Genomic DNA, 528,288 nt, shown 5'->3' with positions numbered 1-528,288 from the left:
GCTGCTAACAAGACATAGAAATCAAATGTAAAGAGCCCATGGCTAAGAAAAAGTTTTAGCTTCCTCTGTCCACATTCTCCCAAACTGCTTTCCTGCTAATTTTTAAAAATCATAAGTGGTTGCCACTCCAAATGGACATTTAATAATTAATACTGTTATTTCCACTTCCTAATTATTTATTCAAACAATTTATCTTCTCTCCTTCAGCCCAAAGGTTTTCAAAGTGGCTAACATTTAAAACACAATAAAATAACAGCAAAAGAAATAAACAAAACATATCAACCCTCTCTTGATTAGGAGGAATTACAGAGATAAAAATGAATATATTATCAAGACTAAATGTTTCATTTCGAATTACTTCAATCTTTATTGAGTAAAAAGACATGAAATGACTGGCATTGAAAAATAATGGGTTATATATGGACTAACAGAAGCCAAGGATTACATTCAAGAACTCATAGGATTCCATAGAATGAGATGATCTGGCAGCTATTACTATCATACAACTCTGACAGGGATATTATAATGGGTTATTTATTATTTTATTTATTAATTAAATGTATATGCCACTCATCTCGATACCCAAATTTATATTTCCTATGCTTCCATCACCTCACTATAAGAGGCAGAAATTTCAAAAGGCTGCATAGTTGTGTTTCGGTTGATACACACAGAAATAAACAATTTTCAAGGCACTTCATAACATTAAGTAACTTATGAAATGTTTGAGTGAAAAGAGGAAGAGAGCAATCCAAATTATTTTATTATTTATTTATTTATTTATTAAATTTATATCCCGCCCTTCTCCCCGAAGGGACTCAGGGCATGAACAGCCGAGAATTAAAATAACATGCAATATAAAAGTTAAAATAATTAAGAATAAATTAAATTAAACGGCCACCCCAATTTAAAACCCCTAGCAATACAATTAAAAACCCCTAAAACCTATTCAGGCCAGGCCGGCTTGCTGAAATAAAAACGTCTTCCGGGCCTTACGGAAAGTGCGGAGATCCGAAATCAGCCGTATTCCGGGAGGTAGCTCGTTCCAGAGGGCAGGTGCTCCCACAGAGAAGGCCCTCCCCCTGGGGACCACCAGCCGACATTGCTTGACCGACGGCACCCTGAGGAGGCCCACTCTGTGAGAGCGTATTGGCCAATGGGAGGTTATCGGTAGCAGCAGGCAGTCTCGTAAGTACCCTGGCCCTAAGCCATGGAGCGCTTTAAAGGTGAGAACCAACACCTTGAAGCGCACCCGGAAGACCACCGGGAGCCAGTGCAGCTGGCGCAGGAGAGGTGTTATATGGGAGCGCCATGTCGCTTCAGTGATCACCCGCGCGGCCGCATTCTGGACCAGTTGGAGCCTCCGGGTGCTCCTCAAGGGGAGCCCCATGTAGAGAGTGTTAGCGTAGTCCAGGCGAGAAGAGACGAGAGCATGAGTGACTGTGCATAAGGAATCCCGACTCAGAAAGGGGCGCAACTGGCGTATCAGGCGAACCTGATAAAAAGCCCCCCTGGCCACGGCAGTCATATGCTCTTCTAAAGACAGCTGTGGGTCCAGGAGGACGCCCAAGTTGCGAGCCCCCTCTGTGGGGGTCAATGACTCGCCCCCAATAGCCAGTGATGGCGCCAACTGGCTATATCTGGATGCAGGCATCCACAGCCACTCGGTCTTGGAAGGGTTGAGTCGAAGCCTGTTCCTCCTCATCCAGACCCGCACGGCCTCCAGACACTGGGACATCACTTCAAGGGCATCATTGGGGTGGTTTGGGGTGGAGATGTACAGCTGAGTATCATCAGCGTACAGATGGCATCACACCCCAAATCCACGGATGATCTCACCCAGCGGCTTCACATAAATGTTGAACAGGAGTGGCGAGAGGACCGACCCCTGTGGCACCCCACAAACAAGGTGCCTTGAGGTCAACCTCTGCCCCCCTGCCAACACAGACTGCGACTGGTCAGAGAGATAGGAGGAGAACCACTGCAACACAGTGCCTCCCACCCCCAGTCCCTCCAGCCGGTGCAGCATGATACCATGGTCGATGGTATCAAAAGCCACTGAGAGATCTAATAGGACCAGAACAGAGGAGCAACCCCTGTCCCGAGCCCTCCAGAGATCATCAACTAACGCGACCAATGCTGTTTCCGTGCTGTACCCAGGCCTGAAGCCGGACTGGCACGGGTCTAGATAGACGGTTTCATCCAGGTACTGCGGGAGCTGTTGCGCAACCACACTCTCAACAACCTTCGCAATAAAACGAAGGTTGGAGACAGGACGGTAGTTAGCCATAACAGCCAGATCCAGAGAAGGCTTCTTAAGGAGGGGTCTCACCACCGCCTCTTTCAAAGCAGGCGGCAGGAAAATTGTCTTCTCTTTCTTCATTATTTAATTTATGATGAGGCAGTAGGCAGTAGGAGTACATGTCTATGTTAAAGGTTCTGGATGCTAAACTATGTGAGGAACAATTGAGGGAACTGAGAATGTTTAGTCTTATGAAGAGAAAGATTAGGAAATATATGATAGCAGTCTTCTAGTTTTGGAGAGGCAGAAGAATGGGTTGACCTATTCTCCAAAGCACCTGAGTGTTGAATATGCAAGTAGGAGTGAGTCTTACATCAGCCTTCACTCATTGGGAGGGGTGTTGAATATGCAAGTAGGAGTGAATCTTACATCAGCTTCACTCATTGGTTCATTTTCCCTGGCAGGAAAATGAACAAGCATCAGTGGCTGACGGGCTGGACAGCTCCCTGTAAAAGGATCTGCAGCCTTGGGCAGTTCTGAGTTCATAGTTATTTTTTTGTTGTTGTTCCTATTGCCTGAAATGGTTGTTTTACTTCACTACGATCGTCTCTGCCTCTCTTTTTGTGTCCGGACTTAATACTGAGGGCAAGACAAGAAGTTATGAGTGGAAGCTTGTTAAAGAGAGATTCAACCTAGAACTGAGGAGAAACTGAGGAGAATTGTTTGCACTTTCCTGACAGTGCGAACAATTAATCAGTAGAACAGCTTACCTATAGAAGTTGTGGGTGTTTCATCACTGGAGGTTTTTAAGAAGTGGCTGGATAGCCGTTTGTGTGGAACGGTGTAAGATCTCCTACTATGGGCAGGAGGTTGGACTAGAAGACCTCCAAAGTTCCTTCCAACTCTGTTATGCTATGTTCTATGTCTGTCCAGCAGGCATTGCCTTAAAATGAAATATTGCTTTTTTGAATGTCCTGTTGGAGTTGGGGACTGAGGGTTTGGGTTGTTTTCCCAACAGCAGTCATTCAGACTTTTCATGTATTGTGTGACCTTGAAAATTGTCTTTCTTTCCCTTGTCTGTTGACAGACTTTACGGACTAGATTTGCATTATTCATTTCCCGATTCCAGCAATTGGCTTCAATCCAGCCCTTCAAATCTATGATCACTGTAGTCTGTAGATCACATGACTTGTCACATGTCTCTATGAAGTTTGAAAAATGTATTGCCATTAAATATATATTATCACTAGCATGTGTTTGTGATAATAAAGATTTGTTGGAAAAATACTGCCGTTGAAAAAAGAAAACAGTCTTTCTGATGCTGTATATATAACTTGTAGCCCTAAGTACATTTTTTTTTGCTGTTTTTGCTGTAACTTTTGTTATGGATATCAAAAGTTAAAAAATTTGTCCTCCTTATCCAATTGTCTGTGCTCTCCTTTGCCTGTTCAGAGATCTAGAACCTCTATGAGGAAGGAATTAAGTTGCTTAGACAAGAGACAACAATTTGCTGAGATTACAAGATTTTATTAACAGGATACAATTACGATCTTTCACGCCTTAACCTGTGCAGTTCCACACTTAAAAGAGTTTCAATATTTTCACAGCTGCAAAGGGATTATGGAAATATATCTTCTTTTTTGCAAAATGCCAGAAATCCAATGAATAGATTGGATCCTTCTTCCGTATGCAGTGGCAGAGTTGCAAAATGCAACAGTATTGGAAAATGATTCATTGTAGAATGGAACAGGTTTTGAAAGCCATAATTCCATTCCATCCTGAGATATGTTTATTAAACTTCAGCAACCCATATATTTCTGTAAAGTATACCAAGCTGGCATTGTGCATTTGTAACAGTGGCAAGGATTCTGTAGGTTTGTTTTTATCTGAAAAGAATCTTTGATCCCCTCTATGGAAGATGGCTAACTAAACTGTGGGAATAGGTTTCAAAGACCTAAAATAACTGCATGTTTAAAAAGTAAATCTGATATGCAATTCAATTTTATTTGGAAACCATTTGAAACAACCGTTCTACACATGAAATGATGCCACATCCAAAATGTGGTTTATATTTTAACATGACATATAATCTACATATTTTTCAGTATTCTCTTCATGTATTAATCACTATCCGTAGTTTTTATTATATATACACATTTTTTTCATTATCTGATATTTGTTGACTGTTTTATCACTTAAAGGAAAGGGATTTTATACCAACAATTGTTAAAATATAATTTTGAGCCTGTGCTTGTTTTTTCTTTTCCTTGTGGATAATGATAATACCTAGCTTGTAAAATTAAATGCATTAAATGGGAAAACAAACACATTAACAGTATACCTGAACAAATTCTATGCACTCAAATCAACAGCAAATATAAAGGTCTTTTAAAAAGTCGTTTTTAAAAAATACAATGGAATTCTTCCATCTGAACGTGGACATCTGAGAAAAGGGGAATGGATTTTGCATGCAAGATTTAGCCTATTCACATTTCCCATTGATAGTCTTAGTTTACTCACCAGGGTATGAAACGTCAGCTCCCAAAAATCTGCCACCAGCATAGTCAATGCTGAGAATTCTGGGGACTGAAGTCCACATGGACGGTGATAACTAGATGTATTGCTCTGTCCCAAACCCAGCCAAGCTGGGTCACAGGTACTTTGGGGTTCAGAAACAATGATCACACAATAGGAGCATTTAAGACTTTATTTCAAGGCAATATGAGAAAATAATATTAAACACCAATTAAAGAATATTCAAGAATACAATTAGAAAAAGGAGGGTGTATGCAGTGGAGTACCCCAGGGCTCTGTTTTAGGCCCAATACTCTTCAACATATTCATCAATGATTTGGACGAGATGGGAAACTCATCAAATTTACAGATGACACCAAGCTACAGTAGCAGGAATAGCCAACACTCCAGAAGATAGGCTTAATATACAGAAGACTCTTGACAGACTTGAACATTGGGCACTATCTAACAAAATGAAATTCAATGGTGAAAAAAGTAAGGTTCTACATTTAGGCAAGAAAAGCAAAATGTACAGGCACAGTATATGTGGTACCTTGCTCAATAGTAGTAACTGTGAGAGGGATCTTGGAGGCCTAGTGGACAATCACTTAAATATGAGCCAGCAGTGTGCTGCAGCTGCCAAAAAAGTCAACATAGTTCTAGGCTACATAAATAGAGGGATAGAAGCAAGATCACATGAAATGTTAATACCACTTTATAATGCCCTTGGTAAGGCCACACTTGGAATACTGCATCCAATTTTGGTCACCACGATGTAAAAAAGATGTTGAGACTTTAGAAAGAGTGCAGAGAAGAGCAACAAAGATGATTAGGGGACTCGAGGATAAAATATATGAAGAACAGCTGCTAGAACTGGATATGTCTAGTTTAATGAAAAGAAGGACTAGGGGTGACATGATACCATTGTTCTGATATCTCAGGGGTTGCCACAAAGAAGAGGGAATCAAGCTATTCTCCAAAGCACCTGAGGGCAGGACAAGAAGCAATGGGTGGAAACTAATCAAGGAGAGAAGCAACTTAGAACTAAGGAGACATTTCCTGACAGTTAGAACAATTAATCAGTGGAACAACTTGCCTCCAGAAGTTGTGAATGCTCCAACACTGGAAGTTTTTAAGAAGAGATTAGGTAACCATTTGTCTGAAGTGGTGTAGGGTTTCCTGCCTAAACAGGGGGTTGGACTAGAAGACCTCCAAGGTCCCTACCAACTCTGTTATTCTATTCTATTCTATTTGAAAAAGAAATTTCTTGTATCCATTCTGCCAGTCAGGGACTCCAGAGATGATGCTAAGCAGAGGCCTTCATAGACAGCTGCAGTACACACCCTCCCAATTATGTCTGTATTATCAGCGCATGTATTATATGTGTTGAAATTCTAGATTAGAATAGAATAGAATTTTATTGGCCAAGTGTGATTGGACACACAAGGAATTTGTCTTGGTGCATTCTACTGCATGGAGTTGTTCCAACTAGCTCACATAGGCTCTAAAACCAGGGATGGATTCTAAATTTTTTTATTATCGGTTCTGTGGGCGTGGCTTATTTTGTGGGTGTGGCTTGGGGGTAATGTGACTGGGTGGGCATGGCCAACTTTTTTATTTATTTTTTTACTTTTAAAAGCATTATTTCTACAACCTTAAGAGGTTGCAGAAAAAAATGCTTTTAGAAGTCTCTGATGATCAGGCAAGTCAGCTGGCATTGCCAGAAGCTGTTAAAGGGATTTTTTTTCCTACAACCTCTTTGGCTGAAGAGGTTGCAGGAAAACATGCTTTTAGAAGCTTCTGACAATCAGGCAAAACTGGTGGGATCGCCAGAAGCTTTTAAAGGGATTTTTTTTTTCCTATAACCTCTTCGGCTGAAGAGGTTGCAGAAAAAATGTTTTCAGAAGCCTCTGAAGATCCCAGCTGATCCGCGCGATCATCAGAGGCTTTTTTTTTAACTTTTAAAAGCGTTTTTTCAGCTGAAGAGGTTGTAAAAAAAATGCTTTTAAAAGTTTAAAAAAAAAAGCCTCTGATGAGGTGGGCGGGGTAAGCGAGCAGGCGACCGGGCCGGGGACCGGTTCCGGGGCGTGGCCAGCCAATGTTATTACCAGTTCTCCGAACTACTAATTTTTTTTACTACTGGTTTTTGCGAACCCACCACTATCTAAAACATAATAAATTACATCTGATTTCAATGAATCTGGGTTTTACTTGATTTTGACAAGGACAAAAAAAGTAAATCTGGGTTATCTTATTCTGGGAATGCTTTACCTATTCCTGCCAAGGGTGAAATCATGAAGATTAAGGAGTATTTGTTTACAACAAGCAGCAACAAAACCATCTCTAGACTTTGCTGTCAAGATGGGGAAAAAAATCCTACTCTACACAGGTGTCCCACATCAAAGACTGGTCAAAACAGAATATAATCATTTACTGACTACAAATAAATGTTTTTTAAAAAATTCTACTTAATCATTTTATAAGTCAATTTTATAGTGGTTATGGCACCAGGCCAGAAATTGGGAGACTGGGAGTTCGAGTTCCATTTTAGGCATGAAGCCTGTTGGGTGATCCATGGCCATTTGTTTTCTCTCAGGCTTAGGAAGGAGGCAATGTCAAATCCCTGCCTAAAATCTTGCCAAGATAACTGCAGAAACGTGTCCAGACATTCACCAGAAATCAAGACTGATTTGAAGGCCAACCCCTCCAAAAGTTATATGGGAATATAATGTTTTGTGTATTCTGCAGTTTAGGAAAAGATAATACCACTATCCAATTCTTCCTTGCCAGGCGTCTGGTGAAACCACTGCCACTAAACTTGATTGGATTGGAACAGGTTAATTGAAATCATCTTACTCAGTTCTCCTGATTAGGACAACCTGCCCTACCTTCTGCTCCAGTAGTGGGATTCAAATCCCGTCGCTACTGGTTTGCTTATGGGCACGCATCAGTGGTGGGTTGCCCCCGGTTTGGACCAGCTCTATAGAACCGGTAGTAAAACTGGTGTGAGGCTCTGCCCACTGACCCTGACGTCATCAGAAGCAAGGCGCGTGCGTGAGCAAAGCTCTCGCGCAGGATCCCGTTGCAAACCAGTAGTAAAGGTAAGTAGAACCCACCCCTGGCACGTGCACTTGCTTCTGTGCATGCGCAGAGACATTCAGGTGGGTGGGCGAAGCCTCCTGCCACCGCCACTACTAGTTTGCCTGATCTGGGGCAAACCGGTAGCAACCCACCACTATTCTGCTCATGGAACAATGTGAAAACATAACTTGGAAAGTTTCACACCTGCGTATAGTGGCCCAGTCAGCTGATACAGATGCCCAATGTCTATTTGATTGCAGTTCTGTGTGCTGCTTTTTTCTCCCCCCTTTTGCAATACCCTTCTGAACCTTTTCACTTGAACCTACAGTTTGAATAGGAAACCATAGCATAGCAGCCTTGCTTGAATCCGTAATCATTCCTTCTCTTGCCTCCAGCTGCCTAGCTTAGTGTGGAAATCCCCACTGCAGTTATAATCAGAATGGCCTTTAATTATGACTGTCAGAGCCAGCATGTTTCTTTTTCTTCTCCTCTATAATCTAAAGTGTGCCTGTTAATCAGGTCCAGAATCATTGGATTGAGTTTATGATAATGAACCCTGACAAACAGCCCTAATGGAATATCAGCTCTGGGCACAAGCCTTCAGTCCTGAGCATCATCCAACCACCTACAGTATATAGATGCCTATATATATAAGTCAGCAACCATACACAGGGTTGCACCCATGAAACCATTGTCTGCTTTATGGGTGCAATAATAAGAGATGGAATCTGCTGATTGAGAAAGTAAAGGTTTAGTATCTTAGGTTTGGCTAACCAAAGTATTAAGTCTGATAGGTTAGGATGTTATATATACAGAATACAGGACAACGGATGAGTCTTTGGTGCTCTCTGAATTTGTTTACTTTCTTGCAGACATTTCCTGACCCAAACTAGGTAACATTAACTGTGCTAATAACTCATTTCAACCCTGAGTTACAGATGTTTTCTTTTATTGATACAGAATTGGAAGGAACTCTACAGATCTCCTAATCCAACCCCTTGCTCAGGCAGGAAACTATACCATTTTAGACAAAAGGTTATCCAATCTCTTCTTAAAAACCTCCAGTGATGGAGCACCCAAAACTTCTGAAGGCAAGTTGATTAATTCTTCTAACTGTCAGGAAGTTTCTCCTTAGTTCTAGGTTGCTTCTCTCCTTGATTAGTTTCCACCCATTGCTTCTTGTCCTGCCCTCAGGTGCTTTGATGAACAGATTGACCTTTCTCTTCCCTGTGGCAGCCCCTCAAACATTGGAAATCTGCTATCTTATCACCCCTAGTCCTTCTCTTCAATATGTAAATAATATGTCAAATTTTGGACATTAATTGTCACAAAGTTAATACCCAAATAAATAACAGTATTGTTAAAAAGAGCTTTTGATTTGTTTACTAAAAAGTTATTCATTTTTGGGCATTTCTATTTATTTTAAGTGTCTATATGAAGCCTACTAATTTATCATTTATATATATATATAGTTCCCAATTCCTGTAGTGACTCTGGGCAGTGTACACAATAAAACAATCCAAATAGATTGAAAATGCAAGCAAAATAAATTAAAACATTTTTAATGGCAAGAAAAAAAATACAGAAAGTGCATTTAATAAGCCATCATGTAATGATTTAGTAGGCTCCTCTCTATCATGGGATCACACAAGCCATTTGACAAAACTATGCTTTGTAGGCCTCCCAGAAGCCTCCCAGTATTGAAGCCAGCCTCACTTTGGGAGAAACATTGCTTTAAAACAGGTCCAGGAATTCTAAAACAATATGAGTTCCCTCCAAAATGTGGATGTGCATCATCAAGAAATGGCAGCCAAATTGTAACTTTTAATGTAGTAGAAGAAATAAAGGGAACATTAAATAGATTAATTTTTTATGAATTTAATTTCATTTTCATTCTTCTGACAAATGCATATACCATCAATTCTTTGTCCTAAACTCTAAGATTGTTTGCTTCCCCTCCCAATTTAAATAGCCAAGTATGGTCCACATCAGAGGTGGGTTTCAGAAGGTTTTGACCAGTTCTGGGGAACAGGTAGTGGAAATTTTGAGCAGTTCAGAGAACCGGTAGTAAAAATTCTGATTGGCCCCGCCTAGTGGTGGGTTCCTCCTGGTTCGGCTCGGTTCCACTGAGCCGGTAGCGGTGACGATATGACGAAGAGGTTGTAGAAAAAATGGTTTTAAAAGTAAAAAAAAAAAAATGGCCATGCCCACCCAGTCACATTACCCCACCACCACCAAGCCACACCCACAGAACCGGTAGTAACAAATTTTAGATTTCCCCACTGATTCACTTTGCTGAAAGCAAAGCTGTAGGTCCGGCATGGTCATGTCATGTTTTGCTTAACAACAGAGTTGCCAGTCCCAATTGTGGTCATTAAGTGAGGACTATTAATAGTACATTTTCTTGTTGTGATTTATTGAGAACTGGTTTAGCATGGAGAAACAAAGCAGTAGATCATTTTACAAAATAAAGTTATAAGATGTCCCTTATTTCCTTCTGTCAGAAAGTGCTGGCACCCTTCAGCAACGGAGTGCTTTGTGCCAGAGAACACAGTCAGAAGGAATATAATAATTGACGGAATTATTACAGGCATCATATTACTTCGTAAAGTAGAAGAAGAAAATCCCGCATGTGCAGCCATTCTCATCCCTATCACGATAAACTTGTCTGAGGACAGAACTGGAAAGGTTAGCACTTGATCTGATTGTCAGCTAATCTATTTAACCTATTCCATGGAAAGACAAACAATTTAAGCTGTGCCCATCCAAGGATGACACAACTGCCTTTGTGCTAGTATGTGACCCTTTCTGCTTTGTAACCTGCAGCATTTGGAGCTTAACTTTGATTTGTTTTGTGTTTAAAGAACGAATGGCTGTGATTAAAGTGGTTGGAATCTCAAGTTAGGCTGAACAGCCAGAACAGTTTGGTATTAGTAGCAAGGAATGTAATACATACACTCACATATACATCACCCTGGCATAAGTTACATTTCCTTATGACAATTATTGGAGTATAATTCTTCATTCCTCACGACAATTGAATTGAATTGAATGCTTTATTTGTCCAAGTGTGATTAGACACGCAAGAAATTTATCTCCATTGAAGAAGCTCTCAATGTACATGCAAAGCAAATGTACATGAAAAGCAGGGGTGAAATCCAGCTGGTTCTGACAGGTTCTGGAGAACCGGTAGCGGAAATTTTGAGTAGTTCGGAGAACCGGCAAATGCCACCTCTGGCTGGCCTCAGAGTGGGGTGGGAATGGATATTTTGCAATATCCTTTCCCCAGGAGTGCAGAGGGAATGGGGATTTTGCAGTATCCTTCCCCTGCCACGCCCACCAAGCCACGCCATATCAAGCCACGCCCACAGAACCGGTAGTAAAAAAAAATTGGATTTCACCACTGATGAAAAGCAACAAGTAACGAAAAAGGGCCACACTGGATAAAATAGTTTTGTGGGAAGCCATGTGACTGGAGGCTAAAACATATGAAGAATGATTGCAGGAATTGGATATGTCTGGTATGTGTATAAAAAGGACTAAGGGTGTTATGAGAATAGTCTTTCAATACTAACCAAGGAGAGAACCAACCCAGAAATAAGGAGAAACTTCATGACATTTAGAGCAATTAATCAGTGGAATGGCTTGCCTCCAGAAGTTGTGGATGCTCGATCACTGGAGGTTTTTAAGAAGACAATCATTGGTCTGAAATGTATAGGATAGGGTCTCCTGCTTGAGCAGAGTTGGACTACAAGATCTCCAGGGGTCCCTTCCAACTGTTATTCTGTTACGATTTGCAGAACCTAGAGGCATGGAAACAGGGGAATTCCATCGTGAGCCCATCTGCTATAGGAATACTATAAGAAACGATGCTAACTGACCACGGATCAACTCTGCAGCTAGGAAAGACTAAAGTAATTGTATTAAAGCTACTGCCATGCCAGTCTTAGTGCTGGTTTTAAGTCCAGAGTCATTCTGCAGTACTAAACTTCTATGAAAGGTTGAGTTGTCATGTGAAGATTTAATCACGTGCTACATGGGATTCACCCAGTGGTGTATGGGTGGTGGTTGGGGTTTTTTTAATCAGGTAAAAGCATCTTTCTTAAATGCCCTTCACAACCAATTGCTCTTTTTAAAGCACCAAGAGACAATATATTGTCTTTATATGCACCTCTGCTTTGGAGGTGCCTCACAAATGTCTCCCAACACAGAACACCCAACACAGATACTTCACCTAATGTTTTCAGTTGGCCATATCTTCTTCTGCCGCCATTTTGGGCAGTATTTCATGACAGAGATTATTAGAGGTATTTAAAATCCCAAATCCACAGTTAGTTTTTAAGAGGCCACCTATTCATTGTATAGATTTTTACTAGGCTATTCATAACTGAAAAGATAAAAGTTTCTTTTTGGATAGTGTTTTTAAAACTGAGAGTTATTATAACACATAAAACTAATGATCGACAAAAATACGTGGAATTGTCCCCATTCATATTTTCATATGAAATTATGAACTCTGTCCTTCTACATTGGGTGTACAGGCTCCAGGAAAAGCGTCTCCAATGGTCACACCAATTTTAACAGTGCTATGTAAAATCAGAATAACAGAGTTGGAAAAGACCTTGGAGATCTTCTAGTCCAATCCCCTGCAAAAGCAGGAGACCCTATACAATTTCAGACATGTGGCTGTCCAGTCTCTTCTTAAAAACCTCCAGTGAAACACCCACAAGCCATTCCACTGTTAATTGTTTTGTTAGAAAATTTCTTACTTCTAGGTTGCTTCTCTCCCTGATTAGCTTCCATCCACTGTTTCCTGTCCTGCCTTCTGGTGCTTTGAAAAATAGGTTGACCGCCTCTTCTTTGTGGCAGTCCCTCAAATACTGGAATACTGCTATCATGTCACCCTTAGTCCTTTTTTTTAATTTTATACAAATTGATTTTATACATATCTGTGCCCATGAATAGTTGATCAATACAACCATGTGTCAAATGCAAAGACAAAATATTTTCAGCATGCCTCAGCAGTGTAATAAGATTGGCCCATGCTTTGTCATTAGTGGGAGGGCACTGGTTTTATTTATTTATTTTATTTTTTATTTTTATTTTAATTTGATTTATATGCCGCCCTTCTCCGGAGACTCAGGGTGGCTTACAATGCGTTAAGCAATAGCCTTCATACTTTTGTATATTTATACAGTCATCTTATTGCCCCCACAAACTGGGTCCTCAATTTACCTACCTTAGAAAGGATGGAAGGCTGAGTCAACCTTGAGCCTGGCGAGATTTGAACCTGCAGTAATTGCAGGCAGCTGGTCTTAATAACAGGGTGCTTTAGACCACTGTACTACCAAGGCTCTTCTTTTATCAAATTTTAGCATGCTCATTAATCTAATTATGCCTTCTTTGTCCAGTATTATGTTATCCAGTCCCTTCCACCAGTTTCTGATTTAGGTGCATGAATTCTGAGATTAAATCTCTGACATTCACACAGCCAATTCTCTCTCTCTCCCTTCCTTCCTTCCTTCCTCAAGATCAACCCTCATTCCTTCCTCCCTCCCTTCCTTATTAAGATCTTCCTTCCTTCCTTCCTTCCTTCCCTGTGGTTATCAGCACACTGGGTGCCATAATCAAAAATCTTGGGCAGCACTTGGGCAGATACTGAGGTAGTTATGCATGGGGATGGCTGGGAAATATCTGTGATGAAGTCACATAGAACATTCCTGTTCGCAACACAATCTGGAGAAAACCTTTTTTTTTTTCTTTTTAAATGTGGACAGTGGAGCATATAGACTTTGGAAAGGAAGAATTAAGAAGGAATGGTAAGGAGGCAAATCTAAATTCCTTTGCCTTTCAAAACATGTTAGAGGTTAGCTTGTACTGGGCTACAGCTGAAGACTTCTCTGAAAGTCCTTTTATATTGCATTTGCTTTAATTCCAAGTTCTGGAAATTAGTGGCATTTTGTTTCATTGCTTACAGGCTATATTTCTTCTTATCATTTGTTGACTTTCATTTGACTTTTTCAGTGGAAATATTCCCTTTGTGCTAGGAGGGTTTCATCCTGCACAGAAAAACTGCATTATAAATGAACTGTGATTGAGGAGTGGGTATCTATTCAAAACAATTTCATTGCTAATGATTTTCTACTTTCCTATTCACCCATTAGTAAAACAGAAGGCAAATTTATTCAAACTGCCCTCTTCAAAACATTCTGCTTTGTAAATGGATTCCATTAGCATTGCAAATTCTGATCCTTTAGGTCCTGGGGTTACTAACTAGCTTAGGATACAGAAGGTTAAAGTATTTAATACAGATACATGCACTGTTTATCAATACACTAGAATCTGCATTTTATGTGCATGATGTATAAACATCTTTCTGTCTACAAGATATATGAATTGGCACATTTTTATCCTTGTGCACAGGGATATATGAGAAACTCGGTAATATGTGTTAAAATTATAACTAATTTAATCTTTCGGATGGATCCAAAACATAGACAAGTATAAGGATCTCATATTCACATTATGAATATGCTTTGGCCAGCATGCTAAGCCATGTTAAGATTTCCAAAAGTAAACAAGCAAATCTGCCATATAGACTCTTAAATATTTTTGTGTCTGTGGAAAAGAAATTTTATGTTTTGAGGTTGACTGCTTGCTTACAGGCATTTCAATACCCATCTAGGAAATATCATCAGCGTGAGTATGGGTTTGCTGCCTGTCTATATGCAGAAGCTTGCCTTGTCAGTTTTTCTGGGGATTGGCCTGTTTGTTCATTTATATCATACCTTTATTATTTTTGCATAACTCAAGGTGGCGAACATATTCAACACATACCTGCCTTCTATTTTCCCCACAACAGAAACCCTGTGAGGTAGGTTGGGCTGAGAGAGAGTGACAGGATTAGAGATTTTGGACTCCTGCTTTCTAGCCTGAGGCCTTAATGACTAGATCAGAGTGGCTTTCTTTTTCCTATACTTACCTTGGACGTAGGATAAGATCAGCAACATAGATTGTATGACATATTTAACCATGTCAAGTACCAAACTAGCAGCAGCAATAATGTGCTAAATTTGAAGGGGGAGAGGGAGTGGGTGTCCTGTGGCTTAATTATATAAACCAGGATAATCTGGTTAATTGTTTTGCATATTACATGAGCAGAAAATCTATTAATTTGGTAACTGGATTAAAAATGTTCAACAAACAACTAGCAAGTTGGCACTCGAACAGCAGCATACACAATATCCATAATGATGTATACTAATTGAGTAAGGATTTAATTTGAGGAATCTGCAGACATTAGGGGATAGGGGAAATTTTGGGTATCGGTGTTTCTAAGGAACCAGACTCTTTGTTATCATCAAGCTTAATTTGAAAAACTGAGCCTAATTTATTTAATTAGGAGGATCCTCATTAATGTTTTAATTGTGCTTCGGTCATTTCATACAAGAGAGAGGTACATCACATTATCTCAAATTCTATTTATATCTACTAGCTATATACTATTGAGGGATGTCTTGATCAGATGAAATTAGATTTTTTTTAGCCCAAATTTCTTCCCTACATCTTCTCCTGCTTTTAATGGAGAATTCTATGTATGTGTGGCAGAATTGAAGAGCTTCACAATCACTGCTTTAATGTCACATGGCTATCACAAATATGGGAAAGGATACCTCAGAAATGAAGAATTAATGACAGAGTTATAGCATAACAGTATGGTTTTGGGAGACATCACTAAAGTCAAATATAGTTGTCACTGATATGTCACAGACGACTAGACTTTTTACCCATCGGAACGCCTCAGAAGTCAGCTTTCCTCAAGACTTAGAAAAAGCTTTAATCTGACAGCTCAATCTATATGTGGAAAAGCAAAACCCACCATTTTCTATAGTTTATGAAGATCCAGATGCACTTATCACAGAAAAGACACATCTGAAATGCTGAGTCTCTTTAGTCAAGGTTAACATTTGCCCAGAAGGCAAATATGTATTGTTTGGAAAAAAAAGCCTGCTCACTGCATCAAGATGTGCAGAGGTTAAATGTAACAAACTATCATCACCGAACATCTGCTCACGGGGACGGTTCCAATTAAAACAAACATTTTAATCTGCAGCTAAATACATTAAATTGTTTTTGTTAGCTTGTTTGTACGTTTTATTGTTGACATTTTTATAGTGCTATGGAATTATGTTTGTACGCCACCTGGAGGACCTAGTTGATAAAAAGAGGGGATTATAAAACTTTCGCACGTTGGATCTACCCTTTCGAGTAGATCCATGGAAATAAATGGAAATCAATTTGTCGTGATTAACTTAAGCTCCGTTGATTTCATTGAATTTAATCTAGATATAATTAAGCCTAGACCCAACCCATAATAATTAAATGACTCTGTTAGTGTGCTCACATCTAATTATAGGTGAATATTGGAGTTTCTAAACTATGCTTGTAGATCCTAAATTTCATTCTCCCAAGCATCTGAATTATCATTCTTAACCTGACAGTATTTTGGCACCATCTAGTGGCTATTAAATATTGAAAAAAATGGTAAAGGAGCCTGAACAGATTACACGCCATAAAATATATATAAAATAACTGCAGAATGCACACACTCAATTGCATGAAACACACGGGAGTGCAAATTGTATACCTCCTTAACAATTTTTTTAAAGCAGCTTTCCCTAATGGATGGATGGGCATGTAGCGAAAGCAAAATCTCACACTGAAACCTTATTGTTTTTTTCAAAGAAATCGCTTTATCAAAAAATAAAAAATGCTCAAAGACCAAAAACTAAGGTTTTATTTAAAAAGTCACTAGGAAAAGGCTCCGGGAATAAAACAAAAACCAATTCAGAAACTGGTGGCATAGGACAAAGCTTTTCAAATGAATAAGAAATAGCTTACTCGCTTTGAAAATTAAACACAGTTCTTCTCAATCTGTATTCAAAGATAAAATGAGCTGTTCCAGTCCTCAAAATCTTTGTTCTTTTCAAGTGAATGGCTTCATACATTTTGAAATACCTGCACATAAGTAACTGGAGTGCATGGAGCAACATTTCATAATAGAGTGATAATATAAAGAACAATGTGTAGGTCACTGTTCTCTATGTATTGATTATAGCCTCCCAAAATATTTTCAGGCAGTACTTTACACAGTGCATCACATTATTATCAACATGCATTCATCACCTGCTATTACACTGTAGAAATGTAGTTTTGGAAATATAACCAACAGAGGGATATGCAATTACTAGACAATTTATGACACAGCCCTATAAGCTTTTGTGGGAAGTATTTCCAACGAATCTAAACGCAAGTCCTAAGCCTTGCATTATATAGCCATGTCACTGCACCCACTCCTTGTTTAGCAACCAGCCTGGTTAGTGACCATTCGCAAATAAGATGGCAATAATTCATTTTCCAATCAGTGTCCATATTTATGACTAAATTTTGTGCACCTGACAACGATGCACACTGGAAGGAGTAACACTAGTGTACTTTAGCTGTACAAGAGAACTTAATGTAATCTTCATAGTATGCCTCTATCTTTCTCTGTCAGGTGTTCATTCAGCAATCATTTCACTTAACAACCTGATTGTTGAAATGAAAGTCAGTCGCTAAATAAAGAGTAGATGGACAAAGCCTTCAGCTTGCCCAAATATCTACTGTAAATTATTCTTCCGGTGCCTATCCAGTTCCCATTTTAGTACAGGTGTCATTCAGACCCATATATATACATATATATATATATATATCACCAAATGCTACATCCAGATTCTGATGTATCTCGTGAAACTACACATCGACAAAATACTAAATTCCCACTTGATGTTCATTAAAGAAGCTAGTTTATGGCCTTTCCCCTCTCTATATTTTGTAACATCATTTAATATTTAAAACATTTAAAACTCCACTCAGTATCAAGGATGCAGCTGTAGAGGTGATCAACAGTATTAAGTATCTGGAAGTGCTGGATAATTAACAATCTGGTCTCTCCACAAGTCATCCTTAGTGAAACATGCAAACCAGCATCTGCATTTCTTGCATCGGATGAGGAGAGTACATCTTTCTCCTGTCCTGGCCATTTTTTATAGAGCATTTTAACAAACTGCATCACTGTTTGGTTTAGTGGCAGCAGTGCCTCAGATAGAAAGTCCATTCAGAGAGTGGTAAGGATAGCGGAGAAGATTATAGGAACCTCACTTCCTGTCATTCAGGATACTGCTTATAAGAGCTATGTGCTTAAAGCGCAAAGCATCGAGACTCCACACAACCACTTTACGGTCTGTTTCTGTTTCTCCCCTCTGGGAGGAGGTTTCGAAGTATTTTTAGCAGGACTACCAGATTCTGTAACAGCTTTGTTCTCTATGCCATCCGTCTGGAAAACTCGCAAGGTTCGTTTTTCTCGCCATGTACATGTTTACATCTGAATGAGACTGTTGTTTTTTTTTTTAATTTGATTTATATGCCGCCCTTGACATGTTTCTCCATGTCATATAATATTTATGGATATATGCATAATTTTGTATGTATGTATGTATTTTGTCATGTTTATGTAGTGTATATTGGAGGTGGTGACCCTTTGAGAGCTGTATGTAAAGAAATTTCATTTTAACGTATGCCGATTAGTGTACATTCAAAGTGACAATAAAGTTATTCTAGGTCTAACCAAAGTTATTCTAATTACTATAATGTGAATATTAGTTTTCGCCAAGCCTTTCCTCACACTAGGAATGTTGAACTAATCTCCAACTTCATCAGCACAGTCTTCCATTTCTCTTTAATATTTTGGGACAGTAATAGGTTCCAATTCACTTTGCTTTCTTTGATTCTATTCCTTAGCAGATAATTAACCTTCAGTGCTGGACAGCAAACGGGGCTCTAGACTGTGTGCTGCCCACTTACTTATTACGATGACCATTCAAAGTCAGTGTATCTTTCCAAGACAGACTCCAAAGCTTTAATCTGATGATGGATGAGAATGCATTAAGGATCCTAATGTTTTTCCAATAATTAAGGAATAAATGTTTGCTCCAGAGTCAAAATGGTCGTAGAGCATACATTTTTAAACTCTGGCACATCTGATAATAAATATTTACAGTGATCTGACATGATATATAAATTTCCATTCACAAATAAATGCCTATATTTTACAAAGTAAATTTCCCTTTGATTTTTTTTAAAAGAAAAAACTTTGATACTGGTTGACATGCGGTTCCCCCCCCCCTTTCTTAACGATCTTTTTAAGAAGTGGGGTGTGTATGTGTGTGTACAATTTTCAAGTTTTATAGACAAATGTTTTTTTTCTTCAACCAATTGCCTCAGTCTAAGAAGGAAAAGCAAATCGTCATAATCCAGCCCATTTCAAAAGTCTTCAGTTCCTTTTTGCAGTGAGTCTCCTTGCAAGCGTCAATAGGCTGCTCTTTTTCATCCGCTCCTATAAACACAACAGCCATTAGGGCCACTCTCTAAACAATCGCTTTGGATTATTTAAAAAGGGGTCAATAAGATCAATCATTATGTATCATCCAAGTATTTATGCTTGTCTGCTTTTGCATACAAATAAGGAGGAGTCCTTTTTGTCAAGGGCGGAACACCCTAAATCAAAATTTGCAAGCATTCCAGCTACAAACAGTGCAAATTAGAATCAATATCATTCTTATGCTTTTTTCCCCCCTATACTCTCAATGGCAAGGGATACAGATAAGGGATAAGGGATACCTGTGTGGTGTAAAGAAAATAATCTCACACTTAACACCAAAAAAACTAAAGAACTTATAATTGACTTCAGGAGGAAGAGAGATGTACATTTATCATTGTACATAAATGGTGAGGAGGTGGAGAGGGTGGGTAGTTTTAAATTTCTGGGCATTTATATCTCAGAGGACCTCTCATGGACTATGAATGTTAACATGCTTGTGAAGAAGGCACAGAAGAAGCTGTACTTCCTGAGAATGCTCAGGAAGGTAAATCTATCTCAACATCTACTTCTGTCCTACTATTGCAGCACCATTGAGAGTGTCCTGACATACGGCATTCTTGCATGGTATGGGAGCAGCTCTGTAGCGGACAAAAAAGCTCTACAGAGAATCGTTAAAACTGCCCAGAATATCATTGGGCTCCAGCTCCCAGCCCTGGATGACATCTTTGAATCTCACTGTTTGAGGAAGTTGCATAACATTCTCAGAGACTCTTCCCAACCTGCTTACAATCTTTTTGGACTGTTGCCTTCTGGCAGAAGATACAGAACAATTAAAACTCGGACCACACATTTTCTGAATAGTTTTTATCCCAGAGCCATAATTGCACTCAACAATCAACTAAAGGGCCACCATGAGTGAGCTGTTGGACAGCATTACTTGGTCTGTTGTGTGGATGTTTGGATGGTTTAGGGGTGGGGAATTGTGATGGGTGGGAATGTGTTTGGGGATTGTTATGTGTGTTGGACCTGGTCTTTGGGTGTTAAGTGAATTTCGCTGTATGGGTATATTGTGTATACACGTATAATGTTATTATTATTTAATATTGTGGTTATTTCCATAAGAAACGACAAGAAATTTAGTAACAGGGACCTATCTATTCTAGGCCCATTTGGACTTTCGGAAGGTGCATCACAATTAAATGAAACATAGCCAATGATGTACATTCAGGAGTGTCAAACTCGCGGCCTCACGGCAGCGTCATATAACATATCGGGATTTTTCCCCCCTTTTGCTACACCAGGCGTGGGCGTGGCCAGCGCGTGATGCATCTGGCCTGCGAGTTTGACAGCCCTGCCTGATGTACATTCATGGAAAATTATTTAGGAAATACTATTCAATTCTATACAATTGAATTGTATACAATTGTATACTGTACATTCTCCCTCCACACACACCCCAAAAAACTTTACAGCCCTCTCTAAGCGGTTTACAGAGTCAGCCTATTGCCCCCAACAATCTGGGTCCTCATTTTACCCACCTCGGAAGGATGGAAGGCTGAATCAACCTTGAGCCTGGTGAGATTCAATCTGCCAAACTGCTGGCAGCTGGTGATCAGCAGAAGTAGCCTGCAGTACTGCACTCTAACCACTGCGCCACCGCGTTTTATAATCCCATGGAGAAAACTGCTACGGTAACAAATTAAAATATTTCATCCATACACCTGCCATCTCATGTGTAATGAAACATGTACACCCACAAGGAAGCAAACAGAGGAATGATTAATGAGTAAAACTAAATGTGCAGGTAGTCCTCAGTTAACAATGACAATGGGTACCAATAACTTTGTCAAGAAGTGACAATGACTACACTGATTTATGACAACAGTTCCAGCAGCTCTATTGCCATTAAAAGAACCTTGTCATGTGATCGCTATTTGCGACCTCCTGCTGGCTTCCCCATTGCCTTTGCTTGTTGGAATCTAGCAGCGGGAGTTGCAAATAGTAGCCATATGACCACAGGATGCTGCAATCATTGTAATTGCAAGCCAGTTGCCAAGTGCCTGAATCAGGATCACAAGACCAAGGGGAAGCTGCGATGGCCACAACTTTGAGGACCAGGCACAAGTCTCCTCATTCAGCCCTGTCATAACTTTGAATGGTTGCTGAATAAATGGTCATTAACCGAGGATTACCTGTATAATGACAGTATAATGTGAAATGCATATAGCAATAGAAACAAAAACATGGATAAGTGTATTTCAGAAAGACACTTCCCTTTTAATTAAAAATGAAGTCAGAGTGCCAGATCGGGATTGCACTGCTAAGGACTTGGCCCCTCTGTGAATTTCATGCCAAAATCCCCTTCCCTCAGCTGTGATTTGCTACTTTAAAAAAAGTGTAACATTTAAGCAAGTCATACCTAAGCTGCATTATCAACCTGATTTCTTAGCTTTTCCATTACATAAAAAAAAATACTGACTAGATGCAGCTCAGCTGGATTTTCATTTCCAGATCACTGTCAGTGCTGAGGAAGGAAGGAAGGAAGGAAGGAAGGAAGGAAGGAAGGGAGGGAGGGAGGGAGGAAGGGAGGGAGGGAGGGAGGGAGATACGAGGCTGCAAAGGTCTTGCTACATGTCACAAAAAGAAGCAGGGGGGGGGAAAGGTCCAGTGTGCTTATCTTTCACTTCACTGCTCTGAAGCAATGAAGCTGACAATCCTAAAATAAATAGGAAGATTATAGTGCAAACATGGTCACCTTAAATAGATCATGCATAATGCAAATTCCTCAAGTAAATTAGGACAGGGATTGTCAGTAAGAAAGTAATAATACAGAAATAACATGCTTGGAGGGAGACATTATATATGACTCCTGCCCATTTAACCTTTTTCACTTCTCCCTCTTCAAACAAGTTCATAATTCATGATTCTACTTCAAAAGAGCCGACATTCTGAACACTTTAGTATTTAAAAACTCTGCAAAGGAGGCCAATTATCTGACCTAGAATTCATCATGTTTTCTCCTAAATGGCCATTTGGAGTGTTGTGACACATGATCAGCTGCCAACAGAACCAGACGGACAAATTCTTCCACATCGAAGGTGTAATTTGTAAACTTTGGATGTTTTCCTAATGTCGGGTGATGCCCCTGAAGAAATAGGAGTTAAAATTATTTTAAGGAAGCACAGAGGTAAAACTAGCATATTGAGTAATTATAATAATTCATAATAGCTGATTTATTGATCCACCCCAAAACTACCATATCAGTTAGAAACCCCTCACAGCAACGCTATTGACAGCCTAAACTAATGGGCAATTAATTTCATTACTCTTCCTCCCCCAGCTATTAATATAAAATGACTCCTTAATCAGAGCAGAGAATTTAATTTGGGCTGTAGAACAGAATCATATTTCATGTAGAAGAACTGAGAAGGGTAATACAAAAACAATTAAGACCCAAGGAAATAAAGTCCTTTCCATCCATCCCACCACACCTTCTAGTACCTCATCCTGAGGGAACACTTTATCCTTCTTCTGCCAGGTGATGTAATGGATGCCTCTCAGCCTTGCAAGATCTAAGTAGCAACGTTCATCTTTACAATTGTACCTACGGAGATGCAGAAATGATGGGGATTTTATCAGAGACAGTTTTACCAGAAAACTAACCAGCTGTGTTTTTCTTTTTCCAGCTCTGTCCCTATAGAAAGGAGAAGCAAGTTATGGAAAGCCAAAGATCAAATATTTCATGTTTATCTTTGCCGGTGTGTAGTTGCATCTCCTATGAAACCAGAGAATAGAGAGAACAGGAAACTGCAGCAGCCACACAGTTTTAAAATATAGTATCTTCACGGACAGCAAGAGTAATCCAATTGACAAACTTGGCCATGTTCTCATGAGAGAAAAGATAAAGAAAGAAGCAGCCACAAAGAGCAAGCATATCGCCTTTGTGGTTGATAGTCACATGACTTGCCTCAGAGTGAAAGATTAGATGTGATTTTTAAGGTCTGTTTAAAAATGATCCAGGCAACAACTAGTTTTTCTGACAAACCACCCAGAAAAGGAGACTGGGTTTAGCCTGGAGGCTGCCTGCTGTCAACCTCAATCCAATAAAAGTCAGCAAACAGGGTTACCACATCGATTCGAAGAAGCATTTCTTGATTTTTACCAATTACCACCCAGGTAATTTTGACAGCTCCTGTGACACAGGAAGTCGCGCCATCCTTCACTGTCACGCATATATTAAAAAACACAAATTTGGAGCTTTCTCCGCAGCAGGAAATCCATCTTCGTGTACTGCATGCCCACACCCTCATACAAAGATATTAAACATACAAGCATAACTGCCAAGGAAAGACTTACAGTTCAAAGATGACAGCCCAATCTGGCAAAAAGAGAAGATGAGTAAGGCCTGCTCCATGCATTCCAATGAAGATATCAGAATTGTGGGTTATCTTCAGCTGCTCCTTAAATTCGAGCTCCCTATATAAACCAGCATAAGTAAGACTATATATACGTATGTACACACACACACAAAATCCCAACATATACTTACACACAGACACACACAGATGCACACACACACACATTCAAGTACAAATCTATATATACACAAGTATGTGCATGTCAGAAAAAGCACAAGAGATCACTATTTGAACACAGCTCAAGGCTATGAAAAAAGTCATCTTGGAATGTAATGCATAAGAAACACATTAAAATAAAAATGTCCTTGAGCTACATCATCTTGTGTATTTCTAAACTGCCTCACAACTACACTTCCCTAGGTAGTTTGCAAATCTATTTAAATGTACAATATAAATCAAAGAGACGCAAAATGACCAAACGACAGCATGATAGTGATTAAAACCACTAGCAATAATAGCAAATGAAAATGCAGCTGACAAAAATCAAAGTAGAGCCAACGGCAAAACAGAAACAGGATTTCCTAAAGTGCCTGAAATAATAACATCTTTCAAAATGTTCATCCTGCACATTATTTCTGGGGAAATAATTTCACCGATGGGTACCAGCAATAAGAAGTCTCCTTCTCTAACAAAATGAAATTCAATGGTGAAAAAAGTAAGGTTCTACATTTAGGCAAGAAAAGCAAAATGCACAGGTGCAATATATGTGGTATTTGGCTCAATAGTAGCAATTGTGAGAGGGATCTTGGAGTCCAAGTGGACAAATGTTTAAATATAAGCCAAGCAGTGTGCTGCACCTGCCAAAAAAGCCAACACAGTTCTAGGCTGCATAAACAGAGGGATAGAATCAAGATCAAGTGAAGTGTTAATACCACTTTATAATGCCTTGGTAAGGCCACACTTGGAATACTGCATCCAGTTTTGGTCACCATGATGTAAAAAGGATGTTGAAACTCTAGGAAGAGCGCAGAGAAGAGCAACAAAGATGATTAGAGGACTGAAGGCTAAAACATATGAAGAACAGTTGCAGGAACTGTGTATGTCTAGTTTAATGAAAAGAAGGATTAGGGGTGACATGATAGCAGTGTTCCAATATCTCAGGGGTTACCACAAGGAAGAGAGAGTCAAGCTATTCTCCAAAGCACCTGAGGGTAGAACAAGAAGCAATGGGTGGAAACTAATCAAGGAAAGAAGCAACCTAGAACTAAGAAGAAATTTCCAGACAGAACAATTAATCAGTGGAACAACTTGCCTCCAGAAGTTGTGAATGCTTCAGCACTGGAAGTTTTTAAGAGATTGGACAATCATTTGTCAGAAATGGTATAGGGTTTCCTGCCTAAGCAGGGGGTTGGACTTGAACACCTCCAAGGTCCCTTTCCAACTCTATTATTCTATTCTAAGGTACCTGGAGAAGGGTCTATGATTAAGACTGGTCAGACAATGGATCTATTCACTGCAGTATCTGACTGCCTAGAAGCACCTGACAAGACTGCCATGCAAATATACATTTTTTAAAAATGTGTATTTCATTGTCTAGGACCAAATCTGCTGCCACCTCCTCTGGCCGCTGGTGGGCCACAACAATGACCTTCAAAGCCCTACACGGCATGGGGCCAAGCTATCTAAAAAACCATCCTCAACCCATCACATTAACCTGTACCACCTGGATAGGAAGGGAAAATATCTTCTTTTAACCCTCTCAGTTAAAAGAATTTTGACTGGCAGTCTGGGAAGAGAGCCTTTTCTCACACTGTCCCTGCTCTTTGGAACATTCTCTCCCTCCTCAGTTAAGCAAGGTGAGCCCCCACTCTCCTGGCCTTTCATAAATATTTAAAGATTGCTCTGCCTTATTGCTTGGGACTCACCAGTGAGCACGCAGCAATGGGGCTGGTTAGCGCCTTGAAATTCTTCTCCCCTCCCTCTTTTTAATTAACTCTTAATGTAAAAACTTTAACTCACCTTGCCTATTTTAGGTTTTATTTTAGTTTTTATGTTTTTCACATTTTACTTCTATGCTGCCCGGAATCCTCCTATGAGGGAGATGGGCAGTTCCTAAGATGGATGGATGATAGATAGATAGATAGATAGATAGATAGATAGATAGATAGATCAGGGGTGAAATCAGGGGTGAAATTTTTTACTACCAGTTCTGTGGGCGTGGCTTGGTGGGCATGGTGTGGCTTGGTGGGTGTGGCTTGATGGGCATGGCAGGGGAAGGATACTTCAAAATCTCCATTCCCACCCCACTCCAGGGAAAGGATACTGCAAAATCCCCATTCCCTTCCCACTCCTGGGGCCAGCCAGAGATGGTATTTGCCGTTTCTCCGAACTGCTCAAAATTTCCACTACCAGTTCTCCAGAACCTGTCAGAACCGGCTGGATTTCACACCTGAGATAGATAGATAGATAGATAGATAGATAGATAGATAGATAGATAGATAGGCAGGCAGGCAGGCAGGCAGGCAGGCAGGCAGGCAGGCAGGCAGGCAGGCAGGACAGGACAGGACAGGACAGGACAGGACAGACCCCCATCCCTGTAGATACTGATATGTCATATACTGATTTGGTATGAAGAACTGCAGGCTAGCTCTACTTCTCCTTTCAGATATACTTACTTGTATTTGTAATTCACTATTTGGACATCAAATAATGGCAGTGTTTTTAAAGCATTGGCAAGCTGAAGAGGGAGAGGAAAAAACAAAAATGTTCAAGGCAATATTAAAGTTACCTTTTTCTATGTGGCAACCATAAAGCAAAGAGATTTAACCGAAGGAAAAAAATGAGCAAACCTCATTCTGGTTTAATATCTTTCTATACTCTGTAGTCCGGGCAAGTATTGTAACTCTGATTTTCCCATCCTATTGAAAAACAAAAACAAACAAATTCAGCAAAAACAGTTCATTAATCAATTCATTGCACCAAAACAAAGAAAAGACCAGTAGAGTGACAACAGAAAAAATTACTGGCCTTAACAGCAACAATTAGTAGGGCGATTAAACTGTCTTTTTCTTTTAATCACCTCATTTATACAATATGCAAACACCTCAGCTGAAGCTTTAGTAGGAGTATTTGTCACAAACAACAAAGCCATTTAAGAGATTTTCAGCTACCTCTATGCCAACTCCCAGAATGTCCCTGAAGAGGCATGGGCTTTTAAATACTTTATATTTATTGAATATAAAATTGACAACATTACTGAATACTATTACTGAATCTGAACAGGGCCACTTAATATGCAGGTGAGTAATGGAGGAAAAAAGTAAGATTAGCCTTCCAAATAAAGTTATTTTCCTTCCCAATTTAAAAAAAATCATTCAATCCTCAAGGGTAGAGTGTAAAAAAAGGAATACAAAGGTTTAACGGCATGAAATCTATTAAGATCAGCAGGAAACGTGTAGCAAATGGATGTGGAAAGCTGGAAAATGTTAGTCCCTTGTGATGAATATGCTTTATATTCTATAGTTAATACTTAAAAGAACTGAATTAATTTTTCTTCCGCAGCCTGTAAAAACTGACAAAAGTAACAGTCAAGTTAACTGAAAAATCAGCAAAATTACTGAATAGGAAACGAACAGTGATCAAGGATTTATCAGGTGGCTTTTAGAGAATAGACTTCCTAGTAGAAGAAAAGGAAACTCTTGAGTAGTGAAAATTATTCTGGGGCGACTGGATATATCAGAGCTACTGGACTTTGCTGTCCAAGGCCCTATCCTAGTTGTCATGTATGTATTGTTATTTGTTCGTTGCTTTTTATGTTCCCTTTCCTCTATATCTCCATTGAGAATGCATATAGCCAGCATCCACTTGAACCCTGCAGGAATAACTGTAGAAGATGATCAGGCTGAGCCTGAGGGGTCAAGCGCGCCATCAGTCTTGAGTCTCTTCATGCCCACAAGATATCTAAGTCCAGCCCACTTTGAATTCCATTGATTCTTATCTACTGCCAATTCATTTGGATCGTTAGACGTTCAAATTCTTGTAGAGAATGTCAGCATGCAATAAACCTGTATTCATTTGAACTGCTTCGGTTCCTGATTTCCTGCACTTGGCAAAATCCTCACAATCTTGTGGGTATCTTGAACCGAGAGGAAATGATTGGCTCAACATAGCTAGGAGGTGGGGGGTGCGGTTAACTTGTGATATCTTCTGCCCTAATCCAATTTTCTGGCAATAGCCGTCTTTTCAAATACAGAATTCTCTATAGTGTCTTCCCAAGTAAAAAATAGGAATACTTAAACTACAAATACACCGATACAGGATATCAGAACTGTGAGGACACCGTTTCTTAAAAAAAATTCTGTCAGGATTCCTTCCTACTTTTAAAAAATTATGGAGGACCCCAAAAGAGATTTCGCTTATGTGGGTTATATTTACTGATATTTACTGTATTGAAAATTAAAATGGACACATTCATAGAATAGTTACTTACGGACTCATGTAAAAATACCAATATTAAATCCATTAGATGTTAACCTATTTTCCATTAAAAATCCTATTATTTTTTAAAATAAAAGTAACAATGAGAAGAGTGACATTGTTTTTGCAAATATTGTCAAAATCTTGTAAATAATTTTGATTTCATAGACCCTTGAATGGACTCTCAGGGGTATCCAGACCACACTTTAAGAAACACTGTCAGGATATGAGAAAAATCTTGGAAGTGGAAATTGGGGGTGGGGGGAGAACATTCAATTTCAGTTTCATTTCAGCACAGCTAGTCTTCAAGTTACGATTGGTCATTTAACTGGTCCCCCCACTGCACTTTGCATGCTTAGCAACTGCCTGCATTCACAGCTGTTTGCAATATCCTGCAGTCACATGACTGCAAATTAACCAGCATAAGGGCCCAGATTGTTGGAGGTATTTGTGCTGACTCTGTAAACTGCTTAGAGAGAACTGTAAAGCACTGTTAAGCGGTAAATAAGTCTAAGTGCTATTGCTATTTACTTCTAGTTTCTGGCAAAAAACACCAATGAAGACAATGGATTAACTTAATGAATGCAGTATTTGCTTAATGACAATGTTCACATTACTACCATCATGTTCATTTAATGACCACTACAGAAAAGTTTGTAAAATTGATCAGTCACATCATGAGTGTCAAACTCGCGGCATCATGTGGCCATCACGTGATGTCACGTGACGTTTTTCCCCTTCTCGGAGCTGGGGTGGGCGTGGCCTGCGGGTGATGCATCTAGACTGCGGGTCGCTAGTTTGACACTCCTGAGTCACATGGTTAACCAGCATGACTGTAATCCCAGCCTAAGTTATGGTCATATGTCAAGGACTACTATTGCAACCGAACTAGTACCTTAGGCCCATCTTGGGTGATATTTAATCTGTGCAACACGTGTTGGGAAAAGGCTCTGAATAATCCTGTCCCATGACAGCCGGAGATCTGCAATTAGACCAGACACAGGAATAAAATTTAAACATGTTTATACTTTAATTTTTTTTACCATATATAGAATGAGAGAGAGAGAGGGATAAAAACCATCATGTTTATTCAGACCCAAGTATTCTGCTTGTGTTTTTTTTTTTAAAGAGTGTGGTAATCTCACCAGTTTTACTCACCAATGGTGTATTATAAAACAGGCCAAACCTCATTCGAGGCAATAGTGTAAAAACTGCTTCTTTGAAGCAGACCTGGAAAAGAAGATTAACCATTTACAAGGATTTTCCTTAATATATAAGGAGAGAGGCAAATAAAGAGCACAGAGAAGAACAACAAAGATAATTAGGGGACTGGAGACTAAAACATATGAAGAACGGTTGAAGGAATTGGGTATGTCTAATATAATGAAAAGAAGGACTAGGAGTGACATGGTAGTACTGTCTCAATATCTGAGAAGCTGCCACAAAGAAGACAGAGAACCTACTCTCCAAAGCACCTGAAGGCAGAACAAGAAGCAATGGATGGAACCTTATCAAGGAGATAAGCAACCTAGAACTAAGGAGAAATTTCCTGACAGAGTTAATGGAATGACTTGTCTCCAGAAGTTGTGGGTGCTCCAACACTGGAGTTTTTCAAAAACAGACTGGACAATCATTTGTCTGGAATGGTATAGGGTTTCCTGCTTGAGCCGGGAGTTCTTTATCTTTATCTTTTATTAGATTTATATACCGCCCTACTCCCGAAGGACTCAGGGTGGTGAACAGCATAAATAAAACAAATATAATATAAAATTTAAAAACAGTTAAAAAAACATATTAAATAGATTTGGCCCACTAATTAAAACACCCCTATTTTTAAGAACAGATTCGAATTAAAATTAAACAATTAAAAAGGGTTAGGCCAGCCCCGCTTACTGGAATAAAAAGGTCTTGAGGGCACGGCAGAAAGTGCGCAAATCCGGTATCCTCAGTATCTCTGGGGGGAGCTCGTTCCAAAGGGCAGGTGCCCCCACAGAGAAGGCTCTCCCCCTGGGGGCTGCCATCAACATTGTTTGGCCGATGGCACATTGAGGAGCCGCTCTCTGTGGGAGCGTACTGGCCGGTGAGAGGCTACCAGTGGCAGAAGGCGGTCTCGTAAATAACCAGGTACTGAGCCATGAAGCGCTCTAAAGGTGGTAACCAATACCTTGAAGCACACCCGGAAGACCACAGGGAGCCAGTTCAGCTCGTGCAGGAGGTGTTACGTGGGAGCGCCATGTCGCTCCCATAACCACCCGCACGGCCGCTTTCTGGACCAGCTGGAGCCTCCGGGTACTCCTCAAGGGGAGCCCCATGTAGAGAGCATTACAGTAGTCCAGGCAGGAAGTGACAAGGGTTTGAGTGACCGTGCATAAGGAGTCCCGATCCAGAAAGGGACGCAACTGGCGAATCAGGCGAACCTGATAAAAAGTCCCCCTGGCCACAGCCGTCAGATGTTCTTCTAAGGACAGCCGTGTATCCAGGAGGACGCCCAAGTTGTGAGCCCTCTCCGTGAGGGCCAACGACTCACCCCCAATAGCCAGCGATGGCGTCAACTGGCTATATCGGGACGCCGGAAACCACAGCCACTCGGTCTTGGACGGGTTGAGCCTGAGTCTGTTTCTCCCCATCCAGATCCGCACGGCCTCCAGGGACCGGGACATCACTTCAAGGGCATCGTTGGGGTGGCCCGGAGTGGAGATGTACACCTGAGTATCATCAGCGCACTGATGGTACTTCACCCCGAAACCACAGATGATCTCACCCAGCGGCTCCATATAAATGTTGGACTAGAAGAGCTCCAAGGTCCCTTCCAACTCTATTATTCTGTTATGAAGCAGGATCTACCATATTAACACTGTGATGGAAAATAGTTCAGAATACTTTTGCTAACTTTGTTGTACACTGCCCAGAGTCACTTGTTTTGGGAGATGGGTGATTTCTCTTGTGACATATGATAATTATAAACTCTCATAACATAAAATACTTTCAAGAAGTATTGTAATGGTAATTTAATGATGAAAGTTATGGAACGATTTTGAAAGGTAACTGGCATCATGTTGTCATTCCAGAGATGCACTTCCATTTACTAATTTCTACTATCATGGACAACAAAAGTTTGAATTATTTGTTATTTATTTATTATTAGACTTCCATGCTGTCCATCTCGCCAAGGTGACTCTAGGCAATTCTAGATAGCGTTTGACATTGGCTTTTGATATTTCTTGCAAATCCTAGCAAATATATTATGGTTTATGTTTATATGCCCAGAGTGGCCTCTCATAGAATTTAATATATATATATATATTTAGAATGTCAGATGATGATCATGGTAATTCATTAATCTTTTCAAGTTTCATAAGTTATGTTTTGTGAAACTGGGAGGGACTATTATAGTTTCCTTTCCTTCCCTTCCCTTTCCTTCCCTTCCCTTCCCTTTCCTTTCCCTTCCCCTTCCCCTTCCCTACCCTACCCTTTCCCTTTCCCTTTCTGTCTTTTGGGATTCATTCCTAATTTACATTAAACTATAATGTAGTTCTTTGATTCATTCAAATTCAATTAAGATGACTTCCTGGTTTATGCAGCTGGGTCAACTGCAAACAGGCAAATTCTTATCTTTAACTATTACAGCTCCAGCAATCAAAGGACCAGAAGAAATTAATCACTACAAAACATTAAACACAAATAACAAATTACAAATTATTCATTACGTTTAAAATAAAACAGTAACATTTTAAAATGATACAATATTCCATACCCTTTTTGAATCATACGATTTCAAATGTATTATTTCATAGTCTGTAAATGCTTTCCATGTTTCACTGAATAAATCTCCATATCCATATGTACTCTGAAAAAAAAAAAAAACTAATGCCAATAAGATTTCCCTTAATATAGTCCAAATTTGTATGTGTCCATTTCAAACAATAAGATTGGAAAGAATTTCTAAAAGAATTCAGCATAAGAGATAAAATATTAATAGAGAAATATGGTAAAAATAAATATAAATTTTAGTAGTCTCCAAAGATTAAAAAAGGAAAATACAACTAAGATATGTGAAGAAAAATATGACAAAGGTGCAGACTGTAGAAATATGATCTGATAACTGAACATGTTCTGTTCTGCATTTTCAATGCTCTTTTTCTGATTTTAATAGCCAAAATAATAGTGTATAATAAATATATTCTTTAAAAAGTTCTTCTTCAGCTTTATACAGTGAGTTAAAACAGTACACTGGCACCATCAACTGGCAATACTAGGAATTAAATATACTATAACAAATTTTGAAAATAGAATAGCTTAGGACAAATTCGCATTACAGCAGGTTCTGACAGGTTCTGGAGAACCGGTAGCAGAAATTTTGAGCAGTTCGGAGAACCGGGAAATACCACCTCTGGCTGGCCCCAGAATGGGGCGGGAATGGGGATTTTGCAATATCCTTCTCCTGCCATGCCCATCAAGCCACACCCACCAAGCCACACTACGCCCACCAAGCCACGCCCACAGAACCGGTAGTAAAAAAATTTGGATTTCACCACTGCATTACAGTATTATCTAGATCAGGGGTATCGAACTTGTGGCATCACGTTGTCGTCACGGGACATATTGCGATTTTCCCCCCTTCGCTAAACCGGGGATGGGCGCAGCCAGAGCATGACGCATCTAGCCGCAAGTTTGACACCACTGATCTAGATGTATCAAAAATGCAGAAAGAATGCTTTTTTTTCCAAATAGGAGACAGTCAAATGAGAAATCCAGCAGAAAAACCGCATGTTAGACAAGCAGGTAGTCCTCAATTTACAACAGCCACTTAGTGACCATGCAAAGTTATTATGGATGCCCCAAAAGCAACTTCTTACAACTCATTGTCAAAGTTATGGCAGCCGCACACATAACCCCACGGTCACGTGATTGCATTTTGGGTGCTTGGCAACCAGTTCAACTTTATGGCTGTTTGCAGCATCCTGCAATCGCATGACTGCAATTTGCAATGGTTTTTTTTTTTGCTGCTTTGTGGAATTTATTTCTGGTTTCTGGCAAAAAAAAAAAACACCAGTTGGGGAAAATTGATTCATTTAACCATAGCATTTGCTTAACAACCACCACAAAAAAGGTCAAAAAATCAGATCCGGTTAAATGATGCCTCAATTTACAATCACGAGCGCTTTTAACCATAATTCTGGATGTGGAGTGATTTGTTGAAATACAGCCTCATAGACCGGGAACAAAAGAAGAAGATAAGCATTAAGAATAAAATTATAAATACTTAATAAAAAAGCCAAATCTTATTCCTTGAGCAGAGCCTTAACTGAAAGGTAAATGAAGTAAATAGTTACCTCATTTAACCATACTAATTGTTTGCGGTAGTTTATACCAATCCTCCCACGATAGCATAATTAAAATTCATCCTAAACCTGGAACTGTCTACATCAGATAAAAAATAATATCTCAATAATATCTTACGCCCTAACCTAACCCTAACTATTCTTATGGTGCTACTTACAGTATCCCACATAACAATGTTGATATCAGTGCTGAAGGTGTTGGTAACATGCTGAGTGATGTAAAGATTCACAAAGTCACAAAAATGATGGTACATGTTGACACCTAAAAGAAGGAAGAAAAATTAAGCTTGTTGTAGTAGACACAACCAGAACTACATAGACAGTCATTTACAACTAAGGCGTAGGACTATGCAAAAACTATGTTCCATAGGTGCACCCATGCCACAATGCTAAAATACAGGTACAAAATTGTGAGTTACTTAATTAATTCATGAAGTTGCCATTAAAAACACATTTAAGAAGCTGAACAAGGATGAGCTTTGAGACTAGCTCATTATTATTGCCAGCATATGGGTTTTAAATGAAATCCAGTTGTAAGAAGCTACTAATTTGATCAGGGCAGTAATCTTGAAGGATTTTATAACCTTGATAAAAAGGTTTTTAAGAAAACCTTAATGAGTTCAGTAAAAAAAAATCAAGTTATGATAGTTTGCTCAGCTCAGCTTATTTCACTGAACTCCAAGCTATACAGATAGCCCTCAATTTATAGCCATTCGTTTAGTGATTGTTTGAATAGCACTGGTATAGTGTGGAATAGCACTGAAAAAGGTGACTTATGACCGTTTTTCCCACGTACGTGAAATGATCATTTCCTAATTCACACGAACAAATTATTTTTGGTCATGCAATCAAAATTAGGGCATCTGGCAACTGGTATATATTTATGACTGTTCCATTGTCCCGGGATCATGTAATCATAATTTTTAACCTTCCCAGCTGCTTCCAACAAGTAAAGTCAAGGGGAAAATCAGACTCACTAACTCAAGTGCATGATACACTTAACAACTAGAGTGATTTGCTTAACTGTGGCAAAAAAAGATTTGTAAAATGGGGCAGAATTCACTTAACAACTGCAATGGAAATGTAATAGGCTTTGTTAATTTGGGCTCAGTATGATATACAAGCCTCTCTATTACTAATTCACTTTATGTGTGAATCAGGTCATTAAGGCATGTTCATATCAATATGAGAATAACTACAATAAGAGTTGGCAGTTATATAGAAACAATACTTTAAAGCAGGGGTCTCCAACCTTGGCAACTTTAAGCCTGGCGGACTTCAACTCCCAGAATTCCCCAGCCAGCTTTGCTGGGAGTTGAAGTCCACCAGGCTTAAAGTTGCCAAGGTTGGAGACCCCTGCTTTAAACAACTGCATAGGTTTACGCACAGGGAGTCTTTAGACCAGAGTTTCTCAACTTTAGCAACATTAAGATATGTGGACTTCAACTTCCAGAGTTCCACAGCCAGCATGTTAGCTGGGAAACTCTGGGAGTTGATATCCACACACCAAAGTTAAGAAACACTAACTTTAGAGATTAATCAAAGTATAGGTAGTCCTAGGTTTACGGCCACAACTGAACCTGAAACTTTAGTCATTGTGGTTGTAATTTGAGTCACCACATGACCAGACTTCAATTTTAAATTCTTAAATCTTAAATTTGAATTTGTATTCCCACGTTTAACCTTATTTATTGGATATGCTGTTTTAATTTGTTTTTTAACTTTTGTATTTTCTGTTTCTTATTGTTGTGAGCCGCCCTGAGTCCTTCGGGAAAAGGGCGGCATATAAATCCAATAAATAAATAAATAAATAAATAAATAAATAAATAAATAAATAAATAAATAAATAAATTTTACAACTGTTTTCATGACGGCTGTTACGTGAGTCACTGTGGTTGTTATCCAAATCACATGGTCGTAAGTCTGAATGCAACTTATCCAAAAGGCATTTCTTGCCAATAAACAGCAAAAAAAGGTCACGAAATGTGAACTTGTGACCATGGAATGCTGCAATTGGTCATAAATACAAGCAAGTTGACAAGCACATGAAAACAATCACATGACATGGAGTAGTACAGTAGTCATAACTTCAAGGATAGGTCAAAAGTAACTTTTTTCCAAGTCCATTGTAAATTTGAATGGTCATTATGCAACCAGTCTTAAGTCAAGGACTACCTGAAGCTTATCATTTGTACCTCCTAATGTTTACAGAAATAGATCTTCTCTTATCAGTATAGAGAAATGAGGTTACATTTTGGAATTTGAAAACACTGAAATACCTTGTACCTGCATCAAGCTTCATGAAATATGTTGGCTTCTCAACAATGACATCACAGCTGCCATCTTCCAATGGTCTGGAGCTCATCTCTGCGTACGTCTGGAGTTCAGCAAACCTGTAAAGTGAAGCGTAGAGTAGAGCACATCTCTCTCCTTCTGCCCTGGCCATTTTTTATAGAGGCAAGATTGAGAGCATTTTAACAAACTGCATCACTGTTTGGTTTGGTGGCTGAAGTGCCTCAGAGAGAAAGTCCCTACAGAGAGTGGTAAGGACAGCTGAGAAGATTATAGGAAGCTCGCTTCCTGTCATTCAGGATACTGCTTATAAGCGCTATGTGCTTAGAGCTCAAGGCATTGTTAGAGACCCCACGCAACAACTTTAGGGCTTGTTTCTGTTGCTCCCCTCTGGAAGGAGGTTTCAGAGTATTTCTAGCAGGACTTCCAGATTCTGTAACAGCTTTGTTCCCTATGCCATCCATGTGGTAAATTCGAAAGTTTCATTTTTCGCTATGTACATGTATACATCCAAACTAGACTGTGTTGTTTCTCTGTGTCATATAATATATGTGGGTATATGCTTATTTATTTATTTATTTATTTATTTATTTATTTATTTATTTATTTATTTATTTATTCATTCATTCATTCATTCATTCATTCATTCATTCAAGTTTATGTAGTGTATATTGAAGCTGGTGACCCTTTGAGAGCTGTATGCAAAGAAATTTCATTTTAATGTATACCAATTAATGTACATTCAAAGTGACAATCAAATTATTTTTGTCCAGGGGTAGCAAACTCGATTTCATTGAGGGCAGCATCAGGGTTATGTTTGGCCTTGTGGGGCATGGCCAGCTTGATGTCACTCGTGTCAGTGTGGCCTGTGGTGGACTGAACACTCGGTCAGCCGCGATGGTCTCCTGCAGCCCTCTGCCAGCGAAAACGGAGCTCAGGGGTGCCGCATGCAGCCCTCTTGGGCCCCATTATCGACCATGATGGCCTCCCGCAGCCCTCTGCCAGGCTCCATTTTCGCTGGCAGAAGCACTGCAGGCCAGTCCTTCTCTGTTTCAGGGCGGCCCCGCAGGCCAGATCTAAGCATTCCATGGATCAGATCTGGCCCGCGGGCCTTGAATTTGACACACCTGTTCTAGTCTATTCTCTATTCTATTCTAATTACCACCATTTAAATTAGGCTTTGAAAATGTATTCCAGGCTGATTTTTAAGCAATACACCACATACACTTTCTCCTACTGTTGGTGAAGTTTTATCAAATTTGACAATTAAAATTATTTTTAATTGTAACTGAAGCCTCTTCTATAAGGCTTCAAAAGGTTAAACTCTGCTTTGAATTCAGTCTTGTGTAACGTCTTTGATCTATAAATTAAGGGTTGGGAAAAGTAGAGACAGTATTCCCTCTGTCCAACTTTCATAGATCCAGCTAATTGGAAGATTCACGTCAAATGTGTTTACCATGAATTTCAAGCTATATCAGCAAAGACATAGTTATTAGTGACTGCAGCTACATAACAGATAGAATTTGAGACCAATTAGCAAGATCCACAGAACAGTCTAGCATGAGCAAGTTGCCAGGAGGAATTATCAGCTTTCAAAAAATGCTGTAACAGAGACTTACAACAGGGTAGCACTAGGTCCCTTCATTAAACATGATCAGGGGATTAAACATTTCTTGCAGGAAACTAAGGAAACTTGCTACTTTGTACAATGCCTGCCCTCTGGAATAGTCTCCCTTCTGAGATTCTTAGCCTTAGAAGACCAACCTTCTTAGCCTTTCGAAAGGCGATTAAGACCTGGCTAATTTCCCCGAGGGACGTGGTGGCTCAGTGGCTAAAATGCTGAGCTTGTCGATCAAAAGGTTGGCAGTTCAGCGGTTTGAATCCCTAGTGCCGCATAATGGGGTGAGCTCCTGTTACCTGTCCCAGCTTCTGCCAACCAAGCAGTTCGAAAGCACGTAAAAAATGCAACTGGAAAAATAGGGACCACCTTTGGTGGGAAGGTAACAGTCTTTCGTGCGCCTTTGGCATTTAGTCATGCTGGCCACATGACCACAGAGATGACTTCGGACAGCGCTGGCTCTTCAGCTTTGAAACAGAGATGAGCACCGGCCCCTAGAGTCGGGAACAACTAGCACATATGTGCAAGGGGAACCTTTACCTTTATTTTCCCCTGGGATTAAGCAACAGAATAAAAGAATAACAGAGTTGGAAGAGAGGTTGGAGATCTTCTAGTCCCACCCGCTGCTCGGACAAGAAACCAATTTTCAGATAAACGATTGCCCAATCTCTTCTTAAAAGCCTCTAGTGATGGAGCACCCACAACTTTGGAAGGCAAGCTACTGATTAATTGTTCTAACTGTCAGGAAATTTCTCCTTAGTTCTAGGTTGGTTGTCTTCTTAATTAGTTTCTTGATTAGTCTGGATATCAGAGGATCTTATAATACGTAAATTGACATTGTAAAATGTAAAATGTAAATGTAAAAATACATTGAAAAAGTTTGTAATCAAACAAAAATATAATAAAAATAATCCAATACAAAAGGAAATTGAGCCACCATGTAGTAACTAGGACAAATAGTAACATGGTGGCTCAGTTTCCTTTTGTATTTGATTATTTCTATTATATTTTTGCTTGGTTATGAGCTTTTAAAATATATTTTTTAATAAACTGTCTAGATTTATGTATTTAAGATGGGCAGCCATACACATTTTCTAAATAAATAAATAAACAACTTACTGCTCCCATATTGTCTCTATGGAAGTGCTTTGAAAATAAAAATTGTAGGTAATTGCAGTTTGGTGCTGTGTTTACAAGCATATTTACCTATTCCTCTCAAAAAAGAGTGTGTGCTAAAAGCTAGGATAAGTGGCTAGGATATTTTCTGAGCATAGCTTGAGCATGCTCTCAATATTCCAAAAGTAAACACCAACTGAAAAGAGTTGGGGAAAACTATCTTACAACAATAGAATAGAATAGAATAGAATAGAATAGAATAGAATAGAATAGAATAGAATAGAATAGAATAGAATAGAATAGAATAGAATAGAATAGAATAGAATAAGCTGGAAGGGACCTTGGATGTCTTCTAGTCCAGCCCCCTACTCAAGCAGGAGAATCTATAGCAATTTAGATAAGTGACTGTCTAGACTCTTCTTAAAAACATCCAGTGATGGAGCGCCCACAATTTCTGGAGGCAAGCTGTTCCACTGGTTAAGTGTCCTCACTGTTAGGAAGTTTCTCCTTAATTCCAGGTTGCTTTTCTCTTTGATTAGTTTCCATCCATTGTTTCTTGTCCTGCCCTCAGGTGCTTTGGAGAATAATTTGACCCCCTCTTCTTTGTGGCAGTCCATCAAGTACTGAAATACTGCTATCATGTTCCCCTAATTCTTCTTTTCTCTAGACTAGCCAAACCCAAATCCTGCAGCCATTCTTCATATGTTTGGTCTCCAGGCCTTTGATCATATTAGTTGCTCTTCTCTGAACTTTTTAGCATAGTGGTTAGAATGCGGTATTGCAGGCTGACTCTGCCCACAGCCAGGAATTCGATCCTGACTGGCTCAAGTTTGACTCAGCCTTCCATCCTTCTGAGATAGGTGAAATGAGGAGCCAGACTGTTGGGGAAAATATGCCGATTCTATAAACCACTTTGAGTGTGCTGAAAAGCACTATGAAGCAGTATATAAGTCTAAGGGCTATTGCTATAGCTCAATCATGATTACTGGAACAGAAAAGGAGCATCCAAGATGTCCATTCTGCCAAGATGTTGTGAAGAAATAAAACAACATACTTACAAGACTTACCAAGATTGCAAAGGACTCTTTTGTTGACCTTCAGCAAGGAAAGCTTCAGTATTCATATTGCAGTGGCCACCTATTTGACCTTTCTTGAAGAAATCTTCATTAAATCTAACCAGGGAAAGAAAGAAAGATTAAAACAGGATTTTAAAAAATTAACCCCCCCCCCCCCCAAAAAAGGCTCATTTTTGAAATTTAGGATTTAGAAAATGCTTTATCTTAGGCTGAGCCATGAAAGCTTTGTTTTTTTAAATGTGCTAGAATTATAAAACAGACCATAAGGGAAGAAATCTGGTTCATTTCTAACGGTTTTTCCTCCACTAGAAGCAATCAAGTAATATATGAAAACATTTTTCTTTTTTTATAACACACAAGAATTCTAAGGGATTGTTAGCTGGTTCAGGTACTATATTTCCATGTACAATCCAACACATAAGGAGTCATGAGCGATTCCTTTCTCTCCAAATGTATCACTGAAGATGTGGCCTCCACAGGCTTTGGTTTATTATGATACCTCAAGAAGAATTACTGTATTTTTTGGACTATAAGACACACCTAAATTTAGAGGATTTATTGCGTTATTGCTTAACGCATTGTAAGCCGCCCTGAGTCTCTAGAGAAGGGCGGCATATAAATCTAATTTAAAATAAATTTTAAAAAAAATAAAAAATAAATAAAAAAAAATAAAAAAAGAGGAGGAAAACAAACAAAAAAAGTTTTTGGCCTCCATGCACCCCATTTCTGGACCCTTTTGGGGGCTCTTTTCTAGCCCATTTTCAGGACTTTGGCCTGTTTTTGAGGTATTTTAGGCCTGTTTCTGAGGTTTTTTTCAGGCCTTTTTGGCTGTTTTGAGGGTTTTTTGGCCCATTTTTGAGGCTTTATTCAGCTCATTTTTGAGGCTTTCTTGGCCTGTTTTCAAGGCTTTTTTCAGCCTGTTTTCAAGGCTTTTTTCAGCCCGTTTTTTTTTAAAAAAACAGATCTAAAAAACCCTCAAAAACAGGCTGAAAAAAGGCCCGAAAACGGGGTGTGCGGAGGCCAAAAAAAAAACCCGGTGGATGGGTGGGGGGCTTTGGCAATATTCGGTCTATAAGACACAGAGACATTTTCATCCCCTTTTGGGAGACAAAAAAGTGTGCTTTATAATCTGAAAAATAAGGTATACATGTTCTGAAGTTTCACAGGTTCAAAGAAATTCCAATAGATGATAAAGAGGAATTACTTTGTTGCAAATGGAAAGCTTAATAGTGGAATGAAAATCTCTCCTTGGTTGCCGTGACTGTAAACCTCCAGTTTATGATTTATTCCTATACTTCCAACCTGAAAGTCTCTCTCTTAAAGCTGACAATAGTTCCCTACAGCAGAAGCCTTCCCAAATTAGCAAGTTAGAAAGTTTGTTTGAAGAAAGCAGAGTTATAAGAACCACTACATGAAATTTGGCCCCTTTCAAAATTTACAATGCTCAAAGTGTGTTTTGAACAGTGAAGTATTAGTACCGTTTTATAAAGCTTTAATAAGGCCACACTTGGAATACTGCAAGCAGGTTTGGTCACCACATTAAAAAGATGTTGAGATTTGGGAAAAATACAAAGAAGAGCAACTAAGATGATTAAAGGCCTGGAGACTAAGACATATGAAGAACAGTTGCAGGATTTGAGTTTGGCTAATCTAGAGAAAATAAGGACTAGGGGGACATGACAGGAGTATTCTAGTATTTGAGAGGCTGCCACAAAGAGGAGGGGGTCAATTTATTTTCCAAAACACCAGAGGGCAGGACAAGAAACAATGGATGGAAACTAATCAAGGAAGAAGCAACCTGGAATTAAGGAGAAACCTCCAATAGTAAAGACAATTAACCAGTGGAACAGATTGCCATCAGAAATTATGGGTGCTTCATCCCTGGAGGTTTTTAAGAAGAGACTGGACAATCACTTGTCTGAAATGATATAGGATCTCCTACTTGAGCAGAGGGCTGGACTAGAAGACCTCTAAGGTCCCTTCTAGCTCTATTCTGATTTTGACAATTCTATTTTGCTTATTAGAAACTGATATACGATAGAACATGGTTACAATTTAATGGGAGAGCGTGAGCTTTAGTTCTTTAGCAAATTTGTATCTCACAAAAAGAGATTCTGGGCAGCTTACGCAGTTTGACATGAAGAGGTTGAATCGCTGAAAACTTCCAAGATTCTTAGGGTCTGAACTTCTTGAAAATATTACCAGTCAGCGTTGACATTAGTGAAGTAGATAGCCCATAAATCTAATCTGATCTAAGGCAATTTCTTATAAGAAGCAGTGGTTGAGGGTGGCTGATAAGATACTGGACTGATAAAGGTGACTAAGCACAATCTGTTCCCTCATGGAAACGCAGTAGATTATTTCTGATCCTTTAAGCTTCTTAAAGTAATTCATTCTTCAAGCTTTTCTCTACAGCTATGAAAATCAGTCACACCCTCTGTTAAAAATGCTGTAGATTTCTGTATCCCAATATTGATCTATTAATAAGTGGAAATAAAAGAAGAAAAACAGCAAAATTTTGCTGCAGGACCAAGTGCCTTAAACTCAGAATGCAATTCCTTAAACAGGATTATTGAATAATTATGAAATACGAAGATGGCACAAACCTATCATGGTTTCTTTTCGGATGCCTTAAATCAATATATAAATTTGTTGCTTTGCAATACTGAAGGTAACGGGAACATTCAAGTGAAGCATCTCCCTGAAAGGAAATGACATAGAGATCTGTAGGTTACTATGATGCAGGCTGGCTGGCAAGTGAAAATGAATTATTTGAACTAAATCAAAAATCTACAGCTCTATGGGTTTGAATATTAAAAAGGTCACTCATTGGGGCTGAGGTGGTAGTGACTGCAAATGTTCCCTGCTCCCATATTCAACAAGACATTTTTGTCTTTGAATCCAAAGTGTTGCATAGCCTTTGCACAGTTCCATCTTGGACACAAATCACAACTTTTATCATTCAACAAACTGGTTGTAACCTAAAAAAATGCTTCAGGGTTTAAGATCTGGATGCAGGAAGCCCTCAATTTACCAACACAATTGCGACCAGAATTCCCATCGTAAGTCATTGCAGCTGTAAATCAAGTCGGACCTGATTCTATGAAAATGTTTATGGCGTTAAGCAAATCACTGTGGTGGTGAATCCATCTTCCCCAAGGGATATATTTTGTCAAAGTTGACAAAAAGGTTCGCAAATAATAATCACAGGACTGCAGGATACCGCAACCAGTGATAAATGTAAGCCAGTTTCCGAAGGTCCAAATTGTGATCACAGAACCATGGAGGGCAGGGGTGGGTTCTAAATATTTTTACTACCAGTTCTGTGGGCGTGGCTTATTTTGTGGGTGTGGCTTGATGGTCATGTGACAATTATTTAGGATTTAGCAGAGGTACTGGTCTACCAGGCTTTTAACTGCTTGCAGAGCTGTACCGATCTACCCATTTATTTTTTGCAGGCACTGGTCTACCCATTTATTTTTGCAGGCACTGGTCTACTCATGTATTTTTGCAGGCACTGGTCTACTCATTTGTTTTCTTTTAACACTGATCAGCTGTAGGGCGGCCCTTTGAAGCCCCGCGGCAAGAGTTTAAACAGGTTTTTTCCCTCTAGCCATCAGCTGGGACTCAGGAGGCAGCAATAGATTGGGGGTGGGGCCAAATAAAAGGTAAGAATAACGTGGAGGGTGGGGGGACGCCGGGGGGCAGAACCGGTTTGGTGACATCATATCGTCACCGCTACCGGCTCGGGAGAACCGGGCCAAACCGGGAGGAACCCACCACTGGTGGAGGGGATGTGGCAGTTTAAGTGACAGCGTCAGTCATAAGTCACTTTTTCCAAGACTGCCATAATCCTGAACCATCTTTACACAAATGGCTGTAAATGGAAAACTACCTAACACCGTGATGGCAAACCTATGGCACGGGTGCCAGAGGTGGCACGTAGCACCCTCTCTGCGGGCACGCGAGCCGTCGCACCAGTTCAGCTCCGCCACGCATGCATATGCGCCTCCCGCCGGCCAGCTGGTCACCAGGTCTCTGCTGCGCATGTGCAGGGACAGGGTGTGTGGGGGGGATGTGCATATGTGCAGGGGCAGGGCGCATGTGCTGGAGGCACGCATGTATGGGGGTGGGGCACATGTGGGGATGTGCGCATGCGTGGGGGCAGGGTGCATGTGCTGGAGGCACGCATGCGTGGGGGTATGCATGGAGGCGTGCAGGGCAGGGTGCATGTGGGGGGCCGCATGCACATGTGCATGCGAGAGCTGCGCACATATTGCATTTTGGGAGTTTAGAGGTACGCACACGCATTCGCACACGTGTGCACTTTGGGCATTCGGTCCGGAAAAGGTTAGCCATCACTGATCTAACAGCACGACTATTCCTTCCTGATTCATTCCAATCTGGATCTGTATTTCTCAACCTGGGCAACTTGAAAATGTGAGGACTTTAGAGTGGTGGGTGGGAAATTCTGGGAGTTGAAGTCCACACATCTCCAGATTTCCAAGGTTGAGAAACACTGCTCTAGATGAAAGGATTTCATAATCCCTCGATTAGACATTGTCCCCATTTGGGCTATGGATACATGACTTCTCAGTAGCTGAGATAAGCATCCCCCCAGATATTTGAAACACACATACACACGGTTTTTAGAAAGTTAGTGAAGATTTGGTTATTCCACCAAAACTCAAGAGGCAAGACCCTTATACTATTCCACTAGAGGATGAATTCATTTTATTATATTTTGAGTATTAACTCCCAGATTTCATATAGCTTTTTTTTTTAACGAATGCTTTTAGTTTTAAAATCTGATTAGCTCTTTTTAATCCCAAATTAGAAATCTGGGGAATTTTATACCACTCAGTTGATTAGAGTGGCCTACACTCTTTGTAAATAAAAATAAATATGCCTACCGCATTCTTAGGCTTGCAATGAGTCTTCACATCTTTCATCTTTTCTTTAACGTAACCAAAATCAGCTTGCTTCCAGAAAATATCCTGGGCTTTCTCAATGGTATTAGCCCTGACATACGAAACAAACAAAAGGAATCTCTTTGAGAAAAGTGAACTACAGCAGACTACTGCATAATCTTATAAACCAGGGGTGTCAAACTCAAGGCCCGGAATCCGGATCCGGCCAGCGGGGTGCTCAGATGCATGTTCGTGGGCATATGGCTGCCCCGATCACAACCTGAATTCTGCCACTGATTTACATGGGCTGGTCCCACTTCCTGGATTTGTTTGGACTGGCCTCACTTCCCTCCATGGGAACTTTTAAAAACAATTGGTTCATGTGAATTAGGAAATGATCTATTCATAAAATGAAGCTTCCTCTGTCTTTTTATATCCAAGAGTTTTTCTCATTTCTGCTGAAGGATGAAGGTGAAGAACAAAAATGATGCAATAAACAAACCAAGGAAGGGACTGAGACAGTGGTGGGTTGCTACCGGTTCGCCCCGGTTCACCCCGGCTCCGCCCACCCACTCAGACGTCATCAAATATGCTCCGCGCTTGCGCAAAAGCTTCTGTGCATGCGCAGAAGTGGCACGCAAGCAAACCGGTAGCAAAGGTAAGTGAAACCCACCCCTGGACTGAGATAAAATGGCCCAGTTCTACCCTCCTTGCCATTATTCTATCTGTCCTTTTTATCAATACCATTTTAATGCTTTCTAGTCTTCTCCGGCCATACTCATTTCTTCATTACCCACTTCCTTCCAGCAAACTGATAAGTTTTCCTTCCCAGCTACAGGTAGTTCTTGACTTATAACCGTTCAAAGTTACAGCAGCACAGAAAAAAGTGACTTATGACCATTTTTCCACACTTATGATTGTCACAGCATCCCCCGGTTACAAAATTTGGATGCTTGGCAACCGGCCTGTATTCATGATGGTTGCAGTGTCCTGGGATCACGTGGTCGCCTTTTGCAATCTTCTGAGAAGCAAAGCCAATGGGGAAGCCAATTCACTTAACAACTGTGTTACTAGCAATAGCAATAGCACTTAAGACTTATATACTGCTTCATAGTGCTTTTACAGCCCTCTCTAAGCAGTTTACAGAGTCAGCATATTGCCCCCAACAATCTGGGTTTTCATTTTACTGATCTCGGAAGGATGGAAGGCTGAGTCAACCTTGAGCCTGGTGAGATTTAAACTGCCAAATTGCAGGCAGCCAGCAGTCAGCAGAAGTAGCCTGCAGTACTGCACTCTAACCACTGTGCCATCACGGCTCATTAGTTAACAACTGCAGTGATTTGATTAACACCTGTGTCAAGTAAGGTCATAAAATGGGGCAAAACTCTCTGAATAACTGTCTTACTGAGCAGCTGAAATTTTGGTTTCACCTGTGGTCGTAAGTTGAGGACCACCTGTAATTCGGATTTTCTGGCCTGAATATGTTCAATACACTGGTGGGAAGGAGAGAGTGTTTTCCTGCAGTTTTTCCCCAACTACTTTTGTTCTTCCATGAACATTCTGCTATCTTCATTTTTCTGTATAAAAGTTTTGCAAATACACAGGAATAGTCATTCAACAATCCCTTTCAAATCCAACTAATTTATGTTGCTAAACATCTGCAGTATTCTTAAAGACAGAGATCTCCATATTACAAAACTTAGCCAAAGTGAAACTTCCTAATCCAAATGTTTATTTTTTTCAATAATCAAGAATCTCATTTTTTTTTTAAAAAAAGACAAATTTCTAAAGTATCCATATCAACATAGGGCAGGGGTCAGCAACCTGCGGCTCTGGAGCCGCATGTGGCTCTTTCACCCCTCTGCTGCGGCTCCCTGTCACTCAAAATATGCGTCACAATCTCCAATGTGCAACACCCACCAGCACGTGATTCATTGAGCTTTTCAATCCAAATTTTTTTACTACCGGTTCTGTGGGCGTGGCTTGGTGGGTGTGGCAGGGGAAGGATATTGCAAAATCTCCATTCCCACCCCACTCTGGGACCAGCCAGAGGTGGTATTTGCCAGTTCTCTGAACTACTCAAAATTTCCGCTACCGGTTCTCCAGAACCTGTCAGAACCTGCTGGATTTCACCCCTGTTTTCAACCCCCGGTAAGCCAACCATGGATAAATCCAAGAAAAGAAAAGTTTCAGAAGAAAATAGAACGTTTAATTCAACTACATATGCTAGTTTTGTGGCCGCTCAAGAAATAGGCATGGGAAGGGTTTTGTGGCTCCCGGTGTTTTCTTTTCTGTGGGAAACGGGTCCAAATGGCTCTTTGTGTGTTAACGTTGCAAACCCCTGACACAAGCACCCAATAGTAGCCATTTTGCAATACTCATGATACTGTATGTGTTCAGGTGTTCAGTAGGTACATAATATATAAACACTGAATTTCATATGAAATTTTACTTCACCCATTTTTCTTCACACTTACCATCCAATTTCAGCATAATCGCATGTTGGATATCCAAACCTGTTTTCTGGCTTGCAGAATTTCTCATAACCCCAACAAGCTTTCAATTTCTTCAAATGTTTCTGTCAATACAGAATTACCATTAAAATGATGCAATCAAAGTTAACTTACTCAAACATCAATTAAGATGGTCAATTTCTGCTTTTGAAAAATGTGATTAAACATTTTTAAAAATCTTGGGGGGGGGTGTTGCAAAACAAAAATAAAAAAATCAGAACTGCATATATTTTATATTCATTGCTTGCAAAAAAACTACGAACGTATCATATTCTAAATTCATACCCACCAGACTACAAAAGAAAGAAGCATCACTCTAATACAGTCTTTCAAACTGTCTTATAAATCCATTCTAGCTGGACATTCTGGATGTTGCAATCTGAAGGTCAGGGAAGTGAGTTCTAACACATAAGTAAATAAATACATATAACAGAGTAAACATATTACTCAGTGCCACCAGCCATGCATTATACCGCTGTTATGTTATATCAACACGTAAGATCGCCACTTAACTTAAAAAATAAAATTCTGGCAGGTTCGGAAAAACAATAAAACAAAACATAGAAAAAAGCAAAAATTTGGTGCCTCCAAGCTCTTCCTCCAATGTGTTATTTCCCAAGTTCCAACTTCACTTCACAGAGAAAGAACCAGCTTTTTACATGTTTCTGGAAGGCCAAGAGAGTGGGGCATTGGCAAATCCTAAGGGGAAAGGTATTATAGCTCACTGAGCATTTGCCATTGTGAACAATATTCATGTATTCCTATTGTTTTCCTATTCGACTATCATCAGGGAATAAGGATCCACTGTCTAGTACAGGAGTGTCAAACTCAAAGCCCGGAGGCTGGAGGCCGGTGGGGTGGTTATATTTGGCTCGCGGGGCCACCCTGGAAACAGTGAAGGACTGGCCCACAGTGCCTCTGTCAGCAAAAATGGAGCTTGGGAGGGCCGCACACAGATCCTCCCGAGTTCCGTGTCAACCCTGGAAGCCATCTTTTATTTTGGGGCTTCAGGGCTGCCAAATTTAGTGCTGTGGGAAACTGGGAGGGGGGGATTGTATGGAGCTGGAAGATATCTAGTCATAACATTCTTTCCTCTGAAAGTCAAGGACAGCCTGCCCTGCACCTGGAGTGGTGTGACTGGGAGGCATCTCCAGTTGGGACGGTATATTGATTGTTGTTGTTGTTGTTGTTGTTGTTGTTGTTATTATTATTATTATTATTATTATTATTATTATTATTCATATTTCTATGCCGTCCACTCTCCAAGGACTCTGGGCGGCTTACACCAAAGACAGTATGCTAAATAACATATTGCCCCCAACAATCTGGGTCCTCATTTTACCCACCTCGGAAGGATGGAAGGCTGAGTCAACCTTGAGCCGGTGAGATTTTATCCGCTGATCTGATGAACTAGCAGTCAGCTGAAGTAGCTGTAGTACTGCACCCTAACCACTGAGCCACCTCAGCTTTTTACTCTGTTTTTGCTGGCAGGGGCCGTCGCAGCCGAAAATGGAGCTCAGGAGCCCGCCTTCTCTGGCAGAGCGCTCGGGCCACCATAGGCGCCCCCGACATAAGTGATGTCAAGCTGGTCACACCTACCCTGGCCAAGCCCACTCTGCCCCCCCGAGGTCAAACACAACCCTGATGCGGCCCTCAATAAAATCGAGTTTGGCATCCATGGTCTAGTATCTTCAGTGGCAATGATTCTACCACCGAAGCTAAAAACTGATTAGAATTCATCTAATGTTTGCATCACTGTTAACCGATACAATTCTAAGACTGAAACAAGTCTCCATTAGGTTAGGAAAAGGAATACTTACTTTATATGGGCAAAAAGGATCTTGCCTGCAAACAGTGGCAATGCCTGGATTATTGTATAAAAAATATGGGATGTGTTCTTCTGGCAACATGATGTTTTCATAAGGATACCTTGGCTCTTGAAAAACGTTGCTGCCATTGTGAAGATATTCATCTGGTCCCGTGGCCACTATATTTGGAAATAGAGCTCCCAACGTAAGCAGTATTAACATGGCAGTGGGAAAAACCTAAAGAAAACACACCAAAGATTTATGGGCTGTAGAACAGCAATTCACCAGCCCTTAAAAGTTTATTTTTAAACTCAAGCAGTTATATTCCCTGACACCAAAAAATTCTTGCCACTGGCATACTGTTAATATTATAGATACTAAACCAATGAGTAAGAGAAATCTGTCATCCCCAAGAGATTCTTGGGAATCAGACAGGAGAAACTATGTAGGTTTCCCAAGAGATCTATTTTCTCTGCTTCTAAAAAAGAATGGAAAGCCAAATAAACATAGTGCAGAAACATCTGATAAGACAGTGTATTCAATTTTATAAAATGTCTATCTTGTTTCTCTGAAAATACGGTTGTACATGTGCATTAAAAAAAACTTTTACATTTAGCCTTATAGTTAAGGAAGGGTTAAGGTCAAGGTTAAGTCAAACTCTATTGCAAGAAGTTTCTTTAAGACACGAGGAGGGATCAGATCTGATACAAACTCCACACAAAACAGTATCTGGAATTATTTTCATGAATACACATGGGTATGTTTGCATCTTTTAAGTGGTGTTACTAACTTTGTATTTTTTTTTAAAAAAAAAGATCTTGTTTATTTGAATTTATATGTCACCCAACTCCGATAGACTGGTATTAGTAATATAGAGAAAAAAACTTGTGTAATAAAATTGGCTCCTGCATTTTTGTTTTTGCTCACCGCTAGTGTGAATGTACAAAAGGTGTTTGCCTACAGCAGACATAATTAATTAATATAATATCTAGGCTGTGATTACAGTATGACTACATAAACTTTCAGAGGTAACTGTCAATAACCTTAATACTAACCCACTGGATGAGAAAAAAAGTATATGACAGCCAAAATAAGCAGATAAACTAAAACCAGCTGGATTAAAAAAGGAACAAAAGCAATAAAAATCATTTAATTGATTTATGCACTAATGTATAAAGTGTGCAGCACACAGGTAGTCCTCAACTTATGACCACCATTGAGCCCAAGATTTTCATTGCTAAGCAAGGCAGTTGTTAAGTGAGTTTGTACCATTTTATGCCATAGTTGTTAAGTAAATCATTCCAGTTGTTTAGTGAAATATGTGGTCATTAAGTAAATCTGGCTTCCCCTATTGACATTGTCGGAAGCCAGCTGGGAAGGTTGCAAATGGTGATCACATGACCCCAGGACAGTGCAACTATGATAAATACCCGCCAGTTGCCAGGCGCCAGAATTTTGATCATGTGACCATGGGGATGCTACAATGAATGTAAGTGTGAAAATGGATCATAAGTCATTTTTTTCAGTACCATTTAACTTCGAATGGTTACTAAACAAATGGTTGTAACTCAAGGACTACCTGTATTTATGCACTTAGTACTGGATGTTTATTAACCTTTCAAAGTTCCAATGGACCCCCACCCCAATGGACCCCCACCCCAACCTGGATTTGAAGGTCCCTTGACCAGCCCCCCCCCAACCATATTTTAGGCACTCAGCAACCAGCCTGTATTTATGTCCATTTGCAAAGTCCCACATTCACATGACTGGTGTTTGTTTGTTTTTTGCCAGAAACCAGTGTTTACTTCCAGTTTCTGCAAAAAAACTGCAGCAATGGAATTGCTTAACAACCATGGTGTTTGTTTAATCACCTGTGATCTACTTAGCAACTATCTCAAAGAAGGTCATATAATCAGTCCCGCACAACTTACCACTATAATTCTGGATGCAATTACAGCGGTAAATCAAAAACTATCTGTATTTCTAAATATTCAAAATACTTCATATGTGTTAAGCAATATTAATATAGTAAATTTTCATTTATATAAATTTTAGTTACAAAAACTAATATGGTTTTGCTCCTGCACAAGATCTCATCTAGTATTTTAAATATTTACAAAATACATACATTGAAATATTTGTAACAAAATATTTGATTTGATTGCATAACTAAACAATTAACAGTCTGCCCTTATAAACAAGTCTTATCTTAGTCTATTAAGCTCAGGGTTTACTGTAATTATACAATTAGAATTATTAAATAAATACTATAGTCCAATATACTGTATAGAGGTCACATCATACTATATAATGAAGTGATTTATTTGGCTTGGGCTTGACATGTTGTGTAAACTCAACTAACAAAAACTTAAATAGATTTAGCCTAACTTAATTTGCCTTGTAAATCCTAGAAATTTAACAACTGATTTCTATTCCATAGTATAATATAAAATATGCAGGACTATTTTTCACTTTTTTTTAAAGCGTGAAATTTAACCAGCCTGCAGGTATTCAAATGTTGACACCATATTTCAAATTGACCATTTTAACTTCTAATTCTATCTTTTGGTTTTTCTCTTCTTAGAGATGAGTTTGCAGGGAGAAAAATGGAATGGGAAAGGAAGCCAAGCCAACCATCAGCATTCCTGTTTTCTTCATTTAGACAAAGAAACAGCCATCTATCCATCCCCATTATCTCTATGCCCTTTCAGGTTAAGAAGTGTTATGCAAAATGTGGAAAGGAGTTAGAAATAGTAAGTAAAAATTATTCAAGATGTGAAATACGAAAAAAAGAAAGCAGACTTGAATCTAATGAGCACTACCATACCTTTCTATCTCTTTTAGGTCCATACACTGCTTCTCACACTGCCTAGAAAAAGGCCGGATACTTTTCTCCAGTGTCGGATCCAAAACTGGGGAGCCAAAATTGTCGTTTACTTTAATCAGCCATTCAGTGAATTAGAGGGATTCGTCCCCAAATCCTGTGTCATAAACCAAAAAAGCTGAGTTCACAAATTGTACAAAACCAAGCCAACCGTATTCTGAACCTTCCCGCAGACTGCTTTTCTCTCATTGCAACATTTATTTCATCTCCAAGATGGTATTTATTCGGTAAACAGAACCTGTCTCCTTTCTTCCTCAATGTTCCTCATGTCTACAGCTATCTCCAAGTTTACATGGACATGATGACTAAGACGCTGAGCTTGTTGATTGAAAGGTTGGCAGTTCAGCAGTTCGAATCCCTAGTGCCGCCTAATGGGGTGAGCTCCCGTTACTTGTCCCAGCTTCTGCCAACCTAGCAGTTCGAAAGCACGTAAAAAATGCAAGTAGAAAAATAGGGATCTCCTTTGGTGGGAAGGTAACAGCGTTCCGTGCGCCTTTGACATTTAGTCATGCCGGCCACATGATCACGGAGACATCTTTGGACAGCGCTGGCTCTTCGGCTTTGAAACGGAGATGAACACCGCCCCGCCCATCTTGATCAACACCACATATGTGCGAAGGGAACCTTTACCTTTAGCCGAAACCATCTTATATTGTTCTATTCATCTGAAAAGTATCTCACTTTATCCCCCCCCCCCCACGTGTCAAATTCTAAAATGTAAATTCAGATTATGGCACAGGGAACAATGCACAAAAACTACAGGAGTAAGTCAGCCATAAACCATTCAAAAGTTAGCACTGCAGAATTGGAGAGAGGAAGGGGAAAGGTTTCCGTAAACTAGAGCCAAGTTTCCAAAGACAACAGAGGAAGGGGACAATGGAAGCCTGAGTATACAAAAGCCCACATCTTTAGTAATTAAATTTCTATACCGCCCTTCTCCAATAGGACTCAGGGCGGTGCACAGCCTAAGTAAAAACAGAGCATACAAAATTTAAAAACAGTATTAAAATAATTAAATATTTTGGCCGTAATTAAAACAACCCAATTTAAAATCAATTTAAAATTTAGCTCAAGCCAGCCCAGCTAGTTGAAATAAATAAGTTTTCAGTTATCCTTCCTAGGACTGATCCTGATGGGTGAAAAGGGAAGTCTGTAATCTAAAATATTTGGACCACCAGCTTGGGAAAATTATAATGAAAACAGTGGTAATAAGAGTTTTTACAGGGCAGGTGAGCTTTCTGAGGATATTTAAAAGAGAGCAAGAAAAGATACCAGAAAAATTGTTCAGGAAGGCATTTTCTGGTAAAACAAATCTCATCCCCTGAAATCAGCAATGCTCTTTACGGAGGCAATTGACCTGGGAGAGAGATCTCTTATTTGGACCTTGCAAATACTCTGGCTTGAGATGAATGGGATTTCCTGCCAGCCGCATTTTACTAAAGCAGAAGAGCCCAATAAGCGATTTCTTATTCTCTTCCACGAGGCTGGCATGGAGCGAAAGCCCCATCCCCCGCTGCAAATGCCCGACGGGACGAGCGAGATCCCCAGAAGAAGAGCCCCCGCAGCTGAAAGGCGGGAAGATCCCAATCGCCCGTCCAGGGAGAGTCACACTTACACCGGGACGCGCCAAAACTCTCCAACCCCGATCGCGATGGGAAAAGCGCGCAAGGCGAGCGAAGGGGACCAGAAACACCTCGCCTAGTTCTCAGCGGCCGCCTCTACGGAGCTTCTCCGGCCGCGGCCCGGACCTTCCTTCCTTCCTTTCCTCCCCCGCGAGGAAAGAAGGCAGGCAGGCCGGCAGACAGGCTGGGAGCCCCGATGGCAGCTGCGGAAGGAGGAGCCAGCGCGGGATGGCTCGGCCCTCCGGAAGCCAAGCCGCGCTGCTAGGGAAGCGCAATTGGGGAAGCCGGGAGAGGCCTTGCGTCCCCGGGGATTGCGAGGGCAAGAGACCCGCGCCGGATAGTCCGAGGCTGTTTTAGCCGGGAGGATCGGCATCCAAGCAGGCTGTGGGTGTCTCACGGGGGCCTCTCCTTGGCAACGGCCACAGCTCTCTGGGATGTGAACAGGGGCTCTTTCCCACGTTCACGTCATCTCGGAAGATGCCCAAGCCCTTGAGAGTCTTAAAACAGCATGTCTCGAACTTCAATAAACTCTGGAAGACCAAACGACATTTTAAAAAAAAGTAAAATCAGAGACACTGAAGGTTACTTCTTTCTAAAAGGGGAGGAATGAATATTGAAATGGGACATATTTTTCATTAAGCAGCAGGTGGGGAATAAGAGAAGGTAACTAGATGCAGCTTAAATGTCTGTGGAGATTCCCAGTCATCCCAGTCATGGTTGTGATAGATGCAGCCTAGTTTGGACAGGGAATGAAGATTTAACAGGGAATCAGATTTGATGGGGAAGTTGGGGGATATCCTATCCTACAAGCAGTTCATGGAAAAAGAATTTATTCTTGACAAGGATGCCCTGGATGAGTCTTCGGAGAAAGGCGACATACAAGTTGAACAAATAAATAAATAAATAAATCCACTAGTCACCAGCAGGGCATCTTCCCTTTTTAAATATTGTTATCCCACCTTTTCTTCCGCAGCTCAATGTGGCTTGTATTGGGATTTTCCTTTATTCACAGTAGCAAACAATTTTGCAAGGTAGGAAGGTCTGGAATGATTTGCCCAAATTACCCTGGGTTTTCCCAATCTTGGACCAATGTGTTAAAATACACTTATTATAAATCTTAATGAGACTTAAATACATGTGACAATATCATATCCATGTCTAGAATAATATTAAGACAGTGATTGAAACAACTATTTCAGTATTTGTTATTAATTGTAGTGAATATTTATTTTATTTATTAATTTAATTTATGATTTAATTATTAATACAATTAATCTTTCACAAAATGTATGTTGAAGCAAAGACCTCAGTGTCTTCTTTGGATATTGTTTGTGTGCTTTCATTCAAAACTCTTCTAGTGATGTCTTCTTCATTCTTGGATTCATTATTTGTTTCTTTAGTGAAATGTATCCAGAAAATCTTCTGTCCCATCTGGTTGAAATTGTTTCTGATTCAGGAACTTGTAGAATCTAGGTTGCAAATTCTGAGACATCTTTAGCTGTTTCGATGAATCAATGAAATTGGATTGTTATCAAATGCAAAATTGAAAATGTTCCTCCAGAATCTCACTAGTGATACATGGAGTTTCTGTAACATTATACAACTACAGTACAATATTGTTAAGGGGATATATCACTAATGGAGACCATCTATTGCTACAGTAGTTATGGCAGCATAATTGCCTAGTGAAGAAATTTTCTAGCGATGTACTAAAACATCTGACAAAGAACTTTTAAATCCTAATTTAAGTGGATTGAAAGAAACAATACAGCCTATATTCAATTAAAACCCTTAATTGTTTAATTTTTGAGAGGGCAAGGAGTCATTGCCCATTTGCAGTTTTCAATTTGCACCAATATGCTCCAGCAATCTCTATATTCTTTTTACATAACATAAGTTACTGTATCTAGTTCCCAGTCCAGAATTAATTGGTCCAGTATGATTACGTTAAGTTCATTAAAAATAGTTAATTTCTTTCTTTAACCAACAGAATTTATGCCACTAAGACAATGTATGCCAAATATGTGCCACACAGCATCCTCTTTTGGAGACAACTAGATCAGAAGTGGGTATATCCAGAACTGTAATCATACTTTCTTCTCACTTGGCACAGCTTGGCATCCAATTCTACCATTTGAATGGCTTTTTCTCAGTGAAGAGTCCTTGCTCCCCTCTTTCAGAAATTAAAATAATTAAGGATATTAGCTGAATATAGGCTCTGTTGTTTCTTTCAATGCACTTTTTCCTTTGGGAGTAACAAGTACCAACATTCCACAAGATAGCCAACTTGAGTACCTTTGTCGGCAAAAGTTTTGCCCAATGATGCACCAGTTAAACATTAAAGGGGAAAGACTTTTAATAATATATAGATATATAAATGCCAAAAATACAGCAAATAAGTTACTGTATTTTTCGAGTATAAGATGCACTTTTCCCCCCCTAAAAGAGGGTGAAAATTGGGGTGTGTCTTATACACCAAATGTAGCCCCGCCCATGAGAAACGGAGGCAGCAATGGTCTGTGGCAATCCTTCAGCCTGGAACAGCTGATTCGGTGTATTCCCGCTAATCAGCTGCTCATGCTGAATCAGGCTGCAATAATGTGCTGAAGCTGACCTGGCTGTTTGCTATTTGCTGCAAGGACATGTCAGAGTTTGCAGCAGCAATTACATCCAGAAAGCACACACAAGTAACTGATTCAGCAGGATTTAATAACTTCTCTTTATATATAATATAACACATGAAGTAAATATATAATACCAAAAACAGGTTTTCCAATGTGGTAGTAAATACAAGCAAAACACAAGCAGAGGAGAGGAGTTTCAATTTCAGTTTCAGAGCTCAGCACAGCATGCAGCACAGCATGCAGTTGAGCTAAGCCACGCCTAGGCTCCTTGCTGTCTCCTTGTTGCTCTCACACAGCAAATACTGTTTCAGTTTCCAAACAGCCTTCAGCTCTCTCACACACTGACAGGACACTAGCCAGATGAATACCGACAGATGCTGGTAGGCAGAGGCAGATTTTTTATTTTCCTCCCCAAAACTAAGGTGCATCTTATACTCCAGAGCGTCTTATACTAGAGAAGTATGGTAAAATATGGTACAGTAGAACCTCTGGTCATGAACACTTCTGACCACAACCAAATCGGGTTCCGACCAAAAAATTCACCAATTTTTTTTTCCGCAGCCGATTTCCCCTTCCACACCATTTTTTTTGTAAGCGCCAAATTTCCAAAATTAGGTTCACAACCCAAATTGGGTTGTGACCAAAGTTATGGAAAGAATTATGGTTGTAACCAGAGGTTCTACTGTACCTTGGAAGAAAGCTTATTTAGGAGAGGAAAATGGAGAAATGTCAAAATGTGCAACAAGTGATAGAAAGGTAGTAGGTAGTCTTGTGAATAAGTTGTTGAAACAAGGTACTATGACTATCATAAAATTGTGTCTCTATCCTTTTTTTAATATGAAAGTGATACTTGAAAATGTGGGGAAAACCCTCCCTCCTGAGAATTATGAAATATTTTGGGGGGTATTAAAGAGGCAGAATATATTTCCCCAAAGGAGGAATGAAGAAACATGCTCTTAAAGCAGAAAGAATACCCAGTCTTTCTTAATAGCCTCCGGTAGATGCCTGAAGTTTTTAGAGATGGATATTTTGTACCCATTAAGACAGACTGAGGCAGCCTATTCACAAACAAAACACTTTCACCTCCAGCGATGGATTAAAATTTGCATTCCCCCACCCAAATTCTAAGGCCAGGACATGACCTTTTAGGACATAATAGGTGTCAACCCTGAAGTTGGCTGAACTGTGGCCATGTTCTTTTTGGTAGCTTTTCTCTAGGGAGGTTTCTCTTCTCACTGCTTCAAGGCTGACACAACCTGGAGTGAAGGGGCCAGGGAGGAGGGTGTAGAGATAGCTGGGGTGCTGTAGCCTAATTAAAATTCTTTCCCCTGGGAATCAAGGACGTTGGTGCTGGTGTTCGAAAGGTGGAGACTGAGGTCACCTAGCAACTGGACTACATGCTGATTGGACCATATCACTGAAGACTCTCGGGGGGGGGGGGGAGAAGTGACAAAAGTTTTACTGTTAATTGGGTGTAAAACCGGTGGGAACTTGCCAGTTTTCCACCAGGAATGTGCCAATTTGATATGTCCCAATAAAATGTTGAGGAATTTGCCTGCTTCTGAGTTCTTATTGAATGGGATGTATTACTTGAAACCTTGATTAACCCACCACCATTGAAATAGCAAGAGACACAAAAGCCCCTTCATTGCACAATCCCAAGAACAGTTCAAACTTCAAAGTCACAGAAACCTATAAAGATCCATCCACTTTCTCAGATTTTGCCCTCCATTTTATTTCCAGAGCCTTTCTCCCGGCTTGAAACTGAGCCGGATGGAATTTTTTTCTTATAGGTAGGGCATGACTAACAAAAAAGTTGAGTCCAGTGGGAATGTGGTACCTAAGAAGGTTGTGCAATGACAGATGAGCATCAATAACTAATAGGTACCGATTAAACTATTATGAACACTGTACACTGAGTTAGTTCGACCATATAGGAAGAATTGCAAAATAAATATATCGAGGAGGAATGAATGAGTCAGCAGAACGAAGATCAAGAATTTTGTGGTTGGATGGAGTTGAAGAGATCTTCAGAATAAAATATGAGAAGTTTAAAGAACAAAAGACAATATAGAAAGCACCGTATGAACACTGGGAAGTATAATAAATAATGTTACAAACTAGGTTTAACTATATTTCATTTTGTTATGTTCTGTCTTTAATTTCTTTGGCTTATTATTAATACTTTTTGCTTACCTTAAAAGGGAATTGTGATAATTTTGTATCACCATATGTACCCATAAAAATCCAACCCATGCATTGAGAACCTATTTAATCACTGATTATTTGCTTGCAAACTATTATTAACAGCCACTAGAATGCATTTTTTTAATTTAAGAAAACATAAAGCATTATTTCAAATATTTTACTCAGACCAACCAAAATTTAAACATACTATTTACACAATGTTAACAGTGTTTTATAGTACTGTACCATATTAATGTATACACATTATTTAAAACTAATTTACTTTATAAAATGTTAGATTTTCTTAGACAGCTAAAACATAAATCATGTTACTACAGATACAATGAAGATTTAAACAACTAAAATATACTGCTTTAATTCATTATATTTTTTATTAAAAGCCAAACTAATATTCCCACTGGATATTAAGAAGGGCCTGGCCTGATTATTTGTCCCACTCAAATGTACTGAGATGCCTAAAGTGCCTATTGGTAGAAGTATTTTACTATATATTCTAAGCTATATATTTCTTAGTAATTTGTTTCTCAAATCTTATTCTCTGTCCTTCGCAATCAAATGTGTAACTTTATTTCTATAGTTGAAAAATAACAAAAGTAACAGTATTTGCAATCTGTTATGAACTCTTGCTTTTTGCAATCACTTTTTATGTCAACATTATGAAGATAACAATTTTTCAGAATATAAAATGAATATATTCATGTCCTTGTACATATCAAAACAGTCATGTGTCTAGAGACATGCAAAAACTGTGGAACAGATTTATACGGGAAAAACACATTAAAAGTGATCAAACTATTTTCAGAATAAAAGATAAACAGTCTGAAACATATATTTTTAAATTTTTAATTATTTTAAAATGTAAAGGTAGGTTAAATTTCATAGACATGACATTTGACTGAAATTAGTAAATTGAAGAAATGTAAAGGAAATAGGATGTCAAACTGCCAAAATTACATTGCAGATTGCCTGTATTTTAGGTCTAAGTTTAACCAATGGTTATGAATAGGCCACATGTGGTAATAATTATCTAAAAGGACAATTTATTCAAGGGTTGGATTAAAAACCTTTTAAGGATTTTGTCCTTAAGGCAAACAGAGATGTCCTAATAACAGATTGTATTCCTCTTCTCAAAACTGAAGAATATTTATTCTAAATTAATGTAATTGAAATAAAATATAGAAGTAATTTAAAATTAAATAATATGTATATCTTTTTATAAAACATCATAGATTGAATTTTAGATCCAATAATGTTATTTTGTATTTATTAATGTATTATTTTGGTGATTAGTCACATATTATAAAGGAAAATTACATTGTCAGCAACCATTGCTCATTTTTATTTCAGAATTACTGAATTGCTAACATAAGTTATTTTTGAGTCAATAGATTTTATCATTAGAGTGTACTGCAGTTCAATATAGTCAGGAAAATGTATGCATACTATAAAATATAAACATTTCACGTTTTCTTGAATAATTTAATTTACTTCCTGAAAATGAAACATTTCAAAATATAGATGGGCGATTCCTTAACTAAATAATTCCTAAATTTAAAAACCCTAAATATAGCAACTAACAAATGGAGAATCCTCAATATCTGTGCTACAGCTTTTTGCATATAGTGTAAAAAATTATTTTCCTTAGTATAGCAGGAGCCCATAATACGTAATACTTTCTTCAACTATTCAGAAACAATTCAGTTGCAGGAGGTTATTATTATATGTTTCTTCCAAGTATGATTCATATAAGTTAGTTACCAAGTTTCTACTTTAAGCTAAGTGAAATCTTTGTGAAGAGTTACCCTAGGGTAGGGGTGGGCAAATGTGGCTCTTTTACAACCTGTGGAGTTGAAGTCAACAGGTTGTAAAAGAGCCACATTTGCCCACCCCTGCCCTAGGGAAAGCAAATCTTACTAACATAAGATAATTCTCTGTTAACAAGCTAAGAAGTAACTTACCTCTCCATATTTTCAGAGAGTGATCTTTATCTGTTTGCCAGCAGGTAAAATTTTGGTAAACATATTAAATAATTTTTCACTTTTTAGGAATATATTTTTAAAACCTTAAAAGATTTATCAAGTCAAATATCTCAATAGAATAAAATTAATTTTCTAAAAAAGTTCCTTATAATCACGTAAAAACAATTAACCACAATAAGATGACAACAGTAATATTCTGAAAGCCATATGAATATAAAGAGTCTGATATTGGTGATTCTTCTGCTTCACTTAAAGAGCTAGAAAGACAATTTCAAGTACAATACTCATTTATATTTTAACAAATATTTTCTTAAAGATTAGTTTTCAAGCCATTGCATCTCATTTGAAACATTTGGAACAGGTTTACTCGCTTTTGAAATATTAGTGCACTGACACACACTGAATTAGGCCATGATGCATAAAGAACTATTTGAGTGTGAACTTTCTTACAAACATATCCCTGCATTGACTTTCACAATTCTTTAAACTAATAAATGTTAGGCTATCTGTTTCTCTATATTATGCTGAAACACAGCAAAACATTTAAAAATATACCAAATTGTATCAAGTAGAGGGTATCTGGTTGCTTTTAAAATGTAAGTTGCTCTGTGTTGTTTGCTTTAAAGAGGCAGTATAGTAAATCACATGAGCAGGATACCAAGGGTACAAAGACATCCCACCTTTTTTATTGCCTATAGCAAATCAAGTCATTGCTATTAATATAGTTCAAATACCCACAGTATTTTCCTTTAAATATCCATTTCGTTAGGAATAGATAAGTATGAAGAAGTAAATTCATATCAGTGAAAATTTGCAGATATATTTTTTGAAAATCAATGCCATATTAATATATTTTGCACAATAGAACATTTTCTTGCTTTCTTCTTTTCCAATTTTTGTATTTTTCCAGAGATTCCCAACCTCTCAGGAGCAGTGCAAGCATTGCAGAGGTAAGAGAATCCCAATTGCCAGCAGTATCCCTTTTACTGGCATAAGGACATAGTACAACACCATCAATGTGAGAGTTTCAATCATATGTTTTCACAATTAAAGTTATTACTGTACAAGTAAATATGTATACTATGAAAGACAAGAGAGTAAGCTGGAGATAAAATTTTTTAAATATTAACAAATAATTTAATGGCTGACAGCCGGTCATCATAAAAGCACAATGATTCCTGCCATCACATCAACTCAACGTTATAATCACTTTATAGTACATTTTTTTACAAATTAACTACATTTACAGAAACAGCTCTACAGTTTAATGCAACATTGTTTTCAGATCAAAACCTGAACAATAATTAACTATGCCTTTGCTTCAGAAGTTCATCAATCTGAGTCTTGTACATATTTTTTACATCCTCAAGGTCCAATCTCAATTCTTCCGCTTCTTCTGCTTTCTCTCCATACATCTGCAGAATGGTATTGTATCTCTGATCCAAATCCTGGAACAATATTGTCCAGTAATTATAAAATTGTTCCCACAAAAATTCTTACTTTTTTCTGTCATTCATTTTTTGTTTAATATAAGATATAATCCTTTTTATGCAGTCAAAACAACACTTGTTACTATCCACTTATTATTTTATTGTAAAAATAATAGTAGTTGCCTAAAAGTCTGTTGCTGTTGTTCACTGCATGGTTTTACATCAGTAATAGTCTCCTTTAATTTTATTCTGAAATAAATTGATAGAAACCTACCCTTAATTGTGCACGTAACTTGGGGATCTCCTTAATTTTTTCTTCTAAGTCATCATTTTGATTTGTTAATTTCACCAGCTCTTCAGCCATTACTGATCGAGTTCTTTCAAGGTTTCCAATTTCCAACTAAAATAATATTTGACAATAAGATTTCAAAACCCATTCACTAAATTTTTAATTTAATTTGCTTTTTATTAATTTAAGTGTTTCTAGTGCAAACCTATGTTTATTATTAATAGTACTGTATGCAAAGTAAGAGCCTAATACAAATAAAGAACACATCTTAAAACCAATTCATTCATTTATAATGTAAGTCTGAATAGTCATTGTGAATTTGGGAAAGACTGCACACTTCTATATTTTCTAACTTGATGTACACAGGATAAAGTAAAACGAATAAATGAAAATACTTTACTAGCACACAAAAAAACCTCAGATTTGACTTAAGGAGATGCAAGCTCATGAAATCAACATTTAGAAAAGTCTTCTATCTATGGAATCATTCTTCCTCCCTAAAGATCTCTCTCAGCTATGATACTTCGCAAAATAATTATTAGGAGTAATTGTTATTTCAATTACTTTTTTCTTATTTTTGGCTTGCAACAACAGAAACAATCTACTCTTGTTTCCCCAAAAATAAGACATCCCCTGATAATAAGCCCAATTGGGCTTTTGAGCGCATGCATTAAAATAAGCCCCCCCCGAAAATAAGCCCTCCCCAAAAATATTTAAACGCATGCACAGCCGGCCCTCGCCATTTCCTCTGGTTTCCTCCATGCACCCCAAAATAATAAGACTTCCCAAAAAATAAGGCCAAGCACTTATTTCAGGGTTCAAAAAAATATAAGACAGGGTCTTATTTTCGGGAAAACATGGTAAAACATATGATCGTCCTACTATATTAATCCAACTACAGTTGGATCTACATTAGTTAATTACTCTGACTGGCATGTTATTAATCTTGATCACACGCTATCTAAAGAATTGATACATGATTCTCTGTTTACCTGGAGATGAGAAACCTCTCCATCCCGTAATTTTAATTGTGACTGAAGGTTTTCTATAATACTTGAACCTGCTCCCATTCTCATTACGTCATACAGATTGGTCCCACTTGCAGACACTGAACCAAAGGAATGGTCATACTGGTCATCCTGCAATGCGATATAACCATGAAATTAAATACTGAGCAAATACAAGTTAGACTGGAGCCAAATTATTTATGATTTTGTACCATAATAATGTTGATTTTTTAAAAAAAAATTCTGAAAAGAATGCTAATAAAATGTCACGGTATGGCAACGTGGATAGACCAAGCAGACAGAAATCCCTGCATAGCCATGACAGGCATTAAATGACCTCTAGCTAGTCACTATTTTTACAGCCTAATGTATTTTTCATTTCTTGTAAAGATGTAATTGTTTGGAAAGAGATTACATATGACAGATGAAAGTAACTTTTAAGAGATTAAAAGATGCCTTGGAAATAATAGTAGCAAAATGATTACTGTTATTAATTAATGTCCGAGAAAGTTTACTGCAAAATAATTTTATCATCTGATCTTACACATGATATATAAACTTTAATCTGAATTCACCAAAAGTGGATTAAGACAAAAATCTAATTTTATTTATCCCCCATATTTTGCTCTGTAGCCTTTATCCTTTCTATTTCTATTGAAAATATGCCCTCATCTGAGCAAAGAAACTTTTAGTGGATTCAACAAAAATGCTAATAAAATGCTTTAAACATAATGCTCCAGAAACATGCACAAACATCAAAAAAGGGTTGAAATGTATAAAGAGCAATACCTGACATATGAAGGATGTTTGGAGTCCTGCCATATCAACTCCACTTATGGAACTTGAGCGTGAGAGTGTTGGGGTGCTGGACACAGTTTCCATTGTTGATGAAACGTATAATTTACGCTCCTGGGAGGAAAAAGAAACAAGAAAACCATGCAAAATAGCATTTTGGAGAGATAATAAATTCCCATAGCACAGACATAGAAAAAGCAATTTCTTCTGTTACAAGTAGAATTACCCTATTTTCAAACAGTTTAATAGTAATAGCATTTAGACTTGTATACTGCTTCATAATGCTTTAGATCATTCTTTGGGCAGTTTATAGTGTCAGCATATTGCCCATAAGAATCTGGGTCCTTATTTTACTGATGTTGGAAGGATGGAAAGATGAGTCAATTTTGAGCCTCATCAGGATCGAACTTCAGGCTATAGACAGAGTTTAGCCTGCAATAATACATTCTAATCACTTTGCAACCAGGGCTTTAGATTTATCCCTTTCATTTTAAATTATATGTAGAAGCCGCTATTCATTCTGCTCAGGCATTAGTACCTGATGCTTCACTAAATCATTACTGTTTTGTGTCAGCTGTAATTTATTTAATACAATGAAATAAACAACTCAAATTATGTCCAGTTAATATTCCAACAGAATAAGAGAGGATTTCTTAATACAACCAAGAGAAAAACAAAATCAGTAGAGGAAACACAATGAAACAGGAAATAGTAGGCCATGCATTAGAAAGATCCTGGGTTACCCAAAGCATGTAATATATAATGCAAAACCTATATTGATGCTGACTAGAAAAGATGATACTTTCAAGACATAAACCAAAACTAAAGTACTAAAAATCAAAATTATCTCCCATCTTCCAACATTTGTTTAAGTTTCTCACATCCAGAATTATTGGACAGACAAGATCAAGTACCTTTTCTCTTGCAGATTCTTGGACAAATATTGTTTTCTTTTTTTCTTGTTCAACTTTCATTTTTTCCATTTCTAACTGAGTAGATAACAACATCTGAGGAAAGCAAAATAATATTTATTAACTGATTCTTTTTCCTGGTGAAGCAACATTATACAAAGAATTGTTAGTTAAACAAACCTTTTCTTTCTTTGCCCCTTCAACAACTTTTACATATTCTTCTTTAAGATTTTCTAGCTCAACTTCATACCTTTGTGAAAAGGAAATTATAGAAAAAAGGTATTACACATTTCCTGAACTGGTATTAAATGTGCAACTGTTTACTAAATTATTACACTTATAATTTACATGAATATAAAATGACTATAAAATCTACACTCGATCAGTTTGGCTATGTGATATGATCACCATCTGTGTTTATCAACACTACAGTTGGATTTGGTTGCCACGGAGTGGTGCATGTTGTGATAATAGCACCTATTCATAAACGTATCAGTGGTTAAGATCCTAATTCATCATATGCATTAGCATTACAGCAATTGCTTTCAAAATATTTTTTTAAATTACACCTCCATCACATCCCAACTTCATTCATTGTACCATGTGCATGCAGGAATTACAGGAATTTTACAGGAATTGAGAGATTATAAAATTTTACCTATTGTTTTCATTTTCTACTTTCTTTAGCCTGGATTTTTCTGCTTCAAGTTGAGCTTGAAGGCGACTGTTTTCTTGTCTCAGGAGACTATTTTGTGATTCAGTGGAAGAAAGTTGGATCTTGTTGGAAAGAAGTTCTTCTGTAGCAGCACGTTCTCTTTCAGTCTGTGCTGCTAAGGCAGCTTGAGATTCACCTTGAGTGGCAAGAATGAAAATATGGTGCACTATGAATTCTTAAGAGTTTACAGTCTGGTATTTTAAAAAGCACAACTTTTCATGAAAAATATTGTCAGGGAAGCCTAAGTAGTCATCAGTCAAACTAGTCAATCTAATACATTAAATCTGATATATTTGAAAATTGTTGCCAGGCATAGGCTTACCCTGCACTGTGAGGAGAGCTTAATTCTTCTCTATGTGTCAATTCTAATGACCCCTTCTCCCCAACCCCCAAAGCTCTACTTTCATGGGAGAAAATCTGTCACTAGGATAATAGCAGGTACGCAGAGAAATTTCTTCAAAATATAAGCATAAGATGACAATGAACTTTTCCTTTATTTGCCTTCTATACTCAATAACTACCTCACCATACATTTATTATTTTTAAGAGGAAAAACAAGATACATTAAATTTCCAAGCTCATCTAGTTTGGCCTTCGGATGTGCTACACAAGCAAGAAATCGGAAATGACATTTTGAGGGTGATCTCCATATTTGTATAGGCTGCTTTCCCACTGTAAAGAGTGGGAATGGGGAATGAAACAACCTTGTGAACAAAAGATAAGAAAGTTTACCTGCCATAACCCAATATCCATTCTCTCTCACAACAACTGTTTCCTAATTTTACTAACTAGTTTTTAAACAAATGACAAATAAGAGCTTTTCTGCTACTAAGAACTATTGTGGATTGAAAAGAATTACAAAAAATTCTCTGAAGAGATGAAAAACGGAATAAAAGACTATAGCTGCCTGCAGGGCAGCATACCAGGTATGGTGGGGGATGAAAGAAATGTTTCCACACTAGACTAACAACAGATACAAATTCAGCACTGGCCTGCAAAGAAAGCCAAACTGTTTTTAATCTTGGAAAAACAGATTGATATGGCCAAGTGAGATTTAAGGCCAAAATGAAACATGAGGTTCATTAATTCTACTAATATGACTACAGCCAAAGAGCCAATTTTAGGAGATCTATATACCATTCATTTTCTGGACATGAATCATATCACAGCCAGTCTAATGCTGCTAACAGAAATTCCAGAGTCAGATACATATTTAATTCTTCCAGGAATATGTGCATATCCACAATCAACTAAAGTGCTCTGCATAGAAGGTTTCTGACACATTCAGCCTAAGAGAGTGACAATTTTTTTTCCTTACCAAGTCTCTCAGAAAGATTTTTCTCTAGTTTTTCCCATGACAAGGTCTGTGCTCCCAGAGTAGCTTGCAAGTTTTCTATCTGCCGGAGCATAGGCCTAGTTGCAGATGTAACACTTTGACTGAGCTCTTGGTTGCGAGTCTCAGCTTCTTGAAGTCTCTGAAATTTTAAGCGGGATAAGTATCACTTGTGTTCAAGAAAACCATGAGTAACATGAAATTTTGCCAGAGCCATTATATATGGTCAAAATCCTTACAGGAAACACAACCCAAAGAATGTTAATTAGCGTTTACATGCAGTGCACTGTTCTTTCTAACACAATTAACATTGCTAAGGAGGATAAATTCTGTTACCGAACAATTATGTTAATATTTCATACATGAATGCTAAGCTGAATTCAAGTACCTGACAGAAGTGTGCCTAGCATTTTGAATTGAAACCATCTGCTCTGAGCTTGGAGTAACTGTTTTAATTGGGAAACTGGTCATGCTGATCTTGTCTGGATTGTTCTGATCTTATTAAAAGTGGTTTGAGCTCCAAATAAATGCACTCCAGATTAAAAACACATTTAATAAAGTTGAGACAGTTATTTCATGTTTGAAATATTTTTTTTTAAAAAAGCTTTAAAATGTTTGGAATACACGGTGTCATCATCATCATTTTAGCCATTGTCTTTCCCTCAGGATGGAGGCCTCTTCCACATGTTTCCGACTGATACGGTCCTGAATTTTCTTTTGCCAATTAGGCCTGCAATATTTGCTGATGTCATCGATCCATCTTGTTTTAGGTCTCTTTTGTGGATGCTTTTGATCCAGTGGGATCCATTCTATGACTGTCTTGGTCCACCTGCCATCAGTTCTTTTTGCTATGTGACCAGCCCATTTCCATTTCAATTCTTTTTCTCTCTTAATGATATCATATACTTTTGTTTGTTCTCCAATCCATGTGCAGGTCTTTCTATCTTGTAATGCCGAGCATATATCTTTTCATGGCTCTTTGCGCCATTCCTAGCTTTTGTATCGATTGTGAGGTTAGTGTCCATGTTTCACTGGCATATATATGTTAGAAGAGATAGCACACACTGATCAAAAACTTCCCTTCAGACATAGGAGGAGGTTGTTCTTGAAAATTATGCTTAGCTTGCCAAATGCTTCCCAAACCACATTTAACACACCTTTCAATTTCCTTTATTGTATCATCTTCCACTGAAATCCATTGGACAAGGTATGTGTAGTGGTCTACGACGTCTAGTTCTTCTCCAGATATTAAAAAATGTTAATTCTTTGGTTAATTTATTAAACATAACCTGGCTCTTTTTCAGGTTTATTTTTAAGCCAAATGGTTCGCCTGCTTTGTGAAGTTCTTGTATGTGTCTTTGTACCTCTTCTGGGTCTTATGAGAAGAGAATATCATCTGCAAATCTTAAGTGATTTAAATAGGCATCATTGATTTTTATCCCATCTTTTGCCCAGGCTAGTTGTTGTATGCAGAACGAAATAACAAATATATCGTTCTAGTACTACCAAAGAATCTATTATTTTTTCCCTTTCTGTCTTCTATTTCTACTTCTGCTCACTGAAAGAAAATCAGAACTGTCAATGTAGCTTTATAACATTACAGAAGAAGTAAAGACACTATATCAATTCAAAAGAAACTGCTATCGTACCTGCTGAAGGTCACTAATTTCCTGGCGTAAATAATCCTCCTTTCTAGCTGCTTGTTGTTCTGCCCTCTGCAATGCAATTCTCAAGTCTGCTACCTATACAACAGAAATAAGGATACAATGGACCACACGCTAAAGATGCAAACCTAACACATTTTAGTCTACTAGTATCATACAATATATTCAGGTTGCTAGATTTAGGAAATAATTGTTTGGAACAATTATTCTGCTTAACAAATTAACATTTTTTTAGGCATAGTATGGATCACCAGCAAACAATTTGAGGTACAAGAACAATGCTTTAATTGAATGGCACAACAGACAAATGTTGCTGCAGAACTGATGCAACAGTGAGATGGGCAGCATAGAAATTTAATAAACAAACAAACAAACAAACAAACAAATCCTTCAACATTCAAAGATAGTAATCTACTAGAAATATATAAACTTTCCCGCATATTTTACTTAAAATGTTTCATCAGTTTAGTGGTTTCTGACATAATAGTCTTAATAATTCATCTATTCATAATTATAAATGTTTAGAAAAACAAGACCATTAAGGATAACGCCAATTTAAGAACAATGAATATCAGAGTAGTAAAAGCAATGATACTGTAATATAATTGCAAAAGCCAGATTCAGAGAAAGAACAAGTAAAATCTTCAAAGTATTAATTTGGAAATAGCAATCAAAATACCATGGATGATAAGATGGACCATCCAATCACTTCTGGATCAAAACAAAGACCACTGCTTCCATTTCCTTGAGGAAATGATCAGAAAGCAGAAATTTACAAACTTTGGACATATAATGAGTAGAAACAATATTATGTCTGGCAAAGTTGAGAGAAGTAATGCTAAAGAAAACAACGGATAAAGAAATGTATTAAATTCAATACTGTTTTGGGAAAAAATGCAGGTTATTGATGGTCAGCATTTGTATGTGTATACTGAAGACTTAAACATGGCCTGATGACATCTAACTAGCTATCTGACACAAGATATTTCAAGATGCATTCTTCGATGTTAAATCTAAGCCCTGCAAATACATTGCAAAATACAGTATTGTAATATCACCTGCAAGACTTATTCAACGTTTAATTGAACACTTACCTGAATTGCTAAAGCTTCTTGTTGTTGATGAGCCTCCTCCTGGGCCTTTTCCAGAATTAAACCCAGCTCCTCCTTAACTTTAATTTCGTGACTTAATGCTGCTTCTTGCACTTCACAGTCTTTTGCAGCATTAGTTTTATGAAGATCTGCAAGTTCTCTGTAAAAAAAATGTTCCCATGGATTATTTTCTGAATATTTGTATCTTGGTATCTTCCAAATGTGGTCTAGGATTAGAAGTAATATCTGAGACAGGTTCATTTTAGTTTAGACAGATTTATAAAGTTACCCAACTCAGTGGCTTAGTGGCTTTGGGCAACATAATATACAAAAACAAACAATAAAGCAGAAAAATAAATCCAAAAGAATATAAAACAAAGAGATTATATTTTGTGTATTATCTACACAAAATATAAAACAGCAACCAAAAGCAATAATCAAACAATCAAAATTGGGGGCTATAGGAAGAAGAAACAAGGAAAGAAGTGCCGAGCATGTAGAAGCTCATAATTTAACAATTGATAAAATATTGTATTCCATTAATGTATTATTTATTATTTCAATTTATATGGCTATCCCCATGCCATTATAATTAATAGAATAATAAAATATTGAAATATCACAAAATTCGAGTATATTGGCTGCAGAGTGTTAAAAACTACAGCTTAAAATGGGCACATATGTTATCCTGGCCCAGTGACAGGGGAGAGATACAGTAGGGGGAGGAGACAGCTTTTCAAGGTCCTTTTTGGAGGCTGGCAGGTCAGAATCAATGCATCATGTTGAATATATCCTCTATGAGAGCAGCTTTCTCTAACTCCTACCATATTGTTTGATATTTTAAAATGACATAGCACACATATTGCACAACACAATATTTAAGTGCTATAAAGGGAAAGCATTCCTGGCCCTGATTCTAATAACAGACTTACTTGTATGCATTATCAAGAGCTGCCTGTGAGCTTCTGTTTTTTTCTTCAAGATCTTCAAGATCTACTTGAAGTCGTGTAAGATCCTTCACTTGGCATTCAACAACGCTATTTAGCTGCTTGATGTTCTCTCTATGTTGTTTTTCAATTTCTTCTTTGCCATCCAACACCTGCAATAAAAAAAAGCTATAACCATCTAATTTATAGTTTTTAATCTATGAAACAATTGAAATTACTTTAGGCATGACTTTCAGAATACCATTTTTGTTTGAATGCAAAAACATAGTTAGAAAAGTAAGCAGTGGAAACAAAACAGCCAGATATTTAATTGTTGTATAAAATACTGTAAGTATGACAAAAGCAGAAGACAATTTTGCTGCAACTGATGTGCTTCCATCACTTTTAAAAGCAAATTAAAAAGTGCATGTATTTCCAAAAAATTATTTATTTTGTATGTCAGAAAAAAGTAAAAACAAACCAGATTGTTTTTAATCAGTTAAGCATGTATTGATTTATCCATTTATTTAGCCCCATTTAAATTTAGACATTTTCATGAAAAAGAAAAATGTTTTGTTTTGATTTTTGAAAATAAACTTTCATTGTGACTTCCTGAGTACCATGCATTCAGATAGAGCAAAAGCATTCAAATTATTTCAAATGTTCTGCAAAAGAGAACAATGGAAGCCTGAAATAAACCACTATTGGAATTGTTTTGCTCTAGAGTCATAAAAGTAAGAGACACCATACCTCATGTTGAATGTGTCTGCACCCAACATATAGAAATATTGCCTTCAAAATTATTTAAAATAAAACGTTGAAAAGGTAAAATAAAAAATCTGCCATTGAAAAATATGGAAGGCAGAAAAAAATACTTTTTGCAGGCAACTGTCACACCAAACCCAACAAGAAGCAAACAATGTTAGCTGGATTTATGTCAACAGCCCAAGAACAGCAGCAATAAAATATATAGTTCTTTTTCCCTGTACATTTAAGAGAAGCGCCTTTATAATGCATATAAATGCTCAGATTTAGTATTATGAACCTGGCTTTTTTTTTTTTGCAACAGCTATAAAAATACAACAGTTTGCCAATGCCCCCAAAATAAATCTCTGAATAGCAGTATCATTTTTGCATTTCCAATGCTATTCCACCAAAGCTCAGTAAATATAAGTGTTACTACATGCAATCTCAGTCAACAGTATTTACAGCTCTTGTTAAGAGTATACTGTACACTTCTGCATTTGTGCCTCCAAAAAAAGAAATTACCCTGATAGAGAACAAATGGGACAAATATATTACATTTTCCTCATCGCCAGAACAGTTTTATAATCGCCAGTTGTTTTATAATTCTGTGTCTCTCACTTCCCTACTTCCTGTTTTATGTAGTCAATAGTATCAGGGAAGGGAGGTGCCTGCTGTATTATTGGCTACAGCTGAAAGAAAATTTAAATAATAAGCTAATCATAATTTGGGAAGCCACAAGTTGGTGATATAAGTCTAAAGACTAAATGTTTCCCATTGCAAAATCTAGAGATCTGGAACAATATGGATTTGAGTATATCCTCATTCTCTGCTCAATCTGAAGGCCTTTTCAAATGTATGAAAGTATATGTGAAAGCATTACTTCAATGTCTAATTCAAAATACCTCATATAGTTAGCTCTTCTCATGACTAGGATCCATATGCCTCAAAATCTACTTTCTCCTGATGAACAAACTGGGTACTTTCAAACTAGGAGGATTGGGAGCAATTTTATTGGAGATTGTAAAACAATAAAATATTAAGGTTGGTTTTTTTTAAAGATCAGGATTGTACAGACAAAGGGAGGGATGCTTGGAAGTTTGTGAAGTGTGACTATGTCCTTACCAAGCAATCTGCCAATCACAGTAACATTGTTACAAGAAAATAGCTCCCTCATATTGGTGACTTCCACTTGGCATACAGTAGTACTCATAATCTTTAAAATTATATGTATGGACAAAGGTCAATATTTTTACCTATTCTAATAGAGTGGGAGAGTAGAGTAGAGTAGAGTAGAGTAGAGTAGAGTAGAGTAGAGTAGAGTAGAGGAGAGGAGAGGAGGGGAGGGAATGGAATGCAATGGAATGGACCGGACCAGAATAGAATAGAATAGAATAGAATAGAATAGAATAGAATAGAATAGAATAGAATAGAATAGAATAGAATAGAATAGAATAGAATAGAATAGAATAGAATAGAATAGAATAGAATAGGTGTCAGGGTTTTGATTGATCCCATCCTGGCTATGAGATAATCACCCTGATTAGAGGAGACGGATCGTGGCTTTCTCCAAGTTGCAATATTCTGAAATAAAACCCGAAGAAGTATTCTCTAATAAAACTCATTTATTTGTTATAAAGAAAATAAAACACTTCACTAAGAAAAGTAATTGTTACATTTTGAAAATAGTTCGTGCCAGCTGCTTTTCTCAGCAGCCGACACCTCTGGCAAGAGAACAAAGGAAAGAGTGTGAAGGAATGTGGGTGGATGGACATGCGTGGTAGCTTTTGATAACAATTCTTGGCAAGCTGCGGAAAGTCTGATAGTCCAGAAATAATGAGCTCAGCTGGTAAATAAAAGAATGCAGTGACAATCCCCTTCTTTGCCAGTTGAGCGAACATCAGGTACATCATCAAATAAGGAACATCTTCTTGCGCAGATACTCGTGTTGAGCTGCTGGGAGTGGTTTGTTGAGCATGTCAGCAATTTGATCATGTGTAGGTACATATTGACAAAACCTTTTTTCACTAAATGTTTTATGTTTTGATAACGGATGTCAATGTGTCTGGACCTAGAACCTGTAAAATGAGATTCAGAAATATAAACCACCGATTCATTGTCTTCCATCACGGTGATCGGTCGGATCGGGTGTGTCCAGATATCTGTGACTAAAGCATCAAACCAAGTTAGAGAATTACATGCATCTGAAACACAAGCATATTCAGCTTCAGTAGATGAACAAGAAACAAAATTCTGTTTACGCACTTGCCAATAAACAGGACATCCATTTAAGAACATCATATAACCTGAAGTACTTTTACGTGATTTCTTATCACTTGCCCAATCAGAATCTGCATAACAACACAATTCTGCATAATCAGTATGTGTTGGTTCTAACAATAATTTCAAATGTTTGGTGTGTTTTAGGTATCTCAATTTCTTAATGCATGTCCAATGTAACTGTTTTGCCCTACCTACGTGTCGAGATAAGAGATTAACACTAAGTGCAATGTCGGGTCTGGTCCAACTACTAATGTACAATAGTGACCCAATAACTGAACGATAAAGTGTTTGATCCTCGAACTCAGGACTTGCTTCTTGTGTCAAGTTGTGAAAATCTGTTTGCATGGGTGTCTTTGTTATGTTAGCATCTTTCATGTTGCAATGATGCAAAATTTGTTCAATTTTATCTTCTTGTGAAAGACTAAACCCCTTCTGTGTTTTTTCAATCTGAACACCTAAATAAGTGCTAATATGACCTAATGATTTCAGTGTGAAGTATCTCTGCAAAGCTTTGGCAAAAATTTCACTCATTTGCTTATTTGGACCAATATAAACAATATCATCAACATAAACAAGAACTATCTCATATGCATTGTTAGATCTTTTTGTGAACACGCACTCATCAGTTTCGGACTTAATAAAGCCCATTGAATTTAGTTTGTCAGTAAGACATAATTACCACATTAAACCAGATTGTTTCAGACCATAAAGACTTTTGTTTAGAAACCAGGTATCCCCTTCTTGCTGTCAGAATCCTGGAGGACTTCTCACGTAGATCTCTTCATCTAGGTCTGCATGTAGATAAGCCGTGTCAACATCAAACTGGAAAACTTCTAAACCAAGGACAGTTGCAGTTGCTAAAGCAATTTTTACACTCTCAGTTCGAACTGTCGGTGAGTAGGTATTTGTGTAGTCCTCAGGATAACGTTGAGCGAAACCCTGAGCTACAAGTCTGGCCTTGTACAATGACTCACCATTTGGTTTCTTTTTGATTCTGTAGACCCATCGAGTGCCAATGACCTTTTTGTTTGCTGGAGTTTTTGCAGGTGTAAACACTTTAAGTTTCTTTAGACTGTCCATTTCAAACTGCATTGCTTCATACCATTTGTCTTGCTCTGAATCAGGAAGCTGCTTAATTTGTGTGAAATTATCAGGCGGAAGTGTAACATTGCAAATCAAAGGCAAGGGTGCTTTTGTCAGTTGCCAAAAATATTGTTGTGGAGGGATTCCTTTTGTGGCCCTCTTGGAACATCTCGGAACAACTGTCCAGTCTTCTTCTGCTTCGTCCTCGTCCTCACATTCGTCGCTAGCGTCAGCATCCGCAGCTTGCGAAGACGGAACATCGGGTTGAGAAGAATTGGTGGAATCTTGATCATCAATCTGCGTGGCATCAGCAGTATCATCTCTAGGAAAATAAACTCCAGGATCATTGGAATGAATCCTGGACCAGTCAATATCTTCCTCAAAATTAGCAGATTGGAAATCACAATTACATGTTTAGAGTCAATAAATTTGCTCCATTTTGAGTTATCATCAATACCCATAAATCTCAGTCTCTTTGCTGCTGGACTTTTCTTCTTTGAGCTAAGGGAATGTTCACCATAGCATATGAACCAAAAATATGGATGTTTTTAAGATCGGGCTTGTAGCCATACAACATGAAGAAAGGAGTCTGATTTGTTACACTGCTCCAAGTACGGTTGACAATGTAATTTGCATATTTTATAGCTTCACTCCAGTATATCATATCAAGGTTGGCGTCTTCTAGGAGACAACGCATCATGGTTTGCAGTACCTCTCCGTTGTGAGCCGATGTGTCAGGCGCCGACGTCTGATGAAGAATTCCATTCTTACGCATCCAGTCCTGGAAACGCTGAGACATGAATTCGGCACCATGATCACTCTGGATTCTGGCGATGCGAACTTGGTGTTGGGTAGAAACAAGGGCTGCAAAGTCTTTAAAGATCTGAAAGGTCTCAGATTTTTCTTTCATAGGATATACATATCCATATCTAGAGTAATTATCAACAATTGTTAGAAAATATTTTCTACCACCAAATGATGGCGGAAAAGGACCAACTATGTCAATGTGAACCAAATCAAAAATGCGTGTTGACAGGCGTGTAGCGTGTTTGGGAATGGCTGCTGCTTTGGATTTGGCCTTTTTACAGACAGCACAATCCAAAAACACCTTACACCCCTTTAGATCCAAACCTTTTGCGAACTCCGGCATCTTCCTAAGAACACGGAAACTGGCATGCCCCAATCTTCTATGCCATTTGTGGATACACCTAGAATGCAAAGGTTTACCAGTTAGTGAATTCTCAACATTAACATTTTTATGCGGAACCTCAGGCTTGCTCTGAGCGACCTGTTTACCAGTTCTATTTTTGTTGGCTTTAGGAACCTTTGGAATAGCAACAGGATCTCTCACTGGAGCATCTCTCTCTGGGCCTGTGCTTTCTCTTTTTGGAGTTTGTATACTTGCCTGTGTTTGCGGTTTAGGCTTTGGCTTTAAGTAATAAACATCACCAATTAACATGGTTCCAGCAACAATATCTCCATCTTTAACTATGTAACTTGCATTTTCAAGGTGGTGAACCTGGAATTTTAACATTCTAGACAAATGACTCTGACTAAGCAAATTACTGGTTGCTGTTGGTATGTAATAAACATCAGGAATGAATGCATCGAGCTCTTCAACATAAACAGTTCCTTTTCCTTTGACCTGACAAGGATGATTTGAAAAAGAATAAAGTTCCCGTAGTTCAGGTTCAGGCTCGTGCATCTCTGTAAAAAGTTCCTTTCTGTAGGTAACATGCAATGCTGCACCACTGTCCAAAGTCCACAGGAGTCGTCTGTCGTAGTCTGGTTGAAGTTGTGGATCATTGGTTAAAGCCAATGTGGCGAGTGGAGTTTGTGGATCACGCCGGGGACCACGACGACCTTGTCTTCTGCCTCTGCCTCTGCCTCTGGAATCTGTTCCTCTGGGCTGGTATGTGACGGGAGCTGGAACTCATTGGGGACAATCCCGGGTGGCATGTCCCACACGATTGCAGGTGTTGCATCTTGGCATCCCTGGAGTGTAGGTCCTTCCTCGGAAGGGGCGCCTAGCTGGAGCTCTTGATGCAGGTGGTCCTCTCAAATGTGGCGTGGCCAACATGAATGCCTCTTCTTCAATTAAAAGTCTACAGACATTGTCCACTGTGCGTTGAGCAATTGGGACTTGGTTAATTTTTGTAACAGCATCTTTCCATTCATAATTCAAAGAGTTAATAATGATGCTGATCATTTGAATATCTTCAATGTTATGGCCTCTTTCTCTCAATTCTGTTCTCAGTCCTTTCAGTTTGGTCAAATGCCCTCCAATTTGTTCACCAGGTTTCAATCTCGAACCGTGAAGTTCAGACATGAGTAAACATGAAGAGTCAATTGAGACAGGCCTGTAGCAATTTTCCAATTCAGCCCAAATTTGCCGGGCTGTTGTATTTGATGGAAAAGTGACCTGCAGTTCAGTATCCATGGACATCAATAATGTTGTGCGAGCTCTTATCTCTAAATCTCTTATTGCAAAAGTCCAAGGCTGAGCAGGAGGGTTAAAAATCATGCAGTGAGTGCCTTCTCTAAGAAGCAATAGTGTAATCTCACTGACCCAGGCTTTATAATTATGTCCTGACATTTTTAGTTTTGACTCACCAGTTAGTGGAGAGACAGAAAATGCCTGGTAAAGAGCATGCATTTGGTATGCTGGCTGTGCTGGCAGAAATGCCTGTGGTATTTGCTGTGCCTGTTGTGGACCTAAAAATGGTCTTGGTTGTGCCATTGGAGGTGGACCAGGAGCTGGCCCTGTTTGCACTTGTGGCTGTGGCACATATGCAGGCATTTGTGGCTGGGGCACATATGGAATGTGCTGTATTCCAGCTGCCATTTGTGCTTGAGCTTGCCTTTGCTGCATTGAGCGTGATTGTGTTCCATCTAAAAAGACACCAGCACCACCAGAGAGTGTTGGGAGATGGGGTCTGTGGAGACACTTGTGGCATTTCAGCTTGAACATTTGAACGAGCGAAGGACACGTTTGCTAGCATTTGCTGCAATAATTCATAGTGCTCATCTAAGCTCCGTTCTCTTTCAGCTTCCTGTAGTAAATTACTTTCGCCAGCAGATGGTGCTGCACCTTTAGCTTCGGGCAGCCCAGTTACAAGAAATGACTGCGTGGCAGGTTTACATGTAACTTGATCAGGGAGACTTTCATGTGATGTGTGCACTGCTCTCTGTTTTAATTGGCCTGACACAGAATCCACCAGGGGGTGTGTCTTTGGCTCTGAGGAAGAAGACAAGATGGCACTTTTATAGAGTCTTAAGTCACGAGGCTCTGTGTTATCTTGCTCAAGCATAAACAAATCCCTCTTAAACTGAGACAGTTCATTTTCATAATATTTTACATGCTCACGATAGGATTTCATAGCCAGCTCATCCAGGGTGAGCTCAAGAGTGCGAGGAGAATAATAAATTGTTTCTCTCTGTGTGTGGGAGGAATTATGCTCGGCAGTTTGTGAAAACTTTGCACCAAGTGTTACAAATTCAGAAGGTTCTGGGAGGACTTTTTCAGAGCTTGGAAAATCAGAAGAAAATGTTACTGACCTCAGTCGTAATTCATTATCTTCAAAAACAGCTTCTGTCTTATCTCCCTCCATTCCTTCTCCCACGGCTTCTTGTTCCAGTTGCGTGGCTGTAGCAAGAGGCTGGAATCTTGAGAGTGTTTCTATCTCCTGCTCTTCATCCGAAGAGGATAAAGCTCTGGGCTTCATTTTACTCTTTTTCTTCTGTTTCGGCATCTTAGCAAAAATAATTAGCGTACCTCAGTAGCTAAAAACTAATTGCCTATGCGCTTATCATCAAAAGTAACAAACAAGGAAAAAGCCATAAATCAACCATTCTCTGCTACCAGTTGTCAGGGTTTTGATTGATCCCATCCTGGCTATGAGATAATCACCCTGATTAGAGGAGATGGATCGTGGCTTTCTCCAAGTTGCAATATTCTGAAATAAAACCCGAAGAAGTATTCTCTAATAAAACTCATTTATTTGTTATAAAGAAAATAAAACACCTCACTAACTAAGAAAAGTAATTGTTACATTTTGAAAATAGTTCGTGCCAGCTGCTTTTCTCAGCAGCCAACACCTCTGGCAAGAGAACAAAGGAAAGAGTGTGAAGGAATGTGGGTGGATGGACATGCGTGGTAACTTTTGATAACAATTCTTGGCAAGCTGCGGAAAGTCTGATAGTCCAGAAATAATGAGCTCAGCTGGTAAATAAAAGAACGCAGTGACAAATAGAATAGAATAGAATAGAATAGAATAGAATAGAATAGAATAGAATAGAATAGAATAGAATAGAATAGAATAGAATAAATAATTCTTTATTGGCTGTGATTTGTCTCTGGTGCAGAAGCTCTCAGTGTTGTAGAAAAGATAAGGATAATTAATAGTAATACAACCATACTACATGTGTAAATATCCTTAGACATAAGGCAGTCCTATGTTAATTAGGTGTCAGCAGAGTGATGGGAAATGGAAATATACCTATTTCTTTGAAAATGGAAAAGGTTTCATTGGATAGTAATAAAAACTATCCACTGGCAACAATGCTACTAAAAATAATTAAATCAAGAAAGTAAGTTGAAACTTAGTCTTTTATTAATTTTGCCTATAAATTTCCTGGCCAAACTTAACCTCAATAAAATCACTAGTATTATTCAAGAGGAGAGTTGCACAAATTCAATTATCATTTTACAGAACCACAGTGTCAGGAAGTCTGGAAACTGCTGTAGAAAACTATTGTCTTCTATAGAAAAATCCCTGATTTGTCTGTCATACTGCTTGAGATATAAACTGGAGCTGTACCATAATAGCTCTGAAATTAACAACATTGCATTTCAGTACATTTCCTTTTGGAAGCTGCATTAGGAGATAAGATTTACAAAAAATAAAATAATCAGCCCAGGAAGAATGGGTGGTGTCTAAAAGTCTAAAAATTAATCCAACCTGTTTCAGATGTTGCAACTCTTCTTCTAATTCCTTAATTTTCTTATTCTGCTTTGTATTGGTATTTTCTCTTTCTTTCTCCTTGGCTCTTAATTTCTTAATAATGTTAGAATTTTGTAACTGCTGTTTTGAAAGTTTTTCTCCTGAAAAGAAATATTGGATCTCATTAATTAAACCTTATGCATATCTAATAGAGGAATATAACTTTTTACATTCCGGGGCACCACTCAAATTATCCAAGCAGTTGAAACATTTATTACAAGTAATAATATTACAATTTGCTTTAACTAAGTTCCATTTTAAAATAATACTTCATACTCACCTTCTTCTAATAATTCTTTAATTTGTTCATCTTTCTCCTTTAGTAATTCTGCTGTTTCATTGCTGTTCAATCTAGTTGCTAGATCTTCTTTGAGAACCTTTATTTCCTAAGATAAAGACAGTTCATCCATATTATTTGTATACATTAAACATGACTTGAAAAAAGAAAGTGTCATCTGAGGGCTCATGAAGTAGGGCCTCCCCAGTAAATGTCTCTCTTACTGGAACAGTCATTCCTGAGCTTTCAAAAAGCTATTAAGAGCTGGGTTTTCTGGTGTGCCTTTGGAATCTCAGTTGTCGTCTTTGATCCCATCTGCACCTGCTGTGAACTCCGTGTGGCATCAAGAATGGTATCCGGCCAATAAACACTCAGCTCCCTCCATTATCCCGCATTAATGGATTACAGGGTCATAAAAAATGAATTTTATTGTATTGGGTGTATAAGCTCAGAACAAAGTTACAATTGGAGCAGTATATAACCCAAGTAAAAATATAAAGTAAGTCAAAAATAAAAATTCAGACAAACTAGAAGAAATTCATAGAAGAGGACCAGAAATGAAATCCTAGGAAAAGAGACAGAAGGAACTAAATATACTGAGCCTTGAGAAGAAAGGAGAATAGAAATAATACTACTCTTTAAGTATCTGAAAGAACAAAGAAATTTAAGCCCTATTCTGCATCACCATAGAAGGCAGGACATGAAGTAATTATAGAAAGAAATTATGACTATGTTTAGGAAAATACCGTATTTTTCGGAGTATAAGATGCATTGGACTATAAGATACACCTATTTTTTTTGGTGAGGAAAAGAAGAAAAAGAAATCTCCCTCTGCCTCTGAGCAATTTTGCCTCGTTGCAGCAAACAGCCTGCTTTACTTTCATTTTCGTTTTCAACATAGCTTGATTAATACAAGGGGGAAAAAATCTGCTCCAGCAATTTTCTTCCTTGCAGCAAGCAGCAAAGGCCTGCGCAAGACAGCTGACAGCAAAACAGCTGAGAGTCGGGAGGCCGATCCAATCAACTTGTGCTAATTAGGCTGTGCTGAAGCTGAAAGGAGGTTTTTTTCTTGTTGCTTGCTGCAAGAAGGTAACTGCTGGGAGGCAGAGGCCAAAGGGTGTGGGCCAGTGGCTGGGCGGGGCTACATTCGGTGTATAAGACACACCTAAATTGTCACCCCCTTTTAGGGGTGAAAAAGGTGCGTCTTATACTCCAAAAAATACGGTATTCCAAAAAAAGAACACAGTTCAGTAATGGAGCCAACGAACATGTTTATCTCTATTTCTGAACTTAGCAAATTGTTAGATTTGATGACTTAAATGACCTCTACCAGGTCTATGATTTTCTCTTGAGGTGTATGAAATATTTTAAATTGTACTGAAACTTGAAGTATTTCCATAATTATATCAGAATTCTTCCAGTGAGGTCTGGTCAACCAATACTACACACATCTTTTTTCTACCAAACATCACATTTCTCCAGCTTTATAGTTATTTCACATCATTTATGGCGGCTTCCAAAATAACTTTTATAATATGGGTCAGAGATTAACACATCTCACTCATAAACAAAGGGCAATTACCTTTTTAGCTGTATCTCTTTCTTTGCATGCTAGCTGAACTTTTTTTTCTGCATCTGCTATTCGTTGAGCAAATTCTTCCTTAAGAGATGAAATACTACTATTCTCTTCTTTCATTTTGAAGATTTCACTAAACATAAAATAATTAAATAATTATGCGTGTTCTGACATACATTTGAAATCTTTCTAAAAATACATATATAAAACAATAGCTCACAAAATGTAGACCGAGTGGCTGTGGTTTCCGGCATCCCGATATAGTCAGTTGGTGCCATTGCTGACTATTGGGGGCGAGTTGTTGGCCCCCACAGAGAGGGCTCGCAACTTGGGCGTCCTCCTGGATACATGGCTGTCTTTAGAAGAGCATATGACGGCTGTGGCCAGGGGGGCTTTTTATTAGGTTCGCCTGATTTGCCAGTTGCGTCCCTTTCTGGATCGGGATGCCTTACGCACGGTCACTCATGCTCTCGTCACGTCCCGCCTGGACTACTGTAATGCTCTCTACATGGGGTTCCCCTTGAAGACCACCCAGAGGCTCCAACTGGTCCAGAATGTGGCCGCACGGGTGGTTATGGGGACGACTCGGCGATCCCATGTAACACCTCTCCTGCACGAGTTGCACTGGCTCCCAGTGGTCTTCCGGGTGCGCTTCAAGGTATTGGTTACCACCTTAGAGCGCTCCATAGCTTAGGACCCGGGTATTTATGAGACCGCCTTCTGCCACCGATAGCCTCCCACCGACCAGTACGCTCCCACAGAGAGGGGCTCCTCGGGGTACCATTGGTCAAACAATGCCGACTGACGGCCCCCAGGGGGAGAGCCTTCTCTGTGGGGGCACCTACCCTCTGGAACAAGCTGCCCCCGGAGATACGGCGGATCCCGGATCTACGCACCTTTCGCCGTGCCCTAAAGATGTTTTTATTCCAACAAGCCAGGCTGGCCTAACTCTTTTAAATTGTTTTAATTTTTAAACTGTTTAATTATGGGTTTTAATACAGGGGTGCTTTTAATTGTGGGCCAAATTAATTTAATCGGATTTTAATACTGTTTTTAAATTTTGTGTTTCTTGTGTTTTATCTGTTGGCTGTTCACCGCCCCAAGTCCTTCGGGAGAAGGGCGGTATATAAATATAAACAATAAATAAATAAATAAATTTTAGTTCTCAAGCTGAAGGTACTAAAACAAGTGACAAAGTCAACTGAGTATCATCCATTGAAGGGAAAAAACTCAGTGGCTCACACAGTCATATTTTCCAGTCGTATTTCTTCTTTAATGATTGAGCAAAGCTCTTATTAAATTCCTTGACACAGTTCATATAGGTAGTATCAGAGACCAACTGTGGCTATGTTGGCCTTATGTATCTATTTATCCTTATTAAGACAGATTCCAATCAATTCTGTATTATTCAGTTATATTAATTATGTTAATTCATTTAAACTGTGTTAAAGATTTTAAATGAGCAGTTATAATAAATTAAATTTCAGTCACAAGATCATTTACGCAAAATGCATCAAAATCCATTTACCAAAGGGATCAGAATGTTTTAACATGCTTTCAATAGGAAACTTACTCTTTAAGGTTATCACAGGTTTCTTCTAAGTGTGCCTTTTCTTTACTAACGCTTAGTAGACGTGCTTCCCTCACCTCTAGTTTTTCTGTCAGTGAATCAATAATCTGTAGATTATAAAAATGGTATAGTTATTAAAAATGAAGTCTTTTGGGGCTTTAATGTAAAAACAAAACATAGAGGTCTTCTCAAAAGCTTCCTTTAATGCCACAAAGAAATTTAACAGTTAACCTATGACACTTTGGAAACTTTCCAAAGGATTTTTTTTATTCAGAACAAACAACTGATCACTATACATAGAACTATGCAATGATCTACTTTTGCTAAAGTCTAGAGACTCAAATTCAAGCCTCACTCAGCTCTAAAGCCCTCTGGAAACTTGAAACCTACCACTTTTTTTGACACAAAAACTTATTCCGTAGAGTTATTCACAGGTTCTTGAATAAAATATGTGGCATAAAATATTTTATTGAAGAAGATATTCTCTCCACTCTAAGGGAACAATTTTCTAGGATATAAAATCTGTCTTAGATTTTATCAAATATATTTCAATAAATCCAAAGCAAATATACATTTTACATCTATGATTTCGTGCAGAGAATTGAATGCACATATGAATAGGAGACACAGAAGTTATTTTATAATATTAATTCTGCAGATAGTCCTTAACAACCATTCACTCAGCAACCGTTTGTACTTAAATGGTGCTGAACAAGTGACCAGCCTCCTACTTACAACAATCACAGTGTCACGTGATTGTAATCAGGGCACTTGGTGATTGACTTCCAAATAAAATGTTGCAGAGTTCTGGGGTGACGCAATCGCCATTTGCAACCTTCACTCCTGGCTTCCAACAAGCAAAGTTAATGGGAAGAGTAACAGGATATCAGGAATGGTTAACATCATGCTTAACAATGATACAACCTTCACTGCTGGCTTCCGACAAGCAAAGTCAAGAGGGAAGCTGGTAGGAAGCTGCAAATCACATGACATCACTTAATAAGGATAGAGGATCCAATTAACAATGGCAACCAGTTGTGATAAAAATAAAAAGCAGATAAAACAGAAACCACATCAAAACAGGTCTGAGCAGAAGAATGCCACACCGCTTTCCATTAGAGAGACATGATATAACCCATCTTAAGAGGACAAAAATAAAAATAAGTATTACCTTGCAAAGCTCTTGTTTTTCACATTGTACAGTAGACATTTTTTCATTTGAGAGCTGAAGTACCACTTTCCCTTCCTTCTGACTTTGTTCTTCATCAGTCTGCGCTGAAATAGCCAAGACATCGGGCTGTTCAGAATTAACAGGGGTTGCACTTCGTCCACTCTCTTCCATTTCCATTTCTTCCATGGGAACAACAAGACTTTCAGTTACGATTTCATCAGACATACTTTTTAAAGGTTCAGTCTCATCACACTTTGGAGTTGGAGAGTTGACAGCGATGGAATTTGAAACACCCCCCCGACCTGATAATTCATCATCCGAGTTTATTTCACTTATGCTACGACTGTCTAAAGACTGTACACTAAAGGAGTCTATTCTTTCAAAAGCATCAGAGGAACAGCAACTCTCTGTCAATTTATTAAAGTCTTCTAGGCGATTGTATTCCGTACAAGCAGATGCCGTCAGAAGCTGAAAGGAGGTTTGCATCAGATGGAGACTGGCTTTTGAATCAGCTCCTTCTTGCCTTGAACTAGCTGAGCTCTCACTTATAACACTTTCATGGTCCAAAACTTCAATATCACTAGTTGTAGATGTCCCTGAGGAGAAAGTGCTAATTGGAGGTGAAGGGGTATTGCTTTGCCTGTCTTCGCTTTTTCGCTCTTTAGTGTCCAAACTTGAATTTTTTGTGTCTGCTGGCAGAGCTTGTGGAGAGATATCATTCTCATGCCCAGAACTATCACTCCTTGAATCTGACTTCACAACAGAGGTGGATTCTGCTACTGTGACATTCTGAGATGCTTCTTGACAAGGGCTTGTACTATTGTTTCCATCATAGCTGTTGGTGAGATTGAATTGTTCTGAATTGGTTTCCTCTAAGCTTTCCTGATCATCGTTAAAGCTCTTCAATTCTACAGAAAAGTCTTTTGTTTCTGTTTCTGGCAGGTCAATATGCAGGGGTTCCTGCAGTGTGCTTTTTATTTCTTCTTTGGGATGCTGCGATTTGGCAGGTGGTTTAGAAACCACTGGGCTTTGCTGTATGCTCTGGACACCGGTTGGTGGGAGAAAGGCACTAAAGAAAGATTCTGATTCATCTACCACAGTTCTCTGAACTGGTTTGGTAATGGCTGCAGGAGATGATATTGGCTGACTTTGGGTTTCTACATTTGTATTGGTCCCCCAAGTAGAAGTATCCCATCTTCCACTTGTTAGAGAACCTTTTCCTATTACAAATGAGAAAAAAGAGAAATCAAAGGTAAACAATTAAACATATAGTATATTAAGAATTACATAACAATCCAGATCAGTTATATTTCATACATGGTATATACAACTACAGCAATAATTGTATGCCCACAAGGTTTCTACCTTTCTGTACTTCTAAAGGGTACTAGTCATGATTCCTCAAAAACACCGTTATTTATTACAGACCAATACAAAGGTGGGGGGAAAGTTGGTTGCAGGTATTAGCAAGTAGGTAGGTCCAGGCATAATAATAAATTATGTTTTCTTTTCTAAAGTTCTCTTCATTTAAAAATTAGAATCTTCTGCTTCTATTTTTAACTGACTGCATTTCAAGGATTATGTTAAAATCTAAATAATTTGGAATTAGTTAAATACAGTTCACTGAAATTAAATCTCTAGATGAAGAATAGTCTTTTAAATCAAAACAAATTAAAATCAGCCAGTTTGTATCTTAAACATAGCAGTAAATGTGATCAAATAAAATCTGAAGTTGAAATTGGTAACCTCCTTCCCTTAATCACAGTAGAAACGGGATCCAAAGTTTGTTTCCTTAATAGTAAACCTAAATTCTTAGGACCATATAATATAAAATGTAATTAACATATATTTACTGCTATTCTCAGACTTTTGAACTCCCTGACAAATCAGACAGTGCTCATGCTCTCTCTTCCTCATATTTCTGCTTAATCATTTATATAAGCATCGCTTTAGTGCACGAGTTTTCAATACCGAGAGTTATGCTATTTCTATTTTATGTAAATATTTATATCGTTCCAATATGACTCTGCATTATCTGTAGTGCTTTTAATATTTATTAATACTTATTTATTTATTTATTGGTTCGATTTATATGCTGCCCTTTTCCGGAGACTCAGGGCAGCTTACAATGCATTAAGCAATAGCCTTCATACTTTTGTATATACCTGCTTAGTAGGGCTTTCGGCCCCCCCAAGCGGTGTTCTTTTTTATACAAAGTCAGCTTATTGCCCCCACAAACCGGGTCCTCATTTTACCTACCTCGAAAGGATGGAAGGCTGAGTCAACCTTGAGCCTGGTGAGATTTGAATTTGCAGTAATTGCAGGCAGCTGGTGTTACTTAACAGTGCTTTAGTCTGCTGTGCCACCAAGGCTCTTATATCTTTAATTAATTAACATAAAAACAAATTAAACACTTCTGAATATTATTATTTCTTGGAATGTTGTAATATAAATGCTGTACAAAAAAGTTATCTCAGTAAGTCTATTGTCCACCGAACCATTGCTACAGAAACAGCTGTCTTTTCTATCATAATGCTATTCTATTAGTGTTTAGGAAGTTTTGCATTGATCATACAAAGACTTCAAAAAAACTATATCTCAGGAAGCATAGCCACAGAATAGAAGTCTCACACATACATTCAACAGTTATTGGTAATTTTAAGAATTACAAGAACAATGTATCTATAAGACTGGCACAGTCTATTTATAAAGAAAATTGCAGAAAATTTATATTGGACAAAGTTATATTTTGAGAGGCTCAAAATGTTCATTTAACCAACAGAATCAGATGCAACATATGTATGCAAGAAACAATATCTATGCTAGATAAGGAATTTTTAATGATGTATCAGTTGAAGAAATACGTTATTTGGGATATTGTTTAATAAATTCTTGCAGCTTCTTACACTGTTTATAAATTATATTTGTATACTTTGCATTGTTAACATTTTCAAACTTTTTCACAAATACACTCAAGTACTAAAAGATCATTGCACAACTACATTATAGATTGTTTACCTTCTTCCTATTTTTAATTAAGTTTTAGGTAAAATATATATCTGGTAATTCAAAGCTCCAAAAATCATTATGTCACACAAAATTTGGATCAAAGGTTTCTCCTCAGGAGGATGTTACATTATATTCCTTACATAGTCTAGAAATGGGAATGGCAATATTATAAGCCTACATAATTATTTCTTATGCAATTAAATCAAGCAGAATATAGCAATTTGGGAGAAATCAAAGTATTTATATGTAAAACTACTAAGGCAGCATAATTCAATGAACTTATGTTTTTAGAAAAGAGTTATCAAAAATAATTCATGTTTTGGTTTTCTTTTGTGAAAAACTGTTCTTTCACCTATTTAATGCATCTACTCATCAACTTCAATCTAATTGAACAAATAAAGGAGGAAAAATAAACTATTTTTTTTTCTGAGTAGTTCATTGTGCTACAAATGCAGTAAGAATAATTGCTACATTAGTTGACTTTTTCCTCCCACCATTTCAATATGACAATATTCTGTAACTTATTAACTTTGCCATGGCAAACTACAGTTGAGAAAAACAAATTCAACACTCCTCTAGGATAGTGTAATTATACTATTAGATTGTGTAGTTACAAGACCATAATGTAATTTTTATACTGAAGTTTACTCAGTACATCAATGTGACCTTCTGTAGACCAAAAAAGCCATAAATAGAACTGAATAACAATGCTCATATTATATAACTAGAGGAAATAGAGAAAATATGGAATCACCTAAAGTTGAGAATAAGAAATATGAAACACATAATTGTTATCAGTTAACAAGCACAAAATGTAATATTTTTAAAGTGTCTGAACTATTATCCCCTCTATCCCTCTAATTCCAGCATGGCAGGATTTCATGTATGGTAAATTAAGATTGTCTAAAAGGAATAGAAGTGGGCGACTTAGAAATATCAGGACACATTTAAGGAAAATTTGAAATGTAACTTTATTCCCAACTTCCTGAAAATGAAAGCCATTCATTTTAATAGGTACATTTAATGGATACACTGATGTAATATAATATTATGTTATGTTATGCACATATATGTATATAGGATTGTGTGTCTGTTAGTATGATCTATTGGGTTAGGGTTTTTCTTCTTTCTTTCACTTATGAGTCATTGAGATGTATTTTGTGTTTGGGGGGGCTGCACTAAGGGAGGCTCATCCAATCTCATTGTACACATGTTGTGCATTGACAATAAAGGTTTGAATTGGAATTGAATTTGGTACATATTTACAGAATAGCGGTATCAATGAGGATAGCGGCAGGTATGTGTGTGTGTGTGTATGTGTATTTTTCCCAATCCCCATCTAACATCTATCCTAGTCCAAGAAAACACATAGAAATGTGCAGTTGTATGTTCAACGTGCAGAATCCGATCACAGAACCGATGTTATTGTAACCAGTTACTTTCTGCACAAACTTCTTTACCTTTAATCCAGAGCTTTATTAATTATTATTATTATATACTTTATTCATTAAACATGAAACTCAGTCAACTGAACATTCAAAAATGCATCACAAATACCATTGACTGGTGCTAATGGTTGATACGGGTTGCTGCCAGCGTCCTAGGTATCAACCAAGTACCTTCTTAAGATGTACGATGTTCCAAGTAGCACAGTTTTTTGCAGTTCCGCTGGTGTTATTGCAGGAAGCTGCAATTATTATTATTTCTGCACAAACTTCTTTACCTTTAATCCAGAGCTTTATTAATTATTATTATTATATACTTTATTCATTAAACATGAAACTCAGTCAACTGAACATTCAAAAATGCATCACAAATACCATTGACTGGTGCTAATGGTTGATACGGGTTGCTGCCAGCGTCCTAGGTATCAATCAAGTATCTTCTTAAGATGTACGATGTTCCAAGTAGCGCAGTTTTTTGCAGTTCCGCTGGTTATTGCAGGAAGCTGCAATTATTATTATTATTATTATTATTATTATTTTCATTAAACGTGAAACTCGGTCAACTGAACATTTAAAAATGTGTCACGAATATCATTTGATTGGTGCTACTGGTTGATACGGGTTGCTGCCAGCGTCCTAGGTATCATCATCATCATCATCATCATCATCATTCAAAGACCTTTTCCAAGAAGCAAGCTTGAGCGAGAGGGCTGACCTCATCATGTTGACACCACTGAAGAAACAAACAAAATACAGGGTTGCCACCAAAGGAGAGGCGTGCAAGAAGGTATATGGGAGGCACGTCAAGCGAAGGGTTTGCCGATGTTTACGTGGTGTGTGCTCCCTCGAGGTAGGGACGGGAGGGGTAAAAGCTCTCCCCTTCTTCCTCCCCCTTTCCCCCCCCCCCCGCGGCCACCTTACCTGCCTCTCCTACACGGGACGGGGCAGCTCCGGCAGGACCCCCCTCGCCCTCCTCTTCCTCCTCGCCTTGGATATCCAGCACTCGGTCGATGGACTTCTGCGCCTGAGACAGAGCCTGCTTGGCGAAGGTCGAGAGCTGCGATGCGTTGAACCAACTCATTTTCCTCTGCTCGAGCCCGACCGGGGCCCTCCGCCTCGACCTTCCTCCGCTTCTCTCTCTCTCTCTCTCAGCGGTCTCCAGAGCTGTAATGCTCGACCCGCCGCCCGTCGTCGGCCATGACGGAACTACCAACCCGGATATGGCACGCGCCCGAGGGGTGAGGTAGGGGGAATAGTCGCGTTAACTGCGCAGGCGCGATCGTCCAGTTTCCACGTAGGAAAACAAGCCGGCGCGTCCTCGCGTAGCAAACACCGCCCGCGTGACGCCAATTCTCGTTGCCATGGTCACGCAAAGCGCCGGTCACCCCGGCGTAGGGATTTCATCGTGGGAAGTTTTCCCGCCTACTCCCCACCTCGCTTTCATGACGTCACTGGGGAAATATTTTTTTTTTCATTTCCGCTCAGGTATACTTTTCGACTTTTTGTGGTTATACCGGGGTTCTCCTCTTTCTATTTAAATCGATATAATTTATTTTTAAATAAACGGTATTTTATTAACTGCCAACAAGCCCAGCTAGGTTCGGAGGAGCCCCGTTTGGAACACGCAAAGGCTTCTTTTTGCAAAGAACTTCAGTTGAGCTCTTTTGTAGAAGACAGGAAGAAAAGAAAACTACAATATCATACATTGTCTGTGGGATTTAGTGGGTATTAGATCTAGCTCAGTGTAATTATCCACTACTAGTTGCTTCTTGACTGGTATCTGTTTAGAGATGACTTTTGCTTTAAAACATTTATTAAAATTTACATTCATTCTGCAGTTCTCAACCTCGTCGTACCCACATAAATTAACAAAATAGGTTAATTTTAGATAGTATTTATTAATAAATAGTCTAATAGTGAAACACCAATCCTGAATATCAGTGGGCAACACCATGCATAATAGTCATTCATATTTGCCAATATACAAATTTAATTATCCATCAATGGTACTTGTGTACAATCTTTCAGTTTGTGGGGGGAATCTAAATTTGGCAGTACAGATAGCTGACAACGCAATAAAGGCATTAACTAAAGTGAGAAATAGGCTGTTTTATTAAACTGGTTCTCTGAACTAAATTACGTATACATATTAAAATGCAACTTAAAATCTGTGTCCACTGTACTCTTGTGTGCATCCAGAGTTCATAGGTGCTTTAAGAATGAATCCATTGGCCTTCAGGAGTTCCATGTAGCAGTGTTGGCATTATGAGATTACAAATTGAATAAAATTACTATACAACAGCTTTCTGTACATTATGAGCTTTTACACAAGTAACATCAACCAAATATTGGTTTGCAAGAACAGTTCTAAAATAAGAGCAATTTATTTAAACTTTCATCAATGCTTATATAAATAGAGATTATGTCAGGATAACTCAAGCTTTTTTCCCCTGTACAGAAGTAGTTCGGAGATGTTCTTCAGTGTCTGTTTATATCACCTGCATTCATTTCAAGTAGTAAAATGAAGTCTGAAAAGTACAGTTTGTGGTGTTGTGACATCCGCAACTGCAAGCTCCTGACCATCGACGAGGCCCAGCTCTGCAATGTTAAAAGCATAATATTAAAAGTCATTTCTATATATAGAGATATTTCCAGAATTGAAACAAAAGAAATAAATCTGAAACTTTTATGGAAAAACACATTTGGAGAAAACTGAAATAGAGCAGATATAAAGCTTCTGTTACTCTGTAATATATATATAATTAGGTTCATTCAAAATTATTATTGGTCTACACATAACCCTCCAATTACAACCACAACTGAACCCAAAATTTCCATTGCCAAGTAAGGTAACTATCAAGTGAGTTTTGCCCCATTTTATGACCCTTTTGCCACAGGTGTTAAGTGAATCGCTGCAGCTGTTAAATGAATCATGCAGTCATTTAACAATTTGGCTACCACCATTGTCTTTGCTTGTCGGAAGCCAGCTGGGAAGATTACAAATGGTGATCAAATGACCCTGGGACGGTCATAACATGCCATTTCCCAAGCACTCAATTTCAATCACATTACCATGGGGATGATGCAACCAGTGTGAAAACTGGTCCTAAGTCACTTTTTTACAGTGCTGTAGTAACACTGAAAAGTCACTAAACGAATGGTGGTAAGTCAAGGACTACCTGTATAACATATACCAAAATATCATTATAAAATTATCAGTTTTATTTTAAAATTCTTTTATTTTTGTTACAATTGGCACAAACTGTTGATTCGAAATAGACCAATTTATTCGATTTACTTTGATTTACTCAAATATTGTCAATATAGTTCCTTCAATCTATTCATTGCTGCAATGACACAGCAAAAATGGTGCTGAGCTGATAATGTTCATATCTTTACTCCATGACTTCACTTTTCTTTCCACTATACAGTTATATAATGGGAATCTCACTAAGGTGAATGTGGCCCACAGAACTTCTACATGTCTAGAAAAAAGACTGAAAACTAAATCAAACCCTCTTGAGTGTTTTTAATTGCTTTGTGTATATACATTCTAAGTGTGATATAACCTGCCTTATATTGTTGTTTCAACACCTACAAGCTTTGAAGAAAATTATTTTAATGTGTAAGAGGATGCCACTGTATTTTATTATATACCAATGCCATATTCCATATTTGCCTAAAGCAAATTTTAATAGGATTTTTTGACACCTACTGCATACCAGATAAATATCCTGTTTCCCCAAAAATAAGACATCCCCTGATAATAAGCCCAATTGGGCTTTTGAGTGCATGTGCTAAAATAAGCCTCCCCCCGAAAATAAGCCCTCCCCGAAAATATTTAAACGCAGAGCTGGAAATCAGGTAAGATGGCAAGAGGAGCCCCATCTTGCTCCACGCGCCCCAAAATAATAAGACCTCATCGAAAATCAGGCCAAGTGCTTAATTTGGGTTAAAAAAAATATAAGACTGTCTTATTTTCGGGGAAACATGGTACAAACAGGCATCAAGAGTGCACACACTTTTTTTTTTAATTTGGTGGCATGCCCCAACATGCTTTAATTAAATTAACTATTAAATAATTAACTATTAAATATTACCTTTTAAAGTCTTTGAAAGGTTTGGCCTTGTTCGTTCTTCAATTGAAGCTACTGACTACAGAAGGAGAGAAAATATACAACATGCATTCTATTATTCTCCCTAGATCCAAACATGCATTTTGTGATTTTATATATATATATATATATATATATATATATATATATATATTAGTTACCTGTAAATAAAGTGTTTTATTTCTTCCATATATTGTAGCAGTTATTGCAGGAGATTTCATTTGTCTGTGCAAAGAAAAAAAAATCAAGACAACTAGTTAAAATTTTAAAACAAGTATCTCCATGATCTACCAAACCTACATTTTTAGACTCTAATATTATTTACAAATCTATAAATAACTGTATCCAATACTTACAGTGAAGCACTATTTGTTAAATAATCCAAGACTTCCTGTAGTTTAGCCGATGGAGAAAATTCTATATTTTGAGGAAGTTGACTACAAGCCAGACAATTCTCCTAGAAAGCAACAAATGAAATATCTGATATCATTTCAAAAAGTAAAAAATTGAAATCAAAAAGGCTACAATTCTATGGTGAGGACTCTTTCCTGAGGTGAGGGAAATAAAGTTTCCAAAGGAAAGGAATGGATCAGGAGCATTTTTAAATCTGAATGATCTAGTACTAACTCCTCACTCCCCAAACAATTGAAGTCTCTGATCAATTAGTTCTTCTATTGAAGCAAAGCCTTGTATCTGTCAGAACTCCTTGATTTTGATATAGGATTGCTCTGTCAAATTGACCCAAATCCTGTCCAAACATACAAGGAATTCTCCAAGTGAAAAAAAAATCAAGTCTAGTTTTTTCTGGACCCAATACACAGTGCTGTCTTTGTTGTTATTCTTTCTTTCTAAATTCATATATAAAGTCTAACATTGTGTTCAGGTTCACATGACAGCTTAACTAATCCTAAATTCTCTGTCACCAGTGATGTTTGATATATGTGAATATGAAATTCTTATACTAGCATTTCAGGAAGTAAGTGGAATTTCACTTGTGGAACTCCCACAAGTAAATACCCAGAATTACAAAAGCTGCGTACTTGCAAACCTATTTTTAGTCATAGTTTAGCCTCCTCCTGTACTATTGTGCTTATGCTTGCATAGAGCTGTATCAGGTTTTTCTAACAGAAAAGGGGAATCACAATCAATGCTATACACTTCAATGTATAAGAGTACATAAGAACTGCTAATTTCTGTAATAGGTATTATTGGGTATTTTTGCTCCTTATAAAGGTTTGTTATTGCTCCGTAGCCTATAACTGAAATATTGCTATTGAATTGATATATGTTAACTTTAGCATCCTTAACTGTGAATCAAAAAGGAATTTGGCAGAGGTCTTTTTCTTTTTTATTCTAAATACACGTACAAAGAATAGGCATTCAAATCTAAAGAGGATTATCCTGTTCTAAAAGAAATCTATGTTTGCCCGGTCACATGCCCAACCTATGGCTGGACAACAGACAATGAAGAACTAGACTATTTGGTCAAGAGTCCAGAAAAATTACAAGGATATCAATCAGAAAAGATTTGAAGGACATGTAGACAGTTGCAAGAGGAAGGAAATTATCCCCTTTCTTTCTACTAATGGAAACTACTTCTACTCACTGAAACTCATCAAAGGATACTATTTATAGCCTTTTATTATTCCAATCTTAATTGCTTTGCTTAATAATGGGGGAGCATAAAATAAGTTATATAACCAACTTTTGTATAGATGTAAAATGAAGATTTGACAAAGTATACTGATTTTGTGATTTTAATGGCTTAGAGTTCTTGCAGCTTTTGAAAGAAATTCAATTGAAGCATCTATTAAAATATGCTAATTTTCTCCAGTGTTGGAATCAGTGTGATATATGCATTACCATACCAACGACAACTCTAGGTCAGGAACACATCATATTTTCTTTAGTAACCTTATCAGATAAGTTCTTACCACCATCTAATATGTTCCTTCCAACAGCCAACAAGACAGATGAATACAGAATTTTGAATTAGGATAGTTAAATAAACTTTTTGGGTATAGCACTTAAGAATAAAGTAAGTGAAGATCAAAACCAAACAAAGGTAAGAAAACTGTATGCAGCAATACTAACCTTCTTTTCAGCTTCAAACATGTATGTATAAAGACCATCAACATCATTGAACACCAAATAGTTGTTCAGAGGCATGTATGCACTGCAAAGAAATGACTATTAGTATATAAGCAGGAAGCCTGCTAAGGGTTTATAAGCAGCTAGTTCACAAAAATATTAATTAAGTTACCTTGTGGCTATTTTAAAGACTTCAGTGGCACATATAGCTAGAAATAGAAAAATAACCAAATTATTTAAATATTTAAAAGGGAAAAGTATAGGTAAAATATACTATTTATAACCACCTAGAAATATAAGAATTTTAGTTGTGTTTAAACATTCCTGAAAGTTTTGATATGTTTATACTTAAGAAAGTCAGATTTTATTTAAATAAAGTTACATACTAAGCATGGGCAGGGAAAGTTTCTGGAACTTGACTCACAAGGAAGCCAAGTAAAAAAGCAAATCTTATAGCCCTTCCCCACCTCTTTGGAATGCTCACCCCAGCACTGGCATAATTAGCAAGAAGGAAACTAATGCTTCTATTTACGCACTTTGGTGAGGAAGAGATTACTAGTGAGTAAGCCATTACACGATGGAGAATATAGAGCAAGAGCAAGAACAATGAGTTTATGCTGTTTGTTTACCGTGTTTCCCCAAAAATAAGACCCTGTCTTATATTTTTTGAACCCTGAAATCAGGGCAGGATTTAGATGAAAAGAGGCCCTAGGCTATTCCACTTATGGAATTATTTTAATTATTTTAATTTTGCTAACAATTTGAATGTAGGCCCCTCTTGATCTTGAGGCCCTAGGCTGAAGCCTAGTTAGCCTATAGAAAAATCCGGCCCTGCCTGAAATAAGCGCTTGGCCTTATTGCCATATCCTCAAAAGCCCGATTGAGCTTATTATCAGGGGATGTCTTATTTGGGGGGAAACAGTTACAGCAAGCCCCCAGCCACTCAGGAGGCAAACAAAATCCTTTAGTGTGAAACTGATTATAGAGTCTTGTCAGTATCAGGCAGCAGGAGCAACAAGTGGGAGGGTTCTAATTCACCAATTAAATTCCCAGAGCTGTGCTTGTTAACTTGCATTTAGCACTTTTTAGGGAAGGATTGTGCTGCAGAGAAAGCAGCTCAGGAAGAGATGTTGAAGCAAGCTTTCCATCCTGCAAAGGCGGTGAGGAGAGAAAGAGCCAGGCATAGGACAACAAATACTGACTGCAATGGTGAACACGTGAAACAGAAAGATGCTGCCAAGGTTGTAAAAGTGCACATCAGTCACAAAGTTACGTTTTCATCATTGTCATAACTGTGAACCATCACTGTTCACAGCAGTTGCTAAACTACATGCCAATAATTGTTAACGTTCAATGGGTCAATTTTAACTACTTCAAAGATTTCAGGAAGAGCCCCGTTTTCACAAATATCTAGAAAGTTAGTAAGGACAGAGAAAGCCAAACCTACTGTGTAAGGTTTTTCTATAAAACAAGCCTCCCCAAAAGCAACCCCTCCTAGCTTCCCTTCTCCCATTTTTTTTAGTAGTGATGGATTAGCAGTTTTTCCCATACAGTTCATGATTCTAGTTGAAAAAGCAATTTTAGCATTAAGTTATATATTAAACTAAATATAGCCAGAACTTTTAACCTAATGTTTCCCAAATCTAGTTTGTCTATAGAATTGCTAAAATATAACATTCTAAAGACTTAACCTTCTACTCAACTGTTTTCAGCCAACTCTAGACAAATTTATTTATTTAGAAATAAACCCCATTAATTTCACTATAGTTTATTGGCAATAAGCCCCTTTCAACTCAGGAAGAAGTTCCTTTTCTGGATACATTTAAGTTATTCTGTTAAGTGTGTACCATAAAATTCTTTTTTCTGATCTATTTAGGCTAGTCTTGTATAGAAAGAAAACCATCAGAAACTACCCTGTTTTTATCTGGAATCCCCAGCATTATTGTTAAACACAAACAAGTAGTTGATTTCTGATAGTACTATACCTGCAATTACAGCATTTGTTGATGCTACTGCTGGAATTATCCGCTTTACAACTCCTGCATTTGGGGAAGCACCATACAGCATGTTATTTTTTTTATAGAAAACAGCAATAAAACATGTTGTATACCTGTGGACTGACTTAGCAACCAACAAAAATTCCAAGCAGAGTATCTTTAGAATGAACAGCAGCAGTTAACATTTAACTTGGAATGGGAAACCATTCTTCCTTGGTACCAGACATTCTGACTCTGCCCTATGTGGGATCACAAGAGGCATGAGTGGTGATGTTCACAACAAGGGCAGCAAACTAAACTAAACTAAACTAAACTAACCAACCAACCTGACCAGAGTTAACACTTTCAGTCTTTTTTCAACTTTGGAAAAGGGCATACTTTATTGTGAAAACATGGGTTCTAAAATGTCAGCCCTGTCCATTCTGTGGATCACAACAAAGTACTCACGCAACATGTGAATAAAACACAGCGCAACCCATTCTAAGTCACCACTGAGTATAAAAAGCTAATCATCAGAACAAAAGTACAAAGTTGACCAAGAGTTCTTGCTGAATCTTACCCTGTGTAAGCCTATAAGTTAGACCTTTAATATTAAATTGTGATGCCCTCTCTATAGATTTTTCAAAAATCCATTGTATGTGTTCTGGGTCATCTCCATCTAGGGAAACACCTTCTGCAACAGAATAGATAAAGCACTTTATTTAAACATACCATCGTGATGACTTGTAATTTATTTTATATCAAAACTATATACTTTGAACAATGTACAATCTTTCAAAGTTATAACAGACCGGCCCCAAATGCCCTCCCTGAAATGACATGACATTTCAGGCGCTCAGCAACCAATCTGCGTTTAGAAGTGTTTGTAGTATCCTGCATTCATACAATTACAACATTTACATTTCTGCCGACCCCCCTCCCTCGTCATTTATTTCTGGTTTTCAGCAAAAAAATCTCTAAAGCGAACAATAGATTTGCTTAATGATCTTGGCATTCACTTAACAACCATTGCAAAAAATAAAAGGTCATATAATCAGGTCAGTCATGTGGATGACCCGTTTTACAACTATAAAGACTTACAACCTTAACGGGCAGGCTCCATTACAGCCTACCAATAACTAGAGTAAATTTTACAAGTATTGATTTTTTTCCCAAAAGAATCAGAAAAATCACAATAGAATGAAACAGGCTTTCCATGATCTTAACTGTATCATACAAGGAGAGAGACATTCTGTACATTATTCTTTCATTTCTTACACTGATTCAGCTTTAAAAAGAGTTTACTGATTTACCTCCAAAAGGTTGTTCCTTGGGCCATTGCAATATTCTAACATACTCAATACAGTGTTCTGGTAGACGAGGCATTGAAGCAATTGTACACATAGGAAAATTTACCTGGAAAAAAAAATAAATGAATAACGTGAATTTTGCAAGAGGTTTAAAAGGATGACTATTTTTAAAAGATCATTATTTTTCAGCTACCTGTGGTGGATAAAGTTCAAGTGTACATTCAATACAAGCTGTCATGCCTGGAATAATCACACGTGCATTTCCTTTAAATCCTTCTGTTCCTCCATCAATTAAAGGTATAATAGAACTTGGATCTATCACCCCATCTTCATAGTTTAAAAGGGAAATCTAGGGAACAAAATAGAATATATTGTATTAGGTTCTTTCCTTCTTTCTCTCAGCAACAAAATCTATAATTCAGCAAGATAAGCAGAAGTGGTAGTATCTGAAATAATTATAAGACTAACAGCAGTGGCCATTTCTGGTCCAGAGTGCGACAGAATTATAACAATCCATCTTTCAAAACTAAGAGGAAATTATTATGTCTCATTTCTGTAAGTACATTGACTGAATACTGTCCTCTTCAAGTAATTTCAACCCTATAGTGGCTCAAATTATTGGTGCAAATTAAGTATATATTGACACAGCTTATATGTGCAATATAATCCTTGACTGCAAGAGAATGCTATTCTAATTTTCATATTGCAAATGAAAAGCATGAGTTGTTAGCAGCTTAAACCCTCTAAAAACAGCCAGCTCATTAGAACCTATCAACTGTCATAATAAATTGCTGCTGGTGAAAAATACAACTCAGGCAATTATGTGTTAAAGCCATTCTTCAAATTTTGATACATCTGTTTTCTTAATTAGAAAAAAATATTCTTGAAAGTATACAGCAATTATATTAAATATATAAAATATATAAAAGTGTATTAATGGGAAAAACATTCAGAATAATGGAAAGCAAAGTAATTTATTGAAGTTCTATCAAAATCAATGTGAAAATCATTGTGGTAATTCTAAAAGTCATAATCTTGTGAATCACCTATGTGGAGTTTGAACATTAATCCAAGATTAAAAGCAGAGAAATTTATGAAAACAATGTGCATGACCATGTACCTAAAAAGAACGTTGTCATATATTTTATATCAAAACTAAAAATGAAACTTTCTTGAATTACTGAATTCTAGTGTATTTTGTTTAAACCCCCCACAAATTTTAGTAAAAATACTTACCAACATGCCATTTATCCATCTTCTTGCAATAATTGAATCCAAACCACATACAATTATATGAAATTCTAAAAGAAAACAAATATAATCATTCCTTTGTTCCAAATAATTAGCTATTCTAATTATAGTGTATGATTATCATCTTACTTGGCAAAACAGGAATTGCTATTTTCACAATAGGGCATGACAACTTACGTCTATAGAAACTTTCATCCAGATCCTGAATCTTTTTATAATGTCTAAAAGCACACAGTAAAGGAAATATTTTAAGCAATTATCGGGTCACTGTAGAATGGCTATTAATAACACAGTCTACAAAGAGAACAAATATTTAACACTAACATCAAAGGCTTTAAAAGGCTCCCCAGTTGATTAACGTTTGAAGTATTTGAAACATTGTTTAAAATTAAATTGATGAAGTTCAACAGCTTTTATGGAATAAACTAACCATTTTCAACAACTGGAGAAAAACAGATAGCCGTGGATGTTTCGTCTATGGGTTTCTGAAAGTATGTAATCCAATACCGTAGCAAACAGTTTCTGGAATATTCTCTGTTTTGCCTTCAAGTCAGAACTGATTCCTGGCAACTACAATGGACAAGTACATGCAAGTTTTGAGGCAACATTTTTGGAAGGGTTTTGCCATTTTTGTCTTCTGATTGAGAAAGAGTTTCTGGCCTAAAGTTGGCTTCTATACATAAGGTAGAGTTAGAACTTGGGTTTACTCCAGTCCTACTCCAGTGCCTTGCCCAATAGACTATTCAAGCTCTCATACAGCAGTAGTCCAAACACTACTGTTCTGGAGAACATTGCAATGTTCTATTTTTCTTCTAGACTACATCAATCTGGCCATTTCCAAAGAATTCTGGTATCATACAGGTAGTCCTTGCTTAATGACTGTTTCAAGTTATGATGGACTTTTTAAAAAATTACTTACAGCCTGTCGTCAGTTATGATTGATACAAACACACTCCATGACATAATTGCATTTCGGGCTCTTAGCAACTGGTTTGCATTTATGACCTGTTATAGTGTCCCATGGTCATGTGATCACAATTTGCAACATTTTTACCATTTTCCAGCAGAAAATGGCAAAAATACCCATTGTATAGTCTAGATTTGCTGAACGACTGTTAACTCAACAACCATTAAAAAAAAAGTTGTAAAATTGAGTCAGGTCATATGTGGACCCACTTATTGATCGCACAACGACCAAAATTCTGAATGGTGATTATAAGTCAAAAGCTACCTGTAGTTTTCTAGAAGAGCAACTTGAATATCCCTGTTGGAATAGATATGTCTGGGTTTATACAGTGTGGTTTTTTTCTTATAGTTTTCAGCCCCTGAAAGCCTCTGAACTACTTAAAAAATGTTAATGAGAGTACACAAGCCTGGTCAGGCAAAAATTAACATCAGATGTTGTATATTTCATCAGCAATATATAATGCTGCCTTGGAAAAATCAATCCATTTTCATGTTGCATTATTCTAATAAATGTAATGTTTCAGAGTTAAAATACATCTCTCAGAATAAGTGCTTAGTTAAGAAGATTCCAAGGTGCAATTACCTACAGGTAGTCCTCGAATTACAACAGTTCATTTAGTGACCGGTCAAAGCTACAACAGGATTGAAAAAAGTGACTTGTGGCCGTTTTTTCACACTTATGACCACTGCAGCATCCCTGTGGTCATGTGATCAAAATTCGGATGCTTGGCAACTGGTTCATATTTATGACGGTTGCAGTGTCCTCAGGCCATCACATGATCATCTTCTGTGATCTTTTGATAAGCAAAGTCAATGGGAAAGCCAAAGCCAGGGGAAGCCACTTAACAACCGTGTTACTAATTTAACAATTTCAGTGATTCACTTAACAACCATTGCAAGGAAAGTCATAAAATGGAGCAAAATTCACTTAACAGAATGTCTCACTTTATTATTATTATGATTATTATGATTATTATTATTTTAGTTTTAAAAGTAAAACAATGGACATTGCTCAACGTCTCTGGTTTCTAACGTTTACGTCAAAATCAAGTTAATAAGTAATCTAGAATGTCTCACTTAACAACAGAAATGTTGGAGGTCAATTGTGTTTTAAGTGGAGGATTACCTGTATTATACTATTACAAATAAATAGAACGAGTATTCCTCGTAGGTTTAAAAAACCACTGCCTTTGAATGTCACAGAATGACTCTAACAATAAAAAAAAAAGATGGGGCTGCAGCTATCCATCTCTGGAAGTATTCTGTGCTTTTTAATATATATATTAAAGAAACCAAGCCATCATGCAGTATTTCTTCAAGGAAGGATACGGTACAACGGCACAATTGGGAATGCGGCTATTGAGAAACTCAGCAGCGACTTCTGCCTTAGGACGCCCAACATCTTTAGGTCTGCAAAGCACCAGTACATGTTAGAGCATTAAATTTCTCACACTCATACAATGTATTCTGTATCAACAATGATGATATCCGCTCTTCGAAGTAGGCAAATTAAAGGAAGGAAGCTGTCTGGAGGGTTGATGCTGCCCCTGAAAAGCAGAGCCATCTTCCTTCAGCAGCATTTATTTGCTAATGGTGGAGACACTAGGCATACTTTTCCCCTAGATGATCTAAAAAGTCCAACAGATTCAGGTTGGAATGGTAATGATCTTTGTACAAAACGGTGTAATTCACTGAATTCTGCATTTCGTACAAAAATTAACAGATTGTCTGAGTATATAGTTCATGTCCAAAGAGAAGCGTTAAGTTTAAAGCTTACCGAAACAAGAACTGCCTGTTTAAGTTAGATACATCAATAGTGTCCATATCAATTACATGAATCTGTCTAAAACCAGATAGTGCCTGTGAAGAGAGAAAAGAAGGTTATAAAAATAATACATATTGTTTTCATCGTTATGAACTTGCTGCTTTTGAAAACTATCAATATTTGGCAGTATTGTAGTTAATAATAAAGGTACTGAACAAGTCATAGTCCCCAGCTCTTATTTGAGGCCAGACAGCCTACGAAGTTTGCCCAGCTAAAATTTGATAAAAATCTATGCAACATATTTCTGCTTGTGAGATGGGAATACAACTTCAAGGAGAGAGAGTGCGGCAGAAAACCATGGTCCCGTGTCATGTGGGCTTCAAAGGTGATAACCCAGCACCTTAAATGAAACTGGGAGCTACAGCAGCTCATGCAACAGCAGTGTAATATAGGTGAACCTAGGCTGCTCAACATTATATGCTGCTGTGTTCTGGACCTGCATAGGTAGTCCTTGGTTAATGACCACTCATTCAGCAACAATTTGAAGTTACGGCTCAACGTTACAGCCATCTCAGCAATCCTGCAGACATGTGATAGCGATTTGGATACTTGGCAACCAGCTCACACCCCTCAGCCTGCACTCTATAGCACAGCATCATAGCGGCCTCCAGCTCATCTACCCACAATTGAGAGAAGTCACCTCCTGTCCACTGAGCCATGCTTGCACCACAACAGCCACTTCTCTACTTATCAGCCTCTTTGTGAGACACCCAGGACTTGCAACTTCCTGCTAGCTTCCCCACTGACCCTGCTTGTGATGGGAATGGGAATGGTTGGGATTGCCATTGCTAAGCAATACGGTTATGTGATGTTGCCCATTATGTCCACATCACTTGGGGATGGAAATTCTGATTCCAATTACCATCATTAAGTGACAACTAGTAACCTCTTGGTGGTTTTCAAGGACTCCCCCACAGAGAGTACTCTGTAGTAATTCAGACATGAGTGACTGAGCAAGGACTCCCGATCAAGGAAAGGGAGCAATTAGCATAGACGATGAATCTGTGCAAAGGCCCCCTAACCATTCTTGTCACTTGGGTCATCAAGCAGAAGCTGTTAATCTAGAGGGGGTGCCATCCCATTCAAAATCAAAGATGACAAATCACCAGGCCTTTTGGGGGTGGGGGGCAGCAAAGACCCAAAGCCAATCCATCTTGCCAGGGTTGAGTCAAACTAAGTTCCTTCCCATTCAGATACTGACACCTTCCAATACTTGTCAGCACGACAACAGCATCACCTGTCCAGCCAGGATGGAGATGTATGACTGGGAAACTTTCATGACAACCTATTTTTCAGTTGTTTCCTCTTACTTGAATTCACTAAAATGAACCCTGTCAGTTAAAAATCACAACCAAATGCCCTTCTTTTGTCCATGCAAAATTGCACTTCACTTTATGACCAACTAAACCTATTAGTCTACAGGTAGATTTTAAAATTTTCATCTAGCCGTCATCGCAGCTAAGGCAACCTAGTGCTTCCTTATAAATTAATGTTTGTTACTATTTTGTAAAAGTTGCCAATATTTTAAAAATACTGGGAGAATCTCTGAAAAAACATGTTTATATTTTTCTTTTATAGGGTTACATAGATATGAACAATCTGACAGATGGATGTGTTTTATGTATTCATTCTGTATATTTTTTTTTAATTTCTGCATGCTATTTGTAGTAACCTTATTGCCTGAAAACTCTTATATTTTATATATATGCATATCAAGTCACATGACGTGATCCACTCAGCGTAAATCAAGAGAAAACCAGGCAAAATGAACTATGATAGTAAATAAAGTGAGTAGGGTAAAATGTAAAAAGATTAAAAAAAAATTACCAGATTTTTCAGGAGTTCACATCCTAATCCTCCAGCTCCAATTACTAGAACTTTACATGTATTTAAAAGAAAATCAAGGGGCTGTAAAGAACCAAAACAAGCAATTTATTTAAAGTAAAACATAATACTTCCACCAAAATGATTGCATTAAACAATACCTTAAAAAGCCAAAACTTGTACAATACACTGTAAATCAGAATTTGCCTTCTGGCAGTAATAGAATTACTACAGAAAATCCTGCACTGATGCTTCTACATGCAATGAATATTTAAGCAGAACGCAAAGAGTCTAATGGCAATACAACTAATCTCAATGGATTTAACATCAGACTGCATATCTCTACATTAATTAATGTAATGTACACAATGACACTCTCATTATAATTGTCTTTATATGCTTCCCTCTGTGGGCAAAGCAACGTCTTTTAATGTATGTGCACGTACAAATATGCGTGTCAAATGTTTCAACTTTCAACTTCCAAACATTGGGGTGTTCAAAAGTTGTGACATGCCTTGGGGATTGTAAAAAATATTTTGGTTACTTTAATATAATTTAGATGTGCTTGGTAAGTAACTACATAAATATCATAACTTTTTAAGATTTTGTTTGTTTCACAGGCACACACATGCTTTTATATATTCAGCAGTGAATCCCACTGACATAAGCATAAATTCTTCTCAGACTATGTTCTTTAAATTGAATGTGCATTCGTTAATCAGGGTTTGGAACAGCATTAACGAGTACTCTCAGGTTTATTTTAATCAATATCAAAATGATCAGATGCAGAGAAAAATCTCTATGATCGGAAACATTCAGCAAGTGTGCACACATGCCATGAGGTTGTTCGGAGAACGAAACACACAATCCCATAGCAATCTATTTTTCCTTAAACCAGAAGGTCAAATGTTAAATCCATTCAACTTATCCATCTTCCTATAGTTAAATGTGTGCTTAAATATCTTGTGTGTATAAACAATTCAAGATTTTTAAGAACTGCACTTATAAACTGGTAATATATATGACAAAGCTGAAATAAGCAATTCAATATTATATTACTCTTTTCAATACAGCTTCTGTAATTTCATAGTTTCTTCTTCTCTACCCAGTGTCCCAAGATTTTATTCTTATTTTCGATACTAAACATGATTTTTTTACATATTACATTTTGCAAAACTATTAGAAAAGTAGTTGGTTCATTTTTAGAAGTTTGCAGACTTGTTCATCTTTCATTACTGAGTAACAAACAGAAGCATTCACAATAGTTTGCAACACAATACTTGTATTTAAAAGAACCGTTTCTCACTTGAGTGCCTGGCTCGAAATCAGGGTGTGTGAATGGTCCAGATCGCTCGAGGAACTTCTTGACATGGTTCCAGCGACCTTCCCAGTCTCCATTGTCCCCACACCCACCATCAACAGCCATTCTGCACAGAACATAGAAACTCAGCTGCAAAAAAAGGTATGAAAACACGCACAAATAGACAAAAAACACGATCCCCCCAAGCTTAGTCTTTCCCTTTGACCCGCTGAAATATGTTTATCGCTGTACAAGTCATAATGAGCTAGGTATTATCAGTTTCATTGGATAATATTAAGGAAATAAAGTATAATATTAAGTAAAATAAAGTAGTTACGTAGCTATAGAAAAATTGACTGTGTTGATTATGGCCAATTAACATATACCTGTTTATTGTAGATTTACTAAAAAAAATCCTGTTAAAATTAAATTAAGTATTAAGTTATGTACTCTTAAAAACTAAATGTTCTGGTTAGCTTTCTAGAATAAAGATGAAAATACTACTTGAACTGAAAAAGAACAAAAAAGCAAAAATCTACTTACTCAGATTCTGTTTACAAAAAAAATCAATTAAGCTTGGGGCATTTGACATAGATGCATATAGGCCATCCAATCCAAAAGAAGATTGATTGTTTGAATAATTCATTTTCAAATCTGATAAATAATCCAAATACTTTTAAAATACCTAATTTAAATAAATCAAAATTTAGACATGTACTCTAAAAAATTTTCAATTACATTGCTATTATATGTTTACTTTTTAATTATGCTTCACTGCAAGGTAATTTGTGAAAGTTTTCATCTTGATCTATTAAAAGGTGAGGTATAACTCAAACAAATAAATAGTAGTCTTTGATAATGTTAAAAATTAACATGAAAGTGTAGTTGCTGAGAACTAATGTTCTTAATGTAGGATGGCAGAAGGTATGGAAACATTCCAAATTTAACATGTTTTCAGTTCATAAAAATCTATTTCCAACTTACTATCAATCATAAAACTATAGATTCTATTATGAGTTATTCTGATTATTCTGGAACATTCCAAGCTCAAAATGGTTCCATCCAAGCCTTACAAAATTAAGTTTGCTTTAAGTCTCAAATCAGAGATATGGGTTGGAAATTTTTCTCTTTCACTTAAGTTTGATAGCTTTGAAATCATGTTTTGCTGTTGTGAATAGTGAATTAATTGTCCAATAGTGTTTCCAATATTCCAGTGAAAATAATTTTCTCCCATGTATGAAAGCTTTTAATTTAAATGTGCTGTTCAAACCTATCAGTTTTTTCACATCTAATAAATAATACAGTCAACTATGAATGTGCAGACTATGAATATTAAAAATATGTTGAATTGTATTTGCACAGAAAAAAGTATTTTCTGTAATGTCTTCATTGCTATGCACAATACTTCTGACATAGCCAGAACAACCTGCATGAAGCTCAAAATGTTTGAAATGCAAAACACTGGGCATATTTTATAAAATTAAGAAATACTATATTTTACAGCCAATAAATATTTTAAATTATTTTTCAAATGTTATTTTGTATTTTATTTTAAATGATTTTTTTATGATTTTGTGTTTGAAAAATCATCCATTCCCAAGAAATGTAACCCAAATATACCTTTCCCACAAAAATGTATCTTTTAGTTTTAAAAGCCAAAATAGTATGTTTATTTTTTGTGTGACAGACTTTATTTCAAGGCTGCTGTTATGCCATATGCACTGCCCACAGCCATAAGACTGGGATAGTATGAAAATTACGCTAATAAAAAAAAATCACTTCACAAGTTTAGGGAGTAACCATACCAAGAGTTATCTTTGTCCAGTTTTTCTTCATCTGTAATTAGTTAACTGCTCATAATGCTAATTATTTTCTTTCTACATTATGTGCTGGCAAACATGAAACATCATGAAGAGACACCCTTCCCTTTTTAATCTCTGCAGGAGTATCACTTATTTTAGCATTTACTTAAAAGCAGATAACTTTTTTGGCAAAATTTAAGATCCTGATTTTGGATTTTTTTTATGCTTGTAAAATGTTGATATACAAGTATCCTTTACAAAAACATGGTTAAAGTGTGTGAACTGAATTCTCATTCAATCATAGTTCTTAATGAAGTAGGAAGGACGATACCCAGTTTAGACTGGAGTTGAATTCACATATTCCCGAATCTCCCCTGCATATAGAAAGCTATCAGAGAAGAAAGGCTTCCATCCCAATAGGCTTCTTCCCAATCTGAACTTGGATAATCAAGAGATAAGAGTTCTGTGAAAAACTATTTTTCCTGCTTTTGGATTTTCCACATTTTTGACATTTAATGTTAACAGAGTTTCATATTTCTTAATAAACAAATCAAAGTAAAATTAGATGCTTGCTTCGTTTATTTCTTAATATTATCCAATATGGATATGTGCTGGTATAAAAAAGTAACAGCCCCTTAGATTCAATAATCTGCTGTACAACTTAAGAATGGAAACCAAATGGTTCCTATAATTGGTTACCAGTAACCAATGCAAGAACATTGTCAACTTAGGAATTTTATGAGGATTATCATTTCAGGTCCTGCTACAGTACATAACATTAGAACAAATAGCCCTCATTTAGCAGTCACAATTGGGACAGGCAGCGTTGTCATTACGCAAAATGGTCACTAAATGGGAAATCACCTGATCATAACTGTGGTTTCCTTTTACCCACATAAAAGGAAAATCTTTATTTTCAAATAAAGATTTGAATTGAATTGAATGCCCATTCCCCCCACCCTTTGAAATCATCATCCTGATTATCCTGCAGTGATAATCAGTAAAAAAGGGAATTAACCTTAGTATTTACATGGGGGAGGGGGGAAGAGATTACAACACAGTAAGCAGGTACATAGTGGGGTATGCACATCAAAAGGAATGTGCTAGTTCCAGCTGTTTACCTAGTAGAGGTGCAGCTGCCAGCCCCCCCCCCTCCAGCCACCTGGGAGGCAAATAAAGACCTTTAGTATGAAACTGATTAGGATCTTGTCAGTGTCAGTTAGCAGAGAGGAGGGTTCTAATCAATTAAGATCAGAGCTGAGCTTGTTAGCTTGCAGTTAGCACTTTTTAGAGAAGTGCTGCAAGAAAAGCTTTCTAGGGGAGAGCAAAGAATAGGACAGGCACAGGACAACATATACTGCCTAATGGTGAAAAGTCATCGAAAGACACTACAAAGGTCATAAATGCAGGCATTGATAGCAAAGTTACTATTTCATCACTCTTGAATTGCAAACAGGGTAGTCACTAAATAAGGTACACCTGTAGATGACATTTTTGGTAACAGTCACTGACTAAGAAATAAAACATTTCAGAAAATCCAAAAGGGGGTAAACACTTTCTCACAGAACTGCAATCTCCTGAGGAAGGACCAAGGGAATCCACATCTGTGATTAACAGATACTTGTGACCAGTTCTTTTCATGTTAAATATAGTTTACCCTAATTCAGCCCTTGCCACAATCTTATTACAATGTTTAATCTCTTCAATTTGACAGTAATGTGTCTTGGACATGACATTAGTCCTGCATTGAAACAAATGCATTTGTTGCCAGTTGCTCAATATACTATACAAAGCCTAATGCAGCAATAACCCAAATTTTCTACTCCTTATGAGAATAGGCAGAAATACATCAGGTATCGTTTCTAAGTTCTCTGTGTGTGTGTGTGTGTGTGTATTTACATACACACACACACACACACACACATACATACATACATACATACGTGTGTGTGTGTGTGTGTGTGTATTTATTTTGTCAAGCACAAGTATTAGATAACATATATAAGTATAAACATGATTTGAATACATAAAATGGATACTAATAAAAGGGAACATTAGGACAGGGACGGTAGGCGCGCTGGTGCGCTTATGCACGCCCCTTATATACACACACATATATTCCAAAAGATCTCCTGTATGGAGAATTAGTGCAGGGAAAGCGCCTCAGAGGGAGGCCACAGCTGTGGTATAAGGATATCTGCAAGAGGGATCTAAAGGTCCTGGGAATGGACATTAACAACTGGGAAACCTTGACCTCCGATCATTCAGCTTGGAGGCTAAAGACGCAGCATGGCCTTCTCCAATTCGAAGAGACACTTGTTCGACAGGCTGAGGCAAAGAGGCAGTCCCGGAACCAGTGAAATCTGGGGGCTGGGCAGGGGACAGAATGTATCTGCCCTCAGAGTGGAAGGGATTGCCACTCTCGAATTGGCCTTTTTAGTCACACTAGATGCTGTTTTAGGACCTCTTTCCAGAGCACCATAGTCTCTTGAGACTGAAGGATGCCAATGAATTTCAAATCCTGCATTCTACCTTTTGCGTTTCAAGGCAAGCAGAGTAGAAAGGGAGAAGGGAGAGAATTGTGGGGTGCTCTTAGAATATATATATATTCTATATATAGAGAGAATATTATATATATTTAACATATTTAAAATATATATTTTATATATATTATATATAATATATATAATATATATTATATATTATTTTACACACACACACACACATATATATATATATAAAGTTAAAATCTCGGGGGTTTTCCCGGGTCATTAAAAATCTGTTAGTTGAAATGCTTAAAATCCTGGGATTTTAGCCAGGATTTTAAGCATTTAATTAAGGATTTTAAGCATTTCAACTAACAGATTTTTAATGACCCGGGAAAACACCCGAGATTTTATTTATTATTTTATTTATTTTATTTTATCCGATTTCTATACCGCCCTTCTCCTTTCGGACTCATTTTAACTTTTTACATACACACACCCGCGAAAACTTGAGAAGGTTAAGTATTACTACAGGTTTAGGACCCTCCACCACCAAACCTCCCCACCCCCACCCCCGGCTGGCCCCCAATCCTCCTGCTATGAACAGCATTGCTTTTGCTGCTGCCCGGGGCCTTTTCAGTGCAGTAGGCGCTAGTCCCACGTGCTCTGCGAAAGAAGCCCGGGCGGTGGTGGTGGTGGTGGTGGTGGTGGTGATGGTAAGGCAAGCCGGGCTCCTGCATCCCTTCCGAGCAATCCCCGCCTCCCGCGACCCCGGCTCCCCCACCCCCACCCACCACCCTCCTCGCCTCTTCCTTGCTCTTCAAGCGCTCCCCTCTTGCCCTCCCCCGCACTGACCCCATCTCTCTCTGCCTCTCTCCCGCTAGCCGCCGCCGCCGCTCCTCTAGCCTCCTTCTTTTCTTCTCCCTATAACGAGAGAGAATAAAAGAAGGGTCAGTCACCGACCGGGTCAGGCTCATAGACTCGCTCCCCCGCCACCACCAGGAAGGCGGGCGGGGATGTATGGAGGGGGGGGGCAGAGGCGAAAAAAGGGGGGGGCTCCCCGCCACCATCCCGGAGCCTGTTCCAGGCAGCGACGGCGGGGAGGGATTAAGGAAGGGAAACGAGCAGGCGCGTTGGTACTTACGGCTCTTCGCCATCCGCCATAGCAAACCTCCCACCTTTTTTTTTTTTTCCCTCTCTCTTCCCACAATGCACCATGACAGGAAGTGCCTTGCCGGCCACGTGCTGAAGCCATAGAGTTCTGTTTTGCCGGCGGGGTCTTGAGTAAAGAGCTGTTATTGCTGTTATTGTTGTTGCTCTCTCCCGAGTTCGATGTAGAGTTAAGAAGAGGAAAGGTTACTGCCGCCACCTCCGGTTGTCAGGTGCGGCGGGTCTCGCAAAGCAAGCGATTACATCCATCGTGCTGCACTGCGGGGCTTGCTTCTGAGTATATCGAAAAAGTAATATATCAAGAAATGTTAGTGGTTGTCTTTCTGTGCGATTAAGGCTGGGTTCTTCTCGCTTGCAAATCGGAACCGGACGTGTTGAATTGGTCTCTTTCTTAAAGACCGGAATGACAATCGTTAAGTTTGTTAAATTCCTAAAGGGACGAGATACCAATTCAAGGCGACGGTAGAGCGCCACCTAAGGGATATCTCTGGGAGTGGCAGCCAGAAAAATCTATGGGGTCTCCAGAAAAAAAATGACGTAATACTGCAACAAAACCAGTAGGGATGGAATGAATAATAAGTGCTCGTCCCGCCAAAAGCAAAGTTTGAAATGATTAAAATCTAGGATTAAATAGTAGGCAGCCTAAAGTTTTTCTATTCACCGTAATAAGGGTAGATCTGATGTGGATTTCTTCAATATTTATTGAATCTGCAATCTTGCTAAACTAATCACTTTCCTTCTAGATGAAATTAAAATTCTCAAGTAAGGCATTATGCATCAAAAGACTGTCTTCTTGGAACTATTTTATCAATGGATAGATAATAAAGCATGAAGATGAAATATTATATATGAAATGAAATTTGGATAAAATGTTTAAGCACTTGTTTTTTTCTGATAGAGGTAAGAATATCTGTCATATAATGAGAGTTTGAAAATTTTGAGAGCACGAAATGATTTTCACCGATTGAAATACTGTCTGTAAGCCTTTGGAAAGTTGATGTTTTTATGTTGTTTTTGTTTAAAAAATAAAAAACCTTTTGGGGAAAAAAAAGACTCTGTCTTCTTTTTAAAGACAAGAAGTGCAAGATGAGCATCTTTGAATAGGGCTTCTAGATCAAAGTTTCGTCTGAGACTAAAACACATGAAGAATGGTTACAGGAACTGGGCATGGCTAGTCTAGTTAAGAGAAGGACCAGGGGAGACATGACAGCAGTGTTCCAACATTTAACGGCTGCCACAAAGAGGAAGGAGTCAAGCTATATTCCAAAGCACCTAAAGGCCAGACAAGGAATAATGGATGGAAACTGAACAAGGAGAGATTCAACCTGGAAATAAGGAGAAATTTTCTGACAGTGAGAACAATCAACCAATGGAACAGCTTGCCTTCGGAAGTTGTGGGAGCTTCATCACTTGAGACTTTCAAGAAGAGATTGGACTGCCATTTGTCAGAAATGGTGTAGGGTCTCCTACCTGGGGTGGGGGTTTGGATTAGATGACCTACAAGATCCCTTCCAACTCTTAATCTGTAAAAAAAAAGAAGAAGTGATTCCTACCCTTTAACCTTACTAGGAGTGATCTATAATGGGCTGGCTGACAATCAGCCAACAGATTAAATCCAGTCTAGGCAGAGATGCTTATTACTGAATAAAAAGTTTTACTCCTAGTTCAGTCTGTTTTAGAAGGGTTATTTTCTGCGGATTCAAAACACGGGACCCAAAACAAATAAGGCTCACTGCAGTATTTATTGTTAATGGTGCACATTGGAGGAATTCCCTCCAGAGAGTGGTGGAAGGCCTGCAGACGAAAGAATGCACTCGTATTTGTACATTTCAGAAAGGAGCAGAAAGTGATAGTCATACATCCATATAATGAAAGGTAATGAAAGCATAAATATTCAAACCTCAAGTTACTTCCCCACCCTTCTACTGTCATTATCTTCAAGAAAGAACCATCCAAGTGAGAAAGAAACAAATTATGTTGCTACAGAAATTTTGATAAGATTTACTGAGAACCCAGGCACTTCAAGGTTGCCTTTTTAGAGGCCAATTAGTGCACATTCCTTGTATTTTCTAGTTTACTAATGTGTTCCCAGCTCCTCTAAGAATTTGTTTCCTGACAATTCACCCTGAAAGATTAGTTCCATGGATTGGTCCTTGGATTTTCACAGATTATTAGTAAGGAGGTGTTTTTATATGTTTACATTCAGTGCATTAGTTGGAATTGCTGCTGAGTCATTCTTTACTTGCAACTACATTAGCCATTGTGTCCTGAGATAAGCTACCTTGAAAGAGGGTTTGTTGGAGCAAAATGTTGCAATATTAATTGGTGTATGCTACTGGAGTGAAACTAATCAGTGTTTGTTATTGAAGAGATCCTGTTGAAGAATCAACAAGGCCCCCTCCCATACTGAAAAGTCTTCATAGGTGGTCAATTAATTTTTAGACCCGATTCAGAAAATTTAAAACTTAGGATCTAGCTACTTGAGGTAATTACTCACCCTTCTCCTATAAACCAACCCAATTGTTAAGATCTGCAGGAGAAACTGTATTCCATTTTCCTCACTGATTTTTCTTATAGATTATAGATTCTGCCCCTTTGGAACAGTTGGTTGATATGTAGTTTCTGTAATTGCATCTTTAAAACTGACATAACCATTTCAAAGGAATAGTTGTTTCTCCAACTTTGCATTTTTCCAAAACTTCTAGTGAAACATTTATTAGATTGTTAAAGGCTTGTGAAATCAGTATTCAGAGCAAGAAAATTATGCTATATGCCTCTGCACTCTTACTTGAGAGAAAGATCTGTTGAATAACACAGTCTACAGGGAGTCTTTGACTTATGACCACAATTGAGCACCAAATTTCCACTGCTAAGCAAGATAGTTGTTAAATGAGTTTTGCTCCGTTTTCCTTTCTTACCACACTTGTTAAGTAAATCACTGCAATTGTTACTAACTTTAGTAGTATGGTTAAGTGAATCTGGCTTCCTCATTGACTATTGTCAGAAGGGTGCAAAAAGGCCTGATACTGCAGCCATCATAAATACATGCCAGTTGCCAAGTGCGCAAATTTTGATCACGTAACAGTGCTGCTAAATGAAGTAACTAAATGAATGGTTGTAAGTCAAGGACTACCTGTACCTGTAAGCTAGTCAAGATACAACATGAACAAACTGGATCAAAGAAGATATTATATACTGTTAAGATCAGTCAAGAACAATGTCTAAATAGTTTCCAGGTGGATTTCAGCCTAACTTTTTTAAAAAAAAGTTATAAGGCTAACATTGACCTTATCTACTCCACCATTATCATCCAGCTGGTGGGTGGTTATGTCATTAATAGGGCCAACTTTTCATTGGCTCAGAGGTGGACAAATGACACATTATTCCAGTTGAGCTGGGGGCCAAGGGAAAAAATTGTACAACAGCTCCAAGCATTCTTTACATATGAATAAACTTACACCTGCTGAGTATAAATCTTTGCCTTGAAAAGGAAGGAAGGACAATGTGCAAGGATGAAAGAGTAAAGGAGAGCTCTAGGGCACATTGTTGGTATAAACAAATAAAGGCTTCGCCGTGCCTTTATTATTTATAAATAACTCAAGGGAGGAAAGGTACCTAATACTCCTCCCTCCTATTTTCCCTCAACAGGTGCATTGGGCTGAGAAACAATGTTCCAAGTCACCAGGCTGGTTTTTTTATGCCTAAAGTAGAATTAGAACTCATCTCCTCATTCTGAGGCCAGGACCTTAACCACTAGTTTAGATTTTCTTTTTCCTAAATCTCACTTCAATCACTTTTGCTAATTATGTATCACTTTTTTTTTTGACACATTATCACTTTTGTTTACCCTAACAGAAAATAACATGGTGGATACATATGAAATACACTTCCTGTATATTATAATTATGTTTATCCCACAAGCATAAATACACCTTGGCCTTTAAAAAAAAAAAAGTATGTTTAAGTTCATTTCAGCTCTTCAATAAATTTCATCTGTCTGCTCCTCCATGCTTCCAACAAGGTCATCATCATTCAATCTAATGGAACTGAAGTCTGACCTTACTCTTCACTCAAATTCTTAGATGGGGTCGCATCCTGAAACACTAAAGCCAACTCAATTATTCTGTTTTAACAGTAAAATCTCCAATCAGAGGTATTTCACAGAATGTTTTGAAGGAGAGAGAAATATATATATATATATATATATATATATATATATATATATATATATATATGTGTGTGTGTGTGTGTGTGTGTGTGTGTGTGTATGAAGTTGCTTTAGGAAAAGAAACAGAATGTTCTTAGGTATCTTCAAAAAGCACATCAGGAAGGAAGGAGTGGAGGTTTTTTTTTTAACTAACTAACTATAGTATCGCTAAGTATTGCTGCAATGTCCACAAGAAAAAAACTGGTTACAGAATTATAGATGTCAACTGGTGCCAATTTTTTGGGGCTATCAATAACAATTATTGGAAAAATACATTTACTCACATACTTATCGGCTCTCCACTCATGTAAATTAGGGAATGACCCTAACGATTTGAGATTATGTATTTACATAACAGGGATGTTACTATTCATGATTAATGTCAGTATTATTTTTAATTTATTCTATGTCTATTGCTGGTCGAGGACCGTAATAAAGTTTTATTCAAAGTTTTTAACTAAGTCACTCTCTCTCTCTCTCTCTCTGTATCTCTCTCTCTCTGTGCTAATTTTGCAGGCAAAGCAACCATAAATGCAAGGCTGATGAACTTGGCCAGCCCCGTCGCTCTTAACCAGGTTTTGCTGACGTCTCGCTGCCGCCTCTTGTAGCGCTGTTGCTGCCGCTCCTGCCGCAGAAAGCCGGATGGGAGAGTCACTATGGACGTGCAAGTCGCGCCGCTGAGATCGTGGGACGATTTCATCCCGGGCCACGACCGCTTCGCCGTGCCGGATTTCAAAGACATCTCCAAATGGAACAACCGGGTGGTCAGCAACCTGCTCTATTACCAGACCAATTACCTCGTGGTGGCTGCCGTGGTGTTTTCCATCGTGGGGTAAGCGCGCGCCTCGGAGGATGAGTGGCGTGGAACCCCGGGAATAGCTTTGTCCCCTAAAGCTAAGCAGGGCAACGCGAAGATATATATAAATATATATATATATATATATTGCCCCCTGCCCCCCATTGCAGAAGGATCGCCGTGGGGAGAGGGAAAAAAAGGACGGCATCGCTTGCAATGGGATTGCGCTTAGGCTGCCATTCTGATGTGGGAAGCAGCCCTATGGAGTAATAAGGCTTCCGGTTAAGGAGAGCTGCTCCCAAAATGCCTCGAACCATCTTCCCCCACCTGGAGCACCGCGGCCCCGTTGCAGTGACAACTCCCAGAATTAGGCCTACCTTCCCCGTTTTTAAGATGGAGGGAATATAACGTATGCGCAGTTGTTTGCCCTCGTCGTGCGTTTCCTAAAGTTTAACGAGGCTTGGTGATAAAGCAGCGAATGGGATGGTTTCAACAAGAGAGAGTTGGGCATGTTTGAGAATCTTGGATGTAATCTCAGGATAAATATTTAGATACAGTAAAGGCAGTCCGGTTTTCATTTTCAAGCTTCATTTTATAATTTTTTTAAAAAAGAAGCTATTTGTGCTTTATGTAATAAACTGCAAGAGATGCAGCTCCAGCAAAAAAAAAAAAAAAAGATTTAAAATTCCATTTTAAGAGTTGCCACATAAGGTTTTTGGTTTGCAGGCTTTCTAAGGTGTGGTTTGAGGTGGAGCAAGTAAACATTAAGTTTCTCTTTGGAGGCCATTGATGATGTAGGATGTGACTAATAGTATATATTTTGGCCGTCAAGTGGCCTTTAAAGGGATTATCAAAAAAAAAAAAATTCTTTAGTTTAAAATGGGTGTCTCTCTTTTTAAATGCAGCTGTATCTTTAAAATAGTGTTTTGTTTCTGCAGTGCTCATGGGAGCAGTAAAGATGAAATCATCACAGTGCTACTTTGTGTCTAGGGCATGTTTAGTATTTCAGTAGCCTTATTGATTAGTGCTACGTGAAAAAGTAAATGATGTGTCACTGTTTAAATAATTCAGCATTTCAAAAGCATTTCTCAGTTAATAACTATGGAGACATGACCTTTTGAGAGGATATAACTCTCCTTAAACATGAACACAATTTCCTCTGGGCTTGAAAAAATTATGAAATATGAAAATGCATTTGGTGCTACCATTGTATAAATAAAATGCAGCCAGATCACAGGTGGGTTCTACTTACCTTTACTACCGGTTCGCAACGGGATCGCGAACCGGTCCGAACCGGGGGTAACCCACCACTGAGCCAGATAATACATATTCAATATAACCAATGACGTTTGTTGGGTAATATTTTTGTCTTCGTGGAACATGCATTTATAGGTAGTCCTTGACTTACGACCAATTGAGTGCAAAAGCAAGACAGTTAAGTGAATTTTGCCCTTTATGGTTTTTCTTGTTACAGTTAAGTGAATTGCTGCAATTTGTTAAGTGAATCTGGCTTCCCCATTGATTTTGTCAGGTGGTTGCAAAAGATGATCACATGACCCCGGACACGGCAACCATCATAAATTCAGGCCACTTGCCAAGAATCCAAATTTTGATCATTTGACCATGGGGATGCTGCAACGGTTGTGTGAAAAATATTTTTATTTATTTATAAAATCTATTGGCTGCCCATCTTACCTTAGGGTAACTCTGAGAGGCTTACAGTTACATATAAGCTAAAACATAAAAAGTTAAAAACAAACATTAAAAATGGTCAGAAGTCACTTTTTTCCGTGCTGGTGTAATTTTGAACTGTTGCTAAACAAATAGTCATAAGTCAAGGACTATCTGTACTTCAAATGAAGGACCTGGTGGCTCAGCAGACTAAAAGCATTGTGATTAACACCAGCTGTCTGCAATTACTGTAAGTTCGAATCTCACCAGGCTCAAGGTTGACTCAGCCTTCCATCCTTTCTAAGGTAGGTGAAATGAGGACCCAGTTTGTGGGGGCAATAAGCTGACTTTGTATAAAACATACAAAAGAATGAAGGCTATTGCTTAAAGCATTGTAAGCCGCCCTGAGTCTCCGGAGAAGGGCGGCATATAAATCAAATTTAAAAAAAAAAATTACTGCTTAAATATTGTATGTTAATATATAAAATATATTCTATGTGACATAATATTGTATATCAACATACAATAGTCTATAACTAAAAGACATGTTATATAATGGAATGTGCACCTGCAGGAATGGGGGGAAGGGGTTAGCAACACAGGGCTTTCCCAGAGATCTGCCCAAATTCAGAGACTCCACAGTCCCAAGATGGATTAGGGAGGGGAAAGAGCTTAAGGTAGCAGCACCCTAGAATCTCTTGGTATATCTAGTAGATTAGAAGATTATAGCTTTAGTTTGGCAAGATTCTGTCCATTAGGTGTAATTAAAGGATTGGATTCAATTGGATTTTGCTGTCTTGTCTCAGGCTTGGGCCTGGCAAGTTAACAGTAAAATATTATACCCTGTTTTCCCCAAAATAAGACATCCCCTGATAATAAGCCCAATCGGGCTATTGAGCGCATGGCAATAAGGCCAAGTGCTTATTTCAGGGTTCAAAAAAAATATAAGACAGGGTCTTATTTTCGGGGAAACACAGTATAGATATTGTGGTAGACTGTGATTTTGATTTCAAACTTGTTTTTCAACCTTAAATAATAGTATAAAAGCAGCATATTCATAAAATCTCCCAATATTTTCTTCATGCTCTATGCTGTTTTTTGGCCAATTGTTTTTTGGCTAATCAGATATGTTCTAAGTTCCTTCATTTGGATAGAGGACAATGGGTGTATACCAGAAAATGAGACTTTTAGTAATGGTTATATACTAATGGTTTTATTTAGTAGTGGGTATCAATTTACCCTGTTTCCCCTAAAATAAGACATCCCCTAATAATAAGCCCAATCGGGCTTTTGAGTGCATGCACTAAAATAAGCCCTCTTTGAAAATATTTAAATGCATGGGCAGCCGGTCCCCACCATTTCCTCTAGTTTCCTCCACGTGCCCCAAAATAATAACACCTCTCCGAAAATAAGGCCAAGCGCTTATTTTGGGGTTCAAAAAAATATAGGACAGGGTCTTATCTTCGGGGAAACACGGGTAGTTTGCTACTGGTTCGTTCATGCGCAGAAACTTCTGCACAGAAGCGTCCAGGCGGGTGGGCAGAGCTTCCCGCCACTGCCGCTACCGGTTCGCCCAATCTGGGGCAAACTGGTAGCAACCAACCACTGGTTATATTGGTGTTTGTTTAAAGTGACTGGAGTCTAGTGTTGCGACTTATATCTTCTTCTCTAAAATTGAATTGGTATTCTCTACAGCATATGTGATCCACAGTGCTGCTTTATAATGCCCCCACCTCAGATAATGTTGGTTTGTTTCTTTGAAATGATTATATCACAACTATCTGTCCTCAACATTTATGACCGCTCACAGAAACAAAGCGGGCCTTTGAATATTTCCGTTGATGGGCAAGAGGCTATATGAGAAGTCAATTTTTTATGCATGATGTTTCTAAACCACCGATAATTTTACAGGTCACCGCTTGAAACTTGGCACCTTGCTACCTTCAGGATGGTCTTCTCCAAATAGAATTTGACCTGAAGAGGATGCTATGAGTTCTTACCCGTAGAGAAATCAAAGGGGTTGGAAACCCAGAAAATGACATTGACATTGGCAGCCCCCTCTGGGGTTAGTCTGCCCCCCATTCATTTATCCTTTCATTTGAAGACTTTCCTCTTCTGCAGGGCTTCCTCAGAGTGGTTTTGGATTCTTAAAATCATGCAGATATCCATATTCATAGGAACCCTTCCAGCAGTTATTGATACTTATAGTATTATGGGGGTTTGTACAGCCAAAATACTGGGCTGGGTTTATCATTTTTATTTTCTAAATATAAATATGGAGTCTATCAGGAAGCTAGAGGCATTCTGAGCCACAAAAACGATACTAAATTTAAATTTGTAGCTTGAAACTTCCGCTGTGGGTGAGCAGGAAGCTAGTGGAGGTGCCTGCATTGCTTTCTTGTGGTTCATATAACCAGCATTCTGCTTGCTGCTATATGTAGGTTGGAGTGTCAAAATAAAATGTATTGGAGAATGTTTTCTATTTCCTGTACAACAGATGTTAGAAGATAATCCAGTATCAGCTCGTTCGTTTGCTTGTTTATTCAGAGGAACCTTTAGCACAGGGGTGAAATGCTCCCAGTTCGGACCGGATTGCCCGATCCGGTAGCGATGGCGGCGGGTGGTTTGGAGAACCAGGGATTTGCAAAAATCCCTGCACGCCCCCCCCCCCCCGTTCCCAGCTGAGCCGCGCTCAGGGGTTTTTTTTTTTTTTACTTTTAAAAGCATTTGTTCTACAACCTCTTCGGCCGAAAAAATGCTTTTAAAAGTAAAAAGAAAAAGCCTCTGATAATCACACGGCTCAGCTGGGATCGTCAGAGGCTTCTAAAAGCATTTTTTTTCTGCAGCCTCTTAAGGTTGTAGAAAAAATGCTTTTAAAAGTAAAAAAAAAAAAGGCCACGCGCACCCAGTCACATTACCCACCACCACCACCACCACGAAGCCGCGCCCACAGAACCGGTAGTAACAAATTTTACATTTCACCACTGCTTTAGCATATTTGTTGCTGGTTTTGTGGTGCCACCAGCTGACTTTTGATGCAACATTTTCCACCCAGGGACACCTTTTATTTCTGAGCAGGAGCACAGAGCATCCATCAGTTGATTATTGATACTGGATACTTTCCTCTCCTGGCTCTTCCTGCCGTCACTATATATAACAAATAAATAAACAAACCTGTTCCTCAGTAAGGAGATCTAACGTTCTTCTCAAGTCTCCGGTTTGAACATTGTCTGCATAACATCAACCTCAGATTACCAGAGTACTACTAAGGTACTCTATATCTACAAAGAAATTTGTGCTGGCTGATAATACTCAGTAAATCTCTCTTGACAAGAACTATATTTATGGGGGGATCATATGAGTAACCTTGCTTCTGATATCATCTATGGTATATAATGACTATAGCTTGGAGAACTTCAGATGATATCAGGCCTGATGGATTACTTACCTTCAATAAGATGGTATCAATACTGAATGTCTGCCGTTGGAGAAGAAGCTATTTTGCAATGGCTTAACATTCTTTAAAAGTAACAATGCATACAGACTCCCTGATTCAACTGTTGCTCTTGCAAGACCAGATAATTGTAGGAAGCATACAGGGATAGGTTTGATAGGTGCTACACTGCTTCTTTTCTCAGTTTCGGAATGTGCTAGCAATTTAAATTCGGGGAAGAAAGTTTCCTGCCAGTCCAGGGCTTGCAATATTTATTCATTTATTTGGTGATTTATTTAATGAGATTTATCATTGTTGTTGTCGTCGTCAGCCATTCGGTCGTGTCCAACCCTCAGCCACTCCATGGACCAGCACTCTCCATGCTCTTCTGTCTTCTTTCAGATCTGCCACGGTCATCTCAATGTCATCTTTTATAGCAGGGGTGTCAAACTCGATTTCATTGAGGGCCACATCAGGGTTGTGTTTGACCTCAGGGACCTGGGATGGGCATGGTCAGCTCGATGTCCTGCAGCCCACGCATGGCCCTCCCGATCTCCATTTTCGCTGGCAGAGGGCTGCAGGAGGACATCACAGCCAAAAACGGAGCTCGGGAGAGCCTCCTGCAACCCTCTCCCGAGCTCCATTTTCGCTGGCAGAGGCACTGCGGACTGGTCCTTCACTGTTTCCAGGGTGGCCCCATGGGCCAGATCTAAACACCCATCTGGCTCGTGGGCCTTGAGTTTGACATTCCTGTTTTATAGTGTCCAGCCAGCAGGTACTAGGATGGCCCCTTTCTCTTTTTTCTGCTGATCATTCCCAGCAAGATTGACTCTTCAAATGAGTCAGCTTTCATGACATGACCAAAGTATGACAGTCTCTGTTTGGTGACCTTGGCTTCAAGTGATATTTTTGGTGAGGTTCGGTCTAGAACTTTTTTCTTTTTGTGGTTTTTGCAGTCCATGGGATGCATAATAGTCACCTCCAGAGCACCACAGTTCAAAGGCATCTACCCTTCTCCTATCTACATTTTTCAGGCCCAGGTTTCACAGCACAAGTAGCAATTGGAAAAATTATTATGTTAACTAATCTGAGTTTGGTTGTGAGGCTGATGTCTTTACTCTTCCAGACATTATTCATGACAGACATTGCAGTTCTTCCAAGTGTCTTCTGATCTTGGGATGCAGTCACCACTTTGGTTGATTTTAGAGCCCAGGAAAATGATTCTAATTTACTTTTTTTCCCCTAGTTAGTTGTTCAGTAAATTTTAAAAGTAATATGCCATTCAAATATTCATCCATTTTTTGCTATGTGTAATGTAAGTTAGTTTATGACTTGTTTCTAATTGTTTCACATCATTTGGTAAGGTACTTTCTGTTTTTAAACTGCTTTTCATTTGATGCAAGAAAGATAAACAACCTTCTCATAAATGCTTTATTAGCCTCCCATTTTGTGATTTAGAAGTTTCAGAAATTAAATTCCTGTTGACATTTCAATTTCTGTTGACACATATCTTTAATGTTGTCTCAAAAACTTATTAAATGGTTTTTATTACATTCGTTCAATCTGGAGATTTCCATGTTCAGTTTTACAATATTGGATTTGATCTGCATATATAGATGGTGCCACTTCTACATCAATGTTAATCAACCATGAATCTGAACTCCAACTCATATATTTTGGATTCAGGAATAAAATTTGTGACTGAAGAGTAGTAAATATACTCTGTTTATTGTCTCTGATTTGGATATGTGGAGATACAATGTCATATAGTTTGGGACAATGTGAATAAATTTTTAAATAATACTATTTAGTAAAGCTGATTTATCCAGAAGACAGTGGGGGAAGAAATATCCATCTGGTTCAATTCCAAGCTGGGAGAAAGGCACTGGAGACAAAATGGAGGCTGGCGGCTGATTGGAAAGAGGGTCCATTTATGGTACAACTGACAAAATGGAGTTATGAGTGAGAGGTTTTTATACCTTCTTTGGGCTGTCCACTTGAACTTTCTGTTCCTATTCAAGAACATGTATTCTATTGGCTGTTGTCAGACTCCCATGGGGCCATGTAGGGGTTTTTTGGGGTCATAACTGGCTCTATAGGCAAAGTACAAATCCTAGATGTTTGTCTCAGGCAGGGCCGGATTTTCCTATAGGCTAACTAGGCTTCAGCCTAGGGCCTCAAGATCAAGAGGGGCCTACATTCAAATTGTTAGCAAAATTAAAATTACACTTTCACTATAGGTGAAAGGGCCTCATAAGTGGAATAGCCTAGGGCCTCTTTTCATCTAAATCCGGCCCTGGTCTCAGGTAAGATTGGTTGAAGTCTCTGAGGGTGATGCAATGAAGGGATGTGGGCCGATTCCTATTGTGGCTGAGGGCTAATCCTATCTTTGTTCAGACCTTGCTGCAGGGAATTTCAAAATATCCTGTCTTGAATGGATTTCTGCCTGCAGAATTTGCTTTGCCTATGAATAGAGCTACCTAGATACTTGGCTTCTTTCAATAAGCTCTTTATCCCTTAAGTGCTGACATCTGCTGAGGCTATTAAGAAAGATGGGGGCTGCTTTCTGTCTCCAAGAGCATATGTCTCCATTTTTCCCTTTAGTGAAATATAATATTCTGCCTTTTTAATATTCCTCAAAATATTTCATTCTTCTGGGGTGGGGGTTAGCTTCCCGCAACAGAATAAAACACATTTGTATCCCAATTTTTAAAATATCATTTATATTTAAGAGTTAGAAATGGTTCATAACCCTTATTGGCCTTCTTAATAACTTCTTAATAAAAATTAATTTCTAAATTACAAAGATTCAAATCTTTGATTACAATGAAATGTACATCCAAATTGTAATATATGCTGCCAACTCAGCTATTCATTTTCTGCATTCCTTGAGCACCAGAAGCAGACCACTCAAAGGAAAAGTCTAGTCTGTTAGTAAAATGATTAATAGCAATTTTGAATCATTGAGTCACATTGGGATGATTGGGAATTACAGGAATTAAACCTACATATCTCACCTCTGTGGTTGTGCTGGTTTGGGATAATGAGAATTGGGAGTTATTGTCTGGCACATCTAGAAGGATCTGATTGGGGAAAAACTGATTTAAACACTATTTTTAAAGATTTTAAACTAGCTCTATAGGATCCTTGAAAATCTGAGTTGTTTCTATGACCTTGGTACACATCCTTAATTGGCTCCAGGAGGCTCAAAGAGTACCAAAAATTATGAGAACCAAACAAATTTTCCTCATAATAATGTAGTGTAGTCCTCATAATAATGTAGTGAGTTACAAGACAGCTGATACTGACAAATTGTAGCTTGTGCGTTGAGTACCAAACGAACAATGAGTACCAGGACAATGCGTCAAAATGTGTTGAGTACCAAATTCGATGAGCTTCAAAGCAGTTGAGTACCAAGGTACCACTGTATACCATATAAATTACATTTATTAAGGTAGAACATTTTAGATTGTGCATAGAAAGGTCCATGCCTTTTCTATGAATTGGAGAAGAGAGGGCAGTCATGCAGTCTTGAAACAAGTTGCAGCTGTTTTAAAAACAATTTCACACTCATACATGCTCCAAACCACCTTCTCAGAATAGAACTCAAAAGACCGCATAGCCGTAATAGATAGGGAAAATAAAATGATGAAATAAATTTCAGTGTGGATAGTTCTGAGAACAAGTCCTGGAATTGTTTACTTCGAACTATTTTAAAAATAAGATTCCATATGGTCACACACTAGATCAACCTACAAACATTTATGCAGTTAAATATTCTGAATGGCTAATCTTGGGACATGTTAATCGCTTACCATTAAGAGGGTATTTGTTGTTACAAAGTTTTTAAAAACCTAATCTTGGTTATGTTGTTTTATTCAGATGACATCACTAACTGTAATGTTGGAATCAATAACACATTCAATTCAAGAGACGTAAATATCAGTTTGAATTGCCCATGTATACAATTCCATCTTATTGTGGTTTCTATTTCCATTCACTGTCTGGAAAAACTAGGACGTTGAATGTTGACTCACTGCAGGGAAACATATGGCAACCTAGTAAACCTTTCCTGATCTCTTTCTGCCAAATCTAGTAAGGTTGCCAGCTGTCGTTATGATTACTGCTTTAAAATGTGCTGAATCTTTCTAGGCAGGAAATCATCCTTGCCTAAGAAGAATACATTATTTTAAATAAAGCAGCCAGAGAGAAGAAATCGTGGTGCTTTTATTTTATTTATTTGATTTACATGCCAATCACACTGTCGAGCAACTCTAGGCAGTTTACAATGTCACGAAATAATGAGAATATTAAAAAAAAAAGCATTAAAAGTGAAAGCTTTCCCTGCCTTATACTTATTTACTTGAGTTCATATCAGGGATCAGTCAGATCCACACCTGGTCTTTCTCTTCTGGTGCCCCAGGCATTGTTTCTGATGCTTTACTTCCGAGGATTTGCAGGAAAGTAATGTACACCCTGAGACTGTCACGTTGAAAGACAATCAGCAACCTGTCAAAATATTGAAAAACATCCTAAGCAACATCTGAAGGTGCTTCGGATCCATCAGGTGCCTCATGGGTGCTGCCCCATTTGGGGGGGGGGGTGTTCCTAAGTAGCAGTTAATTTTGCTTAGACCAGAAGTGACCTGACCATGCGTGACAGGGGATTCAGTACGATGTTCCTTGTGACAAATGTGAGTGTTAATGTACAACCACCTTCATGTGTCAGACCAGAGTTTCTAGCAGCTATAAAATGATTGGTCAGGGCTCGGTTAATGCTTCCATTAAACAATCCTCTGAAGTTGATTAATCTGAGAGAGTGTGACTCCTCTTTGCCTCTCTGGCGTGTAGCCAAGTCAAAAATTACTGTCTCCAAAATGTGGTAGCTCAGGTGTAATCTGGAAGCCAAAAACCAATGTAATTTCGTATCAGTTGAGTTAAATTCCTTGCTCTGCATCCTGCTAGAAATGTGATATTTGTACTGCATTAGTTTGTGACTCGCCAAACTAATAGCAGCTCATCAATCAATGCTTCTAGGTGTAGGTATTTATTTAGCATATGGCATACAATGTCAGGGAAATCTACACATGCTGGACATAATTCAGTCTTGACAACCTAAATTGCTAGTTCATTCGGCACTTCCGTGCCTATCCTTGGTGTACCACAGGGGGCGAACTAGCTTACACCAGCAAACTAGTGGCATTCAGGTTGCTGACTCTTCCAGGTTCCCCCACTGGTCTCTTCTCGCTTCTTCATCGTGACTTGTGTCATGATGGCTCATGTCCAGCCAGGTCAAGTGCTGGTTTCTGCACTCTGCGCACACAAACACAGCTAGGTTTTTCCCACTGAAGTGGTACCCATTTATCTACTTGCAGTATCACATGCTTTTGAATTGCTGGGTGGGCAGGAGCCAGGGAGCATGCAGTGGGAGCTTGGCTCATCTCAAAGAGCCGGTCTTGAACGGCTGGAGTGCAGACCATTAAGCTGCTGTGCCACCGCATCCCCTAGGTCAGGGTGTCAAACTCGATTTAATGGAGGGCCGCATCAGGGTTGTGTTTGACCTGGGGGGCCAGGGTGGGCCTGGCCAGGGTGGGCCTGGCCAGCTCAATGTCACTCGTGTCAGGGGCGCCTGTGGTGGCCCGAACACTCTGCCAGTGAAAACAGGCTCCCGAGCTCCATTTTCAGCTGCAACAGCCTCCTGCAACCCTCTGCCAGTCAAAATGGAGCTCAGGAGAGCTGTGTGCAGCCCTCGCAAGCTCTGTTTTTGCTAGCAGAGGCACCACGGGCCAGTACTTCACTGTTTCCAGGGCGACCCTGTGGGCCAGATTGAAGCACCCGCAGGCCAGATCTGGCCCCCGGGCCTTGATTTTGACACTCCTGCCCTAGGTGTAGATTAAACATGTACACGTAGATTAGGCTCTGGACAACATTAGAAAGATAGCTTTGCATGCTGCTCAACTAATCCCCTACTGAGTCTTGGCCTAATATTTCTGAGCTAACTTTTAAACTAAGTTGTTGCAATAATTTTTTTTTTTTTTTTGGTACTAAATGCAGTATACAAAGCTTACTTTTTTAGAGCGACATTCCCTATGAAATAAATATACAGCAGTGATTTCTGCCTGGTTAACTGTTCAGTTTTTCCAGGCAGAATTTCCAGAAAGGTATTTTTTCCCGTTCTCTAAATATAGCTGACCAGAAGTGACTCAGACATTGAACAGAGACCGCTTGTAGTACGACGCTCTGGATTTCAAATGAGTGACAACAACAGGTGGTCAACAACTGATGTGAAGGAAAAGTGACTGACACTTGCTAATTCCAGCTGTATCTGTGGCATCCAATATTTTGACAATCTTAAACGAACTGAACCCTATTGGTTGTTTATGAGAGTGGACACTAGTGGACGTGTCATAGCAGGCAGTGTTCCAGAATTAGCTTTGGATAGGACATCAAGAATGGTTCATTCACAAACTGGGCAGTTTAGAACAGGACGTATTTCTTTGCCCAGAACATAGCTGGCAACCCAAATATACTTCATAGTACAACATTATTACGGATGTTTCACCATGACCATAGTCAAAAATCCAGTGGTCTGTTCTTCCGTGTTGTCTCGTAAGAGTTGCCTTTGGTTTATTATCCTTCTTTGACTAAACAAAGATAGATCATGATATTATTTTCCAAAACTTTTCCAATAATTTACCTATGATCAGTGGTCAAACTATAGTTTCCTTTGATGCAGATAAGGAAGATGACATTTGTGGATCTAATGCAGCCATCCCCAATTAAATGTCTGCCATACTGTCTAGGGATGATGTGACTGGTCATTTGGCATTTCTGAAGGATGTTTTAGAGAAAATTGAATAAATACTTGAATTAGATACACACCCACACACACACACAGAGAGAGCATTGTATAAATGAAGACAACAGTTCAAGAGTCTTGGTGTATATATTTTTCATTGTTAATCATTCACTAACTATATTTCTCTGCCATTTGGAGTTTACTTCCTGAGCTATGTTAGGTTTTTAGGATGCAAATAACTTTGAAACCATCTTATTTATTTGAAGTGTAATGCGGTGTGTTTGTATTCTGCTGTTCGATTTAATTATAAATATTTTTCAAACGTGTATTCCATCTGATTCCCAGTGACTTTGGGCAGCTTTCAACAATCTGCATTAACAGAAGGATTAGGTTGCATTAACAGAGGGATAGAATCAAGATCACATGAAGTGTTAATACCACTTTATAAAGCCATGGGAAGACCACACTTGGAATACTGCATCCAGTTTTGGTCGCCACGATGTAAAAAAGATGTTGAGACTCTAGAAAGAGTGCAGAGAAGAGCAACAAAGATGATTAGGGGACTAGAGACTAAAACTTATAAAGAACGGTTGCTGAAATTGGGTATATCTGTTTAATGAAAAGAAGGACTTGGGGTGACTTGAGAGCAGTGTTCCAATATGTCCGGGGCTGCCACAAAGAAGAGGGAGTTAAGCTATTCTCCAAAGCACCTGAGGGCAGGACAAGAAGCAATGGGTGGAAACTAAACCCCCAGGAGGCCATACAGCTCAGAGACAGAGAGTCTGAAGCCAAGAGGCTCAATGGTTCTACTTGGGTATGAAGAAGCTGGCTTGTCCTGTTGTGCCATTCTCACTTGTTCTGCCCTGTTCACCATTGTCCATATCTTTGCAGGTTTCTGAATCCCCTGAATATGCTGCTTGGCATCCTTGTGGTGATCCTGGTCTTCACAGCATTCGTGTTTGCATCCCACAAAAAAGACTTCATTTGCAAGTTTAAGAAGCACTACCCTGCTGCCTTTGTCATAGCAATTATGTTACTGAGCTACATCCTGATATCCTTTTTCGGAGGCGTCATGGTGTTTCTGTTTGGAATCACGTTTCCTTTGTTCTGTGAGTTTTTCTTATATTGTCCATAGCCAAGCATAAAACTGAATGTCAGTTCCTTCTGCAGCTGCTTTCATTTCTCTCCATAAAACGTTAGGTGTCAAGAAACATTTCTCATTAACTGCAAATAGACAGAGACATCAGTAGATGCTTTTACTGGTGATATTCAGGTGCAGGGATTTTTATTTACAGTCTAGATGGCAGGGTAACAGTTTTAACTGTGAAGCCTCCAGCCACGTTTAGCAGTATTTTCTTTTGTTTGCCCCCAAGAGTTTTGGGGCTAGATTGGTGGCTGTATGAATTGGATTAATAAATACATAAATACCTGGCTGGCTGTTCATTTAGATCAGAGGTCTTCAAACTTGGCAGCTTTAAGACTTGTGGACTTCAACTCCCAGAATTCTCCAGTCAGCTATGCTGGCTGGAGAATTCTGGGAGTTGAAGTCCACAAGTCTTAAAGCTGCCAAGTTTGGGGACCCCTGATTTAGATGAACTAATATTACATTAATTGGACTGGGCTAGATTGCAGAACTCCATCACCAGCGGAACAAAAAATCAATAATCTCTTCATTCAGAATCAAGGATCTGAAAAATATAAATGTTACGTTTTGCGTACGCATGATAAGATTTTGTTTCCAAGTGGATTTTGTTTTTCTCAGTGGCTAGGTTAGCCAAAACTGTTGCTAATAGGAGTCTTAGAAAGGATTTACTTACAATTCATAATTTCAACTTGAACAAGAAGCTATTCTGTTACTGTTAACCCAGGATAAAAAGTCTCTCACAAGCATATAATTTATTCCTTATTTGAGTACATTGAATGATGTGGTTGACATATCATGTTAAGCTATGATATTGAATAAATGCAATGTTAATATGCAATAAACCACAGTTGGTTTGGTTCACTCAATGCACTGAGCCAGTGTTTTTCAACCGTGGCGGTTTGAAGATATGTGGACTTCAACTCCAAGTTCAGGAGTTTTGAAGTCCAATGTCTTCAAGTCATCAAGGCTGAAAACACCGCACTAAACCATAAACTTTAGTTCACAAGTTTCAGTGGCTGGGTTCATACACTCCGTTAAGAATGCCAAACCAAACCAAACATTTTAGGATTTAGCATGCTATATGACAATTCTGTCATATAGCATGCTAAGAACACGGTGGCTCAGTGGCTAACCGTGAGATTGTTGATCGAAAAGTCGGCAGTTCAGTGGTTCAAATCCCTAGTGCCGTGTAACAGGGTGAGGTCCCGTTACTTGTCCCAGCTTCTGCAGTTCGAAAGCACGTAAAAAATGCAAGGAGAAAAATAGGGACCACCTTTGGTGGGAAGGTAACAGCGTTCTGTGCGCCTTTGGCATTTAGTCATGCTGGCCACATGACCACGGAGACGTCTTCTGACAGCGCTGGCTCTTCGGCTTTGAAACGGAGATGAGCACTGCCCTTAGAGTCGGGAACGACTAGCACATATGTGCGAGGGAAACCTTTACCTTTATGACAATTCTGAAATTCAATAAAAAAAATTGACTGGGTTCACAGATCATACACAAAGTGCGGCTCATGGTATTTGTTTTTTTTTTAACTTGATATATGAATGCATCTTATAGCTTATCAATCAAGATTTATAGCTTAGACTATTGTGGTTTAGTTGACCAATTATGATTTTTTTTTAAAAAAACCTGACTATTGCTTTAACACAGTTATGTCAATTGAGCAGTTATGTTGGTTGCCACTGTAACAGTGTCAAGTCTTTTTCGCCAGTTATCTAAGTGAAGAATACCTGTGGTTTACTCTTGCTTTCCTTTCCCTAGTGATGTTTCTTCATGCATCCTTGAGGCTTCGAAATATAAAGAACAAGATGGAGAACAAGATAGAAAGCATTGGTTTAAAGAAGACTCCCATGGGAATTATCCTGGATCTTCTTGAACAACAGGAGGAGACCATTTCCAAACTAGCCGATTACCTGGCTAAAGCAAAGGATTAATTAAACAGGCAGTTTATATTGGGGAATTTGTTCATTTTGTCCAACATCATTTCTCAGTCTGTGAGCGGGAAGTCAATGCAGACTGTAAGAGTTGAAGTATGGCAAAATAAAACACCCCAAGTGGTCCAAGTTTCCTCTGCACAGGGTGGTAGTGTCCCGTTTATAACCTGTCAAAAGTATCTGAGGTACAAATGCATTGGGTAATTTACAGCAGGGGTCTCCAACCTTGGCAACTTTAAGCCTGGTGGACTTCAACTCCCAGAATTCCCCAGTCAGCTTTGGGAATTCTGGGAGTTGAAGTCCGCCAGACTTAAAGTTGCCAAGGTTGGAGACCCCTGATTTATGGCACTCACTAATGTAGAAAGGTAGACTTAACTTCTTTCAGACTCTTTTATCTCTATGTTAAGTATTTTCCAAACTGCCTATTTTGTGGCCATTCTAAATGCACAGTATTCTTTTGACCTTCAAGCAACATGACTGTGCTACTGCACATATCCAAACGACTGTTTTTGAGTGCAAAAATAAATCTTAATTTATGTACATCCTTTTGAGTGGGACGTGGTTTCCCTATGGAGAAATAGAGACCTGCAATTAGAAGTATGATATGCCCATTTTGTTGTGGGATATTTGAATCCGTCTCCCATCTAGCAGCTGAATCCTTCCCCACTCCCCCTGCATGAGTTGCAAGCTTGCACAGATAACACCTAGCCAATAACATTCCTTCTTTGTTCTTTCTGTATGCATATGAAGAATTGTACTGTTGGGGGCAGATTTTGTAACAGGAGGAACATGACTTTCTGTGCATGCCCACGCACAGGTATTATACATGCTTTAGTAATAATATTTAGTAATTGTCAGGCTTGAGATCTGCCATTACATAGAATTATGAATCTCCTTGAGTGTATGACTGGAAAACCAAATCTTATTGTTTGTTAATATCTCATACTGACACTTGATTTAAATTTTGTGCAAGAAAAATAAATAATATTTAAAGTACCACAAACTTCTTCCTTTCCTTTTTCTGTTCCACTTACATGCAACATTATTTATGCTGCAAACAGCAAGTTAGAAAAGAAACTCATCCAATTCTTTCTTTGTGAGACTGATATTACTGTATTTTTCAGAGTATAAGACGCACCGGAGTATAAGACGTACCTTTTAGGGGGGGAAAAGGTGCATCTTATACTCTGAAAAATACGGTAACTAATGTTAGCTCTGTAACTCCCTATCCCTAGCTCTTCCTTCTGGAACTGGAACTAAAATAGTAACATTTTTTGGGACTGAAAGTTACTTGTAAAATGCAACAAATTATTTGTTGGAGAATATGTGTGTGTTTTCCAGCATAAAAAAATGTAGGTCCAGTGACCTACATTTGATTTGCTTGTTGTATTAGAATGCATTGGTTCTTCCAATGCATTGGTTTAGTTTAGTTTTCAGCTTTGTCATTTTAATTAAATTACGAAATAGTAAAGTTGTATTTAGTATGTAGAAATGCCACTATAATTTTGAACAATGTTCCCTTCATGTCCTTATTTAAATAGATTTGTCTCTGAAATACAACATTCCAATAAATAGGCACCCCATTTGGTTGACGTTTGCTATTGGTACAATTACTTGTATCAGTTTAAGGTAGAGGAGCTCCTTTCAGGCTTTTGTATTACTATTCTATATAAAGTTATAAAGCTACAAAGCTATTCTTATGGAATTGTTATCATAGCAAAATTCCAAAGAAGAGAACCTCCATATTTGGTCTTGGAATAAATTGTACATGTGCTAAAACCAAGTGAAAAGGAAAAGAATAGCAAATAGGTAGCTATTTTAGAGGGGACGTGATGGCTCAGTGGCTAAGACGCTGAACTTGTTGATCAGAAAGGTCGGCAGTTCGACAGTTCGAATCCCTAGTGCCACATAACAGAGTGAGCTCCCATTACTTGCCCCAGCTTCTGTCAACCTAGCAGTTCGAAAGCACATAAAAATGCAAGTAGAAAAATAGGGACCACCTTTGGTGGGAAGGTAACAGCGTTCCATGCGCCTTCCGTGTTTAGTCATGCTGGCCACATGACCACGGAGTTGTCTTCAGACAGCGTTGGCTCTTTGGCTTAGAAACAGAGATGAGCACCGCCTCCTAGAGTTGGGAAAGACTAGCACGTATGTGCGATGGGAGACTTGTGGGAAAAGTTGTTACTGTAGCTTCACTTTCGGATTTTTTGCTAGCATTTCTTAGTGACTCAATAAAGTAACCTCAGATTGTTTCGGTTTTAGTTTTTGTAGCAAATTAAATGGTTGTTTCACCACTGCTTCATCTGCCTTCAGGGAGAAGCTAATATGTTGGGCTACGAGAACTAGACAACGAAAATTTGGATAACCAGTTGATGGCATCGAGAATCTCAGAAAACTCTGCCATCTAGTGATTATATGTATTTTTGCAGCACAGATCTGGTAGCCCAAATATTGTACCTAATGTAGATAAAAGGCATATTTAAAAACATGTAATAATAAAGTAGTGCATGGAAAGGATTATTGCCTTATGACAAGGAGGACTATAACAATACATGGTAACTGTGATTGCTTGATAGTGCCGACTTTATTCTTGAAGTTTCTTATCGTGCCTATCTGTTCTGTTAGGAGATGTGATTAACCACAGATGTATCATGCAATGATAGGCATTCAGAAACAGAAGGTGATGGCTGACATCTTTTGATGGGGCAATTTTGAATCATGCAAACCAGACAGGGGTGAAATCCAGCAGGTTCTGACAGGTAGAACCGGTAGCAGAAATTTTGAGCAGTTCGGAGAACCGGTAGCGGAAAGTTTGAGTAATTTGAAGAACCAGCAAATACCACCTCTGGCTGGCCCCAGAGTGGGGTGGGAATGGAGATTTTGCAATATCCTTCCCCCAAGAGTGGGGAGGGAATGGGGATTGTGCAGTATCCTTCCCCTGCCACGCCCACCAAGCCACACCACGCCCACCAAGCCACGCCCAAAGAACCGGTAGTAAAAAAAACTGGATTTCACCACTGAAACCAGAGTATTCCCTCTGACACACTATGGAAGTGAAAGTTGAACAGGATAGGAAAAGTATTGATGCTTTTTGAACTTTGATGTTTTAAAGAACTCCTGAGGATATCACAGACAGCTAAGAAAACAAACCGATGGATTGTTGAACAAATTGATCCAGAGTTGTCAATTGAGGCACAAATGACCAGGCTTCAATTATCCTACTTCTCGTATACCATGAGAGAGCTCTCTAGAAAAAGGTCTAATCCTGGCAAAGGTGAAAGGAAGGAGAAGAAGAGGACAACCTGCAGCAGGGTGGAGAGGCTCTTTTACAATAGCAGAATGCAGTGTTGGAAGAGTTGAAGGAACTGGTGAGGGGCAGACTCTCAAGGAGAAAACTATGTGGTCACTAAGAGTTGACAACAACTTGATGACATGTAAACCACCTAATCAAGAAGCATGAAAGCACTAAACTCTATTTGAAATAATAAAAAAAAAATACTTGTAGCTCAGGTTTTAGATTTTAGAATAGAATAGAATAACAGAGTTGGAAGGGACCTTAGATCAGTGGTGGGTTGCTCCCGGTTCGGTCCAGTTCTTGCAAACCGGTAGTAAAAACAGTGGGAGGCTCCGCCCACTCACCCGGATATCATCATGGATGATCTGCGCATGCACAGAACCCACCCCTGCCTTAGAGGTCATCTAGTCCAACCCCCTGCTTAGGCAGGAAACCCTATACCATTTCAGACATGGTTATCCAATCTCGTTTTAAAAACTTCCAGTGTTGGAACTTCTGGAGGCAAGTTGTTCCACTGATTAATTGTTCTAACTGTCAGGAAATTTCTCCTTAGTTCTAGGTTGCTTTCTCCTTGATTAGTTTCCATCCATTGCTTCCTGTCCTACCCTCAGGTGCTTTGGAGAATAGCTTGACTCCCTCTTCTTTGTGGCAGCCCCTGAGATATTGGAACACTGCTATCATGTTAACCCAAGTCCTTCTTTTCATCAGACTAGACATATCCAAATTTTGGCAGTGGTTTGCCCTCCAAGCTTGTTTCAATTTAGTTTTTGAACATTTCTGAACAACCAATCAAACGACCAACTGACCACACTGGCACATAAAATATAAATTAAGGAGAATAATGTCGACCCTGAAGATGACGCATGTTACTTGGAGGCTTGACAAATAGGACAAAAGAATCCTGATGATGTTACCTAGTCTGGTAACGAAATGTTTATGTTCAGAATCCAGGCACTTGGCAACTGACTCATGACAGTTGCATTGTCCCTGGGACATTATCCCTTTTGTGACCTTCTGACAAGCAAAGTCAATGAGGAAGTCAGATTCACCTAACACCAGTGTTACTAACTTAACAACTGCAACGATCCACTTAAAAACTGGCAAGAAAGCTCACAAAATGGGACAAAATTCACTTAATAACTGCCTCGCTTGGCAACAGAAATTTTGGGCTCGATTGTGATTGTAAGTCGATTGTAAGTTACCTGTAATTTAGCGGTTATCCAGATTTTTGCTCTACCTCCTATTTGTAACTTTTATTGCAACTCTTCACAGGTGATTATACCTGCTTGATGTGCTTGTTTGCCTCTAGCCTGTGGGCAGGGTCACAAACAAAAGCAAGCTCCTTACATTATTGTTGTGGTGGTGCCTGAAATGGAACTGAGGTGAGATTGGGAATCAAATCCAGGAGCCATATGCTGAAGGGGTGTTGTCAAAAATCTCCCTGAGTGTTGGAAAAGACTGCCCAGTTCTATCACCCACAAAAAACTGTAGGACTCCAAAGATCACCTAGACCTAAGACAGGAGACTTTATTCCATCCCAGACAAATGGCTGTCCAATCTTTTCTTTAAAATCTCCAAGAATGGAACACTCACAATTCTGGGATGCAAGCTGTTCCATTGGTTAATTGTTCTCACTTCAGGAAATTTTTCCTTATATATCCAGGTTGGGTATCTCTTTAATGAGTTTCTTCTCATTGCTGCTTGTCCTGCCCTCAGGTGCTTTGAAGAATAGGTTGATCTCATTTTTGTGACCGCCCTCAAGTACTGGAAGACAGCTATCATATCACCCATAATCCTTCTCTTTGTTAGGCGAGATATATCTTATTCCCTTAACTATTTATCATATGGTTTAGCTTTCAGACTTCTTACCATCTTGCTCTTTTCTGCACTCTTTCTAGGGTCTCAGCATCTTTTTTTTGTATCATGGTGACCATAAATGGATGCAGTACAGAGGTGGGTTTCAGCCGGTTCTGACAATTTCTGGAGAACCGGTAGCGGAAATTTTGAGTAGTTCAGAGAACCCGTAGTAAAAATTCTGACTGGCCCCGCCCCCATCTATTCTCTGCCTCCCACATCCCAGCTGATTGGGAGGAAATGGGGATTTTGCAGTAACCTTCCCCTGGAGTGGGTGGGAATGGAGATTTTACAGTATCCTTCCCCTGCCATGCCCACCAAGCCACACCCACAGAACCGGTAGTAAAAAAATTTGAAACCTACCATTGATGCAGTATTCCAAGTGCAGCCTCATTAGTGCAATACAGAGTGATAGTATCACTTCTTGTGATCTTCATGCTGTCCCTTTGTTGATGCAGTCTAGGACTGCATTGGCTTTTTTCGGCAATTGGAGCATACTACTGGCTCATATTTAAGTGGTGGTCCACTAAGACCCACAGATCTTTTTCACAATTACTACTGTAGACCTGGGTTATTATCATAGGTACTACTGTTGACCCAAAGACGTGATATGCAGAAATCTTAAAAAGGAACACTTATTTTGAGAAGAGAAACCCCTATTCTATATAGTATGCACTATTTATACAATCTCCATAGCAGTTACCTCAAGCTAAAGACAGATATATTCATCTGAAAGTTGGTGTTTATTTCTCTTGTAACATCCTTCATTTAACAAAAATAAAATTAGTTGTGATTAACAAAAAGATAAGGTTTTAAAACTGGCAGGTATGCCCAGTGGTGGGATTCAGCCAGTTCACACCTATTTGGGAGAACCGGTTGTTAACTTTTTAAGCAGTTCGGACAATTCGGAGATTTCTTCTTGTTGGAAGAAATCTTATTTTGTTTTTTTCCACTTTACAGGGCTAATCTTGTAAGGAAGGCAGGAAGGAAACATTCTGGTGTTGTTTCTAGCCTAATCTTTATTGCCCTGCTTACAGAAACTGCCTCTCTGGTTAACCCCGTATTACATTGTAATAGCTAAGGCGAAGCGCCCATCGACGTGAGTGACATTGAGTTGGCCACGCTCACACAGTCACATGACCACCGAGCCACGCCAACCCAGCTGGTCATTAGGGCAGAGAACCGATTGTTAAATTATTTGAATCCCACCACTGAGTATGCCCCACAACTACAAGTGAGTGGAAGAATGAAACAATAATACCACAACAGGATGCGCAATGTGCTTCTGTAAAACGTAGGAGAGAAGATCATATGGAGACAGTACATTTTCCTGAAGAACTGATGACAGGGATGGCACAATGATTAAACGAGACAGGTGAAGTAGCCCTTTCCATTTCTGCCTCTCCCCAAAATAAAAATACATCTGGTTGCTTGAGATCGTAAGTCAGCAATCATCACTTCAACAGACCACATGCTTTAAACATTGTTCCCATGTCTTCATGACACCCAGCTGAAGGAATCAATTCCTGAAACCTTCTGAAGCAACACTTGAATAGTCTGGTGCTTTTTCTAGATTTTTCCTTCAGCAGAACAGGGTGCTTTATTCCAGCTCTTTGGGAACAGGTACCTGTGTGGGAATTGTAATAAAATGTATGAATTGGAGAAGGAAATGGCCAGAGAGAAAGAGAGAAAGCTTTTAAATTATATAAACAGCATAAATGTTGTAAAAGACACAGTAAAATTGAAAACAATTTCTTGACATACTTTCTGGCAAAACATCAAAGCAGCTCTTATGCAACAAAACATACTGTGAAGCTAAAGTATTTTTCTTGGAAAGTAACTCGGTTGCAGAGAAATGCTATTCAACAACCCAAGATTTTGCTGTTCCAAAAGTAAAACATTTCTGCGGTATCCCACACCAAATTGTGTTTCCACCGTACAACAAAGTGTTGTATTTATTAAGTTATTATGTATTTGTATTTATTATGTTAAAATGCTTTAACATAATAAATCAGGGACACAAGAGTTTGGGAACAGTTTTATCACATTTTATGTATCTGGTAAAAATCCTTAATCTCATAATAGTTGTCATCATTTTTTTTGTGTCAGATTTAGTTCAATGCAATTTAAAATAATAATTAAGGTTTTTAAAAAATCTGACAAACAAGAAAATGTTAATACTGCCTTAGGTTTTTCCCACTTGCAAGTAGAAATGTATTGTTTCTATGCATATTTAGAATAAGTTGTAAATTTAAAGATAAATTTTAAAAATTCCTCCCAGATAATATACTAATCCCCCCATTAAACACAAAATTCAGAACTTAAACTCAGTTATACCAAAATCTGTGTAGAGTGTTTGTCTCAATGCAATTTTTATCTTATAATCATTACTAATAATTTTTATTTTCTAGGGTTGATTTGCAATTCCTGTTCATACTAGTTCTGCTTTAGGCATGAAAGCTGACTGGGTGACTTTGGGCCAGTCATTCTCAGCCGAACCCCACCACACACAGGATTGTTGATATGGGGAAAGTAGAAGAGGGAAAGAATGTTAGGTATGTTCACTGCCTTAAGTTATTTATGCAAATAATAAAGACAGAAGATAAATCAATTGATCGATCAATCACATTTGAAACTGACTAGGATTTTCCTACATTTTCTCTTTTGGAAAGACAATTTACCCATAATGCCATAGTGCAAAGAATTACCACTGGCTGTACTAGTATATACTGCTTGACTTTGACCTTGGAAACTTATATCTGCACCTCTGAGGGTGGCATAATTTACTACTGGGGAATGACTTCACTCATTAACAGGTGCAACATACTGGCCTTGCCCCATGTGAGAGCTTCTGAGGCATCCCAATCAATCTAAAGAGAGACATTGAATCCAGAGCTGGTTCAATATGAAACCCAGCCTGCTGTGTAAATGAGAAGGGGGGTGTCAGGTGTGCTTCCTTCAAAGTCCAGGAAAGAATAAGCCAAACTCCATTATTTATAGAGAAATGTACTTTTACTAGAAAATGAAGTGAACGCAACCCAGGGAAAGCTGAAACTAAGCAAGAGGCACGAAAATTGCATCTAGAAAGCATCCCCCTCCCACTGTCCATCGTCAATCATCCAATCCAAAGGTCTCCCAGAGTCAGGTGGAAGGACGTCTGGCATTGTCATCCATCAGGAACGCAATGACGGTTGGTCTGATAGCCCCTTCAGAGATTCGGTTTCGTTTCTTTGAAAACTCCTCCCGCACGCTTCCCTCCCATGCCCCCTAGTTCTCCCCCTCCCGTTTCTTATGGCAGCCAAAGCAGTAAAGGCGGAGGCTGACATTCGGCCCCTCTGCAGAAAAGACGTTAGTCCTAAATAGGAAAAAGAAAAGGGAAAAGGGAAGACAAAATACAATACAGAAATTAAGGTTTATCAGGATATTTGGTATGAAACAGCTGTACTTTCTTTGGGGCCCGGACATCACATTTATTCACCCACTCAGCTTGAGACAAAGGAAAATGTTTCCAGGCTACCAGATATTGCACTTTACCGTGGTGCTTCCTAGAGTCTAAAATTTCTTTAACTTCAAAATGTTGCTCCCCTTCTATCAGTATGGGGACTGGAGGGGAGTCTTGACCCGGCCATAAAGGGGACGAGTGTTCTGGTTTCAACAAGCTAACATGAAACACAGGGTGGATTCATCTCAAAGTTTTTGGCAACTCCAATTCAACTGTTATTGGATTAATAAGTCTAGTGACTCGGAAAGGACCCACATACTTGGGTCCAAGCTTTTTTTATTTCTGGGAGATCTGTAAGTACTTGGTGGAAAGATAAACCCTGTCCCCCACTTTATACACATGTGCCAAGGATCTTCTTTTATCAGCTTGGGTCTTATGTGCTTGGTGTGCATCATCTAAAGCTTTTCGAGTTACTGCCCAAGTGCTCCTTAGCTGTTCAATCCACTCAATCAAAGATGGGTTCTGTGGGTCATCTTGTGGTAGCTCGGGGATCGGCACAAATTCCTGACCCGATGCTACCTTAAACGGAGTGAACCCGGTGCTGCTGTTATGGAGTTATTATATGCCACCTCCGCAAATGGCAACAGGTCCACCCAATTGTCTTGCTGGTAATTTACATAACATCTCAGATACTGTTCTAATACTCCATTGGTTCTCTTACAAGCCCCATTAGTCTGGGGGTGGTGGGTGGAGCTTAGCCCCTGGGCGGAGCCTATCAACCGTAAAAATTCCTTCCAAACGTTGGAAGTAAATTGTACACCCCTGTCCGAAATTATATGTTTTGGAGCTCCATGTAGTCGGTAAATCTGACGAATAAACAATTTTGCAAGGGTTTTAGCTGAAGGAATTTTTGAACAGGGGATGAAGTGTACTTGTTTGGAAAACAACTCTGTTACTGCCCAAATGACGGTGCACCCCTCACTCTCTGATAGGTCCACAATAAAATCCATGGATATCTCTTTCCAAGGAGCATTCGGCCTTGCCACACTTTGAAGTAACCCAGGTGGCTTCCCCGGAGGTCTTTTAGCTGAGGCACACACTGGACAGCTAGCCACATATGCCTCTATGTCTTTTTTGAGTGCAGGCCACCAAAATTGTCTTTTAACGAGATGTAGAGTTTTAACAAATCCAAAGTGTCCCGCCGCCTTGGCGTCATGAGCGTATTGCAACACTGTTACTCTTAAACTGGCAGGGACATACAATTTTGCCCCAATCCAAGATAGACTATCACGGAGTGTACATTCATTCGAGTGGGTTTTAAACCATTCGTCAGTTTCCAGGGCTTCTCGTAGTTTCTGAAGCAAATCGCCCGAGAGCCCTGGCTCGGCCTTTGTCTGCGCTCTGGTAGTCACTGGTGCTGCTAATTGTGTCAAAGGGATGATAGGTCGAACCACTTCCTTCTTGCTGCTGTTATATTGAAGCAATCTAGAGAGTGCATCCGCCATGAAGTTCTTTCCACCAGGAAGGTAGTGTAGAGTGAAATTGAAGCAATTGAAGTGCTGGGCCCAACGAACTTGTTTTGGTGACTGTTTACGCGGTGTTTTCAACGCTTCCAGATTTTTATGATCGAAAGGATGCTTTGCTCCTTCTAGAAATTGTCTCCACGTTAACAATGCAACTGCAAAAGCCCCCTTTTCCCATATGGCCCATCTCCTTTCAGTTTCTGATAATTTTCGGGACGTGTAAGCACAGGGTTGTAGTTCCCCTTCTGCATTCTTTTGCAAAAGTACTGCTCCCACAGCTACGTCACTCGCATCAGCCTGTACTACAAAAGGCTGTTCCATGTCTGGATGTTTGAGTACTGGTTCAGCAGCAAACAGCCGTTTCAACTTTTCAAATGCGGCTTGACAGTCCATGGTCCATTCAAGTGGTCGTGAGAGCCTTGGTTTTACTTCACCTTTAGTTTTCAGAAGATTTGTTATTGGTAATGTAATTTTGGCAAACGAGGGGATAAATTGTCTATAAAAATTTGCAAATCCCAGGAAACTCTGTAGTTGTTTGCGGGTGCGTGGCGCGGCCCATTCCAGTACCGCCCAAACTTTCCCAGGGTCCATCTCTATCCCCTCATGCGATATGCGATACCCAAGATAATCAATTTTGCTTTGGTGAAACTCACACTTAGAAAGTTTGGCATATAGTTCAGCAGCTCTGAGTTTTTTCAGGACAGTTCGCACCAATTTCACATGGTCGTCCATGTTCTCAGAGTAGATAAGAATGTCATCCAAGTAGACCAACACCCCCTTATACAGGTGCTCGTGTAACACTTCATTTATCAATTGCATGAACACAGCAGGGGCTCCTTGTAACCCAAACGGGAGCACTCTAAACTGGAAACATCCCAGTGGGCAATTAAATGCTGTCTTCCATTCATCCCTTTCTTTAATTCTCACTCAGTAGTATGCCTATCGTAAATCAAGTTTAGTGAAGACTTTTCCCTTTCCTAAGTGCGCTAACATGTCTTTCATGAGTGGCAGGGGGTAAACGTTTTCCACGCAAATAGCGTTCAAATTTCGGTAATCAACTACCAGGCGAAAGGAGCCATCTTTCTTTTCCTGGAACAATACCGGCGCCGCCACTCTGGGTCTGGCTGGTTGGATGAACCCCCGTTCTAGGTTTTTATCAATGAAGTTCTGCAATTCCCCTAATTCTCGAGGGGTCATGGGGTAGATTTTTGGCTTAGGGATCTTCACCCCAGGGAGTATTTCAATGGTACAGTCTGTAGCCCTGTGGGGAGGCAGCACATCCAAGGCCCTTTCACTAAAAACTTCACAGAGATCCCAATACTCCTTTGGAATCTTCTCCTCCCCCTCGATGTGGCCCATTGCCACTTTTGCCCTTTCGGGTTTTATACTGTCCTCCAGGGGGGGTTTTTCCCTCTCTAGTCTCGGTTTTCCAGCGCGGATGCGCAAGACCCTCGTCTTCCAGTTAACCCGTGGGTTCCATCTACGGAGCCAGGGCAGTCCAAGTATAAAGGGTTGTTCCATGCCCAGGGTCACAATAAATCTGAGATTCTCTACATGGTCTCCCAACTGCATTTCAATGGGTTTGGTCACAAAGCTGGCTGGGCCCCCTCCTGCAATTGATCCGTCCAACTGACAAAACGCAATGGGCCTTTTTAACGTTTTAAGTCTCAGGCCCATTTTCTCCACCACCTTTGGGCTGATTATGCACCTGGTGCACCCAGAGTCTAATAGAGCTAACATCTGCACCTGTGTCCCTGCAGATGGTACCCTTATTTCTATGGGGATGAGCATGGGGTCCTCTGTATGACTCACCCGATCATCGGAGTCGGAATCGGAATCCGTCCCGCTGTCGTCGTCGGTGGTCGGAGTTCCCAGCTCACCCTGGTTTCGGGGAGGGAACTCAATGACTTCTCTTTTCAGAGCAATGCCACGGGTTTTTGCAGGTATTTTGTTGGCCTTCTTGGGTCCCAATCCAGCAGCCTTTGGCACTGGTTTGGAGAAACATTTGGCAGCCCGATCTCCTTCCTTTCCACATTTGAAGCAGGTGAAGGGCTTCGATTTGGGTTTGAATTCTGCTCTCCCCTCAGCCATCTTTGGTGCTCCTGTACGGTAAAAGGAGGATGACTGGTCTCCTGCATGCCCTCCTTGGAGTCGGCTTCGGGCCAACTCGATCTCCACATCCTCAGCTACTACATACCAACTCTGCAAGTCTTCAGGGACCCCCCAGCCTCTATAGTCCTGGTATATCTCTTCATTCAGCCCATCTTTGAAGCTCTCCAGTAGAGCCACTTCTGACCACCCTGTCATGTAGGGTGCCAGCTCGCGAAATTCTTGGGTATACTCTGCCACAGATCTCCAGCCCTGCTGGATGCCCTTCATTCTGAGTCTCGCCTTCCGTTCAGCTAGGTGGTCTTCAAACCGCCTCCTAAGAGCCCCCATGAACTGGTTGTAATTCCTCAGCAAAGGGGAGTTATTATTGTGGAGGACCATCATCCAGTCAGCTGCTACTCCCTCTAAGGCGTTCGTGACGCATCTCACTCAAGCGGCATCTGATAAGTAGTCCTCCCCACAGTCCTGCATGTGGTTCCACACTTGGGTCAAAAAATACCCCAAGGTCTTCAGATTCCCATCATATTTCCCGGATAGGGGGGGAATTTTTGGTTTTTTACACCTGCGGGGGGGGGGGGCTGCAAGGCTGGGGGTCCCTGGCCTGCTGCATCCCTCACTTGAGCTGCAGAAGCCTGAGATGTTCTTTCCTCAGCTTCTTCTTCCTCTCCCCCACAGGCTGTCTCTTCTGGCTCCCTCCTGGGGCCATCTCCTCCCTTCTCCACAGGGAAGCCATAAGACTCACGGCTTTTCTGGCTTTCCTCGACATCACGGAGAAGTTGCAATGTTTGTGCCAACATGAGGCTTTCCTTTTGCTCTTGCAGCCACACTGCCTCTTTCTTACGGGGTCTGGAGCTGGTTACTCCCTGGGGGGTCCCCCCCCCAGTCCAGCAGTCTTCCTACTCCTTTCGACCATCTGGCTTCCTCAGGCTCCTCTCTCAGCCGGAGCTTTTCCAACCATTCAGCAGCCTCTTTTTCTGCTTGAAGAGAAGTTATCGTAGAACCCGATGCCCCATCTGGTCTTCTTCACTCTCTTGGTCTGACATAATTTGGATTTCAGTCCCCTCGGTTTTTATCCGGGATGACTGGAGTGAGTTTCAGCTTAATGTCAGGTGTGCTTCCTTCAAAGTCCAGGAAAGAATAAGCCAAACTCCATTATTTATAGAGAAATGTACTTTTACTAGAAAATGAAGTGAACGCAACCCAGGGAAAGCTGAAACTAAGCAAGAGGCGTGGAAATTGCATCTAGAAAGCATCCCCCTCCCACTGTCCATCGTCAATCATCCAATCCAAAGGTCTCCCAGAGGTCAGGTGGAAGGATGTCTGGCATTGTCATCCATCAGGAACGCAATGACGGTTGGTCTGATAGCCCCTTCAGAGATTCGGTTTCGTTTCTTTGAAAACTCCTCCCACACGCTTCCCTCCCATGCCTCCTAGCTCTCCCCCTCCCATTTCTTATGGCAGCCAAAGCAGTAAAGGCGGAGGCTGATAGGGGGATTGTGGCAGAAAATGCAGTTCATCTCCTACAGTGCTTTCAGTAGATATGTTATTGGAGAAGCCTCGTCCCAACTTCGAAGGATTTGTAAACATTCTCAAATGCAGCAGCTAGAGAAGCAAAGATCAACCCAGTGAAGCAGCAAATTGTTAGTTTTCTTTTATCTACTTCCTTGAGGGTATGCAGGTGCATGCATGAAACAGAGAGACGTGTATGGATACAGTACTTCAAATGCTTTAAGTTGAAGCCCATATAACACTATTAGAGATCCTTACAAAGTGTTGCAGTTTCATTTTTGGTTATCATTACATAGCAAAAGGATACCTTATGTTAGTAGTCACCATTGATGGGCATGTTCCAAGCATCTGCAACTTAGAAATGTACTAATTTGCCTCCTTGTTTCTATTGATCATTCACCCCTTTACAAGAATGCTCCTAAATTCACAGGCCAACATACAGAAAACCATTTAAGCATTATAGAATGCTTGTCTGCATGGAAATTCTTTGATTTTAGTCAAAGAAAGTCTTATTCTAGGAAAAAATATTATGAGCAGGTGGATATGAAAAGATCAATTTTGTTTTCTATAGATATTATTGTAAAATGGCTTGTATGGAGGTGTTGGCTGCTGTGGGTTCGCAGGGATTCGGGAGAACCTCTAGCTAAGATTCTGTGCAGTTCAGAGAACTCCCAAATCCACTGCTGGCTGGCCCCTCCCACCCCTCCCGTCCCCTCCCAGGAGTCCCCGTGCAGTCTGTTTTGGATGCAGGTAAGTTCAGGGTGTGCAAGGAGGCTCGGGGAGAGCGAAAAACGGGCCTACCGGAAGTTTGGGAAGGCTGGAAATGAGCCTGTTTCTGGCTTCCAGCGGGCCTCTGGAGCCTGGGGAGGTTGTTTTCACCCTCCCAGAGGCTCGAGGAAAGCCTCCGGAGCCCGGGGAGGGCAAAAATGCCCCCTTCCACTGTGGTGTAAGAGGCCAACTAGGCCATGCCCACCATGGCCACGTCCACCCAGCAACCGGGCAGAGAACCCCTTGCTAAACTTTTTGAAGCCCTCTGGTGTCTCCCAGATTTTTTGAACTATGGTTTCCATAATTTGTTGCCTGTAACCATGTGGGTGGGAGCCGAAGTCCAAAATATCTGAAGAGCATGAAGCTGCCTATCTCCCTGCTGAAGCAAAGAGATCATATGATAACTAAAATTGAATTGTTGTGTGAAAGCTTTTAGAGGTAGTCCTTGACTTATGACTGGTCATGTAACGTCTATTCAAAGTTACCACAGACCCCTACTCCAAAAGGTACTTACAACCCAGTTCTGAAGTTCTGGTGGCCAGCCCCACTCCTGTGGTCCCGTGGTCTTGGCAAATTGGCATTTATGAACATTTACACATGATCACGTGACTGATATACGACGTTTGCCAAAACCAGACTTTTACTTCCAGGTTTTGGTGGAAAAAAAAACACAACGGGTTTGTTTAATGACCACAATATTCACTTAACAATCATTGCAAAAAAGGTAGTAAAATTGATGACCTGCTTTACGCCTATTATGACTTATGACCATAATGGGCGGGCTCCATTACAATCATAAGCTGAGGACTACCTATAATACTAATCATATTTTATCAGCTGTTATTTCTGCCTTTTCTAAGAGCAGCAATCAAATCAACAGTTAAGAGGGACTTACTCATATTGCAACACATTGGTTCTTCCTTGAGTCACCCAATACTTACCGGCTTCAAATAAGCTACATTACTCTGGCGAATATCATTAAGTAGCTTGTCTCTTGGAGTGGTCTCAACCAAAGGAGGGGGCCGCCTTCTCGGAATAGGTTTTAGGGTCTTAATCACATCTTTGAGGTTGGTTTTTTCAGCTGGCTCTACATATTCCTGGATAGAAGGTTTGCGCTTTGTCCTCTTGAGCTTCACTGTCTTGAAAGCGGGAAGGTCACTACTGCTTTCCTTCTCAGGTTCTTCTCTTATAGCAGGTTCATTTCTTCGGCCAACAGGTGGGGTTTTGGGAACTGCTGTCATTGGAGGTTGCATTGAAAGAGGCATCATCGAAGTCGGTATCGGTCCTCCTAGCAATTCCCACATCCCAGGAGGCAACCCAAGTCCGTTCTCCAACATGGCAATGAATTCTTTCTGCTGCTTTAACTGTTGCAGTTTTTGCTCCTCCATCCTTTTCTGTCTCTGCTTATCAAGGTTTCTGCTGAGGAGATTAGTGACCACCATTCTGGGTCCTGGAAGTTCAAAGTGGTAGCCTATCTTAAGAAGCGTAGGGTTGGCTTTCAGGAGTCTGGCAATCTCCATTTCTGATTGATGACCCAACATACTTCTCTGATTGTGGAAACGTAGCTCCGTAAGCTTCTCGTTGTACTGCAGGCATCTCATGATGGCAACAATCCCTTTACCTGAGATGAAATTGGAATCGATATTCAGAGTGATAATACTCCTATTTTCACGCAGCATGTTGGCCAAAGCAAAAGCTACATTGTCATCTGCCCCAACATTGGCTAAACTGAATGTTTTGATGTGCTTGTTCTTCTTCATGGCATTGACAAAATCCACTAGCATCTCCTTGGGGATGTTCTCAATGTTGTTTAAGTTGAGTTCTGTTGTTTCTGGGTCATTTCTCCGGACTCTTTCTAGACTCCCTTCTAAATTAGTTTGATTTCCTGAAGGCCGTGCACTTAATTTAATAAAACTAGTGTCTAGAGCTAATTTTTTGGGAATATTTAATTTTGAAACTTTCTTTTCATTTTCTCCTTTTTCACCCGATTCTGTGTATGATGATCCTGTAGTTTCCTGTGTGCTCTTGCCATTCTCATTAAGTTTTTTTGTTTCCAGATCTCTCTTCTCTAATTCTTCTATTTTCTCTTCTTCTTCCTCCTCCTCTTCCTCCTCCTCTTCCTCCTCTTCCTCTTCTTCCTCCTCTTCTTCCTCTTCCTCCTCTTCCTCTTCCTGATCCATTTGTTTGTTCTTTTTGTAATCATTTATGTCTTCATTTGCAGCATTGTTGGCCATTGGCTTTTCACTGCTACTATTGGCAACATTTTCTTCAGAATATTCTCTGAAGGGTCTCTATAAAACAAAATGCTAAGAGCTGAAATAATTTTAAATCATTTTGCCACATCATTTGAACGAGACTAAGAAGGTTGATGAATTTGTTTTTCTGTTATGAAGATTTACAAGAAAGGCATCATAATATACTTACATAATCAGCATTAAGATATTTATTTATTTTTCAGATTTTTGGACTGCCCATCTCAGAATAACTGAGTTGTAATGGACCAGACTTGCCCACCCTGGAAACAGGAAAGGACTGGTCCACGGTGCCTCTGCCAGTGAAAACGGAGCTCTGGGAGGCCGCGCACGTCCCCCTGGGCTCTGTTTTCACCGGCAGAGGGCTGCAGGAGGCCATCACGGCCAAAAATGGAGCTTCAAGTGATGTTGAGCTGGCCATGCCCACCCTGGCCATACCCCCCCAGCCCCCTCCCCCAAGATCAAACACAACTGATGTGATCCTCAATGAAACTGAGTTTGACACCCCTGTCTCAGCCCAACCCACCCACCCCCAAGCAGGAAACCCTATACCATTTTAGACAAAATCTCCCTCTGAGAGGAAATCTGGGCAGCATACAATAAAATGTTATAAAAGAACAATATCTAAAATTTAAAAATTTAGAAGGAGGCAAGGATGATTAAACACTGTTAAAATTAGTTAAAAGATGAAGGGAAAGCTGCCACGGCATCAGCCTGCCCCACAGCTGTGTGATCCCCTAGGGCAGTGTTTTTCAACCTTGGTAACTTGAAGATGAGTGGACTTCAACTCCCAGAATCCCCCAGCCAGCACCCACATTACACCAATTCTCCGTGAGCACTGGCTCCCTATTGGTCTCCGGGCACAATTCAAGGTGTTGGTTATTACCTTTAAAGCCCTACATGGCTCAGGGCCAGGTTATCTTCGAGACCGCCTTCTACCACATAGCTCCCAGCGACCAGTAAGATCCCACAGAGTTGGTCTCCTCCGGGTCCCATCAGCTAAACAATGCCGGCTGGCAGGCCTGCGGGGGAGGGCCTTCTCTGTGGCTGCCCCAGCTCTCTGGAACCAGTTACCTCCTGAGGTCTGGACCATCCCCCCCTATTGGCCTTCCGAAAAGCGGTGAAGACCTGGCTCTTCCGGCAGGCCTGGGGCCGTTGATCTCACTGTTGCGATCGTGTGAGATCTAGCCATGAAAGGTGTGAATGGGTTTTAATGTTTTAATGTTTAAATATTTTTATAATGGTTTTTTAAAAAATGCATTGTAAGCCGCCCTGAGTCTTCGGAGAAAGGCGGCATATAAATTGAATTAATTAAATTAAATTAATTAAATTCAGTGCCTTTATGTGTAACCTGCAGCCCTAAATTATGTCATTTCCTTAGCCAACTTTTTTCCTTTCTGGCAATAGTACATTAACAAAACCAGATTTCAGAGGCCTATGTGCTAACTTTCTTGACAACAAAATGCAGGTTTGCTATTATTGCGGGCTGCACAATTGTCCTTCCTGTATTAAAAAATGAGTAGTAACAGAGGTGGGGGGGTTTTGTACACATTAGTTTCAACCTAGTTTTTGTAAACGAGGACTGACTTAAAACTAGTAATAATCAGGCATCTAAAGAAGATTTAAAAAAAAAAAAAATGAGCTAGAGTAGTAGTTGCACCAAATAATCATTCTGGTAATTTCTGGACCAGTCTACAATACTGAATGTTCTTTAGAGCATACTTTATGGTAAACCATCGGGCCAAATAACACTTAGCAATAGTACTTAGACTTATATACCCCTTCATAGTGCTTTACAACCCTCTCTAAGTGGTTTACAATATTAGCATATTGCCCCCAACAATCTGGGTCCTCACTTTACCGACCTTGGAAAGATGGAAGACTGAGTCAACCTTGAGCCGCTCAGAATCGAACTCTTGGAATGAGCAGTGAGTTGGCCTGCAGTACTGCATTCTAACCACTGTGCAAATATGTATAGTTGGAAGTGATAGATGTTTATACTATGCGGAATAAAAACCTGAGCCTGGTTATAATCCTGCTTATATGCCTTTTCGTGCTTGCCCCCTTTTGAAATATGCATACCATTTGGAAACATCCCTGATATAATTTTTCAGTCTTGTTCTCTGCTCTTCCACCAATCTCTTTTCCTTTGCCATCTGCTCAATGGAGGGATCATCACTCAGAACCAGGGCTGGATTTTCCTATAAGCTAACTAGGCTTCAGCCTAGGGCCTCAAGATCAAGAGGGGCCTACATTCAAATTGTTAGCAAAATTAAAATTACACTTTCACTATAGGTGAAAGGGCCTCATAAGTGGAATAGCCTAGGGCCTCTTTTCATCTAAATCCGGCCCTGCTCAGAACCTCTGCACCCCCAAGCATCATTTGCTAAGACTAGTTTAGAAGAGAGAAATAATACAAAACATGACTCTCTTATTATAGAATTCGTACATTTGATTATGCTTTAATTTGAGAATTACCTCATAAGAAAAGGGAGCATCAAGTGAACTTATTCCCATCACAAAGTCAAGTCTGTTCAAATATGAGAGAATGTATCTCATGTACAATTTATTCTTAATTCAAGTGCTTTTCTCAGTGGTTACATAAACTCATTTTTTTAAGCACTGTGCATAGACAGTAAGTATAGTCAAGGCTATGGTTTTCCCAGTTGCAATGTATGGCTGTGAAAGTTGGACCATAAGAAAGGCTGAGCGCCAAAGAATTGAAGCCTTTGAACTATAGTACTGGAGAAGAGTCCTGCAAGTCCCTTGGACTGCAAGGCGATCAAACAGGTCAGTCCCAGAGGAGATCAACCCTGACTGCTCTTTAGAAGGCCAGATCCTGAAGATGAAACTCAAATACTTTGGCCACCTAATGAGAAGGAAGGACTCACTGGAGAAGAGCCTAATGCTGGGAAAGATTGAGGGCAAAAGAAGAACGGGACAACAGAGAATGAGGTGGCTGGATGGAGTCACTGAAGCAGTCGGCGTGAGTTTAAATGGACTTCAGAGGATGATAGAGAACAGGAAGGCCTGGAGGAACGTTGTCCATGGGGTCACAACTTCACAACTAACAACAGCAAAATAGACAGTAAATTTACTGATAAACTGATATATGCAATGCCCTTTTAGAGGCTAAATACTATTGCAGAACACACTTACTGAATACCTCTGGAATATCAGTTAATGTCTTCCAGAGAATGGCATGAGATTGGCCTCTTGGCAGTCTAGTTATTGAGTACCTCAAGAGCCTCACCGAGATGATCTTGTCTCTGATGCTATTCAAGATATGCAGGAAATTGCTTGGTATGGATTCTAGGAGTTATAAAGTGGGGTATAAAATAACAGCAGTGGGTGACAACTCCCAGCTTCATTCTTCTCTAACATCAGCATCATGGGAGGCCGCAAGCTGCCCAATCTGCTTCTGGATTGTATGAGGATCAAAAACTCACGTTGCATTATGAGAATTTGGATTCAGTGCATTCAGAAACTGAGTGAGTTCAGGAACTTCAAAAACTTCCTGCTTTATATTAACATGAGGATATTTTTCCTACGAAGAAGAGAATTTTCAGTTTGGGGTGTTGGCTTATTGTTGTTGTTGTGCTAACAGCACCTACAACCACTCTTATCAGCCAGACTCCTTCTCAGTCTGGAATTATTTGTAAATCAAGATTGGATGATGGTATTGAATTCTATGTGGGATTATCCTGAAGTACAAAAATTATTAACTATGGCAGAATTTGTTATGTGCATATTACATCTTGTTAACAACTGTGTTAAAAGTTGCCAATCTGAAGGAAAAAACATAGTCCAATTGCCTTTTGAAAAAACACCTTTGAGACAATACTTATCAAAGTAGATTTCATCAGGACCAGGTGAAAGATTCTAATTCTATGTATCTGTTTGGTAATTCTAGTATCAGCCTTTTACTGGGAATCTGTGAAATCTTTCTATATTGTACATACTATGGGTATTCATCCTTTTTCTGGCTGAGAATCACTCACTAACCTTTGATATCTGCACTGATTGCCTGCCTCCCAAAATTGATCAAGTCAAAATCAAGTTAAGTTAAAATAATTACATAATCTTAATAAAATTTCTGTTAAATCTGCTAAACAAATTATGATGAAAGTATGGTGATCCTATTAACAGGATTATCCACTTTTAATATGATTAAATATACATGAATTATCAGACTTCACTTTAGCACCCAACTGCTTCTGTACTGATATCTGGTGTTTCATTGACACTAAATCATAAGACAATAGTTAAAACATATCTAACAATTAGAAACAACCTAGGAAGTGCAACAGCTTGTATATCATTTTCTCTAAGGATCTTAGTCGATGTTTCCAAACCATGGCAACTTATAGATACATGGTCTTCAATTCCTAGAATTCCCTATTCAGTTTGATCATTGCTAAGAATTCTGGGAGTTGTAGCACTTAGAAAATTCACGGGAGATGAAGTCAGACATATCAGAAGACACCAGAAGAAGGTCCAGATAGTATGACTTAGGCAGGTTCACTTGGCTCTTTGTGGAGGATGGGCTTTATTAGGTGAAGATGATCCTTATGGACTTTTTTCCAGATCTTTGTGATTTTGTCTGATAAAAATCTTGTGAAATATTCTTCTCCATATAGGAAACAGTTTAGTTTGCATAATTTAATTAATCTAATAACTGTTCATTATGGTGGTTCAATGGTTAGAATGCAGTATTGCAGGCAAACTCTGCCCACACCCTGGAGTTCGATCCTGAGCGGCTCAAGGTTGACTCAGTCTTCCATCCTTCCGAGGTCGGTAAAATGAGGATTCAGATGGGGGCAATATGCTGACTTGTAAACTGCCCAGAGAATGCTGAAAAGCACTATGGAGCGGTATATAAATCTAAGTAATATTGCTATTGTTATTCCTATTTTTATTGAACAAATTTATTCAGCTGCCCAGAAGGAACTCAGACAGGTAAATAGGAATATAAATGTAATAAAATTAGTTTTTAAAAAAGAACATTTCGGAATGTTCATTATTAATATGATATGTTAGTTGGATTGAGATTTCAAGATTATTTGATAGTAATAGCTATATATATTTTAATATCAGGTAACAGTAAATGGTGGAATATCATGTATTTTAGACTATTTTTTATTTAACCAGATTGGAGATGTAAATTTTATCCTAGGGATCCATAAAATTATCTAATCCATAAAATCACAGAGCATGGAAAGGCTTGTAGGTTCAACCTGCTGTGTAGTGCAGGAATAATAAAATATATTATTAGCATGCTTTACTTTACTACATGCAAAAAAATATTCTAAAGCCTATTTTAAAGTACGTACATCTGCTTAAATTCAAGACCTATTTATTGGAAGTGTGGATAAGAGCAGCATGTTAGCAGATGCTCATCAAACCCTGTGATAAAATATGGAATAGCACCTGTACGCAGAATATTTATATTTCCTGTTCCTTACCTCCGAAGGTAATAGCGTGACTGGTATCCTTTCATCCTCATGCATTCGTCTGGAGGCCTTCTCCCAATACAGGTAATCAACAAGAGATCTGTGATCAAAGTTTCCTGTCGGAGGTTTCTCCGTCTGATCCTTCTGTATCATTCCAACAGGCACTTTGGGGTCTGGAGCCATGACTTCCATTTCACACTGTAGTTCTCTCAGTTCCTCAGGAGATAAGTTTGCTAAGATTTCATCCTCATCTATCTCTCCCGAACAGAAGTCCTCTTGGTCAGAGTTTTGGCTGAGCTCAGACATGTTCTTTATTGATTAAAAAAATAACCACGGGGCAGATACTTGGAGGGAAAAAACAAACAAATGTCCGAAGTAGAAAAAAGGATGGTAATTCTTTCTTTGAAAAATCTTCAGTGTTCCTTGGTGTTTGTGGGGTGTATATTTTTCCCCCCCTCCGTCAGAGAGAATAACACAGCTCTGTCTTAGATGATGCTTCAGGAAGAGTGAGGGAGGATTGAAACATATGGTACATCTAAATTAAGCATGGCTTAGGCAGAGCAAGAAAATTTATGGAGGTGCTGCCATATTCTGTTTTGAGTAGCTTATGTCAGCTGTGTAAGCCCTTTTGACATTTTGGTACAGCTGCTTGGGGCATTGCCACAATCATATTCTAGAGGATTCCTGCAGTTATACCATTTTCAATGGCTCATGATATATACTAAAGTTTTAGAATATGAGAAAATGAAGGGTTGTGCATGAATTGTATTTAAATCTGTTGGGAACTCTTAAGATTTGTCTGGGTGACCTTATGAACTAATAGTTTTCACCCTTGATCCAGAGCTTTACAACTGTTTCAAAACGATTGATTTATGAAGATCAGATTAAATGACATTAGCAAATATCTTGTTGTTATTGACACCAGAACTAAGGGATGTCCTTGGAAATATGCAGTCACTAACAACTCAAATGGCCAAGGCAGCAGCAGCCACAGCACTGTTAATTGCAAAAGAAAATGAAAATAGTATTAGAATGTTATAGTGTACATTGTTTGATGTTTTTGAAGAATTGCTTGGATCCCATAACAAATTATAAAGGTATTAGATCTGGTATGAAAGGATCTGTACAATCATTAGTTGGCAGCAAAGAAATACAGACAATTCTTTCTGCTGTCATCTGGTGGTGACCTGGATTGCCATATCCAGTGACTTTACAAATGATCTATGTAGAGAAACCAATGGGCAACTATTTACTGTATTTTGTTCAAAAACCTGAACATTGTTAATTATTTAATTGGAATTGGATTGAATTCCAATCAAATAAATAAGGATTGAAAGGAACATGGTGGCTCAATGGTAAGACGCTGTCGATCGAAAGGTTGGCAGTTCAGCGGTTCAAATCCCTAGTTTCGCGTGTAATGGGGTGAGCTCCCGTTACTTGTCCCAGCTTCTGCAGTTCGAAAGCACATAAAAAATGCAAGTAGAAAAATAGGGACCACCTTTGATGGGAAGGTAACAGCATTCTGTGCGCCTTTGGCATTTAGTCATGCCAGTCACATGACCACGGAGACGTCTTCGGACAGCGCTGGCTCTTCGGCTTAGAAACAGAGATGAGTAGCGTCCCCTAGAATTGGGAACAACTAGCACATATGAACAAAGGGAAACTTTACCTTTACCTTTAAGGATTGAAAATTTACTTATGCATTAAAATGCCAGTATTGCATAACAGGGATTAAAATCCAGGAGCATAAAAACAAATAGAGTTGTAAATTGAAATATTTTCTCCATGAAAATTCTGATTTGTTCAACCCCCACTCCACCCCCAAATATGACATTACTTATATGAATGCACATGTACTTATTAAAAAATGCACATGCACTGTTGGAAGGCTGCTTTTAAAGAACAGATGGACCTTCCAGTACAAGTCATGGAGATGTGTGTTATATTTGTCACTTGTACTGTATAGTAGAAACAAGAACTTGTGAATCTCTGTGTCATCATTGCTCTGGTGACTCAGTCACAGCTTATTTCATCTCATAACTTATTTTTTCTGGGAGGCCTTTGACTTCATCCCTTTGTGTTCCTCCCAAGTGAATTACACATCATATAAATGTATTTGATGTACTGTATTAACCCATCTCTACTTCACCCTTAGCGTGTAGAAATTAAGAACTGAAGATGAAATCTCATTTCCTCTTTCACTTTTGATTCTACACACAATCTGAGGAAGAGTCATTCACCACTTGGTGGTGGGGAACAGGGGTGGGTTCTACTTACCTTGACTACCAGTTCGCAACGGGATCGCGTGCACGCGCTCGCAAGCTTCTGCGCATGCGCAGATCGCTTGTGATGACGTCAGGGTCAGCGGCAGAGCCTCCCGCCAGTTTTACTACCGGTTCTATAGAAGGAGGTAGATATCAACTCTCAACTCTCAACAACCCCAGCCTGCATAATAGTAATAATAAAGAATATTAGGACTTCCACAGGGCAAAATGTGGAGGGCAACAGGCTTCCTTGATGTCAACCTTGTGAGGTAATCCAGAGAAGGATAAAATGAACATCCAGATGAACTGATCCTACTTTAATGCAAGATTACATTAAGAGAATCTTCCAAGACTCTGTATTTCTCCCTTACCCTCCTTAGAAGGGATTCCCCCCACTCTAGTTTTCCAGTAATCTCTATGGATGCTCCAACACTGGAGGTCTTTAAGAAGAGATTGGACAACCATTTGCCTGAGATGGTATAGTGTTTCCTGCCTGAGCAGAGGGTTGGACTAGAAGACCTCCAAGGTTCCTTCCAACTCTCTGTTATTCTGTATTTCTTCTGAAATGCTTCTCATGCTTTCCCCCTATCTGCAGACTGAGTCAGACCATTACCAGACCATTGCCCTGGCCATAGGGCTCCCTCCTGTCATACCATCCCACCTGCCAAGATGATCGATAAGTAAAACCTTCAGGAACCCCCAGAAGCTATTGATGGAGCCAACTCCACTGTAATCTCTACGACATTAGCAAAATGCAATGGTTATTCAGTAAAAATCAAACCACAGTAATTGTTAATAAACTCAGTGAGCAACTTGGTCCCCATCCTAACTTATCTGCACATCTAACAGGCATTGACAGAGTTCCTACCGGTAGATGTGTTACATCTGATCTCATGGCCACATACCAGTTGAACATATTTCTCTCCACAACAAATAAGAACTACCTTAGCAACCAACCTTGGACTTGCTTGGTCTCTTAATTCTCCCAGAAAGAAAACTGAGCCATTTGTTTGGTACTTGGTATCTATTTCACTGAAACAGTTCTTGATTCAACTGAAAGATTAAGTTGAAAGAAAGCAAATATGCAATTTATATCGATTGCACAGTACCCACAGTTATACATTATGCTCACATATTTTATTTTCTTCAACGGAAAAAAAATAGTCTAGGGATGAGAACTTGCAGAACCAGATTTTGATACGTAAGAGGGACAATCTTCAGCATAGGTACAGTGCTCGGTTATGTAGCAACTATTATTTTTCTCTTAAAATCGTACTGTGCAGAGCAGTTGCTTTTCAGCCCTGAATGCAAAGACACACACACATAAATACACATGAATATGATTAGGGTTCAGTTATATGAATGTCCATATGAGATAAGGGGTGGGTTTTAAAAATTTTTACTACCGGTTTTGTGGGTGTGGCTTATTTTGTGGGTGTAGTTTGATGGTCATGTGACAATTCTTTAGGATTTAGCAGAGATACTGGTCTACCAGGCTTTTAACTGCTTGCATAGCTGTACCGGTCTACCCATTTGTTTTTGGAGGCATCGGTCTACCCATTTGTTTTTCCAGCGCACTGGTCTACCACTACACTACCTTTTAACACTGATCAGCTGTAGGGCGGCCCTTTGAAGCCCCGTGGCAAGAGTTTAAACAGTTTTTTTCCTTCTAACCAATCAGCTAGGACTCATGGCAGCAAATAGATTGGGGCCAAATAAAAGGTTAGAATAACGCCGGGGGAAGGCGGGGGGAGGGTGGGAGTGTGGGAAGGCTCCCAAACAAAGAAGACCGGTTCGGTGATGTCATATTGTCACCACTACCTCCGAACCGGCCGAACCGGGAGGAACCCACCACTGTATGAGATGTAATTTGGTTGTTTTATAATGCTTTCCAAACAGAAATGAAGAACTGGACATACGAGACCATCTTCAATTACACTGGAATTGTTTAAAGACCAACAGAGTATATTGTGATGGGGAGAGAATGTAGGTAGTCCTTGACTTACAACAGCTCATTTAGTGACCGTTCAAAGTTACAACCACATTGAAAAAAGCGACTTCTGATCATTTTTCAGACTTGTGACCGTTGCAGTATCCCTATCGTCACGTGAACAAAATTTGGATGCTTGGAAACTGGTTCGTACTTATGACTGTTGCAGTGTCCCAAAGTCATGTGATCCCTTTTTGTAACCTTCTGACAAGCAAAGTCAATGGGGAAGCCAGATTCACTTAACAACCGTGTGACTACCATAACTGCAGTGATTCACTTAATAACTGGCAAGAAATGTCATAAAATGGAGGCAAAAGTCATTTGACAACTGTCTGGCTTAGAAGCAGAAAGTTTTGGGCTCAATTTGTCTGAAATGGTATAGGGCAGTAATGGTTAACCTTTTTGGTGCCGAGTGCCCAAAGCGCACATGTGTGTGTACAAATGCACACTTGTGTGCCAGAGCCCCCAAAATGCAATGCAAGCGACCCCCAAGCATGTGCCCCACCTTCCCGTGCCCCGTTTTGGCTTCCAGGTTGGTGCTGGAGGCTTTCCAGGCCCAAAACAGGGTGCGGGGAGCCTCTTGCCCCAATTTGGGCCTGGAAAACTTCCCACACCAACCTGGAAGCCAAAACGGAGCACATAGGTGCCGCGCGAGGTTCCCCTGTGCTCCGATAAGGGCCTGGAAAGCCTCCTGCACCAACTTACATCCCCCCACGCATGTCCCCCCATGCACCCCACCCAGTGATGGGATTCAGCCAGTTCGCACCACTTCGGGAGAACCGGTTGTTAACTTTCTGAGCAGTTTGGCAAACTGGTTGTTGGAAGAAATCATTAGGGCAGAGAACCAGTTGTTAAATTATTTGAATCCCACCACTGACCCAACCCCCCGTGCATGCACGGCAGAGACCCAAAGACCAGCTGGCCGGTGGGAGGCGCACACGCATGCGCGGTGCAGCTGGGCTGGGGCAACAGCTGGTGTGCCCACCTGTGGCACACGTCTGCATGCCACCTGTGGCACACGTCCCATAGGTTCGCCATCACAGGTATAGGGCTTCCTGCTTGAGGAGGGGGTTGGACTAGAAGACCTCCAAGGTCCCTTCCAACTCTGCTATTCTATTCTATTCTATTCTATTCTATTCTATTCTATTCTATTCTATTCTATTCTATTCTATTCTATTCTATTCTATTCTAAATTATAGTTATAAGTTGTGGACTACCTCTAATGAAAACTTGCCTCTGATGTCAAATTGGGCTTAGTTACTGTTTAAACAGGGATCTTTCCTGCCAGTTCTGGGAAAGCTAACAGTGGCATGTAGGAATCTTTTTTTTTTGCCTTAATTTATATGCCGCCCTTCTCCGGAGACTCAGGGCAGCTTACAATGCATTAAGCAATAGCCTTCATACTTTTGTATATTTATAAATTGCTCCCACAATCTGGGTCCTCATTTCACCTACCTTTGAAAGGATGGAAGGCTGAGTCAACCTTGAGCCTGGTGAGATTTGAACTTGCAGTAATTTGAACTATGGATTTTTTTTTTTCTGATTTGCAGAGTTTGGTTCTTATCAGAAAATTCAGGAGTTTAACCGCAGGCAAAACTTGATATTATGGCATATTTTGCCATTGTTAAAAGTGTTTCTTTTTAAAGTGTAATCATAATGCAAGCTCTGCTGCTTTCCGATATGATTTAATAAAAATAGCTACTTTCATCTTTGCTTTTCCTTGCCTGTAGATGCTTCTCTTGCTTAAATAGCCAGGTTCTAATAGCCACTAAGCTTTTAAAGCAATGTTTTTCAATCGTGGCAACTTTAAGACATTATCACTTCAACTCTCAGAATTCCCTAGCCAGCATGCTTTGAGAAACCCTGCTTTAAAAATTAACAAGCTGGGCAGTGGTGAAATCCAATTTTTTTTACTACTGATTCTGTGGGCGTGGCTTGGTGGGGGTGATGTGGCTTGGTGGGCGTGGCAGGGGAAGGATACTGCAAAATCCCCATTCCCTCCCCACTCATGGACGGATATTGCAAAATCTCCACTCCCACCCCACTCAGGAGCCAGCCAGAGGTGGTATTTGCCGGTTCTCTGAACTACTCAAAATTTCCGCTATCGGTTCTCCAGAACCTGTCAGAACACGTTGGATTTCACCCCTGCTGCAGGGTGGTCCTTCATGCTCTCTGACCTTGGTTGTTTTTCTTGCAGATATTTCATTACCCAAACTAGCTAACATCATCAGTGCTAGTCACTGCAATTTAACATGCATATCTTAAATTAAGCCAAGAATGTAGCTGTAAGCAGTGTAGATCTTTTCCTATAATGCTGCCCTTTTTTTTTTTTAACCTATTTTGTACTACACATCACACAAGCTTCTAAACTCTCTTTATGGGCAGCCCTACCTAAAAATTGCAACAATTTAAATGAAATACTGTATAAGGAGGGAACAGATATTAGATGCCAAATTGAAAAGCTGATACACTGTGCACAACTGTTCAAGCACATTTCCTGCCCATTAGCTTTACTTGAAAATTCAAGGCCCCAAGTAAGATCAAGGAATACTTTTTGAAGTTGGAAACCTGATCTTTTGGAAAAAATGAGCTCTCTTTCAAAACAAGCTGAATCTGAGTAGTCAAGTTAGAGTTTCAACTAATCAGTTTTTAATTTTCATTTAATCCAGAGTGTTATCTAATTTAGACACCATCCAGTGGTGTGGACTTCTTCCTTAGCATTAAATGAATGATGAGACTCCATTCCTGATGAGTTTATTCATTTATTTTTTATTCCCCTTATTTTATTTTATGTATGTTATGGTTTTTATAGTGTTTACTACTATTTCATATCTGTATTTTCTCTTTTTGTAGTTTTCGTTCGATTTATTCTTAAGCACTGCCCAGAGTCGCCTCTGGTAAGATGGACAGCTGTGTTAACTCAATAAATAAATAAAATAAATACAGAAAAGAGCAACAATGCTGGGTATTATCTGCACACCGGTGCCTCTTAAACTCCAAAACTCTGCACAATCTCTTCGAGCAGTTTCATATTGGTTTCAAATCATAAAGGTAAAGGTAAAGGTTCCCCTTGTGCATATGTGCTAATCGTTCCCTGTCACAAGTAAATGCCTTATTCTCTAATGTGTAAATAGTATATGAACGGGATGTCAGGGGTTAATTTATTCTTCACTTCTTAATATATTCATACTTCACCACTCCCATATCTAGCTCCACCCATTGTATATATAAAGAGCTACACACACACTCTTCTTTGCTTCTATCTGTGAATATTCAGTGAATATAGAATGCCTTATGTAAATAAAAGAAAATATATTTGAACTCTTAACTCTCTCATAACTTATTGAGTCTGATCCTGAAAATATTGCAACAAGCTGGTAGCAGAGGATGGTTAAATTGACTCAATAAAAACTTAAATATGTCTAAGAGAGATAGGCCCAACACCAGGGCATACAGCAAAGAAATGGAAACGGATCAAGAAATAATAGATGAGTCCACAAATGCAATTTCGAGAGAATCCGAAGAATACACAACTGAAGACGAAGAAATAATAGATGAAGATGGTGACCGAGAGGAAATTAAAATAGAAAACAACGAACTCAGGTCAGAAATATTAAAACTGTTAAAGAGCCATAAAAACGATGAAAGCCTCATCGCGAACCTCCAAGACATGCTGAAAAACAGCGGAGCAGCGAGAGAGAAGCACATCGCCACCGAAAAGTCAAAAGACTCCAAAATAGTAAGTGATACGACTAAAGAAAAGAACGCTATAAAGAAGAAAAACGGTGATCCCGCGCAAAATTTTGAATGGCAGCCATCTTGGTTCCAACAGACCTCCAGAATGAGCGAAGCAGAGCCAATCAGAAAACTTGATTCAAAATTTCTGGCGCGAAAGGCACTACTGGATAACGAAAACGAAAAAGAAAAATCAAACACCTCAGAAGAATCAGAATCAGAAAGTGAAGGTGATTCAACAGATACTCAAATAAAGTCAGCAATGAAAACGCTTTTTGCTGCATTTGGGCCAAAACTAAAAATTACCAAAAAGTCAACCAGAAAACGAACGAGCAAGCCAACGTCTCAAAATCTACCCGCTCCCATCCTGACGACGAGAGCACCGACGCCTGAACCAAGAGAGCCCTGCAAATACCGTCCCACACCGCAGACCGATGAAAGCACCAACGCACTCAAGAGAAGAAAAAGAACAAGCGCCATCGTCAGAACCCCTAAGATCAAGCCGGAGACCGATTCATCTGAGGAGGAGCTGAACGAGCGAGCCGCAACGACGAGAACCTCTCACGACCACTCCAGGATCGAAATGAGCAACGCGCATGCGCGAGACTACGCAGATGACCCGGGAAGACATGAGTTGCCGAAAGGACCCTGCAGACTCGTCGCGAGCATTCCCACGCCGTTTTGTAATTTTCACCATCTACGAGACCACGGACTACCTCCGGTTGTAAGTAATGGACCTAATAATGTCGGAAACTTGCCCAGTGACTTCCCAAAGCTGAGAATAGATGGCATTAATTTACAAGAATGGTATCAGCAGCTCCAGGTGGTCTTTATGAAAGAAAATGTGATGTTTTTCATCACTAATCCCCCAAAAAGACCTTGGACTTTAAAGTTAGACTGCTTACACCATAGAGCATTTTTCTTATTAATTTCTAGTGTGTCTCCTGCCATGTATCACAGTATTAAGCAAAATCTGACTGTCTCAGAAATTATTCAATGCATGTTCAATTTGTTTCACAGTGATAGTGTAGCTACCACCACAAGAATGTCTAAAGATTTCTTTTCTTCTAGGATAAAACCAGGGGTTTCCATAAGTGAACATTTAATATCTTTAAACAAAATAAGAGCTGAGCTACATTTAAGGGGGGAGGTGATTTCAGACCAAACAATGAAAAGTGTTATCATAAACTCACTTGACCCATCATGGGACAATTATATGTCACATTTAGACACAATCAATCTTGGATATTTATCCATAGAGAGTCTATCCAATAAGTTAATAGCTGAAGACAATTCAAGGAAGAGCCGCTCTAACAATCACATTGAACATAAACCATATAGAAAAGTGGTTTTCCAAGAAAGATATAATGAAACATTCAGATGCCACAATTGTGGATCCAGGGAACACAATAGAAGAGATTGTCCCAAAATTACAAAAGAAAGACATAGGTCAGAACACAGAAACAAATACATCCATAGACAGTCTTCCATTGATAGATATAGATATAGAAGCCCACCAAATTACAAAGAATATAGAGGGGGTAGAGATAATTCAAAGGACAGAAAATCTGGTTCACTAAATGGACTAAACAAGCAAGACAACACTAACACACAGCAAACTGAGGATAATAATTGGCTTCTTGATTCTGGAGCAACCAATCATACTACTAATAATAAAAACATACTATCTTCATTTATAGAAGATAAATTTGTAATAAAGGTAGCCAACCAAGAAAAGGTCCAAGTATTAGGAAGAGGAAATGTAACCTTGACTGGTATAGGAAAAATAGAGGGGGTATTACTGATACCTGAGATACCTCATAACATATTAAGTGCCATAAAATTAAGCAGAGATTCTGATATTAATATTGTGTTCTCAAAAGGAAAAGCAACTTTGGAGAAAAATAAAACAGATATAGGTACAGTAATGATTAAAGGAGGCCTACCTTATTTAATAACTAAAGAGAAATGGTTACACAACATTGATTCAAATATGGAAGATTGTATTGAACTAGATAATGAAAACATTAGCAACAGTGACAATGATGAATGTAAAATAGCTCATGATAACAAGGATGCACATAATGAGAAAAAACCAAAAATAGGTAAGCCAATTCATGATGAGTGTGCTCATGTCTTACATAGGAAGTTAGGACATGCCAGTTTTCCTGTAGTACAGAAAATGACTGAACACGCAGAAGGTGTCAAAATAAAAAATTGTGAAAACTATTTGGAATGCTCAGTATGTAAATCTACAAAACTAAAAACTAGTCCCAGGCCTAGAAAATCTACAAGGTCAACTAACAAGATTTTTGATTTAATACACATGGACCTGGTTGGTCCACTGACTCCATCAATCATTTATAAAAAACGTTACTTCTTAACTATTGTGGATGACTATAGTCGCTATGGATTTGTTTACACATTAAAACACAAAGATGAAACCTTTCAAAAATTTAAGGAGTTTTACAAACGCGTAGAAACACAACACAATATCAAAATAAAACAAATAATGACAGATAGGGGATGTGAATTCATGTCTAAGGAATTCTCCCAATGGTTGAAGGACAGAGGAATGTTACATTACACATCTAGCCCATTTTCCGCGTTCCAGAACGGAATTGTAGAGAGGAAGAACTCAACATTATAAACCATGATTAGATGCACATTGGAAGATGCTGGCTTAAGCAAACAATTCTGGTCAGAAGCCCTACAATATTCCAATTACACACAAAATAGAACTTGGTCCAGCATTGTGAATAAGACACCATATGAAGTGATGTATAATAGAAAACCAAAACTAGCACACATGCACATTTTTGGAGTCACTGCAGACGTACACATACCTAAACAATTAAGAAGAAAGGGAGAAAATGTGTCTAGAAGACTTAGATTTATGGGATATGAGACAGGTACAAAAGGATACAGATTCATTGATAATAATAACAAATTTATAGTTTCCAGAACAGCTGTGTTTCATGAACAGGCCAACTGGTCTAGAATACATCTTAATGAAATATTCCCAAACAACAACACAGATACTAAATCCCAAGAGAAAAGAACTGTAGAAAAGCAAAAGGAGAACAAATATAAAAACAAAACCAAAACATGGACAAACAGTCAACACAAAATAAAGACAGATACATTAACAAAAAAGGAAGCAAGATATTTGCATGACAATAATAGTAAACCCGAGAAGCCAATTAGAAACACTAGAAACCAAATGCCAAATAAATATAAAGATTATATAATGCATATGGATGGAGAAACTATGACACCTAGCACATATGAGGAAGTGTTAAAACTTCCTCCTAAAGAAAAAGAAAAGTGGGAATTAGCAATGACAAAAGAGATGGAAAGCTTACAAGGATTAAATGTATTTACACCTGCAATTGCACCAAAGGACAAAACAATTATTGGTACTAGGTGGATATATAAAATTAAAAATTTAGAGGGAGGCAATACTCTATATAAGGCTAGATTAGTTGCACAAGGTTATGCACAGAAATATCCAGAGGACTATACTGACACTTACTCCCCCACAGTAAGAACTGAAAGTGTAAAAACGGCTCTAGTCGTAGCATCAGCACTCAATCTCGATGTATTCCAGTATGACATACAGACTGCGTATTTACACGCAAAATTAGATAAGGAAATATATGTAAGGGCACCTCACAGTCAATATACAAATAAGAATGAGATTTGGTTATTAAACAAAAGTCTATATGGGCTAAAACAATCTGGTAAACGATGGTATAATTGTTTAGTAAAAGTACTACGAACTATGGAATTCAATGCTACCACTGCTGATAATTGTTTCTTTGTTAAAAAGGGTAATGATTACATAGAATTTGTATTGATCTATGTGGACGACATTTTATATATAGGTAATAACAAAGAAAGAAGAGAAACATTTGTAACGAAGTTAAATGAACATTTCTCATTGAAATCCTTAGGTAAAGTAAATAAGTATCTTGGTGTTCAAATTAGTAAGACTAAAAGGGGATTCAAGCTTTCTCAGAAAGATAAGATCACAGAACTTTTGAACAAATGTAACCTAAATGATGCTAAACCCTGCGACACTCCAATGCAAACTGATTTCCTAAGAAATGCTGATGAATCATCCCCTGAATTCAAAGATAACACGTTCTATAGATCAATCATAGGTTCACTTCTTTACATTTCTAATTGGACAAGACCTGACATCGCTTTACCCCTTAATTTATTGTCCAGACATGTCAGCAAACCAACTATGTATCACTGGGAAGCTGTTAAAAGAATATTAAGATATTTAAAAAACACATTAGACTTTTGCTTAATGTTAGAACCTAATAATGTCAAGGAACCGAAACTCACATGTTACGCAGATGCAGATTGGGCTGGAGACACTTCATGCAGAAAAAGTACATCTGGTTACTTATTTCTCCTAAACGATTGTCCAGTTTACTGGTACACTGGCAAACAAGATTTAGTGGCCACTTCAACAACAGAAGCGGAATATGTTTGTTTATCTAAAGCAGCAAATAACCTTGTATGGTTTAATGATCTGATTTCTGATGTTTGGAAAAAACCTGCACTACCTTTTGTCATGCACGAAGACAATAAAGCAGCCATTGAAATATCTAGATCCGACGCCATTGGACAGAGGTCTAGACATATAGACATAAAATTTAAACATGTGAGACAATTATCTCAAGATGGATTTATTAAGGCAGTGCATTGTGAGGCATCGGAACAGTTAGCTGACATATTGACAAAGCCTTTGCCATCTAAGCAACATAAATATTTGACTTCCAAATTATATGTATTATATTGTTCTGAATCTGAATGTAATAAATGTAGCATATCGAATCGGCATTTAGAGGGGGATTTGTCACAAGTAAATGCCTTATTCTCTAATGTGTAAATAGTATATGAACGGGATGTCAGGGGTTAATTTATTCTTCACTTCTTAATATATTCATACTTCACCACTCCCATATCTAGCTCCACCCATTGTATATATAAAGAGCTACACACACTCTCTTCTTTGCTTCTATCTGTGAATATTCAGTGAATATAGAATGCCTTATGTAAATAAAAGAAAATATATTTGAACTCTTAACTCTCTCATAACTTATTGAGTCTGATCCTGAAAATATTGCAACATTCCCGATTCTAGGGGCGGTGCTCATCTCCGTTTCAAAGCCAAAAAGCCAGCACTGCCCAAAGATGTCTCCGTGATCATGTGGCTGGCATGACTAAATGCCAAAGGTGCGCATAACACTGTTACCTTCCCACCAAAGGTGGTCCCTATTTTTCTACTTGCATTTTTTACATGCTTTCAAATTGCTAGGTTGGCAGAAGCTGGGACAAGTAACAGGAGTTCACCCCATTACGCGGCACTAGGGATTCGAACCGCTGAACAGCCAACCTTTCAATCGACAAGCTCAGCACTTTAGCCACTGAGCGATCACATCCCTATCTTCAAATCATACAGAGGACAAAATATAATCCAAAGAGACACACATAAGCACAATCCACAACAATCCACACACACCCATTATATCTTATCCCTCTCATTTACTTTTGGGGGAGGGAGAATTAAACATACATTTTAAAAAATGAAATTTGGATCTGTGGTGTGGAATCAAACACAGGATGCAAAGCAAATAATCAAGGCTTACTACAGTGTTTATTAAACATTACTTACTGGTGCCTGTCCTCCAAAGAGTATTAAGAGAGGCCCTCACTCAACTCAGCATTCATATTTATGCTCAGAAAATACATCTCAGAAAAGGCAAGAGAGACCAACGCATAAGCCACAGATGATGTAAGCATACATGTTCATAGGTAAAGGATTTACTATAGATAATGGTGCTCAGGTTACTTCCTGTACTCATTTTTTTCCTACAGAAACCAAAAGGGAGGAATGAAGCAATAAAACAATTTAAATAGGGAGGAAAACATCTCCCATTAATCAAGAGGGCGAAGTTTGGGAGTGCCGGACACTAAAAGAAAAACATTTCTCATAGCAAATCTATGGGATTATTCTAATGAGATAACCTTATATCTCTATATATCAACTTGATTTAATTGATTCCGCATATCTAAGAACATTTTTTTCCCCACAGTGGTCCTCCACTATATTAGTTACTGTCATGCCCCAGCATATAACTTTTATATACTGTTGTTGCTCTCTATCCCCATCTAGTGGCCAGAGGGACAAATATGCCCCAACATACAATCTTTATATACTGTTGTTGCTCTCTAGCTCCATCTAGTGGCCAGATAAACAAATACCAAGTATATTGTTTGAAGCTGATCCCACCCATCAGCCCGCATTCTCAAAACAAGTGCACATTGGGAAGCCAGACTCCATTTCCTTTAGCATTTGGAGAAGGCAGAAGCACAAAGAAGAATCCATCTTAATCTATAGCACATGGTCATCCAAGGACAAACCCACATCCCACACACAGAGCATCTCTGGTGAGATTTAAATTGCTTGTATTTATTAACTGTCATGTTCAGCAGTACCTCAATACTGTCTATCTTGTATTTGGTTCTCATTGTATGTATCCCTATTTTCACCAGTTTCACCATATCCTGTTCTTTCAATAAAGCATTCAGATCTACCCACATGGTCTGTTTTATTGTGGGATAAGTGGGTTGAACTGCACACAGACTAACGTGTAGTGAGGACAGAACAGTTACTAAAAGAAAATAGCCCTGAACCATTGTCACAAAAACTAGCATTGTGATTTTGTAGCATATCATTTTGCCAGTTTTGGGAAAGAAAAAAAAAGACGATCTTTTAAAAAATGAACAAGGAGAGCAAGAAAACTGGCAGATGCCAAAGAAGTGTCTGCACCCACGTTAACCCTTGTAGTATTCATACATAAATCACTTGCAGGATTGGACAGCAGCACTTCCAAGCTGGCGGGCACGAACATATTGTTGCTGCCAGTTGATCCTAAAGCCCAGCATCTCTTTATTTAGCTACTAACCTTGGTGGATTTAAGAAGATTGAGCCAAGAGAAGCTTTAGTACATCTTTAGTACATCTTTTAGGGCAGTTTGGTTAAGAGGAATATTGCACGCAAGATACTTGCTTGGAGGATCAAGAAACTAAAATAACAGCAGCACCAGTTCCATGAAAGACGAGGTCGTGTTAGACTTCTTTTTAAAATGAGAGTTCTGTTTATTGTCAATCACAATAAATTAGTGGATAATCTTTGTTCCTGAGTTCTTAAAGGTGGGCAGCAGTTTGCAAATTCCACTCCAGAACATCTCATTCAATAATGGGATGAATATCTTAGCAAATCTAAGTAGAAGAGAATATATTAATAAACCCACTAATTCACTGTTACATGTGTATGTGAGTGAGTGGGACAGCACACTCACTACAACAGGTGAGTAACTTCCACACTGTCACCATTTTCCTTTCCACCCCTCCCCAAATTCTTAGATCCAGTTCCCAGTGATCCATGGCCATTGCCAGCAGTCACTAGATGTGGCTTGTGATCTCTCTCGCTGGCCAATGAGAAAGTGCCAAAACCGAAATCTTGGCCCTGCTTCCTCATCCCCATGACGTGCTGTGCTTGTTTTTACAACGTGGCCCAAAATAGTAAACACTGTCCCTGGGTGACTGGCTGCTCCTGAGCCCAGTGTGAGGACACCCAGAGGTAACATGGGATCAGGGAGACCAAAGGAGTCCATTTCGATCTCTTTGAAACCGGAGCATCTCCAAGCCCTAAAGAACCTGGCTCTCAAATTTTGAAATGTGGGGCAATTAAATTGGAAACAAATAATCTTGAATGCAAGGGTGGGTATGATGCCACTTTGGAAGTGGCACCAAAGCTTATGTGGAAGGTGCCTGATATTTCCTGGTGCTTTTGTCATTGTAGACATTTTGGGGCAAAAATGGCAGGGCCGTAATCAAAATCTGAGCCACATATATGGGATTGACTAAAAGTGAACTTTCTCAATCCTCAACTGTCTCCGTCCTCCACCCAATATTTACTACTGGGGAAGTAAATTCCCATTTGATAGCTGCTCCTGTCTTCCATCTCTAAATCAAAAGGATGGAAAGGGACATTACTAAGAGATTTTCACGACAGTCCAAGATCATCAAAAGTGACAAACCATGGGTTAAAATTATAGCTGGGGCTTTTATATCTTAAATCACAATTTATCCATGATTTAGTTTGTACATTACACTTAGAATGTCATTTAAATCAACTATTCCTACGATGGTGTCTTATCTAAATTCATATATGGAGTCCTACTTAATATTAGCTAATTCATAAATCTGTTATTGATACATTATTCTAATATCCAGTTCAATTCCACCAGTACATAATGGTAATAACAATGCTAATCCATCCTCTCCTTCCTTACTACTGTCCTCCAAAAATCAATTTGTAGCCAGGCATTTCATGTTATTTATGTATATAACAAGTACACACAACCTTACACTTTGTGGAATTTCCAGGAGAATTCCACAACTGAGGAATACACAGCGGGTCCTGTCAGTTCAATTATTCCAGCTGGTGGGGTCCAGAAGGAGGGCCTTCTCAGCTGTTGCTCCTGCCCTTTGGAACATCTTGTCCCCCAATGTGAGGTTGGCCCCAACCCTCCTACCTTTTCATAAGGGCCTAAAGATTAGTGGTGGGTTGCTACTGGTTTGCCCCGGTTTGGGGGAACTGGTTGCGGCAGTGGTGGGAGGCTCTGCCCATCCACCTGGATGCTTCTGCGCATACACAAAGGCTTCTGCGTATGTCCAGAAGTGTTGCGCGCACACGAGCAAACCACTAGCAAACTAAATTGAAACCCACTACTGGTAAAGACGTGGCTGTGCCAGTCAGCTTGGGTCCCAGTGGGGGAAATAGCACAATGGAGGTGGTTGATTGAGTAATAACAGATCCCACCTCTCCCCCCACTCTGCCCCCACCATTCCCATGTGTCCTTGGTTTTAATGTCTTTTTATGTTTTAACTGTATATATAACTGTAAGCTGCCCAGAATTACACTATGGTAAGATGAGCAGCCAATAAATTATATAAATAAATAAACAAGCAAATCAAACTCTGCCTACAAACTGAACCATCAAATAGACAACTAAGGATGCTTTTTAAATGGTACAGTTAAGAATTTATCTAAGAATCTTAATTTCTGCTTCGACATCCTGCAACACTGTTATTTTACATTGTGCACTCATAAGTACAACGCCATTCTCCCTTGTCTTTTAAATCTCAGTATAGTAATCTCATCTGTAAATGGATTCCTGATCTTATAAATCAACTGCGGTGTCGCTAGTTGGCATCTTATTCTCTCAAACCATACCGTTTGGGTCACTGAAGCCATCCATTCACCCTTGCAAACCTCCTGCTGATTTCTTTCCTGTAAATAACACACTTAGCTGTCTTCTTATGTTTCCCTGATCTGCAAACATTCCATCTTTAGGGCATGAGCTTGTCTGATCGGCTGTTTTAAGGTCATGGTCTTTGTTGTAAGAGAAATAATCAAGAAATAAGCATTAGCATATAGCACTATCTTTAAGGGGCAGCCCCTTTAATTTGGCATTTTCACTTTTTTTTACTGGTGGTAGAGCTATATTCATAGGGATGCGGTGGCTCAGTGGCTAAGACGCTGAGCTTGTCGATCGAAAGGTCGGCAGTTCAGCCGTTCAAATCCCTAGTGCCGCATAATGGGGTGAGCTCCCGTTACTTCTCCCAACTTCTGCCAACCTAGCAGTTTGAAAGCACATAAAAATGCAAATAGAAAAAATAGGGGAAAATAGGTAACAGTGTTCCGTGCACCTTTGGCGTTTAGTCATGCTGGCCACATGACCACAGAGACGTCTTCAGATAGCGCTGGCTTTTTGGCTTTGAAACGGAGATGAGCACCGCCCCCTAGAGTCAGGAACGACTAGCACATATGTGCGAGGGGAACCTTTACCTTTACCTAGAGCTATATGCAATGAAGATCTGTTATCTAAGATGAGACTTAACACTGACACTGATGTCAGAAACTTTTTTTTTTTGTTTAAAATAGCAGGTGATGCAAACTAGAACCTGAACAGTTATAATGCCTTGTTAACTGAAAGTCCTAAGGATTATCAAAATAGTTTAGTGTAGTTTGCACCCTTACAAAAAGATGTCATGAAACTGAAAAGAGTTAAATGACACCTTTTTGTGTAGCCTGCCTGAACTTGCTATGTAACTCTTTTGATCTTTCCCAGGGCTCTGTGCAACACCTATATCTATTACATTACATTATTTCCTTTTAGTATAAATAACATTATGAAAGTATAGGAGATAATTAAGAAATAGTAAGGCAAATAAATAGGAAACAAGAGATACCCCCCCTCCCAAAGAAATAAAGCTAAATCTAATTTTCTATACGTAGTTGTTTTCACAATTGTTCTCTTTTATGCAACTTTTCTCATCCATGGTCCCTTTCATTTCATCATCAAGGAACTTGTTTCTTAAGTGTCTTTGGCATAAATCTATGCACTTCTGTGATACCCTGTAATTTATTTTTTATCTACTCTGTTCCAAGTAACTTTTGCATCTTCTTTCCTTATACTTACTGCTTAGTTGAGAGAGTAAGCTGTCTTTTCCTATGAGACTCATATTTTCTCTTCCTGCAGTCAACATTCTGCTTTTTCTTCTTTCTTTCTCTTCCACATTCATTTTTCCAAACAACCGACTCTTGCAAAAATTGATCTCTCACATATTCAGAATTTCTAATCAGTCTCTTATACTTCATTAATTCTCTCAATCTTCCATCACAATCAAATCATATTTTTCAACTCGTTCCTTATCCAAGTTCATGCATTAATTATAGTTAAACCACATATTCAAAAGAAACAAACCTTTTTCTAAGCACTTATTTACCAGTTTTCTGCTTTATACTTTGAATGGCCCAATCACTTTTTCCTCTAATTTAGCTCATTGACTGCAGTTCGGGGGAAAATATATACAGTATATATAATCTGGAGTATTTTATATCACACACTTTTAATAGCGTAGGTGAAGGAGAAAGCAGATAAAGGGGGATTAATTTTATCCCAAGAAAACAGAATGTCTATCTTTTAATTGTTGGCTCCTTAATGAGGAAACTGAATATTTTGTTTTGTTTTTGTTTTTGTATTTTTAATTGTGGCTCATTGTAATTTTACCTGAATTTTTACTTACATTTTGTTATATTCTTCTAACTGAAGAAGCAAAGCAAGAAAATGTTTATTTTAACTGGGTCTTTATTGCACCATTTTCAGTTTCTTGGACCAGGACTATCAGGTAAACATATATGCTTATAATTTACATATACTTTATTATATATACAAAGCAAAGATATCTGCAGGATTTCCCCAAAAGTTTGATGACTTACAATCTTTTTAAAAAGCATTAATTTTAATGGGATGGAGAAAAGATATCCAGCTTAGAATTCTAAGATACAACTAGAATCTTAACACTGCAGCCAAATCAACCAACCAACCAGAAAACATAAAAAGACTTTCAAATGATACAAATAATCCCAGGGTTGTCGTGCATTCTGAAGCAGTTATACTGTTATCAATTTGAGTAGGATTAGTGCATCTTCATGTTTACAAAAGTATATATTTGAATATATCACAGATCAAGGATATGAAAGCCACACTTTCCAAAAAGAAGATCTGATGCAAGACGCAAGGAGGAAGTTAACATATACCCGTTTCCGATGCAAATGCTTATCTGGGCAAGTATACGAACCCCAGGAGGTGGCTCATAAGACATTGTCTTCTAAAGTTCTAGTCTTTCATTCCACATCTGAAGTAAAAGGAAGAAGCACCCCACATAGCCACTGGGGCCTCCTCCTGGGTCACCACTTAAATCCTAAGTAGCAGGGTCATCAAAACATGCCTGAAGTGCCTTAAATGAGGAGCGGATTCTATTTTTAAGATAACTGATGGGACAAGTGCTGACTTCAAATACTTATCAGAGCAAACTGTCCCACTGGTCTCACATTTTATCTGATAACCACTCTGCCAGAATTCATCTCCTTTCCTGCTCTTTTTACATGGGCCCTGTAGTAATGCCAGGAACACACTGAACCAAATGAACCCATGAAATGTAAACCTTTCCACATTCTTTGTAAAGAGGACTGAGGGAATCTAATGCTGAAGCACAGGCAAGGTATTATAGTATTATATCACCTTGTTACCTTATAACCGTGATGGCGAACCTATGGTACGCGTGCCACAGGTGGCACACAGTGCCCTCTCTGTGGGTATGGGAGCCGTTGCCCCAGTTCAGCTCCGCCATGATGCCCATGTGCCTCCTGCCGGCTAGCTGGTTGTCGGGTCTCTGCCGCGTATGACCGGGGAACGTGCTGGGGGCCACGCACACATGCCCTTAGGAGAATCACAAACAGAACAGGACAGCCAACACTAGTTATTTGCCCTCAGCATCTAATTAACAGAGGCACATCATTGTTTCTTCACAGAGTGTTTCTGTTCTTTGCAGTTATAGCTCATTGCTGATGGATCTATTGCTAACTTTTAAAAAAAGCTGGTTTCTAGCACCATATCTTGAGGCAAAAAATATTCATGTTCTTTCTTTCCTGCCTTTAACTGGCTTGACTGTTCATTTTTATTTATTTATGACATATTTATGTATTTATTTTATTTCGAATTTATATACCGCACCTTCTCCCGAGGGACTCAGGCTGGTGTACAGCCAGATAAAAACATACAATACAAACGTTAAAAACAATTAAAAAGATATATATTAATTTGGCCCCAATTTAAAATAACAAACCAATTAAAAATATTTAAAAAATATGTTAAGCCATATAATCTTTCATCTCATACAAGTAAGGGTGGCCTGAAAGATTAAGCCCCCCCACCCCCCAATATAACACAAGGCTCTGTATTTTTGGCCACAGGCTAATAATACAATTGTGAGTTTACTTCTCTTATTTGCACAAATTTCTATGTCTTTGTGCAAAGGAACAGGGTGAAGAAAATTTTATTGGCACGTAAATTGAAATTTGTGTTCTGTTAATATGAAGATCGAAACAGGGTAGCCTTCTGTTAGAAAATCTGGGTTTATACTTTGCACTAAGCCATATCTGATCTGTTTGAGTCTGGTCTAACATGATCTTATGAAACATCTGCAAAAAACCAACCAAGTTCAGAGAGCACTAAAGACCCCACAAATGTTCTCTTTGTCTGATCTTAGGCCCATGATTGAGAACAAATTTAAGTTTCAACTTCGAAGAGTCGCTCCCGTTATGACCATAGCAACCAGTGGCACAATCAGGTGGAAGGCAGCAAAGCCAGAGGTTTAACAATGGTCTTCCTTAAGATGCTTTGCAGACCCTACATCAAGATACCCCCATTCAGCATCATCCTCCAATAGTGCAGAGGCTTTAGAAGAAGAAAAAGTAGACAGCAATTTAAATCAGAAATGAAGAATGGCCCTCAAGTGAATGAAGCCCACCATTCTTTGGCCCAATTAATTTGTGCATTTGACAGAAATCAATAAATAGCAACGGAGAGGACATGGAGAAAGCACACTGGGCACCAGTACATGCAATAAGGATCTAGGTCTCTTAAGGATTTAGAAGCTGAACATCAGCCAACAGCGTAATGCAGCTGCAAAAGATGTAATCCTTGATTTATGACCACAATTTGGGACCAGAATTTCCATTGCTAAGCAAGATGGTTGTTAAGTGAGTCTGTTGCAATATTTCCAGGATCAGACTCAATAAAGATAATAGAAGTTAAAGCTTTAAATATATTTCTTTTTAATTATGATAGGCATTCTATATTCACTGAATATTCAAGGTAGAAGCAACGAGAATGGTGAGGGTGGCTCCTTATATATACAAGGGGTGGAGCTAGGAATGGGAGTGGTAAGTTATGAATACATTAAAGTCCAAAGAATAAGTTAACCTCTGATGTTCCATATATACATTATTTACACATTGGAGAATAAGGCATTTACATCTGACAAATCCCCCTCTAAATGCCGGTTCGTTACACAACACCAATTACATTCTGATTCAGGACAATATAATACATATAATTTAGAAGTTAAATATTTGTGTTGTTTAGAAGGTAAGGGTTTTGTTAATATGTCAGCTAATTGTTCAGAAGTATCGCAATGTATTGCTTTAATGAATCCGTCTTGAGACAGTTGTCTCACATGCTTAAACTTTATATCAATATGCCTGGACCTTTGTCCAATTGCATCGGATCTGGATATTTCAATGGCCGCTTTATTGTCTTCATGCATAATAAATGGTAAGGTGGGTTTCTTCCAAACATCAGTGATCAGATCATTGAACCATACAAGGTTATTTGCAGCTTTGGACAAACAAACATATTCCGCTTCTGTAGTAGAAGTGGCTACTAGTTCTTGTTTACCAGTATACCAGTAAACTGGACAATCATTCAATAGAAAAACATAACCAGAAGTACTCTTTCTGCATGATGTATCACCAGCCCAATCTGCATCAGCATAACAAGTAATTTTTGGTTCTCTGTCATTATTGGGTTCCAACATTAAACAAAAATCTAATGTACCCTTCAGATATCTTAGAATTCTTTTGACAGCTTCCCAATGATACAAGGTTGGTTTACTAACATATCTTGACAATAGATTGAGAGGTAATGCAATATCTGGCCTAGTCCAATTAGATATATAAAGGAGTGAACCTATAACTGATCTGTAAAATGTGTTGTCTTTAAACTCAGGGGAAGATTCATCAGTGTTTCTAAGAAAATCAGTTTGCATAGGGGTGTCACAGGTTTTAGCATTATTTAAGTTACATTTGTTTAGGAGTTCGATGATTTTATCTTTCTGTGTAAGTTTGAATCCCCTTTTAGTTTTATTAATTTGCACACCAAGGTATTTATTCACTTTACCCAGAGATTTCAGTGAGAAGTGTTCATTTAACTTATTTACAAAGATTTCCCTGCTCTCTTTATGCTTTCCAATGTATAAAATATCGTCCACGTAAATTAATACAAATTCAATATGATCATTACTCTTTTTTACAAAGAAACAGTTATCAGCAGTGGTGGCGTTGAAATCCATGGTCTTAAGTACTTTTACCAAGCAATCGTACCATCTTTTGCCGGATTGCTTTAATCCGTACAGACTCTTATTTAATAACCAAATTTCGTTCTTATTAGTGTATTGACTGTGTGGTGCTCTTACATATATTTCCTTATCTAATTTTGCATGTAAGTATGCGGTCTGTATGTCATATTGGAATACGTCCAGATTGAGTGCAGATGCTATTACAAGGGCTGTTTTGACACTCTCTGTTCTCACTGTGGGTGAATATGTATCAGTATAGTCTTCTGGATATTTTTGTGCATAGCCTTGTGCAACTAGTCTAGCCTTGTATAAAGTATTGCCTCCTTCTAAGTTCTTAATTTTATAAATCCACCTGGTACCTATAATTGTTTTATCCTTAGGTGCGATCGCAGGTGTGAATACATTTAATCCTTGTAAACTTTCCATCTCTTTTTCCATAGCTAGTTCCCATTTTTCTCTTTCTTCATGTGGAAGTTTCAATACTTCTTCATATGTATTAGGTGTTATTTGTTCTCCATTCATATGCATTATGTAATCTTTGTATTTATTTGGTATTTGGTTTCTATTGTTTCTAATAGTTCTTTCAGGCTTGCTATGGTTATCATGCAAATATCTAGCTTCCTTTTTTGTTAATGTGTCTGTCTTTATTTTATGCTGACTATTAGTCCAAGTTTTGGTTTTGTTCTTACTTTTGTTAATATTTTGATTTTCTGTTGTTCCTTCCTCGCAAGATATCGTATCTTTACATTTATTAGGAAATATTTCATTAAGGTGCAATTTTGACCAATTGGCCTGTTCATGGAACACAGCTGTTCTGGATACTATAAATTTGTTATTACTATCAATAAATCTGTACCCTTTGGTTCCAGTTTCGTATCCCATGAATCTTAATCTCCTGGATACGTTTTCTCCCTTTCTCCTCAATTGTTTAGGTATGTGTACGTCTGCAGTGACTCCAAATATGTGCATGTGTGATAATTTGGGTTTTCTATTGTACATCATCTCATATGGTGTCTTATTCACAATACTGGACCAGGTTCTATTTTGAGTGTAATTCGAATAATGTAATGCCTCTGACCAAAATTGTTTGCCTAAACCAGCATCCTCTAATGTGCACCTAATCATGGTTTGTAGTGTGGAATTTTTCCTCTCTGCAACTCCATTTTGAAATGCAGAAAAAGGATTGGACGTGAAATGTAACATTCCTCTATCCTTTAACCATTGGGAGAATTCTTTAGACATGAACTCACATCCCCTATCTGTCATAATTTGCTTTATTCTGATATTATGTTGTGTTTCTATACGTTTGTAGAATTCCTTAAATTTCTGAAATGTTTCATCCTTGTGCTTTAATGTGTAAACAAAACCATATCGGCTGTAGTCATCCACTATTGTTAGGAAGTAACGTTTTCTATAGGTAATTGAGGGACTTAATGGACCAACTAAGTCCATATGTACCAAATCAAAAATATTGTTAGTTGATCTGTTAGATTTTTTTGGTCTGGGACTGGTTTTTAGTTTGGTGGACTTACATACTGAGCATTCCAAATAATTTTCACAATTTTTTATTTTGACACCTTCTGCGTGTTCAGTCATTTTTTGTACTACAGGAAAGCTTGCATGTCCTAACTTCCTGTGTAAGATGTGAGCACACTCATCATGAATTGGTTTACCTATTTTTGGTTTCTTTTCTTTGTATGTGTTTTTGTGATCATGAGTTATTCTACACTCATCATTGTCACTGTTACTGACATTTTCATCATCTGCTTCAATACAATCTTCCATATTTGAATCAATGTTATGTAAACATCTTTCTTTAGTTATCAGATAGGGTAGACCTCCTTTTATCATTACAGTACCTACATTTGTTTTGTTCTTTTCTATAGTTGCTTTCCCCTTTGAGAAAACTATATTGATATCAGATTCTCTGCTTAATTTTATGGCACTTAGTATGTTGTGAGGTATTTCTGGGATTAATAATACCCCCTCTATTTTCCCTAGACCAGGCAAGGTCACATTTCCTTTGCCTAGTACTTGAACCTTTTCTTGATTAGCTACCTTTATCACAAACTTATCTTCTATAAATGAAGATAATATACTTTTGTTGTTGGTGGTGTGATTTGTTGCACCAGAATCAATAAGCCAATTGTTATTCTCATCCTGCTGTGTTCTGGTGCTGTCTTGCTTATTTAGCCCATTCAGTGACCCAGATTTCCTCTCTTTTGAATTTTCTCTACCCCCTCTACCTTCTTTGTAATTTGGTGGGCTTCTATATTTGTGTCTATCTGTGGAAGATTGTCTGTAATTATATTTGCTCCTATATTCTGGTCTATGTCTCTCTCTTGAGACTTTGGGGCAGTCTCTTCTACTATGTTCCCTGGATCCACAATTGTAGCATCTAAAGGCCTCATTATGTTTATCTTGAAAGACTACTTTCCTAAAAGGTTTGTGGTCTGTTTGGTTACTGGATCGATTTTTTCTTGAATTGTCTTCTGCTATCAATTTGTTAGATAGACTTTCTATGGATAAATATCCCAAATTAATGGTATCTAAGTGTGACATAAAGCTATCCCATGATGGATCAAGTGAATTGATAATAACACTTTTCATTGTTTGATCTGAAATCACTTCCCCCCTCAATTGTAGTTCAGCTCTTATTTTGTTTAGATTTATCAAATGCTCACTTATAGAAACCCCTGGTTTTACTCTAGAGGAAAAGAAATCCTTAGACATTCTTGTGGTTGTAGCTACGCTATCGCTGTGAAATAGATTAAACATGCATTGAATTATTTCTGATACAGTTAGGTTTGGTTTGATGCTATGATACATTGCAGGAGACACGCTAGATATTATTATGAAAAATGCTCTATGATGTAAACAATCTATTTTTAAAGTCCAAGGTCTTCTTGGAGGGCTAGTTATAAAGAATAGTAAATTTTCTTTCATGAAAATAACCTGAAGCTGTTGATACCACTCTTGTAAATTAATGCCATCAATTCTAAGTTTTGGGAAGTCACTGGGTAAGTTACCTACATTATTCTGTCCATTACTTACAACCTGGGGCAGTCCGTGATCTCTCAAGTGCAGGAAATTACAGAACGGCATTGGGATGCTTGCAATGAGTCTGCGCGGTTCTCTGGCCAGTTCAAGTCCTTCTGGGTCGTCTACGTAGTTTCGCACATGCGCGTTGTTCATTTCTTCTTTGGTGGCGTCGTGGAAGGTTCTCTCCCTTTCAGCTCTCTCGATCCGCTCCTCCTCAGATGAGTCGGTCTCTGGCTCGGTTTTTGGGGTTCTGGTGGTGGTGACGGTTCTTTTCTTCTTTTTGTGTGCGTTGGTATTCGATTTTGTCTGTGGTGTAGGGCGAAATCGGCATGGCTCTCTGGGCTCGGGCGTCGTCGCTTTCGAAGTCAGGATGGGAGCGTGCAGGTCTTGAGTCGCCGGTTTGATTTCTTGCTTCTTCGTAGATGTCTTGGTAATTTTCAGTCTTGGCCCAAAAGCAGCAAAAAGCGTTTTCATTGCTGATTTTACTTGAGATTTTGTTAAATCGTCTTCACTTTCTGATTTTGGATCATCTGAAGAGTTTGAGACTTCTTTCTCACTTTCTTCGTCTGATAGTGTTTTTCGCGCCAGAAATTTTGAACTGAGCGTTTTGATTGGCTCTGCTCCATTCTCTTTTGAAGTTCGTTGAAACCAAGATGGCTGCCATTCAAAATTTCGCGCGGGATCACATCTTTTCTTTTTAACAACTATTTTCTCAGTAGTCATCTCACTTACGATTTTTTGATCTTTGGGTTTTTCTTTAATGACGTTTTTCTCTCTCGCTGCTCCGCTGTTCTTTAGCATCTCCTGGAGGTCCGCGATGAGACTTTCATCATTCTTTTGGCTTTTTAGTATCTTTAATATCTCTGACCTGAGTTCGTTATTTTCTATTTCGATTTCTTTCTGGTCATTATTTTCACTCATTAGTTCTTCTTCTTCAGTGGTGTATTCTTCGGATTCTCTCGAAATCGCATTGGTGGATTCGTTGATCATCTCTTGATCAGTTTCTATTTCTTTGCTGTAGGCCCTGGTGTTGGGCCTATCTTTCTTGGACATTTTTAATTACTTATTGAGTCAATTAACCATCCTCTGCTACCAGCTTGTTGCAATATTTCCAGGATCAGACTCAATAAAGATAATAGAAGTTAAAGCTTTAAATATATTTCTTTTTAATTATGATAGGCATTCTATATTCACTGAATATTCAAGGTAGAAGCAACGAGAATGGTGAGGGTGGCTCCTTATATATACAAGGGGTGGAGCTAGGAATGGGAGTGGTAAGTTATGAATACATTAAAGTCCAAAGAATAAGTTAACCTCTGATGTTCCATATATACATTATTTACACATTGGAGAATAAGGCATTTACATCTGACAGAGTCACCCTTTTGCCACAGTTAAGTGAATCCGGCTTCCCTCTTTAACTTTGCTTGTTGGAAATCACTTGGGAAGGGTGCAGATGGTGATTGCATGACCCTGGGACATTGCAACCATCATAAATACATGCCAGTTGCCAAGCACCCAAATTTTGATCATGTAAGCATGGGGATGCTGCAACAGTCATAAATGTAAAAGACCAGTTGTAACTCACTTTTTTCAGTGCCTTTATAACTTTGAACATTTGGTAAAGGAATGGCTGTAAATTATGGATTATCTGTAAATGCAGCCCTAGGCTGTAGCAATAGAAGCATACAGTAGGGTCAGTATGAGGAGAACTCATTGTTCCTCTCTGTTTTGTGCAGTCCAAATCACATCTAATATATTGTGCCCTGTTTCAGAAAGAACACTGAGAAATTGGAGGACAGCCACGATGAAAGGCAAGTCCAAGGAGGAAAACCAAAGAGGAAGAGTGTTTAGAGGCATTGGATATGTTTAGCCTGGAGAAGAGAAAAGGATAGGGATCTATTATGTTTCTGAAACTTTCCCATGTGGATTCTTCTAGAAGACGGGACAAAAATAAATCGATTTAAAATAGGGGTCCCCGACCCCTGGTGTGGGGACCGGTACCGGGCTGCAGCATGCCAGCAAACGGGCCATGCAAAAAAGCAAATCCCCATCCGTGGGATGCAGGCAGTACATGAAACCACACCCCCTCTGGTGCATGGAACTAGTCCTTGGTGCCCAAAAGGGTGGGGGCTGCTGATTTAAAGTACAAGAAGTAGATTGGAGGACAAAAATGCCTAAAAATAAAAGTTGTCCAGTAAATACATCAGACTGTCTTTAAAGATGGTGGACTTTTTTTTGCTGGAGGTTTTGAAACAGAGGTTAGATAGCAGTGGATTACTATGCTAGGCAAGAGGTTGGACTAGGTGACCTCCAAACTGTGTTTCAGCCTTTAAACTGTACGATTTGAACATTGTAAGAAGTTAATTTTTAAGCCTCTGCGGAACCTTTAATGAAGAGAAGGACTAGGGGAGATATGATAGCAGTGTTTCAATATCTCAGGGGTTGCCAAAAAGAAGGAGTCAAACTAGTCTTCAAAGCACCTGAGGGTAGAACAAGAAGCAATGGGTAGAAACTAATCAAGGAGAGAAGCAACTTAGAACTAAGGAGAAATTTCCTGACAGTTAGAACAATTAATAAATGGAACAACTTGCCTGCAGAAGTTGTGAATGCTCCAACACTGGAAGTTTTTAAGAAGATGTTGGATAACCATTTGTCTGAAGTGGTGTAAGGTTTCCTGCCTAAGCAGGGGATTGGACTAGAAGACCTCTTAGGTCCCTTCCAACTCTGTTATTCTATTCTACTTTTCCTCATTTTCATCGAAAGACCACTTAGCTTGTAGTGAAGCTAATAGGACACTAGAGGTCCTCACAGCCCCAGATGAGAAAAGGTGCTAAACAGATTCTTTGGTTTAGGGAAGGTATTATTACCTAGTTTTTCTACAGCTGATCAAGATTCCACTTGTCATAGATTCCACTTTGGAACAAGGAGTCTCATTGTAATGGCCCCTGATCATGTTCACTTCTTTGTCCATTGAATTGGGTAGTTTTGACATTAGTAAAGAAGAAAGAATCTTTGGCTCAGCTGGAGGGATTCAACTATTATCCTTCCCCAAGGCCTGAGAGATCAGGTAAATTATTCAATGACATTCTGAACGGCCATAAGGTGGGATCAGAGGTGGTATTCAGCTGGTTCGGACTGGTTCACCTGAACAGGTAGCAGAAATTGTGGTTGGCCCCGCCCACCTGCCCTGGCTCTATGCCATCCTATTTAGGCACGTTTTTGAGGCCGGGTGCATGCATGAAAGGCACATGTGCCAGCAAAGAGCATGCATGGAAGGCCAGGCACATGTGTGGATGGGGGTGCACTCACATTTGTGAACCGGTAATGGGATCCATATAAATCAGTTGCTACAGCAGAGAAATTTTGCTTGCTAGGTCCTGAGATGACACCTAAAAGAGAAACCTAAAGGCAGTCAGTCTACCTGATCTCAACTGATGAGCTGAAGCCATCAGAGATACGCGTTCCTTCAAATAGCTAGGCCCTATCTTTGTATTATACTGTTAACGTAGTAGAAACAAAAACTTTAAAGAAAAAGTAAGAAAATAAAAAACTTTAAACATTATACTTTAGAGACATTTATGACCCTAATTCAATTTTGTCACAAGCACTAAACCTTAGCTTATTTCAAAAAGTAGGTTTTAGTCTTCTTAGACCTTGGATACAGAGGCCATCAGAAAAATATCAAGGCTACATGCTAGATTGACAGTCTGTTAGGCATTTGGAACAAATGGTGGAAAATAATTAGACTGACTTGTCAACAGTCTGATTCTAGTTACCCCAACTCTGTCTGGACTTTCCAGGAGATGCAGTTAAGAGCAACAGCTCACCCATGATTAGGCCTTGGCTGACTTGAAGCTTTGTCTCAGCAGCAATACAGTAGTAGGACTGTCCATCATGGAGGTCAGCAGGGTTCAGTATCATCATGACAATTTCATGTTCTGATTAGGTGTGTGTAATGGGGACCCCAGCTCAGGCATATGTTTTATAAATTATTATTTATTGTGTTGCATATATCTCTGTTATACCGTGTGATTTGAAATTGTTTTCTTCTCTAAATACACTTTGAAACTTCTGGTGTACTGTGGCCTGGTATGATTTGTAGGTGGCATTAGCTTGGTAGCTGAAGATTTGCAAGTATGTGCAATAACTACATGAATGCAGTCCAGCAACATTTTGGGGGAGGCCAGCTATTTACCACTGGATTCTGCTAGTCATTCTGAATTCCCTCAAGAAAATGTTCATTAGCTATTGCATTGGATAGCAAAACTGGTTATACTGCTTTCTATTCAGTAAGATTCACCTCAATGTTTCAGATCTAAGGATTTCTGTCTACAATATATTAGCTCTCATAATCCTGTGGCCAATTGCAAAATGAGCATTAGGAATTTGCTCTTAGTCAACAGAAACTTGGGAAGGCTCATGGCTGCCTTTGAAGAGACTCCCCCCACCCCCCCACCCCCGTCATTTTAGCCCCTTTTCCATTATATCAGAAGCCATAGTGGTGCAATGGTGAAAATGCGGTAGTGCAGGCTAACTCACTGCTTACTGCCAGGATTTCGATTCTCACCAGCTCAAGGTTGACTCAGCCTTCCATCCTTCCGAGGTGGGTAAAACGAGGACCCAAATTGTTGGCGGCAATATGCTGACTCTGTAAACCGCTTAGAGAGGGCTGCGAAGCATTATGGAGTGTTATATAAGTCTAAGTGCTATTTCTATATCCATTGTCTAAATGTAGAAAGAGCCTGGTTGGATAAAGGCAATACCCTACGAAGAAGACCAAGATCCTGTATTATACACCGATCAACCAGACATTTCTTTCATGTCTCCACTATAGCAGGTATTTTAACTTATTCTAGCCATGATTCAGAAAATGGTATCCTGTCATCAACATCGATGGCTATTGTATGATTTGCCCTCTCCCTCAATATGCATTCTAGTCTGCTTTTAAAAACCATCTAAATTGTCAGCTATCATCACATCTGATAGCAGCAAATGTCATGTCTTTGTATACAGACCTTGAATTTTCCAATTCTTGCTCAGCTCGTTTCATTCTCCTTCACTGTCACTGTTTGGAAAGAAAAAAAAAAACCCTCCATCTGTCGACATGTACATTGTGTCTCTCTTGCCTTTGATCTCCCCTCTCAATACCCATCTTTTCCGCAATCTTCCTCTTGAATCTTTGCAGCATTACTCAAATTTAAGGGTGGCAACAGTATATGTTTAGCTCTTTGTTCACTTGCTGCTTTTTCTCTCCTGGATTTCAAATATGGCAAAGCTGTGGGGGAGGAAAGCTTAATTCTCATCTCCCCTTTGCCTTGAAAAAGTTCTGGTAGGAATTGCCACAAGGCAAGATTCAGGGGACAGCACCTAAGACGCCTCCTTGCACTGCATGTGGTGACGTCCTTGCTTAACAAGTAACAGAGTTGGAAGGGACCTTGGAGGTCATCTAGTCCAACCCCCTGCTCACGCAGGAGATCTGTACTAGGGATTCGAACCGCCGAGCTTTCTGATCGACAAGCTCAGTGTCTTAGCCACTGAGCCACCTAGTCAGGCCCGTCAGGTGGGGATACTATTTGGGGGGACATTTTCTCCAATGCATCTGCTTTGACCTAGCCTGCTTGGCCTGAACTAATAAGGGGCCAGTGTCCTGCCATATACAGAAGTGTACAGAAGGTGGGTTTTCTCCCCCCTTCTGCTCCTAAATCGTGTTTGAAGGACGCCAATCAAGCAGCTTATCTGGGCTTCCTCAGTTTGTTGTTTGCAATGGAAGGTTATTTAGGTCAGCCACTGACAGGTTTAACTTTCCTTCTTAGGTCAAGGTGAGGTGAGGAAACGTAAGACTCTCTTGTATGCTTACGTGGGTGCCACTCCTGATACCTTGCCTTTTACTAACAGAGAGGAAAAATGGGTACTGAGACTGGACTATTCTCCGAATTCAAGCAGTTTTTAATGGAATTAAATGATCCCCTGGGCCTGATCTAGAACCAGTCTGGAAAATAATCTCACTCGTTGCCCTTCTAGGAACTTGATGTTTTATTTAAGGCTCTGCAATTATGGCAGAAATCTGTGAGAGCCCACAATTTCAAAATTGTAACTGCACATTAGTGGCCAAATTTATGGAAACCTTTTGGGAAAAGTGTATTTTTGAGGTTTGATGGCTAATAACACCACTTTTTTGGGGAGTTTCAAGATAATCATATTCCACTGCTGGAATGGCCTGGGAATAGCACAGACCTTAACCCAATTGAAAATCTATGGAGCCGACTAAAGAAACTTGTTAGTCAGAAGTGACCCAGCAATAAAACCCAGTTAATAGAAGCCATCATTCAATCTTGGTTTCACATTATAATAGCTGCAGAACTAAAAGACTTGGTTCACTCCATGGGAAGATATTGTAAGGCCGTAATTCATGTTAAAGGTTACCCAATTACGTATTAACTGACATGGTGATAATTTTTGTATATCTTGTTTTTTTCTAGGAGTTTTTTTCTTTATACTGTAACTGCTATTCTAATAGCAAATCCTTCATAAAGGTTATTGCATTTCATTTTTGATTAAATTATCTTTCCATTGATATATAATTTTATGGTACTACTAAAAAAAAAAGCACTGCTAGTTTTAGAAAATACGTTTTTCCCAAAATTATTTTCACAGGTTTCCACAATATTGGCCACTACTGTATTCACTGGTTTCCCCAAAACTGAGAGTTCTGGCATGTGCAATGTTGTGTGTTCGGACAGTTTATACGGGTCCCATGCAATTGTTTCTATGTTCCTCCATATGGCTTTTTTTATTCTCCATGGCAAACTTTGATACAGCTGTTCCACCCATTGGATGTTTTAATTTCAAAAGAATATATGAGACAGAGCAAAGAAGAGATATAGAGAGTAAGAATTTTCCTGTGGAGTTTTTCAAAGCTTACCTTGTTAAGACATTTGTTATACTAGCAGCTTTGTTCAGACAATGGTGGATACACCGAAAACAACATTACAGAAAAGATAGCCCAAATTCCACAAATTTGCTGCTACTTTTCCTCTGAGAATTTTGTTTGTTTGTTTTGTTTTGTTTATTTGATTTGTATACTGCCCTACTCCCGAAGGACTCAGGGTGGTGAACAGCCACAGGATAAAAACACATAAATACAAAATTTAAAACTGGATAAAAACCGAATTAAACAATTTGGCCGAAGACAGATTTAAAACACCCCAATAAATTAAGAACGAATTAAAATTTGCGTTTTAAAAAGGGAAAAAAGGAAAAAAATTAGGCCAGGCCAGCTTGATGGAATAAAAAGGTCTTGAGAGCATGGTGGAAGGTGCGTAGATCCGGGATTTTCTATGTCAGGAGTGTCAAACTCAAGGCCCATGGGCCAAATCCGGTCTGCGGGATGTTTAGATCTGGCCCACGGGGCTGGCCTGGAAACATCAAAGAACTGGTCCACGGTGCCTCTGCCAGTGAAAATGGGGCATGTGGGGGCTGGCACTGTCCCCCCCGAGCTCCGTTTTCACTGGCAGAGGGCTATCAAAACAAATTAAAAACAAAAGGAGAAATGTTTCCCCTTTTGAATTTGAGCATGCAAGAAGGGACAGGAAAGGAAAAAGAAAAAGAAGGAAAGATGGGAAGAGAGGAAGGAAGGAAAAAGAAGGAAAGAAGGGAAGAAGAAAAGAGAAGGAAGAGGGAAGGAAAAAGAAAAGGAAGGAAAGGAAGGAAGGATTATAATGAGACTGAGGGAGGGTCTCAGGGAAGTCTTGCCTTAGCATTTGGCCACCACAGATAACGACATGAATGACGGTGAGCTGGCCACGCCCACCATGACCACTCCGACCCCCGGCCGTGGCCCCCCAGCCTCCGAGGTCAAACACACCCTTCATGTAGCCCTCAGTGAAATTGAATTTGACACCCCTGTTCTATGGCAATTGCAAATTGTGAGATCTCATATGAGAGTATTGAAAATCTGTAAGAAGCAGTCATCTTGCAAATTTGCCTCAGTTTTGTTATTTATGTTTATTTAATGCTCCAATGCCCTTAGAGAGAAGGAAAGCCTTAAACAAACAAAAAGAAAGTAAGAAAATATTTAGTAGCATAAAGTTTATTTACCTATACAAAATCATAGGTCTCTGAAAAGTCTGTAGCAGTAAAAGAATAAGCAAAAAAGATTTTGTTTTTAAAAGGCTATATAAATATGCACAAAGAAATAAATTATTTGTGTTTTACATTTTCAATGTTTATTCCAAACTTAAAACTTTTAATAATACAAATGACTAAGGACCAGCTTAACAAATTCAGCTTCTCTCTGCGAGTGTATGCCTGTGTGTGTACATAAATATACACAGACTCACGTATATATTCATGTGAGCATATATAGAATTCTTTGTACATGCTTTGGAGTATCGGTAAAAAGATTATTTTTTGCCAGAAACTATTGTATTCACAATATGAATAAGGAGTGATGCACCCTATTTTTAAAAGTCCCAAACAGCACCATTTTAGAGAATCCTGAAGCACAGTGTAACCGAGAAAGAAACATAATTGTTTATAGGCTGCAAAAGTCTGATAGATGATGCTTAGTTTAGTCCGACAGATAGACATGAGGTAGGCTGATCTTTCCTGGCGAAAACCTGTTAACTGATTTTTATCTCTCTCTTTTGCACCAAAACCAAAAATTATTGATTTTATTGGAAATAGTCATTTAATCACTCTGTGGTCCCAGAAGTGAAATCCAGCAGGTTCTGGAGAACTGGTAGCGGAAATTTTGAGTAGTACGGCGAACTGGCAAATGCCACCTCTGGCTGGCCCCCGAGTAGGGTGGAAATGGAGATTTTGCAATATCCTTCCCTCAGGAGTGGGAAGGGAATGGGGATTTTGAAGTATCCTTCCCCTGCCACGCCCACCAAGCCACACCATACCCACCAAGCCACTTTTTACAATTTATAATGTATGCACACATTTCTACTCATAGATCAGATAAGTTGATTTCACAGAGTGATGGAAACAAAACATGTATCCAGCTCCTGGATTTACCGAACAGGCATTTTTGATTGTCTGCTCTTCATTCAACTCAATTTCCAACCTGGGCTGCTTTCTTGGTTCGCCCTGTTCCCAATCACTGCAGATCCTAGCCAATGGATTCTCCTCATCGATCAGACTTCTTTGTGCATTTGTTCTGCACACATCTTGTACTTTTCCATTTTAATGCCTATCGATTTCAAGGCACCTACATGGTGTAATTAAATGTATTTGCATTCACTATTAAACAAAGAGTAATACTGGCCCAGATAGCCCTAATTCAGAGGTCTTCAAACTTGGTAGCTTTAAGACTTGTGGACTTCAACTCCCAGAGAATTCTGGGAGTTGAAGTCCACAAGTCTTAAAGCTGCCAAGTTTGAAGACCTCTGCCCTAATTGGTCAACTGCAAAGTTTCTGTTTTCAAAGTCATTGAATATTATGAGACTTCTGGACAGAGGAGCCCTTGGTGCTTGTATTCAAGGGTTATTGTGCTGCTCTTCTGCCTTTTTTTTTTTATGTAAGGATTTTGTTTGTTTTTTCTGGAAAGAAGAAACACAGAAGAAAAGGGGGTGGGGGAAAATCTGGGAGTGCTGCTAATGGAAGACAGTGTAGCTCTTGTAAACAATTCTGTGAAAGCACCTCAAATGTGTCCCAGTGCATTCCATATTAAACCTTGACAATTACAAAGCAACATGGGGAAGGATGGGAAGAGAACATGCAAAATTGCATTTAAAAAAAAAAAGTCAGGAAAACAATTATGCTTTTATTACCTTTATGTGCAACTGCTTCTCTGCCCCACCCCTGCCCCATGTTTAAACTTATGGAAATATATCCAAGATGGCATACCTTTAAAAGACCTTTATCCTTATTCAGAATACTGTTAAAAAAAAAAAAAAAAACCACACACACACACACACACACACACACACACACAACCAAGCATCCTTCAAGTAGCATTGCAATAGAAAGCCACTCCTCCACTCGGTTCATTATACTCGTGGCATCCTTCAACAGAATCTTCTTGATCGGCAGACGTGACTCTCTCGGCGTTGCCTGCTTCTTTCTCTCCAAAAATTGTGCTGCTCAAAAAACAACATTAATCCCAACAAAGAATCTTCTTTTCACATTTTGGGATGTTCTGCAACGTCCACGAAAAACTCCCCATTTTCTTTTTCTTAAAAAAAAAAAAAGTGCTTTCAAAAATACTTTTAACTCAAAAGTAGCATCTGGAGGTTAGGAGCTTTAAAAGCAGACAACTAGGAGTCCTTTTTTTGCTGAGGAGATTCGGATTCATACTGTTGTGCTAGCGCAGGTGAGATTCTTCTGGTTTCTCTCACTGAATGCTTCTTGTCCTCCCAGCACAAATCTCCTTGACGGAGCTGCTGCACCAGGAACCTTGTTTTCGTAGGGAAAACATGTAAGGTGCAAGGCACGTGGGGCATTTGAAGGAGGAGAGGGCAGGTTCATACTAAAGTCCCAGGTTTTGAATCCTCGTGCCAGAAGAGCCTCTGTTCGTTCTCTTGCAGGCCGTCTTGCAAAGGGTTCCTACTGCTGTTGCCCAACTGGTTAGTTTCAGGATATATCCTGGAAAAGAAGCATAACCATCAGTGGCTAGCTAAGTGCTCCTCTAGAGTTCACCCAGAAGCAGGGGTGAAATCCAGCAGGTTCTGGAGAACCTGTAGCGGAATTTTTGAGTAGTTTGGAGAACCGGCAAATACCACCTCTCGCTGGCCCCCGAGTGGGGTGGGAATGGAGATTTTGCAATATCCTTCCCCTGCCACACCCATCAAGCCACACCACACCACACCATGCCCATCAAGCCACGCCCACAGAACTGGTAGAAAAAAAAATTAGATTTCACCACTGCCCAGAAGGCCTGTTCTTTCTAAGCAGACCTCCCAATCAGTGGTGGGTTTCAAAAATTTTTTTACTACCGATTCTGTGGCCGTGGCTTAGTGGGCATGGCAGGGGAAGGATACTATAAAATCTCCATTCCCACCCCACTCCAGGGGGAAGGATACTGTAAAATCTCCATTCCCTCCCTAATCCAGGGGAAGGTTACTGCAAAATCTCCATTTCTTCCCGATCAGCTGGGACTTGGGAGGCAGAGAATAGATGGGGGTGGGGCCAGTCAGAACTTTTACTACTGGTTCTCCAAACTACTCAAAATTTCCGCTACCGGTTCTCCAGAACTGATCAGAACCTGCTGAAACCCACCTCTGCTCCCAATGTTTTCAAGGGATGTTCCGAAGCCAATTTTAAAAGAAGGCAGCCTGCATTATGCTATTTCCTGACATAAATTTATGGGAGTCCCAAACCCCAGGAAGTTCAGTGTCTATGGAGATTCTCAATCGTCCAGGTCATGGTTGTCACAAAAGTGCTTTTCCAAAATATAATTGGGCTTCCTTGGTTTTTTTTTTTTTCCTTTGAAAACGTTTTGCTGCTCATCCAAGAAGTTTCTTCAATTCAGAACTGAAGAAGCTTCTTGAATGAGAAGCAAAACGTTTTCAAAGAAAAAAAAAGGGGGGGAAAGTCCAGTTGACTTTTGGAAAAGCACCTTTGGCCCAGGAAGTTCATTCAAACATTATGAAGGCAGGGTGTTTGAAAGACACAGATGGATACAATCCAACAGTCACACAGTCAACAGCAGTTTAGATAACAATCTGTTATACAGGCAGACCTCGATTTATGACCATTCATTTAGTGACCATTTGAAGTTACAATGAAAAAAAAAAGATTACTTCTAACCAATCCTCACACTTACGACCATTGCAGCATCCCCACAGTCACAAGCTTGTGATCCAGGCACTTGGAAACTGGACTCACATTTATAGCTGCTGCAACCTCCCACAGTCAAATGTTTGTGAATTGCAAATTTGCCAGCTGGTTTCTGACAAAACGAAGTCAGTGGGAAACCGGCAAGAAAAGTTGCAAACTGCAATCACGTGATGACAAACCACAGCAAAAAAAAAAAAAAAAAAGGTAATAAAATTGGACGCCTCACTTAACAACTGCACCTCTTAATGAATTTATCCAGTCCCAATTGTGGTCATATGTTGAGGACTACTTGGGTATGCATTTGTTTTAAGTCACTGCCATGAACATGTAGCAATATGTAAATGATAACTAAACACCCATTTTTTAAAAAAATACACAGAAATGTATTTCTATCTCATCCACCCTGAACATTTAGGACTGGTTTATACATAGAATTTGGGTATATGTGTGTATTATCTATTCCTTCTGACAGGAGTGGTGAAGCATTCATTATGAAGCAAGCCTCAGTTTACAAAATGGCCTTGTTGCAATAAAACAGATAAGAGTGTCCTCATTTAGGAACCATAATTGGGATCCTCAACTCAGCAGTGAAGCAGTGAACTGTGTTTATGATCTTATTTTGGCTTTCCTTCTCTTTACAGACCTGTGAAGGTTGTAAATGCAGGGACTGATTGCAAGTCACTTCTTTATTACTTCATAACTGCTGAAAGGTTGCTAGATGAGGCAGTTGCTAAATGAGGACTATAATAATAGTTTAGAGCAAGGGTGAAGAAGGAGTACCTTTTGGTTATTCATGGCACCCCAGTTCCTACTTGCAACCCCCCCCCCCCCAAGGTAACAGAGTATGTTGCTGGAATTTGGCAAAAATGTGCTAAATAGGCCTCGGCAATTCTCCTAAAAATTGACATTAATTAAATAATAAAAAGAACTCACAATTTTTGTTTGGTTATGTATTTTCCCCACCTTTAACGGTTTTTATTATTTTATTTTTTTTAAAGAAAATCATCTGGAACAGGTCAGTTTTAAAAGCCTTTAAAAGCTTTAAAATTAAGCAAATGCCACTATATGCTTAATTAATTTTGCTTCATTTTAAAGCAAAAGCACTATATCACAAGTTCACTTCACGTTAAGTCTGCTCAGCGATAAGCAAGGGTATCAGCAATCCTCTAGCTCACACCACCCACCCACTGATCACAAGTACTTGGATCCTCTTACTTCAAGGTATTTAAACATCAAGTCATTCCTGCAGATGTTAAGACAGAGAAATGCTTTGTTCTAAGGGAGAAAAGAATTTAAGACAACAGAAGCAGAAATGAGAAGGGGAGAGGGAGCGGGAACAGGCACAAAACAGGGATTAGGGATACCAGCAGACAGAAACCTCAGGATTGGGAGAAAAAAAAGCAATTGGCAGCATCGGAGGGAAGCTTTAAGCTACTTGCTGTTGGCAGAAGTGCCATGAAAGCCAAGGAGAAAATACAAGGGGGAAAAACAGTAATTAGAAACAAGGCATGAGGGTTATGGGTGGCTCAAAGTGGTATCCTTGGAGAAGTCAAATGCATTTTGTTTAAAATACATAAACTTGCATTTTACAGCTTGGTGTCCTCCAGCTATTGAGCCACAACTCTCATCCTCACCAAACTCAAGTAAACAGGCTGAAGGAGGCTGCCCTACCTAATTTTATGTGTATTTTCAGAAGCCCGATTGGAGAAGGATGAGACAAACAGAATACACAAGGAAGGCCCAAATGTGAGGGTGCCTTTGTCTTTATTTATTGATTCATCGAATCTGAATAGCTAGCTGCCCATCTCACAAAAAGCAACTCTGTGTACAACAATCAAATATTTTTATACTTTCATTTATTTATTTGACAGAACTTAGAACTCTCCCCAATCCCACAGGATTATGGCATATAACACAGGATTATGGCATGTAACATCAAACAAAAGGAAAACGAAAGAACATAGGATAAACAGTGAAATCCAGAGCAGTACAAAAAACAAAACAAAAACAAAAACCCTTAACTCTGAGGAAAGGTAAAACCCCAAATAATACCTAAGATAGGTGTCCAAGGAAGTCATCTGGCACCAAAAGGGTGATAAAATAAAGCAGTTTCAATTTGTTTATGGAACAGCAGAAAGGTGCGGGCTGCACATATTTCTAGGAGGAAGTTATTCCATACTTTGGGAATTATGACAGGGAAAGTTTGCTGTTTTACCCATTTCCTGCAAACGTCAGGAAGAGAGAGAACTTTCAGAGGTCCTCTCTTCATGACTGGACTCTATGGGCATATTTTTGTTCTGGGAAGGAGTTTCAGATGCATCCCGGTGTTATGACAAGTTGAGCTTTAAAAGTAATTTACCAGCTCTTTGAATTGGGCCTGGATTGTACTACCTTTGCGCATAACATGATACATAGGTTGAACCGGTCTAATGTAAAGGGCAGACTTCAGGAAATCAGGTCCTGGAATGGGACAATTACATTATACATAGCCTTATGTTTGTGCTACTTTATCCCCATGCTGGCTCACTGTTGGCTTCATGTGGTGTGAGATGCAACACCCGATTATTCCTATACAGATGTGGTCTTTGACCCTCTCCCACCCCAAGTCCCCCATCCCAGTTTATGGTTTTGCAACCATAGTGCGCTACAATTTACAAAGCAACATTTTCAGCAACACGGAGCAAACTGTAGGGGTCGCTGTCCAACATGTAGGTCTTTCTACATTTTGCGAAAGCTGCAGGGCTCACCTGCTCTGCAGTGGGTGGTTCCCATACACATTCCCGTAACAGCTGGCAAAAGAGGACTGAGATAGCGTATCATAATCAGGAAGTCCTAACAAGACCTGATTCCGCCAGTTCACGGAGGAATTTGTTGAGGATGCTAAAATTGAAGAGAGAAGAGATAAGGAGAAAAGAATGTCAACAATGAATCCTTCCTTGATTTGGATAAGAACTGCTTAGATAAAAATTTGTCTGGGTTCAAAGAAACACTGCACGAAACATCCCAGATGAAAGGAAAATGCCAATTTGATTAGGAGAACACTCCTTTTAATGCCACTCCCTTCCCCTACTCGAAATCTAACACATGGGGCTTGGATACCGATACATTTACAAAAACTTCATTGGGGAAGCTTATCTTAAAGTATTTATAAATTTTATTCCATCTTTGCTGATATAAGGTGAACTTTTGCAAATTAATGCTGAGCTCACTGGCTTTCAGCAAAAGATCTAAGATGAAATAAAAAATGATCATCTCCCTGGTGATGTACTGATTAGGATGCTGGATTTTGAAAGACTGCTTTAAATCTCCATTTAGCATTAAATGTGCTAAATGTGCTCTGGGGCCATTGCTCTTTATCTAACATTTGGAACTTATCACCAGCAACAGCAGACACATTTGCTAGACTTACAACCTGTCCTTCCTATAGGAGCTCATTATATTCCCTTTCTCAATGTTATCCTCTCCTACCATGTGGGTTGGTTTGGGAGAGAGATTGAATGTGAATTTTTACCTGCGTTTTCTTAATTCTAATCCAACACCTTATATACCATCTAGGCTCTGCCACATTTTAAGATTTTCTGAAGTTTGTGTATTATTATTATTATTTACTTCATTCATTAAACATGAAACTCAGTCAACTGAACATTCAAAAATGCATCACAAATACCATTGACTGGTGCTAATGGTTGATATGGATTGCTGCCAGTGTCCTAGGTATCAACCAAGTACCTTCTCAAGATGTACGATGTTCCAAGTAGCACAGTTTTTTGCAGTTCCGCTGGTGCTATTGCAGGAAGCTGCAATTTGTTGATGTATCTTTATAAAATTCTTGGACACAGTACCATTTATTATTATTATTTTATTTTATTTTATTTTATTTTATTTTATTTTATTTTATTTTATTTTATTTTATTTTATTTTATTTATTTATTTTATTTTATTATTTTATTTTATTTTCAAAAGTCCAGAATGGTATGATAGACACCTGTACAGACCCCATATATTTGGGATAACATTTTAACAATGAGAGGCTGCTGATACTTCACCTCTTTTTCAATAGCAATCAATTACATTGAAAAAGTTGCGGAATAAGAAGAAGCTGCAGAATAAATCCCACAACTATTATAAACTATCTTATGGACACAAACATTGGATGTTTTTTAAAGGTATGTCCTGTGATTAAAACACTTGGTTCCTTCCAGGCCCTCATCACTATGGGAGACAGGATGTGGGACTCGATGAGCCATTTGTATGAACCAGTAAGGCTTGTCTCAAATTTCTTAACCTCCTGCACACTCTGTTGACACCCGGTTGTATTACAAACCAGTATGATCATTCTTTTAAAACCAGCATAACAGGACTCTCATCGATTACTTGGCTAAAATCCACAACACTTAGTTGAGAGTTTTCCTGATTCCTTTTGTAAAGGATACAGTACCATGACTAAGCTGACCTAATGAAGAGGTACACTTAAATAGTAAGCTGCACATTAAAAGTTGCGTGTAAATAATGAATAAAATAGTGGGTAAGTGCTGACCTTTAAATTTACACATGAGTAATTCTCTCACTCAAGCTATAATTTATAACAGGTATAGCCAAGATCCACATTCTCTGACATTTTGGACTATTGCTATGAGCGCTGGTCATGCAATGGTAGGTGTTTCTGGAAATTGCATCTGAAGGATAGCCAGGTTGCCTGTTCCAGACAGGCATTTACTATTTAATACTATTCAGTGCATCTAACCAGATGCTTTTGGGATGTTTTAGGACTACAGTCCCCAAATTATCAGCCAGATGATGGCTATCATTGCTGGGAATCCAAAGTGTTCCATTCCCAATGCAGCAGGAGAGGACTAGGATGGTAAAACTGGCCTTTCTTTTTTTTATTCTATTTGCCACTTATTTTAAAATATGAATATCCCTTTTTTTAGACACTAGTAAAATAAATAACAACGTAAGAATCAGTTGAAAACTCTTTCAGCTTCCAGGCAAGTTTTAGAACTGTACAACCTAGACTCCCTTGTACAAATTCAGCCGTGACACTGAATACAATATACAGTGAGTACACTATTCTACGACACTGGGTAAAATAACTTTTAAAATGTTGACCACTATTCCGTTAATAACAGTTAAGCCTTTTGTGTTGCATTCAGCGCATTGTATAACTACTCATATTCCAGATTCCCAAATCACTCACGTTTTTAACCTCCAACAATTGGAGAATTCTCTTTTCTATACCTCACCTTGCTCTTTGCAATGATTAACCAGATAAGAGCGCCAGCACCCCCTCCAGTGATTGTCGGAGACACTTGCAATCTAATTAAAGCATTTCCCGCTATCAGCTGACAATGAGCCTCTGTGGGAGGAGGATTTCCCACTTATGAAAAGAAGAGCTTTGCTCATGCAAATGAATGGATGACATTTCAGTCAGTAGAAAAACCTCCTGCAGGCAGAGTGTTGTGTGGCCTGTCGGCTGCCGGCCCCTCCAGCAGCCGAATCAGATGAGGAGGAGGCGTGGGAGTCAGGACCAGCACCAAGGCAACCTGAGAGCTCCGAGGGGGAAGAGGGAATGGAGCTGTCAGAGAGAGAGACGGAGGCGGAGCCTGGGCCGTCCGTCGGCCCTCAGATGGAGAGTCAACAGCCCCCAGGTCTTGAGGTGGGTTATGAGGAAGAGGAGGAACAGCTGGGTCCAGTGCCTGATGCGCTTATGCGCAAAAGGCAGAGGAGAGGAGAGCAGTGGAAATCCGTGGGCCGATCCTTGGGAAGGAAGAGCCTGCTGCTAGCGAAGCCCCACCCTAGCTCTGGGGATAAAAGGCAGGGGGCGGAGATGAATAGATGTGGCAGACAAGTTTTTATCTCCCTGCCGGACAGACTTGTTAGCCTGCGGTGAGAGAGAAATTTTTTTCTGGAGTGGCTGGTGCTCCTAATAAAGGAATCATTGAATTAACTTCAGAGGGTTTGTCGTGTTTGGGGAGCTGGGTCAGAACACTGAGGCCATTATTCATGCATTGGACTGAAGCAATCAAGATCTCTGAGGAACATCAACACAAAACAGAACAGTTACAAAAAAACAAACAAACCTAACAAGCGGTATAGTTACCTAAAGAGAAAGAAGATGAGTGACTGCTTTGACAACTTAGCATCTGTAGTCCAGCACAGCCTAGGCTTCTCTGGGACTCTCGATCAGCATCAAGGCCCGCCTGCAAGCCAAGAACCTGCTCTTTTTGTCCAGAGGCACGCTGGTACCAGCCACGGAGATGTTCCGCAACTAAGGCCTTGTGGATATTTTTAGTGATGTGCTCTGTTTTCATCGATGGCTTCCGGGGCAAGCGCAGCGTGGCGTACGGATTGTGGGGCACTCTCTCCATTTCGTCTTCGTGGAAAGATCTGAATTCCCGATACCGACGTTCGTACCCGTAGGGCGCCGAGGAACGATAGGAAGGATTGACTGTGTATTGGCCCTCTGTGCCGTTCTCATAGACATAGCCACTGTTGTAATATATGTCGCCCTCTTTAGAAGGGGCATAACCAGAAATGTAGCAACTGGTTGGCATCTGTCCTTGCTTTTTTGCATAGACCCCATTGCAGTTGTCCTTCTGGGCTAGGTTAGGCATACTTCCTGAGTTGGAAGCAGAAATGTTCGGTTTCTTGGACCGTCTCCTGTTTCTAGTGCGGTTGTCAAGGGTTTGGGTGCTATAACAGGGCTTCGAATTTGGGGTCATGCAGTAATACTCTGCACTGGATTGGCTGGTGTAGGAGGATCCGTCATCGAGGATTTCTGTGCTGCTACTTCTTTGGGATTTTGAAAGGGTGAACATTGGCTTTTCACTGGCGGTTTCCGATAAGAAGGTAGTTTGAGTCTCCAAACAGTGCTGAGGGGATGTATCGGGTCTGGAAAAAAAAGAAGCAGGTTTTTGTTACAAGGAAAGCAGACAGTCAGTTCTAATAATATCATAGAGCAGGGGTGTCAAACTCAAGGCCTGGGGGTCAGATCTGGCCTGCGTGGTGCTTAGATCTTGCCCGCGGGCCCACCCCAAAAACAGTGAGGGACCGGCCTGCAGTGCCTCTGCCAGTGAAAACCGAGCTCTATTTTTGCTGGCAGAGGGTTGCAAGAGCCATCGCAGCTAGAAACGGAACTCGGGAGCTTGTTTTTACTGGCAGAGTGCTCGGGCCACCACAGGTGCCCCCGACCAGAGGTGGGTTTTAGCAGGTTCTGACCAGTTCTGGAGAACTGGTAGTGGAAATTTTGAGTAGTTTGGAGAAACGATAGTAAAAATTCTGACTGGCCCTGCCCCCATCTATTCTCTGCCTCCCAAGTCCCAGGTGATCAGGAGGAAATGGGGTATCCTTCCCCTGGAGTGGGGTGATTTTACAGTATCCTTCCCCTGCCATGCCCACCAAGCCATGCCCACCAAACCACACCCACAGAACCTGTAGTAAAAACAATTGAAACCCACCAATGCCCCTGACATGAGTGACGTTGAACTGGCCATGCCCATGCTGGCCACACCCACCCCGGATCCCCGAGGTCAAACAAAACCCTCATCTGGCCCTCAATGAAATCGGGTTTGACACCCCTGTCTTAGAGCAATAGATTCAAAGAAAGTATGGTAAATTTCAAACAAAGTAGGCAAAGTAAAAGATAAGTAAATACATAACATCAATTCAACAACCTACAGGTAGTGGCATCACCATTTTGAGATTGTTTTCAAGGAAAATCGTAAAAGGGCGGATTTTAACAAGGAGGATTTTAGATATATGAAGCTGAAAAGGGCCCTACTTCATGCTATATCATGCAGCAGAATTTTATGCTATAGTTCAATAAACTCCCTTTTTTACGTTCCTGTAATTCAGGGTAGAGTCAGAACGACTGGATGGAGCTGAGCGTTTACTTGCTGGTGTTCTTCCTGACCCCACGCAGAATTCGCAACAAATATTTTATCTTTGCGCCCTAGGAGAGAAACATCTGCCACTACCTAGGATTAAACTCTCAACCTTCTGAGTGGGAAGCGAGCGTCTTCACTGCTAGGCTACCGCATCGTTCCTTAGTCTATACTTTAATAAAATTATAGAATTACAAGCAAGTTGGTATTTCACTGCTGATGAATAAATCCTACATACCTGAAATAATTTGTAAGTGAACAGTAAATCACCTGTACAATCAGCACAGTAACATTCAACTAAATAGGTAAAATATTATCTTACATGAATGCAATGGTAAACCCTTCAAACTTAGGTAATAGTATGACACTATTACTTTTCCTAAAGCAACATAATTCAGAAATGGGCACTCTCTGTTAAACCCCAAATGTCCATTCTTTGGTCCTCAAAACTTCAAGAGATAAACTTATGTGTGTGTGTGTGATTTCCAAAGGAAAACAACGTTACTCGGAGTAAAACAAATTTACTCTGAAGTTCATATATAAAATGCTAAACCCCTCAACTCATTAAAACCCAAAATCTCTTCCTCCCAAACCTGCCATATCCATTTGTGTAAAACCATAATTGCCTTGTCCTTTGCACTTCCTGGCCCACCCATTTTTTAGCTGACTCAATTTCTAGCTTTGAAGACTATAAGCCCATTTAGTTCTTCTGTACCTAAAAATAATTAAGATGTAAAACTTCCTGTTCCAAGAATTCAGATTCAAAGATGTTTATGCATCAAAATCACCTCAATTGCAGGAATTCAACTGAGAACCATAGTGGACACACCTAGAGGTTTTGGCCATGTTATGCCTTTTGCATACGAATGGGAAATACTTTAACTCAAGTGAGGAGGAAAAAAAATAGCATGGGAGTGACTTACTGCAAGTGACTGCTACTGTAGGCATTGCGTGTGAGGACTGGTGTTGTGGGCATACTTCTTCCTCCATGGTGTTGCCTCTCGGCTGTCCGGTATGGACTGCTGTGAGTTGACAGAGAATCTCTATGATTAGAAACAAAGGGATTTAGTGAATAGCATCATCCCAGTATCTTCAAACCAAGGCAAAGAGTACCAGCATGGATACTATTTTCCTATAGGCTGACAATGCACAAACAGCGCATAGAATAGCGAGTGCTAACAGATTTCATGCAGAAGACCATCATACTGCAAACTACTTTGCAAAAGAGTTATTACTATGTAGGGAGAGGCTTAAAAAGATAGGACAGGCAATGAAACAGGGCAGAGGGAGAAATGATCAAAGTTAATATAGTGTTCATGGCACACATTCATTATGAGCTATTCATATATTATTCTTATGGGTTAATAGTTGAAAACAAGGAAAATTAGAAGGCTTCACCTAATGAGACTCCTTAGCAGTGAGCGGGGTGGCATATAAATTTAATAAATAAAATAAATGAAGATTCAGATAAAGCCCTGGCTCTATTCATATGGCATCATGCATGTATAAGTTGTTCCCAGTTTTCTGGTTTTGGCACTTTAGCAAGGAGCTGCTTAAAATGACTCCCTGACCAGAAGGCGTTGGAAAGGAAAATCTCTTTGAGTCTGAGTGGTTTAGGTTTTAGTCCTGCCATTTTTTTCTATAAAGCTAGCTCCTGGTGCCAAGCAGTTGAGATGTTGCAAAATCTGATTCATTATGAGACAACAAATCACTGTTAATTCTCAGAAACCAAATAGCTTGCTCTTCTCCGGGACAATCTGTTCCAGAAGTATCTATACATTTACATTCAGTTCATAGGTGAAAGCTCAGACAGTAGAAATCACAATGAAAACAGAATGCAAGCTCTTTGATACCCTATGATATCCTATAACTATCATTAAGTGATATCATTGATGAACGTATCTTTTCTTTTATGTACACCGAGAGCGTATGCACCAAGACAAATTCCTTGTGTGTCCAATCACACTTGGCCAATAAAAAATTCTATTCTATTCTATTTTGTTACAAGGCATTTCATATGCATATTTTAGTAGAAAAGGTGATCAATCAATCGATCAATCAATCATAGGAATAGTTTCAAAAAAGCCCTTGTCACTTTAAAATAGCAGGCAATGCATGATTTTTTTTTTAAAAAAAGAACAAAGCAATAAAGCTGTTGTAGCTTGAATTTCATCAACAGTCCCATACCTGGAGTGTCTCTGTTCTAAGAGTTGTTCATTCATGGAAGACTTCCGGAGATGGATCCTTTCCACTCCAAGAGTTTTGGGTGGTGGAGAGGCTGGCAGAGAAATTATCCTTTGGACTGCCACAGTAAGGGAAGTATTGCCTGTTTAAAAAGAATTAATTGGAAAAAACAACATGATTTTGTGTTACCTAATCCTTACCTAACTCTTTATATATCTATTGAAAAGAAATATTCCATTTCTTCCTTTATGAACCCGAGTGACTTTCACAAAACCATGGAATCCCGAGATGAAGAAGCAAATTAGACTATTGAGACCTTAATACTGTTCAGTGATGAATCCAAATTTGATCATTTCACAAAGATGGCTGCACACGATCTGAATTAATACATCCAACCAAGGAAAGCCAACTAGGGACTCAGTCCTCTTGTAATTAAACACCTTTCTTCCATGCACAAAACTGTGGGATGATAACTGGTTTTCCCCTAGTCCTAAAGAACTTTGAGGATGCATCATGCTAAGGCTGTGTTTTGATTGGACAATTTTTGAAAAAAAAAATTATACGAATAAAACTGGAATGATTTTTACCTGGAATGATTTTGAACATCCTATCTTTAGTTCAGCTAGGACTTCAAAGAAGTCCAAATGGATAGATTCCATTCAAAAACTGGAGGAGGAGGATCAAAGCTTTAGGCCACCATATTTTTTTTAAATTAGCCGTTCCTTACTTGCCTTACTGTTAACTATTGTTTGAAATTTTTAACTGATCACATAAATCTTTTTTTTCTTTTCTTTTCCCAGTTAGGCATCTTGGAATGTACTATGTACAGTGATTAAAAATAGTAAAATATCTTTAAATGTTGCTGGCTAATAAACCGGTCAGTGGTTGACCACTTGTGGAAAACTCAGGCCATTTTTATCATTTCCAGAGTAAAAATTTATGCACAGAAATTGAGAATTCGAAATTTTTCTCTGCTTCAAAACATGACCTTATGTGATTCCATCCAATGCTGGTAGGCTCACAGCTTTGCTCTGGAGACTAACCAATTGGAAAGCGTTGCCTCATCAAAATGAAAGAATTTGACATTTGCTGCACATTTTTTTAATGTGATAATAAGTAGGACAGTGGGTTATTTTTTTTTTTTAGGACTAATGACTAGCCAAGGGAGTGTAGCTAACCCAGCCCAGTATTAGCTGGCAGGAAGTAAGGAAGGTAAAGAAACTCAGGTATCATTATGGCAGCACTGAAAGATTAAAAAGGATAATAATTGCTTGTTTATATGAGTTAAATGTTTGTGAAGATTAGGAGATTGTATCAGCGTACAGTCTTTCTTCTTTAACCCATTAGCACTTGCATTTCTTTTTTTATATATATATAAAAGCCAATGGCCCAAAGGTTTTTAGAATAAAAATAAATAAAGCAGGTGGTAAAGAATTAAATTAAATTAAAATGTCTTGCCTGTCTGTGTGGGTAGGAGCAGTCCAGGGGTGAAATGCTCCCAGTTTGGACCGGATTGCACGATCCGGTAGCAATGGTGGCGGGTGGTTTGAAGAACTGGTAGCAATAATCCCTGTCCTCCCCCATGCCCAGCTGAGCCATGCGATCATCAGAAGGTTTTTTTTTTTTTTTTTTTACTTTTAAAAGCATTTTTTCGGCCGAAGAGGTTGTAGAAAAAATGCTTTTAAAAGAAAAAAAAAAGCCTTTGATGATCAAGCAACTCAGCTGGGATCATCAGAGCCTTTTAAAAGCATTTTTTTAACAACCTCTTCGGCCAAAGAGGTTGTAGAAAAAATGCTTTTAAAAGATTTTAAAAAAGCCCCTGACGATCAAGCAACTCAGCTGGGATCGTCAGAGCCTTTTAAAAGCATTTTTTGACGCAGATATGACTGCAGGACACCCAGACATGGGAAACATCCCTTCCATGAACATCCTTAAAGCCCAACTGCTTGACAGGCTCCTTTGCTGACAGGAATGTGCATTAAGTAGCTTGGCCTTTTTAAAGATGCCAGCTGTTACAGAAACCACGTTTCCTCTCTTTACCTCCACTCACTCAGAGAAGGCAAGCAATACAGAATGTTAACATTTCCCATGTGAATTTTGTTTTCAGATGTTAAAAGTATGGGAATACACACCGTCTTCAAAAGATGTTGTGTCAGACAAAGAGCTGCTCTCCGACGGGATAATTTCATCTGTGGAGAAGCAAAAAAAAAAAAAAAAAGGATACTCATGAGTGACAAAAGCTGCAGTTTGGAACCGTAGATACATTATACATTAAAGCATACAATCATTAAGAATGCATGTAATCACTCAGGGATCACATACCATATTTTTTGGAGTATAAGACGCACTTTTTTCCCTCCTAAAAGAAGCTGAAAATTTGGGTGCGTCTTATATTCCAAATATAGCTTTTTCAAAGCTTTTTTCCAGCCCTAACGAGCTGCTAGCGAGTAAAGCGATCTTTGCCTGCTCCCTCCGACTCTCAGCTGTGCTTTAGAAGGTTTTTTTCCAGTGAAGCGATCTTCCATGCTTTGCCTGCTCCCTCTGACTCTCAGCTATGAAGCTTTTTTTCAGCCCTAACGAGGCACTAGTAAGTGAAGCGATCTCCGTGGTTTGCCTGCTTTTCTCATTCCTTCTCTCTCCAAAGATCAGTTGTGCTTTAGAAGCTGTTTTTAATCCCCAAGCAGGGGATAAAAACCAGCAAACTAATGTGCTGAAGCTACCAGACTAAGGACGCTAGACAGATGAATACCTGGTAGGCAGAATTTCCCCCCCATTTTCCTCTACTAAGGAAACTAAGCTGCATCTTATACTCCGCTGCGTCCTATACGCCGAAAAATACGGTTGCTAGGATAGGTTGCTATGAACGAGTATAAAATGAATAATTAAGAACAAAGATCAGTAAAGTGGAGCCTGCTTTTTCATGAACTGGAATGTTAGCTCCAAGCAAATCATCGCTAAGATGCTCAGAGAACAGACTAAGTCACTGATATATTGAAGCCAAACAAGTCAGCTGCTATTCATTTTTAAGATTCTTTTTACATATTACAATAGTGGCTATTGAAGATACAAGGGCTACATACAGTAGTCCCACAACATTTGCTGCACTTTGCACAAATGTTAAAACACTCCGGTGCACTGGAATCCTAATATCATAAGCACTTACTGAGGACAACTGACACTGACAAGAGTGTGGGATATATTTAATTTATTCCCAGAATATACTGAAATCAAACCTGCAAAAGTTTCTCTGCAATTGTGTCTTTAATGAACTGTTTCAAAAAAAAAATTCTCATGACCAAAATTAGGGAATCATACTGGATCATTGGAGAGCATCTGGCTGCCTCTCCCTGATCTACACAGTTTTGTTGTTGTTCAGTCACTTAAGTCATGTCCAACTCTTGCAATCCCATGGACCATAACACGCCAGGCTCTCCTGTCCTCCCGCCTTGCGGAATTTGCTAAAATTCATGTTCATTCTCTCAATGACACTATCTCACCCTCTCATCCTCTGCCGTCCCTGTCTCTCTTTTGCCTTCAACCTTTCCAAGCTAAGTTTTATAGTTATAGTTTTGCTTTTATGATTCTCTTTGACTGGAAAAAGGCCAGGAAAGATTATTTCCTTTTGTCCTTGTATGTCAATGTATGTCAAGAAAGGGAAACGCTAGAACTACTGAATGTAGCTAATCAATGCATGACTTTTTCTTAAGGTCATAAATTGGTAAGATGGTGCCAACTCTGCTCTAAACTGAAGCTCTTAATGCTAGAGCAAACGGTGAGGTATAAACTGCAGTTTGAAATTCAAAGTAAATGCCAGGCTGTCATCAGAAACAATGCAGATGACAAGAGAAAAAATGCACCAAGAGTTGTGTAGTTCCCAGTTCACTTGCACATAAGTTGCTGAAATGTCCAGCAAGCTTTCTACTCAAGGAATTGATTCCTTGTGGAATAGGCTGGTTGAATCATTAAATGCTGCTCCAGTTGTCAAAGCTCTAATCAGTTTCTCAGCTTTCATTCTAAGCCACTGGCAACACTCATCGTTTTTCCAGCTTCTTCAAAGAATCCATTTTTGGCATTCAAATCATTTTCCTCTATGAAAATGCTTATGTATAACTCTAATCTGCTTAGCTTTCTATTTGATAAGGTAAGTGAAACAGAACTTCATATACTTCTCCCTGTACCAGTTGGTTTCTCAACAATCAAGGCATTTAGGGAGTTCTCCTACACACATTTCAAGATTTTTCAAAATGCAGACATCAGCTCTGGGCCAAATCATTCATACCTATCTTATACCTTCCCTCCTACTTGTCTGCCTAGCAAGGAGCTGTTTACAACTAGGTGAAGTGAATGCCTTATCTGAACTCCCCAAAGTAAAACACCTGAATGCCTGGGGCAGTCAGAATTAAATCACTGCAAACACACTGGCTTCTCAAACAATAATAAGAAGTTAATAGAAAATGAATAAAAGAGAACCGAAAAACAGAATAACAAAGTTGAAAGGGACCTCGGAGGTCTTCTAATCCAACCCCCTGCTTAGGGGGTTGAATAAAGTGAAGTGCTCTTGAATAAGCTAAAATCTTTAAAGTGATTTTAGAATTCAAAAAGACAAGCACTTTCCACGTAACACCAATATTGTTGATAAGAAAGAAAAAGTCTGGATAGACCATAGTTTTTCAACCTGGCAATAAAAATATATAAAATCTAATAAGATTGCCTATGGCAGAGGTGTCAATCTCAAGGCCCACAGGCCACATACTTAGATCTGGCCCGCGAGGCACCTTGGAAACAGCGAAGGATTGGCCCGCGGTGTCTCTGCCGGCCTTCCCAGGCTTCGTTTTCGCTGCTAGAGGGCTTCAGGACGTTGAGCTGGCCACGCCTACCCTGGCCACGCCTACCCTAGCCATGCCCATTCGGCCCCCCAAGGTCAAACACAACCCTGATGCGGCTCTCAATGAAATTGAGTTTCTCAATGAAATTGAGTTTCATTGGAAACTCTTCTATGGAGATTCTCAGTCATCCAGGTCATAGTTGTCCCAAAGGTTCTTTTTCAAGAGGCAACTGGACTTTCTTGTTTTTCTTTGAAGGCATTTCGCTTCTCATCCAAGAAGCTTCTTCAGCTCTGACTGGATGGTGGTGAATGGAAAGATTTAAATCTGCTTAGCTTTCTATTTGATAAGGTAAGTGAAACAGAACTTCATATACTTTTTAAATCTTTTTAAAAGATTTAAATCTTTCCATTCCCCATCATCCAGTCAGAGCTGAAGAAGCTTCTTGGATGAGAAGTAAAACGTCTTCAAAGAAAAACAAGAAAGTCCAGTTGCCTCTTGAAAATATAAGTAAGATTGCTTAGGATTTGACTGGTGAATTAATCTTTTGCTTATTAAAAGCTCTCTTCAGCTGAAGGTATGCTGAGAGATTACTAAAGCTGCCTATGTAAAAAAAATAAGGGGCAAGTTGCTACCCACTGATAGAGAGTCCTCTATCTAGCGGTGATGGCTCATTTACGTAAAAAATAAAGAAAGTGATGAAAAGTGAAAGGGAGTAGTTATAAGAACAAGTGGGTAAAACAGGTACAAATATTGGACTTTAACCAGAGGTGAAATCCAGCAGGTTCTGGAGAACCGGTAGCGGAAATTTTGAGTAGTTTGGAGAACTGGCAAATGCCACCTCTGGCTGGCCCCAGAGTGGGGTGGGAATGGAGATTTTGCAATATCCTTCCCCCAGGAGTGGGGAGGGAATGGGGACTCTGCAGTATCCTTCCCCTGAAGTGGGGTGGGAATGAAGATTTTGGAGTATCCTTCTGCCACGCCCACCAAGCCACGCCCACAGAACTGGTAGCAAAAAAATTTGGATTTCACCACTGACTTTAACAATATGTCAAAGTTTCCCCAAAGGCCAAGTTTGGGACATAAACAAGAGACCATAAACAGCTGATCCAAAGTTTGCAATTCTCTCACCTTCTTGGATTTACAAAATATAGAGCCAGTTCATTAAATTCCTTGTGCAAGTTGTTCAAGCCCATCTTCCCTTACGCTATCTGTTCAGTGACTATAACTGGACCCACACAAGGTGAAGTGGAGTCTCCTTCAAGTGACTTGCCCTCTGCTGTGATGTACTCTCACCACAGTCATTCTATGCAACAGGTGAAAAGCAAGGAAGTGGTTTTAATACTTGTGAGGCTCTGATCCTTTCTCATTTTAAAGACTTTTGCAAGTGCCTGCTTTGTGGAACGTTGAAATTCTGAAAGCCAAGACTTTTGGCTGCTTTTTTTTTGGACTGCCTTGTGAATCAGTAAAAGTGATATAACGGGCTGGGTCCAAGGGTGTGAACTCTCTCCTCATATACTAACCTCACTTTGGAGAAATGAATTCTCAGCTTCTGGATCCGTTTATTCCTCTTCCTCCCTGGTTGAGAATTCCAAGAGAATTCCAAACACCTGGAGAATTCCAGTTTGGAGCACATTGCTCTGATACAGGTAGCCCTCTCATTTACCGACTGCCCCATTCAGCAACCTAAATTATAGTAGCACTGAAAAGGTACGTTATGACCAGTCCTTGAATTTGTGGCCATCACAGCATTCTGCATTTGTGTGATTGCCATTTGTGACCCTTTGGAAAGCAAAGTCAATGGGGAAGCCAGCAGGAAGTCACAAGTCCCAATCATGTGACAGCTAGCTTAACAACCACGGTGATTCACATAATGACTGCAGCAGAACTGACACTGTAAGTCCATGTGGGCACGTGATGTTCCACTTCATGACTGCATCACTTAGCAATGAATTTGCCAGTCCCAATTGCTGTCGGTAAATTGAGGACCATTTCTGCGTCATGATTTGTTGTTTTATCTTTTTATGCTATGCAGGCTTCATTCTTATTGTCTTGCTGAGCACAAAATCTGACTCACTGACTCAGCTGCCTTTTTATCTCCTTCCCTCTCCTCCTCTCCCAGCCAACACTTGTTAGGAGGCGGACAGGTGGGGGAAGACCATGCTCTAATGATCAGCTTGATTTGTTATGGATTGCACGGTCGCCAACAAACACACCAAACAACCACATTCTGTTCAAACCGGCATCTGATTCTTGACAGAACATGGTGCCACACTAGTTTTGCCTGGAAGAATGCCACCAGCCCTTCCAGCCAAATTAAAATGCTTTAATTTGCTTTTCCCCCTCCAACGTGTCGGCACTTGTCGGAATAAAATGCTCCATCTGTGTTCTGTCTCAACCACATCTTACAAGAAAACATGACAATCAGATTACAGGTAAGCTCCTACATTTGCTGAAGTCAGGCTTATAGTCCAACTGTTTTTTCCCCCCTGAGGAGCCTAGATCTTTCATTTCTGTTACATAAATATGCTAGAAAAAATAACATTGAAAAACACAGAGGTGCATACAGACAGACAAAGAGCGTTGGCAGCACAAATTAAAGGCGGGGTATTTTTTTTTTTTTTTTTATACCTGATAAAACCAGGCTTGACTTCTGCGCAGGTTTCTTCCCACATTTAATTCTATATTCATTGATGGAATTTTCAGTCTCCTGGAGCTTTTTCACAGCCTCTGTGTACTCTTGTTTTCTTTTCTTTTTCACGTTTTTGCACAGGTCCGGCTCACCCGCAAGCTTCTTTGCCGCTTCCACCATCTTTTGCTGGATGAGAAAGTTGCTTTCCAGATTTTGCAGGGTTGGGTCCTACAGAGAGTTAAATCAATCCATCAATCAGGATTTGCCATAGAAGAAATGACATCAATTTAAGCTCTAGCTTTAAGAACCATACAACAAAAAAACCATCACAGATTTCTTCCCCGCCCCCCCATACATGTAACAAAGAACAGCTGGTCTTTTCACCAGCTTTAAAGTCTTTTTAATTCTGCCATAGCCCATCATTAAGAAGCCAACTTTTTACATCACATTTTATTAGGGTTAAAGCCAGGGGTGAAATTCAGCAGGTTCTGGAGAACCGGTAGTGGAAATTTTGAGTAGTTCGGAGAATCAGCAAATACCACCTCTGGCGGGCCCCAGAGTGGGGTGGGAATGGAGATTTTGCAATATCCTTTCCCCAGGAGTGGGGAGGGAATGGGGATTTTGCAGTATCCTTCCCCTGCCACACCCACCAAGCCACACCCACAGAACGGGTAATAAAAAAAATTGAATTTCACCACTGGTTAAAGCTCAATATCTTTCCAGGAGCAGCTATGGATTTGCACAACTGTCATTCTGTGACGAAAAAGCTGCCCAGCTTTCCTGCAGTATACTGCATTTACTAAAGTGATAGCACTGAGATAATGCCCATACATCTTATTTATCCATGTTGGTAAAGAATCCGACAGACTCCAGCCGATTGTATTGTCAGTGTTTTGACAAATATGTTACCAAATTTCAGTGGCGTAACCAAGAATATCTGCAGAATATCAAGATGGTATATACGATTTCCATAATCCAAGCTCTGCCTCTTTTTTATCTGTGATGCATATTCACGATGTATAAAACAAGTGAGGGAGATTCAATTACACACACGGGGGTCACCATTTTTAATTTTTGAAAACTACTCTCCTAGATGCCCCTAAACTACAGGCAGCTTTGGGGAGGGAAGAAGGGGGTTGGGCTTAAAAAAAGCAGGAAAAGAAAAGTTAGACAGTGTTTTTAGGCCACAACTGCAGAATAGCAATAGCACTTTGATTTATATACCATTTCACAGTGCTTTTACAGCCCTCTCTAAGCGGTTTACAGAGTCAGCCTATTGCCCCCAACAATCTGGGTCCTCATTTTACCAACCTCAGAAGGATGGAAGGCTGAGTCAACCTTGAGCCTGACGAGATTCAAACTGCAGGCAGCCGGCAGTCAGCAGAAGTACTGCATTCTAACCACTGTGCCACCACAGCTCTGTAGAAGAATGCCGTCTAAGGCAAGGTAACTTACAAATACATGAAGAAATTCATGACAGGTAGTCCTCAACTTACAACAGTTCATTTAGTGACCGTCTGAAGTTACAATGGGACTGAGAAAGGCGATTTATGACAATTTTTCACACTTACGACGCCTCCTGGTGCTTTCAGATGTTTGGCAACTGACTCATATTTATGATGTTTGCAGTATCCTGGGATCATGCGATCACCTTTTGATAAGCAAAATCAGTAAGGAAACCAGATTCACTGAGCTGCTAACTTAACAACTGCAAGTGATTCATTTAACAACTGTGGCATGAAAGGTTGTAAAATGGGGGCACAACTCGCTTAACAATTGTCTCGCTTAGCAACAGATATTTTGGGCTCAATTGTGATTGTAAGTCGAGGATTAAGGCCACAATTAAGCATATGATAGTACAGTGCCTTGATAGTACAGTGGTTTAGTGCACCCTGTTATTAACACAGCTGCCTGCAATTTCTGCTAGTTCGAATCTCTCCAAGGCTCAAGGTTGACTCAGCCTTCCATCCTTTCTAAGGTAGGTGAAATGAGGACCCAGTTTGTGGGGGCAATAAGCTGACTTTGTATAAAATATACAAAAGTATGAAGGCTATTGCTTAACGCATTGTAAGCCGCCCTGAGTCTCCAGAGAAGGGCGGCATATAAATCAAATTAAAAAAAAAAAAGCATAACATCTTGCTCCAATTAATTCTAGCTTTCTATAGATCTCTTCCCAGTAGAGATACATCTCTTTAGATAACGTAAATCCGCATTTAAATTAGCACCATTAATCTGAAGTGAGAATAAGAAAGTATGCCAACTGCCCTTTCAGCTGAAAAGTATGGATTTTACTTCCATTCCTATACTGGGCAGAAAAAGATGTGAACAAAACAAGCTCATTTGGTGGGGCGAAACTCATGCTTCCTTCCTGGAAGCCTGCTTTTCAAGTGACAAAGAACCACACAACCTGCTCTACCTCCACCCTTAACTTTGCCCAGCCTGGGTGTTGAACCCATTTTTCTTCCTGTTCATCTGACAGTTTAATGCAATCTTTCTTAAGTCTCCAATCAATAGGGCAAAGGCTCTGAATCTGTGAGAATCTTAAACATTGCAATGATTATTAGTGGCTTTATCCCAGTGCTTTATTCCTCTACAGTTACCAAGAGGTGAATAAAAGCTTCAGGTTATAACCATTTTATATTCTCTGAATATCTATGTGCTTGAAGCACTGTTATAGCAATAGCAAAAACACTTAGACTTGTATACTGCTTCACAGTGCTTTTACAGCGCCCTCGCTAAGCGGTTTACAGAGTCAGCATATTGTCCCCAACAATCTGGGTCCTCATTTTACCCACCTTGGAAGGATGGAAGGTGGAGTCTTATGTTTGAAACTAGAGCTCTGTTTTACAGCATGTTTTCCATTCTTTTTAATCAATTTATTTATTTTACATCTAAAGAACCTTTAAAAAATAGGAAGGGAGCAACCTGCATTATGTCGGCAAACACCTTGTGACTTCCAGATACCAGCTTGAGGGTTCAGAAAATAGAAGAACATAAGATATCTATCTCCTTGCAGTTTGCCTCATCTCTAAATTTTGCAATACAGGTAGTCCTCAACTTTACGACCACAAATGAGCCCAAAATTTCCACTGCTAAGCAAGTCGGTTGTTAAGTGAGTTTTGCCCCATTATACCACCTTTCCTGCCACAGTTGTTAAGTGAATCACTGCAAATGTTAAATGTCCAACTTCTGAGTACATGACCATGGGGATGCTGCAATGGTTGAAAGTGTGAAAAACGTTCATAAATCACATTTTTTCAGTCCTGCTTTTGACCATTTTTGAATGGTCGCTAAATGAACGATTTTAAGTCGAGGACTACTTGTACAGTCTATGACACAAAATGTAAAACAGGTTTCTATTTTACCAAAAGAGTGCTCCCCAAAACAGAGTTGCACATCAGATTTTATAAAGATATTGCACATAGATTTGAACATGAAAAATTAAATTCCAAATATCAGGTTACAAGAATTGTTGCATAATAGCTCCCTGTAATTTGCTTCCTACATTAACTTGCATTTGATACCAGAAAAGACTGGCTTCCAACACAACGGCCTGCATAGATTCAGAAGTAAACAACAAGAATCAAAATCTCCTAAAACATATACAGCTCTACGCTGGAAGGAAATATTCCACCTCCTGTACGGAATTTATGTTCACTTTATGGAGTAACACTTTCCACCGCTTCAAAGAAGACTTATTTTCCAATAATATGTAATTCAGAAAAACTGCTAAAAGGGTCTCTGAATTCTATGTTTCACTGAATCCCAACAATCCATATTCCAGGCAACCCAAATTAGTAGTTAAATTTTTTATTAAGACCAGCTTTTAAAACAATTGTTCAAGGACTGAAACCCACCCATTGACAATTAATCTCTATTTCAAGCAGTCCTTAACAAAGCGGATTCGGGGCCGTTACCCAACACAAAAAATTGAGTTATATAACAAGCAAGGTATTTAAAAGAGATCCCACTTAAAAGCTTTTTGGGAGACCTGATTTTTCCAGTGAATCCTCAAAAGTCAAGTCTTTACTCAGGAGCTGGGGTAGGATGAGGTATTCATCCAAGATGGCTGACGCACCAGATTTTTGTTTTATATTTTCATCGTTTTCTGGTTTTTACCATTGTTGTGAGTCACCCAGATTTATGTTAAGCATAAATCTTATAAAATCATAAATAAACAAACAAACAAAGATATGCCTACCTCCTCATTGGGTAGCAGATTGTCATCCAATCTGAATGTCGTACCTACACGCCTTCTGACTTGAGGAGGCTTCTCTCCAGTGTTCAGAGGATATTCCTTTGGCATTTTTCCAGTGAGCTCCTACAGAATATGAGAAGAGCACCCTTAGCAACCCGAGAAAGAGTGAATGAATACTCTATGCTTGACTGGAGCGAAAACAAGAAGTCTCACCGCTTCCCGCAGACAGATCTTTTTCAACTCTTCAACTTTCTGCAAGAGTTTCTCCTGCAAAAGTTTTTCTTTCTTTCTCAGTTCTAAGATTTTCTCTTTCTTCTGCTCTTCGCTGACTTCTGAATCTTGAGATCCTGTAAAAGCAATATAGACATGTAGTCTCAAAAGGGTTTGAGGCGAGATCCAATATTTGTGGATATAAACAAAACAAAACAAAACAAAAATTGAGGGGAGGAAAAGTACAAATGAATCCCTGTGAGGAGTAGCCATAGAATGATAACTGTTTGCAGACTGGTGGGAAAACAGTGTTTGGAAGAATATAAATGCAATAAATGTATTGCAACTCAACTTGCAAATCTGTTAGCTTAGCTTTAAACAGAATGTGTCTTCGCATCTTTCCTTAAAGTTTAAGGACTTTTATTTCAGGACCTTTTCTGTTAAAACCAGATACACATGTTGCATTTGTAACCAGAATGATGTTAAAGTACACTCCTTATGTTTATTTCTCAAGAATCCGTCCGAAGCTAACTCCAACAATTGCTCTTCTTCCGCATGCGACAAACCTTCTGGGATGGATGTTGTGTTAATGTTGAACGGATATCTTATAATAATCAATAATTATAATAAATAATCAAAATCAGTGGAACTTACTAAAGCACGATAACAGGCGCCCGGAACTAACTATTAAAGAAGTTGTCTCTGTAACGAAGTGCAGTATATTCATGTGTCACGCCTCACAAGACTGTCTAACCGTTAGATAACACTGCAATTCTCCGGCGTTTAAACAGCTCCGCGGCTCAACGTCAACTGTTAATGTTCCCGCAGTTTAAAAATGGCTGAACCCGAGCTGCGCGAAGGATGCGCAGAAGTTCCCGCCATAATGAGTTGCGATACGATGTACGATGGCCCCAGTTCCCGTGTAAAAACTGTGATATGCACCTATTTCTTTCCTTGTTCTGTGGGCGCAGGTAAGCACGGTGCAGTGGATATTCCCACGTGATCCCCACCAAACTCCGGTGCAATGCGTACCCCCACCAAACTCTTCCTGTACCCCCGGGGGTACGCGTACCACACTTTGGAAACACTGCCTTAAACTAACCATGACTTTTCAGCAGCACTACAATGAAATTCAATAAACATCCCCTAGTTTCGGCTCAGACAAACATGCATGCATGTGCTTTCTTTAGATGTGTGCAAATTGATTAAACTCATTAGATTATGAGGTAAATTCAAGAATGCTGTAAGAAGTAAACGTCAGTTACTGCTTGATTTTTATCTGCAATACTTTATAATTATATTAAGACTTCCTTTTCAAACATCTTTTTTACATATGCTGAGCAGATCCAGAAAAACTAGGTGGTTGTAGGTTCCTCAATGGATTAAACAAGGTTTGGAATGGGTGTATTCACCTGAAGATTAACGTTGTCCTTCTTACAGAATCCGAAAAGGCTTATTGGGAGGAAGTATGATTAATGTGCTAAGGTGGAGATCTTGGAAAAGCTCATTCAAATTCTCACTTGACCATGGAGTTCAGTGGAAGACTAGATCAACAGTTTTCTCTTACCGTATTTTTCAGAGTATAAGACGCACCTTTTTCCCCCAAAAAAGAGGGTGAAAATCTGGGTGCGTCTTATACTTCGAATGTAGCCCGGACCAGCTTCTCAAACGGAGGTTCCAGAGGCTGAAAAAAGCATCAGAAGCGAAGCTTCAGAAAAAAAGCCCCCAAATACAGCTTCTGAGGCTTTTTTTCTGAAGCTCTGTTTTGGAGACTTTCAGAGGCAGGAAAAAAAGTTTAAGTTTCAGAGGCAGAGGCAGAAAAAAAAGCAAGGCACAGAGCTCACAACCAAGGAACCTGTTGCTAAAATTCACCTCAGGGAACAGCTGATTATAGAATATTCCGGGAGGCTGATCCACCTGCCAATCAGCTTTTTTCTTATTTTCCTCCCCAAAACTAAGGTGTGTCTTATACTCTGAAAAATATGGTAGTTTACCATAAGCCATAAGGCTAAAATAAGGAGTAAGCCTAAAGTACATTATTTTGAGCAATCTAGGGGGAAGTTGAGTTATAAAGGTAAAAAAAATCAGCTAGTTTTTTTTCCTTAAATTAGCCTTTCCAAAGAGGCTGACTCCAGATATGTTAATAAGTGCCTCTGGCCATAAGGCTAGGAATTCTGGGAAATGTAGTTTCAATTAATTAAATATATTAAAATACAATATAAGGTTGGGGACCTTTATACTACTGTCCTGGAAGGCTGGATTTTCAGTTCAATACACTGAACCACAAATCCCTGAATGTGGGACAGGTAAATTGGCTGCTATATCAACATACAGAGCAAAACTATAGGAGATTTCTGATTCCAGAGAGTTTAAGGCCATCTGGGTGGAGCAGACAAAAGATATATGAATGTCATAATGCCACCCCGAAAGTTGTCCTGAATAAACCTGCATAGGAAGAGCAGGGTTGAATGTAAACCAGATCAAACGGACTGTAAAACTATTTTTCTTCCTTGCAACTAGTAACTTCTTGCATGAGTACCCAAGAATGGGGTGGCTAGAACTAGCTATTCGCATATTATAATTGGTCCTTTCCGCCTTTCTGAAACTATCACATTTGCACAAAACTTGTCCTGAGACTGCTGCTTCAAAAGTAAAAAATGCAGGATAAGCAGGAGAGATCGATAACCCCGGAGAGACTGCTTCCATTCATCTTGATTTTATTTCCTAGCAGTTTTATTTGCTCAGGAGTTCCTCTCCAGATCTATGTACTTATCTCTGTCTCTCCATCCAACTACTACAAAGGAATAAATATATAGAGGAACCTCCCCCCCCCCCCCCCGCAAATCTAGCAAAATCCCACATAAGAAGCCTGTCATTCACATTAGCCTAAGGCCGGGGGGCACGACAACCCAGAAAAACCCAGAGGACAGAAAAACGTTTACTTCTGTGAATGTATTTCCATTCATGTTTCTTAGAGTGCCAAGCTTTGATTAGTGAGTTGTTGTTTTTTTTCCTATTATAGGTAGTCCTTGACTTACAAGCATTCATTTAATGGCTGTTCAAAGTTACGGTGGCGGTTTAAAAAGTGACATGATTTGTTTTTCACGCAACCATAGCAGCATCCCCCTCATCAAAATTTGGGTGCTTGGGAAGTGGCATATATTTATGACCGTTGCACTGTCATGTGGTCACCACTGGCAACCTTCCCAACAGGCTTCTGACAAGCAAAGTCAATGGGGGAAGCCAGATTCGCTTAATGACTGCACGATTCGTTTACCAACTGTGGCAAAAAGGTTGTAAAATGGAGCAAAACTCACTTAACAACTGACTTGCTTAGCAACAGAAATTTGGGGGCTTGGTTGTGATTGAGGACCTGTATGTGTTGGATAATTATCTACCTTTCTGTGCTGGAGGAGAATGAAGATAATTTCCCCTGAAAGTTTCTCCCTGATATTTTGGAAATCTGAACTACCACCACCACCAAGTAAGTTGAGGGAAAAATTTTGTTTTCACTTTACCATCATATCCTTTATGAAAACTCATTACGATACTCAAAACTGATTGGGAGATTTTTTCCCCCTGAACCTCTGCTTAAAGCTTGTCACGGACTAGCAAGGGTTTTTTGTTGGGATTTGTCATGTTCAATAATACATTTATCTGGGGTCTCATATTAATAACTTTTCTTTTATGTGGGGAACTATGGCCCTTTTATGACTTGTGGACTTCAACTCCATTCTGAGCCATGCTGGCTTAGGAATTCTGGGAGTTGAAGTCCACAAGTCATAAAAGGGCCATAGTTCCCCACCTCCGATTTAGAGTGTATCCACCAGCATACTCTATGGTACAAGCAAGACTCAGGGATGCAGATGTTTCAAAGGGGGCAAGACTTCCTACCTGAAGAGATTAAGCTACCATTGCTGGCCATAATAAGTTGATTCTTCGCTTCCAAAACTGTTAGCTTTGAAACTTTTGGCATTCCCGTATCTGTCAGGTCCATTGCGATATCATCCAAGCTTCTGGCTGAGGGAATTTTTGCCTGAAAGAATTTCGAAACAAACAAACTAAAACAATGCACTACCATGTATCACCAGGTTAACTGTAATAAAAAAAAAGGTACCAGAACACATTTCATACTGTTTCCCAAACCTATATACAGTATATATTGTTTTGAGATTTAATTTGTTTTCTGGGTATTAATGATTAAAAACATAAGCCAATGCTTAATTAGCCATTAGAAATGTTCAAAATGTATACAGGAAAAAGAAAAGAAAAATGAAATTCATAAATTAAACATTGAATGTGTTTTTTGGAACAGTTCTCTAGCTGTGGCTGGAAGTAGCATGAAATAGATTAAATAATCGCGCTACTGCTCATATATAATACTAAAAATTGGACTGTATTAACTCTAGCTTTTCAACTCACGCTTCCATACTCCCAATGAATTTTAAAATATTTACAAATGATAAAAGGATAAATTCTGCTCGTTATTCAGAATCACTAAAATGGGTATTTTTACAAGGTAGGCTACAAAATATCGTGGGCTAATTTGCAAGAATAGAAACCTTCAGTTAATAACCACTCATTTAGCAACCATTTAAAGTTGTGATAGTGCTGAACAAGTGGCATTTGTCACCAATACTCAATATTCTGGCCGTTGCAGCATCTCCATGGTCACATGATTGCAATTTAAGAGCTTGGCAAACAACTCACACTTATATGTGCATTTGTTAAAATAATAAAGATGGGATACAAGATTCAAACAAATAACACTTGCAGTGTCCAATGGTCACATGAGCGACATTTGCGACTTTTCCCTTCCAGCTTCCCACAAGCAAAGTAATGGGGAAGCCACTGCAAATTGCTCCTGCTGCATCTTCTCCCGAGGAGCCCACTAAGAAGTATGAGATCCCTGCAATTGTACACGTCCATCTGCAGCACCCCCTGGCCACACCCTATAGTGCCTGCCCACTCCAGCCATACCTCACTGGAATACACCTTCCCCCGCCACACACTCCGTAGCACTCATCTGTCCAATGGCCCGCTTGCAAGACACCTGGGACTTGCAACTTTGTGGTGGCTTCCGAACTGACAATGCTTGTTGGAAGCTGGCCAAGAAGTCATAAGTTGCAATCATGTTAGATTCTTGCTTAACAATCCACAATCTTCTTTTAACAACAGCAACAGGGACTGTCACTAAGCAATATGTTAAGGTGCCAAATGCTATTATATAACCCAAGGACTGTCTCTATATAATCACTCTCAGAGACTTCTACAATTACATTAAATACCACTGAAGATCACTTACTTTGCTTTGTTTCCTGTCCAAGTAAAACTGATGTTGACTGATTGCCATCACCCAGATGGATTTGATTAGAGAAGTGTTCGCATACCAGGTTTGTACTACTAGGCCACTCTGTCCAAAAGTCCGTCTTGATACTGAAATTCTAAGCATTTTTTATAACTTAAAGTGAATATTGCTTTTTGGAAGAGAAAGACAGAGAGAGAGAGATTTGTCATGTGAAATCAACCCCTTAGATTAACCTTTGCAGTCTGTCCTGTAGAGGTTAAATAAGCAAAGAAGCAATTAACCAACCAACTAGGCGCCGAAATAGTTAACACTTCAATTTTTAAATGTTTATGTTGTACCTAGCTTAGTTCTCACTAAGATAGCAAACCCGTGCCTGGCTGTACCACTTAGATTATATAAGAGGCAGCAGCAACTGCTAGAAAGACTGAACATTCATTCCCAAGAGGAGGAGGGAAGAACTATCGGGGTGAAACCTTTCCTCAGAAGAGATCTTAGACAAAGCAGAATTTACACAGGACCATCCCCAAAGCCCCACTTTCCCACATGGTAGAAAAGAGGTTTCTTTATACCCAGACTTTTCTTTCACTAGAAAACTGAGTCACAAACCCGAAGTCATTTCTTTCAGAATTATACAAATCGGTTTTGAACTAAAAAACTAAAAAGTTTTGTGGCAAATGTTAGTGAAAAACAACAGATGGAAATGTACATGTTTCTGAAGGAAGAGCTGGGGTGGAGGACAATTTCCATTGCTGTTTTCAGAAGTCGGCATTGGAAAAATTCTCAGCCAATATTGACATGAGGAACAAAGCTGCGGGGGCTGTTCTTAAGGGCTTTTCAGCTCCCTTCCCTGTCTTAGTTCAGTGCACAGAGGATGGATGAAATACAAACCTGTCCTCTTTTGGATGAAGTGTGTAGTAATTATGTTGTTTTCTAGCTTATTGTTATATCAACAGAATTAGTCTCTTACAGTTTACTCAGTGACTTCTGAATATAGGCTAACTTGAAGCAATCTTGTGCTTTCAAAAGGTTTACAATTTGTTATGAGTTGGAAGAGATGTTTTAAAAACAAAAACACCAAAATATGTACACTTTAAATGGTGGTCTAGGATTCATTTTAAATGTTTCCAGAATATTTGATCTGCTTCTGCCCACTAAGAATTATGCATCTGCTTATATCAGCCTTCTGCAAAGCGATGCATCAGGATTACAACTCCCCAGAATGAATGCTGTAGGAATCCTAGAAGCTGAATGTTATAGACCTAAACATTCTAGAAATAAATAAACTAGAATTTATTTATGTGGATAATTTGTACCACTTTTTCCCAACACTTAATCTATAACATTCTCTCAATAGGTTTTTTTTTTTTTTTTTAGTTTCCACCAACTTTTTTTTTTGTTATAAATATATCCATGGCTCTTTTTCAGGAACTGATTGGAATACTAATGGAAAAAAGGGCTACAATGCTAATCCTCTGGTTATATTAGAAATAAATGCTGCATGGAGCTATTTCATATAACTTAGATATACCTGGGAAGCAATGATGTTGGGTTCATTTCTTCCAGGTTAGCATAATAGGGAGAGCCATAATATTATAAAATATTTTGCTCCCTTGGGATGGATGAGCTAAAAATGAACCACATTACAGCTTAGCAACATGTGTGAATATATGGAATACGCATAGACTCCACAGAATTAGCAACTCATCCCGTAGGAAGTTATAATAAGTGCCTGGTTGCTTACCTGTGAGGATCATGAACTTCTACAGCAAACTTCTTTTCACGAAAATAGAGATTCTCCAGCTGCTTCCACTGAAATAACTAGAAGAAATAAAAGAAAATATAAATATCTCAGAACTCATCATTTATTTTTTCTCTGCATTGTTAATAATTCCACAGAACGGTAACCTAACAGAATTCCAAGCTACATCTTAGAATTATGCAAAACAAATCCTATTCTTTGAAGTATTTCTAAAATTAAAATGCCTACAGTCACATACTTTCTATATTTCTACCTTTACATAGTGCCACAGTCACAAGGATATTATAGAGCATTTTGCATTTGCAAATAAAATTAACATGCATAATGAAATATGAGACGTTCTTCTTGCTGTGATGTTTGAAATGACCTAATTGAGACCATATCCAGGGACACGGTGGCTCAGTGGCTAAGACGCTGACCTTGTCAATCAAAAGGTTGGCAGTTGAACGGTTCGAATCCCTAGTGCCGCTTAATGGGGTGGGCTCCCATTACTTGTCCCAGCTTCTGCCAAACTAGCAGTTCGAAAGCACGTAAAAAAAATACAAGTAGAAAAATAGGGACCATTTTTGGTGGGAAAGTAACAGCATTCCGTGCGCCTTTAGCGTTTAGCCATGCCGGCCACATGACCACGGAGATGTCTTCGGACAGCGCTGGCTCTTCGGCTTTGAAACGGAGATGAGCATCACCCCCTAGAATCGGGAATGACTAGCACATATGTGCGAGGGGAACCTTTATCTTTACCTTTAATTGAGATCATCACTGACGGAGATTTCGTGTAATTTTTGTCTTGGAATAGCATGCCATTAGGTAGGACAACTAAACTGAACCTTGCTATAACTTCTCTATATAGAATATGAAAACACATAATTCCATACAAAATACATGTAACTAACAGGGTCTGTATAGGTTGCCTAAAGCTACAGTTTTAATAATTTTAAAGCATTTCCAGGCTTGTGGACTGCTTCTGGAGCACATGGATCTATCATCTGTTTATACACACACACACACACATTCATCATAGTGTTTTTAGGACTGGGAGTATCCAACAAGTTGTAGGAAAACAGAGACCAACTGAACAGAGGGAGAAGTGGTCAGATCCTGTAGGAAGTCTGAGGACAGATATTATGCAGTGAACTATGGAGCCGTTAGGTGGAAGATTGTCTATATTTGTTATAAAAGCTTAACTAGATATAATTCCCACTAAACTGAATAGTGTTTAGTTTGGAGTAGACAATTACAGGATTGCCCTGTCTTTTTAATGTTTGTTATGGCCTCCTGGGTAAACGGTGATTCCGTTCCAACTCTGACACATTCCCTGGTATAAAAAGCAAAGATTTGTGGAGAAGGAGGGAGGGCATCTCAACAATCATGAAAAGAACGACCAATTCCCCCCTCCCCCACTGCTCCTGCAAACCATGTCTCACATATGCATATAATAACAATTCTCCTTCCATGAACCCTCATAGCTTTCTTTGTCTTAAGTGGCAACAAGGAGTCGTCATTTAACAACTGTCTTTTTTACACGGTGTGACAAGTGTTATTTCTCTGTCTGAGATGATGGCGAATGCAATGAAAGCTCTACACAAGTTTGCTAAAGTGAAAAATCAAAGTGTGATGAGGGGAATGGAGGACAAAGGAAAATCATTATGCATCTCCTGTGTTAATAAATAACAAAATAATAGTCTTTCCGATAATAGTTTTATATCACTCATGCACCATTGATTGATGAGAGAAAGAGAGGGGGTGGAAAGCCCAAGGTCAACCAATCATCTTCCATGGTTGAGGATGGACTTCAACCTAGGTCTCCTAGTCCCAATCCAACTGATTCACAACTATACACACTGGCTGTCAGGGGTAACATCTCCTCTTAGGAAGATTAACATCTCCTCTTGGGAAGGGTGGCTTGACACAGCCTTTTGGGATGCCTTCTCAATTTTTTGATACAGTCCTAGAGCCCTGAGATTTTATGATGGCTTCTCATCCAAGTCCTCATCAGGCCAGGTTTTGTTTGGCATCAGAGCTTAGTCAAGATTGATCAGACGCTACTTGAAAAACCCTTTGAGTAGTGTTGAATGTGTGATATGGAAGAGCATATGAGAACACAAAAAAATATACTATCTAGATTAGTGTTCTTCAACCGCAACAAACAGAAGATGGACTTCAGCTCTTGGAATTCCCCAGCCAGCCATTCACTCAGCCATATCAGTGTTTCTCAACCTTAGGAACTTGAAGATGTGTAGACTTCAACTCACAGAATTCCCCAGCCAGTCATTCCCCAGTCCACACATCTTCAAGCTCCTAAGGAAGAGAAACACTGATCTGGAACCTGAGAAGAGACAGGCCACCACGTGGAATGCATACTTCAGTTCCTTATGCAGCTTTTTAAGTGATATATTCTCTACATAAACTTCCATTTGATTCAGAAACCCTGGGAGACACTTATTATGTGTAAACCCTAAAACATTATTTTCTTCCTGAATAGTCCACTCGTGCTCTTTTAAACTCATGCCATAAGTTGACACTGCTATACCCTAGAATGGAATATATTTTGTTTGGAGGTGGATATTTCCCAGCACATAGGGAATAATTGTGAATGCATTATGGAGAAAACACCTCCAATCTGCTTTTCTACATGAACGTTTCAGAGAAAGGCGCAAGAAGAATTTATAAAGTTGGGGGAAAAACACACAAGCCTAACTTTATCCATCTTATTCTGACTACAAAGCTAGCAATGCTGCCCTTTTACAGTGGTTGGCACTTGGTACTGGCAGCAGCAATGATGCCTCAAGGGTAACCCCGAAGTGTTGAAAGTAGCTGGGAACAGGAAGTAAGAACTATGCAACAAGGAAAGGATGGAGTTTAGAAGGAATGATGCAAGAGTGTAGAAGGAATTAATATTAGCATAGAAGAGGTGAAATGGGACGAGAAATGTCTATGGAGAAATGTCTATGGAATCATCCAAGTCATGGTTGTCCCGAAGGTGCTTGAAAAAGCACCGTTGGGACAATGGGATGAGAAGGTTGCACATGCTTATCCATAAAACTAGTGAAGGTTATCCATACAACTAGTGAAAAATTAATAAAACCTAGTGACTATCTTGAACTGAATGAGAACATCTGGATCAACATTACAGGCGGTCTGTGATTTATAACAGTTTAACTTAGTGACCAGTTACAAGGCACACACACAAAAAAAGATTTATGACCATTATTCACACTTATGACTGTGGCAACATCCCATGGTCAAATTTAGACACCTGGCAACTGACTCATATTTATGACGGTTGCAATGTCCTGGGGTTATGGGATTCCCCTTTTGTGACTTTCTGACAAGCAAAGTCAATGGGGAAGCCAGATTCACTTAACAACCGTGTTACTAACTTAACAACTGCAGTGATTTACTTAACAACTATGGCAAGGAAGGTCATAAAATGGGGCAAAACTCATTTAACAACTGTCATGCTTGGCAACAGAAATTTTGGGCTCAATTGGGGTTGTAAGTCAAGGAACTACCTGTATCTAGGACAATGGTGGTGAATCTACAAACTACAACTCCCAACAATTTCATGGCTGACCATGCTGATTACAGCTTGTGGGACAGGAAGTTTAGCATCCTCCTTAATCTAGACTTTGTGACAGTAAATATCCAAGGTTGATGCCAGACAATTTGCCTGGAGCATTTTACAAGCCTCAAGTTTATACTCTATCAGTGAAATATGCTCCTTCATTATTTTTCAAATCTTTCTTAAAAGGTGCCTTTTGCTGTTATGTCACCAATTCAGAACTCTAATATATAATCAATCTACAGCTGTCCCCTTACTGTATTTCTTGGATCTTGCAACAGGAAAGGAGTCTGCTTTCTAAAGTTCTCCTTAATAAGCACCTGTGCAAAACAAAACTAACAAGTTTTCACACACGTCTCTGAAGTGTATGAAAGATAATGAAGTAGGGCACTTTAGTTCCAAAACCTTTTGTTGCTATTGTTGATGTAGGAGATGAAAAGATACCTAAACAGCTGGTTTGGCAAGTAAGTTTTTTTAAACTTCAGCCCAAGGTAAATCAAAGTAAAGACAATTTATCTGGAACTGCATGGTTCCAGGTTTCACAGAATCTCCAACGGTTTTAAAAATGATTATGTTTAAGTCAGTCTCTCAACAGCCAAATCTTGTGGTTATAGGGAAATGAATTTCCTCTCCATGCGCTCCCAAAAAAATAGTGCTTGGGGATGTTACACAGTGTCTGCCTTTTCATTAATAAATGGCTGTTATTTGAGAGCAATTCTCATAGCGTTCAATCTAACTTACTCTCATATATATATGCAAAGGAGTGCTACAGTCGAAGTACAACGCTGGTTGAATCTTGTGAGGAAGCCCTTTGATCAGAGTTGAAATGGCTTCTGAGTAAATGTTCAAATTATTCATTTCAGTTGATAATGAACTTAACGGATACATAGCCAGGAAATTGGCTTACAAAAATCTCATCAAGATATTTCAACTTTTATGTATTTAACACTAGAATATAATATTTCGAACAGCCATATCTCAGCAAGACTGCTAAAAGTAAACTGCAGTCAACAGCAGTATAAAGCAATCATAGATTTCATAAACACGAAAGATTAAATTTCAGAGCTAAATGCACTTGTGTGAGAAATAACAACTAATCCTTTGTCTGTGTTAATGGATGAGCCAAGCACCATTATTTTTACAAGCCTTTCATCTTCAAAAATATTTCCAGCTCCAAGTTGTACTTTGCAATTGTTCTGTTTAAAAAAGCTGTGAACAACACTGGATTTTGCTTGACAAAACACTCAGCTTTGGTTTGCTGGAATGTTTCGACAGTCCTTGTTTACATACCCAATTTTTTTTTTTTTAGTCCATAACAAGAATATAAACATCCTCAAACTAGGATAAATAACTCACAGGACTTTTGAGACATTTTATTTGTTTGAAAAATGATTGCAAGGCAAAAATTAGAATTTTCTCTATCCAACCAACATATGAATAAGAACATTTGGTTCTGATCTTAAACATATTATATAGACACAAATTAGCTGATTTCACTCAATCTACATCCACTTGGGATCACCAACACTTTTCACCTCCTTTCTCCCTAAAACAGAACATTGGTGCATTTTAACATTGCACACAATACTTCACACTCCGCAGCGGGAAATGAAAACAGCTCGAGAAAGAAGTTCCTTTGTGCTTACCTGGATCTTTGCAGAGGCTGAATGAATCTTTATGCTATAGGTTCCAAAAAGTGTAATAGGAGGTTTTTATTTTAAAAATGCGGGCTTAGATAATCCTCCTTCCCTCCAAGCCTTTCTTCTCAGGAAAGAGGTAACATCTTGCCTCAAAGCCTCAGACACTTAGGTGTAACTCTAGTTTCACCGACACGGACTCTCTCTGCTGACACATTGCTGACATCATGAGTTTTTATTGCTGGGGCTACCTCCTTATTCCACCCTCCTTTTCTCCTCCTCCACAGAGAGCACAAGAGAGAAAGAAAAGCAAGCAAACCTGATGGGTGTCTCACAGAAGGCCAGGAGCGGAGAGAGTGAAAATGTTTTTAATGCAGCCCAGGCAAGGACTTCCCACTTCAGAAGGCAAGGAGAAAGACCATGCCTCTACACTCCCCTTAGTTTTACTCACCCTCTCCAAAGGCAACAGGTTTGACAAGAAAAGCTTCTGACATTCCCGGGGCCCTTCCCTTCGGCTCAGTTGAACACGGAGAGCAAAGAGTGCATGAAACAGGACTCCCTGAAAGTGTAGCCTCTTTTCTTTGTCGTCTTATCTTTCTGACTAATGATGACTCCTAGCGCACTCTCCCTTTTCATCACTTCCTTAGGAATAATTTATGAGCCAGCATGACATGCGTGTGATCTCTCTACAGATCTGAAGCTTGTGGGAAGGCCAGCAGGGGCAACAAGAGTTTATGAAAATGAACAATGTTTGTTCGCTAGAAGGCTGCAAAGCCTTCAGGAGCCCCACGCATAAAGTGGATGTTACAAGTTCCTTACGCTTTCCCAATGGAAACAGTTTCGCGACTAGCTTAAGCAGATCCTCATGTACCAAACTGGCAGTCCTTGACTTACAACCCATTCAGTTTTAGTGACCGTTCAAAGTTGCAACGGCACTGAAAAAAAAGTGACTTATGAACATTTTTCACACTTACAACAGTTGCAGCATGCCCTGGTCAGGTGATCAAAATTCAGACGCTTTGCATTTTGTATTTATGACACTTCCAGTGTTCTGGTGCCACATGATCACCTTTTGAGAAGCAAAAGTCAATGGAGAAGCCAGATTCACTTAACAACCATGTGGTGGTGCAGTGGTTAGAATGCAGTACTACAGGCTACTTCTGCTGACTGCCGTTTGCCTGAAGTTTGGTAGTTCGATTCTGACCAGCTCAAGGTTGATTCAGCCTTCCATTCTTCCGAGGTCAGTAAAATGATAACCCAGATTGTTCAGGGCAATATACTGACTCTATAAACCGTTTAGAGAAGGCTGTAAAAGCACTGTTAAGCGGTATATAAGTGCTATTGCTATTGCTACTAACTTAACAACTGCAGAGATTCACTTACCGTAACAACTATGGTTGTTACCATATGAAAAGTCATAAAATGGGGCAAAACTCAGCAACAGAAATTTCAGGGTCAATTATGGTCGTAAGATGAGGACTGCTTTATCCAAGAACTTCTAGTGATTGAGTAAGCACTGCAGATGGCTTTGCCCTCAAGCACCTTGGAATCCTATCCTGAATCATATCCAGGCTAATAGAAATAGCTGGTGTGATTAATAGCACTACCTGTTGATTTTCCAAATATCAGTCCCATGGGATTCTGCCAAGCTTACTAGAGGCTATATAGCTAAAATGTAAGATTTAAAAAAAATAAATCCATTTAATTCATGAAAGAGATCTTGCACTTCCCTCAAATGTACTACTAAACAAACATTCTAATCTGGAAAGCAAACGTATATGCCCATGAAATAAATATGAGATACTAAATCTAATTCTAGGGACCAGTTTTCTGAGAATATTTTTCTTAAATTCAGTTTAGTGATCTTCAAGCAACATTAATTAATGTATATATAGATATATAGATACAATGATTTTAATTAAATAATATAACATCAGATTAATAATCATAATAAAAAAGGGAAAAGGGGACCCTGCAGAACAGTTCTAGATACTGAAATCGTATTCCTCTTTCTCACTGCCTTCTCAAAATTAAAGCACCCTCATCACTGAAATATTTACAGACATATCTGTACACCTAGATACATAGAACTGTTGTTTTTTTGTCCAACCTCATGTCCAAAAAACCCCAATATTTCTTGGTATCGTGACAGTTTCTAAATATTGGACAGAGGTGAGTTTCAGCAGGTTCTGACCAGCTCTGGAGAACTGGTAGCGGAAATTTTGAGTAGTTCGGAGAACCGGTAGTAAAAATTCTAACTGGCCCCACTCCCATCTATTCTCTGCCTCCCAAGTCCCAGCTGATCGGGAGGAAGTAGGGATTTTGCAGTAACCTTCCCCTGGATTGGGGATGGAATAGAGATTTTACAGTCTCCTTCCCCTGCCACACTCACTAAGACATGCCACGCCCACCAAGCCACACCCACAGAACCGGTAGTAAAATATTGTGAAACCCACCACTGATATTGGGGATATGACTATGAATACCATATGCATGTTGAATGTAGAGACTGATCTAGAGCAGGGGTGTCAAACTTGTGGCCCATAGGCCAGATGCATCATATGCTGGCTAACACTGCCCCCACCACCCCATTTTAGTGAAGGGGAAAAAAGTTGTGATATGACTTTTTTCATACTTGCTTTTTTTCAAACTCGCGGTGAAAGACCGCGAGTTTGACACCCCTGATCTAGAGTAATACCGTATTACCGCACCTGTTGTTGTTATCCCCAAATGGAACAAAGATAGGAAAAGACCAAATTGTATGAGTTACTGTTCTAACATACAAATTGCATCCACAAGTATTGTAAACAATGGTTAGGATATTGTAATAGACTGTAGGAATAATCTTGAGGAACAGAGGAAGCAACCAAAACAGCAGTCAATCAAAAGAAATGTGAGTTGGAGACAGAAGTGTAATTTGAGAAAGCATGACCCTAGGTCTCTTGAAGGTAAAAAAAGAAAAGGTTTTCCATAAAGCTTCAGATCATCCAATAGAGGTACATATGAGATTTTACTAACATTTTTTGCTGTTTGGTAGCCAATATTTGTTTTCTTAATTTTTAATTATTTTAATTTCTTAATTTTTAAAATAATAATACAATTAATTACTATTTCTTTCATTATGTGGTTCCTATTTTAGTGTGGCTTTACTAACTTTATATATATATATTTCTGTCTTAATGTTCTTTACATAGTTCTTTATTGACATATATTAAAAGGCAAGTATATCACTATCGTAAGTAAATAAAATAGTTTATCAAATGAAAAACTCTATCCTTTTGCGTACTGTTAGCAGAACAGCTGAACAAAGCATAGTGAATCTGACAACATTAAGCATTCTGACTTTAAGTTTAAGTTTACTTTATTGTCACTGCACCTCGTACAACAAAATTAAATGCCATCTTCAGTGTATATTATACATATAAAAACACACATCCTTCACATTCTATACAATTGAATTGAAAACGCCTGATATTGCATTATACAGTAGAATTCAACATAGTTACTGCCCTGGGATAGAAGCTGTTTTTCAGCCTATTTGTCCTTGTTTTTATTGGAAGCACACTAAGCCAAATTGCCACAATAGTTCACGAAACTGTCTGTCCATAGAAGAGATTTCGACGAAACTTCCTAAAAAATAAAAATGCCAGTACCTAATCAACTCTTTTTTTTTTAATGCAAAGGAGCAAATTACTTGCCTGCAATCAATTGCAAGGACAATATACATTTGATTTTTTGATTATGTGCCATCAAGTCATTTTTTTAAACTCCTCGTGACCACACAGGTATATTTTCTCCATGGAACATGCATTTAGTTAATTAATTAGTTAATTAGTCCCCCCCAGAACGAATGTGCTTACATAGTATAATATTTCACTATTCCAATGTACACTGTTTCACCACTCTAGAAATACTCTCTTGCAGAATTGAGTCTAGCAGTATGGAATGAGGGAGCAAGGTAAAATCAATTCAACCTCTTTTGATGTTTTTGAACATTCCACTACAAGACTGCCACTAGTAGGAAATAGAAATAGTATTAGGTTAAATCTTCTATTTTTCCCAGGTGTATTACATTTCTCTTCCAGGTAAAGTTTATGTGAACAGTTTTTAAAATGGGATCTCCTTTACACCTTTTGAAACGTTGAGCACCGAATACTATTATTGGCCTTAACAGGTAGAATGAGAAACAAACATGAAACTAAATACCTATTAATTAATCCAAAGGACTCAAAATGTTGGCTTGAAGCAACATTTTTAATTATTTTAAAAGAAGAGAATAAGGCAGCCTTATCATTGGAAATTTGGTAACTTTGTCCCATAAAAGACTTCATATTACATCTAATCTGAATTAGCAATATTGGTATCATCTTGGAACTTTCCTAGTATTGACATTATTAAACCTCTGCGTTTTTAAAATTTGTCTGGTTTCTTTTACTGTTGTTTATTTACTGGATATCAGATAGTAAAAGTGCACTATTGATTAAACAAAAACTATTTTAAACACAACAAAAATCTACATACCCATTACAATAGCTTCTTCTTCTCTGGAGAAAGGCGGCATATAAATTGAACTAATAAATAAATAAATATAAGTTTTGCTTTTCTTCAGGCATGGAAAAGAAGAAAAAATTATCCTAAAAGTTTTCAGATAAAAAGGCAAACAGGTGAACATGTTCCCTTTAAATGAAACTCCTAATCTCTATAACCTCTATATTAATTAGGTGGCCATCAAAATGTTGAATGAGTAGCTTTAGAATAATTATAATCCATATGTACATATTTCAATCAATATGTACACAATCCATATGTACACATGAAAGTAACACCCTCTTCCTCCTCTCATACATAACAATTTTCTCTTTTGCCAGGGGAGCCTTAACTCTGGACACTGCTAGGGGAAGCCTTAGCTCAGACACTGCGATCAGCAAGAAACTGCAATAGTATTATTTATTACCCAGCAAGCTCATGGTGATACATAATAGACAACCCCAGATTGCTATTATTGTGCAGGATCATGAAGAATGATTCTCAAAAGCCAACAAAGTGGCAGAGATACTTTATCTTAAAGCTGTAACAAGATGTGCACGCAGCTGAACATACATTTGTTGTCTACCTAAACAATGGCTTTAGTCAAGCTATTTATCGTTCCTTCTAAGAGAGAAAGAGAGGGAGGGAGGGAGGGGGAGAGAGGGAGGGAGGGAGGGAGGGAGGGAGGGAGAGAGAGAGAGAGAGAAGGAGGGAGGGAGGGAGGGAGGAAGGCATGTTGGACCAACACTTATTATTTGGGTAACTGTCAGGCACAAAAGACCAGGACCACACCTGAAGTTCCAATTAAATAGGCTCATGCCTATGCATAGGAATCTACTCAACTAACTGTTAGCACTATTTTGGTCTTAGATAAGGGTTAATGGGATTCAAGAGAGGTTGGACTTAATTTGTTTGTGGGAACATAGAGACTCTAGGCTGATTCCTCTTCTGACTCCGCCCCAAGATTCTGCTGCTCCTTCTTTTACATTAACAACCATTCAAGGCCCAAACACTAAAACTAATACAGTTCTGTCTCTATTGCAAGAAGTATAGCCATCCTGGTTCATGAGCCTCCATTATTCTGCAATTTGATACTGCATATAGAGGTAATCCTCATTTAGTGACAGGCTTATACAGTGACCACTCACTGTTATAACTGTGATGAAAACGTAACTGTATGACCAATCCTTGCATTTATGACCTTTGCAGACCTGTAAAGCAAGGTAAACTGAAGAAAGATCATAAGCACAGTTGCAGATTCACTGATTGATGGCTTCACTTAACAACTAACTGCTGCTTCCAACTGTGGTCATTAAGCAAGGACTACCTGATTGATTTAAATGAGGAGCTATAGTTGTGTTATGCAACTAGGAATCCAATATCAATATCCAATATCCAATATCACTTGCTTCCCTTTTGGCCTGAGAAGCAAATCATCTCGGTAAACAAATCCCTTTTAGACTGTTCAAATGGCTCCTAAATATGAAATCATCACTGTCTTAGGAGCACTTAGACCAGGAAACTGTTCTGATTGGGTACAAATTCTGCAATGCCCACCTTTTCAGAGCCAGCCAGCACACTACCTGGAGCAAGACATACCGTATTTTTCGGAGTATAAGACGCACCTTTTTCTCCTCAAAGGGGGTGAAAATTTAGATGCGTCTTATACACCAAATGTAGCCCCACCCACCCACTGCCCCCCCCTTGGCCTCTGCCTCCCAACAGTTTACCTCCTTGGAGCAAGCAGCAAGAAGAAACAGCTCTTTTCAGCTTCAGCACAGCCTAATTAGCACAAGTTGATTAGATCGGCCTCCCAACTCTCAGCTGTTTTATGCAGGCCTCTGCTGCTTGCTGCAAGGAGGTAAATTGCTGGGAGCAGATTTTTTTTTTTTCTTGTGCTAATCAAGCTATGCTGAAAACGAAAATGAAAGTAAAGCAGGCTATTTGCTGTTTGCTGCAACGAGGCAAAATTGCTGGGAGGCAGAGGCAGATTTCTTTTTCTTGTTTTCCTCACCAAAAAAGGTAGGTGCGTCTTATAGTCCAGAGCGTCTTATACGCCGAAAAATACGGTAGGTATCATTCCTTGTACTTTTGAGCGAATCACAGAGCCACTTTGGTTGAGTGCTTAGGTACCTTGCTAGAAACCTTATGGTGAGTTCTGACCCTGCCTTATTCATGAAAGCCAGCCAAGTGGCTTTAGGCCAGTCACTCTCTCTCTCAGCCCAACCCAACTCATCCAATTCTTTTTATGGAGGAAATAGGAGGAGGAATGAGTATACTAATACTTCCCTGTTGGAAGCACTGAAATGCTTCTGTAGTGAAAGGATTTGCCCAGGGGATGCCCAATTGGGGGCTCCTTTCATGCCCTTGTGAAGTTGCCCACTGAAGTGGTACCTATTTATCTACTCATGGTTGCCCGCTTTTGAACTGCTGGGTTGGCAGGAACTGGAGCATGTGACGGGAACTCTTCCTGTTCCGCAGCAATGGGTCTCAAATGTGAGCCTGCTGAATGTCAGCTCGGTGTCCTAATCTCATGTGCCACCACGCTCTGGAGGAAAGAATATTGTGTGTGTTTTTGCTGCCTTATCTATAAAAAAAAATAAAGGCAGGAAATAAATAAATCCTCACCTCTACCCCAGACATCTAGTAGTAATAACAACAAAATTAAGTAAGAGTCCCTGTTGGCTTAAAGTAAAAGCCAAGAATCTAGAGCAGAGAAAGCTAACCTCTGCCTCTTGGCGTAACACAGGTGTTGATGTTGGTCACTTATTACCTTGTCATCTCTTGTTCAGATTACTGTAATTCACTTGACAAGAGGGATGCCCTTGAAAGACCACCATGCAATTTCCACTATTGCAAAGTGTAGCAACCTGTTTGTTTGCAGGACAGTCTTCTTACTGCCACATAATACATTTGCAATGAGATCTGCACTGGTTGTTAAGTGCACTTCCAAAGGGAATTCAAACTATTGGTTATGATATAGAAAACCTTACATGGCTCAGATTTTGGATATCTATAAGACCATCTTTCCCTGATAAATTCTGCCTACTCAGTTTGAGGGAACAGGGTATGTTCTTCTGTATGTTGAGGACCCCACCAATCATGAGATGTAACAGGATGGGGCATGAAATGGCATTCCCTGGGAGGTTAACCCACAACTTCCCCTCCCCAGGCGGCACCTACCCTCATGGTCATTTGAAAGCTTGTTAAAATTTGGCTGTTTTAAATACCACGAGAAATTGGATTTTAAATCATTAAACAGCTTGGCCTGATATCTGTGGGACCTGACACAGGTCACTACCAGAAGCCCTTCTGAAGAGGTCCTTACAGCCAAAAGTTCAATTACAGAGGTTCTCATGTGAGATACAGTTCTAATGGATTTGTATTTGGTTTCCACTTTCCCAAGCTTTTAATTGTAAATGATTTAATCCATGATTGATTTAACTGTATTAACTCGTTTTCTACTTTTCATTTTATTATTGTTGTAAACTATCTTCTGTGTTGGAGATTAGATAATAATTTAAAAAGTAATATAACCAATATTAAGACTTGACATTGATCAAAGTCTACGACTTGGGAGGTCCTTTGTATAGGGAAATCTATAAAATGAACACTTCAGGACCGCAGAACCAGGTAATAGGTCAAAGCTTAAAGACTAAGTAATGATTGTCTGGCTTCAAACTGTTCCATTGGAAAATAAGTTTTTAAATTAGGAACCACCTGTGAGCAAAAGTAGATTCAAATGATCAAGAAAAGAAATGTATATTTACATCAGTTTTAGGATCATAATCATTAATAAATTTCAACTATATAAAACTCAGGTTTCTTGTCTTTGGCTTAATTTTTTCCTTTCCTATAATGAAATATAATATGCACATATCCACATACCCCAAAAAGGAGGGAAAGTTTTTACAAGAAGAGTGCTTTGACTACTTTTCCAACAAAGTCCATTTATGCAAAAATATTGACGTGCAACAGTTTTCAGAAATCAAAAACAAGGACACTACCTATTATAAAAAGCAAAATGCTTGTTTAACGCATGAGAACTGCATTTTCAGAAAGCTGAGGCCACAATGAAGTAAATACAACAGCAGAGAGCAAGTTAATTATTTAACAGCCTCTAGATTTCTAAGCCTAAACCATTAGGAAATACATCTGCGAAAGTTTCTCTGAAATGAATAATCGCAAGAATTTGAACAAAAATGACACCCAGGAAATTATATGTACTAATTAATGTGATGTTTAGAAAAAAAGGAGAGTAATATACTTAAACAAACAACCTATTCTTCAGAATTGTGTATTTCCAAAGCTTTCACAAATTGCTCTTCAAAGTAAAAATGATAGTAACTATCACTCTGGAAATAGACAGTTCCACAAAGAGGCCCAGACAATTGGCACAGCCTGACTAATTATTTCCAACAGGCTCTTCAGATCAGATCGTCTGTCAGGTGGAGATCCGTTTATGGTGTTGAAATCCCACCATGACCGTGAAGCAAATGGATGATTTTATTTATTTAAATAGTGTTTATGGCTGTCTATCTCACAAAAGTGACTGTAGCCAGTGTAAAATAATCTATTCCAACCATCTACTACCTGTCATTTTCTTTCTCTGCTGAAATTGAAGGATCTGAAATGCTCAGCTAGCAACAGTCATGCCAGTTGGAAATTCTAGAAGTTGCAATATCAATATATAAGGGGAACATCAGATTGGCTTATCCTGTTCTCACTTGCTCCTTCAACCTCCAGGATAATGATGCTATTTTTACATCTGGTTTGCCGAATCAGTAGTTGCAAGGACTGGCTGCCTCCGCTCACTCTTCCCAGGAGTGTCCATGCGGCCCGTTTTGGATGCCAGGTAAGTGCAGGACCCATGAGGAGGCTCTGGGAGGGTGAAAAATGGACTTCCCAGAAGTCCGGAAATGAGTCCGTTTCTGGCCTCCGAAGGGCTTCTGGAGCCCGGGGGGAGGCTGTTTTCGCCGCCCAGAGGCTCGAGGAAAGCCTCCGGAGCCTAGGGAGGGCGAAAAACGGGCCTCCCGGAAGTTCCAAAAGTCTGGAAACAGGCCTGTTTCCGGCCTCCGGAGGGCCTCTGGAGCCCGGGGGAGGCCGTTTTCACCCTCCCAGAGGCTCAAAGAAAGCCTCTGAAGCCTGGGGAGGGTAAAAACACCCCCCCTATGGTGCAGGAGGCATGGCCACACCCACCCAGCAACTGGGCAGAGAACCGGTTGCTAAATTTTTTGAATCCCACCCCTGTTCTGGATGGCTTATAAAAATATTGTATTACAGTTAAATGTACTAAAATATATTAAAACAATAAAAACAGTAAAAACATTCACATTAAATATACATAGGAGCAAGATACTAGGCTAGTTAGCAATACAACCAAGAAATGGGGCCCTTGACACATTCAACGTCCCAATCTTGGGAACATAGCCAGGTTTTTAGGCTATGATCCTTCTGTGACTTTTCACTCCTTAATATACTGTAAATGTTGCAAGCTGGATTGTAACCACAATTTTCCTATTAAAAATAATTTCTTCTTAAGAAGAGTGTCCGTGTTTAAAATGGGTTATATCGAATTGCACAGGTTGCCTCATTCTCCAGAGATAAGATAAAAACGCAGCACCTCTCAAACAATTTGAAAAAGCTTTAAAAAGACAGGCATCTATAGTACACTATCAAGAGAAACGCCAATATATGTTGACAAAGCTCTTCTGCGGGTTTGATAAAGCTGAATTAGCAACTGCACTTTACAGCTCATAGAAAATCATAGAAAAACAGCCCCTCCCTCTATCTCCTCTGCTGGAAGGGAAGTACCGCAGAACTGGAGGAAAAAGATAGTCTCTGACTTTCGAGCAAACAAAACTGGTCTTATTCACCTGAAAGTGTAAAACGCAGATTGAGTGGAAGAAACTGGAAATTATGGGTGATGCCAGAGTCCAGTTCAGATATATACGTCAGAGGATGACTCAGAATATTCTTGAGGCAAAAATAAAATTGGCTTCCTCAACGGAAAGAACGAGCAATTTTTTTCTTTCCTACTGTCAAACCCTTCTCCAGACAAGAAAGAACCAATATTTCTAAATATTCTAAATACTTTCCAAAGATGCACTGTGCTATACTATAGGATTGGACGGGACCTAAATCACCCATTTTGCACCAATTGTTACAGCATTCCTTTATTTTGCCCAGAGGTACTTGATTGTATATAAGTACGAGAAACAAAAACAAACACATAAATAAATATAAATTATTATTTATGAAACTGGCTGGATCTTGGTGACTTTCAGATGTACGTAAGAAAAAACAGGATGAAATCAAGTTGATTAAATTATTATTACGAACTCAAGTTGTAAATTTATATAATTTTGAAAAGTGGTACCATTCTAGGGTTAAAACTCAAGAGACCTATCAGTCAATATCCACAGCAATTCCCAAGAGGCAACCTCTGAGAAACAAATAATCGGTGCCAGTGGTGAAATCCTCCGCGGATTGCCACTGGTTTGCTGCCTGCGCAGTGCATGCCAAAAGCATGCTGCGTGAATGCATGTGCAATATGCGCCAAAAGCATGCTATGCATGCGCATGCAGTGCACACCAAAAGCATGCTGCACGCGCATGCACAGTGCATGCCAAAAGCATGCTTCGCATGGAAAAAGAAGGCTTAACAAGGTAAGTAGAACAGCAAGGGGGGTGGGGAGCAGCTATGCCGCATGATTTAGCTGAAAACCGCTAAACCAATGGCATAGCTGATTGTCGGAAATACCGGTTTGGACAAACTGATAGATTTTTTTTTACTACCAATTCGCCCAAACAGGTAGATTTTATCACTACCGGTTCACCCCAACTGGTGCGAACCGGTAGCATTTCACCCCTGGTTGGTGCTCAATCCAAAGTAACCTTAGTAGGTTATACTATATATAGATGGAGGAGTTCAACAGGGAATATATGGTGGGTCTTCCATTCTTATTTTCTTATCAAAACTTTGAGACAAACTAGGTTAATATATGCATTTCCTGATGGTGTTTGGGGAATTTTTCAGTGATCTGGAAGATACTTCTTCTGGGCATCTTGCTGACCACTGAAATACAGAGGCAACTAGGATTACTCCTCAACAGCCTCTCCCTGCCTTTCTCAGCAAACCAAGACACTGCCCAGGAAGTGTTGTGGCTACTCAGTTGACTCAATAGGGCAAGTGTAGATTGAAAGAGGCCTGTTGAGTCATTCGTGTGGCTGGTCAAGTATCTCTCACCTGCCACACCTTACAGTGAAGTTTTCTTGCCAAGTGGCAGATTCAGAAAGCTGCCGGTGGACCTGGCAATATTAAGTTACGTCCCTAGAAGGAGGGATGGCCTAGTATTTTTGCTGCCAACAACAAAGGGAACACAAAGATATTGAGCAATGTAGACAGGGGAGGGGAACAGTGTGTGTGTGTGTGTGTGTGTGTGTGTGTGTACCTGCATGAGGAGGGTTTGTGTGTCATACCTGGCTGTGCACACATACCTATTGGCCTCTAAAGTCTATAGCCCAGGACATTTGCTGCCTTCAGAGCCCCTGACAAATTATCCAGCTTTTGCCTAGAATAGCAGATGCTAAGAATAACATTCCTCCCATCTACCCACATTCCTGAAACTTAAGTGATTTTGGACAGTGAAAGAAAATCTGAAGCTATTTTAGTTTCAGTAATGCACTCTGGTGATAGTTTGGAAAGGTTTGTGTGTTCAAAAAAAAAAAGTAAACTATATTCTAGGGTTAAGTAGCAAATCTCCTTTTCAAGAGAGAGCAAACATCAAAAACTTTAAATAGTTACAGAGAGGTATGATAATAATAGTGTGCGTCAAGACTTTCCAAGGCTTTTCCCTATCTCTGATTTACAGCACAGACATATATATTATTACTTATAATTAAGTGTTAGCAAATGGATACAGGATTCCTGAGTCAGTGATCATTTGGGAAAGATTTAGATCTTTATATACAGTAAATAACCCAACTACCTGAAATAAAACATCACATGGATATATTTATTGAAGATAGAAACTCCTGGTGTAAAGAGACTTGTATAATGAATTTTAATGTACTGGGTTGGGGTGGAGCAGGCAACATTTAGCTCATTTCCCCTTCTTGCCACAAACATTGCTATTTGCAGTAGCAAAGCAGCAACAATATCATCATCACATTTTGAAAACCAACATTGGAAGCATAAAATACCAATCTTTTAAGAAATGCCCATATTCTGTTCACTGCAGAATGTTTTCAGATTTTTCAATTAGCTTTTAATTTGCTATATTGTCTAACATCACCAAGAACCTTGTACTTTGAATATTTCTATATAGTGACGGTATTCAAAATTTTCAACCTTCGTTATAATCAACTATATTTAAGAATCTTATCTCTTTTTTCAAAATATTTCCTATCTAATGGATAGATTAGCTACTGAAAAAGTTTAGATGCCACCATAATAGTTACGAAACAGAGCCTTGGGCTGTCTTCTCTTCTTTCAGAGCTTCAATTGAAAAAAGGGAAATAGAAATGTATACTTTAATTAACCACAGCTTGGTGTTACATCATGCCGAAGGTGAATGCATTCATAACTCAATTTTTCTTGGTCACAGTTTCCTTATGAGCAGGATTTGGAGAACACTTGTATTAACTTGCCTTGATTGATTACATGCTATGAAATCAGTGTCAACTCTACACAACTAATAGATTTTCTCCACATAGATAGATTTGCCCCAATCTGGTCCCACAGGTCTTCTAATGTGCACACACTGTTGTAACCAAATCTATCTTGCTGATAGTCATTTTCTGTAAAGCCATGGAGATGGTCTTAAGGAAATATTCAGAAGCTGTTACAGAAGCATTCCTGCCCTGGCAGAAACATTCCTTAAGAAAGAAAATAGTGTTAGAAAGACAAGCTGGCTCCCCCCTGACTAATGGGCTATAAGAGGGAGGGAAGATAAAATGAAAGCAGACTTGTGAAATTCTGTTACTATAGCCCAGGGGTGTCAAACTTGCGGCCCGTGGGCCAGATACATCACACACTGGCCCCGCCCACCCCATTTAGCGAAGGGGGAAAAGGCGTGATATGTCATGTGATGAAATGCCACGAGTTTGACACCCGTGCTATAGCCTATCTCAATAAAATATAATTCGCCTTCATATGTAGTCAGTTTCTTGATGTGGTCTACCTTATGGGGCTCACATTCTCTTCTCTTTCCTTCTAAACTTTTCAATAGAGCTAGAACTTTGTGGAATGTTTTATAGGATAGTATGATCATTTGAGCCTGGGCATTTGTGCCATGAATGAGAATTCTAGATTCATTTGTTCAATGATCTATTGGTTTGTCTGCTCCATGGTATTCCCAAGGTCTTCTCCAACACGGTGTTTCAAAAGTGACACTACTCTTTCAATCCTGCATCTTCAAAGTCCAACTTTTCCTTCAACAGACTGTCACAGGGCAAATATTATCTGTGAGATTCTGATCTTAGTAAATACAGATATGTTCTTTTCCAAGTGCTACTAAGTCCAATATTCGACTATGCTTTGCTACTAAGCGTATTTCCTGACTTCTGGTTCCTCTACTCTTGATGCTTGATCCTAAAAGACAGGAACTATCTATCACTTCAATGTCTTCATTGTCCATTCTAAGACTGGTTGCTGGATCTGTTTTTATTGATTTGATCTTTATATTTAATTCCAGTCTCATTTGTTACATGCCTCCTTGACTTCCATTACTAGCACTTGCAGATCATTTGCATTTTCAGATAGCAAAATAATATCAGCGTTGTGCAGGTTACTGAATTACTTCTTCCAATTTTAAAATAACACTCATCTCCTTGCAGTCCAGCCTCTCTCAATATATTTCCAAGATATACTGTAGGTTGAATAAAGTCTTGTTTCACTCTGTCAATCTGTTTTGCCATGTCTCATCTGCGCTGTGGCTTTTTGGCTTCATGTCCCTTGGATAGATTTTCATGAGGACAATCCAGAGATTCCTATTTACTCAAAGACTGATTTGCTTTACCAGATTGTAATTGTTCTGGCATAAATAACTATGACATTATTGGTACTCTTCATTTATTTTATTTATTTATTTTATCTAAATTTGTATACCGCCCTTCTCCTAGTGGACTCAGGGTGGTGCACAGCCAAGTAAAAAACATCCAATTCAAAATTTAAAAATTTAAAAGAATTATACCCTTTGGCCAAAAATTAAGAACCTTACGACTAAAACCCATTAAACAATTAAAAAATCTAATATCTCAAAAACGGGGAGGGGGGGGTTCACGCCAGCCCTGCTTGATGGAAGAAAAAAGTTTTTAGGGCACGGCGAAAAGCCCGGAGATCTGATATCCTCCGTATCTCCGGGGGCAAATCGTTCCAGAGGGCAGGTGCTGCCACAGAGAAGGCCCTCCCCCTGGGGGTCGCCAGCCGACACTGCCTAGCTGACGGCACCCTGAGGAGTCCCTCTTTGTGGGAGCGTACTGGCCGGTGGGAGGCTATTGGCGGCAGAAGGCGGTCCCGCAAATACCCAGGTCCGATGCCATGGAGCGCTTTAAAGGTGGTAACCAGAAGCGCATTTAATAGAATAACATTGGTACTCTTCATTTAATAGAATAACAGAGTTGGAAGGAACCCTGCAGATCTTCTAGTCCCTGCACAAGCAGGAGATCCTATATCATTCCAGGCAAGTGGCTGTCCAGTCTCTTCTTAAAAGACTCCAGTGATGGAGCACCCACAGCTTCTGAAGGCAAGCTGTTCCGCTAGTTAATTGTTCACACTGTTATGAAATTTCTCCTTAGTTCTAGGTTGCTTCTCTCCTTGATTATTTTCCATCCCTTGGTTCTTTGGGGCAGCCACTCAAATATTGGAACTCTGCTATCATGTCATTCCTGGTCCTTCTTTTCACTAGACTAGACAAAATTAATACTTGCTTATTATCATTTCAGTTGCCAAAAAATTAGCTATGTGATTATTTTTATTTAAAGTAACTAATTGTACTGGAATGTTATCCATATCTGCTCAGACATCCCACTAATCTTAGTAAGATTTACTTCCAGTAACTGGTGGATAAATATACATTTATTTTTGGTTTTTTCTAAGTTTGGGACAAATGTTCTATGTCCATGATGGCAAACCTATGGCACGTTTCCCGACTTCTGGTCCCACCGAAGTCTCTGGCCTCCGGAGGGCCTCCAGGGGGGTGGGGAAGGCCATTTTTGCCCTCCCCAGGCTCCTAGAAAGGCTCCCCAGGCTCCTGGGGAGAGCAAAAAACGGGCCTTCCGGTCCCACCGGAAGTCGGCAAACAGGCTGTTTCTGGCTTCCGGAGGGCTTCCGGGGGGCTGAGGGTGGGGAAGGAAGTTTTCACCCTCCCCAGGCTCCTAGAAAGGCTCTGGAGCCTGAGGAGAGCGAAAAATGTGCCTACTGTGCCAGAGTCCCTTGAGAGTTGGGCGGTATCGAAATGCAACAAAATAAATAAATAAATAAATAAAGTGTCAAAAGCGGGGGTCAAATGGGGGGATTGTGTGTGCATGCACAGGGAGGTGGGGCACATAGAATTATGGGTGGGGGTGACCCCCTGCGCTCTCCCCACTTTTGGCACGTGATGACAAAAAGGTTAACCATAACTGTTTTATGTTATACTTCCCTGGAATCTGCAGAAGATAAAGTATGGACAACTTTAGTTCCTACATCAGAATTTAATTGACAGCAATGCGTGTGTGTGTGTGTGTGTGTGTGTGTGAGACGGAGGGAGGGAGAGAGAGAGAGAGAGAGAGAGAGAGAGAGGGAGGGAGGGAGGGAGAGAGAGAGACAATGAACACCTTGGTCTCCTAGTCCCAATCCAACTGATTCACTGAGAGATCGATGGATTATTTAATGTGGACTTTTATTTTTGTGAGCTGCTCAGACTATGTGTGAGTGGGGTGACCATATAAATTTGTTTAACAAATATATAAAATGTTAGCCTTTCATTGTTCTTTCTGTAGGAAAAGAGAATTGATAGCAAGCCACGATCATAGAAGGAAGAAACAGAATATATGGTGGAAGAGAAAAAGTAGCAGAGCAGGCAATTAAATTTGCCTTTTGAAAAGTTTCTGAAATAAAAGCAGTCGAGTTGTACCCTTTTTCCCTACCTTGGTCTAGAAGAGAGTTATTCTCAGGTTGTACATAAAAACTAAAAATTGTTTAATCTCTTCTCTGACAGCAGCTTAAAAGAATGCAGAATTGATTAAGGGCCAGTGATAAAGAGAACATACTGAGTTACCCAGCTGGAATATAGCCAGAGAAAGAAGTAGCCAACACTTTTTAAGCTAATTGGAGAAACTGTCTGAAATACCTCAAGGAAAACTGATGTTAACATCAGCACTGCCTTCTAAATGTACGAAGGGAAAGTGAGTTTGGACATATTGCAGCTCTAAATCCTGCAAAATATTATCTCAGTACAGGTAAACATCAATTTAAAACCACAATTGAGACCAGAAGTTCCATTGCTAAAGTTAATTGTTAAGTTAATTTTGTCCCATTTTACGACCTTTCCTGTCACAGTTGTTCAGTGAATCACTGCATTTGTTAAGCTAGTAACAGTTGTTAAGTGAGCCTGGCTTCCCCACTGACTTTATTAAATGGTCATGAAAGGTGATCACATGACACAGGACACTACAACCGTCATAAATACAAGCCAGCTGCCAAGCGTCTAAATTTTGGTCATGTGATTATGGGGATCCTACAAAGATCGAAAGTGTGAGAAACTGTAATCTTTTCAGTGCCATTGTAACTTCAGTCACTAAATGAATGGTTGCAAATTGTAAATTACCTGTATATACTATGGCAGGGATGTCAAACTCAATTTTTTTTTTTTTGCTTTAATTTATATGCCACCCTTCTCTGAAGACTCAGGGTGGCTTACAACGCGTTAAGCAATAGCCTTCATACTTTTGTATATTTATACAAAGTCAACTTATTGCCCCCACAATCTGGGTCCTCATTTTACCTATCTTTGAAAGGATGGAAGGCTGAGTCAAACTTGAGCCTAGTGAGATTTGAACTTGCAGTAATTGCAAGCAGCAGATGTTAACAGCGCTTTAGTCCACTGTACTACAGGCTCTGATTTCATTAGGGGTGAGCGTGGCCAGCTTGACATCACTCGTGCGGGGGTGCCTGTGGTGGCCCGAGTGCTCTGCCAGTGAAAACGGGCTCCCAAGCTCCGTTTTCAGCTGTGATGACCTCCTGTAACCCTCTGCCAGTGAAAATGGCACTCAGGAGGGCTGCCCAAGGCCCTTGCGAGCTTCATTTTTGCAGGCAGAGGCACTGCGGGCCAGTCCTTCGCTGTTTCCAGGACAGTCCTGTGGGCCAGATCTAAGCATCCCACAGGCCAGATCCAGCCCCCGGGCCTTGAGTTTTACACCCCTGTACTATGATTCATTATAGTGCCAGTTACTAAGTTTTGTAAGAACAACTGACTAGAGATGTGAAAATGTATGGATTTAGAATGTTCTCTTTCAGATAGAAAGAGAATTAATCATCATTCAATGTTTTGCCTTTAGCACGCATATACAGTACCTTTATCCACGGAGACCAGTTTTACAAGGATGGTGTGTGTACCCAAGACATTTTCTTCCCATAAATTACAACTGACCAGCGATAGCAGAAAACACTTTTACTTTATGTCCCAAGGAGAGCTACTAAATCCCACTTGCTATGCACATTTAACCAGAGTGTATACAGCTCACCCTTGCCAAACATACATACCCATTTCTCCCAGCAACCAGAATTAGCATAACCACTTACTTTTAACAGTGAAAGAAAGCAAACATAGAACCACCCTTTGTGTCAAGAAACTGTATATACTCTCATCACTTCCATTACCTCCTACTTTAAAAGGAGCCATTGTTTCTTAGAATTGAAGCCAATAACACTGGCTTCTCTCACTTCCTTCCGCATTGAACACTCTTTAGGAGCTGTGCGAAGGCATATTGTGTTGTCAAAAGAACTGCAGCGTATTTGTTTTGGGGTGGAATGCAACTCCTGTCACTCACAACACCAAGACCCATCCACTTGTTCCACAAAATGACCCCTTATCTGTTCCAACATTCCCTACCCACAATAACCAGCCAGAAGCCTCTAGGAAGCAAGATAAGTATATTTATGTTGCCATTCTTCCACAGGAACCGGTAACTGGGAAACATGATGTCTACGGTGCTGTAAATAAGATATGACTATTGTAACCAGCACCCTTTTTTATAGCTGCATCATCTACGAGTTGCCCAATTGTCCTGTAAATGGTGAGTTTATTGAAAACAAAATGAAGATGACAAAATGGCAATACAATAGCTTTAAAATATGGCAGTGCACATTTTAAAATGTATTTTTCTCCTTTAAATGTTATATTTAACTGTGTTGTGTTAAATAATAATGTAACACTGAGCGTGCAAAACTCAAAACAGTAGGATCTTTTGGATAAATCGGGCCATTTCAAGATCTTACAGAAGAGATTAGGAAGAGGAAAGAAATGTAAGGAATCCATTTGGGTCAAAATGGAAAATCTTTCCCTCAAAGGGGTGGAGGCTTCAAACACAACCTGTACTCCCATTTTTTAATGCTGCTCTTTCATTAGTCTCCAGAAAGACTTAAGACCACTTCAAAGGTTCACCAAGGAGGTCACTCTTAACAATCCGCCTATGGGTAAGGATTTAGGAGTTGGAACATTTACATCCCAATGACTCTTTGCTTACTCACCAAAGGAGCTTGTCAGTAGTGGGTTTGAAACCCCGTTGCTACCGGTTCGCTCATGGGCGCTTGCATGAGCTTCCGTGCATGTGCAGAAGCTTCCGCGCATGCGCAGAGACATCCAGGCAGGTAGGTGGAGCCTCCTGCCGCTGCAGCTACCGGTTCATCCAATCCGCGGCGAACCGGTTGCAACCCACCACTGAAGCTTGCCCAGATTAGGTGAGAAATGAAATTTCCCTGGAGGACATATACAGGATACCCCTAACCAACTTGCTCAGATTGAAGAAGCTACTTGGATAAGTAGCAAAATCTTTTGAACCAACAAAGAAAGAAGTTCAGTTGCTATGATTCAGCTTCCAGATAATGCTACCTGGATGACTGAGAATCTTCATCGACAAACCTACTTCAATTGCATATGTTAAGATGTTAGTTTCTTGGACAAGTTCCAGGCCAAGAAATAATAACACATTATCCATTCATTAAAAACCACAATGCCATTTGATCCTGCAAAAACATTACATGCTGCACTGGTAGTTATGGTCAAGACTGTCTGACAGCTGCCTGATGTATTCAAACAATGATCCAAATTTTTTTACTGAGCATATTTTTTAATTCTTTTGCTTGCATGTATACTCCAGACTCCAGAGCCTTGCAGACTGTTTTGTTCAATGTGGTCTTTCTGATAACCAACCACATTTCTTAAAGAATGATGTAAGCCCTTCCAGTGAATTTATTTCTCATATATTCTGGAAAACACTCTCTCATGATCTCTTATTGTATTGTAATAAGATAAAGGTAAAGGTTCCTCTTGCACATATGTGCTAGTCATTCCCGACTCTAGGGGGTGGTACTCATCTCCGTTTCAAAGCCAAAGAGCCAAGAGCCAAAGCTGTTCCGAAGACCTCTCCATGTTCATGTGGCCGGCATGACTAAACGCCAAAGGTGCATGGAACACTGTTACCTTCCCACCAAAAGTGGTCCCTATTTTTCTACTTGCATTCTTTACATGTTTTTGAACTGCTGGGTTGGCAGAAGCTGGGACAAGTAACAGGAGCTCACCCAGTTACGCGGCACTAGGGACTTGAACCACTGAACTGTCGACCTTTCAATCGACAAGCTCAGCGTCTTAGCCACTGAACCATCGCATCCCTTATTGTAATAATAGTCAAACATTATTCCTTAACCTCTAATTTGAATATAAAATTCTGGATCTAGGAAATTTCTTTTGAGTTTGGTGTGACTTTGCAAACAGTTTTGAGTTTACTCTCTGCTGAGCTTTTATAAGCCATGTTTGTCTCAAACGGTACATCCATGTAGCTTCAGTTTCACGTACTGAGAATACTTATGAGGGCAACTGGGGAGGTCCAATGATCATTAATAGTGTGTCCTTTCTTAAACCCAGAGAAACAACTGTTGCCCAGCCACAGTTTATTGTGATCATCCCCAGAAATAATATTAGCTGTCTCAACTGATTGGCTTTGTAATATATCAACAAACAAGCTTGGTGGTATTGTCAAATCTCCCTTATTTATATCTTTATTCACACTGCATTTATATAGTCTGTAATTCCCCCTCCCCCCCTTTTGTGAGTAAATGTACTGAGAATGCCATGACAAACTGACGTGATAAATAAAATTTGAAAAAGAAAACTTAAATTTAGGAAGCAGGGGCATGTCAGATTCATTTTCATCCTAAAAATAACTAGTGGTTTATAGTTGGTCTAAATTTGGATTATTAGTTTTTAATGTGGACATTAGCCCAAATTTATCCAGTCTCTGCTTAATTTCAGAAATAATGTTAATGAATCCAAAAGCATCATCATCAACAACAACACACCAATCAGGGTCACATTTTGATGGAGTGCATTTGATAATCTCTGCTTAGAACCTCTGAAGAGAAGAATGTTCTTAGAATTTTTCTTAGAATCCATTGACTTCACCTTCACTGTGGATGAAGTATACCCCATATACAATGACTTTAATAGTTTTAATCAGAAAATTCTAAATGTGAAAGTTGGAAAGGAGCAGGAAACACAATTCAACCGCCTGACTTCCCAGATAGCAGCAGGATACCATATTAATTTCTCAAGAAGGGAAAGAACAGAAATATTTGGCTTTGTTTGGGGAGAATTAACGTGAATCAAGGCAGGAGGAGGCATGCTGCTTCTATTCCCACATTGTTCTCCCTCAAACTGCTCAAAAATGCTTTATCTGTTGCAGTGCCTATCCTGTAGAATACCATTCTTTGTGAGATTCAGATGGCTGCAACCTTATCAGTATTTTAAAACTTAGCTATTCTCACAGGCCTTGAGCTGACATCTAAAGTTTGCCTAGTTGCATGGTTTATATCTGTAGGATGAATGTTGCTGCGGGGCTCCACTGCATTAAAGGTCCCATGCTACCTATTTTTGCTGGGTTTTATTGCTTTGGTTTTAATCTATTCTTAGCTTTCCTGTGTCGTGGAAGAAAGATGGTCAGACCTATACATTGTATGTAAATTTGTATAAATAAATCTAACAATTCTGGCGGTGCAGTTTCTATCCATTGTCTGGTGTGTACTGTATGCAGTGATGGGGAATCAAGAGCTAGAAGTGAAGCAATTACAGGACAAGAAAGTGTGCAAGCTGATTCTCATATATTATGTTACTCTGTTAGAAGAGGCTGCACACCAATCTCCTAAGAAACTTGAACATCAGGATGACATTTTAACAGGATTGAAATCATTTTTCTCATTCACTCACCTATCTGGGAAAAAAAAAAGGAGCTGGTAACTCCCAACCCCCATATTTTACAGGAACTTTTCTGTCTGCTTTATGTAAATGTTAACAAGGACAGGAGACAAAACAGATTCAGAAGATCTGATCTATCTACTTCTCCACACATTGGGGTTCCTGAAGATGTAACTATTTTCTAGAAAGCTAACTAGATGTATCACTCCATTATAGGCGTCACTTATGTTCCAAGGAGAGCAAATTGTGCAATGAAAAGAAAACATGTACAAGCTGTTAAACCTAAAATATTCTGAGGACAAGAGGAACATCAAAATAAGCAGCTTCCAGCTTGGATTTCAACATAAAGCAGAAAGGCTGGGAAGAAAAAAAAACATAAGGTGTGTTTCCCCTACGGCACAATAACTACATGTGTTTGAGTTTTCTCTATACAGCTAGCATGGAGTTTATTCCCAAGGTCTTCAGAACTCATTCCAGATGTTTATTCTTTGTTCAAGAAATAATGATGAGGCAACTTCTATGTATAGATACCCCATCTCAGTTGTCTAACAAGCTTTGTGTGGAACAGAACAAGTACCTCTTGTCCCCTGCACTCTCATGTAGAAAATGCAGCAGTTGGGATTGTGTTTCATATGCAGGCACAAAATGTTGTTTTGAAAAAGTGCTTAGCATTTCAGAGAAGAGCAGGAATTTGTGAGGAGGGAAAGAAGCATAAATAAGGCATCACAGTTGGGATTTCCTGACTTGGCAGGAACAATCACAATAGTTACCTTGCAACCTAATCTTCTGTCCAAGCAAAAGTTGGAACAATTTAACTTAGAAAACATGTTCCTAATCTATTTCATAGAATTTAATATAAAATGATGCATGTTGTAAAGGAAGTGCATCGGGGTGAAATCCAGCAGGTTCTGACAGGTTCTGGAAAACCGGTAGCGGAAATTTTGAGCAGTTCGGAGAACAGGCAAATGCCACCTCTGGCTGGCCCCAGAGTGGGAGGGGGGGAATGGGGATTTTGCAATATCCTTCCCCTGGAGTGGGGTGGGAATGGAGATTTTGCAGTATCCTTCCCCTGCCACGCCCACACCACGCCCACCATGTCCACAGAACCATGCCACGCCCGCCATGCCCACAGAACCATGCCACGCCATGCCCACCACGCCCACAGAACCAGTAGTAAAATAAATTGGATTTCACCACAGAAGTGCATTGAAAACATTTTTCCTCCCTGTCATATGATACTTGAACCAAGAGTCGATCAGTGAAGTGGTCTGGCAGACTTCTTCAGACAACACTTCATTGAACTATGAAACCCATCATGATTTCATGATGAATTAGCCAAATTCATGAACTCATGATGGCTATATGGACTCTTCCTGTCTCTTTACAGAATATCTTTTAATATCAGTTGCAGGGATAGAGTAGGGAGAAATGGTGGTGGGTTACTACTTCAGATCCTGCTGGGAGGCAACTCATGCATCTGACCAATAACCTGGGCAGTTCATGGAACATACACACAATTAAAATATAATGCAAAACAAAAAAAAATATGTGCTTCATTCACTCTAAAAACAATTTTTCCTGGCTCCAATTATTTCAACAGACTAGAACAGTTTCTCCATTCTGATGTTCTTCAGATGTTTACTGAACTATAATTCTCATATTCCCAGTTTGGCCACCTTGGTGTGAACTGTAGTCCAATGTACCTGGAGAAAGTCAGATTGTGGGAAACTGCTCTAGAATTAAGCAATACTTTTCTTTTGCTGAATAACAAGGGAAGGGCAGGGGGGAGAAAAGGCACAATATGGTCTCTTTCCACTTATATATTACAAAGACATATGCACATATATGCAGATGGACTTACTTTTCTTGGTTTGACTTTATCTTGTAAATCGTACTGGCCAATTCCTTTATAACTGATCCCAAGCCACCACGGGATGCCTTGTTTATCCTATGGCAGAGAAGAACAGAAGTTCTAAGGTTTTAGCAAGAGTCAAAAAACTTCAGAGTTGATATAAAGTTTCTTTACTTCATCCTGCAACAAGTATAAGCAGGTTACAGAGATGAAGGCAGCCCTTTGTTAGCACACCTGCAGCTGACAGAGGAGGTTTATTGTTTGAAGGGGTCTGCTATTCCTTTCCCAGCTGGAAGATGCTATGCAAACAGCCACAGAGCAGAAGGGAAGAGAAGCTGCTGTATTCTTTGAAACCATGGCTAGAGGTGGGGCAGACATGGAAGAAAATCTGTGGGAGGTGAGCAACAACAGTAAAAGAAGACTCGATGAGGGACAAGTCCAAAATAAGGCTGAACTGTTGAGAGAAAGGAATGGGCTGTGTACACACTTTGCACAGTTCCATATATATTTACTCAGACGTACACTTTATTCATCTTAAAGTCCATAAATTACTTTAAATGCACATGTGAAAAAGTGGAAGGTTAGAGCAAATAGTTATTGTTTATTTGAAGAGAAAATTCGGGCTGACATATTTTCTTGGTGAGGGCACCAGATTTCATCTTCCACAGAGGTCTTTCCAATAAAGAAGAATATTTGTAGTTCAAAGTTGAAATGAGGGGTCCTTGGTGCTCTCTGAGCTGGGTTGTTTTCTTGCAGACATTTCATTACCAAACTAGGTAACATAATCAGTGCTAGTAAGGAGTTGGGTTTGCTCTCAATTTATATTCTAGTGGCTTACTCCGTCAATGTTGGTGAGAATGGTTTTGGAGGAGCTCTTTTTCAAGCAACAAAACAGTAAATCATAGTACTGCACAATAAAGCAGAGGTCCCCAACCTGTGGGCTGCAGCCCATTGGCCACTGGCTAGCGGGGTGCGCACACTCCCCCCGCTTGTGCTCAAGTCACCGTGAGGCCGCTACCATTGCCCCGTTCGCACACGCCCCCCCCCGAACTGCCAACCTAGAACGGTTGGGGAACTCTGCAATAAGGCATTATTTCCATAACTTTTTAAAGCAACTTTGTAAAGTATATTAAAAGAGCTAGTGAGATATCCTGGTGCTGGACCAGGAGTAAGGAAATACAGGTTCTGGTGCTTCCTTAAGCATGGAGGAGAGTTGGGTGACTTTGGGCCAGTTACTTTCTTTCATCCCTAGATTAAAAAGTTGAAAAACATCCTGGCAAGTGGCCAGTGATAATACCACTACTGCAGGTTGCCAAGAAAAATGCACAGACCTGTCCATGAAGTCATCAAAAGTACAACAAAAAGAAGGGGAGGAGTGGGGTAAATTACTGTATTATTAAATTGTTTGTGGCTAAAATTAACCAAATAGCTCTATCTAGAAACCAGCAAAAATAAATTAAAGGAGAACTAAGGAAGCACAATTTATGTGTGGAGTTGACTCCATTTCCCCCCCCCCTAAAACTAGAAAAGTGATTTTCGCTCGTTTTATTTTAGAAGGAAATTTTGGAAAGCCATTCTAATCTGCTAAAAATAAGATGCTGCTATTGTAATCCTCCCGGGGGACAGAGTGGCTTTAGGTCTAATAGCTCCAATGCCATCCCCAGAAGGCCCCATTTGAAAGGACTGACAGTTGTGCTGGGAAATTGCCAACAGTAATTTCAATAATGGAAGGCTTTTGCTCCTCCATCACAATTTCTTCAATACCAGTAGATACCAACTACCAATACCAGTAGATACCAACAAATTAGCACATCCATCAGGCCCAAAAAGCAATAGCCCTTTTACTTATATACCGCTTCACAGTGCTTTACAGCCCTCTCTAAGTGGTTTACAGAGTCAGCATATTGCCCCCAACAATCTGGGTCCTCATTTCCCCGACCTTGGAAGGATGAGTCAACATTGAGTCTGGTGAGATTGGAACTGCCAAATTGCAGTCAGCCAGCAGTCAGCAGAAGTAGCCTGCAGTACTGCATTCTAACCACTGCGCCACCACAGCTCTTAATCCACTCTATTCTTGAATATTTGTTACCCATAGTGTCAACATGAGCATTCCATGAAAATGAAAAGGTTCTACAATTTTACTGAGGCTATAAAATGTGGCGAACATGGGGAAAAAAACTATTCAAGAATGGGATCTCTAAATTCCCTATCAAAATGGAGATTTGTGAAACACAAGACATTTTTGAAAAGTTTGAAAAAGTGCTCATTCGCTACACAGGGTCAATCTGCATGTAGAGAAAAGCACGAGTATGCCCAGATGGTATCTATGCCTCTGGCGGAATGTCTGAATAGGAATGTTACTGTTCATATACATATTCAGCAAACTCATTACAGTTTGAGTGCAGTTTCAGATGGCATGGATCTATTTGCTTTGTTATTAATATAACTGTACATCTCCTTGAATGCTAGCCCCATTAATGTAATGTAAGTACTAGCTTCTGGAGGTTTTATTCCCAGATATGCAAAATGCTATTTAGTCTAATCAACTAACATTGTAGCTCTGAATGGGGTTAAAGAAAAAGCACCTCTTGAATAAATTATAGGAACTTAAATACTGTCTGCTAGGCAACAGACAGAACATTCTAAATGAAAAATTAACATGTTAAATCTTGCAATACGTTAACAATGCCCTTCCTGCCCTATTTTTGTTATTTCTTAAAAACAAAGAAAGACGCTCCATGTTCATGTAGTCTTTCATTATTTCCTGCGACTGGCAATTCTCCAGGACCTTAAGCCAAAGTCCTTGCCATCTCCTGATCCGTCAGATGAATGATTATTGAAAACCATCACCTAAGTGTAAGATCTGCATTCATGCAGACTCTACTCAAAGTGCTTAAGGTGGATCCAGGGAAGCCAAATCACAAACAGCTGTATGAGTAAAGCCCTTGTTTCTGAAGAGAATGAAGGATGAAGAGGATCTAAAACATTCTCATGATCTGAAAAAGGGAAAAAGAGCTGAGCTGAAAAGGTAAAAAGTCCTTAAATGGGGCACTGTGACATGAGGGCATCTCCTTACTTGTTCAAATGAGCTGCTTTTATTAAAAGAAAAAAAATGCATACAACAGACAGTTTACTCAGTTTTGTTTTCCAGTACTCACTAACCTTCACTCCATAATAATGGATTCCATAAGTAGGCAGAGCTTCAACCAACTTCATGTACCTGCATGGACAGATATATAGCTTCTTCAGTAATATCTTCTACTAATACACATTACCTGAGTGATGTCTTTGGATTCATTCATTCATTCATTCATTTTATCTATCAAATTTTGAAACTGCCCAACTGCTTCACAGAGGGACTCTGGGAAGAATTTTAGGTTTCACATCAAAATGTTTTAGATGCTTTAATTATATAAAGCATCAATCAACATTAATAGTCTGTGTACAAACAAGTTCAAGCACAGCAACAAACTAGTTAACATTTCAAAGGAGATTATTAAACTAGAACCAGGCTTTTTTATATATATATATATAACCCCCTTCTGCCCTCAATCCCCCTGAAGCTCTCAGGGTTGCCAGGTACTTCCCTGAAAGTATTCCCTTGTTATAACAACTGAATTCCATCAAGAACTTGGCTTCAATTCTAGCAATTGAGCTCTCTGCAATACTAGTCTAGAATGTTTTCCAAGTTTAGCTCTTGGGAGCGTTCGGCTCTTCTAAATCAGCTTCATTGTAAATGTAGCTTGGCTACTTTGAGTGAATGTCAGCCTTCCCAAGTAAACCAGACAGGAAAACAAGAGTAGATGAGTTAAATCTACTTTATTGTAAGGCTACATAAATCTTGCAAGTCCAACAGTACAAAACTTCTCACCTCCAATTTTAAGTGTTTGATCAATTAGGACATGTCCTGTCTAAGTTTCTTCTTCTAACTGTTAATTTATGGGGGGGCTCCTGCCTCTTTATCTGATTGTTTCCTATATAGCATCTCTTCCCCCGCCTTTTCCCAAGTTCATTCCCTTATTCCAATACAGTGCATGACATAAATCTGAACAATAAAACTCCCATAGGCCTGATCCGCTAAGCATCCACTCATAGGATACATTTGCTTTTACAGCTTTTGCTGCTGGATTGGTTTCTATCTCTAGGTTGAAAGGCATTGTTCAGTGGATAAATATGCTATCAACCCCAAGTGAGAGGACAGCAGGGACACGGAGGAAGAAGAGCAATGTGTTGAAAGATAATGAGGCAGTCTGAAATGTTCCAGAGATAGGACCAAAACAAGCTTTGGAACTACATGGATGACTGTACTCAGAAAGTGTCAGCCTCAATCACAATAGTTGTCAATAGTTCAGAACAGGGCTGAAATCTGTTCTGTGCTGTAACCAGGGGTGGGCTTCAAAAATTTTAGCAAGGGGTTCTTTGCCCAGTTGCTGGGTGGGCGTGGTCATGGTGGGTCTGGCCTAGTCGGCCTGCACCATGGCGGGGCAGCGTTTTTGCCCTCCCCAGGCTCCAGAGGCTTTCTTTGAGCCACTGGGAGGGCGAAAAGGGTCTTCCCGAACTTCCGGTAGGCCAGTTTTTCACCCTCCCCGAGCCTCTGTGTACGCCCTGCACTTACCTGCATCCAAAACTGGCCACGTGGGGACTCCTGGGAGGGGTAGGGTAGGTGGGGCCAACCAAGAGTGGGATTTGGGGGTTCTCTGAACTGCACAGAATCTTAGCTAGAGGTTCTCCCGAAGCCATGCGAACCTCCAGCAGCCCACCCCTGGCTGTAACCTCTCACATTAATAGATGTTTGCCTTATGAGGTAAACCGGATAGGAAACACAACCAGATGAGCCAATTCTGCTTTTTTTTTTTTTTTTTGGTAAGGTTACATTAACAGAATCTTGCAAGTCTGACAGGTCTTCTCCTCCCTCCTCTCTACAGTCTAAAAATTAGAGAGGGTTTCTTCTGCACCTTTTGCCTGCCCCGCATTCCTGCTGAGGGGGCTAAGCGGCCTTTTATCAGTTAATCCTTGGTTGCGTCTCATTGCCTTGTCTCATTGCCAACAGACCATTAAAAGAGCTGAATAAAACACTTACTGAACAATCGCTTGTCCTCTAGTCAGCCCCTTGTTCTTAATGTAATGTTCGATGACTCTGTCCTCACTGAGGAAAAAAAGCAAAAAGAGTTTATTAACAGAGGAAAAAGGGTTTTAGATCCTATGTTACTCCAAATGCGTCCAGGCCAGACAAAGCATTCCACGGAATCTCTCTGTAAAGCATATCCCCTATATGTTCTGTCTATCCACAAAATGAATGCTCCGAGTTTAGGATGGCACAGAATGGAATTACAGGTTAAGCCTCTTCTAGAGAAAATACTCTATATAGCCTGGATGTGCGCCATTTCATAAAAACGTAACTGTGGAGAAAGGGAGCTGAGTGGCTATAAAGTTAGCAGAGCTATATCAGGTTGTAAAACACTCACTCAGTCTCTCTCTCTCTCACACACACACCAGCCTCTGCCCAATGCCTTTCAGATATGCTGGCCTACAATTTTGATTACTTCTACCCAGCAAGATTAATGACTGGGTCTTTCTGACACACACATACACTGAGACACACACCTTCCTTCCTTCCTTCCTTTCCTAAATACAGTTTAAATGATTTGCAGACAGGGCAAAAGCAAAACCTTCTATTTTCTTGTATGATTTGAGGCATATGACAGTAATCTCATAATGACAGTGAAATTATTTACCATAAAATTATCCTGTGATAAAGAGGTTAATGTGGTGGTATGGGACTAAGGCAATCCCAGATTCAAATCTGCAATCCACATTAAATTTGCTGTCTCTCTGTCTGTTCCATCTAAAAAAATGGAAATCTCCTGTCCTAAATGTAAAATGGGTTGTTTCAACCATTTTGAAAGATTTCACGCTTGTGTCCTTAAAACTGAACTATTTTAAGCTTGAAGCACTTCCAAAATGATTGAGATAAGGTGGTGAAGATATGAACATGTTCATGAGTTTTGAAACATTTTCCATATTGCTCTGTGAAGGAATATGGTTCAACAATCATGACTAATATGTCTCTCTTTTTCTCTTTTTCCTCTCCTCATCCCATGGTGAAATAAAGGGTATATGTTATCTTATTTGATTACATTTGTTTCTTGAGCATCAAAAATGAGGTCAGCCTGAATACTTTTTGAATGAGTAGAAACTAGACAAATACATTATGTACTCATGAATAACTGAGAATTTTAGATACCAAAATATATTCCAGAAATTGGGTTAAGATTATCCATGGATGGATTTATCCATAAGAATATACAGTAATGCTTCTTAATGTATATCCAAATATATTCACTTATAAGCCCATCCCTGAATAAACTGATCCTTGAATTTTCAAACAAAACACCATGAAAAATGGTTAAGCTGTGGATTACTCCTGGATAAGCCAATTATGAAAATTAAAACACACGAAAATTTCGAGGATCGATTTATCTGTAGGTGGTGCAATTTTCATGCTATTTTAAAAGTTAGAAATTTGAGGGTTGGCTTATCCATGAATGGGTTTATTCACAAATATATACAATATTCAGTATATATATATATTATATACAGTATCATCAGACTTGACACCACAGTTCTATATATAGAAATGGATGTAAAGAACTTTCACAAGGCATCTGGTAACAACCAAAACACTAGAATTCAATTCATTTGCTCATCTTCCAATATTATTAATGATTTGCTATCAATGCACTTATGCATTCTACATGGACCAAATGGGCAAGCGTCTATAAAATTTAACTTAAATAAATCTTGACAAAAAAAATCACAATATTCTAGAAACAAAGGGAGAAAAGAGAGCTTATAACTCTCCAAAGATGTATTTTACAGACTAAGTTGGCTATTCTGGAAGAAACTTCCAAGACAAATTACAACATAAAACAGCTGAGCTTCAAGAGATTCAGTTCTTTTTTTAATCCAAACAAAGTTGGAATGAATGAATGAATGAATGAATACAGGTAAGCGCAAGTACGTATAATATTATAGACCAAACTTTCTGAATCCTGGCAACTCTCTGTTGTGTGAACTTCAACTCCCAGAATTCCTCAGTCAAGCATGGGGAATAACACTGCTATAAACTGTTAATCAATTTGCAAAATGTATTTACCTTCAAATGAGATAAATTTACATCTCTTCCCGCGTTCTTCACATTCTTGAAATTAGGATTTTGATTGACTAAGGAAAAGGTAAAGGTTCCCCTCGCACATATGTGCTAGTCATTCCTGATTCTAGGGGGCAGTGCTCATCTCCGTTTCAAAGCCAAAGAGCCAGTAACTGTTCCGAAGACGTCTCAGTGGTCATGTGACCAGCATTACTAAACGTCAAAGGCGCACTGAACGCTGTTACCTTCCCACCAAAGGTGGTCCCTATTTTTCTACTTGCATTTTTTACATGCTTTCAAACTGTTAGGTTGGCAGAAGCTGGGACAAGTAACGGGAATTCACCCCATTACATGGCACTAGGGAATCGAACCGCTGACCTTTCGATCGACAAGCTCAGTGTCTTAGCCACTGAGCCACCGCGTCCCCTTTTTTGACTATGAATCCTCAAGTCAGTGCTGATTCCTAAATATGTCTTTTAAAAGGAAATAATCTCTATAGCTGTGATTGCTTTATAGAGGCATTATACTAGGAGGCAACAATAGAGAGGACTTACTTCTACTTTTATGCCTTGGCTGTGGCTTTCCCAGCATCAATTGTTGTGAAACAAAGTATGTTGGGCCCAATGGACTTACAGTTTTTTGCATCAAAAACTCTTACACTATTTTCCCAAGATGACTATAGGAACTCATTGTTCGTATTAGTAATCACAAGTTATAGTTTAAGCATGATCTGTGATTTGAGTAACTGTATTGCAGAAAATAATGCCACATATATTGCAGAAAGTAATGCCACATGGATATTAAATGTACCTCTTCCAAGGAAAAATAGAAACCTGGCAAGTATTACGACTCCTTTATTATGCCACAATGAAAAATGTGCAGGTCTGATTATATGGAACAAGCAAGATTTTGTTTCTTTGTCAACAAGATAATCTCTAAATATTTGTATTATATCCCTGGGCTCTAAGTAACTGGTTCTACTTTTGGGGTTCCCAAGAAATTCACCTTTATGAATTTTTCTATGACCTATCATTGTTACAGAAAAAGCTAATGACTTACCAGAAACATACAAAGGCTGTTCCACTGTATGGTTAAGCTTCTAAAATCCTTGCATAACCATGCCCAGGATTACAACCCAAAGGGCTAAGCTATCATAAACTATAATAGCCACAGACTATTCTTTGCATTATTCTTCATTAAATTCATGTAGAAGCTTGATTATGTAAAGAAAATTTTACAATAACAACTTGACAATGATGGACTTTTAATGATAAGACAGCAGCATATTTTTTATTACAAAACTTTGCCACAAGGAAGCCTGGAAACAGCTCTATAATTAATAACTAGCTTTTCCTGACACTGTGCTCTCCAGGTGTATCCACCATGCTGACCTGAAATTCTGGAAGTTGCCGACTCAACTCTCTGGAGGACATCGGTTACGGAAGCTCACTAGAAACCGAAATGCCATTTGCAAATGTTCTTACAGTATCGGAAAATGGTCTCAGTGGCTCAAAACACCTCAGTTTTACTCACCTGCAATCCTAGTCATGTTTTTAAGATGTTTAGTTTTATTCAGTATTCAATATGATAATCCTGATTAGCTGTTATCAAAGATTGCAAACTGAGACTCTTTTAGGAAGGGTGGCTAGTAGACGTACATTTCTTTCTTATTTATGTACAGGTAGTCCTCAACTTGCAACCATTTGTTTAGTGACTGAAAAGAGTGAGTTATCATTGTTTTTCATGCTTATAACCATTGAAGCATCCCCATGATCACATGATCAAAATTCGGACATTTGGGAAACTGGTTAGTATTTATGACGGTTGCAGTATCCCGGGGTCATGTGATCACCTTTTGCAATCTTCTAATAAGCAAAGTCAATGGAAAAGCCAAATTCACTTTACAACCATATCGCTAACTTAACAACTGAAGTAATTCACTTAACAACTGTGGCCAGAAAGGCCATAAAAGGGGACAAAACTCACCCTATTTAGCAATCTCTTGCTTAATAATGGAAATTTTGGACTCAATTGTGATTATAAGTCGAGGTCTACCTGGAGTGGGATATTGTATGTTTTTTTATTAATAAAAATGGATATTGTTCTCTTAAGCAAGTAAATTTATTTTTAAATCTCGAAGTTGGACTCTAATATACTCATAGCCTCCTAAACTTTGGTAGCATTTATTTCCGGAGTTCGGATGAAATACAATTTTATTTGTCTGATAGATTTTTCAAGCAATCAGAATAGCAAGAAAAGTTCAAGAGTGCCATAATAATACCAGGGTGTTAAAATGTGTTCAGGAGACAGTGTATTTTATTTTATAAAGCAGAAGGATACCAAAATGCTTATGGAATATTTCTGGGAGAAAGCAAGGCCTCACTTTCCATATGGCTTCTATGTTTTTAATATTCTTTCAATTTAAAAAGAAATAAATAGGGAGATGTTATGTCACAAGGTGTTTATCCTGCAGTATTATCTGTATTTAGAAAAATGCCTTTGGGTTCCATGTAAGCTTTGTAAGCATTAAAAATGATGCTTGGTTTGGAAATTTGCCCACCTGCCCAGAAAAAAGACAAAGGTAAACTGGAATAGAGCTGAAAATCTTGGGAGGAGATTAATTAACGAATTAGAGGGGTTGGTAGGAGCAACCACACCAGTTTTTCTTCTGAAAAACTGTTGTTTTTTGTGACTTGTAACACAAGCTTTACAACAGCCATTTTGCATTCAAAGCTTTTCCCACTAGGTGACCTTGGATATTACTGTCAATAGTTCACAAATTAATAAGGAAGGAGGATACAAAGAAAAGACCAGGATCCTAATATGATGCACCCAGGGGTTAAATGCTACCGGTTCGCACTAGTTCGGGTGAACCGGTAGTAATAAAAGCTAACAGTTCGGATGAACCAATAGTAAAAAAATCATTCGAACCGGTATTTCAAACTATCAGCTGTGCTGCGTGATTTTGTGCAAAATTCTGCTTTCTAGTGAATCCAAATTGCGCGGCACAGCTGTTCCCCCACCTCACTGTTCTACTTACCTTCAAGAAGCTCCTTTTTCCGCGCTGCGCAATAGCGCCTGTGGTGTGCATGCACGCGCAGCGATCCAGTGGCAGACCCTGGAGGATTTCACCACTGGATGCACCTGTAAATTTAACAATTAGGTCTTACCAATAGGCAAGTGAAGGATGCTCCTGCAAAGTCTTGGTAGGAAATGCAGGCAAGTTTTTCAGAGCTTTTCTTGCATTTTCATCACTTTAAAAAGACAAAAAGAATGACAAAAAGAAGTGTTATTATCTTGGAATCAAAATGATGATCGTTTCCATTAACCCAAAGTCCCCAATTTTAATTATTGTATAGTTCATGGAATATTTCAGCTACCACAGCAGTCTAATCCTGTAGAATTTCTTGCATTACTGGTCTACACAAAATATCTTCATTTACATTACCATTTTGATTAAGAACATAGTGCTACTAAGGAGATCTAGTTGTTGAGAAATAGAGAAAGCTGAAGTAACTTTTACTGGCTGTGATTGCTTCCAGGATGTTTTTTTTTTTTTTTTTTTTTTTGTTATAGGATACATGTTGGTTTGATAAAAGAACCCGCAAAATCTTTTAACATGAAAAAATGGATGCTAAAATTGTAAAAGCAATCCCGATTCTAAAAAGTTAAGAAGAAATACAGAAGAGGGAAAACAGCTTCAAACTGTAACTTGCTTCAAGATGCAGGAATTGGGTGAAAGTCCATCTAATTATTTTGTGAAGGCAAAAAGCATGTGTGGTTGCTGGCACAAAACAAACAAAAGCAGGCAACATTTTTGGTTTGCATGCAGGCTTAAATAGCCCAGTCGAGTTCTGCAGGATTTTGGAATGCTTTAATAGGGATCTGCAAGAACCAACATGAATTGTTGGTATCTCGGATTCACTGGGCTGACTGAGTCACTACCAGATGTTTGGTTTCCTGATGGTGCAGGTTGATAGGTGACTTCTTAAACAAGTTGCCTTATTCTTCAAAACTAGGCCACATCCTTAAATAATTTAGCACTGGAGGGATTATACATCATTGATAAAACCTACATTTAATTTTTCTGTAATTTCTGCCCTGGAATTATGAATACTGAAGTAGGAGCTATTGAGATGCATGTCTCCATTTAAGTTGCTTTACAACTTAAGCTTTACAAGGCTGAAACACAGGGAGTCAAGATATGAAATAATAACTACAATAAATAAAACTATTTCTTAGGTGAACAGCAGAATAGCAGCATGTAGTGGTTTTCTCCTTTATGAAATAAGGATCTTCTATCAAAAGACACTTCTCACTGACACAAGCATCTTTATAATAACTGGGCAAACTTCAGGGCCATCAGGTCTGAAATATTTTTCATTTGGAGGAGTAAAATGATTTTAAGGGAAGAGATTGATCGCTTGGGCCTTATAGAATTTAAAAATCTTTTAAACTAGAGGGAGAAAAAAGCATTTTATTTTCGGTTTCCGACTGCTAAGGGGGAAGGGGGGGAGAAGGCCGGACAGTAGCCTCCTTAAACTGGGGTGGGCTTCAAAAATTTTAGCAAAGGGCTCTCTGCCCGGTTGCTGGGTGGGCATGACCATGGTGGGCGTGGTCTAGTCGGCCTCCTGCACCTTGGGGGTGTGCTTTTGCCCTCCCTGAGTTCCGGAGGCTTTCCTCGAGCCTCTGGGAGGACGAAAACGGGCTCCCCAGGCTCTGGAGGCTCTCTGAAGGCTGGAATCGGGCCAGTTTCCGGCCTTCCCGAACTTCTGGTAGGCCCCTTTTTCGCCTTCCCTGAGCCCCAGCGCACACCTTGCACTTATCTGCATCCAAAATGGGCCTCGTGGGGACTCCTGGGAAGGGCAGGGTGGGTGGGGCCAGCCAGGAGTGGGATTTGGGGGTTCTCCAAACTGCACAGAATCTTAGCTAGAGTTCTCCCAAACCCCTCCGAACCCCCAGCTGCCCACCCCTGTCCTTAAGTATTAGCAAGTGTTTAAACTCAGTTCACCCCTTAATTCCCTGCAAAATATATATATTGTCCTTGTTTCTGTTTTTGTTTTGAAAGTTTGGTGGTGCAGCAGACTAAAGTGCTATTAAGTAACACCAGCTGCCTGCAATTCCTGCAAGTTCAAATCTCACCAGGCTCAAGGTTGACTCAGCCTTTCATCCTTTCGAGGTAGGTAAAAAGAGGACCCGGATTGTGGGGGCAATAAGCTGACTTTGTATAAAAAAGAACACCGCTTAGGGGGCCCCAAAAGCCCTACTAAGCAGATATATACAAAAGTATGAAGGCTATTGCTTAACACATTGTAAGCCGCCCTGAGTCTCCAGAGAAGGGCAGCATATAAATCGAACCAATAAATAAATTTAAAAATTCTGTATCTTAAACTTTGCATTCAAAAGCGATTTTACTACCAGGAAAAAGCTACTCTCTCTTCTCAAACATAATTCTGTTAGTCCAAGGAAAATAACTGTTATGATCTCCAAATAAATTGGATTACACCTTTTATTTTCCTCAACCAGTATGATCTCTGGATGTGGATTACGGGAGTTGTAATAAAACATAATTTCCCCTCTGCTAGTTATATACACAATAAATGCATATGTGAGTCAATAGGCAAATTCATTAGTATAACATGTTTCCTTCAGCTGTTCATCTGTATTCCAGGAAGCAATGAAAAGATTTAATTTCAATTTCAATTTCAATAAAACAACATTTCTCAATGCCCAACTGCATGTTATTTTAAAGATGCTGACAGCATGGGGTGGAGGAAAGAAGGCTCCTTACTATAATTCTTAGATGAACATTTATATGAATCTTTTATGTATTTGCAAAAAATGTTATCCATTAAGATATGTGAATAGTTTTTTGCAAACAAAAACTTAACTATAAGAGATCTCAGAAACTATTGTGACTGCAGTAGCAGGCAGTGGATTAAAACTCCCATATTCATTATAGGGATCTTACCCAAATTGGATCTCCCGCCCCTGCTCTATAGAAAAAAAGGCAGAAAATGCATAGTTGTCAACTACAGCTTTAAATAGCATGTAATTTGGCCCATGTGTCAAACTAACCATTAATTACATAGCATTCAGTTCATCGCCCCCTTAATTCATTTACCCTACAATAGATTTGCAGAAACCTGATCCAGAGTCAATTTAAACCATGCAAGTTGGGGGAAACTTGCTATTTCTAAAATCTATCTCACCCCCCCTCACCTGTCCAAAAGAAAGGGGGGGAAGGAGGGAGGGAGGGAGAGAGAGAGAGAGAGAGAGAGGGAGGAAGAATAGATAATGGTGACTCAAAAGAAAAAAAAAACTAAATAAACTTAAGGAATCACTCAGAGGGTTATAATATTGGCTATAATACTTATCAGATGTTCATAATAATGTTGTTGTATCCAGTAACAATTCTGTACATGGACCAACATTAAAGATCAAGCCTGTTTCCTTGTAACGTTCAATGAATTATTTGATTTCAGTCAGCTACCAATATTTAAACATCCACCTTACATTTAATATCTTACTTTCATAGTGAAGGAAAGAAGAAAATGGCAGTATTGTGAATGAATATGAGCAGAGCTAGCTGTAAATTAAGGGAGGGGAAGAATAACACAACTGAAAGTTGAGAAGAATGTGAAGTTTCCTAACTGAGGATGCGTAAAGACACCCAAAGAATGTCAGATGTCTATCTTGTCTTCAATGGATTAATTAGCCCTGTATAATGCAATGCTCATGAAGTTCCTTAGTCAACCCTAAACTTTTTTTTTCTCATGAGTCAGCACTGAAATTGTAATTTGACATTTGCAAAGCCGTCACCTGTCCCATTTTGCCCTGTGAATTTCTCTGGAAAAAAAGGCATGGAAGACGAGTCGCCTGTAAGACTGTGACTATAAAAATAAACTGCCATTATGGAAATTTCTTCAATGAAAGAAATTCAGGGCTGGAGATTATGGATTTAGTAAACTGGAAAAAAAAAAGAATCTGAAGCTCAACAAAGCTTCAATCCCTTGTCTTTTAAGGTTTAGCCGCTTTAACCTTCGGTGAACCCAGCATGACCCAGATGAGAGAGCTCACTGTTGTTATGACCATGCTACCACCAGGCAAAGAACAATCTAAACAAAACAAGATAACTAAAAGCTTCAGTAAAAAAACAAAACAAAAAAAACCTGAATGATTTTACTTCAGATAAAGATTTTTAAAAATCCAGTCAATGTGACTTGAGGGATGACTGACTGATGCAATGTAAAAATGGAATTCTGGACTTTATTTGAATGATTTTCAGGATTGGCGATGCCACTGTCAGTTCTTATCCATTACTGCTTTTATTTCAGCAGTCACTGCATTTGGCTCCATTTGAATTCAGATGAACACCTGCAGCTGATAATATATGGCCAATTAAGACCCAGTTCATGGAAGCTGGAATCAGACGGAGAGCCATGTTTGGCCCCATGACAGGATACTGAACGGAAAAGGTAAACAAAAGAAGAATTATTATTTTTTATTTTGTTTTCTATTTTGAACCACTAACTCAGCTTAGAACAGCAATTTAATCAGGTTCTACAAATGTTGAGTGAACAGGATAGCATTCAAATAACTATTTTTAGAAGTCACCCATACATGGATTTCCCCCAGGGGTATTCTGAACTTAAAATCTTTGTCTTTGGGTCCGCATTTAATGGCCAGGACTAGAACAATCAACTGCACTTGGTCCCTTATTTGGCAAATGTGACCCTTATCATGAAACATGTACAATGAACCCAAATGAGAGCATAATCTTAACAGAAAGTTGGGAAGAACTAAGATAGTTGTGCATATTGTATTTTAGCCAACAAAGCTGTTTTATTTGCATTTGGATTATTTTTCTAGAAACTTTCATTGTCAGATGTAAATGCCTTATTCTCCAATGTGTAAATAATGTATATATGGAACATCAGAGGTTAACTTATTCTTTGGACTTTAATGTATTCATAACTTACCACTCCCATTCCTAGCTCCACCCCTTGTATATATAAGGAGCCACCCTCACCATTCTCACAGCTTCTACCTCGAATATTCAGTGAATATAGAATGCCTATCATAATTAAAAAGAAATATATTTAAAGCTTTAACTTCTATTATCTTTATTGAGTCTGATCCTGAAATATTGCAACAAGCTGGTAGCAGAGGATGGTTAATTGACTCAATAAGTAATTAAAAATGTCCAAGAAAGATAGGCCCAACACCAGGGCCTACAGCAAAGAAATAGAAACTGATCAAGAGATGATCAACGAATCCACCAATGCGATTTCGAGAGAATCCGAAGAATACACCACTGAAGAAGAAGAACTAATGAGTGAAAATAATGACCAGAAAGAAATCGAAATAGAAAATAACGAACTCAGGTCAGAGATATTAAAGATACTAAAAAGCCAAAAGAATGATGAAAGTCTCATCGCGGACCTCCAGGAGATGCTGAAGAACAGCGGAGCAGCGAGAGAGAAAAACGTCATTAAAGAAAAACCCAAAGATCAAAAAATCGTAAGTGAGATGACTACTGAGAAAATAGTTGTTAAAAAGAAAAGATGTGATCCCGCGCGAAATTTTGAATGGCAGCCATCTTGGTTTCAACGAACTTCAAAAGAGAATGGAGCAGAGCCAATCAAAACGCTCAGTTCAAAATTTCTGGCGCGAAAAACACTATCAGACGAAGAAAGTGAGAAAGAAGTCTCAAACTCTTCAGATGATCCAAAATCAGAAAGTGAAGACGATTTAACAAAATCTCAAGTAAAATCAGCAATGAAAACGCTTTTTGCTGCTTTTGGGCCAAGACTGAAAATTACCAAGACATCTACGAAGAAGCAAGAAATCAAACCGGCGACTCAAGACCTGCACGCTCCCATCCTGACTTCGAAAGCGACGACGCCCGAGCCCAGAGAGCCATGCCGATTTCGCCCTACACCACAGACAAAATCGAATACCAACGCACACAAAAAGAAGAAAAGAACCGTCACCACCACCAGAACCCCAAAAACCGAGCCAGAGACCGACTCATCTGAGGAGGAGCGGATCGAGAGAGCTGAAAGGGAGAGAACCTTCCACGACGCCACCAAAGAAAAAATGAACAACGCGCATGTGCGAAACTACGTAGACGACCCAGAAGGACTTGAACTGGCCAGAGAACCGCGCAGACTCATTGCAAGCATCCCAATGCCGTTCTGTAATTTCCTGCACTTGAGAGATCACGGACTGCCCCAGGTTGTAAGTAATGGACAGAATAATGTAGGTAACTTACCCAGTGACTTCCCAAAACTTAGAATTGATGGCATTAATTTACAAGAGTGGTATCAACAGCTTCAGGTTATTTTCATGAAAGAAAATTTACTATTCTTTATAACTAGCCCTCCAAGAAGACCTTGGACTTTAAAAATAGATTGTTTACATCATAGAGCATTTTTCATAATAATATCTAGCGTGTCTCCTGCAATGTATCATAGCATCAAACCAAACCTAACTGTATCAGAAATAATTCAATGCATGTTTAATCTATTTCACAGCGATAGCGTAGCTACAACCACAAGAATGTCTAAGGATTTCTTTTCCTCTAGAGTAAAACCAGGGGTTTCTATAAGTGAGCATTTGATAAATCTAAACAAAATAAGAGCTGAGCTACAATTGAGGGGGGAAGTGATTTCAGATCAAACAATGAAAAGTGTTATTATCAATTCACTTGATCCATCATGGGATAGCTTTATGTCACACTTAGATACCATTAATTTGGGATATTTATCCATAGAAAGTCTATCTAACAAATTGATAGCAGAAGACAATTCAAGAAAAAATCGATCCAGTAACCAAACAGACCACAAACCTTTTAGGAAAGTAGTCTTTCAAGATAAACATAATGAGGCCTTTAGATGCTACAATTGTGGATCCAGGGAACATAGTAGAAGAGACTGCCCCAAAGTCTCAAGAGAGAGACATAGACCAGAATATAGGAGCAAATATAATTACAGACAATCTTCCACAGATAGACACAAATATAGAAGCCCACCAAATTACAAAGAAGGTAGAGGGGGTAGAGAAAATTCAAAAGAGAGGAAATCTGGGTCACTGAATGGGCTAAATAAACAAGACAGCACCAGAACACAGCAGGATGAGAATAACAATTGGCTTATTGATTCTGGTGCAACAAATCACACCACCAACAACAAAAGTATATTATCTTCATTTATAGAAGATAAGTTTGTGATAAAGGTAGCTAATCAAGAAAAGGTTCAAGTACTAGGCAAAGGAAATGTGACCTTGCCTGGTCTAGGGAAAATAGAGGGGGTATTATTAATCCCAGAAATACCTCACAACATACTAAGTGCCATAAAATTAAGCAGAGAATCTGATATCAATATAGTTTTCTCAAAGGGGAAAGCAACTATAGAAAAGAACAAAACAAATGTAGGTACTGTAATGATAAAAGGAGGTCTACCCTATCTGATAACTAAAGAAAGATGTTTACATAACATTGATTCAAATATGGAAGATTGTATTGAAGCAGATGATGAAAATGTCAGTAACAGTGACAATGATGAGTGTAGAATAACTCATGATCACAAAAACACATACAAGGAAAAGAAACCAAAAATAGGTAAACCAATTCATGATGAGTGTGCTCACATCTTACACAGGAAGTTAGGACATGCAAGCTTTCCTGTAGTACAAAAAATGACTGAACACGCAGAAGGTGTCAAAATAAAAAATTGTGAAAATTATTTGGAATGCTCAGTATGTAAGTCCACCAAACTAAAAACCAGTCCCAGACCAAAAAAATCTAACAGATCAACTAACAATATTTTTGATTTGGTACATATGGACTTAGTTGGTCCATTAAGTCCCTCAATTACCTATAGAAAACGTTACTTCCTAACAATAGTGGATGACTACAGCCGATATGGTTTTGTTTACACATTAAAGCACAAGGATGAAACATTTCAGAAATTTAAGGAATTCTACAAACGTATAGAAACACAACATAATATCAGAATAAAGCAAATTATGACAGATAGGGGATGTGAGTTCATGTCTAAAGAATTCTCCCAATGGTTAAAGGATAGAGGAATGTTACATTTCACGTCCAATCCTTTTTCTGCATTTCAAAATGGAGTTGCAGAGAGGAAAAATTCCACACTACAAACCATGATTAGGTGCACATTAGAGGATGCTGGTTTAGGCAAACAATTTTGGTCAGAGGCATTACATTATTCGAATTACACTCAAAATAGAACCTGGTCCAGTATTGTGAATAAGACACCATATGAGGTGATGTACAATAGAAAACCCAAATTATCACACATGCACATATTTGGAGTCACTGCAGACGTACACATACCTAAACAATTGAGGAGAAAGGGAGAAAACGTATCCAGGAGATTAAGATTCATGGGATACGAAACTGGAACCAAAGGGTACAGATTTATTGATAGTAATAACAAATTTATAGTATCCAGAACAGCTGTGTTCCATGAACAGGCCAATTGGTCAAAATTGCACCTTAATGAAATATTTCCTAATAAATGTAAAGATACGATATCTTGCGAGGAAGGAACAACAGAAAATCAAAATATTAACAAAAGTAAGAACAAAACCAAAACTTGGACTAATAGTCAGCATAAAATAAAGACAGACACATTAACAAAAAAGGAAGCTAGATATTTGCATGATAACCATAGCAAGCCTGAAAGAACTATTAGAAACAATAGAAACCAAATACCAAATAAATACAAAGATTACATAATGCATATGAATGGAGAACAAATAACACCTAATACATATGAAGAAGTATTGAAACTTCCACATGAAGAAAGAGAAAAATGGGAACTAGCTATGGAAAAAGAGATGGAAAGTTTACAAGGATTAAATGTATTCACACCTGCGATCGCACCTAAGGATAAAACAATTATAGGTACCAGGTGGATTTATAAAATTAAGAACTTAGAAGGAGGCAATACCTTATACAAGGCTAGACTAGTTGCACAAGGCTATGCACAAAAATATCCAGAAGACTATACTGATACATATTCACCCACAGTGAGAACAGAGAGTGTCAAAACAGCCCTTGTAGTAGCATCTGCACTCAATCTGGACGTATTCCAATATGACATACAGACCGCATACTTACATGCAAAATTAGATAAGGAAATATATGTAAGAGCACCACACAGTCAATACACTAATAAGAACGAAATTTGGTTATTAAATAAGAGTCTGTACGGATTAAAGCAATCCGGCAAAAGATGGTACGATTGCTTGGTAAAAGTACTTAAGACCATGGATTTCAACGCCACCACTGCTGATAACTGTTTCTTTGTAAAAAAGAGTAATGATCATATTGAATTTGTATTAATTTACGTGGACGATATTTTATACATTGGAAAGCATAAAGAGAGCAGGGAAATCTTTGTAAATAAGTTAAATGAACACTTCTCACTGAAATCTCTGGGTAAAGTGAATAAATACCTTGGTGTGCAAATTAACAAAACTAAAAGGGGATTCAAACTTACACAGAAAGATAAAATCATCGAACTCCTAAACAAATGTAACTTAAATAATGCTAAAACCTGTGACACCCCTATGCAAACTGATTTTCTTAGAAACACTGATGAATCTTCCCCTGAGTTTAAAGACAACACATTTTACAGATCAGTTATAGGTTCACTCCTTTATATATCTAATTGGACTAGGCCAGATATTGCATTACCTCTCAATCTATTGTCAAGATATGTTAGTAAACCAACCTTGTATCATTGGGAAGCTGTCAAAAGAATTCTAAGATATCTGAAGGGTACATTAGATTTTTGTTTAATGTTGGAACCCAATAATGACAGAGAACCAAAAATTACTTGTTATGCTGATGCAGATTGGGCTGGTGATACATCATGCAGAAAGAGTACTTCTGGTTATGTTTTTCTATTGAATGATTGTCCAGTTTACTGGTATACTGGTAAACAAGAACTAGTAGCCACTTCTACTACAGAAGCGGAATATGTTTGTTTGTCCAAAGCTGCAAATAACCTTGTATGGTTCAATGATCTGATCACTGATGTTTGGAAGAAACCCACCTTACCATTTATTATGCATGAAGACAATAAAGCGGCCATTGAAATATCCAGATCCGATGCAATTGGACAAAGGTCCAGGCATATTGATATAAAGTTTAAGCATGTGAGACAACTGTCTCAAGACGGATTCATTAAAGCAATACATTGCGATACTTCTGAACAATTAGCTGACATATTAACAAAACCCTTACCTTCTAAACAACACAAATATTTAACTTCTAAATTATATGTATTATATTGTCCTGAATCAGAATGTAATTGGTGTTGTGTAACGAACCGGCATTTAGAGGGGGATTTGTCAGATGTAAATGCCTTATTCTCCAATGTGTAAATAATGTATATATGGAACATCAGAGGTTAACTTATTCTTTGGACTTTAATGTATTCATAACTTACCACTCCCATTCCTAGCTCCACCCCTTGTATATATAAGGAGCCACCCTCACCATTCTCACAGCTTCTACCTCGAATATTCAGTGAATATAGAATGCCTATCATAATTAAAAAGAAATATATTTAAAGCTTTAACTTCTATTATCTTTATTGAGTCTGATCCTGAAATATTGCAACATTCATGTTTACTTAATATAGATAAAAATATTATTTTCTGAGTATGATTTAATAACTTGACATAAGTGTTCTAATTAGAAACACTTGACGGCGTTTGCCCTGTAGTTTATTTAGCTGTCAAATAAAAGCTTGTGTTTGTTTAGATAATAATAGCTGAATAATCAGAATGTCCTTGTCAAGAAGAAAGAAGAGGGCAGAGTAAAAACTAAAGCCATGGACATCAATGGTTATTAATCAGCAAATTATGTTGAAGATGATATTAAAGTTCAGAGGAAATTATACAATCAATCACATTCATCCAAAAGCTCATAATTATAATTAGAATCTATTAATTCTAACATGTATATTAAGCTCTTGGCTCAGTTCGTTTCTACATGAAAGAGTCACTCCACTTTGGGATATTATAAGAACAGACAAAAGGTTATTCTGAGTAAGATCCAGGGAAAAAAAGGAAGGGCATAATTAATTATAACAATTTTGCTCATAAACCTGTGATATAATCCCCTGAAATGTTTTAGATGCCTGATTAACAGTGGCCCATTAGCTAAAGAAACACTAAACAAACCACAAAATATTCCACTGAGAGTTCAGATTAAAGTGATCTCATAAAATTAATGCATAATTTTTTTTTCCAACTTTGGATCCCTACCTTGTTGAACTCAACCTTTCATCTCTTATGATTATTGAGGAAATTTAATTTAATTGTTTTAATTTTGTTTTACTAAACTTTAAAAACTTCACAGTTAGATTTTTTTAAAAAAAAAATATCATAATACTTCAGTAGCTGCACATAATGTGACAAAGTCTGTTATGAAATGTGGCTGGGGAACTTGAAAATAAATGTTGAACCAAGTGACTTGTTTGTTTGCTTTCAGATCTGATAGTTTGAACAAAAGAGTAAAATCTGAAATGGTTTTCTGCACTAAATTGCCTATCACAGTGATGGTGAACCTTTTCGGGACCGAGTGCCGAAAAGGTTACACAGAAACATCATGTGCATGCGTGCTCATTGGGGCCACACTCCAGAAAAGCTGAAAATCTGGGTTTTAGTGTGCATGCGCGCCCGACAATCACCTGGCCGATGTGCATGCACAGGACAGTTTTTGGCATTGCTGTGCACGTGAAGTGATCATGCTCCGGAAAAGCCGAACTTCCGGGTTCTGGCACACATGCGCACCTGACAATCAATTGGCCACCGCGCATGCGCACACCAGTTTTGGCACTGCCATGTGTGTGAAGGACAGCTGGTCATCATGCGTGTATTCGTGCCAGAAACCTGGAAGACAAACAGGCAAGGCCGCGCATGCCGGGGAACATGGCTTTGTGTGCCACTATGAGCACGTGTGCCATAGGTTCACCATCATGGGCCTATCACACCCTAAGAATCTATAGGAAAGCCTTGTAAAAAGCATACATTGTATGAAACCATATGCAGTTAGGGCTCATATGATGCTGTGAACTGTAATTTATAATTGTAATAATATTGTGGAATCCCAATCACTTGTGGTATGTTCAACAACTGGTGTTGTGTGAACAAATTTATTATCCTCAACAAAACATTTTAAGATCACTTGCAATTTTCATTGATGTAGCAAACCCAGCTGAAGCTTCCTTACATCAACCTAATAATCAAAGCCAGCAATCCCAGAAGAAAAAAAAACTTCCCACAATTATTGGGACTTGGACAGCATATACATTTAACAACAACAAACAAGCTATCAGCCTCTTATCTTTCCCTGTCAAAAACCAGTTGAGCAAGAAGAACGAGGGAATAGCAGTTCAGAGAAACCTGATAGCCTTTTTGATGGATTTCTCATCCTGCAATATATAATTGTATCATACTTTGTGAATGTCAGCAACAATTCTTGTCAGATCACAAAGACACCGAACCTATGTGATTCTGTGTCCAAAGTAGTTCAGGTGTTTTAAGGGTTGCGGTGGCTCATGTGGCAAGACGCTGGGCCTGTGCACCACTGAGGTCGGCGGTTCGATTCCTGTGAGCGAATAAACTGCGTAGTTGACTTTGAGTTGAATACAACTTGCTTCCAAATAAAGTCCTTATGCTGCTACACTCTTATGAATTTTTCTGAATCAGCAACTCACAAATTCACCTCTAGCAGACAGGATGGATAATAAATCACCTATATAACCTTTATGGGCAGGCTGGAGGAATGCACAATATTTGAAACTGATGAGCATTACAGTTTTGTTGCTTTTAAGCTTTTAGCAGAATTGGAAGGGACCTGGGCGGTCTTCTAGTCCAACCCCCTACTCAAGCAGGAGCTTATTTATTTATTTATTTATTTATTTATTTATTTATTTATTTATTTATTTATTTATTTATTTATTTATTTATTTATTTATTTATTATTTATTTATTATTTATTTATTTATTTATTATTTATTATTTATTTATTTATTTATTTGATTTATATTGCTGCCTATTCGCCCATGGCGACTCAAGGCGGCTTACAGAATACAAAAAAACACATTTTAAAAAACAGTAAAACTCATTAAAAAAATCAAATAAATTAATGTAATAAAATAAATATCATTTCAGACGAGTGGCTGTTCAGTCTCTTAAGAGCCTCCAGTGATGGAGCCCCCACAACTTCTGAAGGCAAGCTGTTCCACTGGTTAACTGTTCTCACTGTTAGGAAATTTCTCCTTAGTTCTAGGTTGCTTCTCTTCTCGATTAGTTTCCATCCATTGTTTCTGGTCTTACTTTCTGGTGCTTTGGAAAATAGGTTGATCCCCTCTGCTTTGTGGCAGCCTCTCAAATATTGGAACCCTGCTCTCATGTCACCTTACTTCTTGAAGAAAACTATGTCTATGAATCTAGTCCTATCAAGAGAACCATGCAAGATGAGGATGATGATTTTATCCTGCCTTTTTATATATAAGTCAAGGTGGTAAACATACCTAGGTACATTTACTATTATTATTTATTATAGCCTACATACTACTAAAATTCTCATGTCTGCCTGTTTGTAACCTTCAATTAAGGCAAAACAGTGCTTCATACAGCAACAATTGATGTTACCTAGTTTGTAATTTGATACCCCAAATGGGCTAACTTACAAAATGCGTCCAAAATCCAGAACCCATGACTCCCATGGGACTCAAATTTGCCAAAGTTGTGTTTGCTTCAGTACTGCCATGCTATTGTCATTTCCAAAGCTTCCTACAAGGAAATTCAGTGGGAGAAAGCTGGGAAGAAATTGGAAGCTATTCCTGTTCCCATTGCTTTTCATGCTCACCTGTGGTCATTCTACTGATCTGTTTATATAACAAAATATCTTGGAAATAATGACCCAACAGGTCACAGGTTGTCTAATATCATTACAGTTTTATTTATTATAGTAAATGGTTCATCGCACAGTCAGACAGGAATTCAGACTGAAAATGGCATTTTTATCCTCCTATTGAGTTCTTCCCAGTTCTGAGATAGGCAAATATTGATGCTTTGTGGTGGTGGAAGTATCATCGTAGGATGTACGTTTCCGGAATAAAGCTTCCTTTTGCAATTGACTGTTGGTGAATTTGTCAATGCTGATGGAATAGTAAATATTATTGTATTTATTGCATTATTATTTATTGGGTTTTTTTCAGCTTCCTAATAGGACGCGGTGGCTCAGTGGCTAAGACACTGAGTTTGTCGATTGAAAGGTTGGCAGTTCAGCTGTTTGAATCCCTAGTGCCGCGTAACGGGGTGAGCTCCCATTACTTGTCCCAGCTTCTGCCAAGCTAGCAGTTCGAAAACATGTAAAAATGCAAGTAGAAAAATAGGGACCACCTTTGAGGGGAAGGCAACAGCATTCTGTGAGCCTTTGGCGTTTAGTTATGCTGGCCACATGACCATGGAGACATCTTCGGCTTTGAAACAGAGATGAGCACTGCTCCCTAGAGTCGGGAACGACTAGCACATATGTGCGAGGGGGACCTTTACCTTTAATGTAGATGACAATTATAGCATTTCCCTTGTGCTCTCCATCCAAGTACAAACTAAGCCCAACTCTCCTTGGCTTTCAAACATAAGGAAGCCTTGTCTGAATGTTGCTGTCAGGTACTGCTGATAATTTTTATTTGTTCATTCATTGTAGGATGAAGATGGAAAGTACAATGAATAAAGAACAAATAAAATACTTTTAGTAATATATGCTATCCTTCTCTGCCATTTGTATCCCAAGCACTAGACACAATTTAAATATTTGAACTTTGCAGCCCACATTATATTGTTAATTTCTATTTAAGTCCTAAAGCTGTATTTTAGATGAATAAATCTACTTTGCTCGATGAAAGATTGTATATTTCCAAGGTCGGTAAAATGAAGACTCAGTTTGTTGGGGGCAATATGCTGACTCTGTAAACTGCTTAGAGAGGGCTATAAGGCACTGTGAAGCGGTATATAAGTCTAAGTGTTATTGCTATTATGGAGCCATTCTTGCTTGAATTTGGTTAAACATTTTTTTGTGGATACATACTGTCAAATTTGCCATTGCAGCATATTTTTCAAGTCTGATAGCAATGTTGTGCTCTGTTTATTCTTGCTATCAACATATATCTCAGTAAATTGTGATGAATTTCACAAGTGAACTGTTGTAAGTTGAGGACTATCTGTACAATCTTAGATTGGTGAATGTAAATCTATCTTCTTCCTTTGAATCGCGTAGAATTATAAACTTTCCTCTGTTTTTTATATGAATCTGTCCATTATTCTTTGGTAATCCTGCAGGTTTGTCTGAAATTACAATTCTTGCCATTTGGAACAGAAAGTTTATTTGAGGTAATAACTCCAAAATATTACCCACATTTAATCCAATGTGTATGCCTTCTCATCTTGTAGACTATTGAGATTTCTAAAGAACTTGATATTATTATCCTTGGCTTTACACTTCAGGTTAAACCATTAACTTTTAAAAACACAACTGGTTGATAAGCAACAATAGTTGGGATAAACGCAAAGTACTTTGTTGATGTCAATTAGAGAATATCTCTTTCCTGTAATCAATGCACGTTTTTCACTTTCCTTTGATTTTCCCCAACTGTTTACTTACCTCACAATGCACTATTTGTTTAGCTAAGTAAATTTAGCTAAAGACTGCAACAATTGTTTTGTACCGAGATCATGAAAAAGTATTTCTCCCAACCAAACCTCTATGCACATAAGACGTGGTTTTGCAGACATTTGCATAATGTTGAACTGCCACTTTTACAATAAGAATGTCATTTTCTGTACTGACCATTTTTTATAAATAGTTACAAATATTAGAGAAACATAATACAAATAACAGAAAAACTGCTTTATAAAATGTGTGAAGTTTCCGTGTAGTAGAATTCAAAAATTGAGATGGAGTTGAATGACAGTGACACAGTCAAATGATTATGATTTGCATCGTACCAAGCCAGAATGTGTTCTGTTAATGTTGAGCATAAGGGTGCAATAGTTTCTTCAAATGAATCACTTTTTAAATGGTAGCTCAGAGCTAAGTGTGAGCCCACCAAATGAGTTCCTGGGATGTTTAGAACTGAAATAATGTCTCCCTCTATATATTACTAAAACTCTCATTGCTGTGACCTTTATGTGAAACGGTACATCATAGGGCAACAATTTTTAAATCAAGGTACCTCACATAGGCTAAATTATAGAATGTGTCCAAAATCCAGGAGCCATGATTCCCAAGAGAGTGAAATTTGGGGATGTTGCGGCTGCTTCAGTGTTACTGGCTGCTGGTGTCACGCGATCTTCATTTTCAAAGTTCTGTAACCGTTTCCAAGCCACTCTTGCAATCCTTTGCTCCTTTTCCAACCCCCTTCCCAAACAGCAGCCACTTAGCTGCCTGCTAGAAAGAGAAAGGAAAGAACCTTATGCACCCACCCCATGCAACCCCCTTGCCTATTCCCTTGACTTGTGGTGCCCCCAGTGTTCCCCATCTGTGCACCCCAATATGTCTTTCCCAATCCACCCAGCACCACATCCTCCATGACCTGCACCAATCTTGCATGTGTTCCCTGACCCACGAGGCACCTCTTGCAACCCCCATTCATTTTTCTTAACCCATGCTATCCACCCACCCACCTGACCTACATGGCACCTCTTAGACATCCCAGAACCTCCATGCACCCTTCTTGAGCCATGATGCCCTCCTTGGCCTTCCCAATCCACACAGCACCTCTTCCCCAGGTACCCTTTCCAAGGTACCCTCCTCCCAGGTACACCACCCATCACTGCACACCCTCCCCAACTCACATGGCTTCTCTTATGCACACCCCTGTACCATTCTTGACCTGCAGCCCTGCACTCTCTTGCTCCTTCCCCTGCCTAGCAGTAGCTTGCTTCCCTGTCTGTTGGCATTTGAACTTGCAACTTCTTGCTGGCTTCCCCAGTGACTTTCTCACTGCATGCTTCCAACAAGCAAATTAAATGGGAAAGCCAGCAAAAAGTTGAAACTTGCTCCCACTCCCATTGCTTTTTGCCCACCTGTGGCCATTCTGTTTCCCTCTTTAGATTAAAAAAAAAACCTGAAATGACCCAGCAGGGCATGGGCTGTCTAGTTCTTAGATAACTCTCTGATCAGCTAAGATGAATATGTAGATTAAGAGCAGGTGGCATCTGTAGCCAAAGAGGCCTTTACACAGGTCCTACAGGAGCACCATCTGTGTCCCTTCTGGAATTGGGGAGCCCTTCAGACAATCACTCATGTCCTTGTCACCTCAAAGCTCGATATTCTACATGGGACTGCCCTTGAAGATCACCAGGCAGCTTTACTTGGTTCAGAATGCAGAGGAATCAGCAGTGGGCAGCTTGTCTTGGCATGCCCACATGATACCCAGTTTCATGAACTGTACTGATTACCAGTGTGCTTCTGCAAACAATTCAAGGTGTGGTAGATGGCATGGAACTTGATTATCTGAGGAACTGCCTATATCTCATGGTTTCTGCTTGACCAGTTTAAGCCAAGAGAATGTGCTCTAGTTGCCTTCAACTAAACAATGACACTTCAAGACACTTTCTTTGTCATAGCACTTGCATTCTGGAATGCAGTTGCCCCTGATATCTGGAGGGCTCACACCTTGTGGCATTCTGGTTCGCCATAAAGATCTTCAAAGTCATCCATTCAAAGGTTCACCCAGCTCTACTAATATATGGTGAAGGAAATAAAACATACACCCGCTAACTTACACCCATAGTTTCTGTGGATTCATTGATTTGATTTTGATGGCACTTGACTCCAATTGATTTTGGCAGCTCACAATATAAAAAACAAAATGTATTTCTTTCTTTCTTTAAAATATTTGAATAGTCATCCATGATACATACTACAATCCTGAGCAACTCAGAAGTAATTATAGAACATTAAAAACAACAAAACATGATAGTCGAAAAGTGCCTTCAAATACAACACATCTCCATACATTCAGGAAAAAAAATAGAGCTTCACACTAATAAGTACAATAAAAGGAATAACAAGATGCTAATCCAGACAGCTAACATGAGAACATATGCCAGGTTAAACACATCCAAAAATGGTTTATGGAGGTTCTGGGATGTGTAAGTTCAGGTAGGCTACAGACTTTCACTATTTTATGCACTTTTACCAATAAAACCAATCCTTATCCCTCTAAGTGATTCATTGCAGTGTGCTAAGCCACAGTGTGGTCTCTTTGTTTATCTTAATTTATTATGTAAATTCAGATGCAATGGTGTGTAAAACATGTTTTACGAATTAGCGCTATGTGTGAAATGAATCACTGTGGCTTATTTGACAGTTGTCAAAATAAGTTTAGATTTTAACATAATGTGTGCACCGGTACACTGAGTAGAACTACTCTATAATATTCCTGTTATCTCTGAAGCATGAACAAGGCTCTTTTCTTGTGTACATATTTGTGCTCATGTTACATAAGCATACTCAAGCAGTACAGACTGTCTAATATATATATTACTGGATATACCTTTGAAAAATATGTACTCTGACTAACTTAAAACAAAATGTAGTTTCTACTTCAGATGATTCATCTGGGACACAATTAAATGTCTCTACAAAATTACTATCTTTTTCCTGTATGTAATGGCAAATCCTAAAGGGTAGCTGCTTCCCCACTGACTAGCTTGTGGGAAGCTGTCAGGGAGCATTGGAAATTATAAACCTGTGACTGCGGTTGATTGCATAAAGCAGTGGTTGTACAGTGGTGCTGAAATGGCCAGAGTTTTGCCAGATTTCAATCCCGCTGGAGTAATGGATCCTGGATTTTGGATGCATGCTGTAAATTAGTCCATTTGCGGGGGTCATAGTTCAAAAAAAAAAATGCTGTCCTATGATGTACTATTTTGCCCAATTGAAGATTACAAACAGACACAACAGTTTTAGTAGTATATTGGCTTAGTAGTGACCCATTGGCTAATCATTTCAGAGATATTTCCTTACCTAAACAGAGAAAGTAACTGGTTGCTGCTGAGTGGGGGAGGGACCAAGGGAAGGATTGCTTGAGTGGTCAGAAAGCTATCAGAGTACAATTAAAAATGAAGATAAAATGAACAGTTCTGAAGCAGCAGTGCTGAAATAGCCACAAATCCCATTACTTAAGACATTTTTACATTTCTTAGACATTACTAATATGGGTTACGTATATGCCTCTGAATCATTATAATTTTGTTAAGTCATTCAAGGTAATAGTACAAAAGAAGACCAAAAAGACGCCACTTCCAAAAGGAAACTTTTCTTTTTGAAGATAGACTATTTCTGCATGAGAACCTTGATGGTGCAAGATAGTTCTTGCAAATACTAATTAAGTTATCAACAATGTGACAAAAGGAATCAGCACAACCTGCAGCCCAATTTCAAAAACCTGCAGCAAATGTTCTGGCAAGAGTAGTATGTCAGGCTGCTGGAGTGACAGACAGACCAAAATAAGGAGAGCCCACAGTTCAAATTCTCCCTGTTGTCCTTTGTCTGCTTATCACTAGTTTGCAGTTCCCCAATTATTCCAGAAGGAAGGACAAGTCACTTCCAACCTATGTAGGTTGCCAGTTATTCCAGAGATTGCCTTAGTTGTTGCTGTTATTGTTTTAAAATCCAGATCAGCATAAGGTGAAACAAGTTCAGACAAGGGTTTCATCACCGTATAGATCTGATTCCTTTTAGATTAGCCCAGCTGCTTTCTTTGAACAGTTTCCCATTTTTTTTTTCTCAACTACAATGAATAAATGAATGTCGCTACTGAGTTTATGGCCACCTGTATTTATCGTTTATACAACACATCTGATAGCATGCTTTGCAAGTTGAAGAACTTAGAAAACACACACTGTTTCAATTTGATGGGGAAGTTCCTGACTTCTAATTAAGCTGCAACAAGAGTCTGCAGGATATAGTTTTACACAAACGTTTTCCTCTTACAGACTGTGTTTATCACCCAAATAATGATACCCCTCTCACACTCCTTTCTACTTGTCACCCATCAGGAATTCATTACGTTGTCTGTGTTATGGTACACCAGACAGCAGTTATCTCTGTAGTCCATGGGCTATAATACAAACCCAATGTGTCATCTATTTAAAGAAAATACAGTCTCTCCTGGGAGCAATTGAATGAACTTTCGGAAAAAAAAAAAAAGGCAAGGCTTGAATACTGGAAACAAAAAAAGAAATGTTAAGTAAGTACAGTATATTTGGCTTCATCTGAATTCCACCATTGAGATACATGTTCTCAGACAAACAAAGATGGAAAGATTTTCATTCAGTCTTTTCCCCTCCAAGAATGGAAAGACTGTTCAAGCTACAAATTCGGGGTGCAACTTAAAGAGGAACCCCTAAAGGAAACAGATGGAGATGCATCTTAATGGATTTGCTCCCTAAGGCTGTGTCACCATGCCCCTTAAAATGGTTTCCAGCTTCAGCAAGCAGCCCTGTAAACCAGGGGTCTCCAACCTTGGCAACTTTAAGACTTGTGGACTTCAACTCCCAGAATTCTGGGAGTTGAAGTCCACAAGTCTTAAAGTTGCCAAGGTTGGAGACCCCTGCTGTAAACAACATAGTGATGAAAACTCACACTACTTGGGTTGGGATAGAACCTTTGATCCACAGACTTTTGAGTAGGCTTCCCTTACAAGATATGGGCATGTCGTTTCCGACAACAGATTTAGTTAAAAAATAATGGGGGATAAGCAAAAGGAAATTTTGTGTTGCTCGACATTAATCCAAGCCAGAGAAGAATATCCATTTCAGCAAAAAAGCTCCAACCAGAGACTGAAACTTCAGCATATTTGTAAGGTAACCTTGATTTACTATCTGTGAACTCCTCCCTCAATAGAAGAAGAGCAGATTTATTTTTAAGCGCACCTTGAGATTTACAATCTGAACTGCAAGGAATCTGAATTGCTAGCAAAAGTAAGTATTAACAGAAAATAAATCTGTGGTTCCAAAGCAAGCACTGAAGTGCTGGTTTTGCTATTACTGTTCCAAATGGGAGTAGATTTTCTCTTCATCTCCAAAGTTACTTGGGCTCCACCTCCATGCAGAGAAGGTTTCCTCCACTGTCCTTGCTTGTTTAAATCTGCCCCTTTCAGATTTGTATTGACCTGTTTTGCTTTAACTTTTCCCTGCTTCCCTGCCTCAGCCCCCTTCATCCTGTTGAAGCACAACATCTGGCATCTATTGACAGGCATGTCATGCCAATTTCCCTTCACAAGTGCAACAGGGAAATGAAAAAGAGAAGCCAGAGAGAACTCCAGCTGTCTTGGCTCTTCTGTTTGTTTATATACAGACAAGTGCTTGAGAGAAAAGGGACTCCAGTTGTACGAACTTTAGTGAAAGTATCCAAACAACATTGGACAAATGAGCAAGTGCTTTATCTGTTTTGGCAACAGGACAAACATGAGCCACATCAGTGATATCCTCTTTTTATTGTAAGACGAAGTACAAGACATGTTTTGCGTGTAAATTCCAGCCATCAAATTGTTTGCGAGAAAGATCTCTCACCAGCCGCAGGAACAGGACCTAGGTCAGTGATGGTTAACCTTTTTGGTGCCCAGTGCCCAAAGAGTGCACATGTGCGAATGCATGCAGGCATGCCCGAACCCTCAAAATACGATGTACATGCATCCCCGCACATGCGTCCCGCCCGCACATGTGCCCCCCATGCGCCCTGGCTCCCTGCGCCCTATTTTGGCTTCCAGGTTGGTGCAGGAGGCCTTCCAGGCCCAAAATGGGGTGAGTAGGGGCACATGCGCGCTAACTCCCAAAATGCAATGCGAGCTCCCCCCTGCATCCGCTCCCCGGCATGCATGTATGCGTCCCCACATGTGCCCCGACCCCCTGCATGCACAGCACAGACCTGAAGACCAGATGGCTGGCAGGAAGCGTGCGCGCAAGCGCAGTAGCTTGCATTGGGGCTGGGGCGACAGCTGGCATGCCCGCAGAGAGGGTTTTGCGTGCCATCTGTGGCACATGTGCTATAAGTTCACCATTACGAACCTAGGTGAAGCTCGGCAGATATACCTCTTGAATATTTTCATGTTCCTGGCTTCTTTAAATGTAACAGCTTGCATGGCATAGGTTAACATCCTATGCAGAATTAAGATGGATTTAATACTGATAAGGAACGTTTCTCCTAAACTACTTATAAGACACAAAACTTCCTGCTGGATCAGGCCAAAGGTTTATAAATCAAGCATTCAGGCCCCACAATGGCTTCAAATACAATGCAATGCAATAGCACTTCCTGCTCACGTTCCCTAGTACCTGACATTGAGAAGTGTTCTGCTTCTGATGCTGGAGTAAGTATAAAGTCAGACTGAGTAGAAACTACTGATATTATGCAGCCATGATTTATTTTTATTTTGGAAAGTGGGCAGGCAAGATCATGCTTACCAGCTGCATGCTTCCAAGCTACGTAGAAAGTCAGAAGAGGTAATCTACAAGTAACACCTAAGAGTTTTTACTCTCAGAATATATAATGTAGGAACCTGGCAGATTTACAGGGTTCAGCACTGTACAATCTATTATGACCCCTCCTCCTTAAGGAACACAAGAACCTGTTTCGAAATCAGTTTAATAAGTAACCCATGAGAAATCTGTGTAATAAACAGCTCATTCAAAACACTCCAAACAAAACACACTTTCCCTTACATTCACAGCACAATTTATTATATCAAACCATTGTAGCAGATCAATAAAAGGGCCCTACAGTCCAACATTACACTATGGGAAGATCACTTCCTGCCTTTCCTTCCCTGAATATTGTATTACAGGGGTCTCCACACCATGGCTGGCTGAGGAATTCTGGGAGTTGAAGTCCACAAGTCTTAAAGTTGCCAAGTTTGGAGACTCCTGATATATTAGAATACTTTTCTCCCGTCTTCTCCAGAGGATTCCTTATGGTTTAGCAAATCCTCGGTTCCACTTCTTTTTGGGTAGTGCTATTTGTTTTATAGCAAGCTCTACAATGAGACAGTGAGATCTGCTACTTCTATATATGGCATTAGGTGCCTACTAAATTTGTTTTAGTTCTTTTCTGTTTAGAAGGTGGTGGTTAATGAGATCTCAACAATTCCATTTTATGCTGCAACAGGGCACATAAAACAATGTCTGCTTTACTTTGTATAAAATTATTCCGTGAGGGTCAGAGGAAGGTCTTGGTGCTATGAGGTAGACTTTTTCCCAAACGTAGTAATGTTTTAAAAGTTTGGTTTACTACTGAAGTTCAATCTACAATGCCCATCTCCTTTCCCTTTCTTCTATGACTGTATTTCCTTTTTTTAAAAATTGTTTTGATTGGCTGTTAAAAGGCTGCTTAAGCACATGGCTGTCGTGCTGACACTAGCCATAAATGATCTGTAAAAAGACCTCATCTTTTCCATCCCATTCAAAGCTCCTCTGGCAAATGTCACTTGGCACACTTTAAGAGAATCTGAATAGTATTCTTCTAAAACTACTGCACTGCTGCCAGATTTTTTTTTCCAGCTTGAATCTACTACAAAGCATTCAAGGACGGAAACATGTCCTTAGCCTTTAAAACAAGATTTGCTTTCTCTTCTAAAACACTGACAGTATGTTCCCTCAGGCATGACTGTCTCCTTAACAGCATGTTAATATCCTTGTGGCTGCAACAACACTAGTTGATATCTCGCTATAAACTATCACTCTGTCCTGACCACAAACACAGAAATAGATTTATAACTTGGATACTAATTTAAAAACATCAGATCCATTTAAAAATTGTCCTTAATGTCAATACAGGTCTCTGCTGGTGGTAATAACTGTATTTAGAAGTGTTGGTCCACAATATTTCTCCTCAGTGTTATAATGAAAAAAATGCTTATTTGTGTAGACATTTTAAAACATGATTTGTATATTCATATCTTTGCTTTAAATTTATTTTTATTTTATGTAGTTTTGTAGTTTTATTACTTATTAAATGTATATGCAACCCATCTCAACCGTTGGGTGACTCTGTACTGCTAATTATTAAAGATTAAATAATAACTATCACTTTTCCATGTTTAGTGTTTATTTCTTTTGTGTAAGTTTAGTATTCCTGGGTAGGATGAAAGATAAGTGAGAATACTTTTCATAACAATTAAATAAAGAAGAATGAACATGCCTAGCAAAATGTCTGATCACTGTTACCAGAACAAACAGTTCAAGCTATAATGGATAAACTTTTTTTAAAAATGCACTATGCTTTTCTACCAATATTGTACTCAGAGTTAGAAACAGTTTTGCTTATGTGAGCACATAACTTCATCAAAATGGGGTTAGGAAGAAAATGCATAGAATTATATCAATATTCAATTCAAGCTGGGTTTTTTTTATTATTACACATTAAACTTACATTAGAACTTTTATTTCTGAGTTGTCATTTATTTGTTGTTGTTGTTAATAGTTGCAAAGTCATGTCTGACCCATCGCAACCCCATGGCCAACATTCCTCCAGGCCTTCCTGTCCTCTACCATCCCCCCGGAGTCCATTTAAGCTCACACCGACTGCTTCAGTGACTCCATCCAGCCACCTCATTCCCTGCCATCCCTTTTTTCTTTTGCCCTCAATCGTTCCCAGCATTAGGCTCTTCTCCAGTGAGTCCTTCCTTCTCATTAGGTGGCCAAAGTATTTGAGTTTCATCTTCAGGATCTGGCCTTCTAAAGAGCAGTCAGGGTTGATCTCCTCTAGGACTGACTACATTATTTGAGATTTCTCCAATGAGTACTGTCCTAATCACATGGATAAAGCCCCATCATTCACACATAGCACAAACTGAAAGATTAAGCAAGTCTTGGGGCAAAGATTATCTAATCCTCAGTGGATAGTAAAATAAATTCCAAAACAGAGTTACTTCTCCCTAAACAAAACCTGCTTGCTAAAATATATGAAGGTTTGGAATTTTTGTTTTGACAGCACCTGGTTTCAAGATGGCAATTCCATTTTCCTCAGGCTTGACATTACAGAGTTTGATGATTAGCACATCAGACATGTGCTTCTCCCAGCTGCTTCTTGGCCAACTGTTTCAATGTTTTTATCAACCACACAATCAATGCTGGTATTGTTTTGCCGGAACTCAGCTATCTCATGAACGTTTGCTGTATCCCTGATGATGATAAGGGGAACTACTAGCTTGGAAAGAGGGGGAAGGGAAATAAGGTCTAGGTTTATTTTATTTATTAAATTTAAATGCCTCCCATCTCTCCTACAAGGTTTACAATGTTTAGCTTGATTAATTAGTTACATTAACTGATTATGCCTACAATGTTACCTAAATTAATTAAAGTACTCTGGATGTTGAACAGTACATAAACTGGAAGTAGTTTTTCTTCTTCTTTCAAAAAGCCTTCAAGTTCTCATGGTACAATTCCATCTATTTCTGTATAGAAATGTACAGAATATTTGTTATTTCTGTAATAAAGGAGAAATCCATAGTGGACTAGTAAAAAAATCTATTTCAGATTAGTTAACATTTACTAACTACCAAGCTAACTACAAGATTAGTTAATTTAGTAGTTAACAAACTTGCTTATTTTGGTCAAAACAAGCAAATAATAAAAGGCTCCCTATTTCATTGGTCCATTGTAGAGAAAAATCTGCTCATTCTATTTCACCAGGTATCACTTCCTGGGGCAGTATTAGGTTGTGTGTGAAACCCAGCAAATAGTGGTCGGCAAGTAAATATAAGGGGATGTGGCACTGGTGGGATTCAAATTTTTTTACTACCGGTTCTTTGGCCATGGCTTGGTGGCATGGCTTGGTGGGCGTGGCAGGGAAAGGATACTGTAAAATCTCCATTCCCACCCCACTCCAGGGAAAGAATACTACAAAATCCCCATTTCTTCCCGATCAGCTGGGACTTGGGAGGCAGAGAATAGATGGGGGCGGGGCCAGTCAGAGGTGGTATTTACCGGTTCTCCGAACTACTCAAAATTTCTGCTCCCAGTTCTCCAGAACTGGTCAGAACCTGCTGAATACCACCTCTAGGATGTGGCCATCACAATGTATACTAGGCAACTAGAGTAGCGGCATTTGCCAACAAACAAGTGAAACTCAGTAGGCAGACAACAGCAGACAACACAGTCATGTTTGTACCAGTAATAGTTGGAAAACGTTATTTGGATATGGAGTAAGAAAAGGATAAAGTCTGCCTTCCTGGTAAAGCCAGCGAATGATGTCACATATTTCTCTCTTCCAGAGAATGGTAGGCAGACTTTCCTTGCATTAGGACATGGGGGACATGCAAATGAGCCTTAAATATATTGACATTTTAACTGAACGCATCCTTTAATCAAGGTCTGTATAATTTTTTTTCTAAAAAAATACCATGCCTGAAAAATGAATGCAGCACATCTACATAAATAAAGGAATTTGATTCTTAACACAAGTGGCCTGCACCTGCTGTTTCATACATATGCTAGCAACTTCCTTGGGACAGCTTGACACATGGCAGTGACCTTGCTTTAGCTCTGGTAAATGATGCAGGAGTTTCCTCAATGTCTACAAATGTCCCAAGTTGACGTTAAACAGCTGCCTGAACTTGACATTGCCAATTCCACAGTTTAAGAGGAAACTAACGCAAAGATGTATTTTCCCCCACCAGAGCAACACATTGAACATGTTGCAGCAACTGCTACTGATCTCAGAGAATAACCACCTTTAAATAATTCAGTTCTCTCGTCTTCATTTTCTGGAGTTCTCATCCTGCACATTTGCCTATAAAGCTTCTCAGATGTAATTAATACGTACTGTATAATTGAGTCAATTCTGTGTGAAAGTACTTAAGGTCTAGACTATCAATAAAATAATTACTGGTCTCAAAGATGTCTCAGTACAGTTTAGACTTCGTATCTAATTAAGACAGCTGCTCCTTTAAACTTAGCAAATTAAATGTCTTGCCAACTCACAATATACATGTAATATTCTGCATGATGGCGCCTTCAACACACTTCAGATCCTTTCATGGATAAAATCAGATTAACAATTAAGAATTCTAATCTGTGATTAATTAATCTTTATCAGTTTGAAACCTTCATGGTTTCATCCCTATTTGTAAGAATCACCACCCTTAATCATTTCTTGCATTCTGTTACAAAAGAGCAGCAACTGCTTAATTAACACACTTAAAAGTAGATATTTTGGCTCCAGACGTACTGATATAATACACCTGATAGCTGTAAGCTATGAAGGATGTGTGCTGATCCAGATGATGATCCACGCTAACCTAATAATAGATTGGATGTGTTCACACGACATACTAAATCACACACTAGCCAGCCACAGGCGGTATTTAATTTATGGTTCAGTGAATCATGCAAAAACCCAAGCAACTGGCCCAGATAATTCTGAAGACCATGTGCGAACATGATCAGCAAGTGATTAGCAGTGTTAACACAAGTTATTGATAAACTGATTAGAAGGAAGCTATGAAACACCAGTTTCACCTTTGCTAACTGCAAAGTACAGGTGGTCCTCAACTTATGACCACAATTGAGCCCAAAATTCCTGTTAAGTGAATTTTTCCCATTTGATGAACTTTCGTGCCACAGTTGTTAAGTGAATCACTGCAGTTGATAAGCTGGTAACACGGTGGTTAAGTGAATCTGGCTTCCCCATTGATTCTGCTTGTCGAAAGGCTACAAAAGATGATCACATGACCTTGAGAAACAGCAAGAGTCATAAGTATGAACCAGTTGCCAAGCATCTGAATTTTGATCACATGATCGCAGGGGATGCTACAAAGGTTGTAACTGAAAAATGGTCACAAATCACTTTTTCAGTGGCGTTGTAACTTTGAATGGTCACTAAATGAACTGTTGTAAGTTGAGGACTATCTGTAGATTGCAATTCCCTCCTACCATTTAATTTTTTAAAAAATCAATTCTGTTCAATAGTAAAGGATCAAAATATATTCAGGTGCTATGTTTACACCTATGAAGTTCCGAACAGTGCAGACAATTGTACACCTAGGATAATGTATGAAAGTGAAAGTTGGACTCTGAAGAAGTAGGATAAGAACAGTATTGACACTTTTGAACTTGGTGCCGAGAAGACTCTTGAAAATGTCACGGGCAGCCAAGGAAGCAAACTGATGGATCATCAAACACATTTACACAGAATTCTCACTTGAGGAATGAATAACTTTGGACCTATTGTGCAAAGACCTAGCTCTTTGGAGAAGGCTTTAATAGCTGGGAAAGGTGGAAGCAAAGAGAAAAATTAGCAGCAAGGTGGATAGGCTTAGTTACAGTGATGATGAAGGCACCATTGGAAAACCTGACGGACCAGATTAGGATCTTCATGGAGAAAAATCTATTTACCGTATTTTTCGGACTATAAGATGCACCAGAGTATAAGACGCACCAATATTTTGAAGAGGAAAACAAGAAAAAAGTTTTTGTCCTCCCGGCCCCCAGGAGCACTCTGCGGGCCTCCCAAACCTTCTGCACATCCCATTTTTGTGAAAAACAGGCCTGTTTTTGGCAAAAATGGGACGTGTAGGGCGGGGTTTTGGAAGGCCAAAAATGGCTGTATTCGGTGTAAAAGATGCACCAACATTTCTACCCTCTTTTAGGGGGGTAAAAAGTATGACTTATACTCCAAAAAGTACGGTATGTGGTCACTAAGAATCAGCAATGACTAGATGACACATAATTAGTCAGTCAATCAAAACATCAAGTCTGCTGTCCTGAGATTTCTTGGCAGTCTCTCATCCAAGTCCAACCCTCCCTAATTTTTTTGAGATTTGCTCAAGTCAGACTGATCAGTGCTGCCATCTGCTATGACAGTAATTTTGCTATAGAATAGGAGTGCTCGATCTTATTTCTATCAAGGACTTCATTTCTCCAGGAATAACCATATAATGATATCCCAGGCTAAAACAAACAGTGAGCAAACCGACTCATTCCTTCCTTTTATGGCATGGTTCTTTTTAGCATCATCTTTTTCTGAAAACTTCCTGACTTGCAAAAAGATTTTTTGATATTAGACTGAACTTTTCAACTGAGAAAGTTTCTGCCTCTTCCACCCAATCATGCACAATAGAAAACAATGCATTTTGCACAATAGCAAAAAATTATCTTACAACAGCTCATTTCAGAATATAACCATACATGCATCTAATTTTGCCAAAACGGTAAGCAACAACAAGCCATTTTCCCTTTACAGGAAATCAAGCCATTGATGAAACATTAATCTGACTAAAATCCAACCTTTTAGGTATTTGTAACCTGCATCTGAATAAAGCACTCGTCTTCCTCTCCTCCCCCTCCTGATTTTAAATCTGACATCATTTTAGCCATTCTATGGCACCTGATCAAAGCTTTTGCCTACATACTCCTCCTGATTTTGGAATACCATAGACAAACAGTGTTCTCCTCCTACAAAGTCTCTTAAGTGAGCTGCTGCTAATTAAGCTCCCCAGCACCACTTTCAACTCAAAGGACAACAATGTCCTTTTTATTTAATTGCTCTGGCAAGAACTGCACACTGAAGGGACTTGGATTTTGCTGATAGGAAGAAAACCGACTGAAGCTGCATCTGATTTGCACATGGTAGGTAAAGAGCTGAAGCCACCAAGCTCAAAATCTTTCAGCAGTCACAATACAGCTGTCAGGACAGGAGCGTGATGGGTGAGCCCCCTTGGAGCAGCTGCAAAAGGAAACACTGCACATTGATCTACAAGGCTGACAAACTTTTTGCTAAGCATACATTAGGGATATTCATGGATAGGGTCATTAGGAGTTTTACAGGGAGGTTGGGGGGGTGGGTTGTTGTGAAAAGAACTTCTCTAGATGGAGGTTACTAGCTTGCTACAAAATATTGAGAACTTTTACCTTATCATAGATTAGCTAATATAAGCATCCAGACTTTGGTACTTTGGAAAAGAATAGCTCAATTTTCATTTGCCCACAAAAGCAATATACCCCTTTGCTAGTTAAGGCTCTGAATTTATGTTGGTTGGTTGCACTTGCTCTGCTTTGTGATCAGCAAATGCAGGAAAAGCTAAACCTCACCCACACTGTTAATAATGAAAAAGGAAATGTAATTACCTAGAGTAGTCTCCTTTTGCTTCCTATAAGGGGAGAAAAGCCATGATGTTAGAAAACTTTTTTTTTTAGTTTTGTAATGGCTGTTTGCATTTCATTTAGATATCACATCATTAAGAATGCATTTTAAAATTCAAGTCATAGTTTTGAACAAATGTGGAAATTAAAAGTACATCAGTGGTTTGAATTTTTTTTTTAAATATAGGATTTGTTATTTAGAACAACCAGCTCCGCCCCTCCCCTACCCCATGTGTTTAAGGCAAAAACTAAAATTACACAGCTCAATTTCTGCTAATCTGGATCCATTTCAAACACATTTTTTTTAAAAAAATAAAAGTTTCATTCTGTTATTAGAATGTATTAATACATGGAAAAGTATCACTGTCTGATCGATTATGTACTGGAATTTTGGAAAATGAAAACCACAATAAAAATTTTGATTGAAAAAAAAATGTATTAATAACAAACAGAAGCCTCCTCTTAAGAAAAATAACATTTATGTAGTTGATTTTGCCTGGGCATCTCTGTATATACACACATATACAGAGATGCCCAGGCAAAATAAATATGATAAACTGAAGCAGAATTGATTAGACATTTAAAAGTCTTCGTAGTGATTTTCAATGTAATTATAGCCCCTTTTTTCTCTACTTCAAAATCTTTCTCCTGTGCCCAACATATAGTTTAAATATATTCATTATCCCAGACAGATGAAAGTATAGCTTATTCAAAGCAGGCTGCCCGCACTCCAAATAAGTTTCCTTCGTGCATTTCTTCTCCTGCTATATTCTAAATGTCCCGACAGATTTGCAAAACGTGAAGAACAAACAGTTATTCCGTTTTTAACTGAGCCAGCTGGGTGAAGGAGTATAGCTTTAGGTTTTATAACAAAAATATAAACAATGCTGCAGAAACGGCAGTCTGGGAACTGAAGGCATGGCAGGTTAAAAGAAAACCACAAAATTGAGTTCAGGAAAATCTTACCTGTAAAATCAAAGCGGCTAATCTAAAGACTGTCTCGCTTTCCACTTCAATATGCCCCTGTTTAAATAAAGAGGGAAGTATCAAGTTAACACGGCTGAACTCCGGAGGGGAGGGAAATCTCCCCTCGCCTCAGGCTACACGGAATCTCCTAGTAGTCTGACACTACTCAGCAACGCCGGTTTTCCTTCTATTTCCAGGTCGTACCATTACAGCAGAAAGGGGGTAGATGTAATTTGAGCCATAAAGTTTGGGTAATTGCTTATTGTTTAATGTGGAAAACAGGGGGAATCATCCTGTAAAAAAGAAGAATTGGGAGGCAGAAGGAAAACCGTCAACCAGATCGCTTTGATGAATCATGACTTGCAAATGTTGCATATTTTGACCCTCCGGGTTTCCCAGGGTTCAATGGCTGCAATGACTAGATGCTTTGCTAATACACTTCAGTTTGTGGAGTTTGTGCTCAAGAGTTATGCAAAGACACACGCTCACAATAATCCTATGCATATACACTAGGACTAGGAAATATGTCCCATTAGGCTGATGAAGTACAGTAAGAAAGAAGCACAATTCTTCTTGGGTGGCGAGATTGGTAATTTGAGCTATTTTGTTTAAATAAACGGGCATATTTAATTTCTAAATGAAAACATAGCTGATTAAATTTATACATGTCCAGCATCTTTACCCTTTGGGTTAAACAACATTATGCAAAAAGCAGAAAAGGAGTATGAAATAAACCAAAGCGATAAGAAAAAGAAATAGATCAGTTTATGCCAACAGCAGTTACCCTAATCTTTCTATTTTGAAAACTGCAGGTCCTCCTCCCATTATCAAATGCCAATTTAGTGACTGTTGGAAGTTAATGGCGGACATTTGTGCGCTTTGAAACCAGCAGGCTTTTAGGACTATTGCACTGTCTTGTGGTAATGTGATTGCCATTCGCGCACTTCAGAATCAGCTTCAAGCAAGCAGAATCAATGGAAAAGTTGGCAGTAAAATTGCAAGTCGTGATGATGTGATATCTCGCTTAATGACTGGATGATTCACTTAAGAACAGAAGCTGAAATGAGGTTTGTATATCTGGCTCATTCAATCTTATTTTTTAGTTAATGCCCAGGGCACTTCTCAGTAGTTGCCAGTTTCAATTGTGGTCAGTAAGTGAGGACTGATGACCTATATCTGTACTTCCAATGCATCCATTGGACATGCCATTTTGTTCTAAAAACATCTTGTCTCTGTTTCTTTTTGAATGCCAGTGCACCACAACTTCCTCAGCCTTTCCCTTTCTCTCAATCCATTCACTCTTCCTTCATATATTTGTGTTAATCTCACTAGGCACATCAGGCCAACAAATCAGCTCTACAGGAAGGCTAAAACTACATATATTATTGGGTATAATTCAAAATTTTGCCAGTCTGATTGTGTTGTATCTCTTCCCCATCTTACAATTATGGAGGTGAATGAGTCATGGTATCTAGCCATTTTGAACTGAAAACTTGTTTTACCATTTGTTACCTTGGCAACAGTGTGTGTGTGTCCCTTACTCAGTGTGTACTTCTCCATCAATGTCATCTTCCTTATCTTTACAGTTTGTTTTGCAAGTTGATCTTTAATCATATACTGTACATGTTGTATTTGACAACCAACCTTTAATTGCATATTTCTGGTAAACATTCCATAATTCAAACCTACTCACGTATCATATGCTTGCTATAAATCAAGAAGCATACAATAAACTTTAGATCTCACATGTAGTCGTTCATATCTTAGGGATCTGTTAAATGGCAAAAATGTGGTATTTACACCCTCCCTGGCATAAAGTTACATTGCCCTTCATCAACTTTGCTTATTGTCACCTGTTGTACCTCTTAGATATGAATTCTACCCAATGCAAACTTAACCAATCCTTTTGATGTTGGGTTTTTTTGCATTAATTCCTACTATATTTGCTTTTATGTAGGGGAAAAATAATGGAATTCTTCTTATTGGAAGGTGGCAGCTGTGGTTAGGGGGCATTTTGACAGATTCATCTACTGTGCCAATTAGGCCCTGTCCTGGACTGGGAGGCCTTGCTCACAGTATCCAAACCTCCTGTTTGGATTACTGCAATACACTCTACATGGGCTACACTTAACTACGGGGAAACTTCAACAGGGTGCAGAGTGATGGATGCCCCCAGGCTTGCAAATGTAACACCTCTGTCTTGTGAGTTGCACTGGCTTCCAGTTTCTGGGTGCAATTCAAGGTGCTGGTCATCACTTTTAAGCCCTATAGGGCCCAGGACTAGGCTGTCCATGAGATCACCTTTCCCTATGGACATCTACTCATCCTATCAGTTCAGAAGGTTGGGCATGCTCCTCATCTTTTACCTTAAATTTATTTAGCATATGGCATATCATACATAAACCAGCAATATATATTAACATTTCATCTAGGTTAGTAGAACACAATAAAATATAAATGTCTATGGAGATTCTCAGTCATCCAGGTCATAGTTGTCCCAAAGGTGCTTTTTTCAAGAGGCAACTGGATTTTCTTGTTTTTCTTTGAAGACATTTTGCTTCTCATCCAAGAAGCTTCTTCAGCTCTGACTGGATTCCAGTGGGGTTACAAGAAACAAGAAAGCCCAGTTGCCTCTTGAAAAAGCACCTTTGGAACAATAAAATATAAATGTTAAAAAGATCTATGTTCAAATACCAATGACTAGGTCATCTAACCATTGAAATGCAGCATCACTTATATTAAAAAAATCAGATAGTGGACCAGTATATGCCCTCAGTTTACAGCTGGTTACGATATGATCTACAGTTTGATGTGGGACCATGAAGTCATATGAGGAGAGTATACTATGCCTTATTTATACAGAGAGTCCTGGCAGATGCCATATGAGGTGCGCATCCTATTCAAGATTGTCCACTGCTGACTTGGTAGTTCAAAGCCTGGCACCATTTTTGCGTGATCATTTATATGTTTTCCTATGACTGGGAGTTCAGTGACCCATTTGGCTTTCCATTGGGAATCAGTGTTAAGCTTGTTATCTTAAATATTGCCATCTTATGGGCTCAGTGGCTCAGTGGTTAAAGATGCTGAACTTGTCAGCTGGAAAGCTGACATACCGGGTTTGAGACCAGAGCGCCTCATGATGGAGTGAACTTTTTAGGAGCTGGGATATTACTTGTCCCAGCTCCTGCCCATCTAACAGTTTGAAAGCATGCAGATGCAAGTAGATAAATAGGTACCATTTTGGTGGGAAGGTAACAGCATTCCATGCCCCTTGGCGTATACTCATGCTGGCCACATTACCATGGATATGCCTCCGGGCAACAATGGCTACTTCAGCTAAGAAATGGAGATGAGTGTACACGCGCCCATGTGCGTGTGTGCGTGCGCGCGCACACACACACACACACCAGAGTTGGAAACAACTGAACAGGGAAACCTTTACCTTTATCTTTATGGGAGCTAGGAAGCATGCCTTTTCTGTAGCAGTTCCTGCCTTATGGCACCCTCTGCTCCTTGAAGTTTGGCAGGCCTTTATCCTCGTAGACTTCCATAAAACACTGAAGACATGCCTTTGCCCCCAAATGCTGACATGAGGAGGTGCCTGCATGTTGGAAGCTTCACTTGGTGCCAGGTTTTGGTATTTAATGGGTCTGGTTTTTATAGCATTAATATTTATTTATTTATTTATTTATCAAACAAACAAACAAAGAAACAAACAAACAAACAAATAAATAAATATAGCTTTTATGTGCTTTAATTTTTGATTGGAAGCTGCCCAGAGTTTGTTATAAGATGGGAGGTTATATAAATATTTTTAAATAGATACATAGAACTGTCAGGCACAATTTCAGTTTTCAAATACACTTTAAAGAAGACACACAGTTACTCCTTAACACAAATGGCATGAATATTTTTTCAATTATTTCCTCTACATTTGTAGACAGATTTTGTTTTCAATGTTTTCACAGCATTTATATCTTGTTAAAATTTGTTTTGGATATTAATGTTAACAGCATTTATTTTCAGTTAAAACTAAACATAGCAGGTCTCTCCTGCATCTCCTCAGGTCAGTTTCCTTTTGAATGTCATTATTGTTATTATTGATTTGATTCACATAGCAGGAGGCTTCTTGTTTAGTCCTCTTCATCAACATCCAAAATAATGTTTTATTTTCACCAAAATGAGTCTGCAATTTCTCTGTCAGTCTGAACCTTTAACCTTGACTAGATTCTTTGCAACTTTTATTTTATTTTTATATACAGTCTTATTAATGTTCTGTGTTTTACGTTCTGTGTTTTGAGATGGCCTAGTGCAGTGATGGGAAACCTTTTCAGCACCGAGTGCCCAAATTGGAAGACCAGCTGGCAGGCGCACATGCGCGTGATGGGGCACTCAGCACTAAAAAGGTTAACCATCACTGTTCTATAACATGGATCACTCTGTTCTCAACATCTCCCACACCCACTTTTTTTTTTTTTTGCTTTAATTTATATGCTGCCCTTCTCTGGAGACTCAGGGCATCTTACAATGCGTTAAGCAATAGCCTTCATACTTTTGTATATTTATACAAAGTCAGCTTATTGCCCCCACAATCTGGGTCCTCATTTCACCTACCTTTGAAAGGATGGAAGGCTGAGTCAACCTTGAGCCTGGTGAGATTTGAACTTGCAGTAATTGCAAGCAGCAGATGTTAATAACAGTGTTTAGTCCACTGTACTACAGGCTCTTCACTTTCCATTCAGTTTATTCTGTTGGGACATAATTTTTTCTTTGAATAGTTTTCATACATGATTTTCTCTTCCTTGAATACTTTTCACTCCGTTTTTACCAAGATTTCTCAAATCTGACCCCTGATATTTCCACAAAAATGGTCTTTTCCCCATTCAGAATTTCTCATTACCCTTTTTATCTTTCACTAATTCTCTTGGACTTTTATCATCAATTGATTGGTATGATCAGTACAGAGCTTTTTAATTTCCATTTCTGGAAATCAGAGCCATGGAAAGTGGCCTGCCAAAGATTGCTGAAGTATAAGCACCTGCAGCACTAACTACTTATAACTGGATAAGTTCATATATATATAATTTCTGGAAGTAAATGGTGTTCATCATACGAATCTAGAAAAATAGAGTATTTTTAGGTTGCCTTATTTTGTGTAAGGATAAAAAATTCATGCATCATACTAAGTAGTTTCTTTTTTTATACATAATGGATTAAATAAGTGCACTAGACTAAAATCAAACCAACCACATAATGACTTAGCTGAATGGATGACCCTATGCAGTGGGTTTGAAATACGATTAAATTTTTAAAAGTTAGCAGGGTTGATCTTCGGCAACATATTTTAATTTGATTATACCATTTTAATATTTTGCTAATTGTAATTTAATTATCAAGTAATTCCAAAACCTTCCATTTAGAATCATATTCCTTTATTAAAATGCAAATTATAATTGGAAGTTTGATAGTTTGGCACTATAGTAGACTTATGAAAAAATCAGTAAGTCACAAACAAGAAATCCTGGTGCGTTATCTGAAAACAAGATTTCATTTCATGGGGAATAAATACATACATTTTCAAGTTCTCCCTTTAATTTTACTACACTGAAACAACAGAAAATTCTTTGAGATCTAGGCAAAAGAATGAAAAGGTTCTAACAGTAAAAAAAACACCTTCAGCTCCAAATTAGGTAAATTTTCAACAAGTTTCTATTATAAATCTGTTCTTTCTCTGAATTTTTTTCAAAGCATCTGATAATATGAAAGCAAAATGGACCAAGAACTGTTATGCTCAATTTCTGCACTGGCTTCATGATTACTTTCTACCAATTGATCCAATTATTTTTCTTCTTAGTAAAGGGTCTGCTTTCTGCTTTTTAGATCAACCAGGTGTTGTTTCATTGATTGTGACAGGAATCGATCAACTGACTGGTTGCGTGAGCCTGCTGACATCATGGGCTTGGAGATAGTGACTGGCCCAAGATCATCTATCTAATTTTCATGCCTAAGGTGGTACTAGAACTCACAGTCTCCTAGTTTCTAGCCTGGTACCTTAACCATTTGACCCAACTGGCTCTCTACCAATTGAGTCAATGCTGTTTGGTAAATGGAAACATATACATATTGACAACACATGCCAATAGAAACTGTTACCATGACTGATGGTTTATAGGGTGCCATTTTGATATGGTAACTAGATTCACTTTTAGACAAATTATGAAATTATGAAATGACTTGCAAATATGAAAATATAATTAATCTGTAATTCTAGAACTGAAATAATTGACAAAATCAATTCTAAAATGAAAACCAAATTTTATATTGCTTTAAGTGCATTAATGTTTTAAATAGATAATTAAGCAAGCTACATGGGTTACCTGTAGTATACAATTCCAGAATTAAGCAAGGAAGTATAAAGTGAATAAATGGATATAATCTAGTTGTTCATATGGTAGAAAATATATTTAACTGCATAAAATAAAATACAAAGAGGTAAACTGCATTGCAAAGGGAACCAATTATTCTTACGTACAGTGATTAAAACATTAAAAGTAACTAACACATAAAACAGTAATATATGTGCTTTTTTATTAATCCATAAATCAATAACAACACAAATTGAATTTTGGTAGAGGGTTAGTGAAAATAAACTTGTATTTAATTAGCTAATTTATATACCACCCATATCAATGTCCGGTGACTCTGGATGACTTACAACATCATAAAAATAAAATACAAAACATAAACACTTAAAAAAAAATTAAGTATTAAAATTAACAAAAAATTGTTAATTTAGAAACCAGAATGCAATAGGACTGGGGTGGGATCTCCTTCCAAATCCACTAATCATCCCTGGTGGGATGCTCCAGGGTGAAATTTACTTAACTTCGCTACCGGTTTGGAAATGTGAACGCGTGCGCGCCTTCTCCATGTATGCACAGAGCCTTCTGAGCATGCGCAGAGGGTAAAAAACGGGATGTGATGACATCCAGGCGGGTGGGCGGAGCCTCCCACCACCGGCACTACCAGTTTGCCTGAGCCAGATAAAACGGGCTGAATTTCACCACTGGGACAATCCCATCAGGGCCCAAGCCAGTTGGCAGAACCAGGATTTCAGGGTCTTTGGGAAAGCCAAGAGGATGGGGTCGGATCTCACCTCGAGGGGCACAATGTTCCAAAGCATGGAGTAAATTTTCCCCGTTCCCAATAAGCTTCTAAAAACCATTTAAAAGCTGAACTTCCCCCAAGTGTTAGGAGAGGGTGAGGCCAAAGTGTAAGGCCAATGTCATAGGAAATATTGGGGAAGTTCAGTTGTGGGATAGGCTTTTCTCATCTTGTTTTTAATCTTCTTTGTTTTTATTGTTTGCTTGTGAGTCACCCGGGGTTGGGTTTTAAAATGGGCCGCTATACAAATGTTTTAAATAATAAATAAATATCTGGCCATTTTTACAGTCTGATAATGCGACTATGACAATCCATTTCTGCAGCCTTAGGATAGAAGAATTTCAGTCATTCCACTCATATTTCAAAAAGCCAAAGCCTCAATGATTTTAAGTATGTAGGACGAGGTTTCTTATTTTCTTTCGAAACTTTTACTCTAGCCCAACCTTTTACATAATTCATAGAGGTTAATAGGACTGCTTAGCTTTCTTCTAACAGTCTTGAAACCGATGTGGCAGGTACTTCTATTTCACGTAGATAGGCACTAAGTCTTATTTTACAGGTGCTATCAATTACCAACAAATCCAATGTCTTTTTAACACATTACAATTGATAAGGTATTTATAATCTGTCTCACTGTAACCTGTATCAGCATAGCTGGCCTGTTTTTCCCTCCTTGCCTTCTCCCTCCCATCTTCTTCCAATTTAAATTGTATACAGGCTGAGCCACTCCAAGCATCTGATGAAGTGAGCAGCAACTCATGAAAGCTTATGCCTTTTAATCAGGGGTGAAATTCAGCAGGTTCTGACAGGTTCTGGAGAACCAGTAGAGGAGATTTTGAGTAGTTCGGAGAACCGGCAAATACCACCTCTATCTGGCCCCAGAGTAGGGTGGGAATGGGGATTTTGCAATATCCTTTCCCCTGGAGTGGGGAGGGAATGGGGATTTTGCAGCATCCTTCCCCTGGAGTGGGGAGGGAATGGGGATTTTGCAGTATCCTTCCCCTGGAATGGGGTGAGAATGGAGATTTTGCAGTATCCTTCCCCTGCCATGCCCACCAAGCCCACAGAACCGCTGGTAAAAAAAATTGAATTCCACCACTGTTTTTAATAAAATGGGTTAGTTAGAAAAGATGCTACCAAACTCTTGATTTGCAGTAGAAACACAATTCTTTTCTTTGTCTATGAATGGAAACTTCTGTCATGGAGAACTATCTGGTACAGGTAGTCCAGGGGCGGGTTTCAAAACCCGTCGCTACTGTTTCGCTCGTGGGCGTGTGTGCGCATGATGCTTCTGCGCATGCGCAGAAGCGTCTGGGCAGGTGGGCGGAGCCTCCCGCCACTGCCGCTACTGGTTCGCCTGGTCTGGGGCGAACCGGTAGCAACCCACCATTGAGGTAGTCCTTGACTTAATAACAGTTCATTCAGTGACCATTCAAAGTTACAACAGCACTGAAACAAGTGACTTATGACCGTTTTTCACGCTTACAACCATTGCAGCAGCCCCCTGGTCACTTGATCCAAATTCAGATGCTTGGTAACTGTCTCGTATTTATGGGGGTTGCAGTGTCCTAGGGACATGTGATCACCTTTTGTGACCTACTGATGAGCAAAGTCAGTTGGGAAGCCAACTTCATTTCACAACTGTGTTACTAACTTAATAACTGCAGGGACTCACTTAACAACGGTGACAAGAAAAGGTGTAAAATAAGGCAAAATTCACTTAGCAACAGAACAGAAATTTTGGGCTCAATTATGATTGTATGTCGTAAGTCGAGGACTACCTTTCATTGGAACAAACCCTTCTGTAGAAATTTGATAGAATAAATCATTTTCCTGTGATTTATGAAAATTTAGTCCAGATTTTTCTCATGCTTAAATTTTATCCTTCTTGCCAACAACTCAAAAAGAACATTTCATTCTGAATAACCACAAGCAAGCGCAGCTTGATCCAGCTTTTACAAATTCAATGCCCTGCAAATCTATGAGCATTACAATAACTACTTTCCCAAGTAAATAACATGGCTGAAGGCCATGCTAGCAGATTTCTGGGAGCAGAGGTTAGGAAAGATTCCCACAAGTTAATAAAATTCTAGTGCAGTCCAGGAAATTTCCAAAATGGTACAGCCTGAGCACTGACCCATGGGAGTAAAATTATAACTGTTTTACAATCAATTTGTTCTTAAAGGCTATTGTTATCAGAAGAAATATTGGTCATGTGGAAAACCCCTCTAAATGTATTTTGCTGGAAGCTATCTGTGGTGAAGTACTGGGAAAAAGAATTTGGGAATAGGCTGTAAAGCCTCCACTAGAGTTTGGTGACCAATACATTTAAATAAATACATACATATTCCAATCACCTGATGAATGAAACAAGACTGTGTTTATTAAATCATTCATAGGGTTCTTGGCAACCTGGCAGTGGCTTTTCTGTGTACTTACTTCTTCACACTTGTCTCTCTGCCTCCCTCTGGAATTGAAAACTGGCATCAGCAAAATGAAAAAAAAAATATTCCCAGGAAGGCAATTATTTGAGAATGGCCTGCTAATATGTTAATTAAATGGAAGAATGTACAGGAGATGTCCATGCCACAGTAAAAAGAAAGAATCAGATGCTTAAAGAATATAGTGGTATTTATAATTGGTGGCAAAGTGAAGCAGTTGAAATCATTGGTTGGGTTTGAATATGTTGTGAACCTATAGTTTAATGTTATGCCTTCCTGTCTCCTGTCCGCTATTCTAGTCCAATACAGTCATGGCCAGCTAAAAATAGTCCAAAAAGACTGTTTTCACTCATTGATGATATGAGCTTAGTCTCCCTGTGGATTTGTACTGATTTAGGAGAAAGGGAAGAGTACGGAAGCATGAGATTTCTTGACATCGTGTTAGACTATAGTTTTAATGTTATATACAAATGTAACAAACACATATTCAATGTATAAAGTAGCATAAGGTTTTATGGAAGAGAACCCACTTTATCAGATATACAAATGTTATCCTAAGTTATTCAATATAAATTTGTAAGCTTCTAATTACAATATAAAGGAAAAAACTATATCTGTCTATCTATCTATCTATCTATCTATCTATCTATCTATCTATCTATCTATCTATCTGATGTGTGTATGTATGTATATGTATATGTGTGTATGCATGTATATATACAGTATATGTACACGCACATTAATATATACATGTACACATACATATAAAATAATATCTATCTTTGTGTCATGCACACAAGTTAATTCAGGAATTTTGTTTACTCTTCTGTTCTTTTTCATGTATTTGGTTAATTTTTCCAAGTTCTTTTTAGTTCCTTTTATTAGGGTTCCAATGAAAGACAAATATAGCTAAGATACGTAAACATTACAAAACTGTTTTAATGCACTATGTAGATCTGTTTAGGTTAACTTTCTCAAAGTTAAGCTGCACATGTTTCAAGAAAGTACTGTCCAAAATGAAAGTCCAGATTTTTTTTTTTTTAAACTTTTAATAAGATATTTGAAAACTACTGTAATAAATCAGATGTAGAGTAACATCTCCTGTAAGTAGGATTTTGGCCAAACAGAATAAACAAAGGATCAAGTTGGAGTTCAAACAAAATGCACTGGATTTCGTTCATAATGTTATTTTTTTACAGAAGGTTTTGTAGAAAATGTTAATGGGAGCAATCTCTCTCTGGAGGATCAGAAACGTTACAAGGTGTTCATTTCATTCTCAAATTATCTACCATAAAAGAAGACTTTTACATATAACAAACATAAAAATATGTTGGCAAGATAATTCAATGAAGAGGTGTAAGAAAAATCTATTTCTAATAATGCAGCGCAGAAAGAAGCTACTCCTATGTGGTGGTTTTGTTTATTGGGGATAATTGTGAACAATTTTTGGTGATATTATGAATTGCAAACTGTTTTAATTTAGGATCAATTAGTAGCAAGGACATGGGAAATAGAGCAGATCAGTTTGTGGCTTACAAGTTTTAGGGAATAATAATTTAGCATATAGGACATTCAAAATCTTCCACTGCAGAACCATTGCCCTATAGAAACAATGGAGAGTATCTTGGATTGAGGATCAGGGACATCCATCAGTAAGGGATGAGTAAAAATCAGGGGACCACAACCTTTTTTGGCACATAACATGCATTTGATGTAAAACAGGCCTTCAATCATGCAATCATGGCTGCCTTCCTGACTTTTTTTAACCCTTTCTCCTACTACTGGGTAACCTGCAGTAGTTCTTTCAGGGGAATTGTTCCAGGGCCTCACTCAGCAGAATAAATAGGCTTCAAATGATGTACTCCAGTGTTACTACAGTTTGAATTAAGTAAAGTAAGTGCTTCATGGAAACATATCTTCTTAGTTGCCATGTCCTTCCTCTTGAACCTCTAGATATTTGAGTGAACCCCTCCCAACCGAGTTTCATAAATTCAGTGTTCTGAATTGCAGGCGGGGTGGTTATGATTATCCTTTCAGATGATGAATTAATCCCATTGTATTTTGAATATTGATTCCTGGTTTCTTTTTCTTTTGGCTATTTACAATATATGGTTTTAGTTTAAAAAACAGAATGTTTTTCAATCCCAGTATACAGATTTGGGGAGTTCTATGCCATTCAGAATTGGTTGATTAGAATGGCCTATAAGCCCTGCAAATAAATACCACCATTTAACTCATAACCCAAGAAATAATACAATTAATTGTCCAACCTAAAGTAATTGGAATCACCTGCTGCAAGCTATGAGAGAACTCTTAGATATATCAAGTTGGCCAGCAGCTGAAGCCCACACATCTGGAGGATATCCAGTTGGAAAAAGTTTATAGAATGAGGGGATGGGCCCCTGATCTGCTTAATACTGGACTGTATTAGAAGGGTACTGTAGTTTTAAAAGTGTTTCCTTATGTTGTCCCTGCCCACCTAAATTAAGCTTTGATCTGTTGTTTTAAAAAATACTGGCAAGTCTTCTTCATATTCCACTCTATGCATTCCTGGCTATTTCTATGCTTTAAGAAAGAATCTGTCCAAATTAATCTATGGGCACACAGGGACTCTGAGCAGTGGGGCAGACCTTGCATTTTTGTCTCTATCTCTTTGACTAATCCATTCCCTTTCTTCTGTCCTTGAAGAGGTTACATCATTGAGCCCTTATCACTCCATTTAGTTCACCATCCCCTATTGATTGACTTCTGCCCCTGTGCTTACAAGAGTCCCTGTGTGCCCATAGATTAATTTGGGCAGATTGTGCCATGGTCTACTGAAATTGTCCTTTCCCAACCTTGACCGCCTCAGCCTTTCTACAATAGTTACCCAACAGCAAGTTAAGTCTTACAGAGATGTACTCAAGGACTGATAGCTTCAGAAGGCCATTCCAGTAGGCTGGAGGAGTGGAGAGCTAATGGAACAAGAACATAATAAGTCTAAAGAAACAAAGGAATTTTGTTCTTAGGAAAATGACTTTGCTTATTAAATATCAATAGTTTCATAGTGGAATAAACTTAAAATCAAATTCATCAAAGTGAGGAAGTGAAATGCTCAGGAAGGTGTTATGTTCTGAAATAGATGGACTGACATTCCTTTTGGTTAAACAATCCCAAGGAATAAGGGTAAATGCACTTATTTGTAGGATGGTAACTGCTACTTTAAAAAAACCTGCTACTTTAAAAGGGACGCCGTGGCTCAGTGGCTAAGACGCTGAGCTTGTCGATTGAAAGGTCAGCAGTTCAGCGGTCCAAAACCCTAGTGCCGCGTAACTGGGTGAGCTCCCGTTACTTGTCCCAGCTTCTGCCAACCTAGCCGTTCGAAAGCACGTAAAAAATGCAAGTAGAAAAACAGGGACCGCCTTTGGTGGGAAGGTAACAGTGTTCCGTGCGCCTTTGGCGTTTAGTCATGCTGGCCACATGACCACAGAGACGTCTTCGGACAGTGCTGGCTCTTTGGCTTTGAAATGGAGATGAGCACCACCCCCTGGAGTTGGAAACGACTAGCACATATGTGTAAGGGGAACCTTTACCTTTTTAACTGCTACTTTTCAGAGGCAGTAAGTATCTAATTTTCACACCAATGAATTACATGTATGCATGCTTGTACATACCTATCGCAAGATCCCATAATGCCATAATATGTTTGGGATATGGATAGAAAAGACACACTGTGGGCCATGGCACAATTTTAGAAATGCAGAAAAAGTAATGTAAGATTGTACAAAGATTTCATCAGGTGGGATTATGGTATTACAAGGGATTAAAACTGTATTACAAATTTGAAAATTATGATTAGGCCCTGGCTTGCAGATTCTGCAGCAAATCACAAAATAATCATAAGGAATTAATTCTAGAATTTGGGATACTGCCATTATTTTAAAAGATTGCTCTATCCTGGACCTGAATATTCTCATCTAGTTTTAGCTTCCTTCCTCTTCCTTTGGAACTTTTATGAGTTCTATTTTTAGGAATCAGAATTATACATCTAATATGCGCTATGTATATTTAAGTAGTCAAAGAAAGAGAAGCAGAAACCCTTTGGTGCAAGGGAACACTCCTTACTCTCAGACAAAGTGACAAGGGAATTGTGAAATGTTTGTTGTAAAACTTTTAAAAGCTTTTGATGTATTGTAAAATTGGCAGGTAGCCAGACTTCATAAATACTACTAAAGCAGGTTTGGGGTGTGTGTGTGTGTGTGTGTGTGTGTGTGTGTATGTCTTCTATTCCAACAATGTTAACTGCATAATCAACAACAACAAAAATCTCTTCATTGTCTTCTCCTTTACTAGCAATCCTTTGAATAAAGACAATAAACAACCATAGTAATTAACAGTTTAGTTCTATGCAGAACTACTAGAAAGGGAAACTAATAGGTTGAGTTGAACTACTTTCTGTAATACTGCTTAGAACTGTTTAGTTCCTCTGTTATGGGAATTGTCAATTTTAATGCATTAAAATCGCATTACATTTTGGCAACATACACAAGACCAGAAACATAGTTTCAGAAGTTTATTAAATGGCTTGGTATATAGACATCAAAAGAATACTTTAATTTTAAACACTGTTTTTAAAGATCCAGTGATTTTCTATTGAAGGCATGAGTTGAGTTGCTTCTAATAGATGTCTTCTAAACTCTATTTTGAGGAACGACTTCAATTAAATGATAATGTATGGCTCCAAAATACATGTCGTATCCATCCTGTATACATTTATCTAAACCTCTGAGTGAGATTACTTGCATGGATTAACTAGGAGTTTTCATTCACACAGAAACATGCAAAGCAGCTTTCTAATTTCTCAACTTGGACAGTGAAATATGTGTTACAGAAGGAAAGAGAGAGGGGGGAGAGAGAGAGAGAGAGAGAAAAGCAGACACAGACAGAGAGATCTATATTCATTAACTGTGTTGTACAATAACTAAAGTCATGCCTATGTTAAAGTAAACATTGTACAATTTGCAAAGTGCCCAGACTACTTTCTTTCTATTTGCCATCCTTCATTCTGATACTAGTGTCACATGACCTGTTATTCATAATAACAGGATTCGGCAATGGCATTTCCTTAAGCAGAGATGCCATTATCATTTCCAATTGTTGTAAGTGACAGGCATATCCTTGGCCTTAATTATTCTTAGTCCACACCCACCAAAAAAATCCTAATTAGTACTTAGTTTGACCATCTGAATAACGGGCAGCAGCAAGGCTGATCAAGAATAATCAGGGTTAGCCTCTAGTTAGTGCATGGATGAAAAAGTTTGGGAAGTCCAGGGTTGTAGGTTATACTGGGAAGTCAAATCAAAGCAAGACAGCCTGGAAGAAGACAATGGCAAAACAGTTTGGAACCATGCCCCAAAACTGCATTGATATATCATATAAGTCATCAAATAAGAATCAAGCTTGACTCAAAGACATCTTTGAATCTGAATATCTGACAGCATCTCCTAATGCTTGCTCACTTTCTGATCTATTAACTATTTTGCTGGAACTAGCAGAAGGGAGATTTTTATGGTATTGGATTCTTCTTACAGCAATCCTCTTCATTAATTCAGGAGAAAAGCAGAAGTCCATCCTTACTCCTTTCACTCATTCCAGGTTGTGAGTGACCACCCAACTAATGCTTTAATAGAAACTTGTGATATCAAAACTGTTTCTGAGTGATTAGATAGCTAAATAGTTAATGTGTTCTGTTTTTTAAAAATACATTTCATATTTTAATTTAGTTGGCTGCTGCCTTGAAGATTTTCTAGTGGACAGTTGGGCTAGAAGCAGCGGTGGGTTTCCCATTTTGTTGCTACCGGTTCGTCCCGCGCGCACCTTCACATGCGCCCAGCTTTCCGTGCATGTGCTTTCCTTGCATGCCTTCCGTGCATGCCCCCAGCCTAAAAACCGTGCCTAAATAGGGCAGCATAGAGCCAGGGTGGTGAGGGGTGGGGGGGTGGGCAGGCCCACCCATGATCTCCGCTACCAGTTCACCTGAACTGGTACGAACTGGCTGAATACCACCTCTGGCTAGAAGCATTCAAATAATTTGTCTCTTGTAATTTTGTGATTTTTTTCTTAGCCTTCAGAGATGTAATCCTCAGATTAGAGGAAAGATGCATGTTGAACATGATCTGTGTAAACGCAGCTGAAGTATACAATTTCAAATATGCCCTCCATTGGATTAACACAGGAAAATCTTTAAAACTGTTGCAGTCAGAAGCATGCAGTGAAGCAGTGATTTCTAGTATGACAGCTGGAGTATTACAAGAATGTATAAGAATATTCTCATTTCATTCATGAAATGCTGACATGTATGCACACGAGGTCTATGTTCTATTAATTTCAGCCATCTATGCCCCTAGCCATCTGAGCCAGTATCTGATTTCTCACAGTGGTTATGCCATCACCTTCCACATTAGTCTGTCCAAATGCCAATAAAAACAGCATAGAAATAGGTTAGTGAAATGAGTAGGTGTTAAGAAAAAGGCAGGTTAATAGGCTAGAGAGGGCTGAAGGTAATGACAGCAGCACTGGGACAAGGAATACTATGAAGAAAAACCACACAAATAGATAAGGATAGGATTAAAATAGATAAAGGGTATGATGTAGCAGCTGATAAGAGAGTGCTTTCATGCCAGGAATACTGCCCCAAAGGGATTGGTTCTATTGGTCACTCATTGAATCAAAGGGCTGAACCTTGGAAATCTTCTAATCCAACCCCTTGCCCTAGGCAGGAGTCCTTATGCCATCCAGGACAAATGGTTGTTCAATCTTTTCTTGAACACCTTCAGCAATGGAGCGCCCAGAACTCCAGAAGGCAAGCTGTTCCATTGATCAAGTTCTTATTTATTTTATTTATTTATTTATTTTGTCAAGCATATATAAGATAACAGATAAAAGTATAAGCATGATTAAGAATACATGAAATGGGTACGAATAAAAAGGGACATTAGGACAGGGACGGTAGGTATGTTGGTGCGCTTATGCACGCCCCTTACAGACCTCTTAGGAATGGGGTGAGGTCAACAGTAGACAGTCTAAGGTTTTGGGGGTTTGGGGATGAAACCACAGAGTCAGGTAGTGCATTCCAGGCATTGACCACTCTGTTGCTGAAGTCGTATTTTCTGCAATCGAGTTTGGAGCGGTTTACCTTAAGTTTGTATCTACTGTGTGCTTGTGTATTGTTGTGGTTGAAGTTGAAGTAGTCATTACAGGAAGGACTGTAGGATTGTAGAAGATAATTTTATGTACTATGTTTAGGTCAGACCAAAGGCGACTTAGTAAGGGTTTAGACAATTTAGAACTATCTTACTATCAGGAAATTCCACATATTGTTTCTTGTCCTGCCCTCAGGTGCTATGAGGAATAAATCAATCCCCTCTTCCCGATGACAGCTCTTCAAGTATTGGAAGATCATGTCACTCCTAAGCCTTCTCTTTGTTAGGCTAAATATACCTAGATCCCCTAGCGGTTCCTTGTATGATTTAGCCTCCAGACTTCTGATCATCTGTGTTGCTCTTCTCTGCACTCTTTCTATTATTATTGGCCTAATCTGACGACCATATTATTTTTTCATTATTGAGTTTCATAAGTTCTTTCTTGGTGTTAGCCAGACTTTGTGATCTTTCATAAGTGGTTTTTCTACTCTACATTATCAGTGTTTTCACGCTGAACTTTACAGAATACTATGAGCTGTTTTCTTGCTTATCCACCAGCTTCAGATTTAAAGAGTGAGAAACAAAAAGTGATTGCTGGTTTGGTAACTTCCATGGAGTGCCTCAGTCTTCAAGAAAGTGCCTTGATCACGATCAGTGGTGGGTTGCTCCCGGTTCTGTCCGGTTCTTTAGAACTGGTAGTAAAAGTGGTGGGAGGCTCCACCTGGACATCATAATTGATGATCTGACATGCGCAGAAGTGCAAGGAAAGCAAGCGCATGCACGCACTCCCATTGCGAACCGGTAGTAAACGTAAGTAGAATCCACCCCTGATCACGATGACTATAAAGCCCAATTGCAAGAGTGGGAAAAAATATGGAGTCTTATTCTTCAAACAAGTTTAAATTCATGAATGAATTGGCACATCTGTGTTCTTCTAATTATGACCCTGGTTAGACATATCACAATGTGGTACATTCAGTACTTGAAAACACCAAATATTAAACAGGTTGGGGCAGCATTCTATAATGCTTAGACAACAAGCCAAATAGAGTATAAGGTAAACTTGCATTAAGATACATGTGTCAGAGTTCCAAGAAACACCCCCAACAAAATAAAGCTCTGAGGCCTGAGGTTCCTCAAAGTTCCAATTTATTAGAGATGTCTTGTTGGCACATCTGGGAAAACTCGAATCTGAAAGCTTCCAGGTCGTTCCCCGCCCCCCCCAGCTAAGAGTTCACAGCCCTTCCCCACACCCACAAGTTCATCACATTGTCCAATCAACTCTTCACACTCCACCAGATACAATCTTCAGGCAGTCTCCATCAGACGCAGGCAAAAGTCCTTGAATACAGAATGTTATTATGACTAACTTTCTACTGCTCCAACAACAATCCCCTCCCAACTTCCCCAGCTAAAATACGTGGCAGTTTAGAAGCAAAAAGAAAATTGTCTTCAAAAACTGACAACATGAGCATGGTGCAGTTTGAAACAGAAGGACTTGTCTGGTGAATGGAACTCTACTTATATTTTCATTGGAAATGTCTAAGAGCGACCAGGTTAAAATGTGGTCAGCAGAGATAGGGGTAAGTATAGAATTATTTGGGCTATAATTTGCCACATATTGAACATCAAGCATAATGATAGCACTTCAGCTTTCACTGAGAGAGGAGAGTATTTCTAGTATTAACACCTGATAATACTTTGGCTTTTTGCCTGGCCCTTTATGCCTCCTGTCATGTTGCCTCTTCAGTAGCCACAATCTGCATGACACTCATACATGAAAATAAATTATTTTGAGCAAATAACTGATTTGATTGCAATGGTTTACTACCAATATGGGATGAATAAGTGGAGACTTATATAAAAATTTAAATGAACTTCCTTGAATATAGGTAATCCTCTACTTATGACCACAATTGAGCCCAAAATTTGCTAAGTAAGAATGTTGCTAAGTGAGCTTTTGCCCATTTTACAACCTTTCTTGCCACTGTTGTTAAATGAGTCACTGTAGTTAAATTAGTAGCACAGTTGTTCAGTGAATCTGTAGGCTATACTGACTTTGCTTGTCAGAGGGAGACAGAAAGTGATCACATGACCCCAGAACATTGTAGCCATCATAAATACATACCAGTTATCAAGTGTCTGAATTTTGATCACATGACCATGGGGATGCTGTAACAGTTGTGTGAAAAACGTTATAAATCATTTTTTTGGGTGCCACTGTAATTTTTAATGGCCTCTAAACCAGGGTGTCAAACTCAAGGCCTGGGGGCCAAATCCGGCCTGCAGGGTGCTTAGATCTGGGGCCACCCTGAAAACAGCATAGGACTGGCTCGCGGCTGACAGTTGCAGGAGGCCGTCGCAGCTGAAAATGGAGCTTGAGAGCCATTTGCACTAGCAAAACACTTGGGACACCACAGGCGCCCCCAACATGAGTGACGTCAAGCTGGCCATGCCCACCATCACCCCACCCCCCCAAGGTCAAACACAGCCCTGATGCAGCCCTCAATGAAATTGAGTTTGACACCCCTGCTGTAGATACTGCTGCCATGCCCCCTCACTACAACACCCATAAACCTCGACAGAGAATCTGACTAAAACTGTGCCTAAAGCAAAGGAATCAAACATGAAATGTTTAACAGGTTGGCAACCTGATAGCTCGATCCAGATGTCAAGCTGAAGCTAAAGTGGACACTAAAGCGTGGTCAAGGTCAACAGCAAGCTCACCTGACTTCTTCCCAATGAATGGTTTAATTAAAAAAAAAAAATCCCGCCCTGAGTAAAGATGGGTGTTGGGCATTCTTAACTATAATGATAACCTCTTAAATAAAGAAGATTAGCAACCATTCGAGATACTCAGTTTGCTTTTATGGCGCCTGTTTGCAGACTGCCATTGGTGTTCTCTTTTTGCTCTGAGCAAACAATAAAACAAGTTACTTGGAAAACCAGGTGGGGCCTGAAACAAATACAGACTGAACTGTGCAGGCTGGTTTATCCTAAAGGTGTGTAAAATCTTGGTTTCAGTTGGAAAGGCCTTGGGCAATGCACCTTGTTAAGAACTAGGCTAGTGTCAAAATAGTTGCCATTGTATTCACGACAACCTCACCTCATAAATATCTGAGTGAGTTGGAGGCATTATTTTTTTTTCCTGTCCAGCCTGTCCATCTTAAAATAAAAAGAATAGAAGCATCCGAAAGAATGTTATAAAGCCCTTGGCTTTTATATAGCGGCTCGGTATTTACTGGTGAACCATGCCTGGAGCAAGGGAGTATCTGGATAGTTCTAAGACAAATGGGTTAGCGAGCCCAGTAATTGATGTCCTTGCTTAGAGCAGAAGCATCCCCACCTGTTTAAAAGACTTTTTCAAAGGCCTGCCTTAACTAATGTGAAGCATTTCACAGAGCAAAGTTTCAAGAGTCTCAAGGAAAAAGGTCATAGGTCAGTGATGCATGAAAAAAGCCAGTCCAACTTTTGGTATTGAACGCAGTTCTAATCTTGTACAGCTCTTCCTGTGGCACTATCTACCACATTAACTATCCAGACTGGCTCAGTATCATTGCAGGCCACTTTTCTTTTTTTTAAAAAAAATGTATATTTATACTTCTTTTTTTTAATTTATACATTTTTTTCTTTCTTTCTTTCTTTTGCAGGCCACTTTTCTTGTGGTATGATGGTTTGTATAAGTAGCTTTAAGGGAACTGATCTGCTCATATAAGTATATCCATCTTAGACAATGGCTAGCTTCACATACCTTGCTAAGCCATATTTTGACTTTGTTTTGTTTTGAAGTGAAATAGCCATTTAAAAGTAAAGGTTCCCCTCGCACATATATGCTAGTCATTTCCGACTCTAGGGGGTGGTGCTCATCTCCGTTCCAAAGCCAAAGAGCCAGTGCTGTCCAAAGACGTCTCCATGGTCATGTGGCCAGCATGAGTAAACGCCAAAGGCGCATGGAACATTGTTACTTTCCCACCAAAGGTGGTCCCTATTTTTCTACTTGCATTTTTTATGTGCTTTCTTACTGCAGCCTAATAAACATTCCCATAATCCCAGCAATGGGACATTCACTGCAGCAGGGATAAAATTACATTTGGGTTATATATTGATATGAACCAACCTCATTTATCTTTAAGCCTTTACTTAAGGGCAAGCTTTAATTCACATGTCCTGAATTAAAATACAAATAAGAATACAATTATGTATCCGTTCTTACACTCCTCTTATTCATGCTCCGTGATTTCTCTGCACCCTTTAAAAAACATACACAATATCAAATTGACAGTGACATACAGGCATTAGGGGAAAATGTATCCCAAACGTTCTGACATGAATGTCTATAATAGTTTGAAATAAGTTGAAATATTTTTATTTTTATATCAGTTCTTTACGTCTTGCTCTTCCTCACTACTGTCAGTTTGTTCCACAAGCAGAAGAGTCATCAGCTGAACCACATTTGTGTATTTGTGATCTAATGCTTATGTAATCCAGCAGTCAACAGGAAGCAACATAATATTGTTTGACCCACAAAATGAAAAATGCTGTGGACTTGCCTTAAATGCTAATTATAAGCAGGTTAATGTCATGATAGAAAATTATAGAACAAATTGATAGGATTTGATCTCCAGATGATTTCCATTTCCCATACTACCTTACAGTCTCAGTTTGAATTTACCTCTAAAGTTCTAATGCAAAAAGGGATTCTTGACATTGCAACCCTAACCCTAACCCAGGGGTCTGCAACCTTAAACACTCAAAGAGCCATTTGGACCCATTTCCCACAGAAAAGAAAATACTGGGAGCCACAAAACCATTCCTGTGCCTGACTATTCCTTGAGCGGTCATAAAACTAGCATATGTAGTTGAATTAAATGTTCTGTTTTCTTCTGAAACTTTTCTTTTCTTGGATTTATCTATGGTTGGCCTACCAGGGGTTGAAAATCTCAATAAATTGTGTGCTGGCGGGTATCACACATTGGCAGTTGTGAAGCATATTTTGAGTGGCAAGGAGCTGCAGCAGAGGGGTGAAAGAGCCACATGCGGCTCCAGAGCCACAGGTTGCTGACCTCTGCCCTAACCCAATCTTATAAGGACTCTCTGTAATGCCAGAGGTCTTCACTTGAATAATATCCAGCACATTCCTTGTTATTCTGACTGTTCATTTTTTTTTTTACCAGGATATTATATTTTACCAGGATATTATGCAGAGGGGGCATGCATAACGGCACTAACTTGCCTATTGTCCCTGTCATTGTATCTTTATTCTCTTATTCTTGTTCTCGTTTTTGTTTGACAAATTCCAATAAATAAAATAAAAAATAAATAAATGTTTAGATTTTTTGTTGTAGCAATAGCAATAGCACTTAAGACTTATATACCGCTTCATAGTGCTTTACAGCCCTCTCTAAACAGTTTACAGAGTCAGCATATTGCCCCCAACAATTTGGGTCCTCAAAAGGATAGAAGGCTGAGTCAACCTTGAGTCCATCAGGATCGACCTGCTGGCAGTCGACAGAATTAGCCTGCAATCACTGCGCCACCACGGCTCTTATACCTGAATCAGTGGTGGGTTGCCCCCGGTTCGGACCGGTTCACAAGAACCGGTAGTAAAACTGGCGGGAGGCTCCACTCACTGACCCGAACGTCATCAGAGGTGATCTGCACATGCGCAGAAGTGCGTGCGCGTACGATGCGAACCAGTAGTAAAGGTAAGTAGAACCCACCCCTGACCTGAATGTTCCTGTCTAAAAACCTAGTTTTTGCTGTTGAATATGTCTTTCAATTCTGTTGTCAAGTGAATTTACCCCAGTTTACAATCTTTCCTGCCACAATTGTCAAGTGAATAAGTGCAGTTGTCAAGTTAGTAATATGATTGGTAAGTGAATTTGGCTTGCCCCATGACTTTGCTTGTCAGAAGATCGCAAAAAGTGATCACATGACCTCAGGTCACTGCAACCGTCACATGCCAGTTGCCAAGCGTCCAAATTTTAATCATGTGACCACAAGGATGCTATTATGGTCGTACATATGAAAACCGGTCAGTGGCATTGTAACTTCAAATGGTCACCAAACGAATGATTATAAATTGAGGACTACCTGTATTTATAATTCCTAGTATGTAAGCAGTAGCCAACACTCAGAAGTGACAGAAACTATGACTCAGTAAGTTCTAGCCAGTGACATAAAATTAAACTTTGTGAAACAGACTTAGCAACAGAAATTTTGGGCTTGATTTCGGCATAAGTCGAGGACTACCTGTATTGGGAGACCACAGATTCCTTACCTCTGAAGCACAGGTTTTTATTTCGATCCTCACACACTGTTATGAAAACAAATGCAGCGCTATGCCAAACACCTGTCTAAGATTGTCTAATTTAGGATACTTTTAAAAGGAAAGGGAGTTTTTTTTTCCTGACAAAATAGGACATTTCAGTTATCATTATAAGTCCAATTAGCACTTTTAAGAAGGGCATAATAAGCAGCTCACAATGTATATTCTGTAAGAACAAAAATAAACTGTGTTCAAACACACTCCATTATCTAGGAATGTAGAAAGCTGAGAGGTACTAAGTCAGATCCCTGATCCTCCTATTTTAGTATTATCAGTACTGATTGATAGTGGCTCTCTAGGGTTCATGACTGGTTGAAGTTGGGAACTCATGAAAATAATGTGCTAGCTAATATAGACATGAGAGTGGAGCTGTGGACAAATGGTACAAGAAGGTGAATATCTCAGCAGAAAAGTAGTCATCCCTTGAAATCAAATTACAGAATATGTTTATATGGTGTTATTCTATTTTTCTGTCTCATGAAATACCCATCTTGGCTCCAATTCTGAAGAACACATATTTATCTCCCATTTGACACTTCAATCAATTATTACTTTACTGAAACAGTTCAACAGTTAATAAATGTTCAGTAACTCATAGAATTATTGATGTAGCCAAGTTTCTGTACCACACCCCGCTATCTAAGCTTCTCCACTCCAGGCTACTACATTTGTGGAAGTTTTATGACGTTTCTGATTGGGACAGCCATTTCAGTTTAATTCTTTAGCTAAGCTGTACATGCAAGAATATATTATTGATTACTTTCACTTATTATTAAGCTTAGAAGTAATACAAATTTCTGCTACATAAAAGAAGTGATAGAATTGAAGTAATCCTCAATACTGAAATTGAGAGGAATGACTGAGATTACTGCAATATAGATATATTTTCTGTTGAATGCGTCATTGTGTCATTTGTATCTCCAGTCTAATGCAGATACGTTGGACAATAAATAAATGCGGATTCTTGAGTAAACTTCAGCAGTCATGGGAAAAGAAGAGGAGTCCTCTTGGGAAGATGTCATTTTTACTATATAAGCCATTAGCACTTAGATACAAACTATGAACTGTTGACATATAACATTTCATTCAGAATAGTGAAAGTAAGCTGAATAAAAATTTCCTTCTATTTAGGTGAAAGGAGAATATGTGTTAAATGTGCTGTGTCATTAAATGTCAAATGAAATGCATTAGGGCAAGGGTGTCAAACTCGAACGTCATGTTGTCATCACATGACATACCATGACTTTTCCCCCCTTCGCTAAACCGGGGGTGGGGGTGGTCAGTGCATGACGCATCCAGCCCACAGGCCACCAGTTTGACACCCCTGCATTAGGTATAAAGTCCCATCTCCCAATCATATTTTCACACAAGGATTTCACTAATGGGAGCTATTTAGCAAGATTAGCTTGAGATCAATAATATCTTCCATTAATATATAGAAGTAGAATCAAGTCTGGAAACACCCTTGATGATAATTGGGAATGGAAAAAATAAAATTGCCGCAGTCATAAATTTATATAATTTTAAGGCACACACATACTTAGGTTATTGAATTCTTTGTGGTCAACCACAAAGGTATCACAGAGCTGCCTTCTCTATAATAGACAGAAAGGAGTAATCAAAACGATCAGAAGATTTATGTAGGTAATTAATTTATGGAAAATAAGTTGTCCTAATGGCTAGTGGTTCAAAGGATTTTAAAAGAGGATGAACTAAATTAACAGAGGAGTTGATTACAATTCTTACAATAGCAGACTTGCTAATTCTATTTGTGGCTTTTCAACAATTAGATCTAACAATTCCCTGATTCGCCAGTCTGAATATAATAAAGGCTCTTGGATGCTCCTAACCTCTAACATTAGAATCTGTTACATTGGCTTTGCTAGACGATCTACAGAGACTTACAGATCAGCAACGTCCTGCTCTTGAAAATCAATCAATGTCTTAGTGGCTAAAATACTACATACATTGGGCAGAAGTGAGTCACGAATGCTAATTCAGTCCTTAGGGAGCAAGGCTAGATTACTTTCAATCTCACTACCTACCAACTCACTCCCTGCCTCTGTGTTTGAATGACATGGGAATGAGCAAAAAGAAGTTTCGTGTTATAATGCAAATACTTTTTAAAAATACATTTACTGCGTTTTTGGAGTTGCCACCCGCTTTCAAAGGCACCTAGAAAAACTGGGTTTGGGACAGAATGTTTCCCTTGGGCTGACTAGCTGGTTCCACAAGAAACCACAACTGGCATCATTTATTCCGATACCAATTAGTACACACCTAGTTAAGTGTAATACGTTGTTCTCAGTTCAAAGTACATACAAAGCAGTTAAAACTTTCACTGTAGTTCTCTACAATATTTGTAGTATTAAAGATCAGTGCGGTTATAACCTGCTCCTCTCAATCCCAAACTATAAAACAACAGAGGAGCAATATAATGTTTATATTCTGAGTATACAAGGAGTCCTGGATTTACAACTGTAATGGAGCCTGGCCCATCATGGTCATAAGTTGTGACAGTTGTAAAGTGGGTAGCCCATATGACTGACCTGATTTTAAAAAAAATATTTTTATGATGGTTGTTAAGCAAATGCAGTAGTTGTAAGGTGAACACCACTGTCATTAAGCCAACGCTACAATTGTTAAGGGAACCCTCTGAAGTGTATTAACTGAAAACCAGAAGCAAATGCCTGTTTGTGGCAAAGAATCATAAACCACAGTCATATGGCCCAGGATGCTGAAATGAGACATGGTAGTGCAGTTAAGAGCTGTGGTGGCGCAGTGGTTAAAATCAGGGATGGTATTCACTTAACTTTGCTACCGGTTCGCAAATGTGAGCATGCGTGCACTCCGCACATGCACAGAGCCTTCTATGCATGCCACATGCGCATAGAATCAAAAACAGGATGTGATGACGTCCGGGCGGAGCCTCCCGCAGCTGCCGCTACTGGTTCACCTGAACAACATAGAACCGGCTGAATACCACCACTGGTTAGAATGCAGTTTTGTAGGCTAATTGTGCTGACTTCCGACTGCCAACAGTTCGGCAGTCCGTTCGAGTATCATCGGTTCAAGGTTGACTCAGCCTTCCATCTTTCCGAGGTGGGTAAAAGTAGGACCCAGATTGTTGGGGGCAATGTAGTGACTCTGTGAACCACTTAGAGAGGGCTGTAAAGCACTGTGAAGCGGTATATAAGTCTAAGTGCTATTGCTATTGGTAAATGGCCATAAATGCAGGCCGATTTTTGAGCTCCTGAAAAGTGGTCAGGTGGCAGCCAGGGGAGCGGCCTTCAGAACTTCAGAATCAGAACAGAAATGCCTTCTGGGGAGGGGAGAGGCACTAAACAAGTGGTCATAAGTCAAGGACTTCTTGCATAAAGATGTAAATATTCTTTGCCTACCCTCACAAATAAATACACTGGTTTTCACAAGTCATTTGTACTTGTTCTGGATATGCCCACAACTAATGAAGGAAAATACGTTCACAATTCATTTGCCTCAGGTAAAACTGTTCTGCACTACCATTTTTGGAAATATGACTTCACAATGGTCAAGACACTTATTTGACATGGGAAAAAAAACTTCTCTTGACGTGCTGGTGAACAGAGTGGTAGATGTTGTGATTTTGATGCATGCTTATAAGGTTTCTTAAGAAAGCTTTATTTATACATTCTTTTCCAATGAGGGAATTATTATACAAGCCAAATCTTCCACAGTTTTCTTTTATGTACACATTTAAAGCAATCCCTATCCACCCCAAATATTCCTTTATTTAACTTTTCCTCAACCCTATTTCTTCATTATGGATGACACCTGCTCTATTTTGGAGCCTGTTACTCATTCTTTGTATTTGGGAATTGATGTGTGCTTGCACACACATGTGCGTGAGAGAAAGAAAAAAAATACATTTCCTTTGGTTGATGGGGACTTAAATCTAGAAGTGCATCCATATAATTCAGCTACTTGTATGTTTACAGCTATTGAAGTATAATCTGCAGTTGTATGGAAAACTGAGCTAAATTACCTGTTGCACAGAGGACTTTGCATTGAGGAAAAAGAGTTCGACTGTAGTCTTGTCCTTCAGAAACGAAATGCTTTCTATGTAAAATCTAAAAGAGAGGGAAAGAGGGATAGTTTTACTGCCTTGTAATTGTGCAATTGTAAATCAAAGGTTAAAAATGTTGTACCGCAAATCAGTTCAATTAGCACTACGCAAAAACATTTGTACAATACGTAAAACAAAGGGGAAGGCTTATCAAACCTGTGTATTGTAAAAATCAGATTCTTGTTTGAGTCAGCAAAGAAATTCACTCCCCAAGAGTATTTTTTCAATGAACCCGTAAAATATCACTGCAATAAAAAGTTACAAGCTGAAAGAATCTATCTATGTTGCACACATGTTTTCAAAGAGAAAGAAATCAAGTTGTCTATAAAATACATATTTTCTGATATTGTTGAGTATCTGATTTTTGAAATGTTTAGCTGAGATATAATAGATAAGAACAAATAGAAGAAAGAAGGGACAAGCTACATTTGGAGAGATGCCATACCTATTAGGCTGTTTGGTTCTGGTTGTAAACATTTTGGCAATATATCAGACTGACATCAAGTGTTTTTCCATGGTAACTTAGCAGTAAGTTAGCTTATTTAAGACACTGTTCTTATCAAGCTGAAAACCCAGATGTTGAGTTTAGATCTGCTTATCTGGTCTCTTTACTTTCAAACAATAATCACATGGAGATTTGTACCACTGGACCTACAGTGATTTTAGGAGACAGCTAATTTGAAATTGGGGACAGAAAACGACACTCAAAGGGAGTGCAATTTTGGTAATTCTGCAAATCAAAAAAAGGAACTCTAGGCTATAACATTCAAATATATATCCAAATTTGTATGTAGCAATTCCCATTCACTGCACTGTTATTACTTGCACCTGCTGAGAAGTCATTTTCAAAAGTGAAAATTATAAAAATTTATCCATTCTCTTTCATAGCTGAAGGTGCTGGATTAGAAATGATCTCAACTGAAAATAACATTGGAAAGGCATTGGATGAAACTGATCTTATGGAAGAGTTTTCATCTAAAATGGGGGTATTAAATGCACGGCCTGCGGGCCGGATGCATCACAACCTGGCCACGCCCACACCCATTTTAGCGAAGGGGGAAAGTCACGTGATACGTCATGTGACAACAATGGGACGCCGTGAGTTTGATACCCCTGCTCTAAAAGATCTAAAAAAGTTTCATGTCTGTAAGTATTGCCATGTTATTAAATTGTCAGTTTGTATTCTCTTCAGATAGCAGATGAAGATGTAAAAATACAAGGAAGTCCTAATCATGAGGATAAAAACTGAAGAACGTAATTTATTGCTTTGCTCTTTTCTTTCATTTATGAAATTTGATAACCGTTCTTTCAGGGCTATGCCACAGATTGAGAATTCTTCAAATAAAATCAGATATACCAGGAACAGTGCTGATAGGTTATAAAAAGAGTTGCACAATTGTCCAGGGCCACAAAAACTCTAAGGCCACCAATGGATGTAACCAAGTGCTTTCCTAATTATGCTATCACAATTATGAAATATTCTCCTCCAAGACTCCCAAATATTCCACATTTGCAAGACTGTGTCATTTTGCTCACCACAAAACAAAAAAGACGCTGATGTCTAAAAAAGAGTATAGAGAAGAGCAACAAAGATGATAAGGAGTCTGGAGGCTAAACTGAACAGCTAGGTCAACTAGACTTGTTTAGCCTAACAAAGAGAAGGCTTAGTGCAAGGGTGTCAAACTCAAGGCCTGGAGGCTGAATCTGGCCCACGTGGTGCTTAGAACTGGCCCAAAGGCCTGCCCTGGAAACAGTGAACGATCGGCCCGCAGTGCCTCTGCCAGTGAAAACAGAGCTCAGGAAGGCCCTGTGCATCCTCCCTGAGCTCCTTTTTCACTGACAGAGGGCTGCAGGAGGCAGTCGCAGTCAAAAACAGAGTCTCCATGAATGACATTGAACTGGGGATGCCCACCCCGAGGTCAAACACAACCCTGATGCAGCCCTCAATGATATCAAGTTTGACACCCCTGGTTTAGGGGATGACATGATAGTCATTTTCCAACACTTGAAGGGCTGTGTCAGGGAAGAGGGGATTGACTTGTTCTCCAAAGCATCTGAGAGCAGGACAAGAAGCAATGGATGAAAGCTTGTCAGAGGGAGATCTAAGCTGGAAATAAGGAAGAATTTCCTGACAGGGGGAATGATTAATCAATGGAATAGCTTGCCTTCCAGAGTTGTGGATGCTCCATTACTGGAGTAAAGATTAGACAACCATTTATCCACGATGGAATAAGGACCCTTGCCTTGGGCAGGGATTTGGACTAGAAGACCTCCAAGGTCCCTTCTAGCCTTATGATTCTATGAGATTAACATCACATCAACATTGATTTCATTTCAATATGTGAATTCTGGTGTTCTAAGCTTGCTTCTCTTTCTACAGATGTTTCCTTGCCTGGCTAAGTAATATCATCGGTGGACAGGGATGATGGTGGGTGTAGTATTTTGCTACCTGCATATACTGTATGTAGTAGCGTGTCTTACCAGCATTTGCTGAAGTAATTTTTCTTCCCTGATTGCTTTTTGGGTGGCGTATATCCTCAAGATTTGACAGTAGCTCATTTTCTATCGTATTATTATTTTATTCTCTGTGTGGGAACCTTGGAAATATGGAGTTTGGTGGGAGATATTTTAGAATACCTCCAACCCTCTGAACATATGCAGTCACAACACATATGGAAGACTAGGAAGTTCCTTCAAAGGTTTTCTTTAAACTGTATGTCAAATGTAAAAACGCTAGCATACTGAGTCATCTTCTTAAGGCTTAAATATAAAAATGACCACATGGGATGACATAGAGTACTAGTTTGGAAGTGATAGGGAAATGTGACAAACACATGTTCACGCAAATGTCATCCCGTTAACTTTTTTTTAAAAAATTGTCCTAGTTATTTGTCATTGATAATAACAAAAACCCATTAATTCTTTTTTTAAAAAAAACATTTTGATTACAAGTGGAAATTTCATAGTGCAAATTTATTTTGTATTGCCTAACCATACTTACCTGACTGCAAAAAACAAAGTTGCCGGACCTGGTTTCTTAGGTAAATCATGATCCAGAACTCTGTGATCTAACTGTAGCCAGACATTGTGTCCCCTGAAAAATATCAAAACAGAACAGAAAACATAAGAAACCAATGCTTTTAATTCACACGGTTGAGACTATTTCTGTAGAAATGAAGTTGGCTAACTTGTCTATTTTCCTCATTTCATTTATTTATTTCATTTATTTCCTACCTTCATTGCAAGCAGAGATAATGTAGCATTTATAAAGTGCAATCTTATCCTTCCTCTTAATTAATGGGCTGAAATACAGCTAGACCTCTACATACAGCCATTTGTTTAGTAACTATTTGAAGTTACAACAGATTGAAAAAGTGACTTATGACCAGTCCTCGCACTTACGACCGTCACAGTATCCTAATGGTCATGCAATCAAAATTCAGATGCTTGGCAACTGGCACATATTTATGACGATTGCAGCATCCCTGGGTCACATGATTGTCATTTATGATTTTTTTTTAAATTTCCCAGCCATCTTCTTATAGGCGAAGTCAAATGGGAGAAGCTGAATTTGCTTAACAACTGCATGATTCACTTAACAACTGTAGTGGTTCGCTTAACAACCACAGCAAAATGGTTATAAAATCAGACATGATTCATTAATAACCGCTTTGCTTACTAATGGAAAATCTGGTTCCAACTATGATTGTAATCAAGGACTACCTGTAAGATTGTGAACAGGGGCCAGAATGATATACAGGACTAGTAATTGCCATGCATGTAATTGGTGTAGCTTTCTCAGAAAGTCTAAAGTGGCAGCCGACTGTCCATTCAAATGCAAATGCATCAATTCTAAATAGTAGTTCAAAATATGATCAGAGACTCGAGATGTAATAAACTGGTTATTGGTTACTTTATCAAATGTTTAAAAACTGGTTTCCAAATTGTTTGTACTACCTAAAAAAGGAAATTAGGATTTAAGTCAGGGGTGGGTTCTATTTATCTTTACTACGGGTTCATAATGGGAGCGCACACGCGCAGAAGCTTTTGTGCATGCACAGATCACCCACGATGACGTCGTGGCAGGTGGGTGGGGCCTCCCGCCGGTTTTACTACCGGTTCTATAGAACCAGACAGAACCGGAAGCAACCCACCACTGATTTAAGTTCTCGAGCAAAAAGGAATTACCAGCCTTCAAAGTCGTATTATAGCACATTATTAAATCAAAACAAACTGAAAGGCAAAAGCTATGCCTTTTTTACAGCCTCATATACACCAGAGGGCAGTACGGTGTCTCAGTGGTTAAAATGTTGGGCTTGTCAGCTGGAAAGCCAGCAGCCCAGTTTTGAGACTCAAGCACCAGCCCAGTTTTGAGACTCAAGCACCATGCAATGGGGTGAGCACCCATCCTCACCCCAGCTCCTGCCAACCTAACAGTTTAAAAGTGAGTAGATAAATAGGTACCACTTCAGTCAGAGGGTAATAATGCTGCATGACATTATGCTGGCCGCATGGATTGCGGAAATTTCTTCGGACAGCACTGGCTCAATGGCCTTGAAACAGAGATGACTATATTTATATTTATGACTTATTTATAACTATATTTAGGCCTCGCCTAAATCTTCTCCCTTTTAAGTATAAATTTTAAATTTTTTACTGTATTTTAAAATATGGGTATTTTAAATTATGGGATTAATTCAACCAAATTTATTTAATTCATTTTATTCGATTTTAAATTTTGTATATCTATGTGTTTTATTTCATGGCTGTGCACCGCCCTGAGTCCTTCGGGAGTAGGGCGGTATAGAAATTCAATAAAAAAAACAAAACAAAAAAACTAGTGGAGTAAAATATGCAGGGACTGTTTTATCTTTACCTTTTATACACCAGAAGAATTAGGCATTCTCATTATCACTAACTGGGTATGAAAAAAGTTGGAATCCAATCTATCTGGATATCACTAGGTATGTAATGGTGATTCAATCTTCATTTGTTCTTTTCACACCTACAATTTACAATGGCCTACAATGAATTTATAAATGATTTTTTTTTGAGAAGAAAAATAAGCATGAAGGAAAGAAAGCCTTCCCCATTAAAGGGTATTGCTATTACTCATCGGTGCTTTGACTGAACAATATCTGTGTCACTGAGTCACACACTTTGTCTGATAGAAAAAGTTTAAGTGGCATTTTCTGCTATAATAGGGAATTTTTTAAAAATAGGGTTTGACTGCCCTCTGGAGGTTGCAAGTTCATAATCAAAATAACACAAAAAGGAATGTAACATCAATAGATATTAAACTAGAAAGTTGTTAAGACGAAGAGAGATTTCCTCTTATGTTCAGACTTATGTTTTTAGGAACTTTTTCTCAAATAGGAGCAAATGTACCAACACCTACAAACTCTATTGACAGAATTTACCTATAGAAAAGTTGAGAACACCAAGCAACAAGAAATCAATCATTCACATAGCAGAAAATACAGTATATGCAAATAGGCATACAATTTATTTTGCTTACATACAGTATACATGGCTGTATGTATAACAAGTAAAATGGATGTTATCAAAAGCTGACTGGATGATGATGATGATGATGATGATGATGATGAACTTTATTCATTAAACATGAAACTCGGTCAACCGAACATTCAAAAATGCATCACAAATACCATTGACTGGTGTTAATGATTGATACAGTTGCTGCCAGCATCCTAGATATCAAATAATAATAATAATAATAATAATAATAATAATAATAATAATAAGTAGTAGTAGTTAATCTTTAGTGAGATTCACAGCCTTTGAGGCTGGTTAATAGCTCAGCAGCTCGAGTCCTAACCAAGGACCTAGGAACTGTTAAGGTATCGTCGGAGGATGTAAGCTGTTCCGAGTAAAGTGGTTTTTTGTAGAGTCAAAATGTTCAAGTCTGGTAAATTTAGAATTTCTAAACAGCGGGGTAGCCCTTTGGGTATTGCCCCAAGGACTCCAATTACAATCGGGACAACACACAATTTCTTTTTCCACAGTCGCTCAACTTCAATTTGCAAATCCCGGTACTTTGTGATTTTTTCTTTCTGCTTATCTTCAATCCGTGCATCATCAGGTATTGCAATGTCAATGAACATGTTTTTTCTTTTCAACTATTGTTATGTCAGGTGTGTTGTGGACCAAGTGCCTGTCAGTCTGAATCCTGAAGTCCCACAAGATCTTGAGTTGTTGATGATGATGATGATGATGATTATTATTATTATTATTATTATTATTATTATTGTCAGTACACAGCATATGTACAATGAGATTGGTCGAACTACCTCAGTGCATCCCCCCCCAACACAATACAACTCACAGTGAAGACAGAAAATCCCTAACCCAATAAATCATATTAACAAAACACCCAGTCCTATTGCACCAGTGTGAACATGTTACACATTGCGCCGGCCCTGCAGTCATCATATTACATAGTTATGATGTCAGGAGTCTGACAGCCCACAGATAAAAACTGTTCTTCAGTCTGTTTGTGCAGCTGGCTATACTTCTATATCTCCTTCCCAATGTAGGAGGGTAAAGAAGTGATGACCAGGGTGAGAGTCGTCCAGGTCAAATAGACAACCATTTGACTGGGGTGATATAAGATCCTCCTGCCTAGAAGACTTCTGAGGCCTTTTCTAACCCTTTGATTCTATGTTCTGTAGTGCTTCATTGTTTCGTGACTGCATCTTCCCTGCTCTAAATCTTCCCCTGCATATGAGGAGGGAAACATCAACTAGCAATCTCATGTGTGTCAACAGCACGGAAATTAAGTTGGAGTGGAAAAATAATAATTGGAGGAGAACTATCTAACCAGCCTCTTCTCCCTTCCAATTCTTGAGTGTGTTTAGCTTAGCTTTCCCCAATCTGAATGTCCTCCAGATGTATAGACTTCAACTCAAAAATCTTTTAACAGTGGGCCAGCTGGCTAAGCTCTGAGAGTTGTAATCCAAATATCAGGCTGGGAAAAGCTATGTAATCCCTAAGAAATGCTGTTTAGTAGGTGTCTGAAATATATAAATAATGTTAGCACCATACTGACCTAGACTGACCTGGAAAAAGTTGAGCTGGATAATATAACAATAAAGCAAAATAAAAGGCATAGTAGTTAACACTATGCATATCCAGAAAGCAATATTTTTTGCTACAATCATAAAAGAAGCAAACAGAAGGCAAATTCTATAGTTTGGAAACTTCAGAAAATAACTGAAGGCTATGTTATTATATAAAAATAAATCTGGAAATGCTAGTATATATTATGACTATTCAAGTGGTTTAAAAATAACTGCATGATGTACTTACATATCATCTATGAATGTTATCCCAAAATATTCCTTTTCTTTGAGGTTGAAATGCGAAGCCACCAAATCCAATAATTCCCGTGACAAAAGTTTAGGCTATAGGCAAAAAAAAAAAAAAAAGTATGTTATTCTTGCAATCTCTGTGTTCAAAACAATATCAAATTATCCTCCCTCTGCTCTCCCCCCCCCCACATCTGTATTAATAAGACTTTTGGAAAAGTTTTCTTTCTTTCCCATATGGCTATTTCTCTTAAGGGTTTTAATTTAGGGTTGAAAAGCAACTTTTATTTTCACAGTAATGGGGTTGGAAGAGGCACCTCTTCCTGGTTTACATGTCTTTACAAGTAATTAAAATTATCTATTTAAAATTATTTCAACAAACTCCACGGCAACATTCAAACCAAATTCTCCTTGTAATAGCCAAAGTAAAACTGACACACAATGCAAAGTAGACCATGCTGATCACCTGTACAATGGTACCTTGATTCTCATTGGTAATTCGTTCCAGAAGATGTGCTGAATATTAAAACGGACAGGTACCGAGAAAACCACATGACTTACCACATGATCCCATATTTTGGCTGGAAGAAATAGTCATGAGGCAAGCCAACACCAGCAAATTCTTCCTTGCATGTCAACTACAGGGAGAAAGATGAGTGCCAGGACAAGATTTTCGCTTCAAAACATGTTGAATACCGAATTTGATGAGTTTTGAAGCAGTCGAGTGCTGAGGTATGATGTATAACAGATGATGATGTATAAGATGTATAAGATTCTAGAGGCAGGGAGGCCCTTGGTGACCCTCTAATACTCTCAGTTCACAGTATGAATTTTGAAATAATTCTGACATGTTGCTGTCCATCATCAACCAAAGTTGAGTCCTGAGAATGTTGACTGATTCATTGCTGAAGAGCAATCTCCTCTCAGAAATCTCTCCAAATGTTTAGATGAAATCTACTTGCTTGAACCCACTAGCTATAGTCCTTCTTCAAGAACACTAGAGAATAAGTCTTCTCCAACTACTGCTAATGATGATTACAAAAATATCAGCCAGGTTTCATTTTGCCTTCCATAGAGATGACAATGTTGCCTAACTCTTTCAGCTTGTTTTCAGCAGGTTAAATTTTTATATTACTGATCTTCATGATTGTCCTTCCTCTAAATACAGGTCATGGTCAACCTGTATTGCGACCATTTGAAGTTACAATGGCACTGGAAAAAAAATGACATGACCGATTCTCACACTTATGATGGTTGCAGCATCCCCATAGTCATATGATCAAAAATTGGGTGCTTGGCAACTGGTATGTTGCAGCACTACAGGGTCATGTGATTGTGATCTACAATGTTGCCAGCCAGCTTCCAACAAGCAAAATAAATGATGCAGCTGGATTCGCTGAACGATCCTATGATTCGCTTAACAACTGGAATGATTTGTTTAACAACCATGGCAGAAACAACTGTAAAATTGGGTAGCACTCACTTAATAACCACCTTGTTTAGCAACAGAAAGTCTGGACTTAATTGTGGTGGTAAGTCGAGAACTACCGTACACTAATTTGTTGATTTCTTCGTAAATATAGTACCCAAAGCACTCCAGAAACAGTCAGTCCTGTTAAATTATTCTCATCCTCTGAACTAGCTACAATGCCTCCCCTTTTTCTACTGAAGCTACTGTCATATTGGGGAGTGAACTGGGGAGCAGGCCTGTTCACCTTTTTTTTTTGAGTGTTTTGAACTTCAAGCAAGCATGAACACAACAGATTTCTGTTATTTATTAAAACATTTTCTGCATGAGCTTGAAAATAGGTTGCTGCATGATGTCGCCAACCTTGTGCCTGACCTTAAAAAAACTTCTGTTCTGTTTAATTAATCACAGAGAGAGGTGTCACATTGGCCCAAAGTTTAAAACATTTCTTTCAAATAATTTTTGAAGCATGATCATTCGCCCTGCTGAACAGATCAACTGACAAATCGGTGCTACAGAAACAATAAAACTACAATGTCTCACCTGAACTAGTAGCTCCAGCTTCCTATCATCCAGAAGCTGTACTTGGCAGTGTCTCCCTTCGGTCATCTGTAAAACAAATGGAAGAGCATTAACTGTAGAACACTAATGGATTCTTACTCCAAAGGTACACCATATAAGCCCGTTTTGTATATTTATCTGTTTGTAGATGCCCATTTACCGAGGTAGTCCTCGACTTACAATCACAATTGGGACTGGAAAATCAGGAGATATAGGGCAGTTCAAATGAGTATAAAGATTTGCAAGCTTAAGTTCTCTATAAGAATCTGGCCAATTGACCGTTAAGGGAAATACGCAGGAGTTAACAATAGAAAGGAATTCAAAGTGGGCTGGACTTAGATCTCTTGTGAGCACTCGTGACTTATGACGCGTTTGACCCCTCCCTCGGGTTCAGCCTGGTCATCTCCTACACAGAATTTCCATTGTTAAGCAAGGTGGGTTTTAAATAGGTCGCACCTGATTTTATGACTTTTTTTTTGCCATGGTTGTTAAGCAAATCACTGCAGTTCAGTGGTGGGTTGCCCCCTGTTCAGACCGGTTCGCAAGAACTGGTAATAAAACTGGCGGGAGGCCCCACCCACCACCCCAGATGTTGTCATCGGCGATCTGAACATGCGCAGAAGCAAGGCGTGTGTGCTTGCTTTGTTCACACACGTGCGCGATCCCGTTGCGAACCGGTAGTAAAGATAATTAGAACCCACCCCTGCTGCAGTTGTTAACCAAATCACACGTTTGTTAAACAAATCTGCTTCCCCCGTTGACTAAAGGATGTTGGGAGCTCACTGGGAAGGTTGTGAATGGTGATCATATGACACCGGGATGCTGCAACCGTTGTAAATACAAGACAATTGCCAGCCACCTGAATTTTGAGCACGTGACTGTGGGGATAAGGTATGAGATGGTCATAAGTATGAGATGGTTGTAAGTATGAGGACAAGTTATAAGTCACTTTTTTCAGTGCTGTTGTAACTTTGAGCAATTGCTAAATGAATGGTTGTAAGTCGAGAACTATCTATATACACATATACACCCATATGTATAACATCATAACAGTATCATTGATCTGCTTTTTCCATCATTTCTGATCTAAGTCAGTTTTTATCTCATGGTTTTGTTGTCTAGGGTCCAAGTGAAAGTATTTCTCACGTGGTTTGTGGTAGTCTCAGTGGTTCAAGTGGTTTAATTATGAGATTTTTGTCTCATCTATAAACTGTACCCCAATGGTTGCAAACAAGTGGATATAAAACCTTCCTTTCTCGCCACCCCAGCCTAATTCATAAACAACACTGGAAATCTCGATTGCCATCCAAAATGTCATCTTCCAGGCCCTTGTTCAAACTTCCTGATGTTCTTATATACAAAACAAACATGCTGAGTTTTAGCTTAGGAGAATGTATGGGCTCAATCTATGTGATTTATAAATTATGATTTCTAGCTTGATGAAATAAGTTATAAAATCAGTGTACTGATAATTTTTATTTACCGCATCTAAAATGGACTAGGACAACTTTCCCCAGTCTGTCAGAGATTCTAAGACTTGATAATACTCCAGAATTGTAACGTCAGGCAAAGGTGTAAGGAAATTCTAGAAGTGTAATCCTGTTGGATCTGGAAGATGTCAGGTGAGTAATGGTGAATTAGATAGAGCAGTGGTACCCAACCTTTTGAGCACCAGAGACCGGTTCTGTAGAAAACAATTTTTCCACAGACCAGGGGTCACGGTTTCATGCTCTACCTAAATCCACATATGCACTGATGAAGTTTTGCTTGCTTGCACGGACCGGTTCCTAACGGTCCATGGACTGGCACAATGTCTGCAGCCTGGGGTTTGGAGACCCCAGAATGACTAAATGTGGTGAATTTGCTCCACTGAAGAAAACCCAAAGGAGTATAATTGTTTTTCTGTCTTAAAAACTCTTTTATAAGTTCAAAATAGTGCACCATATAAAATGATGGAATTCAATTCATTGTTAAGACAAATGATCTGTACAAAAAAATTCCATGTGGCAAATGTTACAATAATAAAGATGACTTTCCTGTAATACGATGATACGAGTAAAGGCACAGCTTTAGCAGTGAAAATCTGACTTCATGCTTGCAACTTCAGATATGTGATATAAACCCTTCAGGATATTTTTGCTAGTCTACCCAGGAGCAGCGGGATGCTTTGATCTACCAAAGTTGCTGTTTTAGGCAGTATTTTTAGACCCCACAATGTCAAGTTATACTCCAGATGTATTTAGATGCTATATAAACAGGAAGCCCCAGGGGGGAAAAAAAACCCCAATTTAGGAAGTAAAAAAAAGCAAGAATAAACCTGTATATCTAAATACAGAATAGTATCATAGCAAGGAAGATTTGGAGAATTTTTTAAAAAAAATAATAATATAGAATTCTGATTTATTCTTTGCTTGATTTTATTTTCTTGAGGCAGAAACATGTTTGAATTGGCATGTTCTGTCACCCTCTCTTCTTTTATCATAAGACTGTATTTTCATGTTCCCAAAGATGTTGTATTTTTAAATAAGCAAAAATGCCAAGACATATTTGGAAACAAATTACAGTATGCACTCTCTCTGTGTGTATATTTATTTTGAGGATATATAACTGTCCACTGCTTAGTTAGAATCAAATTACCCTTTTCACTCACTTTGATCACCTGTGCACAAACAAATTCTTTCCCTTCTCCTCTGGCAGCCAAAACTGGGCACTAGAAGGCCACACACAGGGTACCAAGGGGCCGTGCGCAGTCCCCTGCGCCCAGGGCTGAAATCCAGCAGGTTCTGACAGGTTCTGGAAAACCTGTAACGGAAATTTCGAGTAGTTCGGACAACTGACAAATACCACCTCTGGCTGGCCCCAGAGTGGGGTGGGAATGGAAATTTTGCAGTATCCTTCCCCTGCTACACCCACCAAGCCAGACCACACACACAGAACCGGTAATAAAAAAATTTGGATTTCGCCACTGCCCGCGCCCCATTTTTGGCCTGGACGGCCTCCTGCAGCAACCTACTGGCCAAAACGGGGCACCCCATTTTGCTGTAGGAGGTGTCCATCCCAAATCCCCCCACCCGAATGGCCGGCCCACAGAGGAGAACTACAATGCTGATCTAGCCCTCGAAGAAATCCAGTTCGACACCCCTGCAGCAGAGGGATCAGGCATTCAGTATTACTGAAAAGATTTTAAAATGATAAAGCTAAAAAAAATGAAATGTACTACTGAAACTGGCAAATGAGATGTTCATATTCAAATAGAAATCCAAAAGTAGATAAGTCTTTCAGCTTATGTACTTTGGGACAAGTGGAGTGATTGGTTATCCACATAGCCCCAGAGGCATTTTGATGACTCTTGTCCTCCCCCAGGTATGATGGCTGTAAAACCCCAGCTATTTGAGGTGAGGCATATCAAAGTGAAGGGGACACGGTGGCTCAGTGGCTAAGACACTGAGCTTGTTGATCGAAAGATCGGCAGTTCAGCGGTTCGAATCCCTAGTGCCACGAAATGGGGTGAGCTCCCATTACTTATCCCAGCTTCTGCCAACCTAGCAGTTCAAAAGCACGTAAAAAATGCAAGAAGAAAAATAGGGACCACCTTTGGTGGGAAGGTAACAGCGTTCCGTGCACCTTTGGCATTTAGTCATGCTGGCCACATGACCACGGATACGTCTTCTGACAGCGCTGGCTCTTTGGCTTTGAAACGGAGATGATCCCCTAGAGTCGGGAATGACTATCATATATGTGCGAGGAGAACCTTTACCTTTATATCAAAGTTAAAAAGACATATTAATGTTAAAAAGTAATGAAACTCCCAATATACCAGCTGCACTTCTGTGACTGATACAGTTCTGTGCTATTTGCAACTTTTGGACACTGAAAAACCACTGAGTACTGGTCTCAGGCACCAAAAAGCTGCCTGGACTAAGGTACATGATTTCTGTAGCTGTAGTGGAGAATTCACTGCCCTTCATAATTGATTCACTAAGCCTACCACCTTTGGATATGTCCACGGCATTGGTGAAATATAAAATTTGTTACTACCGGTTCTATGGGCATGGCTTGGTGGGGGGTAATAATGTGACTGGGTGGGCATGGCGTGGCTGAAGAGGCTGTAGAAAAAATGCTTTTAAAAGGCTCTGACAATCCCAGCTAGCTGCGCAATCATTAGAGGCTTTTTTTTTTTTTAACTTTTGAAAGCATTTTTTCTACAACCTTAAAGATCAACCTTAAAATGCTTTTAAAAAGCCTCTTCGACCAAAGAGGTTGTAGGAGCCTTGGTAGTACAGTGGTTTAATGCACCCTGTTATTAACACAGCTGCCTGCAATTTCTGCAGGTTCGAATCTTTCCAGGCTCAAGGTTGACTCAGCCTTCCATCCTTTCTAAGGTAGGTTAAATGAGGACCCAGTTTGTGGGGGCAATAAGCTGACTTTGTATAAATATACAAAAGTATGAAGGCTATTGCTTAACGCATTGTAAGCCGCCCTGAGTCTCCGGAGAAGGGCGGCATATAAATCAAATTTAAAAAAAAAATGTTTTTAAAGTAAAAAAAAAGCCTCTGATGATCGTGCGGCTCAGCTGGGCATGGGGGCAGGGGCAGGGATTTTTGCTACCGCTTCTCCGAACCACCTGCCGCCATCGCTACTGGATCGGGCGATCTGGTCCGAACCGGGAGCATTTCACCCATGGTCCACAGACAAAATTTCCGGGTGCTCAGAATTGCAATTCCACAACATCTGGAGGCTACAGGTTTTACATTTGTGGTTCACACGAAGACTGTTCTGAATTCTGTTATCTTCAGAGACAAAGCCAACTAGAAATATGAATTTGATTTTCTTTCTGGCTCCAAGCAAAAATGATTTCATTTTATTTTTTTCAGAATTTACAATATCTCATTAATATCATACTTGCTGCTTCTCTGTTTTAACGTCTGTTTCATGCTTGCTAGAGTCATTTTGCATTTTAAAACATGCTATATCATTTTAATATAAATTTAATTTTAAAAACTAAGCGTTTCATTGCAGGTTTCCTTGGAAACTCATGTTTGAAAGCCCATAAACTATAAATAATTAGTGAAAAAAAATACCGTCTTGAATGGGAGTTTTCTCAATTTTTTTTTTTTTTTTAAAAATCAGAATGCTGGAAAAGTTTGGTTCAGTTGTATTTTATGAGTGTGCATTTAATTATTTCAACAACTATTTCAAGACGGTTATGTGACAAAATGCAGACAGCAATCTGCATGAGCTAATTCTATTGGCATTATTTCTGATTTAGCTCAAAGAGATCGTGGGTTAGAGGGCAAATGCATTACATACCGATTTTAAATTTTCAACATCCCATAAGGAACTTTTTTTTTAAAAAAAATCTCATGTCCATTTTTAAAGATCCCAAAGGAATCTGCCCATCCTCCAGCTATTTAGCTAAAGCAGTTAAGCTTCTTGTGGAATGAATGGCTGTCCGATTTAAGAATGGTTTATCTCATATTAGCCTAATCCTGTTGGCAGACAAAAAAGAACATAAACCAGGTTAATTCACTCTTAATTGAAAAGGAACAGCATCACTGCAGAAAAGCTTTATCTTGATTAAATTTAAAAATTCATTACATCAAACTCATATAACCTAATTTTGGTTAATGTCTACCGGCAGATAAAAATCTTCATCCTCCATTTGGAGTGAATTTATTCTCTCCAACTACCTAATTTACACAAAGCTTAGCAAATTTGCCAGGATCTTCTTAACACTGTTAATCTCTCACATCTTTCCTTATGACTACCATATGACCTGTGAGTAGCTTTGAACTTTCCTCACTTTCATCTAACCACGATACAAATATGCCTTAGCAAAACATTTTATTCTACTGTGTCCCCATGAAATTGTCTCAATTTCTTCCCAGCCCTCCTGTGAGGCAGGCTCAAAAGTCAACTATTGTACTGGTATTAAAGCAATGTTTTCTATCGTAAGCTAACAACAACCAACACCATCTGCAAAGTTTGTAAAATCTGTAACGTTTTGCTACCCATTCTACCAAAGGTGTAAGTGACCAGTAGCAAGTGCAATCAGAAGGGTGCTTATTGTTATTTCACTTCTCCAATTAGCTGAGTTTAGTGATTATTTTCCCCCTAAAAAGCTGGACAGAACATCAACACCTTAAATCAGGGATGTCACTCGTGCCATCACAGCAGTGTCACATGACGTATCGCAATTCCCCCCCCCTTCGCTAAACCGGGCAGGGGTGTGGCCAGTGTGTGATGCATCTGGCCCGTGGGCCGCGAGTTTGACAGCACTGCCTTAAATTGTGCCAGGAGATCTTTCTGCACAGCCATCATGTGATCATTGTACCTGCAACTGTGAGCAACCTAGACATATTGTAGCATTTTGCATATGTTTCCATTTCCAGATATTTTTCAAGGGTTGTTCCACATAAAGCATATTGCAGGAGGCAAGATTAGAGGTAACCAATATATGAATAACTGTTGCTAAATTCAGCCAACTCAGAGAGGGATACAGCTGGCCCGCTAGCTGTAACTTCACTAATTCTTCATCATGATTACCACCTGTGAATTGGCATTGGCAGGGTAAGGTAAATGGCTTTCAGATTGCAAGACTTGCTCTTTTAGAAAAAACAGTTCTGTCCAAAACAGAATTCACTCTTTTTCCCCAGGTCCACTTTTCTCTTTACAAGCAACTCTTTTGTCTTATTTCTGACATCCAAACCATGATCAAAACTAGGCAATGTACCAGCATGCTGCTTACTTAAAAGAATGCCATAATTGAAAGCTGTTGAGTGTTAAAGGAAAACTAGCAGTGGCTAAACTCTGTCACTTCGTTTCTGAGGTAGATTATCCACCACTGTGACCAAAACAGCCTTGAGTTCCACTGTTCCAGATCTTGACTGAAGCGCTGACTGAACTGAATCAGTGTAAGTTTGATACAAATATACCTAGAGTTGCAAAGCAACTGTCCTCTCGATTACTTTAGCTAGGAACTGAATATTCAGAACTGGCCTATACCTACAGATATGGGAACGTGTCTTATTCTAAAGAAAATTCCAATTACCACCTTTAACATTGAAAATGCAAAAGAAGGGGACGACAGAAAATGAGGTGGCTGGATGGAGTCACTGAAGCAGTAGGCATGAGCTTAAATGAACTCCAGAGGATCGTAGAGGACAGGAAGGCCTGGAGGAACGTTGTCCATGGGGTTGTGATGGGTCAGACACGACTTCGCAACTAACAACAAAAAACATTGAATTCAATCCAATCCTGGCCAATTTAATCACTCAAAAAGAAGATCAAGCACGAAGTCCTCTATCTACATGTCCTCTATCTTGAGACCCACATGCTGAAAAGAATCCCAATGAACTAAGGGAACAGTTGCCAAGACTACCACTCTATAACCTGCCCCTTTAGTAGAATCCAAGCAATGGAGGAGAGGCCACTCAGTGCAGGTACTCCTCACTTCTACTACAACCATAATTGGAATCAGAATCTTAGTGGTTGAGCAAAGGGCTCATTAAAGGTGATATCATGTGGTTGCCTCTTTTGTTCAACAACTGCAATCCTGGCTCTCCTAGTTGTGGTTGTTAAGTGATCCCGCAGCTCATTCAATGGATGGAGTCCCAGGTGAAAAGTGTGGGGTGCCTCTGTGGGAAGGGAGATACATCCTAGGAGGCTCCTTAAGATTTTCAGCTGCTGAGGGAGACATACATGGCCTATGCTGAACCTCTCACAGTCCCCCACCCCCAAGAGGCACTCCACACTCAGTTCCACGCTGCTCCTCTCTTCTATGCTTGGATTTTAGCTCTTCTCTTCTCTAGGAGCTTGCTGAAAGAGCTGCCTGCCTTCGGTGCATGAAATGGTATGCCCAGCAGGGTGCAGAAATGAAGCTCAGATCTTCAGGATGTGAGCTCTGTTTCTCCATTCCTTGCATGGAAGGGAACACCTTCAGCAGGGTGGAGAAATTGAATTCAGCTAATGAACCATGAAGTCTTACAGAATGTTGGAGAAACCAAACTGACCTGTAAGAAAGACCAAATGAAGTACAGAAAAAGAAACAGAGGAAGGCAAAGAATTACAAACCCATACATAAAATATAATTAGAAGGCAAAGCAAATAATAACAAAATTCTGGCAATGGCTAAAAGCAGGAAAATTGAAGAAAGAGACAGAGTGGCTAACTCTGGCTGCACAAGACAAGGCTTTTAAGAAAAAACACATACAAAGTTGAAATTGAGAAAACATCAACAGACAGCAAATGCCATATTTGCAAAGAAGCTGAAGTGGACCACCTAGTTTTCTGCAAGAAGATTGCACAGAATGTCCCTACCAGCAATGGCATCACAAAATAGCAACAGTGATGCTTTAGAACAGTTTTGGCAAACCTTTTTGGCACTGAGAAGCCAGAAGAACAACTGGCCAGTGCACATTCGCGCACCAGGAAAATGATCTTCCGGTTTCCAGTAAGCACATGAGCACTGGCCACCTGGTCTTCTGGTTTCTGGAGCGCATGTGTGCAAAAGACCAACTGGTGCCCATGCGCGCACTGGAAACTGGAAGATCATCTTTCTGGCATGTGCATGCATGCTGGGCGGCTGTTCTTCCGGTTTCCGGTGCTCCCGCGCACTGGAAGACCAGCTGGCCAGTGTGCTGGAACTGGGAATAGCAATGGGCAATGGCTCGCGTGCCCAGAGAGATGGCTCTGCGTGCCACTTCTGGCACATATGCCATAGGTTTGCCATCATGGCTTTAGAATATCTACAAGAAATTCCATTTGCTTGCAACCATATACTAGACCAGGCCTGTCAAACTGGTGGCCCGTGGGCTGGATGCATCACACGCAGGCCATGCCCACCCTGGATCCGCAAAGGTAAAAAACATTGCAATACGTCACAATATATCACATGACGCGATCAAGTTTGACACCTGTGAACTAGACAAAGTAATAGAGAATGAAGAAGATAAATTTAGAGTTCAACAGACCAGCACCTACCACATCACATTCCAGCTTTAACAATTTAACAGTTGATAAGAAAGAAAAGAAGTCTGGATAGTGGACAAGGGTGTATCTGGAGATAGCAGATTAGAAGAGAAAGGACTGGAGAAAATGACAAAATACAAAGATCTGGAAGTAGAATGGCTGTGGCCAAAGAAAGCAAAGATAATACCAATAATAATAAGTATATTGGGTGCAATCCCAAAACATCTGGAGTACCACTTGAACATCATCGGCATTGGCAAAATCACCATCAGTCAATTATGAAAGGCAGCTTTATTTGAAACAGCTTACATCCTGCAACAATAGCTTTAACACCATCAAACATCCACATCTGCCTATCCCAGGTCCTTGGAAAAGACTCGATACAAGAACAAAAATGCTAATACCAGTCCAAATATCAGGCTGACCATGCAACCAACAACAACAACAACAATACAGCCACTTGGCTTGGTGCTCAGAGTAAATGCCCACTTGTCTATGGTAAAGGCCAGGCCTGAGGAGAGGGGGGTACAGCCGATACATTATTCTGGGGCCCATGGAGCTCAAAGGGGGCCCATGAAGGGGAAAATTTTGCAAAAACAATTGATTTTGATGATGTGATTTGCAATTTTGCCAGGAAAAAGGCTAGGAAAACACCTTTGTTTAGCAGAATATAAATGCCATTACATGTCAACTATAATAATGGTTATGAGCTTGTAATCAATCTAGTATTAAACTCATTGCTTATGTATATTGTTTCATTATTGTTTATATACTAATGTGTATTATTGTTTTTATTAACTTTTACAGAAGTACCTGTCCTCTTTTTAATATATTTGCAAGTATGTTTGAATGTAATTAATAAATGTACAATTATGACATTATTGATTTATGTGTCCATGTGTAGGTGAGGGGGCCCATATTAGTCTTGTTCCAGCACTTAATAATCCTCTCGGCAGCCCTGGCGAAGGCCATCTTTGGCAAGGGATCAAGTTTCCATGAGCAACATAAAACAACATTTTCTCAGATTGAGGTGGATTGAGTCCCCAAAGGAAATAATACCAGGAAAAGGAGTTGGCGCTTTATCTTGCAATTTTTTTCCAACAAAAAAAAAACCCTGCACCAACAGCAGAATGAGTTCCTTATAGCAGCCCAATGAAAAAGTTCGGTTCTTGGAGTCAATAGGTTCGTTCTGGTAGACTCTGATAGTCAAGATTCGTTTCTCTTCTCCTAATTCATTACCTAGCCATTGCCTAACACCCCTGTAATGAAATAACACCTCTTTAATCACAGGTACTGGGTGGGCCCTGTCGTTGGGCACATTTGAGATATTGAATGCTTGATCATAAATGGTCATGAGTGTAGTGTGGCCAGATACAAGTACCAGAAGGCAAATGATGGCTTGCTCCTTGCCACCTTTTCTAGCCTTTTTCCCAAACTACCCTTAGCTCAGTGTAGATATCAAAACAAAATCAGGCACAGGTTTATTTAATTGTGGTCAAGCCAGACGTCTCTGAAACCAAATGTGAAAATATCTTGGGTGGGATGGTTGGTGAATCATAATTAAAATGAGCTACAAGTAGGAAAACTGGGTGAGCTTTGTCTTCTGCTGGACCACTGGTATCTCTCTCCAGTGCTAGCAGCTTTCTGTGAAGAGCAACTGAAACTTAATTCCTTTGGGATGAGGTTTTCCACAGTTATTTTGGCTGAGAAGTATTCACTCTGGCCTGATCTGTGAGTTATTTTGGGATGGTTTCAAAACTATCCAGTGAAATTGTAGTTTGATTCAGTATTTTTCAGTTATAATATGTTGGAAGAATTTGGGAGTTTTTGAACAGGCCGAGAAAAAAAGCAACGAGCTGGTTTCTGTAGCTGAGGTGGCAAAACAAAACAAATAAAAATAAAATGTTTACGCAAATACTGAAGATCCCTGGAACAATTTCTGCACCAAGATGATTCAAAGGCAGTGCTACGAATAATGCATACATGCATATACTTGCTGCTTCTGCATAATTTTATTTTACTTCTAGTGACTATGCTACATATATTTTTTAAAAAAACTTGTAATATATTTCATGATTGGGGAAATCAGATAGATGGGTTTCTTGAATGAAGATAGCAGCTAGTCACAGGCAGATCACAATGTCCAGCACCAGAGAGCGCCAAACAAATCTCCCAATAAATACTGTAGGACCATCATATCTCTTTCTTGAGTTTCTATCTGCTTTAGATCCTTTTCTTTGTCATTAAAGTAGTAACCAGAGGTGGGTTTCAGCAGGTTCTGACCAGTTCTGGAGAACTAGTAGCAGGAATTCTGAGTAGTTCGGAGAACCGGTAAATACCAACTCTGACTGGCCCTGCCGCCATCTATTCTCTGCCTCCAGAGTCCCAGCTGATTGGGAGGAAATGGGGATTTTGCAGTATCCTTCCCCTGGAGTGGGGTGGGAATGGAGATTTTACAATATCCTTCTCCTGCCACGCCCACCAAGCCACGCCCACAGAACCGGTAGTAAAAGAATTTGAAACCCACCGCTGCTAGTAACCCACACAATAAATACAAAGATATATTTTGTATATATCAGTTTGTATCGCAGTATGTCAGTAAAATATGGAAATAGACAAAGAAAAAAATATTACAAGTATTATCAACTCTCTTTTTATTTGAACAATGACATTTCTGTGTTTCTTTTTAAGGCCTTATGTAACAGAATGGTTTTTTTGAAACAAAAGAGAATCATTGGCATAACACGTTGCATAGCATGTGAAATATACATACGGAGTTCAACTTGCATCACATCACATCTTCCCTTTCATTCATACCGGTGTTATGTATGTATGAATGTGTGTGTGTGTGTGTGTGTGTGTGTGAATGAAATATATAAGAATATATAGGAATAAGAAACACAGGAATGCCATTGTTCAGAAGCACATAAATAAAAAGAGAGTTGATGAGTTTTGTAATGTTTTTTCTATTTTTCTATTTTATATATATGTAAATAGCATATTTGTTTGTGTGTGTATATATAAACAATTCTGAACAGCTGTAAGAATGTATTTAGAAAACTGACAGAGAGCAGTTCATAAAATGCTTCTTAACACAGAGCTTGTAAACAGTCTGCACTGGAAGGTGGAGTAAAACATATCATGAGTTTAGAGTCAATCCGTTGCCATAAGAGATGCAAGTGTCCCAAAGGTGCTTTTTCAAGAGGCAACTGGACTTTCTGGTTTTTCTTTGAAGACGTTTTGCTTCTCATCCAAGAAGCTTCTTCACCTCTTGGATAGAAGTGAAACGTCTTCAAAGAAAAACCAAAAAGTCCAGTTGCCTCTTGAAAAAGCATCTTTAGGACAACCATGACCTGGATGACTGAGAATCTCCATAGACAAGAGATGCAAGTCCAGCCCCTTGTGAGTACCACTGGCCCTTTCTTAGAGCCACTTTAACACCGACCGTTAGTTCACTAAATTCTTGGGTATAGGTAGCAGCAATAAACTCTTCTGTACTTTGAACTTAATGAAGCTCTTGGTCATTTGCACAAGACCCACTAAAATACTTGGTGTGCATCTGATTAACATGGCATTAATTCTGGGAATTATTTAGAGCTGTATATAGCACATATATCCCATCCAGTGATATCTGCACTACAAACCATAGTTACAAGTAAAATGCTCCCAAGCATGTTTTGTTCCAAAGAGTTATATTTGTATCTCTTGGGTAATCTCAAGAGATTGGATAATTCCTATAGTAACAGAACAGAAATATTGCCTCTGCTTGGTTATAAAATAGCTTAAATATTCAGGGAACCTAGGTCTATTCTCAGCTTTGCAATTAAATTTTTCACCCGTCTCCACATAAATTGACATCATGAACAAGAAATACAGGACTAGCAGAAAGTATTTATTAACTTTATTCCTAGGCATCTTCCAATGAAAGTGTCAGAAAGTTTCTACATCTTCTAACTAGAGGGTTCTAATTATATTAATAGTTCATGGTAATTATAGCCCCTATTATTTGGACAAATCTGTTGGGATATTTGAAAGTGAGATAATTCCAGTATCCTAGGTGCTAGATAATTTGCTCTTTTTTTACAAAGAACTAGTAAGGTTTATTTGGTCTGTTTACAAATATTTTGCTAGGAAATATTAGATTTCTCTCAGAAGTTATCTTTGGAAATTATGCCAAGGAAGTCCAACATGTTTTGGACTAAAATACATTTTTTTTAAAAAAATAACAATTATTAAATAAATGCATTGAAGGATTTGTGATTTCCTAACAGGAATTTTATAATTTTCTTTTCCTTACTGATAAAAAAAAAAGATTTTTATGCACACGAGAGAAGCTTCAATTTGACAAGGTTTGATTGCCTTTGTCTCTCTCTTTCACACACTCTTATCCACCCACATATACACATAAATAATGGATTTGACAGGGTTGAAATTTTGAAATCGCTTAAATATCTCTTCTAAAAGGTTTCTAATGAAGCGCCACACCTGGCCTTGTTGTATCTTCTAAGACCAAGAACTGCAGTAGAGGGGACAGAAATGAGGAAAAGCAGTTTTCATGAGACTCTTAATGGTGGCAAACAACAAAGGCCGATGATTTGCTGTTTATCCTTCTTTGGGAGATCACTATATAATTATTTGCTTTCAATAAAATGATTCCTGAAAAGGTTCCAATATTGTAAGGTACATAATGAAACCTACCTGTGAAATCAAAACAAACTGTGACTTATTATCAGTTTCTAAAATGTAATATTTTGACAGGAAAATCAGTGTTTGTAGCAAAGGAAATGAATAGTAGGCTCAAAATAAATAACATTCCAAATATCAATGAATGAATGCATCTAGAGTAAACAAATGCCTTATCATGCAACTGATTAATTGCATCTCCCTCCCTCCCTCAGCAATTCTTTCAGTCTAAGGAAAATCAAGCATGTTTACTTCCAGTTTGCCGTCTTTTGACGTATGATTTTATTCTCTGTAATTATTAATTGTGAAATCATATTTCTTATTTAATTAAGACCTCCCTAAAATAATAAACTAATGGAACTTAACAAAACAATTGCATATAAATGTCCTTACCTCCAGATCATATCCTTTAGTAGTTTTGAAAAGAACAGCAAAAGATACAATTCTCTCTCCTGAGCCTTTGCGTATGTATTTCCCTGAAACAAGGGAGTTTTGTAGCAAGGACTTTTATAGTTCCAAACTTATTCCGGTACCATTTAATAACTAGGAAATGACCTTAGTGTTGATTGCTTGATTACAGAATGAGAACAAAAGTCCCTCAAAATAAGCTTAGGCAACCCAAGATATTAAAAGATTTGCATAGAAAAAGAACAATCAAACAAAAAAACAAAAAAAGCCACATATTGTTCTTATGTTCCACTAAGATATGGGCCATTTCTAGGCCCAAGTCACAAACAAACTACGGTTCCTGAGCAAATCGCTTTGTATAGGTAGTCCTTGACTGACCACTGTAAATTGAGCCTGGAATTATGGTCGTTAAATCATTGTAGTAATTAAGCAGGTAACCATGTGACTGCGCCCGATTTTATGACTTTTTTCAAAGGGGAAATTAAGGGGTCAATAAGTGAATGCGGCAGTCCTTAAGTAACTGCAGCAATCATTAAGCAAATCAATTTATCCAATAGGCATTGCCAGAAACCAGATCAAAATACCAGAAACCGGCATAAAATGTAGAAAATCATGGCCATGTGACAGTGTTATGGTTGATTGCTCTCAGATATGCCATAACAAATTTTTATTTGATGCTAGCTACCCAGAATTGTGACAAGAGGGTGGCTGTATAAATCATTTTTTTTTAATGAAATACACATATGATATGCCTGGAACAAATTTGACTGATACAAACACAGAAAGACACAGTTGAATTCAAAAGTCCAGAAAATAGGCACATCTTCTCAGCTGAACAAAAGACAAGCACTCTTGCAGGAAACTATTTCTTAATTTAAATGCTACGATTGCTGATTTCTTCTGAGAATTCACAGTTGCTTGTGGAGCACCTGCACCTTTATTGCCATAAAAGAAAATGGAGATCCAGTGTCAGCCAAGCATGCAAAGAAGGCTCAGGTGGACATTTTGATGCCAATATCCAGCTTCTATTTTTTTTTCTTCTCTGCAGCAATTTTCTAGTGATTAGATGACGTCAACAGCTCATCTGCATTTTAGCTTTCACGTTTTAAAAACAAAATACTAATATACTTATTGAGGTGGTTTTAAGTTAGTGCAACTACTTAAAAGTTATAACACAACAAACATTCAAAGATGAAGCAGAAGCCCCGCTAGCTTAAATTTAGAGGTCAAATATTGTACACTGCAATCAAATTGATGTCTTTGTTCCCTCTAAGGAGTTACTGCTTGAACTATGGCAAGACACATTGATTTGAGGTTCAACCCATATTCTGATACCAGTGGTTGAGTAATTGCGACTAGTCAATATTGAAAATATATAAAGGAACTACAAAATAATAACTATTTCACTCTTTCCAATCAAGCCACAATTGTATATCTAGCTTAGCAGCAGCATAATCAACTCTGCAGCATTTCACATCATCTGTCACCTTTATCTATAGATGCCAGGAGCTGAATGTATGAACTTCTATCTGCACACTAGGTGCTTTATCACTGAAGTGGGATCCAGTTCTAGACATGGTCTGAATATATATTCATTACGAGAACACCAAGATAGTAAGGCAGAATTTCTTACAGGAAATTAATGAAGGTGATGCAACTTTAATTGACGACCTCAATTAAAAAAAAACACCTCCCTTTTTACCTCAATATCTCTCTCAAATAAATCTTAAGACTATGGAGAATGTTCTGGCAAGCACCAGAAGAAGCAGCGGAAACTGGAAGTTACTTGTTGAAATCATATCCTATTTATTAATCCCCCAAATAAATGTATTTTATGTTTTTATGCTAGTGCCTTCCCTTTCCTTATTCCCTTCCCTTTCAGAAGTTAATAATGATACCATTCTACTTGTCACAATCATAATGAGCATGGTGGGTGGGTGGGGGTTTGGGGATGTGAAAAAGAAGTTGGAAAATTGGTGTACAGGACTGCTTGAAAAGAAGATATTGACTTAAGAGTCTGCATTTCCTCCGTTCTCCCTTGTGTTCAACTTTCATTTAGTTTATTAGCTTTAATCTGCATAATTAAAGCTTTGCAACCTCTTCTAGAGTCCGCATTCTCATTCTGGCAGAGAATTTTTCCTTTTATACAGCGTAATTGCCCTGGTAAACTCTATAGACACTAAAAAGGAGAGGCACATGGCATTTTTCACTTACTTCCAGCGAAGGGAGAGATATTCTCTAGAATAAAAGTGAAAGGATGACAGTATATTGAACAGGCTCTCCCTAGTGATCTGAGAGGGAACTGGACAGTTGTGGGTTGAAGATTTCATCCAGCAATTTCCCAAATGTATTGCATATAGGTTTGCAAGCTGCTCACCCCATTATATTTGTCCTGAGTACTCCTCAACAATAAAGTTACATTGCCCTGGTTAAATATTAAAATGAAGCATTCTCTAATATTATTTATTCCCCAGACTAAAATCTTATCAATTTTATCATGGGGATAATCTTTCCATTGAAAGATATAACAAGATAGACATTAGTAATCCAACTAAGTAGTAGATTAAAGCAAAAAGTGTATATATCGTATATTTGCTTATGGGATACAATAAATAATTCATCCCGCAACTCAGAGTATTAACCTCTCTATCGTGAATGAGAATGTGCCTGTCACCATCTGTACAGGGGATGACTGGAATTACTAATGTTCAATTATGACGTGGAAATCCCTCCCTCTTAACAATTTAGAATGTAGGCTTTGCTTGAGCAGGATATTGAGAAGGCACAAAATTAATTTTATTCCAGATAAAACTTTAAAGAGGACATTAAATTTAATGGACATAGTTATTTGGGAAACCTATCCGATGGAATTAAATCTTCATATATTCAGACTAATTATGAAAAGATTGTAAAAAAGATGTTGAGACTCTAGAAAGAGTACAGAGAAGAGCAACAAAGATGATCAGGGGGCTGAACTAGCCAAGTTCCCCTGTCAGCTTCCATGGTTATACAGGTAATCTTCGATTTATGACCACTATTGAGCCCAACAATTCTGTTGCTAAGCAAGACAGTTGTTAAATAAATTTTGACCCATGTTATGGCCTTTCTTGCCATGGTTGTTAAGTGAATCACTGCAGTTGGTAAATTAGAAACACCGTTGTTAAGTGAATTTGGCTTCCACATTGACTTTGTCAGAAGGATGATCGCATGATCCCAGGGCACTGCAACTATCATAAATAAATGTCAAATGCCAAGTGCCTGAATTTTGATCATATGAGCATGGGGATGCTGCAACAGTCGTAAGTGTGACAAATGGTCATAAGTTACTTTGTTCAATGCCATTGTAACTTTGAATGGTCTTTAAACAAATGAGTATAAGTCAAAGACTACCCACAGGTGGATTTGAATCTGACTTTCCTTAGTCTTAGTCCAACACCTGAACCATTATGCAATAGCAGATTCTTAAAGTGATCAGTGGGAAAGTAAGCTGATGAAAACCAGTAGTGCCCAAAGGACAAAAAAGAAATGTATAAAATTTCTCTGCTTTTATTCGCCACTTTCTGATGCTCCTAAAATGTTTATTTCTCTTTGAGAACTATCTTTGGGTATATGGACCTGTCAAGGCTGCTAAGATTTAAAACCTAGCTGCTGTTCATTTGCTTCTTTCCTCTGTTCCAAGTTCATTACCAGAGGGAAAATTCAAAACTCAACATCACTGTGTTTTCCCTCAATGCAAGAAGACAGAAATCAGAAAGCAACTAAAGTTCTGCTGAACAAGAGCAGCATAGATGCCTCAGCAAATAAAAGTACTTGAATTAATTAAATAAATATTCTGAATTAACAGCTAGTTCAGGATTCATTGTCTGACATCCTGAAGCGCCTGTAATGTTCTTTATCACAATTTCTGTATCTATACTGATCTTGAAATATAGTTTCAACTTCAGCTCAATAGACCTATGAGAATATCTCTCATCTTTGTCACACCTTTGTTATTCAGCAAGAACACTTATTCCTGCTTTTATGGTATATTTCCTTAACTTGAATTGTACTTTTTACAGTTACTGTAAACTGCATAGATAGTTTTCACTGTTGGGCAGTTTAAAATCTTTAATTAATAAATAAAGCAAGCAAGCAAGCAAGACTCCACTAGGGCTGAATCTTGATCCTTCTGGGAAGAGCCACCATATCCAAAGTCAAAGAGCTGTCCAATTTCTGAGATCATTAGCTGTCAATCAAAAAGAATGTAACTTGATTGCTTAGGGTTATGAATGCACTCTCTGGAGATTTAACATTTGAACTGAGGTTTGAGGAAGCATATTTACTAGAAACCAGCATGGTTTTCTTAAAAAGAGTCTGTACCAAACAAATCTTACTGCTTTTTTGGGGGGGGGAGGGGGGATGAGGGAAATGTCAATGAATGCACCTGGACTTCAGTAAGGCATTTGATAAAGATGACCATAGCCTCCTTCTTAATAAATGGAACCATGTAGTCCCATTACCACATCGGTTTTGCAGTTGGTTGACAAGCTGTATACCACATGTGAGTCTTCATGGATCTATGACTACATGGAGAGAGCTATGCAGTGAGGAATCTCAGAGTTATATACCAGATCTATTGCACATCAACATTTTTATTTAATGACTTAGAAGATGAAGGGATAAAATGGATCTCATCAAATTTGTAGATGACATAAAGCTGGGGTGCAGGGAATGCTATCACCTAAGAATCCGGGCACAAGATTTGATAGGATCTTCGAGAAACTTTGTTGGAAAGTTAAATTTTGATAGTTTGTTGGAAAAAGCCAATGGCCCTTTCCAACAAAATGCAGTTCAACGGTGATAAATGTAGGGTACTACACTTAGATATGTCTGATGCACTGACAGATCTCCAGTACAAGTGCAGTGGTACTCGTAAAGTTCTGGTAAACCACAGATTAAAAGAAGGAGTCAGCAGTGCTCCTTCTTAGTCTGCTGTATGTACACTAGTCACACTTCAACTGGAATACAGTCTCTAGTTCTATTGGCCGCAATACAAGGATAATATTGGAAAGAATGCAGAAAAGAATGCTACAAAGGTAGTGATAGAAAAAATTTGGAGGCCAAATCCTATGAAAATCAGCTAAAGGAACTATGTATGTTTGGTCAGAAGAAGAGAAGATTAAATGGAGACGTGGCTGCAGTGTTCCAATATGAAGGGATGTCACAGGACAAAACCATCGCTGGCTATTGGGGGCGAGTTATTGGCCCCCACGGATAGGGCTCGCAACTTGGGCGTCCTCCTGCACGGATGCACGGCTGTCTTTAGAAGAGCATATGACGGCCGTAGCCAGGGGGGCTTTTTATTAGGCCCGCCTGATTCGCCAGTTGCGTCCCTTTCTGGATCGGGATTCCTTACGCACAGTCACTCAGGCACTCGTCACTTCCCGCCTGGACTACTGCAATGCTCTCTACATGGGGCTCCCCTTGAGGAGTACCTGGAGGCTCCAACTGGTGCAGAATGTGGCCGCGCGGGGGATTATGGGAGCGAAGGGTCGCTCCCATGTGACACCTCTCCTGCGTGAGCTGCATTGGCTTCCAGTGGTCTTCCGGGTGCGCTTCAAGGTGTTGGTTACCATCTTTAAAGCGCTCCATGGCATAGGACCTGGGTACTTGCGGGACCGCCTTCTGCCGCCGATAGCCTCCCACCGTCCAGTACGCTCCCACAGAGAGGGACTCCTCAGGGTGCCGTCGGCCAGGCAATGTCGGCTGGCGACCCCCAGGGGGAGGGCCTTCTCTGTGGCAGCCCCCGCCCTCTGGAACGATTTGCCCCCGGAGATAAGAAGGATATTGGATCTTCGGGTCTTTCGCCGAGCCCTGAAAACTCTTCTTTTCCAGCAAGCAGGGCTGGCGTGAACCCCGCCCCCCTTTTTTAGTTTTTAATGGTTATTAATTGTTTAGTTTTAATTTGTTAATGGGTTTTAATTCGTACTGTTTTAATTCGGGCCAAAGTATATAATTCTTTTAATTAATTTTAAATTTTGTATTGTTATGTATTTTAGTTTTGGCTGTGCACCGCCCTGAGTCCACTAGGAGAAGGGCGGTATATAAATTGAATAAATAAATAAATAAATAAATAAAACAGTATAGATTTATTATCTGCACTGGCTGGGGATAGGACAAGATGATGGATGAAATCTTTAGCGAGAAATTCAAATTTGAAATAAAAAGCAATATCTGACCAGAAATAGTCTGCTTCCTGAAGTTGTGGTTTTTCAAAACAAAAATTGGAGAGCCATTGTCTGAGGATTCTTGCTCTGCAGAAGGTTGAACTAGATTTCTAAAAATCTTTTCAACCTTATGATTCAGTGAAATTTTGGTACAATGTTTGGCTTTTATCGTTCAGAAACCTAACACTAAATGATAAAAATTGACAAGTTCCTTAAAATATTTTCTACAGAATTGGAATGGATGGGTGCAGTTCATTCTACTTCCTATATCATGCAATCTATTTGAGATGGGAACAATCAAAACATATAAAAGAAACAACGATGTGCAAACTGAATTTTGTTAAGAAAACAGTCAAGGAAGATTTTTTTACATGTGAAATTTAATAGCTCTTGTGAACATTAGCCCAGAAAATATGAAGCAATAAACACATGGAAAACGAATGAATAAAGGAATGCCTATTTTGAAAACTGGCACAGTGGTGCCTTTAAGGATATGAGATGAAATTCGGTCAGGAAATAAAATCTATGCCGTTAAGGAAGGAGGAGTAAATACAAAACTTTATTTCATTTCATCTTTTATGGATTTTTTTTTTTTTAACTTTTCCAGGAGCAAAACATGTTATTTCAGGAGCTGAGGTAGAAATATACTTGGCTGAAATGATTGGAAGCTGAATGAGAAAAACTAATTTAACCATAAAATGGCAAGACAAGTTATTGTTGTTGTTTTTGTTTTCAATATTTCAGATTGTGTTTTTATGATTTATAGTTGCTCATCTACTAAAAGGAAAAAGAACTTTGGCACAGACAAGATTGCTTTCAATAAATTTCATTTTTGGAAGAGAACAAGTTGTCTTTGGCATTTTTACAGTCCTTTAGTGTTGCACTGCAGTTTTACAGTTTTCATTTACTAGGTACTCTTGAATGGCAAAGTAAAATTAATTAAAAAATGCCAGATGCAACTTTTTTTGTAACAGAAATGGCAAGTGTGAGCTTGATACCATCTTTCAGAGCTCTATAAAATTCAGGGGCCAGATAACCCATAAGCCCTTATTTGATGGGTGGGGGCTTATGCAGTCCTGCAGTGAATTTAATCCAAAAAGAATCCCAACCTGATAAAGATTAAAGTTGGGTTATTATTATTTTTTTGCACTTTTTTTCAATTATTTTCAACTAGATGAAGGGAGAAAAAATCTTCTTTTTAAAAAAGAAGATTTTGGCAAAATTCTCATCAGAGATATTTATGACGTGTCCAAGTGCTGCCTTAGAATGTCCTGCTCTTTATTGTACAATCATGTTTCCAACACGCTACTGCATTCGTGGCCTGAATCAACTTCCTTCCCTTGATCAGGAAATAGCACTGTAATAAGGGAGGCTACAGAATAATGAAGAGATGTATAACAGAAAGGAAGGAAGGAAGGAAGGAAGGAAGGAAGGAAGGAAGGAAGGAAGGAAGGAAGGAAGGAAGGAAGGAAGGAAACAATAATAGCAAGGCAGCTTGTGACAAAGAATGTTATTAGAAGAATTTATATAATATTTTGTGAAAGAAGTAGAAAAACAGAACCACTTTTTATAAAGAAAAATGGTCTGAAAATTGAAAATCAGATTTCAGCACACTATTACCAAAAACACCAATTGCTTCTTTGCCTATTTCAAAATTACTAGTAGTATTTATTTTTAAATCTACTCCCAATTATATCTCTTTTTGGAAATAGGTTAAAACATTTTTTATTTGCCACAGAAATTTAAGTGGTAATGGTATCTCTACTTGCTCAATCTTTTTTATAACTTTGTTTTTCTATTTGATTAGGGATGTTGTTTTACATTGTATTTATACTAGCATAAATAATTTTAAATGTATTTTATACAATGTCTTCTGGACAAATCCCATTAGGAGAAACCTACACTTTTTTCAGAATTATGACAAAAGAATTCTAATTTGTATGTCATAATTAATTTTCAACACAGACTTGTAATGTTTCAAACCAGAGTTTGGGGTTTGAAGGAAATTGTGAGTTAAAGGCTTTTTAACACTCATTTGTCTTTCTAGTATGGATATTTGAAGCCTTAATAATTTTTCTGTTAATTCTGGAGGAGTGGGGGAATCATTGTAAAGACATTCTCCCTTTTTGAGCAATTTCATTTTGGGAAATGTATTCAGGGTGGAGTGGTAAAGGAAATGTAACGTTGCAGGTGTCCAGGCTAACTAGATTTGAATTACAGGAAACAGAAATAATGTAGGCTATTTCCTTCTTTATTCCTCTGTTCCAAGTTATTAATTCAGCAAAATGTGTACATTTCAGAGTTTATATTCTGAATTTGAGGATTTTGTCAGTAGTTTCTCCATCTGACCTGGAAGAATCTACCTTCCAGATTTTAGTATATATTTATTCCAATTTATCATTATATGGACTGCAGTCTCTAAAATAGAACAAGGATGGTCTTCACCACAATTCAAACTATTAAGGCACAGTTTATTTGCTGGTTCTTCATGCCTCTAATTTAATTTCATCCCTCTAGTCTTTAATTTGGGGCACTGCTCCAGGATAATACAATAGATTTATGCTTCAATGTTCAGACTGCATTTGTTTGTTTGTTTATTGTACATGCTATCTATCTCACTATCCAATGAATGACTTCCATTCATCTACTGAATATTTTCATTAAAAAAAAAAGCTTTAACACAGTCACCAATAACATTAATTTGGAGAAAAACCATAGCCAAAGAATGTCAAATAACAGTAGGGATACATATGACTTTTAACAGACACTATAGATACCCCCTTCCAACAATAGGAACAAGACATTGTTGTTGTTAGTTGCGAAGTTGTGTCCTACCCATCGTGACCCCATGGACAATGTTCATGGGATCCAGGTTTTCATGTCCTCTACCATCCTCTGGAGTCCATTTAAGCTCACGCCGACTACTTCAGTGACTCCATCCAGCCACCTTGTTCTCTGACGTCCCCTTCTTCTTTTGTCCTCAATCTTTCCCAGCATTAGGCTCTTCTCCATTGCAGTCCAAGCGACTCACAGGAGTCTTCTCCAGCACCATAGTTCAAAGTCCTCAATTCTTTGGCGCTCAACAAGACATTAAGGTAGTTTTAAATGTTCATAATGAAAACAAGCAAATTTAGGGAAGTTCCATATTTTTTTGGAGCGCATTTCAAGAGGTATGCTCGAAAATAAAGTTTATACCATTCCTATCAAAATAAAAGTTTTCTAGTATCAGTATGGCAGACCATCAGTTGATAATGCACTGGAGAGGATGCTTTATATACACAAGCATGCTCACTTTCATATATGCCAATACTAATTCAAATTATACCTGTCCAGGTTCCCTTCTTATTCTCCTATTTCAATCCTACCATTTACACCACTCTAACTCTCTATCTCTGCCGTGATTGATCAGGACAAGTGTTTAAGCTGACACGAACTGTTTAAAGACATAGCAGATTCAGATAAGTGATAGATTTGGGCCATCCCTTCATGAATGAAACATAAGCACAAACACTTTGCAACGATCTTACGCATTAACTGAACTGTTTCTTAACATCAATAAATATCTAAACATAAGAAGCGTTGAATATTGACTATTTCTTTGATACCACGTTAAATGTATTATAGAAACCAGAGGAGCCAATATTAATGGGTAAAAAAAATTGTCACTGAAAAGTCTGAGAATATTTGCAAAGTATAAAAGTAATCTCTTCTAGGAAAATGTGTCATGAGGTGTATATAAATAACATTCTTAGAGATTCCTAAGCTTCAGCCTTGGATTTGGGAGTTGAGCCAAATCCTAATACTATTAGCACGAACTCTTATTGAGTTGTAAAAGACTCTGCTGGGGCTACAAAGACTTCTCTGGGCCAATTTTTCCATTATCCTATTTCTGCCTCTTTGAGGGGTCTTTGGTGTTTTCTGCGCTTGGCTGTTTTCTTGCTCAAACTAGGTAACATCATCAGTATTAGTCTGGTGCTGATGTTACTTACTTTGGGTAATGAAACATGTGCAAGAAAACAACTAAGCTCAGAAAGCACCAACGGCCCCTCATTTCAACTCTGAGCTACAAATATTCTTCTTTTTCAGCTTCTTTCTTTTGAATTCTGAAAAATGTTGAGTCTTACTATTGATTTTGTCCTGCTCTATATAAATCTGTTAACTGTTCTTTGCCAGTCCTGATTTTTCTCTCAAATTGGAATCTGTTACTTGGAAGAGAATGGTCATCTTGGGTGGTATACTCATTTTTTGTTATTGCAAAGAAAAATAAGTCCAACCAGGAAAGTTTTAACTTTTTCGTTAACTTTACAATGAAGCACCTGCTTTGAGAGATCCATGGATGGGCATTCAATTTGAATGATCTCTTCAGTTCTCTATTAGGAAGATCAACTCTATAGAGCAATATCTAACAGTTGAATTCAAAAACATGGAGGCCATCTGCTTATTTACTCTTCAGATAAACTGTAAAACTTCTGATGCTTATACAGATGTGTAGCACCTGTAAAGCAATTTTAAAATTAGTACAAATATGGCTTCTGGTTGTTGTTGTTGTTTTCTCAACTCAAGAGAATACTGGAAAGAAATTATGTAAAGAGACTTGAGTCTTCCATCTGAACATCAGGAAGGTAACTCTCTGATAACAGAACAGACCTGAATCATATTTAGGGAAGAGCAAAAACTGGCAAAAGAAAAGGCATATTCAAAACTGACCCAGATCTGGACAAAGACTACAGAAGGATAGCATTACAGAAAAAAAAATCCCTCAGCGCAGCCATATAAAAAAGGATAAAAGTGCACTGTGAAATTCTTTTCTGGAATGTGTTCTCTTCTCTCTCTTTTGTTCTAGTGACAATGTCACAAAGCAAATATTAGTAGTACTTTAAGTTATTATGCACTTTCAAGAAGAGCAACAAAGATGATTAGGTGACTAGAGGATAAAACATATAAAGAACAGTTGCTGAAATTGGGTATGTCTAGTTTAATGAAAAGAAGGACTAGGGGGGGCATGATAGCAGTGTTCCAATATCTCAGAAGCTGCCATAAAGAAGAGGGAGTCAAGCTATTCTCCAAAGCACCTGAGGGTAGGAGAAAGAAGCAATGGGTGGAAACTAATCAAGGAGAGAAGCAATTTAGAACTAAGGAGAAATTTTCTGACAGTTAGAACAACTAATCAGTAGAACAACTTGCCTCCAGAAGTTGTAAATGCTCCCAACACTAGAAGTTTTTAAGAAGAGATTGGACAACCATTTGTCTGAAATGGTATAGGGTTTCCTGCCTAAGCAGGGAGTTGGACTAGAAGCCCTCCAAGGTGCCTTCCAACTCTGTTATTCTGTTCTGTTCTGTTCTGTTCTGTTCTGTTCTGTTAAGACAGTACAGACATATAACAAAATAATAACTGAAACAATAATGCATTACAGGCAGTTCTTGACTTACAACCACATTTGAACCAGGAACTTTGGTCATTAAGTAACGGTAGTTGCTCACATGACTGGGCTCAATTTTATTACTGCTTTTATGACAGCCACTAAGCAAGTGGCTGTGGTCATTAAATGAATCACAAGATCATAAGTCTGAATCCAGCTTTTCCAATGGACCTTTTTTTTTTTTGCTGATCATATGACCACGAGACACTGACCACTGGTCATAAATGCAAGCTGGTTGCCAACCACATGTTCACAGGGTGGTGAAGCAATCAAATTTTCAAGGACGGGTCATTAGTAACTTTTTTTTTTAGTCCAGTCAGAAGTCGGCAACTACCTGTACAAAGACTCAGAGTCATCTCTGAGTAAGCAATTTGGAATTTTACATTTTTCTCAGGACCTGAATCCATCTACCTCTGCACATCTTTTTGGTACAATATCACTTGGGCCACATTCCAAAAATCATGTCCTATGTGCTTTCTCAACTTTGTTTAAGCCTCTAATTCACTTACTAGTTAGCATGTGTCTGATAGAGAGAAGTTAAAGGCAGAAATTTCCTTCAACCGAGCATATATGCTAGTGACTACATAAAGACATCCATGTCCAGGCAACAATATGATTGATGCTTGACTTCACCTAGGGTGTTTACAGTATATAGTCTATATATACAGTATGTAGGACTGCAAACTTATATTTTGTCACATCCTGAAAAAAATGATTCTAATTAAAAAATAAATCAAAGACCATTTGTTTCCGCATCCTTATCTGATTAACATTGTCCGAACTGTCTTTTTCCATAAGGATACAACACACCTAGGGACACAGTGGCTCAGTGGCTAAGATGCTGAACTTGTCGATCGAAAGGTCGGCAGTTCAATGGTTCAAATCCCTAGTGCTGCGTAATGAGGTGCGCTCCCGTTACTTGTCCCCAGCTTCTGCCAACCTAGTAATTCGAAAGCACGTAAAAAATGCAAGTAGAAAAATAGGGACCACCTTTGGGGTCTGGGACCACGCTGTGGGAAGGTAACAGCATTCCGTGTGCCTTTGGCGTTTAGTCATGCCAGCCACATAACCACAGAGACATCTTTGGACAGTGCTGGCTCTTCGGCTTTGAAATGGAGATGAGCACCACCCCCTAGAGTCAGGAACGACTAGCACATATGTGTGAGGGGAACCTTTACCTTTACAACACACCTGTTTTCACCAAATACTAGAAGTTGTATAATCTCAAGAAGTTCCTTTCTAAACCACCAACAATTCTTTTTTAAAGCCAAAGACACGCACACATATGAAAATATAGACTGTCACAGAAGTTCCATGGAAATTGTATAGAACCTGAACATCCATAAAGGAGAATATTTGTAGTTCAGGGTTGAAATGAGGACTCCCTGGTGCTCTTTGAGCTTGGCTGTTTTCTTGCAGACATTACATTAGGTAACAAACTAGGTAAAAGTGCACTTATGATGTTACCTAGTTTGGGTAAATGAAACATCTGCAAGAAAGCAGCCAAATTCAGAGAGCATCAATACTGCTCAGACTGACATCTGATTTTATCATCTATTTTAAAAAGAGTTCATTTGAAAGGATCTTATGGGATGATATGACCCAACAATATGAAACTGTTCCTGAATAAAAACGACAATTCTACTTTTTTTCTTTTCCACCTTTTGATCACTGATCTTCCGACTAGATAGAATAACTACAAATGGGATAAGAAACAGAGGAAGAGCATGAGATGTTTTGAAACAATTTATTATTCAGGAAACAAGAATAATTTGCAGGAGGATGGAGAAAAGGATTAGTGAGTATAAAACAAATTTCTCCTGCCACTGCATTTAGCTCACTCACTGCATGCTTACTTGATGGAAACTCAACAAGTCCCATTAGTTCAGGTCAACACCTTAAGTAGCAAGGGACGGCAAACTTGATGAATGGCATTGAGACAGAAAGCAGAATCAATCCCAATTAATACTTTTAAATCAACACGGGAGGGAATTTTGTCATGCCAAGAATTTTTTTTTCATTTTTTTTAAAAAAGGAAGATGTGGAACACAAACCTAAGATCTCCTCACCGCTTGTCTTAAGACAGTGGTTCTCAACCTGTGGGTCGGGACCCCTTTAGGGGTCGAATGACCCTTTCACAGGGGTCGCCTAAGACCATCGGAAAACACATATTTTCAATGGTTTTAGGAATAATTTTATGGTTGGGGGTCACCACAACATGAGGAACTGTATTAAAGGGTCGCAGCATTAGGAAGGTTGAGAACCACTGTCTTAAGAGGACATGCATGGAAAGTATAAATCTGAAAGCAGAATATGTGTCTTTCAAAGCAGAGATCCGAGGCACGTCTTTCATTCAAGAGTGTCCCACAGGTGAATTGGTCAACCTGTTTCAGACTGGAGTCTCTGCTTTCCCCTTTCCCCCCATTCTAGCTGTGCATCAGGAAATCAACCAACCAACCAACCAACCAACCAACCAGAATAGCTGAATATTGGTTTACCTGGTAAAGGTCCCTTACCCCACACCACGTGCTCAGGGTTTGGTGGCAGCCCCTCACTCTTTGCGTGTACCATCTCCGGAGTGCCGAGATGGTTAAGTTCCAGACGAAACGGCTGCCGCTAAAAAGGAAATCTTCCACTCCACACATGAAAACCGAAGTCATGGTCTCCGATCGGCTGCTTCGGAGCCTCAGTCCAACAAGCCACGCTGCTTCCTTGCCTCGAGTCTCTCAGATATATATATATATATATATATATGTATTCAGATTTGACAAAAAAGAAAAAGAAAAAAGCTCCAAACTTCTGCTAAGGCAGGCAGGCGCCTTTTATACCGCGCAGCACGGGAAAGAGTGGCGATGGGGTGTGGGAGGTGTGTGAGGTCAAGCCATCCAGACACAAACTCGCCTTTCTCCCTCTTGTTTCCTGGGCAGACTGGCGTGGCTTCAAGTCCGGCCAACGGCTGCGGTGGCTCCTCCTGACTAGGAGCGCACAGAGCAGCCTTGTGCCCTTCGGAACAGCTTAAGAGAAGATAAATCTGCCTTTAAGCTTCTGGAGCTACCAGTGTGGGCTCTAATTACACGTTTAACCCATTTCTGGAGTGCACGCCTCTTCCCCGGTCCCTCATCTGAACGCTGAACACTCTGGGGCGTGCGAGTGCGTGTGCACGAGAGCCACAAAACAATCCCTTTCAAGTAATTCAATACGCTTCCCTCTGGTGCCCTCCGTGGGGGAAGCTCGTTCCGCGTTTGAGACCCCTCTTAAACTGCATCTCCAGCACCTTTCTTTCTTTTCTCCGTTCAGTCTTTCCCCCCTATCTGTTGCATGCAAACAACTTCAAAACCGTTTGATTAAAAAAAAAAAAAAGACGGTATCCTTTCCCTCCCTTCCCGTCCGCCGATTTTAATTCTTAAAAAAAACCCATTGAGTCCATCCCAATGAAAACAAGGTGACAAGTTTCTGAAGCCCGTATAAAACTCACTCGGAACATTATATTCCTGACTTAAAAGGGAATTAACTCCGATCCCCTCCACCCCCTATTGAAACGAAGGATAATCCTATTAATGCAGCGCGAGGAAAAAACAGAAGCTGAGCCTTTACCTCAGTGCAGACTGAGGTAAATAAACACTTTGGGAAATGGCAGCCCCAAGAGAATCGCAGGATTCCCTCTGTAGTTGGCATAAAATTAAGCCGCGCTGCGGAGCCCTTTGGAGAGTTCAATCCACAGCGCCAGAAAACGTCTTTCATTGTATAGGCAATTCCTTACAAAGGATCTGATGGGGAATAGAGTTTGTTTGATGCTGGCAGAGTTGAAGGAAAATTTTTTAAAAAAGAATTTACACAGAATCTAGATTTTTTTCCCCCCAACTAATTCTTCACTAGGAGTCCGCTAAGGAGAGAAAAGTTTTTGCCTTTTATTATTCATGAAGTTAGGAAGCTGTTGTTGCCTTAAGAGAGAGGAGGAATAGGAGTCTGGACAGAGCAAGGCAACTTTTCAGGAGGAATCAAAAATAAAAGAATTGGCTGAAGAATACCAATTGTCATAAAGATGGTTAGTATCACAAAAGCGCTACATTCAATTTGCCAGAAAATTTGGAAAACTCAACAGCGGCCACAGAATTGGAAAAGGTCAGTTTACATTCCAATTCCAAAGAAAGGCAATGCCAAAGAATGTTCAAACTATCGCACCATTGCACTCATTTCACATGCTAGTAAGGTTATGCTTAAAATCCTACAAGCTAGGCTCCAGCAGTATGTGGATTGAGAACTACCAGAACTACAGGCAGGATTTCGAAGAGACAGAGGAACTAGAGATCAAATTGCCAACATATGCTGGATCATGGAGAAAGTTAGGGAGTTCCAGAAAAACATCTACTTCTGCTTCATTGACTATGCTAAAGCCTTTGATTGTGTGGATCACAACAAACTGTGGCAAGTTCTTAAAGAGATTACCAGACCATCTTATCTGTCTCTTGAGAAACCTATATGCGGGTCAAGAAGCAACAGTGAGAACTGGACACAGAACCACTGATAGGTTCAAAATAGGGAAAGGAGTCCGGCAAGGCTGTATACTGTCACCCTGCCTATTTAACTTATATGCAGAGCACATCATGTGAAAGGCGGGGCTAGATGAATCAAAAGTTGGAATTAAGATTGCCGGGAGAAATATCAACAACCTCAGATAAGCAGATGATACCACTCTAATGACAGAAAGTGAAGAGGAACTAAAGAGCCTCTTGATGTGGGTGAAGGAGAGTGCAAAAGTTGGCTTGGAACTCAACATTAAGAAAACTAAGATCATGGCATCCGGCCCTCTCAATTCCTGGCAAATAGATGGGGAAGAAATGGAGGTAGTGACAGATTTTATTTTCCTGGGCTCCAATATCACTGCAGATGGGGACTGCAGCCCAGAAATTAAAAGATGCTTGCTCCTGCAAGTCCCTTGGACTGCAAGGTAATCAAATTCGTCAGTCCTAGAGGAGATCAACCCTGACTGCTCTTTAGAAGGCCAGATCCTGAAGATGAAACTCAAATACTTCGGCCACCTAATGAGAAGGAAGGAGTCACTGGAGAAGAGCCTAATGCTGGGAAAGATTGAGGGCAAAAGAAAAAGGGGATGACAGAGAATGAAGTGGCTGGATGGAGTCACAGAAGCAGTCGGCGTGAACTTAAATGGACTGTGGTAGAGGACAGAAAGACCTGGAGGAACGTTTTCTATGGGGTTGCGATGGGTCGGACATGACTTCGCAACTAACAACAACATCACAAACTTAATTAATAGATACTGCAAAGGCCCATGCCGTTCTTCTGGTGAATGCTAGCTTTAGATGTTTATTTGCTTGCACAACAGTGCTACTTATTTGCTTACAACAACATGCCTCAAAGAAAAAAGAACAAGACCACAGAATCTTATTTAATGGTTAAAATACATCAATTAAAAAATTAATCTATGACTCACCTATCAAGGTTATTCAACTGGATCCTCACATGTTGTAAAGGAGAGACTTGTAGAATATTGTACAAATGCAGTACAACCACTTGGTTCAACATATATCAAATTCCCACTCCCACTGGGTTAATGAGTGTGGGAGCTGGGTAATCGAGTATGTTTGGAGAACACCAGATATGAAAGACTGCAATAAGGCAGGATCCGTTTTTTAAAGAATGAAGATAAAGGATGAATTTTTAAGGGGAACTCTTAATTCAAAGTCATATTTTAAAAAATAGTTTGCGAATGTAAGTAGTCCAAGACTTAGTCATGTGACATGTGCCCAGGGCTATTTTCAACAGTGAGCAGAGAAAGGAAAAGTATATGAGGCTAGATCTGAACAGTCAGGATATTAATATTTAATTAAGTAAAATGAATAATGAAAGCAAGCACTGACCAATCATATGCTTCCTTCAAGTTCAGAAGAAAGTTAGCACATTCCCACGTTTCTGTTTTTGTTTCTCCCCTTCAAAATGAATACATATTGCTTGTGTTTTTATATGTAGCTTTTTCTCTCTTTTTGTAAGTGCTTGCAGACATATTCATGCCACTTTCTCATCGAGTAGGGCACTTCAAAGAAGAAAAAGGAACCATTAAAAAGATAATCTTCTCCCTTTTTAAATGTAAATTTTAATTTGTTTTTAAATTATGGGGTATTTTAAATTTGTCTCAGCCAAATTATTTAATTCGTTTTTATTTTATTTTAAACTTTTGTATTTTTGTGTTTTATATTGTGGCTGTTCACCGCCCTGAGTCCTTCGGGAGTAGGGCGGTATAGAAATTTAATAAAATAAATATAAATAAATAAATAAATAATTTTATCAATTCCAAAATTTTTCTGAAGTTTCATTTCATATAGAGTTAATACGTAAGTCTTAAATACCAAGAATTCTGGTTTCTTTTCATTTATGTACTAACCTTAGAATTATCAAATAATGAGAAACTATTCCAAAGTAGTTTATCGCAAGCATGGAAATTGTTCTGCTGAATTTTGGCAGCAGGTTAATGGGAGTTGGGGTCTTCTAGGGTCCAGGTAGATATTATAATAATAATCTCACAGCAGTTCAGTTACAGAATAACTCTACATACCCGTGATGTCAGACCTATGGCACATGTGCCAGAGGTGGCACGCAGCGCCCTCTCTGGGCACGTGAGCAGTCGCCCCAGTTCAGCTCCGCTGCACATGTGCGTGTGCCTCCCACCGGCCAGCTGGTCTTTGGGTCTCTGCCACACATGTGGGGGGGCACATGTGGGGGGGTACCATGTGCACATTGCATTTTGGGGTTTCGGGCGTGTGCGTGTGCTTTGGGCACTCTGTCTGGAAAAGGTTAGCCATCACTGCTATATACCTACTCAGAAAACAGTTCACTAAAGCTTACTCCAAGATAAATAAACATTTTCATAAACTAAAAGCCCTTTTTAATTCATTTGGTCAGCTTTATATAACAGCTGGAAAGTAAGGTGTCTCTGCACAAATACATGCAGGCATGAGAAAGAACAACTTATGATTCCTCACCATCCGAGCTAGCACACTGCAACCTAGTATGGAAAGCAACTTTATTTTGACTGTACAAATTTCCATCACTGCTATGTGATAGAAATTGATACAAAGTCCAGAATAATTAAAGTAGAAAGCAGTTCAAGATAAGAAAAACAAAACATAAATATGGTCAAGTGACACATGAGTCTATGTTTGGGTCTACCTTGTGGTATTCACATCTCACTGTTATTCATCTGCATAATCTTATCCTTTGCCCTATTGGGGAAAGCAGGCAAAATGGCCACTTATGCATTTTCTAGGTTCCTCACCCACCGACACAAATCCCTCATACTTACAGGTAAATTCACTAATTGTCAGGATTCCAAGTTACACCCCTAACGAAAGAAGACTCCGAGCCTTGAGTTTCTTCAGAATTCTATTTTATTAGAGATGTTTTATTGGCACATCTGGGAAAACCTGAATCTGAAAGTTTCCAGGTTTTCCGCACCCAAAAGAAAGTTCAAGTCTCTGCCCAGCATCCACATGTCCATCACATGATTCAATCAGGCACTATCCAAAACTGGAGATGCTCCCAGGTCCAACCTCCTAGGTGCAGGGCAAGATGGCCTTGACTTTCTGAGAAAGGAATGTTATTATGACTACATATCACCCATGCTCTATACAATCCCCCCTCCCAGTTTTCCACAGCAGAAAATGTGGCAGGCCTGAAGGCCCAAATGTAAAAGATGGCTTCCAGGTCGGACACTAATATTGGACAGCCTAAAAGAAGTCAGAACCAAATCACGTCTGAATGGTCCATGAGTCATCAAAAATCAATCGCAACTCAAAAATAACTTGACATTCTGGTTAGCAATTAATCTACTTGTAGATATTTTGAGCACACTTTAGAAAAGATTCTTTGCTTTGATGGAGGTCACTGTTCTTTTTTTAGAGAAAAATCTTAAAAGGAATACTGACTCATATTATGAGATGGGCATCTTAAAAGCAGAGAAAGAGCTAGGATGCCGAAAAGATAGAAAAAGGCTTAGTATAATTATGTCAGTGGGGTAGGTGGAAGAAGATCAATGGGAGGTATACATCACTTTGAAAAGACTGAAAACACCAGAAAAAAATGGCTGTTCCATATTTTTTGAACTTCAGCCAGAAGATGAGCACTCTGTCTGATATTAGTTCAACAGATTGCATTTAAGAAAATAACTAGCTTTATTTTATTAAATGTCATAATTACGAACAAAATGATATAAATATAGAAGACAATGTAGGGAAGAAAATTGGAATTGGAGGAGAAAAAAAAGAAATATCTCTAAAGTTTGCTAATCATAGATCATAGATTATAGAATTTTATTGGCCAAGTGTGATTGGACACACAAGGAATTTGTCTTGGTGCATATGCTCTCAGTGTACATAAAAGAAAAGATACGTTCATCAAGAATTCTATGGTACAATACTTAATGATAGTCATAGGGTACAAATAAGGAAACAATATCAATATAAATTGTAAGGATACAAGTAACAAAATTACAGACATTTTAACTGGAAGGAGATGGGTGATAGGAACGATGAGAAGATTAATAGTAGTGCAGATTTAGTAAATAGTTTTGACAGTATTGAAGGAATTATTTGTTTAGCAGAGGGATGGTGTTCTGGAAGAAACTATTCTTGTGTCTAGTTGTTCCAGTGTGCAATGCTCTGTAGCATCGTTTTGAGGGTAGGAGTTGAAACAGTTTATGTCCAGGATGTGAGGGGTCTGTAAATATTTTCACAGCCCTCTTTTTGACTCGTGCAGTATACAGGTTCTCAATGGAAGGCAGGTTGGTAGCAATTGTTTTTTCTTCTAATGATTTTATCCAACCAATCTGAGTGCCTCATTATGTTCTTGAATTCTTCAGTCCACTGTCCCAACACATCGGGTAAACACCAGTTGAGAGAAGGCTGTTTATACATTTTTTTAATCACCATGCAGCATTTGGTTGATTTTCTTATCATTAGTTTGCTTTATAAATTGTACATATTCTGTACTCATTTGAACAATATTGGGAATGATACCCTATACCTTTTTTTGCCAATTAAACCAGCAGAGATGAAAATATTTCCGAAATGTGGAAAGTATGACTGTGTACATGCATCAAAAGTGACTTAGAAGATATATTTCAAATCTTCCATGAGTGCAGTTCTGTTTGATGCTAATTAAAGCAGCTATGTCTTTTTTCAGGCTTCCATCTGTGTATATGAGATCTAAAGGACCTGGCCCAAATCTTTATAAAAGTGTGCACAATCTGAGCATGTTCAGTATGTTCTGATCTTTGTCAACTCCCAGGGTCCCTGGTTATCTCTCTGCTTCCTTCAAGTTGTCTAATAGGGAAAACCACCTCATTTTTTTCTTTCTCACCCTTTGTTCATATCCCACAATTTGCTGAAAATATTAAAATTGTGATGTTTATAAACAAAGGGACTTTTTTTTTGTCATGGTAAATTAAAGAGAATCAAGATGCAAGATAAATATAGGAAGTAAGAGGGAAGAGGTCAAGAGGAACAGAAAAACCAAGACAGGTGTGGTTGGGTGGGGTTAATAATATTCTCAGGGAAAGAACTCTGAGCAGTTTAAAGAGCAAAAATCAGTTTTGACGTGGTGGAAGCAACGATGGCTTCCAAGATATTGTGAAGTATGAATGATGTTGGAATCAGATTTAGCTAGGCTTCCTTTTCTTATTCCTTGCCTTTAATTTCTTTGCCTTGTTATTTTTATCCACTTTCTGAGCTTTGCACAACATTGCTTACCTTAAAAGAGAATAATACAAATCTGTATATATGTATGCCTATATGTATAAAAGAATAAACTAATAAATCCCAAACCCCCTTGTGTTTCAATATTTTATTTCAGCCATTAATAAACTCCATACACATTTCTGCCTTCTTTATGATCTTTTTGATATTTTATACATTTCCAAAATACCCAGGGCACCTCACACTCTCGATTGTGCCCCACTGGTACAAAGGACACCCATGGTTATGCCTGTTAAATTATTTCACAGTGATTATCATCAGGATCACAAGAGGTCCCTTTCTCAGAAATTGGATGGAGACAGCTGGAAAGGAAGAAATGATAAAACCTTATTGGGCTTAGCTTGACACTACCTGACCATTCAACCTGAAGAGTATGCAATCTCCCAGCCCAGATGGTTTGAGTGAGCTTGTTTATTTAGCCTGCTGACTCCTGGTTGTTTACAATAACAGTGAAACCCACACACAGAATAAAAATTTAGTCCAGTAAGATCCAATAAACAACCATCAACTGCTATCTCAATCCCAAGAAGATTTCCCCCCTCCCCCCATAAAAATAACTTGGTCTTTTAGTAGAGAAAATATAGCTGCAGTCCAGAAGATACTTTAATCATATCAATGCTGGAATCTTACACCAATTTCCTTGAAGCTCCATTAAAGATAAGGGCACTGGATATTCATATCTAGAATCATGCTGTTTATCCAAATGACCTCTAGCATGCTTCATTGCACTGTATTGCAACTATTAATATCTTTTTGGAACTCATATTTATTATCCTTCAAAAAATATTTTGATATATCAAGATAATGCCAAGAAAAAGCAAGGTTTGGCTGTTTTTTGATACCTGGTTTACATTTCATAGATGCATAGCTAAATTATATTTTAGTCTCATGCCAATGTAATAAATGATGAATGTTATTACTGCTTTTCATTCCACCCCTAGAGAGGATCCTTGGATAAAATGGGCAGCCTTCACTGTAGATCACATTTTGCTCTAATTATGATATTATGTGAAAATATGTTTGGTCTAGTGATTAAGGCACTGAGCTGGAAACCAGGAAACTGTGAGTCTTAGGCCTGAAAGCTGGATGAAAACGAGCATATTGACTTTGATAGATGATGAGGATGAATTTTTAACATACACTATATAAGAGATAAATATCATCTATCAGATGTAATTCAGTGGCAATATTTATACTGCTCAAAAAAATAAAGGGAACACAAGCAGAAGACATCCAAGATCTGAATGAATGAAATAGCCTTATTAATACTTTGTTCGTTACATACAGTAGTTTATACACTGCTCAAACAACTAAAGGGAACACAAAACTACTGTATGTAACGAACAAAGTATTTAATAAGGCTATTTCATTCATTCAGATCTCGGATGTCTTCTGCTTGTGTTCCCTTTATTTTTTTGAGCAGTGTACAATAACATCTATTAACATTGTTTGGGCCTGCACGACTTTCAGCTTCTGAGACACCCGAGATACTAGAACAACCAATTAAATGTTTTAAAATAATAATAAAAAAAAACTACTTTTGGTTTCTATAGGTATTTGTTATCAATAAATCAATTTGCTATGCGGAGTTAAGAGATGAGTGGAGTGGATTAGAGGTTCCTATGTTGTCTACACCAGGCTTGTCAAACTGGCGGCCTGCAGGCCGGATGGATCATGTGCAGGCCACGTCCACCCCAGCTCCGCAAAGGCAAAAAACGTCATGATACATCACAGTATGTCACATGATGTGATTGAGTTTGACACCTGTGGTCTAGACAATGGGACAGTGTCTTAAGTTCTAATGCAAGAGTGTCAATGGATCTTAAACTACAATTTATGCAACAAAAACTAATATTTATAATTTACTGGACTACAATACACTTGTATAGAAAAGCACTGTGTAGGACAGCATTTTGTTGGGAGATGTAATAAGGACAATGGTTCTTTAAAACACATTTTTACAGTGTTCTATACATTGGGAGTTTTGGGAGAAATTAATGGAATACATAAACTTGACAGTGTGGCAAAAACTAAAATTTTCAGAGGGAAATATTTTCTTGAATGGCATCCCTAGTACATGGAATTTGACAACTGGACAATGTGAATGGATTCTCCCTGCCCTTATCAGCAAAATCAACTAAAACAATGATATTGTCAACCTTGAAGCTGGCAGTGCATTGCAGCATTGTAAAGATAAATATATGGCCCCATTTATTCAATGAACTGAGCAACTGATTATATTTGCTATCTATGTGCAGATTGCCTATAGACATAGACTTTCTATGATTAAATATAAGGAAATATGGGACTCATTTATATAAAATACAGTAGGTTAAAGTATGATAGTCATAAATGTGATTATCTATCTATCTATCTATCTATCTATCTATCTATCATCTTTCTATCATCTAATACATACATATACACACACAAACATACACACATATATGACTATATATAGTCCTTTATAGAGCCATGGTGGCACAGTGGTTAGAACGCAGTACTGCAGGCTACTTCTGCTGACTGCCGGCTGACTGTAATTTGATAGTTCGAATGTCACCAGGCTCAAGGTTGACTCAGCCTTCCATCCTTCGGAGGTCAGTAAAATGAGGACCTAGATTGTTGGGGGCAATATACTGACTCTGTAAACCGCTTAGAGAGGGCTATAATGCACTGTAAAGCTGTATATAAGTCTAAATGCTATTGCTATTTATGCCTATTGTACTTTTTTTTAACATACTGTACTTAGTATAAATGATGCACACTTACACAGAGTACACACACACATATATAAAATGTTTGCATTAGATAATTAGATATAAATAAATATAACTCTTGTTCTAACAACTAATTATACTTTATATCTATTTTTCTGTTATATTTTTTTCATTTATATTTTCATCTATTTACTTTTAAGTACTTATTATGTGGTGGATGTTTTAATATAATATATATTCCCTTTGCTTTTGTTTTCTTTTTCTGTTTTTAAATTGAAAGCAATAAAAAAATTATATTAAATATATAATTTTTTATTTAATTTTTTTATATTAAAAATTATATTAAAAAGCATAAAAGCCAGCTGTGTGACTTTGGGCATCTCTCAACCCAATTCAACTCATGGATTTGTTTTTTGTGGGCAAAACAGGATTTAAAAAAAGCACCAAAGTCAGAAGTTTTATGAGCCCCAACTGCCATTCAAAAACAGATCAAACAATTGTGTATTTAGCACTTCTTCTTTTCACCTTCTATATGAACTCTATAATTCAGGTTTTATCTAGAAATGAGTTTTACCATCAGTACAGGGAATAAACGGGTCTCCTTACTGCTTTGTGCTGATAAGGCAGTTATCCTTTCTGCTCTGCCAGTACAATTAGGGTGATGCCTGCTAGCCTTGGCTATTTATTATGATAAAGAGGTGCTTGTCATCAACTATTCTAAAAACAAAAGTACCATTGTTCACAGCAAGGCTCTGATTGCAGCCACATTTGAATGAGAAACAGCATCTATACAGACCAAACTCAAGATTTCAAAGACGGTATTTGGGAGTTATTGTCCAATCTTCTCCATCAAATAAATAAAAGAAATAAAAGCTGTTTGCTGTCCGGGCTTAAAAATCTGCTAACCTAATTTTTCAATTCAGCAGCACTGACAATTCGTAACAGTGTCCTTGTGGCTCTAAGTGTATTTAAAGTGAAAATGTTGAGCTATGATTCCCAGATTTGCTTTCACTTTGTGTAAACTTTCTAGTCATAATCCAGTCTAAGTTAGACTTAGAATTTAGAATGACTTTATTGTCACTTTAATGTACACTAAACGGCATACATTAAAATGAAATTTCATTGCATACAACTCTTAAAGGGTTACCAGCTCCAATATACACTACATAACATGACAGAATACATACATAATTAATTAATTATGCATATACCCACATATATTATATGACACAGAGAAACAACACAGTCTAGTCTGGATGTATATATGCACATGGTGAGAAAAATGAATCTTGCGAGTTTATCAGATGGATGGCATAGGAAACAAAGCTGTTACAGAATCTAGAAGTTCTGCTCGAAATACTTCGAAATCTCCTCCTAGAAGGGAGAAACAGAAACAGACAGTAAAGTGGGTGTGTGGGGTCACTGACAATGCTTTGAGCTCTAAGCACATAGTGCTTATAAGCAGTATCCTGAATAATGGGAAGCGAGCTTCCTATAATCTTCTTGGCTGTCCTTACCACTCTCTGTATGGGCTTTCTATTTGAGGCACTGCTGCCACCAAACCAAACAGTGATGCAGTTTGTTAGAACGCTCTGAATTGTGCCTCTGTAAAAAGTGGCCAGGACAGAAGGAGAAAGTTTGTACAAGCTATTCTTCATGCTCCTGTGTCACTAATGTTCTGTTGCATATGTTATCTGGACTAGGTTTTGTCTAACTTTACTTTAGCTTTTATTAACTAAAGTTTTCGCTAAGATAGGCTTTTGTGTCAACTCTAAAAAGACAATTGCACATCCTTTTAGAAGTTTTAGAAGTTAGGTTTCACTGACTTTAAATGGTGTGGTCTTTTGTCCATAATTTAATTTCATTCAGCTTTGAAAGAACCAGTTAAGAAACAAAACTGCTTCTTGATAATGACCTTCAGAAATATGTATGCATTTCTTTTTGTTTTTATAAAGGTGGCTTGCTCAGAACACACTTCATTCTTACTGATTATCACACAAATATTCTAGGATAAGAGACTTATCTCTGGCCAAATTCAAAATCCTTCTAATACATTAAAGGAAGATGCAGTATTACTATTTTAAAGATCACTTCTATTCTACTCAGAATGGATGATTAAATCAATCCCATATGACCATTCTACCATGCTTGGTGCTTTGACTTATCAATTCCTCTGCTTGATAACTGTCTAAACTGGTGAGACAAGCAAAATTCAATTTTTTTCCTATCAATTAAAATTTCAAGAAATATTGGCAAGTTGTTGCAATCACAAGTTCACTTTTAGATTAGCTTTGATTAGTTAATTGAACCCCACATTTGCTATTGGGTGTTGGAATAATTTTTTAAATAGTTTATTTTGTTGTCTGATTAATTCAATTTAATTAATACTTTTTTGTTTATTTTGCCTTTTCCTAGTTGTCCAGTAAATCTGTATTTCAAATTATTGGTCTCTAAAATAGATGGCCACTCAAATAATATTAACCTGAATAGATAAAGACAGAGAGAAGCTAAAGAACGTTTTAGTATATGTTTGAAGGCTACGATTCCAAAACAATGATAATTCCATCAAGATATTCCTTCTGTAGGGAACAGAAAATGGCTTGAAAAAATCTAACAGATTCCTTGATTACTGAATCCTGACAGGAACTATATCAGGTCCTACAGTTTTAAGTTGGTATGTTACTGTTCCAGAATTACATTAGAATCATTGCACTGCGAAATAATCAAGTATTGTTATAGAATTAACTACTGTATATGACCAGTACCAGTAAAGGAGAATATTTGTAGCTCAGGGTGACTAGCGCTAATGATGTTAATGTGGATTAATGAAAAATCTGCAAGAAAACAACCAAACTCGGAGTGGATTCCTCATTATATAGGCTGCTTTTTTCAGAATACAGCTCAATTTAGATCTTTTAAATAATGATTCAGCTTTACTTTCATTGCCACTGACACTTCAATTATATTCTGTTTGCTTAAGTAAACAATAACATTGTTGGATGCTTGCTGTGCTCACTGCAGAAAGGCAAATGACACTCACTTTTCCCTAGTGGGAATTTAAGCAAGGGCACACCTGGATACTCATCGTGCTATGGTCAACAAAACATGCTATATATTTGGACTGAAGAGCCAAAATGACTCGGAATTCTGGAAGTTACGTTCAGAATCTAGAGAGAACTAGGTTGGATATCACAAAATTTCAAGAAGTACTTAATCTTGTTCAGGTTCAGAAGTAATTGTAGATTTCCCTCCAAGGAAGCCCTTGAGGTTCCTACACGGAGATGATTTTATTTATATTGGCACATTCTAGCTGCAAACAAAAATCTTAATTTCTGCACTGAACTTTCAGATCCTTAAAAAATCATCAGACTGCATCAGGGTTCCAGATTTTAAAGGCATGGGTAATTAACCAATCAATGGAAGTTTAGTATACAGTAGGTCTTTCAGATAATGAGGATTTTCTTTGTAACCTGAACTATTATAGCACTGTTCCTAAACATCCTCTCGACAGACTGCTCTTACCTACCCGTAGTTGTTATGGCACAGAAACCAAAGGATCACATTACTTCAAATGATCCAGCTTAGAAAGGCGGCTTTACACATGATACATGGGAATAAAGTTTCGCCTTTTGTGGGCCCTTCTCTTTTCTCAGGGATTTTACATTTAAGAACTAAGGGGAACTAGAAAGTAAAACTACAGGGTTAAAGTAGAAATACTTTATATTACATTTTCGTGTGGGTTATTGGTATGGTTGGTTTCATTAAATGTTCACCTTATATGGTTTCATTATGTGACATTTTATATTTTAATCCCATGTAATCAGTGAAATTGTTCTGACATGGAAAATTCACAACACTGAGAAGAAATATCCAATAATTTATTCAATGGCTGTTACAAAAAAGAGGATCCCCACCAACAATGGGAAGGCAAATAGTTTTATGGAAATAGAGGACTACATGATGGGAAACCCTAGGGATCTGATTTGTAGCAACTTTGAGGGAAACTCTGCAGGTTCTTGAGAGCTACTTTGGTATACCAGTAGTCCTTGACACAACTACAATTGAGCCCAGAATTTTTGTTTTAGATTGTTGCAAGTTGAGTCATTATGCAACCAGACTCAAATTTATAACTATTTTGCAGGATCCAATCTGACTCAGTCACTGGGACCATAGGCTTATAATCTTCCAAGCTTTCAAGTTCGTGCTGGAGCCCATCCTCAAGGAACTGCCTTCTCTCCAGAATGTGTACAGGAGATTTTGTTTATGGATTTTATTGCTTGGTTGTCTAATTGCATGAGCTACCCAGAGTCACAAATGTGGGATAGATGGATGAACAACTCAAATGAAATAACTAAAATACATCTATTTTCTTCACAGTTCATGTGAAATAAATCAAGGGATCACTGAGCATACTGAATTCCTGGTTTATCTCCCACTCATAGAAAACTAGCTTATAAATTAAATAGAACTTTCTGTTCTCATTCATGCTTTCTATATTTCAAAGCTCAACATGGATCTTTTATACTGGTCACTATTATTTATTTAATCCTGATTCATTGTTGATTCTATTTCTTCTTGTTTTATCACTGATTTCCACACTAGAAATTAGCATTCTTAAATAAGAGAAAAATCTGTCTGCTGTAATCTTTTGCTGGTTCTCATTTATTTATTTATTGGGTAAATTTATATAGCCATTTGTTTCACATATATGATTCTGAGAGCATACAAAATTTTAAAACCCCAAATATATAACAAAATGCCTCAAAATACAACAACAACAATCATTAAAGCATTATAAGCAATGAAAACTATTAAAACTATAATATTGAGGAAAATGTACTCTCCCTTGCAATATATAGCCATTTTCTTAGCAATACTTTGCGGGCTCCATACTATGTTTCCAGATGCCCAGGCCAGATGACAAAGCTGGCCCTTCCAGAAGGCCAACAGTGACCCAGCCAATCTGACCTCAGGGGAAGTGATATTCCAAAAGATGGGTGTCATGGCAGAAAAGACTCCTTCTTGGTCCTGTCAGATGACATTAATTTGTGGGGCCTACAACTTGTCCTTCCTGCTGGACTTGATAGGGCTTGAATCATATTGGGAGAGAATTGGTCCTTCAAATAAGGTTCTGGGGAACTTTCAGAGCCTGACTAGCTCCTGCCAAAGAGATAGTGCAGGCATGCTTTTTGTTCCTTATGAAATGTAATTTCTCCACTTGCTCACTATAGCCAGCACCATCTGTTCAGAATTGGCTACTTTTCTTCTTCTTACAGATCTGGCAAACTGCCTCTTGGCATTTCTGCATGCTAATAGACCTTCCATAATGTATCCAGTTAATCTTTGACCATTTTGCACATCAGGGGTTTTAGGTATCATAAACAATTTTATTTGTTTCTGGGAAGGTCATAACAGCATATCTCCAAAACTGCATGATTTGGCTAGGTAAATTAACGCCGTATTCCTTCTGTGATTAGTGGAAGACCATTACAGAAGATTTTGTTCCACAACGATATCCTCCCTAGGACCTGCATCTTTGCAAGTTCTGAGAATAGATCCTAAATGCCTAACCAAAGGCAAATGATCACTCTCAGCACTATTAATTATATCAGTGCTCTGAATTGCTAATACTTGTCTGAGGGATATAAACTCCCATTGTTTGAGGTACAAACAACTCTTAAATCTATCCTGATAATTCTGCTGACCCCTACTAAGATTTATTTAAGTAAATCAATTTTAATTCATTTGCATTTTGGATCATATCTTGTGAATCATGCAGAAAAGTTTTCTCCACAGTGATGTCATCTACAGCCCTCTCTGCCCATTAACAAAACTGTTCTAAGTACTGTATTTCTTCAAGAATCTTCAAGAATCTCCTCCAGATATATTCAGCTTCATGGCTTCAAGAATCTCCTCCAGATATATTCAGCTTCATGGCTTGCTAGAGTGGGAGGTATATGGATAGATAGATTGTTATAAGTCCCACTCATTCAGAGCCACTGTAGCTTCCAATGGTCATTGAATGAATGAATGGATGGATGGATGGTTATTTAATGAGGACTACCTAATGCCATGAATAATCAAATAGACATATGAAACTACCTCATCAAATGTATCATTGCACACAGGCCAATTGGTCATGCAGTACATAGCTAATTTCAAAGAGTTATACATAAATACAAATATGTGCAAGTAAGTATGTATACCCACACATATATGTTTTTGTAAGCCAGATGACAACATTTCATGAACTGAAATCCTCAAAACGTATGCCACAATAAATGTGTTAATAGAACAGAACAGAACAGAACAGAACAGAACAGAACAGAACAGAATTCTTTATTGGCCAAGTGTGATTGGACACAAAAGGAATTTGTCTTGGTGCATACGCTCTCAGTGTACATAAAAGAAAAGATACATTCGTCAAGAATCATAAGGTACAGTTAGTGATAGGGAACAAATAAGCAATCAAATCATATTGGGAAACAATCAATATAAATTGTAAGGATACCAGCAACAAGGTTACAGTCATATTACATATAGTTAATGTTGAAGTTTGCCCAAAGTATAGTTGTCTCTAATTTAAAAGCAAAATTTGGGGTGCTCACGGGAAAGTTATATGTAACTTATTTATTAATTAATAAATAATCTCTAGAAAGTGACTCTGGGTGGCATACAGCAATCCATTAAAATAGTAAAAATATAAAACAGTCATTATCTAAAACCATTATATAATTGTTATTAAAAAGCATTAAAACTATAAAAGTAAAACTAAAACAAAAAAGTAAATAATAGACAGAGGAATACTAACAATAACAGAGCCACCACATCCATTCACTATCCCTAGGGTCCCGAGGCCTGCTGGCATAACCAGGTTTTAAGAGATCCTAGAAGACCCACCACCTACATCCCGCCAAATGAAGCTCCCTAGGTGATTAAACCAATTGAAGATAGGAAATGTCTATTTTCAACAAGAACAGTGAAACTCCACATTTCACATCCTCTGGTAATTACAACTGCCAACATGAATGCATGTGTGATAAGAATAATCAAGTCAAATAATGAGATTATGGCACAGTGAAAATTTGGTAGAATAAACCAATTGATGTTTATTAGAGCAGATTAAAATTGGCCTAAATGCTGCATTGACGTACAACAAATCTCTAGAATAATAATCTCTAGAATATCTGGGGCATTTCATCTGCTTGCAGACTTGAACTCTGAACTTGAACCCTACTTACAAAGAACAATTTTACATTCATCTCCAATGCCTTGTTCCTTTAATGCTTATTTAAAAACCAAGATACAGTCATGAGACATTTTGAAAGAGGTTATTGAGAAAATAAGTTTCTTGGTTATTCATTGTGGAAAGATTTATTTAGAGGTGATTTAGGGTTTCTGATGGTTTTTCTGAGAAAACACTACTGTGGGAAGATATTTTTGCTTGTTCTTTAAACACATAATTTGATGCTTTCATCATAGTCAATTTTGGTGTTGTCCATACTTCAGAGGCATTTTGAACATTTCTCCCCATCCTTGAAAGTAATTTTCTGACATATACATTAGAGAGAGAAATATGAAGGGAGGGAGGGAGAGAAAGACAGAAAATAAAACCACTATAATAAAACAGCATTATCATTAGTGGTTGACGATCATAATAGGGTGGAGTTTACACACAGAATAACAGAACTCAGTAACATTTAAGGACATAGATTTGTCTTTGTTATCTAATAAGTAATCTAAGTAAAACAAATCAGAATACCCTGGGAATTTAGAAAAGAGAAGGGAACTCAACTGCAAATGAGGGTCCCTGTAATAACTGGCAGTTCTACATGAGCTGTAGATTTACTTATTTATTTAAATCCGACCTTTGTTTATTTTTTTAATAAAGAACTCAAAGATGAGTCTAGGTCTTTGCAGAATGGACTGGCCATCCAGAACAATTAATCTTCTATCTGCTTTTCTCGCACTTTTGACAAAAAGCATAAAATATCTTCAACCCTAATGAAGGTTATCTGTAATGAATAGGGCCAAGAATAAATGTATGTAAGAACATGCTTCTGCCTTCTTTGTTATATAAGAATTCGGCTTATCAGGAGGAACATAAAAGTAAATCGATTACAGTGGGAATAGGAAAGTTTGAGAATAGAGGGACAAGAATGAATGTCTGCCAAATAAATGTATATTAAATGCAAAAGTGTATAACTGGTATGAAAGAAGTTCACAGCAGTAATTTGACTATATAAAGAGAATGAAAGAGGATCACATTGCAAAAAACAAATATATGAATAAAAAGTAAATGGGTCATGAAGAGCTAGAAACTCAAAAAATAGTGAAATGAGAAATTTATGGAATGAATAGTAACATGTGCATTGGTTTATAGCATAGGTGTCAAACTCGCTGCGTCACGTTGCTGTCCCGTGACATATCGCAAAGTTTTTTTCCCTTTGTGGAGCTGGGATGGGAGTGGCCTCCACATGGCGCATCCGGCCTGCAGGCCGCCAGTTTGACACCTCTGGTTTATAAGCACAGTGATAATAAATGCAGTGGATGCTGTGGTTTGCAAGGATAGAAAGTTATAGAAAACTGCTGTGAATAGTGTTGGTCTGAACTAATTTTTGCTATGTTTCCATCTGTTTTTATTATATTATGCCTTTTTTCCACGTTGAATAATGTTACTTACCCCAAAGGGATCAGCATGAGAGGTGAGCATGTGTGTATGTACAGAATAGATTCTGGCCAGTATTTCCAGCAGAATCAACTAAAGAACACAAGTTTCAATACTATTTAATACAATCTCTACTAATGGGTAGACAGTTCAGTTCTGTTTTGAAACAGAGGAAAAGTTTATTTCTGCAGGACAATAGATTGAAAGCAGTAGCAGTTTGGTCCTGTGGGAACTGTGACATTTAGAAAAGTCACACGTGACATACCCAACACTGAGAAAGGATGTCAAAAAAGGAAATTCTAGAGGTGGAGGGCAGCACTGCCCACACAGTACTGTAGTCATTGTCCTAGACAGCTGAATAAACTAAGATAATAAAAAAGGGAGGAATTAGAGACACACCAAAAATATGGGGAAAGAGGGACTAAATTCATACCAGTTGCCAAAGGGTAAAAGCATATTCAATTACTAGTTGATGATAATTATAGAATAGAGTAGAGCAGAACAGAACAGAATAGCAGAGTTGGAAGGGATCTTCCAACCCCTCCCTAGGCAGGAAACCCTATGTCATTTCAGACAAATGGTTATCCAATATCTTCTTAAAAAGTTCCAGTGTTGGAGCATTCACAACTTCTGGAGGCAAATTGTTCCACTGATTAATTGTTCTAACTGTCAGGAAATTTCTCCTTGGTTCTAGGTTGCTTCTCTCCTTGATTAGTTCCCACCCATTGCTTCTTTCTCCTGCCCTTAGGTGCTTTAGAGAATAGATTGACTCCCTCTTCTTTGTGGCAACCCCTGAGATATTAGAAACACTGCTATCATGTCACCCCTAATCCTTCTTTTCATCAAACTAGACATACCCAGTTCCTGCAACCGTTCTTCGTATGTTTTAGCTTCCAGCTCCCTAATCATCTTTGTTCAGTGGTGAAATCCAACTTTTTTTACTACCAATTCTGTGGGTGTGGCTTGGTGGGCATGGCTTGGTGGGCATGGCAGGGGAAGGATACTGCAAAATCTCCATTCCCACCAGTGGTGGGTTGCTCCCAGTTCGGTCCGGTTCTTGTGAACCGGTAATAATGGCGGCGGGAGACTCCACCCAGATGTCATCATGAATGATTTGCGCATGCGTAGAAGCTTCTGTTGCAAACTGGTAGCAGAGGTAAGTAGAACCCATCCGATTCTCACCCCACTCCAGGGGAAGGATACTGCAAAATCCCCATTCCCTCCCCACTCCTGGAGGAAGAATATTGCAAAAATCTCCATTCCCACCCCAATCTGAGGCCAGCCAGAGGTGGTATTTGCCGGTTCTGTGAACTACTCAAAATTTCTGCTACCGGTTCTCCGAACTGGTCAAAATTTCCGCTATCGGTTCTCCAGAACCTGTCAGAACCTGCTGGATTTCACTCCTGTCTTTTTTGCAATTGAAGTGTATGCTTGCTGAATTCTGCTTCAACAGTATTGAATGCAATATGAATAATAGAATCATAGGGACCTTGGAGGTTTTCTATTGTTTCTTCCCACTTCTCCCACTTTTCCTTATCTAACATAATTTTGTTGCACATCTGGAATATTTTCCCCAGAAAATTAAGCAAAAATATATGGCAACTCATGGCAACCTTTAAGGGAGGGGACCTGGAGTGTGCCCACTCTATTTAACCAAGTAGGATGGGCAGATGTCCTCAGGGAAAGATGGCCTCATTAATTACCTTGTGGCCCATAGAGTTTTAAAGGTGATAACCAGCACCTTGAATTGTACCTGGAAAGCAACTGGAAGGCATGCTCTAAAGCAGAGGTCTCCAAACATAGAAACTTTAACACTTGTGAACCAATTCTCAGAATTCCTCAGCCAGCTGAAAGAGGAATTCTGGGAGCTGAAGTCCACAAGTCTTAGTTTGGAGACCCCTGATCTAAAGAACTGAGAATTAACCAAGGCATTCTTAAGGGAATGAAGGTTAGTATCAATTTTTTTATATAAATAAATATAAGAATTAAAGAATTAAAAAGGCAGCCACTGTCTTCAAAGTATCAGGAAAAAGCTGGTCTCTTCAAGTCAGATGCCACTGCAGTACATTCTGTAGTGTGAAATAAATTGCAGTCACTTTTTCTTGACTTAGTGCCTTTAACGGGCGAAAGAAGTGGTAAAATATATCAACTGAATGTATTTGGAAAACTAAATACAACAGAATTTTGTACAGCAGTGGTCTATAAACATCTTCAAAAGTCTCCAGTATGACATTTTGTACCCACCTTCCACTAGAAGGTACAATATACTGTACCTTCTTATTCAAGAATGCATCTCAATTGCAATTCCAAGGAATGGTTATTATGCTACTTTAAGTGTACCCCCGAGATTATTCCTATGGATTTATTTATTTCACAAATTTATATGGCTGACCAACTCATGTATGGTGACTCTGGGCTTACAAAAAAAAAAAAAAAATCACAGTATTGAACCCCATAAAACCCCACCCCCCCAGTGGGTGACTTCTGTCACCAGAGCAATATATTTGCCTCCAGCATATTAGGCATCTGGAATGCTGTCTGCTGGTGAGTGGATAACAGCTTACTTATTTCCTGGCATATGGGCTATAATGTGCATAATGCCAGCTCTAATGAATAGTGCTTGATGATGGTACATGTCTGGATAATACTGCAGAATGACGTTCCAGCTGTTTGTTTTCCATGATAAAAGATAGGAATACCAGCCGGTCTTTCAGAATTCCATCAGATGTCACTATAAAGATTTTAGGAGTGAGGAGAAGAAATTATCATGCCTGGTTTGAATTTCTTCTTTCCAAAAGGGCTTATCTTTTGTTGAACTGTTAAGGAACTACTGTCTTCTGGGTACTGACATGTACTCCTGTCCTGCTTCCATGCAAATATTTATTTATTTTGTTTATGAAATTTCTACACCACCCATCTTACCTGAGTGTCTAATGGTGACTCAACTCTTACGAATGCCAGCTCTGATGAATGCAGTCCTCTCAATTCTGCTTTTGATTTACCGTTAATTGCACTGATGTTACTGCTACATTTTTCAATTTGGATTAAATGTTTCTAACTGACTTGTGCCTTCTAATTAAGATGGATTATACAGTGAATAATAAATAATAATAAACAATTTTTTAAATATAATTAAAATCAATGGAACTTGAAACATGAGAGCAGGTTAAGGCGCTGGCCTAGAAACCAGAAGAATATGAGTTCTGGTCCCGCCTTAATCATGAAAGACATTTGGATGACTTTGGGCCTGTCACTCCCTCTCAGCCCATTCAGCTGACAGGGTTATCGTTGCAGGGAAAATAGGAGGCGGAAGGAGTATTAGGTATGTTCACCACCTTGGGTTGTTTATAAAAACAATAAAGATGGGTAGAAAACAAACAAGCAAACAAACATGAGCAGTATGCATTGAATTTATTATGTTCACTGGTAATAACGGGAGATGTTCTGGTTATACTGTTTTGTCACACAAACCTGATTCCCAAACATTCTTTTCCAAGCTGTTCCAGAGACAACCTAACCTTCATCTATTAGCATAAATATAACACGAAGAACCAATAAAGACTCTTCCCCAAGATAACAATTGCTTGGAATGGCTTGCTTGCTAGCTATTTACTTACTTACTTACTTACTTACTTACTTACTTACTTACTTACTTAACATTTATCCACCCAATTTCAATGCCCTCTGGGTGATGTACAAACCTCAAAAAGACATAAGAACAACTAAAGGTATTAAATTCTTAGACAGCCTGGACTAAAATGCTTTAATAACAAAATCCACACAACAAAACCGGGACCATCTAACAAATAACAAACATTTTTTTTTAAAAAAGATCTAAACATCAACTTAAAGCATTCTGTCTTTTTGTTTGAAAGAGTGAGGCTGCTATTCCATTAGTTCATTTTTAATCATTTTTTAATATTAGCCTATTTTATATTCCATATAAGCCACCAATAATAGTTGGCTTATATAAAATGCAACAAAGAAATATTTTATTTGGCTGATTAAAGAAGATCCATAAGTATCATTGAAAAAAAATCTACTTTGGGTTCTAAATCAATACAGATGCCCTCCTTTTCAGTCATTTCAGGGTAAATGGAACAGTTTGATGTTAAAACATCAGCCGTTGATTTCCTTATTTCAAGAATGGATGGACTCCACATTTTCCACAAAGGTTCTCCCTTTGTGTTGAATGATTTAGAGTTAACGCCTTTGATATATATTTTGCATTCTATACAGGTGAGATAGAACTGGCTCAAAAGAATAAGTCTGTTGAACATGACTACTCAAAAAAGAGCAGGTTTTGTAGGTGTAGGCTTTCTGTGGTGTACAGCAAAACATACTGTGTTCTATATTTCATACTCCCTCTTGTGGTCACTCCAAACAATTAAAATGGAAAGACCAGATTAAACATTATATGTGCCAAAATACAAAAGAAAAAGAAACTAAGAAAGAAATCTAGCAAAATTTGTTTATTTATTTAATTTATTAATTAAAAAAAAAACAGAATTATGTAAGGTTGTTCCTTGATTCTTATGAGAAGATAGGAGTATGCACATACACTTGTATACAATCAGTGGTGGGTAGCCCCCTGTTCGGACTGGTTCGCAAGAACCGGTAGTAAAACCAGCGGGAGGCTCCGCCCACCTCCCCAGATGTCATCATAGGTGATCTGCGCATGCGCAGAAGCTTGGCGCGCGCGCGATCCCGTTTCAAACTTGTAGTAAAGGTAAATAGAACCCACCCCTGTATACAATGTATGTTATATGGCCATAAACACTAAGCATACAGAAAATCTCATGTTTAGATATAAGCATTTTCTGGATGATGCAGGAGACTCATTTGTTGGAAAATGCAGCCTGTAAGAATCAATCTGACTATGCTAGATAAGTGAATGCAACGTTAGAGAAGTTCATTTTATAAAGAAATTGCTGCTAAGGTAGTTGAGGTTACAAGAGGGCTCAGTGAATTAGATTTGGCTTCTAGCCACACAAACTTTCATCAAGTCATCTCATCAAAGGGGATTCGTAAATCAAAATGGGGACCTGCTTTGAAGCTGTGAATCAAATATATCATGACAACTGGAGTTTACACATCATTCTCTTTCCAGGAGAATGTAGCCCCATTACAAACAGCCTCCATCGCTGTCTGCCAAAATCATCCTTCTATGACTTGTCCCAACATTATTCAGTTTTAAGTAAATCTGATCAAACATTGCAATACTGAAGACTCCAAGGTCAAGAGAACCGCTGTCACACCAAACATTACAGCACCTTGGTTAACTCCAGAAGACAGACTATTGTGCAATGGGGCGATATACATAACAATATCTCTACAGCAGGGGTGTCAAACTCAATTTCATCGAGGGCTGCATTCGGGTTGTGTTTGACCTCGGGGGCCCAGGGAAGGCATGACCAGGGGGTGTTTGGCCAGCTCGACGTCACTCACTGAGGCTCCATTTTCGGCCGCGACGGCATCCTGTAGCCCTCTGCCAACAAAAATGGAGCTTGGGGGACCCCCGGGCCCATTTTATGGCCGTGATGGCCTCCTGCAGTTCTCTGCCAGTGAAAACGGAGCCCCCCGAGCTCCATTTTCACTGACAGGGCTGCAGGAGGCCATTGTGGCCGAAAATGGGGCCCGGGGAGTTCCTTTGCTGTTTCCAGATCTGGCCAATGGGCCTTGAGTTTGACACCCCTGCTCTACAGTATCCTAGCTTTTAAAACACAGCAGCAAACCTTTAAAATTAGCAGATGAATAGTGGTCATTCTTTTGAGAGTTATCTAGAAGAGGCCAAGTTTTGACAACGTATCAATCAGCTTCACACGCCACATAATTTAGTGACATGGGGTTCTTTAACATGCAAAATTATCAAATTTCCCAATCAGGATTCAGCAATATGTCACAGAACTCCTGATGCTTCATGCTTTAACTCACTTTCTTCATTTGACATGGAAAAAGTCTCACAGGTCCGAGTCAAATAAAGACAAATCTTCATAGAAGACAAGAACATAGCCATCCAAAATGGTGACTGCTAATAAAAGAATACAGGCGACCCTTATAACCAAAGTGGTCTACGGTTATGGCTTTCTCTCCTGCCTTTTCCCAAAACATAGTCGGTCCTTGGCTTACAACAATTCATTTAGTGACCATTCAAAATTACAGCAGCACTGAAAAACGAGACTTGTGACCATTTTTCACATGACTGTTGCGAGATCTCCATGGTCATGTGATCAAAATTCAGACACCTGGCAACTGACATGTATTTATGACGGTTGCAGTGTCCTGGGATCATATGATCACCATTTGTAACCTTCTGACAAGCAAAGTCAATGGGAAAGCCAGATTCACTCAACAACCGTGTTACTAACTTAATAACTGCAGTGATTCATTTAACAACTGCGGCAAGAAAAGTCATAAAACGAAGCAAATCTCGCTTAACAATTGATGTCTTGCTTAGCAAGAGGTATTTTGTAATGGTAAGTCTCCCTGTAAAAGGACTTTCAGTGAGGCTGCTAGTAGCCTGGTAATCAATCATAACTACCATACCTGCCATTTTTCGCCAGAGAATCTCCTGCCTTAACCATCACATCAAGCTTGGCTTCTAAAGAAAATGAATGAATGGAAAAGTTTTATTTTCAAGGATTTTTTAAAAATGTTCTTTAAATGGCTGTAAGACTTTTTCTACAATAGTTCTATGCAACTTAATCTTTTTTTCTGATTGCTCTGGAGAAGGTAGGGCTGCCTGGTAACATCCCTTCTGTCTTTACCATGAAAGAGTTGTGAAGACTATTTTAAAAATTAATTACAATGAGAGTCTTGAATATATCCGTCTGAAACCTGACAAAATTAATGTCCTTTATCGGATCTATCTTTTGTGCTATTTTCATCTCCTTCTGCCATGAAATGATACAGCAGCAAGCATTCTGATGCTTCTCAATTATAGCTTAGGGATGAATCTTTTTTTTAATCATTTTTTGAAATAGGTCAAGTTGAATCATTTTTCTTTCAGATCACAATTAAATCATGCCCTTTTTGAATTTTGACTCTCCGGTTCAAGTCCAATCAGAGCTCATTTGTACAGTACTTGTCACTCCAGCCTTTTTATATCTTTTATGGATTTCATAATGGGACTCAATGGCATATAAATAAATAAAAGAAGTGAAGAACATGAGTAAATTTGGAACAGATATATTTTCATCTAATGCAGGGGTGTCAAACTCAATTTCATTGAGGGTCGCATCAAGGCTGTGGTTGACGTCAGGGGCCCAGGCGGGTGTGGCTGACTGGGTGGGCGTGGCTAGCTTGACACCACTCACTGGGCGTGGCTGACTGGATGGGTGTGGCCAGCTTGACGCCATTCCCCAAACCGGTGGCATGTTTCCTCTTTGCATTGGGTAGACTGGGCCAAAGCGATGTGGGCCAGCCTCTTACATTTTCCAGGATGGCCCTGCAGGCTGGATGCGACCACATCACGGGCCAGATCCAGCCCTCGGGCCTTCTGTTTGACACTCCTGATCTAATGGGATAAGATAGAACATTTTTTTCCAAAATAAGCATACAAACCAGAAAGAGTCTAATAACTTGTAGTGAAACTTAATGTAACCTAGTTTGCTGAATGAACTTCCTAGTTAGGATAATTTGAGGCAATATTAATGTAAACAGAAATTTCCTAATCTATTAAACCCTGCATGGATTAGTGAATTAATCCAGTAAATAACAACAACATAAAAGCTGCATTTGGGCAATGCCAGTGTGATTTGTTACAGGTAGTCCTTGACTTACAACAATAATTATGTCCCAAGTTTTTATTGCTAAGCGAGGCAGTTGTTAAGCAAATCACTGCAGTTGTTAAGTGAATCATGCAGTCATTAAATGAATCTGGCTCCCCCCCCCTTGACTTTGCTTGTTGAAAGCCAGATGGGAAGCTTACAAATGATGATCAGATGACCCCCCCGGACAGTCCAACTGTCATAAATACATGCCAGTTGCCAAGCACCTGGATTTTGATCATGTGACTATGAGGATGCTGCAACACTCAAGCGTGAAAAACGATCATAAGTCACTTTTTTAGTGCCATTGAAACAATCACTAAATGAATAATTATAAGTTGAGGACTACCTGTAAACTGAAAGCTCGTCCTAGGTATTTTTCAACCTCAGCAATTTTAAGAGGTGTGGACTTCAACTTCCAGAATCCCCCCAGTAGCATGCTGGGGTTCTGGGAGTTGAAGTCCACACATTTTAAAATTATTGAGGTTGAAAAATTCTGCCCTAAGCAAATGTCTGTGGAGATTTTCAGTCATCCAGGTCACAATTGCCGCAAAGGTTCCCCCCCCCCCCCAAAAGGCAGCTGGACTGTATTTTTCCTTGAGGAGGAAGAAAACATTTTGCTTCTCATCTAAGAAGCTTCATCAGTTCTGATTATGTTCCATCATCCAGTTCCATTCCCCCGCCATCAGAACTGATGAAGCTTCTTGGATGAGAAGGGAAACGTTTTCTTCTTCCTCAAGGAAAAAATTAGTCCCATTGCCTTTTGGGGAAAAAAAAAAGCATCTTTGGGAAGGAAGACTTAGAAATCTATCTTCTTCTCAAGGTAAATTTTAGTTTATTCTTCCTAGGAAACTATTTCCTTCTCTCATGAATTACCATGAGAGAGTCAATAAGGCATTGTTGCAAAAAGAGTTGAGATGTGAAGGAGAAAAGTAAATGGTTTTACTTTTTAGGATTTTAAGCAAATTCCTATCTCAGGGAATTTAGATATTGCCAATTTTTTTTTTATTATTATCATTGTCCACACACCAGAGGGCAGCCTATGCAATACTACATTTCTACTGACTTATTTTATTTAAAGCAACTAATTAGCAAAATGAGTACGTTGCACACAGATTTTACTTTTATAGCCACACTTGTGAAATCCTAAACAGCAGACACTAATTGGCTGTACTTCAAACTGTCACAGGTCTCAATCCATACTGTTGTCTCATGCAAGTTTTTCTTTTTTGGGTGGCGGAGGGGGTAGGAGAGATACTAAAAAAAGCAACAACCCCAAAATGAGGACAAAATTAAATGTGATTTAAACTCTTTAAATTAAAATGAAACACAATATTTTTAAATTTTATGTGTTTAATCATAATTGGAGGGGTACTGGGGCTATGCCCGAAGTTTGGGGATGTGCAGGTTTTGTACCTCCAATTTATAAATTATTGAATGATGTTATTCCAGGGGTCCTTAGTGCTCTCTGCACTTGGTTGTTTTCTTGCAGACTAGGTAACATCATCAGTATTAGTAAGGAATTGGGTTTGCTCTTATTAGCTCTTACTACTCCTTACTAGCATTGATCATGTTTGGGTAATGAAATGACTGCAAGAAAACAACCATGCTCAGAGAGCACCAAGGACCCCTCATTTTAATCCTTATCTACAAATATTCTCTTTTATTGGTGTTATATGAATTGCTAAATACAGGTAGTCCTCGAGTTATGACTATAATGGTGCCTGCCTACTAGGGACTAAGTCATAACGGTCTAAAACTGGTCATGTGACTGGCCCGATTTTATGACTTTTTAGTGTCATTTGTTAAGGGAATATGGCAGTTGTAAATGTGAACATGGCAGTCATTAACCAAACACAGTGGTTGTTAAGCAAACCCATGACACGGTTTTCTTGAAAACCAGAAGTAAGTGCCAGTTTTTAGAAAAACCACTGTAAAACATGGTCATGTGGCTGTGGGACACTACAAATGGCCATAAATACAACTGTGTTGCTGAACACCTGAAGTGTAGTCAGCGGGGACCGGTGTGACAATGTCGGAACTTCAGATCCAGGTTATGTCCCCTTTTTCTGGTAAGTCACAACTTTGAATGGTCATAAATCGAGGACTACTATAAACGCAAAGGCTCAGTACCATATTTCCTGAAATAATGTTAAAATATTGTTCTATTGGAATTAAAACTCTAATAAAGATCACACTGCATAATGATACTTAATATGCCCCCTGTTCAAAAGAAAGTGGTCCCTAATATGTGTGTGTGTGTGTGTTTGTGTGTGTGTATATGTACCTTTATTATTTTTACAAATATTGGGGAGGGGATCTATGGGTACATTTGAAATTTTAAGTGGGCCAAATGGCCGTCTTACCAAATCACAGAGATGATTTACCGGTTTGCTTTCAGAAGTTGTAGGTGCTTCATCACTGGAAGTTTTTAAGAAGAGACTGGACAGCCACTTGTCTAAAATTGTATAGGTCAGGATCTCCTGCTTGAGCGGGGGGTTGGACTAGAAGACCTCCAAGGTCCCTTCCAATCAGTGGTGAGTTGCCCCCGGTTCGCACCGGTTCTATAGAACCGGTAGTAAAACCAGCAGGAGGCTCCGCCCACCAACCCCAATGTCATCAAATTGCTTCTGCGCATGCACAGAAGAGCGTGTGTGCGGCCCCACTGCGAACCGGTAGTAAAGGTAAGTAGAACCCACCCCTGCTTCCAGTCCTATTTTGATCGATCAATTGGTTGAAATGCGTCTCCCCCTCTTCTCCCACCTGCCAAAATGTGTTCTCAATCAACTCTGCTTACCTATCCTTTTTTCAGGAAAAGGAGGCACATAACCTTTTTTTTTATTTTTCCAAATATCCCTCCAAATAAAATTAAATTAGATGGGGCATGGAGCCTAGTGAGTGTAAACGTTCAGGGGCTTATTAGTATTTTAGGCTGCTCACTGAGAGGAGCTTCATTATTTAACGGCTGGCTTTATGGTAGGAAAGAAGCGTAATCAACAACATTCAGGAGCGGCTCGGAAGACACATCAATAAACTATTGGCTCTGCTTTTGTTTTCTAGCTCCTATCAAGGCAAAGTGATAAAAAGAGAAACGACAGAACAAAGTCAAGTCTAATCTAGAGTTAAGAAAAATAGGCTGCCTACCGTGTTGATCCCAGCAGTCCCTCTCTCCTCCTAAATCACTATGGACATATACTGAGAAACAGAGTAATAATACATTCTGACTGAAATCCAAAGCCTTTTCTGAGCAAAGCTTCACTAGTTTTTAATAATTTCTCATCGATGTAATAACTCATAGCAATCAAAGATAGTGAGATAGAAGAAATGGGAAATTGATGTTGCACATATAGTGGTAAAAATCTGTATTTTTGTCCTAGCCAGTTTTTTTTAACAGAAACAGCCATTCCACTCCAAGTGCCAAGGAGAAATAATTTCTTATAGCAACAGATTTAACCCAGACCACCCACAGCACATGATAACATGTTCTCCTGAGGGAGAAATACAGCTAGTCCTCAACTTAAGTCAACAATGGAGCCCAAAATCTCTCTTGCTAAGTGAGGCCGTTGTTAAGTGAGCTTTGCCCCATTTTACGATCTTTCTTGCCATATGTTGTTAAATAAATTACTGCAATCGTTAAGTTAGTAATGCACAGTTGTTAAGCAAATCTGATTTCCCCGTTGACTTTGCTTGTCAGAAGGTCGCGAAAAGTGATCACACGATCCCAGGACATTGCAACCATCATAAATACATGCCAGTTGCCAAGGGCCTGAATTTTGATCATGTGACCATGGGGATGCTACAACAGTCATAAGTGGGAAAACCAGTCACAAGTCATTTTATTCAGTGCTGTTGTAACTTTGAAGGGTCACTAAACAAACTGTTGTAAATTGAGGACTACCTCTACCAGCTGTCTTAGCTTTATCTCACCTGAGCTGCTCAGATGAAGCTCACGGTTGCAAAATACCTGCCTACCGTATTTCCCCGAAAATAAGACCCTGTCGTATATTTTTTTGAACCCTGATTTCCCCGAAATATGGTTCAAAACCGTATTTCCCCGAAAATAAGACCCAGTTGTATATTTTTTTGAGCCATGCGCTCAAAGCCCAATTGGGCTTATTATCAGGGGATGTCTTATTTTGGGGGAAACAGGATATTCCCTGGTTATATTTTCTACATCCTATCCCAGTATAGTGTAGGATGTGAAGATCTGGTTGGGGAAGAACAGATTCAGGCTAAATACTTACAAGACCAAGTGGTTGTGAGTATTTGACCCTCTGGCCTTAGGGACTTTCCAGTCTTTAGTCTTGGATGAGACAGCATGTGTGTATTTGAGAATGGTGCACAATCTGGGAATACTTTTGGATTGAAAGCTACTCCAAAAAGAGCAGGTGGCAGCAGTAGCTAAGAGGACCTTCACACAGATCCATCTACAAGTAGTCCTCAGTCTTACGACCACAACAGGGACTGGAAAATTCATCGTTAAGAGGTGTGGTTATTAAGTGAGGCATCACATCACCACATCTGAATTTCTGACCTTTGTGCTGTGGTTGTTAAGTGAATTGCTGTGGTTCTTAAGCAAGACGGGACCACAACTTGCAACCTTTCCTGTTGGCTTTCCCGCTGACCTTACTCATCGGTTGGGAAGGTCACCAATGGCAATAAAAAAAAAATCAGAATCAAACCTTTATTGTCATTGCACAACATGTATACTATGAAATTGAATGAGCCTCCCTTGGTGCAGGCGCCCCCCCCCCCCGAAACACAAAATACATCTCAATAGCTCAATAAATGAAAGAAATAGAATCCCTAAACCCAAATAATTAATAACTAACACACATTCCCATATCCCATACATATAATGTATGTAACATTATATTATATTACATCGGTATGAACATGTTGCATGTTGCGCTGGCCCTGCAAGTCTATCATATTAAACCTAATTGTGTTGTTATGTTGCGTTCAGAACAGGGGTGAAATGCTCCCGGTTTGGACTGGATCGCCCGATCCGGTAGCAATGGCGGCGGGTGGTTCGGAGAACCGGTAGCAAAAATCCCTGCTCCCCCACATACCCAGCTGAGCTGCACGATCATCAGAGGCTTTTTTTTTTTACTTTTAAAAGCATTTTTTCTACAACCTCTTCCGATGAAAAAAATGCTTTTAAAAGTGAAAAAAAAAAGCCTCTGATGATCGCGCGGCTCAGCTGGGATCGTCAGAGGCTTTTCAAAGTATTTTTTTCTGCAACCTCTTGGCCGAAGAGGTGGTAAAAAAAATGCTTTGAAAAGTGTCCGACGATCCCAGCTGAGTTGTCTGATCGTCAGAGAGGCATTTTTAAAAAGGCCTCTCTGATGATCCCAACTGAGTTGCCTGATCAGCAGGGGCTTTTCAAAGCATTAGAAAAAATGCTTTGAAAAGTTAAAAAAAAAAAGTTGGCCACGCCCACCCAGTCACATTACCCCTCCCAACAAGCCACGCCCACAGAACCGGTAGTAATAAATTTTACATTTCACCCCTGGTTCAGAAGTCTGACAGCCCACGGCTATTTTTTGGCCTGTTCGTTCGGCTGGCTATGCTTCTATATCTCCTGCCTGCTGGTAGGAGAGTAAAGAAGTGCTAACCAAGGTGTGAATCATCCCTGAGGAATTTCCTCACTCTGTTGAGGCAGCGGGTCCTGGCGATTTCATCCAGTCAGGTCAGGGGGCAGCCCATAATTTTTTGTGCTGTGCTCATCACCCTCTGTAATGCCTTTCTATCTGCAGCTATCAAGCCAGCATACCATACGGTAACACAATATGTAAGGACGCTTTCTATCGTAGACCGGTAAAAGGAAGTCATCAGTCGTTGTTCCATCATATCATCACAGGTAATTGCAACTGTTGTAAATGCATGGTGGTTGCCAAGCACTCAAATCATGATCACGTGACCATGGGGACATTGTGAGAGCTGTGTGAGTAGTGGTTATAAGTCACTTTTCTGAGTGCGGTTGTAACTTTGAATAGATGTTAAATAATAGTTACTAAGTAAGGACATGGTTATTCACTTAATAACAAATGAATGGTTACTAAGTGCATCAGTTATGCCCTTTGCTACATTGGTCGGCACTTTACACATGTCCTAGTCACCTCACAAAGGTGTTATTGCAATGCAATTTGCATGGGGCTTCCCTTAAAATCACTTGCAAGTTACAGCTAGCCCAGTGGTGCAGGTAGTAAGCAGCATGCCATGGTATGCCTGCATGATACAACTGTTCTGAGAGCTACAGTGGTTGCCAGTCAGCTTCTGGGTGTAATTTAAGGGATTGCTTACTATTTATGGCCCAAGGTCTGGGTATTTGATAGTTTCAGCCCATTTGGTAAAATCTGGCAAAGTGGGCTCCAAGCTGTTTGGTCATACAATGTCATCTATCAAGATGTCCAAATGGTGCCTTCTCTGTGGTGGTTGTCCTCTAGATCAGAGATCCCAACTCCCGAGCCACAGACCAGGACTGGTTCATGGCTCCTTTTAGGAACCAGTTGCACAGTTGGAGGTGAGCAGCAGATGAACAAAACTATGTATGTGCGGGATCTACGTTCTGCACTCCTCTTCTTCCCGCCTGTCCATGGAAATTGAAACTGGTCCCTTGTGTCAAAATCAGAATATCCCTTAAGACCCATAGAACCAAGATGTTGCTCAGCAAAGTATTGAAAACTGGGTTAGGGGTCCTTGTTGAGTCCCTGTGGCTTTTTTGTGCCAGTTTTGTGCCTGTTTGTTTTATTTTTTTTTTTTATTTTTTTTTTTTAAATTTGATTTATATGCCGCCCTTCTCCGGAGACTCAGGGCGGCTTACAGTGCGTTAAGCAATAGCCTTCATACTTTTGTATATTTATACAAAGTCAGCTTATTGCCCCCACAAACTGGGTCCTCATTTAACCTACCTTAGAAAGGATGGAAGGCTGAGTCAACCTTGAGCCTTGGAGAGATTCGAACCAGCAGTAAATTGCAGGCAGCTGTGTTAATAACAGGGTGCTTTAAACCACTGTAGTACCAAGGCTTGTTTTATCTCTTTGGTCATATAGCAATAGCACTTAGACTTATATACCACTTTACAGCCCTTTCTAAACAGTTTTACAGAGTCAGCATATTGCGCCCAACAATCTGGGCCCTCATTTTACTCACCTTGGAAGGATGGAAGGCTGAGTCAACCTTGAGCCTGGTGGGATTTGAACTGCTAAATTGCAGGCAGCCAGCAATCAGCAGAAGTAGCCTGCAGTACTGCATTCTAACCACTGCGCCACTGAGGCTCTTCAATATATCATCAATTTCTTCATTTCATTGTTTGTTTGTTTTTGTTTGCTTTTAAAGAGTAAACTCCCCAGGAGTCATTTGGAGTTGGATATAAGAGAAGTTTTTGATTGTGGCAAGATAGAAATATATTTATTTATTAATAAATAAATAAAAATTAAAATCTGAGAGTGTCAAGCCTTAAAATCTGTAGACATTTTTTAAATGTTTCAATTTCTAATAATTAAATGTAATAGGCTATAATATCTATAATATTTTCCATCTCATGGTCATGTTTTCATTCCTGTTTATTGTTTTATTTTTTTTAATTCTTTTTATAGTATTTTTAATTGTAAGTTTTATTGTACACCACCAAGAGTGACCTCGTGTGAGATGGGCGGCCATATATGTCAAACAAACAAAATACTGGGTTTAAACTAAACAATGGCAATGCTAGGAAGGCAAGATATTAATTAGCATCTCCTTAGGCTCTGAACTTTATTTGGCCTATTCATGGTATGTGAAGAATTAAAACCTATGGCATGTTGTATTTTTTGTTATCTCTTCTATTATTACGGGTATGTGCCTTCTCTTCCTTTGTTGGGTTATTTCTATTTCTAATTTTAATTCAAAACGCAGTAAGAATTTATTGAAAAAAGAAAGGGAGAGACAGAAAATGTGCTTTGAAATTGCATATCCAGGAATGGTGTTGCCTCTTCTGCTCTGATTAAGAAAATATAAATGGACCAAAGTAAAATGATCATTAGCACACATACACAAATCACAAGATAGGCTTCTTTGTTTGTTCACTCAGGATTTTAATCTGCTTTGCCTATGTGCATTTAGCAACAGGAGTGAGAAAAACTAAAACAAGCTATGCATTAAAAATGTGTGTGTGTGTGTGTGTGTGTGCGCGCGCGCGCGCGGTCTTCAACTAATGACCAGTTGCTTAGTAGCTGTTTAAAGTTCCAATGGACAATAGAATAGAATAGAATAGAATAGAATAGAATAGAATAGAATAGAATAGAATAGAAAATAGAACAGAATAACAGAGTTGGAAGGGACCTTGGAGGTCTTCTAGTCCAACCCCCTGCTTAGGCAGGAAACCCTACACCACTTCAGACAAATGGTTATCCAACATCTTCTTAAAAATTTCCGGTGTTGGAGCCTTCACACCTTCTAGAGGCAAGTTGTTCCACTGATTAATTGTTCTAACTGTCAGGAAATTTCTCCTTAGTTCTAAATTGCTTCTCTCCTTGATTAGTTTCCACCCATTGCTTCTTGTTCTACCCTCAGGTGCTCTGGAGAATAGGTTGACTCCCTCTTCTTTGTGGCAGCCCCTGAGAGGGATATTTACCTGGAGGGATATTTACAACCTGGATTTGAAATTTCGACAGCCACTCCCTCAAACGTCATGTGACTGCACTTCAAGTACTTGGCAACCAGGCCATACTTACAGTCATTTGCAGCATCCTGTGGTCATGTGGCTGACAGTTTTACCGAAAACCAGCGTTTACTTCCAATTTTCAGCAAAATTATATCTATAGCAAACCATCCAACCATGGATCTGCTTAATGGCCACAGGAATTCATAAAACAAGCGGTCAGTGATATGATTGCCTGTTTTACAATCGTCATCAGTTGTGACCATGATGGGCAGGTTCCATTACATCATAACTCAAGGACTATCTGTTCTTTTGTGTGTGTGTGTGTGTGTGTGTGTGTGTGTGTGTGTGTGTGTGTGTGTTGTAGATCCTGCTTAGGAACTCATGCCATTTATTTGACTCAAAGGTAATGATTATTTAACACTATAAGGTAGTCCATTTATCTTAAAGTTGCCAAGGTTGAGAAACACTGCTTGTAACAATATTGATGATTGGGATTCATGTAGGATGAACTCATGGGAGAGACATCCAAAATGCGTTTTTTTCTACTGTGAATTCAAAATGTCTAGGGGAAAGTCCTCAATTCTGTGTTTCTGGGCCTGTTTATGACGCATTGTCAAAGATGTTTACTCACCAGAGTCCATAGTTGTCATAAGATATATACATACATAGCTGCTTAGATATGGTTTGCTGAAAATGAAGATTAGTTAATGTGAAATGATCTTGAGAGAGATTGAGTGATGTTATAAAAGCTTATTCAAGACCATACTGCCTTAAAAGTTAAGGTGCACTGATAACCGTTTTATTTATTAAAAGGAGAGGAGAACAGCTCAAAGCAACTAACAGAATTAGTTTTAAATGAATTATTTTCTTTCATTTAAAGTTCTTAAATGAAGCTGAGAAAAATAAAACACTCAAAATCGACTGCTAAACAGTATCTTCATCAGATCATGTAAGTTTTCAATTGCTGAAGGATTCTTCATTAATCTAAGTGGTACAAAAAAGCAGAGAATGAAGAAAAAAGCATAAAAGTCCAAATATTAGGACAGATGTTGTGGCCTTCATTCTGATAATCCATGTAGCACATTAAGTGCTTTATTACTAGTATTAGGTAGCAGATTACAGAAATGTTCAGAAAATAACAAAACTAAAAGCCTTTTCTGCATTGGAGCAGTGAAGTTGGGGCAGAGGGACAGGAGGTGACAAGGGGGAAATTAAAGAAAAGATATATATTTCTTTGAAAATTATTCCTACTGTACTTTATTAAGCAACTCTTCTGGATCTATTCTGATATCAGAAGCAAGCCAAAGGCAGAATAAATTGCCAATAAATTCTGTACATGTAGCAGACTCATGAAGAAATACAGTTTATGATCTACAAGCTGGAGTGTTTTGAAGGCTGTTACTAGCTGAATACTAATAAGTTAGTAATAGAAAGCTACATCTGACTTCTGCACTGGGTTTTGAAATTAAACTTGTTAAAAATGTAGAATTAAGAAATGCAGAGAAAATGGATTAAAAGTACAATTTTAAAAGGTTTTAAAAACCAAACAACCGAAAAATTACGCTATCCTTGAGGAAACAATCCAAAACTAAATATGCTATAAGATAATATTTGCAAATATTTATCTCTTCTGGATGAAACAAGCAGAGATTTAGCAAGATATTAGCCACAGTCATTGCCATGTGACGGCCCTGACGATGGGGCCATTTTTTTTTAAAAAAAATAACCATTTCATCTCAAAAGGTCCATTTACAAAGCCTGAGAAATGTCAAGACCAGGCAGACTTCCAGTGAGGTCACACTCAAAACAAAAAATTTTGGCAACGTAAAGACAATATAAAAGAACTAGAGTACCATATTCTCAGTACAAAGGCATGTACCGAACAGCTTGACGGGAGTGAAAATTGCTTGTCTTTATTTTATTCTTTACCTTATCTTCAAAAGCTCAGTGAAAGTATGAACTTGGCTTTCAAAACCTAGGAACGCAAGAATAACATAAGAAATCTGCTAGGTCAGACCAATCGCCACCTAGTTCAGCATTCAGTTCCCACAGCAGTTTGCCAGATGCTATGGGAGACCCACAAACAGGACATAAGTATAAGAGCCTCTCATTTCTGTTGTCCACAAACTTTACAGAAAGACCTCCACTGTTAGAAGTAATATATAAAGATCATCAGGAGCTGCCATTTTCTTTTCCTTCCTTGTTTTAAACCTCTTTGACCTATAGCAGTGATGGCTAACCTTTTCTGGACTGAGTGCCCAAAGCATGCACGCCCACACCAAACCCCCCAAATGCAATGTGCATGTGGCCCCCATGCACGCGGCCCGTGCATGCGTGCATGACCTCCCCCATGCACCCCACACCCGTGTGGCACCCGCATGGCACCTGCGCATGCACCCCACCCCCCTGCATGCACCTCAGTCCGTGCATGCATGGCAGAGACCCAAAGACCAGCTGGCCAGCAGGAGGTACACGCATGTGCAGCAGAGCTGAGCTGGGGGGATGGCTTGCGTGTCCACAGAGAGGGCCCACTTGCCAAAGGTTCACCATCATGGACCTATACAGTTCTGAATCCCCTTCAGCCTTCTTCCTTAGCTCAAGTGGATAATTGTTCTGACCCAGCTCCCCAAACATGACAAACCCTCTGAAGTTAAATCAATTATTCCTTTATTACAAGCAGCAGCCCCGGCAAAAAGTTTCTCTCTCACCACAGACCAATATGTCTGTCCGGCAGGAAGATGAATAGTTGTCTGCCACATCTATTCATCTCCGCCCCCTGCCTTTTATCCCCAGAGCTAGGATGGGGCTTCACTAGCAGCGGTGGCTCTTCCGTCCTAAAGATCGGCCCACAGATTTCCACTGCTCTCCTCTCCTCTGCCTTCTGCGCATCAGTGCATCAGGCACTGGACCCAGTTGTTCGTCCTCTTCCTCATCAGCCACCTATAGACCTGGGGGCTGTTGACTCTTCATCTGAGGACTGAGACGGCCCAGACTCCGCTTCTGTCTCTCTCTCTGACAGCTCCATTCCCTCTTCTCCCTCGGAGCTCTCAGGTTGCCTTGGTGCTGGTCCTGACTCCCACGCCTCCTCCTCATCTGATTCAGCTGCTAGAGGGGCCAGCAGCTTACAGGCCACAACACTAATTCTTCCCACTAGTGGAAACTTGGTGGAGAAGAAAAGGAGAGAGCTATGTGTCTCACCATGCTCCAGACCCAGACAAAATAATTAGACCATTGTACAATCTACCTTAAAGCATCTGCCTATCCCAGGTCCGTAGGAAAGACTTGATAGGCCAGCAAAAATGCCGAATCTGGTCCGAAATCTGTGTTAATAATAAATAAATTAATAAAATTATGTTTATACTTAAAACCATTTCTTAGGAGAATGGGATGAATTCTTCCTTCTCTTGTTTCCTTAGTACTCTCATCTCTCCCTATATCAGCTCCAGGAGAAAAAAAGATATACCCCAGAATTGAGTCTGAGAAACTTAATAGTCCAACTTCTATCATAAGGAAACCATCAACATGATCATAGCACGCTAGCCATGTTTTGTAGTCTGTCTGATATTTGAGAATATTTCTGTTTTTGTAGTTCCAGGCAAAAATGTATTAAGTCTTGTATGGTATATGGCTGTTTTTTATATTGCTCTGAGATAATACACATTTTATGGACTTGGAGCCTTCATCTTGTAATTAATTTGGATATAAGCACACTGTAGGAAAGAATAATGTATTTTAGTAATTAAATAGATTAAAACATCTTTAATCAGGTACATATCTAGGCTATCGAGTCCTAACTCTAAAATACTTCTAAAAATAATAAGGGGGAAATGTGAAAGTAATGATCACATTAGCATCCAACTACATACCTACACTAGTCCAGGTGTGTCACTCGGCATGGTTGCTCTTGACCCAGCTGTTCTATGTTATTTTGGTAACTCCTCTGCCTAACTATACCACCAAATACTACAAGACAGGGAGATCTGATTAAGTCCTGTTATTTATTTGTTTACACTTAATAGATAAAATCTCACCCCTTCTAAGCCAGGGGTGTCAAACTCAATTTCATTGAGGCCCGCATCAGAGTTGTGTTTAACCTCAGGGGGCCGGGGTGGGCGTGGCCAGCATGATGTCACTTGTATTCGGAAGGGGGGGGCTGTGGTGGCCCGAGTGCTCTGCCAGCGAAAATGGGCTCCCGAGTTCTGTTTTTGGCTGCGATGGCCTCCTGCAACCCTCTGCCAGAGCAAACTGAAGGGGGGGGCACACACTCCTCCAGCTGCACATTCCATCACATATATGGATATTAAGAAACAGTACTGAAGGGGAGGCAGAATCGTATGAGGTAGTCACACTTCTGTTACCACTATACATGACAGATGTTCTATCACTAGCCCTGTTGTCAGTAGCTTGTAAGAAGGGTCATACACACATTTACTGCAGGACATAAATAGTCTATTCACGTGCTTACTCATGTGAATGTCTCTTGAGTAGTTTTGGATTAGATGTTTTAAGAAAGATCCAGAAAAAACTGGAACAGCGCAAAATATTCAGGAGACTTTAAAACTAAATTCTATCAAGAGACGGTGAACGAATTGGGGTTGTTTATCTTTGAGAAAGAAGACTGATGTTAGATTAAATAGCACGAATCAAGTACCTGACCAGAAGGTATCCCCATTCTGTAGTTTTTTGTTTGAAATTTTTAACTCTCTTAAAAGCTGACCAGAATCAGCTTGAGGACAGTGGTCAGGCTTAGCAATGAATTAAACAAATAAGACTTGCTGTGCCTAACACCAGAACAGTCCATGATTAAGACCATAACAATTTTAAGATATAGGAAGACAGATTGTATAGAACAGCTGCAAAAACCTCTTAATAAGAGCAGTTCAGCACTGGAGCCACTCAAAGAGAGGGTAGTCTCTGATTTACCATTTAAAGTCCTTCTGGATATATAACTGTAAAGGAGCATTGTTATGGGTGCCTGCATTGGGTACAAAGAGAGATGACGTAAATGGCACCTTCCAATTTTCTGACCCTGTAATAAGGATATATCTAGGACAATCCCACTGAATATTATGTCGAGAACCTCTATATTGGGGTTTCAAACTCAATTTCATTGAGGGCCGTATCAGGAGGGGGCATGGCCAGCTTAACGTCACTCGTGTTGGGGGCACCTGTGGTGGCCCAAGTGCTCTGCCAGTGAAAACGGAGCAGCTGAAAAATGAGTGGGCCGTGCATGGCCCTTCCAGGCTACATTTTTGCTGGCAGAGGCACCACGGGCTGGTTCTTTGCTGTTTCCAGGGTGGCCCCTCAGCCCAGAACTAAGTACCCTGTGGGCCGGATCTGGCCCATGGGCCTTGAGTTTGACACCCTTGCTCTATATAATGCGGTTTGAATTATCATAATTGTGCTTATTGGACTATGGCACAGTTATACTTTAACTGGTTTTCTAAAGTTTCTATTATGATTTGATATCCTCAACCAAGTTCTGCAATACACTATATTCAACAGTGAATGAATAAATGAGTAAGTAAGTACAGAAATAAGCACCAATATTGTAAAATATTCAATATTTTAAAAGCAGAATGTGTAACATCAGATACAGTGGTGTTGTGGCAGTGGTGAAATCTAAAATTTGTTACTACTGGTTCTGTGGGCATGGCTTGGGGGGGGAAGTAATGACTGGGTGGGCGTGGCCAATTTTTTTTCTTTTAAAACCATTTTTTCTACAACCTCTTCAGCAAAGAGGTTGTAAAAAATGCTTTCAAAAGGCTCTGACGATCCCAGCTGAGTTGCCTGATCAGCAGAGGCTTTTTAAAAAAACCTCTGCTGATCAGGCAACTCAGCTTGGATTGTCAGAGGCATTTAAAAAAAGGGGTTTTTTCTTTTAAAAGCCTTTGACGATCTCAGCTGAGCTGCGTGATCATCAGAGGCTTTTTTTTTAACTTTTAAAAGCATTTTTTGGCCAAAGAGGTTGTAGAAAAAATGCTTTTAAATGTAAAAAAAAGAACCTCTGATTATTGTGTGGCTCAGCTGGGCATGGAGGGGGGCAGGGATTTTTGCTACCGATTCTCCGAACCACCCGCCTCCATCGCTATCGGATCGCGCGATCCAGTCCGAACCGGGAGCATTTCACCCCCGTGTTGTGGGTAGGAAAAATGGTAAGCCTGTGCAAACGTATGATCCCTTCAAGAACTTTTTAGGACCTTTATCAGTATAGAGATTTCATTTCAAGGACCACTCTATTGTTTAATTTACATTACTTTCTACTGTTTTACATAGATTTTACACAATATATTTAGAATACAGATGGAATTATATGACAATTTTATGAATGCATCACTTGGCCTAAAAAGTTATTAATGCTTTCCTATGTGAAGATTCTTTGAGGAAAGAACTAAGACAAAAGCGAATAATATGGACTAGAACAGGGGTCCTAAAACTATGGCCCACGGGCTGGATATGGCCCACCAAAGCCATTAATTCGGCCCGTGAGGGACCACGAGACTGCCCCAACCACATCATCTCACCTACCCGCTGGCCCCCACCCGCCTTCTGGAGGCCTCGGAGGCCAAAAACGAGATGCACGGAGGCCTCAGGAGGCCAAAAATGGGCCTGTTTTGGGGTGGCAAAGTGGTTCTGGAGGCTGAGAAGGCCAAAAATGGGCCTGTCTTTGGCCTCCCCAGCAGAGAGAGAGAGAGAGGGAGGGAGAGAGAGAGGGAGAGAGAGAGGCGCGCACACACAAACAGAAGTCCCTCACACACCCCCAAGGCAGTGGCATCCCTTCACTAAACTACTTTCCACCCCCAGAAGCATAACAAATTAAAGTTTAATTTTTGTGTATTGTTTAATGGACTGCTAAATTGGCCACGCCCACCCAATCACATGACCACCTAGCCACACACATCCAGCCAGTCCGGTCCCCCCAACAGTCTGAGGGACCATGAATTGGCCCCGTTTAAAAAGTTTGAGGACTCCTGTACTAGAACCTTAGTCTATAATGTATCATTTTAAAACAGAGATCTGCATTTACAGTCAGTGGGATTCTCTATTTGTTATAGCGTCAAGTGGCACAGTTCAGTCTTTCTCAGGATTGTTTCCTTTTCATTCTTTTGCAGGGTAGAAAAATGCCCCCAAACTTTGAAAACAAACAACTGAATCAAAGAAAAACAAACTGCGATAAATGAAGCTTAACAACAAATATTTCCTTGCTCTCATTCCACAAGTCTTGTTAGCAAGCAGGATGGTGCCTTAGAAAATAATGGTACGCTTAATTCACATTTACAACCTATTGAGCTGACTTAGTGAGCCTGAACTTTTACTTATATATCTCAAATTCATTACTGTGTAGTGATGCTTTGAGCATAATAGTTAATACCATCTCTTTGAGGGCCTTCAGAAGGAAAAAAAAAAGATGTGTTACGAATGAGCTAACCTGATGAATTCATATCCTCTGCTTCTTTTATCTCTGAAGGATGACAATAGCTCCATTCTAGTTCTTGGTGATTTGCTTGAAGTGGACTTGCCTTTCATTTTCCTGGAGAGTTGAGTGAGGCAGAAATTCTTCTCTATGCTATGCTAGCATTTTGGATTTATGGAGAGTCAGTGCTGTAGTTAACGAGGATGGAAAAAATAGCTACATTCACTTAGTTGGCATAAAGGCCTTGGCAGATTTGTGTTCTTTTCTGCCTGACCGTCTGTTCTTCCTCCAAATGTATTGTTACTTAGCTTTGCCTGGTGGGCATTTTTCCAAAATCTAAACTCCACTGGCATTTCTTCAGAAGGCAGAAATGTTACTGCGTTCTCATTGGCATTAATGCCAAAACAACTCTTAGAGTTATATGATCCTGGGATACAAACCTTCTTTACAAAGGATATAGCAGATATTTAGACAAAGAGCAAAATTAAGTAGACAGCTTATTTCAAAAAGTGAACAAACAAGGCTGATCAAAAAACAAAACTACTTGGGACTTTTAAAGAGAACGCTTTCTAATTAATGTGCCAATATGCAACCCAGCCATATGCATATTTAATTTTTATTATTTTTTATTAATTTTATTTCTATACCGCCCTTCTCCCGAAGGACTCAGGGCGGTGTACAGCCTGATTAAAAGCACAAAGACAGACAAAATTTAAAAATAATTAAAATTAAAATTATTAAATAATTCAGAATGAAAACGTACTATATTGAATAAATATTACTCCCATGTAGCTTTAAGTAGGAGTGAAATCCATTATGATTTAAACAATTATATTTTGTTATTTCAGGATTTGTCACTTCTTAAGATTAATAAATTAGTACCAAAAGAAAATATCAGATTTACAATATTTTGACTCCTTCTCCACTACAGTTCATTGCACAGTCAGTCAGATATTTAGACTGGATTTTGCATTTTTGTTCACATTTTGAGCCTTTACCAAAGATCTGGAATAGGCAGATGCAGATATTTGATGGGTTAAAGATATTGTTGCAGGATGTAAGTTATATCAAGTAAATCTGCTTTTGCAATTGACTGATGGTGAATATGTCAATGCCGATGGTGTTAAAGTGATGCCCCAGGTGTTTTGGGATTGCACTCAGGAAACCTGTTGCTATTGGTACTACTTTTGCTTTCTATTTCTACTTGCAGGTCTTTGTATTTTGTTGTCTTCTCCTGTTGTTGTTATTATTAGAGTTTCATCCTCATTAAGTTCATGTCTAATAGCCATTTTAATTTTTTTCCCCAAGCAATTACAATTTTAATTATGTGTCACATATAAGATCTGATGTAAGCAAGGAAAATCTGACTTGTGCAATCAGTTGGGAAAATCATTTGGAGAGTGGAAATTTGCCAAGAAGACAAAAGTGTGAAAAAAAATCCCAATCTCCTCTTCTCCCCCCCCTCCTCTCTCCGTCCCTCCTTCCCTCCCCTTTAAAAAAAAGCTGCATCAAATAATCTAGATCAGAAGGAATGATGATCCAAGCCTGTGCACATTCAGGCGACACACTGGATTTTTTAAAAAATGAACATAAGTGGTAGCAGTTGAGTCCTACAGTGTCTGTATAACTGGTTGTCCCAAATGAGACAACCAGTTTGGACTGTTTGATTTTCTCTGAAATTACTAGGTGGGCATCTCATCCTCCAGTTAGAAATACTGTGAATATCTCATTCTATTGTTCGTTATGTGTCTAAGTGAACAACAATTATGTTTTTGAAAAATGCCACCACCATGGAAAACTTATCCTTACTAGTTGCGCCCAAGACTTTTTATCAAGCAATTAAGACTGGATTCAGAGAAATATATGGGCTTTGTAAAAAACAGCTTGTGTATTCTGCCTACATCTTTCAGTGTATGAACCATCAACAAACATTAATTAAGCAACTTTTATCCAGTGAACTATGTGAGATTTGCATCTAAGTAGATGTGCACAGAATGGTCCTTTGATGAAGTCAGAGGCCCATTCTACTTTCATCCACGCTTTCTGAAAACAAGTCAGATATGTGTTAGGAAAAGTAGATACCAGTTGGAAGAGAGGACATTAGTCTTTTTATCCCAAAACAGGCCTTGCTGTCAAGTATAATTAAATGACTCTTCAATTATTATTCATATAGGAATAACTTTATGTTAGACATCTGAAGAAAATGGCTCTCTGACCCATATTATAAAGGTCAGTTTATAGAATAGCTTCTCTAATTTAAGGGTTGTCTATTCCAAAAGGGGTACTTTACAAAAAGTTTTTGAAAGGGAAAATAAGAGCCTTTAGACTGTCCGTAAGTTTAGGTGCCACCCATCTTGATGTCACATGATCATGTGCAGCTTACAATACATATATTAAGTTTGGTATATTCATAAAAAATAATCCTTGTTTCAGAAAATCCATCAAAATAACTGTTGGAAGGACTTTTGAGGTCTTCTAGTCCAACCCCCTGCTCAAGCAGGAAACCTTATACCATTTCAGACAAAAGATTGTTCATCTCTTCTTAAAAACTTGCAGTGTTGGAGCATCTGAAACTTCTGGAAGCAAGTCGTTCCACTGATTAATTGTTCTGTCAGAACATTTCTCCTTAGTTCTATGTTGGTTCTCTCCTTGATTAGTTTCCATCAATTGCTCTTTGTTTTGCCTTCAAGTGCTTTGGAGAATACGTTGACCTCTTCTTCTTTGTGCAGTCCCTTAGATATCTGCCTATGTATTTATCTCACGCTATGTAAAGTTTATCAAACATTTTTGATATTTAGAAATGAGAAGAATGATTGCTACTATTTCTTCTGTAGTGAAAAATGAATCTATTCTTAACTGGATCAGCAAATGACATCAGTACATGAGCTGTATTATAGAATTTCAAACTTGTGGCAAGACATGATTTAGTTATGTTCTTGCTAGATTGAAGGTAATAGCGTTCCGTGCGCCTTTGGCATTTAGTCATGCCGGTTACATGACCATGGAGACATCTTCAGACAGCGCTGGCTCTTCGGCTTTGAAATGGAGATGAGCACCACCCCCTAGAGTTGGGAACAACTAGCACATATGTGCGAGGGGAACCATTACTACAGTTTTAACTGTCCTAATATTTATCTAGCTTTCTCCTTCTTAAAGCTACAGAAGATGAAATATATTCAATAAAGCAGACTTTGTCTTGTGTTAATTTGTGTTGACAGTACTAAGGCACTGTCTTCCAAATTGATTGAAACTATGGATGAATTCTGCAGACTACAGGAACCAGAAGCACTATTCAGGTGACCCTGAGGACACAGATAAACCTCCAAGTGCTTCAATAACCCTCTAAAAGGATGCAAATGACCAGTTGTCTCTGCAAGGAATATAAATCCTTCTACTATCCTGTCAGAACAGGACTACTATCCTGTCAGAACTACTATCCTATCAGAACAGAAGAAGCTTCTTGGATGAGAAGTAAAACATCTTCAAAGAAAAAACAAGAAAATCCAGTTGCCTCCTGAAAAAGCACCTTTGGGACAACCATGTCCCAAAGTCATCTGGATGACTGAGAATCTCTACAGACTTTTATGGATGAATTCATAAACATATATGAGGCATGCTGACTTCATCTGGTGTGTATGGATGTTCCCTCTCCGAAGCTTGGAAGCCAAATGGGAGGGACTTGCTACCTCATTTGAATCTCAATAACCAAACTCTTTCAGCATAAGCCACATATTTTATGGTGGCTGAATCACATTAATCAGACCGCTTGTCCCTCTCTAGTTGACAGTAATAAGGGACAGGTGGCCCATCACAATGCAGTGAGGATTTCTGTTCAGCAAACTGCTGGAGTACGTGCTGTAATAATGTGGACAATTAACATTCATGCTTTGGGGCATGTTGGTGATGATGGGAGCCTAACAAGAGTAAGAAAGGATTTGATGCCATACTCTGATGCACATTAAGCACATTAAGTCACCCCCAGCCCAAATGCATTCTGAAAACAAGTAGTAACCTTTTCAACCAAATAATTTCAAATGGAAATGTGTAGGCAACCTTAATTCTACGTGATGCTTAGGGGCAGAAAGTAGTGTGAGAAGCAGAGGTAAATTGTTGGAACTCCCTCTTGAGACATTAATGGTCTACTGAGCTATGCCAGAAACAGAAGAAATCATGTTATAATTAGCAAAGCATTAATCACATAATTAACACAAGAATTTTGAATGCCGGTGGCTTACTGCACTATCTATCGGTGTGCCATCAGATGAACACTGCATAATGAGACCACTTTGGATTATGTAACAGAGGGAGAAGCTAAAGCTCCATCCCCATTTTAGGGCGTGACAATAAAGTGTACAAAGAAAAGCTATGAAGATGGTGAGTGGCTTGGAGGCCACATAAAATAGTGAAAGAAACTGGGTATGTTTAACCTAAAGAGGAAAAGACAAGTCCTTGTAGTATTCTTGGCAAGGTTTCTCAAAAGTGGTTTGCCATTGCATCTTTCCTAGAGGAAGTGACTGGGCCAGAGATTGGCAACTTTAAACACTCAAAGAGCCATTTGGACCCATTTCCCACAGAAAAGAAAACACCGGGAGCCACAAAACCCTTTTGACATCTAAAATGAAGATAACGCTGGATATATCATTTTTTACTTTTACGTTATATATAAAAAAACTATAGTGTGTTGCATTTATGAAATCAATGACCCGCTACAGAGAAAACACATTTTTATTTCTGCACGCAACAAAAACATTTTGAATTCTGGAAAAAAAGATGGGTGGAAAAGCTCAATAAATCATGTGCCAGCGGGTGTCGCACATTGGCGGTTGTGGCGCATTTTTTTAAAAAAAATTTTTTTAATTTGATTTATATGCCGCCCTTCTCCAGAGACTCAGGGCAGCTTACAATGCATTGTCTCTCATATTTTGAGCGACAGGGAGCTGCAGCAGAGGGATGAAAGAGCCACATGCGGCTCCAGAGCTGCAGGTTGCATACCCCTGGACTGGGCCAAGGTTTCTCCACTGGTTTTGTGCCTAAATAAAAACTAAAATTCATGGTCTCCCAATTTCTGGCCTGATGCCTTAACCACTACGCCACAGCCTGCCTGTCCCTCCCTCCCTCTCTCTCTCATCCCAATTATGTATTGGGTTGTATGTTGCTGTATTCAGTTGACTGGTGTGGACTGTACATCAGTAAATACAAATGCATAAATTAAGAAATAAATAAAAATACCGGTAGTTCCAAATGAGAATAAGCATCACCGAGAGAATTCCAAACTTAAAAGAATTTTCTGAACATGAAAATTATTAAGTAACAAAGTTGTGACTGCTCCATCACTGGAAGTTTTCAAGCAAAGGTTGAACAACCATTTGCCTAGGATGGTCTGAGCATTCCTACCTTGAACAGACATTGGACTGGAAGATCGCCAAGATCCTTTCCAACTATAAGTTTGTGTAGTACTCATAGGGTTTTCTTTTCAGCTCCTTGTCTAACCTGCCTTTCCTATTTCTAGACCATTGACATTAAAATGAAATTAAACCGAAAACTTACAGGGTGTCACTCTCTAGCATTATCCTATGTCCCAATCTATGTGTTCACTGAACAAGCTTGTATTGTCATGTGATATTTCTGTGGAAATACACTAACTCCCAATATGTTCTAAGTGCAATTTAAGATGTTGACTCTTTTCTAGCAACTCTATGTAACTCAGGGCCTGAGTATCTATAAGGCAAGGCAAGCAAGCCTGACTTAGCCTGTTCACCTAATCCAAGTGAACAGAGATTTCACATTTTGAAGGCCCCCTGTGTATCAAGAGGGCCTCTTGAGGGCCACCCTCCTCTGGAATAACATGGTCTGCAAGGTAAGTTTGGTCCCATTTTTACAAGTTTCCAAAAACTTCCTTGGCAAGACCTTTGAGATTTGACTCATACTATGGATACCAGGTGTGAATGTTATCATTATTTCTATTATGAAAGGTTATTTATTGTATTGTTACCATGGTGTTGTCACTGTTGCTTTTGTACACTCTCTGAGATAGAGGCAGATTGTATAACTCATACAGAAATATGAATTGTACAACCTGTACAATTCTTAAGAAATTAAAATGCAGAGTTGGTGCAGCTAATACTTTGTGTACAAGGCAAAATATGCTTTAGCTGGAGTTCTGGTTCAGCAGTATCTGAGATCTATCCTTTTCCTCTGTTGGTATAACTCTTAATGAATGACTATTAATATTGCTTAAGTCAATTTGGCTGCTGTTAGAAATAACCTTAGACAGACCTTGATTTAAGACAGCAGGATGATTCGCAAGTATACAGGTAGCCCTTGACTTAATGTCCATTTGTTTAGCAACCATTCAAGGTTAACAACGGTGCTGAAAAAAGTTACTTACAACTGGTCCTCTAACTTATGACTGTTGCAACATCCCTACAGTCATGTGATCAAAATTTGGGCACTTGGCAACAAGCATTTATTTACAATGGCTGCAATGTTCCAGGGTCACGTGATTGCCATTTGCAATCTTCCCAACTAGCTTCCAATGAACAAAGTCAACAGCCAGAAGTTAGATTTGCTTAACGACTGTGTGAATCACATAACAGACATGGCAAAAAAAAAAAAAGGGCATAAAATTGTGTGTGACTCACTTAACTGACTTGATTTGCAACAGAAATTCTGGTCCCAATTGTAGTTGTAAAGTAGAGAACCACCTGTATGAGCATGTGTGACTCATGTAAACACCTGCATACATGCATTCCTACATACATACATGCACAATGTCTAAAATAAAGTCAAACCATAATCGTGTGTTGCGTGATTCCAATCTTAGTATACAACAAATGTGTACAACGACCTCTGAAAGTTTTTGGTACAACACCCGGAATTTTCTAAAATTGGTTTTCAAATTTTATAAAATTGAAAAAAAATATAAACTTTATTTAACTTCAAATAAACAAAAATAAAAGGACATTTTTTGGGGGGTGAATGAAACACTTATACCTCCTCTAAGGCTAAGTGGGACTCTTGACCCAAGGCAGCCTTGCGCACAGAGGTTGTTTAGGAATATAAAGGTTACATATTGCTTCAGGGTATTTGCTTGACTAAATCTTGAAAAAGTGGGTGGGGGAGGGTTAAGTTGCATTATTAGTCAATATTTATTTATTTATTAGTCATATTTCTATGCTGCCCACTCTCCGAGGACAGTATACCAAAGACAGTATACTAAATAGCATATTGTCCCCTAACAATCTGGGTCCTCATTTTACCCATCTCGGAAGGATGGAAGGCTGAGTCAACCTTCAGCCGGTGAGATTTGATCCGCTGAGCTGCTAAACTAGCAGTCAGCTGAAGTAGCTGCAGTACTGCACTCTAACCACTGCGCCACCTCGGCTCCTCATTTAAACCATGAGCAATACAATTCTCTATAATCTATTCACATGTCCAATGAATCCATGGCTTGTTTTGCTATGGATTTTTTTTAAAAAAAATGGAACCATAATTGGCTGGATTTACACAGCATCTTAATTCAAAACCAACTATACTAGGGCTGACTATGACATTTGATTCCACCTGTGTATTTGTGTGTACTTCTTGTGCACACAAATATGGAAAATCAAAAACATTTTCAAGATCATGAAACCTTTGATGCTTTCTGTAGTCATTTGGCTGAATGTTTAGCTCAATGAGGTAATAGTAGGGCTGGCAATTCAGCACAAGTGAAGGACAGATTGCAGTAATGCTGTTAATATAAATATCTGGCAGGAGTAAAGTCATTTTATAGGGTCATAATGGAATTGGTTTGCCCTTTAATCCCAACAGGATAACATAAAAGAAAATTGACTTGTCACACAACATATCTCTAGAAATATGGATGATATAAAACAGGGCTTATGAAGGTGGCCTTGTGTACTTAACTGGGTCGATCCGTGTTCAGTACTATTTCTAGTATCTCAAAGGAGGGAGAAATCAACCATTGAGAAAGCTAATAAAATGTTGCAAATCAATTGTCTTGGCTGGTAAAATGTTTCACTGTTTCAATCATGAAAGCTGATCTTATCGGTAACTTGGCTTACCGACATCTACCATAAGCCTTTAAAAAAAAAAAAAAAACCTATACAGGTCTATCAAGAAATAAGCATCACTCAGTTTTGTGGAAATTATTCCCAGATATACAATTACAGATTTACAACTTGAATTCACAGATGTTGCCAAACTATAATATAATTTATCTGGCCTTTGCGTTTCATGTTATTTATACCCATCCATAGTAAACCATGATTTGATACACAAAGTATAGAGACAAGTCATTATAACATATTCAACAAATTGTAGTTAAAATAAATTGTAGTGTAGTACAATGTGTAGAAGTGGAAGTATGAGTCTAAGTTCAAAATGGTTCCATAAAGATGTTTGGACTTCTGTCCTAAGATCTTTTTGCAAGTTTGCTGTATTCAGGTCAGAAACTTTATGTTGTTCTTTTCTTCTAATGAAATTTCAAAATGATGGAACATTTTTACTTTTGGCAATGTTCAGAGCACGGTATATTGGAAAGCCACTGGAAAAAATATATTGCTTTCCACTGGCCTTCAACGTGATTGGAGAGAATAAATTAGACGTTGTATGTATTACATTTAGTTATGTCAGGGGAGAAAAAAACTCTGCATTTTTGTTCCTTGTTACCAGCTAACACGGGCACATCTCTTAGGTAACTAGCAGAATGTTAGTTCTCTAGGGCTCCTTCAGTTTACCTTCTCATGGTACCTAGTAAACAATGTAAGTGTGTCTCCCATGTTGGAAAGACAAAGAAAAAATTTGAGAATATAATTACACAAAGGCATAAGAAGGTATCTAATCTTCAGCAGAAATCTAATTTTAAACCGGGAATCACCAAATTACAATATTCATTTAATGTATGCATGGCATGAATTCAATTCTGGTGAGGAGAGAAGAGAGATAGATAAGGTAGGATTAATAGATCACAGGAGCCTTCTTAATAGAGTAGAGTAGAGTAGAGTAGAGTAGAGTAGAGTAGAGTAGAGTAGAGTAGAGTAAGAATGGAATGGAATGGAATGGAATGGAATGGAATGGAATGGAATAGAATAGAATAGAATAGAATAGAATAGAATAGAATAGAATAGAATAGAATAGAATAGAACAGAACAGAACAGAACAGAACAGAACAGAACAGAATAGCAAAGTTGGAAGGGATTTTGGAGGTCTTCTAGGCAAACCTCCTGCCTAGGCAGGAAACCCTACACTACTTCAAACAAATGGTTATCCAACAACTTCTTAAAAACTTCCAGTGTTGGAGCATTCACAACTTCTTGAGGCAAGTTGTTCCACTGATTAATTGTTCTAACTGTCAGGCAATTTCTCCTTAGTTCTAAGTTGCTTCTCTCCTTGATTGCTTCTTGTCCTACCCTCAGGTGCTTTGGAGAATAGCTTGACTCCCTCTTCTTTGTGGCAGCCTGAGATATTGGAACACTGCTCCCCTAATCCTTCTTTTCATTAAAATAGACATACCCAATTCCTGCAACCGTTCTTCATATGTTTTAGGCTCCAGTCCCCTAATCATCTTTGTTGCTCTTCTCTGTACTTTCTAGAGATTTTTGCCAACAAGTTGATCCTATGTTGCTCTGGAAATCTTCATAAGAATGTGAAGATATATCAGATCCACAAAGTTGGTATCTCTCAGGTTACAGATCTCAGGAAGCCTGGCAGGTTTAAATCTTCATGGTATTCCCACCTTCATTCTCTTCCTCTGTCTTTCTCTCCCATGGAGCTTTCTTCAACCTCACCATGATCCATACAATACATATTTAATGTAAGTGGAAATGACCTTGGTTGACAGAAGGAAGAGCCACAGATTGGGCAATGGTCAGATAGGAGGCAACTGACCCTGCAGAAAGAATGGGGGATCAGAGGTGGTATTCAGCCGGTTCGTGTGAACCAGTGGTGGTGACCTGCGGGTGGGCAGACACAATCCCATCCTATACTGCTGTGTTTTTGATGCCGCACGCATGTGTGGACAACGCATGTGAGCAAATTGCCATGTTTTGTGACGCCACATGTATGCGCTCACATTTTCGGTACTGGGCGAACCAGTTGCTACAGTATGAGGATGTGGCAAATGTTTTAGAAAGTACTTTCCTAGTTTCTTGGACTGTAAAGGTGATGGGGGGAGAGATGTCTTTCAGATTGGTAAAATGTGCTTAATATAATAATAAAGATAGACCTAATATTTCTGTGCGTGCTTCTTGTTTGGACTACATCACAAGGCTGACAACAAATAAGCCTTCGTATCTGTGAATGGGTATGCATTCATGACTGCATCTATACTGAGAATTCTGTGGTGCGAGAATTTCCTGTCATGCCAATAACGTGACTGCCTCAGGAGAGAAGAAGAAATCTATTGGAAACCCATAGATATGGGAAGAGTATTCTTTTAGGGATGATTTTTCCATTCTAACTACATTTCCTTTTTAGGCCTTCTGGTGCTGCTGAGATTTTTTTTTTTTAATCTCTTTACTTCATGAATTTTGAAAGCATTTGGAACGTTCATTATTTTCCCGGTGTTTGAAAAAAACAAAGCTAACTTTCTATAAGGGGAAACAACAGAGTTCCTTTCACTCAGGCTATCAAATAATAGACAGGCTTAACAATAGACATATTATCATATAAGAACACACACTGTAGGGTCTCTCTATATCAGGAGTGTCAAATTCGATTTCATTGAGGGCTGCATCAGGGTTATGTTTGACCTCAGGGGGGCCGGGGTGGAGGGGCTAGGGTGGGTGTGGTCAGCTCGATGTCACTCCTGTTGGGGGTGCCTGTGGTGGCCTGAGCACTCTGCCAGCGAAAACAGGCTCCTGAGCTCGATTTTTGGCTGCCACGGCCTTCTACAACCCTCTGCAGTGAAAAGGGGGCTCGTGCAGCCCTCCTGAGCTCAGTTTTCACTGGCAGAGGGTTGCAGGAGGCTGTGGCATCCAAAAATGGAGCTCAGAGCCTGTTTTCTCTGGCAGAAGCACTGTGGGCAAGTCCTTTGCTGTTTCCAGGGTAGCCCCATGGGTCAGATCTACGTACCCTGCAGGCTGGATCCAGCCCCCGGGGCCTTGAGTTTTACACCCCTGCTTTATATGAAGCCTTTGTTCCAAAGTTTTGTCCTTAACATTGCTAGGTCTTTACCAAAAGCAAAAAGAGGCACTGAGAAAACCAATGGAAAAGGGTTCAAAAGGACAAGCAAAAAAAAAAAAAAAAAAGAGCTATCATCAGACTTCTCTGTTGAAAGGTAGTGGTGGTGTGTGTGTGTGTGTGTGTGTGTGTAGAGGAAGCAAGGTCAAGCTGCTGTGGGAGGTTCTTGGCACCTTCCGCTTTATGCGTCGTGCATCATTAAAATCATATAATCAGAATGGATGCCTCCTGTGGGGCGCTAAGATGTCGAGCTTCCTTGAAAACGAGGGGAGAAAAGTACTTCAGTTGGAGGAGAGAATGCGAAGAAACCATGTTAATTGGGTGTTTGAGGAGATAAGGAGACTTTCTCTCTATGGATGAAAAACCCCCATACAGGATCCCCGTCTGGTTCTGATTCAGACCTACAGTATCTTCCTTGTCTGCACTTTTGATTCCCTTATTAAATTTCTCTCTGGAACCGGGGGAGAGAGTACAAAGCACACAGTAATGACTACAAAGGAAAGGAATGGAGCAGGGCACATTCATGCTACTACCCCTTTTGTGTTCTGTCTTGATCACTCGAGACTGATAATATTAACTATGCTCCAGCACCATACAAGCTGAGGCTTGTCTCCTGAACTCTACAGGTCTGCCAGGTTGTTATGTGAAAATCTTCCTTCCCTCCACTGGATGCTGTCCAGATGTTTTGGGACTCCCAACTCCCAGACCTCCAGCCAGCATGGTTCATTGTGAATCCTGGGATTTGTCATTCTTGTCCCCCCGGAAGGCACCAGGTTAAGGAAGACTATTTGTAGAGAAATTAACTCAAATAGGGCTCAGCCTTCCCAGCAGGCTAGGAAAGTAGATTCTCCCTCACTTTACTATTTGTTGCAGTTGTTCTGTCCAGGAATAGAAAGTCATCAAAAGAGAAATTCTCACAAAGTCAGATTGGTTAGAATGTTTGATTGAGGCTGGGAGCGCACATTTATTTTCAAACAAGAGCCACAAAACAGACTGAATCCAGAACAATCCCTTCGCCTGGCTTTAACAGTATTTTCTTTTTCTCTCTTCTCTTGCAAACTCCTGGTATTTGCTCTTTTTTGGGGGGAGAGTGTGAATGCAATTGGCAGCTTCAAATGCATGTGGAAAAATGTATGAGGATTATTTAGTAATGTAATGTAATGTAATGTAATGTAATGTAATGTAATGTAATGTAATGTAATGTAATGTGTTGATTTAAAGAACATATATGGCTGCTGAACTCCAACAGTGTGAATTACTAATATGCAACCTGGCTTGCATTCCTATTGTCTTCTGATAGGAACTTAATTTCTCTTGGTCCCAACATTTGAGGAAATACTCCTTTTTTTTTTTAAAATCCCTTGTAAAGGCAAAGGTTTTAAGGCTTTAAAGGCCAGGAGGGCTGGGTCCACCCAAAGAGAATAAGCTCCCCCACTCCTCGCGAAGCTACAGAACTGCACTTTTGTTTTTAACTATGGTTTTTATGGATTGTTGTGAGCCACTTAGAGTCATCATATGAGATAGGCAGTCATGTAAGTCCCATCAATAATAAGAAAAATGCAGCTTAAAAAAAAACATGGATGCTAAGCAGGGGCGAAATCCAAAATTTTTCCCTACCGGTTCTGTGGGCGTGGCTTGGTGGGCGTGGCAGGGGAAGGATACTGCAAAATCTCCATTCCCACCCTACTCCAGGGGAAGGATACTGCAAAATCTCCATTCCCTCCCCTCCTGGGGGAAGGATATTGCAAAATCTCCATTCCCACCTTACTCTGGGGCCAGCCAGAGGTGGTATTTGCCGGTTATGAGTCCGAACTACTCAAAATTATTGCTACCGGTTCTCCAGAACCTGTTAGAACCTGCTGGATTTTACCCCTGATGCTAAGTCTCTATCTAAAGTAGCCATGCATAAAGGAAAACCTGATCAGGAGCTGTCCAGCTGTTGCTGCGTCTTTATTGGTAGAAGTGTCGGGAGAGTATGAAAGGCGTGTTTTTAAAACAGACATTTAAGCTTTCTTTACTGAGATTTTGAAAAGGAAGGAAGCAAATGTACAATATGATAAGAACAACCACAGAAATGGAATATCCTCCAGCTGTACTGTATTATCTTTATGTATCCTGCCCAATTGGTTGCCTGTGCATTTCCTCAGCTGTGTTTTTTCCCTCCACCAGTAGAAAGATTCTAATTTCCTCCATTAAAGACCTACCTAGAAAAAAAGCAGCTTTCCATTCACAATCTGGTTCATGAATGGAACATCTGACCTCTGTCCGCTGCTCTGCTGTGCACATGGACAACAAAGAAGGAAGCCTGGCTGAGACATCTTGTTCATTTATAGTCAAAGGCATCCAGGACAACCTACAATGACATCAGGCAAATGATGCCAATTATGCAACTCAATCCAACAGAGGCAAATTGCATCATGATATCATTTCCTTGGTGATACGTGTGTGTGTGTGTGTGTGTGTGTGTGTGTGTGTATGTCTGTGTGATGTCTCCTGTCCTTGCATGGAAATCCATATTTATACCATTACATTCCATCACCTATGTAGCTTTAATATTGTGAATGTGTATTGTATGCAGGGGTGAAATCCAGCAGGTTCTGACAGGTTCTGGAGAATCGGTAGTGGAAATTTTGAGCAGTACAGAGAACCGGTAGCGGAAATTTTGAGTAGTTCGGAGAACCGGCAAATGCCACTTCTGGCTGGCCCCAGAGTGGGGTGGGAATGGATATTTTGCAATATCCTTTCCCCAGGAATGGGGAGGGAATGGGGATTTTGCAGTATCTTCCCTTGCCACACCCACCAAGCCACGCCCACCAAGGCACACCAAGCCCACCAAGCCACGCCCACAGAACCAGTAGTAAAAAAAATTAGATTTCACCACTGATTGTATGCCTTTAGAAATATAGTGAGTTTCCTTATATTGAACTGCTTAATGCATTATACTTAGCCATAATCTAGTGGGCATATTTGCTGAAAAAGCTATAGAAGTGGTGGCATACACACATTACTAAGCCATAAACAATAACCAGACAATTCAGCAGGATTCAAAACTTTTTTATATATATAATAACACATAAGGCAAATATACAATACCCATGGTGGTTTTTCCAATGTGGTAGAGAGAAGAGATTGTAACTAGGTACAAACACAGGCTGGGGACAGGAGAGACAAACTTCTGTATATAGAACAGTTGAGCTAAGCCATGCCCAGGCTCCAAACTGTTTCAGTCACCAAACAGCCTTCATTGGCTGACCTGTTGCTATGCCTATTCCAGTTCATGAACATATCTACACTGGCATAATGTAGGAATAAAAACAAAACAAGATCAATAATAAACATAAAAATACCAAAACCGTGGGGTAAAACAGTACATACAGAGGCCAAAAATTCTACATGCTCAAAACCATGAACAATTTTTCAGATGAGCTCATCCAAAGACCTATCCCAGTGTTTGTGAATAAAAACTAAGTTATATAGAGCAAGGTTGGGACCATCACGGGTTTCAAAGGACAGATGCCTTGTCAGATGCTTCCTGGATCCCAATGAAAGGCATTGATTCAGGGAGGAGTCTCACAGCCTGCTGGTTCTCTTGGAACTCCTGGGATGGCCCAACATGACTGGATATAGACAGCTCCCAAAAAAACAAAAAAAAAAAAAAAACACACCAAAGTCCTAGGCCATGAAGTCCTGTATAGTGATAATTAGCATCTTCAATTACAGCCAGAGACCTACAGAAAGTCAATACAGGAAGTCCTCAACTTATGATTGGTCACTTAGCAACCGTTTGAAGTTATGATGGACCCAAAAGCTACTTACAAACTGCTCTTGAAGTTCTGATGGCCAACCCCTTCTGCCATGGCCACATGATCACATTTGAGGTTCCTGGCAACTGGCCCACATTTACAGCTGTTTGCAGCATTTCCCACAGTGACTGCAATTTATAAACCTTTTACCAAAACTTGGCATTTACTTCCTGTTTTCGACAAAAACATGCCATAGCAAACAATAGATTTACTTAATGATTGCTGCAACAATTGAGTTGGTCACTTGCTTTACAACCATCACGATGTAAGCTCCATTATGGTCGCAATTTGAGGACTTCTTGCACAGCTCTCAAAGTAAGAGGGTTACATGAGAATACTATGGTACATCCATATGGTCCTCAAGGGCAATTCCAAGTAGAGCGCATTACAAAAATTCAAATGAGAGGTGACCCAAACAGGATGTCCTGATCTAGGAACAGGTGCAACGGGCAGCAAAGATGGAATAGTGCAAAGATTCTCCTGGCCATGGCTGCTCTTCTCTTCAAGCATCTGTTAATCTGAGAAGTGCCAAAAAATTGCATACCAATTCCATGTGGGAATGTGCAACCCCATTCAGAGGTAAACATAAAAGTCTTCAAAGCTGACACCCCTAAACCCCACATCTGTCTTATCTGGTTGAACATAGAACATAGAATAACAGAATTGGAAGGGACCTTGGAGGTCATCTAGTCCAACACCCTGCTCAAGCAGGAAAGTCTGCACCATTTCAGACAATCGACTGTCCAGTCTCTTCTTGAAAGCCTCCAGTGATGAGGAGCCTCACAACTTCCGAAGGCAAGCTATTCCACTGGTTGATTGTTCTCACTGTTAGGAAATTTCTCCTTAGTTCTGCGTTGCTTCTCTTCTTGATTAGGGTTCCATCCATTGGTTCTTCTCTTGCCTTCTGGTGGAAAGCTTTGAGCCAAAACTGGTTTTACCCATTCAGACCCCACAGCCTCTAACCCTATGTAGACTATTTATGATATATCAACCCATTCCTTGAGCCAGATCTTTGGGTCCAAATTTGTTAGTAACCAATCAGGATGACACCATGGATATTATGACATCATTACACAAATGACTGCCACAAATTATATCATTTGTATTATTTGCATACCATCTACCTATTGTAGACAGGTACAGATACAGATTAACAGAGTTGGAAGGGACCTTGTAGGTCACCTAGTCCAACCCCCTGCCCGAACAGGAGACCCTACACCATTTCTGACAGATGGCAGTCCAGTCTCTTCTTGAAAGCTTCCAATGATGAAGCTCCCACAACTTCTGAAGGCAAGCTATTCCATTGGTTGATTGCTCTCACTGTCAGAAAATTTCCCCTTATTTCCAGATTGAATCTCTCCTTGTTCAGTTTCCATCCATTATTCCTTGTCTGGCCTTCAGGTGTTTTTGAAAATAGTTTGAGCCCCTCCTCTCTGTGGCAGCCCCTCAAATATTGGAACACTGCTATCATGTCTCCCATGGTCCTTCTCTCCACTAGACTAGCCATGCCCAGTTCCAGCAACTCATATCTTTTAGCCTCCAGCCCCCTAATCATCTTGGTTTTTCTTCTATGCAGGCTTCAAGTCACAGGTTTTCTAGCCTTGCTCTAAAAAACAAAAGGCTTAGGACAGAACAATAGACTTTTACCAAAGCACATACACTATCACGAAATCTGATCACACAATCCCACAAGCGCAAAATCTCATTCCTGCAATTATCCAAGAAGAAGGTAGCTGAGGGGAGAATTAATTTGGTCATAAAGTAGCCTCAGTCTTTTTTTATTACAAGCCAGAGGGTTTCTCTGCAGGATCTCCATCTAATTCCTAATAAAACAAAGAAAGTATTAACTCTTCTTTTCCGCTGTTCTCCTTCTTTACTTCCGGGCGCATCTCCATCTCCAGTTCCAAAGCTCTATAATAGTTTTTGCCCATTAAAGTTCAATGATTTGCTTCACATATGACACTAAGACAGAATGAATGGAGTCAAATATCATACGAAGCCAAAAGCAAACTAACTATATTATGGCTTAGTACAATCTATAAATCCAATATAAGACTATTTGGAAATCAATTACTTTTTCCTGTTGGAGAAATTACGCTTGGCAATTTCCATTTTAGTTTATGCCCAGCATTCTCCCTGTATATTCTCCCTATATCCAGATCTGAGCAAGCAGACAAATCGCTCATTTCAGCTAGCAAAAATAGGTCTTCAAATTTATTTATTAAAAATCACCAAACACCAAAACAGTCATCTAACATAAATAGGTTTTTTGACATGGTGGAGCCATGGTTAGAATGCAGTATTGCAAACTAATTCTGTTGACTGCCTGCAGTTCGATCCTGACTGGCTCAAGTTGACTCAGCCTTCCATCCTTCTGAGGTCGGTAAAATGAGGACCCAGATTATGCTGAGTTTGACTTAGATGAAGATGAAGCCCACTTAGAGAGGGCTGAAAGCACCATGAAGTGGTATATAAATCCAAGTGCTCTTGCTCTTGCGATTGTTAGGATAAAGGACAGGCAAAAGAAAGGAGAAAGAGAGATGCCAACAACAGGCAATATATAATTTACCCTCTCTCAGTGTGTATATATACAGTTATATACAAAACTCTCCCAAGTTACAGAAAACATGAGTGTGGTTATTTGCAAGAACAGTTGTAAAAGAAGTGGCTTTTGGTTATTCCACTCTTAAACCTTTGATGTACATAACAATAGAGGGGGGGAAATGGAAAGGAGGACATCAAACACAGTGTCCTGGGATCATGTGATCTTCTTATGTGACCTTGCCAGCTTCCAATAAGCAAAGTCAATGGGAGACCCCAGATTCACTTAACAACCACGGTTCCTTTAACAACTGCAGAGATTTGTCTAATAACTAGGGGGGGAATCATAAAATCAGGTGCAATCACTTATCAACTGCCTTACTTAGCAATGGAAATTCTGGTCCCATCTATGGTCTTAAATTGAGGACTATCTGTAATCCCTCCTCTCTTCTACACTATGATGGGAGCTTTTTGGTTGATAAGGATGATGTATCCACCAATTCCAATTATTCTTGGAATAGCAGAATCATTGCTGAGTTTCAGGAGTGGCTAATTTTGGTTACACTTTGGCAAGGCCAGCATATCAAGGGTTGAAGAAAGCATTTAATCTGCTTTCTGAGTGTTATTTAAAATAAGATTCTGAGAAGAAGAAAAATGCACAGTATACTAGGTGCAGAAATCAACTTCTTGAAAAATTTCAAGCTTTCCTTTTTTTTCAAAAACAATTACCAATGTTGGTGTGGACCGAAGCATCAATGAAGCTTACACCTGAACACCAATTTGCATGAAGGGTTCCACGCAATCAGGTTGTCCACATCTACATAAAAAGAGTCTTGCAGATAAAATCCTAAAAGATAAAGATAAAATCCTAAAAAGAGGATAGCCATAGCAATAGCACTTAGACATATCTTTACAGTGCTTTACAGCCCTCTCTAAGCAGTTTACAGAGTCAGCCTATTGCCCCCCAATAATCTGGGTCCTCAATTTTTACCCACCTCAGAAGGATGGAAGGCTGAGTCAACCTTGAGCCTGGTGAGAATTGAACTGCCAAATTGCAGGCAGCCAGCAGTCAGCAGAAGTAGCCTGCAGTACTGCATTCTAACCACTGCACCACCTTGGTTCAGAATTCTGAAAAAAGATAGTATCTATCTATCTATTTATTTGTTTGTTTAGACTTATATGCCGCCCTTTCTCCGAGAGGACTCAGGGCGGCTCACAACAATAAAACAGAAAAATAAAAACAAAAACTCCAGGTTAAAAATTACACATCAAATCCCTAAAATCAATTAAAATCCATTTTAAAACCCCCATCAGTCCAGGCCGGCCAGGTGAAATAGCCACGTTTTTAGTTCGCGGCGGAAAGAGCGAAGATCGAGGGCCATCCGGAGCTCCAGGGGGAGCTGATTCCAGAGGGTAGTGCGCCCACAGAGAAGGCCCACTCCCTAGGGGTCGCCAGCCGACACTGTCTGGCCGACAGCACCCCGAGTAGGCCCTCTCTGTGGGAACGCACCGAGCGATGGGGAGCTGTTGCTGGCCGTAGAAGGTCCGCCAAATACCCCGGTCCTAAGCCATGTAGGGCTTTATAGGTAATCACCAGCACCTTGAATCTCACATGCAGAATCTATGTAGGAGGACAACAGGCAAAAAGGAATAGAGTGGACTATCCTCTCTACTTCTTTCGGTGTTACTGGTTTTGCTGTCAATTGGTATAAGCATTAAGTAGTTTTTTATTTTTCTTGTAATATTAAAATGGGAAGGGCCATCTTGAAACTGAGGTCCGTAGTTGTCTGTTCTGTACTTCAGGGTGATAGAAATTGAGTCTTAATTAACCATCTGTTTGGTCTCTTTTTAGGTATTTGAAGAACGCTACCATATCTTCTCCCACTTCTCTTTGTTTCAAGGCTAAGCACTCCCATTTCCTTGAATCTGCAGGATAGAGTACAATTAGTTTTCCTGGCTGACTGCTGTCCTCCAGTATTTGCTTTGATCTTCCTGCAAAAGATAAACCACCCAATTTCATAATAGTGCAACACTTAACACAGATTTGGCATTTGTACCACCTGGTTCTAGTCCTGCCGCTGAATCGCAGAGAAACAAGTCTGCTCTTTCTCATGCATGACAGACCTGGATAGTTGAAAGACTTCTAAATGTGTCCCTCTCTGTGTGAACATCTTCCAATTGCTTTCATCCTATCCTAATCTGAATTGGATGCTAACTAGTAGTATTGCTGCCAAAAATGGACGTTTGCACTTTTATGCTAAGTATTCTAATTTTGGAAATCCCAATTTCAGCCTTGGGTTATGACCTTGGAGGAAAAGCTCATCTCTGATGTGGATTTTTATGAGTGCAACATAACTTCCCAGAGCCATTGTTCCAGGCCATTTCATTTAACTCATTACAGGGTTTTTATAACGGAAGCAGAAGATTTGTGTTTAGTAAGGATTTTCTCCTTGCCTTAATTTCTAAAGAAATAAATGCATTCGAGTACAAATTTTTGCATACAGCCAGGGAATTCTGTTGAAAGTTTATATCAGTGTTTCTCAACCTTGACAACTTTAAGACAGGTGGACTTCAACCCCTTGAATTCTCCAGCCAGCATTGACGTCCATCTGTCTTATAGTTGCCAAGGCTGAAAAACGCTAGTTTATAGCCATGCAAAGCAACTTGTCAACTTTCCAATTCGCTGCATTCACGGTCAAAAAGCTATATCACATCCAGCTAATCGAAGCATCATGCCTCCTGTAAGCACTGGACCAAGGAGCTAAATAATATTTGTGAGATATTGTAATCTGAAACTAGTGGAAAGCACCCTGTCAAGATGATTCAAACAGCCCTCTGGGGAATTATTGTGCAAACTCAGCCCATTATGGTTTATTTAACAAACCATACTTAAGCATGGTTTTGCACAGTGCACGAACCCAGGTTATAAGAAGATCCCTGCTGAGTCAAAGGAAAGGCTTCCCTCAGCCAGGAATTTGATCCTTTCATGGTGCCTCTGGAACATCCACATGTAGGGCATGGGTACTGCAGCCTCTCTTCCTCTTACACTCAAGCAACTGGCCCTGAACAGAATAGCAATAGCATTTACACTTACATACCCCTTCACAGTGCTTCACAGTGCTTAGCAGCCCTCTCTAAGTAGTTTACAGAGTCAGCATATTGCTCCCAACAAAACGGGTCCTCATTTTGCGAACCTCGGAAGAATGGAAGTCAACCTTGAACCAGTCAGGATCAAACTCCTGGCAGTGGGCAGTGAGTTAGCCTGCAACACTGCATTCTAACCACTGTGGCACCATGGCTCCAAATAGACATTGTTCTGCAAAAAAAATGGCTTGAACCTTATTGTTTGTTAACAATTCCTTATAGAACTTGTAGGGAACCAGGGAACGTGACCAAAATCATGAAGGAAGAGCCCATTGTAGACATGATCATATACTATAAGTTTTTCTCTCATGTTTTTTTTTTCCAGGAGAAAATGATAAATTCAGCTGTCTAGGGAGATAAAGTGAGAATCTGGGCTGGGTCCTCATTTTACCGACTAAGGAAGGATGGAAGGCTGAGTCAACCTTGATCCAGTGAGAATCGAACTGCCGAACTGCTGGCAGCCAGCAGTCAACAGAAGTAGCCTGCAATACTGCATTCTAACCACTGTGCCACCTTGACTCTGGTATCAGAGAAGCAAATTGCAAATAAATTGCTGTCTGCAAGGAATATAAATCCTTCCATTCCCCACTATCCTATCAGAGCTGAAGAAGCTTCTTGGATGAGAAGCAAAATGTCTTTAAAGAAAAAAAACCAAGAAAGTCCAGTTACCTCCTGAAAAAGTACCTTTGGGACAACCATGACCTGGAAGACTGAGAACTTCTACAAACTCCCAACTCTGTTATTCTGTTATTCTACTAGTGTGAACCCCACTATTTCCTATTTCTGTTATTTTCTTTTAAAAGCAGGTTGCCACATATCCAGAGCTCTGAGTTGCACTCATCCATTGTTTTGCCCATACCGTGTTGGTAGACAGCCAGATAGCTTCAAATAATAACTAAATAAAAATTAAGACTCACTGGATGTTTGCAAATAAGGATGCTACTCGAAGCAGAGTGCTTTGTAATATCCCAGTTTCACATAAAAGCATCATCATCATCACCATTAGCATCCTTTTTTCTTAAATGAAGTGGCTTAAGAAGGCTGGCAAGTATTGAGGGAAGTATCTTCTGGCACCACTTTGGAAAACCAGATGTTAAACCAATCCCATTTTTGCTAAGAGATATCATTTTACTGTTATCCAGAAGGGATGTGGCATATTTATTGCATTGAGATTTATTTGCATCCCACCCTCTATTTAAAAAAACTTGCAATCAAGACAACGCAGGGGAAAAAATTACAACATTGCAAGGATGCAACAAGCCCAGGAATGATTTAAGCAAACACCATCACCAATCCTACATTTCTTAGCCTTGTCTCTACATTCCTGACAACCTGATTGAATTATTTTCTTGTGAGAAGTGAACCTATCTGATATCAGCCCTCTTGGAAGTGTTTATCTGCTCTCTGATCTTTAATTTAAAAATGTATTATAGCAAGGATTTTTGTGCAAAGGTACACTGCTAGATGCCTATAAGATTAAAAAAATAAAGCATTTTCTGCTTTATAGGTACGATGCTTAATAAGAGATTGGGAGGAAGTTGACACCGTATTTCTTTCCTGAGTCCTTTTTTCCCCTCTCCTAAAAGTTTAGAACGCCAGTGCTAGGTGACATAAATATTCTCCACACCAACGACTGTTTTCAGATATTTCAGAGTTTACCTGGAAGGTCATTTACGGCTATTTATATTTCTTTCCCATTCCAAACTGCTATATTTCACCCGTTTCTAGCTGGCTGAACTTTCAATATTATTAAATCTAGATCCCATCATCCTGAAATCTATTCACCCTCAGACTACCACACATGTGTTCTACCTCTACAAAGACTTGAATATCAAGTAATAAGTATCAAGGGACAAAAAAATGCATTTGTTCACCAGCCTTGAATGACCCACTTTCCTAAAGCTCATCACTTAAGGATCCATTGGTGATGTCTCCAATGTCATCATAAGAATCAATTTGGAAATGGGGGGGGTGGGGGGGAAGGTGCCATATAAATCGATTTAAATAAATAAACAAAGCAAGGCATTAAGCCCTAGAGAAATCTGCTTTGAGATCTACTTATCTTCACGGTTTAAATATATAGAACTGGCACAGAGGGGATCAGTTCCAGAAATGTTATAACTACTATTTTATCAAAAGGGTCACGCATGGTGTGCAAATTGCCAGGATTTTATAGCAGGCTGTTAATGCTCTGCAAAGCTACAGGTGCATAAGATAACATAACTAATTTAAATTCTTAGGGGGAAAAAAGCCCCGAGGTATTAATGAAATGCACCTTTCTGTTTTTTGCCACTAGCAAAGAGGCAGATTGAGAAGTGGATAAATTGTTTAAATTTAAAGACCTTCCCTATTGTCAAGGAGTAGCTGATAGAATGGATTTTTTTTTTTTTTGGCCTATATCAGTGATGGTGAACCTTTTGGGCAGAAAAGGGAGCGTGCACGTGTGCGCATGGCACCAAGTGCCAAAAAGGAAGCACTTTGTGTGTGCGCTCGTTAGGGCCGCAACCAGGAAGAGGAGCTGCCCAGGGGGCATGCGCATGCCGGATAAGGTACTTCTGGTTTCTGGTGTGTGCATGTGCACCAGCCAGCAAGTTTTCCAGTTACTGCCGCCCATGCGCATGTGCCATTCAGCTGGCCAGCGCGCATGCTCACGCCAGAAAATGGAAAACCAGCTCTTCCGGTTTCCGGCACTGCCGCACACACAAAGGCCAGCTGATCGTTCCATGTGTATACGTGCCAGAAACCTGGAAGAGGAACGGGCAATGCCACGCGTGCCAGGCGACATGGCTCTGCGTGCCACTTAGGTTCCTTAGATTTAATTCTCCACTGCATTTATTTGTGTTTGAGCAGTAATGTAGCCTATGGCAGCTTTTCCCAATGTTAATACGAGCAGTTTTCAGTCAGATTGGACGAACCACACTGGAAAGATCTTCTCTCTCATAAAAAAAAAAAAAAAGAGTGGGACCTCATTATCTGGACCCTTTTCAGTCTAAGCTCAGGCTAGGGCACATTGCTGAAATGCAGGGGTGGGATTCAAAAATTTTAGCAACCAGTTCTCTGCTCGGTTGCTGGGTGGACGTGGCCATGGCGGGTGTGGTTTACGCGATCTCCTGCACCATGGCGGGGTGAGGGTGTTTTCACCGTCCCTAAGCTCCAGAGGCTTTCCTCGAGCCTCTGGGAGGGCGAAAATGGCCTCCCCGGGCTCTGGAGGCAGTCTCCGGAAGTTGGAAACAGACCCATTTCCAGACTTCCAGAACTTCCAGGAGGCTGTTTTTCACCCTCCCAGAGCCTCTGCATGGGCCCTGCACTTATCTGGCATCCAAAACAGGTCGTGTGGAGACTCCTGGGAGGGGAAGGGCGGGGTGAGTGGGGCCAGCCACTCCTTAGAACTATTGGTTCAGCGAACCAGATGTAAAATTAGCACCCGCTTCGCCCAGACTGGTCCGAACCGGTTGAATCCCACCCCTGCTGAAATGGCATTGGTCACACTTGTTGATACCCTTCAGAAGATTCAGGATGGGGATGGGTGAACCATCGCTCTCCTAGACCTCTCAGTGCTTTTGACACCATCCACCGTGGTATCCTTTTGGACCAGTTTTTGGGGTTCGGAGAGAGAAATATGTGCTATTGTGGTTCACATCCTTCCTCCGAGTCTGGTTTCAGATGGTTTTGGTGGGAGAGGAGAGGTCACACCCTTGGCCCCTGCAATGTTGGGGTGCCTCCTGACATCAAATTAATCCTTAAGCCTTTCCATCTGACATCCAAGCGTAAAATCCCTGTGTTCAGCCCAACATTAAAAATGTGGCATAATGCTTCATTCCAGCTTAAAACCATAGCTGTCCTCTACATGTGATCACAACATGGTTAAGATTGTAATGAAATGATTTATGACCTTTTTTTTTTTTCTGGACATGCTAGATATCCTTTATTGATGGAAGCAGGATGTTAACTTTTGGAAAACAATGTTCCTGCCTTTAGAACAAATCCTGTATTCCAGACACCTCGGTTGCTCAGAAAGTCAACAAAAATCTAATAATAACTACAGGAACAACAGGAAAATGAGGACAGTCTGTGACTCTTTCCTCCCAAGCACAAAATACCTGCGTTCTTTTCCTTTACCCTTTTGGAGATAGTGAACTAGAGTTGTAAAGTTCAAGCATTCATTGCATTGGAACAAGAAGATTTGGTTCCTGTTGTCTATTAAAAACTGGCCTTTCCATAACGTGGCCAATCAGGTATTTCAGCTTCCATCACTATGTTGGCTGTGACTTTAAATTTGGGGAATTTGAATGGAGGACACCCAGAGACTGCCTAGGTTGGGGACAGTTTCTACAATCACTGGCTGATTTCCTACATCACAGTAAACCATAATGAAGGTTGTCCAGTGGTGGAATTCAAATTTTTTTTACTACCGGTTCTGTGGGTGTGGCTTGGTGGGAGTAGTGTGGCTTGGTGGGTATGGCATGGGAAGGATACTGCAAAATCTCCATTCCCACCCCACTCCAGGGGAAGGATAATGCAAAATCCCCATTTTCTCCCCACTCCTGAGGGAAGGATATTGCAAAATCTTCATTCCCACCCCACTCTGGGACCAGCCAGAGGTGGTATTTGCCGGTTCTCCGAACTGCTCAAAATTTCCACTACCAGTTCTCCAGAACCTGTCAAAACCTGCTGAATAGTCACATTCACATTTTGTCACATTTTGTGTATTATATGAACTCAACCATGGTGGTTTGTAGACCATAGTTTGTAGACCATGTTTATGTCTACTAAACTATCATTGAAAAGAATGGAAGTTTATGCATACAGGTATATTAGATACATGTACGCATGCACATTTCAGATGCCAATCTGAATTCCAAAAATGCTGAGGACCATAAGATGGCAGCAAAGAGTTAAAAGTCATTTAATTCTTTGCAGCTATAGTAAGTAGTTGTCATCCAGAATTTTGCAATCCGGATCTGGTAGCTGTCAGGTTCCGATGTTATCTCAAATAAATTTCATTCTCAAACACAAAGTCTTTGATGAAATCTCTTATTTATTGAAGAATAACAATCTAGTCCTGAACTCATTTGAAGCCGAAACTGATCCTCTGATCCCAAACCCCTCCCTTTCCGTTCCTCAAATCTCAGTGTTTCATTGGCCATCTTCCAAGTCCATCTTTCATCTCAGTTACTTCAAGTCACAGGAATTCCCCCCTCCTCCCATCACCTAGGTGACGTTATCTGCCGGGGGAAAGAACTGGGTGAAAAGTCTACTTCTAACAGGCTCTTTCCCACTCATTCATGTCAGTGTTGGGGAAATCATAGTTTGGAGCGCTGACAGTAGCCTTAGGAAACACCCAAACAAAAAGTTTTCTATAGCCCATTTTGCCATAGAATCTGCCACATATTTTGCAATTACCGTATTTTTTGGAGTATAAGACACACCAGAGTATAAGATGCACCTTAGTTTTGGGGGAGGAAAATAAGAAAAAAGCTGACTGGCAGGTGGATCTGCCTCCTGGAATATCCCCCATCAGCTGTTCTCAGAGGTGAATTTTAGCAACAGGTTCCTTGGTTGTGAGCTCTGTGCCTTGCTTTTTTTTGTTTTTGTTTTTCTGCCTCTGAAACTTCTGAAACTCTGTTTCAGAAAAAAAAACCTTTATTTTCTGCCTCTGAAAGCTTCCAAAACAGAGCTTCAGAAAAAAAAGCCTCTGAAGCTCTGTTTGGGGGCTTCTTTTCTGAAGCTCTGTTTGGAGGCTTTTTTCCTGAAGCTGTGTGTGGGGGCTTCTTTTCTGAAGCTTCATTTCTGATGCTTTTTTCAGCCTCTGAAACCTCTGTTTGAGAAGTTGGGCGGGGCTACATTCAGAGTATAAGACGCACCTAAATTTTCACCCTCTTTTGGGGGAGAAAAAGGTGCGTCTTATACTCCGAAAAATACAGTCGTCTGTAAAATCCAGCAGAACTTACTTCTCAATAAATACATACTCCACCCATAATGGTAGCAATTATACAACATCTGGAGTGTTGTGCATTTATTAATTCTCAAAAAAAGCCATAGTTTGTCAATTTAGCATCAGTTAGAACTATCTTTAACTGAAAATCAAAAGGACAAAATCACACATCATATAAGGATGCATAACTTTCGCAACATTCCTTGGCCACTGATTTTGGAAAAATAATAAACCTCAAACCGTAAGCAAAATATTGCCAAAACACCTCCTCCAAAGTGGCTCTCTGGTAAAGGAAGTTCCAGCACTATTTCTAGCACTGTATTAAAACAAAACGAAAGGAACAACGAAAATAAATATATCTGTCCCTAGATAATGTTGCAGGATCCAATCTGAGTCACCAGGACCAAAGGTTTATTCTTCCAAGCTTTCAGGTTCGTGCTGGAGCCCATCCTCAGGGAACTTTGAAATCTTGGAAGAATAAACCTTGGGTCCTGGTGATCGACTTAGATTGGATCTGCAAAAGGGACAAAGGTTTTCTTGGCAAGGTTTTGCAGAAGTGGTTTGCCATTGCCTCCTTCCTAGGGCTGAACGAGGGTGACTGGCCCAAGGTCACTCAGCTGGTTGGAGCCTAAGATAGTCTCCCAGTTTCTAGCTTAGTCAGTGGTGGTATTCAGCCAGTTCTATCTGGTTCGGGCAAACTGGTAGCAGTGGCAGCAGGAGGCTCCGCCCACCCACCTGAACGTAATCACGTCCCGTTTTTGACGCTCTGTACATGCACAGAAGGTCCTGTGCAAGCGCGCTCACATTTGCGAACCGGTAGTGAAGGTAAGTGAATACCACCCCTAAGCTTAGCCCCTCCCTTACTACATCAAACTGGTTCTCTATTTTTTTTATAATATTGTAAAATAATTAAATTCAGAAAATCAAATTTTAACATGCAGGTTTAAATATTTTGAGCTGATTACTTTCAGCAGCACAAATTAATGCAAATTTGTTGTTGAGTGTTCATTTAATGAAATGCCCTCCTACCTTCGTGGATTTCTTAAAACAAACCAAAGGACTTTTAATTCATTTCTTGCCGCCTAACAATCAAATATTCAAATCCAGTGAAAGCCACAGGAAATGTTCCAGATGGAGAAGACAACCCTCCCCCCAAATCCTCCCCTCCTCCCTTAATTACACAAAACATAGTTAATTTATGGATTTGCATCCTGAGGATGTGGTGGTTGCAATTACCCAGATGCCTCTGTAAAGGGATGAATCAAATTTAGGGAATGTCAGTCTATTGTGGCTAAGTAAGAAAAAAAAAGTGGATTTTTGGTTTTCTCTTTTTTTGTGTTTCTTATTAAATGCATTTTATTGGTTTCCCCTCCCCCTTTTTTTAATGGTTTAGAGTCATTCTAGAATGGATAATCCAGACTCAATGTAAATACTTCAGTTGGAAGCTCTGGGTTGTATTACGGTGTGAAGCATTCATAAGTTGGTGGTGCTTTCCCCAAGTAAAGATAGATAGATAGATAGATAGATAGATAGATAGATAGATAGATAGATAGATAGACAGACAGACCATCAGGTGTATCTCCCTGTTGTGGATGGGACCCACAACATTCCTTGCCTCCCCGCTTTGGTGGGTTGGATAGATGTGACAGGCAAGAGATGGTCCCTCAGATAACCTGGTCCCAAGCCATGAAGGGCTTTAAAGGTGACAACCAGCATCTTGAATTGTACCCGGAAGCAAATCAGCAACCCAATGCAGCTCCCACAGAAGAGCTGATACATGTGCACACCGAGGTCTGCACAAAATCATGTGGGCGGCATGATTGACCATGAGTAGGGATTGTTATGTCATATTATGTCATGTTATAATGTGAAAGGGAATAGCATTTCCTGGGATGCAACTGTTACAGGGAGAATTTCTATTAAAAATAAATTTGCTATAAGAAGGCTGGCAGAGCCTGGGGAGTCAAGAGAGTAATCAGCCTAGAGTTGTTATGTTTCCACAAGCGGTGTAAGTCCAACCCCTCTTGAATTCCATTAACTCTTATTTAGCACCAATTAGTGCTGTTAGTTGACTAGATTCTTGTGTGTAGGCATGAGCAATAAATCAGCTTAATTAGAACTTAATGTATGGTTGTTGTGCCTAACAGTAGCAAGGTCTTAACCAATACTCTTAGATGGGGCCTACTGTGGATGTCCACTTTGGGACTCGTTAAATTAATTGCCATTTTAATTTACTACAATAATATTGTATTGCTAGAGAGATTTATAGAAGTTAAAAGAATATTTTTATCCACCTGGACCTGTTGCAAATTTTGTTGCCTTTGATGCAATGCAAACCCACCAACACATTGATGGAGAAAGTGGACCAGCGGAACCTACCCTTATTCTTTAGATTTCAAGTGCTAAAAAGCAGCAGTCCTAATCATGAAAATACAAACATTCCCTCCAAAGACTCTTAGAGGTTGACCCCAAACTCCCTCTTGAAAGATGCATCTGGTTCCAACTTCTCTGTCTTCCATCTCATTCTGAACAACTTGATGGGACAAGCATAGGACAAAACCAAACATGTAAGTTACTACTGCAGGAAGTTAGCACCCACCCCTCTCCTAGAAGAATGAAATTTCTAGGAAATATTAAAAAGGCAAAATATTATATCTCCCTGGATGAGAAAAGGAGAAACATGCTCTTGGAAAGCAGCCCAAACATTTGTTAATAGCCCCAGAAAGACTGGTGCCAACCTATCTACAAGACAAATGCTGGGCCAGCTTATCTACAAAACAAAAGACCTTCACCCTCAGGACATAATAGGATTAGCCTTCACCAGGAGTGGGTTTCATTTACCTTTGCTACTGGTTTGCTCGCCAAGATCCAAACCAGGACAAAGCCATTAAGCCATAATAGGAATTGCCCAACACCCTTTCAGAACACAACCCTCTTCATTACATCATCACCTAGCAAGATTCAACCAATCAGGATACCTGCCCTTACACAGGAACAGGAAGCTCTAAGGCGGGGCCCAAGAGAGGGTATCTCTCTCTCTCTCTCCTCTTCCTCCCTCTCTCATGTGCTCAATTGCCCAGGACTTCAAACCATGTGGTCCTGTCCACCATTAAACCATCTTTCCAAACAGCCTCCATGTTTCCAGTGAAGTACTTGGGAGCACTTGGAACTGAACCCAGATGGACATTTCTTCCAACACTATTGAGGATAAATGAAATTACACAAAGGAAAACTGGATAAAACATTTCTGGCAGAGAAAGGAAAATAGGATCCAAGCGGCCATTCTGTCTCGCCGCATTGAAACAAAGCTATCTGCGGATTTACATTATTACCTGAACATTCAGTGAGAAAGAATCACTAGTCATTTAGCTTAGAGAACCTGTGCACACGTCGGAAAAGGGGAGAAGACATAATTACTAAGAGCACTGCTGAAAAGACAAAAGGTGTTTCCAAATAGACTTTCAAAACAATGGAGAGGATTTATTTTAATTATCAGGCAGAAGAAATTCTCTTTTCTGTTTTCAGTATTCTGGCAGATTTATACATTGTGCAACCATTTACAGCAATTCAGCTGAGAAAAAGTGAAGATGTTGGTCACTTTGTTTCCTTTTAGAAATTACCTGATCTGATAAAAGCATTTTGAGAAGGCTGATTAGGAGGCGGCAGGATCTTCTGAAGTTGAAATGGTCTCCAAGCCCAGAATGAAGTTTACTATTGTTTGCATTCTTTGTCCCTAATCAAAACTACTGTATATCCAAATCAAAACTACTGTACATGCAGGTAATCCTTGGCTTACGACCATAATTGGGGCCAACATTTCTGTTGCTAAGCGAGACATTTGTTAAGTGAATTTTGCTCCATTTCACAACTTTTCTTGCCACAGTTGTTAAATGAGTCACTGCAATGTTAAGCGAATCTGGCTTCCCTATTGAGTTTGCTTATCAGAAGGACGCCAAAGGTATCACATGGCCATCATAAATATGAGTTACTGGCCAAGCATCCCAAACTTTGATCACATGACCGCGGGGATGCTCAATGGCTGTAAGTTTGAAAAATGGTCGTGAGCCACTTTTTTTCAGTGCTGTTGTCACTTTGAACGGTCACTAAACGAACTGTCGTAAATCGAGGACTACCTGTAAATGGCATTTTATGAAGAGACCTTGGAAGAAAAAACATAAAAAAAAAAAAAACTCCTGGCAAAAAAAGAGATAGGTTTGGGGGTTAGCAGATGGAGGCTAATGAAAAATCCTCTGCAGGTATGCATTACGTGTGGGTGGACTGTGACTTTCACATTTGATCACATGCCTCTTGCTTCACAATTGGTTGGATGGGCTACTGTAGTCTGCAAAAGCCAGTGTCATATGTTTCCAAAGAAGAGATGCTGCCATTACATATAATTGTATTTTGGATCCGAGCCATTTGCCATCCAGTCCAAGTCTTCCTCTTCAGTCTTTATAGAAGGGCTACAGTTATCTTTCAACTGCTTTTATAAACACAGAACACCAGAAGCATTTGCTGCATGTCCAATTTTATTCCAACTTCACTGAACAACTGTATTTAAACACGGTACTGTGAAATTAAAGAAAACTCCTAGCCAAAAGTAGATTTGACTTGGGAAAATGTATAGTCAGAACTGTCTAAAGATCTTTTCCCCTCAGAAGTAAAGAAATATCATAAAAGCCACATGAATTAGCACTTAATTCTTCTTTCAATAAGGCCAATGCCGATCAGGGTGGCTGGGGACTGCTACTATCATGCAATCAAAGTCATATCCCTTTTGAAAACGAGTTGAAGCTTCAATTGTGCAGTTGAAGGTGCTATCTTGACTTTTTTTTGCCCCTGAGAGTACCCCAAATGGGACAGCAGCACCTTCAAGCAAATCAGCTTATGAGAACAAAAACAGATTCTGTGTTTGCCCGCCATCAAAGGAGAAAGACAGGAGAATTCTGGAACAACAGTGCATCAAAAAGAGAGTTAAACTCTCTTTAATGGCATTTTCATTCTCATCCTCACTCAAATTCCTTCCTTTTAACCAAATAAAAATTCATCAAGAATTCTAGCAACATCTCCCCTACCTTTCATTTAGTTTGGCCTATAGCAGTAAAACAAAAAAGTTCCTCATTTGATTTAACATTTGTTTTTAATTAAGCATTCTCCTTGCCCTTCTGCACTGTGCCATCGGTGACAGAAACGTTTTATTGGTGCTCATCAGTATGCAAAATTAAGAGGTATTATAAGCAAAGAGGGAACTATTGGGCATCACAGTAGTCTTTTTTTGCTATCTGCTATACAAGGTGACAAATATAATTCTGAATCATATTAGAACTCCAGATTGCAGGACATTCTTTTTGGGGATAAACAGCCCAAATGTAATCATAAGATTAGGAAAATTTATCCCCCATACAGTGTAATTATGTCCCCAAAAAAGTTATCTTAAATTAGCAGAATAAGAGTTGGAAGGGACTTCTGAGGTCTTCTACTCCAACCCTCTGTTCAGGCAGGAAACCCTATAGCCTATATTTCAGACAAATGGTTGTCCAACCTCTTCTTAAAAACTTCCAGTGTTGGAGCACTTACACCTTCTGGAGGCAAGTTGTTCCACTGTTTAATTGTTCTAACTGTTAGAGATTTCTCCTTAGTTCTAGGTTGCTTCTCTCCTTGATTAGTTTCCATCCATTGCTTCTTGTCCTGCCTTCAGGTGCTTTGGAGAATAACCTGAATCCCTCTTCTTTGTGGCAGCACCTTAGATGTTGGAACACTGCTATCATTCGCCCCCATATATAAATTTATATAAATAGTAATAAATGCAAGCCATATCAATAATGAATAAAAGCATACTAATCTTGGCCATAATTACAAGATCAAAGTCCTGTCTGATTGCAAGCATCTTTGCCAATGGAAATACACTAGAAAATGGCCTCTCTTCATAAGTAATTCTAGCACCAGGGAATGCTCTCTCAGAGCCCTTTAAACCCTACCTAGCTGGGCTCAGATCCTAAGGCCTAAAAGTGTGTAGAGGATAAGATCATAAAGATGTTTTACTTCTACTCTATAAATTCCATTCATTCTGCTCAATCCCAGGGTTCTTATAAGAGCACAGAGGAGATTCATACAAAAACAAAACAAAATAAAACCCAAAAACCAAAGCTGAAATCCACCAAATATCCAGTTATCAGCAGCCAGATATAAGGTCTGGTCAAAAACCAGGATATTCAGAAAATAATATCAGATGTAATATGCAGTCACAAGGTCAGTTTTTCACAGAAGTTGTTCCAATACCTGAAGTTCCTCTGGCAAAATCTTAAATACAGGAAACATAGTAGGGTGATACCAAAATGATTGAAGATGTATTGTGACATTGTGATGCCAATTCCATCCTTTTGTGCTTTTAACATTGCACACACGTATACAATCACCAACTGATGTCACAGTGCATGTTTTAGAGGCATGTTTAGATGTGATCACAACTTGTCTTTTTAAATCTCTCCTTGAGATTTTAGCCATGTCTTCAGCCTTCAGGCTGAATGTGTGGAGATCAAAGAAATAGAGGATGTGCCCAGTGAATGAACCCCATCCTGCACCTCCTTCCAGCCTTCAAACATTGAATCAGATTCCTAAAAAAGGACTCCTTCTTTTGAGATCCCACCCACTTTGCAAATTGGCAAGCAAAAAAAAAAAAAAGAATATTTTTGGAAACTCAGAGCTGGGGCAAGTTCAGATGAGAGATCATATCCTTTTAGACAATTTGATTTCAACTGGGTAAATCTAGATAGATAATCTTTTCTTTTCTTGGAAAGTTCAGTCAATTTACTAGGAGACCAATGTCCTTGAGGGAAATGGAAATCTATTAGGAAGAGGGGTACTCACTCTCTATGTTTCTCTTTGCAACTACAGTTGCAAAATTCTTTTTTTTCAGTTTCTGTTTATGATAGTTTCTCTCCTCCATTCTCATCTTTTTCCCTCCCAGTTTAGCAGTCTACAAAGGAAAATCATTTCACTAAGGTCAGGAGTTTGAATCACTCACTTATAGATGGATTTTGGAATTATTAGGCTGAAGGCCAAATACTACAGGGCCAAGGGCTATGTTGGTTCTTGGCTGCAGCTGATCTCTTCTGATCCCAGGAGACTATAGCTGCTGTCACATAATAACAGAGTATGGAAGGAGCTATTGAAGTGAAACTCATTCAATTTTGCACCACCATTTCTTTTTTGAGAGATAAAGAAGGCTCTTTCATTAATATCTTACAGTAGATTGCTATTTTTGTTCAATGGCTTAGCAGTAGCATATTGGACCTTTTGAAACTTTCATACAGTTCTTCTAGTAAGAAGCCAGTCCCACTGAATTTAATGGCACTTATTCCAGATATGGGATTTAAGGTTTTGAGAATTAAATCCTATTCCTGTCTTGAAATTCTACCTAGTATGCACATAAAAGAAATGTGCATAGCTGTATTATAAAACCTTGTACATGCTAACTTTTGTTTGATAGGAAAAAATTAAAATATCCACTGAGTTGGTTTATAGTTTGTTAATAACTATACAGTATATCAATATTTTCAGAAACACTATTAAAATATTTTTGCAATATTTTGCTAAACATACTTCTGCACTTTTTAAAAAATTAAATACATCCAGCAATGTGATCAGCCATTCACAGATGAGTTCTTTAGATTCTTTTGATCCCGCCTTTATTATTTTTAAATAACTCAAGGCACTGACTGAGCATACCTAATACTCCGTCCTCTTCCTAACAACAACCTTGTGAGATAGGCTGGGCTAAGAGAGTCAATCAGCTGACTTTAATGCCTAAGGTGAACTCATTGTCTCCTAGTTTCTAGCCTACTGTCTTAATCAATACATCTTCTATCTGTAAAATATAGAACACTAAAGAAACAAATTAAACGGCTCATTTAGATTATATTTGGGTCAAGCCAGTACCATGGCACTCAATGGAACATAAATTTACATTGCATTTTTAGGAAATTAATTCTTCTGCTTCCTTGCTGTTTTGTTATTTTTTTTCCAAAATCACAAATAAAACCATTGGAAAATGAAGACATACATTTTCCAAAAGTGGTGTTATTGGCTAGTTTTAGAAAATACACTTTTCCCAAAGGGTTTCCACAATTTTGGCCACTACTGTAACCCTTCTACTCACAATCATTCCTGTGATGAAAAGTATTAACTATATTTTTATTTAAATTTATGATTGGAAAAGGTGAAGTTGTACTCTTTATTTAAAATACATAAATGGGATATACCACTTTTTGAGTCAACGTAGATACCCATTAAATCTTTGTGGGCTATCCTCACACGGAAGATCTTTAAAAATAAATCATATATTGGAAAAAATAAGAATTATTCTACGACAAAATCACTTTAAAAATTAAATATTCAACAACTCCAATATTATGATTGTAATGTATCATTACTTTTCTTTCATTTACATTCAAACTTTATAAGAAGCAATAAAAATACACAATATTTAGGCACATTGGCAAACTTTGCTCATGGAATGAGATATGATCTCAAGAATATAATTTATTTCTTTAACATTCAAAGAGAAGACCAAAAGATTTAACTACTTAAACTGCAGTTTGTGTAAAACCATGGTTAATGAGTGGGGGGGGGAAGCAATTAAGTGAATTGCACCCAATTTTACAACCCTTTTTGGCCGTGGTTGACAAATGACTATAGTTGTTAAGCATATCACATGGTTGTTAAGTGAATCCAGCTATTCCCATTATCTTTGCTTGTTGGAAGCTGGCTGGAAAGATTGCAAATGGCAATCACACAACCCCAGGATGCTGCAACTGTCATAACAGAATAACAGAGATGGAAGGGACCTTGAAGGTCTTTTAGTCCAAGCCCCTCCTCAAGCAAGAAGCCCTATACCCGTGATGGCGAGCCTATGGCATGCATGCCGGAAGTGGCATGCAGAGCCATCTCTCTGGGCATGCGAGCCATCGCCCGTTGCTCTTCCAAGTTCCAGAGTGCCGGTTAGCTGGTTTTCACCTGCGCGGGAGCGCTGGAAACTAGAAGAGAAGCCGCCTGGTGTGCATGCGTATGTCAGGAAGATGATCTTCCGGTTTCTGGGACATGCATGCTCACTGGCCATCTGGTCTTCCAGTTTCCGGCACGCATGCGCCCGCGAAGACCAGGTGGTCAGCACAGCGGAGCCCTGTTTTGGTTACTTTGAAATGCTTCTACGCGGAGTCCAAAGATGAGGGACCTCTAAGAATTCTAAGGAATTGTGAAGTCAAATCTAGTTTCCTTCAAACTGAGCTTACCTTGCAGGACACAAAAAGAAAAAAATCCATGAGTTCCTCTGTCTCCTGCATTTATTCCAACTTCCCAGTTGCAACTAATATTCTGTTATTGCTTGATCATCTCCCTTGAAAGGACTAACCACACCCAACCTTCTTCAAGTGTGAACTTAGGCAAAGTTAAGCCAGGAATTGTCACCAGCCAGGAGATCAAGGTACTTTTGAGTCAATCTCCACTCCTGGTGACTTATCCCACATCACTTATCCCACCATGCACTTATCCCACATCATCTATGTAAAGTTGCTTTCCTAAAGCTTTGCACAGCCCTGCTGTAAGCCATTTAGCTTACAACTCTATATCCATTTTCCTAAGAGCTACTGTAACTCCATTGAACTCCAATACATTTACTTGTATTGTTAACAAGAAATGCGCCTTTACATATACCCAGGTATGACCGATTCCAGTATTCCTGCCTAACTGTGGATAGGAACAAATGAACTCAGAATTTCCCCAAAGTTTAAACATATGGCAAATGGTCAGCCATCATAATCATTGTGATCATCCAAGTCTTTGATTACAAAAAGCAAAGCTAGCCAAGATGTATGGAAAAATCCTGTTTTACATCAGCAATTATTTCCAACTCCAATACTTCCCCCTTCTGAATAGAGAATAGAGGAATAATTTAAATTGGTTCTCAACTCATTCTGTTCTGAATCTGGGCTTCCACGAAGCTCTGTGAGTATTGTTTATCACTTTTATATTAAAAAACTAGATGGCTCAGTGGCTAAGATACTGAGCTTGTCGATCAGAAAGGTCAGCAGTTCAGAAGTTCGAATCCCTAGTACAGGTCTCCTGGCATGAGCAGGTGGTTGGACTTGATGACCTCCAAGGTCCCTTCCAACTCTGTTACTGTTAAAAAATCTTTTCTAACAAATTGTTTCTTGCTTATATTTTCAATTAATACAAGTCACTAATTTATCTGATATTCATTTTAATTACCACCAGACTGAATGCTTTCTTTGCTTTTTATCAGTTGAAATTTCACCAAACTGGCCACATCATTCAGATCTGAAGCGGGTTTGCAGTCATTCCCAAACATTTATTTGTAGGATTTATATGTCACCTGTGGGTCAAATTTAATCTAGTGGATCAGTCAGAACAAAGACTGATCCCATTACCCAATTTCAAACAATATAGCAAAATAGTAAAAAAAAGAAAAAGAAAAAAATGATTAAAATCAGTTAATATTTGAAGAATTCATTTGAAGAAATTTCTATGAGTATGCCCTTTTTTGGTGTGCTAGTGAACTATGTTGGACTACAAAATTCATGCTTCACCAGCATGAGGAAACAACTCAAGAGAAGCAGCCTGGAGGTTATGTTAGGTATATTTTCTTTAGATCATATAGATCAGGTTGGGGGATCTGTAAATTCTCCAAAATAGTTGAACTACAATTCCTGATAATACCTGCCAGCATAAACCACACTGAGAACTGTCATCCAATAACATCTGATATACATATTTAGTTCACCAAATTACAATTGTTTCAATGTTAAAGCAGTTTTTTCTAAAATAAAATATTTTTTTAAATTTATTGTGTTATTTATTTACTCAAAGTTGTAGAGCTGTCCAATTCAAGCCATTTCGAAAAGATCCAGGCAATCTGCTTCGTCCAGAGCTCTCTGAAGCTTTAACTTCTCATCAACTATCCAGGGAAAGAAGACTGGAGATGGAACAACAAGAATCCAAAATTATAGGGCCCACAATGTCTTCTTTAAGAGGGGCTGCCCTATCGTTTCTTTCATGGCATAACACCACCCCCTCACAGAAAAATGTTTGATCACCATATGAACCCAACCACTTGCCACCTCTCAGGAATTTTCCACTAGGAGGAAGATGGATATAAGATAACTTTTATTGTCATTTTTTTGTGAGTGCACTGACCCACATTGAAAATGAAATTCTGTTGCCTGCTCTCAAGAGAATGTATATATTTACCACATATATAACACACATATGCACATGCTATATACATACATAAATATATATCTGCAGTTGTATTAACCTCTGAGCCACAAGTTGTCCTCCCTTTATCAGCTTGAGCCAGGGGAGAGATTAAGTGTTTTTCTGTCGAAGCACCTGGTCTACCCCAATATGGGAAGGAACATACTGCTTCCCTTTTGCCTTTCAGTTCCAATCCAGGAGCCCTCAAGCAGTCTCATTCACAACAAACCAGCTCAGAGGTTAATACAACTGCCTAATATGCAGGCAGCCCAAGTTCGAATCCGAGTAAGGGTTTGGCTAGCTGATGAGAGCTAAATAGCTTGAAATAGATCTATACTAGTCTCTCTTTATCAGCAAATATAAATTTGGTATAAAATGGTTTGCCGTGAATGTGACTGCTTGAGGGCTCCTGGATTGGAGCTGAAGGGCGAAAGGGAAGCAGTATGCTCCCTCCCATATTGGGATAGACCAGGCGCTTCGACAGAAAAACACTATATACATATATATATTACACACACACACACACACACACACAAAAGCATTAATCACTGTCCATTTTGAATACATAGTGGAAAGAGGAAAGTTGAGAGTTCACAAGGTTGATGCCTCATGGAACAAAACTGTGACTGAATCTGGTTTTTCTGCTTCGGGTATCACGAAGCCTCCTCCCAAAGTTAACAAGGAAAACAGGCCGTGAAGAGAATGTATACCATTCCAGACAATCCTGTGGACTCTGCTCAAGCATCACTTATATGCTATGTCCTGGGTAGAAGGAAGTGAACTACCAATATTTTTTTCTGCCATCCTCACCACTCTCTGCACCGCCTTGCTGTCTCAAGCAGTAATGCTTCCAAACCAGACAATAATGCAATATAATAAACAAGTTGTCAGGTTGATGGAACTCAAGATCTTGCCAACTTCATCTGGAGTTATAGTATTAAACTCCTTCTGGATAAATTATGCCGACTGGCGACTCCCAGGGGGAGGGCCTTCTCTGTGAGGGCTCCAACCCTTTGGAATGAACTGCCCCCTGAGATATGAAATATCCCTGATCTCCGTGCTTTCCGCCGTGCCCTCAAGACTCTGGTGTTCCAACAGGCGGGGCTAAACATATGAACATGTGAATGATTTTTAAATGTTATCTTTATCTTTATCTTTATTTGATTTGTATACCGCCCTACTCCCGAAGGACTCAGGGCGGTGAACAGCCAAACAATAAAATACATAAATACAAAATTTAAAAACAGGATAAAATCGAATTAAACAATTTGGCCCAGACAAATTAAAACACCCCAATCATTTAAAAAACAGATTAAAATTTGCATATTAAAAAGAAAAGAGGGAAAAGATTAGGCCAGGCCCACCAAGTGGAATAAAAAGGTCTTCAAAGTGCGGTGGAAGGTGCGCAGATCCAGGATCCTACGTATCTCCGGGGGGGAGCTCATTCCAGATAGTAGGTGCCCCCATAGAGAAGGTTCTTCCCCTAGGGGCCGCCATATCTAATCTAATTATCTAATCTAATCTATCTAATTTTGGGTTCTATTTAATTGGGCCAAACTATGTTATAATAATAATTTTAATTAGCAATTTTATGATGTTTGTGTATCTATATTTTTTCTTGACTGTACACCGTCTTGAGTCCTACGGGAGAAAGGCAGTATAGAAATTAAATAAATAAATAAATAAATAAATAAATAAATAAATAAATAACTGAACCAGACAAAGACTCACTCAGTAGGACTTGCCTAGTCCAAATCCAAGTGAACCCAAGTGTTCATCCACTAGGTCAGGGATGTCAAACTGGCGACCCGTGGGCCAGATGCATCATGCGCAGGCCACACCCACCCCAGCTCTGTGAAGGCAAAAAATGTTGCAATATGTCACATGACATCAGTGTGACACAGTGAATTTGACACCTGTGCACTAGGTGCTAAGAATATTCCACACAATATACCTGCAGATATTCCTGTGGCTCATATTACCCTGCAGGGAGTGAGTGACTTTAAAGAGGGCTGCTGGACAGCTACAGTACCTACAGTTATAATATGGGCAGAAAAATAGGAATGTTTCATTGCTGTTATTGCCACAATGTAATCCCTGATGTCAGCTTTTATACATGTTTGGTCAAATTGGCTCTTTATCTTCCTCCAATAGTGCTCTAGGCATCTATTCCATTGTTTCATCTCCTGGAGATCTTTGCAAAACCAATTTTTCCTTGGGTAAAACCCAACAAGGTACACTAGGTACCCCTACTTCCTTGGGATAGCACTAATATGACAGGTGCAAGAAACCAGGAGTTGGGATAGAGTTCAAAAGTACTACAAGTTTATTCCATGCTATCTATACACAATAATCTGATCTACTACCAGTCAAGGCAAAATGGTGCTAGATAAGAATCAAGGGAATTCATTGGGAGCTGGACTTAGGTGTCTTGTGGGAGCATAGCAACTCCAAACTAATAACACGTTTGACCCTGCCATCAGTCTCAGCCTGGTAATCTCCTACAAATAAGGTTAAAAGCAATCAGATTAACTTGACTGTGAGAGGATTGATGATAATCTCCTTCATCTTCAAATCACATTACAAGTGCCCAAGACAAAAACCAGAGCTAAAGACCATAAACCCCTGAAACACTCATGACTCAATATCACTATAGTACAGATTGGAAATCACCTAAAACTGTTAAGTCTCCGTGACTCAACCAACAACTTGGCAATGGAACCAAGCAGACAGACACCCATGATTTTTTTCAACATTGCTACCTGGAGTCTGCATTGTGGTCTTTCTGGCACCAGCTTTTATATTCCTAGTCTGATGAAAGCCATCTTAAATTGTTGGATATTGTTGGATGTCTCCTCCATTACGATTTTATGCCCATGTTTTTATGACTGCTATTACGTGTTGCTTTTTATATTTGTTGTTCTGTTGTTTTATCGTCTGATATAGATTGATTGCATATTGTTTGCATAAGTGATGTATAAGCCACCCAGGAAACTATGTGTATTGGATGATCTAGATGCCAGCAAACAAGAAATCAAATTAAGATGGTAATCTTTTATCCTGTTCTCTTGGATTAATCCCAAACTTAAGCTCCAGATAGTTCCTGAACCAGACATTCTCTATAAAAGTCTTATTATGATTCAGCCTTCATTCCTTGCAAGGCTGTTGTGAGGCTGAAATCAGATGGAGATCCTGAAGAAGTTTAGTTTGGGTGACCAGCAATGGAATGAATTACAATAGGAACGCATTATCAGGAAAGCGATACCATTGAAAAGCACAAAGAGAGGAAACAGACACACAGACAGAAAAAAAAATATATAATGCAGGAAGAGGGACTATTCTAGGAAACCAGAGAGGAAATGGGGTGAAACCACAAAGAAAAGTCAGTATAGCAGACAACATGAAACAGTCTACCAAATTAGATGCTGCGAGAGGATTCGATTCAGAAAAAAATTACTCCTAGGCTTATCCAACTTTGGCAGAGAACAAAACAGAGAAAAATTGACTTCTGAATACTCTAACAAATCAGATAAAGCAGCTGTGCTTTACATTCGTTTAGGTTCAAAGCAATCACCTAACAGTACAATCCTCTACATGAGTATTCAGAAGTCAATCCTATTTATTAAACTAAGGACTTCTTCTAGTGGGAACACAATTGGTGTATAAGAGGATATGCCTCATTTTAACTCTTTCACAGCTTCCCATGATTTCTGAGCATCATTCATGTCCTAGGACTTAGGCACATGCCAACATCCATTATTCATTAAAGTAAATGAACAGCATCTTTGTAGAACAAGGAAGCAGCTTGTTTGGCTAGTTCAGTATATTGTGTGATTGAGGGAGCATGCAAGTGGAAGAATAAATAATTCAGTACAGTAACCAGGATGAGCCCCTTCTGTGATTAAGTCACTGATTAACTTAAGTCTCTTTGATTTTGGCACTTCTCTTTTAAGCATGACTGAGGAAACTTTCAGTCCTGAGTGTTGTGGCCCTTCTGTGGCTTCAAAGCCCTTCCATTCTTCCGTTTGCTTAATTGCTCAATTCATTAGATGGATCAATTAAACCTCTTTTCATTGACTGTAATTATTTTTTATTAATAACGCAGCGTACTTCGAATGTGTGATTTGAAAACATTTAATAAAACTGCAGATGGGAAGCAATTTTGGAAAGAAGCATTTTTTTAAATGTATTTTATTAGGCCAGTTACTGCATATTTCAGCATAATCAAAAATGGAATATGCTTGTAACGAGTTTTATTTACTTTTTACCCATGTACCCATTTAAATCAGTAGATTGGATCAGGTTCCTCGGAAGTACAGGTAGTCCTCAATTTACAGTTCAAAGTTACAACAGCACTGAAAAAAGGGTCTTAATTACCATTTTTCAGAGTTACAACCTTTGCAGCATCCCCATGGTCACATGATCAAAATTCAGACCCTTGGCAACTGGTTCATATTTATGACAGTTGCAGTGTCCCGGGGTCATGTGATCATTTTTTAAAGACTTTCTGAGAAGCAACATCAATGGGGAAATCAGATTCACTTAACAATCAGGTTATTAACAACTGTAACGATTCACTTAACAACTGTGACAAGAAAGGTTGTAAAATGGGGCGAGACTCAATTAACAAATGTCTCACTTAACAACAGAAATTTTGGGCTCAACTGTAAGTCGGAGGTCTTACCTGTATGGATTTCAACTCCCAGAATTCCAGAGTCAGCTGGCTGGGGAATTCTGGGAGTTGAAGTCCACACATCTTAAAAAGTTGCCAAGTGCTTTAGACAAGGCTGGTTGAATAAAATCCGAGTTCAATGCAACAAGTTGTTGGGGCCCAGGGATCAATTATCTCAGAAAAATGGCCAATTAAGGAATTAAGATATCTTGAATTAGATGGTATCCCTAATTAAGGGCAGCTGCCACGAAGAAACGGCGAACTTCAATTTAAATCCGCCGGGTTTCCCTCAAGCGGGGATTCTCGTCTTTGCCTGCCCTAATTCAGACACTTTCTTTCCCTTTTTGGTTTACATTCTCTTCAACCGATCAAGAGGCGTGCTGGGAATCAAACTCAGTTCGGGGCTGAGGGAAAAAACGCCGGCCATCCTCGCCAAATCCGTCGTGGCCGCTGACCCCAGAATTGCCAGATCAAAGCCCCTACACGCCCCGGAAACCCGCAGCCCTGGGATCCACCGCTTCGGGATCCTGCCGCGCGTCGCCCAAGATCTCCTTCTCCAGCTTGAGCAGCCCAGATGACAGCTCGGCACGCTTCTTCTCCGGTCCCCATTCTTTTCCTCAGTTCCCACGCCCCGGCGGGTCCGCACAAGTTCCTCGCCTAGTTAAGCGCGCCTTGAATCCCAGCCTCGGGGCACCTTTCCGCGGTTGGCCACGCTCCTACTCTCCGGCAAAAAGGCAGCCTCGCCACCGCCTCTCTCTCTCTCTCTTTGCCAGCTGCCGGTTAAGAACAAAGCCCATGTGGGGAAGCTGCTTGTTTTTCTGTCTGGGATTCTTTTTGGGGTGTGTGTGTGTGTAATTGTCTCCAGTTGAAGGAGCGGAAGCTGGAGGGGGGGGGGACGACACACGAAGCTCAGAGAAGCCGGGGAAAAGATGCAAAATCCCCCCAAACTTCCCGCCGGGTTAAAGTAGAGCCTCGGGATGCCCTCAGACATTGGAATCTCTGCCCTTCCCCTCGGCTTTGACTAGGGAGATCCCCAGACGCTCCCGCCACCCGGCTGGAAAGGGGGAAATTCGCGGGGCTGGGGGAGAACCAAGCGAGCCGGAGAAGGCTGTGGGTGTCTCCGCCATACACCCAGGCGCCAGCCCTGCTGCTGCTGCTGCTGCTGCTGCTACTGGGCGGGAGCGCAGGGGAGGCGTCCAGCCAACCCGCTGGAAGCCTGGCAACTGACAATGGCAATCCGTCTTTTGCTTTCCGACTCCGGTCCTCTTTTTCCCCCGATGCAAAGCCAGACGGACGGAGAGAAAGGAAGGGAGAAGGGAGGGCAGCCGATGCCTCGACCGACAAGAGGCGCGTCCTCCGCACCCTTAGCAGGACCAGACAACAATGCGTCCCACCCAGTCCGCGCACTCCCCACGCGCGCCTACCTTCGCCTTCTTCCTCCGGCAGGCAGGCAAGCCCTCTCCGCTCCCGGCAGCCCTCGTCGACTCCCTGATGTCTCGCCCTGCTGAAAGGCAAGAGGCGGTGGGCAACTCCGCCACCACCGGTCCGTTCGCCTCGGCTGGCCGGATCCCGCGAAAGGATTCTTATGAGGCGGCTCTTCCGACCCACGCGCCCTGGGCGACTGGCAAGCGGCTGCGCCGGCTCTTGCGACCTTTCTGGCTCGGCCAACCCTGCCCGGGTCTCCCGCACTCGCCCTCGGCAGCGGCGTCCTTCATAGCCAGCCAACCCCAGTCCCTTGTGAGACGCCGATGCTCCGGGCTAGGCATGGTATATAGCCCGAGCCAACGACGGGAGGGAGGGCTCTAGTGGCCGGGGAAGGGTCCCGCAGAGCTCCGGGCTGGCAGCAAGCGGAGCCTGGGGAATTGATAGGCTCCCAGCGGCTTGTGCCGTTTGAATGACTCCACCCTGCTTCCTATTGGTGTCCCGCAGCGGACGCGAAGGGAGGGGCGGGGTGTGTGTGTGTGTGGAAGAGCAGAAGGAGAGACTTGCCACCGCGGATTGATTCGGGCTTGTGGGTGACCTCGCGGTTTGCTAGCTTGTTTGAAAGAGGCGCTTGCCTGTTGAACGTGCCCGTTTCCTCAAGTGCCGCACTTTCCATTGGATTCGGTCCCACACGTTCAAGACGGCGGGAGCATGCATGGAGTAAGGTGTGTCCCACAGTATTCGTTGGAAGCTGTAGTAGCCAATGGAACATGGGATATCATACAACAACTACCGCCCTACCTTTAGCGGCCCATTTTTGATCTCCCTATGTTTTAGATTAAGTCCTAAAACTGTACGTCTATAGGGCGGGTCTCTACTTCAATTAGAATTTGAACATTCTCCAGACTTTTCTGGGATTGTCAATCCCCTTCCTTTTCTTTATGTGACAGGAATAACGCTAGTCTCCCTCAACCTTGGCCTTCCAGAGGTTTCGAACTACAAATCCACTGAAGTCCCAGGACGAGAGGGGATGAGCTAGAATGTGAAAAAAAGGATCAGATTCAAATTTAAGTATTTAGACTTTGACAATGACTTGCATTCTTGCAATATTTAAGGGATGGTTATACTTTAGAGAATAGGTCGTATGCTTTGGAAGCAGAAAGCCATATGGAATGCATATGGATATAATTGGAAAACACCTCTCAAGCTGGACTTGCACAAAATGCTGGGTTCAGTTTAAAATCTAACTGACTAGGAAATCTGAGGTTTGGTCTGATGTGGGAACCCAGCCACTGTCCAGACAGACTTTATGAACCTGGCCATTACATAACATGGTTTATTTGGGTGTTGTATCTTATGCAATAATAACAACTGTGTTTGTTAACCCAGATCTTGAGTTTAGCATATTGTGTGAAGTCAACCTCAGTATCCTGCTAAATAATGAACCAAGGCATTTTTCCATCTTCCTATGGAAGAAATTATGAAGACGGGGATAATTTCTAAGAAATACTTTTTATATATTTGTTGGAAGTATTATATGCTATTTTTTTTTAAAAAAAAAAACCTCAAATGTAAATGGCTTGCAAAAGTAGCAGACAATAAATTTCATCATACTTATATCAACTTATAAAATCACCTGATTAAAAGATCAGCAGGATCCACATATACCTCAGGCACATAAGCTCTCTGTATCTGCTTAAAATAGATTAGTCTTCACTGACTGTCTAAATATTATTTTATTTGTTTGTTTGTTTATATGCCCCTCATCTCACTGTGTAGAGCATTCTGGGCAGCTATTAGCACCAAGGATGCTGATCTTATCTCTGGAAAACTGATTCCCAGGGAAGAGAGTTTTTGCAGAAAATGCTTGTTTCCAAATCCTTTCCTGTCACACTTGTTGGAGAATAGAGACTCTTAAGTACTGTTTCTTTGCTGGCATGCTTTGGTTGGGCAGTTTCTACCTGAAATAAATAACTCTGCATGTCTCCCGATCCCAAGCCATGTAGGGTTTCATATTTCTAGCACTTTGAATTTCCTTCACAGTGCTGGTATTTATTTATATGGCAATCTTGGAAAACTCACATTAGTACGCAAGCTGTAGCATTCTGCCCAGGTGAAGTTTCTGGGTGGTTTTTTTTTAGGGGAAGTACCACTAGGGGAACAGCACACTACATTAGTTCTTTTGAGAAATGACAATGACAATGGTGTGAGTCAGTGTTGCAGGGACTTCTTTTCCAGCAAACTGTCACACGTAGTACATCAGTTGAAGCTGGGCCAATGTTCTCCTGGTCTTAGATTCTACCTGCTATTCCAGCATGAACTGTGAATCCTAGATTATGATCCAACTCCTGGGAAAGGAGCATTGCCAAAACAGATTTTATTTTCCTGGGCTCCAATATCACCGCAGATGGGGACTGCAACCAAGAAATTAAAAGATGCTTGCTCCTGGGGAGGAAAGCTATGGCAAATCTAAATAGCTTACTAAAAAGCAGAGACATCACCCTGCCAACAAAAGTGCCTATAGTCAAGGCTATGGTTTCCCCAGTTGCAATGTATGGCTGTGAAAGTTGGACCATAAGGAAGGCTGAGTGCCAAAGAATTGAGGTCTTTGAACTATGGTGCTGGAGAAGACTCCTGCGAGTCCCTTGGACTGCAAGGTGATCAAACTGGTCAGTCCTAGCGGAGATCAGCCCTGACTGCTCTTTAGAAGGCCAGATCCTGAAGATGAAACTCAAATACTTTGGCCACCTAATGAGAAGGAAGGACTCACTGGAGAAGAGTCTAATGCTGGGAAAGACTGAAGGTAAAAGAAGAAGGGGACGACAGAGAATGAGGTGGCTGGATGGAGTCACGAGGCATGAGTTTAAATGGACTCTAGAGGATGGTAGAAGGCAGGAAGGCCTGGAGGAATGTTGTCCATGGGGTCGCGATGGGTCGGACACGACTTCGCAACTAACAACAACAATGCCGGATCTCCTCCATAACAAAGGACCTTCCAGCATCTTCCTGCTTGGTGATGGGGAAAGACTGCTTTCAGGGAAAGACTGCTCTTCCACCTCCAATCAAATCTTTATTATGGTCAAATACCAGCATAAACTGCTACTTCAGTATTCCAGAGGTTGGCTAGGCTTTCAACACCTGCCTGCTATGGTCTCAGAAAACTTTGCAAATGCCCTCTGAAAATCACCAAATATCATCTGTTGCCTTGGGCAGATCAACCAAATGGTGCCTCCTCCTTGGAGAGGAGAGAGAAGATCTGGCTTGCAAATCTGAATTCAATGCATATAAAATATCTGGTGGAATATAATCTGAAATTCCAGAAGGGAGAGGCTGTTTCGGAGAGGGCAAAGAGGCAGAAGAGCTTGGATAGTCTGGTAGGCAGGAAGAGGGCTAACCCAGATCCCCCCTAGCAGTTCACAGAGTGTATCTAACAGTTATGCATAATTGCTTTAGTCTGGCAAGATTCTGTCTGCAGATGAACAATAATAACAACAACACCGGTTCGGTGACGTCATATCGTCACCGCTACCGGCTCGGGAGAACTGGGCCGAACCGGGAGGAACCCACCACTGGTACAGCCCATAAATGCAAGGGCTGAAGGGCTCAGTTTGACTATGATCTTATATAGTTATGTATGTTATCCACCAAATACATCAGAAAGTATATATGATTTCCTGTTATCCCTCACATTTTGCAAGAAAATTCCATATAGCATAAGATAAAGACTTTCCTGAAAGAAACTTTCCTGTGGATGACAGAGCATGTGTACACATGAAATCATTTCCACGACTTCCAAGAACAGATCTGATTTACTATTTCATGGCATCTTAACTCAGGGCTGGGATCAGGGGTGAAATGCTACCGGTTCGCACCAGTTTGGGCGAACCGGTAGCGGTGGTGGCATGTGGTTTGGAGAACTGGTAGCAGTGGCAGTGCGAGGCTCCACCCACTTGCCCAGATGCCGTTACTTCCTGCTTTTAACCAGAAAGTGACCTGTTTTTGACCCTCTGCACATGAGTAGAAGGCTTTGCTCATGAACAGAAGGTCCAAAATTGCATGTGACGTGCACGCAGAGCGCACATTTCCAAACTGGTAGGAAAGGTAAGTAGATTTCACCCCTGGCTGGGATGTTCTCATTAGGTATTCCTAGTTCTCCAATTCTCAGTTCTCTTCCCTATCACCACATACTCTATATTTGCTTTGCCCACCCCTAGCAAAGAACCATCCATAGAGTGTTGTTCCACTCTACAGTGGAACGCTCTACAGTGTGTTTTCAGAAAGGGTGTTTGTGGCAATGGATTTTGTAGAACTTCTGTTTGATTATTGTTCTTAGCAACATCCCTGCTTGTCTGCTTTCCATAAATGTCTGAATGTTCACTGACAGCAGCAGGTATTACACCTTGACCTGATCTCACTGCAAAACTCATATTTCATGTTCAGGCCAAGGCACGCAGAGGGCAATTGTTCCTGATTCATCACCATATATGCAACACGACTGTCTGAACATTTTAACTAAGCATGGGGGGGTGGGGAGAGTTGCTAGGTAGTAAGTCAGTCCAATCATTCTGAGCGACACCTGGTTAAGACAGATACGGTTTTTAACAACAGATTCAAACAATTTGAGTAGAATGCATGTCCAAACAATAGGATTACAGTAAAATAAATGACATTTTTGTACAAATATAGCTATCCACCAGTGGTGAAATCCAATTTTTTTTACTACCGGTTCTGTGGACGTGGCCTGGTAGGCGTTTTGTGGCTTGGTGGGCGTGGCTTGGTGGGCATGGCAGGGGAAGGATACTGCAAAATCTCCATTCCCACCCCACTCGGGGGCCAGCCAGAGGTGGTATTTGCCGCTTCTCTGAACTACTCAAAATTTCCACTACCAGTTCTCCAGAACCTGCTGAATTTCACCCCTGCTATCCACCCTCCAAAAATTAGCCAGCATTCCATCCTCCCTGACCATCTTTCATGCACCTTGAGCTTCTTTTTCCCCTTCTGCATATACTGAAGCCTCTCCTTGAATGCTGTTGGGGGCAATATGCTGACTCTATAAACTGCTTAGAGAGGGCTGTAAACCACTATGAAGTGGTGTATAAGTCTAAGTGCTATTGCTATAAAAAAATCTTTTAAAATGTGTTATATGCTCATGAGATCAGAAGTTGATTCCAATGTGGGAGCTAGACGGAGGTGATAAATCTGGCACATGGAAAAATTAAATCTGGCACATGGAAAAGACTTCATTGTATGTGCATGAATTTTGATCAACATATTGAAATAACTAGGTATTGCTGTTGACATGACCCAACAGGTCATCGTCAGCAGAATGAACAGACGATGCTCCTGGAGACCAGCCAATGTACAAATTGACAGAAGGAAGACATGGAGATCAAATCAAATCAAACCCTTCATTAGGATCAATGACCAGATGTAAGAAATGGAAGTAAAGATCTATGTCTTCAGCCTAAGAACAGCTGTTTGCTACACTTTCATTCCTGGCGGCCTATAGCCATGTTTAATTAATGTAGCATATCATAACACCAAATACGAATAGTAATTCCTGATGTTTCAATGCATTCTGACGTGGGTAAGACCAGGCTCAAAAATATTAATCTGATTGGTTCTGAATGTTCCTCTAGAACAGTTTTGGAGTGATTTAGAAAGCATATTTTCAGTCTCTTTCTGGCATTGCACAGTACTTTCTAAGAGCTGATTGTTTGTTTGCTTGTTTGCTAAATTTATTTCCTGTCTATTTTGCCATAGGGCTAATCTAGCTGTTTTACAATAATAAAACGGAAGAAAATGAAAGGAATGTAAACAGAACAGAAGTAAAATAATAGAACCATAAAATAAACAATGACAAAGGAACACAAGAATACATCCATGTGATAACCAAAAAAATGGATGGGTGGAGAGCAGAGAGCAAAGGGAAGGAAGTGGATTCTATCAATCCAGCAGATTCCTCTAGAGTAGAACTCCCCCCTCTGGTCCTCAGGCCCACCCGCAGAGTCAAGTCTCTTGCAGAAGGATAGGAGGATGAGGGCAGATCTGACCTTAGAGGCTAAGATGTTCAAAAGGGCAGGCACTACAACTGAGAAGGCTCTTGTTCTGGATCCTGATAGTCAAGAGTTCTTTGACCAATAGGATCCAGGGTAAGTCCTTCTGCTAGCACAAGCAGGCTCAAAAGTTCTCTTCGCTGATGATGTAAAACTATTCAACACCACCGACAATGCTGCTACCCTACAAAGAGACCTTGACTATGTGTCAGAATGGTCAAACAATTGGCAACTCCAAATATCAACCAACAAATGCTCTGTCTTACACATTGCCAAAAAAAAATAAAAATCAGAACATCAAATACAAGCTGGGCTGATATGACCTCGTAGACCCTCATTCTGTCAAGGACCTTGGAGTACTCATCTCAAACAATCTTAAGTGCCAGAACTCACTGCAACAACATTGCCAAAAAGGCATTAAGAGTTGTTAACCTAATTTTGTGAAGCTTCTTCTCCGGTAATATTGTACTACAAACTAGGGCATACAAAACCTTTGCTAGACCAATTCTCGAATACAGTTCATCTGTCTGGAACCCACACTGTATATCAGACATAAATACAATTGAGCGAATCCAGAGATATTTCACGAGAAGAGTACTCCACTCCTGCTCACAATAGAATACCTTATGCCACCTGGCTTGAAATCTTGGGATTAGACAATTTAGAACTACGCCGACTTCAGTCCGACCTAAGTGTAATACATAAAATTATCTGCTACAACATCCTACCTGTCAATAACTACTTCAGCTTCAACCGCAATAATACACGAGCACTCAATAGATACAAACTCAAAGTAAACCGCTCCAAACTTGATTGCAGAAAATACGACTTCAGCAACAGAGTGGTCAATGCCTGGAATGCACTACCTGATTCTGTGGTTACTTCCCCAAACCCCCATAACTTTAACCTTAGACTGTCTACTGTTGACCTCACCCCGTTCCTAAGAGGTCTGTAAGGGGCATGCATAAGCGCACCAACGTGCCTACCGTCCCTGTCCTACTGTCCCCATTTATTCGTATCCATATCCTGTATTCATAATCATGTTTATACTATCTGTTATACATGTTTGACAAATAAATTAAATAAATAAATAAAAGCAGGGTGGGTTTGTCCTAGTGGGATGAGGTGGTTCATCAGGTAGCCTGGACCTATGCCAGTAAGGGCCTTAAAGGTCATAACCAACACCTTGAATTTCACTTGGAAACAGACTGGTAGCCAGTGAAGTTTATGGAGCAGAGGTGTAATATGAACCATCCTAGGAGCCCCAAAATTTATGCAGTCATCATGTTCTCCAGCTGACCAATGGGCAAAAAGTGCCATCCAGTTAGGGAACTTCCTATGTTTGTTTTGCTGTGCTTCTTTGGAAGGCAAGGAAAAGGTAGCCCTTTTCTCCAGTTAAAAGGAACAAAGTTTCTAAAGAGTTTCAATTTCATCATGAAGGAAAAATGTTGGGTGATTTTCTCCCTATCCGAGAACCACATCTTGCCTTTCTTGCTTTGCCAGAAAAGGAAAGAAATTATCTTTTTTTTCTCACTCTGTCCTAAAATCTCACAATTGTGGAAACTTTTAATTAATATTACTAAATTATCCATAGATTAAATTAAGAATTTTAGATATTTTCCAGCAAAAAATAGTGAAGACACATGTCTACAAATGATTCTTCGGGTGACAGATTTGCTCCATTGAAAGAGCTTGCATAAGTTTCTCCTGAATTGATGAGTTATTCGTGAAAAATTCTAGAAAACTGATAAGGTACTGGAAGACTGGAGAAAAAGAGGAGGAGGAGGAGGAGGATCCAAGAAAATACATAGTAATTGATATCTGCACCAGGAAAGATACTAGAACAGATGACAAAGAAGCATTTCTGTGAGCACTTAGAAAAAAAACGCTGCCATTACCAGAGCTCAACATAGGTTTGTCAAGAACAAGTTGTGTCAAACTGATCCCATCTTTTCTTATGACAGAATGGCTAATTAGGTAGACCAAGGAAATGCTGTGGACATATTATGCCTTGATCTCAATAAAGTCCTTGGCAAGATCTCTCATATTGTAATATCTTGTGGGCAAGATAAAAATATGCATGCTGCTGATTATTGTGGTCCGTGGGATTTACAACAGGTTAAACAACTGCTCTCAAAGGATCCTCATAAGCAGTTTATATCTAACTAGTGGGAAGTATTGACAGAGGCCCTCCAAGAGGTCTGTCCTTGGCTTCCCACTATTCAACATGACTTAAAGCAGTGATGGTGAACCTATGGCACGCGTGCCAGAGATGGCATGCAACGCCCTCTCCGTGGGCATGCGAGCTGTTGCCCCAGCTCAGCTCAGCTGCATGTGCGCGCGCACCTCCTGCTGGCCAGCTGGTGGTCGGGTCTCTGCTGCGCATGCACAGGGCACATGCAGGGGGGGATGCGTGTGCATGCAGGGGGCCATGCACATGCACAGGGGCAGGGCGCATGAAGGGGGTGCATGCACATGGGGTATGTGCAGAGGTAGGGGCAGAGTGCATGCACGGGGGTCATGCATGCATTGCATTTTGGGGGTTCGCGCGCACACATGCACACTTTGGGCACTCGGTCTGGAAAAGGTTCACCATCACTGACTTAGAGGGTGGAATAAATATTTAGCAAATCTGTAGATGACCTCAAGCTAAAGGGATAAGTTAAGACCTTAAAAAGGACAAAATCACAGCTCTAAATTATTTTGGCAGATTTGAATATTGGTCCAAATCAAGTGGATTATGTTCAGTGGGGATAAATTGATACGTCCTGTATCTCAATAAGAATGATCAAATTTCTAGACATGGGATATTCAGGAAACCTGGCTTGGCCAGAAAACATGTGACAGTAATCTAGGAATACCCACAGACCATAATCACAGAATAAGATGTAAAAGCTAGAATGAGCAACAGTGCAATCTTGAGTTGCAGTAACAATTTTGGTATCCAACAGATGGGATTTAATTCACTGATGGTGAACAATGGAAACGTCTGCTTAAAACAGGAACTGACATTCCTTCACTTGAGGTTTACAAATTGGGTCTGCATTGCTAGCTGTCGTGGATGGTTTAGTATGTTGGAAGAAATAACCATCTGGTTCAGTTTCAAGCCGGGAGAAAAACACTGGAAACGGAGGCTGATTGGAAAGATGGTTTAGTGGAGAAGCAGAACCACCAAGCACATGGTCCTGGTGTAGCTGACCACATGGAGTTGAGAGTGAAGGGTATTTATACCTTCTCTTGGGCTTTGCACTTGAACTTCCTGTTGCTGTGCAAGAACATGTATTCTATTGACTCGTAGGATTCATAGCTAGCTCTGTAGGTTGTCTGAGGTAAGTTGGGTTGAAGTTTGGCTGATGCAATGAAGGAGCTTGTTGGACAATTCCTACTGTAGCTGAGGGCTAACCCTACCTTTGTTGGATCTTGGGTGAGGGTATTTGCCTATGAATAGAGCTAGCTATCTCTTTATCTCTTAAGTGCTGACATCTGCTATGGGCTATTAAGGAAAGTGGGGGGCTGCTTTCCAAGAGCATGTTTCTCCAATTCTCATTCAGGGAAATATAATATTCTGCCTTTTTAATATTTCTTAAAACATTTCATTTTTCTAGGAGAGGGATGGTGCTAACTTTCCACAAGTGATCTCCTATATTAATCTGGTGGTTTGACTAAATAATGATGGTGCAGTAGCTCAGCAGTTAAGACTCTGGGCTTGTCAGCTGGAAAACTGGGAGCCCAGGTTTGAGACCCGAGTGCCAAGCAATGGAGTAAGCTCCTGTTCTCGCCCCAGCTCCTGCCAACCTAGCAGTTCAAAAACATGCAAGATAAAAAATACTTCTTGGATGGGATGATAACAACACTGGCTACATGACTGCGGAAGTGTCTTCAGACAGCACTGGTTGAATGGCCATGAAAGGAAGATGAGCGCCACTCCTTATAGTTGGCAACAACTACGGAGTAAAATCCACAGGCACTACTTTACCTTTTTGACTAGATAACCTATGAGATCTCTTCAAATTCACATAATTATAATTCTATGATATTTTTTTTTACAAAGTTGAATAAGATTGGCATATACTTCTTTTATCTACATAGATGTGGATTTGAGAATATGGGCAATCATTTCAATAGAATGCATTACATCTCATAATACGTGAAAAATACTTGTGACTCCTGGAACGTGAATGCTATCTGGAGAATATTGCTAATGCTTTGGCACCTATAGGCACTGCATTGCCTATATCCAGGAGATCCAGGCAGTTCAAATGTATACAAAGATTTATTGTAAGATTAAGCTCTCTACAAGAATCTGAACTACTAACGGTCAAAGGAAATTAGTGGGAGTTAAGAACAGAAGGAATTGAAGGTGGGCTGGACTTAGATCTCTTGTGGGTGTGAAAGGACTCATGACTGATGATGCATATGACCCCTCCCTTGAGCTCAACCTGGTCAACTCCTACAGGAATGAATTTTTCTAAGAAGACATACAGGCAGATATTGGTAATGGAATGTCTACCTGCCTGTCTGTCCGTACGTCCATCCATCCATCCATCCATCCATCCATTTACCTATCCATCCATCCATCTATCCATCCATCCATCAACAATTTATCATCTATCCATCTCTCTTCTATCCATCTCTTTTCTATCTATCATATATCATCCATCATTTATTTATTTATCAAACTCCTTAAGCACCCATCTCCCTCATTATAAACTGCATTTCAGTCTAATAATCTTAAGGAGACAAAATAAAGAACACAGCACCTTCAATTTGTGTAACAGTGATCCTTTTGGGGGGAGGATAATTGCATTAGCAGTTTTTTGCATGTGTTTGTGTATGTGTATGTGTATAATGTGTGTAAGTAATATATAGTTTGTAAGTATGTGCACACATCCATTGGCCTACTGCAAATGATCTTAAATCAAAGTCAGAGGAATAAGTGCTTTCTCTAAATGGCTTCTAAAGGTCAGCCAAAATTTATAGCTACCAAGATAAATACTCTTTATCTGTTTTATTGCAACACCATTATCAAATTTAAAAAGGCACTCTTTTTGGCATGGCTGGCAATCTTTATGAGAAAATGCTGTGGACCTGTATTGCAGCTGGTTTAATCTTTCTTGCCATCTGTATTTATAATCTGAAGCTGCAGATTTGCACAAGGTGATTTGGAAATCCCATGGAATAAAGTGGGATTATTTCCAAATGATATGGTTAGGGCTGTTAGCACAGTGTTGATATCTGCTGGGAAACGATATCGCTTATTTCTTTCTCTTAGCTTCTGAGTATGAGGAGAAAGTGAATGCATTTTATTTTATTGTATGAAGAAAAGACCTGATAAATGATTAAAGGTATGAATATTATAAACAGAATGTAGAATATGAAGATAAAGTCATTTGTCATTCCCATATTATTTTTGCACAGAGCAATGTAGCCCCCAGTTCATTATGTTCAGCTGAAAAATTAATTTTAAAAAGAAAGCAGGTGCATGGTGAATGGAAAATCTTAGACCCCAAATCCCTTCAAACAGGACCTAAAGCCCAATAATATCCCAACGTCATGTTTTAGAGATTCTGCTTTAAAATAATCCTCCTCCTCCTCCTCACATCAACAGTAATGATTCAAATGTTAGCCAAACAAAGATAATGTGGAATATACTTCAGTTTTTGTATTTTGTATTCTGAATTTATTGTATCAGCTTTAATTGCTTTTTTGGTTTTGTCTGTTCACCACTCCATTATCTGGTTAAAATGGGCAGCTATATAAATTTCCTAACTGATAATAATAATAACAAACAAAGAAGATGCATTAAATCTAATATACCATGAAGCAGTGATGGGTTGCCCCCGGTTCGCAGCGGTTCTATAGAACCGGTAGTAAAACCGGTGGTGGCTCCACCCACTGACCCTAACGTCATCAAAACACTTCTGTGCTTGCACGGTGCACGGCCCCATTGCGAACCGGTAGTAAAGGTAAGTAGAACCCACCCCTGCCATGAAGGCTTACTGAATACTGGAGAAACCAAATTGGTATAGAAGAAAGACCAAATGAAGAATGGCAAAGAGACAAAGCTTCTATACGAGATTACTCCGTGTGAAAACCTATGTTGCATTATTCCTTTGGGAAAGAGGCTTCTGTTTTTCTACCTAATTTTCAGAGTGCTTGAAAATTTATTTCAGATTTTTCCTGGTGCATTTTTGGAGTTTATTGTAGGTGGAAGGCACCTATTAATAGTATCACAACTTTTTTGTGACATATTTCTCCATTTCTTGGAAGCTTTCCTGGATACCTGTATTTTTCAATTTGAAAATAAAATCTACTGGGAGAAATTTCTTCATTATATCTTCATGGGAAGCCAGAACGGCTGCAGAGATCTCTGGAGAGAGAATTGTAAATGAAAGAGGATTTTTCACATTGTCCCTTTGCAACCTTATCATTAAATAAGTGCAAGAATGAACCGTTCCTTTTAAGAGAATTTCTTCTTTGAAAAATACATCTATAGCTATTCTCTTTCATCTGAGTGAATGAGACTTGATAGGAAAAACAAAACAAGGAAATATTCTGTAGGGCAGTAGATTAAAAAAAAATTACATCCATGCAAATCATTGTGATGATTTCCAATTATTTCTCTGAACCCAGAAAATAGCACTTGTAAATTGCTACAGTTGTGTCATTCATTTTCCTTGGAGAGGGGAAGTTAATATTTGAGCAGAAGAGTCTTAAGAACTTCTTTATTCTGCTTTTTTGGTTTACCCATAAACAGCTGGTTGACAAAGTCTGGAAACAGGATACTGGCTTAGATAGGCGATTGTTGATGTAATGTATATTTAAAATCTACCCTAGGCAGTTACTCAGAGAAGCTAACATATGCAGTATATCTTTTGTGTTACGCACTTTTGATAATGTGCAATCCATCTGGTCTCAGAGCAAGTTCCTCTGTTCACTTTTAAAGGTTTTGGGTTTTTTTGTTTTTTGTTTTTTTGTTGTTGTTGGTGGCAGTGGTCTTATGCAAGCCTGCTGCTTTACCTTGTTATCTTAAATAATGCATGTGATTATTGTCTTCATCTCAGAATTCGATATTGTGAGATGAAAACACTTCATTTAAAGCTCCAGTATCACAGCGCCCAGATTTCACCAGCTGTCTATACTTCATTAAAAAAAAATATCTAATAACAGCAATGAAAAAACAAATCTGTACAAAGCATTCTCCAGACTGTTCCCCTATCTCACTTAAAAAAAAAAAAAACAACCACTGGCTTCAGAATTGATTGTTATATTCTAAAAAGCTTGTTGTTGTTGTTGTTGTTGTTGTTCTTCTTCTTCTTCTTCTTCTTCTTCTTCTTCTTCTTCTTCTTCTTCTTCTTCTTCTTCTTCTTCTTCTTCTTCTTCTTCTTCTTCTCCTCCTCCTCCTCCTCCTCCTCCTCCTTCTCCTTCTCCTTCTCCTTCTCTTTCTCCTTCTCCTCCTCCTCCTCCTCCTCCTCCTCCTCCTCCTCCTCCTCCTCCTCCTCCTCCTCGTCCTCCTCCTCCTCCTCCTCCTCCTCCTCCTCGTCCTCCTCCTCCTCCTCCTCCTTCTTCCAATTTGGCCTATAATACTTGCTGATGCCCTCGATCCATCTTGTTTTAGGTCTCTTTCATGGACACTTTTTATCAAGTGGGATCTATTCTATGATTGTCTTGATCCACCTGCCATCAATTCTTCTTGCTATGTCACCAGCCCTTTCCCAATTCAATTATTTTACTCTCTTGATGATATTGTATACTTTTGTTTGTTCTCTAATCCCATGTGCAGGTCTTTCTATCTTGGCCTGTAATGCTGAGCATGTATCTTTCCATGACTATTTAAGCTACTCATAGCTTTTGTATCGATTGTGAGATTAGTGTCCATGTTTCACTGGCATATAATGTGTTTCCCTGAAAATAAGACCCTGTCTTATATTTTTTTTAACCCCGAAATAAGCACTCGGCCTTATTTTCGGGGAGGTCTTATTATTTTGGGACACATGGAGTAAGATGGGGCTCCTCTTGCTGTCTTACTTATTTTTAAGCCAGATGGTTCTCCTGCTTTGTGCAACTCTTGTATGTGTCTTTGTAGCTCTTCTGGGTCTTATGAGAAGAGAATATCATTTACAAATCTTAAGTGATTTAAATAGGCCCCACTGATTTTTGTTCCATCTTTTGCCCAGTTTAGTCTGCGAAATACTTCTTCAAGATACGCTGAGAAAAGGATAGGTGATATTGTATTGCCTTCTCATGTCATACACCTCATTCTTTGTTTGATTTCCACTGTAAGATCATTAAGGTAAATTGTGCCATTGTTTTTTTCATATATTGATAGAATAGAATAGAATAGAATTTTTTATTAGCCAAGTGTGATTGGACATACAAGGAATTTGTCTTGGTGCATACACTCTCAGGGTACATAAAAGAAAAGATACTTGATTGTAATAATTTTACGTAAGCAAGTCTATGCCTTGGTTGAGCAATGCATTCATTATTGCTTGCTGGAGTACTGAGTCAAATGCCTTTTCGTAGTCAATGGAAGCCATGCACAGAGCTATGGTGTACTTGTGCCTTTCATTGACTTGCTGGATGTGATCCATTGTGCTGTAACCACTTCTGAACCCTGCCTGCTCCTTTGGCTGTGCATCATTTAATGTCCTCAATATTTTTTAAAAGCTATATTCTCTAATTCTATAAGCAACATTCTCTAAAAAGTTAGTTATCACTGTGAAAAAATGTTAATAATTTGGGACAAGATAATAAGGTGGAAAAATACCCCTACTTGTGTGATCTGAATGTTGATTTGGAAGTCAGCCCCGCAGATTTTCAGGAGATTTAATCTTATGTAGGATTCACAGAATTTTAGCATAAAGACATCTCATCTACAACAATCCTTTCTGTAATATTGCTAGTCATTGTGCATAAGGCAGAAGATTATTTCCAATAGAAGCCTTCTGTAATTCAGTATTGTTCTCAAAAGATCATAAAACTGGCACTGGGATATCTTTCTTGGCAACAGTAGACAATTCCCTTTTTATGATTCTTTGGTATTTGGAATTTGTAAACAGAAAAGCTCACGGAATCAAGATGGAAAACACAATTCGTATGTTGTGTTTCCCTTGTTCTAGTTCCAGGTGGGTCTAGGGAACAAGGAGGATTATAATTAATGGGATTAAATTCAAAGTAAATGCATAGAGTCAAGTTTTATTTTGTAGAAGCATTTCAACAATACAAGAACAAATGGAGTCTGTAGCAAGTTGTTGCAAAATAATCTTTTAAGTTTTAGTGTGATTATTTAAAAAAAATGAAAAGGGTATTGTTTGACCTATGCATGAGGCTGCACAAGAGTACCCCCCGAAAAATTATGATTTTGCTGCAAGTTAGGTGCTACGTGATAGCCAGCTGACTCCTTTACATCTTCCATTTTTTATTTTCCACCTGAGACTGAAAAAATCAGAAGTGTTCAGCTGTCAGTAAGTCTTTGCAATTTCCAACAGGGTCCCACACAGATGTCCGGCTCTATATTTAAAAAAAATGGTTAAGGATTAACAGCTGGAGTTTTGACACTGTCTAACAGGGGTCATGGGGTGGGGGTCAGTAGCCATACAAAACACTAATCAGTCTTCTCCATTGTAGATTTGCTTTGTAATGCAATTTAAATGATAATATCTATAATATCGTGTAAATCTAACTCACATACATCCTTTTAATTACTTTTAATTCCACACATATATTTTTGGTCAGCTTCTGTAAAAGCCTTAATGCCAACTCAATGGTGAAATTACGGTGCAACTCAACAGACATTTCAACTTCATGCTTAGAAATATTTACTAAACTCCTATTCTACTTCAATTAATACATCTCACCCTATAGTTTTATATGACTCCTTTATATCTGTACCTTTACAATAGTTTAATAAATTAGCCTTAGTAAAAGTGAAATGTTAAAGCTCACATACTTGGGAATAAATTCAACTGAACAGAGTAAGATTTTCAACTGGATAAACATATGGAAACAGTAGGAGTGGCATAGTGTCCTAAAGGTGGAACTCTCGCCTCACAATCAGGAGGCTGTGAGTTCGATCCTAGGTAGTGGCAGATATTTCTCTCTCTGGGCACAAAGAAAAAATATCTGCTGTAAACTCCATATAGGTATCAGGAAGGGCATCCAGCCAGTAAACACTCAGCTCCATTCAGTTGCTCCGACTTCACCCCAATGCAAGGATTACAAGCAGGGGTGAAATCCAGCAGGTTCTGGAGAACTGGTAGTGGAAATTTTGAGCAGTTCGGAGAACCGGTAGCGGAAAATTTGAGTAGTTCAGAGAACTGGCGAATACCATCTCTGGCTGGCCCCAGAGTGGGGTGGGAATGGGGATTTTGCAGTATCCTTCCCCTGGAGTGGGGTGGGAATGGGGATTTTGCAGTATCCTTCCCCTGCCATGCCCACCAAGCCATGCCCACCAAGCCACACCCACAGAACCAGTAGTAAAAAAAATTGGATTTCACCACTGATTACAGGGTCATTAAAAGAAAGAAAAAACATATATAGAGAGCCATTGATTTGAGATGGACAGCTATGGAAATTAAATGAATCAGTCACTCTATTCTTGTTTCTCTCCTCAATGTATTTGTTTTGTGACTTAGCATTTTAAAACAGTATAGCTATAAAATCCAAGGATGCTATGTCACCGATTTTCCACTTTCATAAATGAGTATTTGATACTCATTTGTTCTTAGCTAATAAAGACAAAAATGATTTTTGTTCCTTTGATCTAAAATGCTCAAGATGCGATCATCTGTGACCTTGACATGACTTTAGCGTTCACCTAGAGCAGATGAAAGAGGGCTGCTGGAGAAACAATATGGGAAATGCGAAGCTAAATTTCATTTAAAAGCTTTGGGATCTCCAATGCAAAGTAAACAAACTATGAGTCCAACCCCGTTGGAAAGCCGTACATTTTGGGTACAGTTCCTGGCATGCCTGCAAACTATCATTTTTAATATAAGGAAAAAATGAAAACTATTATGTCCAGCAGTGGGTTTCCAATATTCTTACCACCAGTTCATCACTCATGCGCACAGTGGTGAAATCCATTTTTTTTTACTACTGGTTCTGCGGGCGTGGCTTGGTGGGCGTGGCAGGGGAAGGATACTGCAAAATCTCCATTCCCTCCCCACTCCAGGAGAAGAATATTGCAAAAACTCCATTCCCACCTCACTCTGGGGCCAGCCAGAGGTGGTATTTGCCGGTTCTCCAAACTACTCAAAATTTCCACTACCGGTTCTCTGAACTGCTCAAAATTTCTGCTACCGGTTCTCCAGAACCTGTCAGAACCTGCTGGATTTCACCTCTGCACGCGCACCTTCTGCACATGCACCCGGCCTCCCGCGCATGCGCTTTGGTCTCTCTCATGTCTTCCGCGCATGCCTCTGGCCTCGAAAATGTGCCTAAATAGGACAGCATAGCGCCAGAGCAGTTCACCCGAACCGATAAGAACCGGCTGAATACCACCTCTGATTATAACCATATGGAGAATTCCAACTTATTTTCTTAGCGTACCATTAAAAAGAAGCAGGTCGAATGCCCCTTGCCAATGAATGCCAGCCAGCTTTGGAAAACTGAGTGAGGTTGTGTTTTGCAGGCTGTTGTGTTGCTTATATGAAAAGTTTCACCCACCAGTAGTGTCCTTTCACCATTTTGTAAAGTAGGTCTTCATAATTTCAGAAGCCCCTAGAAAGGCTGACTACTGGCAACATAACAAAACCTGACCTTAAAGAGAGATCTAACCTAGAAGTAAGCAGGACTTATCTGACAGAACAATTAATCAATCAAAAGAGCCTTGATAGTACAGTGGTCTACGCACCCTGTTATTAACACAGCTGCCTGCAATTTACTGCTGGTTGAATCTCTCCAAGGCTCAAGATTGACTCAGCCTTCCATCCTTTCTAAGGTAGGTGAAATGAGGACCCAGTTTGTGGGGGCAATAAGCTGACTTTGTATAAATATACAAAAGTATGAAGGCTATTGCTTAACGCATTGTAAGCCGCCCTGAGTCTCCGGAGAAGGGCGGCATATAAATCAAATTAAAAAAAAAAAATTAAATAGCTTGCCTCCCAGAGTGGTAAATCACCACCATCATTGGAGGTTTTCAAAAGTGGATTGGATGGCTATTTGGCTGGAAGGACTAGAAGATCTCTGAGGTCCCTTCCATCCTTATGATTCTATGTTCTATGTTTTCAGTGAGGAAAGGGGGCACTGCTGATGGGGAGAAAAACAGAACTAAGTATTTTTTTTAAAAAAATCTCTTAGTTCTTCCTGCAAGAAAATGATGACTAATAAATGTTCATCTTCAAGAGATAAAGCTGAGACAAGCAGTAGCTGTAACTTTATTACAGAGAAACCGTTTTAAGAGTTATGGGAGGGAGAAAGTGCTGTATTTAACAAAGATCTGGTAAACTGAAAAGAATGTCATCACAGAGCTTTTACTTCATGTATGTAAAGATGTTATTATTAAGCTCGATCTTCTAAATGTGCATTGCACATGTGGCACACTTAAAAAATGGGTGCAACTTCTATTGCAGTGTCATGGTGGCCATCTTGATTTTGTCTGAGTATACTCAGCAGGCACCCCTATGCAAAGGGTACAAATTACATCACATCTAGGTGTAATGAAGGCATTATAAATTAGGTAATGCATGTTGGTCCATTGCGTGCAAAGTCCTTTGCATCAAAGTCTGGAAACCGAGGCTTCATTGTTTAACTTCTTCAAAGTATGGAATATCTGAAAAGCTTTTCCAAAGGAAAGAAAATGATGTTCCATCTTAATAATTTATTGCAGAGAAAGACAATTCTTGATGAGATTTCTGAGGAACTTACAAGGTGGCTTTCTTAGTAAAAAAATTTGTGGAATAGGAAGAGTTGGATCAGCATAATGAGGCTTTTGACTATGATTTTTTTCTGTGTCTGTCGAATACACCAAGTTCTAAATGCATGCATTTTGCATTATCAAGACTCCGAATTTAAAGTTGTGTATGCAAGCATCTTCCTGTGCGCCTTTTGAAAAAGAGACATGTGAGTTGAGCAATCCAACATGATTCTTTTAAACAAGAAAATGCAATTTGATATATATTCAGAGAATCAGGCATTCAGTTTTTTTAAAACGAAGTGGGAAAAGGCACAGCTGTGTATACATGTTTTAATTAATTGTACAACTTGGTCTTTCAAAGGTAGGTTTGAATCACTATAGGTGAAACAATCTCATTAGGGACATGATATAAATTTGTTACACATATGTAATGAGCTCTTTTTTTTCACTGAGCAATGGGGAAAAAATAGCCAGATTGAGAAATTTTAGTGGCCTCGCCTCTGCTGAATTAGCGACTATAGCTCGCCTGGCCAAATTGGTCTCCTGGGACAAAGACTTGAAATCATATTAAAGCTCTTTTCAGGGTTTCATTATTTATTAGTGTCAGAGCTGAGCCATCAAATGGGAGCTACCAGGCAAAAGACAACATCCCAGTTTGTAAAATAAAGTTGTGATAAACATTTGCAGTGAGATAAACCAGGACCAATCTTTGTATCCGAACGCTATTAAAGCCAAATTTATAACCAATGGAAATATCTGTGGTACCATTGAGATGGTCTAGACTGAAAAAGAGCCTTGGTGGTGCAGCTAAGTGCTGTTATGTAGCACTTAGCTGCCAGCTGCCTGCAATTAGTGCGAGTTCAAATCTCACCAGGCTCAAGGTTGACTCAGCCTTCCATCCTTCCGAGGTAGGTAAATTGAGGACCTGGATTGGGTGGGCAATAAGCTGACTTTGTAGAAATACCGCTTATGGGGGGCCAAAAGCCCTACTAAGCGGGTATATACAAAAGTATGAAGGCTATTGCTGTAAGTGCATTGTAAGCCGCCCTGAGTCTTCGGAGAAGGGCGGCATATAAATTGAACTAATCAATCAATCAATCAATCAATCAATCATTCATTCATGCAATGAAAAAATATATGAAGCTGGTGTGACCATATTTTCTTGGAAAAAATAATGGACAAAGTTGCAAAGGGAGTATATGTGAAAGAAGTTTATAAAGATAAAAAATATGTTTATAACTTTGCTTTACAAAGAAAAATTCAAGAGCAAAACCAAAACAAGAATCAAATTAAATAACTTTAAAGGACAACTTTTTGAAATGAAGAGGTGTATGATCGCTGGTTCTTTCCTACCCCTTCCTTCTTCCCTTCCATTAGGAGAAATAAAGTTTGTGTATGTGTTTGTGTGCACATAGAAGCACATAAAACAACATTATGAACATATTTTTTAAAATCCTTATAAACTTCTTTCAGATATACTCCCTTTGCAGGTTTGTCCTTTATTTTTTCCAAGAAAATATGGTCACACCAGCTTCATATATTTTTTTCAGAATGTTTGCGGCAATGAATCCATCTAGACCATCTTAATGGTACCACAGATATTTCCATTGGTTATAAATTTGGCTCTAACAGCGTTCGGATACAAAGACTGGCCCTTGGCTCGTCTCACTGCAAATGTTTATCACAACTTCCTTTTATAAATTGGGATATTGTGTTTTGCCTGGTAGCTCCCATTTGATGGCTCAGCAGCTCTGACGCTAATAAATAATGAAACCCTGAAAGGAGCTTTAATATGAGTGTGGAAGAAGAAACTAAGAGTGCACTGAGAGGAGGAACTGTGAGGACAGAAATCACATGCCCAGGGTAATGTGGGGCCCCAAAAGGACTGCCTTGCTTAGGGTCCTTTCGAGAGGTATCCATTAGGGTTTTAGCTGTATGTTGAAATCCTGCACCTTTCCTATAGCTGTTTGCATGTAACACACTTTAAAAAAGGATAAGAGTCCAATCAGATGGTTGTTGAGACTAACTTTATTTTTTTTTTTTATATTCCTCCAGGATATCCCTACTTTCAATCTTAGTAATAGCAATAGCACTTAGACTTATATACCACTTCCTAGCACTTTACAGTCCTCTCTAAGCAGTTTACAGAGTCAGTATATTTCCCCAACAATCTGGGATCTCATTTTACTGACCTTGGAAGGATGGATGTCTGAGTCAACCTTGAGCCGGTCAGGATCGAACTCCTGGCAGTGGGCAGAGTTAGCCTGCAATACTGCATTCTAATCACTGAGCCAACATGGATCCTGATACCATAGGAAATACTCCCAATTGGCCTCTAACTCTAAGCTCATCAAATCAGACAACCACTTTATACAAACATGGATAATCTTTAGGGTGTTGCAACTTTTTTTAAAAAAGAAATCCTAATCTGGATAAGTTTGATGAGAATGCATTTTAAATAAATTGGTTTCTATTCTAGATGAGTTGACAAGTTGTTTAATATTGAGAGCTTTGTTCCATTTTTTATTTTTTCTGGTATTAACATTCTTTTTCCCTGGGACTATTAACCCTTTTCCACAGAGAAATATTTCTCAACCTTGTTTAAGATGACAGCCAGTGCTGTCTGAGGGATTCTGGGAGTTGATGTCTATGCATCTTAAAGTTGAGGTCAAAGTTGAGAAGCATTGCCATAGAAATTTAGCTAACCTTGTTTAGTTATTTATTTTATTTATATCATAGTACAGAATGCAGAATAACAGAGTTGTAAGGGACCTTGGAGGTCTTCTAATCCAACCCCCTACACTAGCAGGAAACCTGCACCATTGCTGACAAATAGCTGTCCAAACTCCTCTTAAAAGCCTCCAGTGACGGCTTCTGAAGGCAAGCCATTCTACTGGTTAATTGTTCTCACTGTCAGGAAAATTTTCTTTAGTTTTAGGTTGGTTCTCTTCTTGATTGGTTTCCATCCAATCCTGGCTAGGTGGCTCAGTGGCTAAGACATTGAGCTTGTCAATCAGAAAGGTCAGCAGTTTGGCGGTTCAAATCCCTAGTATAGGTCTCCTGCGTGAGCAGGGGGTTGGACTAGATGACATCCAAGGTCCCTTCCAACTTGTTACCATCCATTGCTTCTTGTCCTGCCATCAGGTGCTTTGGAAAATACGTTGACCCCCTCTTCTCTGTGAAAGCTCCTCAAATATTGGGACACTGCTATCATGCCACTCTTAGTCCTTCTCTTCATTAGACTAGACATTCCTGCAACCGTTTATATATTTTACGTTCAGCCCCCTAATCAACTTTGTTGCTCTTCTCTGCACTCTTTCTAGAGTCTCAACATCTTTTCTATATTGTGGCAACCAAAGCTGGATGTGATATTCCAAGTGTGGTTTTACCAAGGTATTATAAAGTGGTATTAACACTTCATGTGATCTTGATTCAATTTCTTTGTTAATGCAGCCTGGAACTGCATTGGCTATTTTGATAGCTCAGTACATGCTGGGTCATATTTAAGTATCTGTCAACTAGGACTCCTAGATTCCTCTCACAGTTATTGCTCCTGAGCCATATACCACCTATTCTATACTTTTGCACTTGATTTTTCTTGCCTACACTAGGTGTAAAACATTATTTTTCTCACCACTGAATTGCATTTTGTTGCATATTTGATACCCATCTCGTAGAACACAACTCTAGGCAGCACACAAAGAAACACATTATAAAAATTAACAATTAAAAAAAAAGTATTCTACTGTACAATTAAAAAAGCCAGTCAAAGTTACCAGCAACTGAGACATTGCTTCTCCTTCAAGAGCAGATTTGCAAGTCAAAGCTTAGAGCTACCAAAAAAATAAAAAATAAATAAAAAGGAGGGATCTTCATCACTTATGGAAAAGTTTGTTGTTCTCCTTTTGTCAGGGTTCCGACAGATGCCCTAATTAAATCATGAATCTCGAGCCAAGCTTCAAAAGAAATCCAGATATTTATTAGAAGCTTTATGTCTGCACGTTCCCAAATGAAGCCAGCTCTGACTCTACATAATTTATGCTCTAATCATGACCCTGTTTCCCCACTCCTCCGCACCCCAGGGTATGTCATAAATCATATTCGCCATCGGAGGAATTTCGCGGGATGTAGAGGTCACTCCCCTCGCTGCTGTAAGTAACCCTGGGATACAGCCTTGAGAGAGATAAGCATGGAATGTTCCTCTGTCTTTGGCTGCTGTACCATTTCACTGGTTTCCTATCCTCCCTGGCCTATGGCAATTCAAGAGCAGGCCAGGGATGCTTTGCAAGTTGACATCTTTCTAATTCCTGTTTGAATGCAAAAGGACTTGGTGCATGTTCAGAAACAGTGCTGGACCTCTGTGATTTTGCTGTGTTGGCAAAGTTGGAAATTCGATTTACATCTTAGTTGTGGTAAATTAAAAACCACTGTATAAGTAGCTTTTATTGTAAATGCTGCAGCTGTCTAGAGCTTGCAGGTGGTCCATTTCCTCATTTGCCGAAACTTTTGCCTCACTCTACCTTCCGGTTCCTGAGCTTTAGCTGCCTTAGCAGATTTTTAAAGAAAAAAAAGTTGCTTCTTCAATTCCCCCTCCTCACAAAAATCATCTTTCCGCTGCTTTTAAGAGATTAGGAATTGGAAACAACAGTGGCGTGAAGTGCTCTGTGTAGCGTGGTGGGAGGGAATGCAAACAAAGCACAGTTTGCTCACAAACAGGATTAGCTGAAGGGTATCAATTAAAAAGAGACCATACATTAATTCTCTATAAATTGTTTAAATTTAATTTAAAAATTGAATTAATTAGATCTGTATTCCCTTTGTGCACAGATTAAATGGATCCATGGGTCCTAAGTAGCTTTTCATAATGTAGAAGCGTACGGTAGATTTTATATTTTCTCAACTGCTGCAAACCACTTAGTACAACTCCAAGTTCTCATTGATGGTATCTTACTGATTCTTTGGGCATATAGTAAACAATATACGCCAATGTACATTACTGTACAATACTTAAACTAAAGAGCCAATTTGGTCAAATGGTGAAGGTCAAATGATTAGAAACCAGGACGCTGTGAGTTCTAATCCTGGGCTGGATGACTTTGGGTCAGGCACTCTATTTCAGCCCAACTCACCTCACAGAGTTGTGGAGAAAATAGGAGGAAGAAGGAATATTAAATAAGTTCACTACCTTGAGTTATTTATAAAAATAATAAAGATAGCAATAGCAATAGCACTTAGACTTATATACTGCTTCATAGTGCTTTTACAGCCCTCTCTAAGCGGTTTACAGAGTCAGCATATTGCCCCCAACAATCTGGGTCCTCATTTTACTGACCTTGGAAGGATGGAAGGCTGAGTCAACCTTGAGCCAGTGAGATTTGAACTGCTGAACTGCAGCTAGCAGTTAGCTGAAGTAGTCTGCAGTACTGCACTCCACGGCGCCACCTCAGCTCTTATGCACCACCTCAGCTCTTATTAGATGGGACATAAATAAGTAAATAACATTTCCTTTCCCCCCTCCCCATCCACCAAAACATTCATTGCCTGCAGTCACCTACAAACGTGGATAACTCACTGTACTAATCTTTGACTCCACATCATTTATCCACACTGCTGGTTCCAGTGTCATCTAAGGGGACACTTTGTGTATTATCATTTATTCCTTTAAAAAAAAAAAAAAAAGAACCGAAATCCTGCTTCCAGTCACCATTTCATACAATGGCATGCCCTTTGTTCCATAATTACTGATTTTATTCAAGTGGTAATGTGGGTTTGGCCAAATGCTTTTTGAAATCCAAGTATATGATATCTACAGGGTTATTTCAGATCAATTACAATAACTTTATTTCAACTCTCGGAAAATTACCTGGAGGAACAGAACTGCAAATCAGAAAAGAGGGTGCAGTCTTGAGTTGGGATCCTACAGCCAGGTTCGTGGAAGAGGATGGCTACTTTGGTATAGCACTTAGCAATAGCACTATATTGCTTCATAGTGCTTTTACAGCACAGTGCTTTTATATAGTGCTTTTACAGCTAAGAGGTTTACAGAGTCAACATATTCCCTCAACAATCTGGATCCTCATTTTATCGACTTCGGAAGGATGGAAGGCTGAGTTAACCTTGAGCCGGTCAGGATCTTGGCAGTGAGCAGTGAGTTAGCCTGCAATACTGCATTCTAACCATTGCACCACCATGGATCCTGAATAGACCTCATAGTATGGACAGGAGAATCTATGGAGATACAATAGCAGTAGGCATCTATTTTGAAATAGTGCTTTAAACTGATTGTTCATATTATACTTCCAGGGGTGGGCTGTGCGGGTTCGCAGGGATTCGGGAGAACCTCTAGCTAAGATTCTGTGCAGTTCAGAGAACCCCCAAATCCCACTCCTCCCCTCCCAGGAATCACCAGGTGGCCTGTTTTGGATGCAGGTAAGTGCAGGGTGTGTGTGGAGGCTCGAGTTGTGTGGAAAATGGGCCTACCGGAAGTTCGGGGGCCTCTGGAACCTGGGGAGGCCGTTTTTGCCCTCATGGAGGCTCGAAAGCATCCAGGGAGGGAAAAAATGCCCCCCCCTGCTGTGGTGCCCACCCAGCAACCGGGCAGAGAACCCCTTGCTAAAAAAATTTAAGCCCACCCCTGTATACTTCAGTGTGTTACTGTATTGATCTTATTTTGGCTTAGTGGTTAGAATGGAGGCATACCTTGTATGTTGGAAATTTTGTTTCCTGAAGAATGACCCTCTTCTTTTATTCAGAGTCATAACCATCTTCAAAAGACAAAAATTAACCAACACCCATTGTGGACCTCCCAGTCCTATACATTTAAATAAGTGCTTATGACTCTTATGTTTTAGAGCTTCATCACCCAGTTACATAAATTTTATTTTGTTTAAAAAGTAGTGTTGAGGTTTGATATCAGATAGCGCAGAATTACGATGTTTAGCCTTCATTAATCAAAGCACATATGCAGTTTTTAATAATGCTCCTGATAGGGAATGTCAGAGATAGAGATTCAGCGCTTTACTAAACTATTCATCGTAGCCTGCCTTGGGCCATGCATGCTCGCTAGGGTGAGATGGCAAAGTAACATAATCAACTGAACAAGATTTTATAAGTTCAAGATCGTAAATCCTCAACTCCCAGAAAATAATGGGATCTCAGCAATATAATTGCTCTCAGCCGCGTGAGCTATCGTGGGTGCATCTAGATACACCCACATTACACCAATTCTCCGCGAGCTGCCCCGACTCCCTATTGGTCTCCGGTCACAATTCAAGGTGTTGGTTATTACCTTTAAAGCCCTACATGGCTCAGGGCCAGGGTATCTTTGAGACCGCCTTCTACCACATAGCTCCCAGCGACTGGTAAGATCCCACAGAGTTGGTCCTCTGGGTCCCGTCAGCTAAACAATGCTGGCTGGCGGGCCCACGGGGGAGGGCCTTCTCTGTGGCTGCCCCAGCTCTCTGGAACCAGTTACCTCCTGAGGTCCGGACCACCCCCACTATTGGCCTTTCGAAAAGCAGTGAAGACCTGGCTTTTCTGGCAGGCCTGGGGCTGTTGATCTCGCTGTTGCAATCTTGTGAGATCCAGCCATGAATGGTGTGAATGGGTTTTAATGTTTTAATTTTTAAATGTTTTTATAATGGTTTTTTTAAAATGCATTATAAGCCGCCCTGAGTCTCCAGAGAAAGGCGGCATATAAATTGAACTAATGATGATGATGATGATAATGATAATGATAATAATAATAATAATAATAATAATAATAATAATAATAATAATAATGCTATTTGTGCCAGAAGTTTGGATTTGAGTACAACAAAAACCACTGGGAACATCAGGTTGAGAAAGTTTTAGAGAATGAGAAACTCAAGATCTTGTGGGACTTTAGGATTCAGACTGACAGGCACTTGGTCCACAACACACCTGACATAACAATAGTTGAAAAGAAAAAAGTATGGTTCATTGACATTGCAATACCTGGTGATGCACGGATTGAAGATAAGCAGCAAGAAAAAATCACAAAGTACCGGGACTTGCAAATTGAAGTTGAGCGACTGTGGAAAAAGAAATCGTGTGTTGTCCCGATTGTAATAGGAGCCCTTGGAGCAATACCCAAAGGGCTACCCCGCTGTTTAGAAATTCTAAATTTGCCGGACTTGAACATTTTGACTCTACAAAAAACCACCTTACTCGGAACAGCTTACATCCTCCGACGATACCTTAACAGTTCCTAGATCCTTGGTTAGGACTCGAGCTGCTGAGCTATTAACCAGCCTCAAAGGCTGTGAATCTCACTATCATTATTAACCAATAATAATAATAAGGCTATGAGTCCAGCCTTGGCTAACATGCTTCCCTCCAAGATGTTTTGGAACTATGAAATCCAGAATTCCCAGAGAGCACCAGTACTGGTTATGTCAGTAATAACCTCTGAAAAATTGAGTCCACTTCATCTCAAGATATCACGTTGATAAAGGTTATCAAACTCACTTGCAGTCTAAGAATATGAACTCTGATTTGAAAGGGACCCCTTAACCTTTCAACATAGTGATTACAGTATAGGAAAGTTGAATATTCTAAAGTTACAAGGGCTAATTAAATGTGGGCTATTAATTGCTAAATCCCATCCATCATCTAAATAGCATGCCCCAACTTGAGACCTCTAAATGTGTTGGGCTATATATTTCCTATTGTATCGGTCTGTGGATTATTAAGCATCTTGACTGCAAACGGTGGCAATCATAGTCCAACATACTTAAAGGTAAAGGTTCCCCTCGCACATATGTGCTAGTCATTCCCGACTCTAGAGGGTGGTGCTCATCTCCGTTTCAAAGCCGAAGAGCCAACGCTGTCCGAAGATATCTCCGTGGTCATGTGGCCGGCATGACTAAACACCAAAGGCGCATATAATGCTGTTACCTTCCCACCAAAGGTGTTCCCTATTTTTCTACTTGCATTTTTTACGTGCTTTCGAACTGTTAGGTTGGCAGAAGCTGGGACAAGTAACAGGAGCTCACCCCATTACGTGGCACTAGGGATTCGAATCGCTGAACTGCCGACCTTTCGATCGACAAGCTCAGCATCTGAGCCACTGAGCCACCTACCAAGTTGGGAAAATCTACATTAAAGTTCTAAGGGCATGCATGTGAGCATTGTGATATTGTATATCCACTACATAAAGACTGATAGACAAGGGCTTGATTTACATTAATTCCTATTTTTTTCATCATTGTTTCTTGAACAAGCCATTTTGTGAGGGGGGAAAAATGACACACAAAGATTCAATGTGATGTGTGAACCCATCATTTGTGACTGGCTTGTCATTAAAATTCATTTGTTACTAAACGCCAGAATCAGAAGCGAGTTTTGACATTTTACCTGCATATGCACAAGAAATATTGGTTTAGTCCAGCGGTGAAATCCACTTACCTTCGCTACCAGTTCAGGAATGGGAGCGTGCGCACCTCTTCTGCGCATGCAGAGCCTTCTGCACATGTGCTGAGGGTAAAAAACAGGATGTAATGATATCCTGGCAGGTGGGCGGAGCCTCCCACTGCCGGCGCTACTGGTTCTCGTGATCCAGTCCGGATTTCACCGCCAGTTTAGTCTGCAAATCTGATTATGGATTTTTCAGTAAGTACTTTTTAACAACTTTTTCAGAATGATGTATTGTTAGAAGAAATATCCCTCTGGGTTCAGCTCCAAGTGAGGAAAAAGACACTGGAAACATGGAGACTGCTTGGAAAGATGGTTTAATGGTGGACAGGATCACATGGTTTGAGTTCCTGAACAGAAAAGGAGCCGAGACGCAGTGAGTCCCCAGGTTTTATGCCCTCTGGCTTTGAACTTCCTGGGCCCCCGAAAGAGTATTCTGATTGGTTGTCAGACTCCCAGGGGGTGGGCGTCTTAGCTAGCCTTGCTGGCTGATGTAATCTACCCAGGTGCCATGTGGTGAGTTTCTGTTGCTAGATGGGTCCTATTGTGTTAGTTTCTCTTGCTAGATGGGTCCTATTGTGTTGCAGATGATGGTCCATTGACAAAGATTGAGTTTCTTCCTCTGGCCCATTGACAAAGGGTGGGGGGCAAGAAGGTGGGAGCTGCTTCGTCTTTTAAAACATGCTTCTCCATTTCTCATCCAGAGAAACATAATATTCTGCCTTTTTAATATTTCCCAAAATATTTCTTTCTTCTAGGAAAGGGGTGGGTGCTAACTTCCTACAGTATGAATTCATTCTACAGGTTAAAAGAGTTTTTCCCAAGAAAAAGGGAAAAGATATTTACTGTATGTACACATGCAAATACATCGTTGTTCATCCTTATACAGTTTACACATTTGAATTGATGTGGGCTAGAAAAACTATAAGTGCTAGTGAGATGTTAGATAATATGGTTGGAATTCTAGAAATAGTGAAGAGAAGAACATCAAAGATGATTAGGGGACCGTAGGCTAATGTTGATGCTCTATGATGAATAATTGCAAGAACTAGGATAATAAAAAGAAGGATGTGTGTGTGTGTGTGTGTGACCTCATAACAGTCTTCCAATACTAGAGGGGGTGTCACAGAGAAGAGAGCGTCAACCTATTCGCCAAAACCCCTGACTACAGGACAAGAAGCAATGGATGGAAACTGATCAAGGAGAGAACCAACCTAGAACTAAGGAGAAATTTCCTAACAGTGAGAATAATTAATTAGCTTGCCTCCAGAAGTTGTGGGTGCTTCATCACTGGAGGTTTTAAGAACAAATTGGACAGCCATTTGTTTGGGATTTTATAGGGGCTCCTGTCTGAGCAGCGAATTGGACTAGAAGATCCTTTCCAGCTGTGTTGTTCTGTAACTCTCAGTGATATTAGAATGAAACAATATGCCTATGTTTTCACTCTAGTCTTCTTCTAAAAGAAAAATGATGACATGTGATTTGGTCCTCCAAGACTAAAATGGCTCGACCCAACCTAACTGCTAGGCCTTGCAAATCTAATTCTTCTAATCTTGCAGACTGGCTTTATTTCCCATAGTCTAACAATCCAAAGCAACACGTATTAACCACTTTTCAGCAATCTTCTTGTGCAAAGAGTTCAGTCCAGGTCTTCTTGTTCCAGATCTAAATGTGCTATCTGGGATGACAATCTGTGCTTCCGCAAAACCGGTTGTGTATGTGCATGCAGAGCTTATAGTCCATTGGGCTTACTAAGCAAACCAAGCATAGGAATTCTTAAAACTTGTGTTGACTTGCATACACACTAAAAGAAGGTTTCTTGTTATTGATATTTCCTCATTTGCAATATCTACAGCACATGATCCCTATCTTTCAATATAGCTCCATTTTATTGGTTGCAAAATTTGAGTCAGTTTCAGAAAGAGATGCTCTCTTCTGTTTCCTAAGATCTCTCTTCTGCAAGTATGCTTTTCATATTCTTTTGTTATCCTCCTCTCTTCAGAACAGCCTTTTAGGTGATAATATTGATGGAGTGTAACTACAAAGAGGAAGTATTTTATGAGCAGAATAGCAGCAATCTGACCTAAAGGTATGTGCCTTACCAACCAGTAATATTTTATTTTTATTAATTTGTTAGATTTTATGTATGGATTTGCTTGCCGCCCATTTCGCCTCGAGGTGACATACATGTCAGAAATTGTCTGTATTCATCAATCAAACACTTTGGTATTGTTGTTAAGAAACCATCTCTAGTAAAAGTATATTATGGTGCTATAGGGAAAAAAATTCTTATACTAACTGAAGGCAGGGACTGTATCAAGTCTGTCCTGTATTAGAAAAACACCAACAAGCATTGATAATCCAAATGATAATTTTATTTTCCAAACATAGCAGTGAATTACTGACCTTGAGTTCTTGAGTACTATTTTAGCTTGGTTGTTTTCTTGCAGATGTTTCATTAGCCAACGAGGTAACATCACCAGATGTTCAATCCTGAGCTACTAATATTCTCTCCTATGACTCACTGGTCTCTTGCACCCATAAGAACTAAGACTAAGAGCCAATAGATTATTTTTTTATTTTTTTTTTTTGAAAAAGTTTTATTTTAGATTAAAAATAAAATAAAAAAAAAACACAACAACAATAACATAAAAATATCATCCTTGCAAACAATTATAGACAGCATCTCAATCGGTTAAAATCATTTCGTGCTTACAATTCTCCAAATCTCCTCATATAACAATTATTCTTTACTTAAACTAAAAATACATATTTAAACATTTCATATATGCTATCTCATCTCCATACTTTTTTTATCAAACCATTGATAAAATATCTCCCATATCAAATAGTATTGTTTATCTTCCTGTTCTCTTATTTCAAATGTCAATCTACTCATTTCAGCACAGTCCAACATTTTCAGCCAATAGATTATTTAGGTAATACGCAAAAGGTAGATAAAGGACACTTTGAACATATGGGTATATTAATGGGAGACCCAACTGAGAGCATAGCTTTACGATTAATAATAAAAAAAAAGATAACCACAAGGGAGACAGATATCCTCCAGTGTGTGAAAACATTTCAGTTAGGTATCTGGGAAGGCAATATAGAGGCTTTGATAACAAGGTTTTTGTTATTTTAAAAGCAGTTTCTATACTTCACTGTGGAATGAGAGAGATAAGGAGGTATAGCAGTATACATTCTTGAATCTTCTGTTTTCTTTCAATACGTAAATTCTGTAACCCCTCAGTTGCCACCAGTCATAAATCGGCCCAGTATTACTACATTTACACATGATTATATAATTGTTTCAATCTGAGTGTTTTATTCTAAACCTCCACAGTCCTTTAAAATATGAGCTGTCCGCATGAGGAACAGGACAGGGTGCTTTTTCTTGCATGCTAATCATGTAATACAAAACTCAGTTTTTATTTTCTCTCAGTTGCAGACAGCTAATCAAACTAGACAAACAGATAAACTTTAATGTTATTCTACTGAACGCTTAGTATGCTTAAGAACATTTTGACTATTTCACCAAAATGGTTTTTTTTTTTCGTTGAGAAAAATACTGTCATAACTCAGAAATGGATTTGGACATGGATTATTTTGTACCTTCTCCTATCTCTTTCTCAAAATATATTCCTTCTTCTCTTTCTCTTGGTTCCTTTAATTCTGTAACTCTAAAAACGTGGAGATTATTTTTGAGGCTGCCTCCAAAGTCCTTTTTGTGCTATATAAAAGGAAGAGTTTCAGAAAGTGTGCCACTGATTACTGAATTTTTGACCTCTTTTCTTGCCTTGGACAATATGTGGAGCCATAAACTGGAGAGCCAGTTTGATGTAGTGATTAAGGTGTTGACTAGCAGAGTCGGATTCAAATCTATTCTCAGCTATGGAAGCTGACTTGGTGACTGGGGTGACTGTAATTGTGGGGAAAAGTTGAAGGAGGCATTTTATGTATTCTGTACAGATGGCATTCCATTCACTGGTTCCATGTAGATGATAAACAATTTATGGAATGTTGATCTGGAGCGGAATTAAATTATCTCCCATTCTTACTATTCTCCTTCAAAAGAAAATGGACTAAGAACTTCCAACTGCAACAGACTAAGCCTGATTTGAAAATTAATATTTCCAAAGAAGATGTATCACAACTGATTTCTTATCCTTTGGCTGGGCCTTCTTGCTAAGATCTTCTACCTTCTCCATTTTATGTTTAGTTCTATCCCATCTTTATTATTTTTACAAGTAATCCAAGGGGATAAACATATCCAATACACCTTCCTCTTCCTATTTTCTCCACAGTAGCAACCCTGTGAAGTGGGTTGGGGCTGAGAGAGAGTTTAACTTTAAGTTTATTGTCATTGCACCTCGTACAACAAAATTAAATGCTATCTTGTGTGTACATCATACAGAAGAAAACTATAAAAAAATAAAACAAAAACACACATCCTTCATATTCTACACAACTGAATTGAAAACCCCTGATACTGCATTAATATTGCACTATACAGTAGAATTCAACATACTGTACTTTTCGGCATATAAGATGCACTTCATCCCCCCCTCAAAGAAGGTGGAAATGTTGGTGCGTCTTATAACACCGAAGACAGCCATTTTTGGCCTCCCAAAACCCCATCCCACGTGTCCCGTTTTTGCCAAAAAAAGGGCCCATTTTTCACAAAAACGGGATGCACAGAGGGTTTGGGAGGCTTGCAGAGTGCTCCTGGGAGCTGGGGAGGGCAAAAACACGACGTGGGGGGTTTGGGAGGCATACAGAGTGCTCCTGGGGGCTGGGGAGGGCAAAAATGCGATGCATGGGGTGTTTGAGAGGCTAAAAACGGGCGTGTTATTTTGCAAAAATGGGATGCACAGAGGGTTTGGGAGGCTTGCAGAGTGCTCCTGGGAGCTGGGGAGGGCAAAAACACGACGTGGGGGGTTTGGGAGGCATACAGAGTGCTCCTGGGGGCTGGGGAGGGCAAAAATGCGATGCATGGGGTGTTTGAGAGGCTAAAAACGGGCGTGTTATTTTGCAAAAATGGGATGCACAGAGGGTTTGGGAGGCTTGCAGAGTGCTCCTGGGAGCTGGGGAGGGCAAAAACACGACGTGGGGGGTTTGGGAGGCATACAGAGTGCTCCTGGGGGCTGGGGAGGGCAAAAATGCGATGCATGGGGTGTTTGAGAGGCTAAAAACGGGCGTGTTATTTTGCAAAAATGGGATGCACAGAGGGTTTGGGAGGCCTGCAGAGTGCTCATGGGGGCCAGGGAGGGCAAAAACGAGACACACGGAGGCCAAAAATTATTTTTTTATTGTTTTCCTCTTCGAAATCTTGGTGTGTCTTATACTCCGGTACGTCTTATAGTCCAAAAAATATGATAGTTACTGCTCTGGGATAGAAGCTTTTTTCCCAGCCTATTTGTCCTTGTTTTTATTGTCCTGTACCATCTGCCGATGGCAATACTGGCCCAAGGTCATCTAGCTGGCTTTCATGGCCAAGGTGGCACTTAAATTCACGGTTTCCTGCTCTTTAGCCTGGGTGCCTTAATCATTAGACCAGATTGGTTCTTATTAATCTCTAAATTATATTACTACTGATTTTAGGTTCAAAGAATGGATCTATACCTGTTATTTACTGACTGACTGACTGACTGACTGAGTTATTTATTTATGTATTCATTTGTATCCTGCCTTTATTATTTTTACAAATAACTCAAGGTGGCAAACATATCCAACACACATTACTCCTCCTATTTTTTTTTTAAATTTGATTTATATGCCGCCCTTCTCCGAAGACTCAGGGCGGCTTACAATGTGCTCAGCAATAGCCTTCATCCTTTTGTATATTTATACAAAGTCAGCTTATTGCCCCCACAAACTGGGTCCTCATTTCACCTACCTTAGAAAGGATGGAAGGCTGAGTCAACCTTGAGCCTTGGCGAGATTCGAACCCTGCAGTAATTTTCCCCTCAACAACCTTGCAAGATAAGTTGGGCTGACTTTAATTTTTAAGACAGAATGTGAACTCACTATCTCCTGCTTTCTAACCTGGTGCCTTAATATGAGATGAGCTCTGGAGCTCTGGGGGCTCAGCAGACTAATTAACATCCACTTACATCTGCTGTCTGCAATTACTGTAAGTTCAAATCTCACCAGGCTCAAGGTTGACTCAGCCTTCCATCCTTTCTAAGGTAGGTAAAATGAGACCCAGATTATGGGGGCAATAAACTGACTTTGTATAAATATACAAAAGTATGAAGGCTATTGCTTAACGCATTGTAAGCCGCCCTGAGTCTCCGGAGAAGGGCGGCATATAAATGAAATTTTTTAAAAAAAAGATGAGAAGGGAGACCATGAGGATCATTTTCCAACCTCATCTCTCACCCTAATCTAAGAGATGATAGCTTTCTGAGTCTGTGCTTAAGATCCTACCAGACTAGCAGCAAGATTTTCGTCCTTAGTCCACGATTTTCAATCTGTTTTGTCATGGCTGGACTTTAATTTATTCCTCTTGCGCTATGTGTACCATTATCTGGGCAGAATTATTAATACAACCCAACAATGCAATGAATGTCTTTTATTAATTAAACCTAATTTCACTCAAAGCAATTTCCGCCCAATAGTGTGTGATGCCTGAGTCGAAGGTAAACTTTTGTCTTTTTACATTGATGTGTTTGTCTAATGAAGATATTAAAACTGAGTCCATGGAAGTTAAATTCAAATTGTTACTGAGCTGCAAGATCCTTTGTTTATCCTGTTCCAAAAAGTGTGCCTGTTCCTCTTTAGCAGCATATGTATTATTCCTTAAGCATTTCTAGGCCCCATTTGTTTCTCTGCTTTCTGTTAAGAGTGTAATTTTCAAGATGCAATTTGAAGGGACACAATGCCAGCTGTTAATGAAAGGAAGGCATGAAAGAGCTGAGCATGCTGTCTGAACATGAAAAATTCATAAAATTTAGACATACTGAAAAAGTTGCTGGGAAAAAAGTCTCCATCCATGCTGGAGAGAGAGGCTTGTATTTTCTGCACCAATAATGGTTTCTTTCTTTACTTAAATGTAAAAGTGTTAAACGCAAAGGAAAACTAAGGCTACAGAGTTTGTTGGAAAAAAACAATTAATTCATATCATCTTAGTTTAAAAGGAGCCATTTAAACCGCTGACTTCTTACTCAGTGCAAGAATCTAAAGAAGCATTTCTCGAGCTTGGTAACTTTTAAGATAGGTCAGGGGTCAGCAACCCACGGCTCTGGAGCCGCATGTGGCTCTTTCATCCCTCTGCTGCGGCTCCCTGTCACTGGTCGGCTCCACAATTGATAGGGCTTTCGGTTAGGACAGGTAGAGGGAAAAGGACTCTGCGCTAGGAGGAGACTCTATGGTGGGGAAACTGGACTTCCGGTCAGCTCCAGAATTGAATGGGGGGGCTTTCGGTTAGGACCTTTGTAGCTCTTTGAGTGTTTAAGGTTGCCGACCCCTGAAATAGGTGAACTCCAACTCCTAGAATTCCTTGACCAGTATGGAAATTTTGGGAATTGAAGTCCACATATCTTAGAAGTGCAAGGATTGAGAGACACTGCTTGAAGCATCCCAGAATAAAACAAAGCTGCTGCTGCTGATAATGATGATGATGAGAGTTAACGGAACAGTTTCCATTTAAATATATTTAATGAAGGGAAGCCCCTCCCCCCATCTCTTGCAAAATAGGTTCCATTTTCAGCTTCTCTTTTTCTTTCCCATTTATTTTGAACTAGGGATGTACAATGTCAATTGATACAAAAGTAGAATGTTTTTTCCCATAGCATCTCAATATATCTCTTCTCCCTGCATTTGGCCAAACCTCCTCATGGCTCATGCAGGTTTAGGGCAGGCCAGCCTTTTCCAGAAATAAATCTTCCAGTCCAGAAGCATTTTGAAAGATATTCAACCTTGAAACGGTTCCATTTTGTTTGTAACACCTTGAACTGTTCTAGGATTTATTTGTGGAAACAATTCAACCATCCTAAGAAGATAACTGGTCCAGTTGGAGATTTGATACGTTTTAGAGCAGTAAGAAACTGTGGTGTCCAGAACTCAAGAAATTATTTGAGGTGATGGCTGATCGAAACAGAATAAAGTAGAAAATTTTATCCCATAATATGGAAATGATATTTGTGCTGATATAACCTAAAATTGCATTTGCCTTCTTTGCAGTTTGAAGTTACATCATATTGCTGGCACATAACCAGTTTGCAAAAAAAAAATACCTTTTCCAGATGTCTTTTTCAATGCATTATGACTAACAATAATGAATTTAAGGAACAGGAAGGCAGATTCCAACTGAATGTTAGAAAATATCTCCTAATACTATGAAGTGAAATAAATTATTGAAAAGCTGATGGGTTCTTTTTTATTGGATGTTTTTAAGCAGAACAGAGGATAATAACTTCTCTCTGGTATGGTTTAATAGTGTATGTCTTCTGAACTGAACAGGGTTTGGGTGCATTGGCCTAAATATTACCTTCCAGCTCTGATTCAGAATGAGCTTCTCTTATGCAATTTAGCATATTTAAATAATGCTTGGCAAAATACATGTAAAGGCACCTGACTTGCTGGGGGGGGGGGGTTTCCTGCTAATTTCCTGCTAATTCTACAGAGGAATTATTGAGTCTGTCATCTGCACCTCTATAACTGTCTGGTTTGGTTCTGCAACCCAACAAGACAGACACAGACTTCAGAGGATAATTAGAAGTGCAATTGCTACCAACCTGCCTTCCATTGAGGACCTGTATACTGCACAAGTCAAAAAATGGGCTGTGAAAATATTTACAGACCCCTCGCATCCTGGACATAAACTGTTTCAACTGCTACCCTCAAAACGACACTATAGAGCACTGCACACCAGAACAACTAGACACAAGAATAGTTTTTTCCCGAACACCATCATTCTGCTAAACAAATAATTCCCTCAACACTGTCAAATAATTTACTAAGTCTGCATTACTATTAATCTTCTTATCGTTCCTATCACCCATCTCCTCCCACTTATGACTGTATGATGGTAACCTTGTTGCTGGTATCCTTAAGACTTATATTGACTGTTTCCCTATGACTATCATTAAGTGTTGAACAGTACCTTATGATCCTTGACAAATGTATCTTTTCTTTTATGTACTCCGAGAGCGTATGCACCAAAACAAATTCCTTGTGTGTCCAATCACACTTGGCCAATAAAGAATTCTATTCTGTTCTGTTCTGTTCTGTTCTCTTCTCTTCTCTTCTCTTCTCTTCTCTTCTCTTCTCTTCTCTTCTCTTCTCTTCTCTTCTAATTTAGGACATTTGAGAAGATTCATCATCCACAACCATTCTGTAGGTTTTATACACAGGTTTATGAACTCTAAAACCAATTCAAACAAAGAAATAAATAATGCTGTAAATATAATAGAAACCTATAAGAGTAGAAATGTGGTTTGTGCTTCATTCTAATGAGCTTGGCCTGTTTTAAAGAACTGTTTTAGCTTCCAAGTTGTTTTTGTAATTATGTTTGAAGAATACTATTTTTATTTTCTCGTGTATTTCTTCCCTTTTTATGGTGCTGTTAGCCACTTTGATTGCCCAACTTGAATGGAAAAATTGACAATTAATTACAAAAATGGACAATAAATTACAAAAATAGCAATAAATAATACATACCTCTTCCAAAATTCTGATTTGTTGATATTAAAATCCTTCAGATGCAAGCTTCTCAAGAATTAAAGAAGTAAATAAGTCCAACTGCATTCAGTGTGATTTAACTCTGAATAAACATGAATAAATTTACAGCCTTAATTATGCACAGGTAATGAAGAGAGATTTTGCCCGATGGCAAGAATCCCTTAATCATCACTTCATTTCAGGGAGCGCTACCTAGTGGTGTCCTCCTGCTCAAGGAAGTCTCTGTGTTGCTTTGAAGGTTTCTATAAATAGAAATTGGCATATAGTTATTTTGCTATTCTCACTTTATCTCCCTAGACAGCTGAATTTATCATTTTCTCCTGAAAAAAAAAAAGCACGAGAGAAAAACTTATAGCACATGACCATGTCTACAACGGGATTCTTCTCTTCCTTCATGATTTTGGTCAAGTTCCCTGGTTCCCCATTCGTTCTATAAGGAATTGTTAACAATATGGTGAAAGCCATTTTTTTTTTTTTTTTGCAGAACAATGTCTATTTGGAGCCGTGGTGGCGCTGTGGTTAGAATGCAATGTTGCAGGTTAACTCACTGCCCACTGCCAGGAGTTTGATCCTGACTGGCTCAGGATTGACTCAGCCTTCCATCCTTTTGAGGTTCGCAAAATGAGGACCCAGATTGTTGGGGGCAATATGCTGACTCTGGAAACCACTTAGAGAGGGCTGCTAAGCACTGTGAAGTGGTTTATACATATAAATGCTATTGCTATTCTGTTCAGGGCCAGTTGCTTGAGGGTAAAAGGAGTGTAAAGCACTGAAGCCATATATAAGTCTAAGTGCTATTGCTATTTGTTAGTGTTATATCCTGCTTTTCCTTCAGGAGATAAAGATCATATACATAGTTCTACTTTTCCCCACAGTTCTACTTCTCCAAGAAGTAGTTTGGACTAAGAGAGAGTGACTGGCCCAAGGTCACCCAGGATTTAGATTGTGTGGATTTCTATAATAAGAAATACTAATAGCCTTGAGGAACAGGGGTAAAAGTTATAACCAAAGTAATGATCAGATAAAAGAAATCTGAGTCCTGGACAGAAATATAATTTGAATAAGCATCTCAGACATGACCCCCATGCCCACATTTGTCATGAACATAAAGGGAAGGAGGGGGGAGGCACAGTCAGACTTGCAAGAGTTTGCTACTGCAGAACCTTATAATAAAGTAGTATAGTATTAGCATTCATAACACTGGCATCCTAGTCTGATCTAGCTTGAAGTGCTGATAATGTATAACAAAAGCTTCAATTGTTTGAGATAGCAGCATTGCGTGTGTTCAAGAATGGGAACTTGAACAAAGGCAAATGAAGCAGAAGAGAGGAAATATAAAATATGAGTAGGTGGAGCCTAAGCCTGAGCTAGTCACATCTGATGTTGGGGAGTGGGAATCAGAGAGTTCCAGGTATGTATGCCTAGGAGGACCAAAGGCAAAAGAAGATTTTGAGGTTAGCAATCTCATAGATAAAGATAAGACCCACTCCCGCTGCCTTCTGTGATCAGCAAATGGTAAAAATCACTAAAGCTGCATTTGCAACAATAATCACCTCATCCACTGTCCCTTAGCTAAGACTGCTGCTGTAGGAGAAGAGCAGGCAGAGGTGTGTGTGTGTGTGTGTGTGTGTGTGTGTGTGTGTGTGTGTAGTTAAATGCATCATCAGTTTAGAGTTCTTGCATTGCCACAGGAAATCCAAGTTCACCCCCCTCCTTGAATTCTGTTGATACTTATCTAGCTCCAATTTATTGCTGGTTGTTAATTGATCAGAGTCTTGTGATAAATTTTAGGGTATAACTTTACGTATGATTCTAATTTTTTGCACCTAACATTAATCTGATCAACTCACAGTCAACTGGGTCTCTTATGACTGTGCAATGATTCCAAACTAATGACATATTTAACCCCACCTTCCAGTTCAGCCTCATCTTTTACATTTGTTCTTCCTTTGCTATAAGCAATAAGAAAATCAAGGTCTGTTTCTCTGAACATTTGGGTATCAAGAACTGAGAAGATAGTTCCCCAAACTATCCAGTGCACCCACACAATGCAATCAGAGGTCTTATGTGTCCACAGACTGCTGCTGGCCTACACTCATTGTGTCTGAAATGCAGCTTGAATGGATATAAGTTACCTCAAAAATCTCACAAATCTTAAGGCGCTATCACTTTAGTAAAATCTGTTTCTGTGTTAAGCATTCTATCAGATAATCATTTCTATTAGCAAGGCATGCTGTTTACTTCTTGGCATGAAATTTGGCTGGTATAAAGCTGAGATAGCATTTGGCAAGGATGAAAAGCCCGAAATTGACTTCCAGGGAAGATGTGTAAAATGTATAATGTTTTACTTTTCAGTTGATAGGTTTATTGCTAATGTGATTCTGTAGGCAAGGTTTTCAAGAGCACTGAAATCGCTTAAGTTAAGCATTTCATGTCAGTATTACTAATAAGGAAATTTGTTCAATGTTCACCGGAATGATTAACCACTGTCAATCTTGACCGAGGTTTTTATTTAAACTCCTGCCACATGATGATTTGAAGGAAGAATAAGTAGCATTATTGTTTCACATTAAAGCCATTTCTTTTTATTATTTTTTAAAAATATGGGAAACCATTCTTTTTTTAATGGGATGCTTTTCGGCACTGACATTTCCATGCAGAACCAGTTCTTGGTTAGGTACAATGCCCAACCAAGCTGCTGCTTGCTTCCCCTTCTGTGAAAGGCAGCAGGTATATTTCTTCCAGCAATGAGATCTGATACAATGGACCATCTTTTCTTTAGCACTATGCAGTTATAGGTTCACATTTGGGTTTAATTCTGGTCACCGCCAATTGGTGAAAATGACGTGCAGGCAATTAATGCCTACAAAAGATACACCTGCAAGAGTTCTGTGTTGAGACAGGGCCACAAGCATAATTGAGACTGCTTCTCTGTTTCATTACAAAAAAACAAACAAAAAACAAGAGATTGAAAGGATGGATGTGTAAATGCCTGTGCCAAGCATTTAACCAAATGTTAACAAAAGTTTAAATGGTTGCCCATCCATTGGAAGTAAAAATAATAAAGAGGAAAATAACCAGGAAGTGATCTAGCATTCAATTGATAGAATGAACTTGATCTTGTTGTGCCAGTTGCCAAGCCATAACAAGTCAGAATAAACTCCAAAACAATCTAATTTTATTTTAGCCAGATTTATTTCAGAGGATAAGGTTAAGCCATTGAACTAGGACTGGGAAATCCAAATTCAGGTCTTTGCTCAAACACAGAACAAGGGTTAATTTGAACCACTTAAAGGCTGAGTGTATATATGGCATAAATCATAGATTGGAGTTGGCTAGTTTAATACAGCATCCCAAACTTTACCTCACAGTTCACAAGCCACAATGCTTGTGTTCATGCCACACAGCAACAAACTGTACTGTTTATTATATTATGATATTTGTGCCTTCGAGTCAGGTTCTTGCAGTTGGCAAGATTTCAGAAGTGGTTTGCCATTGCCTCTTTCCTAGGGCGGAGTGGGAGTGACTGGCCCAAAGTCACCTAGCTGGCTTTGTGCTAACCACTACAGCAAACTGGCTCTATACTGTTTATTCTGTGGGATATACAAACCCAGGCCTTTGAGGTAGGCCATGTCAACAAACAGACACAGCAGGATTCTAGGACTGCTGTTATATTGTTGTAGTTACCCTACAAAACAGAATTTTGAAAATTTAACAAAAACGTTCCCTGCCTCTTTTTACACAACGAGATTAAAGCTGTTCTGAGTCTCTTTGGCCCACTTTGTACCTTCCAGTTGCCCCTCTCCCATCTCCTTCTGAAGGCTAACTAACATTCTTAGTTCTTCTAAATTCCTCTGTATCTTCCTGCAGTCCATCTTAACTCCTAATAGAAAAACTAGACATGGCTATAATGATATAAATTGAATTAAATTAAATCAAAAACAGGCAAAGCTAGAAGAAGCTTGCCTGGTGGGTATGAATATGTTTAAATATCGTGCTTAATATAGAGAATTGCCTACTGGGATTATGTGCTTTGTTGCCATTCAGATGTTTGGCTATGTTTCCAGAGCCTGACTACTAAGGCATTGTAGGAATGCCTCTCAAAAAGAAATGGAGAACCCTGGGAGTTTTGCCCTGCCTTGCTTGGTTAGGAAATATGATCATTATTACTCTCATTTTCTACTACAGAGTTATCCTCCCTGAATGCAATGTGATTTCAAAGTAAATACTGTATGCGTTCAACTTGTTTGAACGGAAACCAGAGTACAAGACTCACATTAATTTTGCTGTAGTAATCAGAAACAAAGTTGGGCTTCATCATGGATTTTTTAAAATCATCTTTATTGACTTTATTAGACTTCAAAATCATTAGATTTCTTTTAGAATTTAGCGCTCTTGTATACAAATTGTATAGAAATGTTTAGCTGAATGTATTACTGTTATATAAAATAACTAGAAACTGGCTAGAAAACAAAACCTAACTACCAGTATTTGCCCTTGAAGTGTTGAAACTATCTATTATTTATAGAACTCATTCTTTTCAATTCTAAAGCTATTCTGGAATAGGTAGAATAGGTAACATTTATAACAATTTATAATAATATAGATAGATATAGATAATTTAACTATGTCTGTCTGCCTGTCTGTTCCATCTGTCCATCCGTCTACCTATCCATCCATCCATCTATCTATCTATCTATCTATCTATCTATCTATCTATCTATCTATCATCTATCTCACCTATCAGGAAAAAATAAATAAATCCAAAAGTAGAGTGACCTATTACAACATAACTCTGTATGATAAATCGTGATTTTAAAAAAACATGTTATACTGAAATGCAATAAATTAATCCAGGCTATAGTCATGTGCAGGGGCATGGTGGCTCAGTGGCTAAGACACTGAGCTTGCCAATCTAAAGGTCAGCAGTTCAATGGTTCGAATTCCTAGTGCCGTGTAACAGGGTGAGCTCCCGTTACTTGTCCCAGCTTCTGCCAACCTAGCAGTTTGAAAGCATGTAAAAAATGCAAGTAGAAAAATAGGGACCACCTTTGGTGGGAAGATAACAGCATTCCGTGTGTCTTTGGCGTTTAGTCATGCCGGCCACATGACCACGGAGACGTCTTCAGACAGCGCTGGCTCTTCGGCTTTGAAACGGAGATGAGCACCGCCCCCTAGAGTCAGGAAGGACTAGCACATATGTGCGAGGGGAACCTTTACCTTTACTATAGTCATGTGCATGGTGTATTTTTTGACCCAAATGGTGCTCTCCTGTTCAAAGTTAGGATAGTGGCTACAACAGTATGGACAAAGGTCTACCTACTTTTTATTTGCAAGGCACATAAAACCTTTGATCATATTTTGATATGACCACCCTCTTGAGAGGTTTTTTTTTAACCGTATTCTGTGAACCCTCCTTATAATTAAAGTTTTACCATTTTTAAGCCAAAAAAAAAAATCTGTAGAAGAGAATAGAATATATAAAATGAGTGGAGGCATAAGAAAAGTATAATGATAGAAAAGGAAGCAGTATAATATACTTTAAGCCAGATGTCTTGCCTAATTTCTATCTTAATAACCCATTTTCAGCACTAAGAGGGGAATTACGTTACCTATTCTACCTATTCCAGAATAGCTTTAGAATGGAAAAGAATGGGTTCTATAGGAATGGTGACTCAACATATACTTTAAGCCCTGATAAAAATGGATCCCAAAACTCTTTCATTTTTTTATACAGGCTGGATAGCTGAAACTAGATAGTTAGGTGTCACAATCCAAGTAGAATGCATTTTAAAGCTTTTCTCATAAATATATCCTCAAAATGTTTTTAAAAGTCGTGCAAGATTGCAAATGCAGAGGTGTGTGCAGAGGGCACAGGAGCATCAGACTAGCTATTAGGGCCAGGACAAAACTAAATTTGATTTAGTTTCATTTCCATTTCCATTGAATTAAAATTAAATATTTTTAATTTAATTACTCGCCAGACACATATTCGGTGCTACTTCTCCTTCTGTCACATTAAAAATTTGCAATGTGCTGGCAACTTCTGGGAGTCTCTGGGGTGTGTCTCCCCTCCCTCTCCTGCCCCTCTCCCCACTCCTGGTTCTCAAGCATCTCTGTGGTCTCAGGTTTGAACCATGAACATAACTCTCTCTTCTGGACAAAAGAATGATCTGCTAAGGATTTTTTCTCTTCCTTTTGTTCTAAATGATAAAGTAAAAATAGATTGTTCTCTAGCCCAAGTCTTTGTCCAGAAGCTTGATTTTTTCCAACTCTAAAGGCCTTTGATTCCAGTGGTCATTGTTTTCACATTAAGAAAATAATGCTTTTATAACTTATAATAAGGCAGAATGTGATGCCTAATGCTTGCTTGCCACAGACATTATTCCATTAAAATATCTCCTGGGGAATGGGATATGTGGACTATTCTAAGGCCCTTAATGAAAGTTGAACATTTGCTTTTAATTGAATTAAAGCTGTCCGTCCACATATCCTTGGAAAACAGTCTGGATAAACATGTTAATTAGATCTCAGATGGTTGTTTCTTAGTTGTTCCCTGCCATACATAGCTTGCAATCAATTGAAAGGCAGCTTGATTTAACAACTTCAAATTACATTTCTCTGCCTTGTCATATCAACCCAATCAAAGGCAAGATGGGAAGATCTGCAATCCAATAAGCTTATGCATAACATCTCCATGTTGGTGACAGATCATTGAACTGTTCTAATTTATTCTGGCCAGCTAACTTTATAGCAAGTTTTATACTTAAATTACATCTTCCACACATAAAGCTATATTTTACCTGCTCGGTTGACATACAAACGGAGCACTTCATCATTTTATAGACTTCTGAGTAATGAGTTGATGAACATAAAAAAAAATGAGCAAGCTTGTCATACCATTAATGTATTGTTTCTAAATAAATAAATAAAATGCATCTAATTTGAAAATAAATTACTTGCCTTCCATGATGAACGGTTCTGACATATATATATCAACAAGTTACCAGCTACATAGTATGGGATAATGGCAAGTGATGTTGGTGAATTTCAACCACCGATTGGACCTGTGCAGTTAGAACTTCTAATTAAAATTAAAAATTAAAATTCTAACCTAAAATTCTGTTACTCTGTTATTCTGTTAACTAAGTTAGCATGGAGCTGAAGGATGAGCCTGGATAAAACCTCAATTTTATTCTACTTCCTGATGGCTGGAAAAAACTGTTTTAAATAATACCTCTCTAACAGCAGGGCAGAATGTTACTTAATTGGAATAGCACCAATAAATCTTTCCCCAGAAAAGTGACTACTTTATCCTAAATTGTCTAAATTAGTCTTTTACCTTGTACTGCAAGGATATCAGGATGGGGGGAAGGGGCAGGGGGGAATCTGCAGTCAGCTTTCCCTTCTTTCACACAGACTTTTTTTTTTTACTTGATTCATTTAGTTGTTAAATTGCTATATATCAGCTCCAGGGATGGGTTTCACATTATGTTACTACCTGTTCGTCCTGTGCGGGCATGCTCGCTTCAGCTGAATACTACTCTGATCAACTCCTGGAGCAGGCTAAATTAAGAAACAGACATTGCAGGGATTCCAAGAATGTTATATTACAAAGTACATTATCAGAATTTTGAAAATCTGTCCAAAGTCATCACAATCCCCCTTTAAATATGAACAAAGTCAAGGTAGGGCTGTTCTGAGTTTTGTTCTTCTGTTTTCTAGTTTCCCAGGGCTGAGTAATTGTTTCCTCTTCCCCACCTCCTTCTCAAGATACACTTAAATTCTTCTGTACGATGTCACTTTTTGTCTAGGAACTCTAAGTGGCCCACAAGGAGATTGCTGTTCCCTGTCCCAAAGATGCTTTTTTCAAGAGGCAACTGGACTTTTTTTGTTTTTCCTTAAAGATGTTTCACTTCTCATCTAAGAAGCTTCTTCAAGTTCTTGGATGAGCTTCTTGGAGGGGAAGCTAAATGTCTTCAAGGAAAGGACCAGTGGTGGTATTCAGCTGGTTCTATCTGGTTCAAGCGAATCGGTAGCGGCGGCTGCGGGAAGCTCCGCCCACCTGCCTGGACCTCATCATGTCCCGTTTTTGATGCTCTGCGCATGTGTGGAAGGTTCTACTTACCTTTATTACTGGTTCACAACGGGATCACGCGCGCACTCTCGCTTCTGCGCATGCGCAGATCACCTGTGATGACATCCTGGGTGGTGGGCAGAGCCTCCCGCCGGTTTTACTACCGGTTCTTGTGAACCGGTCTGAACCGGGGGCAACCCACCACTGCTCTGCGCATGCACTCACATTTGCAAACTGATAGCTAAGATAAGTGCATACCACCCTTGGAAAGGATGTTCAATTGTCTCTTGAAAAAGCACCTTTGGGACAACCATGACCTGGATGTCTATGAATGTACATAGCCATTGCTGTTCCTTTTCCCCAAATCACTGTCACCACGGTTGCCCCCGGTTTGCACTGATTCTATAGAACCAGTAGTAAAACCGGTGGGAGGCCCCGCCCACCAACCCCGACTTCACCAAAAATGCTTCTGTGCATCCGCAGAAGAACGCATGTGCACGAGCAAAGCAAGTGCACATGCAAAGCAAGTGCACGTGCGCAGCCCTGCTCCAAACCAGTAGTAAAAGTAAGTAGAACCCATCCCTGGTCACCACCATTCTTTCAGGTGAATCCAGCTGCAAGACAAAGTGACTTATCCAAACTTCCGTGGCTGAGCGGGAATCAGAACCAGGGTCTCCCCATCTTAATCATCATGAGCACCGGAACAGAAAAGACAGAAGAAATATTTCATCTTGTCCTTGGCTTCATTCTACTCTGGATAAGAGTTTTCTGACCTTTCTGTTCATGCCCCTTTTCTCTTAAACTCATATGTTCCTTGTTTAGGACCTGGGCAGCCATGTGTCAGCACATAATGGCTTCTGCCAATGTTATGGTGGCTCTGTTGGACATGGAAAAAAGCAGAACTTCAAAAGAGAAGCCCAACTATAGATCAGTTCTTAGGCTGATTGTAATAGATCATAAGGCAAATATAATAGCCGCGTTACTCAAAGGAGGTAGAATAGTTCCCGTCTTTTGCTCTTTCTCCATTAACAAGCCGCACACCTGGATTTCCCTTGTCATTGTTAAAAAAGTCAATAAAGACTTCAATCCCACCTGGAACTAAACTTCTGTTCGGACTTGTATTGTACAGGATCTGTTAATCTGATAGGCTTTTATGTATATGCAGGTGCACACAGATATATATAACTTTTTTAAAAAATCTCTTTTTGGCCTTGGATTTTGACAATGAGTGGTTTTCTTTTCATCCTGTATTATGAAACATCTTCCTGTTTTTTCATCCTGCAGTATGAAATGAGGTCTGGCACAATATGATCATTTTTGTATAGGTTTTTCATCTTTTACACACACACACACACACACACACACACACACTCCACTTCAATGACTGCTGAGGATTCCTGTATTGTTCTTTGCATTTCAAGGATTTTGCATGGAAAAGCCAATTTGAACAGCATTGGGTTAAAGGTAGCAGTACTAGCAAATTAAATGTTAAATAATACACATTAGAATGTTAAGCAGTCTGTCCTGGTTTCAACTGAATAGTGTTCAAACAACCATTCGGGATATTAGATTTAGAGCAGAATAATTCTCTTACATTTAAATATTAATTTAAACCATTTCCCTAGGTTGAAGAGACATTCTTGGTTGATTTCTCTACCATTTATTCCAGTGAATCGTTTTGAGTTTCTTTAGAGGAATTGTTTCGCTGTTTCTGACATGAGGGAATCTGCTTCAAAGGAGATTCATGGAGTATGGAAGAAAAAATATTCTGAACTTAGATAAAAAGAAAGTCTCCTTTTCCTTTCATATTTTGGCTATTTCCAATTGCTGTTGTCAACTCTGAAGCGAACCTGGCTGAAGCCATCTTCTGCTGCCTTATAGATGCCACGAAGCCTGAGAGGGGGAAGGGAGGGGGGATGTAGATAGCCCGGTTCCAGTCAAAACAAAATGCTTTCTTGTGGGAACCAAGGTCATTGAAACAGGTGGCCTTTGAAAGAGGAGAAGAGCCTGCCTTCCATCTTCATTGGACAATGTGACTGGTGATACCTGGGAGGGGGGAGTTTGATTCTTTTAATTAGGTGAAAACCACGGGAACTATCAGAGTTGGTTTTTCACTGGCTGTGCCGATATGGTGTATCCAATAAAAATATCCTTTGAGGAATCTACCTGCTTTGGAGTTATGCTTTCAATGGAATGCTGACAGCTGTCAGTTCTGGCAAGTTTGGAACAAATTCCAGAAAACCTGTATTTGAAAGCCACCAATTGGTGGGAGTTTAAATATAAACTATCTAGTTTAGATGAAACATAGAGGAGCTTGAATGGGCTCACAGATTTGGGCTGCAAGAGTGCACATAGATATCAATGGCAGGAAAACAGAGAAAATGCTGGCTCTCTGCTCTATCTGTGGACATCTGGAGTTTGGTAAGCTTGACCTGGTAGCCCTAAAACCAAGCATAGAATTCTGGAGTGCTATGGGAGCACTCCAGAATCCTTGACTTTTCATTGCTAGCAACTGCATAGCGAGAATATAGATGTGTGATGGTGAACCAGTGGCACGCAGAGCCCTCTCTACGGGCACGCGAGCCATCGCCCTAGCTCAGCTCCAGCATGCATGTGCGCGCACCTCCCACCGGCCAGCTGATTTTTGGGTCTCTGTCATGCATGCACGGGCGGGAGACATATGTGCATGCATGCGGGGTGGGGTTGTGTGCACATGCATGGGGCGGGGGGAGCATGGGGGAATGGCGCCCCCCCGCAGCCTGTTTTTAGTCTCAGGAGACTGCAGGGAAGTCTGCTAGGCCCAAAATGGGGCATGGGGGGGGTCGCACATGCATGTGTGGGGAGCAGGGGGAGTGTGGGGGTGGGGAGAGCATGGGGTCACACGCGCATGCATGGGGGGCTGTTATGCGCACATTACATTATGGGTGCCGGCATGCACACATGCACATACACTTTCACCACGCGATGACAAAAAGGTTAGCCATCTCTGTAAAGACTGTAGAAAGAGTGCAGAGAAGAGCAACAAAGAAGGTTAGGGGACTGGAGGCTAAATCGTACCATGAAGATTGCGAGAACAATTTTTTGTTTTTTCTTAGGTTTTTAATGGTCCAATTTGAATAATGTATAAATACAGTTTATCTCTATATATCTGTTGATGGCTGATTGTTTCAGTCCCAAACTTTCAGGAATTCCCTAGCATTTTTGAATTTACCTTCAACTAGGACGCTTACAATTTCACAACTGAAACTATGGTTGATTCTGTCCACATGTTGTGAAATTAAGGAGTTTTCATTGTGTCTTCTAGCTGCTAGTTGGTTGTTCATGCTAATTTTATACCATTCTGTACTACAGGATGGCCGTTACACTCCTTATCACTTTATGTTGTAGAACAGGGGTCCCCAATCCCTGAGTCACGGCTCACTACCGAGCCTTGAGCCATTTGGAACTGGACCACGAAACTGGTGGGCGAGCATGTGCGCACGTTTCATTTGCACCAGGGGTGGGTTCTACTTACCTTTACTACTGGTTCACAACGGGAGCGCATGCTTCTGCACATGTGCAGATCGTCATTTATGATGTCCAGGTGGGTGGGCGGAGCCTCCTGCCGCTTTTACTACTGGTTCTAAAGAACCGGACAGAACCGGGAGCAACCCACCACTGATTTGCACAGATGGTGTAGGTGCCTGCTTGCTGTTCACACAAATGGAACTGCACACGTGCACATGTTTTCTCGTCACTCACACGGAACCATCCTCTCATCGCCCTGCCGGTCCACAAAACCAGATTGGTTGGGGAACTCTGTTGTAGATGATTTCTTGTTCGTTTTTTCTTCCTGGGCTACTGGGTCTTTTGGTTTACCTAAGATGTTTTAAAGGCCTTTAGTTGGTTTGTGTGCTATGATGATGCCATGTGGTTATGACAGTATGCAGTTTGTTTCTGATTTTTAAAAAATGTATGCCAGTGTTATCCTTTTCATAGCTTGTGTTGGTTGTACTGTAGTGGGTTAAGGGCTCAGGCACTTTTAGATACAGTTCCATTTTGTTGGAAGATGGGATATGTGGGCTTTTTTCTTTCTCTGTTGTTCTGGATTATTGTAATGTGTTTCTGGTCATCTGAATAATGTTCTTACACAGTTTCTCTTATGGGGGATTGGTTGTTACTTTGGTAATGGATCACTTGGTTAGTATGGGTTGTGTTTTTTTTGATAGATTTGCTTTTCTAATCTGTGCCTTCTTCACTGTGTGTACCGAATTGTGTTGCATGGTCTGTATCATTATTGCTTTTGTATATTACTGAGGTTGAAGCAGTTCATATATCTTACAAGTAAGTAACTATGTAAATGAATTCTGCAATGTATTAGAGTTCACGTAACATATTTTCTATATACTGAAAAGGAATAATGTATATGTCAAGAAATGGCAATGTTATTGTGTCTGGAATATAATTATGTACATTTTTCTTGAAAACATTCCCTTTTGACCTTGGTCCCAAATGCCTTTATAGTAGAGTCTCTAGCAGATTGAAGACGAATTCAGCTTCAGCTAAACTGAAATAAAAAAGGTGATTTATCCTTGCTATCTTGCTGCAGTGTGAAATTACTGCAACCGCCTTAGTCTCTTCAGCTTTTTGTTCTTTCATGACAGCATTTTCAATTCAGCTTAAATAGAGAACTTGTAATATCTAGATATATCTAAATATATCTAAATATATATCTAAATATATCTAAAGGGGATGCGATGGCTCAGTGGCTAAGACACTGAGTTTGTCGATTGAAAGGTCGGCAGTTCAGCGGTTCAAATCCCTAATGCCGCGTAATGGGGTGAGCTCCTGTTACTTGTCCCAGTTTCTAGCAGTTTGAAAGCACATACAAAATGCAAGTAGAAAAATAGGGACCACCTTTGGTGGGAAGGTAACTGTTCCATGCGCCTTTGGCGTTTAGTCATGCTGGCCACATGACCACAGAGACGTCTTCGGACAGCACTGGCTCTTCGGCTTTGAAATGAGCACTGCCCCCTAGAATCGGGAACGACTAGCACATATGTGCGAGGGGAACCTTTACCTTTACCTAATATCTAGATATGAATAAATGTGATGGTATTCAGATTTTACAAATGCATTGTCTCTCTCAAATTTTGAGTGAAAAGGTGGGGTAAAGGATGGCCATGGATGTCCATAAAGGGGGAGGAAAGTGAGGTCATGTGTGTCATTGCATACAGTGGTTCATCATTGCACCTGGTAATGGATACCTATGAGAATGGGATGTTTTTAATGTGAAGACATAATCAAACTGCAGGTGGGAATAGATGGAAAGGCTTCCCAACAAGTGAATAAAACCTGGAAAGAAGTGATACGGGTTAATCCCACAAATGAGATATCATAACTCCTAATTAGATTCCATACATTGTTTGGTATAGTGGTTTAGGCATCAAACTAGAAATCAGGGGACAGTGAGTTCTAGTCCAGCCTTAGGCACAAAACCAGCTGGGTGATCTTGAGCCAAACTCTCTCTCCCTCTCTCTCCCTCCCTCCCCCTTCTCCCTCTCCCTCTCCCTGTCTCCCTCTCCCTCTCTCCCTCCTTCCCTCCCTTCCTCTCTTTCCTGTTGACTGCAGGGACTAATCCAGGCAGTCACTAGGAGTCAACAGTGGAGACACACACAAATAATGGACTTGGAGACAGTTACTTAGGGTACCATGGCCTTCAAGAAGAACTACTAAGCAATCAGTACTGAACTAAATCAAATCTGGCTGTTCCTTTGAGGTTGTGATTAAAATGGAAAAATAAATACTTTTTGCATACTAGGCACGTGATGTCAGCAGATAGTAGATTAGAAAAAATGTATTTGACAAGCCATACAGCCACCAAGGCACCTGCTTTCCTGATGAAAATTACTCTGTGGCTGGGTAGTCTGAAGTTATAATCTAATTCTGTGTAAAAGGCAGCTGATTCTTATTAAATCTTGTGATATTTAGTTCTAATTAAAATATTCAGAGGGTTCCTCTGTAAGAGCTTTAATGAATTAATTTTCCTAGCTGTTTTATTTCGGTCTCACTTTTCAGTAATTATATGTTTCAACAGTGGTCTTACTAAATAATTCAATTTAACATTCAGTACCTCTTTTGGGAGAATACCTGATGAATAATGTTGAACTCTTACAAGATTTCGCACCGGAATGCCAAAGCTTTACAAGACTTCAAGCAAGGGTGTGTGCGATCACCAAATCTTACGATCATGTAAAATTTCATGTGATTTTTTTTTTTAGTGGATCCCTAAGATTTCTGGGGTGATATTCCATTATTTCTCCATGCTGATGATGCAGCTACATTTTAAATAATATTTGTAGGGCTTAGGCAGTGGTGGGATTCAGCTGGTTCACACCTATTCAGGAGAACCGTTTGTTAACTTTCTTAGCAGTTCAGAGATCCGGTTGTTGGAAGAAATCTTTTGGTTTTTTTTCCACTTTACAGGCTAATCCTGTAAGGAAGGCAGGAAGGAAACATTCTGGTGTTGTTTCTAGCCCAATCTTTATTGCCCGGCTTACAGAAACTGCCTCCCTGGTTAACCTTTATTACATTGTAACAGCTAAAGGTTTTTGGCAGTATGCCTAGACTTACTGTCGCCTGAGCTTTTCCAGAGATTTTTTTTTCTTTGCTGGTACTTTACTTTGCTTTAGTAGGGGCTTGACTTTCTTAAAGGGAAAGTGTTGTTTTAAGCTTTTTACACTGGTTTAGTGGTTCCTGGCACTGTCCTTTTGGGGTGTACTTCCAAGAGGCAGGATGCAAGCTTGGCACTAATTTTTTTTACTGCCTTTCTGGGGGCATGTGATCTTTCCTTAAATCTGGATGATTTCCTTAGGATATCTTGTGAGGTGAGTGAGACCAGTTGGTATCTTTAAGTGGTGCAAATGGATCTAAGGATTACTTCTCCTGGGTGTGAAAGGGTGCTTTGTCAGTTTACTGAGCACAGGAGTTTCTTGTCTATGGAGATTCTTCAGTCATCCAGGTCATGGCTGTCCCAGAGGTGCTTTTTTCAAGAGGCAACTGGACTTTCTTGGTTTTTTCTTGAAAAAGCATCTTTGTTGCTTTTACATTGCTTTGGAGTAGCCAAGGCACTCCATAATTGCTCACTGATAGTAAGATTAAGAATAAAATAGGAGGTAGGTGTGTGGATCCTCCAATTCTTTTTATTTTCTCTCATGATAATAAAGCTTAGTAACATAGCACCAGACTTGAAGTTTATTTAGATATCTATGGCATGTACTAATTTTATTGTGATCCTGACAAGCTTGGGAGGCTTGAACCTGGGTCCCCTATATAATTTGTTAATTTGTCTCTTTAGCTTGGCATTTTGCAGCCCAAATATGCCCACCCACTTTCTGGAGAGCTTAAATGACCTCACTTTATGAACAAGAGCCGGCTGCCGATAGTTATCATTGCATTGTAACTATTTTAATTCCTAAAGGTGCTCTGGCACCCTCCCTGATTTGTAACTCCAGCTTGCAGGTATTTCTAATCTAATGATTGGTATTTAGGGCATGATTGGTATTTTTGTATTTTTGTGACTTACAACAGTTCATTTAGTGACCATTCAAAGTTAAAATGGCACCGAAAAAAGTGACTTATGACCATTTTTCACACTTAACGACCGTTGCAGCATCCCCATGGTCACGAGAGGCTGGGCGAGGTGAAGCATTCCTCAACATGTGTGACATCAAATTGGCCACACCCACCTAGTCACATGACCACCCAGCCTACCCTGGTCATTAGGGCAGAGAATCAGTTGTTAAATTATTTGAATCCCACCAGGCAAGCAGTCAGATTTTTCAGCTATTTGTGCCAAGAGCACTCATTCGTAATTAATGACCACAAAACTAAAGTGGTATTTTGTGCCAAGATACCCAAAAGATTTAAATGAGCCAGTGAAGGGGAAAAAATGAACCATTTAAAAGTTTAAAACATTGTGTTTGGGGATAAGACTTTAATCTGCAGGTGCCTGGAAAATCATGCTCCTTCACAAACGCAAAGTACAATGGGTGTTATGATTTTTTTTTTTCATACAAGGTTAGCGAATGCAGACAAGCTGGTCTGAAATTTTTCACAACAAAAACTTTGACCCAAATGTTGTACAGTTGAAACAATCCCCTCACTATAAATCACTTGAGGCCATATAAATAGACCTTTTTGCAAACCCTTTTCAAGAGCTTAGATGTGTCTCTAATGTGATACTCCGAATGGAAGCAGGGATAATGGAGGTGACACTGTGGCTATCAATTTTCTCCTAGTGGCTCAAATGCCATTTTCCTCCATCAGGACTGGTTCCATTAGTCCAATATTGGGCAACAAGCAATTCTGGGGAAACTGACTGACTAGGTCTTGCATTGACAAATTGCTAGACTAAAAGAATCATTAAAGTAGAACAGAACAGAACAGAACAGAACAGAACAGAACAGGGTAGGGTGGAGTGGAATGGAGTGGAGTGGAGTGGAGTGGAGTGGAGTGGAGTGGAGTGGAGTGGAGTGGAGTGGAGTAGAGTAGAGTAGAGTAGAGTAGAATAGAATAGAATAGAATAGAATAGAATAGAATAGAATAGAATAGAATAGAATAGAATAGAATAGGCAATTCTGTGGAAGTCTTCTAGTGCAACCCCCTGCTGATGCAGGAAACTCTATACCAGGGCTGTTAAACTTCCAGACTGTGGGCCGTATGTGTCACGTGCTGACCACACCCACGCCCGATTCAGCAAAGGGAAAAAAAGTCCTGATATGTCATGTGACGCCGCTGTGACGACATCAGTTTGACGCCCCTGCCCTATACCAGAAACGGTTTCCCAATCTCTTCTTAAAAACCTTCCAGTGATGGAGCATCCACAACTTACAGTATGAAGGGAAGCCATTGCAGAACTTGTGGGGGCTCCATCACTGAAGGTTTTAAAAAAGAGATTCTGAGTGTTTTTATTTGTTCTGGTCTCTGGTCTACGACTGTAATGGATTGGATTGGATTGGATTGGATTGGATTGAAAAAAAAAAAGATTAGACAGCCATTCAGAGAAAGAGTTGTAGATATGCTGTCTGGATGATTCTGGGAGTTGAAGTCCACACATCTTAAAAAGACTTGCCAAGATTGGGAAACGCTGATATAGAATTAGAAAATGAGGTCAGCCATTTTCCAGCTCACGTTAGAGCTCATACGACATATTCCAAATGGGAACTGGATAGATGCGTTACTACTTTAGCCTCTCCAGCTCAACCAAAAGCCTTCCACCGAATCAGACATGATGTTTTACTCTCCCAGGTTCTTAATGGGAGATTGACTAAAATCCCCATGTGGTGAGACCTTGTCTATGTGGCACACATGCTATTGAGACCATCACACGTGTGATTTTACGTTGTCCCCAATACCAACTTTCATTTTCTCTTCAGTAGCATGTTTTATAGATCATAATGAAAGCTCTCAGATAAAGTTATTAGATATAACATTCCTGGATTCTGCCTTGGAACCATTCATATCTGTAGACAGATCATTATGGGTACTGGGCTTATGGTATCCTTCTTTTTTAATTTTAGTTTTTGTAAATTTATCCATCCTTATATCATTTTTGTAACCCATGGAGGGACTCCCCTTTTTTAGTTAATATTCTTAATATTAAACATTTTTATATATTTGGTGTTTCAGTGTACTATAGAATATTGTGTCAGCACTCGTAGTTTTTAGTTACTTTTCATGTCTTATAAGGTTAGTGTTATTATTGAAATTTCTGTTGTTCCTCTTGATTGTGTCTTATGCTGTTCTATGACCACGATAAGGATTTGAATTGGTTTTTTTTTTTTAATGGAGGGATGGAAGTGCCTGAGTTAGTGACTCTGATTGACTGGACCTGATACCTTAAAAAATATCCATTCTAGATGAAAACAGTTTGAAAATAAAATTTGAAATGAATGCAAGTAAATGTTCACTAACACTACCATATATTTATGAAATCCACAGCAAGCACTGAGGTCTAAAAATTGATTAGTTGCTTTCTGAGTTCAATTGGTCGATCCTTTCTATGGGAAGTAAGCGTTATTGAGAAAGTATTAATATGTCATAATCCTTGCCTTTCTGGACAGCTTAATTACTATTCTACAACCGTCTATAGTGTTAGGGTCATTAAAATGCAATCCAACAGAGCATATCCAATAAAAGAGTATCTCCAATACATAAAATAAGTTTTATAATGATTTCTATTTCAGCAACTTGGGTAGCTATAAAACTCCATCGCTCAAGTAAAGCAGAGCAGGTAAAATTTCAGATAACAACTGCTGTATCTGATGAAGTAGATTCTGCACCATGAAAACTTAGTTCAATCTTTGGCCAGCCTGAAAGAATAATGTATCCCAAGAGAAAAATAACCCAGGCTAAGAAATGTGTGATAGTATAAATCAGCATTTCCCAAGTTTGTACCCTCCAGATGTGATGGATTATAACTCTAAACATTTCAAACCAGTAGTCTGTAATGCTAGGAGCTGCCCTTGACTACATCAAGAAGAATGCCTTATGCTGGAGGACAGAAGAAAGGGTCATAGAAAGGAATTGGGTGAGAAGGGCTGTTCTCAAGTGAGAGGTGGGAAGTGGAAAAACGAGGTTTCCATGGATTGAAAATAAGAGGGTTTCCCTCTGTTAGATCCTTGGTGTGAAAGTGTTCCTAAATCACTGTGAAGGATTGTTTCTTGGTTTGATTAGACTGGAATTGTAGGAACAGTTCAGAGGTGGGTTTCAGCAGGTTCTGACCAGTTCTGGAGAACTGGTAGCGGAAATTTTGAGTAGTTTGGAGAATCGGTAGTAAAAATTCTAACTGGCCCTGCCCCCATCTATTCTCTGTCTCCCAAGTCCCAGCTGACCAAGAGGAAATGGGGTTTTTCCAGTAACCTTCCCCTGGAGTGGTGGGAATGGAGATTTTACAGTATCCTTCCCATGCCACGACCACCAAGCCATGCCATGCCCACCAAGCCACAGCCACAGAACCGGTAGTAAAAAATTTTGAAACCCACCACTGGAACAGTTGTGTTTGCAAATGGTTTTAGCAAGTGTTGGGGTTAGATGGGATATTATATAGACATGGGACGAAGTAAACGGAAGCCCATGAGACTATATCTAGGAGTGGTTTTTGCTACATTACTGGATTACCAAGGTTTATCAGGGCAGGAGTCTGGAAAACTGGTGGGTTTCACAGTAGGGTGACTGCTAGGTATAGAACTTGACAGTTTTGTCAGACAGTACAATTAGTGATTTCTTGGGGAGGAATGGAGTGAACACATCTGGTAGCGATAGATCAAATAGATATTGGCCAAGCCATTACAGGGGAAGGAGGATCAACCATGTGACTCTGGTTCTGTCTTCTGATATAAATGCTTTAAGGAGATTGGAGTTCTAGTGATCTCAAGCTGTTGACGATAAACATTAGGTCCATTTGTATTAAGATTATGTTAATCTATAACTTGGTTGTGGGTAGCCAAATGGCCTGAGGGGGATTACAAAAATCTGGTTGCGGAATATGGGTGATGTCACCCTCTCAGAGTTACACCTACTTAGGTGTCAGGCTTTTTAGTAGCCTCAATTCCAGGGTTGGAGAATGGCATGGAAATGATCTTCATAGACAGCTTTTGTCTAGAGGTCCTAGTCAATCATAAAGGAAATCAGCCCTGACTGTTCTTTGGAAGGACAGATACTGAAGCTGAAGCTCAAATAACTTGACCACCAAATGAGAAGAAAATACCCTGATGATGGGAAAAATGGAAAGCAAAAGGAAAAAGGCAGATGATGAGATGATTAGAATACCACTTTATAATGCCTTGGTAAGGCCACTTGGAATATTGCATTCAGTTTTGGTTGCCACGATGTAAAAAAGATGTTGAGACTCTAGAAAGAGTACAGAGAAGAGCAACAAAGATGATTAGGGAACTGAGGCTAAAACATGCTGGAACTGGGTATGTCTAGTCTGACAAAAAGAAGGACTAGGGGAGACATGATAGCAGTGTTCCAATATCTCAGAGGCTGCCACAAAGAAGATGGAGTCAAGCTATTCTCCAAAGTACCTGAGGGCAGGACAAGAAGCAATGGGTGGAAACTAATCAAGGAGAGAAGCAACCTAGAACTAAGGAGAAATTTCCTGACAGTTAGAACAATTAATCAGTGGAACAACTTGCCTCCAGAAGGTGTAAATGCTCCAACACTGGAAGTTTTTAAGAAGATGTTGGATAACCATTTGTCTGAAGTGGTGTAGGGTTTCCTACAGGGGGTTGGACTAGAAGACCTCCAAGGTCCCTTCCAACTCTGTTATTCTATTCTATTAATGTGAAGAGATAGTGTTGTTGATATAATGAACATGAATTTGGGGAAATTCCAGGAGATATCGGAGGAGGGGAGGGGGCTGGCATGTGTGGTCCATGTATCACGAAGAGTTGGATATGACTTAGCGAATGAACAACCCATTCTTGGGATATTGAGAGGTTGTGTGTTGCCTAGTAAGCCTGGCCTTCTGCCTGGGATGGCATCGATCAGTGCATTTGGTAATGAAGTCTGCTGAATTTAGGAGGACTCCAAGTAGATATACATAGTAATACCCCACCAAACTAAACCCCAGGGCTTCGGTACCTGTTTTCAGTGATCAACCTGTTGAAATAGGGGTTACACATCAATCATGTTTTGGTTTTTCATTGGATTGTCATTGTTTTTATATTGTTTTAAAACTGATTAGCATAGGAAAACCAGTCATAGAAACCTCTGTGTATGTAAATACAAAGAGAGAGAGAGACACCTGTCTTTGGTATTTTTAAAAGCATGTTGCCTGTGCTGGGAAGTTCACTTGCCAAAGGAATCATTTAGCTGTGACTGACTGCACATACTTTATGTTGGACGAGTGTTCTGCCATGAATTTTTATCTATCCAACTGGGCATTTTTTTCAAAAAAATGTCTGGCCATGCTGCAATCTAATTTGGCAATGAAACATCTGATTTCTGCAAGCCTTCCAAATGTCTACGATAACAGAACAGTTCAGATGTTTTGAAGGAAGAATAACATAGAAACTTTAATTTTGCATCCTGCATAATTTCATACTTTTTTTCTGATATTGCCTGATACAATCTCATAAACAGCTATCAAGTTTCCCCTCCCCATTATACAGACCAAATAAATTAAAGACATTTATTGCCTAGATTATCTCCTACAGGGTGGTATAGATTATATGGTACTCTTGGGCACTGATGTACTCATAGCCATTCATTCATTCATTCATTCATTCATTCATTCATTCATTCATTCACTTACTTAATATGCTGCCCATCTCACCAATAAGAGCTACCTCTCTGGGCACATGCCAGGTCCCCTACCTCATCTAGATTTTTTTTTAAAAAATGTTTTAAGTAAAAAAGCAATAAACAAGGAAGTGGTATTCTGCAATTCCAAACATTTTTCTTGTATAATCTTTACATAAAATAATGCTTATGGGTGCTTATACTGTACTATTTTTAGTCAATAAGAAGCTCTATAAGAATAGAGATTGCAGCTTAGTGGTTTGTTCAAAAGCATGTCCATCTGCGCAAAAAATGAGATAATAAAATAAAATGTCAATTTGAGTGACTGGCAGGGAGATGATGACAGAGACCAGCTTCATAAGTTGGGTTGTCTGGTGATAAATATATTGTCATTGGCCGCAGCCTTTGTCTTCAGTCATTTTGTGACTAAGTAAACTTCTCTCCTTTTTTCCCCCTCAGTGTTTTGTGAAACCATGCCTTATACAGTCTCAAATATTCAAATGTAGTTAGTGGGCAAGTGTGTTGCCTACTCAGCCTCAGGCACTCTGTTCATAGCAGAGATATAAAGAAGCAATACAGTGAAAACTTGCCTCTTTCTACTTTGAAGAAATTATTCTTAAGAAGTTTGTTAAAACAATGAAGCCCAAAATGTGGTCAGGATCCTGGAATATCGGACAAATTTCAACATAGTCCTTATGAAATATTTGTATTAGTGCCAGTTCCGTAACCATGACTTTTTAATATTCAATCCATCACGGTTTCTCTCTAGAGAGTTACTGCAAGAATCCTACTTCTAGGTTTATTAGGTTGTTACCATCAGTGCATGATTGATTAACCATACTGCTGTTCTTGTATTGTTGTTCAGTTGTTGCAATGTGTTGTAATCCTCACAGATTCCCTAGAGTTAATCCTTCTGGAAAATCAGTAAAGCAAAGAGCATTAAAAAAAAATTCTGCTGTCATTGTACGATCAGGTTAGAGGAAAATGGCTCCATAGTTTTTGAAGGAACAGAGACCACACCTTCATTTGAAATCAAATCTCGTATTATTGATTCCAGCAATGCTGGAGGCAAGCAGCAGCTCTGCCTATCCAGCAGAAGGTGAAACCTCCTTTATATGCATACAAAGTCAGGCTGTGAGCTAGTGCGAAAGAGTGAAAGTTTTACAAAGGCTCCTGGTTTCTATCAAGGCTGCCCTAGTTTATGCTAGCTCCTATATTGATTGCCTCTATCCATTCGACATCCCAGGTTTTACTTTCTCTATGCCAGCAGCTGCAGAAGGGAAAGCTGGGAAGGCAGTAGGGCTTTGCTCAAAGTAACTATAGCCATTCTTCCTTCAACCAACAGAAAAAACCCAGCAGACAAAGTAAAAATCTGAGCTTGATTGTTTTCTTACAAATGCTTAATTGCCCAAACTAGGTAATGTCATCAGTGCATTGATGACACTACCTAGTTTGGGTAATGAAATGTCTGCAAGAAACAATCAAACTCAGAGAACACCAAGGACCCCTCATCTCAACTCTGAGGTACAAATATTCTCCTCTAAAATAATAATCCAATAATTGATTCCCCCAAAGTTGAAAGAGGGAATTAAGAGTAAGATTTGGGCTCAAATTCGTTCCACTAGAACAGGGGCGTCCGCGGGCCAGATCCAGCCTGCGGGGTGCTTACATTTGGCCCATGGGGGCACTCTAGAAACAGTGAAGGACCGGCCCGCAGTGCCTCTGCCAGTGAAAATGGAGCTCGGGTTCCCAGGCTCTGTTTTCAGCCATGATGACCTCCTGCAGCTGTCTGCCAGTGAAAATGGAGCTTGGGGGGTGGTGGTCCGTGTGTGGCCTCCCGGGCTCTGTTTTCACTAGCAGAGGGCTGCAGGAGGCTGTCGTGGCTGAAAATGGAGTTCAGGAGCCCATTTTCACTGGCAGAGGGCTTGGGCCACCACAGGCGTCCAGGACACAAGTGACATCAAGCTAGCCACCCCACCCTGGCCACCCCCACCCTGACCGAGGTCAAACACCACCCTGATGCGTCCCTCAATGAAATCAAGTTTGATATCCCTGCACTAGAACTTTAATTCCATTAAACTTTATTTACGTCCCTTATTATTTTTATAAATAACTCAAGGCAGTGAACATATCTAATAGGCCTTTTATTTTCCCCACCACAAGCCTGTCATTGCCTGTTGAGGTGAAATGGGCTAAGAAAAAGTGACTGGATTTAAGTCACCCAGCCCACTAAGATGGGACTAAAACTCGCAGTCTCTTGGTTTCTAGCAGCAATGCTAATAATTGACAGCTATTGTATCATGTGGGAGCTGCGGACACCATAGTTTCCAAACTGAAAACTCAAGTGTTGGAGGAAGAACAAGCTGGATATCTTGGACCAATAAAAATGAAGTCACTGGGTCATAGTTTTGTTTGGCGGCCAGAAGTAAATCAACAAAATGAGTTTGTAATGAGTTGCTTGCAATGAGTTGCTCAGATGTCAAGATGTTCAAAAGATGCCAAAAATAATACCCCTCCTCCACCCATGGATAAAGCCCGTAATCTCACAGCAAAAAAAATTCCTAGAGATGTTGAAGGATCATTTATGTGTACAATCTTTTAAGTCGTTTCAGATTATAGCCAAAGGTGTTACCAATGACTTCAGTAACAGATATCATTGACATATCAATATTTGCAAGAAATAAATGTTGCAGGATATGAGTAACCAAATATAGCCAAACAAGTTTTAAACATTGCTGAAAAAGACTGGAATAAGACTTACAAAATTAACCCTGTATCACCCATCTGCAAACATATTGGATGAAAGGCTTGTTTAAAGCTTCGAGTGATGTATGAATAAACCATCACGCTGAATTAAAAGCTTGCCAATTTTCCGTTTGCATAGCACAAACATCAATAGCTATGAGTTCTTTAGGTTGTAACTTATGTGAAAGGTTGAACCTTCCCACACTTGATCTGAAAAGAAATATTCGAGACTAAGAGCTGAAAAATGATACAATGCCCAGCTAAAGAAAACAAAGGTGCAGAGATGTACCAAAGTTGCCCATTCATATACAGGTTATTTAACAAACCATACTTAAGCATGGTTTTGCACAATGCACGAATCCAGTTTATAAGAAGATCCCTGCTGATTCAAAGGAGAGGCTTCCCTCAGCCAGGAATTTGATTCTTTCATGATGCCTCTGGAACATCAAGCAACTGGCCCTGAACAGAATGGCAATAGCACTTAGACTTATATAGCGCTTCACACTGCTTTTATAGCCCTCTCTAAGCAGTTTACAGAATCAGCACAACAGACTATTTGGATAGAAATAGTCTCACAATAGTAACCCCTTGTCTTCATAATTTCTGTCTTGCATTATGCATGAGACTGCCTTCGACCTCACGGAGAAGCTTGTATTATAACACTAGCCCTTAGACTTATATACCGCTTCACACTGCTTTACAGTCCTCTCTAAGCGGTTTACAGTATCAGCATATTGCCCCCATCAATCTAGGTCCTCATTTTACTGACCTCGGAAGGATGGAAGGCTGAGTCAACTTTGAGTTGGTGAGACTCGAACTGCTGAATTACTGGCAGTCGACAGTCAGCAGAATTAGCCTGCAATACTGTATTCTAACCACTGTGCCACATGGTGTTTTACCATGGTTTACTGACCACTGGCGGTCACTAAGGGAAACCAGAACTATGCTTAGTTTTCCTTTGTTTTACGGATCTGTGAAAGTTGTAAATGTGAGGAATGGTCCTTTATCATCACTGTTGTAACTCTAAATAGTTGTTAAAAGAGGCAATTACCAAACAAGGACTATTTCTACAAAAGCCATAACAGCACTTAGTACTTAGGGAAGTATCTAGTCTAGTGTGTAAGGTTCTTATTGGTATTCCTGTTTAATGAAGTATATTTGGGAACTTGAATTGCTACTTGACTATCTTTGTCTTCTGAATATGTCATGTGTAAGTCCTGTTACATCCAACCAATATTTTGATGCCGTAACTATAGTATAATGGGAAATGTGATGCAGCACAAAGGGAGGACATCAGCTACCTGATCATTCATGGCTACAGATAGTCCTTGATTTACAACAGTTCATTTAGTGATCATTCAAAGTTATAGCAGCACTGAAAAAAAAGTGACTGATGACGCTTTTACACTTTTACGCTTTTATCCCCATAGTCACATGATCAAAATTTGGATGCTTGGCAACTGAATCATATTTATGATGGTTGCAATGACCCGGGGTCATGTGACCACCTTTTGCGACCTTCTGACAAGCAAAGTCAATGGGGAAGCCAGTTATTCCCTTAACAGCCATGTTACTAATTTAACAACTGTAGTGATTCACTTAATAACTGTGGCACGAAAGGTTATAAAATGCGGCAACATTCACTTTAGAAATGTTTCACTTAGCCACCACATTTCGGGGCTTAATTCTGGTTGTAAATTGAGGACTACCTGTAATGTATTCTTTGTTCAGGTATAGTTGACTCACTTTGAAGTTACGTTGCTTTTTTAAAAAAGAAAAAACATGCTGTGGCTTCCCCATTTAAGGAAATTTTACTACAGATAGCCTGCAACTTGCAAACCACAATTAGGACTAGAATTTGTGTTCCTAAATAAAGGAGGTTGTTAAGTGACTGCTGCCCAATTTTATGACCCTTTTTTTGCTACGGTTGTTAAGCAAATCACTTCAGTTTTTGAGTCAATCACACAGTCTTTAAGTAAATCTGGCTTCCCCCATTTGACTTTGCTTGTTGGAAGCCAGCTGGGAAAGTTGCAAATGATGATAGCAATAGCAACAGCACTTAGACTTATATACAGCTTCAACGTGCTTTACAGCCCTCTCTAAGCGGTTTACAGAGTCAGTATATTGCCCCCGACAATCTGGATCCTCATTTTACTGACCTCAGAAGAATGGAAGACTGAGTCAACCTTGAGTCGGTCAAGATCGAATTGCTGGCAGCTGGCAGATTTAGCCTGCAATACTGAATTTTAACCACTACGCCACCACAGCTCATGAGCACATGATTCTGGGACACTGCAACCATACAAGCAACCAAATTTTGACCGCCTGACTCTGGGAATGCTGCAATGGCCATAAGTGCAAGGATGAATTGTACCTTACTTTTTTTTAAGTGCCGTTATAACTTGGAACTGTCGTTAAACAAATGGTTGTAAGTTGAGAACTTTCCCCTCCTTCCGGCTCTTAAGCTGTAGATCCTGAAAGGATAATGCCAGTTTAATGGCTTTTTGGTTCATCTCAGTAGTCCAGAAAAATTGATAAGGCATGAATTAAGAAGTATTTTGTAAATTTTATCTTTCTGTTGAGCACAGTAGGAGAGTACAAAGTGCTTGTTACCTTTCCCTTTCCCCCAGTGTGATGGTGAGAATATCTTCTCACTACTGATTAAATTAAACATTACGATCTGGCTTTGAAGGTCAAATTGCGATTTAGAGCATGAGTGGGTGTATAGATACAGTACTTGTCTGGAACACCTCAATGAGCATTGTCTTTTCATGGGCCACTTCCTTAGAAATTAGTGTGCAATCTCGGGAACATGGCATAGGGCCTAGTTATTTGCAAGACCGCCTCTACCTAAGAACTTCTGCCCATCACACTGGAACCAATTGGATACCTACACTCCAAATCCCTTCTCTGAAATTCTGCTACCTAGCAAGATCTTGGACATATGCTTTTCTGTGGTTGACCCTATCTTATGAAATATCCTTCCCCTGACAATCTGACAAGGCAGTTTGAACTTTTCAGAACTGCCTTTTTACCCAGATGCTGAATTGGATTGGATTGGATTGGATTGGATTGGATTGGATTGGATTGGAGTGGAGTGGAGTGGAGTGGAGTGGAGTAGAGTAGAGTAGGAAATGGAACGGAACGGAACAGAACAGAACAGAACAGAACAGAACAGAACAGAACAGAATAGAATAGAATAAATTAAAGCTTGCTATAAGGCAGTGATGTCTAACCTTTTTGCCGTTGCATGCCAAAAGTGGGGGGAGTGCAGGGGGGTTGCGCACCTGCGTGCTCACACCATAATTCAATGTACCCCGTCCCCATTCATGCGCGCACAACCCCCCTGCACTCCCCCTGCTTTTGGCACGTAATGGCACAGTGGGCCCAGTAGGCCCGTTTTTCGCCCTCCCCAGGCTCCAGAGGTTTTCCAGGAGCCTGGGGAGGGTGAAAACGGTCTTCCCCACCCCTTAGAGGCCCTCCAGAGGCTGGAAATGGCCCATTTCCTGACTTCCGGTGGGCCCGGTAGGTCCGAAAATCAACTGGCCAGCATACACATGCGTGCTGGAGCTGAGCTAGGGCTCGCGTGCCCACAGATATGGCTCCGTGTGCCACCAGTTCGCCATCACGGCTATAAGGCATCTTAAAGAGTGATTAAGGCACAGTTTGTTTTTGTTTGTTTTACTGTTTTATATTTTATTGTTGTTGTGAATCACCCAGAGTTGTTTAATATAAATCTTTTAAACAAGCAAACAAACATATGTGTTTGGAGACACTTTTTTCCCCCCAACTGCAGCTATAGCATCTTGAAGCTGGATAGTAACAGTAAAAAAAAGAAGAGGAATCTAGTTTCCAAAATCTATTCCCAGTTTGCAAAAAGCTGAACCAATCAGAGTGCCCTTGAGGCATGGAGCATGGAGCATGGATCTACTTGTAGATTGACTGAGGATTGATTAGCTGCCATTGAGTTCTCATTTCAACTCTTAGTGGTGACTACATGGGTACATTTTCTCCTCTCTAACCTGATCCTTCAAGACTCCCAATGGTGCATCCTTGTCCGCTGTAATGGAGTCCGTCCACCGTGTTGTTGGTCATCCTTGTTTTTCTTTCCCCTCTCAATTTCTCACATTATGCAAAAGTATAAAATGCTTTAAAATGATCCATGACTGACTGGCTAGGGCAGCAGCAGTTTTTATTGGCTTGCTACTTTGTCTAATGGTTGTTTAATTGCTCTCTTAACCACAAGGTCCCAATTGTATGTGTTAAGAGAGGTGGGTTTCAAATTTTTTTACTACCGGTTCTGTGGGTGTGGCTTGGTGGGAATGGCATGGCTTGGTAGGTGTGGCTTGGTGGGTGTGGCAGTGGAAATGATACTGTAAAATCTCCATTCCCACCACACTCCAGGGGAAGGATACTGTAAAATCTCTATTCCCTCCCCAATCCAGGGAAAGGTTACTGCAAAATCCCCATTTTCTCCCAATCAGCTGGGACTCGGGAGGCAGAGAATAGATGGGGCCAGTCAGAATTTTTACTACCGGTTTTCCGAACTACTCAAAATTTCTGCTACCGGTTCTTCAGAACTGTCAGAACCTGCTGAAACCCAGCTCTGTTAGAGCTAGAGAACCCTGTGACAGTAGCAATCATATTTCCTGTTCTTTAGCTTCCTTGCATCTTGCCTATTTTCTTTGCCCAGAAATTCCATACTAGGATCTACATTTTATAATCTAGCCACTGTTACATTACTTAGGATTACTTTCTCAGTTTGACCCAACATCTGCTAGTGAGATCAGCTGCAAGGCCTTCAAATTGGGGCAGTTTGGGCTAGTGATTAAGGCACCAGGCTAGAAATCAGGAGACTGTGAGTCCTAGTCTCACCTTAGGCAGGAAAATTGGCTTGGGCCTATCACCAGGAGATTGTAGTCCCGCCTTAGGCATGAAAGGCAGCTGAGTGATCTTGAGCCAGTCACTCTCTCTCAGGCTAACTCACCTCACAGGGTTGTTGTTATGGGGAAAATATAAGGTACAGTATATTTACCGCTTTAAATTATTTATAAAAATAATAAAGGTGGGATATGACTGACTGACTGACTGACTGAATCATTGAATGACTATAGATGGACAATACATATAAATTATGGGAGGAATATTTTTAGATCCAGTTAATTCTGACATTCCTCTTCAGTTTTATACATTGCAGGTAAATAATCTGAGCAGAGAGTAATTCAACTGGCTATGTTCATGCCATATGCTCATTTGTGGTTAATTGAGTCATATTTATTCAATTATCCATGTATCTAAGTTCATGTATTCTACAAAAGTAGATACTTAATCACACTGCCCTGTTTTGCACAATTTATTTATTCATTGATGATTCATTATCCGCACTTCATAGATGCTCTCATATTAATTAAAAATCTGTGTGCCTTGCATTTAAAGTTAGACCAGCAAAGTTGGCGTATCTTTGTATGTGTGTAACATATCAGGGGCAGGTTTCAAAACCTGTCACTACCAGTTTGCTCGTGGGTGCGTGTGCACTCACACTCGCGTGTGACGCTTTTGCGCATGTGCAGAAGCGTCCAGGCAGGTGGGCGGAGCCTCTCTCCGCCGCCACCAGTTCGCCTGAACTGGTAGCAACCCACCTCTGTAACCTATGTTTTTATGTTTGTTGACATATGCAGAAATATAGATATATATTTATAGACATGAGATGAGGATGTGGCTAACTGAAGAAGACAAACTAGTCAGAAATAGATCTATCTTAGTCTCCCTTAAGTCTCACAACAGACAACAAAATGCTGGTTTGATGTCTGATAAAGCCTAGAAATTAGTGAATGAGATTTCACTGAACTATGGCTGTATAAAGATCTTGATTTACGTAGGAAAAACCTGGCTGAGAGAAAAATACAAATATAGATAGCTATATACTAATAAGTATGTTAAGGACACTGCTGAAGCAATTCCTTTAGTCATTTTTAAAAAGTTTATTCCAGAACAAAAAAAAAAAAAAATAGAAACATCCTCTCTTAAAAATATCTCTTCTTCTCTTTTAATTTTGTAAACAACTGCCTTATATTAGGCTTATACTTTGCCTCCCAACATAGGCTTTATTTTAGTTACCCTATGATGAATTTTGGGAGTGGGAGATTGGTATGAAATACTCATGTAACTTTTGAAAACAGTCTCTCAAACATTTCTATATATGGCTGTGATATTATTTGGTAGAAATGAATTTTGGGGAATATTCAGTTAAGTTTCCAGAGGAAATCAAGCAGTGTTTCATCTTTCAAGATTTCTGGCCAAGTTTATCATTAGCACAGATGTTTAATCATCTAGCCGCTATTTTTAAATATATTATTTCTCCCCAAATAACCTCTTTGCTAAATTAAGCCACAGGTCAATTCTGTCTTACCAGGTTCTACATAAAAATGATACTTAAAAGCCCAGCATCACTAGCAAAAGTTTATATAAATAAACTTTAATAATTAGTACTTTGCAAATAGGCAGGGGCTCTGATTCCCAAGTAGCATGACCTAATATAAATACTTAAAGTTTCCTGTTTCAAAAACAAACAAAAAAGCTTTAAGATATATTTAATCCTTCATTGTCTTCTCATTCCTCTGCCCTAGCTTTTCCCATGTTCTAACACAGTCCAGCTACATCAGATTAGCATGAAATTTCAATTCCACACGTGTGACAAACCAAGAGGAAAGAAGGATACCATGTTGCTTGAAACAAAGGTATGCTGATTTATTTTCACACTGTGTGATCTCATGCTGTTGTCTTCTAAAAGCTGGTGTAAAGCACTTTAAAAAAAAAAAGCACTTCCATTTCCTCATTTATGGGAAGGAACTCCTACATGATACTTTGGGGCTTTGTCCCTCCTAAAGATCTTTGACAAATATATTTTTTCTTTATATACACTGAGAGCATATGCATCATAGACAAATTCCTTGTGTGTCCAATCACACTTGGCCAATAAAGAATTCTATTCTATTCTATTCTATTCTATTCTATTCTATTCTATTCTATTCTATTCTATTCTATTCTATTCTATTCCATTCTATTCAAGGTGGAAATGGCTTGATGGCTTAGCAGCTCCTATTAATAAGAAAGGTTTGGATTTTTTTTTACAAACTGTTCTAACAAACTGAGCACCAATGTCTATGAGGAACATGAACACTCTCTCTCTCTCTCTCTCTCTCTCTCTCTCCCTCTCTCTCTCTCTGTGTGTGTGTGTACACAGGTGCATGCAGGGAAACAATTAATTTTCTTTCTTTTTCGCATGGAATGGAGATGAAGAAATTTTGTTTCTCCAGGGTCTGCAGCAGTTTAAGATTAGATGGTGATTCTTTGCTGCTTCTTCTCAAATTGATCCTGGGGGATGGAAATAATGCCCTCTCGGAATCCACTCTGAAAGATACCAAAGTTTGCAGATCACACACATGGAGGCCTGGAATAGATTAAAACAAGTAAATCAGTGAAGTAGCAAGGAAATATTATGTGAAACATCCTGGCAGGGAGTGTTGATTTGACTTATGGCCATTTGTTTAGTGACTGTTCAAAATGACAGCAGCAGTGAAAAAAAGCCATTGACAATTTACAACTCTTGCAACATCTCCAGGCAATCAAAATTTGGGTGATTGACAACGGACATGTCTTTACAATGGTTTCAGCATCCCAGGGTTATGTGATCACCATTTATGACCTTCTGTTCTGACCCAGCTCCCCAAACACGACAAACCCTCTGACGTGAACTCAAAATATTCCTTTATTAGGAGTGCCGGTAGCCCCGGCAAAAAGTTTCTCTCGCAGGCTAGCAAGTCCGTCCATCTGGAAGATGAATAGTTGTCTGCCACATGTATTCATCTCCGCCCCCTGCCTTTTATCCCCAGGGCTAGGGTGGGGCTTCGATAGCAGTGGTGGCTCTTCTTTCCCCAGGATCAGCCCACAGCTTTCCACTGCTCTCCTCTCCTCTGCCTTCTGCGCAGCTGCACATCAGGCACTGGACTCAGCTATTCCTCTTCTTCTTCATCAGCCACCTCCAGACCTGGGGGCTGTTGACTCTCCATCTTAGGGCTGACAGACAGCCCAGGCTCCACCTCTGTCTCTCTCTCTGCCTCTTCCCCCTTGGAGCTCCCAGGTTGCCCTGAGGCTTACCCTGACTCCCACATTTCCTCTTCCTCTTCTGGGTTTGCAACTGCGGTGATTTATTTAACAATCATGGCAAAAACTTGGGCACGACTCCCTTAAGAAGTGCCTCGCTTTGCAGTGAAAATACTGGTCTCAATTGTGGCCATAGGTTGAGGAGTCCATGTACTTATATGAGCTGAGGTGACACAGTGGTTAGAGTGCAGTACTGCAGCTACTTTAGCTGACTGCTAGTTCAGCAGGTCAGCAGATCAAATCTCACCGGCTCAAGGTTGACTCAGCCTTCCATCCTTCCGAGGTGGGTAAAATGAGGACCCAGATTGTTGGGGGCAATATGCTAATGCTAATGCAATATGCTAATATGCTATATGCTAATATGCAATATGCTAACTTTGTAAACTTTGTAAGTTAGAGAGAGCTGTAAAGCACTATGAAGCGGTAAAGAAGTCTAAACAATAATATTGTGAATATTGGACTGAGAAAGAGTTAAATCACATTTCATCAAATCCTTGGATTTATATTTGGGAACAAACTGCGTCACTTCTTGCCTCCTTGAACAAAGGTTGTTTGAAAGGGATCTTGTGAAAAGTTTATCAATATCTATAAAGCTTACATGTTTTAAGCACTGCTGAGCATTTGACAGTAAGGGGTGAGGGGAAATCAGTTCCCCGTCGCTGAGACAGGCATAGTACATACGTGTGGATATTAGACTTAGAATAACTTGATTGTCATTTTGAATGTACACTAATTGGCATACATTAAAATGAAATTTCATTGCATACAGCTCTCAAAGGGTCACCACCTCCAATATACACTACATAAAACATGACAAAATAAATAAAAAATTATGCATATACCCACATATATTACACAGAGAAACAACACAGTCTAGTTTGGGTGTATACTTGTACATGGCAATAGAAACAAATCTTGCGAATTTACCAGACGGATGGCATAGGAAACAAAGCTGTTACAGAATCTGATAGTCTTTCTAGAAATACTTCAAAACCTTCTCTCAGAAGGGAGCAACAGATATTGTGTACCATGTGATTGGCTGGTGTTTCAGAAAGCATCGAGCAGATCCTAGATATAAGTAAGTGTGGTAAAACCAGTGGTGGGATTCTGCCGGTTCTACCCGGTTCGGGCAAACCAGTAGCTGGGGCTGTGGGAGGCTCCGCCCACCCACCCAGACATCATCATGTCCTTTTTTTATGCTCTGCGCATGCACAGAAGGTCCTATGCATGTGCAGAGGTGACATGCACGGAGGTGGTTGCTCACATTTGCGAACTGGTAGTTAAGATAAGTCAATACCACCCCTGGGTAAGACCGCACTTAGAAGGGTCTAGGACAACTTGCTGCATCCAACTCACCACGGCCAAGTTGCTGTGGGACAACTCTTTCCAAAGTCTCAACATTTTTTTTTTTTTTTGTATTCTAAGTGCAAAATGGGATAACTCGCCGCGGACTTCTCACTGACCAATTTTCCATAGGACAAGAATTCCACTAATATTGAAGAAATAGTGGAATAGAATCATTAAAGAAAAGATGCCAAAATGAAATGTGAATGACAAAAAATAAAAAAAAATGTTTTAATTATTTCAAATAATTAAATTGAATTGTTGAATTGCCTGTAGTGAGTTGTTCAGTGGCAAGTTGGGTATGCCAAATTGGTTGCGGCGAGTTGTCCCATTCCGCACTTAGAATACTGGTCAGCCCAATACAAAAAAAAATATGTGTCAGCTTTGGAAGCCATATTAGGCCGGAAGCTTCCATGCTGCCACCTTTCATGTGTGGGAAAGTAGGAGGGGGGATTTAGTAGAGGGGTTGTCTGTAGACATAATAGCATTTTTCCTGACTGTCAAGGTCAGGGCGATTCTGCATCTGGAAAAGGAGTGGTCAGAGTGATCTCTCGAGATGGGACAGCGGTTGATTGGAGCATGTGATCGACTGAGGATTGAGGGGATGGTTTTGGGGTTTTTGATTTACTGAGGGAAAACCCGGACATCTCAGATTCAGGTTTTCCCAGACATGCCAGTTTACCTATTCTAGTAAAGAGAACTTTGAAAAATGCTTGCTTCAGAGTCTTTACTTGGAGTTGGGGTCTTTTCTGGAACGCTGACATTATGTTGAGACTTTGGAAAGAATTCAAAAAGGAGCAACAAAAAAAAATGATTAGGGGCCTAGAAGTTAAAACATATGAAGAACGATTGCAGGAACTGGGTATACTTAGTCTATTGAAAAGAAGGAAGAGGGTCCAACTTATTTACCAAAGCACCTAAAGGCAGGACAAAAAAAAAATGGATGGAAACTAACCAAGGAGAGAACCAACCTAAAACTAAGGAGAAAATTCATAACAGTGAGAATAATTAACTAGTGGAACAAGTTAGCCAGTGGGAAATTGTGAGTGCCCATCACTGGAGGCTATTAAGAAGAGACTGGACAGTCATTTATCAGAAATAGTATAGGCCTCCTGCGAGAGCTGGGGGTTGGATTAGATGACCTCCAAGGTCCCTTCCAACTCTGTTACTATTACGTTTTGTTACATATTGTGCAGCACTTGTGGGATTTCTTTCACCCTCTGTATTGGCAGTGCAGCCATCTCTTAGTCAGTGTAGGCAAAACTGGCTTTAAATAAAATTGAATAACGTGTGCTGTATAATGCCACAGTGCAAATTGCATTACTGCCAAGAATTGTTATGCTTTGTCTAAAGTAATTAGCTACTAATTTAATTACAATGGACAAGATGAAGTGATTTTTTTTTCATTACTTTTCAAAGACTGGGCAAATTCTAGCCCTGCACTGCCACCCGCTGACAAGAATGCCAAGTTGCATGTTTTCTGCCTTCCCTTTTAAAATTTCGTATCAGTCGCCAATTTTTCTAATATTCAGAAAAATTCAGTGTTATAACTGTTTGAGCAATGTTGCAAAGATTGCATCACACAGTGCAGCAAGATTTACTTTTCCATAAAGGCTGATTTACAATTGTAATTCTGAGCGAAGGCTGAATTACATGAAGAAAAAAAATACTTTTCTGGGCAAATGTGGGCATTTTGCTCCTGATCATACAAATTAAAGTGGATCTAGTACAGCTTAGAGCAGCAGTGGTTCCCAACCTTTTTTTTGCCCTAAGCATCTCTAAAATCCTGATACCACCCCCCCGACATATGATTCTTACTATTCAGAAAGTGAACTCCTACTCACGCGGAGGAAGCCTAAAAGGCCATTAACAAGGTTCCAATTGCCACTATTAAAAATCAAATTGCTCCCCTGTGGGGCATGAGCCCCACATTGGGAACCACTGGCTTAGAGCCTTAGATCAATCTTGACTAAAATTGTCTTATTGTTTAAGCTAGCATAATTGTGAAACCACTATTTTGTTTTTTTAAATTATTTTTAGCAAATGGGGTAATAGTTATTTAATATGTTATAATAACCTAGCAGTTCGAAAACACATAAAAAAAAGCAAGTAGAAAAATAGGGACCACCTTTGTGGTCTGGGACCATGCTGTGGGAAGGTAACAGCGTTCCGTGCGCCTTTGGCGTTTAGTCATGCCGGCCACATGACCACGGAGATGTCTTCGGACAGCAGTGGCTCTTCGGCTTTGAAACGGAGATGAGCACCGCCCCCTAGAGTCGCCAACGACTAGCACATATGTGCGAGGGGAACCTTTACCTTTACCTTTTATGCCTATATGTATAGGTATTAGTTATGAAATAAAGCACTTTCCTTCTTCTTTTTGTGAACCCATTGCCAGTTAAGTTAAGGCATCCTTAGTTCTACTATGAAAAGGTGTAGGATTACCAAAGCTCTCTTTGTCCTGATAAAGACAAATTATGACCATCAGATGCCATAAAGTAGCAGTAAAATTCTCTTTTTTACATCTAGGCCAAACTAGAAATGTCTTACACGTACAGTAAGAACTGTGTAAATGCCACTGGTCAGAAAAAGAATTCTGAGAAATCTATGCAGTCAAGTGGCTGAAAGATTGATATGCTGAGAGGAAGAAAAACAAAGTTTATATGCCCCCAAAGTATGTGTTATACTTTATACATGCAAATTTATAGAGACCCCCATGTATGCACCTCATTCCTATGTAAAGTTGTTAGGGTTAACTAAACTGCCACCCAACTAGAGGAGAAAAAATATTTGTTAATTCTCAGTTATACTTCCTGTATAGATTTAGATTTCTTAATTGAGAGTTAGGTTTAGGTGCCTGGCTGAATGGGGAAGAGATCCTAACTGCTCCAAGGAGAAGTTGAATATCTTTTGAACTATTTAATTGAGAAACCTTGTGGTTTTCATATAGCACTAGTTGAAAATAAAAAAACCCAAAATTAGTTTACAAAAATATATACAGGTAGTAGTTCTTGATTTACAACTACAATGGAATTTGATCATAACTTCTTGTGGTGATAAGTCAAGGCACCATGTGATCTGGACTTGATTTTACAACTGTTTTTATGGTGGTTGTAAAGGGAGCCACACTGCAGTTATAAAGCCAATCATGTGGCTCTTAAGCGAATCCAACATATCCAAGGGGTATTTTTTGCTGGAAACTGGCAAAAAGCACCAGAAAGTGGCAAAAATAGCATAAAATACAGTCACGTCACTGTGGGACACTACAACCAGTCATAAACCTGATTCAGTTGCTAAGCACTCAAAATGCAATCACACAATAGCAGGAGGAAGCTGAAGCAGTTATAACTAGAGGATAGATGGTAGGTAGCTTTTAAAAATTCCATCGTATCTTCAAAGGTAAGTAAGGCTGGTCATAAATTGAGGATTACAAATATATGGAGCCAATAAAGTGGCATGACAGTTATAACTTTGAGGATGGGCCATAAGCAACTTTATCAATTGTAACTCTGTAAGGAAGTCCAATTGTAAGTCAAGGACTATCTATATATGCAGCAGCCCTAAGGAAAATTAGAAAAAAGGACCCAAATGTTTTCTCTAATGACACTTTTAATAAATAATGTAACTAAAATACAATGCAGTAATTTGAAATGTCTTGTTAAATAAATACAAAATTAAGCAGGAACCAGAACTAAATAGTATTTCTCCTGGAAACTGTTAACATTTGAAGTAATATCACAGGGTGGGTAAATACTTTCCACATATGTTCATAATGCTGTATATTTATTTTATTGATGAGACGAGGAAAAACCCCTCTGCAATCTGAATCCATAATCAGTTCAAGGAGCCTGAGTGGTGTAGGAGGCTAATGCCTCCTACTAAGGCAGCATTTAATATCCAGCTGCCTGCAATTACTGCGAGTTCAATTCTCACCAGGCTCAAGGTCGACTCATCCTTCCATCCTTTCTAAGGTGGGTAAAATGAGGACCTGGTTTGTGGGGGCAATAAGCTGACTTTGTATAAAATATACAAAAGTATGAAGGCTATTGCTTAACGCATTGTAAGCTGCCCTGAGTCTCCGGAGAAGGGCGGCATATAAAAATAAATAAATAAATAAATAAATAAATAAATAAATAAATAAATAAATAAATAAATAAATAAATAAATAAATAAATAAATAAATAAAATGCAGAAGGTAAGATACTTTTCAACATCATGAGAAATCCTTTTCTAGCTAACCTTCATTCTATTTTGCAATGTTGGGCTTTCAAGATCCTAGACTAGAGGTGGGTTTCAGCAAGTTCTGACCAGTTCTGGAGAACTGGTAGCAGAAATTTGGAGTAGTTCAGAGAACCAGTAAATACCACCTCTGACTGGCCCCACCCCATCTATTCTCTGCCTCGCAAGTCCCAGCTGATCAGGAAGAAATGGGGATTTTGCAGTATCCTTCCCCTGGAGTGAACAGGGAATGGAGATTTTACAGTATCCTTCCCCTGCCACGCCCACCAAGCCATACCCCACCCACAGAACTGGTAGTAAAAATTTTTGAAACCCACCACTGTCCTAGATGACCGGTTTGGTTCAATATAGAACATCATTTTTAATTTCCCTGCAAGAGGTGCCAAATTAAATAGCTAAAAAGAAAAAAAGTGGAAGTAAAATCAGAATATTACCATTCCTTGTGGGATTGTAATACTGTGGAAAATTTGGCAATTAGGCTTAGAACAAACATGCCTCCTTTGCTTTAGGTTGCTATGCCCCGAGGAGGTTTCCAAACAGCGTGTGATCAGAACACACCACATGGTCTGTAGTTCTTACATCTGATGTTGTGTTGTTTTTCCTCTATGAATCAGCAGTGTAGGGATATAGAGAAGTCCAAAGCCAGCAAAAAGGGAAGCTGGCATTTGCTTATTTGCAGAGTTGATTCTTTTTATTTTTTTTAATGAGACATGCCTTGCTCATGCCTTTTCTCAACAGCCTGGTTTCAAAAATTGGCAAGTGAATATCAAAACTAGACACATCTTAAAAAGAAAAAAATGCACTGAGAAATTTATTTTAATCTTATATTTCATATGTAGGATCCAGGCTCTCGCTTGCTTTTAGAGCCATCTTTGATTATTAGAATCACGAGTTTCGGTGACACGAAGCCCATTTCATTAGTTTGGTTCGGTGTGCCGGCTATGACAGATAGAAATAGTCTCATAACAGTAACCCCTTGTCTCTGTGGTGAAATCCAATTTTTTTTACTACCAGTTCTGTGGGCGTGGCTTGGCGGGCGTGGTGTGGCTTGGTGGGCGTGGCAGGGGAAGGATACTGCAAAAAGAGCCCTGGTGGCACAGCAGACTAAAGCACTGTTATTAACATCAGCTGCCTGCAATTACTACAAGTTCAAATCTCACCAGGCTCAAGGTTGACTCAGCCTTCCATCCTTTCTAAGGTAGGTAAAATGAAGACCCGGATTGTGGGGGCAATAAGCTGACTTTGTATAAATATACAAAAGTATGAAGGCTATTGTTTAACGCATTGTAAGCCGCCCTGAGTCTCCGGAGAAGGGCGGCATATAAATCAAATTTTTTAAAAAAAATCTCCATTCCCACCCCACTCCAGGGGAAGGATACTGCAAAGTCCCCATTTCCTCCCAATCAGCTGGGACTTGGGAGGCAGAGAATAGATGGGGGCGGGGCTAGTCAGAGGTGGTATTTACTGGTTCTCCAAACTACTCAAAATTTCCGCTACCGGTTTTCCAGAACCTGTTGGATTTCACCCCTGCCTTGTCTTCATAATTTCCTCTCTAGATTACTGTCTTGCATTATGCATGGGACTGCCTTTGACCTCACGTTGAAGCTTGAGTTATAACAATAGCACTTAGACTTATATACCACTTCACACTGCTTTACAGCCCTCTCTAAGCGGTTTACAGTATCAGCATATTGCCCCTAACAATTTGGGTCCTCATTTTACTGACCTCAGAAGGATGGAAGGCTAAGTCAACCTTGAGCCAATGAGACTCAAATTGCCAAATTGCAGTCAGCCGGCAGTCAGCAGAAGTAACCTGCAGTGCTGCATTCTAACCACTGCGCCACCAGGGCTCATGGTGCAGCGAAGAGTCCTGAGCCATTGAAACACATCAAACAAATTTGTTAGGATCTTCGCTAGCATCCAATTTGTATCTGGCCTCAATCCAAAGTGCTGGATTTGACCTAGGAAATCCTTCATGGCTTGGTACCATTTTAAATGAAGGAGCACCTGCTTTGGGTGCCCTCCATGAGCAGGTGTTGGATGTAGCCATCTGGGAGTATAGCCCTTTCTGTGATAGCACTTAACTCTGCACAGTTTTTCCTATATAATCCTATATAGGAATCCTATACAGGAATCCTAATCCTATACAATTAGTATTTTCCCAGTCCTAACAACAACATTTTAAAAATATTTTTAATTGCAGCTTTTTACTCTGTTACTGTTACTGGATTGTTCGTTTTATACTTTCTGCAGTTTTGTGTAGAAACCTTTGACGTTTTGATTTGGGGATTTGATGAATTAGAATTATATGGTATTATAGAAGTAACGTAGACCATAGTTAATGTTAGAGGATGGGAGCTCACCTTCTTGCATGGTACTCATGTCTTGAACCTGGGCTGCCGGCTCTCCAGCCGATTTTACATTTAAAAATCAGCTGATTTCTTAAATGAATTATGACCTCTTGATAGAGCATGGCACTCATTTGGAAGGGAAAAAAAGGATTTTTTGGGTGACATTCCAGCAGTAATCTAATCATTCCTTTTCAGAAAAAAAAAAAAAATCCTGGAACTTTGCTCTTTTACCATTAGATCGAAGTACCAGAATACAAAAATAAGATATTGAAATAGAAATATAATATATAATCAGATACTGTATGTCCTCAGATCTGCGATGCTCCATGCTGTCACATATACAAAGATACCAATTCCTGTTCTGTAAATATTAGTTTTATTTAGCTGGCTTTCAAATGAAGTGTTGTTAATACCCATTTTGTAATAAGTAATTCTTGCTCATGCAGACTTTTTCTTGGAGTAACCTAAATACCTTCTCCTCCTTTACTGCATTGTTGGGTATGTGCAAGAAATTTTGCTATGTATAAATAGTTGAAACAGGATAAAATCCATTTATTTCACACTTAAACCCAATTAAGGGGCACTTTTGGAAAGATTTCCACCTCACCTAAGAAATGGAGTTTTCAAGTACAAATTTAGATCTAAGTGTTGTTGATGTTAGAATGACACAGGTTTTTTATTTATTTTTAAATGAAAGCTATGATTAGATTGTTTGAAAATGGAACTCTGGAGAGTGATCGGAATACATTTTATTTTAGTAGCTAATGTTGTCTTGATGCTATTTTGCATTGCAGAATATACTGTACTTAGAATAGAAACATGAATTAGCTCTCTATTCGAACTGGTAACTTTGTCAGAATCACTTGTGTTCTGAACCTTTTTTAGTACCTAGACAAAAAGTGTTGAAAAATGTGATTTTTTTTAAAAAAAAATGAAAAAAAAAATAAGGGGCTTTTTGAGAAAGAGAAGTTTGAGGGACTGGAAGCTGGCATGGAAATTTATTGTGCAATTTATTTTTTTACTTTGCTAACATTGATGTTCAACCCAGCTCCTGAAATGTGAGTGAACTAATTTCCTAATAAAACTCATACAAAGCTAATCACGATGTACCATATTTTTCGGAGTATAAGTCACACTTCCCCACCCCCCTAAAAAAGGGTGAACATTTGGGTGTGTTTCTGGCCATCACCCTTTGGCCTCTACCTCCTTGCAGCAAGCAGCAAGCAGCAAACAGCAAACAGCAAACATCCCGTTTCAGCTTCAGAACAGCCTGATTAGCACAAGCAGTTGATTGTCAGTTGAATCAGCCTCATGACCCTCAGCTGTTTTAGGCTGCAGGGATTGCCATTGCCTATTGCCACGCGGGCCTCCGCTGTTTGCTGCAAGGAGGCAAATTGCTGGGAGGCAGATTTTTTTTTCTTGTGCTAATCCGGCTGTGCTGAAAATGAAAACGAAACTAAAGCAGGCTGTTTGCTGTTTGGTGCAACAAGGCAAATTGCTGGGAGGCAGATTTTTTTTTCTTGTTTTCCTCTCCAAAAAAGGTAGGTGTGTCTTATACTCTGAAAAATACGGTAAATATCAGAGTAACATAGTATAAAAATTTTAAAAAGGCTTGTGAGTTAAATTAAATGCAATCAATGTTATGAATCTTATTGTCCAAATGCTCTCATAAAGAGTCAGGCTTGTTGTTGCCTAAAAATAATAAAAATGTGGTAGCCATATAGATTTTAGTAGGTAGCATATTCCCCAGGAATGGGATAACTCTTGAAAAGGTCTATTTATGGATCTATTTCATCCTGAGCTTTAAGGAGGGGAATAAATTAATGGGTTGATCAGACAGGATGGATAGATTTCCTATAAAGCAGAGCTTTCCTTAAAGTCCCTAAGTGTAAATCATGTAAGGCTTTATAGGTGATAACCAGCACCAGCTATTTCGAGAAACATCTAGTAATCAACGCATCATGTTGCTGAAGTCCTGCTGCATTGATACTCCTCTACTAGTGTATAGGCTGCAGCATTTTCGAGTACTTTTCCAGAAGAACCCTAAGTTCAGACGTTGCAGTTATCTCACTTGGAAGTAATAAAGGGCATGAGTGAAGGCAAATATACATATTCCAGGATCCTGCAGGATCCTATCTAGGTTGGTCACCGGGACCAGAGGTTTAGTCTGCCGAGCTTTCGGACTCGTTCCGTGCACCTTTGGCGTTTAGTCATGCCGGCCACATGACCTCGGAGATGTCTTTGGACAGCGCTGGCTCTTTGGCTTTGAAACGGAGATGAGCACCGCCCCCTAGAGTTGGAAAAGACTAGCAAGGGAACCTTTACCTTTACCTAATATTTAAAGAATGCAAGTATTGAATTGTCAAAAGCTAGCTGGGAACGTTAGAAAATGTGATAACACGGTCTCGGGGCATGGAACTGTCATAAATACACGCCAGTTGCCAAGCACCTGAATTTTGATCACGTGATCATGGGAATGTAGCAATGGTTGTAAATGTGAAAACCGGCCATGTCACTTTTTTTCAGTGCTGTTGTAATGGTGACTAAATGAATGGTTGTAAGTCAAGGACTACCTGTTCTAGCAAACTATTACAACAGTGTGAAGAAATATCTTCTTTTAATGAGTCAAATTGGGAAAAACAATATATTAACTCTTATTTGTTTTAGCACGTTGGATGTAATCTGCCAATAAATGCAATGGAAACCTTTATGAAATAAGAAGTTATATATATAACATCTGTGCTTTTGGGCAGAATTCATCCTGAAAGATTGTATTTGTGATGAATGATGAATCTCTGACTGATGAGTAATCCTGAATAGGATTTTGAATGACAGGATTGACTTCGTTTTATGAATAGAAGGAGCTATATATCCTGACCCATTAATCTAATTACCATTTTTATACATGTATATTATAGCAGTCCCTATCTCATAGTGATCCAATGGGAGATTTAGGAATGGACAGATCAACCCACATCTGAATCATGACATTTTTCGTGTACAGGTAGACCTTGCTTAACAACTGCCCTGTTTAATGACTATTTGAAGTTACAGTGTTGTGAAAAAATAACTTTATGACCAGTCCTTGCATTTATGAGTATTGCAGTGTCCTCATAGTCATATGATCACCATTCAGGCACTTTGCAAGTGGCTTCCAATAGCAAGAGCAAGAGCACTTGGACTTATATATCACTTCCAATGCTTTACAGCTCTCTCTAAGGGGTTTACAGAGTCAATCTGGGCCCTCCTTTTACTGACCTCGGAAGGATGGAGGGCTGAGTCAATCTTGAGCTGATCAGGATCGAACTGCTAGCAGTCAGCAGAATTAGTCTGCAATACTGTATTCTAGCCACTGCGCTACCATAGCTCTCCAACAAACAGAGGTAATAAAACAAGCTGGTAATAAAATTGCAAGTCACAGTCACATGATGTCTTGCTTAACAGTTCCTGGTGACTCACTTCATAACAAACTGGGACATGACCTAGTACTTGGACCCACAGCCACCATGCTTTCCTGGACACTCCAGCTTCTCTGGCAAATGCATTCTATGGAGATTCTCATAGTCACCCAGGTCATGGTTGTCCCAAAGGTGCTTTTTCAAGAGGCAACTGGGCTTTCCGGTTTTTCTTTGAAGATGTTTCGCTTCTCATCCAAAAAGCTTCTTCAGCTTCAAAGCCCAGCTGTCTCTTGAAAAAGCACCTTTGGGACTTTCTACATATCGTCCCTGTTAGGATATGGTTTGAGCCTAACAGTTGTCCAGGCAATATAAGTGTATTGTAACTTTAAGCTGTATATGTATTATGTGGCTTTAATGCTGAGTCATGCTGTGATCACATAATTACTGGTTGTGAGAATATTTAAGCAAGGTACTGCAACGTGTTCAGTTGCTGCTATGATCTGCTGTTGAGAGGAAGCTGCAATGCTATGCTGCTGCAATGATGAAGCTGCCGTTGTGTATGAAGATAATGAGATGATGAAGCTGTTATGATAAGCTACCATTGAGAGGAGTTGCTATCTGTAATCATTGTTTGATGGATCTGCAACCATCGTGGTTTGTGAACCAGAGTGAGTTTGTTATTCTAACCAACTACTGTTTGTTGGGTAAGAAGATTCTGTAACTACTGGACTGATTTACTGGCAAAGACTTGGAATTTGTTTAAAGACTATGAGACTGTTTTTCTACTATAAAGTAAGCTTTTGATAAACCAGTTTGCTTATCTCTTATTCATTGCTCTCAGCAACGTTTCACTGCGCAATCTACTCTGCTGGTTGGTAACACAACAACAATAACCTTAACAGTCCCCCAGCCTGTCCCAGGAGCACAGTCCCAAGATGCAGTGCTCATGAAACCCCAGCAAGTATTCATTCACCCAGCTTCCTTCTCTCCCAGTTCCTCACATAGACATTTAGCCTTTTGCGGAAGCAGAAGCCCTCCTCTGCCTTCTGCTGTCTCCTTTATGGACCTAGCTTCTCTGGCAAATACATGGCCAGAGCCTTCATAAAACTGTGCTGTCTTCAGAAAGCTGCAGTGTCTTTCTGGAGGCTTTCTGATAGGTCTGTTTCAGTGCAAAAGGTGAAAGGTCAGTGTGGGGAACTGAGAGAGAAGGCAGCTGGATGAAATGGGCTGGGGCAGCCAAAGCTTCCTAGGGTATTGTAAGCAGCCCCAGAGCTATATGGTTCTGGGTTTGCGTGCCACTTCCAAAGAGTTCCAAACCTGGAATTAAGGAGAAACTTCCTAACGGTGAGGACAATTAACCAGTGGAACAGCTTGCCTCCAGAAATTGTGGATAATCCATCACTGGATGTTTTTAAGAAGAGTCTAGACCAGTGATGGCTAACCTTTTTGCCATCACGTGCCAAAAGCGGAGGGAGCGCGGGGGAGTCATATGCATGCGTGCCCACATCCATAATTCTATGCACACCCCTGTGCTCCCCCCGCTTTTGGCATGTGATGGCCTGGTGGGCCTGATAGGCCTCTTTTTCGCTCTCCCCAGGCTCCAGAGCCTTTCTAGGAGCCCGGGGAGGGCAAAAACGGCCTTCCCTACTTCAGAGGCCGGAAACAGCATGTTTCCTGATTTCTGGTGGGCCCAGAAGGCCCGAAAATCTGCTGTCCGGTGCACACATGTGTGCCAGAGCTGAGCTCACGTGCCCACCGATATGACTCCACGTGCCACCTGTGGCATCCGTGCCATAGGTTCGCCATCACGGGTCTAGACAGTCATTTATCTGAAATGATATACCATAGGTTCTCCTGTTTCAGCAGGGGGCTGGACTAGAAGACCTCAAAGGTCCCTTTCAGCTCATTGTATTCTAAATAGGAAGAGTGCTGAGTGGCCAAAGAGCAGATATAGGGAGGAGAGTGGTTGGTGTGGGGAATTGGAGGCAGTCCCTTACCTTACTGAGGGTCTCTTATTGGGAAGGATCATAGAATAATAGGATTGGAAAGGACCAGACTTAAAATGGTTTGGATTGGATTGGGTTCAGTTTTTGGTTGATGACCACAATGGGGGTGCTGGGATTGTCATCATAAGTTGCTGCAGTCATGTAACCCTCACTTGATGACTGCATTTGTAACTGGTTGTAAGTCAAGGACTTCCTATAAAGAAATTCATGAAATTTCTTATGCAATAAAGGTTTCCCCTATCTAGTCACATATGACTTTAGGAGGTATGCTGATCTCTGTTTCGTAGCCGAGGGAGCCAGCATTGCCTAAAGACGTTTCTGTGGTCATGTGGCCAGCATAACATCATGCCGCAGCACAGAGCATGCGTCAAAATACAGAATGCTGTTGTTTCCCACTGAAGTGGTACCTATTTATCTACTCACATTTTCATGCTTTTGAACTTTTGGACAGGAACCCGGGCAAGAACGGGAGCTCGCCCCATTGTGCGGCACTTGGGTCTCAAACCTGGGGCTGCCAGCTTTCCAGATGAAAAGCTCATTTTCTATTATTGGTTGGAAAAGAGATATAAAAGATAAAAGCTTTATGATTATATTTAAAAATTTGATAGGCAGAATTTTGTTTTAGTAAGGAGATATTAAAATGGTTTGTATAAAGATCAAGATAGAAGAAAGTTCCTTTTTTGGAAGAAGAAGAAGAAGAAGGGCCGAAGATAACACCGAGATGTCACAGGGAGGGGGCAACAGATGTACTAAATGTTTGTTTGTTTTTATAAAAAATAATAAAAAGTTATATATAAAAAAAGAAAAGCTCATTTTCTTAATCACTGACCCATCGTGCCCCCATCCTAATACCATAGTTTAATGCAAATATATACATTTAGCCTTAGCATAAATGAAACTTTTCTACTTTTGGTAAATCAACAGACGTTTTTCATGTTTTGAATACATTAGCTAGGATCAATTTACCTGGAGTTTCCAACCTCTGTTCCTAATTGCTTTCATGGCTCTCTTAGCAATATTATGGTGGAAGAAATGTCCATCTGGGTTCAGTTCCAAGTGGGGAGAAAGACACTGGAAACATGATGGCTGTTTGGAAAGATGGCTTTTAATGGTGGACAGGACCACATGGTTTGAGGCCCTGAGCAAAAAAGGACATGGTTGAGAGAGAGAGAGAGATTTATACCCTCTGTTCGGCTTTGAATTTGAGCTTGTATTCTAATTGGTTGTCAGACTCCCAGGGGGCGGGGGTCTTAGCTAACTTTGTAGGCTGTCTGTGTCCCAGGCTTGGTTGATCCTTGCTGGGTGATGTAATCTTCCCAGATGCCATGTGGTAAGATGGGTAGAGGGCTAATCTATCATGTCCTGAGGGCCATGTCTTAATCCCATCACCCTGGAGCTGAAGTGGGGGGGGGGGCAGGAATATGTTTCTCCTTTTCTCATCCATGGAAATATAATATTCTGCCTTTTTAATATTTCCCAGAATATTTCATTCTTCTAGGAGGGGGGTGGGTGCTAACTTCCTACATGTTAGCACCCACCTATTCGTTTAATTTCATTATTGCCATATGTACAAGGGAGTAATATGTCCCATGACTGATAAAAGGACAGTTTTAACAACTCTTTAAATAAGAGATTTGCCACAGAATTTTGAAATCCTGAGATGATCTAAAGGATTATTATTGTCCTTTATAGTCTGTATAATATAGTCTGTATTGATATATATCTTGCCAGGCTCAAGGTTGACTCAGCCTTCCATCCTTTCTAAGGTAGGTAAATTGAGGACCCAGTTTGTGGGGGCAATAAGCTGACTTTGTATAAAATATACAAAAGTATGAAGGCTATTGCTTAACGCATTGTAAACCGCCCTGAGTCTCCGGGGAAGGGCGGCATATAAATCAAATAAAAATAAAAATAAATAAATAAAAATAAATAGAGAGAGTAAGGAAGATAAATCTTGACAGAGATAGACCAGATCCACTATTAAAGCAACAAGTGGAAAACCATGGCTAAGCCCCCAGAGATCCAAGGGTAGGGGAGAGAAACAGAACAATGGTCAGAGTTGCAGGACTGTGTTGTTGTAACCAATATTAATAAAAACAACTTCTTACTTTGGTCTATATCCTGGCAGTTCCCTTCCATCCAGCCACCCTTTCCCATTCCAGGGTCTCTCTGAAGAATCATTTACCAGAAATAATTAAATAAAAAAAATATACCTCTGTTTATCCTCTTAGGTTTTGTGCAGTTTTCTACACCCATCAAACTCAGGAGGATAGCAAATTAAACCCAACATTTTGCAATCTCAGTGGTGAAGGTTTTAGATCCCCCTCATCCGATAACAGATGTTAAAGTGTTGTAATTTGATTATGTATTCTGGTATACTGTTTTGATTGGCTCGATAGCGTGGGCAGAGCAATTTTTACCTAATTAAAGGTTTTTTAAAAACATAGCGTAATAGAATAAAACAGATTATATAAGTAAACTTGACAAAATATCACAGAAGCAAATTTTATTTCCCATAGTTAATATTTAAACATATGGGAAATAAAAATTTGATCTGTGGCTTTTAAAGCCTTGTGAAGTTTACTAATTTAATCTGTTTCATTCTATGATCCCATATGTTTTAAAAACATTGACATTATTGGTAAACTGTGTACTTCTTTATTCTCATTTTATAGCTATGAATACTGTGCTCAGTTGTACCTGAAAAATTCATTTTATTTTTTTTACATCCAGGAGTCCAGGTGTAATTGCATGAGAGACAAATGGTGTTGTTTCTTAGCTTTTTCTGGAACAGTTGATATCACACCAATGAGAAAGCTCTGTCAAATGGCATTTTATGCACAGACCAAGTGAAAGTAGCTCCAAATGCCAATGAGGGGGGGTGGAGGGGTGATTTTATCATATTATATTATATGAATTTATTTGATTCTTTTTATTAGTTTTATTGTTTTAAATGAGGTTTTATATTCTGTAAGCTGCCTTGAGTTGCCATGGGCGAATAGGCGGCAATATAAATTCAATAAATAAATAAACTAAAGTTTCAGTTAAACTAAACTGAAGTGATATCATGGCTCAGATGCTTAAAATAATTGACTCTTTCTATTTGAGAAAGGTGACTGCAGTCACTCATGAGGTTAGAATGCTGGGCTGCTGATCAGCAGCCTTGCGTTTGAGGCCCGTTGCTGCTGCAGTGCAGGGTGAGCTCCTGTCACATGCTCCAGCTCTTGTCGACCCAGTAGTTTGAAAGCGGGTGACCGTGAATAGATTTAATGGGTACCACTTTGGTGGGCAACTTTATTGGGACATGAAAGGAGCCCCAACTGGGTGTCCCCTGGACGATGGTGATATCACCTGCAAATCCTTTCACCACGGAAGCACTAAAAAAAAAAACCTTGGGAGATGTAAGTACCTGGATTATTTGTTGACTGTGTTGTGCCTTTTCTATTGCTCAAAAGAAGACTCTAGAATTAGGA

The 528,288-nt window shown here is 39.4% G+C and overlaps 6 protein-coding genes across 12 annotated transcripts; 1 reads left to right on the top strand and 5 right to left on the bottom strand.

Moving 5' to 3' along the window:
- Positions 1–20,105: 20,105 nt before the first annotated feature.
- On the bottom strand, positions 20,106–53,586 carry EOGT (EGF domain specific O-linked N-acetylglucosamine transferase). Its single transcript, XM_034440602.3, has 17 exons — positions 53,265–53,586; positions 51,593–51,746; positions 48,778–49,002; positions 46,922–47,022; positions 44,448–44,556; positions 42,141–42,235; positions 39,526–39,630; positions 35,719–35,825; positions 33,591–33,694; positions 31,845–31,937; positions 29,249–29,320; positions 28,986–29,072; positions 26,464–26,532; positions 26,290–26,351; positions 23,613–23,732; positions 22,758–22,860; positions 20,106–22,401 (listed from the first exon to the last, which is right to left on the bottom strand). The coding sequence occupies exons 3-17, from the start codon at positions 48,985–48,987 to the stop codon at positions 22,255–22,257; spliced, it is 1,584 nt and encodes a 527-aa protein (XP_034296493.1). The 5' UTR covers positions 48,988–49,002; positions 51,593–51,746; positions 53,265–53,586; the 3' UTR covers positions 20,106–22,254.
- Positions 53,587–61,196: 7,610 nt separating this feature from the next.
- Positions 61,197–89,513, bottom strand: TMF1 (TATA element modulatory factor 1). 2 transcript variants are annotated; one of them, XM_034440601.3, is made up of 17 exons: positions 89,326–89,513; positions 83,951–85,170; positions 82,783–82,886; positions 81,216–81,342; positions 79,637–79,742; positions 79,315–79,457; positions 70,250–70,416; positions 69,321–69,477; positions 68,212–68,304; positions 66,548–66,704; positions 65,173–65,365; positions 64,695–64,764; positions 64,518–64,610; positions 63,598–63,717; positions 62,794–62,940; positions 61,787–61,912; positions 61,197–61,530 (listed from the first exon to the last, which is right to left on the bottom strand). In XM_034440601.3, exons 1-17 carry the CDS (start codon positions 89,483–89,485, stop codon positions 61,387–61,389), a joined length of 3,327 nt encoding a protein of 1,108 aa, XP_034296492.2. In that variant the 5' UTR covers positions 89,486–89,513; the 3' UTR covers positions 61,197–61,386. The 2 variants fall into 2 exon arrangements, with proteins under 2 accessions (XP_034296492.2, XP_060540274.2); XM_060684291.2 differs by lacking the exons at positions 61,197–61,530; positions 61,787–61,912; positions 62,794–62,940; ... (6 more) ...; positions 69,321–69,477; positions 70,250–70,416 and adding an exon at positions 75,919–78,105.
- Positions 89,514–90,282: 769 nt separating this feature from the next.
- Positions 90,283–110,972, bottom strand: UBA3 (ubiquitin like modifier activating enzyme 3). 4 transcript variants are annotated; one of them, XM_060684287.2, is made up of 18 exons: positions 110,495–110,972; positions 110,206–110,274; positions 105,069–105,189; positions 103,766–103,846; positions 101,891–101,973; positions 101,443–101,523; positions 99,325–99,368; positions 99,133–99,197; positions 98,090–98,245; positions 97,900–98,002; positions 97,167–97,280; positions 96,596–96,649; positions 94,783–94,819; positions 94,614–94,695; positions 92,876–92,976; positions 92,681–92,744; positions 92,505–92,559; positions 90,283–91,002 (listed from the first exon to the last, which is right to left on the bottom strand). In XM_060684287.2, exons 1-18 carry the CDS (start codon positions 110,566–110,568, stop codon positions 90,914–90,916), a joined length of 1,473 nt encoding a protein of 490 aa, XP_060540270.2. In that variant the 5' UTR covers positions 110,569–110,972; the 3' UTR covers positions 90,283–90,913. The 4 variants fall into 4 exon arrangements, with proteins under 4 accessions (XP_060540270.2, XP_060540269.2, XP_034296487.2 ...); XM_060684286.2 differs by having other exon boundaries at positions 105,069–105,212; positions 110,495–110,966; XM_034440596.3 differs by lacking the exon at positions 110,206–110,274 and having other exon boundaries at positions 105,069–105,212; positions 110,495–110,966.
- Positions 110,973–115,243: 4,271 nt separating this feature from the next.
- ARL6IP5 (ARF like GTPase 6 interacting protein 5) lies at positions 115,244–131,509 on the top strand. The gene is made up of 3 exons (XM_034440600.3): positions 115,244–115,559; positions 128,317–128,534; positions 130,334–131,509. Exons 1-3 carry the CDS (start codon positions 115,384–115,386, stop codon positions 130,504–130,506), a joined length of 567 nt encoding a protein of 188 aa, XP_034296491.1. The 5' UTR covers positions 115,244–115,383; the 3' UTR covers positions 130,507–131,509.
- A 4,868-nt stretch (positions 131,510–136,377) lies between these two features.
- Positions 136,378–155,109, bottom strand: LMOD3 (leiomodin 3). Of its 2 annotated transcripts, none has more exons than XM_034440593.3 (3): positions 152,724–155,109; positions 145,948–147,297; positions 136,378–137,282 (listed from the first exon to the last, which is right to left on the bottom strand). In XM_034440593.3, the coding sequence occupies exons 1-3, from the start codon at positions 153,015–153,017 to the stop codon at positions 137,256–137,258; spliced, it is 1,671 nt and encodes a 556-aa protein (XP_034296484.2). In that variant the 5' UTR covers positions 153,018–155,109; the 3' UTR covers positions 136,378–137,255. The 2 variants fall into 2 exon arrangements, with proteins under 2 accessions (XP_034296484.2, XP_034296485.2); XM_034440594.3 differs by lacking the exon at positions 136,378–137,282 and adding an exon at positions 138,646–139,010.
- Positions 155,110–188,557: 33,448 nt separating this feature from the next.
- On the bottom strand, positions 188,558–441,904 carry FRMD4B (FERM domain containing 4B). Of its 2 annotated transcripts, none has more exons than XM_034440592.3 (23): positions 441,171–441,904; positions 326,510–326,575; positions 324,500–324,594; positions 320,172–320,264; positions 317,090–317,174; positions 289,952–290,008; positions 288,971–288,993; positions 258,949–259,032; positions 253,709–253,774; positions 251,791–251,848; positions 248,638–248,724; positions 219,581–219,657; positions 217,837–217,975; positions 216,426–216,567; positions 212,535–212,668; positions 212,325–212,444; positions 208,123–208,351; positions 202,801–202,857; positions 200,672–200,810; positions 199,408–199,527; positions 196,702–197,492; positions 193,349–193,481; positions 188,558–189,407 (listed from the first exon to the last, which is right to left on the bottom strand). In XM_034440592.3, exons 2-23 carry the CDS (start codon positions 326,573–326,575, stop codon positions 189,287–189,289), a joined length of 2,916 nt encoding a protein of 971 aa, XP_034296483.2. In that variant the 5' UTR covers positions 441,171–441,904; the 3' UTR covers positions 188,558–189,286. The 2 variants fall into 2 exon arrangements, with proteins under 2 accessions (XP_034296483.2, XP_034296482.2); XM_034440591.3 differs by lacking the exon at positions 441,171–441,904 and adding an exon at positions 354,713–355,353.
- Between the last annotated feature and the right edge of the window lie 86,384 nt (positions 441,905–528,288).

Source organism: Pantherophis guttatus, chromosome 2 (genome assembly GCF_059756535.1).
Source record: "Pantherophis guttatus breed Tessera chromosome 2, ASM5975653v1, whole genome shotgun sequence".
NCBI classification, from domain to species: Eukaryota; Metazoa; Chordata; class Lepidosauria; order Squamata; family Colubridae; genus Pantherophis; species Pantherophis guttatus.
The sequence above is the reverse complement of the archived record's forward strand: the minus strand, read 5'-3'. Positions and strand labels throughout refer to the sequence as shown.

Excerpts from the sequence above, each read along its gene's own strand:
- UBA3 (XM_060684286.2), bottom strand. The coding sequence starts at position 110,605 with ATGGCTTCAGCACGTGGCCGGCAAGGCACTTCCTGTCATGGTGCATTG. Across the intron at positions 105,213-110,205 it reads GAGAGGCAGAGAGAGATGGG|CTGAGTTTCTATGTTCTGTG; the intron begins GTCAGTGCGGGG and ends CTTTTTTTGCAG. Across the intron at positions 94,820-96,595 it reads AACAAATGCTGTAATTGCAG|CTATATGTGCCACTGAAGTC; the intron begins GTATAGTACTAT and ends TTCTATTTCTAG.
- LMOD3 (XM_034440593.3), bottom strand. The coding sequence starts at position 153,017 with ATGTCTGAGCTCAGCCAAAACTCTGACCAAGAGGACTTCTGTTCGGGA. Across the intron at positions 147,298-152,723 it reads TCACGCTATTACCTTCGGAG|AGACCCTTCAGAGAATATTC; the intron begins GTAAGGAACAGG and ends TTTGTTTTATAG. Across the intron at positions 137,283-145,947 it reads ATGTAGCTTATTTGAAGCCG|GTACCTGTTCCCAAAGAGCT; the intron begins GTAAGTATTGGG and ends ATTCCCACACAG.
- TMF1 (XM_034440601.3), bottom strand. The coding sequence starts at position 89,485 with ATGAGTTGGTTCAACGCATCGCAGCTCTCGACCTTCGCCAAGCAGGCT. Across the intron at positions 64,765-65,172 it reads GTAGAAAATGAAAACAATAG|GTATGAAGTTGAGCTAGAAA; the intron begins GTAAAATTTTAT and ends CTTTTCACAAAG. Across the intron at positions 61,913-62,793 it reads GAGAGGTTTCTCATCTCCAG|TTGGAAATTGGAAACCTTGA; the intron begins GTAAACAGAGAA and ends ATATTATTTTAG.
- ARL6IP5 (XM_034440600.3), top strand. The coding sequence starts at position 115,384 with ATGGACGTGCAAGTCGCGCCGCTGAGATCGTGGGACGATTTCATCCCG. Across the intron at positions 115,560-128,316 it reads GTGGTGTTTTCCATCGTGGG|GTTTCTGAATCCCCTGAATA; the intron begins GTAAGCGCGCGC and ends ATATCTTTGCAG. Across the intron at positions 128,535-130,333 it reads AATCACGTTTCCTTTGTTCT|TGATGTTTCTTCATGCATCC; the intron begins GTGAGTTTTTCT and ends TCCTTTCCCTAG.
- EOGT (XM_034440602.3), bottom strand. The coding sequence starts at position 48,987 with ATGTTAATACTGCTTACGTTGGGAGCTCTATTTCCAAATATAGTGGCC. Across the intron at positions 29,073-29,248 it reads TGTTTTATAATACACCATTG|ATCTCCGGCTGTCATGGGAC; the intron begins GTGAGTAAAACT and ends GTCTAATTGCAG. Across the intron at positions 23,733-26,289 it reads ATAGTGAATTACAAATACAA|GGAGCTCGAATTTAAGGAGC; the intron begins GTAAGTATATCT and ends TGGTTTATATAG.
- FRMD4B (XM_034440591.3), bottom strand. The coding sequence starts at position 354,874 with ATGACTTCGGTTTTCATGTGTGGAGTGGAAGATTTCCTTTTTAGCGGC. Across the intron at positions 324,595-326,509 it reads AGCTGGAGCTACTAGTTCAG|CCTAAACTTTTGTCACGGGA; the intron begins GTGAGACATTGT and ends TTTTGCCTATAG. Across the intron at positions 212,445-212,534 it reads AGATCTGTCTGCGGGAAGCG|GAGCTCACTGGAAAAATGCC; the intron begins GTGAGACTTCTT and ends CATATTCTGTAG.